This window comes from Cavia porcellus, unplaced genomic scaffold, assembly GCF_034190915.1.
Source record: "Cavia porcellus strain 051 isolate PalLab524CR breed Dunkin Hartley unplaced genomic scaffold, mCavPor4.1 scaffold_29, whole genome shotgun sequence".
In the NCBI taxonomy this organism is placed as follows: domain Eukaryota; kingdom Metazoa; phylum Chordata; class Mammalia; order Rodentia; family Caviidae; genus Cavia; species Cavia porcellus.
In genome coordinates, this window is record NW_026947512.1 from 10,182,107 (window position 1) to 10,748,284 (window position 566,178).

A 566,178-nucleotide genomic window follows, 5' to 3' on the forward strand; every position below is an offset into this window, starting at 1 on the left:
ACTAATGTAGTGGTGGGTGACCTAAAGGGAGGAAATGTGGGTATAGCACACACAAAGGAAGACTGCAGGAGGACCGGCTAGAAGACCGCAGCATACAAGCCAAGCAGAAAGGCCTCAGAAGAAACCAATCCGCCCACTCTTGGATCTCAGACTTCCAGCCTCTAGAACTGTGAGCAAAGGAGCTGCCGTGGTTTCAGCCAGCCAGCCTGTAGCCCTCGGAAACTAATGGAAGATTCGTATGTACTCGAGCCTGTGAATTTGGGAGATCTGAGGGACATCATGAAACTATCAATTACTGTTCTATTTGGGGCCCTTTCTCCTCCGGTTGTGATTTTCCTCCCTCCTGTCTCCCCCTATTTCCTTTTTCTCACTTCTGCCCTCCTTTTCATTATCAATGTTTCTACTTTTGGATGTGAGCATACATGTTCTGACTCAGAGATGCAGAGAACTGATTTATTCTTTATGAGTCAGAGTCAATAAAAAAAGAAGGGAAAGAAAAAAGAAAGAAAAGAAAGTTAAACTGAAAGCTATGTAAGTTTTTTTTTGACTGTTGCCATCAGCTGTGACAAGTTGAATGGAGTGAAACAAATGGGAAAATAAATATTAAGACTGGAGTAAGGGGAGCAATTTCTTAATGTCAGTAGGAAATTTTGCTCAAGGGGATCTTAAACCCATCAGATCCAACTTCCTTGCATCTGAATTGTTTAAAGGATTCTCATCGGATAGTTGACTGCACTTTCCTTTCTCTGGGTTAGAGGAAGGTTGTTTGGAGTTTGGAGGTGCCAAGCCAGGCCAGCCAATCACAGCAGGCCTTATATGCTATGCCACCCCATTTCCACTTTTTACTGACCCCCTCCTCCACTGCTGATGTGCTGGCTCACTAGGTCCTAAGAAGGTGCAAGATGGACTCTTTGGTTTGCTCTACCCAAGTCCTAGGGTTTCATTTTGCTGTTTATTTTCTACCAGGTAGGAGCAGGAAAAATAAGGTGGAGTTCAGTGGCACCCGAGGGCTTCTTCAGGTGACTCTGTTGGAGATCAGCCACACTACCTTGAGGACATCTGTCCTGGGTTGGTGGCTGAATCGGCACCATTTCCGAGCAGAGCAGCTGCAGAATGCTGGTTTGAAATTACATCTCACTTCTTTCAGGTTCTGCTCAGCATTGACCCATAGACTGCACCGTAGGAAAGACCGGTACTTTCTTCATTTCTAGGGATGCGTTATGCTCCCAGCCTGCTGCAAGTTTGTTTGTTTGTTTCTTAGCACTTAACGTCACCCGAAATTTTATGTGTGAGGGTTTTGGGATTATATTTCCCTCACCCTGGAAGGTAAGTTCGATGAGGGTAAGGTCTTTGTTTGATTTACTCCTGCATCCCTACCTGGATTTAAGCTTCTGTATTTGTTGTGTCCCTGCCTGGGATATAGTAATTCTAAATATTTCCTGAACAGAAGAGTGAGCTGACAAAACTGGGAAGCATATTCAGGTTTTTATGTTCAGCCAGTTTTACAGACAGGTAATCTAAACAGGTAGGAAAATCTGAAATACCTTCACCGCCCCATAGATTTGTTTACAAGCAAAATCAGGTTAACTTAACTATAATAATAATAGTAACATATAATTACTTGCCTGAAATATTCAAGGCATTTTTCTAGTGCATAATATTATTAATGCTATGCATCCCTACTTAACTGCAAGTTTATATCTCTTGATCTACCTCTCTCTATATCACATTTCCCCATCCCCAATCAATGTGCGTTCTCTGTATTTGAGGTTTAATTTAACTAATTTAGTTTAGATCCCACACATAAGGGGGGTCATGCAGTTTTTTTTTCTGTATTAGCTTATTTTGCTTCATGTGATGTCCTCTAGGTAATTCATGTTGCCTCAAAGGACAGCTTCTTCCTTCCTAAGACTGATTAATGCATGTGCATGTGGTTGTGTGAGTGTGTGTATCTCAGTTTCTTTATCTGCTTGTCTGCTACTGGATGCTGATTGTTCCATAGCCTAGCTATTGTAAATAAGCCTGCAATGAGCATGGGGCACAGATATTTTTGGGAGGTGCTGATTTCATTTCCTTTGGGTACATGCCCAGAATAGGGATTGCTGGGTCACATGGTGGTTCTATTTTAAATTTCTGTTGGAACTTTCATATTATTTTTCACAATGGTTGCACAATGGTTTCACAAGGGTTTCGATCAACAGCATACATGGGTTCCTTTTCCCCATGCCATCCCAATCCTTGTTATCTAGTCTTTTTGATGATAACCATTTTAAATTATGAGATGACATCTCATAATTTTGACTTGCATTTCCCTGATGATTAGTGATATTGAGAACCTTTTCATGTGCCCATTTGGTGTTTTTATGTCTTCTTTGGAGAAATACCTGTTTAGGTCCTTTGCTCATTTTTAATTTACCTAGTGCTAATGAGTTGTGTGAGTTCCTTTTATATTTTGGATATCAACTTATCTGATCTATGCCTCACAAATATTTTTCTTCCAGTCTTTTGTTGGCCTTTTCACTTCATTAACTTTTTCTTAACTGTGAAGAAGTTTTTTAGTTTGATAAGTTTCACAGGTTTTTTTCTTGTTTTTGTTACCTGTGGTTTTAGTGTCATATTGCAAAACAAAACAAAAAAATCTTCGACAAGGGCAAAATCAAGGAAATTTTTACTTACATTTTCTTTCAGAAGTTTTATGATTCAGGTTTTATGTTGAGATCTTTAATCCATTTGGGTTGATTTTTGTGTGTATTGTAAGACAAAGGTCCAGTTTCATTCTCTTACATGTGGACATCCAGTTTCTCCAATACCATATATTGAAGAGACTATCATTTCCTCATTTTGTCCTATTAGGGGTCCCTTGTTGAACATTAATTGGTAATAAATGGGCCTATTCCTAAGTCCTCTCTTATGTTCTTTTGGTCATGCCTCTGTTTTTATGAGAGTACCATATTGCCTGACTACTATAACTGTGTAATATAATTTGAAATTAGGTTTCTTGGGTCTTTTATTTTTCTTTCTCAAGACTGGGCTGCACTGGAATCTTTTATGGTTACATACAGATTTTAAGATTTTTTTTATTTCTGTGAAAAATGCCATTGGAATTTGATTGAAACTGTATTGGGGACACCATTCTGAGGAGTGTGGGTGCTTTAACATCAGTACTTTCAATCTATGGAGATAGTACTTTCCATTTATTGATTTCTTCTTCAATAGTTTGCATCAATGTTTTATAGTTGTTGTTGTTGTTTTTTTTTAACCAGGGCTTGAACTCATCATCTTGCACTTGCCAGGCAGGCACTGTGCCACTGAGCTATATCCACAGCCCACAGAGCAATATCCCCAGCCTTATGGTTTTAATAAATAGATGTCTCTTTGGCTAAATTTATTTGTAGGGTTTTTTATGCTATCATAAATAGACTTGTTTTCTGGATTTATTTTTTCAGATAATGTAACAAAGGGATTTTCATCTTATGGTAGTAGATCTATACCGTTTTACATTGGTGCATCTTAGTCTCAGTTACAGCTTATTTTCCTTCCAGAGAGAATTTATCAAACTGTAGGACTAAGGTTAGTTTCCACCTTCTGTCCCCAGGTCCCGTCAGTGCTCTTTACTCTTTGCTCTGCTCAGGCTTCAGCAGAAGGAGACGACACAGTGCTGTAACTCCTCCTCTGGCTCCAGTCCTTAGATGTCCTTAGGCTTAGAGATCTTGGGAACACTTCATTCTTTTCCTTATTTATCACAAATATTTTTTGAGCCTGAGTTCCAAATGCAACTACTTTGAAACTATTTCATTGTCTTTAAAATGCAGGAAACAACTATTACACAGTTTTAAGGATAAATGTACCATATAAGCTCTGGAAGAGCAAGATTTTAATGATTGCTATGTATTCAGAAACCCAATAGATTAAAGAGCATGAATGACAAACTTAGATGTATAGTGAAGTATAAATTCTAGGGGGTTCTGAAAAGTAAGTGGAAGTGGAATCCAAATAGGACAGCAGGAAATGTTCCCTTCCCTCATTTAGAGAATGAGTAGAAAAGACTACATGGAGATGGGTTCCGAGGCTAAGTTTGGAAGGATGATGGACCTCAGAAAGGCAGAAAAGAGAGACATTCCTGGGCATGGCACAGTGTGAGCACCATATGGCAACCAACAGTGAACTGGGGTAAAGTGAGGAGCATCTCTTAGCTGGGGCGGATTGATGCACTCTGAGAACAAGAAGACTTCATCAGCGAGCAGGAACAGTTTGGCAGCTGATTGTGGAAGACTCTCTCCATCAGGCTAAGAGTTTGGCTCTGAAGTGATTGGAACAGAGAGCCTTTAAAGTCTGAGGGTACAGGAGTGACACTGGAAGTGATCTTGAAGTATCCTGGCAAGGAGTTTAAGGTGCAACTGAAGGAGAAAGAGGTCAAGTTTTGGAGTCCCACTCGCTCATCTCAAAGTGAGGTGACAAGGCTTGGGTGGTCTCAGCTGATGGGGCTGGAATGAAAGGGCAGCGAGAGGAGATGGAACACAAAAAGGAATTGGAGAACCTAGCAACTAACTCATCCTGAGAGCCAGGAAAAGGCAGAAGGAATGAGAAAGACATAATATCAGAATGACTGAAGAATTCAAGTGTGAGCAGTGACATCAACAGAAGCAAGAACATTATTAGGTGGCTCTAATTTTGTGGGGTGGGAGCAAGTAGTAAAATCTCAAGCTTGGATTGTAAATTTCCATTTAATGTGGGAATCTCCAAACAGAAGGATCCCATAGGAGGTGGCGCTCCCATAGGAGGTCCCATAGGAGGAGGAGGTGAAATGCTTGGGAAAAAGAACAACTGAAAATAGCTGGACAGTGTTCACTGGGGGAAGACGACTTTCTAAATGTGGAAGTTTGAATGCCAACTGCCTCCTATACTCCGAAGAGAAAAGTTTAGCAATGACTTAGTACCCCAGGTCATAGGTAGTGCTCTTATAGATGAGGTGCAAAATGAAGTCCAGGCAAAACTCCACCCTCACCCAATCATGTAGGCTGATGTTCAAGAGCGTATGAAGGAATCCTATGAGCCTATGAAGGAAGGATTCAGTGAGAAAATCTGCACTTCTGGGTGATAATCAGGCTTCTACACCAAGGGATGTCTATAATACCCCTTTCTTTAAGTGATCTTGGGAATATGAACAGAAGCCTACAAACTTAACTCAAGGCAGGGGAAGAGGAAACAACAGAAACAAAGGGTTCTGAAAAACACAGGTGACCCCCACATTTTATTCCATCCCTCCCTCTATCATTCATAGTGAGCCACTGCTGTGAACCAAGAAGGGGCATCTACTCATCTACTCCTGGAGCAGGAAAATATGGACAGCACTGAGGGCTGAAGCCTGAGAAGTGCATGATGGGGAGAACGGAAGTATTCCAAAGGACCTGAGCAGAAAGCGTGAGCACAGGGCCCAGGGGCTTAGAGGAGAAGCCTGGCTGATACGGAGGCAGAGGGAGGGGGAGTTTCCCAAAGACTGGGGCTAAGCCCTGATGGTACAGGGAGGAGGCTCGGTGTGATATGAAAAAGCTTTTACATTGGCCTATGGGTGCGAATACAACCATCTAAAAACTCACATTTTGGGGAATGAGATACATTATCAATAACGTAAGAATTATTGTGTGGAAGTTAGTCTTAAAGAGAGTTAAAGCATTTCACTGAAAAGTGGCTAGTTTAATGATCATGTGTAGCTATGTCCTCGATAAGCAGAAAAAAAAATCAATGGGACAAAATGAACTATTTTCTACTCATTGATTTTGCTGCCCTGTGGAGCTGCAGTTACTCACTCAGTTACTTTTTACACTTCTGGGGCTCCTCACAGGGAGTTCTGTCAACACCAGGGACTAGGGCTGCTCCTTGGAGAAGGTTCCAGCTGGTCCCCAGGGGAGAGGAGTGCGCTGCCTCAGGCTGTCTGCATTTTGAGGCGAAGGAGGCATTCCCAGTGGAGCTGCTGTGTGTCTCCTGTCCCAGGCACTGGGTAGTCTTGGGTCACTACCGATCTCTCCTCCCTTCTTCCACTGGGTCCTCCCGAGTTACTAAGCAGTCCTTTCCTCTTTTGTGTGCTTATTCCCTGGTACGCAGCTCTCAGTGCTTATTCTAAATTTTTCTTTCATTTTAAGCTTCATGTCTGTCCTATTTTTGAGGTATTAGCCTCCTGTTTTCTTGAGCAAATCAAGATCTTATTCTCATCTTCTTTCCCTTTGTCTGCCTTCATTTATATACATTTCCTGTCCCATGTGTTAAGGGGCAAGGAAATTCCTATATGTTGATTGCAAAATGGCTTCAGGCTTCTTTCCTGTACGTGTGTAGCTTGCAATGCAACCATGTCTCCACCAATCAAGAGGTAGATTCTTCTCTACTCTACTGTCATTGTATCTGCAATGACCTGTGACTTTCTTAGACCAGGAAAAAGCGTCAGAAATGACGGAGTGTCAGTTCCAAACATAAGCCTCACTGTAGGCCACTGTAGGCCACTTTAGGCCGGGCAAGGCCCCAGCCAGCTCAACAGATGGCCATGGATGCATGAGCAAACGCTGCTTCACGCCTGGTCCAGGAAGCTGGACTGCTCAACCTAGGTGTAGACTCAGGGTAAAAATGAAGGGTAGTCCATTTTATTATTTTAAAAAGCAAAATGAAAAAAGGATAGAAATGATACAGAATTTTAAAAAGATTATAGGAAATTAACACTAGTTAATATATTGCATATTACTGCCAGGGATTTAACTCAGTGGCCCAAGCAACTGCCTGGCAAGCACAAGGTCATGAGTTTGATCCCTGGTGCCAAAACAAACAAACAATATGCAAATATGTATATATATATATAGCATATTATTATCTTAGAAATAGTTGTTTAGGCATGAAAAAAAATGATCAAACAACCAAACAATGGAAGCACAAACTGTTCTTTTGGATGAGCTAAGAGAGATTAGTAGTGTAGTTATATATCTTGTATGTATATATACATACATATACATTTGCATACCTATATGCATCTAATCTTTTCCCTTCTTCCTTCTCTCCTTTTTCCTTTCCCACTTGTTCTTTTCTTTTGAGCACTTTCTTTCCCTTTCACAATATCTATTGTACATTTTGGATCTTATTACTCTTTTGGTTTTTTTAAAACTAGGGAGACAATACAATATTTCCAAATGTGAGTTTGATTCATTTTACTGATGAACATGGTCTCAAATTGCCTCTATTTATCTATAAGAGCCTCAAGATTATCCTCTTTATAACTGAGGAAATTCCATTGTATAGAAATACCATATCTTTTTTGTTCATTTCACGGTTGATGAGCATTTGGGTTGTTTCCAAGATGTAGCTATTAGAAATTGTTCTGCTATAAACATGGGTGCACATATATCACTGTAGCATGATACTACAGAAGTGGAATAGCTGGACTGAATGGGACTCCCAGTCCTAGTTTAAAGTAGTTCATTTTGTTCAGTGGTAGTTCAATGGTTAATTTTATGAGTGAAATGGCTAGGCCATGATACCCAGGTATTTGGTCTGACTCATCTGGATATCGCCATGAAGGTGTTTTCAGATAAGATTAACTTTTAAATCAACAGTTCGAGTAAAGTGAATTGTCCTCCATAACGTGAGTGAACCTCCTCCAAACTGTTGAAGGCCTTAAGCAAAAGGCAGATCTCCCCTTGAGGAGGAAGGAATTTTTCCAGCAGACTGTCTTTGGACTCCACGCTAATAGCAGATATTCCTTGGGTCTCAGCCTCTAGGCCTTCCTTGCAGATTTTGGGTTTACCAGGCACCACAATTGCAGGAACTAATCCTTAAAATCTTTCCATCTTTTTCCGTTATTTCTCTTTATACACGTGTTCTCTTCTCTTGGCTTCTCTTGGCTTCTCTTCTCTTCCTCTCCTGCCCCAAAGATCCCAGACCAACACAGTAGTCTTTTATACCACTGAGTCATGGAGGTGATTTGTTAGGCAGCAATTGCTGACTGATAGACTCTGTTTCTTTCTGAGGCTCATCTGTCTCCTGCCACCTGATTTTTCATTTCTCCTTCTCTCTTCTCTTAAAAACTTTTCCCTCACTGGCTGTCTCCTTGGCACATGCCTTTATCACTTCAACATTGCTTAATTTGTCCTTTCCAGCAGTGAATTTGGTGAAGTGGTAGGGGTCTCTTCTATCAGGTTTTCACCCTGATCTCTAGCAGGTTGATTGTTCTGCCAATGATGTTTCTAAAAAAGGCTCCCTACGACCACTGATTCACCTTGTCACCTGAGTATCCTCCCAGGATAGGGGCTTGAAGGCATCTGTGACACTTACCTGGTCTCTGCTGCCCTATCCTGTCCTCTCTCTCTCTTTCCTCCCCAGTGACAGTGCACTTTTCTTTGATCTCTCTGTCCCTTTCACTTGCACAGCTGTGAGTGTCTTCAGTTTTTGTTGTATCTTCTTCTGGCGATGTAATTTACTTTAGGCAAATGACTCACAAACACAGCCTGAAGCTCTGGCCTGGAATTCTATCCTATAATTTTAATGGTCTAATTAAATGCATACTTGGCTGTCTGGTTGTCACCTCACACTCAGCACTTTGGATATGATCTTGTCTTCTTAAAAACTGCACCCACCTTCATTATTTCTACACTGTTACCTTCGTCTTCCCTGACAGCCAAGTCTGCTGTCTTTGATTTTCCTCCTCTCTTCGGCCCCATGGCTAAACCTTTATGGAGGAGTCTTGCATAGTTCTATTTTACCACCATCAGCACAGCCACTTCTCTTATTCAGATAGCTGTGATTTTTTTGTCTGAGGCCACAGAAACCCTTCAGCTCCACTGCCAACACCCAGTGTCTTCTCTTACCCCTCACTCTGACCTTTGTCCAGATGATTCAGGAACATCTCTGGACTTCCCACAGCTCCTGTTTTTCCTTCTCAACCTGATCTCCCAGGAGCTAAGCTTTGGGGTCCCTCTACTTAGCAGGTGCAAGAAGATGTAAGCTGATGTACCTCCTCTGTTATGCAGGTGGACCTGTCCTGAGGTTTCTTTCTTTTCAGTCTTTTCTAGAAGCCACACCCCATCGAAGCCCTGAGTAGTGATTTGTGATGTCAGATCCCTGCCCTTCCTGACAACCTTCTTTGATAATGAAGCTTCTGTCCCTGGGACCTCCATGTAGGCCCCTCTTTGTCCGCGTTCTTGCCATAATACTACACCTGGAAAATATTCTAGCCTTCAAGGACTAGATAGGGTTTTTTTTCTGGCTGTCACTGAATGTACTTTGGAATTGCAATGCCTACATCAGGATTTCTCTCCATTGCCAGGATATGTAAACTCCTTACCGTCTCAGCTCCACAGAATGAGCACATTTTATGGGTCATCACACTGTCCCATGGAATCAGCTGTCTCTCTTCTGTCCCATATTGACCCAGAGAGGAAACTCATCTATTTTCTTTGATGTGCAATCTTTGAGTGTAATGTTGACTGTGATGTTGATGTGGGGCAGGGATGTGAATTAGGTTATTTACACTGCATCAAACTCACAGCATCAAATTCAAAAGCAGATATCTCTGTTCTGGAAAACTTGCTGGCTGCATGCCCCTAAGGCTTTTTCAAAAACTTTTTCGTATTGCCCCTATCCTTGGCCCTCACTTCAGATGGACAGCTGGACCTTGACCTCTTCCTGCTGTTCGTACATAGCGAGACAGAAGCCCTTCCTGTGCCTTCTCTGCCACTCACTTCTGATCATTCCAGCTGAGCCACTGTGATGGTACTGAGAACCAAATGCGGCCTGGGTTCCCTGCTGCTGTCAATTCTGAAACCATTCTGAAAGTTCCAAACTTCCAGGGCCACCTGGGAAGGTGGCCTCCTGAGCCTGTTCCTGCTCCGGGACATGACACCTTCCTGGGGCCTGGATGCTCGAGGCACAGCTCACTACAAGCTGACAGCAGCTTGGCTTCTGCTCCTGGCACCTATATGCTCATGTTCTTTGGCGGTGGGCTCAGAGCATGACACTTCTGTGTCCAGGCAAGTGTTTACCCTCTAGGACTCTCTGTGGGTCCTAGAAGTCAGTGCACTTGCTTCTTTCAGATGTCTCTACAACAAAGGAATACATTTGTCTTAGATTGAAAATGGTTATTTGCTTGAGTAAGTTCATTTAAAAACTGAACATCATCCTTTTGAAGGCAAGCAGCCATTGAACCATTTGTAGAGGATTCAGTAAAGGTGGGCCAATGGGCTCTTGGAATTTTCCTTGGGTAAAGTGGCCCTAGAATCTTGGCCTTAAAATGACCACTTCTGGGCAGCTCAAACATGGAAAGCTGGTGGTGGTTTTGCAAAGTGGACAATAGTGGCCCATGGGTTATGAGTCTCACCTACAAGCTGCAGGCAGATTATGGCCTCTGCCCACACCTGGAGCCAGTGAGAGCCTCCTGGCTCCTCCTTCCTTGTCTTCAGCTTCCTGCATGCTGGTGCACACTTGAAACAGGCAAAGGCCATGTGCCAAGCCTCTCCACTGTGTCCTCTTGCTCTCTCACAGCAAGGGTGAACACTTCCTCCTCACAGTCACCAAGTGGGGTTCTGCATTTTGTGACTTGCTTTGTCATTTGGAGCCCTGGATTATTCTCATGGATTTAGAGCAGATCATCCCTAGAATGGGAATAAGGCACAGGTGGGGATTTATCCAACAAAATTCAGCACCAGCACCTGAGTGCACAAAGCTGACTAAGAAATAGCCCCACTCCCACAGAGCTCACAGGTGTTCCACACATAGAACATGGCAAGTGCTTGAATCAGAGTTTCTAGTCCAAATGCACAGAAGCAGTGAGCATTAGTTTAATTTTTAAGGCTGCAATGCATTTTGCAATGCATTTTGCAGTACTATCAGCAGAAATAGCATGCATAAGGTTATGGAAGCAGTAGCTTTGGATAAGAAATGGAGGAGAGGAGACTGGAAAAATGCCATGTAAAGGGCTTGGACTAGGTGGGCAAAGAGGACTGAATGATATAGGATGGAAAGGAACAAAGGCAAGTTTTATTTTAGAAGAAAAATTGAGAGAAAGGCATAGAGAATGGGCTGGTGGGGATGGAGTTAGACTGAGGTTAGAGACCAGGAGAGAGGCTGTTGCAACCACCTAGACAAGAGGTGGAAAGGGCCAGAAAGGCACAGGTAGGAAAGGAGTCCATGAAATCAAACCCACAGGGTTTGTTAGACCTTTTGGAAGGAGAGGGGGAAAGGGAGAAGGGGAGGGAGGAGAGAAAGAGACAGACAGGCAGAAAGAAATACAGACGGAAAAGAGGGAGGGAGAAAGAGGAGGCTTGGAGGATAGAATATGTGAAGGGTGAGGAGGGAGAACAATTTGGGGACATAGAAGGGGGTTCTATAGGGCTGGAGCACATTCTAGCAGGGGGATGAGACTGAACATGAGGCTGCAGGGAGAAATGGGGTGTTGCTCTTCAAGGGTTTCACATGATTTTGAAGAAGACTGACATTCATTCTGCAGGTTCCCAGGTGTTGACCTGGAATCTTAAGTTGAAGAGAAAATGTGAATGGCTTTGTGATATATCGCAAGGTCATGGGTGATGGTGGGCGAGTCTGCCCAGGAAGAGGTGTCATTTGGAGAGCAGGGTCAGAGTCTGAGTCTTGTGCAATCATCTCTTCTCAGTTGTAGCGAGAGAGAGAGAGAGAGAGAGAGAGAGAGAGAGAGAGAGAGATAACAAGAAAACTCTGTGGAAAGTCTAAAGTGGGTGGTTCTGCAAAGGAGGAGTAGGTAGCCAAGACACGACAAGTTGACAAGACCTGGAGCGTGGAAGGCTGTGAATGCGATGGGTGAACAGGAAGTGGGAGACAGGGCTAAGGCAAGGTTTATTACTTAGAATCTTGGTTTCTCTGTGAAAGAGGAGACATAAAACCTCGGAACAGCCATTTGAGTAGTTGCCTTGCCTAGGAGATGACAGGAAGAGCTAAATCATCATGGTGCCCTGTGGAGCCCTTGCTGGGCAGAACTGTGGCTTTTCTGTAGGGAATTTATGTGGTTCTCTATGGAGATCCCTCCTTACTCCAAAGATGAACACAGACCAATGTGCTGTGTTGACTTCTCATCCTGGGAAGATTTTGGAGACTAGGAAAGAAGGACAAATGGTGAAAAACAGTAGGTTCTCGCTTTCCTTAAACAGAGAAGTGACTGAGACATGGGGAAGACTTGGGGACCTTTGGAAGGGTAGAAGTCCTTCTCTCTAGGCCATTCCTACTGGGTGCTGTGTGCTCTGGCCTTGTTTGCCCTGCTGGCTTTGATCTGGTTGCCAGTTGGCTGGTGGGTCACTGCAGCTTCCCCGGCTTCACTGAGCAAGAGTCAATGATGTCACGACACTGTTTATTTTTAATGGCTCCTTACAATTCTGGTGCGGTCCCAGCCCTTACACAGCTATTTCAGCTGAGTGCTTCATCAGTAGGTCCAAGATGTGAGCTGAGGCCACAGGCAAAGGAGAAATCCTGCCTGCTGGCCTTTTACACGGGATGCAGTCTTCTCTGGGCCCTATGCCAGCTGCCCTGGTACCTCTCTCCTTTTAATTCAGTAGTGATTCAAAGTAGCAAATATTTACCAAGAACCCACTACATACAATGGGATGGTACTAAAAGTGTGTGCCCTTTTCTTTGTCTATCTTTTAAGAAATTAGGGCTAAAGCTGGAGCTGAAGGACAACTGTTAGAAACAGATACGGTCAGGGCCCAGGCTCCGTCTCTCAGATTGTCACAGATTGGAGTGCTCAAGAAGTGTGGTTTTATGGGTGCCTGAGCATGACTTCTAGCTGAAAAATGCGTACCTATGCACACACAACACACTCAACACATATTACCTACTTCTGACATCTCACCTAAAGTGAATATATATAACTAGAAGAAAATTCTAATCTCTCAATGAATGAGGGAGGGAGAAACCACTGGTATGATGCCAGACCGGTTCATCACATGAGGTTGTTTGTCACCTTGGAAAGCGGATGCCCTCGTCTTTGGAGCCGGAAGTATGAGGGCTCCTATCTCTCCTTTCCCGTTACCAGCTGTGGGACATGATAGAGTTACGTAGTCTTGCTGAGTTAATATTATGGGGTGATTATGTACTGCTATAAGATCTAATCTAAATCATTGCATTTGACCCCCACAATGGATCAGGTAAAAGTGAAGTCATCAGCTCCACAGACCCCTGCTGGGTGGTGACAAGGGTGAAAGGTGGTGTTGCCAAATGCTGGTCCGAAAACCCAGGATAAGCGCACACTGGGATGAGATGCAGAGCAGGTGAATGCTGATGGGGAACAGAGGCTGAGCTTCCAGGGAGGAGCTCCAGGATCTTGGAACTGGGGCAGGAGAAAGCAGGTGCCTAAAGGGCTGGCTGTGAGGTGGCGCTAGAGGAAATCTTGCCTATGACACATTTTACCCAGCTTTGCACCCCACAGGATGGTGCTCTGGTGTTGACAGGGACAAATCAGACATCAGCTTCCACATCTGCTTTCTCTCATCGGCACGGAGCAGTGGCTGAAAGCAGGGATTGTGAAACCAGACCACCTGAGTTTGTTTCCCAGTTCTCCCATTACTTCTTTGGATAAATTTGGGCAAATTTGTTACCCTCTGTGCCTCAGCTTACCCCTTGGTGAAATGAGAATAGTAATGTGAATGTGGTAATGTGTGGATGACATGAAATAGAGCATACAAAGCTTTTAGCTAAAAACAATACTCTTAATGAACCCTATATTTGTTAAAAAAAAAAAAAAAAAAAAAAAAAACAAGAAACCTAAACCCATGGGAGTCTGACACTGGTTCCACCTACGTGGTCACCCCGTTCCATTGTAGGCTCTGCATGAGATGTGCATTAATGCAAAAACACAAGGGCTTGCTTCAATAACTTGTTTTCTTGGGGCAGTTTATGAGCAGAAAACTATAAAAGAGAAACAGGAATGTCATTCAGTATGTAAGGCAGTTCCTCTCATGGCACATTCAAAGTTGTTCCAGCTCTTACAAGTCTATTCTTCTTTGTATTTTTCTGGGCCCACTTGCAATTACAAGTGAAGAAATCTCAGGATTAACCTCCAACCAGGATCATCTGACTGAAATCGTCTTTTTAAGGGGCTTCCTAAATGGAGATTTTCTTTTCCTACTGTCTTCTGTGAGTGCTGGCTTTTGTCAGCGGCTGCATAAAGACATTCATCCTGTCCTAAATCACCTTCGGGGAAGATCCTGCTTATACTTTCCCCAATTTCCTTCTTATTAGGACCACAGTTCAAGACCGTATTCCTGTGCATGAGCTCTGTTAAATTCTTTCTGGTGCATCTGGCTGCTTGTCTCATTTCTTCTTTTCCTGGGAATTAAAACACACACTGGGCAACCTTGGGAATCTGGCCATCTTGAATCTTGTCTCTCATTCCTCACCTCCCAGGGAGCTATTCTCTATCAGGTTCACCTCGCATTAATTAGTTCACTGAGCATTCATTGAGCACCTGTAACGTACTAAGTATTATGCCAAAAATGGTGTGCAGAGATGAATAAGATAGCTCTTATTCTCAATCTCATGGGGAGACAGATGAGGCAATACAACAGCCGCAGTCCTATGAGGGGAGACTCTGGGAAACTGGCGGGGGGGAGGGAGCAACTAAATTAGATAAAGGGTCTAAGAGAGGTTTCCTGCAAGAGCTGCTGGTGAGCTCAGTCTAAAGGATTAGCAGTGGTTTGATAGCTGAGGAAAGAAGCAGCTTCCGAAGTAACTGTAAATAGGAAATCTTAGAATCATGATCACGTAGCCTGAGAGAGAAGGCACAAGGCTGGAGAAATGGCCACAACTGCCTTTGTGGCCTGGAGTGTGCATATTTTTTGCTGAAGGTCTTGGATAGACATTAAATGGTTTTAAGCAGACATGAAAGTCCTCTAGCATTAATTGAGAGTTTAAAATATTACTGTAGCTCTCCAGGGTCTTAGTTTTGCTGACTCTTACCAGCTTCGTCCCCCTATAGGAAGACCCTGAGCCTCTCACACTAACAGGTCCTAATAGGTCATGGCAGCCCTACAGACAGACAGAACTGCATTGCACTTTGCAGTTACCACAGCCTCAGCCCCACTCTGGGTGCCTCAGTATACAATAAAAATAAGTCGACTGTCTGCTCTGGGATGCACACAGCATTTCGTCATCATCATCTTCCTTATCAAAGTCATCAAGAAGAACAGCGAGTGTTAATTGAGCACTAATATATGCTAGACCCCGTTCTGAGTGCTTTACATAATTCTCTCATTTAGTCTGCACCAAATCTCAGTAGGTAACCCCAACAGGTAAATAATAATAGATAATGATTGCTCTCAATTTCCAGTGAGGAAATATAAGAACACCTGCAGCTGCGTATACGGGATGGCATCCTCATCCATATAGATGGTCCGACACCTTTGTGCAGGCCCTGGTGTATAGCCATAGTTATTCCAAACAGCAATAGCATTTACATTCCAGTAATCATGACTTATAAAAGGCAGCAGAGAAGCCAAACTAAACAAAAGTAAAAAAAGAGGTATTTCACGTTCTTAAATTTATTTCTTAGTCACTAAAATAGAATCCACTGGAGAAGGAAACAATACCAACCATTACACTACTTATTGAGCCTGCTTTCCGCTGGGCATAGTGTGATGGTACCTGTGTGATTTTTAATGCTCATCATCACTTTGCATAGTCCAGTTTTGGGTAAAGATGGTAAAATACTGCAAGATTTAGGTGATAAAAGCAGCATTCCAACACTGCAATCTAAAAGATGCCAAATCCTTGGTGAGCATATGGTACATGCTTCTTGGGATCTACGTGGCGTGGGGCTGTGGGAAAGTGGGCAGATGCTGGTGGCAGCAGTGTTTTCACTAGCTTCATGGGCAGTAGCTTTCCCCTGTCCTTGACTATAGTGCACCCCTTCCAGTCACGCTCTGGAAGGCTCAGCCTTGGGGGACCCCTCATTTGTGTACCAACCAACTGGTCTTCAGTAGGAAGTGGGAATTTCTATCCCTGGGAAGCTTTACAGATGAGCAGAATAACATCTTGGCTCTGGGCCCTGTGGGGTGATATGTGACAAGACTACCACCTTACTATTGCCCCCTCTGTGATGGCTTGGTCTAGGGCAGGTTTTCCTTCCCTTCCTCTGCTGTGCATAGTCAGGCCCTTCTTTTCTTATCTCAGAAAATATTCTCATATTCTTCCCTGCTCCTCTCTCTTCCATCCCCCTCAGCACATTGGTAGGCACTATCACAATCATTAGCTTTTCATTGCTCATGGTAAGTGTGATTCTGCTGTTATTTATGGATGGGACACAGATAGTGACAGAGCTGCCATAGATGGTCACAGAGTTGACAGCTTTGACATAAGGAAGTTAAAAATCGGAAGTTAGAAGGAGCCAGAAAAAGGGAATTCTTACAGCTTCCACGTAGCCATATTTTTCTGGATGTTCTTCCTCCCTTTCTTGCTTTAGGAAAATTAACCCTCTGATCCCATCTGAGGATTTGTTGCATTTTCTTTAAGCTTTGCTCCTAGGAATGGAAACAAGCCCTTTCCCCTCTGTCTTAACTTGGATGCTGTAATCGGAAGGCACTGAATATTTTTAGTGGGCTTAGTCATGTTATTGTACTCTAGCTCAGCACCCATCCACTGGCTGAGATGTAAAATTAAAGTCTTATTGTAGTTCTGTGCCAACATTTTCCCAAATGCTATTCTCAGGGCCTGATGACACTGTGAATATTCCAACAATATTGCCAGGTGCTTCCATGTTCCAGGGCTCCATTTAAAAGGAGGACAGAGATTAAGAGAACTATACTGATCTCTCTTCATGAACCTTCAGACAAGCAGAGATATATATCATTCCCAGAAAACATGGCAGAGGCCTCTTGGAGCTATTTAATCAGATGGTCATGGGTAGGGTTGGGTTTTGAAGGGTGGCTGGGGACTCTGCATTTTTCACAGAAGCACAGGGTGATTTTTATGCTCATTGACATTTGAGAAGATCTGTTCAAATGGTTATGTAGGAATTGTCACTGCATCCTAAATATTTCTCATGTAAGAGTTACTTATATGTTCTTTGAGGTGATGACTGTTCGAACTTCCAAATAACCCTCAATTATAAAAATCATGCTGGTTATTGCTTCCTGCTTACTATATTTCTGGTGCTGGATAGCAAGCTTTGCTTTCCATCTTAGTTCTTGCTTTCAATGACTTCATGACATGCACATTTCTGTCTCAGTTTGCAGGTGGCAATGGGTGAGGTTAAGTGACTTGGTTCTATGTCCCTTCTGGAACTGTGACCAAGGCAAGTGTCTTGGGAGACTCCCTGGTCTCTGTGGCATAATCCGGGACAATCACCCATGCTTCTTTCCTCCCGTGACCCCCAGCTCCTGCCTGCTGGCCCTGTTTGCTATTTGTTGTCTTCTCTGCTTTGTTTGTGGTCCACCTCATAATTAAGCAATCAGCTTTTTCTCAGTGATTACTCACAATCTCATTGGGCAAAAGTCACTTGACTCTTGGCTCTCTGCCTTCTAGTCAGAATGTCACCCAACACGTGCTGATCACCAGTGCCCACCCACCACAAGCTTGGCATGATCCCTTCAGAGCTGGGCCAAGGAACATATCCTTAGTTGCAGCCACCTGCTTGGTCTGATCAGGGTCGCTGGCTTGCGCAGTTTGTACTGGTAGAATAAGCTAAGTAGATTTTTTCCAGGTCTGCCCCTGGACTGGGGGTGGAGGTAGCTGCACCGCGTCTGTACCCACTGGAAAAGCACATGTAACTGTCGCTTGGAACGGGGCCAGCACAAGAGGAGTCCTGCCAAGTAGACACTCACTGATGTGCCTTGCAGAACTTAGCCTGTTGCCTGAAACATTTCAAATGGGCCCGACAAAGCACTGGAAAATATGCAATGCTAAATGAGGGTGCGATGTCCCTGGGGAATCGACCTAATCAGAGCCAGTGATCCTTGATATTCGCATGGCCACGGAACAAATAACTTGCAAGCTCCCAACCTGAACTTCCTCAGGTGCTCACTAAACAAATGCAAGGTGAAGAAATGTGTGAGTGTGTGTGTGTGTGTGTGTGTGTGTGTGTGAACGGTTTTAGCGTTAAAAATTTTATGTTGCAAAAGCCAATCTTTCTTCTCAGTTCTGTCTCCATTGTTTGGTCTCTCTTTTCTCTTAGTTACCTCTACGTTTTTACCCTCCTCTTCAGCAATGCGGTCAGCTTTCATCTCCAAGTTGACTCTCCCTCCTCCCACTTTGTAATCATGTTCTGACAATCCTTCAAGCTTGGTGTGATCTGGGCAGGAACTCAATTTGACTTTATTGTCATTCACATGAGAGGATGCACTGTGATCAAAGAAAATGTGGCAACAACTGAGGTGTCTTAGGACTCAGTGCCTTATGATTCATGGCTTTCATAAGCTCCCTGAGGGCATAACTTATTTTTTGCTGTTTTTTAATATCTTCTTCCTCCCCTTCTCCTGTTACTGGCCTTTCATATATGCACATTTAATTGACAAAGGGATAGAGGAGACAGGAGTGAACTGGAGCTCAGGTTTCATGTTATTTGAAACCAAAAGTAATTATCTTTAAAAAGAGATGATCCAGTGCAGCCTCTGAGTAATTTACAAGGCCTTCTTAGACCCAAGACTTCAGGGCTGGTGAGTGAAGGCAGCCAGGGAACATGGTGCCTTCTCTGTCTATGGACTGCTCCTCTTTGAAGCTCACATGAACAAATCCTATTGCTTGGTGACACTTTCTGTGGGTCCTCAACTCTAGGAAGCATCTTTCCCACCTGCCAGTCTGATCTTATCCCTGATGCAGAGGGCCAGGAGAAAAACAAAGTAGGGAATGACAAGGTGAACAGTGCAGCAGTGGCATAGGTAAGAATGTCTTTTAGAAGAGAACATGGTATATGAGGCCAAGAAAAATGCCCAGAAATGTACCCATTCAATTAATGTTTATTGAATGTCTACTATTTGGCAATCATGGTAGTGGTACCAGGGACATAATTGTGGCAAAGACTTGGAGATGGGTTTGAAGAAGTCATCTTGTAGCTTAAGATGAACTGTTCAGTCTTCAGTGGGCACACATTGCCCATTGGGAATCTTGGCACAGTGTGGGTTCCGATTCAGTCAGTCTGGGTGGCTCTGGAGATTCTGAAGCTCCGGTAAGACCCTGGTGGTGCTAGTGCTGGTGTCCATGGACCATAAGCTCGATAATAAAAGTCCAAAGGAGAAGGTGAGTCATAAAGAGTTTGCAAAATCAGGAGGGAAAAGGCAAACCCAAATCAGAGTCTTCCAGAAAAACACTATGGAATAAAGGAAGGGTAGGCATCTGAAGAACCAAGGAAGTGTTAGGTGGAAGTAGAAAAGATACAGGTGGCTAAAGAAAAGAGAACAGAGAAAGAAATGATGGGTGGAGGACCAGACTAGAGGTAGAGTGTGTGAGCTTTGGAGATGAGAGCACAAGGCCTGAGGTGACTCTTGCTCTGGAAACAGATTTCTGTAGGACCCAGGCAAGCACCAATAAGGCCCTCATTAGATGGAATCACAGTAACTTGGAAGATAGCAATGTTAGACTCTATACTGGGGAGTTGAGCTACTGAATAATACCTAGATACTTAAGTACTAAGAGTAAGGAAGGGCCAGTACACATTAGTGAAAAGTATCTGTTGTAGAGAGAAATGATGTCTTTCAAAGGAAATCTTGCAAATCAAAGCAGGAGATGTAAGATGAGCTGGTTCTTAAAAGATCTCCTTATAATCCTGTGTTGTTTGTATTGTTTTGTTCTGATCTGCTTTGTTTTTCTTTATTATCTTTAAAATAAAAAAGATCTCCTTATATAGAGATGAAAATTTTATTGTCATCCTGGTCATATCCAGGAACTATGGAAAAGGACCTTTCAAGGTCACTAAGAGTATTGAAAACAAATTTATTCTTGATGCAACTGAATGACATTTAAAATCTCTTGTTAGTGATGTCTGAAGGAAGGAGGCTCTCCTGCATTTCACTCCCCTTGTTGCTATCTCTGGAAAGGCAGGTGGTTGAGCTGATGGCAGTTTCAGGGAGCGAGTGGACCTGAAATTGTTTTTGTAGGGCTCTTTCTTCTTCCTGCCTTGAAATTTGGGGCATGGCAGCCTATGACGATGGAGTAATATAATGTGAGGTGCTGAGCTGGAGTCTGATTATTGACTTTCCAAATAACTGGAAAAGTTTGTGCAACCAAAGAGGAGGTGAGTCCTTGGAGGTTCTGTCCCTGAAGTGGAGGAAGCATATTGTGGAGATGGGGAAGGAGAGACATCATCTGTTTATATCCACGCCAAACTGATCCTGTCTTCGTAGAACCCATCTAGGTGGTGTCTAACTTTAGAAAGTCTCTCTCCTAACTGCCAGTCTGATCTGTTCTTATCCCTGGTGTCTCACAGATGAGTTTCCTCTGGATCTTTTCATCTCGTCAGTATACCACACAGCAATGATTAGAAAGGGTATAGCAGACAGGAGTTTTCTGTTCAGGCAGTAAGACACACAGTGTCTTCTGTGGTTCCTGAAACAGATCTCACTATGAAGGAGAAAATGAACAGGGAAGCTCCTCTTCTTTTCCCAAAAGAACAGCAGAAATAATAGAGATTCAAAGAAGGGACTCCGCAGACACACAGGCCCACAGAGCACAAGGCATTGTGAAAGACCTTCGAGCTTAAGAGTCTTGAAAGCCAGGAGGGACTATTATGTCCTTGAGATGGTGGATTGAGATCTCACACAGGAACTACCTAGAATTTCTTCCTTCCTGCACATACTGGGCTTTTCCAATCTCTATCATTTGGGGATGGAAAGGGATCACCGCACTTGAAGAACTGAGAGAGTCCAGCTCCCCAGGTCAAAGACCACTCAACTGCCTTGGCCTCACAGTTGTGGGCATGCATTTCCATTAGGGCCTATCATAGTACAGTGTTTGGCCCTGGCACAGAACTGATGTGCTTTCTGCTTCAGTTTCTGAGCTGGAACCATGGTTCCCACTGGTGGTCTCTCTTGGTTCATGTGGAGTAGTCACCAAGGACAATCCTCTTTAGCTATAGCTATTGACTCTGATCTTTCTCTAAAGGGACCAGGTTAGCAATCAACAAGTTGGTGCAGGATTCCATATGCCAGGCCTGAGTTAGATACTGGTATACAGACAGGTACAGAGGATCATGAGACCTGATTTTCATGTGAACCCCTGAAGAAATATTTGGTCTACCTGAAAAGTTCAGAATCCTCTTAAGAGACAGAATGCGACCCATCAAAGATCATGAGCCTCACACAAGGGCAAGATGCTGTCAGCAGAGAAGTGTTTGAATTGGCATTGACTCTGACATGAAGGATGCACATTTCCTGGATGCTTCACTTGGATAAATCACTATTGGTTTGGGACTACCATGTCCCTTGGAATCTGAGTGAAGTCTTGTTGGATAATAATTGCACAGATTCTCAAAGTTCAAAGCCTTTCCCAGGATTTACACCAATCTCTGAAACAGCTGGTAGCTAAATGTGTAGCAAGATGAAGTTTATATTGTCTGGCTTTCTTTGTCTTTTTGATTGTAGCTTTCTGGAAAAATATCCCTTTCTCTTCTCCATGTTGACTTCAATGTGAAACTCAAATCTTTTTAGATCTCTCTCTCCCCCCACCTCAAATCACTCTTTTTTGTAAAATTTTATTTAAAGGAAAAAAAAAAACAGTATAAGGGTACAAGTAATACAGAACTTCAAAAAAAAAGTAAGAAATCACTAGTTAATAGATTACATATTGTCATCTTAGAAATAGTTGTTCAAGTTACAGGATTACAGCATACAAAGTGGACATTCAAACAGTGAGACTGCAAACAGTTGTGTTCAATGATCCAACAAAAACTTAGTAATATGTTCATCTATCTTACACACCTAAACACACTAGCAGTTGTATCCTTTAGAGCATTTTCTTTTCCTCTTCTCAGATCACTCTTAATAAGTATTGTGCTTTCAGCAGACTATGCTGTCATTTGGTGGGTTCTCTCTTTCACTCTCAGATTTACCCTTGTTTCCTCTCTGAGGGTTCCCTCCATTTTTCAGAGCATACTTCCCTTCCTTGGTGGCCTGATGCCCTTTGATTTCTAGGATGTGGTGAGGAAGGTTTGTCACAGACACTCCAAAGTACATGCTCACGGACTGCTGTCTTCAGAAGAGAAATTTAGCTACTAGTTGTCATGATAATATAAACTTCACTTTGCTGTCATATAATGGGCTGGGCTTTGGGACTCCCTCTCTTTTTACAAATAAAGAAACTGAAACTTAGACAGTAGTGAAGTAAAAGACTAATAGGCCATGCTCTGTATAGAAAGATCACAAGTTTGGGTGTGGGTAGACAGAATTAGTTTGAATTCCTGCTCTGCAGCTTGCTAGTTATACGACCTCAGGTAAATGACTTAATCTTTTGAACCTCAGTTTGATCCTGTGTAATTCTTACCTAACCATTAAGTGGGAAGAATAACTAAGACAATACTTTGGGAATGTCTAGCATGTGCCTGATGTGGGAAGGAGCTGGGTCCATGATGTATTGGAGCCAGGTGCTCAGGCTGGCAGGGTAACACTGTGTCTCCTCATAGCCTCATCACTGCTTCAGTCAACCATGGTTAATCAGGGAAGCAGAATTTGCTGGAGATATACTTTATGTAACTTATTTCAAGGAATTAGGTTGAAACCTATGAGGAGGGCCATCAGAAGGGGGAGGTTGAAACCCTCAGGTAAGTCTCCACCCTGCTCTTGAAATATCTCCTGACTGGCTAGGGCCCAACCAACGTATATATGATAATCTTTCTGAAAGTCAGCCCATTATGAACTTTCATCCAATCTGCAAGACACTTTCAAAGTGACACCTAGGCTGGTGTTGATTGAATAAATGAAATCTGTAGCCTGGCCCTGTTGATACATGAAACAGACCACCACATCCAATGGAGGATGAGCTCTGTACAGGCAGGGACCACACCCCATCACAGTGATGCTATCTCTGCACTCACAGTATCTTGTACCAAACCGGCACCAGGAAGTATAGTCATGATTGACTGAGTGAATACTTATTAGTGGAGCTCAGACTCTGGAGTCCCTAAAGGGTCCTTCTAATTAGGCTCAACTTTGGGGGCAATGGCAGGCACTGGAGGATCTTGAGCAGGGATGGAGTGGGAGTCATTGCTGCTCCCTGTTGAACTGGCACCAGCTGATGACTTCCATCTGAGATATGAGGAATGAAGTCTGATCCCCACACCACCGGGGGTGGATTGCTCTGTTTTGGAGACATTTCTTTTTGAGTTCTCTCTAAAGGGTAGAAGTACCCTGGGGAATGTGTTCCAGACAGGCTGCTAAATTTGATCCTTTGCCTTTTTACACAAGCAAAACCAAACCATGATATTTTACTTTTAATGTGTGCCCACACTCTTGAGGAAAGTGGGTCCCCACTGTGGCTGGGCCAGAAGAGACCCTGTGTAATGTGATCCTGGTGGCCTCCTCCCTTGTAGCTACTAGCCTGAAATGGTGGGCCATTCATACAGGGGGCAGATGGTGGGACAGAGCAGCATACGAATGTGCAGGCCCATATGCTGAGCAGAGCCAAAAGCAGGTGCTGAGCTAACTGTAGTCCCTGCCCTCAGGTCTTCTCTCCCAGTAAAATTAGCCATGGTACAATAGATACAGAACAAGGGCTTTCCACACCGTGATTGGAAAACAAAGAAAAAGAGATCTAATTTGTGGCTGTAAGAACGCATCCACCCACTGCCCTGTGCACATTCCCTGGCCTCAGAGCCACAGTAAAACTCTCTGGCCATGCTGGAGAGTCAGGACTACTACCTGAAGAACTAAGTCCTGTGTTCTTCCCATATCATTCAGTCTGAGCAGGCTCACCTGACCAAGGAGGTCACCAGTCATCAGGTCCAGGGGAAAAGAGTGATTATTACTGTGGATAAATTCATTGACATCTCTCTGCCTTCTAAAAGGTGAACCATCATGCACTCCCTTCTATCATAAGTTATCCTTTTTTATCTTGGGAACTTGCAGTCACATCATTATTATAATTCTGAATGAGATTTGAGGAGGATGTTCTCTGTTGCTCCTGGTAATATTTAAGGGTAGTTGAAGATTCCATGTTGAGTCTGAAGACCATAGAACGGAGCCTTTCCTATGCGCCAAACCCAGGTCCAAGGCACCTTGAAAAGGAAGAGAAAGGTCCATTCATCCTGATACCCTGGGCTCCCACAGTAGCATATGTTCAGATCTAATCACCACACATGCACTGTGACCTTCCCAGCCATGCCCTGTGTGTCAAAAGATGAGTTGATTGTGATTTGCATCCCTCAAAGACTGGTACTGAATTGGGGAGGCAGAAGTGGACTGTACTGACACTGGACTCACTATGGCAGGGATGCGCTGTCGAGTGGTGGAAACACCTGGGCTGAATCCTGAAGGATAAGCAAGAATTTCCAGGTGAAGAGGAGGATAAAATGAGGCAGAGAAGAGGACAGTGCAGGTCAGACTCGGCTTCACAGGACATCTCTGTCACTGATTGGATGGCTTAGGAGGCAGTTAGAGGCTAGCCCTGCTGTCTAGGGGGAAGATGATGTAGCCTTGACCTTGGGGAGAAGACAAATGTTAACAAAGTATTTCAGAGAAATCATCTGCCCTTGAAGATCTGGATACCATTTCCTTACACAATTTGAAATGGTGCACCTCACATCGTGAAGTTATTTCTCCCGTCTGACCTCAGTGCCCCTCATTGTAATGCAGACACCTTTTCTACAACAGACAATGCTTCTTGGCCTTGGGTGCTGCCTCTTCCTAGTCTGGGGGAAGTCTAGAGCTAAGACTGTCAGGTACAACCTCAGGAACCTTGGCTTAGGGCTTCCCCAGAGCCCCAAATTCTTTTCTTTGGCCTCTTGCCTCATGTTTGGCTTCCAGCTGAGGCCTTCGCTGTCTTTCATCTCCTATTTCAAGTCTCACACCATCTCCCCTGACCCCTTAGAGGCAAGAGGGACCTGTCAGATGATCAGCAGTATAAACTGGAGTGCAAAAGCCCCATTAGCTTGTGCTTGCTGAAGTCCACTTGCACGATGCAGGCTACACCCTTGTCCTTGGTGGGCATCAGGTGCTCATCCGTCAGTGGAGCTGATAATATTCTCACTGCAGGATTCATGTTGGATCTGAGGATAGGCCTGTGGAAGAGGCCCAGTCTCATGGCATAGAGTCCTGGGGCAACAGGAAGGACCTGACCGCTTTTAATCCCATCACCTGGAGACACCCTCCCTGACCCTCTCCTGCTTGAAAGCTCAGGAGCTGCAAGCAGGGAGGTTCAGACTTCCCTCTCAGGCTTCCCTCGTCTCCAGACAAAAGGAAGGACAAGCAATCTGTTTTGACTTCTCTGCTCCTTTCCAGCCCTGAGGATGAGATCACAGCATTCTCAGCTCCTGTTATCTCCATTTCTGGGCACCTGTCCTGTGCTGCCATAACAGGACACCTGACAGTGGATAATTTATACAGAACTGCAATTATTTCTTAAAGTTCTGGAGACTGGGAAGCTCGAGGTGGAGGGATCACACCCAGGAGGGCCTTCTTGCTATGTCATCCCATGGTAGAAGGCAAAAGGCTAAGAAACTGCGTGCACATGTGCAAGAGGCAAAGGACCAAATTCACCCTTTTATCCTGAGATAACTGATCAGCTCCTGTGATAATCATGCTCATCCACTCACCTAATCACCTCTGAAGGTGATTAATCACCTCTCAGCACTGCTGCTTTGGAGTTAAGTTTCTGACACATGAACTTTGGGGGTCACATGCAAATCATAGCAGAGCCTCCCTCTTCCTCAGAGGAATCAGAGGCTGCCCTTGGAAAATCTGCTCCGTGCTCCTGTTAATTGAAGCCCTGATCATCTTCCCTGGGAGGGGAACAATGGCACATTAGGTAAAGCTTTATAGAGGGAGCTGAGGTCTGGGTAGGCAGCCCCAAGGTTCTTACTGCAGTAAGAAAAGAAGGCTTTGGAGAGTCTCCTGAGAAACCTACAGCTCCTTTTAAATAGCAAGGGAGATGTTTTGACAGCGAGAATGCTTCTCTGATGTTAAGATCCCTTGGAGGATAGAGCCTCACTTTTATGGCACTCTGTGCCCTCTGTGGGCAGGACTGGCGACCTATTTGTGGGGAGCCTTGTAAGGGTCTTAAGGCCCAGATCTCCAGCTTCCTCTGCACACAGAGGTGAAGAAGGAGTAGTCTGAATAGGAACAAGGAGTTTTGAAGAAGCACCACTGATTTCAGTTTCTTACTTTATAAAGCAGTCACAAGAACGTAAGGTTTTTCATTGTGCTTTCACACACTCTAGGTCCCCAGGAGTCCCTTATTTTAAATGCAGGGAAACTGAGTCAGAAAATGGTAAATTCTGTGGAAATAGAGCAGGCATGGGGATCAGGCAACATTGGTTCCGGCTACTGGCATCGCTAAACTGCCGAGCCTCCTTATAAAATGAACAAGTTGGATGAGACTGTGGCTTTCCAGTGGAGATCCCTGGGACTCCCAGTGCCTCTGGGCTCCAGAGAAGATGGATCTAGAGCAAGGTGACCAGGGCATTAGGGTTTCTCCAGCTCCTTTCGTCAGAGCACTCTACTTTTACCTGCTGTACATTGAGACTCACCATGGAATTTCATTTGAAGGCAGGGTTTCTCTGCTCAAAAACTCTGGACTAAATAATCCCTAAGGTGGCCTTCACTTGAACCCTTGTGACTCTCTGAATCAGGTCTCCTCAGCCACAACTTGATGCCCTCTGTACCTTTTCTGAGACAGCTGCTGACCACATTACTCTAGGCTCTTCCTCCTGTGGGTGGGACATTCTCTTTCAGGCCAGTTGTCTCCCCTTGGTTCGAAGGCATGTCCCCAATGAAGATGGAGGATGGACTGGAATTTTTTTTTCATCATGGCATTTCCAACATCTACCTGTTGCAGTTAGAAGAAGGATGGGGTGGTTGTATGCCCAATGAAAGACTATGAGACTGAGAAGATACTGCTTCCAAAGTACTCAGTTGGTTTGAACGCTGCAGTCCAAGTCTCTGCAAAGGAGACAGCAGTGGAATAGTCCTTGGAGACAAAGGGGAGGAGAGGAAGATGGTATCTTTTGAGCTTCACTGTTAAGATCCAGCACTAAATTACTACTAGTCCCTGGGAGTGGGCAGGATGTCCTTTATGAGTTTTCTACTACTGAAGGAGATAGGAACCAGGAAGTTCAGTGGGTAGCTAAGATACAGGTTCAGTACATATTCACTGGGTTTGGAGCCTTGAAACTTTTTTCCTACTTGCTTCTCTTTCATTCAGTAGAAGACTTGTAATAAAGGGGTGATCTTCTGAATTTCTTCAGTCATTAGTGATAGCAGGTGGTGAGAGTGTTTTGTGATTTGCAAGGGATATCTCTTTACATCTAGCACAGCCGTTCTCAGACTTTCTTCCCACTACAAAGCCATGTGGTGTTATTTAAATGATGGAGGTGACCATATGGACCATGAAAAGAAAGGTCAGTGGAGTGGGTGTGGGAACAGAATGAAGACATCAGCCTGGGTTAGCAACTGACTCACTGAACCACGTAATCACAACCACACCATTGCCACCACCACTGTACAGTGGAAAGGATCTTCAGGTGCTCTGTGCTCATTTTCAAGTGCTCCTTTTGTGTTTTTGCTCAAGATTCAAAGTCCTGATAGAAAACATTTGGTCTCTCGATGTTCATTGTGACAAGTGGCCAACAAGAGGGAGAATAAAAACTTATTCTGTCAGATTTCCAAAAATTCACTGGGTATACTTATGTGACTTGGGACATGGAGCAGAAACTTCTGGCTAATTAACAAAGCTCCTTCCTTTTCCTGGATGTAGATCTGGATGGTGCTGTGGCAACAAGCCAAGCAGTGCCCCATAAGAGCTGGATGGTAAGGAAGGACCCTCCCCTAGGGTTTCAGAGGGAGGACAGTACTGCTGACACCTTGATTTTGGACTTCTAACCCCTGCAGATTTGAGACAAGTTTTTTTTTCTGTCATTTTAAATCCCCTGGTCTGTGGCACTGTGGAGCTCCCTTATAGAATGCAAAAGAAAGGTGTAGGAATGTTCCTTCTTCACCTAGTTGATGGAAGCAAATTACCCATTGAGCCTAATTTTTCATGGGGACCCTTTTGATAACCTCTCAGCCCCATGCTTCCTCGCTGTCATCAGGATTCTGCCTTTGGGCATGGCCCTCCTTACTTATTATTCTCTTGGTGACTCTTCCCCAAGGGACATGTCTTCCCCAAGATCTATCTGTTCCCAGGAGTCATCACTTGAAGCTTAATTTATTTGCTGTAGAGTACGCACTAGGGGACCCTTCACCAAGACAGCCATGGGACCCTGCTTCTTGAAAAGCAGATGATGGTGAGCATGTGCATCCCAAGTGTGTTACTTTTGGGACAACCCCATTGATGTCTGTACGGGACCACTTTATATTTTCAGTTTCTCAGAGGCCCCATGTTCACTCGGCTGATGGTCACATGCTCCTGACCTGGAATCCTGACTGCATTACTCAGGCAGTGATGCCCGTGAGCTCCTCCAGAGCCTCCTATCTCTTACTATGTGGTCTATTCCATAAACATGGAAACAGTGACAGATTTGCGATGCACACTCTCTGGAGATGATTCTTTAAAAGCTGCCATGGTTGGTACATATTCAGGTCACATATTTCTTCCAGTCTGCAAACATGAACCTAGCAGATGCCTCAGGTAGAGCACGACTGAGAAGTGAATGCTCTTATTATTGGACTTAGTGACTTGGGAATTCACAGAAATACATAGAATTTTTGTGTCATTTTCAAAAATCATGGTATCTATTTCCATCCCCTCCTCAGAGATGGTGCCACACTCATGTCACTGATGGCAGGGGACTCAGGCTCACAACATACCTGCCCTGAGGAAACTGCTCCTGCAGCAGGAATCCCCAAAGTGGTGGAGCAGAAAGGAAGTGGGCCATCCTGAGTTGGGCTGCTCACTGTTCCCACGCCAGTCTCGCAGCTCAGCCATTCAAATATCTCGTTTTCTCTCTTAGGCCTTTTTGCAAATCCTGCTTCTCTCTCTCTCTCTCTCTCTCTCTCTCTCTCTCTCTCTCTCTCTCTCTCTTCTCTCTCTCTCTCTCTCTCTCTCTCTCTCTCTCTCTCTCTCTCTCTCTTTCCTGTTGACTGGAGCATCTTTCCACCCTTGAGTTTTTTTCTCTCCACCGCCCACCTCTTTTCCTGTACTTACTATCCATTCCGTTGCTCCTGATACTAGATAACTTGGTGTTTGATTGCAGGGCATTAGATGGATTTAAAGATGCCAGTTTATTCTATTTTAGATTACAGACAAACCCCTTTTGAGTGTCTGTTGTTTAAAGTGCATGCTCCCATTTCCTGCTACTTCCTCGATGGTCCTCTAGGGGCGCTGGTGCACGACCTGCCCGCCTTCTTCTGGGACTCAGGACCATTATCTGCCTCACAGGAAGATTGGCTCCTATTGCCAGCTTTTAAAAGATGAATTTTCTTTCCCTTTGTAATTTAGCTTAAAATGAGCAATTCTGGGTCACCTAGGAAAATAACATAGAGTTTGTAAAACTTCCGGACTTTGGCTTGCTTCTTTTTGAAATGAAGGATACGTGTGTTTGCTTGTGTGGAAGGCAGTGAGGGGAGGGAAATCATGCCTGTATTTGATGACTTGAAAGAAGCAGTGACCTGTGGCCTGTGGCCAAGCAGTGACCATTCATCCATGGGACGAATGCCCTGAACGAAGGCCTTGCCACTGACTACAGCGTTGAGCTTTCTTTAAACCTTCTGCCTATCAGTCACCTCATCTCATCTCATCTCTGAAATGGGTATCTACCTTAAAAAGATTGTTACGAAGAAATGAATGTGAAGATATATTGTTGTATAGGAAATACAGCCCTGGAAAAGTGTGACCTTACTCTCCATAACTTGTTTGCTGTGTAAATATGGTCCATTATTTAATATTATATTGTTATCATTTATTATTTGTATTAAACTTGTGTTTTTAACCGCACTATTTATTGCCAATTATTTATATTTAAAGTCTACACAACCTCCCTGGGAAATGGGATTGAGAATTACTGTTCTTTGTCCTTTGCAAAGGTCCAGCAAGATATAAATGGGTTATGCAGTGCAAAGTGGTTCTCTGGACAAATGCAAGCTGGGTGTGTCCCTGGCAGCCTTACCCAGTCAGATAAATGAAGAGTGACGCTGGGTGCTGCTTTTTCCTGTCCTCAGTCCTTAGGTATCTACTAGTACTAGTAAACAGCTAGTAAATGACTGTGACTCCAGGATGAAGCTGGTTGGCACCATGAACAGATGCGCTGAAAGACAACACTGGCATTCCAAGGTTGGATTAGCGAGCTCAGTCATGAGCCAAGGACCCTGTCTGGGCAGATGATGGTGACTACCTATGTACAGTAATAGACAGATTACAGTAGCGTGTATGATACTCTTGGAAAGTGATACTATTGTTCAAAACATGGTGGCTTAAATACTTGATTGATGAGGGAGCAGGGATCGTTCAGTTTCCCTGAAAGACCCCTGTCCTGGAGGTGGACACGAGGTAGGTCTTGCTGCACCAGGATGGGTGGGTCGCTTCTCTTCTATGGACTGTGGTGGCCCCATTTGTCAGGTGGAGCACAGTGGATGGACAACTGTGTTCTGTGGCTCTCTCCAGCGCTGACAGTCTACAAGTTCATTATTTCCTTTCTTCTAGATACCTCTGGCGAGCAGCCCAGACTAAAAATGATCTCTGCAAAGAATCCCTTTACCTACTTTCTTACCGATGCTTTTCATTCATCTTTATTCTCCAGGACAGGATAAATGTATGCTCTTAGCTACTCAGAGAACGTGTCTCCTCAATTTTTTCTACTTAAGCATTTAAATAAATGAAATCTGGTATGTAAAGTGCTTATCACAATGCCTGGCTGATAATTTTTTATGTCTATATCCCCTAATATGTCTTCCTCTTTCTCTTCCAGGCTGAATGTCTGTGCCATTTAAAATTCTTTTTACTTTATAAAATCCAGAGACACTTGGTTTGTCCTTTATAAGAAACAGCTTTATTTTGCTTACCCCTAAGCAGTTGAATTCATCACAGTGAGGCCCCAGTCATTTCCAGGTGCCCAGCTCTGTATCGGATTCAAAAGAAGTCGAAACTCTCCTTTCAGAGTAGTGCCAACAAAGGCCCTCAGAGCAGGTCTTCTCTGGAGATCTGGCCCTGGATCAGTCCCACACAATGTGTGAAGTTGAAATGTTGATACACAAAGGGACAGTTTACCTAAGAGGGCAAGGAACTAAAACCCTACACCAAGTTGTTCAGGTGACACTTTCCAACAGCACTACTCCAAACTGGAAAATGCAACTCTTAAATCTGGGCTGCTTTCAAATTTGCAAAACAAAACAAAACAAAACAAAATTCTTTTTAAAAAGTGCTATAGATTCACACTTGTGTTAATGTTGAAGTATGTGAGACCTCTTCTCCCCAGATGTCTAGAGGCTGTAAACTCATTCCCTTTTTAAGGGGTGTGGAGACCACAGTAATGATTGCTGTCATTTTTTTCAGAAGAGGAAATTTGAATTCAACTGCTTATAGGTAGATGAGGAGGGGAAGGATGACGGGCCTTGGGGAGAGTGCTAAATCCCTGGCCAAGATTAGAACCTGTGCTCTGAGAGCTACCAACAACTCCCCGTCCCACAGAGTCTTTGTATTGTTTTAACTGGGCTTGCAAGTTTTTCCACTTGTTAACAGAATGACAGAAAAATGCCATGGTGAAACTAAGCCAGAGCTATCACTGTGACTGCTTGAAGAGGAAGGGATGGACACCCACTGGGGTCTCCTGACCTGGGCCTCATGATGGTGGCACTCCTACCTCCTCCCATCTGGAGAGAAGGAGATAAAAAGGGATGTTATGGGCAGGGCGATGTGGAACAAATAGCACTGAGAATAGCAGGTGAGAGTCACGTTTGTTAAGGAAAGATGGGGGTTAAAGCCAAAGGGAGAGCTGTAGAAATTAGAAGGGAGGAGAATAAGTCTTCACTAAACAGTGGCATATTAAGAAAAAAAGACAGAAAGAAATACAGGAAGTGCATATTAAAGGCTTATAGAAAAAGCCAAACGGGGCCACAGTGCCAGTGGGTATTAGTGTTGCATTTCTGAAAATTGGAAAATGTTCCTCTGGCCATTTTGGTGCTTCTGGCAAAATCTGTTCCATATTTGTGGCACTTGAGCTAAAATAATGGGCGACCCTGGCTTTAAAGGGTAATAACTTCTAACACGGATCCAGATTGCTGCTGCTAGCAGGAACTTGGTGGGACCGATGCCCTGTGGCTGAAGGATTAGCAGGGCTCCCAGTGTGCCAGCCTGGGGCAGGGAAGGAAGGGCGAGGGAGCCAGGAAGGTGGGAGATCCGAAAAAAAGGAGTCTGCGCAGTCTCTCCTTCCTTCATTCACTCACTCTACAAGGATTTAATGAGCCGTCCCTGGATGTCAATCACTGTCCAGGTGCCATCATTTTCCTTAATCTTCACAATCACCCCATGGTATATATATTTTTTTATTCTACAAAAGTAAAAACAGGAGCTCAGCTTACATTTCTTAAGGTAGGAAAGGGAAGGCTTAAATCCTGTTTATCCTGATTCAAAACCTTGCTACGTGCCATAAAACTTGCCCTGAGGCACTAACAGTGACTGGGAACTAATATATGGAAAGTGCTGGGTGGAGCCAGGCACTGTTCTAGGCTGCAGGGCATGGCTCAGGCAGGGGCTGCCCTCTGGGAGAATAAGTGCAATGGAGAATTGGACAACAAACACTCAGGAAGGTGAACTGAGCTGGGCATGGTGATGCACAACATCTGTAACACCAGCGCTCTGAGAGGCTGAGCTCAACTTGGGCAATTTGGCAATTTAGTGAGATTCTGTCTCAAACTAAAATTTAAAAAGCAGTGTGAGAGGGGCTGGAAAAGTAGCACCCATGGAGCACCGTGAACAGATGCCCCCCGGGACTGAGGGATATGGTAAAATATGAACTGAGAGGGGCCACTGGAAGGTGACAGTATCGATGGTCATTTCAGAGGAGGTGTCAGGAAAGATGGCTCTGAGGGGTCCAGCAGTGAGGGAGCACTACAGGCTGTGCAGGCAGGTGTTCAGATCAACAAGCCACTGTCGAGTTCCTACTGTATTTCAGGCACTGCTTTCAAAACTCTCACCCGTTGTCCCAATGGCCCATACGGCACCAGGAGACGAGTCACAACCTCATCCCTTTAAGGCACTGGTACATGGCGAGACAGACCACTAGGCAGAATTGTGTATCCGAGAAGTGGCCTTGTAGAAGTTTAAATCCACCTCTACAGTGCCCTGGTCTCATTCCTGCCTCCTTCAACACTGAAAATTTTTGCTTTTTTTTCTTTAGACAGAACCTGACAAGATCCCCAGAACCAAAGTTCTAGAGTCCTATTCATGTTAAGCCCAGCAAAAGGGCAGGGAAATGCTAAGTCCAGAAGAACATTTATCTGTAAAGTTTATTTATATATATATTCAGAAATATTTGTTGAATAGTAGTGAGCACGTTGAGCACCCGGTGACAGAGGTTCTAGAGATGTTCCAGAGGAACATTTTCCAATTTTCAGAAATGCAACACTAGTACCCACTGGCACTGTGGCCCCGTTTGGCTTTTTCTATAAGTCTTTAATATGCACTTCCTGTATTTCTTTCTGTCTTTTTTTCTTAATATACCACTGTCTAGTGAAGACTTATTCTCCTCCCTTCTAATTTCTACAGCTCTCCCTTTGGCTTTAACCCCCGTCTTTCCTTAACAATCGTGACCCTCACATGCCATTCTCAGTGCTATTTGTTCCACATCGCCCTGCCCATAACATCCCTTTTTATCTCCTTCTCTCCAGATGGGAGGAGGTAGGAGTGAATTAACCATGTACTACGGCAGCTGCCTTGGGAGGAAGAGACCGCTGCAATCTCAGTGTTACACCTGAGAAAATGGAAGGGCATCGTATCTTTACCAGACTCTCAGAGTACAGATGCCAGATCAAGAACTCACTAGGGTGGCCCAGCGAGGAAGCCGTGCCTTCCCATTATTCTCTCCCACCTGCAGTGCATCCGCGCTGAGAAATGACACATCAGTGTGACCTCTGCACGTGGGAGGACTCAGCTGCAGAGCTCAGTCCAAGGAGCAATGAAGGACACAGGGTCGTAGGACAATGACAGCAATCCAGAACAGACCATGGTCCTGTCCCCAGCATAGTCCATTTGTGCTGCTATAACAAAATATTTGAGAATGGATGGTTTATACAGTCATTACTATATATATAGCCATCTACTACATCACTTAGTAACATCCTAGCTGTTTGGTTTTTGTACGTACACTCTACAATGTTCACACAATGACGAAATTGTCTAACTTTGCATTTCGCAGGATGTCACCCTGTTGTGAAGTCATGCAAGATTGCAATAGAAATGAGTTTCTCATGGTGCGGGAGGCCTAGAAGTCCAAGGTCGAACTGCCACTGTTCAGTGTCTGATGAACCTGTCCTTGTCTCTCCTTTCAGAATGGTGCCACGTTGCTGTGTCCTTCTATGACAGAAGGAATTGAGAGGCAGAAGGGCCTCACCTAGTTCCTTCAAGCCTTGTTATAAGATCACTAATTTTATTCTTGAGGGTGAAGTCCTCATGGTCTTGTCACACCACAGAGCCCACCTTTTAGGACTTTTGCCTTGGAGATTAAGATTCAACGTGAATTTTGGAGGGAACTCAGATGGTCAAACTTTAGTGACTTTCGTGAGCTATGCAGGGTCAAGTGTCTCAGTCCAGGGGTGTCCCACAGGAGTGGGGACTGAGAGAGGAAGGTGGTGTGGGGCTCAAGGGAAAGACGCTGTGAGGAAGGTTTGACATTTCTAAAACAGCAAACACAAAAGTTGCACCCCTGACATGGGGCCTTTGTTTCTTTTTTTTTTTTTTTTTCTTTCTTTCTTTTTTAAAATCAGTACCAGGGATTGAACTCTCAACTGTGTGCTTGCAAGGCAGGCACTTATGCCGCTGAGCTAAATCTCCAGCCCCTGGGGCCTTTATTTCTTATTCAAAGACCATAGGTAATGAAAGCTAGGGCTCTAGGAACCAAATCAGAGTGAGAAGTTTATGAGGAAGGAAACCTGGCCCGGGGCATCCAGAGAGAGTAAAAATGGAGGGCAGGGTGGGCAGTGCAGAGCTGGTAGGTTGCGGGTACAGGAAAGGCACCTGCCCTAGGTTCTCTTGTTGTCCTTGTCTGTAACACAAGGGGAAAGAAGCCGGCTCCTTCCCATCTAAATCTTTGCTGCACTGAAGGGAGACATCTGCTTGGCTCTTGCTAATTTAGTGTGGGAAGCCTGGCTCACTCTCTGGATGTAGATAACGATTCCTGTCGGCTGGCAGGCAGGCTGGGGAGCCAGGGTCTCAGCTGCACCCCTCCTTGGCTAGCATTCCATCACCCAGTGGATGGCCTCCTCAGGCAGGCTGCAGCTGGATGAATCCTACACACAGAAGCTTGAGGCATACAGGGTGCCTGCCTCACAGTGAGATAGCTCAAACTTGCTCACATCGATTGAGGGCTGCAGCTTCCCAGAACAGGAAGACTGCTCTAAGTCTGAGCCAGCTGTGCCCAAACAGGAACCAAGGGAACTGAGAGGCTGGAGGTGTTGTTCCAGACTGAACACGCTGGGATTCTAGGGGTGGAGAAGGACAGGCTTGTCATGGATGAATGTGGTCCCTGGGGTTTACATCCTAGGGCAGGTGAGGAATTCACAAATGACAACAAAGCCCCCTTATACCAGTAGTCACTGGTCCTCTACATATAGCCTTTTTGTCTGGAAGCACAGGTAAGCACTGAACTCTCCTAACTAACACATACTCTGAGGCAGGTCCCACTCACTGCTTCCCTTGTTCTCCCATCTTCCAGATAGAAGTGGTGACAGTCACCTTATTATCCCACTCTCCAAGAGAAGGTGCTTGGGTCTCAGAACTCGTGCCTCAGCAGAATGACACGGAAGGGAAGGTTTATCTTTCTTCCTGTGTGCCCAATCCAGCCCCCTTTCCTGCATTTGATCTGATGTTCCAAGCAATAGCCAGTTGTCAGCTTCCCATTTCGGTATTCCTGATTCTGTATGAAGGCGTAAACCTAAGAGGGACTGGAATTTTCCATGAACCTTAGAAGATTCAAAAGTTAAGCTAGCTCTACAAAAACCCAGCCCGAATTAGCAAAAGTGAAAGAGCGTTTATTGGCCCACCTAACTGTGAATTCAGGGCTGGTTGACTCAAGGGCCTTAAACAATATTGTCTGGGGTTTTTTTGTCCTAGTATTTGGCTCTATTTTCTGCTGGGTATTGGCATCATTATTTGTAAACATAGATCAAATTTCTCTATAAAGTCAGGGAAAATGACTATGGTCAAGTTTAGGTATACAACTCCTAGTCGGCAACCCATTAAAAAGACTTCTTTACTCAATTTTTGAGGAAGATTCTGATGGGCTCTTCTTGGAATACATGCCAAGCTCCAAGCCCCTCATTATGTCTGTAGGAATGAGGAACTTCTAAGGCCAGACTTAGATCAAAGGCAGTGTCCGGGATGAAGGATGGGCAGATTTGATTCTAGAAAAACAAGAATGGAATGGGGAAGACATATTCAAGTAGCTCCAACAGTCTACCATGAAGGAATTTACTGTCTTGTGACACCAGAATAGAAGAGAGATTTGGGGCAGTGATCCCTTCCTACTGGTTCACTAACAGCAGGCAGATCCTGGCTTTTCAGCAAAGTTCCCACTTATAGGACTTGCTCTTCTTGTGTGTTCATTGTATACCTTGATGGTCTAGAGACTTGTTGGGGCCACTTTTACTCATCTATAAGATCAGTCATCCTGTCTCTGCAGTAGTAGCTGGCACACCTGACCTCTTCCCACACACCATTCCTATTGTGCAAAGAGGAGACCAAGTCATGCTGAGTCAGGCAGGGACAGAATCAAGTCTAGCCCTGGCTTTAAGGGGACAGGGGATTCTGTATCCATGTGAGAGTTAGCATTTCAGCTACATTATGCTCAGGGTCATCTTTAAGAAGCCCTCTCCTCCATCTCCCGGAAAATAAGTCCCAGATCCGGAAATAGTCCTTCCTAAGCACATTGCTTAGTCATTAGGACAATACAATTTCACATTATCTGAGCTGAAAGGAAATGGATGAGTCATTTACTCCAACCACCCAGCTAATGCTCCAATGTCTCTACGTTCTGACAAGTGGCTGTCCTTCCTGAGCTGGGCCATTAGACAGCTCTGACTATTGGCAATTTCTGCTCCTTGCTCTTCCCTTTCATCACAAGCCCTATGCGAAGGAATAGGGCAAAGGCTCCAATTTGAAAGGCCTAGGAGACCTCAGGGCAGCTTCTTCAGGATGGCCTGAATGTTTGGCACCCAAGTGTCTGCCAGGGAGATCTTGGGAAGGAATAAACTCCAAGTCTTTACAGAAGCTACCTCAGTGCAATATGCTAAGTGTTGTGGTATGGAAGTGAATCCAGGTTCTGTGGCAGAACCCTGGGACCCTACAGTCTTCTCCCTCCTCCCAGACAGGGCTAAAATGCTTCTTTGGTTTAGAAGTGTTGCTTATTTCCTTGTCACTGTAACAAACACCCTGACCTCCTAATTATAGGATGTCACTCCTGGGCCCTCTACCTGTAGAATATGGCAGCGAATGGCTTGTTGTAATTAGGTCTGTGTAATTAGGTGTGAAGGCAGGGTGGGAAGGTCATGACAAGACGTTTTTCCTGGTGTGGGTCATAGAGTCACTCTAAAACTGCATAAACTACCTAGCTACCTTATATTTGCTCTGGGGAAAAGATTTGGGATCAGAAAAACAAAGGAAAAAACTATTTGCAAAGTTCTGGAAGGGTGGATCCTAGGGCCTTTCAGAATGCTGGCCCTGATACTGGTATTTCCTTGGGAAATTATACCCTGGTGACCACACTGTGGCTCCTGATTCTCTGGAGATATCTGAGGGTCTGAGGAGATGCTCAGTTTGGCCTAGCTGCAAGAATGGATAGAAATATCAACTCAGAGGAGGATTCAGGAGCTGGAGAGCTCCAGGAAAAGCAAGTTCAGAGGCCAGGAAAACCAAGCTCCAGGAAAGCTGACTATCAGCCTCCAAATGGAAAATTGTGGTAGGTCATTGTCTGCTAAAAGAGTAGACCAGAAAACAAGGAGCCAATAGTTGACCTCAACCCAATACAGTATTATCTTTCATTAATATTTTTGAGTTATTGTTGAGTCAATCTATAAGTATTTTGTAGATAACTCTTGGGTATCAAGCACTTTCATCTCATGAACTAAAGAAACATAAAATTTGACCCATGCATTAAGAAAATAGAGCTGGAATTCTGTCCTTAATCTTCTTCACTTTCTCTCCTGCTACGGTTTTATCCATCGACCATCATATCCAAGAAAATGGGCTCTAGATTTATATCATAATCCCAAAGCTCAGTCTGAACTCCAAATTCATATTCCAACCACTGCATAGACATTTCCAGTACTATATATCTTTACATCTTGCCCCATTTTACATGTCCTGAAACACATTCATTCATCAATCTCACTTCTCCACTCTTCCAAAAACTATCTGTCTCTCAGTGTGTCATGCTTCTGCCTAAAATGATCCTCTTCTCTCCCTTTAATCAATGTCCCACCATTTGTTAACATGACTCAGCTCTCACGTTTTCTACACATAAAATGTCTGGGTGCAATGGAACGCTATTTATAATCCTACATTTTAAAGATTGAGCAAAGTGGCCAAATCCCCTGCAAAGGCCCCATCATCCTTCCGAAGCAGAAGAACCACTTCCTCCTCTCAACTTCCATAACACTTCACCTGAATATGCCCTTTCCACATTCTCTCTCCCTTTCAATGGCAAGTAGTCAGCAACTTCGTACTTCAAATATATTCCTACTCTCCAATACATTTGCTAACTTCACATCCAGCAAAAACAATTCTGTCATCCTGAATTTCCTCTTTTTTGAGCTAACTAGTGTCTGCCTGTGGCCTTCTCATCTCATGGTGATGGGGCACACATTCTGCTTCTCGTAGTTGCCACATCTTCACTTTGTCACCATGTGTGCTGTTGAAGCACTTTATTAAATAAATTGTGTGTGTATGTCTACGTGACAAAATACAGCATGATGTCTCAAAAGAGGGTGCTCCTAGAATCAAAGACATGTGCTTTGAATGATTGTGAGTTGGTGTTCTGACCTTAGTAGAACTGTGATCCTAATTAGGCCACTTAACCTCAGTTTCCCCATTTGTTTTTTACTTTTTAATTTTTATTTTAAAGAGATTAAGACAAAACAGGACATAACAAAACAGAGCAGAACTGAACAATAGAAACAACACAGAATTTCACTAGAAGACAACCCATAATTAACAGTAACTACCACAATGTCTCTTTCTTTGAAATAGTTGAGTATAACTTCATATACAATAGTATCAAACATAACAAAATAGTATTGAAACATTCAAGAGAATGAGTATTACAGGGAATTCAGAACCAAATAACAGAAAACAAATGATGGCTACTATATTATCTCATTTTCCATATAAAATTTGTTTATACTTTCACAGGTAATACAATTCAGTAAGATACAACATGATAGAGCCAATGGAAACAGAAGAGCAAGAGCATGGTAGGACTTCAGAGTAAGATGATATACCAGTACTGGCTATTATAATGACTTGTTTCCCTCAAATTAGCTGTTCATACCATCATAGTTAATAAAATCAAACAAACAAGGACAAACCCATTACAACTAACCAATGTGATTACTATAAGGTTTCAAAACAATGTAGTGAGGAATCATGATTACCATAAACTGTTATGTGCTCTTACTATTTCTTACACTAGGGAGACTATACGGTGTTTATACATGTGAGTTTGATTTATTTCGCTTATGAGTATGGTTTCAAGTTGCGCCCATTTATTAGTAAATATCTCAATGTGATCATTCTTTATAGCTGAGTAGTACTCCATTGTATAAAAATACCACAACTTTTTTATCCATTCCACAGTTGATGGACACTTACGTTGTTTCCACAGTTTCTCCATTTGTAAATAGGAGGGTAATTCTCACCTTGGAAGATTCAAACTGTGCTGTGTTTTAGTAAGCTTGCATGTACCATGTAATCAGCTTCAGGTCCCACCCTCGGCTTGCTGAGAAAACATGGCATTTTCAGGCATCAGCTTAGATGTTATTACTCCTTACAAGGTCCTCGGCTTTCAAGGAGTAGTGGTCTCTTCCACATGCTTACTTATGATGGTGCCTTTGCCCCTGTCTCAGCACTTACTTAGTCTCTGAACTAGAAAGATCTGTTTCTCTTGCTTTTTCTTTGCACACTGAGAAACTGGAAACTCTATGAAGACAGGAACCACAATCTGTTAACTAGTATATTCCATTTTTGATCTCCTCACTCACTTTTGACCCAAGGAAAGTGAAAAAAAAGTAAGCCACGTTAGGTAAGGAATTTACGATTCTGGGATTCTGAAGAAATGCCAATATCTCATGGAGTGCTTATTAGCTTGCATTGCAACAATTTAGTTCATCAAATCACTGGCTCCCTCCTAGCATGGCGCTAGGCACTGTGCGGCATCTGTTTTGATACAGAAATTATGTGATCTGTTTTCTGATCTGATGCTAAAGCCCAATGGTTTCCAATCTCATGAGATTTATGACTAGTTTTCTATATGTGAAGCTACACAAATCTCTAAGAAAATTAATTTTCCTAGGGGATTCTCATCAGCAATAGCAATCCCATAGTTTGTTTGGCACCCATAGTTGTAAATATCTTGTTTTAAAAACTCAGTGACATGTAAATTTATTATAACAACCTAGGCACTTTATCATAAATAGAAGCAATGATCACTATGGTGCTGTCCTCTATTTTAGATGTTGTCACTTCTGGAGTGACATTTATTGCACATGATGGTTTAGAAAGGAAGCTCTCAGGTCAGATGGCCCATGTCCCAACCCCACCCGTTATGCACTAACTGCGTGATGTTAAAGGAAGTTATTTCATTCTCTGTACCTCAATTTCCAAGTCTATAAAATGCAATCATATCATTCACATTATAGGATTATTGCATGGGTTAAATGACCCTACATGTAAATGCTTATAGAAGTACCAACAGCTGCTGTGAATACTCTATAAATTCTAACTATTATTATTTGCAAAAGACGAGTTAAACATAAGAAGAGTGTTTGGATAAGATTACCTTCAAATTTCCTGCCAAGCCTGAAGTTCTGGGTCTCTATATTATACCAATCGCTCAACATTCCTGTTCAGTAGGGAGGGGGCAGCATTATCCACATTTTACAAACAGTGAGCTTGAGCTGTAGAGAAGCAAAATGTCCAGTCAAGGAGTGGCAGTAGGGCTCAAGTTCGTAGAGCTCGATACAGCACTAGGACACCTTTAAGGGGGATGTGAAGTTGTGTGTGTAAAAGAGAGTTGCATATCCTTTGTGATCTTGGGAGCAGAGACCCCCTGAGGCCCCTTCTCTGCTGAGGCTCTCCATATGTCCAACAAGACCACTTCTATCTCCCTGGGATGTTCTCAGGTCATATCTTCCCAGGTAGTTCCCATGTTAGCTTTCATTAAAGCTAAATTATCGAGTTGGATAAAGTGCTAATTAGGTACTGTCCCCTTGGTCCTGGAATTCCCCCTGCCATCCCTGGGTGTGCTGGGTATGCACATTCCTCACGTAGCTGCAGACCCTGATACTTTGGACGATTCCTTCTACAGAGCCAGGACCTTAAATACTTGGCAACCTCACAACTGACCTTATTCCAAAACATTCTGCTCCCAAGTGCACTCCCCAGATCTCATTCTTCCCTTCACTTTTCTTGCTATTGTGGGCAAAGGAGCCTCAAAAACTCCTTACCTCTCCCTCTCTCTTACTACTAGGTTATCCAGAGGGAAGACTGTCCTCTTCAGAAACCGAGCTGTCTGGTTGCAGTCACTAAGCCTGTGGGTGCTGGGAGTGTTTCTATGCTGGAATCCAGACAGTTCAAGAGAACTGGAGATGCTTTTCTTTTCTGTCCACTAGGGGGATGCTTGTAAAGAGACGGAAAAAACAGGCTAAAAAAATATGCTGCTGAAATTTCAGCAAGAGAGGAAAAGAGAGAGCGCATGAGAGAGAGAGAGAGAGAGAGAGAGAGAGAGAGAGAGAGAGAGAGAGAGAGAGAGACGGCAAAGCAGCTCCAGACTTCCCATCTCGCTCACGTCAGAGGCAGGAACCAACTGTGTTAAAGCTGTTGGCTCAACACGCAGAGATAGGAGCAGACCCAGAGAGAGGGAGAGAGAGAGGAGGGGGGTCTTTCCTGACCCAAGGAATTGCCACTAGTGGAGTAAAGCCACCTGACTTTTTGATCTTATTTTGGTTGTCTCTTCTTTCTCCTTCCACTCGCAGCCCTGCTGTAGAGCCTCCTCTCAGAAAGGGAGGAAGGGAAAAAACGGAGACCGGTGGGCTCTTAGGTGAGAGCATCAGCTGGCTCCAGCCCTGAGAGACAAGAATTCTCTTCGCAAGAAGCTGCTCTCCCTCCTGGCTGCCACCCCCTGCCCTGGTAAGTCCAGAGCGCTCCACTCGTTCCCTTCCTTGCTAGCGTGTTTCAGCACCAGGGAGAGCGATGAGATGCATTTTGGTTCCTGTGTGTCTGTGTGTTCCGGCTAGGCTTTTGGCAATGAGGTTGTATCTCTCTCTGCTGCCGGGAGAGCTGGGTTCTGCGTAGGAAAAGAAAGGTGCAAAACTGTCTCCTAATTAAAGAGGGTTGTGGACCCTGGGCTTGCAATGCGTCTGAGTGTTTTTGAGTGTGTACTGTTGCATAAGACAGGTGAAGACTGAGCTCAATTGCTGGTGGTTACTCTGTGCCTCTGAGTGAGGTTGTTCTTTTTGTATGTAGATAAGGAGTGTTGGGAAATTAATCGTGCACCTTCTTTAACTCTTTCCCAACAAGCCCTCCATGGTGGGAATGCTTTGGAAAGGAAGCTTGGGGACTGGGAGTGAAGGTAGTGTTAAAAGTTACGCTCCTCCAAGGGAGCTTGTAAGAGGTGATTTTTTTAAATGTCAGTTTCTCCAGGATTCTCCGGGTTCTTGCTGTGGAGAGAGCCCAACCTGACCTTTTACTTTTTCCCCTGGTGTAAATTCATGCTAATGGGTGGGTGCAACAGGTTAGGCTCACACTGTGCAGGATCTCTCTGATTGCATGGTGGTGGGACAGTACCCATGTCTTGAGCCTTGCAGAGGTTGGCTACATTTGCAAGGAGACAGGAGGTGCCCTCTACTTTTCTCTCATCATTGGCTACTTGTGGTTGGAAAGAGGACAAAAGTCTGTTCTGCCCTATTTTCTGGGGCATTTGGCAATGAAAAACAGCTCAGAATAAAGGTGTGTCTCCATGTGTCTGGAGAAGCAGAAGTGAATTTAGTCTGGCCCCTGACTCAGGAAGATTACTCTGTGCTCCTCCAGCACTGAGAGGGCCCACAAACAGAAGCTCCACATTACTTCACGTCAGTGTTAATACTTTTTTGCACTGCTCTCTCTCCCTCCTGCCTCCTGGCCCTTTGAGTGCATTCAGTTGATTACCTGTATCTGCCTTACTTTTGCCTTGGAGCCACTACCTGCCTGCCACACCCACTTTGGTCCTGCCCAAACCTACTTATGTGGGGCAATTCAACAAGTGGTGTTGGGATTTTCTTCAAGTCATGTCAGCTAGTCTCCCAAGGGGAATTTTAAAGTGATGTGGCTTCTTGTAAAAATCAAGCCTTACATTTACTCTGTAAGGTTCTAGTAGCTTCATTTAAATATATTGAGGCAGGGGAGGTCTAAGAGGTGGGGGAGTTCACTCTTTCAGTCCTGATAAACTCCAAGTGTGATGGCTTTTTGTTCTGTTTTTAATTGAGTACCATGAGCATGCCCTTGAAGAAGAAGAAAATATTCTCTGACTCTGGTTGGGGATCCTCTTGAGTAAGAAACATAGTTCTGAATTAAGTGGTCTTTCTTTCTTTTTCTTTCTTTCTTTCTTTCTTTCTTTCTTTCTTTCTTTCTTTCTTTCTTTCTACTGTGCTTGCTACTGAATCCAGCAGCTTGAGTATCGCCTTAGAATGGCAGGTAGTAGAAAGTAGTGAGGCAAAGAGTCAGAAGTTGTAATGTGATAAGGGAAAAGATTGAAACAGACAAATGCAGATAACTAGAATCCAACTCTGACTCATTCATATTTCCAATTTCTAAATCCTTCTGTCCTTGAAATTCTTCTATTTGGAAAAGTGAGTGGATGGATTCCTGCATGACATGTCCCTGGCGTTTAAAAAAAAAATCATGCCATTGCAGTGGACCTGTTCAAAACCACCATTTATTACTGAAGTCACCATATTTAATAGTCATTATCTCATTAATGCCCCTAAATTCTCTCTCAAATAAGTGCCTGGTTTCATTATTGGGCCCATTTCTTAAAGTAGGAGACATAGATGTTTAAAGTATTAGGGCAGAGGGTAGCAAAAGCAGAAATAGAACTTCTGGTCTACTAATATCTCGTCACCTGCAAAAAGGATCATGTATGGAAGAACGGGAATGGATTGCCTCACAGAAGACAGATTTGCAACCAAAACCTTTTAGTAAGCTCCCTGTGGAGCAATGGCCTCCCCCTGGTGAAGAATGAGAATTAGTGCAAAGTCTCCAGATACTGCTGACCTTTATTTCTCAGCCAGGAGAATGGCTAGAAGCCAGGTGAAGAGCTTTGTGCTTACTGTGAAGGAGTCCTGGCCTGGCAGCAGCCAGGCTGAACCAGTGTAATACGCATGACTGCCGCACTCATCTAGCCCCAGAAATCCCAGCTGAAGGCACTCTTCTCAGCAACATTGCCATAGATAATCATTTATGGGTTCACGTATTGGATGACTGTTTCTCCGATGAGCCTTCTCTGAGACCACCTTCGGTGCTTCTCTGTGGCTCAGAATGTGGAGAGAAGGGCTAAAGAGCAGGAGAGGACAGGGTCCTACACCCAGAAGTGGGGAACTAGATACAAACTCACCCTGTGTACAGAAACCTCTTGCAATCCTAGACTTCCTATCTGCCAGAATTCTTGAGAGAAAGCCACTATATTCTCATATTAAGATCTACTTTACCAAGCAGAGGACACTCCGTTGGGCTGCCTCTGAGACCCTGAGAGACGAGAGCTGGTGAAGAAAGCAGCAAGGAGGGAGAAAGGCAGCATCCTGCTCCATTCTCCACGGTTGCAGGTCGCCATCTCTTATCTGGAAGATGGTAGACTTGCATATAAAATATAAATATTTAGATTACTAATTTTTTGCAGTTGTGTATACTCATTGGACTAATCTCCAAACAAGATATACAAAATTCCCTTATATTTCTTTCTGATCCAACTTTTCTCCCCCAACTACATTACTTTTTGATATCTACCACCATGGTGTATGTTACTGCATTGTGCAGTAGAAAGGTATAGCTGAATGCGTTACTGAAAGATGTGGATTCTAGAATTTTAAGAGAGCCTCTCAGAGTTCTGGGTGCATAGCAGAATGGGTGAGGAAGGGATGCTTTCTACATGCCAGTTGGAGGTAGTGGCATTAGAAAGCCAAGTGGTCATTTCCAACTATGGATATAGAAGCCAACAATCAAGCCCAGACAGGAATTGTAGAAGTCCCTGAGGCCGCTCTCTGTGAGCTGACCTGAGCTATTTGATGATATAGATCATAGTGATTAAGTTGAAATTTCTATTAAAAATGTGTAATTCTGTATTTAGGTGATGGATCATGAGTCATCCCATCTGGGCCCCAGAAAAGAGAGCTGAGGAAAGGACACCAATGTGAGCTTACTTGTTGGGAAAGAGAATGAGTTCTCTGTTTTAGCGCTTATGCTGTGACATTCAGCTCCATCCACAAAGGTCATGGCTGAGAGGGTGGTGTTCTTCCTTATTCAGGGGTGGCTATAGAACCAGAGGCTGCTAGCTGAGACTCATGGACCATCATAAGTCTGTCCAGGGATTCCTGCATTCAACTTGTTCCCATCTCTGGGCTCTCAGGTAGGGAGTGTTGTTTCCTATTTTGCCATTAAGAAGTAAAGGACTTATGAGAAGATTTCAATGACTCTGTTGAATATATAGATGTTTGTGAGTTGTACTTGTGTGCATAGAATCTGTACACACACACACACACACACACACACACACACACACAACTTATCCTGACATTTTGCCAGTCCAATTCTCTTCCTTCCATTCTATCTTTAATTTAAGGAGCTCTAGATAGAGATGAGGAATTCTGTGCACAGTCTGAGCATGGGATCCTCAATTAACTCAGCTGAAAAATAAGAGTTTCTGGCAGATTGGTCTTTAGTAAACTTCAAAATAGGGCCCAGTAAGTCATGGACCTGTTTGCATGCTTGATGAGTAGTCTTCTCCTCTTGCTCCTTCTACTCAGAGACTTTTACTATAACCTCTACTGCGTTTTCAGTGCTGAGCATCCAACCCAAGCAAGGTCTTGTGCATGCTAGACAAGTGCTTTACCACTGAGCTATGTCCTCAATCCATTAGGGCACTTGGTTTCAGGGCTTTGTCCTTTTCTGGGTTCATGCATGAGACAGCTCTTTTGTAGGAAGAATTTTTTTTTTTGTACCAGGGATCAAACTCATCACCTCGTGCTTGCCAGACTGGCACTTATGCCACTGAGCTAAATACCTGGCTCCTCTATGAAGGCTCTTGAATCATCTCTCCCACTTGGTAACCCAAAGTAGATTTTGGGTTGCTAAGCCATCAGGTCATGGAAAATTAGAAGACAGGCAAAGTGAGGGGAATGTGGTAGCTAAATAATTTAGCTAACGCTAAATAATGTCCACAAAACCAACTGCAGTAGATGACTTGGCAGAAGAGCAGAGATACCTTTGCCTCGTCTTGATTTCGAGCTACGTTAATTAAAGATGAGACTCCCTACCTAATTACAGTTTCATCTTCCTAAGAGCAAGTCCGGTGGGGAAGGAAAAATTGAAATAGAATTGTTTAAAAGTTATTTCTAACCACATATCAGACCCACTACATCTTTACTTTGGAACATGACTTTGGGCTAGAGCACTATTGGTGCATTTTTAACACAGTAAGTAATGAATGTGTCAATGGGCAATGGGAATTCAGCATCCCACTCTTTCTCTTCTTTTCACTCTATGTATCCTTTTGGTCATTGTAAAGTAGATAGTTTGGTAGCATTAAATACAGTCACAGTGGTGCAACTATCACCATCACCCATATTTGGAAATTTATCACTCCCCTTTCCTCTTTTCCTGAGCCCCTGGACAACACCATTTCACTTTATTTCTGTGAATTTGATGACCGTGTGTACCTTATACAAGTGGACTCCTCCAATATTTGTCCCTTTATGTGACTCATTTTACCTAGCATAGTGTCTTTGGGGCTCATCCATGTTGTTATGTGTGCCCACCTTTCTCCCCTTTCTATGGCTGAAAATAGTCCACTGTATGCCTGCACCACATCTGTTTATCCGTTCATCTGAGGATTCACACTGGGATTGCTTCCTCTTCCTGCCCTTTAATTTTGGCCTCTGCTTTAGTCTCCAACCCAAAAGGAAGGGAGACTTCCTGGCTGTGGCACAGACCTGAGCTAATATTTCCCCCTTTCGTACAAGGTCCAAGGAGGTGACTTCCTGCCACAGCTAATAAGTATTGAGTCAACAGTGTCTCCAAACTCAGGGCCCTCATTATAGATGTGTACAGGAGACACAGTTTAAGTGAAATTGAATCCCAAATTCTCCTCTTTCCCCCATCAGAGTCCCCTAGTCTTATCCAAAGAGGTGCCAGCAGAGTGGGAGAGGCCCAGCAGTCACCCTCCACAGGCCTGTGTCACAAGACAAGACTTGATGGGGAATCCTAAGGGACAAATGAGCTGACAGATTCAGTACAACTCACTGAAGGGTCTAACCCTGCTCTTCTAGGGACCCCTGTCCTTAGGGCAGTGCACTGCCGAACTCAACTGAACTTGGCCGCTTTAATAACTCCTTGTGCTCTGGCTACAGATGACTTGGTGCAAGGTTGTTATCGAGACCTAAGAGGAATCCACAGTTCTTTAATGAGGATGAGTCCCTGTCATACTGCACGGTACAGGGGAGAGAAAAGACAGGTCTGCAGCACTGATCCCACGAAGAATCCACCAGGATGGCAAATGTTACAACTGCTTAGCAACATCCCTGGGCTGGAATTTGGTCTTTGATCTTAGTCTGTCTAAAAATCCACATGCCTGCACCCTGACAGCTTGGGTTTTCCTGTTGCTTAATGACCATGCTAGCCAGCATTTCCTGAGGGAAGAGCAAGTACTTGGCACACAGAATGCCCTTAATAAATGTTCACTGCTATTACTCTTAATAAGCACTTTAAATACCTTGTGTCATTTATTGGCTCCACATTATGCACTATTATCCCCATTTTACAAACCAGGAGACTGAGACATCATGGTGCAGGATAACTTGCTCAACATTTTACAGCTGAGAAGGAGCAGAACAGTAGAACTGGGACTGAAACTCAGGTTAAACTCCAGTCTTAGCTGCTTATATTGCTTTCTTTTTTGTTTCTTTCTTTCTTTCTTTTTAAAGACAGAGTTTTGCTATGTAGTTTAAGCTGGCTTGAACTACATAATTTGAATTCACTATATAGTCCAGGCTGGCTTCAGATTCACAGAGATCCTCTTGTCTCAGCTTGCCCAGGGCTGAGATTACAGACAAGCTCCACCAACCCATGCTTGTGTTGTGGTTATGCTATGCTTATATTGTTTTTACCATTCGTTTAGCAATAAATGATGGTGCCCCTGTGATTCATCCTAAACATATTTAGAGGATTCTGCATTTTGCATTATTGCTCATCTTTATCTATGAAAACACTGTGATTCTCCATCTCGATTACCTCTTCAGTGAAGGCTGACAGAGCCCAGCACAGGACCTGGTAATAAGACAGGGACCAATGCAAACTTTCTGATCCGCTGTTGGCTCTTCTCAACTTAAGTACAAGGTTTGCACACTGTTTCCCTTTTCCAGTAATAATAATAGGGGTAATTAAGGAGTGCTTGCCGTGTACTCGACTCTAGATCAATCTCTGCTACTTAGTCTCACTGGGTTCTCCCAGTAATGGGCAAAAGAAGCTCTCGTAGTTCCGGAGGCTTCTTTGTGAGGGCCACTGTACTGGTGTGGTACACAGTTTCCTAATTTTGTCCCAGAACAAACCTGAAGGCACACCGACAAGGAAAAGCTTCAGACAAGTGAAAAAGCAAGACCCTGGTCATGCCAAACTGGCAGCAACACCCTCCCCCAAGAAGACCAGAGAAAGAGAATGCAGGGAGCCTGGGGAGGGGGGTTCGTTAGCTTCCGGGGCCACACAGAGAGAAGATGGTAGAGTCTGGGGCCTTTGCTGGTCTCTTGCTTGCGTCATAGTCACAACCTTTGCCACCCTTAGTGACACAGATCCCAAAGCAGAAAGGTAGCAAGAAGCAAGACCTGGGAGTGAAAATCAGGAATTCTAGCTTCAAAGTCCTCCTCTGCCAGGTACTGACTGTATGATCCTGGAGAATGACCTAACTTGGCTTAACCTGACATTTCTTGTCAAAAGCTCCATCCCCATGCCCTTCAAAGCCTGTGGAGAGCATCCTGTTATCTTTAAGGAGTTCTTGTGGGCACTAAGTGGGGCACAAGTACGAAGTGCCCAGGACAGTGCCTGGCTTAGAACATGTCCTCTGTGAACAACCGGGCCACTTGCTGTGTCATGAGGCCTGGGGAGTGGGTGCAGACTGTGACGCTTGGCATTTTAACAAGCTAACAATGATCTGGGCTAACCTGGATTTTATATTCTCCTCCAGTGCTAATGGGTTGGGCCGGCCCTTGTTTTACTTTGATTTTAGGAGCATGTGTTGGAATTTTTTTTTGTTTTTGGTCTACTCTTTTAGTACCAAGAGCCTTGCAGGTTGACATTTAAAAATATCTGAAAGATGCCTCTCCCCAATTAATTACCTAGAAATCGTACCCAGCTGAAACTAATCTGAGCCTGAAGGAGACAGTGGGTTTGAGCCCCATTGTGCACTCAGCCTCAGGCTGGGAGCCGTTGGGTTCTTTAATTCCTCCATTCCCCTCCCTCCAGGTTCTTCTGCCATTCCGAGTTTTATTTATGAAATGTCTCCCTTTCTTTTATAATTATGTTTCATAAGAAGAACATCTAAACAGCCACCTTCTGGCTGGGCTTGAGTAATTGTTTGAATTTTTTGACGGTGTGCAATTTCAAAGCCTTAAGTTTGTATAGATTACCTTGAATTTATCTCTGCAAGTACATTGAAAGAAAAGCTGCCTGCCTCGCACAGTAGAGCCTGTAGTTGCTGGCACCGGCGTTTGTGTGGATCCTCTGTTTATCTAAACAGATTTCTGTAAAACACATTCCTTAATAAGCCAGATTTTGCCAGCCCAGCCTGTTTAAGTGTCTTTTGATGTCCCTTGTGAGCTTGTCAATGCCAAGGTCAACAGCAGTGACCAGTTCAAGGGACAGGTGTGAGGAGGAAGTCAGCTGACAGCCCCGCACCCTGTCTACATCCTCCTGACAGCTGGCCAGCTGTGCACCAGTGGGGAGAGGGCACAGGCAGGCAAAGGAGAGGGCAGCAAGAAGGCCAGAGAGCCATGTCTGCTGGGTGCAGGAGGCCAGAGTGGCCATCTGGGCCGAGGCACGGGACCCTGAATAGCAGATGAGAGCCCTGCAAATGGCTGTGTTGGAAAGGGCAGAGGCCAGAGCCATCTGTAAAAGGTCTGTCTCCTCGCGGTGACTCGGGCTGTGCCATTGAGAGGCGGAACTTATAAATGCAGCCATAAAGCCTCTATTCAGGACCGTATATATTTATAGAGATATAAATGAAGTTTAATGCTGGTGAAACTCACTATAAAAGCCAAAGACTTCATCTGCGTCTCTACTTCAGGTGCAGATCTGCGCAGGGCTCCCTGCCTTTCTTGTGCACGCCGCATCCGTCGCTCAGCTGCTGTCACAGCCGCTGGTGGGTGGGAGAGGCAGAGGTCTCTCCACAGCTTCAAGTGAGGCGCTCAGCAAGGAAGCACTGCCTCATCTCCGAGGGCTGTTTAGAAGCAGCGAGGAAAAGGAGAAAAAGGCAAAAGCTCTGCCAAAATCAAGCTGCTTCAAACAGTCAGGAATCTGGCTTTAAATAAAACAATCTGAGGAAGGTTGGCTTTTCATCTGCCTCGGAAGCTGCCAGCTTCTGCTCCTCATCGTTCCAGATGGGAAACCTGCAGAGTCAGGCTCCGCAGCCCTGAGCCCCGCGCTTTCCTCGGGCCTCACCTCCCTTCTACCCACACTGGGCAGCGGGAGACACTGTGAAACTCTGCCCAGTTGGGTTTGAAGCCTGGCTCTGATGCCCACTGGCTGAGTGGCTCAGGGAAATCACTTGACTTCTCTATCGTTATCCTGGTACGTGAAATTTGTTAAATAGTTCTATCCTCTTGGAGTTGTTGTGCATTACAGCAGACACCATTTCTACATGAAGACTCATATCATCAGCACAAAGAGGGTCTTCAGTCCATAGAATTCTCCTGGGCAGAGGAAGTGCAACTTGAGGGTGGAGGTCAGGGCTCACATGCTCTTTGACATAAAAGGAATGATTGAAAAATACGTGTTTAAAAATGTAATACAGTAAAAGACACATTTCCACTGATTCGCCCCTCAAAATACTTCCTCTTGCTTTGAACACACTTATCCCATCATTCTGACGACCTTCTGAAGCAGTGCTGGAAGTCCTCTTTCATGTGTGTCTTTACTCAGAGTGATCAAAATAATACCGTGAGTGCTGCTGCCAAGTGCCACAGGCTTGTAAAAACGTTACAGTGGGTCCTTACCCACATTATTTACCAGATCTGACACTGTGGGGCTTCTGGCTCTTCCCCAAAGTCAAAATGATCATGAAAGGTAAATGTTTTGAACTGACTCCAGGCAGCCATGATAGTGCATCTAAAGATACTCGCAACAGAAAATTTCTAGAACTACTTCAGGAAGTGGCAAGGATGAGGGGATAAATGTGTTCAAAAGAGGGGGAAGTGTTTTGAAGAGGATTCATGGCAACATGCTTTTTACTGTGTTTTTAAAAAATTGAACACACATCTTGTTTTTCAATTGCACCTTTTATGTTCTCCTCCCAAGCCAAGGAGGCCCCACGAGACCTGAAGTTAGCTGCAGGAGCAGTGCATCCTAGAGACAGGCAACGGCTTGGGCACTACTGTCTTAGACTGTCGCCAGCTGTCCATGGTGCTGCCAAGCTTCTGGGCCAGTGTCCCTAGGGCAGCTGCTCCAGAGAAGTCTGGCTGACCCTGTAAGAGACCTTTTATCTCCGTGGAGTTGTCCTTAAAGGAGGGACCTCTCTATGTCCTTATACCTGGCTCCCTGGGAAGTAAGAGGCAGCCATGTGGGGTGTGAATTTCATCCTGGGTGGCTTCCATCCCAGGAGGGGCTTTGTAGGAGGAGAGGAAAAGGTGCTGTCAATTTGGATCCTGATAGGTCCTGAGCATGCAGTGTGTGTGGGGGTACTATCAATCAATCTTTTATTAAAAATGGTCTGAGGCACAGTGGTTGAGTTATTAAAATGCAAAGTAAAGATGTGCTGTACCCTCCCCACACCATTTTTCATTTGTATTTTATCAGCTTAATGTAGTGAGAATGAAAGGCTAGGCACTATCCTCAGGGCAGGAGGAGAAGGGAAGAAACCCTCCAAAGGACTCACGGTGGCTTTCATGGTAGCAGCTTCCAGCTGGGACCTCCTTGGTCCCTTAGCAGCACACTTATTTTTGGGCTGGAAGCCCAGGAGACAGTGAGCAGTGTGACCCCTACATGTGCACCCTTGAATTGCTTTATGATTTCAAGACAGAGTCCAGAGGCTTCTGGTAACCACATTTGGCAGAGAGGCCTTGGGAACCCACCCGATCATCCCTAACTCCATGACGTGGGAAAACCCAGGAAAGAGACCCAGCTCCTGCTCCTAGAGATATATTGTCCTTTTCTCTCTAACTTTTTAAAGTCAAATTTCACTGAAGGGATTATTTGCTGATGACAAAGCCTGCTAGAAAGGGGAAACAGCCTTTTTACTGCTGAAATTTAGCTTCTCAGCAATGGCCAGGCAGGATCTGGAGGAGTGGTTAATTTTCAGAGGTTTAGATTTCTTGGGTCCATAAATCACCAGATATACCCCCAAAAGCCCTATACTTCTGCTCAGTGGCATTGTGACTGCTAACACTTATGTGATAAAAGTGATTCTTACATGATGACCCAAGTCCTTCATGCTTAGAGGCAAATGGAATCTATGCAATCCATTTTTGAGCGAGATGCTATATTATCCCCATTTTACAGGTGGGAAAACTTGAGCACAGAGTTTGTAAGTTTTTATCCCAAGGCCCACAAGTGGCAAAGGCGGGATTTGAATGTTGGTGGTTTGCTTACTGACCATTGCTCAGAAATCTTCCAGGCTTTACCTTGACGGCAAGAAGTAGGGGTCTTCACAAGCTTGGTTTGAATTATAAAGGGTGGGATGAGAGTGGTCACTTCTCAGGGTTCATCCTGTCCCTCCTACTCCCCCTCCTTTAAGGAGTCATTTTGTTTGTTTCTTTTCTACAAAGCCTCATCTAACTCTTTCACAATGAGAGAAGAATCCAGACCCCAAGCAGGTGAGTTTTCTTAAATGCACTTTACTTTATCCAGCCTCACAAGGTGGTGTCAATTCTCATCTATCTCCAAATGCCTCGTTTACTCTGTGGCTTGTCCACTTTGGGGAGCATCTGGGCCACTGTTATAACTACCCACTCACTTAGGGCCCACCTCTTAACTCTGCCTTACCATCATGGAAAGTGCAATTCCTGTAATGAATTCTCAAGTGACCAGTCCAGCTGGGCAGGGTTTGGAACGCAGAGGCTGCAAAGCCTGATTTGTCCCTGTTGGGGCTTCTTTGCCAACTCAGAGGCCATTAGTTGAGCACTGGTGGCAGCCAGGGCCATCAGAAAGGTAAAGGAATGGCTGGAGGGCAGAGGTCCAATCCCTGACAGTCCAGGCACAGCCCTGTTCTGTATTGGTGACACAGGAAGCAGCAGAGTATTGGCCAGAGGTGGGTGGGCTGTTCAGTGCATGTGAGCCACCCGTGATGTGACAGATGCAGTGGCAACTGAGCCAAGGGGCAGCCTCCTCTAGGGTAGACACTGGAGGCATGGCAGGCTGCAGGACCCAGCATAGGTGTGGTGAGAGGCTAGTGTTTAGTTCTTGCTTTGGGTGCTGAGCAGAGACACGTTGGGAGAAGTGCATCACAGCTCTGGGTGAAGTGATTCAGGGTTAAGCATTCATCCCAGGCTTGGAACGGTTCGCCATATGCAGGAGGATGCAGAGAGAAGGAGGAGTCTGGAGTGAGCCTGGATCCTGGCTCTGCCTAGTTGTGCCACTTCAGTGAGGTCACTTAAACTCTCCAAGCCTTCTTGTCCCTGTCTCTAACATGGGTGTGATGATTCCTCTTAGAAACTCTGTGACAATTGAATAAGGCTGACATATATAGGCTCCTGGCACTTGAAGAGTATTCTGTAAATGTTGATTCCTTTTCTTTACTAGAATAAATAACTTTTATGTGCTTCTTATGTTTCATAGTCCTATTAAAATATCATATTACACTCACACAATCATTTATGAAGGTGAGCAAAGTGATTATTAATTACACCCATTTCACAGATGGCATAATTACTATACAGTTTCAGTGAGTTGTCCAGGATAGCAGACGTACCAAGTGACAGAATCAGGATTGCACCCCTCAGGACCTTGAACCTTTCAGTTTGGTCGTATGCAACTCCCCTTTACTGTGCTGGGATTGGATGGGCCATCAGAATCACAAGGTCCAAAAGACCAGATTCCCAGACCCCCCAGAGGACAGAATCAGCTCACATGTACCCTTGGCATCTCTGCAGTACTGGGCAGGGCCTGGACTGTTGCCGGGAGGCTTCCATACCAGGCCTTTCAATTTTTCTATGCGTACAGGTGCAGGGCAGCAGTTCCCAGTACATAGGTGCTGCATGCTGTGGAGGCCGAGTTCCCTTGTGCTGGATACCTCAGCTTTCTTGCTTCCCTTCTTCCCCAGACACCAGAGGAGCCCGAGTCACTCATCTTGGCCTCCACACGGGGACTTTATTCCCCTCACTTCACCACTGACCAGAGAACATGCAGTCAGAATCCAGCAGTGCAGGGCCTCCAGGGTTTCCCTCACAGAAAAGCCCACTTCAATAACCATATCTAAAGCAGATCTCCTAGTATGTTCCTACTTATTCTTACTTATCACATTTATCACCAGTCAACATGGCATGTATTTATTTGATTTCTTCCTTATTGTACGTTTCCTCTCAGTTGATTGTAAACTGTGAGAATAGGACTTTATCTGTCTTATCCACAGCTGCTTTTCGGGTGCAAAACACTGCCAGTGACCAGTGAAGCCTGGCTGAATGAATGAATGAACCATGGGTCTTCAGCTAGGATTCTGTGTTCCAACAAGTTGTTACTTTAGACTTGCTCTGAGTCCATCATTTTGTTAATGGCTGGATATGGAGATGAGTAGGATACAAATCCCTGTTTTTGAGGATCTCCTGGTCTGGTTGGGGCAGAGAGGAAGTCCCCAACATAGTAACTGCCTCCAAGCATGGAGGGCACACATCTGGGAACCAGCTGTGTGGGGGGTAGTGGGTTGGGAGGGAAGGATGGCTGATCCTGATGGGCATCCCACTAAGCTCCATGAAGGAGATGACATGTGGGCTGTGTGTTAACAATTCCCAGAGCTTTGTCAACCAAAGAGGAAAAGGGCATTCCGGGTGGCAGGAATGGCATGTGTAGAAGCTCAGAGCCATGGATGCAAGCATGTTGGAAGGAAACTGAACAGTGTGATGTGGTTGGAGCACAGGAACACTGGGACATGGAGCGGGTGAGGACGGTGGGAGAGAGGCTGAGGAAGGAGACTAGAACTTGGCCTTCTCTCCAAAGACCATGGGAGAATTACCAACTTCTTGGAGTACTTTAGGTGTGAATTCTTAAACTGCACTGTAGGATGTAAGCTTGTACCTTTTTTTTTAAACCAGAAAAAGGCACAGATGTACTGAATTTTATTTTTTATTGAGATACTCTTTTATATCGATGACATCGTTTACTACAATATCTTTAAGGTAGGTCTTGGGAGAGAAGAGGGGCCGCCTCCAGTTTGCTCATCTTTGGCAGGGTTGCTGGGAGATGCTCTTCTGTTTTAATTTTAACAACATGAGGCCAGTTCTCAGCCACCAGTGCTGGTTCCTCTAGTGGCTGCCATAAAAATGACGCCATTATGAATGGCACCAATCGAAATTAAAGGCAAGATTGTTCAGTAAGAAAGGGGTGGGGGAGAAGAACGACTACAAACACTGAATGCTTGCTCTGTTCCTTTAACTGTGACTTAAGAAAACTGTCCTTTCTGTTTATTCAACTCCTTCTCTTCTGGAAAGAGGATGTGGTTGGGAGGCTCCCACGGCAGTGACTCCACTCCGGGAAAATGCTGCTCTATTGATCTGTGTGTCAGCAATTTAAATGGGGGTATTTATACTGAGGCTGAGCACCTAATAAAAATTTAAATTATCATTTAAAAAAACGGAAAGGAGGAAAAAAACTCATCAAGGAACAACCTTCTCAGAAGAGTAAAAACCAACCACACACACACAATTCAAGGGCCTCAGGAATTGATCCAGAAGTTTAGGATTGTGAAGTCTGCCAAGATACACCGCGAGGGCTGTGTTTCTGCTTTTAATACTTTCCCCTCCAATCCAAACACCTCTCCCCAGGTTCTACTGCTCTGGCTTTAAACCCCGGCTTCATTACTTCTGAGCTGTGTGCTTCACATTTCTTTCTGCACCCTCCTCTTTCATTAACTGGAAGAAACAAGGGCATCTCAAATGATACCACTCACATACAGCTCTTGGACAGAGCTGGCACATAGCAGGTAATCAGCGTATGTTTCTTTCTGGCCCCTTTCTCCCTTTACAGGATCCCATATTCGGATTCTTTCTCCAAAGCCAAACCTCGTAGACCATTAAAATTTGATTGCAGCCTGTTGCTGTTTTACTTGAAAGGCTCCGAGCACTAAATCACACCTATGTATAAATGATTGATAAGGAATTAATAGGTGAGGTGGTAGCACTTATGGAAAGCAGAAAAAAAGAAATGAAGAAAGCTTTAATAGCAGAATGTTAGAAAGCAGGCCCAGGCCTCTGAGGGAATGTTTCGGACAGGAGTTCGGTAAAGTCCCTCAAATCATGCCCATTAGAAAATCAGATCGTGGGTTCTATGTAAGAAAGATACTTGCAAGGTCAGAGGAGCAGGGGTCAGGCACTTAAACTTTAATGGAAGCACCAGTGAACACACCTCTCCCATGTCAGTATCTTAGCTTTGTTGTGACACCAACTGTGTCTTCTCCGTAGGACTGCAACCCAGGTTCCTCCTCTGGCCACTTCTTTTATCCTCTGGCTCTGTGCAACCACATGTTTGTGGCCCCTGATCCTGCCTCATTCTAGCCATCGGTCACCTTGCCTCACTTTGCTAGACTTTGCTTCTCTCACCCACCACTTCCATCATTGCTTTACAAAAGCCTCTGGACTTCTTTTCCTGTGCTTACCTGGCAAAAGTCCTACCTGGTTAAAGCCAACTGCCTATGGATGCATATGTCTGAACAGCGATGTATTCTGCAGAAAACAGACAGTTGTGCTCACTGTTGTCACTTACAGAAATGGCCAGAACTCCAGAGTGAATACTAGAAACAGGCTGGCAATCCCACCATGCTTTTCCAGGAAGCTGTCTTGCCACTCCACAATGTCTTGCCTCCTTTTTGCAGGGAATGTGGCCCTCCATCTCTAATCCACTGTGGACGGTGAGCTCACCTTGCATTTTATAGACAGCCTGTCACTCTCTTTCTGCCCCCAGCCCCACACCTGTAACTGTCCCTGTGTTTATGTTCTTGGTCCTCCCACTCTATTCACTGCTCCAGGTATGCCACAGGTTGGGTCCTCACCACCTCATCTTTCCAAAGGACGTGGCTATTGCAATGCCCACCTTGCCTTTCTTGGGCTTTTCTCTCCATTTTCTATAAACATATAAATATTCTCTGAAATGCCCATCAAAAAGTGAAACCTTGTCTTGATTCTGTTCTCCACCCACTTTCCATATGACTGCTTAGCTTTCCTCTGCAGCAAAACATATCGAACTGTTTTTGTTCTTGATTCTTACTTCCTTTCTGTCTTTACATAATCAGGATCCATTTCCTTTCCTCCAAAGACTTTGCTCCTGTCAAGGTCCTCAGTGCTCTTTTTGCTGCATACCTCATGCTCATCTCTCTGTTTCTTTAAGCTTGACCTCATGGTATCATCAGGCAATGTTCCTTTCTATAAACCGCTGACTTTGTCTTGGTGACATGGATTTCTCAGGTGACCCTTCTGTTTCAAAGGCCGTGATTGTCTTCTCTTATGTCTTCACTCTCTAAAAATTAGAAACTCTTGAAATCAGTCATAAATCTCTTTCTCTTCCCTATTCTTGCTCTGACCTCAGGTGACTTCCTAGGACTGATACATCAGTGACTACCAATTCTATATTGTTAGTTCTAGCATCTTTCTGAACCTTAGCTGGGGGATTTAACAGTCTCCCTGGCATCTCTACTTTGATGGTTAATTAAACTCTTCAACTTAACATGCCCCAAAAGAACTCTTCTAGTCTTTTTCTTCTCAGTAAAAGCTACCACATTTTCCCAATCAAATCTGCTCTCTACTGTAACAGGGATGGGCCTAAAATAGAGGCAGCTCAGCACAAAGAAAATAGCACATTCACTAAGTTAAGAACTAATTCAAGCCGCATAACTAGCTCAGCTTAACAATGCAAAGGTAAGCACAAGAAAAAGGGTAAAAGTTAAAACAAGAGGGGAGATAGGGACCTTTCCTCTAGAAAGAAGGTATGCAAATTTAGATGATCCTTTCCTCTCTAACTTCCAGGCTGGACTTGGAAAAACACAGAAGTGCAAAGTAACCAGGTTCCATTCCTTTAAACTCAGCTTCCTTTAACTAGTTAATTAATATTGTTTGGGCCTTAAATCCACAAAACCATCTGTTTAAAACCAGTTCCCAAGTTCTGTTTATCAGTATTAAATCAAAATAAAGAAAGCACATCAGTAATTCCATTCTGGGATCCTCTCATGAGGGGATGGGCACCACCACAAGCTTTTCTGTTCTTATCATTTCTAATAAATATTTTCTTACCTTCCTCATTTTGTCTACAATTTTATTCTCCAACTCATAAAACAAAGAGTTTGGATTTGTACAAAATTAATTGTTTTGCTACTACCCTTAGTTCTCACTTGGGCAAATTGCAAAAGTTCCTAAATGTTGCCTCTGATTCTATTCTTCTCCTAAAGCCAATCTATAGCTAAAATTAAAGGATCTATTAAATATATAAAACAGATTGCACTGTATTGCTTCCTTGCTTATACATCACATTTACAATTATCCCGACCAATGAAATTCTACCCAATCCTATCTCTGCCTACCTCTTTGAGCCCATCTTATATCTTTCTGCCCATTCACTCTGTTCCATTTATATTGGTTTATGGGAGACACCAATCTCAAACACCTGAGGGCCATTGCAATATCTGTTTCTTAGAGTTAAGAGAAACTTTAGGAATCATTTAATTCAGCTCCTTCATCTTATAGACTGGGAGATGGATCCCAGCCTGGGGAAACATGGGCCCTACTCTTTCCACTAGAGTGTGTGGAGTTCCTACCTTCTGAATGGTCCATCAATGTCTCCTTTCATTAATTCCAGTGTCTTTTATCTTAGTAAAGATCTAGCTCTGCGGTTGGGTTAATTCTCTGTTATCATTTTAAGCAGGATCCACCTGATGGACTCTACACATTGTTGTAGAAATTGCAGTCTTTGTAAATTACTATGGAGAAATTTTATATTTTAACAAAGGTCACACAAATCCAAAGTTCCTGAGCAATGAACAACCCCCAAGAAGGAGAGCTATCATTTTTTTGTCCCTCTATGAACTGTTATGTAAACAGTAAGTTCAAACTTTCATGAGAATTCCCCTGTCATTGCTTAGCCGATCCCATAGCGAGCCTGGCAGCTGCGGTGGGGAGATCAAGAAGATCTTCATTGCCGTCTAGTGCTGATCTGTGGCCTCCTCATGCCTTTCCTTTCATGTCACTGTCACTCTTTATATGCCCCATTGGGTCTCATTCAGGCTGACTCCCCAGCCCTGCCCACTTTCACCTCTCTGTTGATTTGCCTATGATTACGGGTCATTCATGTATCAGAACATGTATCATGTTCAGTGAAGCCATTCACTGAACAACAGCTATTGCTTTGGAGGATTTTATATCATGCTCTCATATAAGTTATTTTACAAAGTAATAAGTTAAAAAAATACCTAGCTTTGTTATAATTTGTGATCACATTTTTTTTTCTACTTTTGAGTTTATATTTTATATTGTTGGCCTGGCTTGGGATTTTAAAATTCTAGATCTCAAATGCAGATCTTTCCATCTTTCCTAGGTACTTGCCACTTGCTATCAACAAAATGACTTTTGCTCAGTCATATTCTGCCTGTATATGTACTTTTCTGATCACAGACAATGAGGATAGTGTGTCTTTTCTTTGTGAAAATTCTACAAACTTCACTTTTTGACTCATATTTGACTACATATACTTTAGGAGATGGAGGAGCAATGTTTGAGTATAATTTGGTTCAGAACCACCAAGTGCAGATAATTTCTCAAAAAATATTTTTTTAACTTAAAAAGTATGAAACAATGACAACCTGGACTTAATATCTAAAATTTCCAACACTGATTTTAATATTCTATTTCCTGGCCTCCTCTAGGCCTATAGCATGGAATACCAAATGGACACCTAGATCTTGTAGAGATCAGTAGGCTGGTGTTGGTTTGGCCATTGATTCTCACCTGGGTAATACTGAGATGTTCTTGATGATTGGTGTTTAACACACAATGATACTAACAGCTTATATATATGGTTCTATCATGTTTGCTATCATTTAAAGAATCAATGTCTGCTTCATTTATTTGCCTATTCTAACAAAGAAATACTAGAATCTTCAGGTAGCTCCTACACTCTTGACTCTCTCGGTCCTCATTGCATTTTTTATGTATTCAGGTCCTCAGATGTTCTCTTATCAAGTCACTTCCATTTCCATGACACATTCTTGTAGAAACGAGGCACCCACGTCCAAGGAACTGTCTTAGGTTCTGAATTTCCTATAGCAAAAGGAATCTGAATTTGTGAAATATGCATTCTGAGCGGGACACCTAGCAAATCCATCACCACGCCCTGTTCACTTTACCTCCTTAGTGTCTCTTACATCTGTCCATTTTTATACATCTCTAACCTACTAGCACTTTATCTGATCCCTATCTTTATCCCTTACTACTAAAGCGAATCCCTTACTATCTTCCACACATTCTCTCTTGCTGTCACCACTCCTCCCTCTTCCTTCTTTTTCTCCTCATCCTTCTCTTTCCTCTTCCTCTTCTTGTTCACTGACTCTTTATTTTCTTTACAATGAACAGTTCCTGTGATCATTATCAATGAAGAAACAGATGTCACTGAGTTATCGTGGGCTGCGGTCACTGTGGATGTTGACAGATGATGTGTGTTGTGAAAAAATTGTGGTTTTGGTTATAGCCTGTGATATGATGTAGTCATATTTGTTGAGACCCCTGGTACTGCCACTTCAGATTTGCTGTTCAGCTGCTGTGGGTTTTGTGGTGGTGACTTTACTTCAGACTAAAGAATGGAAGCTATTCATGGTTTTGCAATGCATTGAAAGATTCAATGTGCGGCTGAGAGGCATGTGTCGGGTGCTTTACTTACAGGAACTGGGAAGTGAGGCATCAAGATGTCAGCACGTTCAGTGTCTAGTGAGGGCTGGCTTTCTGCTTCATAGACAATGTTGTCTCATTGTGTCTTCAGTGGTGGAAGGGGTCCTATTGTCTTCTAATTCATTCTTTACAATTTTGGCAGAGATTTCATCAATCAGCACATTTGATTTTATTGTTTTCCTGCTTAAAATCTTTAAGTACTTCCCATTGATCTTAAAACACAAATAAAATCCTCAAAGAGGCACAGTGTTACTTGCTCCTGTCTTTCTCTAGTTTCATTTTCCCGCATGCTCTGGGATCCAGACACACTGGGCTCCTTTAAGAATTCTGGAAGCCCCTCAAGGTCTGCTCCATTCTGTAATCATCCCTTTTTTCCTTTTCCCTCCTTCCATGCCCTCTCTTTATACCTTTCTCTCTCCGTCTCGGCAGACCTCTGGTACTTTAGAAGATGGGGTAGGATACTTGTGTATACTCATCTTGATCTGAAGATCTCAGCTCTGATCTCTCTTCCTCCAAAAAAGCTGTCCCTGTGTCTCTAGAACCGGGCAGGGTGACCCTGTGACATGTGACATGCATTCATAGAACCTTGTAAGTTGTTCTTAACTATTTGAAATTTTTAAATGTTAAGGATGAAACATACATAGAAGTGTACATAAGGCATAAACATCAAATTTAATCAATAATAATAAATCAAGTTCCCTGCAACCATTTACCAGGTGAAGCAAAACAAAACAAAACAAAACAAAAAAAAAGTAGGGTTCCAGAGATACTGCTATGTGTCTTCCCCTGACCACAAACTTATTCCTTCACCAGAGACACTGCTTTGCTGACTTCATGCTAGTGGTTTCTTTACTTTTGAGGACTAAAATCCACCAGTTTAGAAATATATACAGCTTATATATATAATAAAATTTTTAATCAAATTTGAGCAAAATGTTTAAATACTAAATTCCATATGCCTATCAGCTTCATATGCAAATTCATCACTTTAGAAATACATGTAGATAAGATTACTTAGTTACTGACTTATTTTCCAGTGCAGTCTAAGCTTTGGAAGAGCATGGATAGGGTCTCTTTGCCTCATGTTTGTATCCCCAAGGTTCTTCTCAGTCCCTGGCATGTGGTAAGTCTACGAAAAGTATTTAGCAACTCAGTGAATGGACTGACACCACAGTTATCTCTAGATAAAAACTGAGCTATTAGGGCAGAACATACAGGGGCCCTTTTCAGAAGGATGCAAATTGGAGGTTAGGAGAATCACTGAGGGTAAGGAACATGTTCAAAACCATCTATCATTTCCCTCTCAAAGACTTGAAATAAGAAAGGTGGTTGAGATAGGTATTTGGGAAATGGTTGTCTATCTATTTGCCCATCTATCTATTTATGTATCTAACTGCTCATTTATTTATCTCTCTGTTCAACCAACCATCTAATATTATACACATGTATAGTTACTAAAATATACTAGAGAAATAGAGCATCACAGAAGAATATGTGGAAAAAATGGTCAATCTCAGAAGCACTCATAAATCCTGGCCCTCATTCCTGACCTGCAGAAATAAACCCTGTCTCATCAGCGACTCTGATGAGAAGATGGTGAGAAGATAAGCCATGTTTCAGGAATTTGATTCATGAGAAAGGAAAAACCCATGGCAAGATCCTGGAAACACATAAATTACTTACAGTTCAAACCAAGGAAGGAGAAGGAGGAGGGAACAACCAGGGAAGAACCATCATGGAAATGAGATTCTCTAGGCTCAGGAAGTCCTAGAGAGAGATGAGGGATATAGGCTGAGCAGTCTCAGGAGAGGAGTAAGCTAGAGTAGCAGAGGCTGGGCAGCCAACCAGTCCTACGCAAGGGTCACGAGAACAACAGATGAGAGTGATGGTAGTTTTACAATCTAGACCTGGGTAAACTGAGGGCAAATCCCTACATCTGAAAACCATTATAGATGGAGTAGGAGTCCTCGAGCTAATGACCAAGTTTAAAAATAAATCCTGCTCATTGATATCCTGGAATTGTAAGAGAGGAAAAACACATTGGCTGGGAGGCAGCCTGGTAGATGGGGTGGATGCAGTTGAGAAGGGCTCGGAGAGAGGGAGATCTGGAGGGAGGGGGTGCGCCACCTGCTAGGAAGTATTGATCTATGCCCTGGTTGTGTTTGGGTGTATGAGGAGTAGAGAGAAGAAAAATGCTGTTTCTCAACATCAAAGAGAAGTGTGTAGCTTTGCTAAACTGCAAAGTGGCCCATTGTGGGTAAGATGCAGGGTGAAGGTGCAGCCAGACCTCAGGCACTGAGTACACAGGTCTGGAGCCTGAGGAACTCTAAGGAGCAGGAGTACAGCTAAGTAGCATCCCTGAGAGGCAGCTGGGAGCTGGCCAGGCAGAGAGAGCGTGGGTGAACCTGTCTGCTTTAAACTGGGAGCGGGCACAGCCAGTGTATATTTAGTTCTCCAGGAAAAGCCTAACAAATCAGTGTGCATCCAGGTATTTATTGAGCTTTTACTGTGCCGGGCTGGGTACACAGAGACAGGTTCGCTCCCAAACAGTTATAACTCAAGGAGATAGATAATAAATATGTAACAAGTTCACTCAGACTATTTTAAATACTAAAAAGTACTGTGGAAGCCATGAGTTAGGATACTAGGTCAGAGACTAAGGGGATACATGGGACACTTAGGTGGGGTTGCACTGTGGAAAATGGTCAGGAAGCATCTCCCAGAGGAGCGAGCCCTGAAACATGAACCAGTCTTCTGCATGAGGTGGGGAAAGTAAAGCAGATAATTTAGCATGTTCCAAGCAACAAAGGCAAATGCCCGAAGACAACCAGAAGACAACTTGAAATCCAGGCTCCTCCCATCACCAGGAATGGATTTCCTCAATCTGGAAGATGAGGAGTTTGGGCAAGATGATGAATTAATCCTGCTCAGGGTGGCTGCATAGAAAACGCAGGACTTGAGTGGATCTTAAAGAAAGCTCCTCAAGAGCTAGCGAGGCCCCTGGAACCAGTGCAGAAGTATGTGGAGCAGAAGTTTGTGGATATGAATCCTACCTGGTCAGAGCCCTACCCTTATGATTTTATTGGCACTTTGTTATTTCCATAAAGACCCTACTTCCAAGCAGTCACAATGTGGCTTAGATCTTTAACATGTGAACTTGAGGACCACATTCAGCCCATAGCATGGGTGAAGATGTGAGTGAGAAGGTGCCAGACAGTCTAAATCTCCCCCTTTGGCCAGGGAGCTCCTGGAAAGGCAGTAGGGGAGTCACCTATCTTGCCTGACTCTGATACTCCAGCGGTTGTCCTGGGAATGAAGAGACACAGACAAAAACATGCTTGGCCACAGTGGGGCCCCTTCAGGGCAAGTAGTAGCATCAGAGCTTTGTCTGAACACTGAGTTAAGAGTGGGGAGGGTTGGAGGCTAGGGATTTAGCTCAGCAGCATAAACACCTGCCTGGCAAGCACAAGGTTGCAAGTTGGATTCCTGGTCCATAAATAAATAAATAAATACAGTAAAATAAATTTAAAAAATAAGACCAAAGAGAGAGAGAGAGAGAGAGAGAGAAAGAGAGAGAGAGAGAAAGAGAGAGAGAGAGAGAGAGAGAGTTGAGAGGGTATTAAGAGAGTGGAAGGGAAGGGATGAGAGATAGGGAAATAAAGAAAAGCTCGACTTTTTTCAAAGGGCCTCTGTAGCCCTTGGTTCCCAGACACAGCCTTCCTGGTCAGGGATGCTAGGCTTGGCATCTTTGCAGTGAGCCTGTGGTCATTCCACTAGAACCACCAAGGGCCAGGCAAAAAAGGGACAAAAATTAATGGACATCTTTTCCTATGCTTACTTGCGACTGTACTGATGCCTTACATACAGCGACTTAGCAGACTTAGTACGCCCTCCTATTGGTTGCCTCAATGGGAAAATTAGGAGAGATGAAGGAGCCACCTACATTCTCTCAGTTGGTGTTAGCTGCTGTCAACCTCTGATGCAAACTTTGCAGTCAAGGCCCCAGACCATTATACCATGCTGCCACAAGGGAGTGGTCTCTGCTGTTACATGCATCTTCCTGAGGGAGGGGTTCTGAAGAGCTCTCTGCTAAGTGGCAGCTCAGGCCTCTGACATTAAGCTCTCCCTTCCCAGGAGATGCTCCTGTGTGCAGCCCATGTGGTGAGTCCAGCCCTGGCACAGTAGCCACATCATCTGAGGCTCAGGGCATTGGGCAGGTAGGCTGGCTTCTCCTCTGTTCCTCCTGTTGGGCTTTTCTTCACCCAGGCTTCTATAGTAGGAGCCTGAGGCCAGGAGGAAGTGAGAAAGAGAGACAGATCATAAAGAGAAATATGAGGGGGGAGAAGCTGGGAAATGAACCACAGAATGGCTCAATGGCAACTGATACAAAGTCCACTGCAGCTCCTGGGCCTGGTCATCTGCAGTGGACAGGCACAGGCCTGGAGAGGCAGGAGAAGCTGACATTCCTGCTAGCGCCACTCAGAGAAGCTGCAAGCCAGGACTGTCTTCCTGCCTAATCCCCTAAGATGGGGAGGGAAAAGGACACCACCAACTCCGTGTAGGCATGACCTCACCTTCTGAAGGAGCACTAGCCACTCCCATCTCTAGTTCTGCCTTGACCATGAATGGCCTTTGTACCCAAACTATGCAGCACCCTGAGCATGTTCCCAGGAAGCAGCCACAGGATACATCACTGCAGCCCTTCTGATGTTCATGATGTTCTGGGTTTTTCTCGTACTCAGTGTCCTAGAGTCTCAGCTCCTCCATTTACTTAGGACTTGAGAGCATTGGTAGACTCATCGTGGAGAGAATGAGTCTCTGTGACATTGTGGAGCTCAGCCTCTGACCTGCGCAGCCTCAGAGCTCTGCCGAGTGAAGGCTTCTGTGGCTCTGCTCCCACCTCTCATTGCTTACCTGGAACTTCGGCAGCTTCACTCCTCTGTCCAGGGCTGCAGTTCTTTTGCTTCTAAGGAGCCATAGAGATTCTCTGCCACCTGCTTCTTCCCTGGAGCTTTATTGGGGGGGGGGAGGGGGAGGGATGAACAGGATAATGTTTTCTAATTATTGTGTTCCTCAGCGTGCAAGCTCTGTGAGTCAGGATAAAGGGCTCCTAATCTGATTGATTTCAGGAATTATTCATCCAGAAATGTAAATGAACATTTAAATGAGAGCAAAGGTTGGTGAATGACAGCCAGTGCAGGTTGGAGAGGGATTGCATGAGGGAGGGCTGGGGAGCACTGGAGAGCTGCCTGGCACATTGCCTCTCTCCAAGGGATCTTTCTTCTCAGTTTAGAAATGGCAGCTGAAGCTAGGGTTGGTGTGCAAGCTCCAAAAGCCAGGAAAAAAGAGATACCAGAGGGCTCAGGTATGAATCCCTACGTTTTGGAGGCAGAAAGGACAAAGAGACCAAACAGACGCTCAAAAAGGATTCCTAAGTGGGGGAATTGTTCCATTTACATGAGCCAAGGCCAGTGTCAGTGGGGCAGGCAGGAGATGGGCAGCAGAATCATTTTTCATGGGCCAGCTGGCTGCAACTCGGACATTGATCAGCTGAGTCAATAGCTCCGTGCTCAGACACGAAGCCTGGCTGATGTGTGTGCAGGAAGTAGGGCAGTGGTGGCTCAGTTCTCCCTCACCAGAAATGCCGCCTGCTCAGGCTCTGGCAAAGTTGAGCTCATTTTGCTACCAACCTTGGCTTCCAGTAGCATGAAGGAGAAATGAATCCCCAACAGAAGCAGGTCACGAATTCACCCAGCACAAAGGAGTCCTTTATTTAGAGTTCTCTTGCAGATGAATTCTGACCTCCCTGGGAAAACAATTCTGTTTTAAGGGGACTTCTTTGATTGCATTTTGTGTGACTTCCTGGTGTCATCCATGGGACCAATTTAGCTTGAGTGGACCCCTACAAATGGCCTGAGACTCATCTTTTGTCCCAAGAGCTGAAGAGACAGCAATCAGGATAAACTCAGCTTTAGGGGTCTTGGAGCTTGAGCCCACGTCTAGGCTGATGGTCAGGCTTGATCCTGAAAGACGGAAGAGCAGCCAACCCCCAGACCAGCTCTCCTGCCCATGGGCAAAGCTGTGGAAGTGGAGAGAAAAGAGTAAAGACACCACGGAGAAAGTAGAACAAACAACACGTTAGCATGTGTGTGCCCCTCATGCCCTACATGACAAGACTTTCAGGAAGCCCTTCTGGCTAGCATAAATACTGACAGGCCATGGAATGAGAACAAAAACATTGTTCCTGCTTGCCCTTCCCTTTTTCCATTTTTGTGACACTGGGGACTGAATACAGGCCCTTCACACTAAGCTGTTGCCCTAGCCCTTTTCAGTCCTCCTTTGTTTAAAAACTTTTCAGACTGTATCTCTCTAAGTCACTAAATTTTCCAGCCTGGGATTTGAATTTGTGATCCCTTACCTTGAGTGCTGGGATTACAGGTGTACACCACTATGCTGAGCTGCTAGCATATATTTTCAAATAGTGCTTCTACTTGAATGTGAGGATTTTGCTAAATGCAGAGTCCAATTCAATACGTCCATGTCAGGCCTCGGGGTTTTTCACATCTGTTTTCTACTGGCTGCTAGAGCTGCATGACCTAGGACTCCGCTGTCAGTAGTAAGTTTTTAAGAGGTGATTGACTGAGTCAAGAGCTAAGGAGAGAGATGAGAAGTTGGCTGTGTGTTTATCCCTGGCCCCAAGCAGTCCTGTTCGGAGATCCCTTTAGGAAAAGGGACTGGGAAGGGAGTGGCTGTCAGGAGGCTGGGTGGGGGAGGGCTGCGCTCAGACTCCTTACCTCTTGCATTGCCTGTGCCTGCTGTCCCTGTTTATTGGCTTCTGAGGCTCCTGGCTCAGGCAGAGTAATTACAGTTGAGGCCCTGATGAATTGGGACCCAGTAATTAAAGCTCTATTGATTTTCTACTTAGGAGTTCCCTGTAGCTGGAAACTACAGGGGGAGGGGGAGAGAGAAACCATCTCAGGAAGGTATTTCCAAAGTGGGGGATGGTTCCTTATGCACTGGCCAGGTCTCCAGTTACAAAAGGAGGGGCCGTGTGTTGACCATTTATCACTGGACCATCTATCTAGAATTTAAAAAATTCATTGGCAGGTCAATACATTTCTGGGGCCCAGGGCCAGCAGGAAGGGGAGCAGGAAGCTGGTGTGCTATAAAGGGTTCATCCTCAGATCTCCAAACCCTGACTTTGTCTTGTTTGGCTGCTTCATTTGGCTGATTTTGCTTTTGTATTGAAACAATCACTTCATTTCTATCATCTGCCTTCATCAGGAACAATGAGCTTCCATCACTGAGAATTCAGCTTCTGAGGCCAGGCAGGCACCGGAAGGAGGAAAGCCAGGGCAGGGGGGAGGAGAGGAAGGGCGGAGAGCCAAGGAGGGACCTGGGAAGGGAGTGGGGCCCAGAGGGCAGCAGAGGTGAACTGGGAGAGTCTAAAGAGAGGCAGTCACCACACAGCACACCGTAAAGGAGGAGGTAGGGAGAGATGTGGAGAGAGGCAACAGAAGGGACAAAGAAAGAAGCAGGGCCCAGTGAGGGAGGGGGCGGTGACTGAAACAGGAAGGGGCCTCTTGGGGGGAAACACAGAGCACATTTAAGTCTTATTTAAAGATTGCTTAAGTTATTTTGGTGCATTTAACTCTTAATTCATCTTCTTTCACTGAGCTAATGTGAAGTGTGAAAGAAAAACTAATGAGAAGCGAGCCTAACTGGCAATTTTATTTTAGTCTGCTCCGGGAGCGTTCTCTTTCTTCCTTCATGCTGGGTCACTTGATGGAGACGATTCTTTTGTTTCTTATAGAAAGGGGCGCGCTTCTCCTAAGCCTTTCCCTCTGCCTGCTCCTTGCACTGCTGCAGCTGGTTTGGCTGCTTCATGGTGATGAAGTTAGGTTACAATCTGGGTTTTTGATAATGACTAAAGCCGGCCAAAGAGAGGCATTTTAGCATAATGCATGTTGAAACACAATTACCCATTATCCCAGTCAGGGCAGACAATGGGGTGAGGGGAGTAGCCGGTTTTGAAGAAGTAAGTGGGCTGTTACTTGTTATAAGTTGGAATAAAAAAGAACTAGAAGAAAAAAAAACTCCATGGAAATACTAAGTGGATTATTCAGCTTATTCAGGTTAATTGCACAATATGCTTGCACCTGAAAAAAAAATCTTCTGCAAAGATGCCCAATAAATGGCAAAAAAAGAGGGCTGGGGCTGAGAGTGTAGTTTATCGTGTTAAGTCAGCCGCTGTGCATAGATGGCTGGCATGCACACTGGAAGCCGAGGGCCTGCCCTCACAGAACTTAAAGCACCCCAGAGCTTCATCCTGATGGCAGATGATAGAAATGAAGTGATTGTTTCAATACAAAAGCAAAATCAGCCAAATGAAGCAGCCATGTTTGTCTGGTGGGAATCTCAGCGGCACCCGTGTGCAAAGGAAAACTCACCTCTCAAGCCTCACTGGAGGGAATTTCCCTGTTGATTACAATGTCTTGTGCAGCTTTGTCCCTTCCCGCTTCACTAAGAGACCTTGGGTGAAGAATGTAGGCTCATTGGAGACTCAGCTCCTGACCATTCTCCTGGCCCACTGCCTTTGTGAGTGTGACCACCCTCTGGCTCCTGGTCCCCCAACCAGAAACACATAGGCATCACGGGCTTTTCCCTTCTGCTCCCAATTCAGTGGGTCCCAAGAGCTGGCAGGCTTTTCAGTAACTCTTGGGCCCCGCTTCCCTTTGCTACATCAGCAACTGCAGCTGGATTTTATCCCGTATCATCCCTTGCTTGGATGCAGATTATTGCAATGGTTTCCTCACTGGCCTACTGCCATCCTGTTATAGCTGTGATGCTAGATTCAGGGCAATTTATCCAAAATAGGCATGTGATAGTGGATTCTTGATTTTTTTGATGACTCTTTATAGCCTGCAGGAGGAAGATTTTTCTAGCTTCATGAGCATGGATAAGGCCATCAAGTCCTCTAGACCTTAGGGTCTTCATCTGTAAAAGTGGGGATGATAAAGGTCGCTTGGTGGGGTTATTGTGAGAAGTAAATGAGGCATTGAGAGTGAATTAGCCCAGTGTGTTAGCGTACCGAAGCTATCAATATACATCACCTCCAGTTGATAGTGAGGATGGCAGGAAGGAACTGGCTTATTGCTGTTATTACAGAGGAAAGTCTTTATGCAACTTACCCTTCTGAAGGCCCTAAGCTTAGACCTTTCTCTTAAACTCTAGATTCATACACACTGCTGACCACAAAGCATTCTTACCTGCATTCTAATGGGCATCACGCATTGAATGAGTTCAAAGCTGAGGTCTATATTCTACCTCCCAAACACCCCCCACCTATGGTTTTTTAGCTCAATAAATAAAAGTTCTTTTTTGAGTGGAAGCTTCCACCAAAATCTTGGCTTCTCTTATTCTCTCGTGGGTTCCACATTTAATCTGTCTAGAAATTCTGTTTGCTTTATCTGCAAAATCTGTCCAGAATACAGCTTTGCATCCCTCTACAGCACCAGCCACTGTCCTGGCCCCACCATTTTCTCCTGCCTGAATCCCCACAGTGGCTTTTCTCCCCACCCTGACTCTTCCATAAAATATTCTCTCACAGAAGTCTGAGGGTCACTTTCACGGCAGAAGTGGAATCCCTCCTCTATGACACCCCTCCATGGTGCTTTGCTGGCAGTTCTCATAGGATTCCTCCCAGTATTGCTGCTCTCCCTTCCGGTCCCACCGTCTCCACCTCCACCCTGTCTGCTGTGGACACAGAGGCCACTGTCTTGCTCCTTGAACAGTCTCAGCTGGCTCCTGTCTAGGGTGTACATTCTGGCTGTTCATGGTGAACAGAACTTTCCCCAGGACCCCACTCAGCTCACTCCCTATCTCCTTCAATTCCTTGTGAAATTATGACTGTTTAGCACAGTAAATCCTCCCTTATCTGAGTTCACTGGCTACAATTTTACTTACTCATGGTCTACCACAGTCTAACTGTGAAATGGAACATGTCAATAATAAGCAATTCGTATGTTTTTAGCTGTATGCCATTCTGAGCAGTGTGATGAACTCATGCGTCACCCAGCCCATCCCCCCAGGATGTGAATTGTGACTCTGTCCAGTGTATACTGCGGCTACCTGTTCATCACTTTAGTAGCCCCCTCAGTTATCACATCAGCTGTCGTGGCATGGACATGGCAGTATTCATGTTCAAGAAACTTATTTTAGTTAAGGCCCCCAAATGTAGCAGTAGTGATGCTGGCAACTTTATTATAGTATATTATTTAAATTGTTCTATTTTATTATTTGTTATTGTTAATTTTCTATTGTGCCCCTAATTTATGAGTTAAACTTTATTATAGATATGAGTGTATAAGAAAAACATATTATATAGAGAGTTGGATCCTATTTGTGGTTTCAGGCACCCCTGGTTGTTTTGCAGGTTACTCCTCCAGGGGCAGTGGGTAAGGAGCCTTCCCTGGTGGTTTTATGTCAGATTGTAATCTCCCAACCCGCTCCCCCTCCTTATCTGGTTCTGTGTGTTTCACATGGCACCCAGCACCTGTATGCACACTATGTGAGTGGCTTATTATGTTTATTGCCTGTCTCTTTCCTTTACAGTATAAGTAACATGAGAGTATTGATTTTACCTGCTTTATTTAGTATTTTGTCTGGTGTCTAGAATGGTACCTAGAACAAGTAAACGCTTAGCAATCTTGTTAAATGAATTTCTTGCTATTTGCAACTCCTGCCAGCCTCGAGTCTATCCGAGGGAGCTCTCCTTTGTGTAAATTGGGTCAGCTCATTCAATGTCCTAGCTCTATGGGACCAGAAACTCCATTTCCCCTCCAGGGCTTGCTCAGTGTTCTAGACAAATATTTGTACACATGTTGCTGATTGATTATTTGTAAATAACTTGAATAATTAAGGATGTGAGTTGAATTTCATCAAGTTCTTCTGAGATGAGCGAAGGCTTCATTTGTCTGAAATGAGTGGTTGGCTGCTGAACTATTTCCCTCCTTTGGCCTGAAGTCTGTCTCCTCTATTATCTCCGTACCAACCTCATGGTTCATTTATCTATTGGCATCACTGCAACCAGTTTTGAAGACTGGGGGAAGCTAATGTCCAGGGGCAAAGATCCATCTCTTTGTACAGAGGCTCAGCACAGTCTTTTATTCTGTGCATGAAAAAGTCCTTTCCCCATTCATTCCCAGGAATAGTAAGTGGAGAACTGGAGGAAGAAAAGGTTAAATGTCTTACTCAAGGTCACAAATATGATCTTTGAGAAAGTGGAACAAATAGAGGGGAACAGCAACCATGACTATGTAACCTGAGGCCAGCTTGGCCCTCATTTCCTGGGTGAAGTGATTATGCTTTGCACACGTAACATGGGAGTGACACCGAAGATTTTGGAGCAGTAAACCAATATAACAAAAGTCAAGCACTAAGAAAATTAGTTTGATAATGTAGAGAAAGGTAAATGAATGTGAGAGAATAAGACCCAGGAGAGCAGACTGTTACAAACATCTTTAATAAATGGCCAGGGCCTAAATGATTTAGAGGAGAAAAGATTTATTTTGCCTTATAGTTTCAGGGGTTTCAGTCTGTGGTCAGCTGGCTCCATTCCTTTTAGGCCTGTGGCAAAGCAGAAACATCATGGAGAAAGGATATGGTGTGGTAAGGCTGATCACCTCACGGCAGCTAGGAACCATAGACTAAGGGAAAGACACAGAGCAGAAAGGGCCTGGGATCTGGTGTAACCCTTAGGGTCAGGCATCAGTGGTCCATTTCTTTCAATTTGCCCCCCTTTTGTCTCCACCTTCCAAAAATGCCATCAAATTACGATACCATCAATGAATGAATTTACTTGATATTAAAGCTCTCATGATCCAATAACCTCCTGGAAGTCTACCTCTGAACACATGAGACTTTTGGGGGACATTTGAGGTCAAAACAATAACATTCAAGTCCATAAATAACTACAGGACTGGATAATTAGTAGGACTCAAGGAGTTAAAGACTGAGACTTTATTTTTTCACATACTCTCCCACAGTGATCTCAATAATTTTCTTGGCTTAAGATACCATCCACAACTACCAAACTCCAGACTAGATGCTTCCCTGCTCTATAGATACTTCCTTGGCAGCTTTCCCAGGTGACCTCAAGGGACTTTATACTCAACATGCACAGCATAGAACCCACCATTAGTACCTCTTTCAGCCCACGCCACACCATGGTTCAGAAACAGTTTCTGTCCAGCCGTGGACATGGAAGTCATCCCACACTCCCTCCCATCTCCACTCACCAAGTCCTACCCATCCTGCATAGCGTATCCACAGCATGTGTCCAGTTCTTCTCTGTCCTTTGTCATTATTCAGGATCTGGCAGTCATTTTCTCCTGACTAAATTATTATAGTCACCTTCTATGTGGTCTTCTGGGGCCACTTTTGCCATCCTTCAATCCATTCACTATAATATTTATTTCATTTTAAAAAACATAACAGTAATCTTTGGGTAACATAAGCATGCAAACCGCACTGGTAAAGCTTGTCAATTGGCTTGGCTTGGGAGCTGCCTAGGGGATTAGGGAGGAACACTTCCGGATGTGTCTGGGTGGGTGGTGGAGGTCTCTATCCGGCCCGGGACCCTTTTCTCTCTGGCACTGTTTACCCGCTCTGCTCCAGGGCACTGTGGAATGAGCAACTTTGCTCCTCATGACCTTCTGCCTTGATTTTTCTGCTTTGCAAGTGGATGAACGAGGAATAAATCCTCAAAACTGTAAACCAAATAAACCATTTCCTACTTTAAATTGTGGATTTTGGTTTCTTTGGTGCCAACAACAGGAAAGCTGATTAATATACAAGCCTCATCATAATTTCTAACTGAAACACAAATAAACAAACAAGAAAAATCACAGTAGCTTCTCATTGTCCTTGGAATAATCAACACAAACATTGCTATGGCTTCCAAACCCTGCAATCTCAGCCCACATTTGCCTCATCCACACCCTGAATTAGTGTGAACTTCTCTGGCATTGGCATCACCTGATGCCCTTCTCTTTCTGGATGTGGAAATCATGTCTGAGCGGCAGGCAGAGTGCCTGGCACATAGGAGGTGCTAATGATGCTGTTGAATGAAGCAGTGGGGTGCTCAGTAGCATTAAAGGCTGCAAAGAGGCCCAGAAAAGCTGAACAGAAGCCACTGGAATTGGCAGCAGAAGGAAAAGCAAGTCTGTACAGCAATGCACAATGTCTAGGAGCAGAGTGAGATGTCACTGAGCAAGCAGTGTCTTAATTTCCTGGCATATTAAGGAATAAGGCTAACGAATGTGTCTACTTCAGTTGAAAATCCAAGCCTTCCAGTTTCAACACTGCTAGCAAAATGATTTTTTTCTACAACAAATGTGTTTATTTTCTTACCTGTAGAAATTGTACTAGATCAACAGCAACCTAATTACTTAATGATCGGGGGATTTTTCTGTAGCTTTAGGACCATTTGAACTTTGGTCCACTATGTTTGAAGCCAAGGTGGAGAATGTGCTCTAAACATCAAGATAGAATTTCATAGCATTATGGATTTCTCTGTCGGTGTGTGTGTGTGTGTGTGTATGTGTTTGAAGCAAGGGAGGAAGGTCTACTTTGGTTGTGCTTCAGAGGAACTATACAGCATGAGAAAAGTCTTTTCATTTTCTCCAAATAGCATCACACTTACCACACCAACGTCATGAAAATGTCACACGAGTTGCATGAGGTGGCACACTTGGAAGACTCCACAGCCCAGGACCTAAGGTGATAGATGCTTCCTTCCTATTACATGATTGAGCCCTAAAACATGTGCAAAGGCATAAAGTGATATAATAAACCCTTGCAATGTACTCAGTGAGATAACTTCCAGTTCCTTTCTGCTTTAAAAAAAAAACCCTAATGATTTGCATTTTAGTTAAAAAAATAACATAACAGTGACAAAAACCAGGTAATTAAAGGTTTTAATTAACCCAAACTTAGCTTTCCATGATCCATCTCCTCAGTGCTATCCAGGGATGCCTTGATATGCAGGAAGGGACAGATCTCAAAGGCATTTGATCACTGTCCTTCCTCTTAGAGCCTGGGAGGGCGCAGGGCAGGCTCCTCCAGGAGAGTTTGTCCCTGCATAGGAAGGAGGTAGCCCTGCCCAGGTCAAAGCATTTGTCACCTTGATTCTAGGGCAAAGCCCATGACTAAGGCTCAATGTCTCTGAGTCTCTGTAAGTGGAAAATAATCAGTTTCACTGTGCTAACACTCTCCCAGCCTCCTGCATGAAACAACATGGAAAATTCTACCTGTTTTTTTTTTTTTTTTAAAGGGAAAAACACACATGGGGCTCTGTGTACCTGTTCTTAGTCATTAAAAATGTGTTTCTGAAGTGCTAAATTTGTAGTTAATTGCACAGTTAATTCATTGTGTAGCACTATTTTTTTTTCTTTACAAAATACCAAACTGAAGCGAGCCCAGCCAATTACTTGAAGTCTCAGAGATATCACAAAAGGAATGACTTAATTTAGTAAATAATTTTAAATAATTATTTACTAAGAGAGTTTGCCATGTGCCTCAGGAGATTGCTTACTCTTGGCCTTGTAATAAACCTTCCATGTAATTCCTGATTAATTACCTGCACAGCAACATTTTATTTACTTTGAACAAATTAAGTTTTTAAAAAGAGGTGACGAAATACCCACGAGTGCACCACAGCACTTCTTGGCCTTTTGCAGGCCTGTGAAATGAAAGGTGGAGTGGTAGACTCCAATTCTGTTTGCCTCTAAGGCAAGTCACACAAACTAGCTTTAGGGCAGTCTGCATTTCAGTGTTTACAAATCGGAGGTTTTGTACCTTCTTGCACCATGGTCGAGCTCACCCACTGTGTGTGGTCTTGTTTGTGTCTTTCATGTGCTGCAAGGGGTCACGCATCCAGCAGGCATTAGAATAGGTACCAGGGAAGTGGAAATACATAGCAGAAGCAGTGGCAGCCTTTACAAAAATACTAACAGTGCTGGGATACAGAATAGGAATCAACACTGCATTCAGAGGATGATAATTGAAGTGTTTTGGAAATAGAAGAAAGATAGCAAAATGAGCCAATGATTCCAACTTGTTTGGAATTGCAACTGGGAATTTTTATAGTGTTCCTAAAGTACTCTAGAACACACATTTATTTTTGAAATCAGTGTAAATGAAGAGTGTTCTAAGAATTTTGTATAAACCAGAAATACCCAAAAGTGTCAGAATCATAGAGATCATTGCTCTATTTTTTTAGCACTTTTTTTTTTTTTTTAGCATTTTCAGGGTTCTTGAGGGGTCGTAAATAAGATTTATTGATGAACTTGCTAAGAAGTGGGTGGCACAGTGGAAGCCTTCAGGAGTGTAAGGACCACCACTTCCAGGAGACCTTGACCTTGTTCCACTTCTGCAGGGTGGAATACCTGCAAAGGGATCAGGTGCTTCTTGGCCACCATGTCTTCAAATTCATCTCTACTGAGCTTGGGGAAGCCCACTTCTTGAAGATGTGGATCTTCTGGTGATCAGGGAACTTGAGGTTGGCCCTGTGTAGGACCTCAATCACATGCTCTTTGCTCTGAAGCTTGGCATGAATGAATACGATGACCTATCCAATGTGATCACCCTCACATTGTGCTTGGGGGCTTCCCTAAGGGACCTCACATATGAGTCTGGAGCCTGGGTTGGGGACACAGGAGATCAGAAATATGAACATCTACAGGAAGGAGCATCTCCAAGGTCGCTTAGGGAAGCCCATACGTGTAACAGGCTGCGTACATCAGCAAGGAACTTGCTGTTCACAGCCCACTGTACACCGGGCACGTACCAGCAGACAAACTCAGTCGATTTAATTTACTGCAGGCATCTTCAGGCCTTGTATGATAGGCCAAACCAATGTGAACTTCTACACTCATGTTTGCTGCTGAACTGTGCAAAAAATGAAAAATGTCTTGCCCTCTGTGCTAGACAGCTTTCTAAAGCTAAGAAAGGTGCCATCTTTAATAGAAGTTCCATTTTATGGCTGTTTGCAGCTAAGTATCAATTTCCTTGGATTTATTTAGAGGGCTGTTTATGTCGATGAGGGATTAGAAGAGTCATTGAGAATGAGATTCCTACTTGAGGTAAGAACAAGTTTCTAATAGACATGTCCGGAAGTGGTTCCCTTGGAGATGGTGTATCTCTATCCTGCCTTGCTAGGCCAGCCATCCTCAGTTGCACAGATGCTAGGAAACACCTGAGCTAGGGAAGATGGTGGTGTGAGGTCAACAGGTGGGAGTGGCCAGAGACCTTGGTCCTTCCCACACACCTTTAAGATATTTTGCTGTCATCATGGCCTTCATTGCTGGACACTCTCAGGCCTGGTGCTATTCTCCCAGTTCAGGAAGGGGGACCAACTCTGCACCTGGCAACCCCAAGTCAAGACAGGGATTGACTAAGGCAATATCATCCTTTCAGTTGGACCCTACAGTTTATTAACAAAGCCTGAACTGTGTTAAGCCTTCTTTTGTGTCCACACCTGATGTATACTGTTTTGACATTTGTTACTGAATTTAAAGTTAGTCAAATCCTTGTAACTTATCTGACCTGTTATCAATATATATATATCTGATACATTCACCTTAATGAATGGAATTTTACAAAAATCAAAATTTTGTACTAACATTTTACTTTAATGGTTTCAAAATTATTTTATGGGCTTTGAGATGGGGCAGAGCAGGTAACTGTGATTGCTGATTCACCTAGGCAACAGACACCCCACCACAAGGTTCTGGAAGTAGGTCTTCTTCATTTTCACCCAGGTAAGGACTCGGCATTCAGAATTCTTGGGAAATATCTGAGATCTTTGTTCGGTACAAGCATAAGCTAAAAAAGCAGAGAAGACCGTAATGCATATCTAGTTCAACTTTTTATTATTAGATGAAGAAACCTAAGTTTATAAAAACAATAATCTAGGAGTAATATTTGCTACTTCCCCGACCATGTTTTTCCATTTATCCAGGAAATATTATTTTAAAAAGTCTTGCTGGAATAAAGACCAGTTACAGATATGGTATTTGGTATTAACACATTTTCATAGAGCATTTATCTAAGGAACAGTCTGCTTTAGCCAAATATACCAACACACACACACACACACACACACACACACACACACACACACACCCCATGCATGTGCACACACACCACTGGAGTAGCATCTATTTTTGTCTTATTCTGGATTGAATGGATCAACTGTTTTTTCTCCAAGGCCTCATTAGCTATACCCTTATCTTTCTAGAATTTAGATCAGTCTTCATTTCTTTTTTGTTCTGTAAGTTCTTTTTAAAATTAATTTAATGGTACACTTTAGATATACATAATGACAACATTTATCATAGGCAGTTTGTACCTATACATAAGTTGCTTGATTCTTCTTTTCTTCCCTTCCCCTCCCGTTAGCCTCTCTTCCTGCCTTACTTACAAAAGTTTTGTTTCTATTTTTTCCTTCTTCTTTTTTCCATTTCCCTCCTTCCCTTCCTTCCCCTCTCCCTCTTCCCTAGTTCCCTTCCCATTTGAAATTTTTCTTTCCTTTCCCCAATATCTATTATACATTTTCATCTTTTTTTACCCTTTCAGTTTCTCATGTCAAAGAAACCATGCAGTATTTGAACACGTGAACTGATTATGTCACTGAAGAATATGGTCTAAAGGTCCATCCATTTACTTAGAAATGTCTCAAGTTTATTCTTCTTGATAGCCAGTAGTACTACTACTACTAGTATAATATTACTAGCTAGTAATATTTGATTGTATATCTTTTTAAAAAGCCATATATTCTTTATCAGTTTATCAATTGATGGGCATTTGGGCTGCTGTTTCCAAGATTTAGCTACTAAAAACTGTGCTGCTATAAATATGGGTGTGCATATATTGCTGTGGTATGATGCTTTAATTCTTTGAAAAGACACCAAGAAAGGGAAATAGCTGGGTCAAATCGAAGCTCTGGTTTTAGTTGTTTGAAGACTCTCTACACAGATTTCCTCAGTAGGTCAATCTTCAATGTAGAAAATACTTTACATTCAATTTCACAAATTCTAGAAAGTAGTATAAACTCCAGATCAAAGTAGTTCACCCATTTTTCTTCCTTTTTAATGTTTGGTAAAAACAAGTCTAAAATTCAATTCAGGATACATTTTAAAATTTGTTCTGGAATTTGTAGTCCACAATAGCTGAGTGCAAGGCTTCCCCATATTCTCCCAAACCAGCATGCTCTTGTCCTGCTAGAATCTTTCTGTCTCCTGGGGCAGGGCTCAGCATCAGGCAGTGTCAGTGAATGGGTGGCAGGAACCATGAAACATGGAGTCTGTGACAGTGAAAGCTGCAATAGCTGTGGCCTTAGGATGAACCTACCATGTCTCAAGAATGAGCTCAGGGCAGAGAATCCACAGTGAGACCCTCCTCCCTCATCCCTGGTGGAGACACTACATTCTTGTTCCAGCCCCACCCAACTCTCCTGTTTACATTTTTGTCTCCACTTTAAGGAAATAAAACACCCAACCATTCCCTGCCACCTTCCCTTGCTTAGACACTGCACAGGAATCTAAAGGAAATTAACCCCCCCACACCAAATGAAGGGAGGCATTGATAAGCCTCCGTGGGTGTCTGTGAAGGCACACATCATCTAAATGACAGGTTTGCATGTAAACAGCTGCAACTCATGAAAATAGTTTTTAATCTACTTGAAAGGCATATTCTCAGAAGGAAATCCAGTTCCCACCAGGTGTGAGGATGCTGTCTGAAAGAGGAGCCTGCTACCATGAAAAGACAAGCCATTAAGAAATGCTGCCTTTTATAACCCCTTTCCTTTCCTACCCTGTCTCCCCACTTGTGAAGCTATCTCTACAGGGCTGTTGACTGTGGAAAGACAGACCCGGGAGCTGGGGGAGTAAGGTTGTGTCTCTCCTGGGATCAACACCACTTTCCATCAGTGGGCAGTGATGGGGTTTCCAGCCAATGTCTCTCTGATGTTGCCACCCATCTTGTTTTAAGACTGTGCTCTGGGTAGAAAGCCTCTCCACGCTCTCCTTTCCCAGCCTACTCTCTCTGTTCTCCAAGTCTTTCCACCCAAATCCTGTGCTTTTAAGAATTAGCTGGAATGTCACTGGTTTTGCCCTCTGTGGTACAGACTGCCCCCTTATTAGACTCTGTGATGAAATATAGAATAAAACATATGTTTTTAAATTAAAAGTTTTATTGTAGCAAAGCATACATAACCAAATCTACCAATCTGACCATTTTTTCGAAGTTTAACATAAACATACTAATAGGACATTCATAATGTTGCACAGCCATCATTGTTATGCATCTCTAGAAATATTTAATCATTTTAATGAAATTCTATGAATTAAATAATAATTTCCAACCTCCACTAGATTTTGATTATGCAAACAATAGAATACAATACAAAAATAGGTAATATAAGTACTGTAAAAACTCTATTTGACTACTGTACCCAATAGTAATACCTCCCTTAGAGTTAATATCCCTTAAACAAACCTAAAATTTATTCAGCCACATGCACATACACATGATTTAAATGATCAATATCAAAAAATCAGTGATGTATAGATATTGCTATTTTCACTAAGCCAAAAATCCTAGAGATCAGTCTATATCAATACAAGAAGTCTACTTTAATATTTTAAGAGTAATGTAGTAAGTATCCAAAGTTAGATTATAGATAGGCATTCCTCAACTGAGTAGTTTCCAGATTTTTTTATTGCAAATAACACTGCAATGAGAATGAAGCAAACATATACACTTCCAGAAGTACAATTCTCAGAAACAATTGTAAAGTCATATGATATGCACATGTTTATTTTTAGTAGAAAACACTAGATTACCTTTCAACTGGATTACTCTGACCATACTGACAGAAGAAGTATCTGCTTCAATATATTCCTCAACACTAGATTCCTCAACATAATAGCTGTGTTTATCAAGTGGGTCTTTTCTGCTGGGCACAGGTGTGAATGCCTTATGTATATAAAATCATTTAATGCTCATAAGAACTGGACAAGGTAGGTATTAATACTGTTATACCTTTTCAGGGACCTGTGAATTAAGAATGTTGTCCTGGGATATACATTGGCCAGAACTAGCCTTGAAATTGAGTTGATTTCATTTGTTTATTAGTTTTTATTATTAACATATTAATTGCATAAATTCATGAGAGTCACTATGATATTTCCATACATGCACTCGGCATGCATTGATCAAATCTGTCTGTCCTTCTTTCACCTGACTTCTACTCTCATACCCTTCCCAGTCTCTAGCAATCGTTCTTTTACTCTTAGGTTGATCTCTGTTTGTTTGTTTATTTGTTTGTCTTTCCATGTGTGGCATATTTTGCTTCCTATAATGTCCTCTGGTTTCACTGTTTTCCAATTGACTTTAGATCTCATGCCCTTACACACTATGCCATTTTTCTGGTGATTGTCCAGGTGGAGGATCAAACATGGTATTTTCTGTGTGCTTTAATTTGCATTTCCATGATAGAGGATGCTTCTTTCCTTATGTTTATATGTATTCTCTCACTCTCTCTGTCTCCTCTATCTCTCTCTCCCTGTCTGTCTCTCTCTCTCTCTTTGGTGAATTACTTCTTCACATCTTTCATTCATCTTTCTACTGGGTGGTTTACTGATTTGTAGTTCAAGACATGATTCCATTCTGACTTCTTAGGTAATGGATCATTGCTTATAAAGTGATACTTCGATTCCAGAACTTAATTCTTCCCATGGTTCTGATCACAGAATTCAGTCCATACGCTATGCTTGTGATTCGATTGCCGCCAATCATGGAAAGTTGAGTTCATAAACAGAGGTAATACTGTATCTTATATAAAACTACCAGCATAGCCAAGTATTAACTAAATCCAGACCCTACTCAAGCTAAAAAAAGTGCAGAATATATAAAATTTGAATACTTTTGTAGACATTCAAAAATTTTTCCTAAAACATAAACATCAATTCATTCATTCAGTAAATAATCTTTTAATTATTGACACATCTGAATTAAGCACTGGACAAGGTATAAGAAAAACTATTCAGGTTTGCAAAAAGCGCAAAAGAACATCACCGATTGTGGAAGGGTTAATGGAGATCTTACTCAAAACACAGTGCTATTAACCTTTACAGTAAATTAGTGTATAATAAACGCACCACTAATTGTTTTCAATTACTGTTTCCTCTACTGAAAATGCAGAGACTATCAATTAACCAACATAAGAATCTGCCAGTGTAAATATTTTTAAAGTTTATGCATTATTAGCTTTTCAGTGAAGAAAATACCCTCAGGGAATATTTTAGTCTTCTCTCACCTCTGTTTTTCTCCCACCCTTTTTCCTTCTTTATTTAAATTTTTTCTTGGAATGTCAAAATGTGGTGCTCGGTACAGAGCAGATGCTAAGAATTATGGATGGATATTTTGGAGTACTATATTTGAGCAAGAAACTGTTCTGTGGTACAAATGGAAAACTTTAGGAATAATTGTGCTTTTTACATGAAGACAGAGCCAAAGGGTTTTTATGTGTTTTGAGCACACTCTTATCTTGAGGAAGGAGGAATATTCCTCATTGATGTTTCTCCAGAGCCACTCTGAAATACAGAGCATTTAATGATTCTGGGTGATGCTCTATGTGTATTGACACGTGTACTTATAGCAAAACCCAGACCTTGTGGAACTGCAGTACTGTCACTGCCTTTCAGAGGGAAGTGGTTTCTTCTTGAAGCTCTTTCTGGTAATACAAAGAATGTACACACTGCTGCTGTACCTAGAAGTAGGATTGTCTGAGTGCATCTCTAACCTTTTGCTTCATTTCAACATGAGAAACCAGATACCGCCCCTTCCCATTCTTGTTCTCCTGGCCCTTATTTACCAAAAGGCTAAGTTCAGACTGCCTGGTTACTTGCTGAGGATTCTTTCTTCCTTCTCTCAGTCTGGAGTTGGGAGGTGCTTATGCATTCCAACATCAATGTTTCGATGCCTCTCTTTCTTTGGATTATAAAGAAAACTAGCTGGATGACAATCCAGGGGTGGCACGTCAGTCTAAGAATAACTCAGAACACAGTGCAGGTATCTTGGTGGTTGGGGTATGGATCAGGAGCCGTGTTTCTAATTTGCCTGTATTTTTTCCACACCACGCTTGGAAACGCCCCTGTGGGGTCCTGAGCATGTGAAAAATACAATAGCCACAAATTGTGCCTTGGAATCTTGGATCTCAAATCTATCTTCTTCTGCAAAAGCAAAACAAAAAGAAGTAACCACCTTCAAAGAAAACCCCAAACAATGGTAACTTAAATAGCCATCTATAGAAGACAAAAATAACTAAGGGAAATGATTGTTTAATGAGACTGTCAGTAAATAAAATTGATTTACCATCTATTGTGCCACAGAGAACTCTGCACACCACTATAAACTGACTACCACATATCTGCGTTCTGAAGCCTCAGATTTGCAGTTGGAAGGTATGACTGAGGTCCTCTGCATGGGTGCTTCATATATACATATATATCTTATTAAAGATCTTATTAAAATGAGATCTTATTAAAATGCAGATTGTGACTCACTATCTTGGAAAGACCCTAGTTCTTCATTTCTAACCAGTTCCCCCACACTCAGGACTCAGGTTGCTAAGGATCCACACTCTCACCATGGATAGGATTTCTTCTTCATCTGAAACATTGTTGATAAAGTTGAAGTAATATTGGATCTAATATCAAATATCTGGGCTCTAGTTCTGCTAATCACTAAGGAGTGACCTTAAGAAAGCCACCTGTGGAAGCCACTGTCTACTTCCTTATCCCAAATCTTTAATGTAGACCATACCAGACAGCTAGGGCTGGGAAACAGTGTTGTTGATTTAAGGGACTGTTGTTATTGGCCTGTTCTTTGGAAGGGAATTTTCTTTTTGTTTTGCTTTTGCAGAAGAAGATAGATTTGAGGTCCATGAATTATTCAAGGCCAGAGTGAGAGCAGTGGTGAGTCTGGCAAATGAATCTGTGAGATCCAATTTGATGGTGAAGAGAGGAGAGGGGAATGAATGGGGAGAAGTAGGTGCACAATGAAAGAATGCCATGCAGGGAAGGAAAGAGAAAAAGAATGAAAGAGAAATGTAAAGGCAGGAGGCAATATATTGTGTTAGTTGAGGAGGGGAATAACTAGAGCATGACCCGTGTTGGCAGCAGGCATAAAAAGGACAGGGATGACCTGAGAGGTAGTGCATGAATTACGTACCGTCAGGGAATGTGAAGTGAAAAGAATTGCAAAGGTGCATTTTGTTTGGATGGTGCAAACTGCCAGGGACTAAAAAAAGAGGTATTTATTTGGGTGGCAAGCCTAAGAAAGTAGATTGGGGAAGGAAGATGAAACCTTTCAGGTGAGATTTTGTGAAGGCTGATTTTTGGGCTGTCAATGAGTAGGAAATATGGAACCAAGATCCGGCAGGATGTGAAAAATGCCAAGCAGAAGAAAATAGCCCTTCAGTGAAGGCACAGAGCGTGGTGAAATCAGCAGAGGAGTGATCGATGGAATGCGAGGAGGCCCCTGATTCTACCTGTATGTGTGGAACACCTCGTCCTGCTTCTCTCTAAGCCTAGCTCTTGCAAGCCAACTGTGCATGGCCATTTTCACAGCAGGCAGCACACACACTATATCCTTCTCAGAGACACAAAATCTTCCTCAGAGATGAGCAGTGTGGAGAACGCCACTGTGTGCAAAAGAAACCAGGGCCTGTTCTTTGCCCCAAGCTTCTCTCAAGAAAGGCTCAGCATCTGGATCTCAGCAAAGGGGTAAGCAGTATAAGACAGTGAGTTTAAGAGTAGTTTTCTCACTCCTGAGCTTGGTCCTGCCACGGAAGTGGTGTGGTATATGTCAGAATATGTGTCACAAGACTGCAATTATGGGCAGTATAATAGACCAATGGTCCATACTAGACTCTGCAACTCACTGATGCATGAACTTGACCTCATGCTTCTCATGGGCTGCTTTCAGCCAAGACTAAGTGTGTCATGCAGGCTAAGGCAGCCTGTTCCTGGGATGGGATCTCCTCTGACAGATACCCTCAGATTGAGGACACCCCGCAGTCTTTTATAACCTTTGATCCTCCCTTAGACTGCATAGCTATCCAGGATACTGCCAAATGGTCTCTCTCTCCTTCTCCTGGGTCAGGCTTGATGGCGACCTGACAGTTGTCCCTAATTTTCCAAGCTCCATCCTTATTTCCTCCTACACTGTTGTTTTTCTTGAATAAAGTCTAATATGCTAAGTATCTTCTTTTCAGAGGACCCTGACTAGCACAAATAGGACCGAAAGAGGGAGGGTAGACAAGCTAGATTTGCATCAGTTATTAATAATAAATACCAGAAAGGGAGAGGATACTTGGAAACACATACAAGATACAGTAAAGGAGGTAAGCACTTGGAGAGGAGTCAGGGAAAATAATGGTAAGAATCCTCCATGTCCCTTAAACTTACTTAGTCCCTTAAACTCTGTACTATCAGTTTCCATACTCCATCCATAATCTCTATTTTAAGCTTCTGCCCACTGAACTCACCCTCTAGTGTCCCTACTTCAGTAATTTTCCCACCCTACCAACATGTACAATGTGCTGATATGACATATACTGACCCGCACCCTGTCTTGCTTTGCCTCCTTCCTTACCTTTTGTATTAGTCAGCTGCCTTGTGGTTGAGACAATATCTGACACCCACAGCTTAAAGGAAAAGAAGGTTAATTTGATCCACAAGTTCAGGGAAACCAGTTCATGGTTGGCTGATTCCAAGGCAGAAATGTCTTGGAAAAGTAGAACAACGCTGCTTAGTTCATGGCAGCAGAGATGAGTGAATGTGAATCATAATGGTACCCAAGACCATATCTACATGACCCACCTAGACACACCACAGAGCATGCTTCACAATCTGCCAAGCCTTTCTTAATCTAATGAAGTTGCCATAACAAGATTAGACATTGCTCATTAGACATTGCTTTTCATGGTAAATTCTCTGCATGGATTCATTTTCTCCTCTGCTCCTTGTCCTTCACTGAATTGGCTAGTAAGTCCCCAATTTGGTCAAATCCAACCTTCTATCCACTCCAACCCTGTGCAAATGCAACTTAAAATGGCTAGAGAGTAAACAAATAAACAATACCCCTGATTGTGACTTCAAATTCATGGTCATAAACATTAAGTTAGTCTACAAATTCTGGTGGACTATTGGGCTTCATTTTTCCAGTCCATTCACTCACCCGTTTCCTCCATGACTATTTCTCATCTTCTCTCTTCTCAAACTTCCCACTTCCCTCTCTACGTTTATCTGATGCTCCCCTTTTTGTCGTTTTCTCCTTCTTAACAATGGTGATTCCATTCTTCTCATCACTCAGACCAAAACTTTGGTCATCTTGGCCCCTTTTGTTCTCACATTCTATATCCAAGTCATTAGCAAACTCCCATGGTTCCACTTTCTGAATGGCTCCAACATCTAACACTCATCACATCCCTGTTCTTCACCAGCTTGTACATGGCTGAATGCCAAGCTATGAGCTGGCTTTCTTGCCTCTGAGTTTATCTCCAACCCTCAGTCCTTTCAGCAACCAAAGAGATCCGATCAGAGCTTGTCTACTCTGCTGACAAGCCTCCAATAATTTTCTAATTCACTTACCCTCATCTCATGCCCCGCAGGGGCAGCCTAATCTCTTTTGGCTGGCTTGATTGGCTCTCTTACCGTAGCCAGCAACCCATCATCCTTGATTATAGCATCTAGCACACTGGCCTCCTCAAGGTTTTTCAGACTCCTCAAGGACTTCAGTGTTTGCTGTCCTTCCCTCCATAGTATTGAGTTCTTCCCTTCCTCAGATTGTCTCTTCAGCACCCCTTTTCAATACGGTCACACTGACTCCCTGTATTGAAGGGCAAGAGCTTTCCCTACCCTAGTGCTCTCTATCCTCCATGTCCTGCTCAGTCTTCTCTCCGGATGTGCTTGCTTGTTCATCATCTGTCTTCTTAAACTAGAATGTAGTACCAGCAGGGCAGCTTCCCTACTTCACCCTTTCATCATGGTAAAAGACTTTTACCTTTCATGGTCATTTTGACTTTGGACAAGAGCCAGAAGTCCCAGGGTGCCAGATCCAGTGAATAAGGACACACTGTAATGTTTTTATTTGACAGAAATTGCTGTTAATGTTTTGAATCAATTCAGAAAATTGAGACATACACTCAATTTAGTTCCAGAATGCTTCAAAAAGTATAAAATGTGATGGGATAAGCATGTTTGAAGCAAGAGGGAGTATTCAGAGGAAGATTAAGGGCAATGTGTCTTTAATGTAATGAATTTTTTTCAAAATTTAAACATTCACCATACTGTTTGATCACACCTTGTAGCTGCCAAATTATGAATTGATGAGAGGTAAAGGAGGGAAGGGAGTTCCACAGATGGTGAAAATGAGGAGAGATTGGTTTAGACCACAAAAGAATATTCTCAGAGAGACTATTTGGGTAGAAAAGGCAAGAAACACTGGAAAAGAGAGTCTGAGACCTTATCATGGACAGGTAAGGCTGATCTCCAAATGAAAGTTCCTGGAAGGAACATAAAGGTCTTCCTCTAAGATTCCCTTCCCTGATTTGTGAAATCAACAAGGCGGTATCTACCTCCTGGGCACTGTGAGATGGACAGCAGGCATGAGGCCTGGGGTGTGGTGGGTTCTCACCTGGGCCTGAGTTAGGGTTATGAGGGGACTGACTCTTAGGTCGCCTCACTCAATGGAGTTTCAGGTCAATGAGCCACCATTTGCTCCTTGAAAAATTAATTAGCTTATGGAAATCATCTCAGTTGAGGGCAGAGTCTGTAGAGTGGAGACAGCTCTAAGATTTGAAGTCAGTTGAGGTAGAGAAGCTGTAGTAGGAGGGATGGGGCTGGTAAGCTGAGCAGCTGTCCACCTCGTCGGGGTTGGGTTGGGATTTTGCATCCTCTGTAGCCTGAGGAAGGAACAACTTTCCAGGGAAACAAGTGGTGATGTATTTCTGTATTCAGAGCACTGACACTGCTCCAGAAAGAAATGAGAAGAGATTATGCAGGAAGGGAATTGAGTCTGTCATGAGCTTCAAGAAAGAAAGGAAAAAAGATGTAGAAAGGAGCTGTTTGTTGCTCTTTGTTCAAGTTTTATCTCAGGAGTCTGTTTATAAAAATGTTCTCTCTTGCCCAGCCTCTTTCGCTCTAGCCTGGTGGCTCTCCCCACCCCTCCTCCCTATCTGGCACTTGTTTGAGTTAAAGCTCTTTCCTTGATTAAATAATGAACAAAAGCACTTACTGAGTCTGGCTTTCCTGGACCTAGGGAGAAATTACAGATATATGTACATACATATACATGCAAAACAGTTTGAGATAAAAGGGGCTCAAGATAAACAGGCTTCTCCTTATTTTTTCTTTCTTTAAAAGAAATGTCATTCATAACAACACTTGCAACACAAATTTAAAATAGGTAAGCGAGCCTAAATGCAGATAGTTTGGCTTAATAAAGCTCTTGTTTGATAGCTTTTATTTTTATTTAAAATTATATTTATTACTTGTATTTTTGTGGTCCTACAGATTGAACCCAAGGCCTTCCAAATATAACACAAGCGTTCTGCTACTGAGCTGCATCTCCAGCCCTTTTATTTTGAGTAAGGTTCTTATGAAATTGCCCAGGCTGGCCTCAAATTCTCAATCTTTACACTTCTCAGTCTCCCAAGTAGCTGAGGTAACAGGCAGAATATTTTGTTTTGAAAAATGGTTTGGGGTCTCCCTCACTAGGATTGCTAAATCAGGTAGATATTGAGCTATGCATGTTACTGTCTGTAGAAGAAAAGTAATCTGATTCATAACCAATATTTCTATTTGGCCTTCTTTCTCGAGGCTAATCAATTAAGGCAAACTATTTGCCACATGCCATCTGTATGGCTATGTCTCTCCAGGCTAGAAGAACTGGCTTGGCAGAGTCCTTTCCCCTTTTAATCAAGTCTCAGAGCTGCAAAGAGGAGTAATGGTAATCTCAGCCTCCCTGTCCATCAATCTGCAGGGTCCTTACCTTGTCATTCACTCCACATTTAGAAGAGAATCTTTCTTCTCCACTGATAGACAATGTCATGATGGGATTTTGAATGGAAATTTTGCAAAGATACTAAAAGAAGGCAAAATAATATTTTAATGCCATAAAATAAATGAGCAGATCACAAACAGATTTCTGAGGCTCATTCACTCATTGTAGCTGCATTTGCTTCAGGATGTTTTTAGGTTTGGAGAAGATCCTGAAACCAAGAGACGTAACAGAAGTACAGATGTGAAATATAAGACTTTTTCCTCTACTACAGTGGCCAATATTCATCTGCCCATCCAACAGTTATCAGTCGACTATATGGAAAAGTCACATATAGAGATAAACAAAACCAATATTACCTCTGGCTTCAAGGAGCTTGCAGGCTATGGGAGTGGTGAGCTAGACATCAGTGAACAAAAAATGAACTGAAGAAGGAGCTCTGAAAGGAAAGATCATGTAATAAGGAGATCATCTTATTACATTTGGCACCAGGAAAGAGTTCCCTGAGAAAATAATGCTGGAAATGTAATCAAGAGGATGAAGCGGCTCAAGTAAGAAAGAGTACAGTCTATCAAGAGGGGTTTGGGGGTTGGGAATATAGCTCAGGGGCATAAGCACCTGTCTGGCAAGCACAAGTCCTAAGTTTGATTCTCATTACAAAAAAAAAAGCAAGCAAGCAAGAAAAAGGGATTTGGAGACAATAGGAGAGAGAGACAGAGAGAAGACAGAAGCTTAGAAGAGCAGAATCAAGCTGTAGCGGTTGTATTAATGTACAGCAAATTTCCTCAGAACTTAGAAAATTAAAACAAAAAATTTTGATTGTCTCATAGTTTGCATGGCTCAGGAAGTGCAGAGCAGCTTAGCTGAACATTTCACACTCATGGTCCTTCTTAAATTGCATTTGAGAAATTAAAGTGCTGCAGTACCTGTTTGGTACTGTGGGATATGCTAACTCCCCTGGCAGTGGCTTGGGGCAGGAGGCTTGGGTCCTTGCCATGTGGATCTCATTGTGAAGCTTTTGGACAGTCTTTGTGATCTAATGGCTAGCTTTCCCCAGAGCACAAGCTTAAAGAGAGAAATAAGAAGTAAGCCATAATATGGCTTATGTCCTCATCTTGGATGTCATATACTATCACAGTGACTATGTTCTATTTATTGGAAGCAAACTACTAAGCATATCCTACACTCAAGTGATGAAAATTAGGCTCCATCTTTTGAATAGAAGAGTATCAGAGCAATCATGTTAGGACATTGGTCCTAACATGGACCTAAGTCTGCTGTAACAAAGCACTACAGACTTGATGTCTTCAACAATAGCAAGTGACTTGCTCACAGCTCTAGGAGGAAGAAGTCTGAGGTCCAAGTATCAGCAGGGCCGAGTTGTCAAGGCCACTCTACTTGGCTTGTAGATATTCTTCTTCTCCTGCACACTCACATCATCTTTCCTCTGCTGATCTGTCCTGGTCCTCTCTTCTAATAAGAACCAATTATTTAGGTTTGCACTGTCCTACTGATTTCCTCTTACCTTAATCAGCATTATAAAGACCTAGTCTCCAAATGCAGTGGCTTATTTGATAGTGAGGTGAGGGAAATAGGACTTTAACACAAGAATTTTGGGGCACACACTGAATTTCGAATGTAAGGACTTCGTATTTATCCTTAGAGCAGTGGGAAGCAATTACAGCAACTTGAGCCTTAGGGTGGCATTATTAGATTTGCATTTAGGGATCCAGTTATAGGAAGAGAGTATTAGGTTGACTTGAAATCCTTACAGTGCCTGGGTGAGAAGTCAGGGGTATTGGGATCAAGGTGCTGACACTAGAAACAAAGTGTAGTTGATGGATCCAAGACACATTTAGAATGCAAAACCACTGGGGCTTTGGATAGATTGCCTATGAGGAGCAGAAGCAAGGGAGAGTCAGTGATAATGCGTGGCTTCCTAGCCTCTTCTACACCTGGATGGTGGCCAAGCTATTTCTGAGGTAGAGTAAAAGAGTAAGTCCACTTCTAGAGGCAGTGATGAGAAGATTATGGACTTGTAGGGGTGTGCCATGTTGAGGGACCTCTAGTCAACCAAGTTGACTATCCCTTGAAATATTGCATAACACTTTATCCTGAGGGGGAAAGTCTGTGTTTCAGGTATAAGTCAGTGAGTCACTGTCATAGAGGTGCTGTCTGAAGAGAGGACCTGGGTGAGGTTGTGAGCAAAAAGAGAAAAGTACCTGGGGCTGAAACTCAAAGGACTCTGGTGCATACACACATTGACTTTGTAAGCTTCATTGGTCAATGTTTCATACACTGTATTTGAAAGTATTACTTAGCTAAATCTTCATAAAACTTGATATCATATATAGAAATAGAAGTTAAGGATGAGAAAATAGTCCACACATCCAGCAAAACAACTTGTGGATTGTATTGTACAAAAATGTTTGTATACATTTTCTCTAGTCTAGATGCATGGAAAGATGCTGATCTCTCCATTTCATATGTGTGTGTGTGTGTGTGTGTGTTGAAATGAGACAAAAATCAAGATACTCTCAGTCCTTCTGAATGGCACATGTTTAAGTGCTCACCTAGTGAGCACCATCTCATCTCATCTCTCTTTTGGGTCGGAGATGACCTAGGAAAGTGGGTATTTTGGTGATAGGCTAGAGATGGCCTCTGGAGATCTAAACGGAGGAAGGAAATCATAACACAAATGAGATTTCTCTTCTTCTGGCATTACTTGAAGTCTCCTTGGATACCCACATTTCCCACTTGTGACAATGAGAGTCTGTGGGAATAGGGCCCCAAGTCCTGCTAAACAGATAAAGAGGTCATCTCAGAGGAGGATTCCTGTTGGGGACAGAATGTGTTCCCAAACTAGAATGGCTAATTCAATGTCACACGTGGCTGATCACTTTCTTTGCACCCTGTACATGCACAGTACAGGTTATGAGGAAGGCAGTGACATGGAAGAGGGAGTTAATGGGATAAGGGAGGGCAGGGCAGGGTAGAGGTGCCTGATGGGGCAGTAGAGAGCAAGCTGAGATTGTGTGTGACAATGCTGTGCACGCTTTGGGGGAAGACAGCATCTTTTAAGGACATACTGCTCTTATTATTCTAACATCCTGCATACTTACACTATGTGTTTCTAGTTTCTGGTCCTCATTCTGAATTGTGAGCCTATGAAGGCACAGATCTGGCACAGATCTGCAACTACTTTGTTCAGTGGTGTATCGCAGGTATTGGGATTGGTGTCAGGACCTAGTGGACATTCAGTGAATATTTGTTGAATGAATAAATGAGTGAACATTCTTCATAATTCCGTGAAGCAGGATTGATGTGGGCCCCCCTGAAGGTGGTGATCCTGATGACTCTCCAGGGCTTCACCACACACAGAGCAATGCATGATAAAATCTCTCTTTCCCTTATTTGCCTTTATGAGTCCAGTGACATTGGGGGAAATGAGAAGGGTCTACCCTATGGGTTTATGAGATGCAATGCTCTTTATCCAGGTCTCCCAATAACCTTTTTAATGAAAACTTTCCCCTACTCTGCCCCTTACTGATGAACCCATTCCAAGCAGTATCTATTCTGGCCACCGCTTTGCTGCCCACACCTGCCTATCCCTGATATGCTTGACCCTTCTCACTGTGTCCACTCACCTGTGCCCTGGGAAAGGAGTCCTCTTGTTTACTGCAAAATTAAAGGCATTTTTCTTCAGGTGTACCAATTTCTGACCTTGAGCAGAAGGGAAGATTGCGGAAGGGAACTTAGAGCACTTTGGAATTGTAGTGACCATTTCTAGGGCAGGTTTCACGTGCAAATAAATTTAGTCCATTTCAGATGGATGGCGACAAGAGCCAGGTCACAGGATTCTGTATTGGGATCACTTCCAAGATAACTCCTGGTCCTGTGCTGGGGAGGACCAGTCAGGGCTGTGTCTAGCTGCAGAAGACCTCGTCCCATGCTCTATTGGGGACAGAGCCTGGCCTTTTGCAGACTTTGTTGTCCTGACCCAGACTTGTCTCTGGCACTCCTCACTGACCCCTGCTTCTGTAGGTCTCCGCCCCAGAGTTCTCTGACATCTAACAGCACTCTTCCCCTCTCCTAGTCCTGCCTTTATACCGAGGGACCCATTTTCCTACCTTCATTGCTACTTCACCTCTGCTAATAACACATTTGACTGAGAAATATGCCATGGGAAACCAACTACTTAACTAAAACCAAGTGCAAAATTGAACCTAATTAAGTATGAAAATTAATTATATCTGAAATAATTTCTGGGAGAATCATAGAAATAAGGTGGAAGGGAGACCCCTCAGTAGACTTGAGACTCAGATGAGATCTTGAGAAAGAACTTGGAATCATTTCAGGTAGCAAGATCCAGGCTGAATGTCATTCAATGGGTCTAGCAGCTTCGCAGAGAATGGGCCCTGAGAGAAAAGTTTTTGTTGGAGAAGAGAACAAAATAATAATAATAATAATAATAATAATAATAATAATAATAATAAATCTAATTACCCTCCACTGCAGCAGCCTGCTCATCTGTCAGCTAAGCCAACAAACTTCCCCTGAGCTGAGCATTGAAACCGACAAAGAGATTAATAATTGACTTCAAGGCTGAAAAGAACAAGACCCACAGGGAACTCAGTCAGTACCTGTTTGAGTTTCAGAAGCCAATTCGTGGGACATGGAAGAAATTGATCATTGCCTTTACCATGATCACAAGTCATAGAAAGACCACCTTGCTTTTAAGTAGCCTCTCTGCCTACATTGTCCCATCTGTAAAACTGGAGAGAATAATAATCTCTCCTTGGGCTCACTTTGGTAATAAGTCAAAAGGAATTCTTCAAACTGGGCCTGGCACATCACTATGGCACATCACTGGCACATCGCTTTCTTCCACTCCTCCTTTTTTTTTTTTTTTAAATCATCGTTGTTGTTATTATTATTGGGAAACCCTAAATCTCTTAGTTTCCTGGCAGCAGGTTCTCCATGGTTCCTCCCTACCACGGTGATTTCTGAATCTCAGCCTGCTCTATGGAGCTGTCCTCTCTCCTCCCCTGTATGTCACGGGGTGGGCAGGGTAGAACTGAACTCTTTTCTTTCCTGTAGGTGTACGTTCTTGATGATATCTAGCTCCTCCCCATTTCGATGCGTAATTAACTTCTAAACTCTTAAATATCACAAACACAACTCCCGACTCCCCCACTCCTATCCCCAACAGATTCATTACCCAACACTCCCCATTTTGACACGGCATGGTGATCCACCAAGCTGATCAGTTCCCAGGGGAACCTGGGGTACTCTCTGGGTTCTTTTCTCTCCCTTATATCTCACACCAAATCTGTCAGTCAGCCTGATTTATCCTCTTTCTTAAACATACCTGGACTCCTGCACACTTCTCTTCTTCCTTCTGTGACTCCTACATTAGCCACAATCACCAATGCTAGAGTCTCCGATTAATTCTGCAGGCTCGTTGGAGTGTTCCACTCTAATAGCTCTCCACACAAAGCCAAAGGGACCTACAACTAATTATACCAGATCAAGCCCAGTGACTTCTTATCACAATTAAAATTAAATCCTAATGTTTTCCCCTGGGTCACAAGCCGGGTGCACCCCGCCCCACCACCATCTCCCATCCTTTACCTTTTCAACTGCTGCACCAGCCATGCCAGGCCCTGTATTTCCACAAGCTTACCCAGCCACTCCTGCTCTGGGACCACAGGCTGTGCCTCCAAAGAGTCTGTGCATCATGCAGTATGAGTGTTAGCTCCTCCAGGGGTCTTCCCTGGTTGCCCCATCTAAAAGAAGCCAATCAGCCACTCACCTCTCATCATTCTATTTTAACCATCTGTGTTCCCTTTTTCCAAATAATAGTTTCTTGTTTATGTATTTTGCATTTGTCTGATAATGTCCAAATACTGCAAAATAGACTATGTCTATCTTAGTCACATTGATATGCTCAGAGCCCGTGATAGTACTTTGCACATGACCAATTATATGGATTAAGTTGTAAGGATCTCAGGCAATGTAATTGAGTAAAAGTATATAAAGTTTGGGTCCAGAACTAAGTTAAAACCCCTACTTATTACCATGCAACTTTATTATGCTGTCCATACCTTGGTTAGAGCTGTTTGATCTTGAATTTATTTATCAACCACTGTAAACCTTGATTTATTCACTTAAATAACACCACCACTTACCTTGCTGAATGTTGTGACAATTACATGAAATAATAGATGCATGGAAAATGCAATGCCTTGGCTGTTAGGGATCTCCAACAAGTGTTATTTATTTTTATTAACATCGAACCTCTGGATAGTAGTGGAAATCAAGGCCTCGAGGCATTGAAGAGAAAGAAGTAGGGAAAGAGAAGCTGACTGCCCCTGGAGTCAATAAAAGGAAAGTGAGAGGAAAAAACACAACCTGCAGCCCCCCCCCCCCGACCTCGCTGACCACTCTTTTATAATGCTGCTGTTGGCAGTACTCTTAAGACGTACATAAATATTGGTGCATTCTAATGGGCCTGGCATGGAGCCCTATAAAGGCAATGATAGACAAGGTTATTGACGTCTGTCTGTGGACCTCCAGGGGACCCAAGCCAGGGCTATAACAAGGATCCAAAAGTTGCATCAAGGCAATTGATTCTCTATCACCCCAGGAAGCCATGCGTTCAGGAGAGCTGGCAGCCCAGCCAGCCAGAGCGTGCACTAACGAAAGCATGCCAATGGCTCAGCTCCCAGCACCACTGCTCTCCCTGCAAACCTGCAGGCCACCAATCCAAGAAGTGTTTGACACCTTTTATTTTTAGCCAGGTAAACAATGGAAGAGAAACTAGGATAGACAAAGACATCTGATACTAGCTGGTGTCCCTGTGACATGTTTTAGCAAAAGAGGAGGTGATAGGGAGGCTGTAGGACACTGACTGGGGTCGCCCTCTGCAGCCAGGCTGTTGTAGAGCCTCGAGAAGAATACAGAGCTCCTGGAAGGATCCAGCTAAGAGTCCAGGCTCAGGCTTCTGGCCTTCTGTGGTTTTCAGATGCCCCATTGTGACACAAAGCCACAGGGACATTCAGAGCCCTGAGCCTGCAATGTGCCTAGACAGTTACATCTGTGTGTAGGCCATCTCCCCACTAGCCTGGGTGCCCCCCTAGTCCCCAACAAAGCCAGTGGTTTCATTTGATTCATTTACAGATGCGCATGGCCCAGCACAGTGCCAGTCACCCCACAATCTCTCCCTCTCTTGTTCTAAAAGGTGCAGTCTTGGCCTAGTGACACAAAAAAACCTTTCTGAGAGGAACAGAAAGGTGAGAACACTGCATAGGCACCTCAGAGAAAACAGGCCTGGGGGGTGAGGGAGAAGTTACTGATGTCATGTGACACTCAGCCAGTTCATGGATCCAGGCAGTTCTGAGGATCACTTGTGTCTGGAGAAGACAAGCTTCCCCCTTCTCCCCAGCTCACTCATTGGCAGTGCGATTTCCTCCCCTCTATCTGGCCCCACCTCTCATTTCACCCTGGGCTACTCAGTGAAGAAAACCAAAGAAAACATGAGGTTTGCACGTAGCAAAGGTATCTGAGATTTTCAGCAGACTATTCTTTTACTCATCTGTTCATTCATTTGATTCAGCTTTGCTCCAGGTACAGGGATTTCTTGGGGTTCCTTCTAGAAGGGGACAGTAATCCTTAGTGAGGTTATTCAGACAGCTCCCACTTCTCTTACTCCAGGCCACTTTCTAAGGTAGGGCTGGCTCTGAAGTGCCTGAGCTGCAGGTGGTTTTCTGCTACAATCCTCTCCCGGACAGAGCTCTTCCTTGAACCCAGCCTAGAATGCTCTGGAGCCTCAACATCCATCAGAGTTAAGGGCTAATTTGGATAAGGCATCGAGGTCTTCCTTATAGAAATATCAAAAGGTGCTCATAAGCAGTTGTTTTGTTCTCTGTGAGATGCCTGCTTTCTTATCTTGCTCATGGTGGAAGCTGGGGAGGAAAAGAGCTCCGCACTATGGCCCATCTAATTCAATTTATGACTTCTGTCACAGCAGCAATTAGCATGTATTGTTTACATTTCTTCTTAACACTTTCCCCAAATCCCTGAGTGTTCAAGGTGGTTGGTGTATTCATGCCTGGTTTCTTGGAAGATTTGCACATATTCTGGGGAAGGGGATATGGGTGTGTGTGTGGGTGCTGGCAATGGAAGATGGGGAGGGCCGAGCTGTCTTCAGCCCAAGCCATATGGGATGCATCTCACTTGAAACACAGGAGCCTGACAGGAGCATCTGTCTCCCATTGTCTGCGGTTTGTGTTTTCTTGGTGTGGGGCAGCAGGCCACTTGATCAAGATTCAGTACCACTTTGTCTTCTGGGAAGAAAAGAAGGAGCATAGGAGAGAAGATGACACATGGGGAGTCTTGGTGCATCGTGCCTCCTGTTCAGTTGGGGGTCAGTCATGGTTTGCCTATAGCTAGAAAAATACAGAGATGAGGAAGAAGTAAACTAGAAGTTGCTGAGAGAAGAGAACCTGAAAGACATGAAGGGAAGGGACGTGTTGTTTTATTTTTAATCCTATGCTCCTTCCATTATAGCGTGATTACTTTTTATGTGTCTGAAGAATTGAAAAGACCAATATAGATTAAGCTTTTAGAGCAATAAACATTTATAAGAAGACTGTAATGCAGGTGTAAAGGTGGGCAGCAGAGGTCAGAGTAGGCGGACGAGTCCTTGAAAGATGCTGAGGGTATGAATCAGGTTCTAAGACACATAAAAAATTTTTGAGAGAGAAACAAATCGAGAGATGATGCTTGCCAGAGAAAATGGCAATGCTTTTACCTCCTCTGGTAAGTGCTTAGGAGGAGGAGGAAGAGCTGGTGCTGGGGGAGAAAACAGACAGGGACCAGAGCAGGCAGAGCTGAGCCCAGGAAAACTCTCTGAACCTCAGAAGGCTTTAGCCCCTGCCATGCTGTCCTAAGAATGTCTGGGGTTGGTCACAGATGTAACCATGCGCCATCATTCCTCACTCTAGTCCTGGAAAAGAATCAAACATCCTTAGTGGTAGGTGAAAGAAGTGAGCTTTACAAACAAAGAATGCCAGAAACTGTGTTTGTATATGACCTTTAAATTAATGTGTGGTGTGCCTATTACTAATGTTTTCTATGACACTTCTTAATGACTGTGTTAGAGGTGTTGTTTGTCTCATATTTTAAATATTCCCAGATGTCCTTGAAAAGCAGGAGTAACAAGCAATATTTCATAAAAAAATTCCCCAAAGAATTCCATGAGTACTAGAACTTGTGTTTTTCTTTTTTATGAAAAAACCCTGTGTGTGTATGTGTGTGTGTGTGCATGTGTGTGTGCTTGCATGCATGTGTGTGTGCCTATGTGAGTGTACATGTGCAATCAATTCTGAGATTCGGTCTCACACCTAGTGGTAGCGGGTTTCATGGGAAAGAGCCCTTAGCACTAATAATCCTATCACCGGCCTGTGAGCTTCCTTTAAGGCCACTTCTCTCATTTCTTCAGGTCCAAATGAAATCTGAGAAATACAAGTGAACTACAGTGGCAAGGGCATTAAAGAAATAAGAAAGCTAACAGAAAAAAATGGGGTTTGTTGAAGTAAAAGACAATAAAAGATATACTCGTCACTTCCTGTGGAAGTAACTATGGAATTTTCAGATGCTTCAGAGATGACTAGCAGGCTGGGCTGATACAGGGAAGAGCTGATGCTTGGATGTACTTAATGTGAAGATGTCCTAGTCCCAAGACATGGACTTGTTCCCTTCCAAGCTCAGTCTTTGATTTTGTCCTTTTCATGCCCGAGGATATCCATTGGAAAGAATATTGGCCACAATACAAGGTCATGAACAGAATGAAATTTTTATTCCCAGCAGAGGTCAAGCCCATGACCTTAACCTTATTGCCACAGTCATATAGCCAGTAAGATTTAACTAGCCAGAGAGTGTAGGAAATTGGGCTTTAGAGTGGCATGTAGTCTGGTATTCAATAATCAATGTTTGAACACATAAATGAACTGTTCTTTGAACAAGCACCTTGTGGTAGATAAAAGTCAGGTGCCAGTTACAGGATTTGTGATTTATCATAAGAAGATGATCAGTGAGATTTCAGTGCCTTTTCTTGATGAACTCAGGAAAAGCAAGCTTAGAGTAAACTGAACATTGGTTCCTGAAGGATAGAAACAAAGGTAGGGGGAGAATTGCAGGCAAAATAGCTGTTGAGAAACATGAAAAATACTGGAGAGTTGAAGGAAAATAAAAATTCAGGTCTAACATAACTTAAAGGAGAAGAACTACTGTTCTTTGTAAAAAAAAAAAAAAGAAAGAAAAGAAAAGAAAAGAAAACAGGAAAGAAAAACAGTAAGGACAGATCTAATGTGTAAACTAACAAAGCCTTATACAATTGGAGATATCCCAAAGTGCAGAGAAATATGAATATGTGGTATCAAGCTGTGTTACGTAAATTAAAGGGCCTCCATGGCCAAAGTGGTTTGAGAAACACAAGGGTAACAGTGATAGACAGGATTGTTCCCCACAGAGCTCGGGACCTTTAATATGATCATGTTCACTGTCAGCCTCCATAAGGAAGACACAGTACTGTCATTTTCCAAACTGAGCTCACTATAGAACATTTGTTTCATGGAGTGTTTGACAAAGTAGATATTCAAAGAAGATACTTCAGGAATATTGAATATGTTTCATTATATTAGGGTTCTTTGTTTTGTGGCAGTGTGGTATGGCAGGGAAAGTGTTGAAAAGAATAGAAATTCTATGGTCCTCATCGATGCTGTGACTGGAGGAGGTATGTAACCTCTCTGGGCTTCACTTTCTACAAATGCCAAGTAAACTGGACTAGATGACATTGATGTCTTTTTATTTTCTCTTTTCTGCTTTCCTTCCTTCTTTCTTTTCTTTCTTCCTTCCTTTGTTTTTTGTAGTACTGTGCATTGAACCCAGGGCCTATACACAGAGCTACAATCTGTCTTAAAAAACTTTTTTTTTTTTTGGACACAGAGCCTCCCTAAATTTCTAAGTTGCCCAGGCTGGGCTCCAATCCATGATGTTCCTCCCTCAGCCTCCCAGAGTGCTGGGATTACAGGCATGTGCCATCATGCTTGGCTAGGCTTTATGCTTCTAATGGGCTCCCTCTGAACACCAGAACCATAAGTATATTATGGGATGAATATTTGAGACCCATTCATCATTTATTTGATTCTCTGTTCCCTTCACTGCTCCTCTGAAAGCAAGGTCTTTATCTATTTTGTGCACCACATAACTATAGCATCTAACACACGACTTGAGGCATAGCAGACACTCAAAACATTTCTTTGCATGAATGAATGAGTGACTTCATATTTGATAATCTCATGTCATCTGGGCTAAAAGGAAGATGCAATGCTGAAAGAGTGGACAGGCTGGAGGACAATCCCAGCCCAGAGGTGCCATCCATCATTCTTGGGACAGTGCAGGCCTGGCATTGGTATGCATGGGAACTCTGGCACTTCAGTCCCATTTAACCCAGAAGTAAACTCCAGAAAGAGTTCATAGCTCCCATCCTTGAGAGCTGGGTGGTTCCTTTCCCACTACAGAGAGGCCTGGCTCCTACCACAGGTTCCTATTGGCACAGAAACACTAAGCTCACAAATGCCTTCTCACAGGAGCAGGCTTCCTGACAGCCGAGCTCGCTGCTTCATTGTCAGCTGCTGCAAACTCAGTGGCTGGCAGTGAGAATCTATTTCTCCCACTAAATTAATCACTGTTGGAAGCTGATCTCCTGGGGTTTCCTCACACACCACACACACACACACACACACACACACACACACGCCCTCCCATACTTTCATGTGCTCGCCCCTCTTTTTTCTTCTGTCCGTTTACTGCTTGCTCCCTCCTCCTCTGCTATGGGTGTTTGGGCTGTGGTGAGAAACACACACACAGGTGCCAGCACAAAAACTGCACAGGTCTCTGTGTGATTGTCCAGTCTGCATTCGGGACAGAAGATGGGCCACAACTGCTGGCCTTGCTTTGGAGGGGGACAGATGAGAGGATGAAGCTGCTAAAAGATTCCACCTGCCAGAGAGAGAAAAAAGAGAAGTAGGAACAGCTGTCACAGGTCCCCAAATGGCTGTCTGAACAGTGGCAAGCCTGACCCCAAACCTGTCCACTTTTTCTGGCAACAGTAATCTATACCAGTCTGAATCTCACTACAGGGAAATGGTGGCCTCATTATTTTATGGGCTGTCTTTGCGGTTCTAGCCACACATGGAATAGTCCCTGCAGCAGTGAGACTTCACTCTTCAAACAACTTAGAGGGAAACAGTGTCACTCCAACAGCACAAACAATAGGTAGCCCCGCCCCACCAAGAAGTTAGCACCATCCCACAGGTAGGAGTCAGGATGGGAACAGCTTTCCGGCGCAATGAAATGTAAAGTAGAATCTGAAGTGAATGGAAAACTTTTTCCTTGAGCGAGGAGAATTGCAACATGGGAAGAGTGGTGTCTCTAGGGCCAACTGACTCAGCTCTCTGAGCCACGTCCTTGTCCAGGAAGTAAGAACTGGCATCCCTGCTCTGTAGGGTCCTTGAGAGGATTTAGGAGCTTATGGCTATAAGTACCTGCACCCTGGAGAGGTTTGCAGTGAGTGATAGCTGTGATTACAATATCCATAACCACAAATGAGCACTGGCAGTTGGTAATTAATGCATTTTAACTTTTTCAGCATGTTCTTGTTTGCTGCTCCAGGCCCATTTCTACTGCCAGGAGCCTGGTTTAATACATTATGGGGGTTTAAGACACCAAATACCTGCATTTTTCTCAGGGAAAATGTTGAGGTCTCCCCTGATTCATGAACCACCTCTAATACCAGAGTCCAAAATGCCGTTTGTAGAGCATCGCCCACTCCAAGCAGGGCACTGCTCTCAGTCTTGCTCTGTCCTGTGCATGAGCAGGGACCCTCTTCCATAGGCCCTCAGAGAGCAGGAGAGCCAGCCTCCAGGGTGTGTGTGGTGGGGGCATCCCTGCCACCGTCCTCCTTGTAGGCTGACACTGCTGCTCCTGCTTCCACCTTGTGGATTGATATCCGAGACTTTGCTCCAGAGACATTTCTGCATCTTGTTTTGGGGAGTGTCGTGTCTCCCACAAGTGTGCAGGTGGAAATCTTTGTCACAAAGCCAGGTGTGTAGGTGGGAACTCTTGTCACAAAGGAAGGCAATTGCAGAAGTCTTACAGAGGTTTAAGAAGAAAACGCTTCATCCCTGGAAGGTAAAACGGAAGTGCACAAGGCCCAGAGTTTCATCTTCCTTCCCCTCCTGGGCTTTATAAAAGGCGAGGGCAGTAGCTCCTTATGGGTGGAGCCTGACCCTCTTCTTCTGCAACCGTCCTTCCTGATGCTTGGGCTACAGGCCATGAAGCCAGTCTACCTTGGCTGGGCGCCTGCTCTGCAGTCTTGCTAGCATCACCAGCAAGTCGGCCTTATACTTGCTTCTCTGCTTCTCCAGAGTCCCTTCTGAGGATGACCTGCATCTTCTTTCTTTTCCTCTTCCTCGGCTCAGACTTCCTCAGCTTGCCTGCTGTCCTGATCTATTTTTGGGAGCTGATCTTTCCTCCTCGTCTCCACTGCTTCCAACCAAATCCTGTCTACTAAGACTGAGAAACTTGAAAATGAAAGATGGGCTCATTGGTGGCTTTTCCTTGTTCCTGGCCCATCCTTCCTGTTTCGTTGACCCCTTATATATCTACCATCCTATGTGCAATGCAGCCCTGAGTGTTGGTCTTCTATGTGTCAGGAACTGTTCTAGCTACTTCCATGATACCTATAACATTTTATTTAACTTTTGTGACAACCCTGGACTGAGCACTAATATAACCGCATTTTCACACAGAGAGAACTGAGGCTCAGCTTGTTCTCCTGATTTACCAGTGTCAGCCTCTTAGGAAGTGGTAGCACCAGGACTCACCTACACAGCCTTAGTCCAGGGTCCGTGCTTTTAAAATCACTCAAAGTGGTTTCTTTATGCTGGGGCAAATGCAACGCAGATGCACATTGGTGCTTACTACCCACGCTCAGACCAGCATTCTTGTAGGGTCCTTTTCCCTCAGTCTTCTGTGCAGACCCCTCCCCAGCATCCCTCCTCACATCTCTGTTCCCCCCCAGCGTGCTCTCAGACTCCTTGCAGCTGTCTCTGTACCTTTTGCCTTTGCACAGCCCTGAGGCTTCACTTCAAACTGTCCGCTGCTGAGTTTTTCTCCTAATTCCACCATCTCTCTCCTTCCCCTGGGCTTGTAGTTCACACTGTCATTCTGCCAGCATCTCTTCTCTATGTCTCTGTCAATATCTCTTTCTCACACTTCCCCTTTCCCATCCCAGCACCCTCCCACCCTCATCCTCCTCCATTATGCTTCTCTTTTGTTTCCCTCTCTTGTGCAGTTAGTGGCCCCATTTATTACATCAGGGCACAGCCGAGAGCATTGCTGTCTGTGTCCCTGCCTCCCTACTCAGGCCCCTCCATGTTCTCTGATACTCTCAGCTGCAGATGGGAACCATGTTCAATCCAAGCCCTGTTCATCCCCCAAAGAATAACAATGAACTCAGGAACCACAGAGGCACAAGAAAGAATATCTCTGTATTTCAAGAGACATCTTGATCTCTTGGGACAGAATGACTTCTCTTGGTTTATTTATAAAGCGGGGCTGGGGAGTGCCCTGCATACAGATGGATCAGCTGGCTGGGAGTGGGGTCAGCTGGTGCTTCTTGTCAAAGTCAAGGCCAACTGTGGTTACACAATCATGAACTGGCTCTTTCTTCTCTCAGTGCCCTCAGCAGACAGAAGCACGTGCTTGGAGGCTCTGTGAAGGAGTGGGTGACCAATAACCACACACGATATGGCACTGATCCGTGTGTCATCCAAACCCATGAGACATTAAAGCCAGATCAATGAGATGACTGGAGCTAGAGGCAGAAAAGGACCTTCCTTCTACCTCTGCAGGGTTCCTGCTCTTTCACACTGACTTCTGCTATGTGGCAGGATGGCAGAAAACCACGTTCTCTTAGTGCAGGCCCTCCTGGTCTGCCCTGTAGTAGCCTGGACTGGGGCTCATGCACACTCTCTTGCTTAAATCTGGCCCCTTCTGAGAACCTTGATTGCTCTAGCTCACTCCATACCTGCTTTCCTCATTACCCCTTCACGCAGCCCTTTGTCTTGGTCTAGATCTTGCTGGCATTGGTCTGTGGTGTCTTGGCTGGTGGGACAATATCTCATGGTAGAATGAATACACAGAGCTCTTTTTTTTTACCTCCCTAATTAATCTGTAGGCATCTTGAAGACACACATCAGGTCTTCTGTTAATGCTGTCTGTCTCCCTTCCCCAACATCTAGACTAGCATCAAGCACCCTGTACGTGTTCAGACCCTTGACAGCCTGCACCTGACTAGAAATCTTCAGTGTCTCAGCAGTACCTAAGCTGTCTGGCCAAGCAGACTTTCTTCAGCACAGGGAGGTTGTATACGATGTCTTAAAAAGCTTTTAACAAATGGAAAGCCCAGTGGTATGGAACTGTGTTTCTAGTCACTAGTCATAGAAAACAGCCAACTGAAAAGTGTTACAAAACCCTTCCTTATTTTATCCTGACTCCTAAAGTTGAACTTGATCACCAGCAAAGGATACAGAATTAACTAAAAACTTCTATTATCTTTAACTCTTTGGTAAGTCAGAAGTTGCTTGTTGGGAGCTGTTTCCCACTCAGAATGGTGTCCCGACAGGCATGGCTGCAGGAAACCAGGTGGAACTCCTTCCCTCCCTGGAAGCAGGGTGGAGCACACCCAGTCACCTTGACTGGCTGCAGTGATTCATCTACACTAGGATGGTGCAGATGGTCTTGCATGAATGATAGCTATCTCCTCATTTTTTCGCATTCCCCAAAATGTCAAGGCTATGCTCTCCCAAGGATTCTCTATCTAAATCCACTGTGGTCTCTCACTTGGTTTTCCTTTCTCTACCCAGCTCTTTGGTCTCAGCTCACTTGTGTTATTTATTTGGCAGTCAATGTCTCCTTTACCTTTGAACTGTGTCTTTGAGACCACCCATTGCTCAACTCCTTGCAAGCTAGCTCACTCCCAAGTACAATTCCCAGGATGGTCTTTGGGTCAAAAGAATGATGTAGGATGCGAGAAACAAAGAGGAGTCATGGTCAGAACAAGGAGAATGAGTAGCCCAACGCTGCTTTCTCAAAATGGACCTGACTTTGGGGATTGAAGGGCAGCAAGGAAGGCAATTGTGGCTGCAGATGGGCTAACCTCTGAGACATGGAGGGCCTGAGACACAGAGATGATTTTTAGATCTGGCCATGCCTAAGAATAACCTAGCGTATTTTTTAATGTAGATGTCCAGGCCCAATTCTTGAGACCTGAATTTGGTCGGTCCAGAGTGGGGCATGGGAAAGTATGTGCTTAATACATTCAATACCCTCTTCCTACTCATCAACCAGGCAGGTCTGTATCTGGGAAACACAAAATTATTAAGTCCAATCCAGCCTTCTCCCCCATGGGGGGCCCACACGCATTTCCACCTCCTTTATCCTTAGCATTGACCTCTCTAGGGTGACTGAGATAAGAAACAGGAAATTTTATATACTAAGTTGGGGTTGGAAATAATTGAAAGGATTGCTATGATATCTCCCAATCAGAGATGCCACAAGCTAACTCTTAAGTCTTCTAATTGATACCTATTAGGAATAGCTTTTCCTTTATGCTTTTGTAGAAAAGAATGAACGTTTGAAAGTGTCTAATGCATTTCTCCATGGGGAAGCATTCATTTCTGTTGGCACCTACTCCTCACCCTCTGGCTTCTCACTCTCTTTCTCTGTCATTCTTGATCTTCTTTCTTCCACACAATAAAAATACCTTTCATTTTGGTAGCTCTTTACAGTTTTCAAACCTCTTTTGTATGTGTTATTTCTTTCCAATGAGAATCCAGGGAGGTGTGCAGAGATTTATTCCCAGTTAATAAATGAAGTTCGCAGATGTTCAATGACTCAGCTAAGGTCACCTTACAAAGAAGTAGCAAACAAGGGTGGGCTTTGTTCTCCTAAGATAAGTCTTGCCCACCCTTCTGCTTTTCTGGGACCCTTGCCTCTTATCCTGTTTCTTCTTTGCCTGCTTCCTCTTTTCCTCCTGAGATCAGACTATCAGACACACAGTTGTGAGGATGTTTCTCAGCTGCAGGGAAAGGCCTGGGATGCTGTATGAAGGTGCCTCCACTCTGTGAGAGGAGGAAGAAGGTGCCCTGACACCTGGTCCCACTGTGAGCATCTGTTTCCCCTCTTGGAGCTGTTGCAAGAAAGGAAAAACAAAGTGACAGAGTGCCACTTGCCTTTCCCGACCAAGGCAAGAGGGACATTAGACACAAAAACAAAGGAGGCAAAGAGAGAAAGCTAAGGAAGGAGCGTGAAGCCCAAGGGGAGATGACACACAGGCTAGACATGCTCCTGGGATGCACTCTGGCCTCTGTGACCTGCTGTCCCCAACTTTGCATCTCACCACAAGTGCCCTCTGGCAACTAAGGACCTGCAGAATGCTTGGATCCCTGTGCATATTTTAATGCTCCAGTCTCCTCCAACAGAAGGTAGAGAAAGCAGAGAGCTGAGAATCTGTACTCCTGACCTAGCTTAGCTACTTTCTACCCTGGTGGCCTCTGGTACTACGGTCACTGACCCTCTGAACCTCCGTCTCCTCATCTGTAACAGGGGCAACATTGTGGGAAGGCTGACCCGGATAGACCTGTTTTCTTTGTAACTCTGCACCACTCATCTGCTGGTGCAGGAGAGCTCCAAGTTCTTTTCCACATCTGTACCCAACAATCCTATATGTATAAATGTGCTGGAGAGTGGAAAAGGCCCTTATAGATCTACAGGACACAGTTGTGTGTCCCTTAATGACTTTTCAGCTAACATCGGACCTCACTTACAACAATGGTCCTGTAAAATCATGTCTCCTCAGGATGCTATAGCCCTCTTAAATTGTGTAAGAACACTCTGTGATATTTGTGATGTCAAAATCACATAATGCTGCATTTCTCAGAGTATGTCCCCATGCTTAGGTAACATACAACTGTAATTATAAATTAGGTGGAGATAAGCAAAGAAGGGAGGTGAAATGGGCTCTTCTCCCTGCCTGGCTGCTTCTCCACCTTTTTAGGTTGTTACCTGTTGCAGGTGCTCCTCTGGCCTCTACAGGTATGATTCTCATCATGAGTTTCTTTTCAGTCTTACCAAGAAACCTGTCCTTTGTTTCTGTCCCAATAAGAGCTGCTTTCCCAGATGTTCCAACATCTGCCCATGGGACCAGGTCTGCATGGCCTCCCCCAGTCCCTTGCCAGTCCTGACACCACTTTCCAGGTTGGTTATGAAATGCCCAGGCCCTCTCTGATGCCCAGAGGTCCATGAGTGACCACGTTGAACCTGGATGTGACTCTTGCACTAAGAGTGAGCCATCTTACCCTCCAGGAGTTGATGTTCACAAGGCTCAACGTTCCCTCTCCAAAGACAAAGAAAACTCAATCCCGCCCACACACCACATGGGTTTGCTCTGGGGATTAATGCAGACAATTGGTGACTGAGGCCTGGTGAGTTATCAAATGTCTTGGAACTGCTAAATCACAGCTTTGTTGCCCTAATCTTATCACCTGCCATTACAGATCAGAATATGAAAGGTGACATTTGTAAAGCTCAGTGCAGTGCCTGTCACTGTGCTGCAGAAGAGACTCAAAATAGTTCTTCATCCCCACTAGTTACTATGGCATCTGCATCAGGAATTCAAATTCCCCCCATACCACCCTCTTGAAAGCCAGCCCTGACACTGAGCCCTTCCTTCCCCATCCTCCCACGACCACTGCGGTACAGACAGCATCCTGTATTTCTGGGCTGCCTTTCCTTGCTCCCAGACCCTACACCCCTCCTATGTGAAAGGCACTTATCAGAATTCTGTGGCTGGTCCATAACTGCTGCAGCCCCATCCCACTAGGAAAACAGGTGTTTAGACTCAGGAGAAGGGCAGTGGGATGTCCCAGATCCAGGAACAGCAAGGCAAAAACAAGGCTCTAGAGTAGACTGGAGGGGACTTGTGTGTGCACCGCATATTTGAGCAGGCTTTGTGCTCCCTCCATGGGTGTACATGGATATGTTTTGCCTGAGTCTCCATACCAATGAGTCACTCTGTGTGTATGTCCTCCATGCACGGAGCTTATGTTTGCTGTGTGCAACCACACAATGGTACCTGGACACTTGTAGTACAGCCTGCACTAGTGTGAGCATCTGTGCATTGCATGTTCACATGCTATGACTGCATGTAAGCCTGATTGTGTGGTTAAGAGGAGTTATGAACTTTGCATTTGTGTTCACACTGCAATCTGCCCTGATGGTGGGGGTCCACGAAGGACTATAGGGAACCCTTGCTCTAGGGTAGCAGTGCCAAGCTGTGCTACCCTCTGTGAGACAGGCTCAGTAACAAGCTTGTAACACTCAGCATTTATCTGCACAGCTTTAGATGATCCACAAAGCCCCTGTTCGCTCAGGCATCGCTAACAAGCCAGAGGCGACAAGCCCATGTGCACAATGGGACCAAGCAAGAAGCTAAGGAGAGAGGGCCTTGTCTGCTTGGCTGCTCTGCAACTCACTAACATTTTGCCTCCCACTTGCAAATTCAGTGCGATCTTTCTGCATTTTATATCTGCACTCCCTCCTTCCCAGACAAAAATAAGCTCCACAGTCATTTTGCAGCTCCAAACGTACCCATCTCCCCCAGTCCTGCTCCCCTTTCTCCTAGTCTCCCTTCTTTCTTTCCAAGCTCCCACTGCATTAGATTAGTCACATTCTTAATTAACTGTGCTGGTAAGAGCTCTATTAGGTATTAAATGTTTGTCACAAGCCAATTAAAAAATCCATCACAGCAGGACAGGTTTTCTGAGGCCCAGCAGATTGATGCTGGGGGCCCTGGTCCCCTTGTCTGCCAGGGGAATGGAAAGAGGAGCAAGAGCCAAGAGACAGGGGGAGCCAGGGGAGGGACACTCAGGGAGGCTTCCTGGCCTGCTGCTGGGTGGGACATTACCATCTGAGCATCTCTAATGCCTGGAGGAGTCAAACTACAGTAGGAGCCAAGCATCCTGATCGCCAGGACTGTCTCAGTTTAGTGAAGAGAGTAATATCCATCCTGCTCTACAGTGTCACAGCTTCCCTGAGGCCCATAGGGTCATGGGGGAGGGCTAAGTGGGCTGGGTGGAAAAGGAACAGATTGATAATTTAAGCCTGGTGGGAGGTCTGGAGGTCTTTTGGTTCCAGAATGAAATTTGATGGAGTTGGACTGTGGTTTCCAGGGCTCCAGGACCAGACCACAGCTTCCACTCAATACTTTTTCTTTCTTTCTTTCTTGTTTTTTTTTTTTTTTGTTTGTTTGTTTACAAAGGTAAGTGCAGGTTTATTGTTTGTTAAAAATGACAAAATAAAGATGATGACACAGAATTTTAAAACAAAATAACAGGACTTTAACATTGGTTAATACATTCACTCAGAATTGTCTTTCTGTTTTTTCTTAAGGGTTTGCTCAGGAGAAGAGATATCTCATGGTAAAAGGAACAGAAAATGCGCCCTCAACAGGCTTTCTTCCTAAGCTTCCTTGGCTCTTTTTCCTTTGCCCCTTTTCCCAGGTGGGATCTTCCCTTTGCAAGTCCACCCTGCCCAGTCTGGACACATGGAGGCCTTGTTTAGCAGCCACCTGGTCATAGACCCCAGTTCCCCGCCACACCATGTCTGTATCCCCTACTTGGTCTTTGCCAGCAAGATAGAGAACAGAGAAGAGGCAACTAGTATTATTACAGCAACCCACAATTCTGGCCCTGGGATGAGAGGGTGACTGAAAAGTTTGGGCATCAGTGCCAGGCAAATGTGTGATGACAATAAATGCCCTGGCACCTCCCAGGTTTGATTGTTCTGTGTGCTTTGCCACTTCAAGCCTATCCATGTGTTGAGTGACTAAATGAATAAATTCACATTAAGACTCCTTTTTTATTCTTCCAGGGCCTCAAATGTGTTTGCCCCTTTGCTTCCACAGAAACTAAACACCACTGTTTATCCAGTACCTGCACATTTGTCTGACTGCCTCTATGTTCTTTATCAGAGTCACCTTGACTGTTTTAGTTTATAAATCCCTGAAGGGCAAGACCCTTGTCTGTTTAATTGCCTCCCCACAAGGCGTGAACCCATGCTAATTTTCTGGGCAAAGGAATGTCCTTGATGCTGGTGCTTTATTGGTTCCTCTGCTCACTGACCATCCACTCAGGGCTGGCTCTAATGCGAGCAGCAGCCCATTTTTGAGAAGGCAGAAAAGAAACACTGCTTTCTGCCTTTCCTTTCAAGAGCTCACAATCAGGTTAAAGAGATAAAACATTCTGAGGAAATTTACATGGTAAAATCAAAGCAGATTTTAATTCAGGGCTCACAGGAAGGATGCAGGCAATTTTCCTTTAGGAACTCAGAGATAGGTAAGAGCCCTGTGGTGCCAGAGGATGCCTACAGCCGAGCCTGGATCTAGGATGAGGCCTCAAAGCTGTGCAGGGAGCAACATTTCCAGGCAGAGGGAAGAGCAGGAGACAGGCAGACCTGGAATCTGCTAAAGTAAGCATGTAGATTGAGCAAAAGAGTGACAATGGCAGCCTAGCAGGAAGCAGCCTTTCCGAGGACACTGCAGATTGAAAGGGAAATGTGAGTGCAAGCTGATGACAATGAGAAATCAGACCCGAGCTCTGTAGGAGGCACCTGCCTCCTTCATTCAACACACTTGCGTCTTGCTGGCAGCCCCAGGGCTGCTAGGCATGGCAGTGGTTTGGAAGTTTCTCCAAAGCTGACAAGAGGAGCTGTGAGTGTCCTCCAGCCTGCTCAGAAGCCCCCTCTGCGAATGCACAGATTTGGCCTGGACACAGCTGTCTTCACATGGAGTCGGGCATCGGGTGGGAGTGCTGACTGCCACTCTGGACATCAAATGCGGGAAGAGCAACACCTAGGGTTGTCTCGCTTTCTTCCTCATTGCATTAAGCAATGATGCTAATCATAAGGAAATGATTGGAGTCAGCACATCCCTTTTGCTACTTTCAGAAACAATCTCTGAGGTCCAGACTCACAGGGCAAAGACCTGACTATGAGAATCTCCTTCTTGTCCACATTGGCGACAAGGGTCTTGGGCGGTGTTGTAGTCAGGGGTTGTACACAGAGAACAATTCAGATCAGGACATGGAGTTTATAATATTTTTATAATGGTCACCACGAGTTAACAAAGAAAAATTCAGGAAATCTGTCCACAACACGAAAGACATAGATTATTTAGTCAAGGGCCTAAACCCCAAAGCAATGTCGTACATGAGTCCAGATAAAAATCTAGAGCTCAGGACAATGCCTCCTACAAGTCCAACTGGAGGTCCAGCGCCCACAGGAAGGACTCACGCCAGTCTCTTTTATGGATCCGTGCCGGGAAGACCCAAGGGTCAGTGGTGGAAGCCAGAAAGTCTATGCCAGTGGGGTGAAGGAGCTGTGCTAGTGGGATGAAGGTTGTATGCTGAAGTCGAGAAGTCACACTCACAACAAAGACCACAGCTGTCCTCACAACATGGAGACCCCGAGCTCCTCCGATGACAAGCACAGTTGGGTACGTTCCAGGAAGCAGCGTGACGAGTTCATCCTGGAGGCCAAGCAGCACATGTCTTCCCCTCTGGAGCCAGGAAGCAATGCTCGATATGAGGACCAAAGCTTCTCCAGGAGAACCAACAGCTCAGACAGCAATTGTAGGAGAACCCACAATGCCTCCTTAACGCCTCATCTCTCAACACCTCCTTTCTTCTCCACCTATTTATCTTGGCAACCTTCCTGAGGTGGAGCATCTTCTCTCAATGCATGCTGATGTAATCCAGCTGGCGTTAAGTTGACCACCAGTTCTCAAACCATAACAGGCAGGGAATATGAGCTTGCCGCCTTGGTGGGCAGGGCAGGGAGCAAACAGGGCAAGAGAAATATGTCTGCTTGGCACTGTGTGCAAAGACTTCACTTAGCCTTCATGTCTGCAAGAAGATTTTATTTTCTCCATTTTTCTCAAAAAGAGATGGAGATTGAGTGCTAAGTGACTTGTCCGAAGTCCTTCAGTCAGTGGAATGGAAATTTGGATCTACCTATCCATCTCTTTATTCAGATGTTTATTGGGGTCTGCTCTGAGCCAGCTGCTATGCCAATGCCAGATCCCATGTCCTTTGCTGGAAGATCAGTGTTCCCTGTCTCCCCTCCCCCAACAAGTACCTAAAGACACAAATCACACGGCTTCTTTGGATAAGTATAGTAAATAACCAGACCCAGATATCAGCTAGGACTGCCCACGTAATTCCTTTGCTGAGAGCACAAAATGGCCTTCATAGGACTGGAATCTAAAAATCGGCCTTGCCTCAAATTCCTGTAAGGTTGCTAGACTTACTGAATAAAAGTATGAGATACTTAGTTAATTAATTGACTAATTAATTTTTGATACCAGGGATCAAACACATGACCTCATGCTCGCCAGGCAAGCGCTTAGGCCACTAAGCTAAATCCCTGGCCTTACTCAGTTAATTTAAAACTGATAAATAATGAATACTTTTTTTTTTTTTTTAGAAAAAGTATATCCCATACAACATTTAGAATGTATTATGATGAAATTTTTACTTACTGTTCATGGGATTAAGAGTAGACCAAATGTCCTGTGTTTATTTGTCAACCTCATCCCCTTGCCACGGGTCACTGCCACAATGCTACATGGAGGAAGACGTCTCCATTCCCATTCAGAGACTCTGGTGAGGTGGTGTCTGTTCCAGGGATATGAAGTAGCTGTAGGAATCAGGTGGGAACCCCCCATCCAGTCTTCTTAGCATGCAGCTTTCCACAAATCTACGGTGCAGTAGAGGGCTCTGTCCTTGCTTCTTATGGCACCTGCAATATGGGAACCAAGGAAGAGCTCTGTGAGCACCTGCAGCTGCAGGGCCGCAGGGGTCTCAAGTCTCAGTGTGTCCAAGCTGTCCCCCAGCTTCCCCTGGTACTACACCTCTTGCCCTAAATGGGCTCACTCAAGCAAACCTGGGCTGTCCTCTCTTCTAGATTCTCCTACACTGGCACTCAGTACCCACACACTCCTTCTCCCCCTTTTGTGCTTCCCGGCTTGTCCCCCTCATCTCTGCATAGCCTGAGCACCAGCCATCACTCCTTTTAAAAATTATTTTAATATCTTTGAACCCATTCCTCTTCGAATCCAGCCCTCCTGGAACATTCTCGTGGGAATCATCTCAGAAAGTAAAGCTAATTCTGCACTTTCCCGTGCTCAGATGGTCACCTGCTTGCCATGGGTTTCAGAAATGCATGAAGATCTTAGCCCAGCATACAAGCCTCTGACTGCTTGTTCCCCATAAATCCCTCTGTCTAGCATCTGAAAGCACATGTGTTTCCCTGAACACATCACACTCTTTTCTAACTTTATTTACTCTTCAAAATTCAGTCCGATCATCCTCTCTCCCAAGAGGGCTCTTCTGGCTCCAAAGTTTCCTGGTTGTTCTGTGTGTTCCCAGCACCTTTGCGTGCTGACCTCAATCACAGCACTGCCACCTTGCTCTATATGGCCTTTTATTCTAGCTGCTCACTTCAAGGAGCTGGAGAAGTGAATGACTAAACAACGACAAGGTTGAAAGCTTATTTCCTTTTCATCTCTCTGAGATCATCAGTTGCCAACCAGATGTTAAAATGCTTCTTTCCTCTCTGGTGCTCAGAGACTAGCCACTTCCCCTTTCCAACTCCTTGCTGTAAGGGGCAGTCGTAGGAACCATTCTTTGGCTTTTCATATCAGGCTTCGCATCCTGGATCTGAGGTTTCTGACGGACTAGATGCTTGTGTTATCGAAATCCTCAAATGGGTTTTGACAGCTCTCAGGGGTTAATGAAGCAGGCAGCCTCTTGCCCCTGGAAACAGGAAATATTGCCATGGCAGAGGTAAGAGTGAATGAATGAATTTCATGACCTCAATCTGGTACCTTTGAGGACATTTTCCTGTGCTTCAAAAACTCAAGAGTGGCCTGGCACTGGGGGCCGACTGGAAGCAGGAGAGATGAGGGACTGGGAGAGAGCAGGCACTGCTCCCTGCAAGCTGTGTGACAAAACTCTCCAGGGCATGTCCTGCTCTGACATTTTCCTTCTGAAAAGGGCTGGAGTGAAATGCTCTGCTCCTGCGCTGCAGATGCTCAGAGGCCATAAAGGTGAGACAAAGGGGTGGTTCTTCTCTGAGAGCATAGAATGAATGAGTAGATTGCTGTTTTTTTTAAAGTAACAGTCCCTTCCTCCTCTCTTCTTGTCCTCTGTGACCACCAGCTCTAAGGTTCTGCATCCGGGATCCTAGAGGATTCCTCTCCACCCACAGAGGTTACACCCGCTAGAAACTGGCTCAGCTGGTGGCTTTTAACATTTACACTCATACAGGGACCTTTTCCAAACATTCACTTCAGGTTTGGACTGCACAAACCCGCCTGTGTAATTACACGTCCATAACTGGAGCGTGTGCAGTTTTACTAAAGAGCAGTTAACTCAAACAGCTAACCTAAGCCATGGTGCAGTGGCGTTCTGTGGAGGGGGAACAAAGCCACTCACAGTTGGGGCCACAGCTCAGCTTCCCTGCATCATGTGGCTCGTGGAGAGTCAGAGGAGACCCAGGAGCAGGATTAGATGAGCTTTGGGGTTTTCATTCATTGCCCTGTTCAGCCACTATGCTGAGCTCCAGGCCCTACACTCGGCCCTGGGCCTTCCCAGGGTCTGTGGTCTGCTCTCGACAGTAAGGGAGGAGGGAATCTAGCTAAAGCAGTAATTATCACAGTTGCTACATTTTATCTTTCAAGTGCTTTATTGTCATTATCTCTTCAGTACTCACAGCCTCAGCTGAGATAACTGACCATCATTTACTGCTGCTTGCCAGGAGACTATGGGGAAACTGAGGCAGAAGCAGATGCAGCAGGTTTGTGACTAAGGAGCAGAGCTATGGGTGCTGTTGGACAAGCTCTGGCATGGAGCTGTTTCCAGCCCCAGATCTCTTCCACCTCTAGGAGCCATCTCTAATGCAGAGACCTAATTCCTGGAACAGTGGCCTGCACCCCAGGGTGGCTGTATAGACTTCAAAGTTTGGAGTAAGCAGATCTGAGTTCAAACTTTGCCCCTGTCCCTTGCCACTCGCGGGAAGTCATGCAAATCACTTGCTTCTTTCAGTCCTGGTTGTTCACTTCAAAAGGGAGAAAATGCTGCTTTCTTGTAAAATCGTTGCAGTCATTAGAGTACGTGTAGTAGTAGCATGACACTGGTCACGGTGATTCTCCGTAAGTGGTGATTCTTATGCCTGTTACAGTGGCAGACACTGCCAAATCTTAACTCTTGAGATGCTGAGTAGCACCTGCCATGGCTGCCAGCTGCATTTGGTTCTCCCCTTTGCCCAGTCCTGGGCCATCAATGCACTCTAACTCCCCCAAGATGGAGTATCTCAGCACTCTTCTGGTGAGTCTCAGAACAGCCATGGTTAGGGAGCAGCATGCTCCTGCCTGTGCGGATGCCACACTTGGTGGCAGTGGAGGACTTAGCCATTGGCAGGAAGCAGCCCTGGGGACTTAACGGTGATGTGAGTCTTCTCACAGCAAGCAAATACACTGAAATTCACCTGGCCACTCAAGTAGAGGTCCACAGGGTATGGGGCACCCCTTTCTTTCCTACACGCCTCTTGTTCTGATTTCTCTTATTAAGATGATCAGTAATCTCACTCATAAAATATTTTTGGGTAGATGGTATACTAGAGGCACCCTAGTCCATATCTTTAGAAGGAAGGACCCTAAGTCTGCATTGATCTAAATGTTCTTATTGGTATAACAGGTGTAATAGGTAATATCTACCTCTCAGGATTGCATACAAGTTGAGTTCAGTCATGTACATAATATCCTTAAGGCAGGGCGAACCCTAGAAATTTATTATGTGATCCTTTAAAAATTTTTTATTGACTCACGATAAATTAGGAGGGTTTCCCACAGAGTCTGGTCACTTCCAAGAGAGTGGAATGATCTTTGTCACTAGTAGAGTTCTGGCACATAATCAGTAAGCAATAAACAGGAGCCAGGAAGGTCTGCGTCTTGGACTCTTGGAAGTAACAGAGGCATTCCTGTCCCAGGTCCAATGTAGTGAGGATAGTGATCATGGCAACACTTCCTGCTTATGGACTGACTTTCTCACTGGACTGTAAAATACTTAGGACAGGAAAAGTAATGATAGTTTTTTACCAGATTATCTCCAGCACCTGGAGATATAGGATTTTTTTAAAAATGTGAGTCATTTCCTTTTCACTAATAGAATAATTTCTCTTACTTTCCAGAAAAAAATAATGCTATGAGCTGACTCCAGAGCTCTGTGAATATTTTTATTCACCCTGTTGCAAAGAATGTCACTCCTTGTCCTCTACCAGCAGTCTCCTGATGGGTCTTCTGGGATATGAGCAGATAAGATTGAAATGTACTGGCTTCCTCTTCCTAACACTGTCCACCAGTCTCCTGCACGCAGGGAGTGCCATAGCAATCCTGAGGTCACCCAGTTTATACACAGGGAAATCAGCTCAAGGACAGCTTAAAGCTGGGCCATGAAATTACAACATTGGGACCTGAAGAACCTTTAGAAATCATTCCATACCTTAATTTTAAACAAAACCCCTGAAAAAATAGTACAAGTTTTCCCAGGGTTGAGGAGAGGGGAGAAAAATTGTACAACAGTGATTTCAAAGCATTATTCAGAATTGAGAAGACGGATTGGTTAATGTCAAGATCAAGAAATCAGCACCTCTTCTTGTGTGAATATTACTTGTGACATTCATTTGTATAGGTGGATAGGAAGTTATAGCGATCTTCTTCTAATGCTATCCTGTTTTTGATGACTGTGTATTTCTGGAAGCTTCATCTACCTTCGCTGGGCAGACACATTCAGGCATACTGTCTTTGGGCCATTCCTGGAAGTTTTCCCCTTCTGTTATTTTCTAGTCTTTAGTATTTCAGTGTAACATTTTTGGCAATCACACACTCCAACTTCTTCTGTCTTTGCTTTTTGGCAGTCTATACAATCACATTTACAAAGTTGTACTTTGAATATAATAAACAGAAGATGCAGGGAGATTATTCTAGCCTGAAACTTGGTTGACTGTTCACTTAACTGTTGACAATCTTCACATGTTTACTCATTAGAATAGATAGTACAAAGTACATGAGGAAAGTTCACGTAGCCTTAGGGGACCTTGGCAAATGTAAAAAACCGAATGCTTACAAGTGTTCTGGATGATTTAAGAAGTCCTGAATTCCCTGGTTTCATCAGAAAAACTTTCCACAAGGACAAGTTCCATTCAGATCACATACTTCTCTTTTCCTTATATCCCTGATTCAGAAAGCCTGAGAGTAGCCATCAGGCCACATCCTTCTGCTGCTCGGCCCTTCCTTCCTCTACTCGCAGACACTGACGCCCAGACACCTAATGCAGAGGGCCTCTCAGTCTCCTCCAGGGCACAGTGCCTCCTGCTTTCTGCCTCTTTCTGATGGGAATTAATTCCAGCTAGGGTAGATAACCAGGTCAGCCTCTCCCCCCAGGACATGTATGGCCAACTCACATAGAGAGGAAGGTTTCACAAAGGGCAATTTTCAGAGAGCAGGTGGCCATTCTATAACTATCTCCCACATCAGCCATGCCTCTTATGCCCTGCTTCTCTGCCTGTATCCCCTTCTCACTGTCCCCAAGGTACAGAATTTTGCTTGTGGTCAAGTGGGATGCGGTTAGTCAAGAGAAACAACTGAAGGAGTTAACTATTTATCAGATAGCTACTGAAATTTAAAAGTTCCCAGGTCACACAGTCAAACCTCTATCCTGATGCAGGAGTGATGATGATCATGTCTCTGCCCTCCCCCAGGGAGGTGCCCACTGCCTTTCCCCAAGGCCCATCCATGCACAGTCCTGAGTGTTCATGAGCTCCCCTTTGTTCAGAAAAGCTGTTTTATCTGCCTCTTCCTCTTCCTCCTAATCAGTTTTCTCTCTTGGATTCCATAGATCAGAAATTCTAGGGGCCGGGGATTTAGCTCAGCAGTGTGAGTGCCTGCTTGGCAAGTATAAGGTCAAGGGTTCAATCCCCACTACAAAAAAAAAAACCACCAAAAAAAGAAAGAAAGTAAAGAAATTTCAGAAATTCTTCTTTCACAACATCCCTTCAATTACTTAACAGGATGCCCGTGGACTCTGATTCTTCAGTTTCCTGGATTAAAAGTGTCTCAGTTCCCCAGCTAGGTGTCACTGTGCCCAGTCATCAGTCATCCTAGTTTTTCTCTTCTGAACACACTTTTTGTTTCTTCTGTCATTTTTAACACAAGAACTACCTCTAACACAGAGTTTTGAATAATGGGTGGAATAAATGTTTGCTTGGGTCTGAAAAATAGGTCACACATACGCTCTAGCTCCATTCTGTTAGACATTGTAGTGATAGAAAAAAGATACTAATCCCTGCTACATAGATTTTCATGAGATTTATAATCCATTTACCATATGCGACTGACCACCAGATGCTCACACCAAGCCAGACCCTGACCAGTTACAGGAGAAGCATTAGGCCCGTCTGTTCCCTACAGGAGCCCTCATTAAGAGACCAGACTTGTAAGGAATAGCAAGAGAAGGAGACAGGACTGTAAATTATCAAGAGCTGAGTCCTGAGAAGGGAATGCTAAATGTGATGTGAATTTGTACCCTATGCTTCGTTGGGAGAGCAAGGACTCACTAGAGCTGATGGGTGGTGGGTGGTTTACAAAATGAGGGCTGGAGGTCTTAGAGGAGATCATGCAGGAAGAGGGAAATTAGAAGAATCCTCTGGAAGATGGACAGAGCTCTGTGGTAAGCATAGATGTTACTGAATAGCATGTTATAACATTGTGATTGTTCCTGCCCACGTCTGGGCATCTGACAACTCTAAAATCTCAAGGGTTTGAGTCTGCCTCCTTCCACACTCTGTGCTTTCTGGTTCTAAGCCCTGTGCTCCAATCTTGGTTTCTTCTTCATAAAACATGGAGACAAACAAAGGCCAGGAAGCCTAGTTCACTTTTGGTGTTGGGTGGTGAGGGAAAGAAGTAACATCCCTCTGAAGGCCTGTCAGAGGGCAGCTTGGCCTGGTCTGATCTGTGAACAGTGAGTGCACTTCCTTCAAACCAGGAAATCTGCTTCCTCCTGTCAGTGAGACAGGGCTGGAGAATCAGAGCTTGGGAAGAGAAGGAGAAGATTGGGAAGCCAAGCTTGGATAGAAGAAAAGAAGAGGAGGGAGAAAGGATGAGTAGATTCATAAGAGGAGAAGAGAGTGAAAAATTCAGTCAGAGAGAATGTTCTTGTAGGGAGAGGGGAGGGAGGAGCGTGTGCATCATGAGAGCTGCCTTAATCTTTTTAATTTTTTTATTCATTGATCAGGGATTTGCAGCCAAATCCCTTGCAATAGGAGACATTTCTTTTCCGCCCACTGTGCTGTCACACAGGAAGGCCTCGCCCTGGGTAGAACGGGTGTGTAGTGGAAAATGAATGGATGAGAAGAAGTTCTAGAAATCTTCCACTCAGTTCAGCCTTTTTCAGTGTCCCTGGAACAAGGTCCCTGACTCTATTCTGATCTCATGTTTCATTCTCTGTCACACCGATATTAATTGGCCCAAAACTGACTCATCATTTCTCAGGACCCCAAGGGTCAGGAAATCAGACAGAGGCAGCAGATAGTGCATCCCTTCTTTCACAGCCCCCGGGAAGGATGGCTCCCCGGCAACAGCTCAGGGCCCCCCAGCCTCATTGCTGACTGGGCTCCTTGAAGTCCGCTTGAGAATAGGAGCTCAGTAGTAAAAATTGATGGTGAATATGCAACTGAAGATTGGAATAAAAATACTGTCTGGAGGCACAGCATCCAGGGACTCTGAGGATTATGAAAATGTCCACGCACAGCCTGAAAGGTGAAAGGATTTGACTGATCAGTGACATTAAAAAGATCTACAATTGCTGGTATAATTCTGTCTCTGCTGGTCTGGTGACCTTCCCACAGGGCCCAGGGTGACTGAGGTCCCTGGAGATTAGCCCCTGGAATTGTTCCCAGCTCCTGTGCTGCAGGGGCACTGCAGACATGCATTAAACAGCTCATGACAAATGGCAGAATTATTGATTTGTCTTCTGTGTTCCCGTTGCCTGGTTTTGCTTTTTACCCTAGTTGGTCAGGAAGGCTGATTCACATCTTATGCTGTCATTCATCAGAGCCTCTTCCTAGTTAGGTGCCTTTAGAATAACAAGTTGAAACTGAGTGAGAAGAGAGAGATGAAGCTGGTTCAGTCACTCAAGTTGTTAACATCAGGAGAATTTAGGTCTTTTGCACATACAGTGTCTGAATCAGAAGTCATCAGTTTTCTGGCATTCGTCTCAGATCTACCTCTGACATTTATATCCAGAAATAATTTGCCAAAAGAAAACTTAGAAACAGTGATGGAGGAAGAAAAAAGTTGCAAAAGAACTCCAAGTGTCTAGGTTTTTCTCCTTGCAACCCTAACACTGAACCCCTCTCCTGCTTCTGGGTACTATTGCCCAAGTAAGCCCCTGTTCAGTGCAGCAGTGTAGCTTGTGGAGCTGTGGTCTGTGAGTGACATCAGGTCTTTATGATAAAAGGAACCCCATCCCTCGAGGAGAACTAGTGGGTCCACAGACATCAGCTCCTTTAGCCCTCAGAATGACTGCTGTGGACATGCAGGACAGGGACTATTTCCCACTTGATGGATGGGGAGATGGAGAAAGCAATCCTGATTTCTGGTAAGGTCTTGGGTTGCTGAGGGCTTGCCATAAACATTCTTAACTGGCCTTTCTGTTTTCCTGTAAAAGGCTCATTGGGAGGGTGAGTAAAGAAGTGTGTGGGAACTCAGCATGTGTAAGCAGGAGTGAGGTGTTCCCTGTAGGCCAGCACATCTGGCTGTCTTCTCCCATCATTGCTGCCACTCAGGCTCTCTGGGACAGTTCGCTCCTGGCTGATATACTCATCCTCAGCAGATGGCCTGGATTGGGAGTCTGTTCTAGTGGGTTTCTGACCCACTCTTCCTGCACCAGCCTCCAGGTTCTTTTTTAAAAAATTTTACTTAAAGAAAGACTAAACAAAACAGGAAATAGGTAGAAATAATACATACGTTCAGAGAAAAAAATAAACAGTAAGAAGTCACTAGTTGATGTTTACATATTATCGATTTACAAATAGTTGTTCAAGGTACAAGAATGGAACTTGTAAAGTGGGAATTCAAACAGTGAGACTGCAAACAGTTTTGTTAAACTGTCCAACAAAAACTTAGTAACATGGTTGTCAATCCTATACACTTAAACATACATGCAGTTATCCATATCTTCATTTATGTTTAGATTAAACTAACTAAAGCAGGTTAAAATCATTCTGAACAAAGAATAATAGTATTGCTGGATTTCACATCATGACACCCCGTGATCAGCACTGGGTACTGTAGTGTCTTTTTTTTTTTTAAATTTAATTTAAAGAAAGACTAAACAAAACAGAAAATGGATAGAACTAATACATTATTTCAAAGAAAAAAAATAAACAGTAAGAAATCACTAGTTGATGATTACAGACTGTTTTCTTACAAATAGTTATTCAAGATACTAAAGTGGGGATATATAGTGGGGATTCAAACAGTGGGACTGCAACCAGTTCTGTTCAACTATCCAACAAAAACTTAGAAGTATGGTTATCAATCTTATACACTTAAACATACATGCAGTTATCCATATCTTCAATTAGGTTGAGATTGAACAAACCCAAGCAGGCTAACATTACTCTGAACAAAGAATAATACTATTGTTGGGTTTCACCTTATGACACTCCAGGAGCAGCCCTGGGTATTTTAGTGTCTCTTTTTCTTCAAAGTTATCTGTTCATTTCATCATGTGTCATAAGGTCAGTTCTCATAAACTGTTTATAGATTCTAAACATTCATGAGTCTTAACATGTGTTTCTATCTTTTCTATATTAGAGGGAGAAACAAAACAAAGCAAGGCAAAACAAAACATATTCCTATAAACACATGAAATGAAATAAACATATAAGACATTGTACAAAGAGTTCTACCATGATTCCTGTGTTGTCTCTTGTTATCTCCAATAGAATTGTCTATATTATCAGACATAGTATAATTGAATATATCAGTACATAATAGTATTAATAAAAACACAACTTTGTATATAGTATAGAACTTCAAAAACTGCAGTTATCAAACCAGAATGTGTATCGTAGAGTCTTGTCATCTTCAGTGTAGTTGCCTATACTCTCAGACTTGATACTATCAATCATATCAGTTTTGAATAAAATCTTATCTGCCTCATTTCTGTTATGCTCTTTTTTTGCCGTCAGTTGACTGCTTATCTTCTTCATTTTGATTTCTACTCCATTCATTGAGGCCTCTGCCATTGTTCCTGGAATCCTGGTACTTTTCTCTCTCTCTAGAATGCCCTGGAGTATTATCTGTGGATTTGGATTGGTGGTTGCGAATTTCCCAAGTTCCTCTTTGTTTTGGAAGCATCTTGATTCTCCATTAATTTATAGAGACAGTTTATCAAGGTATATCAATCTGAGATGGAAGTTATTTTCTTTCAGGGCTTGGAATATTTCTCTTCAGGCTCCTCTTGATTTGATGGTTTGTGTTGAGAAGTCTGCCGTTATTCTGATGGGCCTTCCTCTATAGGTGATCTGTTTCTTGTCTCTAACAGCTTTTAATATTCTGTTCTTATATTGAATTTCTGGGATCTTGATTATAATAATTAAGATTTGCCTGGGTGTAGCTCTGTTTTGGTTGTAGGTGGCTGGAGTTCTGTATGCCTCATATATCAGAATATCATTTCCTTTTCCTATGTTTGGGAAGTTTTCCTTAATTATTTCTGTGAATAACCTTTGTAGTTCCTTTATTTGTACCCCAGATTCTTCATTCACATTCATTATTCTCAAGTTATAGATCCTTTTGTCATCTTCTAGCCTTTGTATTGTTACTGCTTATTTCCTTGTTATTTTTAAAAAGTTTTCCCTTTCATACTCCCACATTGCAAAATTGTCCTCCACTTTGGATAATCTATCCTTAGTTTTTTTCAAGCTGACCTGCCATCTTTCTATAGAGTTTTTAATTTCCTGGTGATCTCTTTGAATCTGCTTCATGTATTCTATATTTTTTTATATCCTTCATCAAATGGTTCTCTCCTTTGTTTGAGTTCCTCCCTTCTTCCGTCTGTGTCTGCTTGAGGGGTGCTTAGTATCTCTTTTATTAATCTTCTAATATCTTGCTTTATTTGGCTAACTACTTCACTTTTGAACTCGTCTATGAGGTCCCAAATATATCTATGTCCAGTGGCGCTGTGTCTGATATTGCATGTTTGCTGTTCTCATTCTCCTTTGTATTTACCTGTCCTGGGTCAGTGTTCTCAGGGTTTGGACCTGGGGACTTTTTGTTGTTGCTTCCTCTTCCCATCACTTTTGCTTCTTCCAGGAGGCCCCAGTTTCTTTCTTTGTTGGTTACAATTCTTCTGAAGCGATGACCCTTCCCACTGCCATGTGCTAGTGAGCATATAGGACAGGGACAGTGTATGCTGGCCCCTCCCCTCCGGATCAGTCAAGCAATAGCCTGCACTGAATTACTTTGCACCGCCTCCCCTCCAGGTGGTGGCTGGAGTATGGCGGCAGCGGCAGCAGTGGTGGACTTTGCACCGCCTCCCTCTGGATCTGCTGTGGTGGCAGTGGGGGCAGGGGCAGCCAGTGGGCACTGAGCCTCTGGTGGCCCCACAGCGACAGGTCTTGCTGGCTGCCCAGAGGCACCAGAGGTGGCAGCTGCAGCATGGTGGCATGGGAATCAGTGAAGCTGCTGTGGCCTGCACTGTCAGTCAAACTTCTGAGGCTTCACTGGGTTAGTGTGGTTAGTGTGTGCCAACGCTGTAGGGACTTGATTTTGGATAACCTATTGGGTCTCAGCCAGGTCACGTGACCCAGGCCTAGCTCACTCCACCAATTCCATTCAGGAAAGAAATAACTGACTGAAGTCACTGCTGCCCTTTTTACTTACCAGTCCTGCTCGGCCCCAGAATGTCATCCATTGGAGGCCCCCCCCACAGTATTTATGGAATGGCTCCAATCCTGTCACTCACCGCAGGTCGATGTAGGCATCCTGCCAATTCAGCTCTCCTTTTGGCTCGCCAACCCCCGAACTCAATGTTGAAGCAGCGGGACCTCAGAATGGCTTGGCAAGTTGGGGTGGGACCTCAGATGGTCAGCAAGTCGCCCACTTAATTTCTTCTTGGGATGAGAGAATTCATCTTCCTCTGTTTGGGGCTCCCCACTCTGTATTATGTTGAATTCTAAGTTGACTATCTCAGGGAGCCTCTGTAGCCAGTTGTTATCTATCTGCCATCTTTGCTCCTCCCTGACGGCATCAGCCCCCAGCCTCTTGTGAAGCCATGATTCCTTTGCCAGCTTGGCTTACCCAATAAGGACAGGGACCTCTGAATCTAATCAGCAAGGGGGAAATCTGATTGCTTGGGTCTTGTGGCAGTGTTGGCATCTTTGGAAGTGGAAAGAGGTTGCAGGTGGGTAGAGTCAGAGGTGCTTCTGCCTCCACTGCTGGACTTTGCCACCTTCTTCTAGTTTAGCTCTCTCCATAGTACCTGGAACTTCCAAGCTCAGCATCTGTGGCTAGTTGGTGCTTTTGGTTTGTTGGCTTTCTTCCTTCTCCTCCTTTACTCTGATTGTTTCCTAAAATGGACTCCAGGGATTGGCAAAAGTGTGAGAGAAATTCTATCTTCTAGTATTGATTTTGGAGAGAAGAGAATTCCGTCTGTGAACCTCTGCTTTCAAGGAATCAATGGAAATGTGTTTATCATAAAGTCTATCTGATCCACTCACAGTTGATTGGAAGAGGAGAAGATAGGTAGAGGTGTTGCCCCATCTGGACAGTGGCACTGAACAAGTCCTACCACTGAACTGTTACTGGGAATATTGTGTCTGCTTGACAGATGGGCTCCACAAAACTGCCTCCCACCCCATCTGCATGAATGTCCTGCTCCTGGCTGGACCTTTGCAGCCCATGACTCAGCATGGACAGAAATTAGCTTTTACTTTGCACTCACTCCAAGGTGCTCTGGCTTCCAGGCATTGCTCTTAGAACCCGTGGACCGAGACACTCACTGCAAAGTGCTCGCTTCCCAAGAGTTGAAGCCCCTTTCAATTCTTTGGGATGACATGTGGAGCAAATAGACTCTGGCAACCTGCTTCCCTGCCATCTGCCATCTGCCTCAGTTCTCTTCTCTGTCAAGGTCAGAGGGAGAAGGATCCCCTTCCTGCACTGCCCTTGTTTTGCACCAAGAATAACTGAGTACCTGGCCTGGTGGGGCAGGTCAGGCTGAGTCCCACCCACCTGAGGAGCTGCTGACTGACAATTTAGGGGGCAAGAGTGCAGCAGGCATCACTTCACCAGGGACTCAGTGACAGTGAGAACCCTGGACCCTTGTCACCTGGCACAGTTCCATGGGGCCTGGGTGGCACTCTATAGTACTGCTGGGATCTCTAGAGAGGCAGTGTTCTATATGGCTGCTGCTTTTCTCCTCCCTCTATCAACCTGAACCCTTAGGGAGGATCCAGCACATCCATCTGGTAAAGCATGCCCCAGCCCTCTGCTTCTGAGAACCATCCTCCCCTATGAGGCAGCTCTTCCCCTTTCTCTTCCCCATTCCATCTCTCCATTGGTGTCCTACCCTCATATCCTGTACCTTTCTTTTTCTGATCTCTTTTTGAAATGCCCTATCTCACTCTCACTTTCAGTATGCCTAGTCACCTATAATAAACACACAGCAAGCACCACCACAACCTACAAACTCATAATCATGGGCATGCGCAGTCACATTCACATCCTTTCACACAGCCACATGTGAGCACCACATACACCACTTTAACCACACACACACACACACACACACACACACACACACAGCTGCATCCAGCCTTGCTCAGAAAATGCCCTGCACCCAGTAGTGCTCATCTCCTTACCTCTGCCAGCTTCCAGCATCAGGCTGACATGACTGACAGTTCTGCTCTGATAGCTATCACACTATGGGGACCAGTCACATCTTCTCCAGTGACACTCCTACCCCAGGCTGGGCTAATTGGGACAGGAGAGTGTGGGCAGTAGAGTGTGTCAGAGTCAGTGCTAAGCTTGTTCAGGTGCGGGTCTGAGCTGAGCACCACCATGCAGCAGGCTGACTTCAGGTCAAAACACTCACCAGGGGCTTTACTGTGCTGGCTGACTTAATGGATCCAGGAGATTTGCACTAAGGGGTCACTGGTTCCAACCCAGCTCCAGTCAGCAAGAACTAAAAAATATTTTTGTCTGGCAGCCTATGGCTGCCTTTCGTCAGCCAGGAGGGATTCTACCCAGCCACCTCACGGGTGAGGTCATCACAAGGTGTTGTAGTCAGAGGTTGTGAGGAGAACAGTTAGAATCAAGACATAGAATTTATAATACTATTTATAATGGTCACCCAGAGTTTAAAGTGCAGGGAATCTGTCTACAACACTAAAGACAGAATGTTCAGCCAAAGGCCTGAATCCCACAGCAATGTCTTGCATGAGTCCAGATGAAGATCTAGAGCTTGTGACAATGCCTCCCACAAATCCAACTGGAGGGCTAGAGCCCACAAGAAGGACTCACACCAATCTCTTTTATCTGCACTGGGAAGGTTCAAAGGTCAGTGGGAGCTAGGAAGTCTATGCCAGTGGGGTGAAGGAGCTGTGCTGGTAGGTTCAATGTTCTACCCTAGAGCTGAGAAGTCACGCTCAAAACAAAGACCAGGGATGCCCTGAAAAGAACCACAGCCATCTTCAGTGACACAGGGGCCCGAGCTCCTCTGATGATAAGAACAGTGGAGTACATGCCAGAAAGCCAGCATGATGAGTTTGTCCTAGAGATTAAAGGACGCATGACTTCTCCTCCAGAACCAGGAAGCAATGCTCAATCTAAGGATCAGAGCTCCCACAAAGTGAACCACAGCCACTCTCACCAACAAGGTCCTGGGCTCCTTTGATGAAAACAGTTGAACTCACACTGGGGAAGCTAGTCGTGGTGAGCTCCTCCAGGAGAACCAATGGATCAAAGAGTAACACGTAGGAGAACCCACAATGCCTCACTCATCTTCTCCACTGCTCTATGTTGGCAACTTTCCTTCGGTGGAACATCTATGCTCAGCACCATGCTGATTTAGTCCAGCCGGTGGTAAGTTGACCAATAGTTTTTAATCCGTAATATGAGGTCTCTGTGGCATATCAGGGTGAGTAGAGAGCTCAGAGAGCTGGTGGATGCCTGCAGAAAATTAGAAAAAGGTGGGAATGCCCGACATATCTTTTTCTCCCTCTCTCCCCATGAAATGACAGACTTTTGAAAGTTTGGACTGATTGGCATGTGCTTGGTGATTTAGCATGACTCTGTCCTTTCCTAGGGGTTGCGCCCTCATGCAAAGACAGGGCACAAGGCCTTTTGAACAGAGCCCTATCTGGATTCCAGAATAGTTAACTCCTGGAGCCTCAACCTGTGGGCAGAACAACTCACATAACCATGCAAGGTGCCCCGAACAGGCATTTCCATACCAACTCCACACCTGGACCATCCAAGCCAGCCTCCTTGAGTCTTCTCATTATCCTTTTAGTGACAGTTCAAAATTGAGGGTGACAAACTTTCTAAATCCCTCTTCCTTTTTCTTTACAAGCCAGTGCATTGGCCTGTACTCAGGAAGGACAGAGCAACTCACTTAGAAAAGGTCAGGACTGTCTTTGTGCTAATGGTGATGGGAAAGGCAGCAATAATAACAACGATTATAAAAGTTAAATTGCAAGTAGTTCTACACAATTTTCCAAGTGTCATCGTAAGTCCTGTCCCATCAGCCTTGAGAAGGACCATGACCTTGAAGAGTCCTTCAGCACACAACAGCATCTTGTTTCAAGGGGAACCTGGTGTGGTAGCAAGGGAATGGGGCAAGGAATTAGATAGATGAATCTGAATACCATCTCTGGACAATCATGACCTGAGCCAGCTTGTAGACTCTCAAGGCCTTGGTTTATTTGCAAATGAGGATAATGCTGACTCTTTCATTGCAAAACGTTAGTAAAAAACAAACAAACAAACAAGGCATGGAGCCCAAATAAGTGATTAACTTCACAAAAGAAGCAGAAATATAATGGAGAGGTGTTAGGAAAAAAGAGAATTCTGCTTCTGATGTATTTCATGGAGTATTTGTGAGGTACATTTTGCCCATCATGTTCTGTACAGTGCCTGGGCTGGAACAAATGGCAAGCCACCTACAGTGCTTGGAGGTGACAAAATTCCAATGCACCATAAACCTAAATCAGTCATTTGCATCAGAACAGCAGCAGGAGAACAAAAGAAAAAAAGCACACCCACTTGGTGTGAGAAGGAAAACTTAGTTGGAGATGGTGGAAGAAATTCATTGAGAGAAATTTTAACAATGTTTGACAGATGTTGTGGGAAGAAGGAAGTAGCATCACAAGATGGAAAGATTTAGACCAAGTCTCTCAGCATGAAGCAATTAATAATCCATCTTCTCTGGACCTTGGGTAGAGATCACGTATTGTGGTCCTTCTTGCAGTGAGCCAGAAATTGTGTGTTTCTGGGAGGTCAATGGATACAGTGTGGGAGAGCAGTGTCACCTCTCAGGGTGGACTGAAGGGCAACCTGTGTCCTACACAGAAGCCACAGAATCCTCATTTCTCCAAGGTAAAGCAGGGCTTGTTTATTTCCGCATTCACATATGTCCTTTGTATCGACAGCGAAACTACTTTCCAAACACCTATGACTTTCAGCAACTAAAATCGCTATCTTTGAAGAGACCTGTTCAAAAACACTTTTTACATGGACACACCAGGGTGTCTCAGGGCCATAAAAGGAAGTATACAAGAAAACTTCGAGTGAATTCACAGAAATACTCCCAAACAGCAAAGGAACAACAACAACAAAATATTCACCTGCGCTGGAGCATCATGCCAGTGTGCCTGAAGAACACACTCAGATCCCAGGGGGCGGGAATGAGTCAACTGCTTAGGTAACAATCCAGTAGCAAGAAAAATCTCTGAGAAGAAACAGTCTCAGGACTGAGAATGTTAGTCATTTCATTATGAATTATGCTTAAATTTATACAAACACAAAACTATGTACATAATTCTAGTGCTTGGATAGCTTACATAGTTATAAATGAATTTAGACATTAAATCAAAACTTTTTTAAATGTACATTCCAATCAATTTAATGTGGTATGCTGTTATTTTTCTCAGAGTAAAGTCTATGCTTACAACATGAGTGACAAGCCTGACTATGGGATGATACCATGCCAATTCTTCTGACTTTGAGATGCCTGTATGTTATATAGTAATTTAATGTTTTTAACACTTGTCATTTTTTTCCCCTGTAAATTCAAGATACAGAGTGTGAATTAATTACACTCCTTAAATCATGGCAGAGTCCTGATTTGCCAGTTACGAAGCTAGTTGGGAGACTGCTGTCTCATGTTATTTCATTTTATTTTTCTCCTTTCTTCCCCTTTGTCTTCCCTGTGCCTTCCATCCCCATAAATTCCTGTTTGAATGTGTATCCTTGATATTTGCTTTTTCATTTTGTTTTACAAGATTGTGGTTTGCTTTTAATTGATGCAAATGAAATTGGGAAATGTACTCCATGCTGTTTCTCACAGTAATCACCAACTACCTTGTTTTGAAGAACTATGCATGTTGCTGAGTGATTTTTTTCTAAGTATTGCTTCTAACTGCATGCAGTGTCACCCTATGAATAGATACATGCTAACCCTCTAGCTTCCTAGGGATGGACAACTACATTGTCTGCAGTTCCCAGCCATCACACATAAAATTGTGGCAAATATTCTCATGGACTCGCCTGGAAGCATCTCTAGGGTGTCCCTAGGGTGTCTCTAGAGTATCTCCAGGAATGGCCTGGGGTGTGCAATACGTGCACCTAGACAACTCCAGTGCAATTGCTCTCCAGAGTCGCTGTGCCTACTTAGACCCTCAGCACAGTGCATTAGGTTTGTGGTCCTCTCCCTTCCTGCCAAACCCTATGAACTCTCACTTAAAAATGCTTACCAGCTTGCTAGCTGTGAAGCATGGCATCAGTGTTTTAATTGGCTTTTTTTTTCAAATCGATAAGTGAGATTGACCACATCTCTGTATACTTGTTATCAGTTTGCTTTTTGCTGCTGTGAATTCTCTATGTGTAGCTTTTGCCTGCCATCTTATTAGACTTCCTTTCTGTTCATTAGCAGAATTTCTCATACATTTCTCATACACACACTGAAAATTTTTTTAGCCATGTTTGGGGCCCATATTATAACTGCCTATGAGATGGTCACTAGTGAAAAGGAAATTTTAATTTTTATGTAGCAAAATCTATTAATTTTCCATCATGTTCTTTGTTCCTTTTGTCTTATTTAAAAGTATTCTCATAACTCAAAGAGTCAAATATATTTGCATATATAAACATATCATATGCATAAACATATGTTAGCTTAAAGATATGAGACTTGCTCTAGGCTTTTATGAGGTTAGGAAAGTCCTTAGTTTTTTTTTTTTTGAAAGCTATTTTAATATCATAAGTAGATTTATGCTTCATCAAATACTTTCTCTGAATATATTAAAATATTAGGAAATTATCCTTTTATCCATGACTATAGTGATTTAGAACAGATTTCTCATGTTAAAATACCATTTCTTCCTGGGATAACTCTTTCTTGATTGTAATCTTCAACTGTTTCACTTCACTGTTGTATTCTGTTAATTAATATTTTTTTCTAGTTTTATTGTTTCTATGTGGATAAAATGTAGTGAACCCTGATTTTTGTCTCTGCTCTGCCCTTATCTAGTTCTGGGCTCACAATATTAGCTACATGAAATGAATTGAGCATCGTTTTTTTCTCTTATTTTCTTGAACAATTTATATAATATAGGGATTGTCTATTGCTTAAATATTTACTTTGTAACTTTGCAAGTGATCAGATGTAGTATTCATCAGAAGTCCCTCAATTAACTTTATAATATCTGTTATAATATTATTAAATACACACACACACACATACACCCCATTTTACCTAGGTTTTTTTCCCCCAATTTTATTGACATTTTCATGATTTTCTTAGTTTATTTAAAGGAAGTCTTTGTCATGCTTGAATTTTACCTCTTAGAGCAAACAACCTCTGTTTCCTCTCTGGGTGTGACTTCCCCATCTACCACCAATCCCTTCTTTTGCTGCAGGGCGACCCTCCCCTTCCAAGAAGGTCTGAGCTTTTTGACTGGGTGAAGCTCTTTTCATGCCCTATCTTGGTCCTAAGAGTGTAGTCCTTGCTTTTTGGCTGTGGTCCTGGAAGAGGAGCTGGTAATCAGATGGGAGGGGCGGGCTCTTCTGTGGAGACCCCGGCTGGTTTCTCATTAGCATATGTCTTTTTTTTTTTTTTTTTTTGTCTTTTTCCTTTTTATCAGTACCGGGGATCGAACTCATGATTGCCTGCTTGCAAGGCAGGCACTTATGCTGCTGTGCTAAATCCCCAGCCCCTCATTAGCATATGTCTTAAGCCAACCTTTTGTTGCCTAGTAAATGAGCAGGTGGCCAACTTTGTAATTCAAATTAGCTATTATTAACTGCTTTTTAAAAGATGGAAATCAAAATGAAAGCCCTCCAGTTTCAAAACGCCTAAGGGTTCTCTTGATCCCTAGTTTGAAAAGCTCTCCATGATTTCATGTTTTGCTTCATTTGTTTTTAATATTGACCCTGTGTCATTTTAATACACATTAGCATGGAAATGTCACAAGTTTTTAGTCTAAGTAGCAAGCATTCTCCAGGAAGAGGAAGCAGCACAAGTAGAGACTGGGGTAGTGAAGTGCAGGGGTTAATGTGAAGACAGCAGATAGAGTAGCTTCTAGATATGTGTGGTGCAGTAGACTGAAAGCCTGGAAGGACAATGTAGGGATGGAGAGAGCACCGTGGAGACAGAGAGGGCTTGAGGGCTGCCAGAAACAGGCAGGGTAGCAAGAGGCAGAGTCAGGAGTGTATTAGAGGGAGGAACTGTGGGCTGGGCCACAGAGCACTCACACCCAGGCTTTAGGATCATTCTTGTATCAATCTTATTCTCCAGACAGAGGTCCATGTCTAGATCTATGGCTGCATCAGGAAATAAGAAAGGTTCATAGTACCATGGTGGGGGAATGGACCTTGTATGAACTGGACTATGGCAGCATAATTTTCAATAACCCAAAGTCAGTACTGAATACTGAAAAGGAAACAGCAGAATGGTGTGACTGCAGTGGCAGCAGATAGGGCATGATAGAAATTACTCTGAGGAGGGGACTATCAGTGCCTGAGGCTTGAAGGTAGATGAAGCTTGGGAAAGAGCCTTGATGGCAGAAGGAGCCACAAATAGAGGCTGTAGGATAAACGGTTAAGACATGTGCTAAAGAAAATGGGAGTGATGGGAGGTGGAGGAGGGGCAGGGGCACCAATCATGGAGAGCCTCAGATGGGCTGTGAGAGGGCTTCAAGCAGGAGGCGTGCAGCCTAACTGCACTTTGCAATCTCTCTGAGAGGGTTCAAGGTCATGGCAGGGGGAGGACAGGAAGCTGAGTTCTGGTCTAGATGTTGCTGAGGTGATGTAGGCATGAGAAGTTGGATGTTGCAGTGGAGTGAGGGGAAGATGGGGTGGTGTGCTAGAGGACAGCTTTGAATAGAAGAAATTAAAGATAACTCCTGAATATTAGAATGAGCAATGGGCAGATGGCAATACATTTACTGAGATAAGAAAAGCAGGGATGGGGCTGGGGATTTAGCTCAGCGGCATAAGCGCCTGCCTTGGAAGCAGGCAGTCGTGAGTTTGATCCCTGGTACTGATAAAAAGGAAAAAGACAAAAAAAAAAAAAAAAAAAAAAAAAAAAGCAGGGATGAGAAGGAAAAAGATGGAACCAAAGCTTTTGTAAATAAGAGGGGAAGAAGGGCTGAAGGGCTGAAGGGAGGGGAGGGGAATAGGAAAAAAAGAATCAAATAATATACATGTACAATTCCCTATGATGAATTTGATTGTTATGTATACCTAAAATGTGCCAATAAATATAATTAATTAGAAGAAGAAGAAGAAGAAGAAGAAGAAGAAGAAGAAGAAGAAGAAAGAAAGAAAGAAAGGAGAAGAAGAACAAGAAGAACAAGAAGAAGAACAAGAACAAGAAGAGGAAGAAGAGGAAGAGGAGGAGGAGAAGCAAGGCTCGAAGAGACCAGGGATACGGTGGGCATAAGAGCTTAGCTTGCGGGGCAGAAAAAAAGATGAATTGAAAGAGGAAGAAGAATTTTTATTTTACTACTAAAGAAGACTGCATTTATTGTCACAGAAGGACAAAAAGCCACTCAATAGGGAAGGTAGGCAAGAGTGAGAGAGGGCAGCTGATGTAGGACAGGAAAGTAGGCTGGATGTCAGAAGGAGTGAGATGTTGGGGCGGGAGACAGCACACTCCCCTCCCAGAGACAGAGAAAGAAGTGGACAGCGTGTGGAATGGTGCACACTAAAAGTGGCCTATCTCAGTCTCCCACCCAGGAAGCCATGGCATTTGCTGCCATTTGGTAGAGGACTGATGGAATGGTGTGGGGGCCCAGGAACTCCTTTAAAATGTTTTATACCTGGTAACTTGAGGCTATTCCCATAAGTAACCTACATTCTGCCTAGCTAGCATCACATAGTTCCTTCCCATTCCAGCAAAGCAGCTCATTTTTTAAAAAGTAGAGTCCTATTTCCATTAAACATTTATTGAATGCTTACTGTAGGTGAAAAAACCTTGCAGGTTTGAGGGTATAAACATAGCTGAGGCATTGTTCTTTGTCTCAAGGAACTCACAATCTAGTTAGGGATGGTGACAGCCAAGCCTGAGCTATAAAGTCAGGCAGAATAAAATAAGTGTTAGGAAGGAATTACCAGCAACAGCTAGCAGCAAGCAGATGAAATAAAACATAATTCTGTTGGGTGGAGGGGGCAGTGGATCAGCTTTGTGGAGAGGAGCTTTTGCAGCGGGGGCTGGAATTTTGCTCTCAGGTGAAGTGGGCAGGTAAAGTGGGGGAGTCCAGCAAAAACTACGGCCCTGTGCAACTAAGGCAGTGGGTCTTGGGGCGGGGGCGTCTCCAGAGAGCTGAGCAGAAAGAAGTGAGAAGCCAGGGCTTTGCCTTAGAATAGAAACCAAAGCATAGGAGCCAAGGGGCACCTTCCCTTGGGGGCTGCTTCTGGTTTCTTATTCTTGTCCCATGCTCCTGCAGCCATGCAGTTCCCAGGTAAGGAAGCTGCTGAGAACACTTGCGCCTTGAAGGACTGAGGTCTTCCTGGAATGTGAGCTTTGCAAAGCGCGGTGTGGGCCCGGTTAAACTCTTTCCATTATAGTTACCATCATAATCGGCATTTCGCACACTGCCTGTTATCTCCTTCTGGTATTTAGCAGCTTGGAAATGTTCTGCCTGTGATTTCTTCATCTAGGCAGAACTGTTCCCTCCAGCTTTCCCTCCTCCCTTTACTTTGCTCTTTCTCCTAAATAAGAGCCTGAGACCACAAGCTCTATTTTTTTAAGCATAAAATAGTGATAAACATACTTTCAAAACCTATAACAAAGAAAGACTTTATACGGTGGAAAGAAACACTCTTAAGTAGTAAATGAAATCCTGCTTTCTTAAATTTTAAATCTGTCCTTCCCTCAAGAAAATACACTCCAGCAATTTTTTGTGTGTGCATGGTGAACAATTCAACTCATTCATAGTGGGAAAGGGCTTTACAGAAAACACAATGCTCCCTCTTTTGCATATGCCAAACATTTTCACTCGGGGCGAAATCAGTTGTTCTTTTGAACAAATTGATTTTTCTGGAGGATGCTGTAAAATATTATTGCAGGCGAAGCCAGCCTGGGGCAGAATCATGTGAACTGTGTGGTGCTTGTCTTCAGTGCTCTCCTGATTCCTCTTTCCTGTTCAGGGCTGGCCTCTGCTGGCGCCTATCCCATTCTGCCTGAGGTCAGTCACACAGAACTCTGCGAGCCTGGGGAGGTGCCACCAACTCCTGGCTTAGCCATGAGCCAGATGTGTGACCTTGAGCAAGGTCCCTTCTCCTCTCTGGGGTAGAAAATGAGGGTTTTCTGATCAAGTGTCTGCAGAATGAGGCGGGTTGCATAAATGGATGAAACAGGGCTGGCAGTGGTGAGCACTAGGCCGGAACTAGAAACCCTGCCGTTACTAAGGGGCAGAGGTTACTCTGCTTCAGCTGATTGTTTTCAGAAGGTAGTGCAAGTCCAGTGTTGCTAAAACTTGTGGGTTTTTAAAAAAGAGATCTGAAATGATGAATTTTATGTGAAAATTCAAACTTTAAAATCCTCAGGACAAACATATCAGCAGACCTAAACTGGCCTGGTAGTAGCTGGCTTGTGATCTCTGGACCAGATGATGTCTATGACCCTATTGGTTCTGGGAGTAGAGTAGTCAGCAGAAGATTAAGGCCCTACTTTCTCTCTTTGGAGTATTTTGACAGCAACCTCTTAAAGATAGGAAGTCCAAAAAGTGAGTAGTGATGAACTGGTAGGTTTACAACAGGCCATTGAGAAAGCAAGAACTGTCCTAAGCTCTGCCCTGTTTTCCCACCAGATGCTGCCATGTTGGCAGCTTGGTTCTCTGCCCATATATCAGGTCAAGATTTCTGTTGTTTTGCTTCTAATGAACAGTGACCCAGTCAGGGTAGTGGAATCCAGATTAAAATTGGCCATACATCCTATATAACATTTTAACAAAATAACCACCTAAATCAGATAGGAGAAGCTATAGTGGACATGGGGTAGAAAGTTGTAGAGATCTCAGTTTTGAGAAAATAGGGAATGATGGGAAACATTTGATCATGTAATGATATACAACTAGGGTCATTTTATCTTCCTGCCCCCAACACATTTTTATAGGTTTGATTTTGAATGACCTCCAAACACCACTGTGTTAAAAAGCTCAGTTCCCAGGGTGAGGCCATTGGGAGATGGGAAATGGACCTTATGGGAGGTTCCCAGGTTGTTAGGGTGTGCCCTGAAGGGTCGTTTTGGGATCTTGACCCCTTCCTGTTTGTTTTTCCTGACTATGAGTGGAGAAGTTTTGGCCCAAAGTTTTCATTATAATGTGCAGGCATTAAGCAACAGGACCATTTACCATGGGCTGCAAACTCCAGAGCTGTGAACCAACATAAAACTTTTCTCTTTACACATTAACAATCTCTGTATTTTTTACTGATGGGGAGTTGACAAACACACACATACACCCTTTAGTAATGTACACCAAAACTCACCTTGCCTTGGTAACTGGGCATTAGGAAAAATACCTTTTGTTTCCATTTAAATATTTTCTTACAGTTATTAAGGCAAAAATATTTTCAGGTTTTTACTTTCTATAACTAAATACTGGCTTCTCCCTTTCTACTGGGCTGATACCTAACACACATGACTCCTCCCTGCACCTTCTCATATTTGCCAATATTCAGCACTAAAGCAAATGCCTTTTAGTTCCAGGCAAAAGCTTAGATGAAATAACTGATAAATGTTAAGTTCGATCAAAATATGTGTCACTTGTTGATTGCTTAATGTTTATTAAATTTTCTTCTTGACTCTTGTTGTATCTTCATGAAACTATATCCTTGCACCACATTGACTTCATTTCTCACAGAAATGTCTTTATTTAGGCATGTTGGTTATCGTGCCCATGACTTTTATGGAGGTGATTTTAAGAACCAGCCAAATGAAGAACATTTCCACATTTTCTGTAGAAAGTGTTGTGGAAGATATTATCCATTATGTTGTTCAGTGTCCCTGAGAGTGATCTATATTATAAATCCATCTTAGAATTTAATATCCAGGAAATTTTCGTTTCTCTTGGCAAAATGGAATGTTTCCTATTACATGATCATGAAGATTCTAGGCCTCAGAATTTTCCATTTTCTGTTTCTTTTTGATTGCTGGGACACTTACAGCCTGGTTTCATGCTGGTGACATAATCTATATACTCATAAATTTGGAGTATACTTGTTTTTCTTCTTCATTTTCTTGGTCTTGACCTGCTGTTTTATTTTAATTGTTTTGTATGCATGTGTTTTATGTTTGGCAAAATAGTTCTTGAAGTGACAGCATACAAATTATATATATGAATGTTTAAAATGGCATTTTATTGTCATCAAGTTACTTTAGTTGTATGTCTTTAATTTTGTCATCTATAATTGTAATTTCTTTCAGGAAAATCTTTCCATTGTACTTAACACAGAGTTTTATACCCAGTTACCACTCAATAAATACCTGCTGATTTGTTCACCTGACTATTAACTAATGGCTCATTCCCAAGATACTGAGAGAAGGAAAAAGTTTAAATCACATAAGAAATAAAATTTCTCTTGTAAATATGAAGTGAAAGCAAGGATGATTCTCACATGCTCTTTTCCTATATTCTGTAACTGAAGGGGGCATTTGACACAAAAAGTAGAAATGTAACCTACTCAGTGAACGCTTAGATTCCAGTACAGACTCCCAAAGTGAAATTGCACTTCAAGGCCATAGAATGGACAGTACTTGTTTTAAGATGCACTAAGTACTATATTTACTATGTGCTTGGGAAAGATAGAGGGGTAAGTAATTGTTGAGTTTTGGAGAGAGGGACTGTTTACACAGAAAAGAAGACAGATCTTAGAGCCATGACTCCATAAGTGGCCCCAGGACAGTATCACTAGAATCCCTTCTCCATTGAAATTGTCCAGCTTTGTGCAACTGGGTAAGGGGTAGTGATGATGAAGAACATCTTTCGTGGTCTGATTGCTAAGTCCAGCACACCGTGTGCTCTCACAGCTATCATCTGGCCAGTGAGTTCAAATGCGGGTCCCTCTAGAGTTAGAGAGATGTGTACTTGGTTGCAGCTGTGAACTGTGATGGGGTAGCACTGCCTAGATCTGCAATAAACTGAGGCCAGCTACCTCAGAGCTCACCAGTGTGCACAGCCAAGGGAGAAAAACATGCTGTTAGAAAACGTGTCTGCTGATGTGTATTTAACTCAACTATTTACTGACCCTTTGCAGTAACATGAATATTTAATATCTAACATACCTACTAATTTATGGTAATAATGTCTTATAGTACATCCACTAATAACACACTAAGGCAATATATACAGATGTATTTTGACTGTTTTAGTAATAGTACACTCTGAGAAATAGCAAATCATGGTCACAATTTATTTTGAAGGGTGTTCAGTAATTTAGCATGCATCTGTAAAATGTTCCTTAATCCTGATCTGTGTGCATAATTATATTTTAATTTGCACATGATTGCCAACTTTCATATCACTTAAACAATCAGGATGCATCCAATGAGTGGCTGTTGTCTTGTAACATTTTGTTTTCTCCCTTGGAACTATTGGAAAGAGCCCATCACAGCCCACAACCATCTGCAATATTGCATGTGGATTGCTGAATATTGAATAGATATTATGAGTATTGAATTTGGCATCACTTCTATGGTCATATTTCTATGTATTTTTGTTGCCTACTAGAAAAAAATTAAAAGAAGGAGAGAAATGAATAAAAAGTTCTCTGGGCTTTGCAGAATGGCCTTTGAATTTTTTTGATCCCTCTCCTATCATTATTTTCTTGTTTCTCTTCCAATAATGGTAATAGTAGTAGTAGTAGTAATAATAGTAATAATAAACAATAGTATCTTGCCTTTGCATACTATACATTCTTAAAAAGTGTTGCTCAATAAAGAGCCATATTTAGTCCTCATGCTAACTCTGTGAAGCAGATGGGCAACCTTGTGAGATATGCTTGCATATTGGAGAAGATAGAGGTACGGAGAACTGGTAATTCATGGAAAAAGGAATCACTGTTATTCAGGAAGAAGAAACCAAAAGTCTCTGATTCTCACTTTGAAATACTTCCGATTCAATAGTGTTACCTTCTAACTAGAGACTGTTGGAGTAGGAGAGAAGTTCTTATTGCAACATGGGGGAGCAGAGAGCCTATGTCCAGATATCAGAGTGATGATAGATCTTAGAATGAGGGGCTAACATTTATTTGAAAGGAGGTCTATTTTCATGTGAAGGCCATAGATATACACCTCCTTCTTCTTCCCAGTCCCCTGGTGCATTATCACCTATTAGAAGTTCAAGAAACACCGGGAACCAGTGGAAGCCATTTAGGGCCCAAGAAGAGAAACAAGAAACAATCCACCCTTCCTGTGAACCAGTGAAGCCATGTGGGCCTGGGAGGAAACTAAGAAACCAGTTCACCCTTCCTATGAGCCAGATGGTATGTGGGCTGGCAGACAAGAAACACTTCCCCCACCTCCCAGCCCTACCACTCAGTAAGCAGTCAGCTGATTAGACGGAACACAAGCTGAGTTTTAGCAACTGGGGTACAAAAACAACTTAATTCTTGTATGTTCTATTGATTTTGCAGGCCTAAAGCTGGTAGTCTGAGCATCTATGTAGAGAATGACAATACGTAATATAGCAACTATAGGAAATTTCCTTCTGTCTTGTTTTTGAAATCCAATATTGGTCTCATTGTTTTGTTTTGTTGTTTTATTGTTTTGTTTTATTCAATATTCTGTTTTGTTTGATTTTATCTGTCTGATGGTATGCGCAGCAATTTTGAAGGTAACAAGAGGTGTTATGGTAACCGTTGTTGATTTCCCATTGTCCTGTTTTGAAGTCCTGTATGACTTTCAGTGTTTTGTTTTGGTTGGATTTATTCTGTTTGGTTTTATTTTCTTTAAAATAAAATTGTTTAAAAAACTTTAAAAAAGATATTCAAGAAACATCTTAGACTCTTTTCCCTCACCTTTCATCTGGAATTCGAAAGTTCTGTTCATGTCTCTTCCAGGATTCTCAAAACCATCTCTGACCCTGATTTTCTATCATCATTGTACCATCTCAGGCTCTCTCTTCTTACTGACCATTACAACATCCTAGCAAGTTTCAAGCTTTCAATCTCACCACTTCTTCCTAGCTTCCAAACTTAACCCTCCTTTCCAGCATTGCAAGAGTAACTTAGAGGTAAACATGATCATACCATTCCCTCACCTAAACCACTTCATTGATTCTTCATTGCTTATAAGAGTTCACACTCCTTGTATGAAAGTGGTACAGCCTTGGGCTGTCCCTCCAGATGACTTGTTCCTGCTCCCTGCCTCTAACCTTGTTTCAGTAATATACTACACTGCTCCTAGTCTCATGATTTCTTATCTTCATATATGTGTTCTCTAGGTTTGCAACACTAATTGTTCTTACCATAAACATATATACAGGTGTATGTGTGTGTAAGCAATGAACCTTTATAGATTTGAAGGCAAGGAGGTAGTGTAGGTGTTCTTTGGGTTTAGTTCATGGTCTCTCCTCTGGGTCCCCTTGGGCTAAGTTAAAGGCATCTTATTTTCATCACAGAGTATCCTTATGTGTCGACATAGTCCTGCGTTGGGATTGTTTTGTTGCCAGTCTCCTCTGATTATGTAGCTACTTGATACACAGGGATGGGGTCTATTACTCTCTACATATTAGCTTAATGGTGCTTAACATATATTAGGTTCTCAATTAATGTCTCTTGAACTGAAGTGAATTGAGCATGAAAATTCCATTTTCTTCCTGAAGTGATAGACTCCAGCACCTTGGATAGTTCATTTCTTTACTCTGCTTGGTGAGGTTTTTCTAGTCAAAAACTGAGGAGCACATCTTCCATCTTGGTTTAATACAAAGGATTCTCAGCACAATCCTAAAGCCTAGAGCAAACCATTTGTAACCTGACTTCATGAATAAAAGGCCACATTAGTGAAAAGTGGCTTTTTATTTCACTGCCAGTCTTCTTGGGAAAGGTTTTTTTTTTTTTTTAAGTCCTAGCTTGAAAGACGAAAATATATAGGGCGATCACTGCACAGCTGAGCAACCTCCTCCTTCTACTCATGGAGTAAAGCTCCTTACCAGCTCTGACATTTTACCCTATTTTTCCATCCCCACGGTGAATGACAGAAATTGCTATTGATTATGTTGAGCCTTACACTACAGTTACCTCCCCCAAAGAACTCTGATGAGAAATTATTTGGTGTTCTCATCTGAATACTTCTCCTGGACAACGTATTTGTTTTCATCTTATGGATGTTGCAAGTTGCAAAACTTATATTCATTTTCTCTGTCTCTTGGTCTGCCTGTCTGTCCATCTTTCTCATCGGTGTTAGGAAGATTAAAATTGAACTTGTAGCTGGCCACTTGCTACTCTGTAAGACCTTAAAGCATGAACTTGTGTATTAACCTCAATTCCAGAAACACCTTTCCTCTTACTTTATTTTCATTAGACCAGTTTTCTCCTATTTCAAGACTTTTATTTTGCTCTGTAGTGTATCACCTCACCCATTTTTTTAAGTCCTTTTTTAAAATCAGGGTAAAATATTAATACATAAATCTATGCCACAGAAATTCAACTGAGAGCATATACAAGTTAGAAAATAGTATGATATAGGAGTTCAACATCAAACACTTTTTCCAACTCTACCTGGGCCAGCAATGAACTCTCACAGATTCCATGGGAATGGGATAACTCTTCCATTCAGAAAATGTTAATTAGCTTGACTTTTATTTCTGGTACTTTGTGATTATTTTACCCCTTGTCATACACCATCAATTGTAACATACTGTTAAGAGGGTGAGATGAGTGGAGTCCTGAGATTTACAGGATACCTGAGAGCTTTAACTTCCACAGACAAGAACATGCTTTATGAAGTCAGAGATCCCAGGGCCACTCAAAGAGGAGGGCAGAAGCCTGAACACAAATCCTTCCACATAGTGAAGAGCCACTAAATATGGGCCCTTAATAAAATTTTTTGAAGGAAGCAGAGAAAAGCAAGCTTCTAGAATTAGAGCTCTTGATTAAATGGGTAGACAGGCTTTCCATCAAAATCTGCCAAGAATCTCTGGCTAGTGTTGTTCTGGAGTTAATGGTGCCAGCACCTGACTTAACAATCAGGTCCACTAAATTCTTTCTCCCAGGCAGATATCCAGATACTTGAGGGTCTCACTGTTGTTAAATTTCACAGCAAATATGCCAGAAGAGGACGCGCACCTTTGCCTGGTGTCCATAGGCCATGTATAAGAAAGGCACGAAGGAAATTTGCAGACTGGGAAACATGGATTCCATGTCCAAGTCTTTACTGATTTTAAGCTGAATTAAGGCATAAAGGATAAAATTGTCAGGGTCTTTAAAGAAAATTATCTCTGGAATTGCCTACTTACCCATATCATCTTTCAAACATGTAAGAAGCTTTATTTAACTGATTTTACTCTTTCTGTTAGCAAATATTAACTATGTATGCTGCCTAGTAGGCACTGTTGTAGCCATAGGGGACATAGCATGAAAATGAACTGGAAAAACATGTGTGCTCACTGAGCTACATTCTTGTCTGTTTCTGTGGAGAGAAACATGTAAGGTACGGGAAATGGGGAATTGGTTTAAATGGTAACGAGGACTGTTGTAGAAAGCATTTGAACAGAAGTGAAAAAGAGAACTATGTGAATGTCTTGAAGAAGTGGTGGTGTGGAATGTGCCAGAAATCGCAGGCAAGGCTGGAATGTCAGCTGGGACAAGATCATGAATGGTCCAATAGGTCAGCACTCTATCCTTGTCTTTGGCTTGGTGTGAGCTTAAAAAATACCAGTGGAGGAGTGGCATGGGCTGACCTAGAATTTAGATGAATCACTCTGGCTGCTGAGTAAAGAACAGACTATACACTGTTGTCTGAGTAAGGCACTGGTGGTGACAGGGACACCAGAGAGCTGGCAGTAGCTTGAATGACGAATGTGCAGTAGACGTGGAGGAAGAGATATATTCCCCATGTATTCTGAAGACAGCATTGGTAGCATTTGTTACCTGATTAGATGTGAATATTAGGAAAAAGAAGTCATGAATGATTCTAAGATTTTTTTATCTGAGTATTATGAAGAGAATATTTCATTAAAATGCTATTCTCATAGGAATTAATAAGAGTTTAAGAACAAAATAAGACAACTTTTCTTGATGCTATTTCTGACACTTCTGTTTGGAAAAAATATTCTAGATTCAAACAATTAGGGATGGGTTACTTAAATTATGCTACAGAGAATAATTCAGCTCTGTGGATGGATGATTTCCTGGAATCTGAACTTGGAGACTAGGTGTTTCTTATGGTTGAGGTAGGATCCTGCTAAAATGAAGAAGATGACTACTGACGTTTTAATACCAGCTAGAAGTTTTGCTATCTTAATCTTTCCTTCACCTAGAATTCTGTCTTATAGGTCCTTATGACCTGCAGCTCTCTCGGTTCAGTGCAGTATTTCCCTCTTTGCTAGTCCTGGTGCATAGGTTTAGAGCAGCATTTTGGTGAATACTTTTTTGAGGCGGTGGCCTGGGCCAGGTACTCAAGAGCCCATTGGGTCAAAGTGGGCTTTGGGGTCCTAATACAAGAGTAAGAAAGACACACACACACAGAAAGAGAGAGAGAAAGAGACAGAGACAGAGACAGAGGCAGAGACAAAGAGAACAGGGGAGAATATGAGGGGAGGGGGAAAAGAGAGAGAGAGAAAGTTTGACTCTTGACTCTTCCACGAGGAAGGCGGAGGCTGGACATGTTCTGTACGGAGGAGGGAGACCTTGGACCCTGCCCAAGAGTTCCGCAATTGTTTTGTTTTGATTTTTTTTTTTTTTTGTGGTACTGAGGATACATAAGCACTCTGTCACTGAGTCATATTCAGTATCCTTATTATTTTTATTTTTTATTTTGAGACATGTTCTCTTTAAGCTGCTAAGGCTGACCTTAAACTTGTAATCTTCTTGCCTCAGCCTCCCAAATAGCTAGGATTATAGACATGTGCCACCATGCCTGACTCTGATTATTGTTAATCATTGAGAAAACTTTTAAAATTTGTTCTCTTGATAGATTGAGCAAGAGCAGATTTGTGACATATCTTTCCCAACAGAATTCTGCATAAAAGGAAGTTTTGTTCTAGCTGTTTCTGCCTCCACCTGAACAGAGCTCAACATCGGAGCCTTAGAGACATTTCCAGGACTGTCCTCCCCATTTACAGGAGCCTGACTCTCAGGGACCCGAGTGTACAAGTTATGTCTCAGCAGAGAGAAGCAATTAGGTGCTAGCGTGCAGCCAGACAAGTAATGGAGAAACATGGAAAGCACATGATGCCCGTCTCAAGTTCACTAGACTTGGGGGTGGAGAAAAGGAGTTTGTCCTCTCCAGGTATTGGTGTTCATTGTCCTCTCACTGTATTCAGCATCCCCATCTCTGCAGACCAACATCAATGATGGTAACATATGTACAGGTAAGAAGCCTGACCAAAGAGATCTAATCCAAATTCACATCTGACACAAGCTTTAGACAATGAGAAAGAGTCTGGGTGACATTAGATTTGATGTTTCCTTCTTAATGGAAGATTTCTTATAGCCACAGAGGTTTCTCCAACACTTAATTATTCAAACACTGATTAGATGACACCTAGTTTATTTTGGTCCCTATAGATGAGCCTATCAGAAAAATATAAATGCATGATCTCTCACTCTTTGTCTCCCAGGCACAGTCAATCAGGCTGAGGATTGCCCAGGACTTTTATTTTCTTCTTCTGCTGCTCTCTGTCTTGTAATGATTTTATACATAGATCTTCTCTGACTCCCTGATAGGGTAAATATGAGTAGAAATAAGAGGTATAGCTCAATGCAGTTTGCATATTTGTGAGTTAGGACATAAGACTAGGTATGGGAGAAACCAGTGCTTTAAAAATGATATTGAATTCTCTTTAAGTTTTAATTACCCATGTTATCTCCACTTTCATTATTATAGATCCCTGAATGTTGGCGGTAATGGCTACACAGTTGATAACAGCACCATGTAATAACAATATCTGCTCTATAATCATATTCCAGCCTGCTATTTATCAAGGACCATTAGAACTCAGGATGCTAGAGAGCAACAAAAATAAGCAAATGACAATCTCAGAGCGTTGTCTTGAATTCCTAACCATCTTTCATTATCTCTTGTTTTCTTAAATAGCAGATCCATATGGACCAAGTCTATTCTTCCTTGCAAATTTTCAGAATCAAATCAAATACATGATGGAACTGCATCATCACACTCTATTCATTATGGGTTTAAATCGAGTTGGTTGTAAATCACACCCAGTGTGGAGTGGTGGAACTAGCAGAAGGAACTCGGTGTTAGGCAGTCTGAAGTTTTGTCTCTGTTTGTTTTTTTAAAACTTCAGCCTGAGGTAAAGACATGGCATCGGACCTGCAACCAAGCAAGTGGTATTTGTTGGTTATGAGATTCAGCGCTCTGAAAGGCCACTTCAACCAAAGAGGCACGCAGCAGGATTCAAAGGGCAGGGAGCCAGGCTTCTGCAAGAATTCTGCCCAGAGGTGTTTTGGCAATCAAGCAAATATTGTCATTATTTGGGGATCCTGTCTATAGGTGACTTATACGTGCTTCCAAAATGAGGTTCATTCGGGGTAACTACTTAGTCATAGAGGAAGAAGAAAAAGTAAGGAAATCAGGCATTCCCCAAAGAGTCAAAGGGGCAGTTGAGGGATTTGAGTCCTGGGAAAAGGGATGGACTCAGGAGTTAGTGGGTGGTCTTACATGACTATATGTGCACACAGAACACATGTGTACTTAAAACACAGTAAGACATAGGCAAGTGTTTACTATTGTTTTTATCATCACTATTATTTTCCTATGACTACCCCAGTAATGCTACATCCTGCTTGTGGCAGCAGAGGACATAGTGGTTAATTCTAGACATTTATATCTCAGTTCTGCATTTTATATCCCTATTGTTGCAGGTGAGGCCTTTTAGAAAGTATTTTTCATATCTCTGGATCAATGGGGAATTAATGTGAGAATTAGCATAAGGATGATCTGTCAGATAAAGGGAACAGTAGGTCCAGCTCAGGGACCTAAATAGAGAGGAAATGAAGGGTGGGACTGGCACCCACTGAATGGCTTGAGAGTGGCCTAAATCAGTGAATCTGGGACTATAACATGTAATAAATTGCTCTTAAAATAGAGCATACATAATTTCTGAATGGAGATACATAAATTCTCTTGGATTGGAATTGATGTTTTGTGAATCTAAAATAAACATCCAGGAATCCAAATATAGATAATTCTAGCTCTCTTCTCAGTAATCTGTGGACTTCTATGGATGGCAGTGGCCTGAAATGAATCCAATCTTCTCCTGATTGAGGGTCTCTGCAGCTGGTCTCTGCAGAACACATCATCACACAGGGGCATGTACACCGGCTTGATTGCTGAGGACTCCTTTAGTCAATCTGGTTCTTACAGAGTTAACTCGGTCTGAAACATATATTTCCAATTCAGTCTGTGTTGGTGTCACTGGATTTTGGGGAGTTTTTATTAAAAAATACTAAATTGGTACAATATAAGAGAATCACCTCCTTGCCACTCCATATCTCCTGCCAAATACTTGATAAAATGTGTTCTACAAATGTAGATATGGCATCATGATAAGAAAACTCACTGTTGCTGAATATTATAATTATCTGACTGATGTTGCAGGCAAATGTTAAATAAAACCAGGACAAATCCTTACTGAAAAGTTTCCAAACTCCCAGAGATTATATATAACCTTGGGGGAAGGCAAAAATTAGAGACCCTTCAATTTTCCTCTATGTTGGTGATTATATTCAAGGTGAAATTTCATGGACTACTCCAGCTGAGCTGCTTTCAGATACATATAGGTCTAAGGAAGACCTTGCCAAGTCAGGGCTGGTCCTTGAGGCCAATCCAAGTATGTTGGATCAGTTTTTTGTAGGATACCCAATATGTCCTGTGATGCCGTGGGCATATAAATGGAGAAGATTCCTTTTTTTTCTGGGATCCATCTAACTAATTGTCTAAGGAACCAGAGCCTCTAATGCCCACAGTCAGCCTCACGAATCCCTACAAAAAGCAGAGGAGAGACTGGGTAGCAAACAGTGGCAATCGCCAATGATGCGGAGCCATGATAATCTCTTTTAAAGTTCTATATGTTTCTTTTGTGGGGGGACTGATAATAAGTAGCACAAGATAAATAATACTTGCTCAAAAAGCAGTAGTTTATCATAAAAAGGACATTAATTGGGGATAGAATGTAGGGACTGACCCCTGGTGCTGCAGGAATAGGAAATCCCCTTTCATTTCTGTACCTTATTTTTTGCACCCTAACTTAGGGTGGTGGCACTGGGGATGACAAGGTTACATTGTTAGGACCCTTCCAATTCTAATATTTCAACCCTGTGTGTCCTGTTGTGTGCCCTCTTCTGCTAAGTCCCAAACAACACTTACATTTTCATTTCCATTGGCTTGCATTTCCTCTGATACGTTTCATTTTTCTCACATACTCAGATTACTAAGATAAACCACTTACCTGAGACAGTCAGACAATCATTTAGCCAAGAAACAAAACATGAAAGAAGATGAAAGCCCATCAGTAGAACAGATGGCTTCGCACACAAGGCAGAGAGACCCAGGGGTGAGGCAGAGGGCAGGCTGATGAGGAACCAGGATAAGAGATGTTGTGTGGCTGGCCGGATGGAGTGGAGGGCAAGAGACAGAGCTGGTGACAGAGGAATGAGTGTCTCATCAGCATCAGCATCAGCATCAGTATCCTCTTAGGGACAGAGACAATCTTTCACAAGACCTGCAACACAGGTACATATTGCTCTGCCCCCAGCCACCTGATAGAAAACAGCAAGTAGTGTTCAAAATCAAAGCAGAGAGTTGGCAATCACAAGGTATACCAGGGACCCTTCACTAAGCCATACGTTAGTCACTTTTGAATAGTGACCTCAGGGCATTGGCATTATTGTTATTGTAGTTGTCATTGTAACCCAGCTCTATGAATGTGATAAAGTCAGGGTAGTTCACTCAGTCAGATAATGCCAGTGCTAGGCTGAACTTGGGCTTAATCTGACTTCTGAGTGCATATTTCCTGTTCTGTAGCCAGAGTCATTTCTGGTTGATGAAAGATTAGTCCAGGTGCAAGTCCCCAGTGCCTTCTCTTCTCTTGCCCCTCCCCTCATTCTGAGACAAAGGTTAGAGGAGAAAGCATTGCTTTTCTCTTTGTGTCTCCCACCCACATCTGGTTTTCTAAGAACTCCATTTATAATATGGAAGGTATTCAGAGGCCATCCATCCATTTCCCTAATTTTTATGGCATTTGTGATTAAATCAACTCAGAGGCTGAGAGAAGTTTGGTAATTAAATAATTTAGGTAACAGAATATTTAATTAATTGTAATTACATATGCCATCTTGAAAATCATTTCTACATTAATTTTAGTAAAAGCTTCATTGTACAAAATGTGTTTTTTTCCTTTGCCATTAAAACCCTTCTTTCCTCCTCTTCCTTCTTCTCTCTTTTCCTTTCATTCCTCTTCCCTTTGAATCTTCCTCCCTTCTTCCTTGTATTTGGAAGCCCAGATTGGCACAGTGTGCCAGCCTGCCTTAGTTCTGTGTGCTGGAGGCAGTGGAAACAGGAGAACATAAGAGGGTCTTAGCTTGCAAAGGTGATGTGGTCCAACTGAAGAGAAGATCCATAAACACATTAAAATGGGTCCTGCCAAGAGTCCCACAGATGGTAATTATAGGTGCAGCAGACTGAGGAGGTTGGATGTGGCTTTGAACCAGGCCTGGAGATGAGTGTAGCACTTGTATTGATAAAGAGAGGTAGGAGTAAGTTTCTAAGAAGGGCAGATTTTGATGTGCAAGAGATGATTTGTGTTTCTTTTCTCTCTATCCTCTTCTTCATTGATTAATTCATTCATTTATTTAATAAGAAAAAGATCTTTAGATGCTGAAAATTGAACCCATTTCCTGATGCATGCTACTGCTGAGCTGTATCCCTTCAACAAAGATTTTTTGAGCACTTTTTGATGCCAGACATGATCACTAAACTGTCTATTCTGGACCCAAGGAAACAACTTGCATCTGAAAGTGGAGAAAAAAATACAGACCTGTGCCTTGATTTCCAGTTTCAGTCAGGCCCAGCTACTATGATGGCAAGCTGAGTACGCCCACTTCCAGCTGTGATGGCTCTAGTCTAGTCCTCAGTTGACCAAGGTAGGACCTAGCCTTGAAGAATAGAGCTTACATCATTCCTGTGTGGGAACAAAAGAGGTATGATGAGTCTCATACCTCTCAGCTGATATGCGACTCATGGCAAAACTGGACTTGGGGTCTGCTCTGTGGATCTATTTTCTGGCTCCCTATCATTTTTACCATCTTATATCTACCATCAGAAGTAGTTCTAATTTTTCTTTAAAGGAAGACCTGAATAGTGGCCATTCATTTGTATTTATTTTATTAATATGTCAAATAGCCTCTGTGGGAGTAATAAATGGATATAGGACATTAATTGCAACACCATAATAGTCAAATGGAATTTATCAGACACACAAATTAGAGCTTAGGATAAGTGGACTTTTACAACTCAAGAAAATATAGTGTGTGTCTAACTCAGCGTGGAGGGTTGAACCAAGTCTTGAGATAAGTCAGAAATTATTGTAAAGTAGAGGAGAAATTATTGTAAAACATTGCTATTGTTCTAATAGCAGTGATGTCTTGTGTAATAGCCAGGAGAACTGTGTTGGAGAATGATATGAATTTCTTCCTCCAAAGGGCAATATATGGCCAAAAGTCACACCAAAGACTATTCTCTCTTTTTAGGGACAGGGCCATCCTAACCTTATACAAAAAGGCCCTGAATATAGTCCCCACTTAGCATTAGAAGGTTGTGATGAATACTTCATGCGCTGACTTTGAATTCTAGCTCTGGCATGTGCCATTGTCTTGGAGAGTTCACAAATTTCTCACTTCATTTTTGTCACAGGTAAAGTAGGTGTGATAAGATCTCACAAGACCATTCTTGGGACTAAATGAGATAAGGTATCTAGTTCTAAATAGGCATTTAATAAAGGCTAACATCAACATTACTTTTTTTCAATGCTGAAACTTTTTGAAAACTATTAGATAGTTGACCAACATACAGAATTACCAAGTCTGTGCAACATTTTTAGACCTCAGTTTTGTTGTTTAACCTTATCTAACAATCTGGATAAGTGAAATAAGATAAGCTTGTGGTAAAATAAGAAACAAGGAATAAGACTGTGCTGGAGCAGGGGTAACCTCAACCATCATGTGGCGAGGTGTGGCCTTCTTCAACACACCAGCACTCCATGCAACAGCAAACTGGGCAGCCCTGGGAGTGAGAGAAGCCAGCTCTGCTCATGCCATCCGCAGTTACCAGATTTTCTAAACATTTGTGCCAAATCTGCTTTTATTTGTGAAGTTTCTCCCAAGTGAAGCAGCCCTGTTGAGAATGAAGCTGCAGAGTATGCTCATGAAACAGGGTGCTCTACCCAAAACTGGGTGTGCTGCCCTTGGAGGTCCTGGCTGAGATCCTCCACCCAGCTGAGACACATACATTCATGGACTGTCCTTTGAGGGGCTTTAGTGTATTGACTGCAGCCTACCCCTGCCTCCTCTAACACAGATCATGTTAATAAGAGGTCACACACTGATATTAGGCTATGAGATATACATGATTCCAGCTTTTTCTCAATGGACTTAAGATTGTTAAATTTCATTTAAAACAAAAAGTAAAATGTGCTTTTTATAACATGGAAAAGAGCATAGAGACATAAATAAAGAGCTAATATCCCACTGATTCCTCTAATTCTACTCATGCGAGAAAACAGTGTTTGTAGATTGGTATGTGCACCTTTTTCTGGCTCTGTGTTCACACATGTACCACACTCACAAACACACTGCTCATGCACTCACACAACTTATTATTTGTTTGGTTTAGCAAGTGGAATTATTCACCATGTGTTACCCTGCCATTTGTCCACAATCTGACCAATCTATAGGTGTAACTAATTTTAAAATAACTACCTAACTTTCCATTGTATTGGTGTATCAAAATATAGTTACCCATTCACTGAATGGATAAGAATCCACGTTGTTTCTAGTTTTTCACGCTTAACAAAAGATGTTAAAAAAATCTACTTATATATATATTCTCTATATAAGTAAGTGTGTAAAGATTTATATGCACAGGTATACATGTCTATAATAAACTCTTACAATAAGAGTTTTTAGATCAGCTGTGTGAATTTTTAGTTTCAGTAGAGCATCCTAGATCATAGTTCACAAAAACTGCACCATAATATTGGAAAATATCTTTCTAGTCCTAGAGAGAAGTAGTCTTTTAAATTTTTGTGTACTGGGTCGGCAGAAATTCATTAACTTAATCTCCTTGCCCTTGCTCAGTCTCTCCAGCATAGCCAGGTGAGAACTGTCTGGTGCCAGTGGACCTCACTGGAGGCAGACCCATGCTGACCCTCCTGTTTGGGGAGAGTTCAGCTGGTTTGCCACAAGCTGCTGAGTTTACCTTGTTTTGCAACAGAGCTGAGTTCTCAGGTAGTTTCAGGAGCACAAATAAATTTAGTGTGAAATAGCTCTGACAGCATAAAAGGTTGTGTTTTATTCATTAAAAGAAGGCCTGACAGTGAAGCTAAGTGCGTGGTAGGAAAGAGTCCCCTGAACACCTGAGGAGGCTGAAACCCTCCTAATCTGTCAAATCCTCCTAATTTGTAAGAGATGAAAGAGAAAGAGAAGAGAAAATAAGAGCGAGGTCTCGCTTTGAATCCTTTCAGGTTGCTGTAGGACTACAGGGCAAAGTATATTTGGTGCCTCACCCCATGTCTGCTCCGTGATGACTACTTAATAAACTCTCATTGCTGCTGTTATTATCAAATGACAAACAGCAAAATCATTTTCAACCCATCAAATGCTACTTATACATACTTCCTTGGTAAATTACAATTTCAAGGACATTTCCATTCAGAGGCTTTATTAATCTGTAGTAGGGATAAGACCACATCTCTCTTTTCTGCAGATCCAAAGAAAAGCTTTCTAGATCTTTTTTCTTCTGAGTGGGAACTTCCTACTCTTTAGATCTGTCCTTGGACTCCACGACTTCAAAGCAACCTGTTCCCCCCATACCTTCTACCATGGAGTCCCTAGAGTCTTGCATTGAAAAGTCTTGTTCCTTGACTTGGGCAGGCGTAGCAAGGACTCCTTCAAGCCTTGGGGATCTCTGTGTGCCCTCAGGCACAAGGAGTCACACCAGAAAAGGAGTCTGAGGTTCAGCCTAAGAGCTGATAATTTACTTATATGATAAGGAGCCATTCCCCAGCCATTGCTGCTTTTTATTTTCTATAGGTATTATGTACAGTTTCCCCTCACTTACCTACTAATGGTTGATCTTTTTGACTCATTCTTTAAAGATCACTGAAGAATAAAAGCGAACTCCAAGGACCTCACACCTATTTTTTCATAATCAGTAGGTTCTTTCCACTAGCGTTATTTCTCATCTGTAAAATCCTTGGCGTCGTAATCATAGCTTTGGTGCTCCCCCCGCCCCAGTACCAGGGGTTAAATCCAGGGTCTTTACACTGAGTTATGTCTCCAATAATTTTTTAATTTTAATTTCGAGATAGAGTCTTACTAAGTTACTAAATGCATGGGCTGGGCTCAAACCTGCAATCTTTCTGCCTCAGTTTCCTGCCAGCGGGCTAAGACCTCCTGCAGCTCAACTTTAGCCTTTTCACTTAATTTTTTTTGTACCAGGGATCGAACTCACAACCTTGTGCTTGCCAGGCAGGCACTTGTGCTGCTGAGCTAAATCCTCAGCCCTCTGACTTTGGTTTCTCAGTACCAACTCTGAGGTCAACAGGCAGCCAATCTTCTGCCCTTGCAGACCCTCAACTCAATATCTCTGATACCCAGTGCCAAGTCCAAGTCTGGGTGCTACAGAGGAGTAGATAAGGCCAGTGCCATCTGTCTGATACCCTCCCTTGTCTGCGGTGACACGTATTGCATTGGCTATTCACAACCTCTCAGTCTCAGCAGTCTCTCCCCTCCCCCACCATTTCTGCTTTTCTTGTGATTATGAATGACTTGTCAGGAGTCACTTAAAGCAAACCATCACAGCCTCACATTCTAGCCTGCTCTGGGAGGCTGACTTGAGGGCTATGAAGCTGCTATAATTTCTAGTGATTAGAAAATTTTAACACCATCGCATTTCCCTCAGGATTCCACAGTAGAAACATCCCTACGTAGAGCTGTGAGACATTTGCAGTCTTTTGGTCATGCTAACCACATGTTGAAGCAAAGGGATGACAAGATCAGTTGTTGGAGATGGAGAGGAGACAACCATCTCCTCCATCCTGAGGCCCTGCATGTGGCAGAGAGCCGGGGCTGGCTGTGCCTGCCATGGCAGAGCTCATGGGTGCTATCAAAAATCCAATCTGATCCACTCCAACTGGGCTATTACACTCTGGGCCTGATAAGATCAGACTCTCAGAGCACAGGGTAAAATTAAATTTGAGAGAAAATGAGATTTCTTTTGTTTTGTACCAAGTCCTATAGATAAGTGTGCATCACAACTTGACCTTCATGGTCAGGGGGAGCCCCTTTGCAGGCCCAGAGAGATTGGCTGGACTAATTAAATGAATTGGTGGTTCCTCTGCTTTCCTGCTTGGCACTGCTATCGGGTTCCTCCTTCTGTCCCCCTCCAGGCTGGCACCAGGCAAATTGAAAAGTTCTATAGAGAAGATTGCTCCCAGCACCCCTGTTTCCTCTTCCTGTGAGCTCCTCTTCCCTTGTCCATCACTGTGCTTCATCTGTGAAGTGGAAGATGCCTGCTCCAAATCTCACGTCAATGGGTTTCTCTAGTTCCCAACAAGAGCCAATGTATTCAATAAGCTCATCTGAGCTAAGAATGTGAACAGTGATGTAAAAACTCTCTCTACCTCTTTCCCATACATCCTTACAAGTGGCTTTCAAAAAGAAAGGAATATCTGGTGCAGATTTAAGAAATCCTTGAGGAAACTTGCCCCAAGTCACAGGACTTGGGGCTGCTCCCCTGGGAGGAAAGAGGAGCCCTGGATACATGTTTCTGTTGCTGACTTCCAGTAACATTTCTCACTGTGGTCTGCAGACAAACTGCATCACAATTTCCTGGGATGCTGGTTAAGTGTTTATTTTAGTTCATTGCACAGAATTACTAGTTCAGAATCTCTGTTGTACTTTCCAAAGAAATAGGATTTTCACCTGCCTTTCACATGACCCTGAGGCACAAAATGAGGGCCATTGGCTATAGATTGGCTATTGATGGGGAGGAATTTGTGCCAGTGGCTCTGAGTCTCTCCCGCTATCAATATGGCTGATGGATGATTTCTGGGGGAGCAGAGCACATTGGTTCCTCTGGCCTTTGTAGACCTAGTACTGTGCCCAGAGGCTGCTACAGTAAGGGCTAAGGCTATGCAGGAATTTGCAGCTTCTTCTCAGTCTATCTTCTTATGTTCCCTTCCACAGTTGAGTCTTTCCAAAGAATATGATTAGATACATAAAAATGTTAAAGGGAGACTCAGGTTACTTTAAACATAGAATTGACCTTACTCATTAGAGCAGGGGAGACAAAGATGATCAATAGTGATCATTACAATCACTACTTGTTGAAAGCCTATGAATTCTAGGCCAGATTCATATTATTCAGGCATAATATCATTTACTCTTCATGTTTTTTTACAGATAAGAAAATAATTCTTCAAAATCAAGGACCTTATAACTGATTTAATAGTAGATTCTGAACCCTATCTGAATCTAGAAGTGCCTTTTCAGGTAGATGCAAATTTGTAGAGCTATAGCAAAGTCCTGTCCATCATTCTGACTTTCACATTGACTCTATGATGTAGACAGAGAAAATTTTATAAATGAGACAGCTGAGGATTAAAGGAATAAATTATTCCACGCTACTCACTAACAACAACACAATTGAGATTTGAGCTCAATAGATTTGTTCTCAATCTGAAGCTCTTTCTTTTATGATACTCTGTCCTCCGCCATGTTCATCTCAAGTGATACCCAAGAGGCACGATACTACTTTAGATCAACAAGCATGTGACTTTTTGAGGGGCTTCTGTAGCAAATCATAGCATATATTGTGACTTAAAACAACATACTTTTAGTATCTCACAATTCTGGAGGTCAGAATGCAAAACCAAAGTGTTAGCAGGACCTAAGTTTCCTCTGAGGGCTGAGTGATAATCTTTCCTCTCTCTTCCATGTGGCTTCCTGTCGCTCCATGTCCTCCCTGGCTGCTGGCAACACAACTGCAATCTCTATCTCTATCTTTATATGGCCACTTTCTTTCTATGATTTCTCCTTTTCTTCTTTTTGATACTGGGGGTTGAAATTGTGGCCTTTTCACTGAACTAAATCATCAGTCCTTTTTAATCTTTAATTTTGGAACAGAGTTTTACTAAGTCACTCAGGAGCACCACCCAAGGTTGGCACCAGCCAAGGTTGAACTTGTGATCTTCTTGCTTCAGCCTACTACAATGCTCTTATCACTCGCTATTGGATTTAGGGGTCACATGAAGAATTTAATCTCAAGATCCTTAATTACATCTTCAAAAATCCTTTTCTAAATAATGTCACATTCACGTGTTTCAGGGGTTAGGACATGGGCAGGTGTCTTTTGGAACTCCCCCCACCCCAGCCCACCCCTATTCAGTTTACTCTAGAATGTTACCAGTGTTTTCAGATAGAAATATCCCAGGATTTACAAATATACTAAGCTCATTAGAAATCACATGCTGAGTTTAGCTCTATAGCACAGTGCTAGTGCACCTACCTAGCATGCATAATGCTCTGAGTTTAATCTCTACCATGTGAAAGAAAACAAAAGCAAGCAAATAAAGGAAAGTGATGAAAGAAAGCATATATAATTCATTTACATTTATTTCACTATTGCTTTCTTCCCAAACCCTGAGGTTTGCCCTGGAAAAAAGTTGTTAATGAGGATGAGGGACAGGTAGGGCCAGGATTCTTTTAGAGCAGAAAGTCTCAGCTTAGGTTTATGGCTCTGAAAGGTGAGCACTCCACTTATATGATAGAGGAGGGCAGCTTAGCATGGGAGGAAGAGTAGATAGCAGAGAAGGAGCTGGAAGGAGTTGTGATAGATTTGGGTGGCTTTTGCACAATCCTAGTTATTGAAGCCTACCTGTGGGTTTGGGAATGGTCTCATTTCACCACACCCTGCAGAGAGATGTACCTAGGTAAGCATGGGGGTAGACCAGAAGCCTCAAAAACCCTTGCTGATCACCAAGCCAGGCTCCCGGCAGTGAGGGGGGCAGTCTTAGCAACTTGTGTTCTGGTACTGCCTTTCCAATTGATTTCTACAGCATCTACTCGTGGGATGAGGGAAAGGCTGGAAGTCATAGGGAGCCCTCTAATAGTGGCAGAAATATCCCTAGAGGAGAACAGTGTGTGATTTCCAGGGGAGACTCTGCTCTGGGTCTCCCCTCTTCCACAGCAACTGCTAAGTATGTGGGCCTAGCTGAGCCAGCCAGGCTCTGGGGCCTCTGGGAAATCTGCTACACTGGTTTCCACAAGGACTAGGAGCAACCATAGGCCAAGAAAACCTTCATCCCAGATGCTCCTGTCAGAGGCAGTGCTGGGGAGCATTGCCCACCTCCATTCTGCTCTGCCCCTTTACCAGTATTTAAACCTTCCTCTGGTGGAGCTGATCCCCCAGTTCTGATACACAGTAGCTCCTGCAGCTATGATGTTTTCTTTGATGCTTAGGGCAGTTTTACAGACTGAACGGGCAGAAAAAAATCACCCAATTGATTTTCACAGTTGTGGATTATTTGAAAATAAACAACAACAACAAAGCATCCAAAAGGACTATCAGAGCTGGCTTGGGAATCATGGATGCAAAGTTCATGGCTACTGGGGCCTCTTGGAGGTAAATGGAGAACTTTCCCCCCAAAGTTCTTATGCTGCAGATCAGTACATTTGGTCAAGCTTAAGATTTGATTCCAATAATGCCACAGAGCCTGTGCTCATCTAACCACTCCCAAGACATCTGGGGCCAATGGGACACCTAGAGGTGGGAGGTGCTTGGTTGAAGACTAGTCTTCCTCAGGAAGGAAAGGAAGAATTGGGAACCATTTTGTAGAACACAGCTGTCTTGGGAACTCTGCTTTCTTTATATCATAATTTTCTCTATCTGACTCTTGGTGGCACCTCATCTCCTATTCTGGGAGCCTTTTCATTCTCTATAACAGAGTTCTATTGACTGACAGTTCTGGAGACTGGAAGTCCAAATTAAATTGTTTTGGGCCACGTTCCCTCTAAAACCCAAAGAAGAATCTCTCCTCACCTCTTCTGTAGTTTGCAGGAAATCCTCAACATGACCAGGTTGAAGCTGTAATCTCTTTCAACTTCAGTCCTGGGCTCTGTCTTATATGGCAGTTTCTCCTTGTGTATCCCTGTCTCTTTTCCTCTTCTTATAATGATACCAGTCATATTGAGTCCACTGTACTTCTCATCTTAAGTAATTGTATCTGCAAAGACCCTGTTCTAAAATAAGGTCACATCATGAGGCTCCAAGAAGAACATGAATTGTGGGTGATGCACTAGACACTCTCATCCATTTTCAGGGAAGGATATAATCATATTCTCCCTACACTGTGGATGACTGGTAAGTCTGGGTAGATTTCTAGATACATTAAGAGGTACTAACAGGTAAACTGGAGAGAGGAATGGCAGCTGGTAGAAGGGCAGGCCATATGTAAATGAATCCCTGAAAGCAGAATTTCATGCAGTAGGGAGTCATGAGAACTAGATTATTAATCTCAGAATAGCTCCTGCCTTCACATAACATTTTGTATAGATGTACATAAAATATCAGAGCATGCTTGAAAAGGAGTCATAAAAACAGGGTAGTACAGAGAAAAAAAGGTCCTTGACTTGTGTCAAGAGACTGAGGCCTAGGCCTCAGATGTGTCTTTAAACAGTGCAGGCCCTGGAACCCTTCAATGAGGTTCCTTGGGCTTCTTTGTGGTATGAGAGGACCCAACTGAAAGACCCCAAGTGAATTTTTCCACTAACATTTTTATATAAATATGGATCAATTAGACCATTATCCCCAGATCACTTTAATTACCCTCTGCCATTTCTTCCCACTGGTAAGAGAATAATCTCCTGCCCCCCACCAAAGTGGGGTACCCACAGCAAAAGGGCTGACTTGCAGCATTGGGAACATTCAGGATGCTACATTTTGGCTCAGAAAGTCTTTCTTGAAAGTTTTATTCTTTCATCCAGAGACGACTAAGTTCCTCTGTGCCTACAAAGAGTCCTGAATTGGGCAGCTAAGGTGCTTGCCATTTCAGTTTATACTCTTCCAGATACATCTACTACATAATCAGGAAAAAGAACAGTAGTTTGGAGGATGAATGATATACAGGATGAGATCCACTGTTATGAGTTCAATTCCATCCTCTTACAAAGCCGTTTTATGAGTTGAATTCTATTCTCCCATAAGACTATTTATGAGGTAAATTCTATCCTGTTACAAAGTTATGTTGAAGTCCTAAACCTAGCACTCAGGTGTCATGCTGTTTTACAGTGGGTCCTTTATCCAGCATAATTGGGGTCATTATAATACACCCATGTGAAGAGAGAGCTACATAGATAGCACCATGTAAAAATGACAGCAGAGACTGTAGCTATGTATTTGTTAAACCAAGCAACACCAAGGAGTGCCTGGGAACCACTAGAAACTAGAAAGAGGAAAGGTAAGACTGCCTTACAGGTCTCAGAGGAAGTATTGATTGTTGACATCTTAACTTTCTACTTCTGACCTCCAGTACTCAGACAATACATTTCTGTTGCTTTAAGTAACCGTAGGGCACTATTGTGTATTTGAGGCAGTCTAATTTCCCAGAGAAGGAGATGCCAATCTGGGGCTCAAGGACAAGTAGGGTTTGACAGGGGAAAGGGTATGTGATTTGGCTTTCAATCACTATGTCATTGTAACAAAGAGCTGAGGAGATTACCTTCTAAAGAGGAAAGTTTTATTCTGGCTCACATTTTGGTGGTTTCAGTCCATAATCAGTTGGTGCAGTTGCTTTGTGCCTGTGGTAAGACAACAGATAGTTACAAGCTCCTGGCGGAGCAAAGCTGCTCACCTCGTGACTGGGAAGTGAGAAAAGGAGAGGAAGGGGAAGGGGCCAGGGTCCACAGTCCCTTTCTAGAGCACATCCCTCATGACCAGAAGACTTCCCACTGGGCTCTACCTCTTAGTGAGATTCTACCACCTGCCATAGTGCCACGTAGGGAATAAGACTTAAATACAAGAGTTTTGGGGTGACATGTAAGATCCAAACTATAGAAAGGGAATATGAATAGAATGTGAAAACACATGTGGAATTTGGCATAGAGGATGTCGGAAGAAGAACTGGCATATCTAAGGGCCTGGGGAAGAAAACCTGGTTTAATGAGGATCACTGTTGGTGTGCCATAGTGCCTGATGGAGAAGGAAAAGTAGTACATTTAGGGTGGTACCCAGGGGCCAGATCACCTATGCCTTTTAGGGGCTTTTCCTAAACATGAATGAGAGCTAGGAGTGCCACGCAACTCAGCTCTCTCAAGCCCTGCAAACACCAACTTCACTGCTACCGAAGGACATCGTGGGACATTTAATGAGGAAATGAGGACAAGCAGGGCTTTGCTTCCTATAGTACTTGTTCCTGAATGAGACTGCAAGACTCATTTATTTCCCAAATATTTATGTAATGTTCAAAGTTCTACTCTGGGTATGTAAGACACGGAAATGTATCACATTGCTTAACATTTACTCAACACACATTGCGTACAAAGCACTATGCTTACTGCTTTATGTGGATTTTCTCACTTGATACTTGTACCGTATTCACAGAGTGCATACGTTATTATCCCTACCGCACAGAGAAGGAATCCATTCCTGAAGAGGCTAAATAACTTTCTCCACATGTTACGGCCAGGAAGTTGTGTAGATGAGACTTGAATAAAGGTAGTCCAGGATCGTGCTCCTAACTCTTGTAAAATACAAATCTTTGCATCCAAGGTACTTATAGTTTAGTAGGAAAGTCATCACAACAATAACTCAAAGTGGGCTCAGTATAGAGGACTTCTAAGTGCTTAGAGCAGGAAGAAGAGGAGAGGGACATGTAGTACAGTACAAAGAGAATGAACAGAAACATTTAAGATAAAAAGGGTGAATCAGAGCTCAATATGGAAGCTTGGAGTGCTAACAATATTGACAAGAGCTCACCAAGCAGATGCTTATATACCAAAATCTCTGTCAATACTTTATACAAGACACTGTGCAGTAGGCACTGGTATTAATTCACTTACGAGGTTAGAAAGTCAAAGATGGAGAAAAGCCGAGTGCAACTTAGACAAATACATTTGGAAGTGAAGGCAATAGCTAGAGGAAGAGAGTACTTTTACAGAAAGCACTTCGGGGCTGAGTCTGGGAGGCGTGAGCAGCTGGGTTGTTGGGAGTCCCCAGATTCGCGCAAGGATGTGAGAAAGGTCAGATGGCTTTAGATCATGACAACTAGGGAACTCAAGCAAAAGGTTTGGGCTTGGTCATTAGCAGTAAGGACACGTTAGATTTTAAGCAGAAAGATGGATCATGCAACAGGACTCAGGTCAGAATAAGAACAGATGTAAGGAAAGGAAAGAGGGGCCTGGTACCACACACTATTGTCATCAGTAGCTCAGCAGTCCCCGGCGGTCCCCACCATGTGTCACGGTAGAGGGATAAGCTGTTAAGAAGCCTCAGCACTCCTGCGTTTGACAGTCAAGGACAATGGCAATGAAACATGAACCAAGGCAAGAGCAAAGGCAAGGGGAGAGGGCAGGCATGGTAATATTTCACGCCTAGGACTGACTAGACCTAACAGTTGAGATTTTCTGAGCTGGAGATTTAGCTTAGCAGCCATTTGTGCCTGCCTAGCAAGTGCGAGGTCATGAGTTCGATCTCCACCAAAACAAACAAAAATAAACAAACAAAAACAATTGAGTTGTTCACACTGCTCTGAACAGTTAGGAAATACAAGTTGCCTGTGGATTAAGGGCCAGCCCACATGGGAGGCAAGCACTGTATAAGGGTAAAAATACCAACTTAATGTTTAAATCAAGTTAGAGCTTAGAAGTCTTTTTTTCTCCCTTTTCCCTCCCTCCCTCCATTTCTTCCTTTGTTCTTTCCTTTTTTCTCTCTCCCTCTACAAGCCAGAGGAGGGGTGCCTTTGCTGTGATTTCAGCAGCCCTGAATACCAGGGGAAAGTCTTGTGCACAGTGACAGGGAGACTGAGCCTCAGGAGATTGCCTCTGGTCCTCAGCCCTGGTCTCCCTGGTCCTACAGAGCTAGCTCCTTCCACTACCTGTCTGCCTCTCCCCCCCCCCCCACCCTCTCCAGCCTTTGTGCTGTGTCTTCCTCTTAGGAGTTTGGCTGGAAGCCTGGCTGTGGGGAGGAGGGAAGAAAGGCTCAGGAACTCAGACTAGTGTCTTTGGCTCATCTTTGGTTACTCTGATGAAAGGCAGCTAGGGGGAAGGGTTGAGATTATGGAAATTGGGTATTTTACCAGCCTGGGTATTATGTATTTTCCATGCACTTCACCTGGCTTTTGTGCTTCAAGGCCCAGTGTATACCCAAGAGAGGCTCTGTAACTGTGGGTCTGGTGATAAAGCCGAGAGCAATCGTCCTGCCTGGAAGTACACACTCATTGCTCTGAGCTCCCTAAGCTCTTGCTCTTTGTCTATATTACTTCTCCCTCTTATACAAACCAGGGCAGAAAAGATCCATGCTAGAATTCCCCTCTTAACCCCTGAAGTCATTTCTTGGATTTTCCTGTCCCCACAGCCAAATGCAGAGTTATTAGCATGGATGATTCTGCGTATGTGAAATGACCCATTATTGCAACAATTACATATCACTTTACCTTGAATTTAATTCTCTCTTTCCACTTGATTGATGAGGTGAGTTTTATTATTCCCATTTCACAGATGGGTAAGTTTCAGTAGGGTGATCTACACAAGATCTGAGCTTCTTAGGATAAAAATGAGTTCGAGTGAATATTTCTTATTCTGAAACCATTGTTGTTCCCATTCCATGACACTTCTCTGTTTGCACTGTTTTATTGGTGATTTGCTTTATTTACCATGGGTTTTCTCCAGAGAAATGACAGAGAAATGTGTTTGATTATTCCCAATTCCCTGAGAATAATGATCTGAATACTCCTCCCAACTCAATTCTGACTTGTTGGTTTTGAGACATAAACATCATAACATCTCTGGGGCTCTATGTCCTCCTGTATAACATGGTGAATTTGGATTGAATAACTTTCCAAGACTCAGGTTCTAAATTCCATGCTTGTACAGCTACCATTGTTTCTTTTCTCTTTTCTGGCCCAAAGCTAGCTGTAGGGAATACTTGCTTTTTCTCCCCATCAGACCAGTGTGTGAGAGACTGATGAATCAGTTATTTTTGTTCTACCCAGTACATCAGGTGACTTTTCTAGTTTTCTTAAACAGAAATGGTCCTGCAGTGAAATGACTCCACACTGTACCTGTTCCTCAAGCCAAAGTCCTGGGCAGCCATTCCAAGGTTAGGATCCTACATGATGTTTTTGTGTGTGTGTGTGTGTTGCAAGCTGGTAAAAGGCTCTTATAAATACTAGATGCTCCCTTTGATCCTCGGGATAACAACAGGTGATGCTCTCAGGCTCCTGGCTGTGTCTGTCTTCCATTAGGAGATGACCAATGAGGGAAGCAGGGGAATAAAGAGGGAAAAGAAGAAGGGACCTCAGTCACTAATAGAGACCTCTCAATACCCTGGGCAGCAAAATCTCTTCCCACGGTGGCCACTTGCTCTCTAGTTGCAGCAGTTGCCCTGCCAGTCCATAACCCAGCTGGACAATGTGGCCAGGGAAGCCCAGCTGTGCTCTAATGAACAGCCAGATGGAATCAAATAGGCAGGTTGGGTTAGTGACAAACCGAGTCTTCAGCTATCTGACATGAATCATAACCTGTGTGTCAGACACTCTGGAGCAGACGCCAAAGGCAGGATTTGATCAATGGCATTGTCCAAAGGACAGCTTCACGTAGTCCTTGCACCTAGGCCACCCCTCCTCCATGACTGTGTTGCAAAAGGGGACGAGCAACGTTTAAGTTGCTTCACGGAGTATGAAGCTGGTGTAGTCTGATCAATCAAGCTGAAGCTCCACTTTCTGTGCTCAGTGATGGCTCTCTGGGTTTGTAGTTACCCTGAACAGGGCATACACCCCACAAACACACTCCTGGGGCTGGGAAGGTGTTGACCAGCGGGGTGAACAGAAGAGAACAAATAGTTGCTGCTTAGTCATTTGGGATAGAACCTCCCATGTGAAACAGAGCTGTGGTTTAATGACATGGAACAAAAGCAGCTAAGCAGCTGCCAATATGCATCCAGTGGAGGCCAGAATTGTGATAAAAACAAGAGAGGGAGGAGGAAAGTGGCAAGACCAGCCTGGCTGATTTGTAGTGTCAGCATTGATACGGCATTTATATTTGTGGATTCTCTGAAGAGGAGGTGCGCTCTAATGATATCAGTTTAAATCTCGAGGCCAGAGATATAATCACATGCCATTATTCCTTAATTACATGGTAACTACCATGCCATTACTTCCTAACTCTAGTCTAATTGCAACTCACTTCTGATTAGCGGGCAATAAACATTCGCAAACAGGGTCCAGGGTCCGAGATCTATTTCCATAACATTTATTCATCGTAAGTCAAGGAATGCAAACATACAAATTGGGAGACTGCAGGGAGTCTGCCCCAATAATTATTATTGAGAACATTTGTTAAGTTTGAATGTCTCTTCAGATTAAATAACCAAAGTTATTTTAGGGAAAATATAGATTCATCTACTTAAGCATAATGCAGAATGTCAGTGTTTGGAGTCTGGAGTCTTGAATTCACATTCTCCTGTTTTATTTACTGGCTGTGTGATCTTAGCACTAAACCTTTCTGAGTATCTGCTTCCTAATCTAAAATTGGAACAATAATAAAAACTACTTTGTAAAACTATGCATTAAAAAGATCATTTTGTGAAAAAGGTCTGTGCAATTGAAAGAGAATGTTGCGTAGTTATCACTAATATTCCCAGGGTGAAGGATGTCCTTTGATAGTGACAGAATGTGAAACAGTTATCTGAATGCCTTAAGCTAGTACTTCTTAGACCTCAGCATGCATACAGATGGAAATTTAGGTTGTGGGCAGCAGATGTGGGATGGGGCTTGGATTCTGTACTTCTAACAATGTCCTAGGTCATGTCGATGCTGCTGTTCCACAGACCACAGCACGAGTGGAAGGCTGTAGGTCATCTTCACCTAAGAAGCCAGCTGTAGAACGTAACAGGACAGGAGGCTAGGTGGGTAGGACAATTTTGTGACCATGTGATCATTGTGCTCTACATCCTTCTTTAGTTTCTATTGTTTTCTCCTCCTGTGCAGATGGCAGCGACTAACTTGGAAGTGTAGTTGGGAAGACCAGCACCAGGTGGCTGAGGTCAAGTCCTAATCTTCAGGGCCCAACACTAACAGGATAACTCTCCATGGGAAAAGGGAATAGGATGATGCTGAGGAAAAGATGTTTTTTTCAGGCGATCATTAAATATGTCCCATATCCAAGAACTGGTGAATGCGATGGCATGGTGGTCTTGGGCAGGGGCTGCAGACAGGCTGTGCCTTCACAATCTGCAGGATGTCTGAACCATAGGAGAGGCTCAGCTACTGTCTGTCAGAAGAAGAAAAGAGAAAAGCATGGATGGAAGGAAAGGAGGGGAGACAGAAGAGATGAGTTTGGCTTTGGAAGGCAATGCTTCTTTCACACATTTGTTAATGGCTGGCGCTGAAAAAACTCCAGAATGATAGACGTGATGGGTAAAGCCGGGTAGCATCCTCACTGTGCTTTTTCAGACTTTCACTTCATAGTCTAAAGCATGGAGCCTCAGTGGAGCCTGCAGTCACACAGGCAGGGGAAAACTAGTCCCAGTTTCCCCACTTCTCGAGCCTGCCTTCATGCCTGAGCTCCTCATACCAGACAACAAAAGCAACTTGCTCCTGCAGCATCCTTCAAGGTCAAGCTCCCGCCCAAGATGAGGGGCCACTGCTAGAACCTAGCAGGGGCTACCAGTGTGTACGCCTCTCCTTGATTCCTTCAGCTCTAAATTCCACGAGATCATGAAAGAGAATGAGAAATCATTCTCTTTGATTTCCAAGAGAAGCAATTTTTGTTTCTTTTTCTCCATCTGACAACAGAGAGAAAGTTACACCAGAACTCCAGGCCCTCAAAGTTCTGATCCAGAGAGGAGCCTCTTTCACATGCTGGAAGCCCCAGCACAGCTGGCGTTACTTGCCAGGATCCAAGTAGGGTGGGTGCCTGAACAGGCCAAGGAATAGTGTCACTTTGCCAAGGTAGCATGTGATATATCCTAAGAGGCACAGTGCACCCTGGGTAATCCAGACTTGCCAAGGCAGCTGGGAACCTCACAGGCAGAGCCAGGCATGGACAGGGCATCCTTTGTTAGCAACCACCAGGGTATGATCAGGGTGAAGGACAAAATAACCTTTGCATTAATGTGTTTGCATCCCTAAGAGAACAGTATTGAACAGAACATTTGGAATCCTAACATGCCTTTCAGGATGGCATGGGGAGAAGTTATTGACCTGGAAGCCCATGGTACAACTCTGGCTGGCTCTTTGTCCTATAAAGGAAGAGCAGATCCTATCCGCTTACCATTCTTCAAGCCATTTTTTAAAATTACCTTAATCCAAGACCTATAATACATATCTTAGGTGAACAAATTAAATATAGTACAGTATTGCTTTTGCAACTCCCAGCATTGAGAAAGGAATGTCATTAAATATCCTTTTAGCATAGACTTCAGTGTGATTTCCAACCACCACATAGAGTAAAATCTAAATATACACTAGCATGAAATATTTTAGAAGCCTAATTGAAGGGTGCATGCTATGTTCATGATATAGATAGTAACTAGAGGTGTTTAAGCCTCTGGCTGTTTCTTTCCTCTAGTTTGCACAACTAAATGTGCCATTATTGGGGAGGCCATGCCACCTGCATGCTTCTATCTATATACTAGCTCCTGTGTATACCAGAGGTCCCTAAAGTCCAGAGAGCTCAGGAGATGATCACACTGACTTGGTGACTGGGCCGTCCTGGGCTTATTTTTGGTATTTTTTTCTTTTGTCAGGGAGCAAACCCAGAATCATGCATGCACTAACACACACTCTGTCACGGAACTTCTTCCCCAGCTCTGTTCTGTGCTCAGAGTTCACACATACAGGTTTCTCCCATGAGAAGATCCAGGCCTGTGTGACCTTGGAATTTACTGGGAGCCTCAGTGAAGGGCTTGGACCCCCCAACTTCCCAAGTATCATAGGGAATAAAGTCATAAGAAGGTGTTTCTTGCCATCTAAGAGGAGAGGTGGTAAGATTTTGAAAAGACCTGCTAGGAAAAGAAGGGAGAAAACCTCTGTGTCTTGACCCGTGGTTCGGAGCTCGCCCATGGTCCTTACTACATTAATAGTTCACCTTCGTGCCTCCCTGAACTCCCCTCTCCCTCCCAAATGTGGGCATCCCTTTCTCTGCTCCACATTGCTCTCTTCCTACCACATTCTGATTCAACACCAGGATTTTGATGAGTAAACTCAGTTCTTTAATGAAACAAATTACAAAATGAACACAAAAGCAAAGTGTCATACCTGAGGCCTTTTGAGGGTCTGCTACATGAATCATTCCCAATAACAACAGTAGTGCAAGGTAAATACTTTTGCTCCAGTTTATAGGTAATGGCACTTAGGCTTGATACGTTGCCTGAGATCACATAACTAATAAATTGCAGGGCCAGGACTTGACTGGGTACAGGTTCTCCAAAGTATATGCCTTGGCAAAATGCTACAAAATGTCTCTGAGGAGGTCATGGGTATTTGAATTGTGACAGCCCTTGAGCAGAGACAACATCGCGTCCATCTCTACGGGAGGTAGTAAGTCATGATTTGATATACACTGAATATACTGATTGTGACCCAGACTCCTCTGCCCTGCCAAGAAGGGAGGGCAGGAGTGTGAGAGGGTAAGAGAACACTGGCCTGGCTTGAAGTCCCAGAGGGCAGCGGAAGGCCATCTCATCAGGAGGTGATTGATCTAAACCCTCACAGTGACAATGCCACAAGGGACCTATAGATCCAGAGCACAGAGGAGCAGTCAGCTACAGAGGACAGGATCTGATGGTGGCATAGGATGATGACAGCATGAAGGGGCCAGGTTCAGAGGGTTGGGACACAAGCACTCCAGTGAGGTTGTGTCAGAGAAATATGTACACTGACTTGTAGCATTTGCCAGTATCTTTGGTGTACATGCTCTCACCATGGCCGATTTCAAGCTACTAAGGTGATGTTAACTCACTTATAATACAGTATTCTCCCCAATTTGACAATCCCCTTTTTACTTGTAGAATTAGGAAAGTACTGGCAAGGACTGGAACTCTGGCCAGCAAAACAGCACCTGGCTACTGGGACTCACAGGTCTGATGGGGATGCAAGAAGTTAGGTGGACTGTGGCCTCACCCTGGAGCTCTGTTCTACAAAGTTGTCTCATGCTTAAATGATATCCAGAGGGGACACGGCAAAGTCCCTCCTGGCCACCACTCACTAGCTTTCAACTTTCATCAGCATACAAATCTGGGTGTCTGTACTAAATTTATTTGCAGAGTACTTATTAATCCTTCCAGTCACCAAGTACTTTTAAAAATTTCAAAGCTCCAGGGACTGTGTTGGAACCATGGCTCCCCTTTCTCGACTGTAAATCTTAAAAGAAGGCATTGCCACAATGCTGCCACCGCACAAGGCCAGTAATGATTGTACAGTTGTTGATAAAATGACTGGAATCAAACTTGTTAATGGAAACAAAATTTTAAGGAGTTAAAACACATCTTTAGAGAACTCACGAGAGTTTTTTATTTCCACACTGTACCATTCTTCATTCTCTAGTCTTTTTCTCATCACATAAGTGGTTTGGAAGCTTAAAGACATCACAGAAAGACTAAGAGTACATTCATCAAGGTTAGGAGGTCTTTATTTCATTTTTAAAACTGCTGTTATTTTATATGTTTAAAAATGTGGGTTTTTTTTTTCTTCTCTAATTGAAAACAAAAATCTATTAGCCACAGCTGTGAAGTTTTCCGGGTGTTCTGGGCATGGAAACCCAGTGCTTTACTGCCTGTGGGCACAGTCTGAATGACAGAACAGGAGACTGACCCATTGATGGTGCCTGTTTCTGCTGGACATTTCCAAAACAGAAGGCCATTGCCCGAAACCTGAATGTCCCCTGAAATTCAGAGAAGCTCCTATACAATTCAGGGGACTATAAAATAAGAGTCAAATCTCTATAAAACCACAGAGGCCATTCAAAGGCTGACAGCCATCTTTATAGGAATATCTTTTAGCCCAAGACAGTGTACAAAACATCAAGGGGTGGGCTGGGGCCCAAAGGCAGGGCCTTCTGCATGACACCTGTAAAGCCAGAGGTTCCCTGGGATGGTGAAAGGGAAAGGTGGATGGTGAGGGAATCCAGGCTGGTGCTCTCCCCAGAAAACCCACCTGTGATCTGCTTCTCCAAAATCAAGATTGGGTTTGTCAAATACCTTCCTAGGAAAACTCCTAAGTGAGTGCCTAGAAGATTAAGATCCATATTATCCAATCTGTGACCTCTAAGGAAGAGCTCATCTTAAAGAGCCCTGAGGGAGGTTGAGCGTTTGATATAAAACATGACACATTTTCAATCGTTACCTGTCTGTTCTTTGTTCCCCCCTCCCCTACGGATTTAAATTCAATCTACAGCACTTTATTTTTCCTTCATGGCTTGATTACAGGATTAATCACGTTGTACTGTGTTACTTTATATGTCCGTCTCTCCTGCACTCTGGGAGCTGCTCAGTGACTATGCAGTGGGTTTCCTGTGTCCAGAATAAACCACACCACAAGACAGTGTTCTGTGCATCACTGTTTTGTTAATCAACCAACTAACTTCTTAATGGGTCAGAATGAGGAGGAAGGAAGAGAAGGAATCAAAAAAGAGCAGGCATGAAGGAAATGGAGATCAGGGTGGATTCTCATACATGTAAGAAATGGCTGTGTGGACAGCATTCCTTACTCACATGACAAAATGAGGAGCAATCCTAGAGAGCCACGGGGTTGGGGGATCAAAGGCTTGACTGCTTTCTTCTCAAATAAAATAAAAGGTCAAGCTAGTCTGCAATTTTTTAAGTTTAACAAAGGCTTATCAGTGAAGAAGTAAGCAAAGGGGAAGGAAGGGGTTTTCACAGTAACATGCAGGGGTGACCATTAACGGAGTTGGACAAGAGCATCCAACAGGCCAGTTTCTGGACCAGCAGAGAGCACCGAGCTGGCTGAGTAATCAAGGTAGGCATCATTTCCCACACAAAGGGGACTATGGAAACCCAAGCACAGAGGCTGGCATCAGGCAGGGAGTTGCTCCCAAAACTTGCCTGTCTCCCTCCTCTTTCGTTCTGCAGTACTTACAAGTTGCAGGGGCAACATCTCCTCCAGTGGTCTCAGAGAAGATGGAGGGGTGATCTCTGAAGTATGTCAAATAAAAAGGACAGACCAGACTGAGTAAGGACCAGACTTCATTAGGAGGGGTTATTGCAAGGATTGAAAGAGGCCACTACAATAAATAGAATGCGAGGTCACTGTGAGATCCGTGCGCACCTCAAGGTTAGACAGAAAGGGATTTTCTTTATAGGGAGGGAGAAGTGAGGCCAGATGGAACTGGTGCTGAGAGGTGAGGTGATAGTCATCGGTGATGTGATGGGACCCTGGAGGGCAGAACGTGGACTCTGAGGCCAGATCACTCTTAGGAGGAGCTGTTAAAGGGAAGTTTAGGTGAACCAAGGCTTAGGTGCCTGGTGGAAGAGATGGTTGACCCAAGTTTGTTCATAAGCACTTTGCTCCAGTGGCTTCATGAGGAGGAGTTCTTCAGTCCCTGAAGAGACCTTGACTGGGAATTTTGAGGGGTTTCCTGACTTTTCCCAGGTAAACAAGGGGAATATCTGTGAGTCCTATCAAGGTCAATGAGGAACAGCGCTCTGTGCAGTTAGTCATTTCCCAGAAGAGAAATGGTTGGGTATTTCTTAACCTAGTTGCTTTCCAGAGTCTCAGCCTTCAGGTAATGTTTAGCATTGCCAGGTGTGTGAGAAGCTCTTCTTATATTTATCCATTTATTCCAGACAGCCTCCAGACACCAGGAAAAGTTTGTTCTGAGATATGTTTTTTATGAGATAGTTGGTTATACTATTTGTCTGGAATCAAGCTTCTCCTTATATTTGGAATTGTTTGGGTCTCTAACTTCAGCTTTATCTTTTTTCTTCAGATGTATTTAGTCAGGTGTTATATATGTTTCCAAATTTCAACAGATATATAATACTAGTAATTCATTCCTATTAGCAAGACTTTCTGTCATGTGTAACAATGCATCAAGCTCTCTCAGTTGAGTGGGGTTTTGTGTTTTTGTTTTTGTTTGTTTTTTTTTTTTTTTTTTGGGTCATTTTCCTTTTTATTGGTACCAGGGATCAAACTCACGACTGCCTGCTTGCAAGGCAGGCACTTATGCCGCTAAGCTAAATCCCCAGCCCTGAGTGGGTTTTTTTTAATAAGATCATTTAAATTCCTTTTTCTTTATCTATGTTCCTATCAAAGCAACCTTCTGATTATGACTTGGTTTCCCATGTAGTTTGACTGTACAGGGAGAATGCACTAATCAGGAAGCTTTTTGTGGGCTGGCAGTACAACAGTTCTTATTTCATCTTAGTCGTTTGGTCATTTGGACATCTACCTCTGTCTCACACACAGCTCAGTTAACCAACTCAGTCTCCAGGGCCTCTGTCACTTGGCCAATGACAGAAGCTTGTCTCTAGCTCTGCAAAGGCCAAGTCCAGTAAGACAGGGATTTCTGCAACACACTCCCTGAAAATGGTACCATTAATGAAACCATTACTATAGCCAGCTGCCATTTTACAAAACCCTCAAGTCTCTTCCACAAACATGTGTCAAGAATGTGTAACCGCCAAATCATTTTGGCCTCAGCAGGCACCGGAAATGAGAAGAAGACAAACCGCACTCCTGACATTTGTTTTTTCCTTCTTTTTATTGGTCCATGCTGTTTATCCTCAGTCCTCACACCCATTGTCTTACACTCCTGGCAAGGATTCTAATGTGCTTTAAGTGTGTACACATTCTTACAAAGTATGCTACTGATTTGTGTTTTATATTTATGTAAGTCACGGGTTCCAGTTACTCCTTTCGCTCCCTCGCCCCGTATTTGGCAGCTCCATCCGTGTTATGATATGCACATTCCTTTCCCTGCTGCAAAGTGCTGTGTGTGCCATGGACAGTTTGTCCATTCCCAAAGGACAGACATAGAGAACCACACCACATTTCCCAGAAAACAGCAGCCCCTCATGTGCCTTGTAAGAGCTGTAAGAGTGTTTCCTGGGCTGTCTGCCCAGGAGCAGCACTGCCCCCTTCCAGGCTGTGCCCACCTAAGTTGGCCGAGGACAGCTGAACTCTTCTCTTTAGTGCTACTCTCAACTACACTCCCCTGCAGTGAAGGCTGAAGGGTCCCACAGCCAACAACTCTGCCACCTCAGGGCCTCATCCAGTTTGCTAATTGTCAGCCCCCGCCCACACACACAGGTTAAAATTTTGATATCTTATTGCTTTATTTTGCACATTTTTGGTTACTGAAATAGTTTGAACAACACAACTGTTCTTATAAAGCTTTGGGGTTGAAACTTCTCTTTCTTTCTTATTTTTAGACTTTGCCTATTTTTTCTATAAAGTTTGAAACTTTTTTGTTGCTTATTTGCAGAATTACAAGGTGTTATACATTCTATGTATGATAACCTTATCAGTAACTAGTTTTTCCCCCAGATATAATGTCGGTATCCACACTGACCATAAATCTTTAATTTTCAATTAATCAAATTTTGGCTTGTTGCCTTATGCTTTATGCTTTTGACTTCTGTTTTAAAAAGTCCTCCCTATGCCAATGGCAAAGAGTTATTCTATTATATTTTCTTTTAATAATCTTCTACCAAGCATTGCACTTTCTTCTTTAATCTGTACATAAGCCTGTCTTTGCCAGCAATGTTCCTTTAAAGGAATGTAGTTATGGTTTTATCCGGAAAGGTGCCCTCAGCAAATGTAGAAGCCAGATAAGTATATGAAATCTGCTGGTTTTCTCCACACCATCTTCTAAGCAATCTGTCCTTCCCTCATGGATTTGAACTGCCACCTTTATCATATATTAAATTTCCAGAGTAATGTGCATTACTAGAAAGTTTACTGATTAGATTCACTTATTTGTTAGAGTGTAATAAACTTCAGAAGATTTCTTGAAAATTGGAATAATAAATCCTCTAAAACCCAAGTTGAGCTGAAATGTGGGAAATCCAGTATTCCCAGGGTTGACTGAAATGTAGGAAAAACTTGTGCAGGTACCAAAGCTCTCTGGTTCTTCATAGTAAGGCATAGTCGCTTCAGGACAAGAGCCTCTTTTGTCCTTTCTCTGGTCATAAAAGTGACCAAGCTTAGTAGCAATCCGTTTATCAGTTAAACAGCTGCACTGTGATTAAAACTTTCATGATTTCGTGGAATATATTCCCTTATTAACTGTAGGAAAACTTCCTGAAGAAGCTTGTAGCACCTCAGTTTTACAGACAAGGGAGATGAGATGAAAAGAGATTAAATAAACATATCAATCAGCCTGCCCAGCAGATAAGGCACGGAGCTGGGTTTGAGTCTACACATGCTTAACTCCATCACCAATGACCCTTCTCTCTATTACATGCTCTTCACATTATTTTATTCTTTCTGACATAGTATTTACTGAATTCTGACTACTGCAAGACACCATACTTGGTACAGAAATGACTTTTCAGGTGAGGGCCCATCTTTGAGGAGCATCTACTCTTGGCTGTATGATAAGATGTATCACAAACAAGTACAACATATTGTAGGAAAGAAGAGCTCCATTGGGGGGATAACAGTGTTCTGAAGTTGCCCAGGATTGGGGAAAATGTTTTCAGTCTTTATCTCCTCCCCAGAGATACCCATCTCATTAGTCTTCCATGTTTATAATCACAAGAAGTTTGATGTTGACTGTAGGGTTGCATAAATGCTTAGTAAGATTGACACCAGAGACTTTTGGACTTCAAGTAATTAAAGGAGACAGCTTCCATCTGGCACATGGTATCTTTCACATGTGACCTGCTTTCAAGTTGGCATCTGCCCTGTAATCTCAAGACCACTCAGTCTCACCAACTCTCCACCAATGGCTAAGGAAACATACAGGCCAGAAGCTCATCAATTGCGGAAATACAGAAAGGAAAACACAGGAAGAAAAGGACTGGGCGAATATGTGCCAGAACAAATTGTACTACCACTTCCTATTTGAAAGGTTTTCCAGAGGCCAGGTGTCTCCCCAAAAAGGATAATGATCAAAGTGGCTCAGGAGAATCTGATCAGGGAGGGAGAAACAGAATAGAGATGGGAAAGAAGCCAAAGGGTGACATGCCAGAAAAAGTCTTGCTCTCAGCCTAATCTGTCAGAGAGCATCTTAGTTACAGTAGTTCAGGGCCTTGGTTTAGGCCAGGATGATCATGGGCTTAGGCCAGAGGGAGACAGGGCGGCGAAGGTCACACAGAGAAGGGAAGAGGACACAGAGAAGTCAGAGTTCACAGGCTGGGGAGGGCAGGGTCTTGAAAGAGGAGCTGCAGAGCTGCAGTGGCTGGATCTGCTCCACATCACCATCTAGCTCAGGAATCCTGCTGGGCTGGCGCTACTCCGAGGCATCTCCTCCCCATTGCACAGATGAGAAAGCAGAAGCACAGAGAGGTTAAAATATTTACCTAATTATTTACCTAATTACCTAAAATTATTTTAAGGTCATGTAAACTAATTCATGACACAGAGTATCAAGCTTCTAAATTTAGGTCAAGACCTCATATAGTTCCTTCTTACCACCTCATATCTGAGATAACAGTGGCTCTCAGGGCTCATAGGACCCTGCTCAGCACAGGAGAGCCTATGTTACCTTTTTTTTTTTTTTTTTTTTTTTGGTACTGGGATCGAACCCATGATGTTGCACTTGCCAGGCAGCTCTAATATCACTGAGCTAAATCCCCAGCCCTTCTTACATTTTGCATACATCACTCTCTATCCTGAGTCTGGCTTCTTGGAGGTTCAGCATCCTTCTGTGCAGGTATAGCCAGCCCACCAAGCCCCGTGCAGCCACAGACACGCTTCTTCCCTTGACAGAGGGCCCGTAGTCATCCAGAAGACTGATCTGGGCAGTTAAGGAAACCTTGGCGCCTGAAGAAGGCACTCAGAAGATGACAGGTCTGAATAGTCTGACAAATTTTTATTGCCCCCAAATTTCCAGTCCTGTAAGTCATGAAATAAATCTCAGCCCACATCAAATAAATGATTGTCTGTTTAAGAACGAAAGAGTGGATAAAGCAAAGAGCACACAGTTTGCCTCAGCTTCTTCTCTTGGCAGCAGGATTTTTTGATCTAGAGCTTTGCCTGGCCTTTCCCAATGCTAAATCTCTCCTGCTAACTCCTCTGATAGATGATCAGGTCAAACAGCAAAGAGTCGGCAAGGGTTAAGCTTGCTCTGGAGAGATTGCAAGGATGCCCAGGCAGGGAAGAAAGGAAGTCTGAAGGATGAGAAAGCTGTCATTGTTGCTGGTTTTGCAGGTGAGGTGGCCAGCAATTCCTTAGAGCAGCAAAGATTTATCAGCCAAAGCGGTAGGAAATCAACTGGCCCCATAATCTTAAAAGGAAAGGAAGGAGAAAAAAAATGCAAGAGACTAAGGGGACAGCGAACAACATTTTAGGACTGAAACAGAGGTCCCCTCTGATCCCTCATGGTTCAGCCTGTGCTTTCTTCATCCTTGACTGTAACAGCCTGAATTGTAATTGTCAATTTGCTTATCTGCTTCCCTGGCTACAATGCCAAGTCCGTGAGAATAAAGGCCCTGTCTTTTTCATTTGTGCTTGATGTACGCCAGGCCTAGTACAATGTGCACTACGTAGTATACGCTTGTTACATGCTTGTTGAGGGTGAGGTGAAGGCATGAATGAACTGGCAGTTTTAAAGTGCCAATATTGACCCAGGCACGGTGCTAGACACTTGACCTCCTTGAGTCATACAATCTCTCGACATAAGATAGATACATCATAGCCATTTTGTGGATAAGAAAATTGAAATTTAGAAAGGTCAAATAACTTTCCTGAGGCCAGACAGTAAATAAATGAAGAACCAGGATTTACACCAAGGTCTATCTGACTCCAAAGTCTATGGATTTTATGGGATCGATTATTTAATTGTAGATAATTCTTTACGCTAGGAGGTCTGGCTGCCCGAGGCGCAGACACATTCCCATTTTCCTTGTGCTGCCTACCATTTTGTCACCCCACCCTTAGCCCACCTTTCCTCCCTCGAGACCCTGGAGAAAGAAGAAAAGGAAATGCAGCCCAATCCATTAATTATACCCTGTCAGATGCTTCTCCCAGGGTGTTCTATTTGTGTATGCTTTCTCCTCCCCTCTAGGATGTCAACTCCTTGGGGGTACAAGCCACATTTTGTGCTTCTCTGGCCACTCCTCCCCCAGGAAGTTGTAGGTATGTTTCGGGTCACAGGCACTCATGAATCCCTGGCTTGTCGCTGCAGCAAAGGTGACAGAATGAGGGCGCCGGGGACCTAGGGGCTATGGCCCGTAAATAGGGGATGCGCAGGAGCTGCCTTTGAAAGCCCTACCAGTAACAGATTTAATCCATCAATGATACACAAAGCAGCCTGGTTCTGGAAGGACAAATGGAGTTTCACCAAAGGGAGAGGAGGGCATGAATGTAGGTTCTGGAAAAACTGGAGCACAGTGGAGTCAGCCTGTCTGTCTCTAATTCCCTTTCCTTCTCTGGGCAGCCAGATAGCATCAGCTAGGAAGTGGTTTTTGCTTCACTACTGCCCAGCTTTACCACGATGACCTTGGGCAACCTTCCCCCAGCTTGAGTCTTCTCAACTACAAAAGGAAGCTTGAAGCAAAACTCACTTCTCCAGCCCAGAGATCCTGGGAGCCTCCTGCCTTTCCAGACCTTTAATGTAACTGTTGCTTCTTAGGGCTGGTCAATAGCTAGGAAAGGAGGGAGTTACTGTGAGAGTCAAGAAGTGCTGAATGGAGCTGGTCATAGGACCACCCCTGGACGGTGGCCTGTGAGGAGCCTTCCATCTCGGCTGGGCTGAAGGGATGGATTAAGAAGCTGGTTAGAGGGGGAGCCCACCTCGGGCCGTCTCTTCCTCTAGGTGCTGCTTGGCGAGGTTATTAGGAGAAGGCAAAGCAGAACAGTTGCCACTGTCCTTGTCTCCCCACCTTTAGCCCTCTCTGGTCGGGCTTCTTCCTCACGAAAGACAAGGTCGATTAGGGTCTGATGCATCAAGCATGGGTTCACCTCTCCCGAAACTGCACAGCAAGGGTTAACAGCTTTTGAATCTATTCATTTGGAATAAAATAATGAAAACAAGAGAACACCCCTCCCACCCCACCCCCACCATGCTGCTGGAGCTGGGAGCCCTGAAGGGAGCTTGCCACCCAGCCGCATGGGCAGGGATAGACTTCAGTATGAAAGCTCAGGACTCAGGGAACAACTGGAAACCAGGAAGGTCTCCCCACCTTCAAGACCTCCAGAAGGGGTGAAGAGGTGCTGGATTGGCAAGAAGACTCCCCGTAACTCACAACTTGCAGAAGCCCAGGGTGATCCTCACAGATTGCTAAGCCAGCACCCCCGCGTTAAACCCTGAGATGGGGCAGTGAACAATGGCTATTGCTTAGCTATTAGAATCACACATCAGATCTTGTGACTTCAGTCTGAATGCATTGGGCTTTATTTTTAGTATTCTGTGCAAGGCTAACACTCCTTGCCCCTGCTGGTGTCCATTTAATTATTGCTACAGTGACTGATGAGAAGGAGGAGATATTAGCAGCCCCCTCCCAACTGGAAAAAAATCCTTTGTTAATGACTCAGGCCACCTTTTCAAGTTTTTACACATTCATGCTGACCCCTTCCTATTTCCCTTGAGAGCCAAGTGACTGGGCTTGAAGCAAACTCATTTTATTGATTTCTTAGGTTGGATAACCTGACACCTAACACCAATGCAGGAGCCCAGTTATCTCAATGCTTTATGTATGGGAAGCAGGAAAGAGTAGAAAAAAGGTTCCTGTAGCTGGAGCAAGAAGATTTATACTTCAGCGCCAGGTCCACAGCACATAGCTGGTGGATCACAGGTAAATCACTTTTGTTACCTCCTGCACTAAAATAGACAAAAATACACGTTTACTGACACTGACTTCTATTTCTGGGTTATTTCTTATCCCCTCAGAACGAGTGGACATCATTTTCACCATAATTTATTTCATATTTATGCATTTCTTTATTCTGCCCTTTAAGTAATATTTGAGGAAAGTTACAGAAGAAAAAGAAAAGGGTTGAATAAAAATATATGGCAGGAAGAATTAGTGTCTTACAATATGCACCACAAGATTTTTTTTCTGGGTGTAGGAAACTGGCTCTTTGTGGATTTTGGAGCTTTCTAGCAGCCAAATGAAGTCATGTAACCTGAAAGGAGCAAATATTCAAATTATTCTAGAGCTAAAAACTGAGCAGTTTCTCCTGTATCTGAGATGTGACAGATTTCACTCCTGCTAGTCTAATTGAGGGACATCAGGACACATAGGAGCTAACATCCTCAGCAACTTTGCAGACTGAGATGCCAGGGACTTCTCAAGGTTGTTCCTCATATTGTTCCTGAAAGCAGGGGGACCTAGTGTCAGCAGAGAATTCATAAAAGATTCCCTGCAGATTGGAGATCGAAACGATGTGTGGGCCGTGGGTGTGCATCTCTGTGTTAGGTCTGACCTGGTGGTAAACTTGATGATGATTTAGGCCACTTGGTCTCATGTGTCAACTTGAACCTGTAACAAAGTCTCACCTGGGAACTTATTAAAAATGCAAAACTCTGAGGTCCAGCCAGGCCTCCTGGGTCAGAAACTCTGGAGGAGGAGCCAGAATCCTATGTTTTAACAAGACCACGGACAGAGAGGAATGAGGAGACTGAATGTTCTTCTGACAATTACTGGAACACTGTTTCTTGCCTCTGAGCATTTAATTAGAGTGAGACAGCAGGTAGTTTGAGGATATATTCTCTTGGCAAAGCCTGGAAAGTAAACACTTATCTTATTAATTTAAAGTAGACTCATAAACTTTGCAAACTCACTCAGAGGAAAGTCTGGTGCACACTTTCCTTCTGCTGCATGCTAAGTCACCGCAGAGGGTCGGTCCTCTGATCTCTCTGCTCTGTAGAGAGGGTCCAGGGAAACCAGCAGCAGGGTATTTCTCTGTGATGTGCACATTTCTTCAGTTTCTTTTAAACTGTCCATGTGTGTTTTGCATGTATATGCATTCTTTCCTCCTGCAGTCCTTCCAGCTCCAAGATTCTATGATTATTCCATTAGATAGGAAGAGAATAAAAAAGATCCCTGAAGCTGAAAGGGACTGTAGAAATAATGGATTACAACTTTCTCATTTTACAGACCATAAGCGAGTCAAAAGCAGGAACAATTTCCCTCTGTGTATCTCTTAGGTCAGTGCCTGGCACATAAACAGATGCTCAGTGACTTTTATTTGGCCGCATGTGGTGTTTCATGATTCTCACATACCTTATAGCATCATATCCCCACAAATATCCTGTAAATATTCTTATCCACATTTTCAGAACAAGAAACTCAAGCCTGTACCATTGGATATTTACCAATGTTATGCAGCTTTTAGTATCACAAATCCAGAACTAGAACCCAAGACTTTTAACTTTGGTTTGTTTATCTTTTTCTTCTGCCATGGAGCCAAAAGCCACAAGTGCCACATATTGAAACCTTCAGAGATACATAAATATAACAATCAGAATGACTAACTTCTGCGTAAACAGTGGCCATGGCCAAGTAGGGTCATCATGGATACAAAGGCAAAGACCTCAGCTCTCTCTGTCTGGAGGTGTCCTCCATACAGAGCTGTCCCCCAGGGTAAGGCCTGGCCATCTCACATCGTACTCCCTGCAGAGCAAATGCAGGATACAGGGACTTTAGCCAGCTTCCTCTGACAAATATAACTGACTACTAGATTATCAAAATAGCTGAACACAAACTGAAGATAAAGCATCAAGGCATTTGTGCATCTCCCGGTTTCTGCATTTGTACACATATTTCTACATACATAATATGGGTAAATGTGTAGAAACATATGTCATTTTTATTATGAGCAAACTAATTTATCTCTGCAGCAAAATTAATCTAAACAAATGCTGCATAACGTAAAAAAATGAAGACAACAAATTGCCAGACTGAGAAAAGGAGAGAAATTGTCTCACTCAAAACCACAAACACAAACTCAAGCTTCTTTTGTTGCATATGTTTTTAATCCAAGACCTGGTTCTGAGGGAAATATCTTGATTGTTTTTTCTTTATTGTGTTGTTCACTAAAGTTAAAAGTTGCTGAGAGTTTTTAGGATGGATAGATGAAAATTAAAAGGTCTTTCTTCCCTCCCTTCCTTCCTTCTTTCCTTCCTTCCTTCCTTCCTTCCTTCCTTCCTTCCTTCCTTCTTCTTTCCTTCCTTCCTTCCTGCAGGCCACTTTTAACCCCATGCCAGGGAGCATGGCTTAGACAGTATATTTATTTATTCTACTGTACTCACCTGTGGGACACAATCAGTTTACCTGTATGTGGCCGCCCTGTCTTCCCATTCAGACTCTGTGCATATTGCAGCTGTGGGGCCATTTGATTCAGTACACTCAGTATGGAGCACCATAGCTCACAAAAGGCATAAAAAAAAGCCTTGCTTTCCACTAGTATGTCAAAGCAGATACTGGCAGTCAGGGTTGGGTACTAGACTACCTGCAGAGCCGTTCCCCAAATGGCAGTGAAGAATCACTCCTTCCGGCCCTTTTACTTTATCACACCTCACTAGTCAAGTCCAGACTGATAATAATGATGCTACTAGTAATAATTAACATATATGCAATGCTTTAACTCTTGGCAGGCATTATGTTAACTACCACATACTCCCATATCACCTCTCTTAGGTAGTGATCATTATCCTTATTGTGCAGATATGGAACTTCTCAAAAACACAGAAGGGCTAAGTAACCTGCTCAAGGTCATGCTAATAAGTGGAAAAACTGAGATTCCAACCCCCAGAGTCCAGTTTTGGAGTGTGTGAGAACTAGCTACTCTAACCTGTGTAACAAGCTGGCAGCATAGAGACTGCCAGGGTAGGTAGGTAGGTAAAGAGAGCCTTGTGGAAGGGAATTTTAGTTCTTCATCTTGCTCCTCCTTCCTGGAAAAGAACCAGCAGTCAGCCTCTCCAGACTAGGAGGTTGCCTGCTGCCTGAGCTGCAGCCTGTCTTGCTGTGAGTCTGCATCTCCTGTGTTATTTCTCTGGGCAGTGCGCTTTATGGGTTCAAGCAGGACAGAAAGCAGTTCGAAGAACAGCATGGAGTGGCAGGGAACCCGCTGACCAGGACTTTCAGGAAGCCTGGGCTGCCTGCAGATCTTCACTGCTCTAGTGTTCGCCTGCCTGCTCAGGCCACCAGATGAGCCACCAGATTCCCAACTTGTACTGCAATTTAGCATGTGCTTGCTGCTGTGTCACTGCTCCTGCCTACACCCAGGTGGCCCAGTTGCATGACCGCTAATGCGAGATCCTGGCACAGCCAGCCATGCTGACTGAGACCTCATTAATCTAGGAGCCCAGGCTGCTTGGTGGCACTTGGCTGCAATCCTCAAAACCCCAAATTTTCCTGTTTCCCAGTAAGACTCTAACAGCCTGCTGCCATCACCATGGCAACACAAGAAGTTCCAAAGAACCCACTAAATACCTCAGGTGAAAGCCAGAGGGACATGGGCCACTGTGCAAACAGGACACTCTAGGCTGCTGTCCTTGGTGTTAGGAAGACCTGGGAGCAACCAAAAGGAGGAGAAGTTTCCTGGTGGGACTCGAGGTGGCCAAGCTGATACAGACTCTTCTGAGCATTCTTTCCCTGGGGCTCCCGTTCCTGCTTTCTCCTTCAGCTTTATAAGCTAGAAACCTTCACTTCCACTCTGATTAGCATCCCCCATCCCTCTCTGTTGTAGCAAGCCAACCCTATAAGAGACAGTAATGGAGGTTGGGGTCAGGAACCACTATTCCATTGCGCCTCTCCATGACTGAGCATGGGACTCCTATGGCTCCTCCAGGGCTAAGAGTACCTTAAATTTAAGGGCACATCTCCTCTGAGCCCAACCACAAAGTCCCAGTGCATGACTCCTACTGCATGTCTGCCTTCACGGTGCTTACAGTACATTCGGGCATTGCAGAAGGTATGCGGACATGAGGATGTTGAGATTTGTCAGACTGTCAGAGTTACACATAAGCCACTGAGCAGCTGGACTCCAAAATTAGTGGAGACTTACCCAGACCTGGGTTTTTGAGTGTCTTCTTTAGGATAAAAGACACGCATGCATGTACACACACACACACACACACACACACACACACACTACTAAAATCTCTGGACCAATGTCTCTTGGGACTCATATCCTGTCCTTCTGGAAACTAATTACAGAGTCTACCCTTATCCAAATATGTATCTGCATTCATTTGGGGGCATAGTCTTAAATTCTCATAGTCTTTGTGAATTTGGATTGTAATTGTCATCATACTTAGTTTCATCAATGTCTCCTACTTATAGAGTATCTGCATATTCCATAAACATATGCTCTGTGCTCGTTTCCAAGGCCTTAAAAAGAAAACATGCCTGCTAAAACCATAACTGTATTGGACAAGCATAAGCTCATACAATTCTTAAAATGTACTTTATTTATGTATCATGGAAAGTGGTACCTTGAATTTTGGTGAGATTTTTTTTTTTTTTTGAAGTAACTAACACTGTGACCTTGATGAAGTCATTTAACCTGACTGGACTTTTGTTTTGATGGATGCTTTATAAATAATAAACTGAATTGAAAGAAGGAATTGTACAAGATGAGGCCTACATTTAAATCTCCTAAAAGAAAACATTTTGTGTTTGCAGGGAGATTTTTTTGTCTTTGAGAGCTGTCATACATTTGCTTTCTGCAAGTAAGTTTGCTCTTAAGTGTGTCTTCTATTCATCTAAGGCAAGGAAGGTGTCCTATGTGGCTTTACAATGTTTGTGGCATCTTCAGAACTTGACATTATGTCCCACATGTAGTAACCTGTAAGAATTTTTTGCTGATGGTAAGGATGACCAAAGATTATCTGGCTGTTGAGAATGCCTTGAGGAGCTGGATTTAAAGGCACTAACTAGCCAAAAGATTTGCTCAATTTTATTATCCCTTTTCTGTCCTATAGTAAGGACACACACGATGGAAAGGAATCCAAAGGAGTAATTGTTCCAGAAGACTGAGGAGTTCCCATTTATATTAAAATTTATTCTTTCACTAATGTCCTCTGCTTTCCTTTGTGGCCCAGCTCATCTCACTGTTCCGAAGGTCAGTGTGTCAATGCTAAACTATGTAACCGATCCAGCTAAGTACTCTGCCCTGGCTCTGTACACACATTCCTAATAGATGCCTCAACAAGTCCTGCCTTAGTATCCCAAACAGATGGGGTTCTTTCCCCATCCAAAGTCACTGTCAGGTACAGGCATTTGAGAATGGGCCCCAGTGTCTTAAAAATAAAGAGAAAACTCTGAGAAAATTCAACACCACTGGGTACAACTAGAACTTTTAGTACCACCAAGTGCAGCTGGACATCTTGAGACTAAAGTAGCATTCATGAATTTAACAGTGGTCCCTCAATGCCCCTTCTGTCCACAGTAGTGAAGAATACTCTCCAGATGGGAGGCCTGGGCATGATGTCCCATTGCACAGCCCCCTGGAAGCAATGGAAGAACACGTGGGAAACAAAGTCACTTCTAACTTCCCCACAAAACACTGCTCCTCACACAAGCCTCCAACCAACATTTTACAGACCGGAGCTCTGTTTCCAGCCCTGTGGGACATGGACTGGGATTATGGGCAGCTCATCCTACCCCAGCCCTGCCTGAGGGAGCTTTGTACCTCAGGGATAATCTCTCTTGTGGTTACTTGTCTCACAGGGATGTTTGAGAGGATTTAATGAGATAATGTTTGTAAATCGTTTTGAGCTCCTCAGAAGAATGAATGGTGCTATATAAATGCAAAACATCATTATTATAGTGCTCACAGGAGCATTCACTCTAGTTAAAGGCAAGAGGGGAGGAACCTTGATTCCATTATAATCTCCTATTTATGAGAGCTGATAACGCTCTGAAATATGTGCCCCTTTTCCAAATGAAATTCTCCACATTTATAATCAGCTCAGAGGTGAAATGTTTTGGAAAATTTTTAGAAATCTCTCTTTAGTTTCTTTTGAGAAGGAAGAATGTAAAGTAAGCATACTTTGGCTGCTTACAAAAAAGCTGTTTTGACCAAAATCATTCAAAAAGCCTGAGCTTTATGACTTCAGATTTAGCTGGTCTTTAGTCCCCACTGAGATAAATGGAGCAGTGTTGAATTTGAAAGGGGAAAATTGGTTTGGCAAGGGTCTAATGTTTGAAGGCACTATTCGACAGTTGCAGAACAGAGGCTGATTTTTCCATATCACGAAAGTGGTTCTAGAGAAATATTCAATGATTATTCCCACACTGGAAAATAAGGTTTGTTATTTTGACAATAATGCACCCTTCTAATTTAGAAAGATCATTGATTTTCAGAAGATTATATATATATATATATATATATATATATATTCAGTCCAGTTTCCAAGACATAGAAGAAACTTTAATAAGCAGGTGTCAAAAATAGAAGATTCTGGGGACCAAGCTGTCAGCCAGACATCACGGCAGCTGAGTGTGGCTTCCATTTTGGTAAGTGGGACTGCTACAGGTTTCTGGGGCCTGAGGTCTCCTTCTAGAAGTATTTTCTAGGTTCTTTCTGTTCTGAACAAAGAATTGATCAAGACAAACTCAAAAAGCAGTAAAGTTTTATATTTATCAAAAACAGTAAAAGTAACACACTCTACAGATTGAGTACAGGGCAATTAAAAGTAGGAAAAAATATACTTTGCAGGGTAAGAATAGACCACTGTCAAAGAGAAAACATTGTTTTGTTTTGTTTATCTCCTACTCCTCAGTCTGATGTCAAATCTAAACATATTAACCAAAAATCTTACTTGCATCCTCATGAGAAGATTGAAGGTAGCACTTTCTGATTGGTCCCAGGTCCAGAGTTTGGGCACGTGCCTCCTGGATCTCCAGACTGACATCACATCCACTTGCCCAGCCAGTTAGCCATGCCTCATATCTCAAGAGAGTCATTGGGGGACTGGAGAATCTGCTGGAAGGTCCCACCACCTCTTAGCTCCTCCTGGCTCTTGCTATTTGGAAACAGGCCCAGGGTCCTTCCAGTTTTCCAAAGGAAGCCCCAAATCAGTAATTCCATATACCCACTTCCCAATTATAGACATTATTAAAACATTTTTTGATACATTGGGTAGCCATGCCAAATATCTGATTCACAGAATAGTTTTCAGCCTTGGTTTTAAACTCATATGAATTTTCCAGTGAAACAAAAGTGGAGGTGAAAATGTTTTTATAAGACCTATAGAGTTCTAGAATAACAGAAAAATCACAGAATTCTGACAGCTCCTCCTCTATTAATTGCATTCTTCTCCCTCCACCAGAGTTGCTTAATCTCTCGTGCCTCAGCCTCCTCATTTATAAAATTAGGATAATAGAACACCCACTTCATAAGGGTGTTGTGAGTAATAAATGAGAGAATATATATGGAATGGTACAATTCTGGCACCAGATGAATTCTCAGTAAACTCTATCCATCATTGTTGTTGGTTCTCATTGTTTAACTAGCCAGATCATGCATGGTCTGGGAATCCAGCCCACTGCCCTTTCTCTTTTATACATCATCTTCATTGGTTAATTCACTTCAGTCATTCTACCTAATAAGTTTGTGGGCCCACTAGACCCTAGGCCCCCTTGTCAACTAAAAGTATCTTCCAAGATCCTCAGTGGGTGTCTGAGATATTGGCAATACTGAACTCTGTACACATTATGTTTTATGCCTACCATCAAGTTTAGCAGAACAGGCGTGCAAGTTTTTCTTTCCTTACTGAGTGGAGAACTTTAATCTTTTCATTTCAAAGAAGCACTTCATAACTTCCCTTTGGCTTTCCAAATTCCTACTTTCATTTCTCATGTGTTGGGGTTGTTATTTAGTGAGAGGAGTGGTGCTTGAACATAAGCACTGTGATACCATGACCATAATCTAATAACTGATCACTAAGAAACCATTGAAGGGCAACATACAATGTGGATACACTGGATGAAGAGACAGTCCGTGGCCCACAAAGAACAGATTGGGAGGGTTCAGGATTTCATCATGCTACTCAGAATAGCATGAAATTGAAAACATCTGCTTATTTTGGAGTTTTTTTCATTTAATATTTTTGGACTCAGGTTGACTTCATATAACTGAAACTGTGGGAAGTGAAAACTGTGGATGAGAGAGGACTCAAAGCAAAGAGAAATGGGGCTGATCATTGAAAATCACCACTTCTGAGGGTTGGGGGATGGGGATGATTGCAAAGACAACTGAATCAACACAAAGTTGCTCTGACTTTATTTTCATAATGTGTAAAAGGAACCTGAGAAGTTCATGTCCTGTTTCTAGAAGGAAATATTTGATGGGGGTGGAAGGGTAACGTGGGACGTGGAAGGCTCCAACCCAGGGCTTATACTGTGTCGGTTTAGACATATGCTCTGGAATATCAAAGACTCCTTTTGTATTTTGTTTTGCATATCATTTATAAAATGAATGACTTGGCCCGGACAACCTCTAAGTTCCTTCCAACTCTAATTTTTTTATGAGTCTGTACTTTGTATGCTCTCCCAATGACACATTCCCTACCAATATTAGGCAATCCCAAAAATCTATTGTCAATGATTCCTAACTTAAAATAGTTTTTAATCTCACTTGGAAAACCAATATTATAAATGTGAAACAGACAACAATACAAAATAACATATGATTAAATACAAAAATAAGAGATGCCAAAAATGCTTTAGAATAAAAAAAAAAAGGATCAAAAAAAAATAGACCCATGGTGATAAGGGAAAAATTGAATAACAGATGATGCGTAGAAAAAGAAATGGAAAGAAAAAGCATTCTGGAGGAAAGATAAGGCAAGATCTAAGCAGTAGGTAGTATTTAATACTTCAAAGGAAGCCCTTTGCTTTACCCTATACTGATAACATAAATTTAAAGCAGTAAAAATAAAGGTGGTCAAAGAGGCAGAATTTCTACAGGTCCCAGGATAACATTCACACCAGCAACATTCCAGAAAATTACATTCCCTAACTGGTACTCTCAACTTTTCTCTGTTTTTATAGAATGCATGCTCTGGGGCTTGAGAAACTTTGACAAGGAAACAAAATTCACACCAGGAAACTAGAATCTCCTGAGATGCTTAGGTAGCCGGGCTGGGTAGGGTGTGAACAGAGAGAGGCCTCTTTCACGGTAGCCCTCCTAAGATATGCCATGTGGTTTTCTGGATGAGTAATCACTACAGAAACAAAGTCTGATATAAGAAATTCAGCACTGCTGCCAGCCTGAGTTCTGGAGTCATCAATGTGAAATATTCTGCCTAAGACTCATCTGTTTGGGAGGATAGTTGGCACTGAGGAAGGGAACTCAGGAATGTTTCTCTATCTTAGAGAAAACAAATGATCCTGGGCCTCACTTGTCAGATGGAAGACACCCACATCCACCTTCTCTGCACAGACAAGAACACAGGACAGAAGCAATGAAGATGCTGCACTGGCATGCACAGGATCTTTGAGGGGCGGGCTGTTTTGAAATGTCATTTTATTGATTTCAGTTGAAGCAGTAAAGGAAGCTCATAGTGATGAGGGAATTCAGAATCTATCGATCACACAAGTTCCTGAAACTTGTGACTTCTACAATGGTCAGAGGTGCTGAGTTTCTTCATTGTTAGGTTATTTTTGCAGAAATTATTTTTCCAATTATTTTACCTGGTCGCTCTCAAGAGGACTCCCTTACAAAAGGGGTCTCAATTTTCTCAGTGCTTGTAGACATGCAAACTGTCACTCTGGATTGGCTTCCATGGTCTACATTCTCTCTGAATTTTCTACGTGATTACAGCACAACTTGGAGACTAAGTCGGAAGGTTCAGGACTGGTTTTAGCTGTCCCATAACCTCTCACTACTCTCCACCCAACCATCACAAGTAAACATGCTAAAGAAAGTAGCACACTTTCTCTGCAAGGACAGCTCCAAGGTGTGTCCCTAGACTTTATCCTTTCATCCAGATTATGATCCTTAATCTATTCTCATACAGAAATTTTGCCACTATTGATTCACCTAAAAGCATCTCAACAGGTAGCGTGAAAGAAGAGCCCCCAATCAGAAAGTACAATGAACACATTGCCCCTGTAGCTACAGCTAACATGAATGTTTCTCCCAGCACTGTAACTAGATACTCGCTAAAAAGCAGCTCTGCACTGCAATCAGAAGCCCTGAAAAAAAAAAAAAAAAGAAACTTTGATTTTTCTGTTAATGAGGAGCAGGCTGGGGGAAAGGAAAGATAGAACTTTATGAATCACTACTCAGTTCAGAACTTGAAGAAAATAATTTCTAATGTACGAAACCAAATATTGAAAGAGACAGAGACAGAGGGACTGAGCCTTTCTCAGGCTCAAGCCTTGAGCTGTGACTTTGGGGAGATCGCTTGATCTCATGAACGACAGTTGTCTCATCTATAAGTCTCATGTTGCTCTTAGCTAGATGATGATTAATAACAGTGAAATCGTGGTGTAAAGGGTCTAAATGACTCACTCTCAGGAAAGTGCTCCTAGACACATGATGGTGAGATGAGATAAGAGCAAAGACCACTTCATTCAGCTTCAGCAGAAAAAATGAGAAAGCCATGGGGTTCCCTAGCCAGGCTTCATCATAGGCTGGGCTTATTAACATGGAACACCTTCCAGAGGGGTCCATTAATGGTGCACAACTTGAAATGTATAAGTTCCTCAATCATCCATCACTGCACACTGGTAGGGAAACACTGGCTGCCTCTAGGAAAAAAAAATGGGTTGGGCTCTGTAGGGAAATCCCACTGGCTTGGCATCTGGGACAGAGGTGGCCATGGGCATCTCTGCAGGGTGGTATAGAACAATGCCTTGCTAAAGCCCAGCAGAAGGTCAGGCCAGGGTCAGCTTTAGTCTTGTTTTCTAGCTCATGGGACCAAAAGATGCCAGTAAAGAACCCAAGCTAACAGAATTCACTCTCACGGTTTGGGTCATTTTCTCCTTGAAGAAAATCCAAGAGACAAGGCCTCATGCTTCTGGATTTTCTTTCTCAACCAAATCTTGGGCCTTCTGAAGGACACTGCACTGTCCTAGGCCCCACGAGGAAGCATGTAAGTAAAGCATCAAGTTGCAAATGACTTTGGGAATGGGGCCTGGATTTGGGGAGACTCGGGGACATGACAGACTAGAGAATTTGAAGTCGCTTTGTGTGTATGAGGTCACTACGTGACATGGTATAGGCTTATGCTTCTAGGCTGTCATAAGACATCCATGAGATTGCCCTCCATGAGGGCCCTGGAAGAGAGACTTCCACAAACCTGGGTGTGAGAGTACCTGAAGAGGTGGAGCAGGATGGAGGGAGCCCTTGGCCACACACACAGAGTGAGACAGGACGCTGCCCCTGTTGTGGGAGGAAAAGATGATCAGGATGTATTTGCAGTATCTGCCTTGCTTATCCAAATGCATACTCCCCTTTCCATACTCAAATGGGCTGACAAAAAGAATAAACAAAGAAAGTTATTTCCTTTATGTGCTACTGTCTCATTTTCTATTTCTTTCTGCTTTAAAAGGGAAGCAGGCAGGAGGGCTCTTTGTAGAGTCTTCTCTCTGTAGATTACATTTACTCCTGGCCTTGACAAGCTTTAAGACATTTTTCAACATCATGGCATCCAGGAATCTGAGACACAGAGGTTTTGCTTTCTTTTTTTGTTTGTCTGTTTGCTTTGGACTCGGCAGGGTTGACTAGACTGGGCAGGGTTGAAAGGGCAGGGGCCAGCACCCTGGTCAGTACCACTAGTTTATCTATGAGGTTTGTACCTCTGAACTTCAATTTTTTTCAATATAAAGAAGAAGGGTTTTGCACGTATAACTTTGATATCAGTCCTGGCACTGGGGTTCAATGATTCCATGATACCATTTACTCATTCACCATTTAACAAATGTCTTCTGAGCACCTACTGCATAGCAAACTTTGGAACTACAAGTACAAACAAGTTTACAGCTCTTCCATGTGCCCCAGAAAAGATGGCAGGTAAAAGAGCCAGCAGCAGCTACTGAGAGGAAAGTTGTCAGAGAACAGCAAGCAAGGGAACAGCAGCCACAGGGTGCCCAGAGATTGAGGGAGGTGGGGGGGGGGGGGAAGAGCACACCTCGAGAACACAGTAGTAAGGATTCCAGCAGACTGTCTCTAACAGGGGTATCCGCCAGAGGGTAGCAGGACTCCAGAAGGATTCAGGGTCAGGCTTTAAGCCCTAGACATGGGACAGCTACATGTGAAAGTTGTTAGTGAACACATTGGAAATAATATGAGAACCCACTTACCATTCCTGAGATGTAGCATGGGGGAAGGGCAGGGCTCCAGATAGGTAGCAGAAGCCCAGGAGCTAGTTCTAAAGCTCAGAGTAGGCCAGCTTTGTGGGAAGGCACAACTGGTACCACAGTTCTGACCGCTGGATTAGAGTGCCTCCACACACTCCTTCCTCAGCTGGACTTGGTCTCAGAGCCTGAGAGTAGGGTCAGTCTGCACAGAGAGGACAATACCTCCAGCTGGGATGAAGGAGAGCTTCAGCAGTAGGAGGCAGAGAGAATCCAAGAAAATAGGTTATAGTATTATGATAATAATACTAACCATGCAAATTTACAATTATTGAGCACTTATTATGGACTGAGTATTGCAAATGATTTCATATGAATTATCTCTTGTTAAGTATGTTCTATCTCTGTAAGATGATATTATCCTCATTTTATAAGAAAACTAGTCTTCTGGAAAACATAACTTGTCCTGAATCAGTTAGGATCACGTAGGTTAGGCTGCAGTAACAAATAACCTCAAGTCTCAGTAGTTTAAAGCACAGAAGTTCATTTTTCATCCTGTGGAAAGCAGGCCACCAGGGGTTTTTGCTTATGCTAGCCACTTAGATCCCCAAGATAAATCAAAATTGACTTGTATTTTCTCAGTTGCAACAGTAAGTGAAAAAGAACATTTTGATTTTTGTGCTAGATTTTAAAGCTTCAGCTTCCACTTCTCTTTCCCTCACATTTCTTGGCCAAATCAAGTCACATGGCCACACCAACCCCAGAATCCAGTAAGAGCAAGGCTACCATGTACCCAGATGAAAAATGGGAATATTTGTCAACAGACCTTTCATGGGCCATCCGGATTCACAGAACTATCAGGCAGAGAATCCAAGTCCACTTCTACCTTGGTTATCTCCCAATCTGTGCTCTATCTTCACGTTATCCTGAGGGTCAGTCAGCAGACAGCCCATCTAGCCAGACTGTCCAGATAGCTTCTTCCCTCCCTTCCCAGCCTATGAGTTAGGAGACAGGAACTGGGTGATTGATGGTTTCTGGCAATAGATGGGGAGAGATTAGCTAACAGCGTGTGCTGAAGGAGCCGTGGCTGGGAGCTTGCTCATAATAACAATTGAAGTGCTAGTTTCTGCAGGGTTTGGAATGCCTGAGTCTCAAGGGCTTATTAATCCCACAGCGGTCCTGGGAGGGGTTTGTTGCTGCTGTTATTTATATCTTTTTCTGTGCTTATCCAGCAAGGAGAGTCAGCTGGGATTATGTACCAGGGACACAGAGCCCTGGCTGCCATCCAAGCTGGGGCTACAGAGGACGCTTCCTCCTCAGGTACTCCTGGGCTGCATTCACGAAGAGGAGTGAATGGAAACTGTTGAGTCATGGAGCTGCCAGCAAGACACACACATCAGAGAGGAGGTGGCCGGGAGAATATCAAACCCTGGGGCTTTGCTAACTTCTGCAGTGCCATCCTTGCAGGCCACCTTTTCTCTGACCTCCTCTGCCCCACCCAGAATGACTGCCTACACCTTCCTTGGAATGCTGTTCTCTTGCAGTCTGTTTCTAAGCTTCTTGTCAGTTACCTGGTTCTACTGTCTTTTCCGTGTGACATGCCCAGTGTCTTGCAACTGAAATGAGGTTCTTGGAGCATAGATTTTGACTAAAGCTTTATCCCATCAGTGTTAGCAGTCCCAGACTCCCACCTGCTTCTCAAGAACTCACCCGCTGCCTAGACCTCCTGGGCTTTCATTTTGCACACTGGTCAGCGAGACTGCATGGCTCATCGTGCACTGAATTTCTCTGCAACTTACTCTGAGCTTTTTTCTTGTGGAAATGCACTTTCCTTCTTCTTTGCAGCAAGGCCTCCCAACAGAATGGACTCCTCCCTCCTTTGGACCACTGTCCCTTGCATGGAGTTCTGTTATGAAATAATTACATTTCAATTAGTTGTTAACTGTCTATTTTTCTCACTAGATCAAGAACTCCGTAAAAAAAGGGACATATCTTATTTATTTTTTGTGCCCTCTTATTAACATCTGAGCATGTCCAGAACTAGGGTTAAGTGAATGAGGAACTTACTGGACATAGAAAAGATAAAGAGGCACCAAAAGGACCCTGTAGTTGAAATAAATAACATTTAATGTAATTTTTCCACTCTTTCTTCTTTTTATTACTATTTGAGTTTATTAGTACATGTGCATAGTACATAATGATTACATTTCTTGTGGAAAGTTGGTACATTTTTAAAAATCAAAATTAGTACAATATCTGTTTTGAACGAAATATCAAATTTTAGTTTAATTTAAGGTACACAACCTGATGTTTCGATATTCACATATTAAATATCTACTATGGACAAGTAAATGAACATACATATCATCACCCCTAGCTGCGGCTTCTGTGTGTATGTATGTGTGTGTGGTAAGAGCACCTAAAATCTACCCACTTAGCAAACTGCAATATTACGAACTTAGCAAGCTGCAATATTATCAGCTTAGCAAACTACAATATTATCAACCCACTTAGCAAACTGCAATATTATAAACTCCAGACTCCAAAATTTTAGATAAAAATATGATAAATAACATTCCATGGTGAGTCCTACTAGAGCCTGAGGCAAATGAATAAAATCAGAACTACAGATTCTGTCTTTTTTCAAAATTTTGAAATTTGGTTTGTCTTGAATTTTTTACAATAATTCTATGCTTTCTTTTTGCATTGCTTTTTTGTAAAAGCGTTGCCTAGAATGTAGCAAGAGCTGTATAAATGTGTGCTGAACTGAGTCAGGGCTGGAGTGAGAGGCAGAGAGAGTGCCTGAGTGAGTGAAGGAGTGAGTCCACTCTCTCCCATCACACAAGATTTACTCTCTAAATTACTCACAAGTCCTTACCAACTCCTTGTTCATTCTATTACCTGCCTTGTGGTGAAAGTTCTCTAAACTCTTACTCCTGTTCAGCAGACAAGAAGAAAAGCAAACCAGTGCCCCCAAACTGTGTCAGTTGTTTGGTTTGGATGCAATTGCTGACCTTGCCTTCTCAAATCCTAGCTGGTCAGCTTACTAAGAGAGAGTCTTGGTCACTGAGGACACTGAATAAGAAACTAGCTATTGAGAACATCCATCTCCACCAGCAGAAATACAGAAGGGGCTGGGCATCCCCCAGCAGGAGGCTGTCAGTTTTGGTTGAAATGAGTTCTTGGGCTTTTTATGCATCATTATTGCCATGGATGAATTCACAGGAAGTGGGAGGACAACCATGTCTGAAATTATTCTTGTCCTGCATTAGACCTTTCATGTGGGCTAGAGGGAAAGGCATACAGTCCAAAAGAGAAGAGCTTGAGTCTGGGCTTTTCTCTGCTCTCATGAGCTGTATGACTCTGACTGAGTTACTTAGCAATTCTGAGCTCCATTTTATTCATGTGTAAAAAGAAAGAATTTTCTGCAAGTTATAGTTTGTGAAACCTGCATTACGGGACTCTAGTGTTCTGAGCAAGGGCCCCAGGGGCCACTGCTGGACTCACAAGAGAGACAGAGAATGCCTCTCTCAGCCATTCAGAGCAGCTTCCCTTTGATCAGAAGTTAGATTTCTAAGTTGAATTTGTTTGTATAAACAACAACAAAAAAGGGAAGACTCTATTGCTTTAAAAAGAAAACAAAGCAGGAAGCACTAGTCTAGATTTTCCAACATTTCACCAGCCAATGGGTCTCTGGCTTCTTGTCATAGCTGTCAGGAGTCTCAGTAGCTTCACCTGTCTATGGGGCGTGCTCACTCACATCCACGTGCTAGGAGGGACCAAGTTGCTGAGACACATAGGGAGTGATGGGTTGGGATTTTTCATCCTGTCACTTTGTCTGCCATCTTTGTCCCAACTAATGATGGAAAATGAATTACCCTGTTATCGCCTCAAAGTATTGAGAGGATCCATAAAAAATGAGTCTAAATGCTTAGTGCTTAAATACCTCTTAAATACCTGTTTTCACTAGGTTGTTATACAGTGTCATCTTGCATTCCTCTAGTGAGTATGAACTCACTAAGGCTAAAGATATCTCATTCGACCTTTGGTCATATCTGATTTGAACTCCTAATTTATAGAGTTTGATCCCTTCAGACCGTGTACGACAAGCCCAATTGCTCTTCACATAGTAACTCTTCAAATAATTGGAGTGATCATCCACTCTCAGCTGTCTTCAATCAGAGAAAGCAATCACCTCTCATTCTTAAAATCTTCTCTTTATGACATATATATAATTCACTCCACTGTGCGAGTGGCCCGCACTGCTGGGTTTTTCTCTCTTAATGGTTACACAGAGGGCATACAGCATTATGCACAGGCTGCTCAGAGCACAAGAGAACAGGTCCGGTGTTTTTCAGCCCTTCTCACTAAAATCACGAATCACCTGGGAATCTTTGGAAAAGATTCTGCTTTCCAGGCTCAAACCATGAAACCTTCATTAGAAATTCTGGAGGTGGGGGTGGGTCTGATGTTTTTGTTTTGTTTTATTTTGTCAAAAAATGTCTAAGTACTTCTAGAGACTCCTTTGACACTAGGTGTTTGATTCTTACTTTGATTGATTGATGATTTATTGGAACATGCTATACATCTTGGTTAGTGGGCTAATTTGAAGAAAGGAGAGAATGATTGATTCTGAGTATGTGCCATAACCAATTTTGAGCTAGACATTAAGAACACTATTTCACTTAATCCTTGCCTGTGACTCAGGCATTTTTACCTTAGTTTTAAAAAGGAGAAAACTGAAGCTTAAAATTATCAAACAATTCACTGCAAGTCACTGAGCAGGCAAGTGAACAGGTACAGATTGAAACCCACAGCTATCTGAATCCAAAGCCCACTTTCCTCTCATGCCACCGTGCTTTCCTTAATTCAATTAATTTCACAATAATGTATTGAGAATCAGGAGTTACCATATGTTAGATGTTCTGGGCCAGCAACTGTTATAAGCTGAAGGTTTTGTGGTAATTTACCAAGCTGTGCTAGGACACGGAGCATTTTCTTTTTTCATTCAGTGATTTGTTTATGGGTACATTTTCTCGAAGGAAAAATCATGTCGATGTAATGCAGGCTTTGTAGAGAAATAAGTCTTTGGTATTTGGTTGTAAAATAAATGTCAGAATAAAATGTTTGAGAAAATAAAGCTGTATATGAAATCACTTCCCACTGAGCTGTAGAATACTGATGGACTATTGTTGTTGGTGTTTTATTATTTAAAGCAAATTTGGTACATAAGGAAGAAGCTGCCATGTTAGGCATACCCAATTGATGTCCAGAAGTATGGTTTTTGCCAGAGATGACTCCAGATTAACTTAATATTATTTCAGGCCAAAGATTATTTCAGACCATGCCAGTTGGGTGAGTCTCAGCACCTCAGTAGCACCCAGCAGCCAATGGCCCTGTGACTCTTTCATCAAAGTGAATGTACTTAGGAAATTTGGCTACTTTTCTCACCTTAGATTGGCTAAGAAAGGCCACTTGAGGGGTCTACCTATATGCTGATGGTACCACCCCAGGAAGGAAAGCCTAGTGCAGTGGTCCAAACACAAAAAAAAGATAGAAGGAAGAAGAGTGAAATAGAGACAGAAAATCAAGACAGCTGAAAATGGTGTAATGAAATACCCAACACATGTAAACAGGATTTCCCTGGACATAAATGTCTTCCAACCAGCACCCAACTGTCTCCAGGTTGAAATCAGATACTACTGTAGAAAGTTTTTCTTCCTTGGTGACTTCTCTGGTCACTTCAGATTTCCCTCCTATATTCTTCTAGTTCTGTCTATCTCACTTTAGGACAAGCAGTGTTGAATTAACATTATCTTATTACTTATTGATCACTTCTTTCAGACAAAAGCTAACTATGCCTTCAGGTGAGTTACGAGTGTGCCCAAGCTTCTGTACAGCTGGGCACATAGGGCATCCAGTGGCTGTGCTATCTAAACACATCCTGTGCTATCTAAACCTGTTTATTCCACACCACGGCAAAGTTTCTCTTTATATATGCATAGAATAGCTGAGAAAACTCTGTCTAGACTCTTCCTTAATCAATGACAAGAAGGAAAGAAAATAAGGAGATGAAGGAAGGAAAGAAGGAAGGAAGGAACAGTGTGCCCATGTAGGAATAAGTTTTCCACAACTGGAGATACTTAGGAATCACAATTTATAAGATTGTTCTGCAAGCAGCACCTGTCTAGATGGGATGTGACCAGATATTTAAGGTTCCCCTATCTTCTGATCCAGAACAACATGGTGGAAAAAGCATAAATTTTGGAGTCAAAAAGATGTAAGTTTGAATCACAACTGTAAGACTTATGATCTGAGAGATCTTGCTCCAGTTATTTAACCTCTTCCTGCTTCAACTTTCTCATGACAATATTTTTGCTTTTGGGATGCTACCAATCTTAAGAAGATGATGTTTTCACCATACTCTTGGCACACAGTAAACACTCAGTATTTTCCCTACCCTTTCATGAGTTTCTTCAAACCACTTCAAGAACCACTTTGCCTTGAATGACAGTTACTATAGCTTAGTGCTTAAGTTTGGGCAGTTGAGTTCAAAGTCTGGTTCCACAATGGTTAGTTATATGACCTTATGCAAATTATTTAACCCTCTCTCAGTTCCTGTGCCTCCATTTCTTGTGTTGCTTTGATTTTTGTCTTGTTACATGTAGATAAATGCATCCATTGTATCAGTTTTCATTAAAGGGTTTAAAACTGTTAACGTGGATAAAGTCTCAAAACATGCTAGCACATATAAACGCCCGAGTTTCCTATCACCAATATTACCTGTTAGGAGGCAGAACAGGTGATCAGTAAACAGTCACATGTTTAGATACACCTTAGCCCAGGCTGATTCTGTGCTACTGTGGCAGAAATCACCATGAATTGTGACGGAGCTGTATGGTGACAGTTGGGCCGGAGATATAGGAAAGTTCATTTGCAGTTAATATATATTCAGCTGTGCTAATTAAAACAAGCCCCTGAGCCTAAAAATAAATTAAGCCAGTCTTTTTAAAAAATGAGGCTGCAGGCTAATAAAAATGTTGAGTACTTCTTTTTATTATTATTGGTCTATTTATTATAAGAATGAAAATGATGCAAATCAAGTTCTCGCCGAACCAGAAGATCCTAGGACACTGTGTCCAGTGTCATAAAGGGTTTTGTGCATAAAATAGTAAGTGTTTTAATATAATTTTGAATTTTTTAGAGTTTACTAATATGACCCTTTTCATATTATCATAAACTCAGACTTTGAAAGACTTACATTGGTTCTCTAAGGTTGCCATAGCAATGTGCCAAACACTGAATGGCTTAAAACAATAGGAATTTATTATCACAGTATTTTAGAAGCCAGAAGTCCAAAATCAGGGAATTATTAAGCCCACCCCCTTGCTGAGTACTTAGTGGACAATCTTTCCTTGCCTCTTTTAGCTTCTGGTGTTGGACTGAAAATCTTAGCATCCTACGGCTTGTAAATCTATCATTTCATCACATAACTATTTCTTCTTGTCTTCTGACCATCTTCCCTCTACGTGCACCTGTCTCTCTGTCCAAATGTCCCTTTCTTATAAGGACACAGTCACATTGGACTAGGACACAAGCTAATTACTTCATTTTAATTTGCCTCTGTAAAGATTCTATTCCAAACAAGGTCCTATTCTGTGTTACTGGGGTTTAAGACCAATATATCTATTTCAAGAGATGTAATTGAACCAATAAGGCCTCAAATAGCACCACTCTTCAAGGTTTGCATTATCATCCTGTTTGTATCTGAGCTTCAAGAGGTCAAGAAATGTGTCCAGGTCACAAAGCTGGCATTTGGAGACACCGCATGTCTTCTGGACCCAGATTATACCCCCATACTTTTTGGCTTCTGAGTGCCAATTCTGTGTTTCGTGGTGTTTCAAGTTGAGCAGACATTTATTGTCAGCCGACCTTTGTTACAGTCCAATTTTTCTGTGTTTGATCAATCAGTTCTGTGGTCTTTGTTTGTATTGTGTTGTCTACAGATGTCCTTCTTAAGCAGTGGATGACTTTCACCATGCCAGTCCAGGGATGGTCACAGCACACCTTAAAATGCTGCAGGCATGGGGAGGTACAGAAGAGGAGCCCTGAGGGTCTCTGAGCAATCTCTGGCTTTGCTTTATCCCCACTGAGGTTTGCCAATTTCTTCTGATCACTGGCATCATCTACCATCTTGGCTGTGCTTTCTTTGTTAAGCATCATCCCACTCTGGGTTCCACTGACCCAAACCATGGAATCTCCTTGTGTCTTCTTCTCCTGTTCCTGGAAATCCCTGAGATACGCTGACCACTATAAGTCATCTTTTAGTGCTCGCTGGGGTGCCCTGGGTTTCGGGATGTAGGTAGGAATAGGAATTCTGCACAGTCTTAGCATCATGAGAGAAGCTTCTGGTACAGGGTCTCTTCTCTGCTGAAGCTTGTTGCTAGTGTCATGTGATTTTGGGGGTATGTTTGTCATATTTTCTGTGTCTGTTTAACAGGTTCCCCAGTCAGCTAGGTTCCCACCTCAGCATTCATAGGCACTGTGTGTTTCTAGGGCTTCAATACCAATTCAGCCCCTATTTGGGCTTTCTTGCTCCTGGCTGCTATGGAAGACCTCCTGGACATCAGAATGTAGGCACCTTCTGTGTTCTGATGAGGCTGTAGAATCTCTTCCATGTCTTTTAGGAACCAGTCCAGCTTTAGCAGGGTCATTTTATTTGCCCACACCTGTCCCATTGTTTAGTCTGTTTTGCGCTACTGTAACAGGATACATGAAGCCAGATAAATTTACAACTGACCAAAATTTACTTTTCACAGTTCTGGAAGCTGGAAAACCCAGTATCAGGGTGTGAACATCTGGAAAGGGTTTCCTTGCTGCATTGTAACGTGGCTGAAAGCCTTGTGGCCAAGGACAAAGAGGATGAGAGATGAAAAGGGGCTATATTTCCCCTTTTATAGCAAACAAACTCTTATTCCAAGGAATTCACAATGATAACATTAATCTATTCTTAAGAACAGAGCCTTCTGGGCTGGGGATTTAGCTCAGTGGCATAAGCACCTGCCTTGCAAGCAGGCGGTCATGAGTTTGGTCCCCGGTACCGATAAAAAAGAAAAAGACAAAAAAAAATGATAAAAAAGAACAGAGCCTTTATAGCCTAAATCTCAACATGAATTTTGGAGGCAACAACATTCAAGCTATAGAACCTGCCATCTCGTCTATGTGCACAACTCACTGCTATAATGGTATGGGCACTAGGTCCAGTGGTTCCAGAAAGAAGCATGATAAAGGCCTCTCTATCTACTTTATGGCATCCTCCACCACCCTTCCCAGAGATTCACCCTCAAGGTAGCAAGAAGAGTGTGGTTCACTCTCATACTGAAACATGTACTCCTCTTCCCATTTCAAGTTCCCTTGAGGTAGAGAATTTAGCTGGCTGATAATTCCCTTCAATGAGTATTAGACTCTGGTCTGGGGAGTTGTTTACTTTTGCTGTAACCTGGGATCTCAAATAGTAACCTTAATTCTGGGTGCCCACATTCCACATATGTGCTTTTATACCCCAGGTAGAGACATGGATGCAATAGCACAAGCCTGCCATGGCTAGAACCCAATGGCAAAAGCCCTTATTCCCTCTCCATATGATAGGGAAACTGTCATTATAATCACAGGTATCTGCCTCTTCTCTGGTTTGTGATGTGAACTTTATACTCGAGTTCTCCAAGCTTTGTTTCTGACAGTCAAATATATATTTTGATATTAAAACAACACAGCCATAACTGGATGAGTCTTTTCTCTTGCAATTCCAAGATTTGAGTTTAGAGAACTCAATATCTAGGATCTGAGTTTTGTTTCTCCAATGGTTCTTTTATGTTCTGGTCCAACTTCAAAGGTGAATGAGTTGCAAGGTAAAAAGGAATTACCTATAAAAGAAAATTCATGAAAGAACATTCCAGAATATTACTCTACTCTTATTTCAGACTCTGTATCCTGGTATCGCTCAGAATTTGTGAGTTTAGTTGGTTGATGAATTCTTTTAATGAGTCCTACATTCAGGCCTGTGGGAAATCATTGGTTTTGTTCTAGCCTAGAACTTAAGATAATAACTCTAATTCTGGGTTTCTGCATACCAAAAATGTACTATTAGTTCCCAAATGTAGACAGGGATGGATTAGCACAAGCCTGCCCATGATTAGAGCATGGCAGTGAAGTGCGACTTCTTCCTGAGCTGCCAGCCTCATTTCCCTCTATCAGCAGAGTCAACACGATCAATCTCATCCTCTTGTCCAATCTTTGTCATTTTAAAAATGTTGACATGGGACCTAAGAAAACTAAGAAAGACTGCCCCCAAAGCTCCCAAACTTTCGCTATAAGGAAACCAGTGCAAAGAACCTTGGGCACAGAGGAGCTCAGTGGAAATCTGAACTCCCACTCCGTTTTCCCTCCCTATCCCTCTGCCAAGAGGATTCCTTATACTTCCCAACAGACAGATTGTTTTTCAACTATAAATATCCAGTTTGGAGGAGGAGCTGGACAAGTGCTAATGCTTGACCCCAAGAAACCCCAATCCATCTGCTCATGGCTGCCCAAGATAGACTTTCTGATGAGCTGGGACCTGTTTCTTTGCCAAGAGACTTAAGCTGCATGCCAAGGAAAGCTCAGTTCTTTGCTTGGCTAAGCCCCATGTGAAGGCGCAGGGATTACAGTGGAGGCTGCTCTCCATGCACCCACGGCACGGCATCCAGCAGCCTGTTCTCTGGAGAAGGAGATACTGAGCGACAGGGACAGATGGTAGATGGCAGGAATGATGGGTCACCATCTTCAGGTTCAGCCAACAGCACTGCTGCAGTACCAACCTCTGCAAAGCCTGCTTGTCCTCAACCTCGCACAGGAGTTTCTGTGGATTTTAAAAGGCAGCTGTCACCTCCCACTTGCTCTTGTGAGCTTGCTGTCCTGATGGCTGAGCTGGCAGGGTTCCCATTTAGAAACCTGGAAGGACTTACTATCAATCATAACTGAGCACCTTTCTGCTCTGTTTTTATGTTCAAAGCAGAGACTTCCTGAGGATTTGAAATGCTTTGTTGTTTTTTTATATTCTTAGAATATACAAGCTCTTCCCAGTCTCATACTGGAAAAACAACAGTGAGAATTTAAATAGTTCCATTTGCCATGGAAAGGTGGGGGTCCAGGATAATGCAAGCTTTCCTTATTTTGACCCCCGAGACTCTAAGCACACCAAGACACCCTTTTCCCTGCCCTTTCTCTCTCCCCCTAAGTAAATAAGATTAGGGAAAAATATTATGGACTGTGTTGCAGGTAAAAAACTAAAAGTTTCAAAAGGGCTCCTTTGAAAGTGGGTAGAGACAGTCTTGCAAGCTTTCCTGAGCTGAATTCTGCAGTATGAGGGAGGAAATCATTCCATGTACTTAGAGTGATTATAATGTAGTAAGATTGTTATTCTTGTGTGGCTCATTAACTAGCCTACAGATAATTCTAAGAGAAGTTCAAAGGATATTTTGAGCAGTGGAAGAATCAGCAAAGGCATTACTCTGAATGACAGCCTTCCCTTGGATTTCTGTAAAAAGTTAATCACATTTCATATGCAAATAGATACCCCCCAGGTATAGTATCTGGCTTCATTCATTTATTCAAATGGTATTTCTGAGCTCTTACCCAATGTGCAGCATGGTGCCAGGTGCTGTGGGGCACAAAATAAAGGAAGGACTCATTCTCCTGCCCTTGCTCTCTTTGGGCAGAGGTTGGGTTGCTATGGCAGAAAACATTTAACCAATATGGCAAGACAAAATTGTCAAAATAATTGGCCACACCCCAATTAAGTGTGTCAAGCTGTCCTGAGTCAGCTGGCAGAGCCACCTCCCCGCTTTCTCTCCCTCCAGCAACTGCCTGCCTGAATTAATGTCTGGATGTCAAGTGGAAGAGTTCTTGGGGTCCACTCTGCAGGTGAATGCTTGATGGTAGAGTCCTCACTATGGCTTTGCTTTCCTTCTCTTATTTGTTTTGCACGTCAGCATCTTTTAAGGGTTGTCTGATGTGTCTGAGTTGGCATGGGGATCAGTAGCATCCCTAAAAACTGAAGCTGTCCCTTGGAAAGGGGAATGGAAGGGAGTGGAAAAAGAATGGAGGATAAAAGAACCTGCCCAGGAGAAAAATGAAAGTGGGATTTTACAAAGAGAAAGGAGCACAGGAAAGGAGAGGCCCAGGGGTGCTATTGGATCTCCCTTCTCAAGTTCCCTGGACCTGGACCCCTGCCCTGACCTCTGTGCCTCCTGCTTTGTGTCCACTTTGCCATTTTAACTCATCACCACCTAAAGTTGTAGTTTCTCAGTGGATTATCACCAGTGCTGGATAAAGTCCAAACTTCTAACCTTAACATCTCATTAACCCAAAATATCTTTTCTTGTTTTTCACATTACTGCTCTTCTGGAACTCTTTGCTTCTACTTCCTGTAGAAGTCACTGTAGAAGTCTACAGTGACGGCCCCCAAACACCCTGCATTTTCTTCCACTACATGTCGCACCCCTCCCTCTCTGTCCTGGCTCCCAGTGCCACCCTGGCTTCTCTTCCTTACTGAGCTGCCCATCTCCACACTCCCTGCCAAGCTCACCAGCCAGCTGTTATGTGATGAGGGCTACCTTTTTTAATAACTCTGAGATGCAGGGGAAAAAAAAGAGGGAGAAGGGCAGGAAGAGCGGTAAGGAGAGAGGGAAGGAGAGAGGAAAGAAGGCAAAGGGACAGGAAGACAGGGAGGCCGCAGTGGGAGTGGCCCCCACACTCCACCAACATGGAGTCTGTACACATCCTCCTTCCTCTTAACCCAGCCAGGGAATCACACACTCTGCCAGGGTAGCTCTCCTTAAATTTCTCTCCATAGCAGGTGGGGGACAGTGACAAAATCCCTGCAGGATTTCCATTTGTTTTCATTCTAGCTCAGCTCTAGGGATCTCCTCATTAATCCACGTTGTCAAGTTCTTTAGGAGCCAAAGCCAGAGGCAGCAAAGCAGAGAGGAGACAGACTGAGACTGCCAAATCCCCCATCACCCTCACTGCCATGCATTCATCTCTTCTCCTTCTGTTCCTGGGCATCTATCTAGGTAGACTTGTCTTTGGTGACTATGTCATTTTTATATTCTGTCCATTAGGTTCTGGCACTGTTTTGCCGTCTGCTTTGTTATATGGCTCCTCTCCCTCCACAGAATCTATCCCATTGGTACTGTGGCCTATTTATATTCCCAGCAGTGCTTATCCTCCCTTTCCTTTTTAATCTCTTTTATCAATCTTGTTTACTTTCTCTATCAGCCCCTTCATTTGGCTCGTATCTTGTTATCCACGTAGTTAAATTCCCGCCCCCCGTCCCTGTCCTCAGCTCCCTTTGGATGCACTCCCGGCTCCCCTAGCTGCTCCTCTTCACCCCGCTTTCTGCATTGACTAATGACCCCTATTAACCTCCTTTGAGGGCAAGACTTGCTCAGCCAGTCACCCACTACTTTAAATGGGAGGTCTCACCTGTCTGTCCACCACTAATAGCAAAAGCTAACATGGAATTAGCATCCACATGTGTCAGGCACTAAGCTCTGTCTGCACTTCCTGCTTACTGTAACTTTTCAAGGCAATTCACTCTTATGCTGCAGAGAAGACACAAGGGTTCAGGGAGATGAAGTAAACTGCTCAAGGTCACACAGCTAATATGGGCAATATTGACAGCAACTCATAGCTGTCTGTATGAGCTATGGAATGGATAAGCTTCCTCTGCAGAAAAATTCACTTCTCATAGGCTCTGAAATTATGTACTTGGGTCAGTAGATTTCCCCCCTGGTGTTGCTTGGCTATGGCTGATGGTCAAAAACAGGGCAACAAAGGCCCTATTACTGGATGGTTTATTCCAGAGATTCTGAAAATGCCCATGTCTTCACTCAGCCCTCCACAGAAGTGATCATGTACACAGCATCATTCTCTGCCAAGGGGATAGTCCAGGGTTTGGCTGCCAGCCTCCCTCCAAGCCCCTCATTGCCAGTCCATGTTGCCCAGCTCTAAAAGCAGACTCTGCTCCCTGAGGACCCACACTGCCTAAGGTTGATGATGTGAGGCCGGACACCAAGAGAAGATCAAAGGGAAAGCAGGGAAAGCACCCCAGGATTCCAGTGTGGTTGACAATAAATCCCAGAGAGACTAGTGAGTGTCCTGTGTGTGCTGGGCAACAGAGAGAACCCCCCCAAATGGAACTATCATAGGATAAGATATAAGTAAGTGAATCAAAAAATTTCAAATAAAAGGACATCTGTTTTATATCTGGCAAGCTTGGGAATCAAGAATCCCAAGGACTGAAGAGAGCAAAAATGAAACAACCTGGCAAACTATAGGGAAAGTTACTGAGTTCTTTGAAGGCAGCTGCCCCAAATACATCCCTGGGTTCTTCTCAGCTCTAGAGTTGGACCTGAACTCCCTTGCCTGGTATGCTAAGCCTCTACAGATGTTTAACCCTCTGCCTGAACTCCCTTCCCCTGCCAGATTAGAGTAATACACAGCGTCTAAGTGTGCCCCATATGGTGTGGAGGAATGAACTGAGACCCTTCGGGGACATGTTTAAGAAAGAATGGATGGCCTTTCTTTCCTAATTACTAGAGTTTTTAGACTGAACCTTAAGGATTTTGCAGAATGCAGTGGTAGAAAAATACCTCACATCCTTGTAGAGAGGTGAGTACTAAGATTACAAGTGTCATCAGAGTGAACAGGAGCAGAGCACACGAGCTCTGTCCTGAAGAAGGCTACTTGGACGCAATGGTATGTGTGCTGGGTTTTGAAAAATAAGTAGAATTTATGCAGAAATTCTAAGAACCAGGGGGAATATCAAGAAAGGACAGGGAATTTCACTAAATATCAGCTTGGGGTGATGTGGCAGGGATAGTGATAGGGGTGGAGAAAAATGTTTTCTGTGAGAATCTGACCTCATTAACTATAAATTCTTTTGGAACAGTGACTGTGTCTTTGTAGCCACTGTGCTTAGCACCATCGTGGTTGCTCCTCAGGGAATGTGTGTAGTCATAGGTGACACAGTGATAATGGCAGTGGCTGTGTAAAGAGGGTGCTGCTGCTGCTTGCTGGGATTTGAGTCACATCACAGTGAGGCTGAGGATCAAGGATCAGGGCTGAGAAACCTGTGCGAACTTCTAATTGCACTGCCTCCTTCCTTCTCCTCCTCCCGCTCTTCAAACAGGTAGGGCATTGCCAGGCCACCTGAGACTCCCTGCCCAGAGCCGTAGACCTCGTCACAGAAAAGTAATTTCTTGTTAAACTTCTACCCAGTGAAATACGGCTGCTGCACACAGCAGACCTGCGCATGTAGGCGCTGCAGCTCTGCCACCGCAGTTCTGGGGAATAGAGGAAAATGCTGAGCATTAAATTTCATGTAAATCAGACTTTATTTGCTCTAGTGACAGGTTATTACCTTCTGCAGGGAGTGTGGGGGGGAATGGCTGCTGGTTGGAGACACAGCTCCCCAAATGAGGCCGTATCTAATAGCAGCCTTTGGCAGGCCCAGGTCACCTGCTTTGCTCCACCTTTTCCTTTCCTCCACCAGCACCTGCAGCTCCAAATTGTCTTGACTTCACAGCATTCTAAGCCTTCTCACTGCTGTGTGGGAATTTTCAATGGCTGCTCTCTAAGTGTGTCCTCCTGGTCCCCCGCACATTGTGGCTCAATCTCTCTCCCACCCAGAATATCCTGTGCATCTCTGTCCACCCCTTTAAACTTAACACCCAGCTCAAGTCCAACACCTCTGGGAAGTCTCCCTTACCATGCCTGTGGCACCTTGCCCTCTAATCTCGACTCTTCTTTAATGTCTGTTCCATAATCCAATCTGTCCCAACAACAACTTGCTATCAGCAACCACATTTATTGAGAATCAGTGTTTAAAATGATGGTTGGCAGTACAAGTGCCTGCCTGGCAAGCACAAGATCATGAGTTCGATCCTCAGTACCAAAACATAGAACAGAACAGAATAGAATAGAATAGATTGGCTTCTTCTGAATGTGCATAACTTTGCTGCTATGCCAGGTTGTGACTGGCTAATACAGAGATGATACCCATGTATGTTTCTATCCATATATAATGCCTCACTCAGGGCCTTGTGCAGAAGAGATTCTAAGGAAGTGGGTTGGTGCCACTGAGGAGTGTATCATCCATAACTGACTAGGGTATGGCTAGTAACAAATACCTCCAAGTTCTCAAAAGTTAAAACAATAAATATTATTCTTTCATTCATGCTATGTGCTCATTGCAAGTCAGGTGAACACTACTTATTTTAGTTACCCATAGACCCAGGCTAATATAACAACTGAGAAAACAGAATTACTTAAAAGGCTCTCAATTTGGCAATGAACTATAACTGTTTCCTGCAAGTGACACAGATCACTACTACTCACATGCCACATGGCTCCATCAAACATAAGGGGTCAAAAAGTAACATCATGCCATGCTTCCAGAAGGCAGGAAGCAAGGAGTGGTCAGTGTTATAAATAGCTTCTCTACAGTGCTGACTAAATTCTGTGCGGAGTGTTTTGAGTTGAGTTCCTGATGGAACATAATAGGTACACAAAATTTCTGAGTCCAACCTTGTCCTGAGCTTTGTCTCAATGCTGAGCTGAGCTCTTGTGCTTTTCTGGCCTTTGATCTGCCTTTTGTGCCTTTGTAGGCAATCATCCTAGAAGGAAGCAGGCTTCCTTCACTGCTGCGCGGTCCTTGAGCACAGGGTTGGGGCTGCTCAGGCAGGTAATCGTCTGCACTACGGGAGAAGCAGAAAGAAGTGCCTCTCTCTGTTGAGACTATTACTTGGTAAATAGACACTTTTTGAAAGCATATGCACAAGAAAAATGTGGGTGTATGTCAGTGTGTGCACTCTGAAAAGAGTGGAAGAGAAGACAGAAGGCAGTGTGACATTTCATTGAGACACAGCTCCCGTTAGCAGTTACTCGGTGTCATGTTCAATGCAATATCTGGGAGGGGAATTAAGAGAAAAGGCCTTGGGAAATGTTGGTACAATTCTCGCAGCTTTGACTTCTTTCCTGTGATCCATTCCTGCTGTCATCTTTTTCTCCATTTGATCCTCTTTTCTCCTTCTTTCTTTATTTTGATCATTTTACCTCATTATCACAAACCATGAGAGCAAACAGGGCATGAGAAAGAGAGGTTATGGCTGGGGAAGATTTGGGGAATGTAAAAACAGGACCAGGCTCTGGCTGGGGATTGGACAGAATATACAGCCAAGGTCATGGTTTGAGTATCCTTGTCTTGGTCACATTTGGGTAAGATATAGTTGATCAGGTATAGAATCCTTGGTAGAGGAAGTTGGAAGCAGAAATCATACCAGATGCTTTTTGCACCTCTCCCCTACCACCTCCCATCTTTCTCTTTAAGACTTGAGAGGTAAACAACTGGGATCTGATCCTATGACTCACATCTAAGAAAACTTCCCTGGCCATCCATCCCATAGTGAGGTGAAGAAGGCTGATGGCTCTACCAGCATGTCCAAGGCTTAGTTTGGGATTTTCTAAAAGCATCTCTAATCAAGGACTGCAGTCTGGGGAAGGCAAATGCAGTCCAGCAACATTGCTGCTTCCACAGTCTCTAACGCTGGATATCTGCCAAGCTCGCCATCTGTACCCTCTGGCCAACGATGTGCTTTGCCAGCTCCTGCCTCAACCCCCACCCTCACTCCTCCCCCCCAAGCCTGTGCTGGGAATGTGCTAGCGCCCCAGACTGCATCATACAATCGGATAAGCTTTGCCAGGTTTATGGCTGGTAATTTATGGCGTTTTTTAACAACATCTATCATGCTGTACAGTCATTAATTCCCGAGTCTTTGCCCACTTTGCAGAAAATAGTTTTCAATTCCTTACAATGTAGCATTTGCTAACTCACCTGTCGGCTGTCAGGCTGGGTGGGTGTGACAAACCACTCTCTAGTTACTTCCTTCCATCTTACTTTCCTGAGGTGAATCAGGCCTTCTCCCTCCAGAAAATAGCAGCAAAGGTCTTTATTAACCAGCCACCATTCTGCCTCCCCTGCAGTAGCAGCTCCATGCCTAACCTCTAGACTACCTGGAAAGGCAGGTGGTCAGAGCACTAAAGGGAGGGTGGCTCATGACCTCAACAAAGGCACAAAAGAAAAGCTAGGTCCTAGAGGACACAAACTTTTTCCCCCTATTCAGAGTCAGAGTGGAGTATAGCACATGTACACATTTATATGCCATTGAAGGAAATATGAAATACCTCTGTAGTCATCCCCTGTTTAGGAACACTAGTTAAATTCTCAATCTGGACCACGGAAAACTGCCAACAAGTGGAACCAAATGATACACAAATGCATTTGACTTCAGGATAAGTCAAGTTTTATACAATCAACCTCTTGATGTAAGGTATTAAAGTTAAACCTTTTCATCTTAAGGCATGTGTCCAACAGAATACCTGGGAAATTCTAAATCATGCTGAGGAAGGTCAAGTGAAGTAAAAGGATTTGGACTGCAATCATATGAACATAGGTTATATATGGGTATATTTTTTCTTGTTTAATTCAAGAGAAAGAAGTAACACAAATACACTGGAAAGAATACAGCAAAATAGAACATAATAGAATAGAATAGAATGCTTAAATTCAGATATTCAGCTAGATAGGTAGACATAACTATTGCTATAGATATACATCACCAATGTATTATATACAATACTTATAGGTATATATTATGTGGTGTATGTATCTTCTAATTTATTAATTTTTATGCTTTGTGAATTTCTTATAATAAGCATGCATTTTTGCACTTGAATAAAGAACAGGAACTGTTGATGGATGATGTTGATCAACTAAAGTGACCTCCTATCAAGAGCAGTCACCTCTCTCCTGTCCACTTGCAAAACGTATAAAGAGAATATCAAGAGATACTTTCCCGGGCATTTCTTTTCTTTAGGCCCATTCTATCTAAAGTACCTAACTTCTTCTGTTTGCAGTACAATTTTGCTTTTCTTGAGTCTCTTCCTGATCCCCATGGTGGAGTCTGGCTCACAGGAAGGCTTGCTTCATCTTCTTGCTGAGTCTCTTCACAATCCCCATGGCGGAGCCTCAAAATGGCAGGATTTTAGCACAAGGGTTAATAGCAAGCTCTGAGGGCAGCTACCAGCTTTTAACATGTCTGGTAAGTGTGTGGAAAGTTGAGGACATTGCTGAAATTCCCTAGGCTATAGTGTCATCTGTATAATGAAGACAGCAATAACACCAACAACTATAGAGTTCCTGTGAGGGCGAGTGAGATAGCATGCATAGGGCTTGGCACATAAGCATCCAGTACACATCAGCTACCACATCACACTTTCATCCGGACTGAAAAGGAGACAGGGTGCAAGGAAGATACTAAAATAACAGGATGGAGAAGAGAGGGCGGTCAGAGACTGAAAGGCCAAGCAAATGTTCTAAAAGGTGAAACAATCCTATGTGATGAGACCTCTTGATCTCGATGGCGCCGAGATCAAAGGCTCCAGAATGGGTTTTAAATGAGGGATTTTATGTGGGAAGGTAAAGAATCTTTGAGGTTAAAGTGTTAGGTGGGTTATTCCCGTGGTCATTACAGTCACCCATGATGATAACAAAATCCAAGGAAAGTGATGTGCCGATTCCAAGCAGGAGTGAATCTGAGAGCAATAAATGATAGTAGTGCACATAGACCATCCACCTGGGCTTCCAGGATTGTCAATCTCTGGGTCCCCTGGACAAGTGAAGTAGAAGAAGGAGTCTCTACTGGGAAAATCTCAAGGGTTCTGATATTGTGGAAGGAAAGTGATATTTAGGTTTTGGAAAAGGGTCGGAGAAAAACATTGAAGAATTGAAAGGAGCAGGTTTTGTTGTTTATAAAAGAGTCTAGAATGTGATTGATTCTAATACTTTTACTTATATAGATTTATGAAAAGGGGAAAATTAGAGCCTAGGAAGAAAAGGAGAGAGGGAGACTGGGACAAAAGACAAAGGGGAAAATTAAAGAAAGAAAGGGAACAGATAAAGAAGAGAGAAAGAAGAAGAAAGAAAGGAGACATTCTACTTCGGTACTAGGAAAGGTATCCACGATGAGATTTGTAGTGAGTATCAGTCCTAGTGCTCTAGACCTTTGTTATATAGCTAGAAATGACATAGAATAAAGTAACAAAATCCATTTACACCACTATGTCCACCTTACACATGAATACACCCAAGTCACATTGAAAGTCCAGTTCTCTGCCTCCTTCTCTTTCCCACCCCAGCTGCCCTCGATCATCATTTTAATCAGTATTGGAGGAGCCAGGAGGTTGGGAAAGTTGCACAAATGACCCTGCCCCCTCAGTCTGAGATTGAGGTGAGTTTGTAAAGTTTCTTCTGGGACTCTGGAGACATTCACAAAGCCCACAAATCAGCAGCTTGGTCTTCATCTCACAAAAGGGTCAAAGATGAAAGCAGCAGAGTTTAAGGGCCAGGAGAGTGTGTGTGTGAAGATCTATATGAAAGTGACAAGGGGCATTCCTGTGATTTTTTATTTTTAGACGACTTTAAAAAATCTATAACTGTATGTGAGGCCTGGATGCATAAGGTTAGGATTGGGACCATGCAATGGCTGATCTTGTGACTCAAACTGGTAGCCACCGTATCTGGTTAAGTGTAAAGGGTATTTTGGCAGATAGTGCATGAATGACTATCCAAAGCCACAGACCTGGATCCCAAGCTGAATAACTTGGTACCTGGACAATTCTTAATCTTTCTGAGTTTCTTGTTCATCCTCTATAGACCTGCTTGCTTGCCTTATAAGAATCAAGTCAGCCAGTGTTTATCAAAGTGTTTCGCAAACTGTATAAAGTTCTGTACAAGTGCAAAATATCATTAGAGTAAGTGCTTAATAAGTACTTGTTGAACAAGTGAATACAGTTCTGTCATGATGTGCTATTAATTTTGATGACATATCGATATCATCAGCAAGCATTTTATCAGTTGCTGACAATTCTATGAGCACCCGTCAAAACAAAACTGCAAAAACCACAAATTTCATCACTGAGTGATATATGGTTTTGTACTAGTTTTCTATATTACATTTATCTTTGTCTTGTCTCCACAATTATACTGTTGGCTGCTGGAAAGCAGAGATCTGGTCATGTATAGTATGCCCAGCGTTAGCTAATCACAACACTTAACGAGATCTTCCATGACCAGAGCTTGGGGGCTGTGGGCACACACATGCCTGAAACAGTCATCCATGGGGTCAGCTGGAAGGGTGGGGAAGCGGGGGAACCAGTTTGAGGGATCTCTTCCCAATATGTTTACGGATGCCTTCATTTCTCACGAACAACATACTTTTCCTCTAATTATATGAGAGGAAAATGGGATCTCCACAGCTGGTGACATTGAGCCGCAAATTTCTTTCGAGGCTTTTGGGTGACATTCTGCCATCTCTTGACAGGGGTAACTAGTTTCTTAGCAGTGTCTTCTCTCATCCATCCCTTCTCCACCTTTACTACTGTGTTTCCATTCCTTCTCAGCCAGAAGGGCATTTCCTTGGTAGTTTCTGGCTAAGTAGTAGAAGAAAAATGTGCAGACTGGAAATAAAAGCCTCTTGCTGAACAGAAAGGAAGTAAGTTACAGTACACAGAGAAAAAGAGAGAGCCCTTATGGAAACTTTTACTTAATCTCTGCACAAAAATGAAGGCGAGCTCTTTCTGCACAGGGGAAGGCGAAATTGCTTTCCCTCCATTAAATCTAGGGGAAGCTTTTGTGGCTTCCTTCAAGAGTCTCTAGTCCCAACATGAGTGCTCCTGTGAACTCCAGCCCCTGAGCACCGCTCTTGTCTGCACTGTGCCTCACAGTGGAAACCAAACGAGAATGAAGTAATTTATCAGGGCTCCCGGAATTGATCCAGGATAGGATGGGAGGGGAGGAACTCTATACAATGATAATAGGCCCAGATACCCAGATGGTGAAGCTGGAGGGCCTGGAGGACGATGGGAAGGGAGAGCACAACCGGTGCACTCATAGGCGGAGACACAGACCCCAGTGAGCAGGACAGGGAAGTGGGGGATGCACAGGAGCCTCTCGATGGGTAGGGATGAAGCTATTAAGAGGAGGTATTGATTGCTGACTAATGCCCACCAAGCTTGTTTCATGGACCCAAAGCTCTTTAAACAATTACATGAAACAGGTAAGAACTAGCTATTAACAAGGAAAAGAAAACCCAGAGGTCAGGCTTCTTTGTTTAAAGAGAGCACAGCAGTGATTCACCATCATACTTCACACAGCTAAATAAATATTTGCTAAATGAGGACGATAGCACATGAAAAGGAGCTTGCCAGGCAGTCCCAACAATGGCACCCATCCGCAGCCTCACTGGGGTAGGACTTTGCTCTGGGACCCTAGCACTGCGGCATTGGGCATCATCTGAGGTAGACATGTCACCTTTGACTAGATCACACAAGAAATTCAAGGATTTTTTTGGTCAACTTTGTGGCATTGTAAGTATATTTGCTAGCCTGTAATCATCCCTTGTCTAGGACATATGGACAACAGGAAAATCGAAATATACTGCATTGTAATTATTTTTTTCTACAGTCACTATTTTTCCTCGACTAATTTTTGTTGTTAAACCATAGGATATAGGAGAGTGGGAGAAATCTAATAAAAATATCTATCCCACTTGATTCACAAACAGTCCAAGAATGACTCACTTGAAAGTCCCCACCCAGTTCCATTGTCGTCCTCACCTCCCATCCTGCGCTGCCTTCACTGGACCACACTTCCCGCCCTTGGCTCAATAGCGCTCCCCGCTCTACAAGAATCACGAGATGATTTTCATGAGCCTTTTTTGGACCCCTGGATGTTTGAATCATGTGGCTCGCTTGCTGTGGCTGAGACCTTTTCTAAATAGCTGTGTGACTGCTCAGATAAACAAGATTCCACTCTAAGTAAATTATAGGAAGAGCTTCTAGATGAGTCTAAAATTGTAGCTCAGTGTGAGAAGAGTTCTCCAGGCTGTTTTGGTCTAGGTTGAAACTTCATTGTACACCTCCTAGTGTACCAGCCTGCAATGCTGTCACCTTTTAGTCACTCACTGATGGCTTAGCCAGTAAAAGGTTTAAACCTAATATTCTTTCCTTTTCGAATCAGAATTTGTATTTAAATAGTGTTAAAACATAATTAAACATCATTACACACATAGATGACTTTTGGAAGAGCTGAGGTTGTAAATTTCTCATTCTATTGCTTGATCAGGAAGAGTAATAAGAGGCTAATGAAAATAAGCATCTTAAAGATCTTGAGAAATCATAAAAACAAAGCAAGTTTAGCTGAGGGGAACAGGACAGAAAATAAAACCTTAGCAATGGTTTTGTGGAAATGAATATGAGATCATCAAGGCTGAGGCAGACAGATGCACCATATTTTAAGAGGGCAGTGGCTGTAAACATGATTTGATACATTCTATTTCTATTCCTATTCCCTGAGGAAGGCTGAAGGACTAAAGTTATCAGAGTTGTTTTCTTGGTGTGAACAGAAACAGAATGAAGATATATGATATTCAACTGAGTAGGGAATAGGGACATGAAGCTGCCTAATTCAACTGCTATCTGGTCTCCTCAGGCCATTTGTGTGGCCTTCGTGTTCCTCACAGGGACAGTAGGGCTCCTGTTTTCTTTTTATTAAAGAGAATTTGGAAAGAGGTAGATTCCTGTATGAGTCTGTTTTCTGTTGTTTTAACAAAATATTCAAAGCAGGGTATTTTGTAAGGAAAAAAGCCCATGGTTTTAGAGACTCAGGTTCCAAGACCTGGGTGCCTGATCTGTTTGACCTCTGATGAGGACACACCTGACTATGTTACCACATGGCAGAGAAAGGGAAAGAAAACCCACCGCGTACAGAGGGAATCACACAGTGAGACAGAAAGTGGAGAGTCAGGGACCAGTCTTGTTCTTTTTATACCAATCCATTCCTTAGATCAGCATTAATCTCTTCTGAGGGCCATGACTCCAGTAACCTAATTACCCTTCACTGGGCCCTAGTACCGAAATATTCTACCACCTCTCAGCCCTGTGAAATTGGGGCCAAGCCCAGAAATCTTTGGGAAACACATTCAGATCATGTTCAAATCACAGCAATCCCTTTCTGGCTGAATTTTCTTTGTTGCAGGAAATCTGAGGAACAAAGGGTAGGGTTTGGGAGTCTGTGGCTTTAAGAGTAGATTGCTTCACTCAGTATCTGTGCAATGCCTGGGACTGAGGGCTGCCTCTGTGTTGTGCAACTGCCTGAGCCTGGGCCTCTTAGAGAATTTGCACAAACCCTATGTTGTTAGCGCTCCTTCCTTCCTGTCTTTAACACCACCTTAGTCCATCGTTGTTAGCAAAATTCATTCATTTGGATTTTATCTTCTTTTTATTATTCCTACTCGCTGCCCCCTCCTTTATTTGTTCCTTTGAGGTAGGGTCTTACTATGTAGCACAGGCTGGTCTTGAACTCTCTTATGTTCAGGCTGGCTGCAAACTCACAGTGACCCTCTTACCTCGGCCTCCCAAGTGCTGGGATTACAGACATGCACTACCATGCTCAGCCACTACCCCATTTTAAGGTTGCTAATAAATCACATCATAGGGCAAAAGGCTGGCAGCTGGGGGGAGAATGAAAATATAAACAGAGAGCTAATGAATTAATTGGATTTTGGTGTACTAAAGAGGCTGTAATGAACTCTTGATTATTCAGGAATATGTTCCTAACCTAATATAGTCTTCTTTATTTTCTTCCTGCTCTGCTTGAGGCTGAGTAATTTGGAACTTGTATAAAACAACAACGATTTCTGTGGAAACAAAACAAAATAATCATCCATGATTTAATTGTCTTTTTTTCCTTTTAAAAAAAAGTCTTTCCAAGATTCCACTGTTGTCCACCTGTTATGAAAGTGGAAGCTCTTGAGGGCCAAGTGTAGGGCTAAATTACATTCGCATCCTTCTTGTCTCCCAGTTCATTCAATAACATTTTATGAGATCAACAACACAGTTCATAGTTTCCCAATGCATGAGACAGCTAGCTAGACTCTTATTATTAGATTCTTGGATAATTTTTTATTTTTCGGTGTCTCCAATAGTACTTCGATGGGTACCCTGAAACCCTATGCACAAACTTAACTGCTTTTTTGAAGAAAAAGTCAGAGGGAAATGCTAAGTCAAAGTGCGTGCATGTTTATAAGGGTTTTAATATGTATTATCAAATCATAATCCAGAAGTGGTGTCCCAACAGCGTGTAACAGTTCTTATTCCCAAGCACCCTGACTGGGTGGATCCTGGGAGGACATTTCCCAGGTTCAGTCATCACTGAGAATGAACCTGCTCAGGTCGTGGAGCTGCTTCCACTGGGAGTATTATTACTCAGTGCCTTTAACCTGAACTACTGGTTTTCAAGCTCCAGTCCTTTCAAATCCAATACTGAATATTTATAAAGGTCGGTCCATTGTTTTCATCCTCCTCTGGTTTGCCTGACCTCATTTGTAGACTTGCCATTTCCCCTCAGCAGTGTCACCCCCATTAAGGCTGTGGTGGCGGAGCTGGGAAGGTGAGACTAAAAAGCAAGAGTTTCAGAAACAGCCAGCACTTTCTTGCTTTTTCTGAAATATTTGCACTCTCAGGAACAAAATGGGCAGCGTGACAGCACCATCTCTGCTTCCTCTCATTTGTAAAAAAGAAAAGATAAAAAAATCCACAAAAATTTCTACGATTCTCTTCAGTTCAAGAATTGGGCAAAACCATCTAAAACATTTTCTTTCAAACCAGGAAAGTGATCTCAGTTTTTTAGCCCTGGGTGTTACATCGTAATTCTGGTCTTGGGGTCCGTAGGCATTCTGGCCTTCTAGTCAGTCTTTACTACATACATTGAGATCAAGAGAAGACATATTTAGAAACACAGTTGATGATGAAGAGATGCATAAGGATACAGATGGAAAACCAAAGGGAGAAAGCTAGATATGAGGGAAGGCAAAAAAAGTTAGGGAAGAACAAGATGTGGACAACAGGAGAGAAACTTAGAGATGAGCCTTACTGACAACTTCTGGTTTTTCAGGGTCTGATTCAAAATGACAAAATGCAAGCAGACTCAGAAATCACTATCTAAGAATGCTCATGATGGCCAAATGTCCATCCAAACTCCTCTTCCAAAATCCACTTCAAATAAACATTTAATGTAGGTATGTTCCCTAAGTCCCTCTTTCAAACTACATCCTTAAATCTTTCTTATATAGACATTCTAAAGCTGTCATCTGGACTATCTAAAGCCAGCATCAGATATGCAGCCAATACAAAATTCTTTTTAAATATTCTAGATCTCTAGGTACCATTTGATATATTAATTATGTAATTTACTGATTAAGTGGATTAATAAAGAGCCACTACTCATGAGATTTTCTAAAGCTCTTGATGAGAGGGTTTGCTCCCATCCTGTGAACCACAGCAAGTCCCTGATAGCCTCTTAGCTGAATGCTAGGGAGGGGAAGACTCTAGTCCCTGGATCTGAACCCAGATGCCCTCTGCCTAGCTGCCCACCGGGCTGCAGCAGTGAGGAGCTGTGAACAGGAAGTCAGGGCAGGTGGCAGGGAAGAGGACAAGTGCCTCTGCAGGGATGTTTCACTTTTCCTAGGCTGCTTGGTGCTCTGAACAAGCCGGGGCATGGACAGTGGAGCTAGAGTTGTGCTGTTTGGCATCTTGGTGTTTATAGGTCTCCCTGAGGACAACTTTAGTGGTCACCATTGAGATTTTGCTAGTCTGGTGCTCCAGTTAGGTGCACTGTGATTCTGTCTGAAGAAAGAGGATTCACTGCACACTGCTCTGTGACGACAGCAGGAAGCAAACCAGCTCCATCCTTTCAGAGGACTTCGTGAACTTTGCAGAAGGGTGACACATGCCTTAGAGAAAGCACATTTTTTTTTTTTGGTCACAAGAGAATGCCTTTATCACCGAGTCAAAGTGTCAAAACGGGGCCCCTTGTTCATAGTTGATAGAAAATAACAGGCAATAGAGAGTTCCCGTGGACAATCCCAGGGCTAATGGCCTTTCTTTCTCCTGCATTCAAATAGCAGAGTGTTTTCCTACTAGAAACCTCCATGTTGCTCCCTGCCAAAACCCAGCAATGAATTTAGAACCTGGGGGAAAAAAACAATAGTATATTGTCAACACTGTATAGTTCTTTATAAAACTGCCCTCTTTTAAGTGAGGGATGCTCTTCATTAGGGACTAGGGGCTCACAGAGTAAGCTGTGGAGGGGTCTAGCTAAGGGATAAGTTGCGTTTGTCACTTATTTTGTCCTCAGGACTAATAACTGGTGTTTTTAAGTACCTTTTTAGAGATTTACAAGAAGAATGAAACAGACAACCATTAGGCAAGAGCCAGAGTTCAGGTTTCCATGGGAAACTGCTAGTTTGCCACTTGTAGAAGAATTTTATCCAAAAATAAGACTGGGGGACTCCAGAGGGGTTCAGGGAGAAACACAGCAGTGGACCAATCAAATAAGTACTGTGAACTGAAAAAGCTGGTAATTGACCCCAGCCCGAGAACCCTCCATACCCTCTAGGGACAATGCTTGGTTGGATATTATTCCAGGGAGGGGTTGTTTGAACCTAGGACTCAGAGCAGTCAGAGGATGGTTTCAATTCAGGTTTCCCAGAGTTATGTTTCCACAGTGACTGGATGAGGGACAGCCATGGGAGGCAGGTGTGGTCACAGAGCTGTGGTCAGGATGGTGGGCAAGAGACTAAGGCCAGGCTCAACCTGAATTGCTCAGGATTTGAAAGTCACAGAATCTACACCCTAGCACTAATCCTACTGCCTGCTGGTGTCTGCATCTAGCACAGATCCAGGGTCTGACTGCCTTCTTTATGTACCAGTGTGAGCACAGGCATGTCTTAACTTGGACACAGCTTCAAAGTTGTAGCTTCTGGAAGAAAATCACACATTTGAAATCCCAGAGAATGGGATCACCCCAAATTAAAAAGCTTCTTCACAGCAAAGGAAACCACCAACAGGGTGAAGAGAATGGAAAAACAAATTTCCAGCTATTCTTCAGACAAAAGACTAATATCTAGACTATTTAAAGAACTCAGTAAAATTAGACACCCCAAATTTAAAGACCCAATCAAAAGGCGGGCGTCTGAAATGAATAGACATTTCTCAGATAATGATGCACAAACTGCCAGTAAATACATGAAAAAATGTTCAACATTGCTGGTCAGTCTAAAAATGCAAATTACAACAACACTGAAATTTCATCTCCTTTCAGAAATAATGGCTATATTCAAGAAACAATAGGATATACTGGTGAGGCTGGGGGTGGAGGGGAGGAACTCTTTTTCATTGTTGATAGTGGAATACACTAATACAATCTCTATGGAAAAGAGTATACAGCTTCCTCAAAAAAAAAAAAAAAAGACCTAGAAAATAGAAATTCCATTTGACCCAGCTATTTCACTCCTAGGTGTCTTTCTAAAGGAGTTAAAGACATCATACCACAGTGGGATAAGCATATTCATATTTCTAGCAGCACAATTTATGATACTAAATCTTGGAATTTATTAACAGGTGAATGTGTAAAGAAATGTAGTATTTATACACAATCGAGTACTACTTCTCCATAAAGAAGGATAAACTTGAATCACTTGTGGCAAAATGGATGCACTTTAACACCATAATGCTAAGTGAAGTCAATCAAACACACAAGCTTGAATACTGTATGATTTTTCTTATATAAGATATTCTCAGATAGATAGATTAGACAGATAGATTGATAGAACAAAATAAAACACAGTCAATAGGTAAAAAAGAAAGAGAAAAAAGTTGTTGTAATCCAAAATCATTAATATACTTCAATTTAAAACAATTGTCTTGTGTGTTTTATGATTTTTGGTCTATTTGGCTGTTATTCTATGCATGATAATTAAATTTTAGAACATAAAGTAAACAAATGAATCTGATACTGGCAAAAATGAAGGGGAGAGAGAAGGGGAAAATGAAGTGTGTTATGTACATCTAGGAATTCCTCACAATGAATGTAATCATTGCATACTGAAGACACGTATTAATAAAACATTTTTTAAAAGGATCTGGTCCAGAAAACAGTGCAAGTGTTTACTGTGTTCCAGTAAAAATTTTGGACCACTTGAAAATTTTGTTTAATCACAGCCTGTATTTATGTAATTGCCTTTTTGCTGCTTTTGCAAGGGGTGTGTGTGTGTGTGTGTGTGTGTGTGTGTCTGTGTGTGTACCATGGTCTTCTTTCCTGGTGTGATTAAAAAGAAGACAAGTCTCTTTCCTTTGGTAAAGTCCATAACATTATACTTTGAAGAAAGGGAAAGGAGAGCTGTGTGGGACATGCTGTAGGTTCATGCCTGTGTGCTGGGCCCTCCCCAGGGCAGGTGTGCAGACTCCTCAGTCTTCGCTGTTCTGTACGCTGTCTCATTTGGCTGCCTCTGTGAAGTGATACGATTGATCCTGTTTGCTATTTGGCCTGTCCGTATGGTCAGACAACTGATTTGATTGATCGCCTCATGGCTAGTCATTTGATTGAATTAACCAACCTGAGTGGCTGTTATTTTTTGGTTTTGCTTTTATTTCTTTCCATGTAGGTATAGCAGTTCCTCAGGTTATCATTACATGTTTTACTTCTGGTGTTTAGGGCCTGGCAGAGAAAAAACAAAACTGACTCCTCATGCAAGAGTTAAAAGCTGGTAGCTCCACACAGCCAGCCAAGTCCCTCTGTCCCTTGTGTGTATCAGGAGAGACACTTCCCAGCAGCAACCTCTCCCGAGCCCGAGCAGCTGTTCTTTGGCTGGGCCGTTCTGCAGCATCCGATCTCTCCTCCTCTGCAGGTCCACCTGGGATTTCTATTTTTGCAATAAGTCCTTGTGTGTGTTGGGTGTTCTTCTGGCTTAGTCATTCAGCTATAACCTTTCCATTTAGAATCCTGCCCTGCTGATGGTTCAGCTCCCTAGTTCAATATTTTACATTTATCTCTATTGAATTCCAGTTGCCTTCTGTTACAAGAACACTTAAGTTATCTGAGCCTTGCTCCACAGGCTCAGGCCTCAAGTCCAGGACAAATCTGCTTAGCACTCAGGGATCATCGGCATATGAGGAGTTAGGGAGTATAGACGTGTTTCAATCAGGTGTTTCTTAATGATGGTGATGGTAATAGACTTGGATAGAGAACGTGAAGGTTACTGAATATATAAAAATCTCAGTCAGGTTCCCTCAGTACTGGAGAAAAATGGACGAGGAAAATTACTTAAAGTGAGAAAATAAATATAACCATCTACCCAGTAGGAAAGGCATTGACAGCATATTGTGAGTGAGTGCTTACTAAATATAAGCACCATTAGATACATCAAAAAATAGTCTTTTTTATCTTTTGTCAAGAAGAGTTATAGTATATTATGTCATTGAGTTTCTTATTGCCCCTTCACTGATGATGCTAGGAAGTCATGATTTTCCTAATATTTCCCATCTGAAGTGTGACTCAGGAGTGGGAGTGAGCTAGTGATATTCTGGGAGTGGTCCCCAGCCTAGTCCTGTACTCTCATATGCTTGCCAATGGGCCATGACCACTGAACAGCAAAGAGAAAAGGTCATGGTCTCAGGTGTCTCCAAATAAGAGCCTCCAGATGGCAGCATTATGCATACCAAGCCATTAGTTTTAAAAGTCCCAGTTCTAACATGGGAAGTAATAAATAAAATAGTTCCTAACTAGCTTCTTTTCCAAACTACACTCCTAATATTTTTCAGCCCAGATTTTATCTGGCCTTTGATGTCTGAATCTTCTTATTTGCTGGCTTCTCTGTCTTTTTCCTCTGAAAAAATCAGGTACAGATTCAGACTTGAGCTGACGACTATGAAATCCAGTGAGGTGATGACTATGAAATCTAGTACTAGAAAGCTCTACCAATCATGGGGCCCAAAAGCTCAAGGAGGGTGAAAATCCATCCATCAGCACAGCTTTTCTTCTGATTCTGAAAAAAGCATTGAGCACGCTGATTCCTAGCTGTCTATCTCTTGTGTTTCTTCCAACCCCTTTAGAAATAGACAAGAAGCTTCCTTGTTACTAAGAAGAGATGGAAAAAGGAGATGGTATCCTGTAATCATATTAAGTCCACCTGGAAAAATGCTTTGATTAACTTGTATCTATAAAAAAATGGAAGAAGTACATAACCAAGGACAAATACAAAGAAATATCATTAGCCTGTAAGAAAAGTGCCAGGAAAGCTAAAGCTCATAATGAGCAGAGACTTCTGAAACTTGCCAGGGACAACAAAAAGCTTTTAGTAGCTATGCTGAGAATTGAAAGAACAAGGGAAGGATAGCTCACTGCTTGGGGAGACTGACAGAAGGCTAAAGATGAGATGGGAAAGGAGAACCACTCAGACAGTTTGGTTTTAACCAACAGGCAAGATCTTTTAAGAGAATGGAATAGATATTGTCAAAAAATTTTTAAACTCAAGCTATATAAACAAAATATAATGGTCCCTTAGAGGCTTAAAAGTTTCCAAACCTGAAAAATTTTATACAAAGATGTTTGTAAAAACTTATAAATGTTCATAAAACCACAATTTAGAAATGATTAAGGGAAAGAGACCAAAAAGTCAAACATGAGAGAAACCTGAATTTTCATAGAAAGAAGGTGGAATTTAGATTGTACAACCTCGTAGATTTGACTGATCATGTAGAAATTCTAGAATTAATTACTATTTCAATGGACCATGAGATCTTGGAAAGGAAACAGTAGGATCGCATGAGTTTAATAAGAACAAGGCATAAAGTGGAATTCTATGTCTACTTGACCAAAGTGCCAGATATGTAAATCGATCAAGTACTGTAGGCATGGCAAGACCCTTAACAAAGTTTGTCTGGATATCCTTATGTATTAGATAGAAAGTTGAAGGCTGCTTTAGATTTTTAGTTAACATTATGATTAGTTGAATGGAAATGATTAAGCAATGGATTTCATCAGTATTGTGAGGACATTTTGTAGTGTATTGAAGAGTTTCATCTTTGGCTCTATACTGTTTACTGTATCATGGATTTAGAAGAAGGTGAAGGAAGTGTGCTTATCACATTTATACATGAATTAGCAGAGCCAGGACTCAAAATATTCTTATAGTTTATAGGAATGACTGAAACTAACAAGGTTACATTCCATATGGATAGAATTAAGGTCCTGCACTTAGACTTATAAAAGAATTAGCCGTGCAGATACAGATTGGGGCATCTAGGTTAAGAATAATTCACATGAAAAATACTTAGTGATTACTGTTTGACTAAAATACCAATAGCCACTACAGTGTATATGGCTAATAAGACTTTTCCTCCAATCTTGGACCACAGGTATTGGTATTCTGTCCATGGAAAACAGAGCAGCCTGCCATTTTGCTGGAGAAACGTCCCTGACAAGCCTGATTTTCTCCAAGGAATTCAAACAATGATAAGCTATCCAAAAACTTTATAATGAGAGTGACTGGGCAATAGTTAGTGGAGTAAAGATACTCCTAGATATATCATTCTGAATAGTTCTCGCACCTGTGTGCAGAAGAACCAGGATTCAACGAATGTTCCTCACAGTGTTCATTATAATAGTCATGAACAGAAATATCCTGAATGTCCATCAATAGGAGAATGAATCAAGAAACGTGTGTATTCACGAGTCTAACACACATAATTTTAATGGACAAATAAAATTGAATATCTATGGTATAAAAGAATTTATTTACATCTAAACCCATGCACACTAATGCTGTTTATTATTTAATGTAACATGATGAAATAATTAAAATTAATTCAAAGGAATTAAAAGCTACCCAATCCAGAGTAGTGGTTACTTCTCAGTGGAAAGTAAGGCAAGGTTATATGCAAAAAAAAACAAGGCTTTTACTGCCATTTGTTCCTAATGTTTCAGTTTCAATTGGTGTACCATTTCCTATGTTTAAAAATTTTCAGAGTACATCAGAGGGATTAAATGTGTTGATATGATGTTCATATAGCATAACATTTTAAAGTGAAAAATTCACTGACAGTGTGTTTACAATTCTGCAGAGTCATATTTTTACTTAATTTCAAAACATTTTTATTGCCCCAAATAAAATGACATAGACTTCAATAGTCTTTCCCCATGCTCTAAAGAAGAGTTTTTGTTTGTTAGTATAACGAGAGATTCACAGGGGAAAAAATGAGTGGAAAGAGCGAAACTTTCCTATTTATCCCCGTCCTCACTTGTACATAACCTCCTCTGTTACCAGTGTTCACCATGAGAGCAGTGCCTTGTTGCAACTGGTGAACCCACACTGACACCTCTTTATCATCCACAGTCCACAGTTCACATTTGGGATTTATCCCCATGTTGTTCATTTTACAGGCTTGAGCAAATGTATACTAGCGTGTGTCCACCATGAGAGTATCACATGGAGTAGTTTCAGTGTCTTAAAAGGCCTCTGGGATCTGCCTGTGCATCCTTCTCCATAAGGGATTTCTAAACAATATACTTAAAAAAATTCATAAGAAGAAAAGAAGATTCATGATAACTATCTTTAAACATTTCAAAATCTTTCCTGTGGAAGGAAAATTCAATTTTTATCTTGTAAAACTCCTTAGGGAACAATGAGTTGATATTAGAAGTAGAAACAGTTTGATTTGATGTAAGAAAGGATTTGTTAACAAGATTAGAGCAGCACATCCTAGTTTAGAATATGACTTTTAAGTTAAATGGAGTTGGCTAAAGTCTATCTGCTATACACTTTTTCTTGGAGGTTTGCTTGAATTCACTGAACTTGAGTTTCTTCTTATTTATAAAGTAGATTATTAAATATAACCTAATTGACTTATTATGAGAATACTTTCAATGAAATATGTTAGGTCATAAGGTAGTGAATTAAGAACTACATAGATATAAAATACTGTAAGTATAGAATGTGAATGGAGAAGGCGTATAGGTATGGAGTTTCTCTTTTTTCTTTTTTCATTTTTGTTTTGATTGATACATGTTTGTAGTACATAGTGATTCATTAGAGAGTTGGAACATACACATAACATTTTAATTCTTTTTTAACCCCTTTCCCTTTCCTTTCTCTCCCCTCCCTCCACTTCTTGGTCCCCTTTTGCAAACATTTATTTCCTAGTACCTATTTTCTATTTTCTTTTTATTTACAGCTTATATTTCTCATATAAAAGCAACTAGATGATATTTAAACCTGCGTGTCTGATTTGTTTCACTTAATTTGTGGTCTCCAAGTGCATCCATTCTCACAAATGATTCAAATATGGAGTTTCTTAGTACTATCAGAGTTTAATTCAAGGCTGGGAGGTGAGCTGTCCAAAGTACTGAAGTTGGGGCCTTCACAGCAAAGAAAATTAGGGTTCATGCTCGCTAATGTTCTCACACATTGTTGAAACTAAAAATCTTTGTTGAAAATACTGAAGAGTCCCAGTGTCGGGTAATTCTAACTTTGAAGCCCATTCGTTTCTATTTCTTATGGTTTTGATCTAAAGTGGTCCCTGAAGTCTCACATGGTTGACATTGGATTGGATTATGAGGATGCTAAGTTGGGTCTGGTAGATGAAGTGGATCACTGGGGGACTGACCTGAAGCACAGTATCTCCCTTTACTCTCTGCTGCATGGCCACTGTGTAGTGTTTCCTCCATGGTGCTCCTCAGCCAACCCATCCTGCCTTGGAGCCAGCCCACAAAGAGCTGTAATCATGGGCCAAAAGAAACCTTTCCTCTTTTAAATTGTGGGTAGCAAGTATTTTTTTTCTCAGTGATGAGAAGATGACTAAGACACTATTGCTATGAGTAACATTACCACAAATTTAGTGGCTTAAAACCACATGTACTTATTGTCTCCATTTCCTTGGGTCCAGAGTCCAGGCATGCTTAGTTGGGTCCTCTTTTCTCAGGGTCTTATTTGAAATTGCAGTCCTTGTGGAGGATAGAGTTGAAATCTCTTCAAAAGGACCAAGTTGGGAAATATCTGCTTTAAACTTCAAGTGACTGTTATCAGGATTCCTTTTTTCTAGCCTCCTGTACTAAGTGGCTTCGTTTCTTACTAAATGTCTATGGGAAGCTGCCCTCAATTCATGGAGATTGTTGGGTGGTTGTCCCCAGTCATTTGTCATACAAGCTTTCCCAATATGGCTTCATCAGAACCAGCAAGGTAAGAAGTCTAATGATGAGAAGATGTCACCGTTTTGTGTAAGGATCCTGGAAGAGACATATCTGGAGTGTGTTCAGCTTGGAGCTGGATATTGCTGGCTCTTTCCCAGAGAGGAGAAAAAGAACCAAAGGCAGGAAGTGAAGCTGTAGATACAGGATGGCACAGCAAACAGGAAGCCTGGTGTCAGAAAGGTCCAGTGCTCTATCATATTTCCAGCAAGGGTGCTAGTCTTCTTACTTGGCAATATACCTGCAATATATCCTTACTTTTGCTATATGTTTTTAGTTAAAAGCAAGTCACATATCTTGCCTATACTCCAGGTAAGGAGACTAACACGTACATGACTACCAAGAATCAAGCATCATTGGAGGCCATTTCTGAGCCTACAGACGGGGGACAATGCTAAGGAGAGTGGCTGTCCCCTGGCATACTGTAAGAAGAGCCATGGAGGAGTTGGGTACATTTGGAGGAACAAGAGAAAAGCACAACTGAGGCAGGAGGAACAAGAGGAGAAGAGTTAGGGTGACTGATGGACTAAATAATCAGACAGGGAAGGTGAGGAACACTCACACTGACCGAGCAGCCCTCAGTCCTGTCTGGGCAACCCAGGGTCCTGCGTGGTGCGAGGACAGGCTGTGCTTAGAAGTCTGGCCAGAAAACACTTTGTTTTCACAGAGTTTATAGAGTTTTTTCCCCAAAATGTGTTTAGGGACAAGGTTTATTTAAAAAGGAGAAAAGATGTATGCCAAGATTAAGCTTTATTCTGCACTAGGTAGTAAACTACTATCTGCTCGAGGTTGCTCCATAATAATGAATCTTTTCCTGTTGTATGTGTCGAAGGGTGCCTGTTCACTAAGCTGGATGTGCTCAGCTTGGAGCTGGACATTGCTGGCTCTCTCCCAAGGAGGAGAAAAAGAAACAAAGGCAGGGAAGTAAAGCTGCAGATGCAGGATGGCACAGCAACCAGGAAGCCTGCTGTCAGAATGGTCTGGTGCTATATCATGTTGCCAGCAAGGTTGCTGGTCTTCTTACTTGACAATATACCTGGAAAAGTCCCTGGAAACATAACCATAGCCCCAGATAACCTGCAGTTAGATACACATATTTTCAAACCTTTCTATGCCATTATACTGTTTTAAGTGTCGTTGGCTGTGACAAGGTCTCTGAGCCTATTTGCCTTTATTTGAAAATGGTCCAAGAAATGTCAAATATATTCTTAAAAGATTGATTTAAAGCTGGAGGTATGATGTTTGTGATGGTCTGAGGGTCACACAGACATGGACTAGAAGGGATGTTCCAGTTGAATGCAAGACTAAAATCAGAGATGAAATGGGTCAGCTACTTTAGCTTCTTCACTTCTTGGTCCCCTTTTAGTGTTTTAGTGACGATTAAAGGAAAAGAGAGTTTTAAATCACTGGATGATGAAGGTCCTGAGTTGTAAGTTCAGAAAATGAATACAGTGGCTTGAATTTAAGACCAAATAGCCTTGGCAATATTTCTCCCAGATGATCGCTCAGAGTGTATTTCAATGATCCTTCACTTGAAGAGCTAATTTTTGCATTCTAGCAAATGTGTCCATCTCCAGCCCTAACCTGAGGAGATGGCTTTTTCTGCTCTTTGGCTGTGGGTGAGTCAGCACTAGTGTTCTCATGAATCACTCAGTGTAGGTGGGCGGGCCATGGGTTCATCCATCTGGCACAGAGGGACAGTGCTTCAGGATCTGATGCCTTCTGAGAATCCAAGGGAGATCTTACAGTGGTGGACCTGGTCTGGGAAGTTTTGTCACAGAATTATAAAATGTGCTTTTAAAGGAGTATGCCCCTCCCGACAGCTGAAAACAATTGATTAATTCAAATACTGAAGATTTTCCCCTTCTGTGAATATCCTTAGGAAAATAGTGGGCAAAGAGAAAGTGTGCCTGTGGAAATACCACTTTGGAGACAGGCACTGCGCCTCTCTGCATGTTGTCTCCTTTGACATTTACTGTTCCCTCTCCTTTGTGTCTGCCCTGAGTTTGCAGCACCTGGCATTATGCTTCATCCATACTAGGTGTTCAATAACAACTTGCTTAACTAAAAAAAATTAAATCAATATGTACAGGATGAAGGGACACTGGATTGTGGAGCAGGTTTCCTCAGCTGCTAGATGATTTTGACATAATCAGCCACTCTGAGCCTTATACTGGATTCTTCATCTATAAACTGGGAGAGGTGAAGGAGGTGATCTCTAAGGTTCAACTAACTCTTTTAGTGGTTTTATGATTAAACAAGCATGGGAATGGGGAGATGTTAGATTTCACAGTAAAAGAAATAACTGTTATAAACACAAAAATTCTCAACATCTCAGCTCCCACCCCTGCCAAATGTTACATATTCAAGACAGGGTCAGCAGAACACTGAAGCCAGAGTCTTGCCCTTAACAGGGTCAGCAGTCTGCTGGCCATGCTCATAGCCTTAACCACGAAATAATGCAAGCTCTTGGCAAGCACAGTTCTGCTTAAGGAGCCACAAAATAACAAGCTAAGGAGAAATTATTACCAAATTGCCTGAAATAATTACAATTTCTAACAATTAAGACTCTAGGCTGTCAGTTCCATGAAAAATACACATACACATAAAATTATCAGCAAGAACTATTTCCCTGAGCTCTAATGAGCACCAGCCTCAAAGGCTTGGTTTTAAAAAATCATAAATGCAGAGAGGATACCTTTTTTTTGTTATATAGAAATCCTTTTTGTTAATCCCTTCAGGTCCACATGAGCAAATATTTGTGGGCGTGCATACATCCAGAGTTTAGAAATTGGAGAATCATCTCTAGAATGGGATCTATAGTGCCACTGACTTTCGGCTCAGCCTCTAGCACTGAATTTTGTCCAGCAATGCAGTCCTCTGCCTCTTCTCCCCACTAAGGAAGAGCAAAATATAATGCCAAGTGAACATAGGCAGCAGGCCTTTGAAGGGTCTTGAAAATGCCAAGTCCCTGGGTATTTCAGCATAAATGAAACATGCCCAATTACAGCCATCCTTTGAGAGAAGGGAGGTGGCCTCTCTCTGCCCATTTTCATTACCAGTCATCTCACTGGGATTGTCCATTTTGGGGATGTGCACAGTTTCAGATTATGCATTTGTTCTGCCTGCAAAATGATAGTATTTTCGTTAGTCCATTTTGAATTTTGCTGTTCTCAGAAATGGATAGATATTTTTTGTGTGTGCATATGAGCATGTATTTGTGTGTTATGTTTGTGTGTAATAGTGCATGAGCAGGTACAGAAGCATGTAGGCAGCCATGTGTACATAAGTATGGATGTGTGTATCTAAGTGTGGTTGTGTGTGATAAAGTGCCCTGATATTACTTAAAATATAGTCAAGTCAGCCATCAGAGTCATTCTTAGACCAATTTCATGTTATTGTTGTATTTTTCTTTTTCTTCAAATTAAAAATGCCACAGAATGAAGACACTTTCTAGTCTTAATTACCAGAGAAATATTGCTAATTAGAAACAAGGGAAGAAGTGTTAGGGATTTGCCTCAGAATCAAAGACAGCATTATTTTCCAATGGATATTAAAAGACTTGCAAAAGAGGCTAAGATGATGTATCAGATAGAGTTGTGAAGTGTGTTTAGGGTCCCAGTGGTAAAACGGCTGGAAGGGAAAATTAAATATCTGGGAGGAAACACTTTTCAGATGTTGGAATTATGCCTGTGGCCATAACACTGGATGCTGTGATCCCATCTCCCTCAAACAAGAGCAGGATCAAGAGACCTCCAAGGAATTGGAGGGTGGAAAAGGGTCAGTGGCTCAAACCCAGATCCCCTAATCACCTTGTCTCTTAGCAGGCACTGACCACGGGCACTACCCAAACGTTTTGAGGGTAGGTTCTTCTGTCTGTCTCTGTTGCTTTTCCCAGCTTGTGGTTTTATCATTTCTCAAACCAAGTGTGCTTGAAGAATAAATCAAAAAGTTAAAAGACCATGAGAAGCCCACCGAGGCAAGGCTCTCTATGGCAACTTGGAGGTGAGCTGAGAGCAGAGCAGGTGATGTGATAGTCTGAGTTTCAGGTTCAAGAGGTGAGACCTCACGTCCAATTCAAATTCCAAAACTGTTCAAATTCAAAACAATTCAAATTGCAGCCACAGGGGGAGCATCATGAGCAGGATTCATTGGGACGATTTCAGTGTTTCAAATGCTTCTATTCTGAGGCTGAGTATTAACATCCTGGGAACATCAGAATGAGATCCCCAAAAGCCAGGGATGAATCTTCAAACCCAAACAGTGAGAGTAAGAACCATTCAGGAAACGACAGGAAATAACGTGGTGAAAGACATGGAAGACCAAGAATGGAATGACTCAATACCTAAGCCAGGAGTCCTAAATCCATGGTGCACCACAGTGAAATAAGTGACTCATTCCGAAAGTGTGCCCTGTTGCCCCTTCCTTTTTAGATGGCTTCAGTTTGTCCATAAACGAGCGTGTGGTTGGGAGTGCATAAAGAAGTCACCAATCTCTTTGAATTCCAGTTTCCTGTGCACACTATTTCCTATCCTGACCTCTTTACATAGTTGCAATGACTATCAAACAAGGACTTTGTAAAAAAATTACAGTGCTATGTAATAGAAGACATGATTTTAGCTGTGCCTCAGTGCCCCATAGATGACAATGTCCCTCAAAACATTCAGGGTGAGTAGAAAGAACCAGAAAAACATGCTCACCTACAAGGGCTTGGCTCTCAAACCAGTTTAGATTGGCAGAAACAATGCTGCTCACCACCCCACCCCCAAGCTTAGGACAGAAAGGAAGCATCCTTATTGGCAAGGTGTTGGGTACATTAGATAGTTTTCTATGGTTTCCTAATTGCTGATACAGAATTAGTCTCAGCATGAAAGAAACAATTTTTGCTTTATCCTTCTCTGGGTCTGAGAAATGTTTCTCACAGGCAGCTACTTGTAGTCATTTACTTTAGTGTTTGTCTAAATAAATTTAGATAATATATTGACATCACTGTTTGCTCAGTGCAGTTCTGCATTTCAAATTTAGCAATCATATGATTTATATCTGCGGAAGATAAAAGTTTAGCTTTGTTACAACCACAACTTCCTCCTACCATATATACTCACCCATACACATACATTTCCCTTCCCCAATGCTTCAATGTAGTTTACCACGATTGTTCTTGAATTAATACTTAGTATTTATCTTATTTTGCCTTTAAATTATTCACAAAATGATGTAGGGTACAATTGTCATATTTCTTCTTTGGTATAACTTCTTGATTGTCCCTAGGGTTCATTTTTTCACTGGTTTATTTTCTTTGTGCCTAATTACAATATATCAAACTCCTTGACAGAGCTGCAAAACGTAAAAACAAGCACCTCAAGCAATGTATCGCTTCTGGGTTTTCATGATATTCTTTCCAGAACCTAAGTTTTCCTGCCATGTAACCTTGTTGACTGATATGTACAGTACTGATGTATCAGTACTGTAGACATATGTCAGTCTTTCTGGAAATTCCTTCACCACTCTCCTAGGAATTTCTTTGTAAGATATTACATTTTCCATCTTTCTGGATCATCCTCTTGTGGCATACATTCTTCAGTAGCTTCCTGGGAAATAGTGCATCAGAATTAAATTGTCTGGAGGCTGACCTTGGATGTCTGAAGATGTGATGATCCCACATAGTGCACTGGTAGTATGACTTACCTAGGAAATTATTTTCACTCAGATTTGAAAGGATTTGCTTCATTGACCTTTAAAATCCAATATTATCTAGGAAGGCTGATACCATTTTGATTTCCAATATTTTAGTGTCATCTATTTCCCTCCCCCACCAGAAGCTTCTAAAGATATCTCCAGATCACTTTAACTCTGGTCTTTTGAAATTCCATGATATCATGTCTTGATACAGTGCTTACCTTTATTTACTGTGGCTGGCTCTCAGTGAGCCTTTTCAATCGTGTTGCTATAGAAGAGAATGTTCTTGTATATTTCTTTAATAATGTTCATAACTCTATTTTCCTTCTATTCTCTTTTCTAGACTCCTATTATTTGCAAGTTGGACTTACAGATCCAACTAAGCTCCTTCCTTTCTTTCTTATTTTCTATCTTTGTGTACTACTTACTGGGAGATTGCTTCACTTTTATCTTGTACACATTCTGTTGATCTTTAATTTTTTCTGTTCCTTAACCTTTAATATCCAAGAGTTTTGCTACTTGTTTTCTGAATGTCCTTTTGTAAATAAGACTCATTTTTGTTGTTTTTCACATGAAATACTATTTTCACTTACATTTTTTCTGTTCCATGCATTTTCTGTTTTATTTGAGACTCACTCCCTTTGTTTTAATGTTTTCTATACTACAGACCTCAAATGTCTGCTAATTCTTTTCTGCTAAAACCTTAAATGTGAATGGGACACACACACACAAATCTGACTAGGTGGCGAATGTATATCTATTTGTGTACAGTGGCAGTGGGATGGAAAAGAGATATTGTCAGCCTTGTTTATCCAGAGAAATTTTCTCCATTTCCTTTATAAGGGGAATCATTTGGGATGGAGAAAGAGTCTTATTGTACAACACCAAAATTCACTCAATTCTCCTATTTTTAGTGTTTATCTTCATGTCTGCTGTCAGCATGACAGGTGTCCTAAAGTCCAGATTCTATCCGATTCAGTGTCTCCAGAGAGGAAACCCCTGACCTCCAGGTAGGGGAGGGTAAGAAGATTGTCTGGCTGACAAGGAGAGGAGAGGGACTCCAGGGCATCTAGCAGTCCTTGCACTGATTTGGGGTTGGTCTTCCTGTTTGCAGTGCCATCTGCTCCCTATTCTTCAAAGACACCTGTGTCTCATTCCTGAATCTTCCTCAGCTCCCCAGTCAGATTGCTGCTTTGGCTTCCCTCCTGCAGGTGGTCTCTCTGTTCTTCTAAATTGGTAATCCATGTCACCTGCTCCGTACCTTGCAAAATTTTGTCACCATGTCTCCTTTGCTGCAGTCACTCCCGTGCGTTTAAATCCTTGTTCCTTGCAGAGATTGTTACATAACAACTCACTGCAAACTTTCCAGCCACAACAGCACAACTTTATTTTAGCTGTGTGTTTAGCTTAGGATCCCATTAGGATGAAACTGAGCTATTGATCAGCCATATGCTCATCTGGAAGGCTTCATTAGGGGAAAAAAACCCACTAGCAGTAGGGAAAGAGCTACTTCAGATGGTTGGCAGCATACTTTTTTTTGGCAGTTGTAGCACTGACGGTCCCATTCTCTTTCTGATTGTTGTTTCAGATACTTGCTATGTGGGCATCTCCACTCAGCAAAAGCACCACTCTTGCATGAAATCCCTCTCCTGTCTCACATCTCTCTGACCTCCCTCTCTGCCACCAGCCAAAGAGAACTCTGCTTTAAAGGGCTCATGTGATTAGGCCAGGTCACTCAGTTAATCTCTCTGTCTTAATGTCAGCTGTGGCACATAGCACCACCTTTACATAGGAATAGAGTCTGAAGTTCACCATCTCAGGGATTTCACAAAGTATACCTAGATGGAAGAGGAAATCTACAGAGACAACTTAGAATTTTGCCTACCATAATGGTGAGATCCTTACAAAGGAGCAGAAATAGCTGTCAGTATGTCACCCACCATGTTTAGTCAGAAGGCTCTCAGACCCTAGCTAATGCAGTTATTTTTATTGTATTTAAATTGTTAATATCAATGTTCTGGAAATTACAACAAACTAGCTTTTCAATGAGCATGGTCTTTTTTTTTTTTTGGTTGTTGCTCAGAAAGAATGAGACTCTCTCCTCTCTCTCACCCAAATGAATGAGCTTTCTGTGCCTAAGAGCCCAGTGCAGAACCTGGGTGTGTCCACGGGTGTCTTTCTAAAGCCCAGGAACTGATGACTCAGTTCTGTTCTTAGTGGACTCAGTGCATTCAGTCAGGTCAGTTCGCTGCTCCTGGCACATACACAGGTGTCATGTGCTAGCACTGGCCAGCTGCATAAAGATATTATTGATGAAAGACAGCACCTTGACACAGGGACATGGTAATTTTTCTTGATGTGGCAGATCCCAAAGGTAGTTGTTATTTTCGGTGATGAATCACTAATTTCTAGAAACCTTGACTGGAACCTGAAGGCAGGAGATAAATGTCAGTAGGGGTGTTGCTCTAAGTGTTCCGGCAGATAAATGGCCAGTCATGACTAAAAGATGGTTTTACATTTTCTGAGTGTAATCAAGTGAGATGTAACCAATATTTTGTAGTTCATTAGCCACATGTCTCCTAACCTTCACTGTCGAGTGCTTCCTTGGAGAGTGGCTCCAGTGTAGCCTCCCTTTTTTTATTTTTAATTTTAGCTTACAACAAAACTGGTAGGAGAGCCACCCGCAGCTAACCAGCAACAGGAGGAAAAGTTCCACATAATTTGGTCTTAAAATGGAGAGAAGAAAGGAAAAGTTGAGGCAGGAACAGGAAGAAGGTTGGCATGGAGTAATAACCTGATTTCAGTGTCTTCGTCATGCTGGTGTATTTCTCATTACAGTCAACCAGGCTTTCATAAACCAATAATGTGTGCACTCTCTGGAAAGAATTCAGAGAAGCATATCTTCTTGCTGCTTCTAGATAGCATGGCAGCACGATATATTTTACTCCTTCCTTCCCATTGGCCACCATTCCTAGCAAGAATCTCTGGGCATCTCTTCAGAAGATATATTTGATCGATTCTCCTGTGAAAAGGAGATGTAGTGAAGCAAGCTTCTGAAATCCCAACCCCTGGAGGATGTGAGATTCCTTACAACACAAGTGCTTAGGACGCCTGGGTGAGAGCTACTTCCAGGATGCCTGTCATGTGATTTTTATGAATATCAGTGAGGGTCTGTGATCTCGCTTGGATGGAATTGCAGTAGCTTCTCACGAGGTTTCGCAGCTTCAGGTCTTTACCCACTCTAATCTATCTGTCAGGCAGCTGCCATTAACTTTCCAAATCCCAAATCCAATGCTTTCAGATCCCTAATTAAAAATTCGTGGTTGATCTCAATCATTTACAGACCCAAGACGTCACACCAAATTTCTAAGCATAATATTCAATCCCATCTATAAAGTGACTTCAATAGTGTTATTTCCAGCTTCTGAGCTCTAGAAACCTAAGCTTTACCCACACCATCCTCTACCTCTCACTGGATTTATTCTGTCCCCCCAATTTTGTGCTTTTGCATGTGCTGCTCCTTCTGCCCAGAAAACTCTTCTTTTCTTTGTGTAAATATCACAAAGTGTGCTACTTGTCCCTGGTGCCAGTCCCAGTCTCAGTTTCTTGAGAGATCTTTCCTTCTCATGGATTCTGACTTGGTATTTTCCTCCTCAAGGAATTTGCAGAGTGAGCCAGAAAGTTATTAAGGGGAGGTTAAAGATCACATGGGCTTAAGCTTGTGAGTTAAGGGTCTACAGACTTGAAGACTCTCCAGAGAGGGTGGCTCCACCACATGTGACTTGAATGACACTCAGGTGGGCAGTGTTGGTCCAGTCTACAGGGCAGGAGATGTTAGTGTTGGAAATGCCTGAGTGAGTTATGGCTGATGCTTCTTCTGGTCCAGCCTCCACTGAGCAGTTTGGAAGGGCAAGGGGTAGGGCAGCCTGCTGGGGAGACAGAGGACTCTGCCATAACAAAAGAGCTAATGCTTGTGGGGTGTCTGCTTAGACACTGATAGGTCCTAACTTGAGGGTCTGCATGAGCTAGGGATTCAAAGTGAGAAGTACAAAGGAAGGCTGAGGTCAAGTGGCAGGCTCTTTGCAGAGCATGCCAACAGTTTATTCCAGCAATAGGCTTATCTGAAAACAAAATAGACTCTTGATTTGAAATGAGCCTCTGCCCAATTGTTCATGTCTGTGACTGACCTCTACTTCACTTGTTGCCCTCACCGGAAATTCATTAGCTTCTCTGTGCTTATATTCTTCTCTGTACTTACAATGAGGTGGGGAGGTGGTCTTCAGTCCTCTGAAGAGGCCAGAGGAATCTACTCCAGTTCAGAGCATCCTGTGCGAGCTAAGGTGACATGTGGTGACCTGACAACTCAAAACATGTCCCGCAGACTCAATAGAGATGAAAGGCACTCTCACTTTGAAATACTTTCTCAAAGGCATGCCAGGCTTGGGTACTTGGCCGTGTGGGATCATTTTAGATTTTTCCAACTTTGAATTCTAAAAAGCAGTTTGGCCTCTCTGCCTTTAGTCCAAGTCACAACGACGTTCTATCCCACTAGCAATGCCCTGATCCTTGCAAGAGGGGGAAAGAGAGGAAATCTTTCAGAAAAGAGACTGCCAGGATTCTGCCTCTGTATACAATCTATGCCAGCAGATTCTGTCATTCAATGCCCTGATTTTCCTCAGTCCTTCACACACACCACACTTACTCTCACCTTAGTGTCAAAGTGGCCTTTTTTGTCTCTACCTTGCCTGGTACCTAAGAAGATTTGTTGGGGAAGGGCCAAGTCTTCCCCTCTGATTCCTTCACGCAGGTACATTCTGAGTCATAACTACTTAGCAAAAGGAAGTGAGGCTTCTTCTCTTTGCCTGTCCTTTGATTCTTCTGACTTCTTTTTAATCTAGTTTTCCCTTCTCCTCCTCCTTTTCATCTTATCTCATATCCTAATTCCAGTTGGGCGGATATAAATTCTATGGAACACGGTTAACAAACAAACCTGTTACACCAATGCAAGGCTCTGGGCCCCAACTTTCCCATTCCACTCCCCAGCAACCCAGAACTTTCTCCTCGTTCCATATTTTCTGTGTCATTTCCTGTTGCATCTCTTATTCCTGATGCATACGACCTATTTCCTGCATGTCACCTTCCCAGACAGTGTTTAGGCTATTTCTGTACCATGAAGGGCTGCATGGCACATTAATTAAGAATTTGCTCTCTGAAACTGATGGCCTCTATTCAAATCATGAATCTGTCACTGTGTGAACTTGAGTGAGTTAATAAGCTCTTTGTGTCAATATATCCATCTATGTAATGGGAATGACAATAACAATACTTCACAGAGTTGCCTTGAAGATTAAGTAAATTAATGATACAAGTAAATTAATGATCAGAGCAGTGTTGGGCACTTAACCAATACGTAACTTGGCTATTGTGTTTAACATTATGACAGTATCACACATATAAACATTTTCAGGCAAATGAACTCAATACTTACAGCTTCAATATTGCCATTTTCATAAAATTTTTCTTCTCAGACTATAGCTTTATCGTGTCTCCTGACCTGAATAAACCTTTACTCTACTCTAACTGCACCTTAAGCAGTTTTTCCCCTCTGTCTTATTTCCTTCTTCCCACAGTCCACTTCTTTAAATGAATAATCTATACTTACAATCTCCACCTCCTCACCTGCCATTCATGCCTCAATCCACAGCAATCTGGTTATTTCATCTATTACATCACTAAAACTGCTCTCTGTAAGATCACCAGTAACCTCCTGTTGCTACATCTAATTGCTTCTCTGTCACTTTTGACCTTACTAACCATTCATTTTTCTTGGAAATGTTCCCTCCATTTCTGAGACACTGTTCTTTTCTGGTTGTAACAATCAGCTCTTTGTGTTGTGTGTAATAACACAGTCATAGGTAATAATCCTCAAACCTCTGTTATTTACAAGACAGGTTTTCTTTTATGTGAAGAGTCCATATCAGCCGAGGAATGGATATAAATCTGCTGCATACATCTTCTTCATTTGGGAAGTCAGGATGAAGAAACAGAAGGCTTTATGGCAGAGGGAAGGTGCAAATACAGAACCATACTGTGACCCCTAAAACTTCTGTTTGATAGAATGAACACAATTTTTGCTCATATCCCATCAGTCAAAATAAATCACAGAACCCAAGCCTGACACTAAGCTATCAAAGAAATATATTCAGCTTGTGATGAGAAAGGACAAACAGTGATTTTCCAAGAAAGAACAAGTGTTACGGAAAAATAATAGCACACTGGTTTTTCTTCTACTTTTCCAGTAGTTCATTCTTAGCTCCTCTCATTGGGTCTTCCTGTTCCACTAGTTTCTTGAACTGCCCAGAGTTTCCTGCTTGCATTATGCTCTGTGGGAAATCCTATCCATGCCCTTACTTTAAATGAAAATCTATATTCTTATGACTCCCAACTGTCTACCACAGGCCACAACTGAATGTATTGGTCAGGTCTTTTGAACTTAATATGTCCTAACTTCAACTCATTTTCTTACCTTATTCCCTTATACTTTTTCATGATTAATGACAAGGCTGTTAACCCAAGTGTCTAAATTAGACACTATAAGGCTTAATTAACTATAAGGCTATATCAACCTATAAGGCTTAATTAACCTTTTCCCTTTATTCCTGTCCAATAAGTCAACTACAGTTTGTTCTACCTCTGATATAAACCTCTGGTCTCTTCTCCAGTTTCTATTCACTCTGCTCTGACCTGGTTTTTAAACTCTTGCTATCTATCGGTGTTAGTCAGCTTTCCATCACTATAAAATACCTGACATAATCAATTTATTAAAAAGGGGCAATTTTGGCTCTGAGTTTTGGAAATTCCAGTCCATGGTGAGTTGGCCCCATTGCTTTGGTGAGGCAATACATCATGATAGGTGTATACAGAGAGGAAACAACATATCTCATAGGCATGAAGCAAAAAAAAAAAAAAAAAAAAAAAAAAAAAAAGGCAAGAAATGAACCATGTCCCATAATCCCTTTGGAAACTACACCTCCCAGTGATCTGAAGACTGTTCACTAGGCCCTGCCTCCCAAACTCTCCAGCCTCTAACACATGACTCTGGGTAAACATTCCAGATCTATATTATCACAGTCTCCCTTGCTTGAATTTTAGTGGTCAGTTATTCTCTCCACCTGTTTTTCATTTGTTTGTTTGGTTTTGAGTACCAAGAATCAAACTCTGGACCTCATGCTTGCTAGGCAAGTAGAGTGCCACCGAGCTATATCCCTGGATCAGTAGTCAGTTATTCGCAAACTGGCCTACATGCTTCAGTTAATCTTCACTCGCATCTATGTCTGTAGCAAAAGATATCTCTTCCGATTCCTCAAAACCTAATCTTACCTCTTCTCTGATTAAGAAAGAATCACTCTCCCATTTACCTGTCAAAAATTCCAGGCTCCGTATTGCTCAAGGACTCAAGGTTCTCTGTAACCAAGGTCTTGCTTGTCTTCATATCACCTTCTTCTGATGGTCACCTGTACTGAATCTCTCATTAGCACCCAATGCTGATGATGTTTCTCATCCTCATGTACTTATTATTCCCTCTCCTCTGATTCTCTTTCAATTTTGGTTTCTTAGTGAACTCACTGATTCTTCAAAGTTTAATGTTGCCCTTTCCTCTAAAACCTTTCCCAATGCTGCCTGTTTTTCTTGCCTCTATTCCATAACGCTTAACATCAACTCATGACATAACACAAATCAGTCACCTGCCTGTCTCTCTCATATATATTATGAGTTCCCCAGAGCAGACTCATCAGTCTTTTCGAAATTGCTCAATACCTAACATAACAGGTATATATTGGATACTGAAGGTTTGCTGAGGGAAGGAATAAGCACATAATGACATAATTCAGCTTGTGTCACATTAAGACTATGGTCAGATATTATTAGCTACCGTTTTAGTCCCAGGCCACTTGCTGATAACTAACTTTCTCTGCAACCACATCAACCGGAATCTGACTGTTTTAACTGTACAGAATTCCTTAGCAAACTTCTCTTATAAGGCCTGCCTTTCCAACCTAAAAGCCTCCTCTGCAGCTACATTTTCTGTTTTCCAGCTTTCTTAAATGATTCCCCCGCCCCCCACGCACACACACTAGCTGATTCAGACACTTCTTTAGGCTCTCCCCTAGAGTTTTCACATTCTTCTTGTCTCCACTGTTGTTTTTCTTGTGACTTCTTTTTCTCTCCACGTCTTCCAGAACTAGCTATGAACTTTGCAGGGCTCAGTGCAAAATGAAAATGTGGAGACCCTCATTTAAATGTTATCAGGAATTTCAATGGCACTAGCAAAACAATAACCTAAGAACAGGATCCTTTTGCGCCTAGGGCCAGGTTGACCTCACAGTCCTTATGCCTCGGAAGCTGACCCTAAGTACTGCTTAGCAGTTCCAGGCAACAGCTACATGCAGAGGGTCAAACTGGGAAAACTTCAAGAAAATGAGGAAGAGAAGTACATTTTTGCCTACATGAAGGCAAAATCATTGGAAAGAATTTGGCAAAATAAGTTAATTCTGAATAAGCTATTTAATCAATGTAGTTGGAAAGAAAGTTTAAAAATTATATGCATGTGTAAGATTAATGTATAAGATTATTTGATAAGTAAAGGCTTTGGATCAATGCCATATGGAAGCTGTTTTAATAAAAATAAGCTGTCTCATCAGAACCATTTTGTAATTATGAGGAAATTGCTTGTCAGTGTTTGCGTCTAATTAGGAGCCATAGAACGGTTGTGTTAATTCCATGGTTTGGCATTATGGAAACAGAATGCTTTGTCTTCTGGGAGGGTTCTGTCAGGACACCAAAGGGTCACTAATAAGACAGGTGGAAATGGGGAGCTCTTTCATTTGTTCATCCATTTATTCAATTACACATTGGTTGAGGACATAGTTCATGCCAGTTACTCAGATTATAAGGTTTATTCACAAGTGGGTTGGCCCAGGAACCACAGGTGGGTACAGTGTATCGAAACATACAGCATCCCTTTCTAAACCCTTTACAAGTTTACAGTAAAAGATAGATTAGCCTTTGTGAAAATTAGCAGAGGTGGATCAATGACCTTGTGGAGAGATGTGACTGAGACAGAGGGCCTAGTTCAGGGTTGGAGAAATTCTCTTATTTATTTTTTTCACCTTCCTTCATCCTGACGATTAATGGAGCAGGTACTTAGTTCCTGGGTTTATCCCAAATGTGGTGGCATGCAAAGCTGAATATCACACTACCTTTAGTTGTTTTAGTTTTGCTCGACTGCTGAGAGGTGTTTTTACTGTCCCTTGAGTTTGTAGAGCATCTGTTTGCAATGGCCCTGTTTGCTATATTTAAGTTTGAATGCTATGAACTTGCCATTTATATTAGTACATTGGTGGTCAAATGTCAAAAATTTCATGTGGTTCAATCTACTACTGTACTAGCATGATCTCCATTTTTTCCATGACAGATAACAGAAGTTTAGAAAGACTTTATCAGTCCTGAAGAACCAGGAGTGAGTTTTGAGCCCCAAATAGAACTTGAACCCAATTGAATTCAAGGTTTTTCCCCTCTTTGACATCATCTTGGTGTAAACATATATTGACAGCATGCAGCAAGACACATACAGGTTGGGAGGCTCAGGCTAATATACTATGTCTTTTGTTTTTCCAGCCCCAGATTCAGTAATGGTTCTCTGTACAAACTCATTCATTTTTAATCAGTTGACTGTAATGATTTGTTACAAATGATCTTTAATTCTCAGCTGTGGTTAATCAGTACTGAAAGGTACTTTTGCTGTTATTTTATTTGGATAGGATTCTTAGTGAAATACTTGCCTGCCATTACTTAATCACTTATTTGTTTTCCCTCTGCACACAATTTCTAGCAACACCGCAGTGTTTAATGTAATATTTTCGCTTTACTGAGTGAATTGAGTTCTCCCAGATGAAGGACAGGAGAGCTCTAGAGTTTCATGCTTTGCTTGGATGCTTATTGACCCTTTTTGTAGGCCAAATGCAAAGCCAAGGGCTCAGGATATGCTCCTTTTGGGGCATTGCAACACAACTTGGAAAAGGTGTCTATGTGTCTTAGTCACTTTTCTATTGCTAGGACCAAATACCCAACATGCGCAATTTTTAAAATGAGAGGCTTATTTTGGCTTCTAGTTTAGAGGGTTCCGTATGTAGTTCCTTGTTCCAAAGGAACAAGCATGGTAAAAGCATGAAACAGCATGGTAAAAGGATGTGACAGAGGGAAACTTAAATCTATGCCAGCCAGGAAGCAGAGAGAGAAGGAGGAACCCAGGAACAAGAATACACCCTTTGGCATCCTTCTAGTGATCACCTCTTCCAACCAGGCCCTACCTCTGGACAGCACATGAACTCCTAAGTGAATTAGTCCTTACCTCTGACCATATTAGATTTAGGGGGACACATAATTTTGTCCCAAGTCCCCCAATATCCTCGTGTCCATTTCATTATGCAAAATGTATCTGCTCCAACTCTCAGTGTCACTAAAAGTCTTAACAATTCCAGCACTGCTGAAGAGTCGAATTCCAAAGACTCCTTGAGACTCAGAGTACACTTGTAGCTTCCCTATAAAAATTAAAAAGGAAAGTTAAAGGCTTCCAACACATAATGCACAGCTTAAACATTCCCATCCCAAAAAGAAGAAATAGAGGGATAGAAAGAAATTAGATCAAAATAAGTTTGAAAACCAGAAGGGCAAACATTGAACCTTATGGCTCTATGTCTGACACCTGGGCAGGTTGGTAGCTGTTAGCTTCAGAGACCTTGGGAAGCCCCATGTCTATCACCTTATCCCAGTTACAACGTGTAACATCTCTCACTTGGGCTGGCTCTGCTGATAGCCTGCAGCTTTCCTTAATAGATATTCCATGTTCCTGGCATCTCCCACTTCCTGGGATCTCCACTGAATCTTTGATTTCACTCTTATAGCTTTATTTATTGCCCCTGAGAGGGCCTGGTCTGGCTTCCCAGGCCTTCCTATGAAATGAGAGCCTCTATGACCCCACAACTCTTGCATTCTGCATGCTTGAGAAACCAGCACCATGTGAATAACAACAAGGTCTTCTACCAGCTTGAGCAGTAACCAGGACCCCATGGACCATGGCTGCAACAGCCTCTGAGTGCCTGAATGACTGAACTCAGAGATTTACTTGTAGGCAGCACTGAATTATCAAGACACCCTGGGACTTTCTTCTCAAAGAAAACTCTTTCAATGGAGTTTACCATTTTATAAATTTGGAACTATGATGTATGGGGTTTATTTAATTCCTGAGATGCCCTCAAACCACTTCCCTATTGTCCCAAGACAAAATTCTTGGCTTCTTTTCAGTGATATTGATCTTTTCATCAACTGTATTCTCATGGACACAGATACTTCCTTTCTGGTCGCAAATATGCAGTATTTTTCAAAGCATTCAACTCTAAAAATAGCCAGTCATACCCATCCCAATGCCTGAATGTTGAGATGCCTTGAATTTTCAATGCTGAATTAGTCAATGATCTTTAATTTCAATCACATAAAAATCTTAGGACATGAGCCAAATGAAGACAAATTATTTTCCAATCATGGCTTCTAGTTCAATTCCTAGTACAGTCTTAATTTAATTCTAAAAGTTGGCCTTTACCATCTGCATTCCTTTAAACATTCTGATTTTTGGATCTCTGACTAGACTCACCCATTTGCTAAAGTCCTAACAGTTTCAGCACTGCTGAAAAGTCCGTCAACAGTCTCCTTTGAGATTTAGGGCAAACTCTTAGCCATGAGATCCTATACAATTGAAAAGAAAGTTCACCACTCCCACCATTCAATGGCACCTGCCTTGAAATTTCTTCACAATCAGTGCACCATATTTAATCTTAGTCTCAAGCAAAGTCTCTGAACATGAGCAAAATGCACACAAACTTTTTGCCAAGTCATAACACATATCTTCTGGAGTCCAATAGCCAATTCAGTCCTTCTTACCAACAGAAACTTCTGGAGCATGGTCTTTACTCACAGGATATCTATCAGCCTCTTGTTATTCTGAGTTCTGACCAGACTCTCCCATACAATACAGCCTAAGGTGTTCCACCTCTACTTTTTCAGCTGTCATCTTGGAACATTTCCAGACTCTTCCAGTAAGCCATTCCCAAAGATTCCTAAACCACATGGTCAAGTATAGTCAATAACTCCACTCCTGTGGTACTGGATTCTTTCTTAGTTAATTTCCTCATTGCTGAGACAAAAATACTTGATATCCAAAGTTAAAGGGGGAAAGATTTACTTAGCTCACAGTTTGTATACATAATTGGCTGGCTCCAGGCAGGGTAGCACATCAGAGAAGCAACAGTCCATGGCAGAAGACAACAAATGCAACAAAAGAAAATAAGACCAGACTTTTTCTGTCCCTTCTATTTTATCCAGTCTACCAGGATTAGGGCAGTGCCAATCCAGTCAGTGGACTGATCCAGCAATTACCCACCTTGATCCCAGCACCTTAATTCCAGCATTTCACTATGCACCAATCATGCACTCTAGAATCAGCCACTTCTGAAAAAAAAAAAAAAAAAAACACTTATGATCCCATGAGGCTTTGGGGGGGGTGCATGTAGACATAAACCATAATATCCATCAATCTCTTTACAGCATTCTAAGGCTTCTCTAGCTTGACTCTCCAGACCTTTCCAAAGTGCTTTCACAATTCAGTTCCAAAGGATTCTGACCCATGTGAGGTATAATCATAACAACAACTAATTTTCTGTATTTGTTGCTTTCTCATCACTGGTACAAAATACTAATAACTATAATTTAAACTATAAGAGATTTATTTTGGCTGTTGGTTTTAGGGGATTACATCCATAATTGGCTGCCTCCAAGGAATAAAATGCATGGAAGAAGGATATTGTGGTAGAAAACTGCTCACATCATAATAACCAGAAAAGAGAGAGAGAGAGAGAGAGAGAGAGAGAGAGAGAGAGAGAGAGAGAGACAGACAGACTAGGGACAAGAATGAATTCTTCCAAGCCATGCCTCCAGTGACCTACCTACCACCAGGAGGGGAGGCCCCACCACCTAAAAGCATATTCAGGTATAAATCCCTCAATAAATCAATCCATGGATAAGTAGAGTACTCTCATTGTCCAATCATTTTCCAAAATCCCCAACTATAACATATGGGACATTAGGGAGATGTTTTAGGTGTAAGTAATAACAAGAGAGTTCCTGGCATAGCCAGGAGATACAGAGGGAATAGCATGTCAGAGAGTCTTTCTGGAGGAAGTGAATCATACAGCATAAGCATTAAACAAGGCAGATACTTGCTTAAAACAGCCAATGCAAAATCCAGGGAAACAATGTGGAGTAGAAATCTGCAGTGACCACATTTAATATACAGAGAGGAGGCAAGGGAAGGTGAATATTGATAAGAAGCATGGAGCAGTAAGTGAGACCCAATTGTAACAGGCCTTGGGCACCTTTATACCTTGAGAGGTTTAAGAAGGGAAATGAGCTGAGCAGATTTGTTTGTGATAAATCCCTCTGGGAGCAGCATGGAGCATGAATTGGAAGTGGGCTGAGACTGAAAGCAGAAATCCAGGTAAGGAGGAAGAGGAAGTAGAAGTGATGAACATCTGGAGATGACAGGACCCAGGATGGGTGGGGTTCCAGGAAGGGAAAGTAGGTAGGTGTGATGAAAATGATGGTGAGCAGGGTTAAGACACAACTGTGCCACAAACATGTATCTGGTTGTCCTCCATGGGGCTGGTGGGGCATTTTCTTGTTTTCAAAGAACTGGAAAAATATAACCCCAGAACAAGGTGACTCACGGGTAGGACAGGAATGCTGCGGCCAGTGGTGCTGACCTTGATGCCTTTCTTTAGCTGTTAACTCTCTTGCACCAACTTGGATCTGCTTTGTGTGATTGTTGGAGTGATTCTGGCCCAGCAAAGGAAACTGAAGAGCTTTCCTCCCCCATCACAGCTCCTAGGTTCTGATAATCTGAACCCCACTCCCAGGAGTTCAGCACCAGCACCTCCATTTAGAGAGGTGGCTCTCACTGGATGATACTTCAAGGTGACTTCCACATTCATTTTTGTCTGAGAATATGCTCATCAAGCTCTGCCTGTGCTGGCAGAAGGAAAGAGAAGTCTGCCTAAGTCTTCTCCCACAACCCACCTCAAAAGGCTCTGAGTGTGGTGGTTGCGTGGAGTCTCCACTATCATGGTGGCACTTGTCAGGGTGCTCAGAAGGACTGAATGATAAAAGAATTGCCACAGAAATAATGTGGTCTGACTACAAAAGTGAAAAACAAAACCCAAGCACAATGCCAGCTCTCTCCCCACTTTACACCCAAGACTGACTTGCCAGCTGGCAACTCTTTTGTTATATTTTCTTGCAGTGTAAAGAAACTGAGAAGGAGATTTCATTTGTCCTCTTTTTTTGTTAGACTTATGAAACTTCCTCTGTCTTTTTGTTCTCCATATCAGACCTTAGTTCCTTCTCTCTCTTGATGTCCAGACCAATAGCTGATCTGAGTAGCTTATGTTATGCTACAAAGTGACATGATTTTGTTTAAAATGAAAATATCTCTGGGAAGGGCAAATAGCAACATGAAGATTCCTATTGGTACAAATGTGAGCTTCAGAAACAGAAACTTGGAGGCATCCGTAAAGACCCTCAATGATGCTGCAGAAGCAGCTAACTGACATGAAGATATCTCTCACTGGTTCTGGCTCATTCTTAGAAGGAATGGTGTGTTTTATTTACAATTCAGTGGTGCACATTCATAGTGCTTGTGTTTTCTTCAATCTCACTCTGTGGGTTCTCTGTTTGAGTTGGTCCTTCCCATTTCTGAGCCCTGGCACTTCTTTTATGTGATTTCTTTCCCCAGCGGCCTTTGAATCCCCAAAACTCTGCTTTGCTTGTGCCTCCATTAAACCCTGGGACAGAAGCCAGGTGAGAATCTCTTTACATACAGTACTGTATCTTCTCAAGGACAGGAACCTTTGTTATTCATCTCTTTATCTTCCAGAGAACTTTAATTATCATGGAGAGTAAGTGGCCAGTACATCAATAGCTTTTTGTATTTTTGTTTTTCTTCTCTTCTCCTGAGCAGAGAGGCAAACAGAGGTTATTATGAAAAAGCTGAGTGGATCTAGATTTGGTTTTGGAGCATGGCTCTGATTTTTTCTCAAGGCCTACTACTAAATGCATCAGACCCTCACTGACCAAAGACACTAAAATAAATATTACTATCTCTGTCTACAAGGATATCATATGTCAGTTCAAAATGTTAAAACAAAATGTTAAGTCTACTTAATGGACTTGCCTGGTCTAATTAGGTAGAAATTATAGGGTTGTGGAGACTCCTAAGCACCTGCCTCAGGTCCTTCAGCATAAACTCAGTATCTAGGAGATCAGTTACTTTCTTCTAGGCTAAGAGAAATGTGGTAACCAGAGGTGGTCCTACCTTCCACTCTTCATACATTTGGAAATTTGCGTAGGAATAATTCTGATTGTCAAATCCTTGGCAGAAAATTACTGAATTTTGGGGTTCTGGAGTCTTTTCCAGAGTCTTTTCTTTCTGTCTCTACCAAAGAACTGGTCGAGAAAAATGTCAAAACAGACAGGTTTTACATTTATTAAAGATATGACAAAAAAAGAAACATGCTCTGCCGATTGAATTTGGGTCAGCTGGAAGCAGGAAAAGAACACTCTGCAGGGTGAGAGTTGATAAAAGAGACAGCACAGCGGCCAAGAGCTTCATGGCAGCCATCTTTCATAGCTCACACTCTTCAGGCTAACATCGAGTTCAAGTCATCCTGTCAAAAACCAGCTTGGGTTTTTCAGGAGGAATTGAAGATAGCACTCTCTGATTGGTTCTGTGCACAGGACTTTGGGAACTGTTCTGTGCATGTGTTCTGGAACTTTGTAGTTGACTGGCTATGATTACTTCTCCAGCTTGTTTGCTACATCCTAATCTGCCTAATCTGCCAATCTAGGGTGGATGGTAGCCAAGAATGCAGGTCCACACACAATGTCCAGACAGTCTCTACCAGGGAAAAACCAATGAATTCTGAATAGTGCATTCTATAAAATGGCTAGAGGACACTATTGGGTCACAGCAGAATCCAAGAATTCAAGATTCTACATAAAATATTAATTTTTACAGGCCACGAGGATGATGAAAGAAAACAAGATTTCATTTTCTAGGGCCATTTCATGCTAAACACAACCAGCTGCGCCCCATCCCTACCCTGTGTTGGACTAAATTCCTCTATCTTCATATTGGAAAAAAGATTATTGGGTTGATACCTTCACGATTTTTTTTCCAGGAGACTTTCTCACCTAAACACAAGTCCTGCTAAGACTGAGATTCTGCTCAAACTATTTTAGCTCAATTTACTATCTCTGTCTACACCTTATTAGTCACACCACAGGTGGCCACTTTCTGTGCTCCAATCCTGTACCTCTCCTTCTTTTTACCCATAAGGCTAGTATCTGAGCATAACAACTTGAGTACCTGAGATCTGTTGTGGCCTATTGGAGCTCTTTTATATTGTTATGCCTTGTACCCAATTTTGAGGACTGGTCCTGCGTGTATCAAATTATTGACCTCTGACTTTTTTTCCTATATTTTCCTCTGGCTCAGATTCCCCAGAATTTAGCTTTGGAGAATTTGGCACACACAAAAAGAATTATCCCATTCAAAATGGTAATTGTATCTCCAATAGATTTGCATTTGACTCTTGATAAAATCTGTTTCCTGTTTGATTGGGTTACTCCCCACCTATACATTTTCAGCTCACAAGCTCCAGAAGTAGCCCCTTGATCCAGTGCCTGACTAGAACCCCCACAAGGAAGAGAGGTTGAGTGCTACCCATGCCCTCTGCTAGGAGTCTTGTGTTATCCTATGATGGGAAAGCAGCAGGGACTTGGCTCATAGACCAACCAAATTCCACATAGAGTTCCTCAAATGCATGAGAAGTTTAACCTTTATCACTCTAACAATTGATCCCACCTTAATCTCAGATCCAAGGGACATGATGATATCAAGCAAATTAAAATTGAACTTTTTCCAAGAAGAGAGTGACACCTCGGCCAGTCATCAAGTAGGAGCCTCAGGTCAGGTCCTTTGAAAAGAAATTGGCTATCTTAGAGGGAGTCTTGATAACTATATCAGAAAATATACTTCATATACATTCTTGAAGATCACACCTTTGCCAACCAAGGACTGTCCCCAAAATTACCTGTTCCCAAGGGAAAGAGGAGATAATGTCCCTATGTGTATACTTGGACAAGAAAGGGCTTTATATCAGAGGAGAAGACCTAGCCTGATCTGAAGTTCTCTCTTTCTTTTTCTGACTTCATTTTTTGTTTCTTTCACTAAGAAATGAGTGTACAGGGGCTCAGACAGGAAATTGCCCTGGTGATTGATGGCTAGAAAATGTAATTAGGCCTAAGTTAAGTGCTCTCCAAGGGGTGTCTTTCCAGGGTGGTGTTCCAGGTTTGGTGATCACTTAACGACCATGCACATAGGCCTCCTGGTTATGAAGCATTTGTCTTTGTCAGACTTTAGTCCCCAGAACTTTCTGCTGCTTTTAGATTACAGAAAGGCTCTGGGAAAAGGGTTGAGAATGGAAGGTGGAATAGTGAAGAAGCAGAGGGTCCTGAGAAGCATCCCCAGAACGAAAGGGAGACACTGTATAAATATAGCCTTGTTAGCCAAGAGTACACAATGACTTTTGAGTCCTAGAGGTACTCAGCAACAAAAATTCTATGATATTTGCTGGTCATCTTAGTGCTCAGAGCATAATTAATTCCTTTATGAGAAGAGCTTTGGAGAGATACACAATAGTCCAAATCTTGCACTTGAAGTATTTGCACTCTAGCTGTACAGTCAAACATACCACATGACACTTGCAGTCAGACAACAGTGGATGGCTTGGCCACACATAAATATATGAAGTAGGACATTAAATATTGACTCATCTGTGGAGGCAAAGGAAGAACAAAACAGGCCATCTAGATCTAGTCTTTCCTGAGCTCTCATCTAACTTTGCCACTTAGAAGTTGAATTACCTTGAAAAATTAGTCAGTTTCCTGACTGCAAAATGAGGATGTCTTGCATAATTTTACATTACTATAACAAAATACTTGAGACCACGTAATTTATAAAGATTAGAAGTTTATTTGACTTATGGCTCTGGTTTAAGAGTAGGGTGCTTGTATCTGATCAGCACGGGGCGAGGGCCTTCTTTCTGCATCATAAAATGGTAGAGGGTGTCATGGTGAGAAAGAGCAAACAATGCCAACTTGGGTCTCTCTTCCTCTTCTTATGAAGTCACTAATGCCATCATTGAGAGCCCACTCTCATGATCTCCTCTAGTCCTAATTACCTCCCAAAGGCCCCAGCTCAAAGAGCATTAATGTGAGTTTAAGCATTAGATTTCCAACTGATGTACCCTTAGGGAACACACTCAGTCCATAGCAATGAACAGTACTGGTGCCTTCCTTACAGGCTTTCAGTGCACAGAAAGCTCAGGGTCTTGACCATGGTAGTGTCAACAAATGCCAGCTCCCTATCTTCTCTCCTAATCCAAGGGCTCTTGGACTTTTCTACATCATGAATTCTCTTGGAAGTCTTGTGAATCTATGAGTCCCTTTCCAGGATGGTAGTATAAATGTATAAAAATAAAATATATAGGATTGCAGAGGAAATGGCACCTTTATTGAAATACGGTTATCAAAATACTAAAAAACCAGATTTGTGGTATACTAATATATGTGCTTCTTTATTAACACAGTAAATAACAAGATCTGCTAGAAGGCCTAATAACCACTGTAATTTTGAAGTAGTAATAAGCTTAAATATATTTCAACATATCTGCAACAACTATGAGATATAAAAAAGCTGTGATTTCTATTTGTGACAAAATTATAGCTACTGCTAATACTAGTGTGGTTTGTTTTCTACATTCAAAATCCAGAGAAATTTCTAAACTTTTGTGAAAGGTTGATGAAAACAAAGGTGCAATTTTTTATCCAGCTAAGTTTGTGGGCCCTCTGTGGACCTCAGGATAAAAATTATGGTTGTAAGTCTTGATAAAAATGTGAAATATGATAAAAAGTATGATTTTCAGTTTTTTAAAGAATATTTATTTTGTCAGTACTAAAGCAAAATATAAACATTATAGAAAACTCAAGAAAAGTAGACTAAGAGGAAGAAGACAAAAGAAATTTTAAAAACTTCAGCCATTGAGCCACTGCTATCACTAGTCTAGTTAAGATGTGGGGCTCATTATTAATTCATTTTTCATACATTGAATCTGCTCCATTTAGGATTATTGAATTAGAGTTTCACTCAAAGAGATGTTGAGGCTCAGGAAAGAACCAATCCTAAGCATCATGATTATACATCAGAAATGACAGGAAACCCATTTAGAAAGGGGCTGCTTCTTGTGCAAAAAAATGGGCAGGACAAGCAGTTTGTGCCTTCCCAGGCCAGAGGACACACCAGCGTCTTCTAGCCCTGCTCCTGCCAGCTGCCCCATTGATTTCAAGTCTCTTGTTAGACCTGATGAATTATCTCCAGTCTGAACTGTGAATTATGAAAAATGGAAATCATCCACTTGATGAGGGAAACCAACTGACTCCACTCATAACCTGCCAAATATTCAGATCAGGACTCTGTCTCATGAAGCGGAGCATGAGGACTCATCCAAATAATCCACTTAGAATAACGGTAACAAGGTAGTACTGAATCTAGGGAGTTCATACGGTTTATAAAACACATACCCATGTGTGGGTACAGAGAGTCCCTTATTCTGCCCATAATGATTCTGTGCCAACCACAGCTCTCCCTGGGGTAGTAAGATAGCTTGGCACATGATCACCTGTCCCAGATTAATTCTAAAAAATGGGAGGCTTAAACTGGCATATCTCATTGCTGACAAACAACTGTGAAGAACCTACTACGTGTATTCATAACAGGAAAAATGCCAGGCCCAGCGTGTCTTCCCCACCATCCCCTGTGATCCTGTGAGCCATAGCCAGTCCCTGGTCCCTGATGTGTCATCTGATTGTGACAGCACGAAAGTGTTGAGCTACCATCCTCAATGATGATTGCCTCCACTTCCGGCTTGGAACCTCCAGGAGACCCAGCCAACATCACTATAGCAATGTTCTAAAGCATCTCCCTCCTCTTCCCTAGTTCAGACCTTAAAGTAATGATCTCCAAACCAAAACCTTCCCTGGAGGAGAGACAGGGGTGTTAATGAAATGCTGCTGGTAGTCATCAAGATGTGACTTCATGCTCTCTGGAGGGACACAGCAACCTAAAGGTGGCACACCCCTCTTTCTCTAAGCCTAGGTAAAGATCACAGCCAAAGATAATAGGTCGGCAAAGCTCCTGAGCCCAAGGCACCATCACATTTCAAAACATTTTTAATAAAACAGTGTGGAAAGGGCAGTCTGTTCATTTTGATTCTCTACTGGGCCATTCAATTAAATGTGAGATTCTGGGAAAACTTGAACCTCCTGACCATATTTTCCATTAGTATTAGTAATAAAAGATAATTATTGAGCCTGTCTGTCAGATTTTCCAGACAACAGTGCCTCTACTAAATTAAGTGCTAATTAAGATATGAAAGAACTGCAGTGGCTCTTACCCATCCAAGACTTTATTAAGCCTCAGAAAATCTTCTGTGGGGAGATATAAACCTAAATTGTCAAGAATGAGCCTTTCCTTGGGTCAGCAAAGCAGGTTGGAGGGGTGTTTGGGGGAGGAAGCCCACTGTGAGAGGGGGTCATTTGACTACATCATCCAGTTGTTTTTGGACAACCCTGAGGGGAAAGGATGAGGGGAAGAGAAGTTCCTACTTTCTGCTCCATGCTGACCTAAGCCTTTTATGTATAGTAAATAATAAGTCTGCACCATTTCCCCATTTTACAGACTAGAAAAATGAGTGTTTAGTGAGATTGAGTATCTTTTCCAAGAATGTGGTTGGTAAGAGAAAGATTTGAACCAAATCCCATGCTTAGGAGAAATAAGCTTAAAAGTCTTTTCCCATTTTTTACCATTATCAACAAAGCAAACAAAGCATTTGTGGTAGCTAGCCTTCAACATGACCCCCAGTTGATCCTTGCTTTCTAGTATCTATACCTTGTGCAGGCTTCCCCCAAATGAAATGCACCTAACCTGTATAACCAACAGAATATTGCAGAGATGACAGTATGCTTAGCCCTAAAAGACATTATGGCTTACACTTTGCAACCTTGTGGATTCCTCACTCTTGGAGAATCTAGCACCATGATGTGAACACTCAAGCAACTCTGAAAATCCATGTGGGGAGCAGCTGAGACCCACTGTAGTGACCAGTGTTACACAAGAGAGCCTTTGGGGACATAGATCCTCTCTGCGCGTTGCAGGTCTTCAGGTGACTGCAATCTTACTCAGCATCTTCCCTGAAACCTTCTAAGGCACCAGAACCACCCAGATTTCAGGCTAATTTGTTACACATCTGTAGACAACAAATTGAGAATTCATGAACTTTTACACCCTGCTGAACTGCAAAGTGTTGTCAATACCAGTGGGTCAGAGAAATCCTTCTAACATTCACATTTGTATGCCTTAAAGCAGAAACAGGAAATAATAGTCATTCAAGATCCCTATTGGTGGAGACCTTGTGAGTTTAAGAGAAAATATGGGTTGTACCATCAATAGTTGCCTGAGGTTCTAATTTTCTCATTAAGGTGACTAAGTACAATGTATTGATCATGCACAATCTGGTCCATTGTTCAGCTACCAACTGCTGTGAAAATTGAGGGAAAAAAGAATAAATCATATTTTTGGGTGTTGAGTTATTTTGTTTAGGGCTAGTCAGCATCCTTGGAATCAAATGACTAATACTGGAACGTCTCCAGCTCTTCACAGTACAGAAAGCACACCATCCAAGCACCACAGTTTACACTGAATATCAAAATGAACCACAGCTATGAAGTTTGCATCCTTGGCAGTGTTTGATTGCTGTGTCTCTCTTAACCTGACAGGGGCCTTTCTTCTGCCCATAATTCACCTAAGTCAAAAAAGCACAAGATTTTGTAGAAAATCTTGTCATCGAACTCAACAGTGCCTTTTGGACTGTGCTCTCTGAACTATGCAGATTCTCGTATCCTGCCTGGGCATTCAGGGGCTGGGAGCCCAGGCTACAAAGTCTAAGCCAAGCCCCTCATGTGGCTGAACTCATCTCCACTACAAGAAGGTCAGCATTTGATGGGAAGGAATAGATATTGTGTGTTTTCTGGACATGTTTCAGATAAAAACTTTTTTCTCAAAGATGAGCTATTATAACTTGACACTAGAAAATGCTGAGCAAAAGGCACACTGCTCCACTGTTGGTGGCAGTGTAGACTGGTGCAGCCAGTATGGAAATCACTATGGAGACTTCTCAGAAGACTAGGATTGGAAGTTCCATTCAATCCAGCTATTCCCCTCCTGGGTATTTCCCAGAAAAACTGAAAAGGTCATGTCACAGTGATATATGTGCACCCATGTTCATAGCAGCACAATTTGTAATAGGTAAATCTTGGAAACACCAAGATGCCCATCCACTGCAGAGTGGATGAAAAAGATGTGATACAATAGAATATTACTCAGCTTTAAAAAAAGGATGATTTTGAGGTCTTCCTAGGTAAATGGAGGCAACTTGAGACTATCTTCATAAGTGAAATAAATAAGAATATATTTATAAATATCACATTGTGTCTCTAGTGTAAAAAGTAATGAGAACTGTAGGAGTAATAAAACCCAAAATGTGTAATTGCTATTGTAAAAAAGAGAGGAAAAGAGAGTGCTCTAGAAGATATAACTGCATGTATCTTTAAGTGTATTAGATAGATAACCATATTACTAAGTTTTTGTTGGATCATTGAGCAGAACTGTTTGCAGTCTCACTGTCTGAATGTCCACTTTGTATGCTTTAATTTTGTAACGTGAAGAACTATTTCTAAGATGACAGTATGTAATTTATCAACTAGTGATTTCTTAGTGGTTTTTAAAAATTCTGTATTATTTCGACCATTTTTTGTTTTGCTTTTTTCTCTTTAAATAACATTTTTTAAAAAAGAAAAGAAAATGCTGAGCATGGAAGAGAGCAAACATGAGTCAGTGAGGGGGTTGGAGGATGCACAGGAGATGTCTGTTTGCCAGAGCTGCTGGACAGTCAGATACGCATGCTCTCGTGTGTCCCTCACGATGCCAGTGCCCTCTCCCTCAAATCCCGCTGGCCGTGTGCAGACTGAATGCATTTGGCAGCATCAGCCCTGTACCTGCTATTTATCTGAGCCAGGGCTTCGTTTCTGGAACTTGCTATTGCAGGAATACATGCCTGTGTTGTGACATTCCAGCTTCAACTTCTGTCATAATAATCCTTCTCCTGGCCCACAGTTCTATGAAAATCAGCCCTAAGATAAGACTGTTGTGATATTTTAACTTGCTAATCAAATTAAGTGGATCTTCTACTGAGATAATACGTGTTCTATCACAAAGGCCAGGGTATTGGGTTCATGATAAGCTTCATTCTAACAGAGACTTCAGGAAAATCAGCACACAGGTGCTCAAATTCAATTCGGCCACCTCTCAGCCCAGTTTGAGACCTAGTTTTTAAAAAGTAGTTTAAAGGCAAAGACTGCAAGACTGGAATGCAGAGGTCGGTGTTCTGGTTCTAATCCTCTGAATAATTCTGCCTCCTCCATGCCTGAGTCCAGATGAGACCTCCCCTCCTGCGTTTCACTTGCCATTTCTATGAACAGGAACTCTCTGAGGGCTGAGGCTGTGTGCTCTTCTTCACAGCCTACTGCTTGGTGTGGGCACTGCCACTGACCAAAGAAGTAAATAAGCTCATGTGCGCACATTCACACTTGTCTGCATGTGGGTGGGGAAGTGTGAAAGGGAGCATAGAAGGGCCTGTTCCACGCTGTCAGTGTGAGGGTTGAGGATAATGTAGACGGTACAGAGAAGGACCGGAGGTGGGGAAAGCCAGGCAACAGGAAAAAGATGTTTTGAAAAGGCCTAGCTGCGTGATATGATCTTCTAATAGAAGTATGTGTGTGCACGTACAGATAAATTAGGGAGAAATGGCGATGTGTGTACATAAAGGCAAAGCAAGTTACAGACTATTTCAGTTAAGAGCTACAAACAAAACATCCCGTATATCTTTTATATTGCATAATTAGGTTTAAATGGGCAAAAGGGAGGGTGTGTGTTGTGGGATTGTTGGTTGCTGATGACTCACAGTTGAGCTCCTCTGCAGCTATTGCCCTCAGATAAAAGGAGCTTTTTTACCCAAAATTGTGCCCACCTCCTTCTTATGGGCAGCTGACATGAAAAGAATGGCCTATATAAGGTCCAAAGACTGTACCCTTTCTCAGGGTACAGCTCAGGTCAGCTCAATGTACCTCCTAGTTGGTTTTTCTTCCTGCAGTCCCACAGATGTGATAACACAAGCACAAGCCCAAGGAAACTTCTAGATGCATATCCAGTCTCCATCTGTTTTTTGAGACACTGTGATTGGGTAAGGGATATATACCAATCTATTAAAATGTTACCTAAGGGACAAAGAGGGGGAGAAGTGATTAGCTTTTTCTGCAGGCATCTTCATATTGATTCTCTTATTACTGTATCACCTTTCCAATGTTAAGAACATTAAATGAAAACATTTTAAACCATAATAAACATATATTAGTTGAATGAGTTGATAAATGAATGTGTCTATGCCTTGTTGGAGAAATTGATAAATGCTATGTTGGAAGGTATTCAGTGTTTAATGGACTCAACTGTAGGATATTTTGCCAACACTTTTCATAAGTTTTAACTTAGTTGATTCAAAAGAGATTGGACCAGCTTTCTAAGGATCAAAGTCACCTTCACAGATAGGATGAGAAAAAGGGAAATAGGAGGAAGACAAAATGAGGGGGAAGGAGAAATTGTCTAATGTCAGAGCTCTGTCTTCAAAATAAGCTGAAAAGTTTGTGCAATTGCTACCCAAATTACAGTGCCCAAAGAACTTATGCTTATTTTCATTCAGCAAACAGACTAGAATTGGAAGAGGAAGGTGCTAGGTATCTTTGTGTTCTCCAATACCTCTCTATCTCAGGCACCAGCAAAGCATTGGACCATTCTTTCTTTAGTGACACAGCCTCAGAGTCCTTGACGACCCCACTCTGCAGGAAGCCTGTTGACATACTGGAGGATCCACCAGACACAGAGTCTATGTGTCCTTCCAGAACTGAATGACCTTTACCCTTCCTCCAATTCTGAAGTCCCATGAGCTCCTCCATTCATTCCAGAAAACTTAAATAAATGATCAATTCCATACTTAAGCTAAATGCTTTCTACTTTCTCTCTGAGACTCTAATCAAGTTTTGCAAACGCATCTTCTCTAGATGCTTTTAAGTGAGATCCTTGAGGCTTAGCAAAGTTCGTGAGAAGGAAGCCCTTGACAGCATAATTATAAAACTACCAACTATGTTGACAGGTATTAGCAATCAGGGAAAGGCTTGGTCTGAGTTCTGCATAGGACCCCTGATTAAAAAGACTGATGGGTAAGCTTGTTCAGAAGCTTCCCACTTGTAATTCATAGATACTCTCCTGCTTCTTGCAGTGATTCTAACCTGAGAGAATTGTTTTTCTTGTTTACTTGCTTGTTTTCTTTTTCTTTCTTTCTTTCTTTCTTTCTTTCTTTCTTTCTTTCTTCCTTCCTTCCTTCCTTCCTTCCTTTCTTCCTTTCTTCTTTCTTTCTTTTTCTTTCCCTTCCTTCCTTCCCTTCTTTCTTCTTCCTTCCATTCTGTCTCTGTTTCTGTCTCTGACTGTCTCTCTCTGTGTCTCTGTCTCTGTCTCTCTCTGTTTCTCTCTCTCTCTGTCTCTGTCTATCTCTGTCTCTGTCTCTCTCTCTCTCTCTCTCTCTCTCTCTCTCTCTCTCTCTCTCTCTCTCTCTCTCTGTCCTGTGCTGTCATTGTGCTTTGGACAAGAATAGAAACAGAGAATGGGGCAAAGATTCTGACTGCAAGGAGAGTCCAGAGAGTCCTTGAAAGTCAGGACTGAAAGAAACATACTTAAAAAGGCTTATGATTAATGGGTGACTTTTGTGACATAAGACTAATCAACATGCTGAGGATATTAAGGAGATAAAAAGGGGATCTGGTTTGGGGAGAAAGGTATTGGCTGGGAAGAAGCTTCCTGGAGAAATGCAAAACATTTGTCATAATCAGATCATCTAAGTATGCACTACAGTCATTTTCAAAAAGCCTCAATTTGTTGAATAAAACACATTCTTGGATTTATAATCATTCTAAAGAATTTCTACCTTAAATACTTACCATGTTATTGAAAAACTATGAAAATTAGTTTTTAAAATTAGTGAAACAAATTAAACTCTAAAGTGAAAAAGTAACTTAAAAAGCACCAGTTGTCTTTGTTTTAGGAATCTTAGATGATACAACCCCAACTTGATTTAAAGAAAAATGAAGTGTTTAGAATAGAAACAGACACTGAAGTTCCTTATTTTGAAACCATAACCATATTTCTACCCGACTTCTTTCTGTTTCAGGAATTTATATCGTCCTTACGGTACAGAGAACAGATATCTTTTGGAGTTAGGCTTAAAGAAAGCGTGGTCAAGAGAATACATCAGAAACACCATCACAAAAGGTACTGTTTGCTGCGAACCTTTTATGATTTACCATACCAAAGTCCAGCTTCAGTCTCTCACTAGTAACTGTATTTCCCAGGGCTCTGATCCTTTGTCTCTGAAACAACTGCCTGGAAGGAATAGTCTCACCTAAAATGAGGTGGCCAATCGCATCTGTTCTTCTGGGCTCTATTTGGTCTATGAAAACAATGGAGAAATAGAATTCTAATGTTTTTGATGTCTCATAAACTATTTCTCAAATGCATTTCATGAGACAGTTGGTAATAAACGTGTGTTACTGTGCTCTGTTTCCCCAAGAGTCTAGACTTGCTTCCCAGCCCACCCGTGCTTGCACTGAGCCTGCTTGAATCAGTGCTAAATTATTCACCACCCTGACTCTAAAATTTCTAGACTTCCAAAACCCCTAATAAAGTATTATGAAAAAATATCCATCTCTTTATCTCTATCCATAACTATTTATATGGCTGGAGGAAAAACCTGTCGTTTTATTTCTTTTAATTTAAAAGCTTTCCTAATTCCTTTTTCCTGCCACATATATATGTCTAAAGAATTTTCAGGCTGAAATAATAACCTCTAAAAAATGGTCCACAAGAGAAGACTCTGAGGATTCACAGAGTTGACAGGCACAATGAATATTTTGCCGCCTTAATAACTTTCATGGCCCTCAAACCTGCTTCACTGGAGTAGGAACTTTTCAAACAGGCATGGCCCTTTTGTATTGTACAAAACAATGATAATGTACTCAGCAGCCTTCTCTCTCTATTTGTTTATACAGCTGTTAAAATTTGTTTGGGAAAAACTCATTTCTTCCTGAGATTTATCATGTACTCAGTACTCATCGTGGTATTCTAGAGACATAAGACGAGTATTTTCTGAAGCTTGTGTGTAAATCAGCCCATAATATCCTCAGCAACATCTTACCTCACTTGGAGACACTTGACATTTGAAACATTTCAATATTCAAAATTGCAAGAGACATGATCACATGAAGCTGGCTGTCAGCCACCCGTATGAGAGGGTAAATTGATTAATTTGATGCTTCTAGGCCACCAGCTTGTTGAGATCAAGTTCTTTACAACCAAATAGAACTGGAGCAGGCAGCCCAGCAATTTGAGGGACCTGTCAGAAAAAGCATCCCCGGAGATGTATCAGTATGGAGATATTTTCATATTTGACAAACTATTTGCAATGGAGTATTAAACTCTTCACCCAATGAAATTTCTCCAATAAAACTCTTGATAATATACTGCCTTCTTAGGAAAGTTTCAATGTAAATAGGTGATTTAGGGTGCTGTCACTCTTTTCTGGTAATATGTTAAAGAAATAGTTAAAGAATATTGTTGCTGTGGTTACTTTTCCTTCATTGCTGGGACAAAATACCCAACACCCAAAACAAAGGAAGAAAAGGTTTATTTAGCTCACTGTTTGTGGAGGTTTCAGTCCACAATCAGCTGGCTCCAAGGCAGGATGACATAGTACTGGGACACACTTCAAGACAGCAGCCAGCAAAAGCAGCCAGAGCAGAAGGGAAGATGTAGCACTCACAAAATTTCTGTGCCCTCCTTTTGCACAGGATAAGGATATTTACAAAGCAAGGATCCTGACTTCCTGCTGAGACTCTGTTAAACTTCTCAAGTTGACACAATGTATCAACCATAACAATTGGTTAAATGTAGGATGAGTAATTAATGTGACAGGATATCTATGTATTTTCATCCACTTCTGCTATCTGAGGCCTTTGGTGGAGGGCTTGGAAACATGAAAGAGGGGGCCAAGGTGTTTGATTGAGACCCTGTGTGGGGAGGGGCTGCTGAGAAATGATGTGTGGCAGCAGGGAAGGGAAGGACAACTGAGGACAAGTCTAACCATTACATCTGGAGATGGATTCACTCCAGGAAACAGCACTTTGCTCTTGGTTTTGCCTTTGGAAATCAGCTCACAAGCTAAGGCAAGAATGCTCGGGAACAAGATGAGCTTGCCATTAAAAGGATGGTCAGGATTGGGGTGGGGAAGGATTATGACCCAAGACCTCACCAGTGTGTGCACACTAGGGTCACAGTCCATGATAGTATAAAGCTGACAGAAGTCCCTGAGCCCAGGGAAAGGCAAACAAAGGTAAATGGAAAGGACTGACCTTAGGTAGCTAACAGCTGCCACGGGGCCCAGGCAGGTCGGGGCTGAGGGGTCCAGCTGGCTCCTCAGCTTGACACGCAGTGCTCAGAGATAGTCTTTGGAAGCACCAGCTGTTCTGCCTATTAAGTTTGGAAGCCACCCGCTGGCACAGAGGCCATCTACCTTTCCCTGCTGGGCCTTGTTCCACATGTGATCATCTTCATAGGCGATTACTACCTGTCCAGATTGATGTTCTGGGTCGTGCTCGCACTTACAAACTACTTCTCACTAACATGGCCTGGTGTCGTAATTGCAGAAGCTATCAGTCAGGAAGGCAGGAAGGTGTCTCACAGCTCTACGGCAATTCAAACCAAGGTGCTTTATCAGGCGAGTCTGAACTACCTGGTTCAGCTTGCTTCTTCTATCTTACCTTCAATCCCCATGCATTTGCAAGCAGCTTACTTTAAGAGCTGATTAGATGAACCTTAATAACATTAGAACTTAAATGGTCCCAGATAGGCTTTCAGCTTCTTGCCAAATTGAGATAAATGTGATATTTGGGGAACTGAGCTCCCAGCTTTGTGGCTGCTCTGGTCTGTGCATGGCTCTGCAGCACTCCATTTTCTCCTGTAGCTTTTTTGCAACATAAAATTGGGTTTGTGTGCATCTTTCAGGTCTTTTTCATGTCTCAGAATCTATGATTGCATGTGTAAATGAATCTCTATGATCATGCGTTTTCAAAGAAAGTTAATCTGGGGACAAAAGGCACCAGACAGAATTCTTTTTCAATTATGATAAAACTCTTTTTGCCTCCACACCTTCTGGGAACTTTCCTTCAGGCTAGGCAACAACTTTCACTGGGAAACTATTATTTGGTTATTTAATTCAATGTTAATTTTGTTAATACCACACTTTGACCAAGAATCATACAAACTAGTCAGAAATGTGGTTGTCTTATTGCACAAAGATGTTCAGCACCTTCTGTAACTTCTGTGAGTGGATTCATGTTCCAGAGGAGCAAACTCATCCATCAAGAAAATAGGTATAGCCTTCTGGTTTAATACCTGTCTGTGAAGTTTAGAAAAAGGTAAAAACAGAACAAGAAAAATAAAACCAACAGTAAATATAAAAAATTGTTCCATGTTGGTATAAAAGTATTCTCATAAACAAACAAAAAGGAATTTTTTTCTCTTACTGTCTTGCCTCTTCTAAACCAGATGCCTAGGTATACCCAGAATCTCTGGAAACTCTTGAAAATAAGGTTTGCTTTTCTGATTGTGGGTGGTCATTCAAGAAGTGTCGTTGAACCTAAGTTTTTGAAAGCCTTTCCAAAGCTCAACAAATGTAGCCACTCTTTCAGCTTTTCAGAAGTTAAACCTTAAGCTTAACCCTTGCGTTTGGGTTTGCATTTGGGTGGGAAAATACCACCTGCTCAGTTTTCCTGACTGGCCGCTAAGAGCCCGGGGGTGCCACCTAGGAGATGAGAAAGCTGGAGTGTGGGTAAGGCTAGGGGAAAACTCCTCTTGCTCTGACCCAGGGAATCCAGAGCTCATGGCAGCCTCTGGGGACCACTGAGGGATTTTGAAAGATTTTAAACTGTGGCTGGAAACAGAAACCACAATCGAATGTGTGCAGCTTTTTGGGCTGCCTGATAAAACTGAGACTGTGGAAGCTCAACAAAATATAGCTATAGAATCGCAGTGTATAACTATCCAAAGCTCCCATCGGTCAGGGCTCATATGACTATTCCATATGGAAGGGAAAAAAGAACATCAGAGATATTGGCAGAGCCTTCAGGCTTAGCCCTGCACTCTAAGGAAAGTAAGCATTCCATCCTGCTATGACAGGCTTTCATAATGAGCGTGTCATCTAAGAGGTCATTGCTCATGATGGTATGTTTTAAATACTGTACTTGTGTTTTCTTTCAGTATCTTGTGATTTACGTGTAAAAAAGAAATTAAAGGTGCTGAGTGTCTCAGCTAGAACTTTCCTGCAATATTTTCTCTTCTTTCTAAGCTTGGGGACATATAGAAAGAGCCTTTCTACCCTGCATAATGGTACATGCCTGCAATCCCAGCACACTGAGAGGATGAGATAGAAGGATCACAAGTTAAGAGTACAGCCCGGGCAATCTTAGCACTTAGACCCTATCTCAAAGTTTAAAAACAAAATTGTGATCAGAGCACAAGCCCTGCATTCAATTGCTTGGAAGACACATACAGACACGCATAACTCCCCACCCCACACTCACAACACACACACACACACACACACACACACACACACACACACACACACACATTCACACACACACACACAAAGCCTTAGTAATTTCGCCCTGCTCTCCTCTGAATGCTTCTACACCTTAACTTGCTTTCATCTTGCCTTGTTACAGGGAAAGCATGCCCCCTGTTTGCCAAAGGCTACCTTTGCTGACCTCTCTGTGCCTGCCTTATCCATCCCTTTCTAGAGCTTGATCCATTTATTGGTCCTTTCCACTGATTCTTTCTTCATTTGTGTTTTCTCTCAGTTTCTTCTGCTTGTAGATGAGTCCTATAACCATTAAAACAAACCAACAGGCAAACAACTAAGGCTTGATTTCCTCTCTATCACCTCCTCTTCTTCTGAATTATGTGGAAAATATTCTATTTCACTTCTCATAGTAATTTACCTTTTAATCCTATGGAAAATAGAATGGTTTTCCCACCTATGTGACGAGTTCAATACAATTTAGGAAACATGCTTTGAACACATGCTATGTGCCAAGTCTAGTCTGGATCCTGACCATAAGCAGAATACACTCTTACAAGGAAAGCAGGCATGCCCAGCCCCTGCTCCAAATGACAAAGCAGGGCAGTGTATGGAGAGACGGAATGAAGTTCTATGAAGAGGCAGGATGTGGACTGTCAGCTCTGCTCTGAAAGAAGATTGCAGCGGGCAAGTTTTATAAGAGTTTGCAAATGAGGACTCCAAGAAAGGGAAAAGAAGAGGAGAGAAGAGGAGTCAGTCTGGGTATTAAGGAAGAACATGGGCAAAGTCACTGAGGTCACGGGCCCAGGCAACATGGTAGCATGTGAGTAGTGGGGAGAGAGGCAGGTTGAGACCAGAGACTGGCTCAGACAGTATATATGAGACCTTGAGAAACATTAAGTCCTTCTTGCAGACTAGGGGAACACAGTGGGTCAGCGCCTCAGAGCTGGGGAGTGTCACACTGAGAAGGTGATGTAGGAGATGTAGGACAAGCAGCAGTGACAGAGGGGATTAGGGAAGAAGCTGCTCCGAGTCCAGAGTAGAGGTGAAGTGTTCCTGAACCAAACAGCAGCACTGGGGATGGAGAAAAGGGGCTCCTGCCCTGACCCCCTCCATCCTCCAGGACTCCACTCAAATACCTGCTCTCTCTTTTGTGCTCCAAACCCTCAGAACGCTTAATATGCTTTTCTTACTGTGCTTATTCAACTTGCATTACAGTCATTTGCATACTTCTTTAATGTTCCCTATCACATTGTATCTTTGTTTCCCCTTTCTCAAATCACAATACCTGGCTCATCATAGCAGCTGAAGAAAAGGTGATTTAGTTGAATTGAATTTTCAAGAGCTCTAAACCATGAATAATTGAGGAATCAGCCATGTATAAGTATTCATCATTTACATAATTGTGTAAACAAGCTGATAAAAAATTTTTATTTTTCCCCATTATTTTTATGATCCCAGAATGCCCTGCTATCTTCACAATTCTCAGGGTATCAGGGAAATAGTAAATAAGTATTTTCTAATAGGCACAAGTGCTTAGTTCTCACCTCCCCAGGCAAGAGAAGCAGTGAAAGGGAGTGAACAGATGATTGCATTGATTGAACATGAAAGCCATGTACAAATATTAAAAAATATGCTGTCTGAAGAGATGGAGAATTGCAGTGTACACTTGATGGGACCAGGAACAGAGCCTCAAAGGTCAGTGCACAGATACAAATTGATTAAGCTAAGTACTTACTGAAATTGCTTCCCAACATACAGATGAGAATTGATCATAAGGAGAACCTGTATTTGTTGTAGAAAAAAACTCATGTAAAATTACCCTTGAGTATGTCATCAAAGCAAATTTAAATTGTCCAGATTTTTCTCTAAATGGAAATATCTACAATGTAGTTAGCAAATATGTTGTAAAGAGTTAACCAGCTCTTACAGTTGGGTGATTGAGTTTCTTTATGTGAAGGTTATTGTCCCCAAATAGCTTCTCTATTGTGGCATCCTTTTGTAGCACTGAAGTTAATCTCTCTCTGTCTGTCTCTCTCTCTCCCTGAACCAATGACTCTGAGTGACTGCGAGTCAGCTCTGTCTAGCGTGGCACCCCCACTGTCACTCAAACACAATCCCTAGCTTGGAGTGATCTGGAGCCAGAAATCCCCTAAGCCCTGACTGTGTCTAGCATGCTTAAGCAACAGCTGTGAGCACCACTGGCCTGTGGCATTTTAGGCTGCGGAGGAGAACAGAGGAAGTAGAGTGAGGAGGATAAAAGGAAAAGCAAGACTGATAAGAGGGAAAAGAAAGGAAGGGTAGGAGGTACAGTTATCAAATCTTTATGGGGAAATTTTTACGCGAAAGGTAAAGATTTGTACCTCAGGCCACATGAAAGAGCTACATATCCTGCCTCCCGCTTTCAAGGAGCTTAAGATTTAGTCAAGAAGGCAGTTGCCTTACTCCAGAAAACAAACAAAACAGCAGTGCATGACAGTATGACCAACTACTTTGTCCCTGACTGTATTAGTGCACCGAAAACCAAATAGGGCCAGAGTCACAAAGTCAGAGAACAGGACTGAAGGGAACTTCATGGGAGAGATCACGGCAGAGAGTTGGGCCTGGAAAGCAGAGGTGATGTGTACCAGGAAGGCCCAGTGCACAAGGCACGTGAACTATGAAACAAAGGAAGATCAAAAGGAGGAGAAGATAAAAAAGAACTCAGAAAAGGGGAAAGGTGGCCATGAAAGTGATGGAGGGCAGCTACCGCAGCTGCCTCTCATCTCCCTGGACACCTGTGCCACCCCAGGGCTTCCCTGGCCACAGTGCAACACTTTGGAGGCAGGAAATATGTATGAGGTCCCCATTTTTGCAGTTGGACTCAGGCCATTTGTTTCTGTTGTCTCTATAGTGAAACAGGGAAGCATTCTTCCCCATGTTTGAGAGGAATTCAGTTTACATTGAAAAACCTGCACCTTTCAGGTTGCTCTCCTTTTAGATAAGCTTTTATTTCTAATTGACATGTAGCAAATGCATGCATTTATAGATGTGGAGTGACATTTCAATGCATGCATAGTGTACAATGATCAGAAGAAGGTAATTGGCATATCTATCATCTCCTACATTTATCATTTCATTGTTGGGAGCATTCAAAATCCTCTCCATTGTCTATTTTGAAATACTTAATTAATCATTTTCAACCATCATTACCCTACTGTGCTACAGACCATTTGAAGTCATTTCTCCCTTCTAACTGTATTCTTGTACCCATTTGCGTCCCTCTCTCCATCTCTCCTTCCCCCACACTTTTCCCAGGCTCTAGTACCCACTCTTCTGCTCTCTACTTCCATGAGATCAATCCTTTTAGCTTCTCTACAGAAGACAGAACATGTGCTCTTTGAATTTCTATGCCTCACTTATTTTACTTAAGGTAATCAGGTTGATTTTTGACAACTAAGATTTGCACTGAAAAGTTGCAGACGTTCCGAAACCAATGAAATGGCTTCATTAGCTGAAGGTTCCAGGACCCTCTGAAGGAGACAGAGACGGACAAACCAAGAAAGCTATACAAAGGCTTTTTAAGGATGCTCTATACAAAGCAAAATACTACTAACAAAATGTATCTTGATTGGCACAGTGAAATCTCTCTACTCTAAAAATTCCTATCCTCATCCCAATTGCACCCCAATCTAAATTTTAAGGGAAACAAACAAATAAATGCAATGGTTCTGCCAAGTTGTCTGAAATTCTAGTGCTTGAGATACATTCTTGTCAAAGTGTTGTTTCTACCAGAATTCTACATGACAGGTGTCTCCTCAACCACCTGCTTATCCACACTAGAATGCTAAGTATTACAGTGAGTTTTTTTTTTTTCCAAATTCCACTGGAGAAAGAAAGTCCAGAGGAAAGGCAGAGAAATAATGATAGGAAGAGAAGGAATAATAATTTTAGAATAGAGCACTCTTCCTGGAAATTGCATTGTGAGTAATTAGCATAAGCGGTGAGTGGTTAGGTGAAGTAGTAGAAGGAGAGACAGAAAGTAATTTGAAAGAGAGAAAGAGAGACAAGCAGAAAGTCACTGAGGAGTAAAGCTACAATATAACGTTGCCTCCTGTATAGCATGGCTGGGAACAGCCCTATCTCATTTCATGGCTCTGACTTTCGCGTCAAACACATTCAAGGGTCACCTGAGAAAGCCTCAGCACTATTTGAAAGAACAAAACAGAAAGAAGATTGGAGAAAGGTGAGGTTGTTTGTAAGGCTTCACCAGGTTGAATACATGTGTATGTAGGAAGGTCAAGTTCAGTCTTGGCAAAAACCTCAGAAAGTTTTCATTAGGTGCAGGGAAGAAAACGCCTAGAGATCACGCCCACTGTAGGACAGCTGTGGCTCTGGGCCAGGAGAGCGCTGCACTTCCCTGCCGAGTCTGCAGAGAACAATAAAGCCAGGAAATGATTTAAGATTGTAATGATGAGAACTCTGCAAGAACCTGATAGTCTGACACTGGAATCACAGACTGATCAAGAGTTCGATCTAGGACTTTAGAGATCATTTTGGTCCAGAGCAAAATATGCCCCAAGAAGTTAGGATTCACGGGGTGTTCTCTATATGCTAAATATTGTTTCTATTACTTTACATGCGTTGACTCCATACTCTTCTAAAGCACTCGTAATAGGAGGAACTGTTATTATCACCACTTTGCAGGAAAGAAAATTAATGTACAAGAAAGCTAAATAATTTGTTTGAGGTCCAACAAATTAGAACATGGCAGTGCTTGAATTCGAACCCAGGTTTTGAGTTCAGAGCTCTCTCATCTGAGCAATGGCTTGAATGATTTGTGCAAGATCACATAGCCAGAATGCAATGAGGAAACAAAGTGGTCTTTTGTCATTTGAATTTCATCTCACACAGGCTACAGTAAGAATACCACTTGTGCAATGATGAATACTTGCTAGGAAAGAGAGGCTGCAGATCTGGTGGCAAAGATGCCCTGAATCCTTGGAGCTGGGGGCTGCTCTGGGTGGGGCCAAAGGTGCTGTGGTAGAGAAGCCTAACTCTTAATCAAGGAGCAGTAATGAAATTTAATGGAGTCACTACAACTAAAACATGACAATTATTGAGACAATGATTCTGGCATGGAAGAATAGCTGTGTCTCCCCTGGAAGAAGAGGAGGAGCTACCTAATAAAATGATAAAGAGTACATTGATGATATTTTGATAGCATTCAATGCAAAAGCAATAGACTGTGAGTGTAAAGATAAAGGAAGGGTAGTGATGCGTCCAGCCTTTCAATCAACCACATTGTCTGAATGCTAACTTCGTCCAAATGCTAAATGCTCATGGAAAAAAATGAGATCTAGTCCACCATGAGTTTGACATTTAATGGCTGAAACAAGGCAATCCTAAGCAACTTCCTCTCCCCTAAAAGCCACACTGGAATATCAGATATGCCAGTGTGGATAGCCAGGTATTGAACTGCTTTGAAAAAGACACTGGTACTTAGAATTCTTGGACTTAGGCAACTGTTAACAGAGGATTTGGTGTATGGGGGGTGTTTAAGGTGAGGATTATTACTGTCTGGCTGTTACAGAAAAAGAAATGAGGATAGGATGCAGGGGTAGGTTGTAAATAAGGCTAACAATGGCAATACTGAAATTTCTGTGGAAAGTGGAAGAACTTTTGTAGTTAACGTGATCACAGGTGATTTGATGAAGGGAGAGAAGGGACTTCTAACATTAAAGGAAATGTTGCAGTACATGGCTAGTGTATAATGGGGATGCCTGTAGCTTTGTATAAGGTGGCCAGGGTCCTGCATTGTAGAGAGGTGGATAAAGACATCAAAATTGTTATGGGAGCAATTATGATTGTAACTGAGGTGATAATAAAGCTAATGTACCTGTAATTGAAAAGCCGGTGGCTGTAAAGGAGAAGGTGAGGGCCACTGAAATGAAGAGGGGGTGATATGGGAGGTAATGGCATCCATGTGAGAGGTAATGGAGTTATAATGTAGATGATACTAAAGGTAATGGAGTTATAACAAGATGATGGCCGCAGAGTGTGTGGGGGGCATGGGGATGCTCATTTTAATGGAAGCGAGAGAGGCTACATGACACAGGTAAGAATGGTATGCAGAGCGTTCATCATCACAACAACTGGAGTTGTGGGTAACCAAGAAAATAGTGAACAGCTACACCCAAAGTTCATTACCGCAGAAGTTCTAATGGACCCCAGAATAAGATAATGATGTTAATGGAAAAGCTGATGATTGCCATGAAAATCAAAAGCAGTACGATGGTATTTAAAATTCCAGTGGGAAAAACCAGGAGAGGAATGGAGATTGAGAGTAGACCCATAAGGACACGTTCGTAAATCTTGTGGCTCAGGAAGCTGAGAAATGTTCTCTATGCAGCATGTAGAATTTTGGCTTTATGCAGCTGCTCTTGCTTGTACAAGACATTCATGGTGCATGAAGCTAGGCCAGGATAAACAGACCTAACTGGAGCAAAAGTCTGCGCTTACAATGTAAATCTTATCCTTAAATTAGCTGCAAAAACACACTAACTCATTTATGGTACTTCTGTGAGAAGATGCACAAGTGGAACATGCGTGGAAAATTTGTGAGTTTCCATAGAAAAATAAGTGAGTAAAGGGGATATCCATCTGTCTACCTATCCATCTATCTATCTATCTATCTATCTATCTATCTATCCTCTATCTATCCACGCACTTACATACAATTGATGTGCCTTCTGTGCAAGAAAGCTGATTCTTCAGGGCTTACTGCTTCGCTCTTGAGTCCTTTGGTGGGGAAGAGTATCTTTTACTGATCTGTAGTGTTGGTATTTTAGAAGGATCCCAGGGAACGGGCATGCACAAGAGGCCCCATATTATTGGTGTTCCACACTGAGCAGCCTGCGAATATGAACAGAGATAGACCATCTACAAACAGAGAGAAGAATCCTGGAAATGTAGTTAGGGCAGAGTTTATAGTGGATCAGAGACAGTCAAACAAGATTTATCATCTGTACAAGGAAGTATAAGGAGACACAGATGTTCTGCATCTTTGGAACCTAAATGTTAACTCTCAAACCAATTGTATCAAAACCACTGGGGAAGACTTACAAAAACTTGGATTCATAAGTCACATCTCATGAAGAATGTGATTTCATTGATTAAAAGGAGAACCTGTGTATCTTTATTTTTAAAAGTATATGTATTTTTTAAAGTTTTCATGGAAATTTTCCATTAAATGTCAATCTACAGTGATACCTCAGTTGTTAAATGGCTCCAAACTCACACTTTCCACTCCTGGAACAGCAAAATTATGCAAAGTTTTCTTGGTGTTCATAAATAGGCTTGATAATCAAACTGAAAGTCTGATTTGAAAATACCTGTGAGTCGTGTGCCACAACTCTCTGGGAACACCAAGGTGATACTTCAATCTAAGCACCACTCTCGCCCAGACAACACATGTGACTATGTTCAAATATTCATCACTGTGCTTTTTTTTAGACTTTATTTCCATAAAATATTGTAGCCATGGCTCCAAAGAAAGTTAATGGTACCATCAGTAAAGCTAAGGGGAAAACTGAGACCCACAATAGAGTTAAAGAAAGAAATCATCGCAAATTTTGTTAAAATCCTGGAAAAATAAACTTGTAAGTGCAGTTTTCAGGGCTTAGAACCTATTATTTGGGTTTCCATTATTTCTTATGGGAAAAATATGGTTGGTTCTCAGACTTTTTGGTGTTCAAACACAAATTTGAGAAAAATTGAGTTCAACAACGGCAGTATCACTATATATCCCTTATATAGAGAAGATTAGGAAAGAAAGGTAAGAAAAGCATATTCTGTAGAAAGAGGCCAAATCAAATTTTGGAGTAATCTGTCCTAACAGTTGGATTCAATTATCCTGTACTTGCCTACCACTACACTTGCACATGGGGTGTTCTACCTCTAGTGAAGTCAGACAAAAGATTTAGGCTGTCTTCCAGAAAGAGACTCCAGAATTCCAAGTGGCAAATGTCAGCACTGCTTTTTCTAAAATAGAAGGATGAAAGAGTATAGAAACTGAAATATACGTAGGGAGAGTAGAGGAGGGCATGGTAGGAAGGAGAAGAAAGGAAAATGCCAAGAAATAGACACTAAGTAATTCTAGTTATGGGAATGGAGGTGAAGGGCTGGCATCCCCCATTCTGTATTTTCGAGTGTCTCCCTCCCAGTCTTTATATGTATGTTTTTCAGGGCTCTTCAGGACTCAGAAGTTTCAAAATCATGGAAATATTCAATTTGTGTTTTGGGAAGTACAAATTTATGATACATCAATTGTGTATATCTTAACAAAATTAGAAAATGTATATAATTGCTAAACCATGCATTATAAATAAGATGTATTATTTTCAACTGCTAAATGAAATGATCAAATAGTAGCCCATGCCCTTATCTTTCTTTTTTCTCCAGCATCAACCCTTAAAGAGATCATTGACTCTTAAAGAGATCAGAAAAGTTCTAGTGTCATGTCATCACAGTCATGTCAAAAGAAAAGCTGAGGTCTTGATGGCACTTAGTTTGCCTAGATCTCCCTCAGGGAGATGAAAACCCAAAAATTGATCCCGAGTGTCCAGAGGAAGCAGTGAAGTTCAAGTTCTACTTTATCCACTCATGACTAAAATAAGCGATCATAGCCAGGGTGTTTTCAGGGATTTCATGAACATGGTCACTTTGCCTCTCTCCTTGGTTACCACTCTCCTGAGCTATGCTGTCATCTGTTAGCTGCTAATCATCCATTAACCTTCTGGGTACCCTATGGAAGCCAGGACCTCACCTTCGTCTGTGAGGGTGGTTCACTGGGTCTCCCTTTAATAAAATTACAACTTCAGGAAACAAACCATTTATATCAAATACAACCCCATGGCTTCCTCTTATGTTAATCATTTCAGGCAGGTGTTATTAGGTAATTCAATCACTGGGCTACAGAAAGCTGCCACTGAATTAATGAGGAATGAACTCGAATTCTGAATAAGAGATTTTCTGAATAAATGGTTCTGAATAAAAACACAGGAGCCAAGCCTGTAATCACAACAGATGTCAATAATATGAAATTGCACATTAAATGCAGTCCTAGAGTCCTTCTATTCTCAGCCCACAAACTCTTGGATCCAGAAGAAGATGTTGCAACCACCACCAGTGGGAGTCTACATTCACCTCTTTTCTATTATTTTCTAATGTATTTGTCAGTTAAGCCTAATCAATTTTGGAGTCCTTATTCCAGTTTAGAATGCATTTTAATTTATCCCTAAATGGAATTTTTCCTTACAAAAGTCCCTATGTCTGTAGCCCTGTAATGCTGAAATTATTTTAGGTTTACTGTTTGCATCTTCGCCCCACCATGAAGCTTTCCTCATAGCCAACAGGGCAATCATTCCAAAACTCAGATGTGACCACACAACATCCCCGCAGAAAACTCTCTGGCCATCTTCACTGTCCTTGCTATCTTAGCAAGTCATACACGGCAATTTGGGACCATGTTTCTGCTGGCTTTTCTGACCTCTTATTAGTCCTTTGTAGAAACTCACCCTGTATTCAGCCACACTCAATCTGAATATTCTGTGCTCTTTCATAGCACCTTGCTCTTCCTCCTACTACAATGCCCATTCCAACAGCTAATTCCCATCTGTGAAGTTCATCACACACATTGTGGCCTGCTTTGATCTTCTCTGACGCCTGTTACTAAGCATTGTTTCTCTATGTTTCCTTTGGGCTTGAGAGCAGAGGCCAGTTATTGAACAAAGCATGCAATACTGTAACACCTGAAGCAAGTCTTTCTCCAGCCAGACTGACGTCTCCTTGAGAGTAGGACTACACAGCATTTAACCATGTATTTTCAATGCTGAGCATATGGTAGATGCCTAATACATATTTGATGAATGAATGAGCCAATGATGGAATAAATGAAATCATGCCTGAATAAATGAGTGAACCCAATGGCATGAGTTATGCTAATTCAGGCAGCCACATTTCCATTATCCAACTCTGGGCAGAAACAACTGGAGCTTCTTTTCATAATCTGAAATTCAATCAGTGAAGATTTGGCCAGAATGAGTGGGTTTCCCAACAGCTAGTAATCCACCATCACTTCATTCTCCCACTCTTTAGTGAGTATATATTAAACTAACAGGATGGGTAGGATGTTTTTTGTGGTAAGAAAACACTACTAGCACAAAAGATTTGGTGACCCAAGCCTCCTACCTTGGGTCTGAGCTGCCAGTTCCAGATGAAGGCTCCCCACTCAGTACACTACATTTGGTTTCACAGACTGTGGTCGGTTGGCATTTGTCATGCTGTGCTTCATCAGAGATTTAATCAGGTTTGAGTTTTTAACAATGTGCTCGTCATACTCACTTAACTTAAAATCAAGCCTGTTCAGGCGTTAGTTAGTCCTATTCACTCAGTTTGGTAGTTTGGCATTTAAAACTTTAGAATTTGTCGTCAGGAAATCCTGTATATCTTTACTAACCATCCTATTATTCCTAACCCTTTTGAGCTGGTCCCTTAGTTGAAATATTCCAGATACAAAGATTATAAATGCTTTCAAGGAAGTCTCTGTGTATTATTTTCCTATTGATACCATAACAATTGACTACATTATTGGTGGATGAAAAGAATACAAATTTATTTTCTTAAATCTCTGTATGTGGCAAGGTGGGCATGGATCTAAATGAAGGTGTCTGCAAGGCTGCATTCTGGAGATTTTAGAAGACTGTTTCCTGTGTTTGTCAGCATCTGCAGCTTCCCCCATTGCTTGGTTCACAACCCCTTGCTCCAAGTTCAAAGTCAACAGTGATTGATGGGGCCTTTCTCACATGGCATCATTCTGACCTTCTCTTCTCCTCCTTCTACATGGAAATCCTTATGTGACTACACCAGGATTACCTTGGTAATCAAGGATAATCCCCCTATTGTAAAAGAAGACAATTAGCAACCTTAATTACCCCTTGGCACATAAGGTAGTATACTTGCAGATTCAAGGCATTAAGGCCTGAATGTCTTTGGATGGCCATAATTTTGTAGAGCCCTTTTACATAGTTCTAGTGGGTCTAGAGTGGACCTTCCACTAGTAGTATCAGAATCAACTGGAAGATCTTTTTTAAAAATGCAGACCCTCAAGCTTCATGCTAGACCTTCAGATTCAGAATCTGCATATTTACAGATTCCCATGGGATTAATAATATGCCCAGCAAGTTAGATTAGATCTGCTCCAGAGGGTCTCTGAAGGGACTGAGGAAAGACTTTAGATTCTGGGGCTGAACAAAGGTCTTATCTGGAAATGAGCCATAATGGAATGATCACGGAAGAGCTTAATATACAGCACCCTTCCTTGCTGTCTGGTTTCAGAACTAATGGCAGTGTAAGACAAAGAAGTGGTCCAGATGGGGACCAAGATTCCAACTTGGTAGACTATTTAACAAGGTGACCTTTACCCGCAACTCTAACATTGAAGCTCCTGGTGAGGAGGGCTTCTTCCCTCCAGGCAAGGCTGCTCTCCGCTGGGGAGCATCTTCCCACCACAGCCCCCTGCAGGAAGGGCAGAGCCTGAATGGAAGATTCTCTAGCATTGAGAGTGCCTGTGCTTCACAAGCCCGAATAGGTGACTAAATCCAATGGCTTTATCCTCTCTGACTTCGGGGCTGAGGTCCCAAAAAGAAGGAAGAGAAGACATCCAGGGTACACATGCTTGTTTTAGCCTTCCAAACTCTGCGGCCAGACAGGTCACCAATAACTAAGGGGATAGATGGGAGACAGGAGAGTCACAGCCTTCGGAGCTCCCTCCACATGGAAGAAAGCATCAACAGGGGGAATAAGCAACACTTCTATCACAGAGAAATGGTGAGGAAAGTGGTGCAGTGCATGTGGTAGCAGTTGGTAAGAGTGCACGAACAAGGATTATTATTGTGTGCCCCCACAGGTCTAAAATATGACCCATTAGAATCTCTTAATATTTGTGACACAATATGGTTTCCTTGATTCCACTCTCAGGGATTCAGATTCAGTTGGTATAAGATATGTCCTATTATTTTAGAAGACAGAAGATGTAGGGACGTGTATTTCTAAAATAAAACATTTTCATGATAAATATGACATTCTGCAGCATCCAAGTGAGTAAAAGGCTAATTTCTTGGCCCCTCTGGTCAGTTAGCAGGCTTTACTAAATGAGAAACAGTGGATATTAGCCAAGACTATTGCAATGCAAGTAACAGAAACTAGCTTGCCTAAAAGAGGGGATGTGTTGCAGGACCTGTGGGTTTCTTATACAGTAAAGGGCAAATGCATCCATAGGGAAGACATTGGGGGCTGGAATACTTCTTATAACCTACTCTCTCCCCTTTCCTAGTCCTACTTCTTTCAATGGCCAAGCTGTCTTCTGTGTTGTCATGTGTGTGGGAGACAGAAGGTGGAATCTGCATAACTGCTAAAAGTGACATGTCCATAGACACTGCAGACAAATTAACAGCACTCTTATAATCTCCTTTCTAAATCCCTAGGACAGAGAATCTGATTGGCCAAGTCACATCAGCTCTCCCCACCAAGTTTAGAAGCTCTATGCCTATGCACTAACCATCCCTATACCATCCCTCCATATTTGTTTTAATATGCAATAATTATAAGTATTTATGGAGTCCATTGTCATAATTCTGTGCACATATACAACAGCAATGATCAAATCAAAGTAATTAACATATCCTTCCCCCTAAACATTTATTTTCTTTGTGTTGGGGGCCTTCAAACTCCTCTATTCCACCTCTTTGTAAACTACACACTGAATTATTATAAACTAGTCACCTTACTGTGCTGTGGAACACTAGACCTAATTCTTTCCATCTCTGTTTTGGCATCTGTTATCCATCCTCCTTCCTCCTAACCTCTGCTGACCTCCAGTCGACTTCCTTCTTCTAAGAGGTCAACATTGGTTGCTTGCGTGCTCATCCTGTAGTTGTAGCACCTGCTCGGTGCACAGGTGTGGCTACCCCTGTGTGTTTGTTTACTCAGGAATGAATGAACCACATCAGTTCCTCATGTTTAATGAGCAGTCAACACATAACAGGAGACAAGGCCAAGAAAGAATCCCACAATTTACAGTTGCCATGCCTTTCTGAGAGGAGAGTCCCTGGCCACCTCACTAGAGATAATGGGAAGGAAAGGAGAACTCCCAGAGATGTAGCTGTGCGAGATCAGGCCCGGGAGGTAGGTCATGTGTGACCTTACAGCTCACAAATTAAGTTGTCCTTCAGGCTTCCTTCTGTCCCTTATCTCAGTCTCCTCAGTCTCCTTGCCTCTCACTATGAGTCGTGCTTAAGGCACTGGAGCCAGGAGTGTTACTGCTCAGAGGCGCCAACTGGCAACCATCCCAAGTCATCCCAGGGAAAGGGGTACACAGATCTTTTATGAATGTTTATTATAACTGCAGTAAAATGTAACATTGGACTTCACAACCTATCATTCTAGTGTAAAATCAATACCACAGGGCTCAAATATCTTTATCATGACAATGTTTTATTCTAAAGATGTATTTTCTTACATTTCTAAATTCTAAAATAATAAAAATTAAATATCTTTGGCATGACAGTTGCCTGACACAAATGAAAACACAATTTAATGAAATGGTGTATTCTGAATTTAAACTGAAGCAAATATTTGACATGCTTTATTTAAATTAATTTGCTGTGCATGCTCTGCTGTTTTGATAGCAGGCAAGCTTTGTTTTATTATTTGTTTATAGCACTAGGCTCTGCGACTTGCTGGTAAGAAACAGAATGAGAGGGATGCAGGGAGACCAGATTCCGAGGGTCCCACAGGCCTGCACACTGGTTACACTGGCAGCAAAAATTGGCAGCCTTTGGGCAGGAAGTTGTTTAACAAAATTCCTAAGACAAATTTTGCAGGCAAGAGTGGGATATTCACCTCCACACTGGTAGCCTTTTCTGCAATGTAAAATCTAGTTTATCTGAAAACAGTCTCAATGTCCATTATTTATAAATTCTCAACTGAACAATTTTTTATGTGTTGTAAAAAAAGTCTTCCTAAACCTTCTAGAAAAAGAAAATGATCTGCCAATCCTGAGATGCTATTAGAGACCTCCGTATTTACCCTTGGGGGAAATATTCCAAGACCCTCGGTGGTTGCTGAAATCACAGATGGTAGTAAACCCAACGTATATACTGCATTATGATTTCTCCTATATATCTTCAGAATTTCACATATTACAGATATAGCCTGTCCTTCCATGTTGTAGGCTCCTGTACCTCCTTTATAGCGGTCACTTTCAGGCCATTGGTAAGCAAATAAGGGTTACTTGAACACAGACAGATATTACAGTTGAACTGATAACCAAGATGGTAAATAAGTGACTAACGGGTGGGTAACATATGCAGCATGGATACTCTGAACTCACGTTCTGGACTTGTTAGAGCTGGACAGATATTCTCACAGTACTCAAAATGGTACATGATAAGAGTTAAATTATTTATTTCTGAAATTTTCCACTTAATATTTTTTAGATCTAAATTGACCATGGGCAGCTGAGATAAAAACCAAAGCCCTAGATAAGAGGTGACTACTATCACTTCAGAGAAAAACTGAAACACAGATGTTAATTTACTATCCAGCTTTTAAAGGAAAAGTGTGCCAACCTCTGGATTTGTACAACCAATTTGACATGAAATAAGCCAGATTTTTTTTATTTGAAATTTCTGAATTTCATGGTTTGGATTTGGAGTGTTCCATAATGGCACATATGTTAAAGGCTTGGTCTGAAGACTGTGATACTATTCAGGGGAGGTAGGCCATTGATAGGAAGTATTCCATCATTGAAAGTACACCCTCCAAGGGGACTGTGGAACTGACCACTTCGTTTATCCCTCTTTTCCTACCCAGTTATAAGAGGATCAGTTTCTATACCACATGCCCCTACTGTGATGTGCTGTCTTGACTCTGGCTCAAAAACAATGAAACCAGTCATGGGCTGGAACCTCCCAAAACTGAGACAAAATACATTTATTTTCTTTATAAATTGATTATCTCAGATATTTCTCATAGTGACAGCAAGCTAACAAACAGATAATCCAATGTCTTCCTTTTACAGCTTCCTAAATCAGTAATTTATTTATCTAAGAGCTTTCCAACAGCTCATAGTTAGAGGTAATGTGTGTGATTACAGTTATTGCTTGTTTTATGCCACCACTAACCAAGAACAATGACATCTCTTCTGGAATAGGGCCTGAAACAGCAATGAGGGTTCTTGTGATTGCTGTGACAAGGACATGACCACCACAGGGTAGAGGTTGAGCTGGTTAAGGCCATGATGAAAAATAATATGTCACTTTCACACATGGATGGTAACTTTTTGTGTCTTGTTATTTTTTTAATTTATTTTTTTGCTGTTGGGCATAGGCAAGTCTTCACAACTAAGATTAGGAACATTTAAAAGATGTACTTTATAGACAAAGAATTTTAACTTAGGAGAGGAAAAGCTAAATACATCGTTAAAAGGAATTTCACACTATAATGCTAATATTAACCATTTAGAACATTTTAGTTTCATGCACAGAGTGGGGAAGGAATTTAGAAAGCCAGGCTTGATGGGTCTTGGACTAGAGCACTATGTATTTACTGATGTATCTGTTCCTCACTGGTCAGCAAAGTTGAGATGTAGCCCTTTCCAACTAATATCAGAGGGTGTGAATTGCTATTTTCTTAGGTTTTCTGTGTAGCCAAGCCAGGGAGCTAACTGGAAAAGATCCCTTTTAAAAACCCATCTTCAGTGCTGGTATTTTCACAACACTGGGGTTAATTATCAGAGGGGAGGCATTTTGGAAGTGACATAAAACACACACACACACACACACACACACACACACACACACACACACCTCTTGAAAATAAGAGGAGCTGAGGAGAGAAGTCCTTCAGATGCCCAAGCAACTGTAAAATAACCCAAAGAGATAAGACCCAACAAAATCAGGAAGCACGAGGGAAAAAACTAGAAGCAGAAGCATACAGTGGATTACATTTTTCTCAAAGATAACCTGGGAACAAGCTTTATCATCCAAAGACCATTTTCTCTCCCATCTTTTTTTTTTCCTCTCCAAAAAGAGAGCGAGAGAGAGAGAGAGAGAGAGAGAGAGAGAGAGAGAGAACGAGAGAGAGAGAACGAGAGAGAGAGAGAGAGAACGAGAGAGAGAGAGAGAAAAGGATCAGCTTTACAGCAAAGTTCAGCTTAAATAACCTTGTCAGGTAATTGAAAAAAGCTTTCAAGTTTTTGGTTAAACACAGGTTTTTGGTGTTTTTTTCCTGTTATCAAATAAAAAACACCACCTGTGAAAGGAGGAACTCAGTACTTCCTGAGAAGTTTCTGAGAAAAGCTAGCATTGGGAGAAAAGGAAGAATTGCAAAGTAATGGCTCTTGGTTTTCCAACAGAAAATTTTTCAAAAGTCTGCTTGAGTTAATTTAATAAATTCTATAGAATTATTTATCTTACTTTTAAGATACAGTGCCTGCCTTCAAAGAATCAGTAATCTACCTCTGGGGGTAGGACTAGCTCATACCACTAGAAAAGAGTGTCTGTTTGGTTTCTGTTCACATGCTCACTCATGTGGTGCTAGAGGACTTAAAGGGAGAGATACCAGGTAGTTTGGAGTACATACCTGTGTTAGCTATTGATTGCTGAGTAACATACTGGCCTGAAAGGATAATGATCTATTACCTCACAATTTCTTAGGGCCAAGAATATGGAAGCATCTTAGTTTGTTGGCTCAGTGTCCCTCACGAAGTTGCAATCAAGCTGTTATTTGGGGCTGTATGCTTCTCACAGTCCAACTGGAAGAGGACTCAGTTCCATACTCACTCATGCAGCTGATAGAAAGCCTCAGCTCCTTACTACATGAGCTTTTCCACAGGGTCATTTTGTGGTGTGGTTGGCTGGCTTCTTCTAGGGCTAGCAGAGAGAGAGAGAGCAAGAGAGAGAGAGAGAGAGAGAGAGAGAGAGAGAGAGAGAGAGAGAGAGAGAGAGAAGCAGAGACAGGCAGAGACAGACAGAGATCAAAAGTCACAGTCATAACTTGGTCTTGCAAGTGACACCTTATCACTTCTGTCATCTTCTCTGTGTTAGAGCTGAGTCAGTCACTTCAGCCCACACTCCAGGGGATGAAATTATACAATGATGTGCAGGGAATGAGATCATGGGACTCCCCTGAGGTCTATCTACCAATGTAGCCAAAGGTATTGACCTGGGCCGGGGTTAGCAAGGTACAGCTGAGCGTCTGCTCCAGGAGTCTGCCACCTGATTTTGTAAATCAAGTTGTATTGTACCACAGCCACATCATTTGGGTATCTGCTCTTTATGGCTGTGTTTGTGCTATAGCATTGGAGTTGAGTAGTTGGGGCAGAGATCAGTTGATTCACAAGCTGAATGTATTTCTTCTGTGAACATTTACAGGAAAGGTTTTGCTGAGTTCTGCTCTAGGGTAGTGCTTTTCAGAATTTATGTGCATAAGATCACCTGCTCAAATGTGGATTCCGATGCACTAGGTCTGAGTAGGTGCCTGAATTTCTGCATTTATATTAATTTTCTGGTGATACCGATGCTGTTGGCCTGAGGACCATACTGTGAGTAACAAGGCTGTAGTGAACCAAGACTGTAGTGAAGCAAAAAAAAAAAGAAGAAGCCTTGGGTAAAAAGCCTTAGGTAGATATGAAAGGCCTTAAAAGCAGGCTAAGGGATGAGGAATCGCAACAGAAAAACTGAGAAAGGAAAAGGCATGGCTTCAGGAGTGAAAATAGAAACATCATGCTGTCTGGAGTAGAGCAGAATATATGGCCCTATTCTCCCCTATTCTCCCCAAAAAGAGTGATTGTGGAGAGCGACTCTTAGTCTTTCAGCAATGGAGAAACCAACGGAAGAAACAATACTGTTTGCATTCTTATTTCTTTTTTTTTTTTTTTTATTTAAGAGGAAAAAGAGAAAAACACAAAACAAACCAAAGCGGCGTAAGGGTACACGCAATACAGAACTACAAAACAAAACAAAACAAAACAAAACAAAAAACCATAACAGTAAGAAATTACCTGCTAGTAGATTACACACTATTTTCTTGAAAATAGTTCCTCAAATCACAGTATCAAAGAACACAAGGTGGACATTCAAACAGGGAGACTGCAAACAGCTGTGTTCAATGTTCCAAAAACATTGATAAAGTCAGCTATTTAACACCCCCAAACACACTTGCTGTTATATCCGTTAGAGCTCCTTTTCTTTTTTTTTTTTTTCCCTCTCTTTTTTACAACAAAATTTACACATCTTGGATTTTATTACTCCTTAGTGCTTATTACTTTCTTTGGGGGGGGGGGAAGAATACAGTCAAATATGGCAAAACAAAGCTGTCAGTCAATACCAAGGATAGACGTAGCACATGATGTAGAACAGAGTACAAGTTTATCAACAATGGTTATCAACGTTGTCCCTTGTTTCCTTAAAAAGAATTGTCTATCTTATTAGATATTATAAAGTTGGACAAAACAGGGACTTCCGGGAGAACATGGCGGACAGATAACAGCAACTACCGGAGGCTCTCTGAAAAACTAGGCTCAGAAGCCAGGTATGGTGCGGACTAAAGAGACATAAGCAGGTGCAGTTATGCTCTGCTGACTCAGGAACGAACTCGGCTTAGAGAAACCAACTTGGAATGCAGTCCTGGTGCTAAAACAGGAACAGAAAAGTCTCGCTGCTGAGGCTGGACCCCGCGCCATTGGAAGCCGGGATTTGGGTTTCCCGCCGCACGGCGGCTGGCTGCCTCTACATCAGCTCGGCAAGGAGAGAGACGCGCGGAAACTCTGAGAACGGGAGTCTGCGAACGGAGTCGAAAACAGGACGGGCAGGGAGGCATGTTCTGACTTGTGGCGAGGTGAGTGAGAGAAACTGACACTCCACCACAGTTTGACTCCAGCGGACTTTCTGGGCCCGAGCAGTCCTGCGGGAGCAGGGCTTGGTGGCGACTCCAGTCACACATTCCCCTCTCGGGCGGGATTGGTGAAAAGTGCCTGGCCTGCGTGACGCTGCCGGCGGACCCCGTAGGCTGGCCCAACCCAGATCCCAGAGCCTGACGGAGGCCTGGAGGGGCGGGCCCCGCCTGGTGCGCAGCGGTGAGTGGGAACACCTAACCAGCGCAATTCGATCAGGCTGTGGCTGACAGGGAGAGAAGCTGGGCCTCTCATATAAGCTTGCATATATAAGGAACAGAGAATATGGGAAGAGGCAGCAACAAGAAAGGCTCCTCGGCCCCCAATTCTGAGAAACAGGCAATAGCGGACACCACACCAATACACATAAAGCACCATATAGAGAGCCTCATAGACCAATTCAGGAATGAAGTTATCAACGACCTGAAGCTGGAAGTATGCAAAATAGTTAGAGAAATGCTAAGCCCCACCCAAGAAAAAACAGATGGTGGAATGGAAGAACAGAAAAAGAGGGGAGAATTGTTTGATGGAGAAAACAGGGAAAGCATAGAATATGTGAAGCAGGTTCAAAGCGACTATCAAGAAATTAAGAAGTCTATCCAAGACTGGAATAACAGCTTGAAAGAAACTAAGGACAGACTATCTGAACTGGAGGGCAGAATTGTAATATGGGAGAATGAAATGAAAAACTTCTTAAAAATAACAAAGAAACAAACAGCAATAATGCAAAGACAAGAAGATGATAAGAGGATCCATAACTTAAGGATTAAGAACATAAAAGAAGAAGTAGGGACACAAACAAATGAACTACAAAAGCTACTCACAGAAATAATCCAGGAGAATTTTCCTAATTTAGCAAAAGGTAACGATACTCAGATGTATGAGGCATACAGGACCCCAGCTACCTACAACCCTAACAGAGAAACACCCAGGCATATAATAATAAAAATTCCAGAAATTCAATACAAGAACAGAATATTAAAAGCTGTCAGAGACAAGAAACAGACCACTTACAAGGGAGCACCCATCAGAATTACAGCAGATTTCTCTGCACAAACCATCAAATCACGAAGAGCGTGGGGGGAAATAATTCAAGCTTTGAAAGATAATAATCTCCAGCCAAGATTGAGATATCCTGCACAACTGTCCCTGGAAATTGATGGAAAAACAAGGTGCTTCCAGGATAAAGAGGAACTGGGGGAATTTGCAACCACCAATTCAACTCTACAGAGAGTATTGCAGGATATTCTAAAAAAAGAAAAATACAAAGAATCCAGAAATAGTGGAGGCCACAACTAATGGAGCAGAGAACAAAGTGAAGAAGACAAACGGACAGCTACTGACAGAATAAGAGCTCAACGGAAATGAGGCAGAGAAGATTGGATGATAGGAACAGCTATTTTGGAGAAAATGACATCTTTATAGGTAATACTGATTTAGTATCATCTTGTTTTGAAGTCTCATCTAGCTTTTGTCCTTCTGTCTCCAATGGTCTAAATAGGTTGTATCTTACTGGATTTTATTATGTACGATAGTATAAGCAAAAACCTTTTAAAGACAAGAAGATTATACAGAAACCATTATTCATTTTCTGTTAGTCGATTCTAAATACTCTGTAATGCTGTCATTCTCTTAAATGGTTTTACATTGTTTTGATATACTTAATGCTACAGTATACGAAGTTGTACTCAAGGATTTCAAGGAAAGAGACAATACGGTAACTACTTTTAGGTCAGGATTATCTGGTGGTGAAACACTATTCTGCTTAAATGGTTATGTTTTGATCTGTGCTGTTTCGTTGTTATGCCCTCTTTTATCTCAATCTCCACTCCATTATTTACTTTTTTAATACTTTTTTAAAATTTTTATCCTTTTAATTAAAGGAAAAAAATAGCAGGATATATTATAGTAACCCACTTTGACTTTCCATTACCTCGATTTAAAGCCCTGTATTACTCTCACCATCTGGTTTTTAACTGATGTTCCCCTATTCTGTTTTGCTGGATAGTATCAGGTTCGAAAATTTAGGCATCAGCTGTGAAGATAATGAGATTCATTATAACGCCCATTCTCGTTGACTTTTATCTACTTTTGAAGACCTACAATGTCTCCAATGGTTTGGTTTTGTCGGTTTTGTTCTTTACTGTTTTGTTCAATTGTATTATAACTAATGGTATAGGCAATTCTATTAGAGATAGCGGGAGGCATTATGGTAACCACTGTTGATCACCTTGTATTATGTTTTCACATTATCTATTATGTCCACCCTTTTGACTTAACCGATTCTGTTCTGTTATGTCACATTTGGTTTTACTCTCTTCCAAAAAAGTAATAAGAACCGTGGGAGCAATGAAACCCAAAATGTGTAATAGTCATTGTACAAAAGAGAGGAAAAGAAAGTGCTCTAAACTATATAACTGCATGTATATTTAAGTGTATAAGATAGAATATGATATCACAGAGTTTTATTGGATCATTGAACAGAACTGTTTGCAGTATCATTGATGGAATGTCCACTTTACAAGCTTTAATTTTGTGACTTGAACAATTATTTCTAAGATGACAATATGTAATCCATTAACTAGTGATTTCCTACTGTTCATTTTTTTCTGCAAATCTGTATAACCTGTACCCTTTCTCTGCTTTTTTTTTCTTTTCTCCTTAAATAAAAAAAAAAAAATAAAGTTGGACAAAACAGTAGAGAACAAGACCAATAAAACTTAGGCGTTGTAAACATTACAGGACTTCCAAAGAAGACAATAGTCAAACCAGAATGGGTATCTTAGTGAATCTTATTGTCTTCAAAGTAGTTGCCTATGTCTTCAAACTTGATACTATCATATAGAATGGAACAGAGTCTAATCAGTCAAAACAAGATCATGGGAGTACTACAGGACTTCAAAACAAGTTAATAGGAAATCGAAAAGAGTTACTATTTATATATCCTAATTTTTTTTGAATTTTTTCTTTAATTAAGACAAACATAAGAAATGACTAAATAATTTTTTTTTGAAACAATAAGGGGGAGATTGAGATAAAACAGGACATAACAATATAACAATAGAGGTCACAGCATGACTGTTTCAATAACCTAGTACTTCACCACCTTATAACCTGACGTAATAGTAGTTACCATAGTGTCTTTTTCCTTGAAATATTTGGGTAAAACTTCATATACTCTAGCTTCAAATATTTTCATATCAAGAAGCCCAGAATAAAGCCTTTCTAATTAATGAGTGAAAACTTTATAAGGCTTCAAGGCCACCTAATGGGGAATCATGATTACCACATATTTTTATATATTTGAATCATTACTTACATTAGGGAAACTATTCGGTATTCACACATGCGAGATTGATTTATTTCACTTATGAGTATGGTCTCAAGCTGTGCCCATTTATTGATAAATATCTCAATGTGATCCTTCTTTATAGCTGAATAATACTCCATTGTATAGAAATACCACAACTTTTTTATCCATTCCTCAGTTGATGGGCACTTGGGTTGTTTCCAAGATCTGGCGATTACAAATTGTGCTGCTATAAACATAGGTGCACATATATCACTGTGGTATGATGCTTTCAGTTCTTCTGGGAATATGCCTAGAAGTGGAATAGCTGGAATAAATGGGATTTCCAGTCCCAACTTTTTGAGAAATCTCCAGACAGATCTCCACAAAGGCTGTACCAGTCTACACTCCCACCAGCAGTGCAGGAGAGTTCCTTTTTCCCCACAGCCTCTCCAGCATTTGTTGTCGGTTTTCTTGATCCTGGCCATTCTTTCAGGAGTGAGATGGTATCTCAGTGTGGTTTTAATTTGCATTTCTCTAATGACCAATGATGATGAGCATTTTTTCATGTATTTATTTGCCATTTGCATTTCTTCATCTGAGAATTGCATATTCATCTCAGATGCCCATTTTTGGATTGGATCTTTGAATTTCGGAGGTCTGAGTTTCTTTAATTCTTTATATGTTTTAGACAAGAGGCCCTTGTCTGAGAGAGAGTTCACTAAAATCTTTTCCCAGTTTGTGGGTTTTCTTTTCACTATGCTGGAGATTTCTTTTGACATGCAGAAACTTTTTAATAAGAAGTGGTCCCAGTTATTGATTCTGGGAAGTATTTCCCGTGCGGTTTGAGTCCTGTTCATGAATTCTTTACCTACTCCTATGTCTCCAAGGTTTCTACCTATTTTGTCTTCCAATAGATTTAGTGTTTCTGTTTTAATATTCAGATCTTTGACCCATTTAGATTTTAATTTAGTACATGGTGATAGACATGGGTCTAGCTTTAGTTTTCGGCAAATGGAGAGCCAGTTTTTCCAGCACCATTTATTAAAGAGACTGTCGTTCTTCCAGTGAACCTGCTTGGCTCCTTTATCAAAAATAAGGTGGTTGAGTGTGTTCGTAGTTGTGGTTGTATCTTCTAATCTATTCCACTGATCTTCAGCTCTGTTTTGATTCCAATACCATGTTGATTTTACTACTGTTGCTTTGTAGTATAACTTCAAGTCAGGGATTGTGATGCCTCCTGCTTTGTCTTTGCTGCTTAGAATTGCCTTTGCGATTCTAGGTCTCTTCTGGTTCCAGATGAAATTTAGGAGTGATTTCTCTAGATCTATAAGGTATGTTGATGGTATTTCTATTGGGATTGCATTGAATCTGTATAACAGTTTTGGGATAATGGCCATTTTCACAATGTTTGTTCTTCCTATCCATGAGCAAGGGATGTCTTTCCATTTTCTGAGATCATCTTCAATTTCCTTTTTCAGTGTATTATAATTTTCACTGTATAAGTCTTTCACTTCTTTCGTAAGAGTAATTCCTAAATATTTCATTTTTTTGCTTGCTAATGTGAATAGTCCAGTTTCTCTTATTTCCCTCTCTGTAATTTTGTTGTTCGTGTATAGGAATGCTATTGATTTCTGAGTATTGATTTTGTATCCAGCCACATTACTGAATTTATTTATTGTATCTAAGAGTATTTCAATGGAGTTTAGGGGGTCTTCTATGTAGAGTATCATGTCATCTGCAAACAATGATAATTTAACTTCTTCTTTTCCTATCTTTACCCCTTTTATTTCTCTTTCTTGCCTAATTGCTCTGGCTAGTACTTCCAGTACTATATTAAATAGGAGTGGTGATAAAGGACATCCTTGTCTTGTACCCACTTTTAAAGTAAAGGCTTTCAATTTTTGGCCATTTAGTATGATGCTGGCTGTTGGTTTGTCATAAATGGCCTTTATTATATTGAGGTAAAGACCATTTATTCCAATTTTCTGTAAAGTTCTTATCATGAATAAGTGTTGGACCTTATCGAAGGCTTTTTCTGCATCTATAGAGATGATCATGTGATTCTTATTTTTGGCTTTATTGATATGGTGGATTACATTTATTGATTTGCGTATGTTGAACCATCCTTGCATTCCTGGGATGAATCCCACCTGGTCATGGTGTATAATCTTCTTGATGATTTGCTGGATCCTATTTGCCAATATTTTATTGAGGATTTTTGCATCTGTGTTCATTAGGGAGATCGGTCTATAGTTCTCTTTTATAGTTGGGTCTTTCTCAGGTTTTGGTACTAGAGTAATATTTGCTTCCAGGAATGACTTAGGAAGGATTGCTTCCCTTTCAATTTCATTGAATAGTTTGAGGAGTGTCGGCATTAGGTCTTCTTTATATTTCTTGTAGAATTCTGCAGTGAATCCATCTGGGCCTGGGCTCTTCTTGGTGGGCAAGGACCCAATTACATTCTCAATTTCATTAGCAGAGATTGGGTTATTCAACAGTTTTATATCCTCTTGATCTAGCTTTGGTACTTCATATGCTTCTAAGAATCTGTCTATTTCTTCTGTGTTATCAAACTTTTGAGAGTAGAGGTTTTCGAAATAGGTGTTGATGATCCTCTGTATTTCTATTGGGTCTGTAGTGATTTCTCCTTTTTCATTTCTTATTGCATGAATTTGAGCTTTTTCTTTCCTTTTTTTAATAAGGTTGGCTAGGGGCTTATCGATTTTATTTATTCTTTCAAAGAACCAACTCTTTGATTCGTTGATTCTTTGGATTGTTTTCTTAGTCTCTATTGCATTGATTTCTGCTCTGATTCTTATAATTTCCTCTCTTCTTTTGGCTTTGGGCTTGACTTGCTCTTCTTTTTCTAGCTGTTTGAGGTGTAGCATCAAGTTATTTATTTGTATTCGTTCTGTTTTCCTGATGTGGGAACTCAGTGCAATAAATTTTCCTCTCAGAACGGCTTTCATTGCATCCCACAGATTCCAGTAAGTTGTATCTGCATTTTCATTTTCTTTTAGGTATTGTTTAATTTCTTCTTTAATTTCTTCTGTGACCCACTGATTACTCAAGAATGTGTTATTTAGTTTCCATGTGTTTGCGGAATTTTTGCAGTATCCTTTGTCATTAATTTCTAATTTCAGAGCGCTATGATCCGATAATATGCAAGGGATGATTTCAACTCTTTTGCATTTGCTTAAATATGTTCTGTGAGCTAATATATGGTCTATTTTAGAAAATGATCCATGTACTGCTGAGAAGAATGTGTATTCTGATGTTGTTGGGTGGAACATTCTGTATATGTCTATCAAACCCATTTGTTCACAGGTGTGATTCAGTTCTGTTATTTCTTTGCTCATTTTCTGTCTGGTTGATCTGTCCCTTGGTGTCAGTGGTGTATTAAGGTCTCCTGTTACAATTGTGTTACTGATAATTTGAGTTTTCATTTCTGTTAATAATTGTTTTATATAACTGGGTGCTCTGGAGTTTGGTGCGTATATATTTAAGATAGTTATCTCTTCCTCTTGGAGTTTTCCCCTTACGAGTATGTAGTGACCTTCTTTGTCCTTTATGGTCATTGTTGGTTTAAAGTTCACGTTGTCTGCAAACAGAATGGCTACTCCTGCCTTTTTTTGGATTCCTGCTGCATGAAGAATTGTTTTCCATCCTTTGACTTTCAGTCTGTGAGTATCTTTCTGGGTTAGATGGGTTTCCTGTAAACAGCATATGGTTGGATTTTGTTTCTTGATCCATTCTGCTAGTCTGTTTCTTTTGATTGGTGCATTGAGACCATTTACATTAATGGTTATTACTGTTAAATGCTGGTTAATTGTAGGAATGTTATCTCTCTGCTGTTGCATCTTTATCTTTCGGTTCTGTTTAATTATTTGCTTTGCTTAGTGGTTTTTTCCTTTGTGTATCTAAACTGTCTTTCAATATTTTTTGCAGGGTTGGTTTGGTGTTCATGAAGTTCTTCAGCTGTTCTTTGTCATGGAAGTATCGTATTGCACCATCAATTTTGAATGATAGTTTTGCAGGATATATCAGTCTTGGTTGGAAATCATTTTGCTTTAGGATCTGGAATACTTCACTCCATGCTCTTCTTGACTTTATCGTTTGTGCTGAGAAGTCTGCTGTGATTCTGATAGGTTTTCCTTTATAAGTGATTTGTCTTTTCTCTCTGACAGCTTTTAATAATCTATTCTTGTGTTGGATTTCTGGGATGGTGACTATTATATGTCTGGGTGTAGTTTTATTTTGGTTATGACTGTTTGGAGTTCTATATGCTTCACTGATCCTGATGTCAGTTTCTGATCTCATGCTTGGGAAATTTTCAGCTATTACTTCTCTAAATATCCTCCTGACATCCTTCATGTTGTCTCCCTCTCTTTCATTAATCCCTATCATTCTTATGTTATTCTTCTTTGCATCGTCTTGCAGTTGTTGAATTGTTGTTTCCTGGTTCCTTGTTATTTTCAAAAGATCTTTCCTTTCCTGTTCACTAGCTGCAATCCTGTCTTCAAGGTCTGAAATTCTATCTTCACTTTCATTAAGGCGGTTTTTACAACTTTCAGTGGAGTTTTTTATTTCCTGTATATCTCTGTGCATCTGCATTATGTATTCTGTTTGTTTCTTATATTGCTCGTCTAGGGATTCTATCTTTTTGTTTAGTTCCTCCAATTTTTTATCTGTGTTTTCTTTAGATATATTTAGAATCTCTTTCATTTCTTTTATCATTTCTTCTTTTATCTGGGAGATTATTTCGAGTTTGAATTTCTTTAAAGCTTCCTGGAGTTGCTTGTCAATTTCAGTGGCTATTGTGTCCGATATATGAGGTGGATGGGATATATTTTCTTCTATATACATCGCTCCTAGGGTTTCTTGAGATGGGCTGGAGGTTTGAGGTTGTAATTTGGTCTTTCGTTTTGTCATTTTCCTATATTTCTGTGTTTCAAGTGTTACTTGAAAGCTTCCTCAGGATCTGTTGAAAATCCCCTTCTATGTTTGGAGCTACTGGTACTCTGGTGCCGCGCTACTCCAAGCCATTAGGCCTACAGAACCAGTGGCCCTCCTCTGCCTGCTCAGAACTCCGCAGTTCCAGACAAGCAGGGCCTCAGGGACACTGTGCGCCCACCTGCCCCTTGGAAGCTCCACAGTTCTTCAATCGCAGCCGGGTTAGGGTACTCACCACAGGCCGCAGTGCTTCAGGAACCTGTGGACCCTCCCTGGTTGCAGAGATATCCACAGTCCTCCAGACACGCAGAGAGGCCAGTGAGGGCACCCCAGATCTGCCCAGCTCCTCCTCTGCAGACCTGTGGCCAGGCGCGGCAGCTAAACAGGCTGGGCTAGGCTGGTAGTGTGGGCCAGCCCACCTATTGGGAGCTCAGCAGGTCTCCAAATGAAGCCTGGAATGGGGAGGCTGATGTGGAAGCCTTAAACCCACCTCTCTCCTTCACTGCACCTGGAAGCCTGAGGGAACTCCAGCAGTCTGGGCGCAGAAATCCAGAGTCCTCCAGACACTCAGAGAGGCCAGTGAGGGCACCCCAGATCTGTCCAGCTCCTCCTCTGCAGACCTGTGGCCAGGCGCGGCAGCTAAACAGGCTGGGCTAGGCTGGTAGTGTGGGCCAGCCCACCTATCGGGAGCTCAGCGGGTCTCCAAATGAAGCCGGGAATGGGGAGGCTGATGTGGAAGCCTTAAAACCACCTCTCTCCTTCACTGCACCTGGAAGCCTGAGGGAACTCCAGCAGTCTGGGCGCAGAAATCCAGAGTCCTCCAGACACGCAGAGAGGCCAGTGAGGGCACCCCAGATCTGCCCAGCTCCTCCTCTGCAGACCTGTGGCCAGGCGCGGCAGCTAAACAGGCTGGGCTAGGCTGGTAGTGTGGGCCAGCCCACCTATTGGGAGCTCAGCAGGTCTCCAAATGAAGCCGGGAATGGGGAGGCTGATGTGGAAGCCTTAAACCCACCTCTCTCCTTCACTGCACCTGGAAGCCTGAGGGAACTCCAGCAGTCTGGGCGCAGAAATCCAGAGTCCTCCAGACACGCAGAGAGGCCAGTGAGGGCACCCCAGATCTGCCCAGCTCCTCCTCTGCAGACCTGTGGCCAGGCCTGCATTCTTATTTCCAGAAACAGTATTTAAAAAAAAAAAAAAAGAGTGGGTAGGATTAGAATCAATTGTTCATTCAACTAAAATATCAGAATTGAAAACAAAAAAGAGAAATAAATAAATAAATTTATCTCACTGATATTTAGAAGCCACTGTGCATCACTGATGTAGTGGGTGCTGAGGGTGCAGAATCGATCAGCTGGGTGAAGGAGAGAAACATAGGAGGACACTGGAGGTGGTGTTAGGATGAGTATTTGCCAATAGAGTCAGGAGAGACCAACAAGGAGTAGCAGTTGCATAAGGCTGAAGCATGGACCGTGTGTACGTTAGAGGGATGGGGAAGGGAAGAAAGGCCAGATATAGCCGTTAGACAGAAAGGGAAAGGCTGTCCGTGGCCTCAGAGACCATAGGTGACTTGGACTCTATCAAGTAATGATAGATAATCATTGTAACAATTCTGGCACATATATATGTTCAGTTATCATTAGATGGAGTTGTTCTGTAGAGTAGAGGATTCCACACCTGGGGGAGCTAGAAGACAAAGGCCCCTCATTCATTTGGTCTGCAAGTGAAGTCATTCTTGGAATCACGGAAATCAGAATTCTAAGACAACCACTCACGATGGCTCGTGTGACAAGAGATTACATCATAGCACTTTTGTCTTGCTCAGTTGGTGTCCCCAGATGTTGGCACTGCCCATCTCCAGCGGGGCACATCTGCCACTGCTAAGGAGACAGCTGCTTGACTCTTGTGGCTGTCTTTATCCACTGAGCATGGGACAGTGAAACTGAAAGGAGACTTACACCGATCCCTTCAAACTTGGCTTCACTAATCCCGGCACCACAGGACCCCGTGGACTGCACGTTCTCTATGATGGGATGGCTCTCTCTGTACTGCTGTACCCTATTTACTTGTCTTTCTCCACTTCTGTTAAATACACCTACCTTTAAGCCCTTTGGGGGCAGACTATAACATGTTCCTTCTTGGCCTAGCGTGAATCTCTAAAATATATGAATCAAGTAAGTATGAATGACAACAAGGTTAATGCTATACCCACCTCATTGTTCATTAAAAGGATTATATTAGTTAGTTCAAGATTCCACCTCAAATTACCACATAGTGGTGACTGAAAAGAGAGTAAATTATTTTCTCATAGTTCTGGAGGCTAGAAGCCCATGATTGAGTTGCTGGCAGGATTGGCTTCCACTAAGGTCTTTCTCTTTGGTTTGCAAACAGCTGCCTTCTTCCCTGGTCTTTTTCCGTGCCTGTGTCTCACCTCCCCACATGTCTAGATCATTTCTTCTCTAAAGGATGCCACTTGGGTAAGAGCCCCTCTAATTAATGAACTCATTTAACTTAATTGTTTCTTTAATTCTTATCTCCAAAAACAGTCACATTCTCAGATACCAGGGTTTAGGATTCAGTATACAATTTTGGAGGGAAACAACTCATTCACAACAAGGATAAGATGAGCTAAAGTGCTAGGGATTTTGGCCAGAATATAGTGTCATGAAGGTATTGACAATGATCATGAACAGCTTGGAAAGAGAGAGAGAGAGAGAGAGAGAGAGAGAGAGAGAGAGAGAGAGAGAGAGAGAGAGAGAGAGAACCCTGTTACTTTCGGAATAATCACAGAAGGGTACTGGACTTGGCACTTTTTAGAAGGTACTTTGTGGCTTATTTAAAAATTCAGGAAGAAAGTCCTAACTCAGTGCTCTTGCATGAGATGCCTCTTCTGGGGTAGCATAGCAATGGAAAGGATGGCTCCTCCATCCCTATTGCCATCCTGTCTTACTTGGGAGACATTTTGTCCGTAATTGGCGGAACACATTTTATGTATTGTTTTGAGTATGTTCTTACCAAAAATGCTGTTTGGCAGAAAGTGTAGTTTTTACAGATTAAGAAATGTGGCCCAGAAGAGTGGAGTGACTTGCCTAAACTCACAGCCAATTAGTGACAGCCACGATTCCAACCCAGCAGTCTCCCCATAGCACACTGCCCTCTGATGAGCTTCGGGTTCTAGTGTATGCATTGTCTTCATGGAAGAGAAGCTCCTGCTTTAGCCAGGGGCCTGCTGACACCTCTGGCCTCACACACTGACAAAATAGAGCAGAGCTCCTAACTGGGCTAGCCAAGCTGGAAATCCCTCCCACCCCCAGTAGAAGAGAGAAGGGAAGAACATCACACTCTGTGGGCGGGTTCCCCACCTGCTCTGACAGCTGCTGTCTTGGGCATCACCCAGCCTCCTCTCAGGCAATCAGTTCTTCCGTTAGTCCCTTTCTCCCCTTGCCTGGGGTAGCCAGAGGTAACTCAGGGGGAGGGACTTCTACCGAGGAGGAGGCTCCCTGCCACCTGTCAGCAGGGAGTCTCCAGGAATACCAAGCCTCAGCACAGTGGCAGCCAGAAGTGGAAGGAGAGGAGCAGGGACACAGAGTGTAGGAAGAGATGGTAGGTGACACTTGTGTGAGTTTCCTAGGACTTCTCTGACCAAGGACCACAGGCTAGGGGGGTTAAACAATGGAAATGTCTGCTTCCTGGCCTTGGACATTAAAGGTCAGCAGGATTTGTAGCTCAGAGGGTCTGTCTCCTTGGCTTGCACATGCCATTCCATCTCTGTGTCTCTTGCATGTCTTCCCTCTCTATGTGTCTCTGTCCAAACTTCCTCTTTGATTCAGGCTTCCTCTTCAGGTAGGACTAGGGCTCATCCCCGTGACCTCATTGCAATTGAACAATACCCGCCTCATCCAAAGGCCTCATCGCCAAAGGCACTATCTTCAACTTCTAGGGTTAAAGCTTCAACACTGAACTCCTGAAGAGGCAGGATTCAGCTCCAAACAAGGTTGACCTTGCATTTCTAACTAAGCCTTTCCTCAGGGAGGCCTGAGCCCCATTCTGGGAGTAAGAAGCCAGCACAACTGTCTGGTCTTGGGGCGGAGGACTGGCTGGCAGAGCAGAAGTGTCACCTGACAGGGCTGGAAATGCACTCCACAGTGAAGGGAGGTGGAGGCTGAGTCTTGGCCAGACCAGGGATAGGAGTGAGTATGACAGTGAAAGCATCAGGGGCTGGAACAAAAGACCAAGTAGAGAAGCCTCTGCGAGACAAGAGATAGTGTCAGTGGCACAAAGGTGACACCAAGGAGCTGTTCCCACTGCGGAGCTGTACTGTTGCTAGGGGTGAGGAGAGGAGCCCTCCATTCTCCTGTAACCTAGGTGTCTCTGGCTATACAGCAGGTGCAATGGCACCTTCCTTTGTCATGTGGAGAGGAACAAAGAGATAATGTACACAAAATGCCCAGTGCAGGGCCTGAAAAGACAGCCACTTTGAGGACACTGGTTAATGAAAAGTGACAGCTAGAGTCACAATAACGTGAAATATTAAAGACACCACTTGAACCATTCAACCCCAAAGAGATTTTTTCTAGAAAATGCAACTCCTTTTCAAAGACTACTCCTTAGGACAAGCTTCATCATGGGCAAACTACAGGTGTTTAAAGACTGTCAGGGCATCTATCCACTTCATATGCCTCACCACCTAACCCATCACAGTGCTCATATAAAGGCTGCACTGTGGGTAAGGCCTTTGGAGACCAGCTGGCATCCCACTCAGAGGGCATTCATCCCATCGGGGCACAGTTCAGTCTGGATCTGACTCGCTGGAGGCTTTACATCATGCAACAAATTGTTGCAAAATTCAGGCATTGCTGAAAAAATTTCTGCTTGTCTCCTCCTTTTTGTTTCCTCCCTCCTCCTGGGGGCTGTTATAGGAGCTTTTTTCCCCTTAATTTACTCTCTGCAAATTGCTCAGCTTGAATACTGTTATTCCCCAGCTCTGTGAATGGAGCGTGTTGAGATGTCAGCCCACTTGCACTGCATGCAGTGCTTCTTCTGCTGGGAGAGAGCTGCCCTTGCAGAATGGAAGCCAAGACCTTCCTGCCCCAGGCCCAAGGCATCTTGTGAGATACCTAATCTTGCAACTTCCCATTTACACAGGGATTTACAGTTGCCAGAGCATAGTCATCCCTATTGGCTCATCTACATAAATACCATGGTATCTTTCATCTGTACAGCTATTTTTCCGTTTACTAACTGTGTGTGTATACCCTAATTTGTAGATAACATATGATAGTGTAATATTGTAAAACTATATTGATTTCTTCCATATGAACAGTGCTACTGCAAGCCATTACTGAAAAAGAGCATGGGTTTGTAGGTTCCTTATACTCTAAGAGCCAAGGCATAAGTCCTGTTCTTGTTGGGGTCCATCCTTTGTGCTGATTGCAGTTGGAATGCAGCCTTTCAGAAGTCCCTTCAGCTGGGTCTTCTCCTTTAGATAACCTCTCCTTCTGACAGCTGTGGGCCAAAAGCTCTGCCCTGTCCACTGAGACTGTTCACGAGGACCTGTGTCCACTCATGCACAGGGGCAGCAGGACATGTGGCTTTTTCCAACTTCACAGGTGGCAGCTGGCAAGCTGGGACGGGATGAGCATATGCTGCTACATGTCAAGACTTAGTTCCTGGCACTCAGGCCCTGCTCTAATATTTAAAGAATGGTTGTAGAACTCCTTGAAAAAATTTTAAAGGATCCCCCTTGTTCATCCAATAGTCTTAATATGCTCTGTCGCAGGAAGATGTGATCAGGTTCCCCATACTTTTGCTCTTCTCCATCCTCTAACTATATGCCTCGACTAAGGCACCTACCCTTCCCGGTAGCCTTCTCATCTGTGCTTCCCTGCCTGCTCTTCTCTCTGACCACAGCCCTCTTACTTCATCTGGTTATCCTAACTCTTCTCATTCAACGCTTTAGAGCGACTTTCTTGGAAACAGATTCTGGCCCAGGGAGATGTATGCAAAAGGTGTTGGGGGAAAATTCTTGGAAGATTGATTTGGATAGAAGTTAGGAAGACAAAACTGAATGATGGGAGGAGCTGGCCCTTAATATGGTTCTAATTGAGGCCTCAATTGATCCTACTGGGAACTTTGATCCTACTGGGAACTTTGGGTCAACAGTGAGGGTCAGAAAACAGAAGCCAGGGCTTTTTGTCCCTGTGAAGATGGGGGAAGATGGCCTTGTCAGGGAGGGTTCCTGTGAACCAGAGCAATTCTCAGGGAGGGACAAAACCATATGCCTTTGGCAGCCAACATTCCCGTGTAAAGTTCAATATGTCCACCCCAAAGATAGGGTCTGAACAGAGCACCCAGGCAGCCACTATACGAGCCATTTCCAAACTTTGCTGCATATTTGGATCAACTAATGAGTTTTATGAGATGTTAATGTTTACACCATACCCATACGATTCAAATTAGATTCTAATGCTGGATATTCTGATTGAATTAATTTGAGGGATAACTGGGATACTGGAAATTTGTTTCAAATTTCCCCAGGGAATTATAATGCGCTACAAAGTTTGAGACCCATTGCTCTGTATTTCCACTGAGAAACTCTGTGTTATCATACAAAACTGTTGTGCAGCCCTCAGCACTGCCCTATCTAACTGCTTGTCATAGCACCTGACTTACCAAAGTGTAATTGTTAATTGTCATCACCAGGATGACATCCCTGAAAATAGCCTGTGCTCTGGCCACCACTGTGGCCCACACCTGAGCACAGTGCCTCACAGTGTTGGGTGTATGATTGAAAATAAACAGCATGTGTGGATGCACCAGAACACCAATGAGGGAATAAATTCAGGCATGAATGTGTGGCAAAAAGAGAGAAAGAAGGTAGCCAAAAATGAAAGAAGATAAGAAGAAGAAAATCAAGAGGCCAGGGGTATCTACCAACTTTGAATCCTTATTTTTGTTTTGCTTTTACTGCTGTATAAAAGCTTTTACAAATTAGTGGCTCAGACAACAAGCTTTTGTGATCTCATTGTTTCTGTAAGTAGAAGTTTGGGTATGGCATAGCTGCCCCTGTGCTCAGGATCTCACAGGAACATAATCCATGTTTCTCCATGATCAAGCTCTCTTCTAACTAGAGTTTAGGATCCTTTTCAAAGCTCATTCAGGTTGTTGGTAGAATTTAACTCCTTGTGGCTAAGGATTGGGTTTCCACACTCCTGGTGGCTATTAGTCAGGGGCCAAATTCAGCTCCTGAAGACCACTTTTAAGTCCTCATTACATGGGCACATCCATTTGCATTCACATCATAATTGTTTCCTTCCTTTTTAGCTAGTAGTTCACATATCTGTGTTATTTATTTTCTTCTAAGCCAGTAGGGGAGTGTGTCCAATTCTGTCCTTATTTAAAGCCTCACCTGATTGGGGTCTTTATTTAACTCAAAGTGAACGGATTAGGGACCTTAAGTACATCCATAAAATGCCTTGTGCCATATCAGGGCAACATGATCTTGGGTGTGATGCGCTAGCATATTCAGAGTTTCCTCACTATCCTCCAGGAGAAGGGATTATACAGGATGTGCATATCACAGGGTAGAAACACTGGAACTACACTGAAATCTGCCAAACACACTAAAGCATAACCCACTGCCATCTGGCCTGACCCTTTTTTACCCATTAGGTCTAGAAAATTACATCTTTGCCAAGATCTACATTTAGCTAGCAGCACAACTGCTAAAGGGGAAAGCCAAGCAAAGGGTTAGACATGTTTTTGCTCCATGCTCCTTCTGCCCAGTCCCTTTGAGCAGGGAGTCTTCCCTTCTGTGACCTGATCTTAATCAGATTTTTCTAGGGCATGGTACATTCCTTGCCCCGCTGCCTCCCTGCATGCCTCTTCTTTTCCCTAATTTATTATCAGCCCTTAAGCTCATCTCAGAGGTAGCATCTGGCTCTGCTTTTAAAACAAAGCTGTGGCTGAGTTGGGGAGAGAAGCACGGAAGTCAAATACACACTTGTCCCCACAGTCAATCAGCAGCATCCCAGCTCTGGTTTTTCCTTGCCCACACTGTCTCCTCCCAGAATCCTATGTTGTCAACACACAGCTTCTGTTCACCTGGGCCTATTACAGGGTCCTAGGGCTCCCAGGTCTGCAGCTAGGTCAGAGCCTCTGGGCTTTGGAGGCACTCAGATTCCCAAATCCACTTGCAAATTCACATCCACATACAGAAAATAGAAACCAAGAAGAAATGTGCCTTGTAAGGCCTGAGCTCCACTTTTTATTTTCTCTGCTGGCAGGTGAACAACTTACCTACATCTCCCTGAGCTCAATTTTCAATATCTGAAAATTCAGGTGATTGTTATTACCACAGTAGCTAAAACATCCTAAAAATTCTGAACAGAAGGACTGACTCATTCCTGATCCCAGGTGATGAGAAGGTAGTCTTTTAGTTCCACCAGGTTTAAAGCCAGTTCTGGGTTGGCTATATTCTCATTTTTGCTGACATCTTAGGAAGACTGATGCATTCATGGAACAATAATCATGGATGAGTTGAGGGGAAGCCGGCAAGAGATGTGGCATGTCATATGCAAACTCAAAACTCTTCTGATGTGGTGGGAGAGACTATAGGTACATGGATGACGGTCATGGTCATAGGTGTTGTATTTTCTGGGACAATTTTCACTTTCAAATTTCCATTTTGTTGTACCATTATTTGTGCTCATCAAGCCAACTTTATCAAGACCTTATAAGATAGTCCCCATTAGTAGTAGATTGATTGGGAGTAAAAGCAACGAAGATGGAAGAGGAGAAAAGTGTCCTTCTTCTAAGAGAAATCCTAAGAAAATGTTGGTTTGTTATTCATCCTGAACCTACAGCTATACTCCCCCAGTCCAAAGTACTTAGAGGGCACAGAACACTGAAGCAATTCTATGGAGGGAAAAGGCAAAACTTTGCCCAATCAATTACAAGGAACAATTTGAATGGTTAGCCACATCTTCCATGAAAACCCAGTTTAGAAGAAGACTCTCAGATGAGATGAGGCAAGACCTGCCTGCTAAAACAGGGGCACATGGATCTGAGGGTCTCTAGAAGGCAAGGGGTGAAGGAAAGTGAACAAAGGCAGCAAACACTAAACATACTAAGGCCTTAAGTTCAGCTGGCAGAGTAAAAGAAACAAAGGCAACAGGTCAAGGAACAGGGAAAAAAAATACATGAAACCCTACCACCTCTGCATAGGGAGCCCAGCTTTCGCTGCAACATTTGACAAGGGTAGCCCTTAGACTTATGCTCAGCCCATATTAAACACTCAAACTGTCAATTCTTGTTATTATAATTATTATTGTCACACATGAGACATGCTTTCCTCTGTTCTTTTTAATTGAAGAGAAGGATAATGTTGCTTCCTATTTTTACTCCAAAGAAATATTTGTCTACCTCATTTTTATGTACTTAGAAAGTAGAAGAGCAGTAACAAATGCAAAACATGTAGCTCAGTGGTAAAGCACTTGCCTAGCAGGCACCAGGACCTGGGGTGGGAGACCAGGGCCTTTCAAAATTTAGTTAGAAGCCAGCAACTAAACTTGTGATTGGAGATCATTGCAGAGCTCCCACAAAACATCAACCTTGAAGGAGCCAAAGCCCGAGGCATGTGCCTTGTGGAACTGCAGCGTTCATAGGTTTTGTTTCTCGTTAATGTTCCCTCTGTTGTTGTTTTTCTTTGTAATTATGATCAAATGACCTTGTTACATAAAGTGTGGTTCCTTGAATAGGAGCAACAGAAGGCTGAGCAAACAGAGTTTAATGCTGTCATCAAATGAAACCTACAACCACATTAATATGGCACATATTATTGATAGATGATGATACCAGTGGTTCTGTGCACTGCATAGTAATTGGGCATACCAAATAAGCAGTTCTCATAAGCTGCTCAAGTTACTCCTCAGAGTATGATGTTGATAGAGACAGGTTCGAGTCCCCTCCTCTTGCACACTCCACTAGTTTTCCAGCATTTCCTCCACCATGGGATGTTTTGGCATAACATTCCTTCATTGATTAGCTTCAAACTGAGGCATGTAGCTTCCCTGCCTGTACTAGGAAGGAAGAACATACCTTTGGAAGTAGGATTGTAAAGGATACATAGAAAGAGCTATGGAACAAGTAGTACCCTATGATAGAAGCTTCTTTTGGACTCTCATGCTATCCTAACGTGGGAGATCCTCATTAACAGATAGTTTTTCCTCCTTGTGATGGTCAAAAATCTAAGGTTCCTTCCTCCATCTTTAACTCCACTATTCTATGATTCTTAGGCGGAGAGAGGAGGAAGAAAGATACCCCTGTGAACCTTCCTTAGCCTGGCAATAACACACATCACTCATGCTCATACCCCTCCAATGACAACTTGCCTTGAATGCTAGAGGCTTGGAAAATGTAGCCCATGGTGAAGCCACTGCTTTTAGCAACGAAGTTATGCTATGTAAATGTTGCATGAGTTATTAGTGGATGGTTGGTCATTTGTGTTACAGGATATTTTATAAGACCAAAGCAGGGCATGTTTGGTGCAAATACTTGTTATTATCTAGTAGAATACTGAACATCCATGGAACTACTAGTGATACTGACAAGGTCTAAGGTACAGAACATATCTGAGTCTCAGAGAGTCCCAGAAACCTATGTCTTACACAAAACAGAAACCTATTTCTTTCTCCAAAACACAATAGCACATCAACAGATGCCCCAGGCTTCAGGATACAAGCGCCAAACCTCCCTGAAACACAAATTCCTACTTGATCACCCTTTACAGTAAAACCTTGTTACACAGATATTGGTTTTCCAGAAGGATGCATGATTGGAAGCAATTGTTGTTCCCCCGCTAACTGATAACTCGTCACGCTCCAGTAAGAATATCAGATTATCTGAACTAGTTAATTCAAAATCCATTCTTTCTGGTCCCTTGCCTTTCAAATTACTGACATTTTCTGTAATTGATGGTGAAAGAGAGAGAGGGAAACAGGGCATGTAGAGGAGCAGATGAGCCCCGGATTCTTCTGCACATGAAAACTAAGAAGAGAAGAAAGAGCAGAGAAGGGCTGGCTATAAAGTAGGTATTCTGAACAATTAAATTTTAAGATTTTTTTTCCCTCCGAAGGGCTCTTAAAAGGAGCCAAGAAGAATAAGAAGATACCTAAACAGCTGCGCAATTAGTACTGAAACTCAGAGAAAGTTGAGCTTTGTCACTTCTTGGTAAGATGTGCTGAGTTGGAGTCTCCCTTGCAAAACTCTTGGCTTAAGGAAGCATGACCTCAGATCCAGGAACCATGCAAGGCAGCAGAGTGGTTTGGCTCCATCATTTACCAGGTAATAAATGTAGCCAAGTTATTTCATCGCTCTGTTCCTCAGTTTCCTTATCTGTTGATGCCAGATAGTACCTATCTCACAGGGATATTGTAAACATGGTGTGTTAGCATTTACAAAATGTGTAGAGTGGTACCTAGAACACAGTAAGCCCTGTACAGATATCTGTATATTTTCTAAAACTTTTGATGTAAAACTCCTCTGTTAATAGGTAGGAGATACTGAGCTACTTCATTCTAACTCTTGGCCTCAGTCTCTTAGTAGTAAAATGAGGGTTATTTTATGGCATCCCTGAGTTCTCACCAGTGGGGAATACCTTGAGACTGAGACTGTGGATGTACCTTGTCACTGTCTGGCACAGGATCAACCATTAATAAATGCTAAATGCTACCTTCAGCTAAATGCTTTCAGTAATCCAAGATCCCAGCAAGACAGAAAATGAGAGGCTTCTGCAAAACAGTGCCAGGGACACTCCTGTGTATGGCAGCCACAAGTCACCAAGAAGAGCACATGCCAACCAGCACTTTAATTTTTTTGTTTTTCACAGAATAAGGAGCCATGTGTGTGCTAAGTGCCCACCCAGGCTATTAGAGAGACATATGTAGCGCATCAACAGAGATTGGCAAGATGGGAAAATGAGGAGGAGCTGGGGAATACCTGGTGAAAGGTATTCAAATAAGTTAGATGAATTCAGCTCCCGCAGCCCCCACTAGCACAAACACTAGAGAGTTAAAATAGTACTGAGATTCAGCCACTGTTTTTGAGACTGCAAATCAGGCACTCAAAAAATAATAATGATGAGCCTTTCTATTTTAATAACAGGCAAACACACAAGAACATGAACTTCTGTATATAGAAAAACAATACATACTTTCTAACATCAATTCCAAAATGCCTTCAAGAGAGTGGAATGTTAACATCAGCCAGCAGGATGTTTAAAGACTCTCCCTCAAAGTATAATCTGGGGTTTTCCTGTGACACAGTGACAGGAAGTGGGAAGAGACACAATATGATATTCAGAGACATTCGCAAGATTCTGAATATGCTCTTCTTCCTGAGTGAAAGCAAGAAAGATACAGTCTGAGAGTGTAGGATTGATGTGACTGTCTGTGCAAAAGGCTCCATGCAGGTCTCGTTCATCATAAATGGTATAAATGGTCATAAATGGTATGCATGATTCCATGACAATCATGATACCTTGACTAACACAACTAGCTAGAGTATAATGGATCTGGAATCCTTTGTAAGGAGGTAGCTGCTGGGTGAACAGTTCTTGAGCCTGTATTGTTCAGTTACAGAGGCACACAATGAGCAATTAGAAATGTTTCTTGAGTGCTTAGGCACCCCTACATAGGGTACAGTGGAAGTATTATAGAAGGGAAATTCAGAAAATCTCAGTGAGGAGGTAATCTTGGGGGAACATGCTCATTCCTCCCCTAAATAATATTTTGTTTCCCCAGTAATTCTCAGCTCCTGCAGGGCTCATCGGTACATCTTTGTGTCCTCAAAGCACCTTCATTCATTCATTTATTCATTTTGTTCCTTCTTCAATAAACATTAATGGACCCTTGCCATGAGTCAGGTACTGTGCATATTCTAACTAGAGTTAGAATGTGACTAAAGAGAATCGTTGCCTGTGGGGAGCTTAGAAGTGTCTTCAAATATCATCTGTTCTGTGAGGTGCTGTCACTCCTCCTCTGGGTGCCCAGAGCTCTCTGCACTGACTAATTAGCAATGTACCTGATGTTTCTTTCTCTCTCTCCTGCAACAGACTGTGAGCTCCCCACAGCAAGCAGGGAGAACAACTCGTCTCTTCATCCCTGCCTGACATGGGATAAGTGAATGGGAGAGTGCCAGGGTGAGAATGTATGAGTGAAGGGATGCAGTCACCTCACACACAGGCCAGTCCGCTGACAGTGGTGTCACTGCATGAAGACATCTCACCCAGATCCCCACATCAAGCCTGTTTTTGACTCCCCTGGACTGCGATATGAGGAATTTAAATTCACCACAGGGAAAAGCCTTCTGACACCAAAATATTTTAGACACTGAGAACAGTGTGCTCCAGCAATCTGTACTTTAGAAAGAGTCTAGATTTTTCTGTTATCTGATCTCATTGAGGCATTATTGAAACTCTGTAAGGAGGCCTGAGTTTTAATGGCTCAGACAGAACAGATACATAGAATGTCACCTTTAACAACAGAAAGCAAACAGATCACAAGCAAGTGTTTAAGACCCAAGAAATGCTTTAGCATTCAGTACATAGTGAGACACACAAATACAGAAGTGATAAACAGGGAGCCAGGAGCCAATTGTCAGGTAGCTGCTTGTCGTACAGGCCTGCTCGGGCCACCAGCCAGTCAGCACCTGGTGTGGTGACCACCCCATAAGAACACATCTTCCCCAGGCAGACAGGCGATTTCTTTTGCAAGAAAGCTCCACCATGTGTCACCTCCAAAGCAAATGCAAAATCAGTGTTTTCTTCTCACCGACCTTTCCTGACTACCCAGCTGCCGCTTAGGTACATCGTCCCTGTCGGACTCTGCCCAGGAGCAGGGCCTGAGACTATGAATCAGCTCCTGCCTCCGATTGATTAGCATTCAGACAGAGGCCTCGGTGGTGAATATTTTAATATAGTGTTGACTGTTTACCCACATGAATGGAAAGAACTTGCATCTGCCAGGGCCACCTGTGCCCATAGAACAGCAGCCCAAACAGCCGTGTCCCCAGAGAGCCCAGCTGTGCACAGGAAGGAGGGGGCAGGCTGGAGTGTAAGAGAGGAAGAGAGGAGACAGGCACGGGGATAGTGGCCAGCAGGAGGCATCAGAGACACAAGCAGAGATATAAGAAGGGGACACAAGATGGAATCAAAAGAGAGGAGAATGAGACCGGGAGGTGAGGTGACACCAAAGCGCACCGGGTTGGGAGGGAGGGTGAGCATCCCAGAAAAGAGGCTGAGAGGGTCCCTTGCTAAGAGTGGATCTCAGTGCCTGCCTTGGGATGAAGGGAGAGAACAGTGTGTCTGCTCACGCACACAGTGTTTCGAGCAGTGGGCGTCTTGCTCAAGTTGGTGCAGTTATTTGTGGCCACGCAGCCATGTGGCAGCTCTGGAAGACAGCAAATACTCTCACCTCGTTGCCCAAACACTGACTCTACCCGGAGCCACAGCACCTGCTACAGGAAAGAGAGAAGCGGACCTGCCACTCCTGGAACCATTCACAAGTCCACAGTTGGCTGTGGAAGGCTCCAGAAGGGACTGTCCTAGCTGGAAAGGAAGCCATTGCTTCTTCCAGTAAGGTTGCTAAAAGGCCTGTGGGTGTCTTCCTGGCTGTGGAGCAGAGCCACTGCTCTGCCAGACAGGAAGCCAGGTCTCCTGCTGGCCTGAGGCCCAGCCCTCACCTCTTCTGAGCACCTGCCAGGCTGTTAGCAGGTAGAGAGCCAGGAACATGTCTCCCATGGAGATGAGCCCTTCATCTTATCTACCTCTGTGTTTTGGTCTATGCTGTCACCCTTTCTGTGCCTTTCCATCCTTTTTCCTTTCTTGGGTTACACCTTAGGTTAGGTTTGGACCTCTGATTCAGTGTGATTTTTGTATGCATTTGATTTCCATCAGCCCATTTCTCTGGTCATATTTCTAAGTTCCATGAAACATCGAGCTCATTGGAGGAGATCACTGAGTGTTTGAGAAGGAGCAAGGGGAGTAGGTGACATTTGCATTCTAATAGGAGGCAATCGTGTATGTGTGTGTGTGTGTGTGTGTGTGTGTGTGTGTGTGTGTGTGTAACAGGAGAGAATAGTGCATAACTGGGAGAAATTTCCCAAGTCCTCTCCTCATTCTGCTCTGTGATGGACTATCCACCTACTTCTTGCTCCTACGATAGCTTGCTACTCATTAAAAAAAGGCCTAATAATATTAATTATACTTCTGGTGGCCCATATGTAGGCACAGATTTTGTTTTTAAAGTTTTATTATGTAAAGTTTCAAACTATTTAAAAATAGAGAGTTGTCAATGAACCCAGTATACAAATCACTCAGCCATGACAGTCCACAACTCCCACTCCCACCCACCTATACTCACCCATATAGGACTTTTTTGAAGTAATTCTAAGTCATCATGCTATTCCATTCATAATTACTCATAGGTGCACTTGTGGTTACATCATTAACCATCGCAATTTTCTCAGGCCACCAAGCCAACTCATACCTTGATGAGCACTTGTCTCTAAGGATGGGAACTCTGTGACCCCTCAATTTTTAGGCACGTGTATCACACTGAACTTCTCAGAAAACCACTGTTAGAAGTAAATCAAGGTCCAGCTTGTGGACAGCCTTGCCTCAGGCTTTAGACAATTTCTTATCTTTATTCCCCAGAAGAAATTATTTTGTTAGTATGTCAGCTGAGAGGGAAACACACCTGCATGCCAGATGTGCACAGCTGTATGTGAGCAACTGCTGATCCATCTGCAGAACTACTTAAACAAGGAGTCATGCAATCTGATTGTCAAATGACTCCTGTAAATGATAGCAGCACATGCGCTATTCAAAAGCAGCAGGCAAGACCAATTGGGGCTTTCTCCAGGAGAAAAACCTGAAAATTAGTTGCCCTTTTTGAACCTCCAAAAATTTAATGAAATCTGTTTGTTCACTGAACAGGAAAACAAAATTAGTTATGGACATAGTTACTAGGAAGCCTGAATTTGGGCCCCTCATCTGACTGCCACTAATGGCCCTTAGTCCAAATGAGTGGCCTTTCTTTATGAAACTTTTAAATAATTCATGTGACCTGCCATTGAGAAGTTTATAGCTTAAAAACCTGGATCTGGAAATTTGGACATGATTACATAGATGACTGTGCTGTGACACAATGTTCATTATTTAAACTCAGCTCTTCCACAACTTGTGTGATCCTGAGACAATTACTGCTCTGAGGTTCTGTTTTCTCATCTGTGAAAATGAGCAAATCATCATAGTTCACTCTTCCTCACTGATAACTAGGTAATGAAGTCAGGAGGTGAAATGCTAGAAGGATACTGTGAAAGGAAGAGGAAACAAATTAATATTTGAATTCATTAGCATACAAGAAACTTTTGTGTCATACATTAAAAATATAATCTTTTGAAGCTGGAAAGAAAAAATATATATATATATATAACTTTTTGAAAAACACAAAGGTACCAGACTCTGAACAGTGTTATTAAAAGCTAAACATATTCCAACATGAAGGGCATTTAATCCACCATCGCCATCTCCTCATCAATGTTCTTAACATCAAGTAACTACCAAGCAGGGCTGCGCTTCTGTGTAGTCTGGCTTCTCAGAGCAATGAGACCACAGAGAAGAAACAGAGTGACCTGGTCTCTCAGGAAGTTCCCATCTCCACTCTCATCTCAGCCTCTTACAAGCAACACCTACCAGAGGTCAGTGTAGACCAGCAGCTTTGATTTACACAGAATTTGAGGTCACCATAGTCTTCCCACTCTGAAAGTGACCATACGACTTCCACATTTTTCTCCTACCAGGATGGATTCTAGTTACAGCTCCATCTAAATCTCCATCTGTGGGGTGGAATAGTCATCCTTCGCAGGAAATTTGGACAGCAAACAGTAAAATACCTGGGGACCACAAGAATTACTCACTGAGAGGTGGACCTACACCATGCAAGGGGTAAGACCCTGAACTGAACTTCAAATCGCTCTGGGTCTGGTTCCTGCCTTGTCCTGGGTGGCGTTAGACTGTTACATTTTGGAGGGTGATTCAGTGCACCCAAATGGTCAGTGGAGATAATCATGTCACTTTCCTCCACCCTCAGAGTGTTGATGGGCCACCCACATTATTGTGAAGTTGCCAACAAATAAATTAGTAAGGTCTTCTATAAATTGAAGCTCTAGGACTGAGATATATTCATCACTACTTAGCTCCAAGGGTAGACTTTAAATTCACTTGAAGATTCAAATTCCATGAATTTGAGCATCTATTTATCCCCAGGATTCCTATTATTTTTCTAAACCCTTTGTCTTGTGAGATCTATTCTCAAAGTGTGTGCACTCTTCCTTACCACCAGTCAGCTTTCCATTATTGTTAAAAAATAGCTATGATTGATTTATGATGACAAGAAAGGTTATCTGGGTTTATAGTTTCAGAAATTTCAGTCCTTGGTCACTTGGCCCCATCGTCTTGGATCTGTAGTAAAGTAGAACATTGTGGTATGGAGCACGTGATGTAGGCTGCTCATGTTCTGGGGGCTGGGAAGCAAAGAGAGAGGAGGGGGCTCAGGGTTCAATATCTCTTCGAGGGCGACCTCCATGACCTAACTTCTCTCAACTAGTCCTGACCTCTTTAAACTTCCACCACTTCCCAACAGGGTCAATCTAGAGACCAAGCATTTTACACATAGGCCTTTGGAAAACATTTCAGATTCAATCTGTAGCATTCACCTACCCCATAACGTTCCCCATCCAGCCTTCTGGGGGCCTGCAAACACGCTTCCTTCTCATTTGTTGTCCCTGCCTGGACAATCCAGCTTTTCACTATGACAAGGGGACTCTGGGAATTTTATCTTCTTTCTTTTCTTTGAGTGACATGTTTACTGGCCCATGTTAGAGCTATAGGAGCAGCGAGGGATCCCTAATCAGTGCTTTATCAAGTGACTTTCTTGGAGAGAAATGTCTAGGAAAAATTTGAGCAGGAGATAGCATGGATGGTAAGTCTGCCCAACTTACCACTAAAAACTCACAGATCCTCTGAGTATCCTCTGCACAGCTCTCTGTAAATCAATTTCCCAGCCCAGCAGAGAAACTGGGTAGGGTTGTATTGAATCTATTCCCCTCCACTGCCCCTCGCTGCACTCCCAAATCACATCTGGCCTCTAGCTTCTTTTCCAGCTGGTATTTAATCCTTGGTGGTGATTCCTTTAAGAAATTTAATTTCATCCTGCACTCCTTCCTCCTCATCTAACTCTGCCCATAAAAAAAAAAAAAAAAACAGTCCTGGGAATTTCTAGATTCTGACATCATATAAAAACTTCTCTGTTCTGCAAAGTACTTCTTCTCAATGCCTAATTCATCTCCCAGCATCATTCCCAGTGATACACTGCATGTTCTCAGGGTTTATAGATCTCTTATTTGATGGCTGTTTCTTACAACAGCCTGGAAGTTCAGCCTTTTAAAAATCAATCTGCCTTTCTGCTTTCTTGCACCTCACCTGACAGTTTGCAAAGAATGTCAGGCTGTGAACTGAAGTCTCTGAAAGATATTATTAGCTCTTATTTTTGGAATCACCCCTAAGCCTGCCAGGAAACAGCTCAGTGCTCTACCCAAAACACACATGGACATGTTCAAAACCATCCATGCAATCTCCTGCTCAAGCTTTTAGCCCTTTCCAGGAGAAACATTTCCAGAAACATGACCAGTAAACTTAAATTCCCGGTACCACCAGAGAGTCAGAAGTAGAATCTTATGATTCTATAAGCATAGGGGAAATAATAATAGTAATCAAGGTAACAATTCAAATATAGTATTAAAATATGCACAAGATAGCTAAAATAATACTACTAATTCTATTAGTTCATGGAAAAGAATAGTTAGTGCTCATATTGTTTGATCAATTTTGTATGCCTCTATCTAGTAATCTGATCATCTCTTTTGAAAACAATTATATGCACTATAACAATATGCAATATAATGTCAAATTCCCATCATTCTGCTACGAAATTGCGTATTGTTTTGGGTTGTTGTTGTTTCTTTCTTTCTTTCTTTTGCTTTTTACTTTTTTCTGTGCTTTTTTCTTTCTTAAAATATAAAAAAGGTCTTTTAAAAAGGGAGCATTTTTCTAAATTGGAAATTCAGCATATACTATGCACAGGACTAAATGCTTTAGTTGAACAATAATCCTTCGAAATCTTTGCCAGGAGGTCTGACTATTGTCCTCATTTTTCAGATGAAGTTGAGGCATAAGGGAGGGAGCAGCTTGCTTGAACTCACATAGCAGGAATTAACGGAGTTTGGATTTCACTTAGGATATCTGACTGTGAAGCTCATGGACCTACCCACCACACTGCACTCCCTTCCTACAATCCCAGTTTGAAGTAGCCGAGGCAGAGGGGGATAGACATTTAATAGAAGTATCCCGGGACCCCAATGGAACCTTGGCCTCTGCAGCAACTGAACTCAAGGACATGAAGGCTGACAGTGTGGTCTGGCATGTGATTCATTTTCAGCCCTGCTCTGGAAGAGCAGAATTTCACTCCTCCAGGTCACGTGATGGCATGGCAGCCATCAGGCCCACGTATTCCACGTTAGAAGTTCAGCCTGGGAAGGGGCTGGTTGGTCAGGAGGAAGGGTCACCAAAAACATAGTACTCATACAGGTAAGAGCTGGAGAGAAAGAAAGAAGACAGTGACCCAAAGAAAGGGGTGCTAATAAGAGGACCAAACAGGTATGCCTTAGAGTGACCTTGAATGAGCTAAATCTCATTGCTCAACTTGTTCCCCATCAGAAGGATGGTGACAATAACATATTCCTCCTAGAACTGTTGCAAGGGCAGAATACAAAATTATGTGCAAAATGTTTGGCATCGTGCCAGACACATGGTAAACACCCAATAAACGTTGGCTATTACTATTATTAAGTCTGAGCCATTGCAAGCTCACAATGCCTGACTCAATTTTATTCCTTATAAATAAACCTTATTATACTAAATCCCAAGGCACACAAGATTCTTATAGCTTTTTACCTTGGAAAAATGGAGAGAAAGAGTTTTGTTGTCTCCAGAAGAATCTGCTCTGGGTTTGTCATGGGTATAGCAGGATTGTTGGAATGAGCTGGCAGTGAGTGTCACTAGATTTGTCTTTTCTGCATCCACACCGCCTATGGTCTAAGGGCAGAGATTTGAAGGCCCTGAGGTCAGATGTGACTGGCCCATCTCTGACCATGCTGTGCAATACAAAGCCGGGAGGATCTTGGAGCCCAGGGATACAAGGAAATAAAATGGATCCTTTTCTACTTACACCTTCATCCTTAAGCCATTAATGGGTAGGAAATTTTCTAATGCTGTCATGACCTCACCTGCCTGCTCCTGCCTTTCTCCGGCTCAGCGAGCCCACCATTAGAGAATGCTTTTGGTTGGTAGGTTGAGGATGACAGAGGGAATCAGACTCTCAGAGCCTTAAATGCCAAATGCACCCGTCTAATTTATTCAGACAAGTTTTCATCTGGGTATTTTCTGTACTATCAAACTCGGTATCCTTCAGTGAAGACATTCGTCTTAGCTGAATAAAATCTCTTAATGGTTTAATAAAAAGCACTTAACTCAGTTTTCCTAGTTTTATGAGTGCCTTGAGGTACTTTAGGAGAGCAAACATCTTTTCTGGGATCATTGAGGGAAACATAATTATTTTTCTGCCTTCTGATATATTATTTTCTGGAAGGAACATTTCCAGATGTTCATCATATGCTCACAAACTCTCTGAAGCTCCATCAAAGGATAGAGAATTCTCAGTGATGAACTAAGTGGTGTTCCTCCTTCCTTCTACAACTGACCTGTAGTCCTCTCAAAGACATCCTCTACATCTTTATTCCTTACTTTGCTGAAATAGCATCAGTACCATTATCATCGCCAATTTGTTCCTTTTCAGTACAAATGGAGAAAAGTCTGGAGGTCAGTTAGAACCAAATGCCAGGAGCAAGAAGCCAAGCAGGAAATTAGGTTAGCAGAAATTTCATAAGGACAAAAACAATTGAGGAAGGGAAGGAAGGGTAAGTGGAAAGAAATGGGAGCTGGGGGTGGGGGAGACACCAAGACAGGCAAAAACTAAGATACAGGCAAGGGGAGAGCATGATGCAGAAGGAGAGAATTATTAGCCAAGGGAAGGAGAGTCATTAAATAGAGAAACCAAGGTAAAGGGCAGAGCTCAAACCCAACATGTGTGCAAGAGATGTGAGAATCACAGAGAGGGGAAGAGCCAAGAACAAGAGATGGGGGGCGGATTAGAGGAAATGTGACATACAGTTAGATATTATAGATCTTTGCAATAGAGAGTTTCCTGATTAGAAGGGAGCATTGAGATAATTTTCATTTTATCAATAAACAACAAAGACTCAAAGAGGGTAAGTAACTGCCATTCACTTATTTAATTGAACAAATATTTGTTGAACATCTGCATGTACTGCATGTACAAGACAACCCCTCCCCGCAAAAAAAGAAATTCAAGGGTGAGGGAAAGGGTAGGACAAGGGCTAGAATTGTGCTAGGGCCTTGGGCAGCTGTGGAGCAGGAGGACCCTGGCAGCCAGGTGTGTGCATCCCGAGTAGTGGTGCTGGCAGTGGGAGTAGAGTAGGCAGCCCAAAGGGAGCCCCTAAGAGCCCACCGCTTCAGGGAAGTTCTACAACAGAGCCCAGTTTGTAAGCCCAATCTCCTAGTTCCCAGCCCCATACAGCTGGCTGTGGGCTGTGTGATTCCATCTTCCAAACTCCAACATCCTGACCTCTCTAGCTGGTGTAGAGGATCAAATCCAGTAGCAGCCTACTTTCCCAACTGTCGTGGAATCCCTCAGTGGCTCACTGTTCCTTCAGGATGAAATTCAAAGTCTAACACCCAGGCGTTTCTCCATCTGGCCTGTGTTACCCATCCCCCACACTTCCCACTGTGTTCTAGCCATCATGAAGTGCTCTCAGGTCCATGAATGAGCCTCTACCAGTAAGCTTCTCTTTGTGAAGTGTGGTCCTTGTTCCTGCCTCACTCACCTTACACTACCCTTAAAATGTACTTTGAACTCACGGTACCATCAGCCCAAGCTCCACATCCACCCTTTTCCTCCTACAAAGCTCTCTCTTACCAGTCTTCTGCTACATGGCTCAGGAGTCCCTGTCCCTGGGCTCTACAGTGTATCTATCATAGCAGTCACCATGTCTGATTTTTCTAGCATCTCTTTACTTGTCTGCCTTTGCTGTAGACTACAAAGGCATTGAGGGTAGGGCCTGCAGCCTTTCCATTCATCTCCTAACCACCAGCACTGGGCACAGTGCCTGTTTTACACAATTTAATGAATGTTTGGGGAGCTGACTTGAAATGAGTCCCTAGTGAGTTGAGTTGCAAGCGATCTTTAATTCAGCTCAGAGGAACTGGCCAGCAATGCTTCTCTCTTCAGACAAGATGAATTTTGATCTGCAAAATAGAATGGTAGTCTTCCCAGGAATATCTATCAGATGAGGTCTTTACATCGGAGGACTTGGTTCCCCTCTGGCTGTCTTAGCAGGTAGACACACAGCCCAGGGAGGGTGGCAGGCTTGGTACCCTCGCTTCTAGCCCTGCTATGTCTAGAATCTTAGAGAAGTTTTGGGGAATTTGGTTCCTACCATCAGTCACAAAAGCACAGGGATCTTAATTCCTTTGTTTATTGCATGTTCCCAGCTGGTTAATTTATTCATACCCTCCACCAGCAACTGTTCACTTTCTTGCTGTATCTTCTCAGCATGCATTTATTTTCATACACTGGAGGTGCAGAGTATTACTGTTCTTTGCTGAGTAAACTTTAATCAGCATTTTCCTCATTAGTTTATGGTAGCATATAAGCTTATGGTCCATGCAATTCATTTTATCCTTTTAAATTTAATAAGACACAAGTTGGGTGGTCATTAAGGGTCTCCTGTTGTGCGTGCAAAAGCCGAAAACAAACACGGATAAAATTAACTTTGGTTCATTATGTTCAGCAAGAAAAGTTCCATCACTTCGAGTCATCACAGCAATAGCCACAAAGGCGAAGTCTGCAGAGACCCCTTTTCACTTTCTCTTCTTTTCTATCAGCATAAATCATGTGACAGTTAAATAATAGGTCTGGTTAATTTGATCACCTTAGCAGCTGATTTAGATCACTGCAGTGCAGCCTGGTGGACATCACTCAAACTTTCCATTGTTAAACAAATACACTGATGCACCCATGCCTGTTCCTGTGCCCAGTCCCAGCTCCCAGAGATGAAATGAAAGAATACTGTCTACGCCCCTGAAGAACTCACAGGTTGTGCGCCCAGACATAGTGATAAAAGGGCCCCTTGGTGCTTGTGTAATGTGACTGCATCTGCAGTGGGGTGCGCTTGGAGATCAGGCTGTATCAGGAGCCTTCTCAGAGGAGGTTACCCCCTCCCTACTCTTTAGCCAACTGGCTCTGGTACAGAGGAGTGGAAACCAGAAAATATGGTTCCCATTCCCCATGGGAGGCACTGGGGCAGTACTTTGGGGACAGAAGAGTGTGTGTGTTCCCAGGAAAAGTTCTGGATGAGTCTGGATTCTGAGTTCCCAGAGCAAAGGTTTGAACTGGGAGATTTTATTAGAATACTGTCCTCCAGCAGCACAGCAATCAGCAAGATCCCCTCAAGAGAAAATAGTGAGTTCCCAGTAGTCACCTCTCCATAAACCAACAAACAATTGTCATCTCCTCCTGAGAGCCACCCACAAGAATAGGCTCTGCCCAGCCCTCTGCCTGAGTTTTCTGATGGACTTGTACCTCAGTGTACTGTGTGTAGTCCCCCAATAGCAGTGGTCACCCACAGCTCTCTGACTCTCTCTGAGCCACATAGACAGCATTTCCTTTGCTGTCTCTGAAAACTCTCACTATGGGCGAGGAGGAGGCAGAGAACACACTAAAATCCACCTCAGAGTCCCTGCCATACCATCAGCCTCCAGGATAACAGAATTTTCTATTCCCCAAACTGGCACAGGCATCGGAAAAGTGTGAACAGTGGCCTCTACCGTCGAGACGTGGTATTACCACATTCGTAAACTAAGTTACATGTTCGTTTGTTCAGTAAGTAATTTTCAACAGATATTTATTTATCGCTTACTATATACAGGGCGAATGAAACACGCAAAAGGTACAAGGAGGAATGTCCTACTTTCTTTTTCGTGACACCACATTTTTCACTAGTCCATACCCAAGGGCTGAAGTTTGCTTGTGTCTCTGTCCATGGTGCTAAGGCATATACTTCACTGTGACAATGCAGAGGGTTTTCCATTTCAATTTAAGATAACAGATAACTCCTCTGTAGTCAGTCGCACGTTGACAGAAATTAAATTATTCTATCATAAATCAGCATCCACAGGGCAAATAAATACAGAACCTCCTAAATTTGGATTAATAAAAGAATAAAAATGTTCTAGGATATGTCTCTAGTGTGAAATAGTGCAATGAAACTCAAAGAACTAGCAAAAAAGAGCTTAGGACATTAGGCATCTGAAGGAAAGAGAAATGTCAGAGAAAAGGCAATGGAATAGTGGCCTTGGAGAATATGTTCTGAGTTCAGATTCAGTTTCTGCCACTTCCTAAATCTTAGGTAAGCTTTTTATTTTTTTTTCTCTTTAGTTATGCACACTTGTGGGGTAAAATGTGATATTTCAATACAGATATATAATATGTACTAACCAAATCAGAGTAATTAGAATTTCTGTCCTATTATTTCTAAATGCTTAGGATTTCTGAGCTCTTCTCTAATTTTTCAAAAAGCATAGTAGATTATTATGAACTATTCAGATGAGTTTCTTAATGCCTCTAAACTTCTCCCTAAAATCCTCACTAGGGCTATGGGAATCACTAGGCATAATGGGAGCATCCATATACATGGGTTGTTGAGATTGGAGGGAGGAATACCTTTCCAGGAGGCTTTAAGAGACCAAATCCACCTCTCACATTTGTGACTAAAGTTACCCTTGTAACCTTGTAAATTCATCACAATCCCTGGCCAGTTGCTGGTCTGATTTCCCTGTTGTGCAGATCTCCTTGAAAGACACAGCCTCCAGGGCAAGTCCATGATTTGACCATGTAGTGGAGGAAGACTTGAGGGCCAGCACAGAGAACCATCAGCTTCCTGTGATTGTGGCTAGCTCTGGGGCTGCTAGGCAGAGACAGAGGGAAGGCTTCATGGAAACTCTGCCAGAGCTTGGTGAACATGACAGACAGGCTCCTGTGGCCAAGCCTGCTGTCCTGCTTCTGCACCTTCTCCTAGGTGGCTGGTGTCACCCCACATTTTGTTTCTTCTGAAGGCACAAAGACAGAGCTACTTAGTATTTATCTAAGAATTTGAGTAAAGTCCTAATCCCAGAGGTTTAATATCTATTTGTCAATGAATATACATCTTCTAAAAGTAGTGTGTTTCTAGCTTGGCTCAGAAATGAATAGCAAATGCAACTATCTATCCACAGTAGCTAAAAGGGTTTTCTTTTTTTTTTTTTTTTAATTTTATTTAAGGAGAAAAGAAAAAAAAAGCAGAGAAAGGGTACAAGTTATACAGATTTGCAGAAAAAAAATGAACAGTAGGAAATTACTAGTTAATGGATTACATATTGTCATCTTAGAAATAATTGTTCAAGTCACAAAATTAAAGCTTGTAAAGTGGACATTCCATCAATGATACTGCAAACAGTTCTGCTCAATGATCCAATATAACTCTGTGATATCATATTCTATCTTTTACACTTAAACATACATGCAGTTATATAGTTTAGAGCACTTTCTTTTCCTCTCTTTTGTACAATGACTATTACACATTTTGGGTTTCATTGCTCTCACGGTTCTTATTACTTTTTTGGAAGAGAGTAAAACCAAATGTGACAGAACAGAATTGGTCAAGTCAAAAGGGTGGACATAATAGATAATGTGAAAACATAATACAAGGTGATCAACAATGGTTACCATAATGCCTCCCGCTATCTCTAATAGAATTGCCTATACCATTAGTTATAATACAATTGAACAAAACAGTAAAGAACAAAACCGACAAAACCAAACCATTGGAGACATTGTAGGTCTTCAAAAGTAGATAAAAGTCAACGAGAATGGGCGTTATAATGAATCTCATTATCTTCACAGCTGATGCCTAAATTTTCGAACCTGATACTATCCAGCAAAACAGAATAGGGGAACATCAGTTAAAAACCAGATGGTGAGAGTAATACAGGGCTTTGAATCGAGGTAATGGAAAGTCAAAGTGGGTTACTATAATATATCCTGTTATTTTTTTCCTTTAATTAAAAGGATAAAAATTTTAAAAAAGTATTAAAAAAGTAAATAATGGAGTGGAGATTGAGATAAAAGAGGGCATAACAACGAAACAGCACAGATCAAAACATAACCATTTAAGCAGAACAGTGTTTCACCACCAGATAATCCTGACCTAAAAGTAGTTACCATATTGTCTCTTTCCTTGAAATCCTTGAGTACAACTTCGTATACTGTAGCATTAAGTATATCAAAACAATGTAAAACCATTTAAGAGAATGACAGCATTACAGAATATTTAGAATCGACTAACAGAAAATGAATAATGGTTTCTGTATAATCTCCTTGTCTTTAAAAGGTTTTTGCTTATACTATCATACATAATAAAATCCAGTAAGATACAACCTATTTAGACCATTGGAGACAGAAGGACAAAAGCTAGATGAGACTTCAAAACAAGATGATACTAAATCAGTATTACCTATTAAGATGTCATTTTCTCCAAAATAGCTGTTCCTATCATCCAATCTTCTCTGCCTCATTTCTGTTGAGCTCTTTTTCTGTCAGTAGCTGTCAGTTTGTCTTCTTCACTTTGTTCTCTGCTCCATTAGTTGTGGCCTCCACTATTTCTGGATTCTTTGTATTTTTCTTTTTTTAGAATATCCTGCAATACTCTCTGTAGAGTTGAATTGGTGGTGGCAAATTCCCCCAGTTCCTCTTTATCCTGGAAGCACATTGTTTTTCCATCAATTTCCAGGGACAGTTGTGCAGGATATCTCAATCTTGGCTGGAGATTATTATCTTTCAAAGCTTGAATTATTTCCCCCCACGCTCTTCGTGATTTGATGGTTTGTGCAGAGAAATCTGCTGTAATTCTGATGGGTGCTCCCTTGTAAGTGGTCTGTTTCTTGTCTCTGACAGCTTTTAATATTCTGTTCTTGTATTGAATTTCTGGAATTTTTATTATTATATGCCTGGGTGTTGCTCTGTTTGGGTTGTAGGTAGCTGGGGTCCTGTATGCCTCATACATCTGAGTATCTTTACCTTTTGCTAAATTAGGAAAATTCTCCTGGATTATTTCTGTGAGTAGCTTTTGTAGTTCATTTGTTTGTGTCCCTACTTCTTCTTTTATGTTCTTAATCCTTAAGTTATGGATCCTCTTATCATCTTCTTGTCTTTGTATTATTGCTGTTTGTTTCTTTGTTATTTTTAAGAAGTTTTTCATTTCATTCTCCCATATTACAATTCTGCCCTCCAGTTCAGATAGTCTGTACTTAGTTTCTTTCAAGCTGTTATGCCAGTCTTCGATAGACTTCTTAGTTTCTTGGTAGTCCCTTTGAACCTGCTTCACGTATTCTATGCTTTCCCTGTTTTCTCCATCAAACAATTCTCCCCTCTTTTTCTGTTCTTCCATTCCACCATCTGTTTTTTCTTGGGTGGGGCTTAGCATTTCTCTAACTATTTTGCATACTTCTAGCTTCAGGTCGTTGATAACTTCATTCCTGAATTGGTCTATGAGGCTCTCTATATGGTGCTTTATGTGTATTGGTGCGGTGTCCGCTATTGCCTGTTTCTCAGAATTGGGGGCCGAGGAGCCTTTCTTGTTGCTGCCTCTTCCCATATTCTCTGTTCCTTATATATGCAAGCTTATATGAGAGGCCCAGCTTCTCTCCCTGTCAGCCACAGCCTGATCGAATTGCGCCAGTTAGGTGTTCCCACTCACCGCTGCGCACCAGGCAGCCTACGCGGGGGCCCGCCCCTCCCGGCCTCCGTCAGGCTCTGGGATCTGGTTTGGGCCAGCCTACGGGGTCCGCCGGCAGCGTCACGCAGGCCAGGCACTTTTCACCAATCCCGCCCGAGAGGGGAATGTGTGGCTGGAGTCGCCACCACGCCCTGCTCCCGCAGGACTGCTCGGGCCCAGAAAGTCCACTGGAGTCAAACTGTGGTGGAGTGTCAGTTTCTCTCACTCACCTCGCCACAAGTCAGAACATGCCTCCCTGCCCGTCCTGTTTTCGACTCCGTTCGCAGACTCCCGTTCTCAGAGTTTCCGCGCGTCTCTCTCCTTGCCGAGCGGATGTAGAGGCAGCCAGCCACTGCGCGGCGGGAAACCCAAATCGCGGCTTCCAATGGCGCAGGGTCCAGCCTCAGCAGGGAGACTTTTCTGTTCCTGTTTTAGCACCAGGACTGCATTCCAAGTTGGTTTCTCTCAGCCGAGTTCGTTCCTGAGTCAGCAGAGCATAACTCCACCTGCTTATGTCTCTTTAGTCCGCACCATACCTGGCTTCTGAGCCTAGTTTTTCAGAGAGCCTCCGGTAGTTGCTGTTATCTGTCCGCCATGTTCTCCCGGAAGTCGCTAAAAGGGTTTTCAAAGGGAGCTCATAGCCACAAAGCAGATCAGGTCAGGAGATCCATTAGTTCATCTTGTGTTGCTATACCAAAACTTCCAAGGCTGCATATTTTATAAAGCAAAGAAATTCATATGGCTCATGATTCTGAAGGCTTTAAAATCCAAATGGCAAGCCACCAACGTATGTCCAGGCCCCTTGAACATGTCACAGCATGGTGGAAAAATAGAAAGGGAAATGAGTGTCTGCAGAGGGGTCAGGCATGTGGGCTGGCCTCAGTTTATAATTAACCTGGTCCTGTTAGAAGCACATTAAACCCTTCTGAGGTTGATGGCTCCTCACAACCTTTCTACCCCCCCCATAGGCTCCACCTCTTAGACACCCACCACTCCGCACCATCACACTGGGGACCAAGCTTCCCACACATGAAATATCACAGGACATGCTCCAATCACATCCACATCATAACAAGAGGCCCTCACAAGATCCATAGAAACTCACATCTCAGATTCTGCTTCTGAGTTTCAAGGCACCAAGTAGTGGCATTATTTATCTTGGCCTCAGGATGACTTGGGAACTAATGTGGATTCCAGTTTCAGGAACCTTGGCTGCCAAGTCCAGTGGGGAGACCCATGTACAATAGGAGCCAATGAGCTCATGGTGATCTTAGAGTGCTTAGAGAACTGAGTTTCAAGTACTAAGTCAAGTCTCTAGGAAGGAGAAGATGAGGAATTCTACTCACATAGAGCTTCCAAGTGGGCAGCCTAAGCATCTTATGATTAGGGACTGAAGTAAGTCAGGTGCCACCTAGGGACCCTCCTTGTTGGTGGGAAGAACTTCTTCAAAAGGTGTCCTGCAAGGGACTTACCCCATCTTTTGAGCCACAATCTAAAACCAATTGAAAGTTCAAGTGCATAATGAAGAGGAGAAACTGAAGCACAAAGATAGTAAGTGATTTCCCCGGGACAAGCCACAAATTACTGTTTGGATGGAATCTTATTTCTTCTGCTGCTGGACCCCTCTTTCTTTTCAAATTCATCCATCTGAGTCCTGTTCTGCTCCATTCCCCCCACCCCCTGTAACTCTTTTCCTCTTCCTCTCGCACCGATGCTGCTCCATGTGGACAATACATGTACCCATACTGGAAGGTGGTGCAAGTTTTCTGACACCAAAAGTGTAAGAATGTTATATAAGTTAAATCAGGAGTTTTCTATTAGCCACTTTAAAGAGAAATGCCAATGAAGTATAAACTCTAAGGGAGCAATTGCATATAAACTCAAATGGTTTCGTTTTGGTTTGAGAATAAAATATGTGCTCCTATGTGTATAGCACATTTAATTTCTCTACTTTGCTTTGCCATCACTAATACTAAAGTGAATTCACATTCCTTCAGCACCCACCAAGTGATAGCATAGGCAGTTAGCCGCCCAGAAGTGTGCTGGGTGGCAGAGGAAACCAGCTGGAGGTTAAACACTTGCTCTGCAAAAATCTGCACTTGCATGTCCTCTCCCACTACTGGGGGTCATCAATCAAGAGCCTAAAGGACAGTTTTTAGGGAAGAGTCACACATTTGGGGAAGTGGAAAGAGTGGGAAATTTGGTAGTGGTTCCTTCCAACCCTGCACTTATCTAAGAACTGAGTAAGTATGTGTCGTATGTGGTACTTTAGTCAGAACTTCGTTTTGCCTAATTTTCTGCCCAATACTGCCCGCTCCATCTTCAGAGTCTCTGTATAAGCCCTGATTCTCAAACTAACACCATTTGTCTGGATCTTATACTTGTATAATTTCCCATGTTCGGGGCTTGTCCATTATCATTAAATGTAAGCCCCACAGGGGCAGAGAGCTGGGTCCCCTTGCATTGGCAAAGCACTCTCATAAACAATGCAAACACACAAAAGCTGGAGATAAGCAGTTCAAAAAAACCCCCACATGTCACTGGCATCATAATGAGAGGTAAAAGCACAACTCTTCACATAGGGTTATAGAAAGCAAGCACTTCAAAAAGATAAATGCTACAACCTAGAAAATTTCATCAGCAGAAATATTCTGAGCAGGTTCTTCCAAATATGTGTGGAACATACGAAAATGGCATATCTTGTCTTATGCAGAGCTAGAAAAGAAAATGTTATTAGTGGGGATGACATATGTGAGCTTCACTGTGAATAAATACACAGTGTCTCTATATATATAATATGCATAATAATAACACCTCAAATCTATATGGTGCTTTTCTTCCTAGGAACTAAAATTGATCTGTGGTTATTATTATCCCATTTATACTTTCAGATTTGTTTCACTTATATTTTTTGAGTATATTACCAAAATATAGAAATGTTTAAAAGCCATTCTTTTAGTTCTTCTTTCCCATGTAACTCTACCTTTCCGTTATACTCTCCTTAAAATATAGTTAGAGAAAGAAACTGTAATTCTATTACAGGATCCTGCAATTTATTCATAGGCCTAGATAGCAGATGTCTCCACGGTGCTGTTATGGGTCTCTAAAGACTAATAATTATGAGTTTGCTGCTCCCTCCCTCATTCTAAGATTTCGGAGTACAAATTCCCCGATGGGTCACCATTTAGGGTTTGTGTAATAAGTCAGGCAATATGTTTTTATTACCTTGCAGAGGGCAGGTTGCACATCAGGCTGTTATATCTGCTAATCATTTCTGAAAAAAATCAGTTAACACATAAATTAATCTACTTTCCAATGAGGCCAGAAGGGGCTACTGTTGAGTAGAGATGAATGAATTTTTGTTTTGTGAGTTTTGTTCTGTTTATGGAATGGGAGGTGGGGCTTTGGGGGAATGCAGAATGGGAACCTTTTCAGAAGGCTCTGAAGAATTAAGACCCAGAGGGCACCACCCTGAGGTTGTTTTGGGAGGTTACTCAGCAGCAAGAGGGTACTGGGAACTGTTGATCCAGTGCTCAGAGGAGTTAGATGTCAAGAGAGAGAAGGCATGGAATAAAGAACCAAAACCATCTACAGATTATTAGTTCTTCCCAAACACAAAATGGAAATCTGGACAGTGTTTGGAGTTGGGAAAGTACTTAGTCCTCTGGGCAGTCCTGCAAGCCAGACTTCAGAAAGCCTATTACAAGCCCACAAAACCAGATAGACTGTGGTTTGTCATCAAGGACTCTCAGCATTTGTCCAAAGATGAACTCAGAATTAAAACAGCAGATAACCAAGAATAAGTGTGTTGATGAATTTATGGCTGTTGGGCTGGCAACTAGGGTGACCTTCGCTGGCTTCTCCTGTTTGGCCTTCTCTCTTTCACTGCCACAGACATTCTTACATCTTTGACTTTAATTCTCCCCTTTTACTGCAGAGATGGTTTGCTCCTTAAAACACCATTTTATTAAAGATTCTTTGAAGTTTGGAGGGGCAGCCAAATGGCCTGGAAGAATTGCCAGTTTTAGTCTTTAGATGATTTTAAATTCCTCTTTATGTCTTGTACTCTCCTTATTATATTTACCAATTGATAATAAATTAGATAGGAACACTTTTGGGGTTGTTTTTCTTCCTGATCCTAGAGGGTAACAAAAGTATTTGAGGACTCTAAATTCTATCTTAAGAGTCATTAGGGAGCCTTTCCTGAAGCAAACAATCTGGATTTTGAAAGATGAGCACTCATGATCAAGGCACAAAAAAGACAGTGTTCCGGGGCAGAGCATGTGTAAAATGTAACACCAAGGTCCTGCAGCAGCAGCCCAGGGCTGCATTTCCTGAAAACCCTAAATGCTCGCATTTGTGTAGCAAAAATGTCACATAAGATGAAACAAAGCCAGAGAAGTATATGGATGGTCAGATTGTGAAGGATTCTTTTGTACCAAATATCTTCATTTTAAGATGGGCATGATGTTACACGCCAGCAATTTCAAGTACTAAGGGAGGCTGAAACTAATAGGATTGCAAGTTCAGGTCCACCTGAGCATTTAATGAGATCTTTTCTCAAAATAAAATATAAAATTGTGCTGGTGATGTAGCTCAGTGAGAAGGCCCTGGGGTCAATCCCCAGGACTGCAAAATTGTTGTCATCTTTGGTAGAAGTGGCAAGGATCAATCAAAGGAGGTGATGCTGGGACCCAGGTAAAGCAGAAGGAAGATGCTGGGGAGCCCTCTAGGGAACAGAGGGGAAGGAGGGAGGGGACACTGAGTCACTAGCCAGGGCCTGGTGTCCTGGATGTTAAGAGTAAGCCTTAGGCGTGTCCTGGCCCACTGGTGTGTGATCTGAAGTCACAGTGGACTTCCTCACCTAAAACCTAAGGCACTCTCACTCAGACAGCACAATCCACACCTGCCAGGCGCTGTCTGAGCCATGGTGGTAAACCTATGGCATTCACATTATTATGTTTTTCTTTTAAGACAAAAAATATTAATGTAGAGTTGTTTTTTTCTAAACTAAAAATCTCAGTACTCAGGTTTAATTGAAGTATTGGTGCTTGGTGATAAGTAAGTGGGTTCTGGGTTGCAATTTGGCCGTTGGTCTCTAAAAGGTTTGCCATCATTGTTCTAAGTGCTTAGAAAGCATTAACTAAGTTAGTCTTAACCATGGTTCTCAAGGTAGTACCTCTACCCCTGCTTCATGGATGAAAAGACTAAAGCCCAGAGAAGCCATATAGCTGTAATGTGGTAGCGTCTGTGCTACTAACAGTGGTACGAGGCTGATTCCCAGTTCCTCCAGCAACATCCATCAGATATTACTTAAGCGATTCTCTACTATTTCAACTCCTGACCTTTGCTCATAAGTACAATCCCCTCACACCACTGTTTCGAGGGTTATTCCTTCTTACCAATGGCAGCGTTTTCGGAACTGAAAGACAGTGTTCATCACACAACTACAGCCCTCATCCTCCAACTTTCAGAGGTTTCAAATACCCTCAGTGATCCCGCCTACGGCACACTTGTCTATAGGCTGCCCTCTCATGTGCTTGAATCAGTTTCATCTCCCAAAGAATGAACTCAGAGCACCCTGTTCCAACCTCACGCTTTGTGTCTTGCATGGATTTACTAGGGCAGCCATAACAAATTACCGCACCAGGTGACTTGAACAACAGAAATTCATTTTTCTCACATTTCTGGGGGCTGAAAGCCCAAAGTCAGGGTGCTCACAGAGGCCTCTGCGGGTTAGTTTCCTCAGAGGCCTCTCTGTTTGGCTTGCAGATGGCTGCCTTCTTGCTCCCTCTTCACAGAGACATCTCACTGTGCACACATATACCTGGTCCCCTCCTCTTACAAGGACATATCAGAGTGTACCACGGCCCACACCAGCGGTCTCACTTTAACTTATTAGCCTCTTTCTGGACCTCATCCTCAATTATGATTACCTCCTGCAGTTCTAGGGTTAGGATTTCCACATACAAATCAGAGGGAAGACACAATTCAGTCTACAACAGGGCTCTTCTCCCCGTCATCTCCACTTGTCTAACTCATAGTGTAAATTTCTCCTAAAGGCACATCTCTAGAAAGACCCCATGTAGGGGATACACAGTGAATGAAACTTAAATGCTCACTACTAACATGGATCTTTCCAAGAGGGGAGAATTTTCATATGTGTGGCTCCCAAAGCGATATTCCTCTGCTCGCTTCCACAGAATGATTTGCACTCTGACAGCTCGAGGGGAGGCCATGGTGATAAAAACATGCAGGCCAGCCATGAATCTCCTCATTTGAATGCACGTCATTAAAACTAGCATTTTTGTTGCAAAAACCTGCCAAAATGAATATTAGACAGAAATGTGTGTTAAGCTGTCATTGATCTCTCTGGGTAGATTGTACATTAAAGGGTGTACTTTTTCACTCTGTTAGCTGCTCACACATAATAGGGATGCAAAAATCAAAAGCAAAGTGCTTCAGCCTTATCCTTCAAGCGTCACTGTGGCTACCCAGTAGGGCTGAGTGGCAGAATGAGGCAAGGGGTAGAAGCCAACTAAGTCTCCTTTTCAAGGCTTTCTAGGCCTTTGGGCCTTGGCCACCTTCCCTGCCCACTCCACGCGCCTTCCTCTATGACCAGGATGTCACAGTCAATCTCCAACCTGGAGCTTCTGGTTCAGCATAAAGCACATCCTAAATAATGCTTCTCCCATCTAGCAGGTGGTGTTGGTTTGCAGTAAGGGCTGGGAAAGTCTTGGAGGAATCTGCTTAGCGTGGTGTATACATGCATGTTTGCATTACCACATGGACAAGAATGGAAACCAGAAGATTAATGGAAACAAGAGAAAAATGCATTTAGCAGCTAGGGAAAGAAACTGTATGAAGAAATTGTGTGTCTGGAATTTTCTACAGCTTAAGATGGAGTCCTAGGTTGTCTTCAAACAGTCAACAGTGCTCATGAGAATTCCTATCTTCTGAAATACAATTCAAGAGGAACCTGTGGGGTCTAAGGGTTAAGAGCTAAACCTGTCCAAGCAATTTCTTCCAGAACCAGTGTTTATTATAAAATAATCACCTTCACATCTCTAATGTATTCTCTACCTCTACTACAAGTTTTTTTTATCCTTAAAGTCCATTTTAACTTCTGCCTTTATGTAGCCTTTCAAAGTTATGTGTCCTACCCCCTCTGGTACAGAGATAGGCTATGAGACAGACCGCAGCAGGGGCCACTGGTGCTGGTTTAGAAGGGCAGATGAGATGCTTGAGTCATCATCAGCTAAGCCAGTGGTGGTAAATATTAGAAATCAGAGAACCAAGCACTCAACCAGAATTCAGATTACTGAATATCCCTGCCTCCAAGATATCAGCCCTCCTGACTTAATAGCTCCTTTGATCCTTACAAATCAAGACACAGAACAAATTGTTAATATAACAACAAGTGAAGATTGGCATGACCACTGTATCTGTCCAAGACTGCAAATAGAGATTTTTTTTTTACAAGCTGCAATGCAACAAATACAGAGATAAGCACGGAAGGACATAAATGAGTTCATTATTCAGACCGAAATACTAACCACAGTGTGTGGTGACTCATAAGACAGCTTTTCTGTTGTAATAATTGGAATATATTTACTGCCCTTTTCTCTTTGCTGTCAAATTTGGATACGATAAACAAGAGCACTGCTGTTGACAGTGCAGCCTGATCTTCCCTCCTCACCCCTGCAATCCTACCATTCCACCACCACCACAGACCCTGCACCGACGCCTAGTGTGTGTGTTCACCTCTGTCTTCAGTTTACCTGACTCCTGGCAACATGTGGTTGTCCTAACTCCTATTCTATTACTGGCGCTCCTCATTGAGTTCCCACCTTGTTCCAAGTCCTGTGATGAGCTTTTGGTCAATAAAATACAGACATACGCAGTGACTGTCAGGATCCAGACACTAAAACAGAAACAAACATATAAATAACCACAATGCACTGAGTCTTCCCTCGGAGGGAGACCAGAAACACCAAGGCAGTCCACTGAATGTGCATTTCTTCTCATGACTTTTGTGATATTCTTTTGGGCTGGTTGATAATTTTTTTAACTCCTCTATCACTCCTACTGTGCTCTGTCTACAGGTCAATTTCTTCTGTTGACCATTTCTGTGTTGATGAGTTTTCCCCTTCTTTTCTTTTTATTCTATACATTTTCTTCAAATGACTGAAACCACTCTCTAAAATTCAAATATCACATTTATACTGTGATTTTTAAGTCTGAGCCAGTTCCTCATTAGATTTTGCCCACAAACTCCTCAAATACAACATAGCCAACACGGGACTCATTCTCTATACCTCTACCTCTTCACGATTTACTCTCACCCATAATTCTTTCCATGGTGACCTTGCCATCATCCTGATTAGAAAATGCCATCCTGCCTCTTCTGTGCCACTCTATTTAGTGGTCACCACTGCACATTTCCCTCTGAACAGCCTCTGCATTCACTCTTTGCATTTTCCTTACTTTCAGTGTCTGATGCCCCCCCACACACACACACCAGCTTTTGCGGGGACCACTGCAGTAGTCTCCCAGCTGGTCTTTGTGCTTTTGGTTTCAGTATCTCTTTACTCTAGTCCATACACTGTACTGATACCAAAGAATTCTGTCTCACTAGCTCTCCTGCTTTTAAAAGCATCTGTAGGTTCCATTTCCTCTAGAATCATGACTGAGTCCCTCGCTTGCCTTTATAAGTTGCCTTTCAGTTTGATTCTGGATACCTTTACTTTGTCCTATCCTCCCTCCTAGTTACCAAGTAGTTTTCAATTTAGCACAAGAGGCCACACAACTTGCCCTATACCCAACAATAAGGCTCCTCCACATCTCTGTGTGTCTTTTCCCACCAATTAGAAAGCTCTAACTGTATGTCCACTCAGACCCCTGCTTGATGAGATTTTACTTGTGTGTGGGGGGGGGTGGGGGGAACCTCTAGTCCAACACTTTTCTGTTCTCTGAAACTTTTCTGACTCAATTGGACATCATTAATTGCCCTTTGAAGTTGTGATCATAAGGCACCTACTAAAAATTTCCATTTGGTCACCACCCTCTTGGTAATACAGTATATTTATCACTTTCCCATCACTGGAACAAAGTATCTGACATAGACAATGTAAAGAGGAGATGTTTAGTTTGGCTCATACTTTCAGAGAGTTCATTCCATAGTTGTTGGCTCCAAGATAGAAAGGGCATGATGGAAGGACCTGGTAAAGAAAAAGTGATCATTCTATGTCATCTAAAAGAGGAAGAAAAGCAAAAAGAGAGGAGGAAGGCAGGGACAGAACATGCCTCTCAGATCATTCCCTTGGCGACACTCTTCTTCTGCTCAACCACTGTCTCCTACCAGCACATTCTGCTATGAACCCACTGATGAGTACAGCACCCATGATCCAGTCACATTCTGAGAGCCCCACCTCTGAACTCATGAGACTTGGGGGAGATATTTTCACCTAAACCATAACAGACAGTGAAATCTCCAAAGGCAGAGACTGGCATGTGTGTCATTAGAGCTCTGAGAACATCTAACACCAAGTTCTTCACCAGTCCAGTTCCCTATCACCCACACTCTGTGGTCATCTCCAACAGCTGCTGCACAGGTCTAGCGACTTAACCAAGCTCAGCACTTCCCTCACAAAATGAGCCTGAATTCCGTATCTCAGGTGCTGGAAGTCCCCAAGCTGAAGGTCATTTTGACTCTATTTTCCATCCAAATTTCTCCCCAAGTGTCTTTCAAGTCTCTGTCCCCTCTTTGTCCCATTGCCAGTGCCTTAGTTCTGATTTCACTGATTGCTCGTGTCTATTCCAGTAGTCTCCCAACCAATCACACTACTCTGCTCTCTACTAGTTCAGCTTCCCATACTGTCAGCTTCATGGCATTTTGGTAGATAAGAACCTTGTCCCTTTTACTTCTCAAAAAATATTCACTGTCCTTACAGTGAGCTTCTGTGATCACTGTTGACTACCAGTGTAGCCTCATCTCCTCCTGCTCATACTCCAACCACACAAGCATCTCCAGGTCCCTCCAGACACCATGCGGAGTCTCACCACAGTGCCTTTGCTTATGCGAATTCTTTCATTGAATGCCTCTCCTTTGGGTACCCTTGCTCACACTTGAGACTAAACGTGTCTCCTCCTGTTAATAACTTTCTTGGATTGCTCCCGATATCTTCATATTGAATTAATTCTATCTCCATGTTTTCTTCATGTTGTTGCACTTACCACAATATACTCCTTGGAGTCAGGTGTCATGTTATACATAATGGGTACTCAGTGCATGTTGACTAAATAGATTTGTTTAGGAAGAATCTAAAGCTAAAGAGATGAATAAATGCAGTCGTATAACAGATGCTCAGTTTAATCTCACAGGAATCCCATGGAGCATGTATAATTGTCCCCATCCATATACAACTGAAAGAATTACATCTGGTAGAGGGTAAGTGGCCTAAAGATGGAATAGAGATTTAGGCTCACATCTGCACCTTCGCTCCATGTCCGTCCCCCAAATCATGTCACTTTCTTCTGTATGAGAGCAACAGCAGCAAGCTCTTAAATCCACAGAAGATCCCAGACAGGGAGGTGCCCCAGCTGCCCCCAGAGCAAGACACCCCGTGACCCTCCAGGAATTCTTGCCCTCCGTAATCTTGCTCCTTCTCTCTTCCGGTCTGCAGGTATGGAGCCGAGCACAAGCACTCATGCTGCCCTGTCACACTGCAGACTTCTTTCCAGCTTGCCCTTCCCTACTCCCTAAGGACACACTCACTTTGTACTTTTAAGGCAAAGTTCTCTCTGTGAGGCAGGCATGAATCCATTTTTCACTAGCATTCACATTATAGGAAATGCAGTGCTGTATGTATTAATGAGTAATTTTCTTTGCCCAATACAGCTCAGAATTCAATAAATGCTGTTTAAGCCTAATTCTTCCAGTTTGAGGTCAAAGAGCAGGATTGTGGTGGTGGGAGAAAGTTCCTACATATTTCCTTTCCTTTTCCCTGGCTTACCATCACCATCTTCAGTGTCAGTGTACCCTGCATGATTCTCACTATTAGCCAGCCGGTGTGCCAGCTATACTTTCCAGCCTTGTGGGTCAAAGTGGGCTCATCTGACATCTCTACAAACTCATGGTTATTTCTCTTGTGGCTCTTTAGACACAAACCCACTGAACATCTCCCCACTACTGGGCTGAAAATCCCTCTGTTAGAGAGTCCTGCATGTGAGTTAAATATCGTTCCATTTTCTGTCCTCTTTTAGAATGGAAAATCTCCAAAAGGAGACTTGGTTATACTTTGACTTCATAGACTACTCTTTGTGTTGTTTGGTAAACCAAGTCAACAACTTGGCATTTTTAAACTTGTGTTTGAAGGGTTAAGGAAAATGAAGAGGCAGAAGAGAAGCTTTTCAGTCTTTGTCACCCTCCCAAAGGTTGATCCCAGTAGCTGGAGTTGCAAAGGGAAACAACATAAGCTGACTAAGAGGCTGCTTGTGGTCTCACACTGCAAGGGAGTGGGCAGCATCCTTGGGCAGACTATATTTGCCCAGCCCTGCTTGCAGGATTTCTAAGGCATTTAGGAATATGAGTCTAGGTCGGCTCTCTGCAAGGAATAATAATTTAGTAAAATCTCAATTAAAATCAACTCATAAATTACATTTAATGTTGCCCTGATGGGTCAAATCTAATATGCCAGACCTATTAATCATTTACCAGATCCCTGAATCCCAGCCTCCCTCTTCTGAGGTTTCAGGTGTTAAGGCCTAATTTCTCCCTCCCTGGTACAATTTAATTAGACCCCAGAGAGCAGAGGGCAGGAAGGTTTGAGAATGTGTCATGTCTCAGATGTAGCACTTGGCAGCTTGGGTAGTACTGGGAGCCCGAGAGGAGAGAGGGGCCCAGATTCCTAGAGAGGCTGGGTGGCTGCTGAGGCGGGGCATACCCGAGGGGGTGACCTGCAGAGGTGGGAAATAGCAGTGCAGTCTGGCGGTTTAAACAAGTTCTCCACAGGATCATACATGGTAAGTGGCCCCTCCCATGAGCGGGAGACCTAAGGGAAGAAGCAAGATTAATGGACAAAAATCAGCACAGCGGAGTCCCCTCTTAGAGTGAGGTGAGCATTTGGCCACTCCAGGAAAATTAGGCTGTGGGCATCAGGGTCTTATAACAGCAGAGATTTAGGTCCAGACTTCAGTCTCTGAGAAGAGCACTAAGTCCAAGCCCAGGAAATGTGTGGCACAGCAGAAAGGTCAACTGTGGGAAGAAAGACTGCAGGTTTGTCTAAAAACAGCAAACAAGTGGCCAAATGGTGAAAATGAGTTCTGCAGATGAGGAATCGTCAGAAGAGCTGAGGCTAAAGAGTGACAAGAACACAAGGCCTGAAGGTACACACTGACATTTGAATCCTCTCTCTATGGCATTGAGCCAGATACATCACCTCTCTGACTGTCAATTTCCCTACCTATAAAATGGGTTCATGATATTTCATTCACAAAATTGTTTTGAATATTAAAAAGAGACACATATACAGTGCCTGGTGTCGTGTCTACATGTACTAAGTTGGGGGGACATTAACTGATAAAAGTTCTAGTGCACACTGAAAAGTCCACTTCTACAAAGCCACTTCAAGCAGACAGAGGCAAACTGAGGTTGAAGTTGTAGAGGCAGGATCCAAGTTGGTAAAAACAGGGTAGGGGTATAAAACCGTGAGGACCACGTATGTGCTGGTTGTCTCAATCTACCTTGCACCACTGTGGGGACCCCCAGTGGTTATAACACCAAGCAAGTACTGATAAGGGGATGGGGTGGGTTAGGGGACCAGAGGTAGAATGAATACGGGCAGATGGGCACCCTGGCATGAGGTCAGGGTGGGAGGCAGAGCTGGCTGCAGAGTTTAGCTAGGGGCTTTGGGCCGGGTTTCTCCAAGATGAGGGTGAGGTAGGCTTCTACATACTCCTTCACTCCATCCTTCTCTGAGTCTTCTTTCCCTCCTAATTCCTTTCTACATATATTTCTGCATGTCTTACTCTATAGCAGGCACGAAGGTCCTGATGCCAGGAACTTGGGTGGAGCCAAAGCTGCAGGACCAGAGCCTGGGAAGCAGGGCTCCCAACGCCGAGGAAAAGCAAGCACCCTCTTCCTTTTGCAAAACCTCATTTTGAAAAATCCCATAAGGACACTTAGATGCCTTATGCTTAACAGACATTAAAAGCTGCTTAAGCATTTGTCATCAGGTCTAGTTTTGTGCCCCAGATTGGCACAACATAATACCAAGTGTGATCAAAACTATGGTAAAAGTTCAAAATTTTTAAAGATTATTACTGTAAAAAAAAAAAAAAACATTGCCATTAATCCCTCTCATACACACCTATCATACCATGTCGTCACTTTCTGTAGTTCTCAAAGTCCTCACTCGTGACTTAGCTGCTGTATTGCAGTTGCTTCAATGTCTTGAAACAATTCAAAACATTTACCTGCCATGGTCATTTTGACTTTGGGGAAGAGCCAGAAATTATAAGATGCTTTGGTGAATAAAGTAGCTGAGGACGCACAAACTCCCCCCCCCATCCTGCCTGTCGGTGATGGCGCTGTGTTGCAGTGGCCATGTTTGTTATCATATCTCCAAAAGTCACTCATGAAAGAGGACTTCCGGAACAACTAACTGCAGAAAGTGGCAAGAACAATGGGATAAATGTGTTCAAAATAAAGGAAAAGTTTTTGGGGGGATTGATGGCACTGTGTCTTTTATGGTAGTACTTTTTTTTTTGTACAAGGGGTCAAACTCATGACCTCATGCTTGCCAAGCAGGTGCTTATGCCGCTGAGCTATATACCTGCCTGTAATACATCTTTTTTTAAAAACTTGAACATTAACTATGCATTGTGCTCACACCTTATAGCTAGCACTTATGGAACATTTATAATGTGCCAAGCACAGAGCAAACATTTGCAAGTGTTGTGTATTTTAACCCTCTTGACCTAGAAGCTCCAGTGTCTTCATCGCCCCCGATTTATAAAATAGGAAATGAGCCTGTAAGAAGCAAAAGATGTTTGCCAGAATCTTACAGTAGGAAGATCAAGGCCAGCTGATTTTCAGTGTCTGTGTGTCATCAGCCCTCCTTCCAGTGCCGGTGGGAATCCCACTTGTTCCTCCAGGATGCAGGGCTGCCACCTAGCCCCTGCCTCGGAGAATGTCGCTGTTTCTCCTACTAGTCTACGCAAGGACTGAAACACATAGCAGAGTGTGGATGGTGGCTTCTCAGGGTGGCCCAGACTCGGCGCCCGCTTAGGGACCTGCAGGGCAGGACCAGGCTTGTCCATGCTGGGAGCTCTCACCCCTTTTCTTTCTAAGATATTCAAAACCCACACTCCAGGAGCAGACTGTAGTTAGTTAGAGTTCTGAAGCTATTCATTTGAATAATTGTCCTCATTTGCAGTGCCCTTTCCATGCTACCAGAATAGGAAAAAAATCAAATGAAGTCAACTGTAGGGTGGAAGAAAATGAAAAACTAATGTTTTCTATTATATAGAGCATCTTCTAGCTGTTAATGCAGTGTGACAGAGGAAGGTCCTGAAAGGGCTACTTCTCTGCTCTAGAAAATGACATGTACTCTGCTTCATACACACCCTTTCTCTTCACAACATTTGCAGCCTTTGACTAAGGAAAGATTCGCTATTGCCTAGGTACTAGATTGTGTTCTAGGTGTCAGAGCCTGTGTTAGCAACTCTTGCCCTTATTCATTGCTCATCTCTGCTTCTTTTAGTCTTTTGGTCAATTTCTCTTCCCTGGAATTGGCAGCCTTCTAGCTTTGTACAAGCTACAGTCTCTATTAATGGATTCCTTGTTCTTATTCAAGATTGTTTCCATTTTACTCAATAGTTCAATTCTGGGTATTGGATTTCTGAAGGCCTTTGGCTCCCAGAACAAAGGTTAATCCAAGTCTATTTAACCTGGTAGACAAAATGGATTTGCTCCTTATTCAGAGTGCTGAGTTCAATGCAGTTGGGATTTGTGCTATTATCAAATAATTCTTTTCCTTGATTATTCCCCTTTGAGTCCAAGGCTTTCTATTAAGTGTTAGGTGGAAGAGATTTGTGGTTTAGATTTTGCAAGGGAAACAATTAGTGATGTGAGAATCCAAGAGCCAATTACCCGGAATTAACAAGCTTTCTATGATGACTACATGTTCTTTTCAATAGCATATCAGTGGTTCAGATTCAGAAACCCTGACACAGGTCAGACTAGAGAAGAAAAGAGCATTACTTTCTCTCCTTTGATATACGTGGATTTGTTACCAACTCTACTGGAAAATATATGCTTTGTGATTGTCTATCTGGCAATCTTCTCTCATTTTGTCTTTGCAACAGAACCCCAACTTGGTTCAACAGTGTAATGCCAGTTTAGGAGTAGGCTGAGCCTTACTCTTCCTCCTGGTTGAGAAGGAGAAACCTTAATTAATCTAAACCAATGATGACATTTCTGTTCTCTCTTGCAAGTATATGTCACAGAAATGGGCACACAGCACATTTCTGACCAACGAGCTAAGAAGCAACTTCAGGGAACATCCTCACTTTTCAAAGGGGATGAAAAGAAGGGAAAGTCTCTCTACTCCATTTATCATCTTTGATGTTACTAAATGAGGAGGCGATAACTGGAGCTATGACAACTTTTAGGGAGTCAGGAGGAGTCTAGCTTGAGAACAAAAACCAACATGATGAGAACCTCATTCCTTGATGAGGTCTGGAATCGTTAAATAAGCTGACCATGCTTTGGCTTTGGACAGATCCACATATTGAAAGAAGGGTAAAAGGAAGGCTGAAGTGCTATTAAGAGCACACTTAGTAAAGTTTATGAATTAAAACAAGCAAAGGGCTGACATTTCCGGAAAACAGGCTCTTGTTGGAAACATCCACATAGGAAAAGCTAAAGGGCCCTGTAAGGTCATCCACTGTCTCCAGCCTTTGGACGCTGGTCTCTGTGTGTGAGACCAGGTACAGAAGCTCTTAGGCAGAGCTTCACCAGTGTGACTCAGAGAAAACTGCCCTTCTGCTCTCGTTCCTGACTTCTAGAAAGTTTCTGTTGGCCTGTTTCCTTCTCTAGTAAAAGTACAACACAATTCTGCAGAAGCAATCTCTAAAACGGGGTCCATCCCTGCGTTAGAGGATAAAAATTATCTTGTTAGCAAAGCAAATGATTAACCAAAAACTTCCTGGCACAGAAGAATGCAACCGTTTTTACTCTTCTCCCATGGCCTTTCAACCACAGCTCATGGTCTCTGTCTCACTATCCTTGTCTTCTTGCCCTTGGTATTTGAGGAGGGGGTGCTTATCATCGGCAGTGATAGAATAATTATCAAATTGTCAAATTCACCCTGTTTCTATGAACTAAGTAAGTTTGAAGACAAAGGGGACATCCCCACATTTAATCATCATTATGATTCTGGAAGTGGTGTCCCAGTGAACCCAAATATTGAAGCTGCTTGTTTTACTACAGAATCCAAATATACATAATTAGCAAGATCAGCTCCCAGTGTCGGCTGCTGCCAAAAAAGAGCTGGGTAAAGTCCTGTGTATATTATTAAGTTGTGCATAATGATGGTGTGTGTCTAGAAACCAGCTTTCACAGACGAGTACAGCTTTATCTCACAGCTCTGACAACTTGTTTGAATCAAGGAGCACATGTTGATTTTTCTCCTTTCCTGTTGTACTGTTGTCAGGATCCACACAGAGTGTGAGGAGCCTGACCCTCAGGCACATCATAGTCTCATCATCCCCTTCATTGTTTAAGTTGCTTCTGTGTTTTCATTAGGGTTAGCATCAAACCAAGCCTACTTAGGAGCAGGTCCTCAGAGAAAGCCGTGAGGACAGCTAGATACTCTGTCACTACCTACCATGTCACAGGTCCCAGGACAAGTGCTTTCAAACAGGATCCCATCTAGCTCTCACAACACATCTGAATGGTAGGTGTATTAGCTCCATCCTTTAACAGGGCCTGCTGCCACACACTTGCAATCCTAGCACTCTGGGAGGTTGATGCAGGAAGATTGCAGTTTGAACCCAGCCTGGAAGGTTAGCAACTTAGTTAGCTGTCTCAAAAAAATATTTTTAAAGAGACTGGGATGCAAGCCAAATGTGAAGGCCCTGGGTTTAATTCCTAGTACCACAAAAATAATTAAATTAAATTGTAAAAATAAAATAAAAATTTCAATCTTTCTAATCTAGAAACTAAGGCTCCTGAGCAGTGAAAGTAGCTTGCCAAGCTCATCGTGCTATTAAAGCAGCGATAGTCTAGGATCAAACTTACCTTCACCAAGTTCTGACACTGCCTGGACCCCTCCCTGCAGAGGATAGGGGAGAAAAGAACAAAAGCCAGGATAAAGAAAAGACTCGGGATACAAGGCAAGAAAAGGAACATTGCTGAAATAAGAAGTAAGAGCTGACTAGGAGACTGTTGAAATGCATAGGGATAGAGAGGAATAAGTCTCATTGTGAAGAAAACGAAAAATTGACAAAAAAGAAAATTATGAGCTGAAGTAGTAAAGACCCCAAAATATGAAACCGTAAGATTTCCCAGGAGATACCAAAGAAGAAAATCAAAGTAACGAAGAGAATACAGAGCATGAAAGGCGGAAGGAAAAGTCTAGATGTGGAAAATTCATTTTCTGTTGTTTTATGGAAAGTTCCTTGTAGAGTATTCAAGTGGAGAATCAAAAAGAGAACCTCTGATAAAGCCACAATTCAGCTCTGACATTAATGTTATCTAATCTTTGGGGAAGCGAATCTAATATTTAAAATTTTAGACAGCCTCTCGTCTCAGCATGATTCTTTAAGTCTAAAGGTGATCCAGAGGAGGTAAAACATTTTCTTGGGAGCAAAAACTGTCCCTCCTGTGAGGTAAATTACATCTTCCTTGACACTGAGTGCTATAAATCTTAGTCCAGGCAAATTGTAACCATTGACTGCTCTGAACCCAACTAGAGGTCAGCAGCTAAAAGAGGCCTTGGATCATGATTCTCCAAAATTGCAGACCCCTGCAGTGCGGAAATCATTTTGGGGGCTTCTGGGTTTCTCTTCCCATCCATTTGGGATTGAGGGGAAACTGATTCTGGAGGCATTCAGTGATTTTTCACAGAAGCAAATGAAAGCAAGCTGAACAGCAGAAACTGTCTCTGCTGGGAGTACCCCGTTGGCTTCAACCAGGGAGTACTCATCCATGTGTGTGCTCGTGCATTGCGCCTTGTGTGTGCACGTGTAGGGTGAGTGTGTATACACAATGTGCACAGATGTGCATGAGCGTAGGTGCATGTGTGCCTACCACGTGTGCATGTGTATTGGTGTGTGTATGCCATGTATGTGCACATGCATGTGTGCAGGTGTGTTTACCAGGTTTGCATAGAAATGTGTGAGTGTGTTATTCATATGCATCTGTATGAGTACCTGTGTGTACACACCCATGTGAGTGGGTGCATGTGTGCACATTCATGTGAATGTGTGTATTTTCACACGTGAATGCACTGCCCCCTCCCTGACTCCTTGAACACAACAATAAGATCTCCATAGAAATGTCTCTAAAAAGGCAGCCTAGAGTAGCCAAAGCACTGAACTCAGAGTTAGAAAACCCAACTGGTGCATATTTTGAGTAAATTGTCTGCTTACCTTCTTTGACAGAAAAGATAAGCTCCTTAGCCTTTCTGAACCTTAGTTTCCATATCTGTCAAATGGGATAACAATTCCTGTCTCATTATTGCGATGATCAATGAGGTCATATGTGACCCAGCTGAGATCTTATTCTTTTAGAGGCAAAATGGAAAGTGAGCGAGGAAGGCCAATTCCTAATAATCCGTCTCCATGAGCCCAATATTTGTCTCCTTTAAATGCAAGTGCTGGCTGGAGGGAGGATGGTTACAGACTCTGGAAAAATGGCACAGGTATCCGGTGCCTCTTTCCCGCAGACAGAAGTGATGGACCTCACAGGCCTTGGAGGAAGACCCCAGGGTGCACACTTACACTCTTTCCAAAGGCTGTTGGGTATCCTAGACTCGCGCTGATGCTAAGGGAAAAAGAGTTAGCAGGAGGTAGGCAAGAGCGACACCTTCATAACGCATCTTCCCTGCCTGGGTTCTGCTCCCCGCCTTGAGCATGTGTGGCCTCGCTGCCTCTCCTGGCGCCAGGCAAGTCCCCCATCCACCTCTGTCACCCCTCCTCTCCTCTGAAAGGCAAAAGCACCCTGCCTGCCTCCAGCCCAGGGGAAAAGCCAGATTAACCTTTCTGACACTACAGCAAATGTTAACAGTCTGCCTTGCCTTTCATAATGCCAATCCAGGCACTAGTCAGTCACCATCTGTTAGAAATACAGAGAATATATGTCAAAACTCACCCGCACATGCTGAACCGGAAAAGAGCAGTTATTACTGAAAACTCTATATACATTATTTATCAAATGAACTCTTGGCAGTAGGAATACAATTCATACCTTTCTCTCTCTCTCTCTCTCTCTCTCTCTCTCTCTCTCTCTCTCTCTCTCTCCCCCTTCCTTCCCTCCTCCTTCTTTCCCTCCCTCTCTTTCTCCTCTCTCTCTCTTTCATTCTTTCATTTTAAGAAGAGATGAAAGAAACCATTTACGGCATCTTTCAAGGCATAACTCATGCAGCAGTATCTCTGGCTAGGGTTTAAAGTCAACATTGTCTATTGCCTGAAAGGAGTGGGCTGCTTGGAGTGGGCATAAACACTTACCAGGCATTCACAGACTCCCCTCTCCAAGGCCACTGCCACCACTATGTCCCCAACCTTCTAGGAGTGTGAACAAGTGGATTTCCCTTCAGCTCTGCAGACACCTGTAGGGAGGTGGAAACCTTGGCTCAGAGTAAGGTAGATAACTTTAAAACACACTTTCTTTGTGAGATCAGCTTTAACAAATGATCACAAGGTGGGGAAGTTGCTCCCTATGGGACCTGTTTGGGGTCAAGTTTGGCTTCCACTTCACACTAAAGAACAGAAGAAATTAATATCTTACTCACTTTGGACTGATACAAAACATTACAGTGAAGGCCATTCATTGTCCTAATCTTGTTGCCCAGAGTTAGGAGTTTTGCCTGTGGAGGTTCTGGAGAAGAGGGTGCAGGAGTGGAGGTGTTTTTAGTGACAGTACAGGGGATAGTGACGAGGTCATGGCAGAGGGGATAGCATGGCAGAAGTGGTGACAGTGGTGTTGACTGTGATGATGGGGAGGAGTTTGGTGTGCTGCTAGTGTGGTGGTGGTGCTGGTGCTGGTGACAGCCATGGTCTGTGTGTTATGGTACAGTATAATAATACAACCCCATATTCATAAGAATTTTTGTTAAGAACGAGCATGATTCTTTCAAAAGGAGCATTTTGCCCCTGTGTCAAATCAGATTTCCACAAAATCCTTGTCTGAGTTTCTTTCCGTCTGTGTATCTCAGAGTAGAGGGTACAAAATGAAATTCTATATTTGAGGGGCTGACTGCCTGTTGGTGCCCACAATGCTTCTTAATTTATAAACTAGGTATCTCAACCATCTTGTCTAAAAGCCAAGTCCTGCTTGCTGTTCATCCCGCCTCCTGCTGCACCCACACCTCTGCCCCATGGGGAGTCCCTCTTCCAGGGCTACTCTTTGGGCTTAACTTGTCTAGTGCCTTCGTTATTATTTATCCAGTTTGTATATGCTGGTGACCCCCAGCAGATTATAAGGTCCTTGAAAGCATGGAAATCTTGTCCTTCTTAGATCCCATATGCTTCAAGTAAATAGATGCCACAGATGCATGCATGGATAGATGGATCAATGGATGGATCTATTGTGCTATATTCTCTTAAAAAATACATGGCATAATAATGCCTGTAATAGATGAGAAATTAGATTGAGCATACAGATCTTCTCTTATCTTGCATAAAAGATGGAATACAATTACTGCTGCTGCTGCTGCTGCTGCTGCTGCTACTACTGTCAGAATTTATCAAGCTCAGCACTAGGCTCTGTGCTAAGTATTTCACTTGCATATCTTCTTTAATCTTCACAATGAGCATATGAAGTGGTTGCTAGTTCTCCACTTAACACATGGAAAACTTAGCAGCAGAGATTTTGAATAATCTGCATTATAGTCTCATGGTCAAAAGTACCAGCTTTGGATTCAGAGATGTGTTCAAATAAGAAGGATCATTTTTCAGTTGCCTGATGTCATGGTTTATGTCTGTGGCTCCCAGGCCTCATGAGTTTGCATTGTGCATTTGTGATGGTTCATTGTCTAGTGCTTGGATTGATGGTGTCAGTGTTCCACCCACATAGGGGTGGAGCCAGGATGTGATGTAATGGCAGGAAGAAGGTGTGTCTTGCTCTTTGCTGGTTCGAGCTTGCTGTTTGCAGCCACTATGAACTGCAGTCCAGCTATGCCCACCTGCCTTGGAGCTAACTAAGTGTGGACTGAAACCTTCAAAAACTGTAAGAAATAAACCTTTCCTTTCCCAACTTGGGCTTCAGGTATTTTGTCTCAGCGACAAGTATAAAGTAACTAAGACACCTGATCTCAGTTCCTTCATCAGGAAAGTGGAAAAATATCACTTAGTTGTACAAAGGAGGGTAAAGTGAGGAAAAGCTTTCTTTCTTAATTATAAATAATAATATAATATTATCATGCATTTTGCATACATATCTTTGCTCCTTGCCCAGGACCCCCCCCCAAAAATGTACAATAAATAGCAGTTCTTTTTTTTTCCTCTGTGTTTCTGCTGAAGGGCTTCTCACTTTTAAGTAATGGGAAAAAGTTCAATTACAGATCAGACTGTCTACTCAGCCTCAGAAATGAGTTATCTCCTTGTGCATAGAGCTGGGTCACAGAAGTGATCGTGCCACATGATGACATCAGTGATGAACCAAGAACCCTGGCAAGTCAGCACACCCAATAGGCCATGCCTCAATGCTCAGCCATCCACCTGCACGTATTGGGGTTGAACCTTGGGGGCAATGAGGCCCTGTAATCATAGCAGAAGAGCTGCAATCTTAAGGCTGGTCTCAGCCATCTAGGCACTAACTCTCTCCTACTGCCTATGAGAATGGAGTCCTCCAGCTCATCCACATGGTGTGAGCAGGTCCACAGGAGTTAGCAGCCCGGGCCTTCTCAGCACCCAGAAGCCAAGGGCAGCAGCTCTGGGGCTACATTTCTCTTCTGGTGCTCTACCCAAGTGTTAAAAATTAATTTAACTCAGGGGCTGGGGATTTAGCTCAGCGGCATAAGCGCCTGCCTTGCAAGCAGGCAGTCGCGAGTTCGATCCCTGGTACCGATAAAAAAAGAAAAAGACAAAAAAAAAAAAATTTAAAAAAAAAATTAATTTAACTCTGATCGTACTGACAGGGGAAAAGTTAATAGAAGTTTTATTTTTAATATATGAGAAACTTTAACAGGATTTAAGCTTAATGCCTCAGAAATGGGAAGGGCTGCTGACAATTTATCTATTAGAATCTACAGACTTCAGTGGGCAACTAAAGAAATGGAAGAAGCATTATTCCAGCAGCTAGAAGCAGGATTGAAATGCCCCCTGCTGCACTTGGGAGAAATCCCAATAATCTGCCAACCCAAGAAATTGACTCATAAATTTCCCAATCCTCAGTTTCCCCCTATTACCTTGACCTCCAGTTTCCTTTTCGATCCAGAAAATATATCATTTCAATTTTTTAAGATATAATAGAGCTTGTCACTTAGAATCATAGAATTTTAAAGCTGATTTGTTCCAGCTATAATAATTTATGATACTAAGAGATGTGGAGGGAAAAGTTTGTAACAGAAAATTGTACTGAATTCAAGCCATACATTTTGTTTTAGACATAGATCTTGGCTGTTTTCAAAAGCTCCCAGGCAAAATATTCTTCTGTACTCTTAAACTTCCATGCTCAACTGGTTTGATGTTAGAGTTCCTGTATTTCATTAAGAAAGCCATCAACCACTTTCACTTAGAAATTCTTTCACCATATATTTATTAAGCACATTGAGCAAGAAAATATGTGATCAAATGTACCGCTGACCTTTGAGCTGGTAGGATGACCACATATCCTCAGTGCCCAGGATTAACCCAGTTAGGCCTGCTGTCTTCAAAGATTATTAACAGTTCTATGTTCACTCTCAAAGTGCCCTTGTTTAGGTGATAAATCATACAATCACTGTACTCAGGGGTCATCTTTAGGGCTTTGGCTTTTACTATGAACATATATATAGGAAACCAAGGGAATCAGAATAGAGAAATAGAACCGGACTTCTAACCTCAGACGCTCACTCGGGCTGCTCTTTGGAAGAGGCTGAGAAAGAGCTACAGTTAGGTGGGAGTAGGGAAGCAACCTCAGAGAGCTTTGCAGAGCTCCAGCTGAAGCATCTGCCTCTATAACCTCTCTCTTTCATTGGGGCTGGCTGCTGATGGCCCATCAACCCTGCTAGTACTTCAGAGTCTAATTTAAACATTTCCTTCTGAAGATTTCCTGAACTCAGGTTCTTAGCCCAAATCCTCTCAAAATGAAAGAGCTTCTTGATTGATGCTTCTGGCATTTTGTTTTCAAACCTATTATGATGTTTACACTCTGTATTTAGATATTAGTCTGTGTGCCAACTTCTGCTAGACAGTAAAGATCTTTCTTTTGAATGAGGAAGTGCCTTTTTATTGCAGCCCTAAAATAGGGTAGATGCTAATAATATTCTGTGCTTTCTGTATAAAAATGTGCATCAATGCTAAGGAATATAATATTGATCCCATCCTGGCCATCAATGCAGCAAACCTCCCCTAATGTTAGGATGCATACAGTCGGTTATTCCATTTCGTGGGTCAGGAAATCAAACAAAGGCTAGCAGGATGGCAGCCTCTGGCTTGCAGAATGGTTGGAAGCTGCCACATCCAAGGCCCAAAGACCTGACACCTGGACTGGCCTCACGGGGAATGTCAGAATGTTGGCGTGAGTCCCTACTCATGACCTCCAGTGTGGCAGCTTCTGTGCTGGCTCAGTATTCCAGAGAATGAGGAAAATTCTCTGTGGCCTTCATGAATGAGCCTCAGAAGTCACATAGCATCATCCCAACAAACTCTGTTTATTGATGCATGAAAACCCTTTTCAGATTAAGAGGAAGGGTCATTGTCTCCATTCCTTAGAGGGAGGCTGTAAAGAATTTGCAACCATACTGTAAAGATTCCACAGTGTCCACTGAGCCAATGTGGAAATCAAAGTCCGAGAATACAAATGACTTGTCCAAAATCACATACCAAAGTATGTTGGAAACATTTCTCACAATGCTCTGCTTTGTAGTGAAGTCCAGGTTCTTTCCAACTTGTCCAAGTGCCTGGTGTGGGGAACAGAGGATGTCTGAGTTCCATGCCCTGTGCTGAGCAGAGTCCAACACACTGTAAAGGAATAACAGATCAATGAACACAGCCTGAGCAGCAGTCCTGAGTGATTTGTTTGTTTGTTGTTGTTTTACTTCTTGTAAACTAAATGAACTGTAATGAAGGGAATTTCACACAGTGGCAAGAGACATAGAACCCGTTCAGGGATGTGGGGATACATCTTGGGTAAGACTCTGTCTGCTTAAACCCTTTTAACTTAAAAACATGTTCTTATTCCCATTACTGGCCCCAGCAGGAAGATAATCAGAGTCATTTAGAAGATGGAGACACAGCAGCCAGCAGGTGGCTTTAGTAGTAATTGGCTAATGCACATCTTTCTTCCCCCACAGGGGTAATAAGAAGCCTGACTACAGGGAGACAGCACCTGTCTTTGAGAGGTTGACCTTGCCCACCCACCCCTCAACACTGGCATAACTTTTTTTTTTATAAAGGTGAGGTGTGGCTAAAATAAAAGCATTTTAACCCTTGATCAAAAATTGCAAATTAGAGACCCATGCCTAAGGAATGTGATATCGACCTTATTCTGGTCATCAATGCAACAAACCTCCCTAATGAAGTAGGAAAGAGGAGCCTCAGGACCCAAAGAGCTGACAGGAGAGAGGCACAAATGGTGTGATGTTAGTTCCTATCCCATTTTTGCCTCAGTTGAAGCTCCTGCTCTTCTTCCCTTGGCCAATGCTGTAGCTGCCCAGGGAACCTGGGACAGATCAACATATGCATTGCCAGTATATGCTTGACACATTGATATACAGCTATGTCCTCTCCCCACTGTGGCAGGCTGTGTTCTCAAGGAGCTTGGAGGTGACAGCTGAGACCTGGATGGGTGCACCCAGAGCAATTCTTTACAGAAGTTTACCTCAGTCACCATGCTACATAATATACAAAAAGAGAGGGTCCATTAGTCTGTGTCTCTCCAGTGTTCAAAATACTAAGTCATTTTTCAGGTTTGGCTCAATTTCTCCTCCATCAGTAAGAGCTATGGTCCTGCCAAATTAGAAACAGATAGCTATACCTGCTGCTGAGATAGGTGAACTTCATAAAAGGCTAGGGAGATGCCCAATGCTGTACAATATGCCACTGGTTCCACATCACTGCCCTCCAGGCTGGGATGACCTCTATCCCACTGCCATAATGACAAAATCCCCCACTGGAGTGACATAACATGTGGTCCCACTTTTAGAAGCAGCATGGCATGGTAGAAAGAGGACCGATCTGGAGGCCTGATGGTCTGGCTTTTAGATCATCCCTTCTACTAAGTGGCCTTGAAAAGTCTTTAAACACCTCTTTGGGCCTCAGTTTCTCCAAATGCAAAAGCAAGCAATTGGAACAGATGATCTGTATGACCTTTTCTGGCTTAGTGATTCTTAGCATTTAAGCTCTTTAATAAAATGTAGCAAATGGAAACAAAGAGAGATGGGGAGCAGGGCAAGAACAGCTTTCCTCCTTTCACCATTCTGCCTGAGGCCACCTTTTAGTAAGAATATACTTCAGGACTTGAAGAGTGAATTCGTCTTCGTGGAAAAGAACAAGAGAGAAAATTATTTCTCTTCTCTCTGGAATGAGCAGCTAAAACTGTGTAGGTGACCATGGCTTTCTCCTGGCTGTAAGGACACACCTGAGCTGGCCATGGCAACAGGCCACTCTTAGGCAGCAGGTGGCTTCTCAGGACTCCCTGGATCTTCATGGTTCTCTTCAGGAATAGCCCCTGCTCCTGATGGCTCTGTTCCACGCAACTCATTGAGTTGGATCCATGTTGGATGAAAAATGGACTTCATTCATCAAATAAAACATCCAGAGCACTTAATTTTTGCTGGACATCATAGCTACAGAGATATGAAGTAGAGTCCATGCTCTCTAGGAGCTCAGTGTTCAGAAAGACAAGTAAACAGAATGAAAGGCCAATTGTATGGGACCCTTGCTGGAAAGTAGAAGCTCGCTGGAAGCCCAGAAAACCAGAGTTGGAAGGCCTCTCCTGCTATCAGAGAGGTCCTTCTGGAGGAAGTAACATCTCAGCTACGTCTTGGGGAAGTCTAAACATTTTGTCATGGCGAAAGGTTAAGGTTGGTTCACAGTTAGGAGTAACCCAAGGGCTTGAGAAGAGGAGGGAGTTTCTGATGAAAGAGGAACAGAGAGAGGGAATGGGAAGCCCAACCATGTACTCAGCTGAAGCTGGCAGCCACAATCCTCCACAGCACCAGATGACGAGGTTAGAAGCTTGTTTTCTTCCCACTGCACCACAGAAGGTAGAGCTCATGGATGGAGTGTTGAGATTTATCCAGAAGATGCACCGAGAGAACAGCCATTCATGTCACAGGCCCATGTCACAGGGAAGGAAAGCAGGAGGAAAAAGGCCTCCTGGGACAAGGAGTCACCGTTGCTGGACATGCAGATTGTAAGGATGTAGATGAAGCTGATTTGTCAGGCAGAAAATCCGAGGCTTCCCCAGTTACAAAGGAGGAGCAGGGCTGTGTCTCACAAATCTCCAAACAGTGGCGGAATCGTCCTGTTCCTTGAATGTGGAGGCCTCGCCTCTCTCCTATGTGAGCAAGTGAGAAGGGATCTCTTCAGCCGTTCACCCCACTTCATTTGGGACCCAGTGTGCCAACTACCAGTTGGGAGCCCTGACTTCCTCTGACAGGGTAACAAAATCTAAGCATTGCCTTATTTCTCTTTGGTTTTTATTCCCACCATTCAGCTTAATCTTCACAGATGCCTTTTCAGAGATGAGTAACAGCCATGAATATCTCATCTTGAGATTATCCTTTAAGCAGCTGACCTAGCACTAAATGTTACTTTGTCCTAACTGGTCTGGAGAATCATCCAGGATATTCAAGAATCTAGCATTTGCAGAGGAGAAAGGAAAAAATGGAAAGGGAAAGAGTGATGATCATAAGACATCCTGCAAAACTAGCCCACTGCTAAAGTCATCAGGGTTTGTAGGTCCTCAGGCATTGCTGTGAGCATAACTGTGTTCATATGCATGTGCATGGATACATGCTTGTGCATATTAGTACACTTGTGTGTCTCTGTGCACATGCATGGGCATGTGTGTGTGTGCGCCTGTGTGTGAGCAAAGGAGTTAAGAGAAGTAGAGGTCTGCATGGTTCAGGGTGCACGGACACATAGCAGTTTCCATGGTGTTTCCTACAACTCCAGCTGGTCCTGACTGCCGCACATAACAGACAGCCCATGGTCTCTGCAGAACGTGCCCCACCCACTGGAAAAATAATCCTCTAAGGCTGAAGCTGGGTCTTTCCTGATTGAGGAAAGATTAAAAGCATGTCAGGGAGGCCTCAGCATTTTGAGGACTGCCCCTGTGTGTTGGTGCAGTGACAAAGCAGGCTGCCCTTGGCACAAAAATAAGCAAGACAATGTGGATCTGACCCCATTTGCTTTCCATGTGTCCTGTCTGCCTTAGAGTAGAAACAGCTCCAGGCCCATCCTAGACCACAGCTTCCCTGCGGGACTTCCAGGACTCACCAAAGTGATCAGGATCCTTGAACCTAGAAGCAGCTGCCTCCTGCCTAGAAGGATGTGTGATTGGTCCACTTTCTCTCGTGGCTGCTGATGGCCTCTGCTGCTCCAAAGCAGAACCAGCACTCCTAGATCTCCATGTGTCCCATATGACATTCCACTGTGGCCCAGTCAAGGCTGGGCAGGGGGCACAGTGGGTCACAGACCAGACAAGGAAGACAGAAAAACCACTGTATACTCTTGAGAGCAGCAGGGAAGGGAAGGCCACCTGCCAGGGCTGAGGATAGCGCAGCACATGTGGTCACTGCAGCACTGCTGAGGCTTCTAAGCCACCTCTGTCCACTGGCTCAGAAAGGAGAACCACGGCGGCTGCTTTCTTTCCCATGTGGGGAGCACTGAGCAGCATGATAATGACAGCAGTAATAACTGTAATAGGTAGCATTTACTGAGCGCTTCCTTCACACCAGGCAGTGTGTTAAAGGTTTCTTGTGGATTATCTCATTAAATCCTCATAACAATCTTAAGTGATAGGTTTTCCTATCACACATAATTGGCTCCATATTACATATGTTGGGGTGAAATTTAGTGATATTAACTGAGGAATTCTCCCTTGAGCTCCACACAGTTCTTTTGACCACACGGAGCCAATTCCTTCCTAGCCTCAAAAAGCCACACAGGAAGGATACAAAATTAAGAATAAATAACCAACAACAACAACAAAAACCACCAGACATCACCGACACTGTGTCTCCAAATAAGCACTGTAAAATGTCTCAGAAGGGAAAAGAGGCTTAAGTCTCATGTTTTTGATTCTCAAAAGAACTGAGACTTTTAAATGTAAAGAAAATGTTATCCACATTTCAAAATTTGGTGATTAAGAGTTAACAGTGGAAGGAACTGAAAGTTTCAGCCATGAACGTGGGCTGGAGGAAGGCAGAATGCGGAATGGTGTAAGAGCCATACCCTTTCCACTTCCCTCCCACTGGGAGCGGAGTTAAATAAGAGGGGACAAGGAGCAGGGAATGGAGTCTGCAGAGAGGCAGGGCAGACGACGGGGAGGAGGGAACCGACTTCACTTCCCCGCAGGCCTCAGAAGGAACCGTGGTGTGCCTTTCTTACCCTTTCAGCTGCCTGCCCCCGTGCTGTTCCAACCACCACCACTTTCAGAAGGTAGCAACTTCAGTTAAGTTTCGGGAAATCCTGATGAGGGGTCCTAGTTCTGTGATACAAGGAGCAGCATGGGAAGGTTTTGTATCTCTGAAACATGGATCCTCACATCAGCACACGAACAGGAACACACGCCACAGTGAACATCAGAGCATCCGTATCCCGAGTACCAAGGGGCCAGCAGGTCTTGCAGGCTATCCTACCACCCAGTCTTCCTTCCACTCCCCAGTTCACTGTGGCTGCCAGTTCCTTGCTCTGAGGACCAAAACGCAGTGTCGGTGTGCCTGTGTGTGTGCGTGTGTGTGCGTGTGTGTGTGCTTGTGTGCGTGTATGATACTGTACCAGGTGTTGAGCCCAGGAACTCTATCTCTTCTGAGTCCTAGTTATTTGCTGATTCATTCATTTTTAAAAATTTGAGTCAGGGTCTTTCTGAGCTCCTCAGCCTGGCTGGAATTTGTGATCCTTCTGTCTCTGCCTGTCAAGTAGCTGGGCTTACAGGTAAGTGCCACCACACCCCACTGAGAAATTTATTTTTTGTTTTGTTTTTCATTATTATACAAATAACTCACAATCGTTGTAAAAATGTTAGAAAATATGGATAAGTAAAAAGAATAGTAAAATCTTACCATCCAGAGATAGCCACTATTAACAATTTATGGGTATGTACATATCTATCTGTAGATCTATACGTGTGATTTATATCTTTATAGCAATATTGTTTGCAATGGGGTTTAAAATGAGACAGACAGAGATGAGAGCTGTAAATTAGACTGTGCCACCAACAACTGTAAGGCAGTCTTTATTTCTGGAATGTCTATATAGTCCCAGAAAGCTAAAATAAAGGGAAAAAATAGTCGTTTTGTGAACAGAAATGTATGCCTCAGGGGAAAAGGTGACCAAGCCCGTTTATAACCCAAAGATTTGGTGCAGAGTCAGCCCAGATCCCACAGGTGCTCCTGATACTGCAACTTCCGGAGTGCCAGTGTCAGGCCAGGCCAAGTGGCTGAGATGTCACATTTTCCCTAGAGCCATAGACTAAAGACTTTGTCCATACCCAAGTACTTGCAATACCTTTTTGAAAAATACTCTGATTTAGAAATGCTCCTCTCAGGATCTGAAAGACTTGTGCTGTGAGGCTGGAGGGGCAGATTGATTTCATAGAAAAGAGACAGTCACTCTTTAGACCTAGAATATTTGGGATCAATATCCAAACTGCAGTCTTAGATATTGCCATGAAACGATTTAGAAAGCTAGACACACAGGAACTGTGTGTTCCCCATAATAGTGCAAATGAAATTATATAGCCCAGAACATTTTGAAAGCAAAAGTTTATTTCAAACAGGGGCACATCGAGGCTACTGATGCACACTATTGAAAACTCAATAAAAGAGAACATCTAATGAAAACAGATATAACATCCAACTGCAATCACAGGTCACGCATGAATTATTAACCTCAGGGAGTTTTCTATCAGTTCTGAGAACTATGGATTCATCTCTGGTATACAATTTGGAAGATATTGGTTCTCCATTTCATAAGAGAGGGCTTGAAGCAGGAAATGCAGTTACTTCTTCTTTAAATATACATTGTAATTACCAGTCGGCAAAATGACCAAATGTTATCATCCATCTGTTGACCATTCAGGGACCTGTAATGAGTGAACTTTAGCAAGGTCATAACGTTTTCTGTAACATAGGTGGCTGCAGGACAAACACACCCATAAAATGTTGAACGGTTTTACAGAGAGGCTGGAAATGAAAAAGTCATTGAACAGATTTGAAACTTCTGCTCAAATCTTCTAATAAATTTGTGTGATACTCAGAATACAATCTAATGGAATCTTTTGTTTGGTCTCTAAGGCCTTAAAGAATCCAGTTTGACTTTTCCCAGCTCAGCCTTGTGCTTGCTGCCATAATAACTGCTTCTGGCATTCTGTTCTTCAAGATGCTTCAAATTTGTCACCTTCTTTTCCAACTCAGGGCCTTTTCACATGCTTTCTCCTCTCCTTTCTTTCTTCTCTGCATGACTTTCTCATTCTTTGGTCTTAAACCTCACCTCCTCGGTGAGGCCTTCCCTGGGTGTTTTTTCTTAAGTAGCATTTGCCTACTCTACAGTGTTAATTTCCTCCAGTACACTGATTATCATTTAGAATTGTCTGGCTGTCAGTTTATATGCTAAACTGCTCTTCCCTCTGTGGGGCAAGATAGCAAAGATTGTATTATTTCCCACTGTAATTCTAGAAATAAGAATGCTATCTTCCATTTGCTTATCATAAAAATTGAACATATTTTTGTTCTTGTTATTATTTCTTGGATGCAGTTTGTGAATGACAGTTTGAGTGAGGACGTATGACACAATCATAGGGACCAGGGACCAGGAAGTTCTGCACAGACCCAGGAGTAAGGCATCCAGTAGTGGCCCCCAGCATACCCATTCATGCCTGCTTCTCTCCTAGCCCACACCCAGGTTCTCCTTGGCTGACCCAAATCCTCAGCTCTTCTCTGGCTCCCAATAACTTTTCCTTTTTTCTTACCAAGGTCTTTGGCTGCTTGATCAGAAAATCAGAAGCTTGTTCAGACTCTTCTGTCTGACTAGCCACAGAACTAACTCTCATCTTACTATTTAATTATATTCTGTCTCTATTGGACACTGCAGCTTTGCAAGCCAGTTTTGATTTCCCTATCAGGTTGTTTTGACGGGAGGCTCTGAATAACCCAGAGGTTGACCAGAACCTCCCTGTTCTGAGAGGTATAGATTAATGTAAACAGATGCCCAAGTCCATAACAAGTGAAGCTTAAGTTCCCCCATGGCCTTATGGTCTCCTGAATACCGCTGTCTCAGTCCATGTCAGCTGGAAGTTCAGTCCTCTATCACTTTCTCTGCAGGTGCCCTCTGCCAAAAAGATCAACCTCTGGACAGATCATTTGTGATGCAGGGACAGTAAAATTTCCTGAAGGTCTTGGTACTGGCAAAGAAGAAAATCATACCTCAAATCAAAGTGCAACCAATTGCAGAACTACATTTCTTTCTTCTTGAGTTGTTCCCATGACTTTATCATTGTCCTTTTCCATAGGTGCTCCTGTATTTTTGCCCCTGTGTCTCCCTTCTTCCCTATTTCGTGTGCTGATCACATTTGGGAGCTGAAAGACAAGCTTACTCTCTACCCAGGACTCTTAGCAAAGCTTTTTAAAACTTCTTCTACCAGACTATAATATCGCTTCAGTAGCTCTCACAATTCCTTTCATAGAGCCCAGTACAAAATATGTCATCAGTAAATACCTGATCTGCAATTCTCAGGGCACAGGTTAAATGTCATGAGTACTTGGTAGAGACAAAAAGCCCTAGGCCAGCATTCATGTCAGCAGCCTTCTCCAAAATGCTAAGGGTGGTGCCATCTAGAGACAGAAAATTCCTAGTTCAAATTAAAATAAGATGGCAATAAAGAGACACACAAATATCTAGTTGTAAATGCAAAAGGGACTCAACTTAATCAAGCAAAAGGACATAGTTTTTCTATTGCAGCATAATGTAAAGGCATTTTATTACTCTGGTAATTGGTTAAAAAAAGTCAAATGACTTTATGGGGGCTTTTCCTAAATTATCTTTATTAATTCATGCAATATTACTGAAAAATATATTGTGGAGTAAATGTCTCATTGAGCTACAAGTTGCCTGCAGGAATGTGTTGTAAAAATACATGGGTGAATATGTTTCTATCTCTACCACTCATTTTGCACTTAAAAACCAAACTAGCAATGAATACTTAGAAAGGGGAGGGGGTTTTATAGCAAATATACAGCATAGGTAGATTTGCAGAGTCTGGAAATAACATCAATTGTCTGCAAGCGTGTTAACCTGTGTTGGAGTTGTTTCAGGACTACATTTTCTCCTATCTTTGACAGGACTTCTCACATCTATTATATTTAGTGTTTGGAAACAGAAGAGCTAATGGCTGAGGCATGCCAGGGGAGATGTGGGGAAAGCTTTTCTCCTCTTCCCTTCTGATTGCTATGTGCAACTATCTCAGTAGACAAATGCATGTAGTCATGGTTCAAGGATTCCCAGTCCGATCTCTCCTGACCTTTCCAGTCAGTTCTGAGGCCATGCTCCCACTCTAAACATTCTGGTAGCCCAGTCGATACTATTGCAGAGCTCTGGGATTCCACCTCAGTGTTTCAATCTATCTCTCTCCTAGTCCACGGCCTCTTTTTAGGCTTGACCTTAGGGCTACTCTGCTGTTATTCACTTTCATCTTGGTGCTGCTAAAGCCCCCAACTACTTTTGGGGCTCTAAGTCAGACTGATGGGTGTCGTCTTGTTCTAATTTATGAAACTGCTTTACATGTCCTGCTGGCTGCTTTTCACAGTGAATTCTACAAATTTCTTGAAGACAGAGATCGGGGAGGGGGAGAGAAGCCAAGGGGAAAATCAGTTGTTTTTTAAAAAAAAAAGGAGGTCAATGAACCAAACCCTAATTGACTGCATTGCTTACTGTCTCTCCCCAGAGCTCCCAATTGGGAGAAGATAAACAGGCAGCCCCTCTGCAGAGGGAGGCTGCAGCATTCCAGAGAATCCGCCATCCTCGACAGATGCCAGCTTTGCCCCCTCTGTTCCCACTGCAGCTAGATCCGGACTGGGAAGGCTTCCAAAAGCAGAATATGCCATGCTTCTACATAATGTTTTAATTCTCTGTTTAGTAATTCACGCTCTTCTTGCTTGCTTATCCACTGCCTGAGTTTTTAGGCTTTTTTCAAACCTTTCCTCGTGTTCTTCTCTAAGTGTTATAATATAACATTAAGAGGGTATGAGCAATTGAGGAAATACTGGTAAGAAATCATCTGCTGGGAAGGGAGAGCAGGGTACAGTCCTCCCAGGACAGTTTTAGGACTAGGTAGATGGGTATAGTCATTTCTTTAACAGAACTAGAGGGCTGGCCTAAGGCCCCCACCTCCTCATCTCCTCCACTGGTCCTCCAAAGACCTGATTTCTCTTAATCTTTAATTTGGCTTGATTTTTAAAGTATGTCTAGGTGTCTAGGTAACAGACACACAAATACACACATATGTGCTTGTAATGTGAATATTCATCTATCATATGTATTTAAATAAAACCTCATTCTTTTCTACCATAGTATCATCTCTTCTCTTCTTGCACAATTGGAGCAAGTGTTCTGAACACATAAAGAGCTCAAAACTCAAGAGAATTATATTTTCTGAAAACCAGAAGGGAGAAAAACAACCTAATGTCAAGCCATTTCAGAGAGCTTCAGTTCACTCACTTCCCAGCCTCTGTTAACGCCAGCCACATGCCAGGTAGCATGTTAATTGCTGGGGACACAGATGGATATAAGCTATGTGCTCACCTTTAGTCTCAGCTGATGAAATGACTTCTTACTTCTTTGAGAAATAGAAGCAGCCAGAAAAATAGCCACGTCCACTCCTCCTTTGCCATCTACCAACTAGTTTGCTTTTACAGCCATATACGCTCTGCCTGCCCTCCAGTAACTATGCTCTTACCTATTTGAATTTTGGATCCCATTCTCTTTCACCTGTTCAAGAACTTCAGTCCCCTCAAATATCCTCTCTACTCTGCACCATCTATTTTGCTCTGCTCTGAAATCACTTATGACTTTGGCATTGCCAAGCCCAGTAGTCAGTTTTCAGTCCTCATCTTCTAAGGTGTAGCTGAAGCTCTCACCACAGATGAATCCTCCCCCTCCTGGAAACATCATCATTTACCATCAAAAACCCATTGTCAGTTCTACTTCTACTCAGCAGGCGCTGTTATGCATTCTTTGGTGGCTTCTCCTCATCAATTGAACCTCTAAGCCTAGGTGAGCCAAGAGATCAGTGATTGAAATTCTTGTCTCCTCCTGTATCCACCCTACTCACTTCCATGAATATTCACCAGTGACTTCCAAATTCATGTCTCGAACCCAAGTTCTCCCTTAAATTCCAGATTCATGTATCTCACATTCTTCTCGGCTGGTCTCCTGACAGTTATCTCTTAATTCCCTCTGTCCCCAGGTGAGCCTTTACTCCCCCTTCTAAACTTGATCTTCTTCCATCTTGCCCACCTTAGTTAATGCAAGGCCAATCTTTCCTTTTCCCAGGCCAAACATTTTGGTACCGTGCTTAAACTCCATTTTTTACCTCCTATATTTAATCCATCAAAAAGTCTCAGTTCTTCTCTCAAAATGTACCCAGAATATGGCCACAACATACCTGCTCTTCCACTCCCCCACCCTGCATCCCAGTTTAAGACACCATCAGTCCTTACCTATTCCATTCAACAACCTCCTAACCAATCTTCCTACTGCAGACTCTCTCTCGTGCACACACACTCCTGAGACCATTTTCCATCAGTAACCAGACTGAACACTCCAAACACAAGTCAAATCATTTCCTCCTCTGATCCAATAGGTTTCTGTTCTACTCTGAGAAAAATTCAAGTTTTCATTATGACTTCCAAAGTCCCATGGAGCAATCACTGCTCTCAGATAACTGTCTGACCTTAGTTTGTGTTGATTTCCCTCTAACTTGCCTGCTTCCTGATTATCTGGGACTATCCCAAATATCATTCTCTGTCAGGGGTTTAATACTCGATGCTTTTTGTCTGGAAGTTTTCTCCTCCGGACTTTCTGGTTTATTCTCTAACTTCAAGTCTCTGCTTAAATATTTTCTCATCAGAAGTGCCCTCATATCACCTAGCACTGCTTTACTATCCATATTTACTCTATTTTAATTTCCTTTATCCTGCTTACCATTATTTAATATGTGTCTCTCTTTTTCCATTAAAATGTAAGCTCTTGGAGAGTTACTTTATTCATTGAAGTATCCACAAGGCTTAAAACACACTCAATAATATGTGTTGAGTAAATGAAATTAAAAGCTCCGTGCTTGCCTTTAACAAGCTCAACTTCTAGCAGAGAACACAGAAATATAAAAATATTTTCGCAAAGCAATGTAGAAAAAACAATGACAGCGAGCCGGCTGCGAATAAAAAGGGGACACAATTACTGCAGCTTGGGAAGCATCCCCAAAAGCTTTCTGGAAGAGACGGTATGAGTCTTAAAATTGAGAAGAGGTTAGTTAGGTACAGTAAGAGCAGTAGGGAAGTAAGGGAGAAGGCAGAACTGTCAAGGGCATTTTTGAGAAAAGAGAAACAAAAGCAGAGAATTCAGAAAATCCACAGTGCAACCAAAGCTCAGAACCAGAACCAATAGGACCATGCACCCATGTCCTGAAGCATGAATCAAGAAGCCAGGAACGTAAGGGATGAGGTTCAAAATTCAATAGAGTCATCTCACAGACCATCTTCATTGTGGAGTTAACAAGCTTGGGATAGAGGTGGGAGGGAGACATTTCATGATTGTAAGATGGTGGTATTTGCTCAGGAACTCAATAAATTCCTTGAATTAATACGAGCAGCACGCTCACTGCGGGCCAAATGGTAGGAAGGTCACAGTGTCACCTTTCAGCAGGGATTCTGGGAGCAGCCACAGAGCTGTCAGGCAGGGATGGAGTGCTGTGCTACCAGATTACTCCCTGGCAGCATGGAGCGTGGTTGGGAAGGAGACACTGGAGTAGTGTAAGACCCACTGGAGGAGTCACATCTAATCTAGGCAAGAGACCATCAGTCACCAAGCCCAGGGAAAGAACATTGTTCCCAGGGAGAGCTGACAGCCCATATGCTGTCATGATAAAAGGTGGAGCTTATCTGGAGTCCTCACTGCTTCCGTGTTCTGCCTCACACCTGCTGTCTGGAAATGGATGAGCGTTGCCTTGCAGGCTGCCAGGACCTTCCTGGGAAACCAGCGTGTGGATGAAATTTGAAAATATGATCTGGCTGCATCCTGAGAGCTTCACATGCTGGTTCCCTGGGACCACACACTGAGACACTTTGCAAGAAAATTTAACAGAAGACAGATGGCAAGTGTCGTGGGGCCTCACGCAACTGAAAAGACAAAGGAGTAAACCAGAAAGCTGAGGCATTGAGGCCTAGAGCTCCCGGAACATAAAGAGAAGTGGCCACCTCCCTTCTGCTTCTTTCCAGACCTCCTGCTGGAGCAACAATCGTCTCCGTGACCCAATAGATGAGCTTCATGTTTATAGATTTATGGGTGAACTGTCCCACATTTCTTCATTCTGAATCTGCTTTGAGCTTATTACACTGGCTCAGAATGAGCACTCTAAATTTAGACCCACACTCTTTCATGTTTCCAAGGGAACTGTAAATTACTTTGTGAATGTACACACAACAGAGTGAGCAAAATCAGTTTGATGAAGCCCCCCTTACACTCAAAGTCAAAGGCATCCCATAAATTGCTGCCTTGTCCAGGCTCCTGGACAGTAGCCGACAGCCTTAGACAGATGGCCCTTGCCTCCCCCTATACCACTGTACAGAAGACTGCTGTGAAGGCTAGAGACTCAGACCCTCTGCTGCTGCGGCTCCGAACTCCTCACAGTCCCACACAAGGCCCATGATGGGTTTGTTGGCTAAAAGCAGCATCAGGGATGCTACGCCACTTGTGATGTGCCATCTGACATGACAGTGCTCGAGCTGCCCTCAAATCTCATCTTCCTGATAGAGAAGATGGAAGAGTAAATGATCTAGGAATAGTGGAGCATGTGAAATATATGCAGACGTGGTTGGTGGGCCATTTAGAGCTGAGTTCTTCTATGGTAATGAAACTAGATATAGCAATGGCCTCACGACATAGGCATTTATTCCTTTTTCATTTGTAAGAAGCCCATGCAATCCCAGGTCAGAGCTGATACTGTGAACAGAGTGTTATGGTCTGAGCACCTACTGTCTTCTCTCTCATCTTAGTATTAGGTAGTTTTCATCCTTGGGCTTACTGTATGTTCCAAGCTGGTTTCTACAGCTCTAGACATCACTCCCATGCTCAGTCAGCAGGAAGGAGGAAAGTGGAAGGACAAAAAGAATGCAATTCTAGCTGGTAGGCTTCCTACATGCAAATTTCCCGGAGTCTCACATAAGACCCTACACATAACATATTTCACTGGCCCTACCTTGATTGATCAGTTGGCCATTCATAATAAGAAAGACTGAGACAAACAATCTCTTTCTTCAGATTTTATTGCCACATGTTTGCAGTACACAATGATTACATTCCTTGCGGGGAGGTGGTACATGTACATAACACATCTCTATTCCTTTTTCATCCCCTCCTCCTCCCACTTTCTCCTTCATCTCTTGTTCCCCTTCCTCTTTGGGCAGAAAAAAAATCTATCTTCTGATCTTCTATTGTTTATCTTTTGTTTTGTTCATTATGTACATTTTGGGTTTCTTATATAAAAGAAACCGTGCAATATTTAAGCTTTTGTCCCTGATTTATTTCACTTAACATTATGGTCTCAAGACACATTTCTTTTTCCTATAAATGACTTAAGCTTATCTTTCTTTATAGTACAACAGTACTGCATTGTGTATAAATACAATATTTTCTTTATCCACTCGTCTGTTGGTGAACATATAGGCTGCTTTCAAGATTTAGCTACTATGAATTGCGTGTGTCACCATAATAGGACATCTTAACTCTTCTGGGAAGATACCTAGATGGGAAATAGCTAAGTTCAATGTAATTCCTTATTTTAGCTCTCTGAGCCATCTCCATATTTATTTCTATAGTGGTTGTAATAGATCATCTTCCCACCAACAATGTAGAAAGATTCTTTTTCCCCACAGCTTCACCAGCATTTGTTGATATTTGATTTTTTGATTACATCTACTTTCAGGAGTTAAATGTAAACTCCGTGGTGTTTTAATTTGCGTTTTTATAATGACCAGGTCAAACATTTTTTTCATGTATTTATTGGCCATTTGTACTTCTTCCGGGAAGTATCTATGTATTTCACTTGCCAATTTTTTATTGGATTTTTAAATTTGGGGAGGATGTCTAACATTGTTTCTTTTTTTATGTATTCTAAGTATTAGTCCTGTGACTGAGGAATAGCTGGCAAAAAATGTTTTCCCATTCTATAGGTTGTCTCACCCTGTTGGTGGTTTCCTTTGCTGTGCCAAAAGTTTTTCATTTAATATGATCCCATTTCTGTTTGGTACTATTTCTTGTGCCACTGAGGTTCTGTTCAGAAACTCCTTGCCTAAAACTATAATTGCAAGAGTTTTATGTATTTTATCTTCTAGCAGATTAAAGTTCTGTTTTCGTGTGTAAATATTTCATTCATTTTGTTTTAGTTTAGTATATGGTGATAAATACAGATCCAGAACCAATCTTCTGTGTATGGTAATCAATTTTCCCTCTACCATTTATTGCTTCCTACATTCTGTTTCACGGATCCACATGTCTGCTTCTGTGCCAGTACTGTGCTGTTTTTATCACTATTACTTTGTAATATAACTTCAAATTTAAGATTTTAATACCTTCTGCTTTGCTTTTGTTACCCAAGATTGTTTTTGCTGTTCCAGTTCTCTTATGGTTCCAAATGAATTTTAGGATTTCTTTCGCTAGTTGTGTGAGGAAATCTATCAGTATTTTGATTGCGATTGCATGAAATCACTATATCAGTTTTGTAAGTATGGTCATTTTGTGGTTCTGAGAAAGGTAGTCTTTTAATTTGAAATAATAATAATAATACATGTCTACCACCAAGAGAAAAGAGGAGAATGCATATTGGCATGTCATGGCTAACAGTCATAGCTACTGTTAGGCTATAATCATATGAAGTGTAGGGGTCCCTCAATCCCTGATCTGATAACATAGAATCTAAATAATAGCACAGACCTAGGAAGATGTATAAGTTCTGGTGAATGGAAGTTTTGGGAGAAAGAAGCAGAGAAAGACTGAAGAAGAAAGAAGGGAAGGAAGAGAAAATAGGGAAAGAAGAAAGAAGGGGAATAAGAAGTAGAAAATAAAGAAAAGTACAGAGAAAGTGAAAGGAAAATGTAATTCAGGTATTTCAAGGCACTTGCATTTTCCATCTTTAGGAGTGACTTGTGTTACCCTAGCAAGTTTTTGGCTTTCTGTTTCTGAAGCTGAAGGTTTTCTTCTGTGCCTTCCTGGGTAGGGGGATGCCTGCGCCTATGAGTAACCACAGGTGTTTCAGCTTATTTCCTTCAATGCCTAGAAAGGAGGACCAGCCAGCTCTCTCTGTCTTTGAGCTATCTCTGACCATCTGATTTCACTAGACTGATGCTTTTCACCATTGGGCCGAGTGCATCACAAGTGTTGATGGTGCTGCCAGCTTAATGGTCTCTATCAGACCAGCCTCAGTACCAATGTTCTTTTTGAATGATTACTCTACTTGCAAACTGTGGCCCTTGCTTTAAACCTTTTGAGCACCAATCTCATCCACTCTCCATCACGCTCCATCAGAGGAAGTCACGCATGATTCTTTTTTGGATCTTGCCAGTTAGGGCAAACATACCTTAAACCTTGACAGAAGACACATGAGTCATCACCTCCATCTGCTGGCTGCAGAGAGAGTGACAAAGTATGGTCTACCAGCATAAGGAATGTGAGTCACCTGATGAGAGCTGAGAACTGGCTGATCCCCTCACTAGGTACCTTACAAAGTAATCACTTCTCACCAAGGCAAGTATTTGTTTTCATCAGCATTTTTCCCAGCTTTAGAAAATAAAAGATAATCACCATAGCTATTACTCCACTCCTGATTATACCGAGGGTCTTAGATCTTCCTCAGGTAAAGCACCTGAGGCCTGGTGCCATTATAAGAGAAGCTTCATCACTAAAGGAAGATTTCCCAGCCACAGGGGAGGAAAGGTACCCACATCGATGAGAGTCTCTTTATTCTGGACCACTGAGTAGACCACTGAGTAGAGAGTAGTTCAACACTTCCATGGAAGGAAGAGAAGAGGAAAAGGGAGAATGTCACCCATGGTCTCACCTTAGAATGTCAGCTTGTGTAGATCAGAGATTCTGCTCTTACATACATTTTTCCATTTATATTGACACCAGATACATTGTACTCTGCACATGGTAGGCACTCAATAATTCTTGGTAGATAAATATAAGAAAAGTCTGTTTGTCTGCATCAAATAGTTGAGATACAAATCTGTAACAAATTCATAAGAAAACTTACAAGGTAAATTTCAGGTATGGATGTTTCTCCCAATTGATTTATTTCCACCTAACGGTCCATTTGACAGAGTCCCCAAGTGAGAAGGCAGTTTTGAGAATTTCTGACACTAATATCGAGGAGATGATCTTGAAAGATGAAGGCTGCTCCCTGGCCCTGTAGGGAGTTGTGAACACCTGCATTCTGGAACAGGTACTCTGACAAAAATGCAGATGATGAGGTCAAGATGCCTCCCCAGACTGGAGATTTACACACACAAAAAGAGGATGCTCAAATTGGACCTGGAGAGACTTCAAAATACTTGGGATAAAATTAAGACCAAATTTTCCTTCCTTACAATATAACTTTTATTTTACTATAAAGTATGAAAGAAACCATTATTGCAGTAATAATTGTTCTCAAAGTACTGATATTTCATTGTGTCCACTTATCTATATAATAGGTACAAACAAATTTTATCTAAACACAGTAAAAAGGGAAATTTAAAAAATTGAAAGATTCCAATGAAAAATATGGTATTATTCAGATGGCAAGAAAAAGCAGCCAGCATCAAAGGAGGAAGTTTACCCAGCAGAAAGAGCATGAAACCAGAAATCAAGAAGGTTTGCATTCTGATCTCAGCTGTACCATTAAGAGTCAGGATCACTGTCTCACCTGTCAAATAGTTTCACCTCTCAAATCAGTCAAATAACTCCCTACATGCTGCCTTCTTATGCCATAACTTGGGGTCTGTACCCACTGAAATTGTAACTCAACTATTGTATTCATTTCACAGATGAAGAAACTGAAGCAAGATAGGTCACCAAATCAGCAAGTGTTGGGGCCAGGTTCACTCTGCAGTTCAAATCTAGAATCCATGTACTTAACCACTCCATAATGCTGCCTTCCTTCTCTCCACATATTTATAATCTGCATCTTCCTCTATATGTCTATCCTAAATCTATATTTATATCCACATCTATATCTGTCTTGATGATTCACAAGTCACATTTGCATGTTAAGGGCTCTGGGGATTTCATCTATTAAAAAATCTACTAAACTTTGTTGAAATCTAAGATTCTTAAATTTATTTGACACAAGGAGCTCCTTCAGACACTTTTCTCTCCTTACTTAGCTTCTGTTAGCAACCCACATTGTAGAATATTCTAGAATACCATGAAAATATGCTCACTGGGACTCAGCTATAAAAACTGAAAGATGAGGATTTCCGAAAGATGAGGGTCTTGAATCCTAGGTTCAGCTTTCTGCTTTAGTTAGTTCAATATAAATGTAACTAGCTTACTCAATAGCACAAGGAAAGTTGTTCAATTTTTCTGGTATTAAGTGAGTTTACAGGGGATTGGTAAATGTAGAAAACAGAGCAGATTCGTGTTTCCCATTACTGGCAACAAAATATCTACTACCCACAACTTAAAGAAGTTTACTTAGCTCACAGTCTTCAGGAGGTTCAGTCTAAAGTTTGGCTTTGGCTGACCAAAGGCAAAAGGGGGATGATAGAAGGACATGGTGGGTGACCGTTGCTCATCCCATGGCAGTCAGGAAGCAGAGAGGAAAAAGAGGAGCTAATAAACAAGAATAGATCTATTCAGCCATGCAGCAGTTCCCACTTCCTCACAACACATCTGTCCAATCCACTGAAGAGTCTTGTGCCCCCATGATCCAATCATCTGTCAAACACATGAGTCTTGTAGGGCATGTTCTAGGTCTAACTCATAACAACTCTACTCCCAAATACCCAGTTATTTGTTCAAATGATTGAAAAGAGATTATAGACAGAAGAATCAAGTAAAGCCATGAACAAACTAAGTGTAGATGGTGAACATTTCCACTCACATGACATAAGAATATTGTGACATCAAAGAAAATATTTGAAATCTGAAAAAAGAGATTTGCATTTAAGTGCAAATTTCAACCAATAGCTAGAACTTTATTTCTTGTTATATTATATAACATGTAGTATTGTCCTTGGTAGGTTCTCAGAAAATATATGTTGATTTGAACAAATACATGATCTTGAACAATTTACTTAACCTTCCTGAGCCTTAGTTTCCTTATATATAAAATGAAGAGGATAGCAATTCCAGCTTGCAGTGTTGCTCAGAAAGTTAAATCTGGTGATGTTATAAGCAAGGTTTATTTCTAAAGCCTTGATGTAAATGTCAGCTCGCAAGTTCTGTCATCACGAACAATAACAAAGTTAGCAGGTTTGGAAGCACAATATGATCTTACTTCAATTCTTTCAGTTTTCTCTCTGAGACTTATAAAACAAATAGGAGACTGTCATAGTGGTAAGTCCTGAGGGACTGACAATTCCCCTAGTGCAGAAAGAGTTAAGTAAGGTCACAAAGACAAAAGGACAATCCCTCAAACTAGCACAGAAGGAAGTGTCCCTTAAAAAACACTTAGACGCCAACTCCTAATTTTACTACCAAGCACAGGCCCAGGGTTTACTAAACAAGAAAATGCCCTTTGCCGTAACCTTCCCCTTGACATACCTCAAAGCTGCAAGAAAAGATAAGATTTTATGCATAAATCCAGACCACAATCCAAAGTTCATTCTGCTGTAATGAATTTCTTGGTGCTGATGAAGAGGTGCCTGAGAAATGCAGCTTGGAGAGAGAGAGAGAGAGAGAGAGAGAGAGAGAGAGAGAGAGAGAGACAGAGAGAGACAGAGACAGAGACAGAGACAGAGACAGAGACAGAGACAGAAAGACTATGTTTCTATACTTCCTCCAACTGTGCACACCATGAAAAAATTTGATTGCTCTTCCCAGATGCCTCTCTGGCTACCCTGTTCCATACTATAGCCGCCAAACCCATGGGGACTGCTGAGCACTTGAGATGTATCTAGTCTTGTGCTCTGAGTGTAACATATGCACCAGATTCCAGAGATCTGTGTGGAAACTCTTATATGGGTCACATGTAAAAAAATTATATAAAATATTTTATGAATATAAAATATAGTATCAAAATTCATTCTGCTGCTTTTCTGTTCCCTGCTTAGTGTGGCTACTAGAAAATTTAAAATTATGTATGTGGCTCACATCCAGTGACTTGCATTCTATTTTTATTAGATAGTACTGTTCCAAAGCAATGATCTTCAAGTTGTGGTTTGTGATGTCTTCATGAATCATAAAACCAATTTAGTTTAGACCTATATTTGTTTTGAAGGCAGGTAAAATAAATAGACTGAATTACAATGCATGGCATTTAGCAAATGTAAGTACTGTTTTATGAAATGTATGTATAAGCTTCAATCACACATTTACATTATTTATATATCAGATAATTATATATAGTATTAAATAATACATTACAAAGAGAAGTGTAGTTTTACAGTTGATAAGATGAAAGTGTTTGAATGCCCCTTTGCAAAGTTATCCATGATAAGATAGTACTTTCTCAAGTCAGAATATCCCAGCATAAACTGTAGAGGCCACAGTTTGTATGTATGGAGATTCAGAGATGAGCTAGGCAAGCTCGCCCATGGAAATTTGCAGTGTCTCCTGATGCTATGCTAAAGTAGGAGAGAAGGCAACTGCACTGCCTATTAATCCATCTATGAGCCACAGAAGAACAGAGGCTGGCAGCTAAAGCAGCTGCAACATGGACATAGATTTCACAAAGCAGCTACCGGGGGCCTGGTAGGTGAAGACAGAGGTGCAAACACAGCATCAAGTCACCCAGGAAGCCAGGGCAACACAAGTGCCTCTCAAAGGCAAATTAGACCTGGAGTTACTAATTTTATCCATAGAGATAGGCTCCTGCCTCCAACACATCCCAGCATGGCAGGAAATTTTCCTCTCCAGACTATTCAGGGAATCCACAACTCCACTTTGTCCCTCGAGGTAATTAAATTAGAAAAATACAGTGCTGCACATTCCTAGAGGCTGAGTTTCACTGATCTCAGCAGACTCCTGAGGCAGCTTCCTGCCTAGGGTCAAAGGCCCAGATCCAGGTTAATTTAGGGCCCAAATACAGCACTGCAATAAGCCATAGTTAAGTAACCCTCGCTTTACAGGGGGCAGGACTGAAGGCCACCGAAACCTTACCCTGGTGATGCAAGAACTGTGGTTCCTGTGCTGTCACAGCAACTTATCCCCTCCCCATGCTGCCCTGAAACTGTTGACGTGGTTCTTACCAAATTTGTCACTTAGAGAGGACCAAAGGGCTCTTAGTCCTCAGAGGGCCAGGTCTATGGAGATGCTGGAAAAATGCTACTCTGTAAATTCAAGCACAGGGCAATGGATAGAGAGAATGGACTAATTACATCTCACTGCTCCTAGCTGCCATCATTGTCGCTGAAGGCCATTTTCAGAGTTTCTGAGGATACTGCTTCAGGAACTGATAGCAGAGGTCTTGATAAAATCCCAACTGTACTCCATGATCATGAATATCCAAGTTTACTCATAGCAAATGCTCCTGAGAATAAGACCTCAGACAGTGTAGGTCACTCAGAGCATGTCAGAAGACACTATTTTGGGGGGCATTTCTTTTGTGCCAAGCCCTGCATTAAACACTTAATACCTATCATATATTAGATGCCTAAAACATGTTTCACTCAGTGCTATTATGACTTCCACATTACAGTCAAAGGAACTGAGGCTCAGAAAATACACCAGATGCACAGAATTGCAATATCTAGCACAATAGGATTAGGCGCTAGGCACATATGACTCCCAAGCAATGGCACCATCTCATCTCCCGCTTCAAGTACTCTTGAAAGAAGACTTAGAAAAAGTTTGATAGGCTCAAAATAACATCCACGAATCAGAGCCCTGAGATCTATTGGTAGCATTCAGGATGAGAATTGCTCTCAGAGTGACTGTAGAGGGTGAGAGCCCATCCTTCCCTGGACACAAGAAGGCTGATGGGTGCAAATCCTAAAAGCCTTCTGGTCTGAGTCACCCTCCAAGAGCCCTTGAACCAATGTTTTTGGCTTGCTGAGGACACTGTCCATCCTGGCCAGCAGTTTCTATTTCTATCACACTTGCCCACTCTCCCTAACTCCCTTTGGAACCTCGGTTGTCCTATTGGGAACCAATGATACAGGGTAGAGAATGGAGCCCAGGAGCTCACCATCCCCCACTGTCCTGTCCACTCAGTCACTCCATTTCTGCTGAAATGTCTCTTCTGCAGAGCCTCAGGTCCACCTGCCTGACGGCCAGGCTGATTGGGCAGAAATGACAGATTCGGGGAGGCGGGGCAGAGAATACACTCTTTTCTCCTGTAGGGCTTTCTCTAGCAGATTTATTATTCTGATGAGAACCAAAACAAAAATGTCCCTTGCCATGGCTGTAGATTCAGACACAGCTCCACACACATATTAACGAGGAGAACTATGGAGAAGCTTGTCACCCTGTCAACACTTGCTGAAGCTCAACTGACAGAGACTTGCTTGCTGCAAGGCAGAGGGAAAAATGCAGACACTGTTCTCTTATTGGGTTTGCTCAGCTTCCCACTCCTGTCTGGCCAGCTCTGACCTGTTCACCCTGCAGCCTGGCTCCACATGTGAGACCAGGGAGGTCAGGGACCCGCTCTCCAGACCCGCCATGTCCAAGCAGAATAGTCAAGTGCCACCACCCAGAAGATTAATGCCCTGAGGTACTTGCTTGTTTATAGGAGCAAATAGGAGTTTATAGGAGCAAATAGTTTATAGGAGTAAACAGGAGACCATCTTAATTTGAAAAATAAACCCAATAAAAAATTGGAAAAAAATACACCAAAATCAATGACTTCCACTGGGTCAGGATATTAAAAATATCACCTTTCTGTATGCTATGGTTATTCCATAATTAATATGTACCATTTTTCTAATCAGAAAAAAAGTTCTTTAAAAATATAGACTTAATGAATTCAGCTTAAAGACACTGGCGAGAAGACCCTAACTCCCGAGGCCCACGCTGTTTGGCTGACACACGCATACCCAGACACCTAGCACATGTAGGGTCGCCCTCCTCGTTGCTGACCTGCCTCCTCTCTTGTTGGTTCTAATTCTTACCGGCTCTAACCTAGCTCTGTGGAAATCAACTGATCTTGACTACAACCCACATGTGCCACATTATTGTTTGAGGCCATTTTCTGTTGCTGTAAGAAAATACCCAAGACTGAATAATTTACAAAAAATGACAGTTTGTTTGGCTCACAGTTCTACAGGGTAGGAAGTCCAAGAGCATGAAGTGGGCATCTGCTGGACATCTGATGTGGACCTCCTTGCTTTATCATGACATGGCAGGTAGAGCCATCGGGCAAGACAGACCAAGTGAGTCAGCTCAGGTCTCTGCTCCTCTTCTTGCAGAGCTGCTCAAGCCATCATGGAAGCCCTGCCTCTGGCATCTCACCTAAGCCTAATTACCTCCCAAAGTCTCCACCTCCATATGAATGTGGGGTTATGTTTCTAACACATGAATTCTTGGGAGAAAATATTCAAACCATAACATTAAACCCTAGCATCAGCCTTTCCTGGGATCATGCTCAAATCCAGTTTGAGACAACTCTGTCTTCTGAGGCCTTGGACCCTCGTGCTCCCCTCTAAGGCCTCCTACTCAGCTGCTACAGCTGAATGAGCAACTTCTATCCTTGGCACCTTCCTGGTTTCTGAGAGTCCAGTTTCAGGGATCCTACAGCCCAGGAATGACCAAGAAATAATTTAGACATCCTCATGATTCCCAGGGGACTAAGGTCTCTGGTTATATTCTCATCAGCTCCACCATGGAAAGTAGAGTTCACTACTGAGGGCTGCTGATCATCTACATGGCACTTTGTGCTTTCGGTCAAGAAGCACTGCCACTATTGCCACCAAGTGATTTATCACCCTAAGTTACCCCAGTATCCTCAGTTCTGCTCAGTTCAACAGTTAAATCAGCATCCAGTTGATTCACCTTCCACTGTGAGCTGCTCTTAGGGAGGAAAGATGATCCCACAGCTGGATGTCCCACAACAACCCCTGACTGTAGAAAAACAGAGAACACACTTTCCTTAGTTTTCACCTGCAACACCTCTGACACTTTCCCATCAATTGTGTGCTACTTCATAATTTACCAAATACATTCACATGTACTTGATTCTCATTATAAATAATTTCCCTTCACTGACAAGGAAACTGAGATTCAGGGTAGTCACATGACTACTCAGGCTCATGAAGCCAGTGATGAAAGTGGCAGGAGACATAGACAGACACTGTGTCTCCAAGGCAGGATCTCCTGCCCCGCAGGCAATGACCCTTCTTGAAAATCTTCCGGAAGTGATCTCCCTGGAGGGAACCGTCGACAACTGCCTTTATAATCCACAACTCCCATCAAGTCCAGGGGACAAAGAAGACCACAGATCGCTTCTTCATTTCTTGGAAGAAGCAAGTAAATCTACAGGAGACTGACAGAGCTTGAGCAGTTAGAGCTGCTGGCTTTTCAGCAAGGATGGAATGTGGAAGATAAAAACAATTAAGGGGTATGGACTTGATGAGTGCCAAGGTCCATAGCATGAATGATGTGTGAGCCAGCAACAATCAAACAAAAAGGGGGTGGGGAGCTGTCGGTGAGAGGCTGAAACAGGGGTAGGCAGAACATTCATTACTCTCACAATAAGCACTGATGATGGCTGACAGCACAGTGTGTCCTGATCCTCTCTGTCACCTGCATACTCCAGAGGAAGTTCTCCCAGAAACATGGCAGAAAGGAACATTTCAGCAACTTTGGTAGGAGAAAAGACTAATCCATGGAATATCAGGACACCTGATGGCAAAGTTGGTTGCACTCATACCCCCTGTACTACATATGAATATGTATTAGAGGTGGTGCTTATTATGTTTGGGGCTCTGTGTCAAACACTGGGATACTAGTTTACAGACCCCGCCCTCCAGGACTCTTCCCTTTAGGGGATAAAACAAACAACTCTGCCAACAACTACTGTGCCATGTATAGTAGCAAATTCTTTAGAGGTTCAGAAAAACTTTCCCAATCCCAGAATTCCTTGAAACTGAAAGACAACTTTGGAGCAAAGCATTAGAACCTGGCACCCTCACCTAAAAGCTCAGTGAATATTAGACACATCACTTAGCCATTCTGTGCCTCAGTTTCTTCATCTGCAAAATGGGGATGATATCAATGGTTTTTCTGGGCTAGAGTTGTCACTTCAGTGGTAGCAAGCACAAGCCCTGGGTTCAACTACTAGCACCTCAAAATAATAATAGTGATAGTCTTGATTACTGTGAGAATTAGAGTTAACATATGAAGTCCTTAGACTACCTGGCATGTGGCTAGACTCCTATATTTGTCAAAGAAAGACCTTCCATCCTTCATAGAGCAATCTTGAGTGTGTATTTTAAGGAGGCAGGATGCACAATTAAATCATACCTTTCTATTTGACAGGCTTAGCCCAAAGGTGGTGGGGATTTCCCCTTCCTAATCAAATGCAGCCAGTTTAGGCAAACCAAGCCATCAGATCTATGTCTTCAGTCTTCTACAAAAGCCCATGTTGTCATCTTGGAGAAAAGCAATAAATATTCATTGTTGACTTAATACTGTGGACTCATCTTGCAGATCAAATGCTGAGATCCTTCTGCACACATTTGTGGGTCTAGATGAATGAAGGCATAATAGTGCAGAACAGGTAAAGGATGTATCACTGCATACCTCAAAATTATCTTCAAATCTACCAACTGATAAATAAGGCATGAAAAATTATCAGGGCCATTTTGCGAACTCACCTGATGCTTTGAGCTTCACATTTAGTGAATCAAACTAGTGTCTTGCTCCACAGGGGCAACGCTGTTATTATAATGCTTTTCCCAGCAGAAATCCTTGAAAATGCAAACTAGGATCAGAGGAATAGGCTTTCCCATTATAGATGCCAGGAAAGGATCATATTTTGAGTTGTTGCTAGGGAATATGAGGGGCATAGTCCTCCAACCCTGGAGCAGGAAAGTCATTTTGCATAAAGTCATGGAGACAAATAGAACCAGAGATGGATTCCCTTCGTGCTGACAGGGGCTGGTATCTCCTCTTTCCTCCTCTCACTCTGGGTGGTCAGACCCCACCACACCACCATCTCTGCAGCCAGAGTCTGTGCTGTTTAGTTCAGCCAGCCCTAATCCAGCCAGATGTTCATTCAACCACTTAAAAAAAAGTAGAAAGGAAAGACTTTCTTTTAGTTTAGAGAATTCGATCTCCACACCTTGAAATTTTTTTTTCTTATACCAGGGGTCGAACTTGTGACCTTACACTTGTCAGGCAGGCGCTTATGCCACTAAGCTAAATCCCTGGTAACACACCTTGGATTTTTGAGACAAGGTCTCTCTGTGTAGTTAGATGGTTCTTGAATTCATAGTTTTCCTTCCTGCCTCAGCTTACAGAATTCTGAGATCACAGACATGTGCCACCACACCTGGATCAGAGAATACATTTTTGAAAAGAAATAAAAATAGATCAATAAACCTGGGCCTTTCTGATTAATTTGTTTCATGTCACTGTATTTTTCTGTTATTTCTACAAGGAAAGCACACTGAAGAGTATATAGACTACATGCATTTTTAAATCCCAGATTTCTCAGAAGTAGTAGAGATAACTCTCAGGAAACACCAGACTTAAGGGCTTGTTTTTCAGAAGAATGAGCCTTCATTTATTCATCTGTAAATTGGAGCAATATAATCAGTACACTTACCTATCCCACAGAATTGATAGAAGCAACAGCCTAAGTTTCCTAAGCCTAGGAAAACATCTTGAAAACTTTAATGAGCTCTCCAAATGCCAGGTGTTCTACAACACTGACTCATTTTAATGCTTTTCAAAAGGGGAAAGGTAGAAAGATCATCTTGGGAGAAACTGTTGGAACCTTTCACAGGCCATGAATCTTATTCTGTACCACAGCATGAAGCTACACTGAACCATGTCCACTGTTAGGTTAGTTGAAGGCTGTTGTTAAAATGAAAATGTCATGGTTATTTATGGTTTAAGGCTTACCTGTTTCCAAACAGGCTTTCAGAAAGCACTAATTTATTGCCAATACTGTGTCTTGTACTACCTTGGCATTTGAGAGAATGAGGAAGCATGGGGAAAGTGAGTTTTAAACAGAGTTGGGAATAGGAGGAAACATTTGGAGTAAATGCTGTTCCCAGGAAAAATAGATCCCTGTAGGAAACTTTAGGGACAAACCCAGGGTGGCCACAGCTGTTCAGCAAGGGTTCCCTGGATCCAAGTGGTCTGGGGCTAAGCTGAGTCTCAAAACAGTCAAGGAGGTTGGACAAGAAGTTACCTAGAAAGAGAATCAGTACAGCGGAGTCAAAGAGTAGTGACTTTGAACTGAAGGGTGCAGCCAGCCCCAAGGTACTCAGAGAGGGAGCAGGGACCTCTCTGTCCTCCATGCTGTGCTCTGGCCGGGCTCCCCTTTGGGGAGGGCAAAGCTCCAGGGAAAGAGTTCAGGAGGGAGGAGGAATGTGGAGAGGACTGAGAGAGCTCTAAGACTGCGCAGAGAAGGCCCAGGTGCAGGAGGCACCGGGAACACTGGGAACAGCTGTAAAGGAGAACTGGACTCCACGTTATCCCAAGTAAAAATCCCAGTGAGCTTGAAGCATTCTGCATCTTTTTCATGGGCAGCTTTGCCACCCCATATGGATCACACGTGAACTTAGGAATCCTCAGAATGTGTTCCGCTCACCAAGGCCTCAGTAACCCAGCTACACTCTGAACACATTAGGCATCATCTGTATTCCGAATTCATCAGAAAGGCAGATGCACACAGCTAAATGGTCAATTTTTGTCTTTGTTCCGACTGGAGACAGTTTAAATTCCAATATTTTACAATACATACACATCCTGAATTTAGCAGTTAGTAAAACATTTGAATTCCATTGGCGCCCCCGTTTAACAGTAATGAACAAAGATGACGCAGTATAACTTAATGGAAAGCAAAATGCATTTTATCAAGAAAGAGAGTGAGAGAAAAGAAATTTAAGAAATTATGTACCCTGAAAAACCACTTTCTAACGTAATGAAGAAGGCTAATCTGGGCCTTGCCAACTAAATAACTGCAAAATAAGATAAATGACAAGCAAAACAACGTTCTTGCTTCAAGTTGAAATTCATCTTTGAGTCTGAAGGGCTTCTTAATCATGTCAGGCCCTGGTTTCACACCCCTGACAGCTCACCGGGCCGGGCCCATCAGCACAGAGAAATTTTCTTAAAATGCCAACTCAGGATCTCTGACATCTGCATCCTTCACCCCTGGAGGGAAGCACTCCTACATTATCCCACCCCAGGAACCGTGCCCCTCCTTGTGCATGCGCCTCCTCATTTTCCAACCCCTCCCCCCACGTATCTACCTTTCCATTGCCTTCTTTCAAGTTCTGCCTTATCTCCAAGACTCAGCTGAAGGCCACCTTTTTTACTGACCTGTCTCTAGAGTATTCCAGTGCAAATACTTTCTTCTGCCTGGCTCCAGACAAAGTTCCCATACCTCTGATACGGTATTCACCAGGGTCTGCTATTTCTTCTTGCTGTGCGAATGTCATTCTCCCAGGTACATGGGGCACTGCCTGAGACTTCTCTAGCCTTCCCTGATCATTTCACATGGAACCTAACCATTTCCTGGCAGCATATAATTGAATTTAATTAAAACAAGTTTTGTTCCATAGACCACCACTCTCAGAGCTTCTTCAAATTTCGGATAGAAAATAATTATGTTATTTCATGCACTAGGATATATAATTCACCTTCTTGTAGTCCCTAGGACAGGGTGATGCTATTTCTTGACTGAAAAATGTAACTTACACAATGAAGTAAATAACTCCTTTAGACCACTAGAGCTGAACTTTAATGAGTTGCCACCTCCAACATATAAGGCATTGAGGAAATTAATGCATATAGAACATGAAAGCCACTAATTGAGTCCTGCTAGAAGGATCAAGTCCAATGTAGCTATGTAATATATTTGGAAACAGCATGGATTTGATATTTGAGTCTGTCACTAGGTATTTTTATAGCAGAAAATTTATCAGATAGTCTGGATGTGGGTAAATAATTCTTAAGGGTGACTATTCCTGAGATTTCCTATTTCAAGGTCCTAAAAAAAATCAGGCAGTTCCTGTGCTCACACTTCTTATTATTAGCCACCTTATACCCATGCTTATGCATTGGCCTGGCCATGAAATGGTCCTACTGGTCAATGAACAAGAAGCGATAGGAGCCTTGCTGATGTGTGGACAAGCCCTTCTCTAACAGACTGCACTAGTGTATGGTTTATTTTCCTAATCTAGTTGAAAGAGAATTTAAGTCTTCATGAGGACTGAAGCTCTGAAGGACAGATTGCCCTGCGTTTGGCCTTGAGACCCCAGTAAACTCTGCCTGCACTGTACCTTTTGCCCCTTTTACCTACCACCCCCTAAAATTCTTATCCACCCTCCAACATCACATTTCCATCCAAACTTGAACAGCACATTTTTAGGAAGTTTATTGGGTCATTTCTCCCGCAGTAGTCTCCATTCACACATATAAGATGCCTGAAAATGAGTGGTCTTTTTTAACACATAAAGCTAGGCAGTCTTGTCTTGTTCTTCACTTTCGTATGTATTAGTCTAGTCATCTCAACTAGATTATGAGGTCCAAGAGGTCAGAGACTTCTTCTTATATTCTGAATCAATTTCTCAAAGTGTTTTAGGGCTACCTTGGGTGGGAAATAGAAACCATCATTTTGGTCTGCAGGCTGGCTGGCAATCTTCTTGCAAAAGAACTTTCTTTGTGGTTTATTAAATGTAAAGAGAAAGATGAAAGGTAAAATGACTCTTCAAGGAGAATAATTGAACAGCAAATGGTGACATGCTGTTCTCCAAGCTCAAGAAACACAGATGAGAAATAGACATTAATGATAGCAAAAGGTCAGGCTCTTGGAAGAATTTTTGACCAAAAGGGTGGAGATTAATTAAGAATCCATTATTTATAACCTAACTACTTGCCAAAAGATAGAAGCAGCTGATAGGGGGAAGCTATGGCATCTACTCCAGAATTAACAGTCTGGAAATATGATTCAGCACTTAGCTTGGATATATACTTACTGTGTAATTGGGGGATAAATCTCTATATTTTAAGCCTCAAGCACAAAATAAGAATAATCCCATCAACTGTTGTGAACCTTAAATGAGATAGATAGATAGATAGATAATGACTTCAATGTATATATTTATAACATCTTGCAGCTAAAGTTACAAGATGACTTTCTATCACCCATAGCTACTCAAAAGGAACTAGGTGTCCCCAGCAGTAAAATCTCCCCAGGCACAAGGCAAAGTGGGAATTCCAACCTGGATGACCTCATATTTGCTTTCCAACTGTGAGACTTTTATTGCTCCCTGTATCATTTCCTTGATTTACATTCAAGGCTCCATTTTTCAGATGAAGAAGGAGCTGATCGGAAAGGTCTGGTCAATTAGAGTTCGCCCAGATAGTACAAGACAGAGCCAGAAGACAAGACTGGCAGCCAGATTCCATATCTTAGCCACTGTGGTTTCTCTAATTCACACTGACATGAAGCTACAGACGTGCTGGGCTCCACATGTGTGCCAAAAGATGTATGTGGAGTCATCAGGTCCCGAGCCAACAACCTTTCCTACAAATTCCCACGCAGGCTGCCTCAGCGCCTGCGCCTCAGGGCTCCCGGCACTAAGGGAGGCCTGGTGCAAGGTGACAGCCCAGTGTGGCCCAGTGCATCACCCCACAGCTCCTTGCATACTAGCTGTCAGCTGCAACCAGCCACGGAGTCCTGCCTGCTGGGAGTTTTCTGCCCTCGGGTTCTTTTCAGAAATCTGACAGGCCCAATAAAGGCCCAGTGCTGATGGAGCTGGGCCGGCTCTGCTTCCCTCACAGCCCAGCGCTGCCTCCTCAGCTGACACAATGGGGCCGGCTGTAATCACATTACACCCTCGTCTTTCATAATTCCCCTCTTTCTCCAAGTGACAGAGCATCCCGGCAGCAGAGAAGGAACTATTTTTAAACTAATTTCAGCTTTAAAAAAAAAGTACAAAGGAGAGTGTCATTTTCCACAGATATGGTTCTAGTTTATAAACCCCCCACCCTGAGACTAAAGTTGGCAGAAACTAGAAAATCCAAACAGAACACTGGCCAACCCCCACTAGGGATCACCTCTGCTACCTGCCTGATGATTCACATACTCATCTCTCCCATTTTTCTTTTCCTGGGGTCCCTCTGCTCCATGGATGTCTTTTCCATCCCCTTTCTGGATTGAAAGGAAGGAAGGAAGAGAGAGAGAGAGACGAGAGAGAGACAGAGATATTCCAAGAAAGTACCAGAGGCTGTTGCCACTATACACCTTCTAGATTCTTCTCTTCCTTCCCCCCTCCCCTCCTCCATCTCCACGCCCTGGACTCCTGAGGTCTCTTCTTCCCCCATCCTGTGCATCTGGGAGAGGTGATAGCTCACAGCATGTTTTCTGTACCCCTCCCAAAGCTCTTCATTGTGAGGAAATAAAGCCAGAAGAGGGTTTGAGGGAAGGGAAGAAAAAGATAAACCATCTAAAAAGGACTTTAGGTAAAGGCATCTGGCTTCAGCCAAGCTGGATCACCCCAGCTTCTCCCTCCGGGCTTCCTGAGGAACGTTTTCAAAACGGTGCCCACAAGCATCCCCTAAAAGTGTGAGGGACTGACCTCCTGCAGAGCAAAACGACATGCTGTGAAACAGAGGAACAAGAATGGAGGTGGAGAGGAAGCCAGGGAAGGAAGCTTTCAGAGACACAAAAAGAAAAGCCACTTCAAAATAATTATTAAGTGTTATGAGCTTAGCCAAACTAAAACTACAGCATTTGTTACTCAGGTATTTAATAAACCTGAGTTTCCTTCCTGTCCCCTTCAGCAGGCGTCAGCTGGAGCACCTCACGTCATTCTGTCCACCTGCTTTTATTTTCCTCTAGAAAAGCAGTGGAAGAGAAAAGCAGAGTGGTCAGTGATAAAGTGAATAATAGCGTGTGGTGGGCGCCCAGCAGAGAGAGCTCAGAGAAGTGAGAGAAGCCAAAGGGAGCCCATGCTAGGCCCTGGTTTTCTAACTGTTAGCTCAATAGAGAACTATCCCAGGAAAGGGTAACTTTAAAAAATGTCTCGCAGCTCCTGTAGGACCACGGTTTACTGGTGTAGAATTACTCCTGCTTCTTGGGGCCTAGTGGAAGCCAGCTTCTTATAAATGAAAAGTCATCAAACTAGCCTTCTCTCAAGGGGAAGAGACTGAAGCAGATCTAGGGAAATTGCCTGGATTCGTGGAGAAAACATTAAACTAAAAGTCATGGCTGTCAGGAAGCCTTAAATCTGAACCCAAGAGAGGAGAATTTTGATATGTAAGAGTTCTATGTAGCCACTAATTAAAGCTGGCTGAAAAACAGCAGAAAAAACACAGACTCAGGTCAACCAGGTCTGGGTTCAGTTCTGGCTTTTCTGCTCATTAACTGCACAGTGTTGGTCAAGTTTCTTGGCCTAGCTTATTTTCTTGTCTTAAATAATAGAAATGAAAAAAAGACCTATCACCGGAGCGAAACCACCATTAGGCTGTCCTCAGCAAGTCTGATTGATTGATGTCCTCCTTTGGTGGATTGATGCCCCATTCTGATTGGTTGTTGGTCAAGCCACACCAGTACCATAAATATCCTGATCCTAAATATCACTCCTGCCTAGTTTATAGCACTGCTGTGAGAAATGAGCAAAGCAATATAAAGAAAGTGCTTAGCTTGGACCAGTTTCTATTGGTATTTTTAATGAAATAACTTGTGTTCCCTAGTTGTTATGGATTGAAGCCCTAACCCTCAGTACCTAAGACTGTAGTGTCATCTGGAAATAGGCTCATTACAGATGTGGTTTGTTATGTTTGGGTGAGGAGGGAATGTACTGAGTAGGCAAGGCTTCTAATCCAGTACACCTGGTGTGCCTGTAAGAAGGTCATATGAAGGCTCGGGGAGGAGGGCACGTATTGTAATAAAGGCAAAGATTCCAGTGGGACATCTGCAAGGTACAGGAAGCCAAGGGTCACCAGCCATCTCCAGAAACCAGGAGAAAACAATGGAATAGATTCTCCATGATAGCCTTCACAAAAAGCCAACCTGGCCAGCATCTTGTTTTGGGTTTTTTACTATCCAGAGTTATAAAACAATATTGCTGTGTTTAAAGCTACCTATTTGTAGTTGTTGTAGAAGCCCTAGGAAACAAATGTAGTGTTATACTGGGTATGTTCCTGAAAGCCACTAAGACCATGAATTCATAAAGTACAAGGGAAGAGGAGACCTTAGCTTCATTTTGGTCCTATGTAGTCACCTTTGATGCTTGAAACCCCCTTTTCAGCATTCTCACTAAATTGTGTTTTGACTTGCACCAGAATATCTCCAGATCAGGAACTCACTACCCAGGACAACAGCCAGTATCTCTCCCTACTAGAAAAAATATTCTTTATATTGGGCCAAAATCTCTTTTCCTTGCAGATCCTCCCATTTTGGTGGGAACTTCCTGGAACTTTTTACCATATAAAACCCTCTCCCTCAGCATTCACCAGCCATTCCAATTCACAATCATTGAACAAACCATGTTCTCGCATCTATCAGAGTCTTAGCAAATACAGTTTCTTTTTCGTATAATGAAATTTTCCTTTCTCAATCTTAGGAGTCATCTATTAAGATCCATTTCGGTTCTGTCTCCCGATAGTATAGGTTATTCTGTGCGAAAAAGCAATCTCAGAGTCTGTTCTTCAAAAACCAAAGGATTGTCTCACACACTGCACAACCACCATGACTCAGCTGGGGAGCTCTGTTCATCATAGTCTCTCAGCGACTCAGGCCAGCAAGGCAGCCACCATCTTGAATATACCTTCCTGGTCACCATGGGAAGGAGAAAGCTCTGGAAAATGTCAAGTGTGCCAGCCCACAAGTGATAAGCACCATTTCCTCCCACACAGTTCATTAACCAAAACTAGTGACAAGGTCCCACCTAAACAAAAGGGAGCTGGAAAATGTGGTCCTACTGTGCGCTTGGAAAGTCAGATTAGAAATACCTGGCAAAGGCACTGCGGGTTGCTCCATCCTCTCTGTCTGTCTGTCTGTCTGTCTGTCTGTCTCTCTCTGCCAGCTGGGCAGCACCAGCACTTCATGTGTCTGTTATTCCTGGTCATAATCTCGCTGCACTGCCATTCTATTTGCTTGCATTTTTGTCTCCTCCTTGAGATTCAGAGTTTCTCAAGGACTGAAGCAGATCACACTAAACGTTTGATGGAATCATGCATTTAAGAACAGTAACATAATCCACAAGAAAAGCTACATTCCTTACATGGTTGGCAGGGCCTTACATGACCTGGACCCTGCCACTTCTCTGTGGCTTATCCTAGCCCCAGCTGTGCTGTCACTGGGACTCAGCTGGTCCACCCTGCTGCCTCGGCCCTCACACTTGCTGTCCAGGGCTGAGCAGCACAGCCTCTGCCAGTTGCCGGGCTCAGTACCCCACTTCCCTCATCCTATCAGAGAAGCCTTTCCAGAACTTGTTCTATTCAATCACCACACCCCCCCACACACACCCAGGTACCTCTTTGGATTCCTGTCTTATATTTTTCTCCTTAGAACTTACTACTTACTGAGGCAAACATCCACAAATGTATATTACATTATTACATATTAAATATCATGTACTATACATTACATATGTATTTCTGATGTCTGTTTCTTTATTGTCTGTTCCTCAGTCTGGCATCCACATCCTTGTGAATGTAACTTCAGTGAGCAAAAGGCTGAGGTGCAACAGGTACAATATATATCTGCCAGATGAATAAGTGACAGAGGAACAAATCTATGTCTCATGTCTCTGGATCAAAATACTAAATTCCTCCCTCTCAAATGACTAGATTTTAAACCCTTTCAATCTACATGCCACCCATAAGTGATCGATGATAGTACAGAGCAGAATAACCCTTATTTGTCTTTTGTTTTGTATTTTAATTAATAAAGTTCAAGTTTAAATAATAATTTGTGAGTTACAAATTTACTTATTGACTAAAACTTTTGTGTTTTTCATATATAAAACTGTAACTTTTCCTCTGTCTAGAATCTTGTTGTTATTTTGGACCCCATTTACCCCATCCTATCAGAAAAGCCTTTCCAGAGCCTGCTCTATCTGATATCACCACGCCCCCTCCACACACACCACAGTACCTCTTCAGATTCCTGTCTTCTTTTTCTCCTGACATACTTGTCACTTGTCTTTGTTTTCATTTTTAACATCATTTATTTACTTATCCTGATTTATTGAGTGTATATTATGTGCAAAATCTACAGTTAAGTGCCAATGAGTATTATGTGACAATCTTATAATTCCCATAAGAAAAAGGTGGGTCAGAGAGATGGATTTTAGTTCAGCAGGAGAGATAGAAAGGCCCCTTCTCTGAGTAAAATGGCTGATGGCAGAGCCCTCAACAATAGATCACAGTGTACAACAGAGTAGCGACATTACAGAAATGCCATGCCTGGAGCCCCGAAGATGAAAAGGCAAGTGGATCCCCAGAGGAGAAGGGTTTAGAAAGATCTCACAGTTGTAAGGTCAGTTTGGCTTAGACACATCACTCCACGTATCTTCAAAGTAGATCTGCCTTCTCTGAACGTGCCAATGGATCACTATCTTCCACAGCACTGAGGACCTCACCCATCTCTGTTCAAGGGTATGCTGAGGGTTAGGCTGACTTGGTGTACACTGATAAAGAAGACATGGCATATATTCCAGCAATTTCAGGGTGGTCCTTGAATAGAAGAGCCTGAATAATTATTCTACATGGTTGCTAACCATATTTATTTTCTTTAGTTAATGTCAGTTACTGGATAAATATTGTACATAGTAACTTACTTGTCACTCCAGCCCTATAAGGTGGGTACTGTCACTACCTCCTCTTTACATGTAGGGGAATTAAGAGACAGGGAGATTAAGCAATCTTCCCACCTCTGGACAGTGAAGAGGCTGGGGTGCGAGCCTGAGCATCTGACTCAGGAGTCCATGGTCCCAACTCTAGTCTGTTTTGCTTCCTCTTAATTGAAAATAAGGACAGACTATTGTCCAGGCCATCACATAAGGGCTGAGTAAGAAACATCTTTTTATGCCAGTCACTAAGCCAGGCTACTCCTGATTGAATCAGCCCTCAGACATCGCCCCCAGCTGAAACTGAAAAGAACAGTGAATAACTGGAGTTAATGGCGAGGGATTAAATGAATTGGAAGATGATTCAACCTTTTACTCACTTACTCATCCATTCATCTGTTTATACATCCTTTTACACCTCTTACTCAAAATCTATGTACTGAGCACCGTCACTGTCCTGCACACACAGCCACATGCTACCGATGAGACCCTGTCTGACCTAAATGGATGCAGAAGTTCAGGAGGGGAAACAGACAAAGGAAACCAGGGGTGTAGCATGGTAAGACGGTCAAGAAGGGCTCACACAGGAGTTTAGGGGGTTAATTCTCCCTGCATTTGGGACAGTGCACAAGGGGCCAGGAGGGAAAAGATGAGAGAAGAATGTTTCATGGGGGAAAGTAATATTAACTCAACCCCAAACAAAATTTTCTAATCTTAGTATTTCTGGGAAGAGTCTAAAATGTATGCAATTTCCGCTAGTGATAAGAAAGAAAATTGAACACCTTCTTCAAGAAAGGCACTGGCAATAGTCATTGGAACACAGGTGTCAGGCCTGCATTCAAATCCTCCCCTCTCTAGACAGAAAGTGTGCACTGACAGATGAGTAAGTGTGTGTGTGTGGTTTTTTTCTCTTTCCCATGGGGAATAAAAAGGGAGTCTGATTTTTGTTAAACCTCTTTTTATTACTGTGGATTTATTGTGTTCTGTGGTTCTTGGTGACTAACCAACAGACGAGTTAATTTATTATTTTAGTAGTTTAAACAAGAGCTGGGAAGAAAGGCACCCTGTGATCACAGCGCACTGGAACTGTACTAATGAGAAGATTAAAAGAAAGTTCAGCTCACAGAGACCAAGATAATCACAAATGTTCCTGCGGATAATTGACAGTCACAATTATCTGGAACTACACTATGTGCCTGTTTGGTTGTTCTTAAGTCAGCCTATATTAATTAGATAAGTAGCAAATAAGTTATTTGGAAGTGGCTGGTGGGGCTCCTCCATAACAAATATCTGGTGACATATGAGAGGACTCCTAAGGTTCCACAGTGCCTTCATCCTCAGTTGTCATCTAGGAACTATCTGCCTCCCTCCTCATGTTCTTATCCTTTATGAAGAAGCATCATCCATTGCCGGGTCCTCCAGGGAACCAAGTCCTGAGCCTTATGACTCTGGCAGTTACACTCCCTTCCCTGTACCACCCACTCAGTAGGAAGGTGGAGAGCCATGGTGCCAATGCGCAGGGCTCAAGGTTTGTCTGGTCCCTTTGTTTCTTTTCAGGCTCCTTCCACTCCATGCTGCGCACTGCAGGCTGCTCCTGAACTGAGCCCAAGCAGACAGGAGACGATGGGCACAGACGGGGACACAGTGGTCCTGAAGAACATGCTCCTTGGTGTCAATTTGATCCTGCTGGGCTCCATGCTCAAGCCCTCAGAGTGCCAGCTGGAGGTGACCACAGAAAGGGTCCAGAGACAGGCAGTAGAGGAGGAAGGAGGCGTTGGCAACTACAGCACATCCAGTAAAGAGCAACCCATGGTCTTCAACCACGTGTACAACATTAATGTGCCCCTGGACAGCCTCTGCTCCTCAGGGCTGGAGGCTTCGGCTGAGCAGGAGGTGAGTGCGGAAGACGAGGCTGTAGCAGAGTACACAGGCCAGACCTCAGACCACGAGAGCCAGGTCACCTTCACCCACAAGATCAACCTCCCCAAAAAGGCCTGCCCATGTGCCAGCTCAGGCCACGTGCTACGCGAGCTACTGAGCCGGATCGAGATGCTGGAGAGGGAGGTGTCAGTGCTGCGGGACCAGTGCACCAGCAACTGCTGCCAGGAAAGCGCCGCCACAGGTAGAGTCTGAAGGGCTGGCAGTGGGGTCCCAGGCGGGGAAGGAGAGGGCAGGGCGGGCAGAGATGGGATGAATGAGTGAGCAGGGGCAATACCCAGCATCTCTTTCCACGGCCCAAGGAAGAAAGTATCCCCACTCGTAGCTCTCAGTTAATGTGTCCGTAAGATCTAAATGCAATCTTTCCTTGGGGATTCAGTTCAGGGATCCTCCACACTGCTTAGCCAGTTTGAAATACATTAACCTGATTTTGGGGGGATGAGTCAGGTAATGGTACATCGGTTCAGCACAGCGGCTTGGCTGGCAAGCAGGGAATTCGATGTCTGTCTTCATTCATCTTTGGCTTTCACGGGCTGTTGGATTGGTATCTATTCTTGTTAACCTGAGGGACTAGGGAATGCAGGTGTCTGCTCATTCAGCCGAAGCCTTCTCCCATCTGAGTAAATGATAGTCATCAAAGTCTCAGAGGATCTGTTCTCCTCTTCCCAGCAAGATGGGAGTTTTTATGTCCTGCCCAGTCCATAAGCACACACACACACATGTGCAATATGTACATGCTACATACAGCACATATATGCTTGCACACACTTATAGAGCTAATCTAAAAAGGCTGAAAGAGGATTTACTTCTAGCCCTGCCCACACCCTAACTAGTAAAACTCATGAGTTCTTATCTGTACATCTTTATCAGACACAATCAAGTCTCCAGAGTTAGACTCCCTGAGTTCAAATCTTCCCTTAATACATCCATGCTTGTGACCAAAGAAAGCTGCATAGCTTTTTCTTTCTCTACAAGGAGTGACAGACTAGAACAACAGGGTCCTGATAAATTTAAAGCAGCAAGTCACATGACAGCCTGATTTCTCTGTGTATGATAAAAACAATAGCTGTTATCAGCAGAGACCCAGTCACCCTCCCACCAGCTTTTCTTCTGTCTTTGATGGGAAGGGGCATTAGCTGTATTTTCTTGCATGCAAGTGTTCACGCCTGTAGGATTCAGTACCTCAGGGCTTCCCCAGGGTAAAGGCAAGATGAAGTTTTAACAGCCTTCATGGCCCACAGCTCCCAAGGAGAGCAGACAGGCTTTCCTGAGTCACAGCAAGAGGAAGATTAGTCTTTGAGCAAAAAAGTGTTTCCCTGATTTTTCTCACGACTTCTCCTCCTGATGACCAGCACAGTCTAAGACGAGAAGAGGAAGTGCAGTTGGTCAGTCTCCTGTTCATTAGTGAAGACAGACAGGTTCAGTCCACTGAAAAAGGGGAGCTGGAGAATGAGGGGAAGTCATAGCTTTCCACGGACACTGCTGCTCAAGAGGTCAGGGTGGCTTTTTGTTATTGTTATTGTTATTGTCGTTGTTGTTGTTGTTAATTGAGACAGTCTTCCTAAATTTTTAACCAAGTTGCCAACACTGGCCTTGAACTTGTGACCTTCTTGCCTTGGGCTTCCAGAGTGCTGAGATTAGAGGCATGTGCCACCATGCCTAGCTCCAGAGTGACTTCTGTAAAAGGTCTTTTGACCAACATCCCACCAGGACGCTGGTCATTGGAAAAACTCCAGAAGGAAGAGATATGTTAAGCCACAGCAGTGAAGTATATTTTTAGGCCACTAGCGCTGCGTGAAGTAGCAAGATGGACTAACTAGATCTCACATCCTCAGAGCAAAGGGCAGAGAAGGATGGCAAGTAGGTATTCAATTTAAATTTTAAATAATTTTATTTAGGCAGATAAATTAACTGCTGTTGCTATACCATGATAAGGACTTGGACAGAAATATACACAGACTCTGGAAGGGATCCCAGCAAACAGTAACTAATGGAACCCAAGGTTTCAGGAAGCTTGTGGAGTAACTCCGGCACTGATGAAGGAGGAAGGACGGGCTTGTAACCCAGGCAGCCTTCCTCTGCATGGTGGACCCAGGGCTCACTCCAACCCCTCCTGTCACCTTCAGTCCCCAGAGCTGGCATCTTGGTCAGAGTCCTCTCCTCAGTCTGTAGGAACCCCATGGCCTGCCCAAGTCAAGAATGGGAGGCTTAGGATTGACACACCCCAGAAACAGCTCTCGCCTATAACGACGTGTGACCTGCACAATACCCAGGGGACCCGCAGGACTGAGCCCGAGGTCCTCTCCCTGGGATTTCATTCCGCAATGCAGCCTGACCTGGGTGCCTTCCCATCTCCATCTTCCCTTCTTCCCTACCAACTTTTCCTGCAAACATTTTCCAGTAAGTTCCCTTTGCATGAATCTTCATCTGAGGTTGACTTATAAGAAATCCAGCCTAAGACACCCTGAGGGTGATTCCCTGGACACCAGGGACCAGCTCGTTTTCATCTTTGCCCTGAGCACTGTACTAAGCACAGACAACCACATTAAGTGAAATTATTTGCTAGCTTGTACATACCACACTATGTTGAGTGTCATGCTCAGCTACTCAAATCTGATGAGAGAATGAGTAGAATTCCCTGTCCTTGCCTCCTCAGCAACTTTTATAGGAGAAGCCACTGCTGTCCCCTGACCTTGCCCCTTGACCATTCCAGGACAACTGGACTATATCCCTCACTGCAGTGGCCATGGCAACTTCAGCCTCGAATCCTGTGGCTGCATCTGCAACGAAGGCTGGTTTGGCAAGAACTGCTCGGAACCCTACTGCCCAATGGGCTGCTCCAGCAGGGGGGTGTGTGTGGATGGTCAGTGCATCTGTGACAGCGAATACAGCGGGGACGACTGCTCTGAGCTCCGGTGCCCGACAGACTGCAGCTCCCGGGGGCTCTGCGTGGACGGAGAGTGTGTCTGTGAAGAGCCCTACATGGGCGTGGACTGTGGGGAGCTGAGGTGCCCCGGGGACTGCTCGGGGAAGGGGAGATGTATCAATGGCACCTGTTTATGCCAGGAAGGCTACGTTGGTGAGGACTGCGGACAGCAGTGGTGCCTGAATGCGTGCAGTGGGCGAGGACCATGCCAGGAGGGGCTCTGTGTCTGTGAAGAAGGCTTCCAGGGCCCGGACTGCTCAGCAGGTAGGAAGGGGAACACTGTGGGTGCTGGTAATAATGAAGACAACGAGCCACTGTCCTTGAGGGGTGAAGATGGTTGTTATCCATTATTTCTTTTGCCAAAGTACAAAGCCACACACTGGGTAATTTATAAAGAAAAGATATTTATCTTGGCTCCCAGTTCTAGAAGTCCAAGATTTAGGGCTATATCTCGTGGTGGCTTTCTGGTGGCAGAGTATCAAGATAGTGCAGGGTACCACGTGGCAAAAAACCACATAAAGCCATATAAAGCCACCAGAATTCAATCATTGGGACTCTATTCTGATAACCTTATCTAATCGTAATTACTTCCTAAAGATGCCCATCTTTAAACACCATAGGGAGATTTAATTTCCACTCTTAATTATTCATAATGAGAATTAAATTTCACCTCTGAAGCCACGAGGGACACCCTGAATCCCATTCAAGCCATAGCAGCCAGAGGTGGTCATGGGACCACTTTAGAGAGGCTGTTCTCAAGTTTGCAGGGATTCCAAAGAGTTGCACCTGCACATAACATCTTCCTCACCTGTCTCTATAATCCAGGGACATCTTCTTTACAGTGTCACTCAAGGGATGATGGTGAGGCTCCCTGAATATCTTACAATTTACAGATTTCCAGATCTTATTAATTTATAAAATGATCTGGTATCCACATGGAAACAAGTGTGTGTAGGCAAGAAATTAAATATAAACAGGAACCAAATACTAAAAGCAATAATTAACATTCTAACTAGCAGAGAATATTAAAAGGGTATGACTCATTTTGTTCCAGATGACTGCGGCACAAACAGGAACCAACCCCATATGTAGTCCAGCTGTGGAAACTGATAGGCAGGGGGTGTCTAAAGTAGAGGTCTAACCAGCTGTGGGAAGGATACTAATATCACAATAGGAGCAATGTTTTTGCATTCAGATCAGGCTATTTTCATAACTTCACTGTTTTTTTTAATTGTCTCTGAGTGAATCAGTGACTTTTGCTGCTAAGGTTGTGCTTTCAACAGTACAGATTTACTTATTGATCTTCCTGTGTAAAACCCAGAACATGCACTTGGAAATTCTAAAATAAGAAACAACAACAAACAAACATTTTAAAACCTTCTAACTGAGCAATTCTAGGAGTTCTCTAAGGGACAAATCCTGGGAAACCAGTGTCACCTGCCTACTGTCCTTCAGTGTCATCAATCATTTCCCACCAAATGGCGATACATGATTTCTACTTATATTCCTTAAAGATAAGTCACAGTGATGAAATGGAAACAAAACTATAATCCATTCCTTAAGAAATTTTGTTTTCATTTTTCCTGTACTGTATTTCCTATATTCAGATATTCTCTATAACCTCTCAGTTTTGTTCCCTAAACAGGAATATCTTTCTAAAAATGCTGTCATTATAGCAATTGTTCCAAAAGCAAAGTTCAAGCAGGAGTTAAGCCTCATTGTTTCTGAAATCAAAGTCACCAGGCAGTTACTGAATGCAGAGACATAAGCTAGTTGTCACATAGTGGATGAGACCCCACGAGGCCCATACGGAGAATGCTAAGGGTCCGTGTGGGCCATCATCGTGCTAGCACTATGTTGTAGATGCTTGTTTCCTCATAGATTCAGCATTTGTGAACCTGCACATATCTGTCGTGTACTTGGCCCACTTTTCTCCAGGGATGGGTCCTTTTGCAAACAGAATCTTGATCTAAGCTAGAGCCCAACCTGAGCTAGAGACAAACCCTGATTCCATCAGGAAGGACTGAGTAGCTGTTAGAGTAGCTACAACTGGGTGGAGCCCAAACTGTGAGCACATGTTACCTCCACCACATTACCTCTGCTGCTTGAGGAAGATTTTTGTAGGCCCTGATAAATAACTTGATAGGTTCCCAGGGCATGTGAAAAAGGACAGTTGCATAATCTCTACCTGTTCCTATAGCAACCCTGGAGCCACCTCTCATTGCAGGAAGAACTGCTCTTAACGTCTGTTTTTAAAACCAAATGCCACAGGTCTCTTCCTGAGAGGTATCTAGGTCATTAGCTAAAGTGCTTCTTCGCCTGCTCTTTGTGAAAAGGCTGTAGGAGAGGGGCTGACTTACCCACTGTTTGACATTTCTGGCCAGGTGCACACATGACATCACTGCTGCTCCCATTGCTCGCAGAAGGGCAGAGTGGGAGAAGGGTCAGGAAGGAGAAAACACGGAGAGCACAGAGTAGACTTCCTCCTAGGTCATAGGTGAGGACACGGAAAATAGCTGCCCACTGTGTAGGTCCCCAGGACTTGAATGCAACACAAGAGTGACAGCAAGGCCACTACATTTGACTTCCAGCCTTGATCTTTGTTCACTGTATGCCATGGGACAAGATCTCAAATTTCCTACCTCCATCTGCTTTTCATGTAAAGATAATAGAATGAAAAAAATCATGAATATGAGCACTTAAAACAGCCCCTAGAAAGCTTCTCATTTTACAGATTTAAAAAGCAGCAATCTAGAGAGACAGAAAAATTTTCTCTGAGCCAGAAAGCTCACTAATGGCAGAGTAAGAATGAGAACCTGGTCTCTTACCAACTCCTTGCTGGTTTTAATCCTCTCTTAGATGCTAAGTAAAACAGAATTGGGGAATAAAAATGTTAAAGCCACATAGACAAAGAAGTAACCTTCTGATATGAAAGCTGAGCCCTATCAAATGGTAAAAAAATGAGGTGTTAGAGATGAGTGCAGAAGCATGCACAACCATTTTTCTGCATCTGCTCCCAGTGGTGTAGGCGAGGGCACAGGTGGCCAACGAGCTGACCGCAACTCCCTGTAAGTAAAAAGAATGAAGGAACCACCAGGCCAGGGGCTTGAAATGACCCAGAAAATTCTTCCCTTGACTCACATAAGACCTGCAGAGATCCAGCATGATAATCTCTGCCTCCGTCAAGACGGCAGCCAGTCCAAGCTTTGGCACCTGAAGCCACATGCTCTTTGGAGCAACGCAGGCCATGTAACTAATTCCAACAGCTCTCACTCCATAAGTGCAAAAGTGACACAAAATCTAAGAAGTAAATCAGGCAACCCTGATTCTTCAAGTCACAAGTTCTTCTTTTTTAGCAGTCAAAGTTGGAACTCTAAAGAAAGCAAGACTAAATGCTTTGTACCACCATAGACAACCATGAAAGTATAAGTCTCTCTTGTAGTTTGCTTTATAGTTAAATACTATTTTGTTTGATTGGGGCTACTAGAGCCCAACGGGCAAGTGATGGTCTCCTCCATCAAGCCATCCCTCCCAAGAGTGTTCCCGCCATCAGTGACACCATGTGTTTCTTTCTGGCTCAGGCATTAAGGAGTGTTCACCATCAAAATCAGGTCTTCATGAAGTTGACAACATATTAACTTGTTCCGCACTTCGTTTTGCTTTAAAATTCTAAAGTGTTCTGCTTGATTTATCCTCTGCAACCATTATTAACTTAATTTTCTTGGAGAAAAAAACAAAAAGTGATACACTGACTTGTCCCACATGCCCTAAGAGTTGGTTGATATTGATGACTTAAAATGGCCATTTCTGTCACTAAGACAGGAGCAATCCTGCAAAAGATACTCAGAATCAATGTTTTCAGTCACAAGAAGCAGTTACTAGAAAAAAAGGTTTTAAAGAGTTTCTCATCTCTAATCTGAGCACCAGGCTGGAGATCACATCTTATAATATCAACTGAATGATTTCTAATGTGTATATGTGGAGGGAGTATATAGAGAGATAAAGGAAGCCATCAGGTGCAATATATAACCTACTCTATAAATTGCAGGAGAAAGAATTCAAAACACAGAACATCTGGGTTTGAGAATCAGCTCTGCCACAACCCAGCTCCCTGACTTTTCATCCATCCTCAACTGAGCTTTAGTTTTTCCTTTTGTGAAGTTGACATGATCAATTACATCTACCCAATTCATCTCATAGGACTGCTATCAGACTTTTAAAAATTACAATCTGGCATATAGGTCTGTCTGGCAAACTGTAGTTAGATGATATAGACTAAAACATTATATACATCTAAATCAGAATTTTATATTGATTAAGAGATTTTAGAGTCATTTTGCCTGGGTTCAAACCCCAGTTTTTCTATTTACCATGTGACCCACTTTCCTCAGTGATAAAATATTAGTGATTATGATTATTATCCCATTATGTTGGTAAGCTGAAATGAGATGATCCTTGTCAAAGTAACTAGCATTGTACATGGTACATTATAAACACTCAATATAATCATGCCAAATACTGTTAAATACTATGTACCAGGGCTGGGGATTTAGTTCAGTGGTGTAAGCACCTGCCTGGCAAGTGCAAGGTCATGAGTTCGATCCCTGGTACCACAAAAAGAAAAAAAAAGCAGATGTTCATATTAGCTGGAGACTTAGCTCAGTGGCATAAGCACCTGCCTGGCAAGTGTGAGGTCGTGTGTTCAATTCCCAGTACCGCAAAAAAAAAAAAAAAAAAATACTAGATACCAATTCTTCCCTGGATCCAGGAGTCACTCCATACATATTACACAGGCAGACCTAAAGGCCTTAGAGCAATTCATAGCTTTCATAGTATCAGAATTATAAATGATCAAAGCTTATAATATATCACTTGAGGGCTTAATTATTTAAATTTTATTTATACTTCTTTACTTTCATAATTTTTTAAAGATTTTTTAAAATTTTTGTCTCTGTTCATATTTGCCATCTTGAGTCAGAATACGTTCTGCTTTCTACCATTGTTTATACAGTGAATAATTGTGAGCAAAAGCAATAAGAGGAAATACCCAGCATTACATTCTGTTCATTTCTCTCCCTCAATTCTAGGAACAGGCAAAGGGCTTCTCATTTCTGCCTTGGCCGAGGATTTGTGGTTCCACTGGGAGCATGTGGAGCCAGGTGCCCCCAGTCCCATGGGCTTTTGGACAGCAGCTGGCCTGGGCCTACTCACTTGGACAAGTAAAGGGATTAGATTACCCAGAGGAGAAATTCTAAACCAACAGTAATGCTTATGCCAACCAAATCCTCTACCACTCATACATATAAATGTATAAATTAATTATAACCATTTAAATATTGCCTTGATCTTTCATTTAATCTATGAGTAGGTCCAATTACAGACACACTGCAGTTAGCCCACTAATTAGTCTTAAAGGATCAATTATTTGATGCCCACACTACAAGGAAGGCTCACTTCCCAAGGGAATCATACATGAAAGGCTGTTTCAATGTGTTTTAACCTGTGGTAACTTCATGTAGCATTTGAGAAGCCAGACAAGAATGAAAAGCAAAACTCTCAGGAATGTTTCTTGGTCATCATCTCCAAAATCAAGTCTAATGAAAATCAGTCTAATACAAGTTACATTTGTTTCAAACTTTAAACAGTCTTTTTTTTTAAAAAAGTGAAAACACTAAGTGCCTTTTCAGACCATAATATGTAGGACTTACAGTTTCAGCTCTTTATAGTTTGCAAGATAACTAGGAATGAGTATTTCTACTTGTCAAATCAGACTGACTCTCTAGGAAACCTGATAACAGTACCATATTAAACCACCAAAACTTTTGACCTATAGTGTCTTGGAGAATATCTATAACTGGCTCCCTGAGAGAAAAAAATTAAAGCCTCAATTTGAAACATTGTTAGTTTCCATGGTGTAAATAATTTCTCTGTGACCAAGTTCAAACTGTCAAATGACATCATCAAATACGGAGATACTAAGAGATCCAGCACATAAAAATTATTTTCAGAGTAGAGACAATGGTAAAATGTATTTAAATGACTTTAAAATGTTGTATTTCAGTACTTAGCACCTTTGTACATTTGGAGCTTCTTTGTTTTGTTTTGTTTGTTTGTTTTGGCACCAGGATTGAACTCATGTTCCTTGCCAAGCAGGTGCTTGAACCTCTGAGCTAAATCTCAGCCCTGTATCTTTGTTTTTAATACAGTTTACTTCACTGTAAGTTTTAGATATCATGGCTAGATCTAACAAATCTTGCAGAATTCCTGAAAATGTGACAGTCAGTTTTTACAAGCCAGTAGCAGCACAGCACTAATGTGTGGCCCATGAAATTAGGGTACAAGGACAGAAAATACTAAAGTCTATTACAAATCACGCCAGCCATTGAGCCCCGTAGGACATGTAGATGTGGCATGGGGGGAGAGACATCCAGGGTGGAAGGCAATCCTCTGAGCTCATGCTGTCTGTGTATTGCCTCCCGGTAGTTGCCCCTCCAGAGGACTTGCGAGTGGCTGGTATCAGCGACAGGTCCATTGAGCTGGAATGGGACGGGCCGATGGCAGTGACGGAATATGTGATCTCTCACCAGCCGACGGCCCTGGGGGGCCTCCAGCTCCAGCAGCGGGTGCCTGGAGATTGGAGTGGTGTCACCATCACGGAGCTGGAGCCAGGTCTCACCTACAACATCAGCGTCTACGCTGTCATTAGCAACATCCTCAGCCTTCCCATCTCTGCCAAGGTGGCCACCCGTACGTACCATTCTCCCGTCCACTTCATTTTTCTTTTCTCCTACATGAGACCATGGGCATTCATGAGAGTAGTGTCTTTTCTCAGTTCTTTGGAGATGCCTACAATGGTTTGATCTTAAGGGAACAGGCTTCAAACAGGACTCAGTTAGGGAAGGGTATATCATTAAAAAGGTACTTCTGATTTAGAGTTTCTAAATACAGACAGCTTTCATAAATCATAGAAACAAAAAGCAAAAAGTACTTTAATGGTTGGATACTGCCTTGATACAAATGAGACTCTTATTTGCAGTCAAGAAAAGTGTGAGATTTATAGAGACTTTGAATCCAGTTAGGAATTCAAAAGCAGGAAATATAAAATAGGATGTACAATAAGCAAGTGTGAAATGGTATTTTACAGATGGTAAGTGTATGGCAGAGCGAGAAAAAAAATCTTTAAAACTACAGCTGATAACATCTACTTCCCCTAGAGAGGTGGTGTAATTTCTTTAGTCTTTTGTCTAGGAAAATATCTTGATGATCCATTTAAAATACAGAAGCCAAGGTTCTAGAACAAAATTGGAAAGAGTCCATAAAAGGGAGGAGAGAGAGAGAGAGGAGAGAGAGAGAGAGAGAGAGAGAGAGAGAGAGAGAGAGAGAGAGAGAGAGAGAAAACAGGACCAGCACATAAGAATACAAGAAATGAGCAGTTTTCATTTATACCAGAGAATGCTCCTGTAGGTGCATCGATGCCTATATATTTTAAATATGTTTAATATAAGCTTAGAAAAGTAGAAAAGATGATTTACTAGTTATTAACATTTAATAGAAGAAGACGAGAAACAGGACGGTGGAGTTTTTTTTATAAAGCTCTGAATTCTTAAATTGTTACTGTAAGCCTGTATTACTTTGAAATTTCAAAAAGCAAGCTAAAGAATTTAGGAGAGAGAAATTTCTAGTACTTTGGGTACCATGCTGTACCTTGTTGCCCCAAATCTACTGAAAAATCTGAATGCTCCCAAATGCCTGTGTGCTGAATATGAGATGTCTTAGGGGGACACTAAGGAAAAGGGGCTCTGTCTGATTAAATTCTGGAATGAGAGCATCCAAAGGCAGTGAGGCTTAAATGATAAAGAGATTTTAGCAGTACCAAGAAACTGGAACAAGAAGTATGACCATGAAAACATCAACCCTTACAATGAAATTCAGAACGGCCCTGGGTACATAAATCACCGGGGAAGGGATAAAAGATTTGAGCTCATTTTGTGTAGGTCTCAAATGACAAGGTGGTATTTGGGTAACAAATGCCCGAAGTCCAGGAAAGGAAAAGGTCAAGGCACAAAGAACCAGCTGTGAAAGTTTCATGGAGGCGCAAGGACACTTGAGCTGAGCTTCGAAGAAGGCAAGGACAGAGTCCAACAGACGACTAGAACTAAGGAGTCATTTTGTCTCTTTGATTTTCCGGGAGACAAAAGCCTGTTATAACATTAAGCTCCCCCTCTGAATACCGTCTCTATTAAAATGCCTGTAATTATCTCTGTTTATATTTGACTCTTAAAAATAATTCCTCTGGTACCTGAGAACTAGTTCTAAATATCTGCGGTGGCTGTGGGGAGGCAGGTCACCATCTGCTGCTTTTCCCACCTTGCTCAGGGATGAGTCACCACCCTCAGTGTCTGGCCCCACTCCCAAGTGTCACCTCTCTGATCCACGTGCGCACACAGTGATGCATTTTTCAATCTCAGTGGTGTTCATTATGCCAACTCAGGGCATCCCCACTGGCAAGCTCCCAGGGAACAAGGACAAAATCATGTAAACTCACCTGCCAGGCCTTCGAGTGGGTTCACAGTCAGCCCTGCCATCACCAAAGAGCGTGAAGCAGCTTCCAAACAGCAAAGATGAGAATCTGTCAGGTTTCCAATGGCAAAGCCAAAATGGGAGCAGGCTCCCTGGAGAGCTGAGAAAAGTCACGCTATCACATTTCAGGGCTGGTAATTGAACTCCATTAGGACAAGCATCCTTCCACCTCACTAAATCTGTGTGTGTGTGTGTGTGTGTGTGTATGTGTGTGTGTGTGTGTGTGTGTGTGTGTGCGTGCACACGCATGCATGTGTGTTGGGGGAAAGGGCTGGAAAGAGGAAGATTAAGACAAGAAAAAATAACAGGCAAATGTGATGAGGAAGAGAAGGGAAAATAATGAAGTAAAAACTAGAAGAAATCTGGAGAAAGTAAAATGGATACAAAATTCCCAGTACCTCATATCTGCTATTGTCCTTTAAGTACACCTTTATTTTGCTTGCATAGTGAAATGGAAAATTCAGATCATCCTAGATTTAGTACTGTGAGGTTAGCAAAACACTTTCAGTGCACATCAGATGATCAAAAGAAGCGTTTCTGCCTTTGTTCTGCGGTTGGCCTCTCTGTAGTCAGCCTTCCCTGTGCCTCCTCCTTCCCGCACGTGAAATGCAAAGACTGCTATTAGCCACATTTTGCCTCCGAAGACTCCCATATAACTTCCAAAGATAGTGTTTGAGTTTTCTGATAAAAAGACTTTGCATTCAATGCCATTTTTACCACATTAGTGAGGAAAGGAAGCCATGGCTCTTATATTTTAACATCAACATTTTGTTATGTAATAAAAAGCAGAAAAAAGTGACTGTGTACAGAGTTTGCTCACGTATCACACCAATGCTGAGCCCCAGTGCCACAGCGCAATGGCCCAGTCCTGTGCCTGAGACTCGTTGTGATTGTAGTAGGGTTGAGACTGTCCACTACATGCCACCCACACCCACGGCATGGGGGGAGATCACAGGACAAAACACCAAGTTGTGCTCCCTGTCCCTGTGAGGAGCCGTAACACTGTCACCTACATTGCTGTGTTCCAGATCTCTCTACTCCTCAAGGGCTTCAATTCAAGACCATCACAGAAACCACCGTGGAGGTGCAGTGGGAGCCCTTCTCCTTTTCCTTTGATGGTTGGGAGATCAGCTTCATTCCAAAGGTAACAGCTGCCAGGCCCTCGAAAACCTTCCTTGGAGACCCTCAACTTGGAATGAGGGCCGCCAGGAAGGTCCTATCCAGTATATCTGTCTCTGTCTCTGTCTCTGTCTCTGTCTCTCTCTCTCTCTCTCTCTCCGTCTCTCTCTCTCCGTCTCTCTCTCTCTTTCCCCTTCCCCTCTTTCTGAGCCATTAATGACAAGAGGCATTTCCTGAGGGTTTGAGCTTAGAATCTTCTTTCACAGAGACCTGAGGACTGATTGACAAGAGTGGTCCCAATCACAGCACCTTGGTCTTAGATAAGCAGAGCTATGGGAAACAGCTACCAGCTCTAGCTCTCTGAGGAGGTAGCCCCAGGATCTGGAGAGCCATGCTTTCTGTAAGAGGGAAAATGAGATGCTCAAAAAATTAGGACTTTTCTTTCAAACATAAAGAAGCCAGGCATGGTGGTACATGCCTATAACTGCATCAGTCTATAGTCTGAGACAAAATGATTACAGGTTCAAGCCTAGCTTGAGCAACAGCCACTTAGCAACACCTTTTCTCAAAACAAAACAATTTTTAAAGGGCTGAGATCCCAAGTTCAATCTCCAACAATAAAGTGGGGGTGATGAACAGTCTCCTGGTCAGCTCACAGCTTCAGTCTGCAGACACAGGAAGTGTGAGTGTGCAGGGCTCCTGCTGCTGAAGGTTACACAAATAACACAAACACTCTGGTTTTCCTGATTATTCAAGTGAATCTGTAACCCATTAATTAAACAACAGTTTCTTCAAATAAATTTATACTACCTAGTCTATAAATTTAAAAGTATCCTAAGATTTCTCCCTAGCCTTTAAAGTGGTATCTTATTTTACTAATCCTAAAACTGCTTCTAAGTTGCCAAGTGGTACCTTCCCCATTCTAGTGTGTTGGCCCTATGATATTCTCTTGGATTATCAGGTCCCCTCCTTTCCTGTCTTCAAGTTGCCACATTAGGCAACATTTTTTCAGTCATTCATCAAGTTGATGATAAATGCCACATTTTGGCTAACTAAACTGATTTTGCCAATTCTATTTCAAAGTTCTTGGAGACATAGACTTTTGGAGCTACAAAAAACTTTTAATTTTATATCTATTTTACAGAGACCAAGACTCAAAGAATTTAAATGATTTGATATACCTAGTTGCTACTGGGCTTAAGACAAAATCCTGTCTCAGCTTCCTCTTCTAGAGCTCTGTCTACTACACCAAGATGCCTTATTCTCTTCCATGGATACAGAAATATTATAGCAAGTCAACTGTACCTAAACAGGTGCTTTATACCTGTTAGCTATTGCATGTCAAATCTGGATTAGAGTGACCAAAAAGATTAGCAAGCAATTGGATTTATAGAGAGGCTGAGTGAATCACATCACTCTGCTACTAAGGCAGAAAGACCAAACTCTCTTGTTTTACATGCAGTATGTAAAACTCTAAATAAGAAAGGTGCTGGCCAAGGTGTGCTAAGATCAAATATATGGCCACATGGAATAACTACTGTGAACTGTAGGTTGAAGTCACTGGGATACATTTATCATACTGATTAGTAGAGTATAGCTATAAATTCTATACAGGGCATTCTTTGGAGATAGATCAGAGAATAGGGACGATAGTGTCACAGAAAGGATTGTCTCCTCTCTTTCCAAGAACACATATAAAAATGTATGATTAAAATATAGATGATAGATATAAGATGGCTAGATGATAGATGATTGATAGATATAGATAGATGATAGCTGATAGATAAATAGAAGATAGATAGATAGATAGATAGATAGATAATACACCCTGGACCCACCATCATCAAGCTGCTATTTCTCATTACTTCCTCTACCAGTCTGTCTCTTTCCTCTCTCCTTTGTAGCATTCTTTGCTCTCTGCTTCCTTTTTCCTTTCTTTGTACCTCATGATTGTGTCACTGAATCTTAATTCATCTGGGCAAAGGAGAAACTAGATAATGACACATTCACACCTAGTATAACACCTTGAGAAACTCCAGGTATAGCAAAGTAAAAGCTCCAGCTCATTAAAAAAAACTCTGAAAATGTCTTAGCTTGAAATATGTAATGTGTACGTATAAAGACGTTTACACGCATAAACACACAATTATACTCTTCCAAATAGCCAAGGGCATACTCATCACAATAAGTGCCAAAAAAAAATGATGGATACTAACTGTAACCATCAAACATTTAGTCTTTGGCAAGAGCTAATCTGTATCTCCTCATGATTAATTTTTATTGGCAAACTCAGAAAACTCAAGAGAAGCCAACGAAATGTTCCTGAAAATTAGCTCTTATTGAGCTGCATGGAGTCGTTCGTGCCCCAGACACTCAGCTGATAGCATGGAGAGGGAGCAGACACAGCCCTCACTCTTACTTCCTGTTCACAGTCAGTGCTGTACGCATTTATCTTTCTCCCACACGAGTTCTCTCTTGATGACTTTGCTCTTGTTCTCTGCTTCTCCCTGTTCTCCAGAACAATGAAGGAGGAGTGATTGCCCAGCTCCCCAGCGATGTTACCTCCTTTAACCAGACAGGACTGAAGCCCGGGGAGGAGTACATTGTCAACGTGGTAGCCCTGAAGGAGCAGGCACGGAGCCCGCCCACCTCGGCCAGCGTGTCCACAGGTGAGTGCCTCTAGCCTCTCTTCTAAGGCTGCTCAGTGCAGAATTACCCAGGGAGTAGAGAAACAAAAGAGGTGCAAGAGTTCCTCCTCAAGCTGAGGCCATGTGGGGACCTGGAGAAGGAGCCCCTCCACCACATGCTTAGCTGTTCATACTCCTCATCGCTTGGCCTGGCAAGCATAGAAACCCAGGAGAGTGTTCCATGGTTAAGAATTTTCTCTCAGTGTTCTCAAGAGGCTTCTTTCATCAACCCTCTAGTGTCAACAGCTTTGGAACCAACAAAAGTGGACTCACTCTTACATAGTATGAGATTTGGTAAAAGTCAGCTGAACCTTCCCAAACCTCAATCCATTTTGTGTAACACCTCCTCCATTGGAATGAAATGAAGATTAAATTAGACCAAGTTCACAAAGTGATTAGGACTGTGCTGATAAGAGCAAGTACTTAACACTTAGTATACACAAATCTCTCCAGAACACATGCTTAGAAGTGAAAGCAGTAGGAGATAAAACATCTAAAACTGGTGTACAGGAGGAACGCTGTTCAAAGTGACAGCTTAAGCTGATAATTCTTTCATTCCCACAGTTCATTTCATTCAAGATTACTGTATTTGTAGGCTTGATTCATTAGCTGTGCCATATTTGGTCTTACTATTTCCTTAACAAGAGATGTTCAACTTCCATGTTTTAAATTAGCCATATATATGTGCTTTCACCAAGAATTTCTCAAAAGTTAAAAATAGCATATGGTATTAATTTTTATTTTGCAACTTATTGATAAGACAGCTGAGTAAGAGTTTTCTTTTCTAAGCAACTTTTCTTGTCAGTAACAAAAACTGAAACTGCAGAACATTGGTACAGTTTTACTTTTCATAAATAGAAATTGATACCCTTAAATCCAGGACAGAACTGGAGAGATGATAGACAGACAGAGATACACAGAGACAGAGACAAAAACAGAGAGAGAGGAAGAACAAAGACTATGTCACATATTTGTGGATAGGGATTCAGACTTCGCTGTTTGCATCCAAACCACGTAACGTGCTGAGCTCATGCTCATCCCAGGAAACCCTGGTTAAAGCCTTTATGGCACCAGCGTCTGTTGAGTCCTGCACTGCGGTTCCATGCCTTGCCCAGGGGCCAGGATCTGGTGGACATTCACTCCTCTCATTATTCGTTCTTCCATGTGTCAACACGGGCAACTCTACTCCCAAACATTTTATATTTTGTCCAGTTGTTTAAGATTATATTCTTGAAACAAATTTTTTCACTCAAAAAGAAAAGGCTTTATAAAGCATTTTTCTGGGATCGTGGATATAGCTCAGCACACAGCTCCTGCCTGGCAAGCGTAAGGTCCTGAGTTTGATCCCCAGTATTGAAGAAAGAGCACTGTTGTAATCCAAATATGCTTTAGAAAAAGCCCCATGAACTTGAACTGAGATGCTCTGCAGGAATCTCCAGAAGGGCAAGCATATAACTCATCCCAAAGGCTATGCTGGAGCCTGAGGAATTGGCATTTGGATACAAGCATAGATTTTCCACTTTGGTTATACACTGGTTCATGATCCCCAAGCCATTTTTGTGATTTGATATTGAGAAATCATTAGTAGAGAAAAAATACTGGAAGGGGAGATGGTTCACAAGGAAGAAAGAACATGACTGTTGAATATTTTTCTTCCTAAGAATTGAAAGTACTTAGAGAAAAGAGTCTAACCAGTCTTAATCTTACATTCAAACTACAATTTCATAAATTTGCCATATTGGCAGTGGTAGGGGGGACCCTGAGATTAAAAGTAAAAGTTTCAGGTGCCATGATAAAACTAGGCAGAGTCTTTTCAATTAATGTCAATTGATTTTCAATCCAAAAAATGTCCTATTGACATTGTGTACAGTGTCATGAAAAAAATGGAAAGAGAAATACATAAATTCCAAGTTACTCTGTGAGTAGGATTTATGTTTGTTTGGAAATTAGGGCCCAAATGGAAAAGAAGCCAGTACTTTCTTGATTGGAACAGTAGATTACTGCCAAGTGACCAACCGGAGGGCAGAATCAAGGGCTAGTGACAGACAAGATGGCTGGCTCCCAACCCTGTCTGCTGTTTTTAGGGAACGAGTATTTAATTATTTCCTTCTGCTAAGGTCTGACCTACACCAACCCCCTCCTGTGAAGCGCTGAGTCCTCGTAGCCTTCAGACTGGCTTTTTCCAGACAGGCCATTTTGTGAATGCAAATACAAGACCTCCCACAGCTAGAGCCCTCTGTGCTACATAATCACATTCTAATATGGTCAATCCATTACAATCAGGGGCTTGGGGGTCTAAAGATTGAAGGACAAAAGCTTTATGTGGTCATTGGAGTTTTTCCTGATGACTTTTATATTTGTTTGTTTGTTTGTTCCAAAAGTTCCAGTTCACTGAATTTCTGCCCCTTTTCCTTGTGGAGGAAAAAGTTCATCGAGTTATTTCTACTATACCACACTCACTAGCCATCTGCTTCATCTCACACATCAAGCTTATACCACAACTAGGAAGCTATTTCCCATCTCATAATTCAATCATTCAATTAAAGCATTAAAGGTCCTGGTTATCTAAAGCCACCAAGTGCAGCATGCTGAACAGAAGTTGTCTGAATGTGTCGTTATATCACATGACTACCTCAAATATGAAAACCAGGACTTGTTTCAACACCAAACCAGACATTTCCAAAACAATCTGGTGATTTTCATTTGGGCTGGTGCTAGACCAAAAATCTGAAGTTGCTTAATAGAAATCAGGAAAGGGTTAGTTCAAGGAGGAGGTTGAGGTCCCCAGGACAGTACTGACCTGTGAAAAGTCGAGGGACTCCAGGATGGCCCAGGACAGTAGAGACAAAGTAGAAGGTGGTCTGGGAAGTGCTGGTTAAAAACAAGTCTTACTCGAGGCTCTACAGTATTAAGGAAGGGAAATGTACTTTACCTAGATGAAGCAAAAGAGAATTTACTAGAAGGAAATAGAGCATCTCACAGAAACCTGGAGCCAGAAATTTATGTGGGCCTCATAAAAGACTTGCATCACAAAATGGAATATTAGGAATTAAGTTACTCTTTATATCTTTCTAGAAGGTCCGCGTGGTCATTCATTTCTGCTTCTGTCTACATCTGCTCTCTCCTCCTGTCTCTTCTCCCCTTTTCATTTTTCTCTCCCCTATCCTCTCCTCCCTCTCCTTCTCCTCTCCTCTCCTTATCTCCCATCAGATGCTTCCAATTTCTATGAACATGGTAGAGAATGACCTCCGCAGGCCTAGCTCTACATGGCCCACCACAGGCTACTTAGAGGACCAGAGTCACTGGTACCAAATCCCAATCTTTAAAGAATATTAATAGTATGCAGCTCCAGCAGTCACAAACCAAATGCAAACATAGAAGCCAGGCCTACTCTTTTATCAAATAATGAGCAATTCTTAAAGAAAGGCGTATTAGCTCTGCAGATCTCCCCTGAGAAGTTTGGAATACAGTTTTCTGTTCCCACTGAGCCCTTTCTTTTTCTATCCCCCCTCTACATTCTCTCACTTCCCCTACTAAGTATAATACGAAAGGACTCCAAGTGGCAGCTGGAGCCATGAATGGTGGCCCTGAAGGAGACCAGCCAGCTTTTCCAGGCATCCTGTCTGGTCCCATAAGAGACATGTTCTGGAGAATCTGAGGGCCTGTGAGTGCCTGCTGTGCCCCGCTGGTTTAGAAATTTGCAACCACCAGGAGAAGAAATGACCCACAGTGGCCACTCCCAAGCCAAGGTCCTTTTTAATCAGAGTGGCACATTTCCTCAGAAGGCATGTCTCAGGTCCACAGATACCAGTGTCTGTTGGGTTTAAGTACAGTCAGCAGCTGGCTGGCTGCACTGTGAGTATGGCTGAACAGGAACAACTTTGAAATACTCCTTTTGTCAACCACATCAAAACCTCAGAAGTTCAGAGAGAGTGATCATTTCCTTGGGGCTCAAAGAAGGGCAGAGCTGGGCTCCAGGCATACTCTAAAACTCTGTCCTCAGGGATCTGTCCCATCATACCCAGAAAGAGAGGCCAGTAAGTATCCTTCCCCTGCCTAGGCAGAAAGTGTCAGCACCTGAAAGCTGTAGCCTGATATAAGGAGACTTAGGCCAAGTATCAGGGGAACTAAGCTCTAGTATCATTTTATTGTGCCTCACTTTCTGCATCTGTAAAATGGGATGATGGTATTTATCCCCTCTTTGACCAAACTAGAGGCAGAAGGAGACAGCTGATGTGATGGCTTATTTCTCAATCAAATTCTCCTTCTCTCTGATCCCTCTCATCTAGTCATTGATGGGCCTACACAGATCCTGGTGCGAGATGTCTCTGACACAGTGGCCTTTGTGGAGTGGACCCCTCCTCGTGCCAAAGTTGATTTCATTCTCCTGAAATATGGCCTTGTGGGTGGGGAAGGTGGGAAAACCACCTTTCGGCTGCAGCCCCCCCTAAGCCAATACTCAGTGCAAGCCCTGCGGCCTGGCTCCCACTATGAGGTGTCCATCAGTGCAGTCCGAGGGACCAATGAGAGCAAGTCTACAACCACCCAGTTCACCACAGGTAAGTCTGGGCCAGGCCAAAGGGGCATAAATAAGTGATTGAGTGTACTTGGTATCCACATCCCTACAGTGCTACAAGATGAGTGTGAGATTTTGGGGGGCCTCCTGTGGTTGTCAGCACCACTAGGTAATGTAGAACAGTGACAACTAACCTCTGCTGGCCACATGTTCACCTCCCTGTAAGTTGCTTCTTTCTGTGGCTCTCAGATTTCTCCTCCACAAAATGACAGGCTTGCCTTGAGGACTTTCAAGCTTCCTATTGCTAGCCCGAATGGCAATTTTGTGAGTGTTCAGGAAGGGTACCTCTTCCTCTAGATGCTTCATACCATTTCTTGGAAATTGTTGTAATAATGCTCTAAACCGCTTATGACTGCATAGCCACAATGGTGCACCTTACCGCTGCACGAAGCCAACCTCTACAAACATGTAGACCTTCCCCTGAGATCCATGACTCACCTACCATTTGTGCGCTCTAGTGTAAGGGGAACAGGAGACCAGGTTGCCACACACAGGAAGCTGAATCAAGCACATATGAATACCTCCCACCTTGCTGTGATGATCACTGCCGCCTCTTCTCAAGGCTGTTGGGACTCAAAAAGTATCCAACAGTCAGGAAAGTCCAGAACTCAGAGTGATTCATCTCAGCGCCCATTGGGCTGGCCAACTAGTGGGTAAGCTGGACCGACAACATGGAGCTTCCTGACAAACTCAACAAGTGTGATCGGATTAGTGACTGAGTCTCTAATCCAGTTTGTTGGTCTTGGCCTCTCACCTTTGGGGAGGTCGCAGGTCAAAGAATATCTGTGCCAACTTCAGGAATCAAAGGAAACCAGGAATCAAAGGAAACCATTTATCCCAGGAATCAAAGAAAACCAATCATATCTGTGAGATCCAAGAACCACCACCTCCCAACACAATAGAAGAATCAATAATTCAACTGTCCTATACTACCCACAGGTTGTGTCCTAAGAGCTTGTCATAGAATGGAATCCAGGGGCCTCCAGGAGCCTCAGTAACTAGCACTTCCTGCTCCATTTGGGCTTTCAATCATGATAAATAAGCCAAAGACTAAGACAAATGAACACCAACCTAACTCCTAGACTGGAGCGGATAGCTTAGAGATGCTATCCCTAAGCAAGTCAGATGGACTTGCACATGAACAGCCACTGTGGATTTGAGCTGGTGTCTATATAACAGAAGTAAGAGACTGCTCAGATTAGACACCTGATCCCTGAGAGCAGGCCATCCTGGGAGACAGGCACCAAGAGGCTGTGCCCAGACCTTGCAACAAAACTTGGCATTAGTTAAGTCCATTTCCCCAAAAAAAAGAGAGACCAGGAGTGCCCTGATGGAGTGCCCGCCACACAGAAATCTCTCCCTTAAAAAAGGGAACAAACATAGCAAACTGCAGAAGGCAGGGTTTGATTTACCAAGAGACCCTGTAATGCTCTCCCTGCAGCGCTTGTAGCAGATTCCACTCCCTCCTCCAGGTGTGGCCAGTGGTATTTTTCACTAAGTACACCTTAGTATCGCCATAGACTGAGTGTGTTTTTGGAAACATTGGAACCAAGTTCTGCCCATTTCTCTTCCCTTCTTTTCCTTCACTTAGCCGGAAATGATCCTGGACTGCGTGAAGCGGGAACCCCTTCAAGGTCAGCCCCCACCACCACCACACACACAGAGCACCCCTTGCTCAGGTTACCGGTATCTGCTCTGGACCATGAGTCCTGCAGTCTTTCCTTCATTTCCAGATAGACTGGGTTTGAAAAGTGGTTTCTTTGTGCTCTGCTCTGATAAGGAGTTTGAAGAAGCAAAAGGGGAGAAGGGGCCTCTCAAACAGCGGGATGAAAAGCAAATTCTTGATGTTCAGGTCTACAAGACAGAAGCAGGATTGGCTGGTGGCCCAGGAAAATTCCAATCAAGACAATTACATTCTGCCTCCTCTGAGCTCCCCCCGGAGCTTCAGTTTGCTGCTGCTTCATGACTCTCCCTTTCTGGTTGCCTGGCGGATCGGCAGTAGTTAGGAGGCTGCCTTCTCTAAGCAGACTCAGGCTGCACCTTGGATCTACTCACCTCTGTTGGGGTGGGAATACACAAACAGTTTTACAGCCAGACACTCAAAGTCCAGGGTTAGCAGGTGCCAGTTAAATGATGAAAGGGTACCTAGACTCTCACGGTAGGGCCCTCAGTCATTGCAAAACTCAGCTTAAATTCAAATTAACCAAAGTGCTTTTCCAGGTGATGGCTTCGACACTAGGAGTGCACTAATTGCATAGGCAATTAAAACAGAGATTTGCTTCCTGCATGGTGCCTGGGTCTTACAGTGATTCTAAGAAAGAAACAACCCTGATGGAAGTGCAGCAAAGACAGTGGCGAGAGAGAAACCAGCTAGGAAGAAAGGAAGCCACCTTCAAACTTTCCCCCCTCAGCAGCCTTGCTCTCAGCTGCCCTCCTGGAGGACTCTTGGGACTGTCCTATCCCATGGCACCCTTTCCTTGGAGCATAACCCTCAGTCTTGAAATTTAGTCACCACCACATCCGACCTAAATGCTCCAGACCTCACTTTAATGTTATGGGCTAAATCTTTTACTCTAAAAAAGGTATTAAACCACTAATTTTCAGATTATAGGAATGTGGTCTTATTTGGAGACAGGGTCGTTGCAGTTGGGAAAATTAAGTCATGATCCCTAGACTGAGCCCTAATCCAATCTAACTTTGTCCTTATCAAAAGGGGAAATTGGGATAAAGAAATCATCATGTGAAGGTGAAGGCAGAGATACAAAAAGAAATGCCAAAAGTGGCTATCAAATCATTGGAAGCCAAGACAGAAATATGCTATGGCCTCTCAGCCCTTAGACACCAGGATCTTAGACCTGCAGACGATAACTTCCTGTGAAGACATCCAGTTTGGAGTGCCTCATGTGTCAGCCCTTAGAAATTAATATGACACCCAGGCCACAGGAATTCAAATTCCACCTGATTGGCCGTAGTGTCCCGCTGGGGTTCTCCAAGAAGTTCTTCCATAAGTTCAGTCTGGATGGCACTTGTCCGCTCAGCCAATGGCCTGGCTGAGACAGCAAGAGGGGGCTTTCTCCCCTTGCAAGACCAGCTGCCCTAGCACAGCTGCCCTTTATCCTGCACTGCTCACCCGAAGCATCCTCAAAACCCCACAGCTAAAATAGGTAACAAGACCTTTCTAGAGACTTTGTGGTAGTACCCAAAACAAAAGAGATAATGTTCCTCTGGTCATTCGTGTGGATTTTTAAACTTCTACTGGGGTCTAAGCACTGTTCTAGACACTGAATCTATAGAATAACCGAGATAAACAAAATCCCAGTGTACATTGGGCAATGAAAAAAAATACATTTCAGTCATTAGTGCTATCATGAGAAGAGAAATGGATGAGACAGAGGAAGGCTCCATTGACTTTAGGAATTTGGAAAGATCTAGGAAATTACATTTTAGCTAAAACCTATGCGACCTAAGTCATCGAAGGATCTAGAGAACAACATTTTAGAAAAATAGAGTGTAGTGCAAAAAGTCCTGAGGTAGGCATTAGCTTCATGTGTTTCAAGAGTAAGAAAAAGACAGTCCAGCTGGACCATGATGAATAAGGGTAGAAATATTAGGAGGTGATGTCTGAGAAACAGACTGAACCAACTCATTCGGAGCTCTGTAGGCTGTGATGAGGAGTGTATAATCAGGGAACAAAAAACTTGTAAGTAGGAGAATTTTGTGATCTAACCCGTGTTTTAGAGAGTAGTTATGGTTATTACCAGGGCTCACAAACCCAGGGAGCTCTGTCTCATCTCAGCCTACTGGCATTTTACAGAGACCATGAGGTTCCAGCCCAACCGGTGTCCCCCAAATGCCCTTCTGAGACATCAGGTTTCTAGACTCAGAAAGCTAATCATTTCACCTCTCCCAGTTCTGAGACTCACCTTTCCAATCCTACACTCTGGGAATGACCTCTTAGGATTATTGGCATTGAAAGTGTCCAGTCCTTTTCAGAGCAAACACTAGCTTCACCCACAGGGTACAAGCCTTGTGACCAAAAATCCCAAAACCATTGGCAGTGATTCTACTCGTGTCCTCATACAAAAAAGAAATTTCAAAGCTATTGGGTTTTAATTGTGAAGAGGTCTCAACTTTAACTCTAACCTTAACTTTAATGGCTTTTGCTCTGGCTCAGCTTTGACCCTATACCCCAAGCCCAGCCAGGCACTTTGTCCAGCCTCTTCTCCTGTCTGAGATTCAGAGCTATGATTAAGTCCCTCCATCTGTCTCTCCATCCAATTGCTAGAGAAATTACATATAGAACATGCCAAGAATATACAGCATCCAGCATGCTACAGTACATGGAATAAAGAAACACTTTTCAGAAAAATAAGCTGCAGAGACATAAATCTGCTAAAAGATTCACCCAGTTTACATCACTAAACAGAATATGTCTCACACACGGAAACCTCTATTTTCAGATTGATTCACAGCATTCTCCTCTTCGCTGGAACAACTGATGGATAGTCACCTTGCTTTTGCAAATTACAACAATATACTCAAAGTTTTTTCAGAAAAAAATGGCCATTCCACTCCAAATTAAATGCATGTTTGAAAGACAAGTGTTTGGAATTTTTTAAGTGACAAATTTTCAGGGCAGCACCTTATTGCACAAGTTGTTTCTGTCATTCTTCCCCAAATGAGCCTAAGGAGATGGCTCGTCTTACGGGAAAGAAGCAGCTCCCCTTCGGTGGTGGGAGAGAATCCAATGCTGACATTCCCTTCGTTGCTCTGGAATCCTGAGAACCCCAAGAGCAGCTTTGGGGACCATAGTGTTGAAACTTACGAAGAGCTTAAGAGGCCACAAGAAGCCAGCCCAGAACATGGACGTCTACTTTTGTACCAGGCAACAGGACACACATTGTGTAAGCTCTCCAACAATATCAGTATTATTTGCCCCTGTCATGCAGGTTCCCATAAAGTCCTCATGACGGTGAAAAACATGTCCATGCTCTGGTTACTGCAGGGCTGAGAGCTGAGGATCAAACTCGGACCTGACTGCAAAGCCCATGTTCTTCCCACTCTACCTTATGTTCTATTTATAGCTTAATTTTCCAGCCTGATAATCTTGCAGCTGTGTCTATAAGGGTAAATCCAGGAGAAGACATCAGAAAATCAAACATTTCCTTTTTGCTTCATGGTCAAATTTGATATTGCACTACTCTATTGAAATCACTTGGGTGTTATCCTTGATTTTCTCCTCCTGAGGTTTTCTTTGCTTTGTTTTTAAGTTTATAATATTATCTTGTTCTTTTTCAAGTTTCTAGCACACCACTGAAACTCTTAAAGGGTCATGGCAGAAACATAAAGTGTATTGATGTCTAATTCCCATGTGAAATCCTCTGCTGTGTCCAAGGAGTTTGTAATGGCAGACTAAAAGCTAGGGGCAAGCACCGGGTTCCTGAAACCTGAAGCAGGGTCAGAAGGTGTGGACTCTCACTCCCAGACCTTTAAAATTCAAGATGCACCTCAGATGCACATTACTGTGTACAGTGTTGGTGATGTCTGTCTATTTTTAGAGATTGATGCTCCCAAGAATTTGCGAGTTGGTTCCCGCACAGCAACCAGCCTTGACCTTGAGTGGGATAACAGTGAGGCAGAAATTCGGGAGTACAAGGTTGTGTACAGCACGCTGGCAGGGGAGCAATACCATGAGATGCTGGTCCCCAAGGGCATTGGTCCCACCACCAGAGCCACCCTCACAGGTGAGTAAGACCCATCTCTTAGGGATAAGATGATTGTTGAATCTATACTCTCACAGCTGTTTCTCAGTTTATCTATCTCATGTCTGACCTATCAGCAAATATACTTTTCAAAGTACATATCTGATTATATCATCACAGTATGCATGTATTTCAGGAATTCTCATTGCTCTTAGGATAAAATTCAAACCCTTACTGCGGCCCCCAGGCACTACCCGGTTCCCCCGCCTTCTCCAGCCCTGCTTTTCCCCACCTGCTGGTGCTCTCAGTGCTCTGGCCCAAAGGCCTGCTTCCTTAATTCCTGCCACAAGGCTTTGCTCTTTGCTTGGTTCACTCTGGTGTCTCTTTCAGTTCCTTGTTTTCAAGGAGCCTGTGTGATTCCCTAATAAGGTTAGAACATCTTATCTTACGGCCTCATTCTATAAGTTAGTGAGTTCTCAGCACTGCTCAAATTATCCTCTGAGCTGCACAGAGGCGATCATTTGATTATTGACCTTCACCTTAGACCTAAAGTTTCATGGAAGTTTATCTATCATTGAATCCCCAGAACTCAGCAGTGTCTAGTATGTACTAGATCCTAAATCAGTAGCTTTTGAATGAATGAACGCATGAATTAATGAATTAAACTGAAAAAGTTTGTTATGGTGGCAGCATAGACTACAAGAGGTCTCTGTCAAGATGGGAGCCTGGCCACATCTTATATAGCCTATTAAAGTTTTGGATTTTTTCTAGAGGACAAGGTGGGAAATATGGAGAAATTTTAAATAAGGTAATGGAATAAACAGCTGTACATAGGAAGGTGATGGCCATGACCAAGAGACTGATCAGAAGGCTGTTGCTGGTGTCAAAGAGAGGATGGTGACATAGACAAAAGCAGTATCCTAGGTCACCACTATGCCTGTTCCCTTGAAGAATGGAACTCAATCATGGTTCCTTTAGGGACCCCCACTGAAGATAATCTGCCCACTTTGTCACCCCTGGGGTGACTTGCTGCTAATGCGGAGTATAGTTTTCATATGAAGGAGGTGCTGTGTACAGCAGTGTGAGCCAGGGCTTTCCACATGCTCCCTGAATTCATGTCTTGGCTTCCGAAAGAAGCATTTGCCATCTCACTAGACAAGGGATGCACCACCAAGTGCATACAGTAAACAAGGGCAGTATAATCAAAGCTGTTTTTCCTCCAGAGCTGAAACCCCAGAGCTCCTTGCCAAATGAAACCCGTTAAAGTAAATACAAAAAAATGCCTTTCCCAGACAGGCACACTCCTGAAACACAGCAAGGATATGGGAAGTTATGCTGACCAAGCAGGTTAAGAGGAGTGAATTAGACACAGAAAAGACAGACCAGCTGTTGTAAGGGCTTGCAGAAAGCTAGAAGTATTCACAAAAATTAAGCCAAATGAAAATCCTGAATGATATAAGAAGGAGCATGGCCCAGCTCTGCCTATAGCCGCAGGCTGATTTGGCAATTAGCAGTTTTGCAAAAATGACAGCCCATTGTTTGAGGGAGACTATGCAATAATATCATGAGAGCCACAGAGAACCAAGCCATATCTAGTTATTATTTCCCCCTACTGGGGGGTGGGGGATGAGATTCTACATTTACTAGTCATCTATCTTATTCCAGGCACTTTCACACAGTTAAAATTAATCTTCACAAAACCCCTGGAGATAAGTGTTAGCATTCCCATTTTATAGATGAGAAAAGTGAGGTTCAGAGAATCTAAAAACATGTATCCAGATTCGCAAAACTAGCAAAGGGCACAGTCATGACTCAGTGCCCTTAGAAATTCTGATGAGTTCCAGTCCAGTGGATCCCTTCCATGGCTGATTTTACCAAACATATAAAATGTAGTTATTTTTTCTCATTGCCTAGACAAAATACCCAGCACCCGAAGTGAAAGGAGGAAAGGTTTGTAGAGGTTTCGGTTCATATTTGACTAACCCTGAGGCAGAGCATCCTGGCAGAGGAGGAACAGGTCATGGCGGGCAGAAGGCAGCAAGAAAGGGACAAGCAAAGGCCCTCTTTGTGTCCTTTGTATTCCCTCCAGGTACCCACCCTTAGGGCAGGCAGCCCTCACCCTCAGGGTGGGCATCCTTAAACCTACCCAGGACTGTGCCAAACCAATCAGGGGACTAATTTCATAATCACACACCCTTTATCTCAGGGTCACACACTCTAGAGCCAGCCCTCCTGAAAAATCATGTGAGCCATAACAGTAAGGAACAGCCCTAATGTAAATGCAACAGACCTAGACAAAATCAGAGAATGTTTTCTGGGTAATGAGCTTAGATAGGTTAATATTTTGTGTTAGAGTCACGCTTATAAAAAATGTATATGTGTATGTGTACATATCACAAATACATACACATACATACATGTGTACATATACCTCACATAATTGTCCCAGAGATCTCACTGCTAGGATGATTCACAGAGGATTTATAAGTGCATAGGCAGTCAAGTCCAGCACATGTGCCTGTGGAAACACTAGTTATACAAGCATTGTTCACTTCCGGCTGCAGTGTCTGGGCGGAGGGGAAGAGGGCCATGAAGGAGAGAGGGAGAAAGGGACAAGTTCAACTCCAGCTCGAAACAACTATGCTTTATCCCTCCCTTTCCACTTGGACCCTTAAGAAGAAAGGCTTTCATCCTCCAAGACCGTGAAAGACCCATGTCTGTTTTGAAGACTGGGCTCCGTGTGACATATCCAGGGCCCAGGCCTTGGTCTTTCTATGCAAGACACCACTTCCTTTATGACTTGGGGAAACTGACCAGCCTTCCAAGCCTTTGCTTCTTTCCTGGGCGGGGTTCAGGGGGTGGATAATGCCATCATCATGAGGATTTAATGAGGGGACCCGTTTAAGTGCGTTCGAGGTAGTGCTGCTGATAGAGCAAGCTGCTCAGGAACTGAGCCGAGATGGTGAAGAAAGAAGAGGAGCTGAGCCCTGTAAGCGAAATCGTGGGTCACAAGGACCTCCTCCGAGCAGCGTGGTGCCACATTGCACTGCAGAGACCTGAGGTGTGTGGGCACCAGGAGAGCAGCTACCGCTTCCCCAGTCCTGAGGAGCCACAGCTTGCAGGTCAGGGCCCTGGGGAATTCATAGGCAAGAAGCACTCATTCAGAGCCCAGGTGTGGCCTCACCCACTCAGGGCTCAGGCACACAGCTTCACAGATGTGCATCTTGGGGTGACTTCCTTAAATTCCTGTGCTTCGGTTTCCTGCCCTGCAGGACCTCCTGTCTACTCACGGGGTTGTCCAGGAGATGAAATGAAAGCCTGTTCGCCTCACGGTGTGAGCACTGAGCATGGGTCTGGCACACAGGGAGGCCTCAATATCCACCGTGTCTTTTAATGTAACTCACATCCACAATGCTCAGACGTGGGTGTACAGCGGCCTAATCTTACCCTGGCCCGCATTCAGGGCCCCTTGATTTCCACAGTCGACCTCAATCCTTAAAGATGGGTGGCACCCCTGTCTCTATTCCTTGCAGATGCCCTTGTGTCCAGATTACCACTGATGCTTTTGTTGAGGAAACCAGGCCCTTCCTGACTGTGGGGGATCCTGGGTCATTCAAAAGATTCACATCAGTGCAACCCTCTGACTCCCTCTCACAAACCGCACTCTTTGCAACACAGAGCCAAAGCTAGGCTCTCAAATACCAGACATTTCCCCCGTTATTCTCTGCAGGCAATGGCCGGAGAATTCCCTCTGGAGTATGAATTTATTTCTGAAAAACGGACTGTTTGGGTAATGACTTTTCCCCTGCTCTGGTGGCTTTTGTGTCCTTAATGATAAGTCCTTTTCATACGCAGTCTCTTAGCTCAGTTAAAGTCTGCTAGGCCTGTATACCACATATGGAGCCTCACAAGGGTCCCCAAGTCTACATACCTTACAGGCTCATCAGCTACCTCAGGGTTAGAAAGTGGCGTCATGTGACCAGACTGGAAACACCACTCACCAGGTAGCAAGAAAAAGCAATGAGCCATGTGGGAAACTCCTAGCAGAGAGAGGGAAAGGAGGGAAGAAGGGACGGAGACAGCGAAGGAAACAGGAAGGGAAAGAAGGAGCTTCTAGGTTCCCAACTGGAATCCGATCAAAAACAGCCTCCCACCAGTTGCGGGGACACAGACCTGCAATCTCAGGAAGCTAAAGCAGGAAGATCACAGGTTTGAGCCCAGCCCAGGAAGCTCAGTGAGTCTCTGTTTAAAATAAAAAGGGATATGATGTAGCTCATTGGTAGAGTACCCCTGGCTTTGATTCCCTAGTACCTTAAAAAAAAATAGCCTCCTTGCCTACAGTTAATGTGAATACAAACATCACTGTGGCCAGCTTCTGAGGGGAGCCCTGTGCCCTGCATCAGAAAGGAGTATGTGGCCACAGTGTTGTACTCAGAGGAAAGAAAGCTACATCCTCTGCTCTCTCCCCAGCCTCTTCCTTAGCCAGGCCACATGTGAAAATCCCTGTAGCCATGAAGCATGGTAGAAGTAGCCAGCCCATGTGGCTCCTCGAGGCACTTCCCAGCCAATGCCTCCTGGTGCTGTGACTGCCTCTATTCAACATTCAGCAAGCTATTAATCAGAAAAGCCAGCAACCAACAGAAGAAGGGGGAGGGTTGGTGTCAATGAACATGGCTCAGTTATCTGGTTAACTGTCTTCTAGGTCTCTGGTTGCTGGGAGATACAAGAGAAGGCCTCCAACCAAACCCCACATGTTCTCCTCAGGCACGTATGAGGTCATCTCAGGTGATCTCCTCAAGGGGAGTAGGTAGGAGGCTTGTTCACAAAAGGATTTTCCATGAAGAAATCCAAGATTCCAGAAGGAGTCAAGCTGGCTAATCCGCACTAACCGAGACACTTGGTGCCCACTCTGTTGGTCTGCACTCTCCCCACAGGCCAGTGCCCAAACCCAAACAGTGCAGGCAGGCCCTCAAGGCCCTTCTGACAAGAGGATCAAGCACTGGCCTGGGGGCTAGGACCAAGCTACACTCAGCCTCCTTTGAGCAAAGTCACAGTGACCCCAAGTGGTCACTTTGGTAAGGCACCCTCTAAACACCATGTGACTTGTCATGGGGGTAGGAAGGCGGGCATAAGAGGCCGGAGGTGTCCACATACCAGCTTACAGAGTCAGGACATAAGTGCTTCTGTCCCTTATTTGGTTAAAAGACTGGGCAGATAGGAGCCTGGAGATAAGCCAGGGGGAATGTTTCAGCTTCTTCAGCAGAGAGCACTTGATTCCAGGAAAGGCCCCAAAAGAGCACTTCATTCCAGTAAAGGCCCTGAAGGACAAAGGGTCATGAGCCATGTTCCTCATTAATTTCACTGGCAACAAGAAAATCACACCTAAGAACACTTCTTAAAGTTGTATTAGTTTTCTTTTTAAATACGACTTTTAAATCAGGGTAGAGTGGACTGCTTTTCTTGCTAGTTGAACATCATCCACACTCCAAAAAGCACTCAAATTCCCGACTCGTTCAGAGAACCCCAAGAAGAGGTGGGTGTGGAATCTGTGAACTTAGCTGGTCATTAAACTAGCAAGTACACGGCTGATGTGATTTGAGGGGCTCTCAGAAGAGACTGTCACCCAATATCTCTCCACCATTGAAATCTCTGGTCTCCAAACTCTACCGCTGGGAAATTTCCTCTGGTGTGGCCTTACATTAGGTCTTGATTAACATAAATAATTTTTCTCAGATCTGCCTTGGCCTATGCTGTTCACTCTGCCTGGGATGTCCTTCCTTCACCCAAATGTCCACGGAGCCTTCCAAACCAATCTCAGACATCATTTTTGTGGAAGTCTTCCATCAGTCTCTATCACCACTATTGTTGCACGCTGCTTCTATGCCTCAGACACTAGAACAAATTAGATCCTCGGGCCCAAGATCTAGGAGTCTATTGAAGAGACTGACATGAAAAGTATAGTAACCATATAAAGCACTGCTGCCATTAAAACTAAAAGATTGATTAAACTCCTTGGGAACAGGGTCCTCAGTTTGTCCCTTTTTTATGAAAGCAGGAGGCCAAGATACTAGGGTCAACAAAATCCCTCTCCCTATTTAGGCAAACTTGAGCTTCACAGATGAGCTCGGGGATTTAGGATGGGAAGGGTCCATTCTTCTGCATGTCCATTTGAATCCAGCCAAGCCTGCAGCCCCCAAGTGCCTTATTCATGTTTTTGCTGGCAAGGGAGAGCAAAGGGTCTTTTTTTCCACCACCACCAGTAAGCATTAGGAATAGATTTCCTAAGTCCTGGAGATGTGAGGATTCTGTTCTTGCAGGACAGGTGAGAGTTGTCTCACCTCAATCACTCTGTAACGCTAACTCCCTGCTGTCTACATGCCCTACTCTGACCCCCAGAGGATTCCATATTTCCTTCCTTGCACCCTTCCTGGTATTAGCCAGCTTTCAAAGTCCACCTGAAGTCCCTTCTCTGACTACTCCAGCCTGTACTGGTCTCATCTGCCTCTGGAGCAGCTCGTATTAACACCCCTCAGAGTTGTATGAAGTCACTCAGATTGCAGTTCACTTACTGCGGTCCCCACTGCCAACTCTTAGGGACAGAAGCTAGAGAGAACAGGGGGATCTAAGCTTAACTTTTATTTGCATTAGGTTTGTGACCTTGTCCAAGGCGTCATATGCAATATCTACCCAGCAAAGCTAAAGGGAATTAAATGAAGTAACATATGAATCTCTGAGAATATACAGTTGTAGACGTACTCTTTATCATCAGACATTAGAAAATTCTCCTTGGTTCCCCGCTTCTTTCTTCCTGCTATTTTTTCTTCATTGTTCTCCTCTATTATGTATTGCATGCAGCTTAACATAATATGGGTACCTATTAAACAATTAATTGCTTTTCAGTACCATTTTCTTTTGATCCCCAAAAGAGCAAGGGTGATGTGTGCTCAGCTCAGCTGGTATCCCCTGCACCCAGCCTCTGGCCTGACACAAAGGAAGCCCTCAATAAAATTTGTGGAATGGATGAAATGTGTGCTTTGGGTGTTCAGAGAAGAATGGAGGTGCTGTGAGAGTTGAAAAGTGTCAACCTCTAACCTAACAAAGGAAGCGCTTTGAGGGATGGAGGATGGTGGTTTCATCTGGGACAGATTCTCTGAGCCTTTGCTGAGAAAGAGAACAAAGCCATTTGTAGTGTACCACTTGCAGGAGTTGGACGGAAAGGTAAAGGGAGCACTGAGAGAGAGCAATGGGTCCTTTAAAAGCAAGGATTCCCTGGGAGCTCACAGAGCGCTGATAGACAAGTACCGAGTATGTCTTGGATGCACATTTTCCTTTCCAGCAGAACTGCATTTTACCTGCTGGCAAAGAGTCACAATTCACTTGTACCACAGGAAGAAAGCTGCTGAAAATCAAAGAAAGCAGCAGGCAAAAGCCCGCGAGCGAGTCCCACTTCCCCATCCCCTAGACAGAAAACCTGCGAAGAAAGTACTTTAAATTCAGCTCTGCCATTTTCTGGGAGAAGATGATTCTGTTGTAAATTATTGAGCATTTCATTTAAGCTTCATAAATAAGAAACTCAGATGAAAACGTTAACATGTTAGATCCGTTTGGCAACATATAATTTCTGTCTTACTCCCTCGATCTGTCACCCTTTATCTATGGTGGAGAATTTCTGCTTCATTATAGGCAATTGAAGGTCTCAATCAGCTGCCTGAGAAAAGGAGTTTATGTCCCAAAAGTAATCTAATTTCTCCTACTGAGGATGTACCTGGGATTTACCACAGGTCTTGTCAGAGATAAATATGTGTTTGGAACGGGTCTGGGAGCACTGTAATCAGCCATTCAAACTAGAGGCAGGCACCCTCCCCGACTCACGGAGGCCTGGACATGCTGGTTCTCATCAGGCTAAGAGTGGACAGGCTAAGCCTCAGCAAACCAACAACTACATGAGTGCTTAGGACCAACCTGTGCATGTCTGGGAGTCTGGGACCCTTTCTACAGCTGATGAGACCAATTATAAAAAAGAACTCAAAATCCTAGACTAGTGTTCAGTGCAGGGTAATAATAATCCTGAGTACCATCACTATGGGTCAGGAGCTATCCTTTAAACACATAGATGCTTTTAATCCTCACAATGACCTTTGGGGATAGAAACAATTATTATTCCCATAACATCTGTGAGGCCCAAAAATGTTAAGTCAATCAAAGTCACTCATGTGGAAGGTGGCAGACCTGAATAAAGAAGGTAGTATGTCAGACTTCAAAGTTGGTCAGAATTCACACTTTACTTCCACTCATATTAACATTTTAGGCAAAGAAAGAAGTGAGGGTTAGGAAAGAGAGAAACTGGATTGGGAAGGAAAAGAGAAAGCTAACCCTAATGCCTGCCCAGACAGGGCTCAGGACTGCGTTCCCTCAAGAAAGCCCAGCCATTAGAATATGGTAGTCCCAGCTTTGCTCACATATGAGATCTTACATAGGCTGCACTAAAGTGGGGGGTCTTCTAGCTACTCCAGGCAGCAACTGCTCCCTGCCTAAACGAAGCCATAAGCTATTTGTTAAGGGAAGGCTTCTCTAAACAGGTCCTATCAAGATATTTTCTATTACCTCAGGAGTCTTAGGGAAGTCAGAGCTGCCTTAGGGACCAGGGGAATCAAAGGGATGCACAAGGCCTTGTCAGTCCTTCTAAAAACCCTGAACACTGAGGCCAGAAGTTTGAGAATCTTCTCTAATGGTGTCTTGCTTTTCTCTTTAGAAAAAGATGGTGCAGTGAGTTGAACAAAATTCATGTCCAACTGAAATCTGCAGATATGACCTTATTTGGAAAAAGGGTCTTTGGAGACATAATGAATTTAAGATTAGGTCTTATTGGATTACAGTGGCCCCTAACTCCAATATGACTGGTGTCCTTGTAAGATGAGAGGACACAGACACAAAAAGGTAGATGTCACAGTGATGTGGCAATAAGTCACACCCAAGCATTGCTGGCAACCACTAGAATCCAGGAAGAGGCAAGGAAGGATTCTCCCCTGAACCTTCAGAGGAACATGATCCTGCTGACACTCGGAGTTTAAAACTTTAGACTCCAGAACTCTGAGAGAATGCCCTTTCTTTGTAAGCCACCAGTTTGCAGTAACTTATAACAGTAGCCTCAGAAAACAATACAGATGAAAAAAAGACTTTCCAATCCCACCTTCCTCCCAAGGACTGATGAGTCTCCAGGACACATTCAATTTCAAAGAGCACATAAATGCAGAACAACGTTATAATAACCCATGGTTCTGGGGTACCCATACATGATCCCAAAGAAAACAGGAGTTGTCTGACTGACAAATGGATGCTCCTAAAAATGACCATTTGATTTTTGTTGAATTTTTCTACAACCCCAGGCTTAAAACAAAAAAACACTGGTGCCAACGGTGGCAGATGGAATAATAATCCCCCAAAATGCCCACATTCTAATTCTTAGCACTTGTGTCACTTTGCATGCCAAGAAGACTTTGCAAACGTGATGAAATTAAAGATCTTGAGATGAGAAAAATCATCCTATACTATCCAGATGATCCCAAAGTAATCCCAAAGGTCCTTAGAAGATTGATTCAAGGAAGTCAGAGTAGATGTGACAGTTAAAGTCACAATCAGAGAGAGAAACAGATGAGATTATATTAAGATGCTGGCTTTGAAGATAGATTAAGCAACCATCATAGAAGATGTGCATGCAGCCTCTAGAAACTAAAAAAGGTGAAAAAATGGATTCTCCTCAAGGCCCCCAAAGGGAATGCAGCCCTGCTGAACCACTTTAGATTTCAAATTTCTGGATTATAAGATCATAAAGTGTCATGGCTGTAAGCCACTAAATTGTGGTGATTTTTCATAGCAGCAATAGGAAACTAATACACAGATCAAAACAATTGATCTGAAAAGAAATATGGAAGAGGCCAGGGAGAGACCCCAGGGAATTCCAGACACTCTGGGAGCCTGTCAGTGATTCTTTGTAATGAACCCCTAAGGGATTTCCTCAGAGGCGTGTGCCCTTTAGTTGGACAGTTTTTCTATTTCTTCCACCTTCCTGGAGTTTGCCAGAAGTCATCCTAACATGGGAGCCATAGCGCTAGGCTTAAACTGCTGAGCTTAGAGGGCTCCCTTTGCCATTACAGAAAGGCAGGACAGTTCTGTGTACAGAGAGAAAACCCATCCACATTGCTCTTTGGAAGAAATATCAGAGTCTAGATATGGCCTCAGTTCCTGTCTATAAAGCTGAGGCTCTTCATTACAACATTTGAGGAATGCCTTAAGGACATACACCAACAGTGTAGCTCTGAATTACATGTTCCCCCAATTTGAAAGTTCAGTAAGGAACTTCTCTACCAGGTCTAGCCATCCTAAGACTCTACACGGATGTCCAGACTTCTGAAGCTCACTGACAAAGGCAGCCTCGCTGCCTTTCTAAGCCTCTTTCTAAGACCTGCAGCAAAAATGAAGCTGGAAAGGACATCTTATTGGCTTGGTATAGATTTCCTAAGTAGGAAAATGGGACTCTCTAATAGATGAAATTAGAAGAGGACTCAGGGAAAACTAAACTTAACGCCTGAACAGAAGTCTAAGATTATTTTCTTCCCTTTCAGCCTGCCCCACCCCCGAAACACACAGAGAATAATGTTTGTTTCTGCATCTACTGATAGATCTGGTACCTGGCACTGAGTATGGAGTTGGAATATCTGCCGTCATGAACTCACAGCAAAGCGTGCCAGCCACCATGAATGCCAGGACTGGTGAGTAGAAAGATGGAGAGAAACAGTGAGTTATCCTGAAAGCTGAGGAGCGATATGGACCTGTTCTGCCAGGACCTCTCTGAAGTCTATGTCCCCCAGTGAACAGGGCCCTAGTGACAACCAACAGACTAGTGACAACATTCACCTATAAATAACTAACTTCTGGTATCAGACAGGGAAGGTGGAATCCCATCATCTTTCCCATAGGTCATAGCCTATTAAATCCAAGAGTAGTTAAAAAAAAAGAAAGAAAGTCCACTTGAGACCTTGCTGCTCTGGAGCCAATAGTTTTGTTTCTAGACCCTAGGTAAATTTCAAAGTAATTCCAGTAGCCCCTCTATAAGCAGTCTGAACTGAGTTGAGCTGGGGACTTTGAACCAATCCCTATCCCCAAGATTCAATCTAGCACAGACAATCTTACTAGAAAATGGACAAGAGTCTCCAGGAGTCCTCAGATAAAGTCATCTGTACATCCATGGTTAGGCCAGGTCAAAATGACCTCATGGTCAGAAACAGAAGGAAAACTTCTTTTGCCAGAAATGTCACATTCTTAATTGATGGTGGCTCCAGTTTTGTTCTGGTTGACTTACTGAGAAAGGCTGGATGAAAACTAATATGGAGAGTTTGAAAACCTGTGGCCAGCTTTGTCCCAGAGCTGGATGTATTCCAGTGATGTCAGGCCTAATAAGAATGTTTGCTGAACCATTGGCCATCTTTCAAAAGGAAACTGCTTGACAAAATGTGACATGAGTGTCAGCAATGACAAGCTAGAACTCATGGTCAGCAGGCTTGCTGGTATCTTGGAAATGCATAGGATAATCCAATAAATATTGGTCATTCTGAGAAACCTGTGTAAAATAAGCCACTTATGTTGACCCACAGAACTTGACAGTCCCCGAGACCTCATGGTGACGGCCTCCTCAGAGACCTCCATCTCCCTCATCTGGACCAAGGCCAGTGGCCCCATTGACCACTACCGGATTACCTTTACACCATCCTCTGGAATTGCGTCAGAAGTCACTGTGCCCAAGGACAGGACTTCCTATACACTGACAGACCTGGAGCCTGGGGCAGAGTACATTATTTCTGTTACCGCTGAGAGGGGTCGGCAGCAGAGCTTGGAATCCACTGTGGATGCCTTCACAGGTACTAGGTGGAAATCTTAGCCTGGTCCAAGAATCAGTGGATCTTCATATGAGAAGATCATCCAGAGAATTCTTCCAAAGTCTCATTTCCTTTTGAGAAAGAAGAAAAATATGGGTAGAAAAAGAAGAGATAGAAGGAAAACTAATACATGCATCAAGTGGGAATGATTGGTAGTGAAGGGGAGAGGTAAGCAAGGATGCTATATGCCTGAAAATGTATGTCTGGCATCCTAAAGCCTGGACACAATAGCTGGTTCTGTCCATCTTTCTCTTTCTGCACTAACTCAGTGGGCAATATAAGCATCCATGGAATCATGTTAAATTCCTTCCAGAATGGAGACTTTTAAACCTGAATCTGTATAATAAATAACTCACAGAGGTATTTCTGGCTTATCAGAATTGATTTTTTTTTTAGTACATGGCTTGGGAAAGGTGGAATAGACAGGACTGGAGTGTAGGGAGATGGAACCTCTGGACACTGAGTGAAGATGTAACTCTTATTAGCAAGGAGAGCAAATCCATTCACTCAAATGGTTCTTCTAGCTCAATGGCTGCCGTGTCACTTGTGTTTCAGAACCATCTACCTTCTGTATTTTTCAGGCTTCCGTCCCATCTCCCATTTGCACTTTTCTCATGTGACGTCCTCTAGTGTCAACATTACCTGGAGTGACCCATCTCCCCCAGCAGACAGACTCATTCTAAACTACAGTCCCCAGGATGAAGAGGAAGAAATGATGGAGGTCTCCTTGGATGCCACCAAGAGGCATTTTGTCCTGATGGGTTTACAGCCAGCCACTGAGTATATTGTCAACCTGGTGGCTGTCCATGGCACAGTGACTTCTGAGCCCATCATAGGCTCCATCACCACAGGTAAGACTGTCAGAGTTGGTAGCAGTTGATGAAAGTGGTTCTCACAGTATTTGCCTTTGACAAATCAATGAAATGTAGAAAGAAAACTATTCAATTTGCAGAGAACTTCCTCTTTGGCTAGAGAGGACCTCTGAGCTGCTCTCAAACAGCTACTTCTTTCAGGGATGCATAAGATATATAAGATGGGAAACTCCAATTTGGAAGGTAGGACAGATCCAATGTCTTGAGGTTAAGGCTTAAATGCATTGATTCAGAGATCTATCAGCCTAAAAGAAACGCTTGAAGAAAGCCAGTCTCCCAGAGGAACCCCTCTACAGTGAAGAGCCATCTGTTCCCACTCTGGAGAGATATCTTGTGACTGCCCAATAAGGTCACTAATGCAAATTATGCTTCCTCAAAAAAAAAAAAAACACAGAACTAGCAAGCAACTATATAGTGACTTTGCTCTCAAAAAATTGGGATTGATTTATACATTATTTGGAAAACACAATGTACAAATCTTAGTGAAAACTCTTGCAATGAATTAGATTATTTTTATCTCACTATTTCCAAATGCAATCCCAAACACGAAGCTTACATGGCTAAGAACATACATGTTTGGGTACTGACAAGAACTCATGAACTAGACTAGTGGACTAAACACTCATATGATTCAACCCTGAAATTCCGTAGCAGTCAGTGAAAGAAAAAAGTATACAGTCTAAATGAAATGCAATTTAGGAAAGTGGATTTGTTCTGGACTTGTGCTCTGAAATCCCACTACAGTCAATAGGCGATTTTTCCAAATTGAACTCAAATGGCTGCTAAAAAATAAAGAGATAGCAGCAGAGTTGGGTTTTCCAAAAGAAGTTTTCCCCAGAGATAACTATGTTATTCCCAATTCAAAACAAATCATGGCACTTACAACAAAGTTCCTAGTCGGCCTTCAGATAGGTAATATTTGCTGCATGGACACAGTCCTTGCCATCTTAGCTTTCTATCGCTAAAATGTTCTCCATAAATATCGCTTTGGCCATATCCACAAATTTCAGAAGACTGAACATGGTTTTAAGGATGATTCATTACTTAGTAGCATCTTAGCCTCTGGGATACCACTGACTCTTGCTCAACATAGAAATAAGGTAAAAATTCCTTTTTCACACTGTTCTTTCTCTCTTTTCTCACAACCACTTGGATCTTTGTAGGAATCGATCCCCCCAAAGACATCACAATCAGCAATGTGACCAAGGACTCAGTGATGGTCTCCTGGAGTCCTCCTGTTGCACCTTTTGACTATTACCGAGTATCGTATCGACCCACCCAAGGTAATAAAATGAGTTGAGTTCTCAGAGGTAAATGGGACTCAAAGCTCATTCAGATTGTTATGGGAAAATTATTGTAGCTCACAGGCCATCAGCCTCTGCCTGCATTTTTCCTCCTATCTGTGGCATGATCCCTCAAAGTGAGAGCATGTCAGTGAAGATGGACTTATCAAAATCTCTCAAAATAGACTGAACTGCATTCACACAGATAACAGACTCTTCACTAGCAAAGGTAGCAGTTGCCATTATCTAGGTCATGCAGTAAAAACAAAGAGCCCTAATATGAATTTGCAAAGAACCAGACCATTTCTCTGAGAAAGTCTAAGACTCAAACTCAACAGAAATAAAGACCCAGTAGAGCCAGATGGAGTCTTGGGGAGGACCACAGTGACATGGTCCCATTTCTGCCATCCCTGAAAGTTATGAGTCAGAGAAAATTGGCACAGAACTTGCCTGAATCCTGCCAGTTCTTGCTGGCACATGTGACATTGCTAAGAAAGTAGAGGCAGGCTTAATTCCAGTAAGGGAGAACAGCTTTACAGAGTGTCCTGTCTCGGCTGCTTACATGCCCTCTTTGCAGATGTGTACTTTATACTGCAAGGACAGAACTGCCTCAGAGACCAACTTTTTCATTATTTCATTTCTCTCTGCTCCAAAAGCTCATAAAATGAAGGGTGGGACCAACTTGCAAGGTCTCTTCAAACCCCAATATTCCCAATCTGTGAAAACAATTATCCCTTCTTGCTGAGTTTTGAAACTCCCACCCATCTGTGCTTCAGGACGGAATGTCCCCATGTAGACTGTGCCATGGACCACATGGATGAGAAAGCTAGAAACACTAACCATGAATTCTGCTTTTCCTTAGTGGGAAGGCTGGACAGCTCAGTGGTGCCCAACACTGTGACAGAATTCACCATCACCAGGCTGTACCCAGCAACTGAATATGAAATCAGTCTCAACAGCGTGCGGGGCAGGGAGGAGAGTGAGCGTATCTGTACCCTCGTGCACACAGGTAGGCACATCTCCCCCTTGTGTGTCAAATCAGGATGCCAGCTGAGGACCTACCACAAACAGAAGAGGCAAGGAGTAAAGTTGTTCCTGCTCACACAGAGGACACTGGATCCAGGATCAGGGTCCGTGGGTCTTTCCCAGGGCTCCTCCAACTCACTTTTGCAAATTTTTTCTCTACTAATAGTCCTGTCTAATAAAAGGAGCTCGGTGAGTCATCCACTAGAGGAGTCTTTCTGGTTTATGTTAGGAATTTACGTGGAACTTCCAACATTAACCATGCCCTTCCAAAGACACGTGGTAGAATTGAATTCCAACAAATGAGAACATCTTGTCTTGTGTTTAAAAATACTCAGAGAAGAAAAGTTCACCTCAGAGAAACAGAGTTGTTATTTGAGTAACATGAAAATTGGGGTCACCAGCCTGCTCATTGTATATGGTCAGAACCCACCAAATAGATCCATTTGTTCTTGTTTTATGCTCCAGAAAGGAAGATGGTATCAAAGGCTGTAACTGTAACTCTCTCACCTGTGATAAAAGTAGTGGTGATGTGCTCCTCCATACAGCATCTTCAGCCATGTGCAGGGCCAGGGTGTAGTCCATGCTCTCCCAGGCCTGTGATCAGAGCCAAGTATTCTCTGCATTCTCAGGGCAAAGGGAGGTAAAAGGGGGTGACCATCTTGTAATATGGCAATACGGGGAAGAAGTCCCACTCACAAGTGTTCCTCTGGAAACTGTGGTCAGGTCTCGCTTAATAGTTCCCCTACGTCTTGTCTGGCCCCTCTGTCACTGTACTGTGCAGAATTAGCAAAGATTTGCCACTGAAGTCACTAGAAGGCACAGCCAAAATTTTCTTTCCTCAACTGCCAGACCAAACCTCCTAGTTAAGCCATCATTCCCGCAGTAGATAGTAAACATCCAGCTGCTTCATTAAGGGACACCTGGATTTCCTGAAGCTGCTTATTTCCCTGGAGAGTAGTTTCTCTCAAATGGGGGAAATGTGCCTTGGAATCCCCATTACTTTTATATGTTCTCACGAGCTTAAAATCAGAACCTCTCTCTTTTTTAAAAAAGAATGGCCAAAAACTCTTTCTGAAACATAAAATTTCTCTTTCTAGAGACCACACAGAATATCCTAATCTTTCCTAGTTTCCTTCCATGTGTATAAATACAAATAACCCATCCATGTTTTTAATTCAACCTTACCCTAACCCCCAAATTACCTATGATCATTAATGTGTCTGGTCAATAACATAGGCCAGGAAAAATATCCAATGAGCCAGAAAAAGTCTCCTTCCCACCTTCCTGAAAATCCTAGAAAATTATGTTAAAGAAACTGGATTTTTTTTTCTCACTGAATACAACAAAATAGATTTCAAAAGCCTCCTACTCCCAAGATGAAAAAGAGCAACAACTTCAGTCAACAGCTTGCTCCTCGGGTTCTTGGCCTGAAGCAGCAATTATTTCTAAGGCAGATGCTCTGTGGTGTGCCAACCCAAACTGCCCTCCTTCAACTTCAAGTAGAGCCATTTTGACAACTAGGTTATCCTCAGAAGTATCTCTGTTTGTTTGTTGCTATTTTAATGCAAAGTCTCTAGTCTCACAACTTTTAGAAATGAGAGTTCCTTCAGGACATCAAGCTTGTCTCCGAGAAATCAAGCCGACTGTAATTTAATAAGGGTTTCATTTGAAGAACACTGAAAGCACAGATTATGGATAAAATTCAAATTTTAAAATTCTAAAAAATATTTTCTAGTTTTCACTTTGTGGTGAGGAACATAGGCAATTATAAACAACCACAAGCCCTTTCATTAGAGAACAGGGCAGATCGACAGCAGATCTTGGTTCCCAGAATAAACTGTGTAAGCCTTAAATACCTAAACTACTGTAATACCTGTACTATGGTAACCTGAGCTACTGTAACCCCAACTTTGTGGGATGGAAGAGAAGCACAGTAACAAAGCAAAGGCTTATAGCATGGGCAAATAAAAATAGGGAGATGGTCCCGTGACAAGCAAATTCTGTTCCCCCAACAGACATTGTTGTCCTTCCTAAGCCTGTAAGAAGCCCCTTGACTCTCAGTGCAACAAAAAGAATACCAGAGAGAGCTTTGTGAGTAGTGAAGCAAGAATTCAATAATTGCATATGACTTAGTGGCAACCTGAATTCCATACAGCCATTCTATAAGTCCTCACTGAGTACTTTCTGAGTTCTCAGCACTGGGGAAACCACTGCACTTCCTGAAATTCATCAATGGAGATCTTTCCACAAGGCACATCTTACATTTATGAAAGTGCAAATGAACCTGGAAGCATAGTTATTTCATTCAGCAAAGAGTTCAAATAATTTCAATACGTTCTTAGGTTCTCTATCCATAATAAACTGTCTAAAACACAAAGTTACCTGAAATCCCCCATAGCACATCCTACAGTATTCTGCAGGTAAGCAACTGATGAAAGAAGATCTGGTGGCTATTGAGGGAGAACTGGATACTTGAGAAGAAGGAGGAGAGGCAGATGAAGAGGCTGATGGAGCCAGAGGGGAGAAAGAGAAGAAGTCTCTACCCACTGTGCCCTACTCTCCCAGGATAGTAGTAGATACTCATCATGAGTGAAATTTCTGATAGTTTACTGCACTTCCACCCAGCAGCTCCTCTCACCCTTACCGATGCTCTCCCATCCTCTTTCAGCCATGGATAACCCTGTGGATCTGATTGCTACCAACATCACCCCAACAGAAGCCCTGCTGCAGTGGAGGGCACCTGCAGGGGAAGTGGAGAACTATGTCATTGTGCTCACACATTTCACAGGTGAGCATCTCAAGCCTGTGCACCAGGTGGGTGGGGATAACAGGGACCAGGCTGAACAAATTAATAAAACAACAGAAGTAGAAGCAGAGACTGACCATTTGTTTGATTGGCCAGTGCATCTGGTATGGTGGAGCACACCTGTAATCCTAGCACTCTGGAAGGCTAAAGCAGAAGGATCCTGAGTTCAAGCCCCACTTTGGGAACTTAGCAAAATCCTGTTTCAAATTTAAACATTTAAGAAAGATCTGGGAGTGTAGCTCAGTGTGGAGATCTTAGGTTCAATCTCCAGTGCTGTCCCCCAAAAAAGGCATTTTCTCAACCTGAGGGACAAATAGGAAACTCTCCTGCTTTCCTTCTTCAGTTATATATAAGGCCATCAAGTTATCCTCAAAGTCTGCAAACTATCAACTACAGGACTTTCAAAAGTTATAACGGAAAAATGTGAGACAGGAAGGTAACCAAAGAAAAATTTAAAAAGAGAAATAACACTAGAACTCATAATTGAGCAAAAACTTTCCCTAAAGAACTTCAGACAACAAAGCAGAATTTTGGATGCATACAGAGGGGAAAAAAACAGGGAAGTTATAAGACCAAGCTTGTGGCAGATAACAAATGATAAGAGGTGACAAAGGATTGGGAGCTGCTAAACTTTTCTGTAGCTTTGGTCTGCTCTACGCATTCCAATCCAAAAGGCTGAATGAACATGAAATCTTGAATTTCAATGTTATCTACATCGGGCTTGTTCACCTTGCATTATTTGAAGTTGAATAAGGAAGCTTAAAGCAAAATAGGGCTGCATACTGCTAGTCTCCAGGCTTAGAAAAATTATTCCCTTTCCTAAATTAAACATGTGATCACAGAATTGTTACAGGTTATATTCAGAAATCTAGAGAACAAAGATACCAGAAAACAGAAGGCAGGCAGATGTCTTGACTTTTCAAAAAGTGGCAGAAAAAGTCAATTTCTGTAAGTTGCAATGAACTAAAATTACTGTGAAAGCATGGGAAAGTAAAAACTAAAAGAGACTATTAAAACTGAAAATGTAAAAGTAGTTAGTGATTGCTACATATCAACTCAAGTTCTCTAAAAGTAAGTTCCATAAAAAGTGCTTTATGTCCTTGTTTTTCACTGGCAAATCTGCTAGCATACTTGTGTTTCACCACGGCATTAGAAAACTGCGTGTCATTTAATCCTTAAAGATAGACTATAGTTGGTGGCCCACATTTGGACTTAGCAGGAACTGTAGGTGACTGCATGGCTCTCATCAAAGAATGAGTACCACTATGTGGATATATCACTATGTAAATACATCTGAACTTCTTTGGATTCATGCACAGCTTGTCTCAACTCCCTCCATTCTTCTGTGCATGCCACAATCTGGCATATTTCACTCTCACCACGCTTTCTCAGACATTTGCACATGTTGTTTCCTCCACCAAGAAACTATCCCCTGCAGGTCTACCTAGAAAGCCCACCCTTCAAACCTTGCCTTCACCAGTCTCTTCTTTGCCAAAGCTTTTTGGTTCCCCTAAGGCAGTAAGACACAGGTACAAAACACAGTGCCATCGTAGAAATTCACTTCTATTCATTCAACAAATACTTTTGATTCCCTCCATGGGAAACATACTTAACAAGATGATATCAATTCTTGAGGTCTTATCTTCATTAAACCTATGTGACGATGCAGAGAAGTAAGTAGTTCCAACAATGCATAGTGTCGTGATGTAGGAAGTGTGGAACATGGGCAACTATAACTGTGGGCCATTATAATTTGAGACAGAGGAAAGAGGAAGAAAATAAAGTCAAAGAAAGTGAAAAGGAGGTAAAATATATTTCTAAGGAAAAGATCAGCATTTTCAGGGGTACGAGAGGGCAGGAGGAGTTTAAGAAACTGCCATTGTTTGATGTGGCTGAAGCAGTGACTGATGGCAGGACACAGCAAAGGAGGTATTAAAGAGGTAGTCATCACATGTCATCACGTGTGTTCCTCCAAAGAGTTAGTTTGTACTTTAACTTGTTTGCATGCTTTTCTATATGTTGGGACCACAGTTAAGTTGAAACTTCAGGCCCTACCTAGTTTGAAGACATTCTTAATAAACTTGGTTAAATGCTGAATAATATTGAAATATTCTAATTGCCCAATAGAGGGTTTGGCCCTGATATAAAGAACAGTTTTATTAACAGCTTGAGTGAATTCAGAGAAGACAAGCTTACTAAATTTGTAGGTAAAACAAAACCGGGCTTAATATAATCCAAATTCCAAAATACTTCAATAAAATAGAACAGTGATCCAACTCAATCAACAAGGCAAAAAAGCAATAGATATAAATGCAAATCTCTGCCCATGGGTGTAAAATGCAACTATAAAAGATTGGATGGGGTAGCAATAAATAAGTTCTTTCTTTGATTAATACTTATCTCTGAATATGAAAATAATAGCAAATGGTTGCCCTAAAGCTTAACAAATTAATAAAACAACAGAAGCAGAAGCGGAGACTGACCATTTGTTTGATTGGCCATTGCATCCCAAATATTATTATTCTCAATTCTCCAAGCTTTGCATTTTAGCAGAGATACTTACCAGTGTCCTGACTACTTGTTCAAAGAAAAGCAGCAAGGATTGTGACAATTTTAGAGCTGTCACAAAAATGTAATGAGAAGCGAGGGATGAATATTCTTAGTATGAAGAAAACAGCACTTAATTGGGAAGAGCTATAGGAAGGAAAAGCTCATAGAGACCAAATATTTGGCTTATTCTTTGTAACTCTAGAGACCTGAGTAGTAGGGAGGAAATTTGGCCTCCCCATAATGAGGATGTAATAGGTGGGTGGGGGGTGTTAGATACAACATGATAAGCTCCATAATCTATAAAAGTCATTCATTCCTAAGTTCTCCAGCATCCAACGTTTGTGAGATCCCTTTAGATTTGATCACATAGCCTTATTCAATCCTTATCCATATACATTTGACTTCAGTTGCTGGAGAAACCATCTTGGTTGATGGACTCAGCGAGGAATTCCAGCTTGTGGACCTGCTTCCGAGTACCCACTATACTGTCACCATGTATGCCGCCAGTGGACCTCTGACCAGTGGCACCATCAGCACCAACTTCTCTACCCGTGAGTGCGTGGTCTTCTGCAGGTCTGATATGCCTTGAGGATTTTGTGAATCATAAAAATAACCAGTGTTCGTGTAGTAACTGAACCATAGTTTCTGGGCTTTGGACGGTGTAGCTTTAAACGCTTATTTTGCCCAGTGGGGCCCAAGTCCAGTGACAGAGAGCTGCAGCTCTTGGCCAGCAGAACAGGTCCCGTTCCCATTCTCTCTGGGACCCCTGTGTGATAGGTAGAACAAAGAGAGCACAATACTAAAAATGCATCTGGCCCAGAAAAGTCTGAAGGACAATAAAGGCGAGATGTCGGGAAAAGAGATGCTGAGTGGGATCATGAACAGGAATGTAATAGACAAAGATAAAATGCAGAATGTTTTAAGTTCAAGTAGGAACTCCCAGACATTGTGGCTGAACAGCGTCAGGGTCCCAGGCGGAGAAGCCTGGATTGGAAGACATCATTCCCAGGCCCCGAGGCATAAGTCAGGGAAGTGGGAAAGTAGCTGAACCAATGGTCACAACTCTGAATGATCATCTTCTGACTCAGGAACTCCTTTTTGTCTCTTTCTAAGTTAGAATTGGGGTCATTATGTGATGAGTAACCCAGTGACCACAAAGGTGGGCAAGGAGACCACTGTGTCTGACAGCAAACAGGGAAGCACTGGAGAGACACGTTCACCCTGGCATTTTCTCTCCTTTGCAGTCCTGGACCCTCCAGCAAACTTGACTGCCAGTGAAGTCACCAGACAGAGTGCACTGATCTCTTGGCAGCCTCCCAGGGCAGACATTGAGAATTACATTCTGACCTACAAATCTACCGATGGAAGCCGAAAAGTAAGAATGTGCTGGAAAGGGGCATGCCCATGTCTCCCTTGCAAGGGTATGTGGAAACTGACGGAGGAGTGACCTGTGGAAAGGAGGGTGGGGGAAGGAAGCAATTCACAGGAAATCAACTGGGCTTCCCAACATGGGTACGCAGCCTACTGTTGAGGAGAGAACCCTAGTCTGCAAGCCCCATGCTCGAGGTCCCACATCCCCAAGCTCTGCAAGAGCTGAGGCACAGCACTGGCCTTCTCCAGGCCTTGACACCTTCTCCAGGTTTGAGTCTACTGTTGCAGCTTCACAAAGTGTGATGGTGCTTCCCAATATTATAAAACCCCCAAAACCTCCACTACATGGTACAGAATGAACTTTCTAACAGCCCAAGCAAGTGCAAGCTGGGTACCAAATTCAACTGCATTTTGTGCCTCAACAAGCAACTACACAGGCAACATCTATATAAGCTACAGTAAAGAACGAAAAAATTTATGTTATCAGTCAACACAACCCACTAGAACACTGGAGTTCAAGTTTTTTGTTTGCAGTGGGATCCTTTTTAAGAAATTATGTGCAAAATCCAAATATACAGAAAAGATTAAAGCAGAGCTAGTCTTTTTGATGGGAGTAGAAAGACCCAGGATCCAACTTCCTTGGCTTCTTCCTATACTGTCAAGCAAACCCAGTGCACTCTGAAAACCACTGAGTTCAGTGATCCAGCTGCATAAATCTCAGTGCACATTTTTGAGCTAGCAGGTGGCCCAGATGTCACATGAAAACCATCCTTTCTGCTGATTGGCAGTTTTTTCCGTACTGTGGGATGACAAGAAAAACATTGAGCTAACTGGCCATAGAATTTGAGCTTCCCTTCGCTACTTCCCGTATCACAAGCAGGTTGCTCCCACCTCCCTCCCTCCCTTGGCTCTCTGTAGGAGCTGATTGTGGATGCAGAGGACACCTGGATCCGATTGGAAGGCCTGTTGGAAAACACGGATTACACAGTGCTCCTGCAGGCGGCTCAGGATGCCCTGCGGAGCAGCCTCACCTCCACGGCTTTCACCACAGGTGAGGCAGTTATGGCCCTTTGATGCTTCTTCCCTGCATGACCTCTGGCTCCTGAGCAGCCTTTACTGAGCTTGGGCTGGCAGGAACCTATCAATGACACTCCCTTTGAGAACCTGCACACACCACCAAGTTAATGACAGGAGCCAGGGATCCAAATCCCTGATCCTCCTGGATCAAAAGCAACAAGTAAAGACTGTGAGTTCCTTCTTGTTCTGTTTTCCTGCCCATTGTACCTGAAAAGTTTTTCCTTCTCTTCTTCCTCTGCAGCTCATATTCAGAGACTCATAGCAATAGTAAGCTCTCAGTCTTAAATGGCATCCCTTTACCATACACAAAGCATTTCACACCCCTGTGATCTCTAGTCAGTCCTTAACACAACTGGTAAGGCAGGCCTTTGTCTTTCATTTTGCACCTAATGAAACCCAAGTGCTTAGAAGTCAAAGACTTGCAGAACTGGGTCAGAATTTGAACAAATGCTTTTTACTTTTGCATTTAACTGTCCCTCCAGGCTTACTCCTTTAAGTCAGCAGAAGACTTTCTAAAGATACTCTTAAGGGATCAAAGAGTTGTATCCAGAACAGCAAATAACTTTATATTTACCCTGTGGCACCATGTGTCAGGCATTGTCCTAACTGCATTATATCTATTATGTAATTTAATCTTCATCATAAGCTATGTGGAGTGGGCTACTATCTATATGTTTTAACCGATGAAAGAATTAGGTCACAGACACATGAAACAGCTCACCCAGTATCCTGTAGCTCTTGGGTGGCAGAACTGGAATTTGACTCAGAATGTCCCAGCTCTGGGATGTACGTTGTTCATATTCCTCCCGGCCACCTTCCCTGGTACCTTTCTACAGTTTGTATTGTGGGACTTCCAGCCCAGCTGAATTGTCCCCTGTCTCATACTCTGTGGTATGCGTGTGTTTCTCTGTGGGGCAAATGTGAGCCCATCCGTGCTCTTAGGTGCATGTCTGCGTGCTTTCTAGAAGTGCTGGGATGATTAGATTCCTAGCCATTCCCCTGAGCTCCTCTCTCCATACCCAGAGGGTGACAGGAAGTCTCCCAGCTCCACTCAGATGCCTTTCTTTCAATACACTGGTTCCAACTACCCAGTGAAGACACGCAAATCAAATGCTCCACATCAAGCCCAGGGGTTCCATAGGTAGTGAGTTTATGCCTAATCTCTCTTTTCCTCTTTATACCTTTCCATACTTCACAAAGCTCCTCGTTTGCATGCACTAATCAGGAAAACAAACATTTTATTTAATTAAAAGAATGAAAATAAGCTGTGAATGCACAACCAAGACATAAAACCAAGATGCATTTTTACCAAGTGAAAATTAGAGGACACTTGATCTCTTTTCTGGGGCTGAAGTCAATTGCACTCACCTCTGTGCTGTATCAAAGGTACCTTATCTAAGAATTAAGGTGTTGTCCTCCTTGTTTAAATCCTTCCCTGCACATCTGCAGGTTAATTAAAGGGTCTTCTGTGGTCCCCTTTCTCAAACTATCACTTAAAGACCTATGAGTTGGAGTTTTCCACTGAATTAAGAATTTCTTACCCATTAAAAGAACACAGATAGCAGATACTTAAACAGAACTCCCACTTTTCATATTTATTAGATTAAACTAATAATTTTACCCCACACACACACAGTGTATGGGTTTCAGCGCTTGCTCAGGGTAGTATCAACTTTTCATTCCCATCCTGGTGATGCCACAGCTAGGCGTAATGAGCAAAAAGACAACCTGAGCAAAGTCTCTGTGGTCTCTGCAGCAGTGCCTCACCCCACCACGTCTGGATAGGTGCACCAAGGGAGATTCAATAGTTTGGATGTGAGGTTACAGATCCAGTGGATCCAGACCCAGTAGGATCAAATAAACCAAGGGATAACAGCTCACATGGAAATCTGAAGAGAAGGCCAGGATAGTGGTTTTGTTTGATGCACAGTGTAAGGGACTCTCACGACATATTTATGTTGTTAGTTTGTTGTAAGACTCTAGTTGTCCCTGGACTCCTGGGGCATCACCTCAATAAGGAGAAAACTGAAAATCTAAATTCCCTATGCAGTAAATATAGTTACTAAGTGAGCTGTTTGCTCCATGTAGAGTTTAAGGGATCAGAGAGACTCACCACGACTACCTGGTACATTACAAGGGTTGCTCATGTGTGGAACTTTTCAAATAGTGTTATTAGAAAGTGAAAATTAAAATGTAAGTCATGGATACACAAAAATCTTCCTGGCCTCCTGGCCTTATCTTGGAGATTCAGTAGAACTCACCAAAACAACTGGTTGTAGAATAAAAAATTCTTGAGCAGAAAAGTGTGTGTAAAAGTCTTTTGCACAAAGCCTGATATATAACAGACATAATAAATGTTGGTTGAACTGAAGAGCTGCAAAGGGCAGAAGAGAAAGTCTCCAGTGAAGCAAAACTGAAGCAGAGGGGAAATTTCTTAATACTTCTTAAAGGGACAGCACAGGCAAGGAAGTACAGCCTGAGAGTATGATGCCAAAGTCCTAATTTCAGGCGCTGTCTGCTACCCTGATGCAAATTTGCCTGAATAAATTACACGAGGCTACATAGCTATCTGCATGTTAATATTAATGAGTGTTCATTGCCAGTAGCCAGTCCCTTCCCCCTACCTTTTCCACTTCTTCCAAGAGCAAATTTTATTAAGGAGGTAAAGAATACAAGGGTGTCAGTTTCCTAAAGCTGGGGGTGAGGATGTTACCAAAGGATAAGAAGCAGAAATGAAGAGCAGAATGTTTTCACTTACACGCAGATTTGGATGCTAACAGTCTTCACCCCATCCATCCCCAAGGCACGAATTACTCCTGCTGTGTCAGGGAACACCAAAAGCCTTGTGGTGGCAAAACAGAGAGGATGCCTTTAGAGGCTTATTTCCTTTTAGCAGCTAACATCCTTTCTGTCTTCACGGTCAGTACCTGAGTTTTCCACTGAGCAGCATCCTGTTCTTAGGATGTGTTGCTCCCAGCTGATCCTTCTGAGTGTTTTCTGTGCTTTCAGTGATGGAACAACAAAGCTTCAAGTTTGGCCCCAAACTGGCCTGCATCCACTGATAACCCCTGACATGCCTACCTAGTGGTCTGGAACAGAGCTGCAATGTCAAAAAAAATTAATACTAAATTTTTTTAAAAAGGAGAAAAGAAAAATCTGGCTTCAGAAAACCTTCCTTTGATCAAGATGTCTTCCCTTGCTGTGTTCCTGCCACATAACATCAGTCCATTTCATTCTTTCCATCATGTTAATAGCTTCCTGTCCTCTTGTCTCTGGTGTTTGCATAAGACTCTGGGGGGAATTAAATACAAGTAGTATGGAAGAGAAAAAAATGGATACATTATTTATAATTTACTGTCGCCTGAAATTTCATCCAAGGTCTACTTGTCTTTTAGAGACATGAATATAAATGAGGAAACAAATATTCCCTGCAGAGCAACAGAGACTTGGTGAAATGATCTTCTGAGAGGCAATTTTCATTGTCTCTTTTAGTACTATAAAAAGCAAACAAGTCTCTCGCTAGAGCTCATCCTCAGAGACAGCGAGCGCTATAAAATAGGTTGTCGTGACCTTGAGGTTAAGCGATGACTATCATTTGCAGAGGTACCCAGAGATGGGTAATGGGAAGTTTTCTTTGCTACAGTCCCTGCTACTGCACATCCCGGCTGAGCTGCTCTGTGGGCTTTTCAGGCTAACTCTGGAGTCTCCTCTAAGACAGGCGTCAGTTTCTGAGGTGTGGAAAATCAGTGAAGGTTGACAAAGTCTAGATCTAGAACAGTAGATGGTGGATCATGAAAATCAGTTATCAGATGCTTAGATTGGAAAGGAAATCCTGGTGATCACAACTCATTTCTGAAAACTCATACGTGTACCACATGCTCCCCACTACCACCACCAAAGGGGGAGCTCAGAGGGCTTCTCTTTGCTCAATCGCTTAGAAGCAGCTTGAGTTCTTGTTCCACAGAGGCAAGTGAACAAGGGAGACAGAAGGACACTCCCATGCATGTCCAAAAGGAATAGAGGGGTGGCTGTCAGACCAGAGCTTTGAATTAACCGTGCTGCCCAGTTTATCACATCTTGTGGATTATCAGTCTCTGAACTACTTACTTCTTATGCTTCATCTCTTCTTCCACCCTCCCTATGCACCATTCTAGTGTGTTAAATGGGTAGACTTTATATGTTTTGGAAAACTCTGTTCTTGTAAAATCATTCTGAATATAATTTAAATGTATGACAATGGAATGGGGTTACCTTATTCACTATTCTCATAGATTTTACTCAGTATCATTTTCTAGATCCACCTGTGTTGTTTTGCACATTTGCAGTCTTTGGCTTCCAGCTGTTGCAAACACTATACTATGTGTACTGATTACATCTTAGCTTTCCATTCTCCTAAAGATGGGCACTAGGAGAATGTCCAACAGTCCATTCACTCCAAAGGGCACTGCAATAAATATGGATCATTACCACACCTCTGAGTTATATGCCCAGAGGAGGAACTGCTGGTCATAGGATACGTGTTTATATAATTTAACTAAGTGCCACTCTCTACCTGTACACTCTTTGTAACAGTGTATTTCCTAATGGCACATGTCATTTTTAATGACTTAACATGGCCCAAAACTGTCATTTATGACAGTTTCATGGAAATAATTGCTATTTCACTGTTCTAGTTGAATTCCTTTAAATGAATATATGAGTTTGTTTATCAGCTTTTTGAGTTTCCTTTATCTGCAAATGATCTGTTCATTGTTTGTCTGTTCTTTTTTTATCTTTCTCTTTTTTTCTTCCTCTCTCTCTCTCTCTCTCTCTCTCTCTCTCTCTCTCTCTGTCTCTCTGTCTCTGTCTCTCTCTCTTTAGGCAGGGTCTCACTATGTAATTTGTGCTGGCCTTAAACTCACTCTGTAGTCTAGGCTGGCCTCAAACTTGTAGTGATCCTTCTGCCTCAAACTCCCAAGTGCTAGAATTACAGGTTTGTGCCACCATGCCCAGGTTTACCATTTTTATTTTTTACTTTTGTTTTTGTTTTTGAGGAAGAGTCTCATTATGTATTTCAAGCTGGCATTTTGCCCATTTGTCTATCAGAGCTCAGGTATTATTGTTTGAGCTTTAGAATACTTTCTTAAATAGTCTTCCCTGCCATCAGACAGTGATATTGTTCAATATGTTAAATTTTACTTGTTTCTAGATTTTTTATATTTAGTCTATATTATATTTGTCAATAAATAGTGAAATAATTTCATTTTTCTTTCTATAGTAAACCACTTTTACTAGCATCATGTACTAAATAATCCATCTGTTCTCCATTGATTTCTGGTGCTTTGTTATACTGTATGTGAAATTCCCATATGCACATGACTGTCTCCAAACTCTGAATTCCATATTTTATTCCTTGCTCTATTGATCTGTGTTTTGCAAACACTACATTGTGTTTTTACATTGTAGCTTATTATTAAAATATTAATAGCTTATTATTAAAATATTAATATCCTAATATAGTGTAGAACAAGTTTCCTCAGATGTTTTCAAGTCTTTTCAAGTTTGTCTCAGCTAGTTGATATTTATTTTTCCATATACATCACCATAGTTTATCACATTTGATTTATGATGTTCTACAAAAGAAATTTCAACTTGAGTTTAAATTAGAATTGCAATGAATTTACAAATCAATTTGGAGAGAACTGACATGTTTATAATATTAAATGCATGTGTGAGCAGTGTTTCATTTATTTAAATCATCTCTGTGTTTTCAGAGTATAGATTTTTTCCTTATAGCAATCTTTATATTCATGGCTAACCTATGAACATTTTATAACTTCTTATTGCTTTGTGATTTTTATCTTATTTTTAAAAATATTCTTTAATTAGTTATTGCTGCAATAAAAATATTGATTTTTATATATTGATCTTGTATCTAGCAATCCTGCCTAAGTCTCTTATTAATTTTAATTATCTACTGTTTTTGTTAATTTTTTAGGTAAATATTGTAAGTAATCTATGGATAATGACAGTTTTATTTTTTATTATTATAATCTTATACCTCTTAATTATTCTTCTATCTTTTATTACATTTTGTAGGACTTGCAGAGCTATGTTAAATAATGACAGCATTAGTTAACCTTGACTTGCTCTCATTCTTAAAGAAAATGCAATTAAAGTTTTATCCTGCATAATTTTTGCTAAACCTGTGTTTTTCAATGTTTTTAGCTGAAAACAGCTTGTACTTTGCTAACTTTAAATAACAGCATCGTCTCCTTGGATTTCAGGTTTAAAAATTTTTTATTCCAAGTGAAGAGTTTTGAATTAAACTTTAGGTAAAGTTTAGTTAATTACATGATTTTTATTCTTTTTTCATTTTTTTATTTTTTTAATTTTATTTAAAAGGAAAAAGAGAAAAAAAAAAAAAAACCAAAGCAGTGTAAGGGTACAAGTAATACAGAACTACAAAAAAAAAAAATAGTAAGAAATCACCAGTTAATAGATTACACATTATCATCTTAGAGATAGTTGCTCAAGTCACAGTATCAAAGCATACAAAGTGGGCATTCAAACAGTGAGACTGCAAACAGTTGTGTTCAATGATCCAACCAAAAACATTAATATGGTCAGCTATTTAACACCCCTAAACACACTTGCAGTTGTATCCTTTAGAGCACTTTTTTTCCCTCTCTTTTTTATAACAAAATTTACACATTTTGGGTTTTATTACTCCTTAGTTTTTATTACTTTTTTTGGAAGAGAATAAAGTCAAATATGGCAAAACAAAGCTGTCAGTCAAAACCAAGGATAGACATAGCACATGATATAAAAACAGAGTACAAGGTTATCAACAATGGTTACCATAATGCCTCTTGCTTCCTTAAAAAGAATTGTCTATCTCATTAGGTATTATAAAGTTGAACAAAACAGTAGAGAACAAGACCAATAAAACCTAAGCATTGTAAACATTACAGGATTTCCAAAGGAGATAATAGTCAAACCAGAATGGGCATCTTAGTGAATCTTATTGCCTTCAAAGTAGTTGCCTATACCCTCAAACTTGATACTATCATACAGATACTATCATACACAACAGAGTCTAATCAGTCAAAACAAAATAATGGGAATATTACAGGACTTCAAATCAAGTTAATAGGAAATCAAAAAAGTTACTATAATATATCCTGCTAATTTTTTAAAATTTTTCCCCTTAATTAAAAAAATCATAAAAATAACTAAATAATTTTTTTAATGAGTAAGGGAGAGATTGACATAAAAGAGGACATAACAACATAACAATAGAGGTCAAAGCATGACTGTTTCAGCAACATAGTGCTTCACCACCAAATAACCCGACTTAATAGTAGTTACCATAGTGTCTGTCTTTTTCCTTGAAATATTTGAATATAACTTCATATACTATAGCTTCAAATATTTCCATATCAAGCAGCCCAAAATAAAGCCATTCCAATTAATAAGTGAAAACTTTATAAGGCTTCAAGGCCACATAATGGGGAATCATGATTACCACATACTTTTATATATTTGAATCATTACTTACATTAGGGAAACTATTCGGTATTCACACATGCGAGATTGATTTATTTCACTTATGAGTATGGTCTCAAGCTGTGCCCATTTATTGATAAATATCTCAATGTGATCCTTCTTTATAGCTGAGTAATACTCCATTGTATAGAAATACCACAACTTTTTTATCCATTCCTCAGTTGATGGACACTTGGGTTGTTTCCAAGATCTGGCGATTACAAATTGTGCTGCTATAAATATAGGTGCACATATATCACTGTGGTATGATGCTTTCCGTTCTTCTGGGAATATGCCTAGAAGTGGAATAGCTGGAATAAATGGGACTTCCAATCCCAGCTTTTTGAGAAATCTCCAGACTGACCTCCACAAAAGTTGTACCAGTCTACACTCCCACCAACAATATAGGAGAGTTCCTTTTTCCCCACAGCCTCTCCAGCATTTGTTGTTGTTGGTTTTCTTGATCCTGGCCATTCTTTCGGGAGTGAGATGGAATCTCAGGGTCATTTTAATTTGCATTTCTCTAATGACCAATGATGATGAACATTTTTTCATGTATTTCTTTGCCATTTGTATTTCTTCATCTGAGAAGTGCGTATTCATCTCAGATGCCCATTTTTGGAGTGGATCTTTGAATTTTGGGGGTCTGAGTTTTTTTAATTCTTTATATGTTTTAGACAAAAGTCACTTGTCTGAGGGGGAGTTCACTAAGATCTTTTCCCAGTTTGTGGGTTTTCTTTTCACTATGCTGGAGATTTCTTTTGACATGCAGAAACTTTTTAATAAGAAGTGGTCCCAGTTATTGATTCTGGGAAGTATTTCCCGTGCGGTTTGAGTCCTGTTCATGAATTCTCTACCTTCCCCTATGTCTTCAAGGTTTCTACCCAATTTGTCTTCCAATAGATTTAGTGTTTCTGTTTTAATATTCAGATCTTTGACCCATTTAGATTTTAATTTAGTACATAGTGATAGGCATGGGTCTAGCTTTCGTTTTCGGCAAATGGAGAGCCAGTTTTTCCAGCACCATTTATTAAAGAGACTATCGTTCTTCCAGTGAACCTGCTTGGCTCCTTTATCAAAGACAAGGTGGTTGAGTGTGTTTGTAGTTGTGGTTGTATCTTCTAATCTATTCCATTGATCTTCATCTCTGTTTTGATTCCAGTACCATGTTGATTTTACTACTGTTGCTTTGTAGTATAACTTCAAGTCAGGGATTGTGATGCCTCCTGCCTTGCCTTTGCTGCTTAGAATTGCCTTTGCTATTCTAGGTCTCTTCTGGTTCCAGATGAATTTTAGGAGTGATTTCTCTAGATCTATGAGGTATGTTGATGGTATTTTGATTGGAATTGCATTGAATCTGTATAAGAGTTTTGGGAGAATGGCCATTTTTACCATGTTCATTCTTCCTATCCATGAGCAAGGGATGTCTTTCCATTTTCTGAGATCATCTTCAATTTCTTTTTTTAGTGAATTATAATTTTCCCTGTATAGGTCTTTCACTTCTTTCATAAGAGTAATTCCTAAATATTTCATTTTTTTGCTTGCTAGTGTGAAGAGTGTGGTTTCTCTTGTTTCCCTCTCTGTGATTTTGTTGTTAGTGTATAGGAATGCTATTGATTTCTGAGTATTGATTTTGTATCCAGCTACATTACTGAATTTATTTATTATATCTAAGAGCCTTTCAGTGGAGTTTAGGGGGTCTTCTATGTAGAGTATCATGTCATCTGCAAACAATGATAATTTAACTTCTTCTTTTCCTATCTTTATCCCTTTTATTTCTCTCTCTTGTCTAATTGCTCTGGCTAGTACTTCTAGTACTATATTAAATAGGAGTGGTGATAAAGGACATCCTTGTCTTGTGCCTGATTTTAAGGTAAAGGCTTTCAATTTTTGACCATTTAGTATGATGCTGGCTGTTGGTTTGTCATAAATGGCCTTTATTATATTGAGGTAAAGACCATCTATTCCAATTTTCTGTAAAGTTCTTATCACGAATGAAAGTTGGACCTTATTGAAGGCTTTTTCTGCATCTATAGAAATGATCATGTGATTCTTACTTTTGGCTTCATTGCTATGGTGGGTTACATTTATTGATTTATGTATGTTGAACCATCCCTGCATTCCTGGGATGAATCCCCCTTCATCATGGTGTATAATCTTCTTGATGATTTGCTGCATCCTATTTGCCAATATTTTATTGAGGATTTTTGCATCTGTGTTCATTAGGGAGATCGGTCTACAGTTCTCTTTTTTAGTTAGGTCTTTCTCAGGTTTTGGTACTAGAGTAATATTTGCTTCCAGGAATGACTTAGGAAGGATTGCTTCCCTTTCAATTTCATTGAATAGTTTGAGGAGTGTCAGCATTAGGTCTTCTTTGTATTTCTTGTAGAATTCTGCAATGAATCCGTCTGGGCCTGGGCTCTTCTTTGTAGGTAAGGACTTAATTACATTTTCAACTTCATTAACAGAGATTGGATTGTTCAGCAGTTTTACATACTCTTGATCTAGCTTTGGTACTTCATATGTCTCTAAGAATCTGTCTATTTCTTCTGTGCTATCAATCCTTTGAGAGTAGAGGTTTTCGATATAGGTGTTGATGATCTTCTGTATTTCTGTAGAGCCTGTAGTGATTTCACCTTTTTCATTTCTTATTGCATGAATTTGAGCTTCTTCTTCCCTTTTTTAAATAAGGTTGGCTAGGGGCTTGTCGATTTTATTTATTCTTTCAAAGAACCAACTCTTTGATTTGTTGATTCTTTGGATTGTTTTCTTAGTCTCTATTGCATTGATTTCTGCTCTGATTTTTATAATTTCCTCTCTTCTTTTGGCTTTGGGCTTGATTTGCTCTTCTTTTTCTAACTGTTTGAGGTGTAGCATCAGGTTATTTATTTGTATTCGTTCTGTTTTCCTGATGTGGGAACTCAGTGCAATAAATTTTCCTCTCAGGATGGCTTTCACTGCATCCCCCAGATTCCAGTAAGTTGTATCTGCATTTTCATTTTCTTGTAGGTATTGTTTAATTTCTTCTTTAATTTCTTCTGTGACCCACTGATTACTCAAGAGTGTGTTATTCAGTTTCCATGTGTTTGTGGGATTTTTGCAGTATCTTTTATCATTAATTTCTAATTTCAGAGCAATATGATCCAATAACATGCAAGGGATGATTTCAACTCTTTTGCATTTGTTTAAATATGTTCTGTGAGCTAATATATGGTCTATTTTAGAGAATGACCCATGTACTGCTGAGAAGAATGTGTATTCTGATGTTGTTGGGTGGAACATTCTGTATATTTCTATCAATCCATTTGTTTGCAAGTGTGATTCAGTTCTATTATTTCTTTGCTCATTTTCTGTCTGGTTGATCTGTCCCTTGGTGTCAATGGCGTATTAAGGTCTTCTGTTACAATTGTGTTACTGATAATTTGAGTTTTCATTTCTGTTAGTAGTTCATATAACTGGGTGCTCTGGAGTTTGGTGCATGTATATTTAAGATAGTTATCTCTTCCTCTTGGAGTTTTCCCCTAATGAGTATGTAGTGACCTTCTTTGTCCTTTATGGTCATTGTTGCTTTAAAGTTCACGTTGTCTGCAAACAGAATGGCTACTCCTGCTTTTTTTTTTTTTTTTCTTTTGGATTCCTGCTGCATGAAGTATTGTTTTCCATCCTTTGACTTTCAGTCTGTGAGTATCCTTCTGGGTTAGATGGGTTTCCCGTTAACAGTATATGGTTGGATTTTGTTTCTTGATCCATTCTGCTAGTCTGTTTCTTTTGATTGGTGCATTGAGACCATTTACATTAATGGTTATAACTGTTATATGCTGGTTTATTGTTGACATGTTATCTCTCTGCTGTTGCATCTTTATCTTTCTGTTCTGTTTAATTATCTGCTTTGCTTAGTGGTTTTTTCCTTTGTGTATCTAAACCATCTCTCAATATTTTTTGCAGGGTTGGGTTGGTGTTCATGAAGTTCTTCAGCTGTTCTTTGTCATGGAAGTATTGTATTTCACCATCAATTTTGAATGATAGTTTTTCAGGGTACATCAGTCTAGGTTGGAAATCATTTTGCTTTAGGATCTGGAACACTTCACTCCATGCTCTTCTTGACTTTATTGTTTGTGCTGAGAAGTCTGCTGTCATTCTGATAGGTTTTCCTTTATAAGTGACCTGTCTTTTTTCTCTGACAGCTTTTAATAATCTATTCTTGTGTTGGATTTCTGGGATGGTGATTATTATATGTCTGGGTGTAGTTTTATTTTGGTTATGACTATTTGGAGTTCTATAGGCTTCACTGATCCTGATGTCGGTTTTTGATCTCATGCTTGGGAATTTTTCAGCTATTACTTCTCTAAATATCCTCTTGACAACCTTTATGTTGTCCTCTTCTTTTTCATTAATCCCTATCAATCTTATGTTATTTTTCTTTGCATCATCTTGCAGTTGTTGAATTGTTATTTCCTGATTCCTTGTTATTTTTAAAAGATCTTTCCTTTCCTGTTCACTAGCTGCAATCCTATCTTCAAGGTCTGAAATTCTATCTTCACTTTCATTGAGGTGGTTTTTACAGCTTTCAGTGGAATTTTTTATTTCCTGTATATCTCTGTGCATCTGCATTATGTATTCTGTTTCTTATATTGCTCATCTAGAGATTCTATCTTTTTGTTTAGTTCCTCCAATTTTTTGACTGTGTTTTCTTTAGATATATTCAGAATCTCTTTCATTCCTTTTATCATTTCTTCTTTTACCTGGGAGATTATTTCAAGTTTGAATTCCTTTAAAGCTTCCTGGAGTTACTTGTTAATTTCAGTAGCTATTATGTCCGATATTTGAGGTGAATGGCATATATTTTCTTCTATATACATCACTCCCAGGGTTTCTTGAGATGGGCTGGAGGTTTGAGGTTGTAATTTGGTCTTTCGTTTTGTCATTTTCCTATATTTCTGTGTTTCAAGTGTTATTTGAAAGCTTCCTCAGGGTCTGTTGGAAATCTACTTCTATGTTCGCAGCTCCTGGGACTCTGGCACCCAGTTCCCCCAAGCCACTGGGCCTCTAGAACCAGTGGCCCTTTTCTGCCTGTTTAGAACTCCATAGTTCCTGATAAGCTGGGCTTCAGGGACACTGTGCACCCACCTGCTTGTTGGAAGCTCCTCAGTTCTCCAAGCGCAGCCGGAATGGGGAGGCGGATGTAGATGCCTCAGACCCACTTATCCACTTAACTGCACCCAGAAGCCTAGAGGGTGCCGAACAGTCTGGGCTTGGGGCAGAATGCACTGGGCACTTAGCGCAGGCTGCGGGGTCTCTGGAACTGGTGATGCTCGCCTGCTTGCTGAGATATCCACAGTCCTCCAGACACACAGGGAGGCGGATGCAGGCACCCCAGATCTGCCCAGCCCTTCCTCTGCACCCAGACAGTGCAGGAGTCCCAAATAGGTTGGGTTCCAGGGATAGTGTGCACCCGCCTGCTTGCTGGAAACTCCACAGTTCTCCGAGCACAGCCGGAATGGGGAGCTGATTTTTATTCTTTAGCTTACTAATGAGGTAAACTACTTTGATGGGTTTTTTTTTACATTTATTTACTAACCTTGAAAAACTTCAGCTGAATATAAGTCTTTAATGCATTCTTAATTTGGTTAGCTACTATCTGCTTAGATTTTTTTAGATCTACAATCATAAAATGGACTTAGACATTTTTTCTTAAATATACTTCCTTAAGGGCTTTGAAATCCATATGCAAACCGTATGTGCAGCTTCGCAGAAAAAAAACCTAGCCTGCTTTCCTATTTGCTTGCTTTTCTCCTCCCTCTCCTCCTTCTCCTTTTCTTTCTCTTTTTCCTGCTTCTCTTTTTCCTCTTCCTTCTCCTCTCTCTGGTTTTTAAAATAAGATGCTTAAGACAGAATATTTGACTACCACTTTCCACTTATATATATTTAAAATTAAACACATATGAGATGTGATCAAAAACTATATTGAATGTTTAATTTTTACAAAATGTATTACAATAAAAGATGCATTACCATGAATTCCCCTAAAATGCTCCCCTCACTTTGAACAGACATCCTGTCATTCTCGCCGCTCTTTAGAGCAGTTCTTGGAGTCCTCTTTTGTGAGTGTCTTTAGTTTCACTGTTGCGGCTGCCTTTGTGTCCTGAATTGATCAAAATATTTACCTTTTGCAGTCATTTTGATATTTGGAAAGAGCCAGAAGTTGCACAGTGTCAAATGTGGTGAATAAGCTGGCTGAGAACACCCCATGACGTTTTTATTTGACAGAGACTGCCAGAAGCCTTTGATCAATAAAGCAGTGTTCAAGAATACTGTGTTTAGGTGAAGAATTTTTTGCAGTAAAAGGTACATTGCCATTAATTCCCTCAAAATATTGCCCTGGCTTTAAATTTATATCATAGTTAGTGAACTCTTTTACTGTAGTGTTGTTTGTTTGTTTTGTTTTGTTTTGTTTCAATATTCAACTTGTTTTTCCATCACCTCGTCTTGTTGAATTCTTGATTTCTTGAGCCAGTTTTGACACTTCACAATTTCATAGGAATTTATTTATTTCTTCTGAGTCTTTAGTAGCATGAAATCACTCTAAAGATGTTTTCCTTTTGTTTTATACTTTTACCTTTGTTATTCCAAAATCAGTTCACCCATGACCTGTTTCTCGTCTGAATGTTTTCATAGACTCAGCTATTAAGATCTAAGACCCATGTTCATGTTTTCTAGCCTTATTTATTTCTTAGGCAAATCATCAGTGTCTTTTTTATAAAAATCTAAGTACCTGAACACACTTGTGAACCCCTTTGGACTCCTCCCTGCCCACCTCCTCCATAGGATGACTAGATTCTGTCTCTCAGTTTCTAGATGAGCTTTCCTTTTTCCTATTCTCTGATTACAGCCTTTTACTGAGATTTCTTTAAAAGACATTTTCCCCAAGTGATTAATCATCTACTTTTCATGGCTCCAGAATTTGTCACTCTGCTTACTTGTGTGTTTATTCTAACTTTTCAGTATGAGATTTTATTTTCTATGGCAAATCTGAAATCTCATACTCCTGGGGAATTACTTTTTATTATACCTTCACATTTGAATTACAAGTGGATCAAACATAAAATATTATATAGAAATGTTTGCTTGAATCATATTTACAATATTACTGTGCTTATAAGCAGTGTTGCTATTGGGAATCCTAGTGTCAATCAGATTCTTTTGTGGATGACTTGTTCTTTCCTTATATAAATGTTTAAAATGTTTTTCTTTCTTTTTTGACAATCTTACACTTCATTCCATGTCTTACAGTTCATTTGTCTTTTTATCTTCAATTTGGCACTCAATGAGCCCTTTAATTCTATGATGCTTCATCTTTAGTGCTAACATAATTTACCTTGATTGCTTATTTAAGAATTTCCTCTTATTTTTCTTTTCTTTTTGTTTTAGGACTTTTATTAGCTAGATTTTAGAATGTGAGTGCTATGTTCCAAATTTCTTAGCTTTTTAAAAAAAGTTTCTTCTCTCAACCTTGTCCTTTATCCTCTCAAAGAGCTCCTCAGTCATACCCATTCATTTTCTATTTTAGCTATATTTGAATACCATATTAATCTTTTCTACTATATCATATTGTTCATACTAAACATTTCTATTTTATTTCCTGTTCTTCACTGTGTAGTTAATATCTTCCCTTACTTCCTTAAATAAAGTTGTCCTGCTTACTCATAATTCCGTTCTCCTATCTGTGCATCAGATCATCGATGCCTGATACTGCCTGGAATCTTACCTTCACAGGACCCCTTACTCTTCAGTGAATGCACCTTCTGTCTGACAAGCCTGTGCTCCTTTAGAGTTATCAGCTCCTCTCCCTGGTAATGTATATAGCTGATCAGAACCAAATACAAGTGAATAGGTAGATGACAATTTTCCTATGGCAATATAGAAGAGAAACAAGAGTAGGACTTCAAACCTTTTGATCTATCCTCTCTTTTCAGTACTGTTTGTTTTTGGTTTGTTTGTTTGCTTGCTTGAATTAGAGTAATTATGACCTCACTGAAGGAACTTGTATATTTTCCTTTCTTTTCTATTTCCTCGAATATATGATATCAGATTGGCAACATTTATCTTTTAAATTCTCAGTAGAATTCACCAGTTTATCCACCTGAGACTGGAGATTCTTTCTATAGAGGTTTTATTTACAAGTACAATTTTTAAAAATACTTATCATGCCAGGTTATCCCATCTCATCTTAGATGATCTTTGGAAGATGGTTATTTTCAAGAAATCGGTCATTAAGTTTTAATTTATTTACACAGTAATTTATACTATACCATAGAACAAGAATATATGATTCTCTCTTTAGGAAAATGGTAAATTTTACCAAACAGTAGTACAAGTAAGATGATGTTGCACGTGTTATAGAAGGATAGGGGTTAGGGATTTGGTTCAGTGGCATAAGCACCTACCTTGCAAGCGTACAGTCATGAGTTCAATCCCCATACCAGGAAAAAAAAAAAAAAAGAATTTCCTAGAAGGACCTCACATATCACTATATAGCAGGATTTGATCTGGCTTACTATAAATTACATTGTCTCAATTATTTTAAGAAAACCTAATTTTACCTTCACCTTCATAATCATAGGAGAAACAGAGTGTTCACATGGCTGGCGTCATACGTTTAACAAATATTTACTGGGCACTTACTTTGGATCAGATACTGTTCCACATGCTGAGGACAGAGTAAAGAAGGAGCTCATCAGATGACTATGCTCATGAAACTTGCATTCAGAGGGACAAGAAAATGGATGAGGACAGCTCCCACAGTAGGAACTCTTACACTGGTATCAATTTCCACTTCCTCTCCCAATCCTAGTCCTTGGTGTTAGCCAGGGTGGTCAGTAAAGGCTGTATCTGAGCTGAGACTTGCAAGCCAGCACTTGAGTGATGAGAGTGAATCACACACAGAAGAGCAATCTGTGCCTGAGACTGCACCCCAAGGAAGGAATGTTTGGCATGTTCAATCCATTAAAAGAAAAAACAATGAGGCTGGAGAGTAGTGAGAGAGCAGGAGGAATAAAAGACAGAGCTAAAGCGGACTTTAAAGATTTTCTATTTTATTCTGATTACAATGAAGAAGCCACTAGGGGGGTTTTGGCAAGTGAGAGCTAAGATGAGATGAGATCACATTTGCGTTATAAAAAGACCGCTCTGGTAAAATGAGGACTTCTGTGGACCCAAAAGAGCAGTGGAGAGGCCAGGTTGGAGGCATTCCTATGCCCCACCCTCCTTGCCATGTTGAATGAATAGTTAGAGAAGGGCCATGTTGGCAATGCCAGCCTGTGATGAACCTTATCTGTTGTGAAATTGGGCCTTCTGATCTAAGTCTAAAGAAGACGACAAATTATGTCAGAAATTTCTCCTACTATTAGTCGCCTTTAACTGATCTTGGAATGGATATTTAGACACTAACTGCATTTGCCCTTGGGCAGAAGCCAGGTGATTTGCAGAGCTCCAGGACCATCCTCAATAGCTCAGCACAGGTTGAACACAGCCAAGCTTTCTATTGCTCAGGAGATTTCCCAATGGCATTGCCTCCTTGAAGGCTGCCGATTCCTCTCTCCCTGGATTCCTATGACTACCTCCTGAATGGGGTCCTACATCCAGTCTCACCTACATATCGTTCATTCTCCATGCTGCAGGGAGGAAGGTTTTTCTAAAGAATTGAGACTGATGTCCATCGCTGGACTCTTCATTCAATAGACCCTCAGCAGAAGAGCAAACCTTGTACAAGGCCAGACAGTGCCTGCCTTCTCAGCCACATCTCCAGCCCCCTTGCATCCAACCAGCCCAATTCTTGCTTTGTTCTTCTGCTAAATCCTCAGTTTTCCAAATAAGCTGTTCTTTTACACAGATCTGGAGCCTCCTTCACCAATGCATGGCCAACCGTCAGTTCCTATAATAAGCGCCCTTTCAGGTTAGCACTTGGCAAGCCCCGCTCCATCCCAGCCCCTCACTTCTCACGCTGTCAACCAGCTCCTGCACCCACACTGATGTTTTGCTACACTCCTGTGTCCCGCTCATCCCAGAGCACTTAAAACTCACCAGAGTGTGAGTAGCCTGAAAGTTGGGACTGTCTGTTTTCTTTATATTTACAGCTCTTAGTCTAGTATTTAGAGCCCAGGAGATACTTCCCGTATGTTTGTTGAGTGAACACATAAGAAAATAAACAGGTCAATGATTGGAAGCTGCTGTGAAAGGCTAAGATGGGTTTAAATGGGCTGAACTAGTAACGTGTCCCTGTCATGGCCACAGACTGCCCCCAACAGTCCAGCCAGCTACTGGGGGGTGGGGATCAAAGCACAGTTAGGCAGCGGAGGTCACCTAACTTCTGTGAAGTGCTGCCCTTTGTCCACGCTTATGGAGAAGCCTGCTGGGGCTGTGCTCAGAGAGAAGCGCTGATGTCACAGCTTCAGCCCTGGGGCTGGGGCCTTTGAAGTGGGCAGTGGGCAGATACTCTCCAGACCTTTTAAACCTGACCCTTTAAAGTCTGCACCCAGCACACAACACAGCTCAGGGCAGGGCAAGGACAGAGGAAGTTGCTTGCTTCCTGCACTGCCAGCCAGGGGAGCCATCCGAGGGCACTGTGTGCCTCAGAGAGCTGCGCTCCACTCAGCATTCAGCCGCTGATGCTCAACACAAACCAGTTTCTGAGCAGTTCTCCCGGTGAGTGCCCTGGTCCTGTGGATCTCACAGTTACATCTAGAAACACTTAACCATGAGACATTTCAATGTACCGATCACTGACACTGCTTCCCGGAGTTTGCTTAATCACCACAGTCTGGGGAGGGCAGAAAGGAAAAAAAAAAGCTCTTTGCCAGGTCAGACTCAATTTATCGTACCAGAGGGAAGAAAAAGCTTCCAAGTTTGCCTTGGAACTGAAATTTCTGCCTTTGATAACGTTAGTGGGGTGATCTGTGTGAGGGTTAAAAATGAATTTCTGGTATAGTAAGTGAGGTGGCATCCAGATAGTAAATGTTGGGATGCCCATTCTGCAAGTGAGTCTAGCAATCTCCCAATGTGTATGAAGTCCAGTACATGCACACTGAGCCAGCAGAATAAGAATTGGTGTGCTCTTAATTACTAGCTAACCCAAAGTCTAAGAGCAAAGAATTAAATGGTAAGAACTGAAACACAAAGCTTAAATAAAAAGTCTTATTCTCTCTCCACTCCCCACCCAATTGAAGCCAGAAAGAAACACTTGAAACATACCTACCTGGAAAGAGAAAGAGAAAGACAGTGAGAGAGAATAAAAGGGAGAAAGGGAAGGGGAAGGAGAGATGGGAGGAAGAGAGAGAGAGAACTATTCAGTCAATTAAGCACCTAAACATAGGGATATAGGCAGATGAAGTAGACCACAAGCCACAGGACCTTTGGAATATTGTCTAGTTTATCCCTTCTACTTTTGGGGCTCTCTGAGGAGAAGAGGAAAATGTACAATACAAATAGAGGAATTTAAATCCCACTGGTCTTCAGAGCCACTGGAGGTGTTATAATAAGTCTTGGGCCTATCCCTTAACATTCTGATTTAATAGATCTGCAGTATAACACAGAAATCTGAATTTTAAGGAAGCCCTTATTTGAGAACTATTATAGGTCTCTGCTTTCTCCTGTCTGATGGAAAGGAGCAATAATTTGATCCAGGACTGGTGAGTAAACAGCAAAACTTTGGCTGTGTTGAAAGCTAGGACAGGTTGGAGAGAAGTGTTTTCGTGGTAAGCATTGTATCTTCTCCAAGATTCCAGGATGGGCAAATCCCAGGCTTCTGCTTCTTACCATCTATAAAATCAAAATACTTCTTGATTGTCTTTCTGCTAATGCCACAGATTCAATTGCAATAAATCAAATCTATAAATGAACAGATGGCCTTGCAATTTATCAAGAGTACAACAAGCATACCCGGCCACCATGCACCAGCCTCAAGCACATTTGGCGATCACCTCCTACAGCCAGCTCAGCACAGGGCCCAAGATGAGGAAAGCATAGTCCTTCCTCTCCTGGACACCACTGGTGACCCTTATCCTAGCCAGTGTTGATGCCCCTTAGATGACACTCTTTTTCCAAATTGATTTTATTCCTACTTTCTGACTTTAACAAATAAATAAATAAATAAACTCATATATAAGACAGTTACACATGTATTTTAAATTTCCCTTCTCCAGTTCAAGTCATCTCAGTTTGTTTTTTGTATTAAGTCTAGCTTTAAAACAGTTTCTCTGAGCCTTTCAAAAATATCTGTAACATATTAATCAACATTATCCACATGAAGAAGCTTATACTATGTTTTTTCCTGTTCTGAAGGTTGGTTTGGTTTTATTGTTGTATTTGAATGAGGTTGTTGTTTGAAGTTTGAGGGGAAATGTTTTGTTGAGAACATACTGGATATTGGTGAGAATTTAAATTCCTTTAAGAAGCTAACATGGGATTGAATTAAACGTTCTTTCATGAGAAAAAACTATTGTGCTGATCTAAAATGAGAAGCTCAGGCAGTTAGAGAAGAGTGGGGAGAGATGACAGATGTGCTCTTTGCTCCAGATACCAGATCAAGAATGGCCTGGAAGCCAGATTAGGTAGTGCACGCCTATAATCCTAACACTCAGGAGGCTGAGGCAGGAGGAGGCCATGAGCTCAAGATCAAATTGGGCTACATATGAGCCAGCTTGAATTTGTCTCACAAGGAAAAAAGGGGTACCCTGGAAATAGAACTCATGATCCCAAAGCAACAGGGAGCTGGGTCACAGGCCACTGGCACCTGTCACCTGAAATGCAATTGTAACCTCTAAGAATAAGTGGAATCAAGAATTTTAAAGAGTTCCAGGACATGCTGGAGATGAACGCTAACAGCTTTTCTGCAACTGTTGTATGGGGGAAGTCAATTTTAAAAGAGAAAGATTTAGCTTGAACATAGAACCTTTTGAAGCAACTTTTGGAGTTTTATATACACACATCAGTTCATTCTTTGCCACACGGGTAAATGTAGGTTTCCAGGAACCAGAGTGTAAGTCACATTTCCTGCTTTAGCTGAGTACACAGCATGTGACCAGGGTCTTGCAAACTCGAGGATGAGTGAGCTGAGTAAGTCCTGTGATTGTTCTGAGCCATTTCCTTCTCAAGTCTCTCATTATACCAATCTGCCTTCAAGTTTCTCATAAGTATTAAGTAGAAATAAAAATGCACTTTGTAAAGGACAAGTATTGCAGAAACATATTGTTACTCTCTGAAGTGGGCAGGACCTTTGTTCCAAACCCCTGAATTGGGCACTCCCCTTAACCCTGTTGGAGCTGTAAGCCAGGAACAGTTCACAGTGTCCCCTGCAGAGAGGTTTGCCTGAAGTCTATCAAACACCCATGACCTCTTCCTAACACAGGAAGGATGCTTTACTGACCACTTTGGACCTGGGTTTAGATGACCAGGTCTTTCAGTGAGGTAACTATGTCCCCTTTCTTGGGAAACGTGCCATGACACTCTGACCCACCACCTAGCTTCCCAGTGGCCCTAGACCACACCTGTAGTGCACCTGTTCTGCCACTAGGGGGCATGGTAAGTGCCTGTCATGTGAGACCCTTTACTGCCTGTCTTCAAAGCTGTTGAAGGTTCAAGGACACAGACTTTTAACAGGAGTGCCGCTCTCTTCACTCGACCAGCGGACCATTGTATTTGCTGAGCACTTGACCCCCCATTCCTCACACATCAAGCTCTTCCCTTCGACTGGCTCCATCCACCCCTGCTGTCCAGAAAAGTTCTGATTGGCTCTCTACTTCTTGGCCTGCCTGCTAAGCACTAAAATGTGTCTCAAAGCTCAGCTCCTCAAGATGCATGATTTAAGCTTCTCTTTCAGCTAATTAGATATTGTTCTGCAAATTGGGCTGTTCTCTCTGAAAGACGAGCTGCAATTTACTTCCCCTGTCCTCTCCTTAAACTTAAGCCGAACTGTAAAACATGGCCATTCGATCATTTAGTACAATCAGGAGATTGTTTTGCTCAAGGAATGGATATCTATCTTCTCACTAACACTGAGGGGGTTCAGCCACGCCTTAATGCCTGCTATGAGGATGATGGAAAGCTTCACTTAGATGCCTTTCGCTGTTTTGGAAGGTAGACTCCACACTGATTTGTCAGCCCATGCATCCATCACCATCTCCTAAGTATCCATCTAGTTGCTGGCTATATTGACACATCTGCACCTACAAGGGGGAGATCTTTGTTATCCCCATTTTAGTGTGAGAAAGCTGATGCTCAGGGAAGTTGGGTTATTTGCCTAAAATCAAGGAAATAGGCAGAGAAGCCAAATCATAAACTCTGCTCTTTGATCTCCATATCTCATTGTCCAGTAAAATACAACATCAGTTGAAGAGAGGGATACAGAATCTTCACACCCATGCACTGTTTGCATCCGTTGAGCATTTCTTATAGTTCTTGCTGAAGTAACAGCTATGAGGCCCTTTAAAGCCTTCTCTGCTCCAAGCAGCTTTTTGCACAGTAGGGGGAAGGACATTGTCTAGAAATTGCCTCTTTTCTTATGCAGAGGGCCGAGTGTTTGCTCATCCTCAAGACTGCGCCCAGCATTTGATGAATGGAGACACTTTGAGCGGAGTTTACACCATCTTTTTCAATGGAGAGCTCAGCCAGAAGTTGCAAGTATACTGTGACATGACTACGGATGGGGGCGGCTGGATTGTAAGTACACGCAGCTGCTCTCCGCACATGCAAACATCCTAGGGCTCTGGTCTGACAGCTTAGCACCTGTCCTTCAAACTCCACCCTCCTTCTGGCCACCCTTTCATCCACCCATCTATGTCCAATGTGGAATTCCTCATTGCCTCAAAGGCTGGAGACGGTACCCCAATCACAAATAGGGTGAAGCAAAGACAGGAAATAGCATAGGAAGGCTGAGGTGGCATAGATCAAAGTCAGATGTCCCTCCTGTTTCTTTTTCAAAGAGGGTGCTGGAGAAAAGCAGTAGTGACTCATGGAAGTCACTCTGATCTTGCCTGCTGATGGCAGCAGCTATAATAAAGTGGTGGAGAAGGAGGCCCTTGACACAAGAGGGGCTGCCCTGTAGCGAGGTAATGGCTCCTTCTCTTGGAGGGTGGCATGGAGGGGAACAGCTGAGGAGCAGAACTTGAATAGCCACCTCTAGTTTCAAGAGCTGTCCCTTTCCTCTTCCTTTCCCCAGGCCCCTCCTTAAGGGCTGCCCAGCACCTGATTTCAGGAAAAGCAAGATACCACTTGCTGTCGCTGACTTCCTCCCATGCCTGCCAAAAGCAGCCTCACAGGCACTCTTTCACTGCAAGGGAGCCTCACAGTGCAGCCTGGCCCCCAAACGTGATTTGTGGGGATGCAATCCCAGCACCCCGAGTCTCCTGCACATCTTCCTCCAGCACTGCTAAAATGCACAGTGCTGGATTTTCCATATTATGAAATGGGAAGTTTTTGAATAGAGTTAAATGGTAGCTGTGCTCATAACAGCCACTCTGGGGAGGCATTTTCTTTTATGTTTCTGACATATTTGTGCCTCCTTCTTAAAGCATAAGTGGAAATTCAAACCGCAGCTGATGTATTGGAGGTTAAATGAAATTAGCACTTAAACAGCTCAGAATGTGAATGATGTGCAGCTGCTTTGTGTACAATAAGAGAATGACAGTGACTAGATGATTTGAAGTTAGTCCTGTTCTTTTGGTGAGAAATGGTTAGGGTTAGGGTTAGAGAATCAAACTTATTTCCCCTCTATGTAATCTTAATCCTTTCTACATTGCAAAGGTACAAGCTGGCATCAACATCACACTCCAGCCTGTTTACCCGGGACTTCTGCTCTTCCACACAGGGGCTCTGAACACCCTTCCACATGCTGCTGTGTGAATACCAAGCCCTGGTCCTTATCTGCAAACCTTTGCCATTGCCTATACGGAACCTGATCGTATCGGTTCTATTCACTGCAGTCTGTCTTCTCATTCTCCCCTCCTCCTTTTCACAGGTATTCCAGAGACGTCAGAATGGCCAAACTGATTTCTTTCGGAAATGGGCTGATTACCGCGCTGGCTTTGGGAACCTGGAGGATGAGTTTTGGTTAGGTAATGCCTCCTTTCTGCTTTCCTTTGGTGTGCTGAACTGGCTTCTTGTCCATCTCTTTCCTTTCTGTGTTGTCTGGGATTATCAGAAACCTCCCATCCATTGAGAAGTTGACAGCTTGTGAATTGCTTTCAGAGCCTCTTGCTCTGTTTGGCTCCACTATTGATCTGTTTTTATCTCATGGTTGTGTTTTCCTCTTTGCTCTGTCTCTTCCCATCCTCATTAATAGTCTCTTATGCTGATGGGTCTTGACATGAAGCAGGTCCAAAGGCAGTGAGCTGCCGGGCAGGAGAAGGTGATGAGGAGGCTGGCCTCCTCTCCAGAGCCAGGAATCAGCCAGCATGTAGGTCAGGATAAAAAGGGACCAGGACCTCTGCTTGGGTTCTTAGAAAGTGTTATTACCTGGTATGAGAAGGAAAGGGGAAAAGAAAAATTCCTTTAGAAGTGATTAGCTATTCCTAGAGGTTTCAGTGGAGAAGTGAACTGGAATGGGATGGTTAACACACATCCAAGTCAGCCAGGTGGCAGTGGCACCCATCCAGAAAGCAGTCCATATATGATTATCTAGCTTTCCTGCTTGGTTAGAGTTTCATAACAGTTGATGAAGGGAGGCAGAGGAAAAAGCAAAAAATCATGTTCTGTGTTGTGGTCTCCCTTCCACCTCTTCTGCCATCGTCTGGTCTAAGCCTCAGCATCTTCACCTGGATGCCCAGCTAACAAGTCCTTTACTGGCCTTCAGCCTCTCAGGCCAGATCATGGTCCACACAGCTGCTACAATGATCTTCCTCCCACCCCAGATATAAGCAAGGGTGAATCATCTCTGCAAAGCCTTTCAATAACTCCTCCTTGCCACCATGAACGCTAAACACCTTGGCCAACATACAAGGCCTTTCTCCTCTTCCTGTAGAGCCTCTGCACATCACCTGCCCCTCCTCTTATCTTCCCCATCACCAAGTTCCAAAGCCACAGAACCACTGAGGTTCCTGTAAGGAATGCTTTCTCAACCAGCCCCTGCCCCTGTCCACCATGGCATCCATCTGCACATACCCAAAGGCTAAGCTAAACTCTTCCACTGTCAGAGAATCTGTCCTAACCATTTCTCTCACCTGATGCCCGGGGGAGGATTTCTCCATTCTCTTTTGTAGCCCAAATCATAATGCCCATGTTACTTCCTGTCTCTCTTGATGATGTAAAATTCTTTCAGGACCACATCATATTTCTCTTTTAGCATCATTGCCTGTTACAGTGCTGGGAGGCATTTAAAGTATAGTTGGTACTTAAAGAGTAGACATCAATCAAGCAATTATAAGAATTTATTGAGTACCTGTTGTAAACTAAATCTGTGTTTGCCAGTGTAGGCAATAAAAGGTATAAGCCATATAAACACATTGAGAGAGAAGACAAACAAATAAGATAATATATTTACCTTTGAAGCATTTGCAAACAGTGTGGAAGGCAAGGAAAATGCACACAAATCAGTGTATCCAAAGCAGATGGGAACTTCTGTCCTAAACCTAAGCCATGTGTACCAGTTTCATAGTTTGTGTCATATTTGTGAAATATATACACTATCAAGCATTCAGATTTTCTATATATCATTTTTTAAATCTAATATCTAAATTAAATCATTTTAAGGAAATTTAATTTTTTATTTTAAAAACAAAAAGAAGTCAGAAAAGAAAAACAAAAGCAAAAGAGACAAACATTAACAACCAATCCAAAACAATAGCAATATAGGCTTTCAAAACAGAATGAAAGAAATTTAACAATGGTTGTTATACTGCATATTGTTATCTTTTTTCAAAGAAAGAAAGAAAAGAAAATTTTAAAAAATAAAATAGAAAAAAGGTAGAATAATACACAATTCAAAAAAATTAACATCATAAAATCGCTATTTGATACATTACACATTGTCATCTTAAAAATAGTTGCCAAAGTCACAAAATCAAAACATAAAAAGTGGCTAGACACTCAAACATTGACAGTGCAAGCCATTCTGTTCAATGATGCAACAGAAATTCAGTAATATCGTCATGTATCTTACACACTATTACCGTTACATCCTTTAGAGCACTTTCCTTCTGTCACTTTTACAATATCTGTTATATTGTTTGGATCCTATTACTCTGTCAGTTTTTATTATTTTTTATACTAAAGAGACAATGTGATATTTACTAATGTGAGTCATGTTTATTTCACTTATGAGGATATTCTCAAGTTGCCTCCATTTACCTATAAATATAACATCACCAAAAATGCTAGTTATCACAGGCCGTAAAAAAGAAGCCTCAAAAATAAATACAATAAAAATGAAATAATATTAATGCTATTAAATGACATTTAAATACAGCCTATTGTTGTTGCTGCCAATGGTGGTATTTACAATGCAGATTAGACAGTCCTGTGTGTTAAACAAACCACAAATGCTTAAACTGAACTGAGCTGAGGGTAGAGTGGGAAGGGGCCGTTCTCCATCTACTGAGAAAGACTGAGATAAAATTTGGAAACATCCTTCTTCTTAGGTGTTTAAGGTCATTTAGTGCCTTATTCCTGCACATTTCCCTTATTATTGGAAGCTCCCTCCTACACTAATCTGTGAGCTACCATTAAAAAAAATAGTCCACAGAGATTCAGAGGAAAAACAGCAAATTCCTGATAAAGGCATTGAGCAGTGAGTCAGAAGAATGGAGAAGGGAAGGCAGGAATCCCTGACACATGCAAACCGGGGTGCAGGCAGGAAGCCCGTCCAGCCACGGGGCAAGTGCAAATCAGGAGAAAAATGAGACCAGGTGTATTGAAGGAAAGCACCTACAGCTCTCAAAAATCAGAAAGAGAGGTCTTGAGGGTGTAATAAGGAGCCAGTGAGGGCTCTTTGAAGCCCAGTGATGTGTAGTCTGGCAGCAGCACTCAGGTTAGAGGTAACACTGTCACCCTAAGTTGAGCTCTTTAGAAACAGATCTTGAGACAGGGATTCTTGTTCAGTTATTTAATGGGGAGAGTTCTCATTCAAATGAGTTACTAAAGGGTTAGGGGTTTCTATAAGAAGAAGCAGGAAGAGCCAGAAAAACTACTAAAAATGAGCCTCAGATGGAAACTCACTTCACCCTCATCTCAAGGGAAGCTCTGGAGCTTAAACTGCTCCTGAAAGTCCCAGTCCCCAAGGCCTAAGAAGCCCAGACCTTTGAACCCCCACAGCAGTCACTGGCCAAGGTCAAACGCAAGACATGGAGGAAGGAAAGGATTAAGTGAGGCTCATTTCCCCTCCTGCCATGTGAGTCTCTGATTCTAAATCCTGACACACTAGAATTGCTATCAGATGTCACAGCAAAGCAAGAGGATCCCACTGCACCAGGCAGATAGAATCAGGAAGGTTTGGAAATCACTGTGGAATGGTTCAAAGTTTGGACAAATAGGTCAAAATTTAGAGATTCTCAGAGGAAGGGGGCAAACTCCAAACTGGCAAGGGTTTGTCCCTTAAAACAACCAGTTAGCCCAAAGCCTGGAGTGGCCAGAGAAACCAAAGAGAGGGCATGTGAGTCCAGGATCACGGGCTAGAAGACAGTGAAGAGGCAGCAGTGTAAGACGTGGCAGGCAGATTAGATCAAAGACAACTGGATCGGGAGGTGGAGAAGAACACAGATGTCCCTCAACTTATGATAGAGGTTACAACCTGATAAACCCATCCTGAGTTGAAAATCTTTTGAAGCTGAAAATGTACTTAACACACCTACCCTACCAAGCCTCTGACTCAGCAGCATACTTGGAGACATTGTACTGTAGGGATTGTTTACCCAAGTGATCACACTCTGGCTGGTAGCTGTGCTCACTCCACTGCTCAGCATCAGGAGAGAGCAAGTCATACCTGGGGGAAGATTAAAATTCAAAGCTCCAAGTGCCATTTCCACTAAATGTGAATGGTTTTCACACCATTGTGTAGTCAGAAAATCATCAGCTGAGGCACCATCAGCCCAGGACTATCCATATTCTCTGACCTGGTTCTGGGAGGCCTACGAGGCCTGGAGGCAGACGGGAGGGGCAGTGTAATGAAAGACACAGAATCCTCCTCCAAATGCTAGGAAATGCTAAGTCCAAATATCGGGTGCTCTGAACTTCTCCAGGGTTTCTGTCTTGCTTTCTCCTGCTGACACCAAAGACTCACACTCACAATGCCACTTGTTGATTTCTGTCCAACCCATAATTTGGCATAGAAGGGAACAAGGATCAGGGTCTGGGAACCTCAGACTCAGGGCTTAACAATTACTAGATCAACATGAGATATGAGGATCCAAGCTGTCTGAGGATGCAGTCATCAGTGGACCTGGAAGCCTCTTTACTCCAGAAAGTGCAGAGCCTGTCAGAGGCTGTTTGAAAAATAACCTGAGACAGGGTATGGGCAAAAGCAATCCTCTTTCCCTCAGCATCTGTCTGGAGGATGTAGCCAATCTTCCCTCCCACCTCTCAAGCTGCTGGGGCAGGCTCAGCCCAGCCTCTGCTCTTCCCCGCAGGGCTGGACAACATCCACAGAATCACAGCCCAGGGCCGCTATGAGCTGCGCGTGGATATGCGGGATGGGCAGGAGGCCGCCTTCGCCCACTACGACAAGTTCTCTGTGGAAGACAGCAGAAGCCTGTACAAACTCCGCCTAGGAAGCTACAACGGCACTGCAGGTACCTGGGCCCTGAGTGCACCCCAAGGCCGGTGGCATGCAGCAGACTGGCCGTGGGTGTCAGGCGCTGCTGCCATGGGGAGCAGCAGTGTTCACAGCTCAGCTAGCTGCTGAGTTCACCCGAAGTCACTTTCCTGGAACTTAGTTTCCTCATCTGGAAAACTCTAATAATGTCTGACTTACTCCATAGAATAGTAAGAAAAAGTCCAGTAAATGCAATGCAAGAGTCTTTAAAGTTTTTAAAAAAAAAAGTGTCATGAAGGAAAACAAAGAATTGTTTTTCTTATCTAGATGAATCAATATGTTCTCTCAGAGGAATCAGAACCATCTCTACCTGGGGAAAAACTTCCCTGCAGTAGCATCTGGGAAACCATCTTTGAATTGATGAAAACAATACAGATCCCCGTTCTCTGGGATGCTCTCTCCTTACCCCTCACCATCAGCAGTCGTGATGGCTGCATCTAGGAGCAAAGACACCACTTCAATTCCCCTCACTAGGCCTCTCAAGCCTCCCAGAGAATCATGTGTATGATCAGTTTTTCTTTACAGTGTCTCTGTGAGCAGAGCACCCATCTCTGTGAGCCCTGGCGTTTCCTTCTATTGACACATAACATCCAGTTTGTTTGCTAGCCTGTTTCGTGTGTTCTACTGTAACACTTTTCATAAAGTTATATTGCCAAATATCTTACTGTTTGATACATGGAGTTACTAGCCTAAATTTTTCACTCCCCAGGATTAGAACTGTGCCTATGGAAAATCCATTCTTATTTCTCCTATAGGAAAGAAAGCAGGCCCTCCTGCTTCCCTGCATTTTTCCTCTTCCTTACACCCCTAGCCTATGTTTTATCTGACTGCAGGGTGGCCCCTGCTACCTCTGTCCTAGCCCTGCCTCCCTGCAAGTCCCCACAGAGGGCAGAACTGTTGGGCTGAAGTTGACTCGTATATGTCAGAGGCAAATTCTCGTAAGACCATGGCTGGTCATTGAAAGTTAATTATGATTTTTCTTCATCTTGAATATTCAGCTCATCCACAGGAGATGAAAAACTCAGCCTATTTAGGCCACGTGCTCTCTGAGCAACTCCATACAATGGTGGTTCTTTCTAGACCCACAGATTTCCAGGGAGGAACGGGCCCTCCCTTCTGTCTGGCATTTTTTAATATTACCCAATTCCCTGACCCTCAACTTTCCTTCTTGCTCAATTTACTGGCCCCACCCTCAGAACTCTCTCCAGGCCCTCTCATCCAAGTTCAGCTCCTTCTGCTCCCCTTTCTCCAGGCCAGTCTCTAAGTAGGACTGTGCTTGGGTTAGAACTGAACATTCCAGGTTATCAATAGGAGACTTGCGAGCAAGTCTAAGGCCTACTGTGCAAGTTGTGCGGACTCGAAAGAAATATAAAACATGGCCTTTTAAGAACTAAACAAGTATTAAAAAAACAATTAGGAAGTCACTACACAATAAATGCCATGCACTTTCTGTTTAAGGGGTGCTTGGAAAGGGGGTCTGGCAGTGAGGAAGGCTCCATCACAGCAGTTGCATCTAACAAACCTAAATGGAGAGGGCATGAGAAGCTGCAGAAAGATTAGCTCCTCTGGGGGGAGAAAGCTGAGAAAGTCACAGCTGTCCCAGGCAGAGCAGAAGCTCAGAAGGAATGAAAGAAACTGGTGAAGGAGAAGGAGCCGGATCCTGACCAGCAGTCAGCCTGAGCAGTCAGCAGGAAATGTTAGCCTTAGTGTGGTGGGCAAGGGGTGCCTTTGTAAGTCCCGCAGGCCACAGGGAAGGTGGCTTGAGGAAGGTCAGAGGAGCAGTCCTAAACAAGGTGAAGTAAAGCTCAGAGAACAGAAAGGATAGCTCTCGGCTGCTACACTGATCCTGATAGAGAAGAATAGCAGCCTTGACTCATGTTGGGGTAACGAGAAAGAGGTAAATCCGAGCGTGGTTCAACAGGAAGAAGCAAGGACTTGGTTAACATGATGAGCAGGTGAGGCAGCCATGGGCAAAGGGCCAGGCTTAGGAGGACGTGAAGATGGTGGCAGGTTTGATATCTAAGCGGACGCTGGAGAGACTCATTCCAGGGCAAATTCCAGATCACAGAGGGATAAACAGGGATGAGAAGATGTGGATGTGGAGTACAGGCAACACAATCCAGGAATTGGTGGTTAAAGAAAGGATTGCTGAAGAGCAGAATTAACCCAAGAGTCTTTAAGATAAAAGATATAAGCATGACTTACAGTAACAGATAAAAATGGTTTTTTTCTTTTTAATAGGGAAGGGGAAGAAATCTTTTCTGTCTTTTCCAGGATGGAAATTAGATCTGGAATGGTGGGATTAGCTCTAGAGGACACAAAGTCTGAATCCTTGGGGACTGGAAGGAAAAGATGAAGAGACCAGAATACTCACACAATTATGTGTTAGTTTAGGGACCAGGCAGAGGGTCAGGCTGAGCAGCCCACAGTTGAGCTGTGATCCATCCACTGTAGGAACTGAGTGACCACTGTGATCAGAACTCCAAAACCAGCTAGCCAGAACTAAGTCTCTACTAGCATCAAATAGCCTCAGACACATCTAAAGTCACTTTAATAAATAAGAAATCATTATGAATCTATACAAGAACCCTACCACAATTTTCATTGCTCCTCATAGAGGATTAAGAACCCAACCCTGCATCTTAAACACTCTATACAAGCGTCCCGTGCAGCACCCCCAGCAGACAGTGCCCAGCCTGTTTGCCTCTGAGAATAGAAATCTCACCATAGTTCTCAGCAATCTGTACCACTTGAGAGCAACTGTAATATTTAGGTGATTTTTTACCCTCACATTAAGCCTAAATATTTCTTACTAGTCTCTACACACTAACCCTCTCACTTCTCCAGAGTTTATTAATGCTTTCTTAATAGTCCCTCTGATATCTGAGGATAGTATCCATGGACCTCTGCCCAGGATAAGCCCATTTCCAACCCAATTCTCCTCTAATACAGCTATGATTTTTTTCTGTATCCCTTTTCCCACAGAATGGAACTGTGATTTAATAATGTCCCTCTTCACAGGCAGCCTCCAGTGCTGAATGGGGGTTTTCGGGTACAGTCTGATCAGGACTAAAATGAAAGCCAGGCTGAATCTGAGTGGTCCCAGCCAACTTGGCTCAGCACTGAGGCAGCTGGAACCATGGGTGTTCTGTGTCCCTGTCCAGGCCTGGAGGAAAAAAGACAGGGTGTTGACATGGGACTGTGTGGGCAAAATTCTCAGCGAAAGGTCATGGGATGAGGATGTGGCTGGAGAAAGCAGCCTGAGATAATAACACCAGGGATAAAGTAGAGACAGAGCCAGCCGAGAGGTTGCGTGGGGACAGGAGAGTAGGTGAAGGTTCCACATGTGGAGTGCAGGTTTCCTGGCAATAGGTCAAACGTCCAAAAATCCTGGAGAAAGGAACAAATAGCACAGTCTCACATGTGTTCTTTTTGCAGGAGACTCCCTTAGCTATCACCAGGGACGCCCTTTCTCCACACAGGACAGAGACAATGACGTTGCTGTTACCAACTGTGCCATGTCTTACAAGGGCGCCTGGTGGTACAAGAACTGCCACCGGACCAATCTCAATGGGAAGTACGCGGAGTCCAGGCACAGCCAGGTGGGTGGCAGCCTGCTGCACCGGGAGTGGCTCGGAGCTCGGTGCCCAGGGCCCAGCTTTATTTTAATGCACGTGCAAGTCCTACATTTCTCTTTTAAAAGAAATATGCAGAGGCTTGGAAAAGATCATTGTTATAAATAAAAAAGTGTAAAGATGCAGGCATAGGGACAGCATCGAGCAGAAGCCATCGGGAGGTCCGGGTGCTCCTTTCCTTCCTCTGGGAAGCATCAGGCCCTAGCACTCATTCAGACTGGCCCTTGGTGACCAGACAGCTTCCCTTCCGTTTCCTCACAGGAGGAATTTATCAATTTGAGAAATAACTTCAAAGGCTGCACTTCATTTTAGGGCCCCAGGCAGGGGGAGATCAGAAATGCCCATGAGCTGGACTGTCTTTCCCCAGACTGCAAGTCCAGGGAGGCAGCTGGATCAAGTGGAACTTACCCGGTTTTGGCATCGAAAGGCCTTAGCGAAAGTCCTAGGCTCTGGACAAACCCAGCTGCTCGGTCACCCCACACAGAGTCTGCCTGAGTCTCCTATGAGGAATGGGCAAATGGATCTCTTCAAATCGCTGCCACACCCCTGGGGTTCTGAAATCCACCACTATTTACAAGTGCATGCACAACTCCTGAAAGCCAAAACCATAAAACTGGCGATTAAGAGTGACCTGCAGTTCAGACCCAGGCCACAGAATGCATAAGGGGAAAACCGGGCCGCAGATGCTGCTCCTTACTCTACAGTGGGAGCCTAGCCGGGAAGCTACTTTCTCACTAAAACAGCCAGACCCACATTTGCTTGCCGATTCCCATCATTTCCCTTCTTTTCCAGTAGGGCATCCCAAGGAGAGGGAAGACTGAGTTGATATGTTTATCTGTCTCATGCCCAGGGGATCAACTGGTACCACTGGAAAGGCCATGAGTTCTCCATACCCTTCGTGGAAATGAAGATGCGCCCCTACAACCACCGTCTCTCATCGGGAAGGAAACGGCGGGCCTTACAGTTCTGAGCAGTGCACAGTCACAAGCCAAATGAGTTTTTCTGTCATTTGTTTGTATTTTATAATATGATACAAGGGGGGAGGGTGATAGCAACGTGATTTGCAGTGTATTAAGGGTCTCTGAAGGAAGCGGGGCTGTGGCAGGGGCCAGCTAATTACTGTCTGCTGTATTCTGCTGCTCAGAGCCTGGCCCCAGGCTGCACCCTCCCTCCTAACCCATCATCCCTAACATTCCCCTCCTTTCCCACCAAGGAGGAAAAGTGGGACATTCGCTTCAATGACCAGTTCAAAGACAAGTCACGGAATACAACTGTTAGGGTGATAGTGCGCACCTTCTTTTTCTACTCTCTCATGATGCCTCCACCTACCAGGTATTGCTGATCTGGTCAGTGCCCTTGATGATCAGGTAGTCACACCAGCTCAGAGAAGAAGTCTTAGCAAAAGAGTCCGGCCAACAAAGCCCCTAAGAGGGAAACAATCAACCACACCCTTACCCAACAGCCCATGTTCTTTGGAAGGGACCAAAGTTCTCATTTCTGAGGCTCTTACCTTTCCAGAGTGTGGGGGCCTTTTTCTAGCCATGCTCAATCTTTTGCCTAATTTCTTTCTACATTCAGGCCTACAGTCTCATCTGGTTCCCAGGATGTTGCCTGCCACTGGCCCTGGGTTATGCAGCAGCTGCATCCTTGTGGGTCTCAAGCCACATCCCCTCCCTCAGGGCAGCCAGCCAGTGACTTTCTTCAGGGGTGGGCTGGGAAGATGGCTTTTGTCTGTAGCACTTTGGGTCAAGCTCTGAGGAAAAGACAGAAGAAGCAGAAATAAGGGCATCGGCCACAGAGATAAGTCCCATGGAAAACAGAGATCTTACCCGTTTCCATTTTTGTTCTGCTTTGTCACGGATTATTTTGCAGAATTTGCAAACTAATGGCCTTGTTTCTGTCATCAGCCAGGTTCTCCTTGGTGTAGGCGATTTAATAAGTCAGAAGAAGTAGTTCTATGACCAGTGAGCCATTTTCTTATTAACAGTCCTGGGAGGAGATGGAATATTTGCTTTGAGGGCTTTTTTTTTTTTTTAAATTTGGTCCTGTGGAAAACAGAAATGACCCCTTAATGAGGTGAGATCATGAGACGCCTTTCTCCATCTTCTTTTATTATCCTGCTTTTGAAAGGAAAAATGAAAAGTGCTGGAGGAAATTACATCCAGAACCCAAAGGTGAAAAGGGAGGACTGTGGGCCTGTCCCCAAAGTTATGAGATGTGCTGTCCCTGCCAGCGTGATTGGATTTTTAAGCCCAGGGTTCTCAAAAGTTCTGACCTTTCAACTTCTCCTTCAAACCAAATGTCAGCTGCAACCCTCCTGCAGGAACCATCCAGATTCATGCCCACAGCTGCCCTCTCCCTTTCTTCTCCAATTGCCCAGGACTCCTATTCTGTTTCCTGTAGGGACCATGTGTGCCAAACTGGGGCTTCTGTGCCTTTGCCAACCAGTAACTAGACGAGCCTGAGATGGGTGATTTTCTAATGGAAACGCCCACCCTCTGAACAAAGTTTAACAAGCAGGAAGGGACAGTCCCTAGGCCTGACAACTGCACTTCTGGAGTGTGAGGATACAGTCAGTCTGCCGTTTTCTGTAGATACTGTCTTCTAGTAGTGTCCAGTGAGACCTCATCTACCACGTGCCTGGATCAAAAGAGGGAGCTGGTACTTTTATTTTTCAGTTCATAGTATGCTTCAAAAAACTAGAAGAAAGAGGAAGAAAGAGAAGCCTGTGTATTAAAAAGATTTAGCTAGAGCCTGGGACAAGTTTGAAGGAAGGAAGTGTACGGAATGAGGAACTCTGCATTATGCTACCGTGTGGCTCTGGGTAGGTTGTTTTACCTCTCTTGGCTGCAGTATCCTTTCCTATTGGATGAGACATTAGACTAGAATAATTTCTAATTTCTCTTTCAGTTCTAGCATCAGTAATGATTGTCTATGGTGTGAAAATCAGTGGAAATGTGCGTCCATGAGAGGACTCAATTAGGTCATGTGTGGAAAGAACAGAAGGAAAGGAGAAGGGAGGGAAAGAGAAACTGATTCAAAAGTCTGAAGAGAGAGAGAGAGAGAGAGAGAGAGAGAGAGAGAGAGAGAGAGAAGATAATGCCAAGGAAGAGGTTGAAGCATATATACCTACAGAAGCAATTCCAGGGACCTGGGTGTGCCAGGACTGCCCACCTCAGCCATGGAGCTGAAATGGAACTTGATTGTATGTCATCAGTTTAAGAGAAAGTCAACAAACATCAGTGTAAACCAAAGTCTGCCTTTCATAGGAACTGGGTTACCCTATGGAGAATTTTCATAAATAGACTCAGCAGCATTCCCTCATTCATTTTAGAGAATTTTGTTGAGTAGATTCTTTTTGTTGAGTGAAGTACCTTTCTCCTGAGGTGAGTTTTTTAGTTTTTGTTGCTATTAGTGTTCTTGTTGGTTTTCTGTTTTGTTTTGTTTTAGTCATTTTTGGAGGACTGTTCTATGTCTTCCCAAGGCCCAGGGTCAATTGACTCATTTAACTTCTGTCCTGAGCCTCCCAGATGATGCTTGCTTGTTCTCTCCCTCAAGTACCTGTCCTTTTCCCGGGAAAGATATCAGAGAGAGGCAAGGATACCAAAGGGTCCCTTGAGGGACTTGGGAGGAAAAGCAATGGACCCTGCCATAAAGGCAGTCTAATGAAATCAGAATATATACTTATACCAAAAAAAAAAAAAAAAAAAAAAAAAGGTACCAAAAAATCAAAACCAACTACCAGTGACTACAGTAGACTCACTGCCAGACTCAGGCAGTTTCTCCTTTTTGCGCTTCGTATCATATAAGTATTGTTTCCAATATATTAAATTCATATTCTCCAGGGTTACTTCTGGAAGGAAAAGAGTCAGATATAAAAATGACAATAAATGGTGGCCATTAGAACAGATTTAACAGATGGAGAGGGAACCTACTAAAAGTGACCACAAGGTGGCGCGCACAACACCTCCAGAGACGCAGGGAAACACTGCAATAACCCCTGGGCCCTACAGTTTTCTGGGAGACCTAGTTGCAAACCACAAATGAAGACTGATCTGTGTGAGGGATAAATCTGTAAGAGGACAGTAACAAAATGGCGGCAAAGAGATGAAGAGTAAACTTCCATGAACATTTAAACCAACTCTTTCCCTCACCCACCCTATTCCACCATTCATAAGGTAATGGCCATCAGACACCTTTTTCCTTCTCCAGGAGAACCATCCAGCTCCATGTGAAACTGCTGTTTGAAAGTCAAAGGCCCAAGGTTTCCAATGGGTCCCATGCCAAACCAAACGATCCTATACATTTTTACTTTTAATATTTACTTCAAGAGCAACGTTATAAATTAAGGAACCAGAGGTCATTGCAGAGTCTTGTCAAAGACCTCTTTATAAAGCACCCATTGAGAAAGGGTATATGAGCTCCTCTCTGTCCCTTTCTCTGGAGAAACAGAAATGGAACCTGTGAGAACAGTGCATACGTCAAGCTCAAGGGTTTGAAAAGAGACCAGCCAGTGACCCGGATTTGCAAATGCATGGGCATGGGTCTCTCTCTCTCTCTCTCTCTCTCTCTCTCTCTCTCTCTCTCTCTCCTCTCTCTCTCTCTCTCTCTCTCTCTCTCTCTCTCTCTCTCTCCCCCATTTCCTCCTTCCCTTCCCCTCTCCTTTCCTCTCTCCTTTCCTCTCTCCACCCAGAATTTCAGGAAATGTGAGCCACTTACCCAGGCTGTGTTATTTTCTGTACTTTGCTTTCTTATCACCGAACTCCTATTCGGTCTAATTCCCTAATTCCATTTCTTTCCTTCCAAAACAGAGGAAAATGGGGGTGAGGAGGTAGAGGGAGAAAAGATCACTTTCTAGCTCTATTTGCATCTCACTGTCTGCTCTTAAAATATTGATAAGGGAACTTGAAAAGATTGAAGCCCAGTTCAGTTTCAAAAATCCCGCAAGAGGATTGTTTTCACTTGTTTTCACACCTGCCTCAAATTTGCCATGGCCACAAGAAGGGTCTTGGTGACCTCTGTGAGTTTGGTTGCTCCACTTCTCATCCAGATCCAGCAGGGCTACATCTCAACCCTGCCTAATCTTCCTAGGTGGTCCTTTTTTTCCTCTTACTAAGTTTATTGGCAAAATTTAGAGGTGTACATTGGTCACATTCATCATAGGGAATCTGTACCTATGCATGATAGATCTGGACACCCACTTTTTTCCCATTCACATCCTCTATAATGCAGGTGATGATGACAGAGAGGTTCAGTCCTCTGGGGCAGCATGAGTCACAGGTCTGGCTTCTGGGTGATGGTTATGGTCTCTCTCTAGCTGTATTCTCCAGGGTCCTCTGATCACATTCCTGTAGATCTCTGGTTAACTGCTTCCCCAAACCTTAACCCCATCTCTCCTCTGTCAAAGTTCTCCTCAATAACTCTGGAGCATTTTATACCACCAGCCAAGTGAGAGCTCACAGATGAAATGAAAACTTCCAAAAGCAAGTAGGGAAAACAACTCTAGTACTGATTCTAATTTGTTGCTGTGGATTGAGGTCCCACTGGGAACCATGACTCTAGATCATGCTGACTGTATCCACACTGGATTCACTTAAGCTAGTTCTGTATCCTTCAGCTTTGTCTAACAGCTAGAAAGAGGAACAAAATTAAAAATTAAACAAAAGAAGAAGCTGATGGATCATCACAGATTAAAAAAGGAAGCCTTGTACAGACATTCCCCCAGTAAGAAATCAGGGACCAGGTGTGAGTGGCTGGAACAAAGGTACCAGGTATGTTTCTTGAGTGCTGCCCTCCTGCTTCAACCAGAGCTACAAATCGTTTTGCTCATTTCGCCAAGGAAAAGTAAAGGCACCAGAGAGGCCCTACCCCAAACAAGAAGCAGAGGGACTTCATGTTTTCAACCCATCCTGCCTGGTCACTTTTTTTCATTGCCAGCAGTCACAGCCTGATTTGTCATCTCTAGCATTTCTGATTTATTTTTCAAGGTCACCCCCAGCCTGAAACATGACTTCATTGCACCTGCAGCACTTCATTGTCCAAATGTCCTTGGCAAACCTCGAGATCTTTGGACAGAGTTGCATTTTCTCCAAACAGGAAATCCTCTTTCCTTCCCCAAGCTTAATAAGGCTATTGCGGAGCACCCGAATAACACAGCCCTTGTTCCTTAGACAAACTTGGCTCCCTCTATTAATAAAACAGCCCCTAGGGCCTGGGCTGGGAGCCGAGCTAGTGCTAAATTCCCAGTTCAGAAACAGCCCTTCAGCCTGGGTTAGATTTCTCGGGCATGGCAGCATGGGCACGGGTGAGAAGTGCAAGTATCTTTCTCCAAAAAGTAGCCATGCACCCAGGAGGCCTGGGACGCCTGAGTTATGGGCCAGGTGCAAGGCTGGCAGGTAAATGAATGCTCGGATGAGAACTGTGCTCTTCCTCCAGCTGCTTTAGCAGCCCCTAGGGAAACCCTGTGATGCTTTTTAACATCTGTCACTGAACACTAATGTGTTCCTGCCCCTGAGGCAGATGTCGGGGACTTACCTTCAAGCCAGAAGGAATTCCCTGACTTCATACGCGAGTAAACTGAGGCCAAGATAGGATAGGCAGCTTGCGCAAGTTCACACAGTCAATTAGCAATGGGCTAAGGTTAGATCTGATGTGAGTTTTTAAATTTGTTTTTCTTCAAGAAACCAATTGAGAAAAATAGTGAAATAGAATATCTACCATTTGCCAGATACTGTGCTAAGGGCTTAACATATTTTGTTAAATCTTTACCATAGATTTCACAATTTTACAGAAAAGAGAATGCAGGTACAGAAATTTTTAGTAACAACCCCAAAGTCACACAGCTACTATAGAAAGCCACCAAATCTCTTCAGTTAATTCAAAATTGCTTGATTTTTCTACTCATGAAGCTGCCTCCATTCATGTTTATGAAGCCATGTGAATGCATCTTGGATTTTATTAATATTCTCACAAAGGGGTCACTGAGGCCACTCTCTCTTTTCTGTCTTTTAATTAAGAAAGGGGAATTCTTGCATTGTTTTGATTACCTACACTGGAATTCTCAACCTCGTCACTGGGCAGAGTAAGGAACATCCAGGTAGCTCTTTCTTTTTCTTTCCTTCAATTTGGGAGGTAAAAGAGAGGGTCCTCCACAAGCTTGGAGGAGGAGATAAAGAGCAGAACGAAAACACAATTTTTCCCACTCCATCCTTTGGGGACCATAGGAACCTCTTTCTTTTCCAATGGAGGAAGAGTAGGATTTTCCAGAGTCGTGCTACTCCAGCTGAAGTTTTAGCAGAGGCGAGAAGAGGTGGCATAAGAGAGACTAGGAGGGAGAAACCCCAGAATAAACGTGGCACAAGCACCCAGAACACTGATATATTCTAGAATTTGGGAAGACAGTTTTATATTATGAACATATTGAAACCAGTACGCATGGTTGGCAAATGCAGAAATCTCATGAATTTTTAGGCAAAAATCAGCAGGCTGCAGACAGATCTGGACCAGCCCCTCCCAGACTCCCAGAGAGACAAACACCTTCAGGGTGCCCTGCACAGGCATATCTGTGAAATTTTTTGAGAAATGAAGCTAGAAGAAGACAGGAAAGAAATTAGTTTTATTTATCGTCTGGTTTCTTTGCCTGCTTTCCATCCCCAGTGGATGCAGTGAGGGGGTGGGGTCTCAAAGAACAACTGGGCACAATCTCAGGTCTTTTAGCTACTTTGGGGGATTTAGAAAGAAATCCTTACTTAGTGACTTGGTGGTTTTAGTGCCAGGCCAAAATTTCAGAAATGATCCTCTTTTTCATTGTTGTTAAACAATGCTTACATAAAGAAGAATGAATCTTTCCATGAAAAACTCTGCCTTTTGCGGTCCCTTTCCAGGGCAGGGGTTGCTTGGACAGTAGTGACAACCATATGTGAGAGGCAGTGAACACCAGGATCCTGCAGAAATGTCAGTCAACTAAACACGCCTGTACCAGCTCCTTCCCACCTGTCCCCTCTGAGGCCTCGCCTTACAGCAGGGTCTCACCAACCTCTAAGGGTCAGACTCTATCTGAGTCTGTTCTTAACCTGTCAGCTCCTCCTGTCACTTACACACTTCAGCTACTCCAAACTCCATTCCCTCCAGGCCCACAGGAATTCCCAGGTACCCTACACAAGCCATGTGACTCTAAGAGAGGTCAGTACCTGGAGCTCTAGGCAGCTGAAACTCACCCTGGTGGAATCTAGATTGCTGTTCTGAGAATTCATAAACACCAAATCCTCCAATCTCTCTAAATTTGAGTTTGTCGTTTTAACCTTTAACAGCCTTTTCAGGTAAAAACATAATAATAATAATAATAATAACAATAATAATAACAAAGACTGACTTTGTAGCTACAACGTACTTGAAAAAGCACTTACTTTAAACGGAGTCTGAAAGGAAAAAAAAACAAGAGTACAGACTCCTCAGGTTATGCTCACTTTAATGACCTAAAAGAAAACCACACAGAGCAAGAGAGGGAAAATCAACCTGCCCCACCCTTTCATGGCACTGTAGCTCGAAGACTGGAATCTCTGCTTGTTAACCATTGTTAACTAGTATTTTTAGTCCTGGTTGCTTTTAGCCTCTGTATAGTTCCTTTTTTAAACACATTTTCTATACGTTAATAAAAGATCCTGAAGGAAAGGTGTGTGTGTCTCTGAGTCCTGCAGGGGAGTGTGGAGGGGAGGCCTTCTCCACTGGCCTGCCTGGGTCAGGAGGCCCGTCCTCTGTACTTACAGCCGCCTTCTGCCCAGACGGCCCTTTTCCGCAACACCCTCCCGGGTAAGCTTTCTCCTTGTCACCCTTCTGTCCCCTCATCATAGCCCTGAGTCTGACCCTCTTCGTGCTCTTCCCTGCTTCTCCTTTTACTGTCCCCTCGCTCGTCTCTGCCTGCCACCAGCTATGCATGTGCTCTTACCACCGGGGAAGGTGGCTGACAGGTGGTCGCCTCTCCTGTCTAGAGCCACCCACATGGTTTCATCTCTGCTTCTGAGACTTTAATCATTCATAAAAGACAGTGACTGGCCTCTCCCTCCGGCCGTCTCCCCCTGGCTCTCTCAGCCCTGGAAGAATGCCCCCTGTGGCAGCCAAATCTCCAAATCTCTAGTGCCATCTATGGGTCCTGGCTGAGAATACTCAACAGCCCAGCTTGCTGAGCCTCCCTTTGGAGCCCTGCCTGCGCTGAGCTGGTCCTCCTAATTCACCATCAGCCTCTCTGACGCTGGCTTTCGTGACCACCTCCTCTCAGACTTGGTCACCCGAGAAATGTTTTCATCTTCTCCTTTCCAGTGCACGGTGTAAGATGAACTCTGACCCCTAAGTTATGTTAGGTAAGACTTCAACGAAGGAACAGTTGCAAGATGAGGGCGACCAGGGAAGCTTGCATCCAGTTCAGCTGCACAGCTGAGTCCAGAAGGACCAAGGTGAATGAATGGACAACGGTGGTAAACTCAGACAACCTACTTCCCTGTTGGAGTGGAGAGGGGCTTTTAGGAACTTACCTGGAGGAGGTTGATTTGGCCAAGACCTGTGACAATGGAAATGAACAATGGAAATTGTCACAGGTGGAGAGAGAACAGTACAAACAGGAGTTAAAGAGCGGGAAGTGGTGTCCCTGGCAGGATCAGGGCCAGGAGTGGTTTAGCTCTTGTGGTTTCCCAGGCCCTTGGGTCGTATAAGAGACTGTGACAGACAACACAGCTCCCCTTGGTCCACTGGGCACAGAACAAGATTTGTGAATTCCAAGGCCAAGAAAAAGAGCCTTTCTTCATTTTCGTTGTTATAACGGAACAATAATGAATACTTGAAAAGAGTTATAGAATCTCAACCCTGGAAATAAAAACTATAACCAAAACTTCCTTCCTCCTAATTTGGGGGAACACTGTCAGGCTTCTTCACACCCCTAGGGCCATGTAAGAAGCAGAAAATCCCCTCTCCAGGCTTGTGAACTTCTACTGCTGAAGGAGTCCTACAAGAATGAAATGAGAGACAATTTCTTAGCCTTGTCCCTGTGTTTCATTTCTTCTTTCTTTTCTCATTTCCTAAAAAAAACAGGTCCCTGGAGTCCCAGACCAGCAAAGTTCTGTCAAAACAGCCACCACCCCTGAATGTGTTTTAAATAAGCCATCCTGGACACCTATACCTTTGGATAACAATACCAGACGAATGATATTACAGGACTGGGAAGAAAGTCTGCCACCTGAATCTCATCTTGCATGTTATCTGGAAAATGCAAGTGGAAGCTAAAGGGATCTAGGGGAACTGGAAGGAAGTTCAGTAATTAGTATTTTTTCTGAGATAGCTGAATGCTAACATTACACTCTAACTTAAAGGAGTATAATTCACCCATTGCTTAAGACCTCTGGGTGCATTTATAACCATCTGAACACAGATTTAATTATTGCTGTGTTGTGGGAACTAAGAACTGCCATGGGTAAAATTAAAAGTGGATTATTAGGCCAGAAAAATGTTAGCAGCATTAGTAATCAGTGCAATTATCCAGTGGTGTGCGCCCTCCCATAATCACCCCGTGGCCCTGAGGACCTGTGCCTCAATAGTGGCCACTTTGCTAGTCAGCAATAAAACATCACCGCAAATCAGGACCCTCTTGGCCTGCATCTTTCCTTTCATGTGATGCATACAATATACCCCCATTGCCCAGGTTCTCAGGGACTTATAGCAAGGGTGTGCTCTGGACACGTATCCTCACACTCCAATGTGCCCCCACATTCTACCGTGGTCCTCTCCATTCACCTAACTGTCCACACTCAGTGAGTGCCCATGGTGGACCAGAAACACAGTGCTGGCCTGGTTAAAGGATAAAAGGACATCCCAACGGGATGAAGGGATTTCCTCTTTCTCTCTCTCTCTCTTTCTCTCTCTCTCTCTCTCTCCCCCCCCTTTCCCAGTGAAAACATATTCTTTCATTCTCTCACTTATTTCTTCACCATACAATTATTAAATCTATATTCTGCACCAGGACTTTTGCTTGGTAGTTTTTATATAGTTTGCATTATAGTTTTCCAGAGAAACAGAACCAACAGGGGATAGATAGATAGATAGATTATAGACAGACAAATAGATGATAGACAGATAGAGACAGACAGTGAGGAAGTGGTTTGCATAGTTATGAAAGCTGAGAAATCCCAAAATCTGCCACCTGCAAACCAGAGGCCCAAGAAAGTGATACAATTCTGGCCAAATCCAAAGGCATGAGAATTATGGGAGCTGATGCTGTGAATCCAAGTCCAAACACAGAAGGAAAATGTCTCAGCTCAATAGTAGCAGAAAAAATAAGTGGCAGATTCCACTGTCCTCAACTCTTTTGTCCTATTCACGTATTCGGCAGAGTCAGTGCAATCTCCTTTCTTCAGTCCGGCAGGTCCAGCCCTGGTCTTGCCAGTGTCACCCTGACAGACATGCACAGAGCGATGGTGCTTCATCTGGACACGAAATGGGGGAGGCAGGTTGACACATAAAATCAACCATCACACTGGCACAGGGCTGTAAACCAAGCAGAAATGGCTCCTTTCCTGTAGACCCTCCTACTGATGGGGACTTCACTCTCTAGGACCAAGATTTAGCATTTATTCTCTCTTTGCCTCATCCCTTGACCACCCATTTTCACCACGCTCCCTACATTCCAATCCAGATAATCTACATGCACAGTGTATGTGAGGAAGGCCCTTCACTTCAAAGGCTTTCAAAATAGAATAGAGAAAAATGTCAGACTTATGTTTATGTGTACATAAGGAACTGGAAATAGATGTACAGGGAAAGACATCAGTTAGTTAGGATGAGGGCTGTCATTTCAATTTTGAGATTTCTTCTTTAAACTCAGGCACATTCCACTAAGAAAAGTGGCAATTAAGGAGTTTCTGGAATCCAAACGCTAACAGAACTTTCTCAAAGAACAGATTCCATGGAATCCTCCAGGGGTGGTGCTGTCCCGAAAGGTGGCAGCACTTTTTGATAATAATGCTTTTTAGTGCTTTAGGTAAACATTATTATCATCAGAGTTTGCTACTAAACATTCGTTCATGGTGTGTGTGTGTGTGTGTGTGAGAGAGAGAGAGAGAGACAGACAGACAGACAGAGACAGAGACAGGGAGAGAGAGAGAGAGAGAGAGAGAGACAGAGAGAAAGAGAGAGAGAGAGAGAGAGAGATTTGGGTCTGCCCTTCTTGACAACAGTAAGCTCTTATAGATGTTTCTCAGAAACAATCAAGAAATGCAGTAGCAATTGTGAAAATTCAATATGCTAGCTGTACAGGAAATTTAAAGATCCAAGAAAAACAGCGAGAACTAGGAAGCGATGTATATATTATGTCAGCATGCAGGCAATGCCAGGCTTGATTTGTGATCCATGTGCTCATATTTTATGACTTTTTCGCCTGTAAATAAAACTCACAGAAAAATAATCAAAACTCATATTTGTAGGCATAGCCACACTGAAACAATTGGCAGCAATGACAACCTAGGTTGCTCTTAAGGGCAACTCAGTAGAACTGTTGGCAAAGAAAAACAAGGCTCATTCAAGAAGTCAGTGTGAAACTAACCACTCTCCAACCCCACCCCAAATTTTCATCACACACTATTTAAAGACTTGCAGAAATAATCGTTCAAATTTAGTTTGCAACCCTCCCCATCAACCCCTTCACACACAGACACCATCCCTGTTTTTCCCAAAAATGACCTGAATTTTAACTCAGTTTAAAATGTCCACACTTACCTTGGAGCAAGTTTTCAATACAGCACATTACTGACATTTTTGTCAGATATTCTTGTTGTGGGAAACCATCTTGCACACTGCAGAACATTTAACAGTATCTCTAGCTTCAATCTGCTGAACTGCAGTAAGACTTCACCACCCTCAACAAGTTATAACAATCAAAAATGTTACTCCCAAATATCCTGGATGGAGAGCAAAATTGCCCTGAGTCAAGAGTCACTTTTATAGAGATTTGACACTGAAGATACCTTTATTCTAAGCTTCATAAAAGCCACATTTTATGAAATTTCAGCCAGTCTATTTTAGTTCCAAACACAAGGAATTCCCCCAGTGTAACATTGTTTTTCTATTACATTTCATTCTATACATGTTTGGAAAAATATATATCTGCCTTTTTTTTTTGTTTTTTTCTTTTTTGGGGGTTATTATTCTGGATATTTCTACAGTATGAGATTAGATTCCAAGACAAGGAATAGAATCTACAAGATAGTGCTTGCAGAAAATGAGAGTTTGACTTACAATGTTTGTTTTGGATCTCCAGGAAGCAATTAGGTTTTAGATCAAGAGCCACTTGCAATTAGACCTCTGGCTTTGTTGCTTTACCTGCTGGACAATAATAAGTAATATTGATTGTAAGATCCTCAAATTCCTCACAATTTCCTGCATCTTACAGGTTTCTTAAGAAGAAAGAAATCAAGGGTAAATTTTGCACTAATAATAGGAAGAAGGAAAGTTTTTTTGTTCAAAATTTTGCTTAAGTATGAAGCCCAAGTGCAGGATTCTGGTCATTTGAGTAAGGAACACCGGTGTCATCTGCCTATGTTCCCAGAAAAAGGTGCATCTCAAAGTCGCCTGTCTAGAGAAAGTTCCCTGATAGGGAAAGCAAAGGATTAACCAGATCTCCAACCTCCAGTCTAGAAACACTGTCCCTTGTGTCACAAAACAGAAATAGAAGAAAAGGGGAAAACAGATGGTCGACCATGAAAGAAACCCACAGCAGCGTAAGCACAGGCTGGGACCTGTGCCCACTTCTCATGCCACTGACTCCCCCAAATACACAGTGAAGCACGCAGGCAAGGAGGTACAGAGGGGCATTTTTACTTCCAGCTCTTTCAGAAATTTGAAATATTGCTTTCCTTTCCTGATGACCCAGTCACAACCTTCTGGACTATTTGGTTCAGTTTTGTGTTGGAGAAAATGTAGCCACCGTAGTGCTGAAGTCCATCCCCTAATCAGGAGCAGTCAGTGGGCGAGGGCAGTTGGTATCCCTGGACTTTTGCTGCTCTTGGCCCGATGGACATGTGTGCTTCAGTCTCTCAGGAGTCTGCTGAGGTCCCTTGCTGCAAAGTGTGCACAGCACAGAGCTCAGAGCAATGGAGAAAACCAGGGCTTCATATCTTGTGCTAGAAAAGACATGCTGTTCTTCATCATGATCTTTTCCACCATGGGATCTTCTTCCTGACCAAGAGCTGCGGAAGCCGCTCACTCCTTCTAGGGTCCAGCTCCCCTGCGTTATGAGGTTTTTGGTTTTTTTTTCTTTGTCTTTTTCGTTTTTATCGGTACCAGGGATCAAACTCACGACTGCCTGTTTGCAAGGCAGGCGCTTATGCCGCGGAGCTAAATCCCCAGCCCCGCGTTATGAGATTTTTAAACCTTTCATTTTTCTTCCAAAACTAAGCCACTCTGCAGAGGCAGGGGTCTTCAGATTGGCAGAGCAAAAGGCTTCTTTCTTTCCAAAAGGCCAGAGGGATTGGGAATAGATTGGAAAGGGATCACTGAGGAAAGAAATTCCCTCAAGCCCGAGTTCTTTGGGGGCAGATTCTGGGTCATCCATATCTATCCCCAGTACCAGGCCCCAAACACTGCATGGACCCAGTAAAGAATTTATATAATCTGAATTGAATCCATAACTTATCCTTGTGAAAGAGACTCAAGCAACAGCTCATTATGCTAAATTTAGGATAGTCCCTAAAATATTCAAGAAAAGTATACCTTGAAACTCTCCAAAAAGCAGAGATAAGAACACTAGACTTGAGGTCAAAAGGCCTCTGTGATCAAACCACTTCTGCTGCTAACTGGTGGCATGCTACAGGCTATGTCTTTTGGCTCCCTGGAGTTTCCTGTCCTTATCTGCAAATTGGGGACAAGAATAACCACCCCCTGTACTTACAGATTATGGGGGTAGTGGAGGTGGTGGCTCATTACCACTGGAAATGTGATGATATTGTAAAAGTTCACAAGTTTTGAAAACCAGCTCAAATTTCAAATACCTTCACAATAGAGTAATGGCTGAAATTTCAGGAACCTGCCTGCCAAAAGCAACCTACTGCTTCAAGAAAATGTCCAAGGTAAAGTCAAGAGCACACACTTGCTTTCAGGAGTTAACTCTCAGCTCTAAAGGCACAGAAAGCGGAAAGGGCTGGGGAAGGGGCACAGACGAGAAGGGAGCCAAGCAGATATGCACACTCCGCAGTTACAAACAAGAAGGGCTGGGGGGTTCCAACGTTGCCTGCTTCTAAAGTGTGGCTGGAAGCTTTTAAGGAGTGGGCATCTGGCTGCCTCCCGAGGAGCTGTGGATCTTTGCTGTGTTCCTTGGGGTGTCTGGAGTCAGAGCTGAAATGCTTTTGAGTCAGGAGAGGCTGAGCACTGACATCAGTGCCATCCTCCTCAACCCCCTGTGTGGAATTAGAGTCTTAGCCCCTCTTCTACACAAACGTGAAGCAGGTGTTTAAATACTCGTCTGCAATGACAGCTACTCTAAATGCCCATGTGACTCCACTCAGCCTCACCCTCAAACTGTACACAGAAGCCCCATATAGGAAAGCATCTGTGTTTCTTCTCAGAATGGGCCCAAAGCTCCCCACTAAGAGAGGCCCCTGCCCTGCCCCCATCCCCATCCCAGACCTGGTCATTCATTCCTCCTACCCCCAGTCAGAAATCAGGGGGCTGCGATCAGGAGAACAGCTTGGCATACCCATCCCTAAGCCTTCACTCTGCCTGGTACCATAAGGGGGCACAGGGCTCATAGCTATCTTTAGTGACACTCACCTTACTTAAGTATCAACTTAAAAAGAAAAGGAACAGAAACTGTCACAGTCACACCCACTGCTCCTCACACCCAGAGGTAGAGACCAATTTGTGATTCACCGAGTCTGCTTTCACCCTGGTGTCACAAGGACAGTGACAGGTGTGTGGGGACACTGGAGCCTCTCTGCTGCAGTTCTCCCCATCAGGCAAGACATTTACATATTCAAACAATAGAGAGAGAGAGCATCCTCATGCAAAGGATGTGCCTAAGAGCCCTTCCACAGCAGGAAGGGAGACCATGCCCTGGAACACAGCTTTGATGCTGAGCTCCTAAGCACCCTGACCCTGAGCATCCATTCCCTCCCTCATTCTCTTGTCCATGCAGTCATCATTGCAGGGATGCAATGGACCCTTCCTGTGGACCAGCATTGTGTGGAGAACTGGAGGGAAATCAGCATAGCTAGAAGATTGATGGGTGGAAATGGGGACATGTATGCAACTAAGAAGGACAGGACCTACAGGTCACATGTCAGTTTTGATACTATATCTTTTAGGGTTTTGGAAAGTCACACAAGGATCCTAAGCAGGAGAATGGTGTGATCATAATTTATACATCATAGTGTTGGCTCCTGTGGTTGTGTAAATTGTGAGAGGATCACTTTTGTCAATCTTTACTTTCAGTGTATTTCTGTCTGTGAATCTAAAATGTATGTCTACAGCATAGTTGTGTAATTATTTCATCTCTTCCATCAATCCTTGCCTTTTGATTAGTGTTTTAATCTCTTTACATTTAATGTAATTGCCAATAAGGTAGTTTTTACCTAAACTGTTTAGTCCTTTTCTATGTGCCTTATATCTTTTTTGTTCCCCTTTTACTCCTTTTATGACTAAATTCTTTGGTGTTAGACAGATATTTCCTAGCAAGCCATCTAAATTAACTTTCTTTTTTTTTTTACTATATTTTAAAACTATTTTCTTCATGGTAGCCTTGTGGATTCTAATTAAGAACTGGAAAAAGACTGAAGAAAAAAAGGGTCTGAAACGGAAATGGTACTAAAGAAACAGGAAAACCTAGGAGATTGTGATGCATTGCAAATCAAGAAAGATCAAAAGTAGAGGGAGGGTCCTACTTTACTGAATGCTGCTAGTAGGAAAGCTGAATTCATCAATAACCTTGACAAGGGCAGCTTGGAGAGATGGTAGTAGTAGTGTGGGAACCTGAAAAGAATAAGAGAGAAGAATATGGGGGATCCATGTTCAGGGGGAACTGAAAAGAAGTCAGATTGCAAAAGGAAAAGTAACTTCACATTCCCTACTTCTTTTTCTCTTAGAAGCTAAATAAAAATGGCAAAAAGAACACCTATGTCTAGCTGATGGGATGGATCCAAAGGATGTATCCAACACTGATTTCTCTAACAGTCCTTGTCACGTGGACCTCTGAAGATCTTTTAGGCATTTCATTTCACAAATCTGAAAGCAGTTTGAGAAAACTCTTTGGCAGAACTCATAAGTACACAGTTGGCTACAGATCCAGCTAGGAATCTGGAAGCCAGGAAATCACAGAGTACCTACTAATTCAGGAAAATCATGATATAGTGATGTCTACCTAAGAAATATTTTTTCACTTTCTCTTTACATACTATCACACTTACTCATTTTTTAATGTAAAGGGGAAGAGATTTATTCCCAATTTCCTGAGTGGAAATTGAGAGCAAAATGAAATATATTTAGTTTTCCAAAGGAAAAGAATTCCGAAGAACCAGAAGTGGGAAAGTGTGTGTAAAAGGCGTAATTCTTGCCTCGTTTACACCATTCTCTTTCTCTTGCCACATTCCCCGATTCCATTCTGATACCCACAGCTTCCAGGGGCACTGTTTCTGGCACCACTGACATTGGTAGCCAGATCCTTCTTTGGTGAGAGCTTGGGGTGAGGGGTGGGCTTCCTGTGCACTGCAGCCATCCCTGACCTCTACTGGATGCCTGTAGCACACCTCCCTTCCCAGCAGTTGTTACAGACAAAAGCCTCAAGCAGGAAAAACTCTACCTCCCCGAAAAGTGCTCTTCCAGGACCAGACACATTTCCTAGGTCTAAGCCAATCCACACAGTCCCACTGTGGCCCACGGTTATCGGTTCAGCAGTGAACACACGTCCCAGTTCATTCCAGGAATCTTACAGCACATGTTTTTTGTTGGCTTCAAGGAACAAAACTTTAATTCCCTCTTGATTTTTGTAGTGTGTGGATAAAACCCTTAGAATCACCACATCTGTTTTCCCTTCATGAAAAAACAAAACAAAACATAGCCAGGCTCAGAGCCAGGCTGACACCACAAAGCTAAAGAGAGAGGCAGAAAAAAATGGGGTTCTGATTACATCGCTAAAGTGCTGAATCAAATCTGACCCGGATTTATGAATAGATCTTCTTTTTGGTTTAAGCCAGTTTCAGCTAAATGTTCTGCTGTTTGATACTGTTAAAATTTTTAGTCTAATTAAACAGGTTAAACAAAAAACAGTTCACAAATCCTGTGTCTCAGAACCAGCAGAGATTCAGAGAACTTTGCTTCCAGGGAGGACAGCTGCATGTACAGAGGAAAACCACAAGTGAGTTTCAGACAGTTTGGTTACAGCTCAGCCTGTGCCATATCTGAACATGGTCTGATCCCTCGGTCACCTGTGATAGATGCCTAACTACGTGATTGGCTGACAGTAGGTTACTTGTTACACAAATATATGCCTAAATTATGCATTCAGTTATCTTAGTACTCTTGTAGTTTGTTAAGTAAGGACTCCATACTAAGCCAGCCTCAGGCCAAGTTTAATTTAACAACAGTGAAGGAATCTCAACATAAAAAATGCCATAAATTCATGACAGTTAGTCCAGGAAAATTGTGATCCTGTCCAAAAGAAGTAAGAAGAAGAAAAGTTGAACATCAGCCTCTTTCAAGACATTGTCAAGTTACGTCAGCTGTGCATTCAATAGGTTACATTAAAAAACACTGCAGCTTAACAGACAACGTAAAAATGCCCTGACTACATCAACTGGGATTGTTTTGAAAGTCTTTGTGATGGGAAAAAAAATAGCTAATGAACACCTGGATTTCAGATGTTTTCACTATTAGCTTGTCCACACTGGGGAAATCACCCCTCAAAGAGCAGCAATCAGTGAGACGCAGCAACAAACCCACAAATCCAAACTGTTTTTGTGACAGTGTTAAGCTATGAATGCATTTCATTTATATATTTATGGTAGACAAAACAACAGGGGCCTTAGAACAAATGAATACAATTGCCAAAAACTATCCTCATCATAATCATATATTTTACTCAGGATAAAGATTCACTTAAGAATGTCCTTGACAACAAATAGAAACTATTAACTTTATGACATATTTACCACGAATGGATCATTTAACTCTGTGGGACTAAACAAAGGATGCCGGAAGCACTGCTGCAGTGTTCCCAAGCGCAGGGCTTGCTCAAGGAAAAGAACTTGTGCTATTGTTCCTGTGGCCAGCTATACTTTTTTTTTTTTTTTCATGAAACATCATTTTTACCTGAAAGAACACTGACACTATTGGTTGTTTTTAGATTGGGTATTTGGCGATATTTCCTCAAAAGTAAGCCAGGTGAGCTGTCACTTCACGGAAAACAATCAACCGTATTTGTAGCCAGTGATAAGATTTAGGCTCTCAAGAGAAAATTAGAACATCGAGAAACATCTGCTACGGTGAGCCTGATGACAGCTTCTAAATACGTAAGAACTTTTTGAGATCAGTGAGGATGTTCAAAAATGTGACTTTTGGGGCTGGGGATTTAGCTCAGCAGCATAAGCGCCTGCCTTGCAAGCAGGCAGTCGTGAGTTCGATCCCTGGTACCGATAAAAAGGAAAAAGACCAAAAAATGTGACTTTTTTTGTATTTGTATAATAAAATATGTCAAATTTGGAAGATCTGCATTACTCATTAACCCCATTTTCCTGCTAGATTGCCTGTCACCTTCTTGATGATTTTGAGTTTTTTTATATACCCTACATAGGATACATTTGCCAGTTATGTGCATTTCAGAAATCATATTGGACTTTTCGTTTGCCTTTCCACCTTGTGTAGGATGTCTTTAATAAAATCTATCATTTTGCCCCTGATGTTAGCTGTTTGTTGCTCTTGTTTTTTTTTTATCCTGAGACATGAATTTATTCACCATCTTCAGAAACATCTTAGCTTTCCCTTTTTACATTCAGGTTTTTAATCTACCTGGAATTTTTTAGTAGGTAGAATTACATGAAATTACCATTTTTGACTGTTTTTTACCTACAAAATGGCAATTCTCCGCACTATAACAAAATAAATGGTAGGTTTCTTTCTACATGAATAGCACATTGTCCCCTACAATTGATTTTAAAGTCTGCTTTTGCCCACTCACGTGCAGTGTCACTGCTCTGATGTAGGCAGGTCTTTTTGCCAACCCTAGTCCCAATGTCATACCACCTCAGTTATACGGCTTTCAAGTAATTCTTTTTTTTTTTTTTCTTTTTTCTTTTTTGTCTTTTTCGTTTTTATCGGTACCAGGGATCGAACTCACGACTGCCTGCTTGCAAGGCAGGTGCTTATACCGCTGAGCTATATCCCCAGCCCCTCAAGTAATTCTTGATATTTATATGGCAAGACTTTCCATTTCACTCAAGAGACTTTGTTTTTGACTTTGCACTTCCCAATTAATGTTCTAATCAGATTTTTAAGTTTTACCAAAAAAAAAACCAAACAGGAAACTGTCAGAAGGTTTACTTGATCAGCATTAAATTCATACATCCATTTGAAAGAATAGGTGCCTACAATATTGGGTCTTCCCATCAATGAACTCAGAATTTCTCTCTCAGCTTCCTATGGCTTCCCATCTCTCTCTCAGCTAAGGATTGTATCTCCTTCTACCTCACACACCTTTTCTTATGTTGACTGCCAGACACTTTTGGTTCTGAGCTTTGATTTTACGCAACTTACAAGTTAATAGAGCTAATAAGCTCACTAATTTTTGCGTCATGGATGCAAGCAGAAGACAGGAGACTCCTGCAGAGATAGAAATCCTGACTCATGGCACAGCAAGCAGCAGGGGCGGTTGTTTCCACAAATGCTGCGGGGGGTTGTGATGGATATGACAAACGGAATATTTGCTTTGTGGCTGAGGAACCCAAATCTTAGAAATTCATTTTTCTGTTGCAAGCAATGAACACACTGGACCTTATTCCATAGGGAGGCATTATCTCATCCTTCAAGAAATTTTGCTACATAGCAACCTTAAGTTGTAACCCCATGCAGAGAATTGTGAAAGCCTTGCATTCATGGAACATCAGCCAAGAAACACGAAAGATCCATGGGCAATATCATCCAACAGTGCTCCCCAATTATTGTCTTTGTAAGTATCTTTTTTCAAAATTGTTATTGTTTCGATGCAGCATCTCATTATATAGTTGAGGTTGGCCTAGTACTCACTATGTAGCCCAGCAGGTCTTGAAATCCCTGCAATCTTCCTGCCTCAGCCTCTCAAGTGCTGGGATTATAGGTGTGTACAACCATATCTGGCTGTAAATATTTTCTTTTCTGTCTGTCACTCAAATATAGCAATATAATTGAACGTTGTAACATCTAACAATGTTACTAAAACCTATTAATTCTAATCATAGCATTCTCCACATTTAAAAAAAACCTTATTTTGAACAATAAAATATTGTTTCTTTTGTTCTAAACCTGGTATCTTTTTCTTCTTCTTTTTTCCTGTTTTATTTCATTGGCTTAAATCTCTGAAGCAATGTGCCAAGAGAAGCACTTTTTTTTTTTTACCATTATATATGATGTTTTCTGTACCCCTCTTTTTTAAATATTCCTTACAGCACTAAATAATTATTTTCTACAACTAGATAGCTAAAAATTTATGTGAATAATATTCTTATAAAAATGTATAAGTAAATAATATTCTGTGCCTTTTGAGATTTTACATGATTTCTCTCCATTATTTAGCAATACTGAAATAAATTTTCTGTATTAAATCTTGTATTCTAGGGCTGGGAATGTTAGCTCACTGGCAGAACTCTTGCCTGGGATATTGAAGGTCTAAATTCCATCCTCTGTACAGTGAAAACAAGCAGCAACAAATGACAAAAACTTTTATTCTTAAGCCAAAATCAACTTCATCATGATATACTATCATTTTTATGCTGCTAAATTTCATTAACCTTTCTTTTTACTTCTGTTGACATTTTAGCCATTAAATTCTCCAAGTTCTCCTTTACCCTCATCCCACACATTCTGATTTATAGCAGTATCATTCAGTTAAAAATATTTTCTAAGTTCATAAGCATTTCTTCTTTGAACCAAGGATAATTTGGAAGTGTTTTTAAGTTTGATCTTTTAGCTATTTTTTTGTTTTCTTTTTTTTTTTTTTTTCATTTTTGAGAGTTTTTTTTGGTGCATGTGTTTTTGTTTTGTTTTTGCTTTTTTGTTGTTGTTGTTGTTTAGTGTAATTGAATTTACTGAGAAGTCTCCATTTGCATTTTTCAGACTTTTAAATATTATCTAAGTTTGCTTTATGGCTTAAAATATAATCAGTTTTGGTAAATATTCTCTGTAGTTTTAAAAAACTGTCCATATTACACTTAAGACAATGAGATGTGTCCACTAAGTCTACTGTTTCCATCATGTTGTTTAAATAGTCTATATTTTGGTTTGATTGTTTTAATCTGCTCTTTCAAACAATTACTGAGAGATATTAAAATGATCCACTATGGTCACTGATACATCTAATTTTCCTTAAAGTTCTACTTGAATATTCCAAAATCCTATTGTAAAAATACACATAATTTTTTTTTGTACTCATGACCTTGCACTTGCCAGGCAGTCGCTTATGCCACTGAGCTAAATCCTCAGCCCTACATAACTTTAAATTATTTCATGTAACTGTGAGCTGAACATTTTATTTTTATGAAATGAACCTCTTTATTCTCAGTCAGAATTTTGGTCTTTCTGATCATGAAACAACCTTGCCAGCTTTCTTCAAATTATGTTTTTCCTGGTATATCTTTTTTTCATTCTTTTTTCCTTTATACTTTTTATATTATTATACTTAAAATGTTTCTTCTATACATAGTGTATAGATATTGTATTATACTCAAACAGATCATCTTTTTTTCTCTTCTTTATTACAAGACTTTATTTTTTAGAATAGTTTTAGAATCATAAAATAAGTTCCAAAAATAACACAGAGTTTTCTCATATATCTCATACCCAGTTACCTGCTCTATTAACATCTTACAGATATATGTGACCTTTGTGGTAATTAATGAATAAACATGGATGTATTATTATTAGTCTGATTTTCTTAGGGCTTGTGTGCTTTTGTTATGGCACTGGGGATTGAATCCAGGGAGCACCAAGCTATATTCCTAGCCATTTGTTTATTTACTCATTCATTCATTCATTTAGAGACACTGGCTTTGAATTTCTGATCCTCCTGCCTCATTTCCCCCTCTTGTGATTATAGGTGTGTCCTGCCATACTTGGTTCCTGTATTTCCTTAGATCCTATCTAATATCCTTTTTTTGTAACTAGATTCCATTCCGGAATATCATACAGCGGTATTAGTCATAGGGTCTCCTTGGGATTTCGTGGGTAAGGTAGTTTCTCAGATTTTTCCTTATTTTTGATGACCTTGACAGTTTTGAGAATGACTGGTCATGTATTTTACAGAATCTCTCAACTAGGATATGTCTAGCTATGATTAGACTGATGTAGCTTGTTTTGAGACAGAACATCACAGAGGTAAAGTGCAATTTTCACACCATTTCAAGAGTACGTGGTGTCAACACAACTTCTTATAATGTTGACCTTAGTGAGTTGGCTAAGATAACCTTTACCAGGTTTTTACATGATTAAATTTTTCTTTTGTGCCCTCGCTCATAGTGTATTTTTTGGGGAAAAAATCCCATTTTAAGCAGTGGAGAACTATGTGTCACCTCCTTGTGGATAAAGAGTCTCATAAATTATTTATAATTTCTGCATTTAAAAAACCACCTCATTTACTTATTCAATAGTTTATTTTTATGTTTCCAGTTTTATGGATATTTGTTTTATACTTTGGGTTATAAACCAATTCCACTATTTTACTCTGTTGCCCAAATTGCCCCAGCATTGGGAGCTCTTTCAGCTGGCTCCCTGTACCTATTTGATCTACTTGCATCATCGTGAAGCTTTATTTGTTTGTATTTGGTTTCAAATACTTGCTCTTTTGTTTTGTACACTTTGAACACTTTCTGACACTATGAGATATTCCAGGCTCAACATATATAACTCATGCCCCTGTCTTAGAATTAGCCAGGGGCCAGGATTTAACTCAGCAACATAAGTGCCTGCCTTACAAGTGCGTGGTCATGAGTTCAATCCCCAGTACCAAAAAAAAAAAAAAATAGAATTATCCATTCCTTCAGAGATCCTGGCTTCTGTTATTGCATGGTATTACATACTGTATTAGCTGATCAATTGTGTCAATTTGAGAAGTTAGAAACTTAACTAAGTTGGCTGGGCAATTCTACACCCTAGGATATAGAGGACCCACCCTAGGGCAGTTCATCATCTGGATGATATAGAATGGAAATGAGGAAGGATGGGCTGGCTTTTGTTCTTTGGAGGAGTTCCAGTCTTCACCTTCAGCTTGGATGTCATTTCCTGGCTTCTAGCACAGACTCTTCAGCTTCTGCTTTGGGTCCTTCAGCCTTCTGGCATAGACTCTTCAGTCTTCAGTCACAGATGCATCAGCTTCCTGATGTGGACTTGCATGGGAACCTGCAGTGAGTTCCAGATCTTGGACTAAACCCTTCAGCCTCCAGTGTGCAGACGTTCTCTGCACTCTTCCTCATCCAATCTTGTCATTTCTTATACATTTCTTCCTCATTAACCAATCTTGTCATTTCTTATACATTTGTATGTATTGTACTGTATCTATTTCTCTAATAAACTCTGACTGATTCTCATACCAAGATCCAGATATTAAGTGTGCTCAGTGTTACTGGAGTATCATTGCTTTTAGGCTTTTTCAGATGACAGGACAAAAAAATATGTGTGAGTTCTGTAATTCGTGTGTAACTGTTTTTACCTATAACAGACTAAACCTGAGTTTCTCTTAATATCTCTGACTGTAACTATTACCATATGGATCTTTCATGCCAGCATCCTCTCCATGCTCATATGTAAATTTCAACTCCAACAGTGAAAAACCGGGCTGCTAACATCTGCCATCCATTTACTCAATTACTCAATTCCAGTAAACATGCATATTCATATCAGAATTATTAGCATATTCCTCCATAGCAGGCAATTTTATCAAGTAGAGCACAGTGCTTTGTTCAGTTATTTTTCTCTTTAATCTTATAGACATCATTCATCTCCAAAGCTACAAAGGCATGCTCCTTTTCTTCTATCTCCTTCAGTGAGGTCTTCTAAAATGCATTTGTGATGTAGTGAAAATAAATTCTAGCTTCTATTTTCACTGTCTGGGATCCCCAGACTCCTGAGCAGTTTTTTTTATTCTTAATTTGCACATATTGAGATTTGCTTTGTTCTAAAGTTCTATACGTTTTGGCTAAAGCATAAAGTTAGATAACCACCATCAAAGTACCATACAGAATAGTTTCACTGCCCTAAAATAATCATTTATGCTTCATTATTCACTCCTTATTCTCTCCTTCCAATTCTCTTGCGGTCATTGATCTTTTTTACCGTCACTATAGTTTTGCCCTTTCCAGAATTTCGTATAATTGTAATGAAGCAGTGTGTTTGCTTTTAAGACCAGTTTCTTAAGTTTAGGAATCTGCATATAAGGTGTCTCCATGTCTTATGATGGCGGGCAGCTCATTGCTTTTTGTCATTGATAAATACTCACTTGCACAGATACACCAATTTGCTTACCCATTCATCTGTCAAAGGCAATCTTCGTTGTTTCTAATGTGGAGAGATTATGAATAACACAGTAACAAACATTTGTGTGAAGACTTTTTGTGTGGCTATGTTTTCAGATTAAGTGACTGTGGAATGATAGGGGAAGAAGCTCAGCTTTGTAAGAAACTGCCAACCCCTTTACATTTTGTATTCCCACCAGGAATAGAGTTTTTGTTCCTCTCTCTCTCAGCCAGTGTTCTTTTTTAGTTTTGGACATTCTAGTAGGAGCAATGGCATCTGATTATTGTTTTAATTCCTTAATGGCAGATGATACTGAGCATCCTTTCATGTGCTTTTTTTGTCACCTATTTTCTTGGGTGAGCTTTCTGTTCCAATCTTTTGCTTTTTTAATGGTTTGATTGCTTTCTTATTGTTTAATTATATGTGTCCTTTGTGTAGTTTCACTTATTCTTTTTACATTTAATGCAATTGCAGTACATGCATTTCACATTTTTCCCTCTGGGTTTTTTGTTTTGTTTTGTTTTGTTTTAATGTTCTACTTGTTCTGTTTCTTTTTCTCTCATTTTGCCTTTTTTCTCTTTTTTTTTTCTTTCTTTCTTGCTTTTTTTTTTTTTTTTTTTTTTTTTTTTAGGTATTATTGAATGATTTTTTTTATCCTCTGATTTTTCTCTCCTACCAGTTTGGAAAAGAACTAGTGGAAGAGAAATATACACTATTGCCCATAATTTCAGTAGCTACCATAGAAATTATAACATGTATATTAACTTACCTGCAGAAATTTAAAGAATGTTTCACTCTTGGTCTGAATAGTAGACTGACTTCATACACTTTAATACATTTATCCTCCTCCAGACTTACATGCTATTTAAATTAAAGTAGTTCACTTTATTCTTACTTTTAAGAAATGTGTCAGTTACCCTTCCATTGCTAGCACAAAATGCTTGACATACATAACTTAAAGGAGACTTCATTTCTTGGTACCAATTTTCTATATTGGTCATGCATTAGTCACCTCTCCATTGCTGGAGCAAAATACTGATATACACAAGTTAAAGGAGAAAAGTGTTATTTTTGTCTCAAGGTTTCAGTCCATGGTTGGTTGACTTCAAGATAGAAACATCCTGGCAGAAAGATTTGACAGAAGAAAGCTCCCTACTTCGTGGCAGCAAGGAAGTAGAGGGCAGGGGAAAAGCCAGAGAGGAAGGGGCCAGGGCCAGATTCAGCCCCAGGGCCCTGCCCATGATCCCCCCCACACATACCCAAGAAGTGTGTTTTACTAATCTCTTAGGCATCTCTTAAGCCAATCTAGTTGATAGTGACAATCATCACAAGGAAAAAAAATTACAAAATACTATTTTTAGAATTTTGTGTAGTCAGTATTTAGTTTTAGCCACTTTAATTTTCACCAATTTTCTCTTTAGCATTCCTCTGTAATCATAACCCTTCCAAATGGTTGCATCCCTTCTCTCAAAAACCATCCCTTAGAATTTCTTTTACAGGGATCTTCTGCCAGTAAATTCTTTTGGTATTTCATTTCCTGAAAATGTTTTTATTTTATTCTTATTTAGGAAATAGACTTGGCCTGGCTGTACAATTCTAGGTTAGTAGTGTTTTGTTTTATTTTGTTTTCCTCAGAATATTAAGCTTTGATTTTAGGATTCTATTATTTATTTTGAAAAAAAAAGAAAGAGATAGTAAGAGAGTGAGAGAGGGAGAAGAAAGGGAGGAGGAAGGGAAGGAAGAAAGGAAAGAGACTATGAACCATTTTCTGTCTAAATGTTATTTTTTCAAAGATAATTTGTCTTTTTCCCTTTTCATTGTTTTTAAGTTTTTTCTTTGTTGATGGTGTTCCTTATCATAAAGTACCTGGATGTACATGCATTTTTCTTGAAATTTATAGTGATTTTTGAGTGTACATTTTAGACTTTAACAAGTTATTAAAAAATCTCAACTATTGGCTCTTGAAACACTTTCCCTGTTGTATTTCCATCTCATTCAAACTCTGTCTGATGAGATGTTGCTTAGATCCTCCCATTCTAGTCTCCTTATCTGTAGGTATCTCTGACTTATTTTCTCTTGCTTTGTATTGCTAGCTTGCTTTCTGCATAACTTATTTGATCTATCTTCTAGTTCATTCATTCACTTTTCATTTGTATTAATTTTATGTTAAACTTATCCACTGAGTTTTTTAATTTTGTTATTATAATTTTCATTCCTAGAAATTATACTTGGTTCTTCAAATCTGCTAGATTATTATAAGTGTATGTTCCCTATTGATAGTTTAAGCTTGTCTTTTATTTCTTCAAATATGGTAATTATATTTGTTTTGGATTACATACCTGATAATTACAATATTTAAAGTCTGTGCAGATCTATTTCTTCTGTCTAAGGTCTAGTTACTTTTAAACGTTAGCTGTTCTTTTTCTTTTCATGGTAAGAATTAGAGGGCTTCAGTGAAAAAGGATTTCTTCAGAGAGGATTGAGCTTATTTTCACCGGTACTTGGTGCATTGTCATTGTGGGAATACTTCATGTCTGACTCTAAATATTTCGGACCACCCAGGTCACAGGAATTTGATAATATGTCTGCGTGAAGATCCAATTAAGATTTCAATTATTGAAAGAGTTCTCCTATTTTATCTTTTTTAAACCTCTGTTTGTCTTCTGCTTCAGCCTCATGCTTTCCTCTGAAATTTCCTGGGTAGGGAGAGGGAAACGTGCCGTATAGTTCTGGGTCACATTCATACTTAATACATGATTCCCTGAGATTCTAGAAATTGGGAATAGGCATTGAATTTGGCTGTGGGTACATGTGGGTTTCTCTCTCACACAATCAGAAGTACTTATTTTATCTTAAATATGAAAATCAAAGGTCAAGGTCAGCAGTTTCAACAATAGTTCTCAGCGTCGAAACAGTCTCAGAACTTTTTCTTTTCCAGGCTCTTAATTTCCCTGACATGTTGGACTGATAAATCCCTGCTGCTATATTTCACCTGTTCTGCAATTTTTTAAAGACTTTTTAAAAATACTCATTAACTATCTTTGTTTCATTGTTACTGACAGGAAGATTATTTCAGTGTCCTAAGGACACAGCCATTATATTAACAGAAACAGAGCTATGCATTTTTGGAATGTGTAGGTTTGCAAAAAAAGAGAGTATTCATAGTGAATATTTACCAAACAGCACAAAGCATAGATTTTTGGCTTGATTTTTCAAAAGAAATGTAAATAAATATTATGGTAATCACCTTCAAACATATGTATACCAAAGTAGAAATTTCAGGTTGGTGGAGATTAGAGGTAAACTAGTTCTTCTCTAAGGAGAAAGATTTCATTAATTCAGCAAATATTTATAATGCAAGTATTCTACTGTTGAGGATACAGCAGGGGGAAAAACCAACAAGTCCCTGTCTTTGTTGAATATGAGCATAATAAGTGTATCATATAATTATAAATACTTCATGGAAATTCATATCTATGTCTTTCTCGGTACCATGTTCTAACCATCAGAGGCACCTAACCCAGTTGGGATACAGTTATCGGTGAATGGCGTATTTCCTGGGGCCAACTCAGCAAGTGAAAAAAAGCAATAGAGTGGTAAGGTCTTATCTTTCCTTTAATCACCAATGCTCCACAGATCATCCATTAGTTTTTGCTCCTCTGAATTAAGTCTCTTTTAAATCTCTGCTAGTTCCACCTTGGACATAATTGGGAACAACAAGGCTACTTTGTGTCCATTTGCATAGCAAATTCTGCTGTTGTGGTTGTATTTGAGCTTCTTCTTGTGAAGAAAATCAGGTTAGGACTCTGGAGAACATGGCGGACAGACAACAGCAACTTCTGAACGCTCTCTAAAGGCTCGGCTCAGAGGCCAGGAATGATGCGGACTAAGGAGATACGAACCAGTAGAGATATGCTCTGCTGACTCAGGAACAAACTGGGCTGAGAGAATCCAACTTGGAATACAGTCCTGGCGCTAAAATAGGAACAGAAAAATCTCGGTGTGGAGGCTCGACTCCGCGCCATTGGAAACCGCGGTTTGGATTTCCCGCCGCGCAGCGGCCGGCTACCTCCACAGCGGCTCAGCAAGGAGAGACGCGACCGCCGAGCTCGGGAACGGAGTCGGAAACGCGACGGACAGGAAGGAAGGCTGACTGGAGGCGAGGTGAGCGAGGAACTGACTCCCTACCGCAGTCTGACTCCAGCGGAGGATTTTCTGGGCGCAGGCAGTCCTGTAAGAGCAGGGCGCGGCAGCAACTGCAGCCGCAAGGTTCCCTCTCGGACGGGATTGGTGAAAGGTGCCTGGCCGGAGGGACGCTGCTCGCGGACCCCCTAGGCTGGCCTAGCCCAGATCCCAGAGCCTGACGGTGGCCCGGAGGAGCGACCGACTTCCGCGTAGGCTGCCTCCTCCGCAACTCCCTGGGGCGCAGCAGTGAGCTGGAACAACTAGCCAGCGCAATTCGATCAAGCTGTAGCTGACAGGCAGGGAAGCCGGGCCTCCTGTGTAAGATTACATTTCATAAGGAACAGAAAATATGGGGAAGGGAAGCAACAAAAAAGGCTCCTCGACCCCCAATCCTGAGAATCAGGCAATAGTGGACACTGTACCAATATACATTAAGCGCCATTTAGAGAGCCTCATAGACCAATTCAGGAATGAAGTTATCAATGACCTGAAGCTAGAAGTATGCAGAATAGTTAGAGAAATGCCAAGCACCACCCAGGAAAAAGCAGATGGTGGAGTGGAAGAACAGAAAAAGAGGGGAGAATTGCTTGATGGAGAAAACAGAGAAAGCATGGAGTATGTGAAGCAGGTGCAAAGGGACTATCAAGAAATCAAGAAGTCTACCCAAGACTGGCATAACAGCTTGAAAGAAACTAAGGACAGACTATCTGAATTGGAGGGCAGACTTGAAACATGGGAGAATGAAATGAAAAACTTCTTAAAAATAACAAAGAAACACACAGCAATAATACAAAGACAAGAAGATGATAAGAGGAGCCATAACTTAAGGATTAAGAACATAAAAGAAGAAGTAGGGACACAAACAAGTGAACTACAAAAGCTACTCACAGAAATAATCCAGGAGAATTTTCCTAATTTAGCAAAAGGTAAAGATACTCAAATGTATGAGGCATACAGGACCCCAGCTACCTACAACCCTAACAGAGAAACACCCAGACATATAATAATAAAAATTCCAGAAATTCAATACAAGAACAGAATATTAAAAGCTGTAAGAGACAAGAAACAGATCACTTACAAGGGAAGACCCATCAAAATTACAGCAGATTTCTCTTCACAAACCATCAAATCACGAAGAGCATGGGGAGAAATAATTCAAGCTTTGAAAGATAATAATCTACAGCCAAGATTGAGATATCCTGCACAACTGTCCCTGGAAATTGATGGAAAAACGAGGTGCTTCCAAGATAAAGAGGAACTGGGGGAATTTGCAACCACCAATTCAACCCTACAGAAAGTATTGCAGGATATTCTAAAAAAAGAAAAATACAAAGAACCCAGAAATAGGGGCGGGGAGGCCACAACGAATAGAGCAGAGAACAAAACGAAGAAGACAAACTGACAGCTACTGACAGAAAAAGAGCTCAACAGAAATGAGACAGAGAAGATTGGATGATAGGAACAGCTTTTTTTGGAGAAAATGACATCTTAATAGGTAATGCTGATTTAGTACCATCTTGTTTTGAAGTCTCATCTAGCTTTTGTTCTTCTGTCTCCAATGGTCTAAACAGGTTGTAGCTTATTGGATTTTGTTATGTACGATAGTATAAGAAAAAAACCTTTTAAAGACAAGGAGATTATACAGAGACCATTGTTCATTTTCTGTTAGTCGATTCTAAATACTCTATAATGCTGTCATTCTCTTAAATGGATTTACATTGTTTTGATATACTTAATGCTACAGTATATGAAGTTGTACTCAAGGACTTCACGGAGGGAGTCAATATGGTAACCATTTTTGGGTCAGGATTATCTGGTGGTGAAACACTATTCTGCTTAAATGGTTATGTTTTGATCTGCCCTGTTTCGCTGTTATGCCCTCTTTTTTTTTTTTTCTCAATCTCCACTCCATTATTTACTTTTTTATTTTTATCCATTTAATTACAGGGAAAAATATAGCAGGATATAATATAGTAACCCACTTTGACTTTCTATTATCTCGATTTGAAGCCCTGTATTACTCTCACCATCTTGTTTTTGACTGAGGTTCCTATATTCTGTTTTGCTGGATAGTATCAGGTTCGAAAGTTTAGGCATCAGCTGAGAAGATAATGAGATTCATTATAACGCCCATTCTCGTTGACTTTTATCTACTTTTGAAGACCTACAATATCTCCAATGTTTTGGTTTTGTCGGTTTTATTCTTTACGGTTTTGTTCAATTGTATTACAACTAATGATATAGGCAATTCTATTAGAAATAGCGGGAGGCATTATGGTAACCATTGTTGATCACCTTGTATTATGTTTTTTATATTATCTATTATGTCCACCCTTTTGACTTGACCGATTCTGTTCTGTTATGTCACATTTGGTTTTACTCTCTTCCAAAAAAGCAACAAGAACTGTGGGAGCAATGAAACCCAAAATGTGTAATAGTCACTGTACAAAAGAGAGGAAAAGAAAGTGCTCTAAACTATATAACTGCATGTATATTTAAAAGTATAAGATAGAAAATGATATCACAGAGTTTTATTGGATCATTGAACAGAACTGTTTGCAGTATCATTGTTGGAATGTCCACTCTACAAGCTTTAATTTTGTGACTTGAACAATTATTTCTAAGATGGCAATATGTAATCCATTAACTAGTGATTTCCTACTGCGCATTTTTTTATTCTGTAAACCTGTATAACTTGTACCCCTTCACTGTTTTTTTTTTCTTTCTTTTCTCTTCTCCTTAAATAAAAATTAAAAAAAAAAAAAAAAAAAAAGAAAATCAGGTTCTATTTCCCAAGCTACACCCTTAAGCTTGGGGAGTAGATGGAAAGTTACATATGCTTTTTGGTGAGTTTGAAATGTCCACAGAAATTTCTTTTAGGATTAGGAATCTTGGCCCTAATTTCAAATCCTGACAATCTGCCCTGATCACAATATACAGATGTAGAGACTGAGCACCAAGATGTAGTCCACGAGCTCTGGGAAGTTGTTTCTACCTTCTCACTAGGCAGATTATCTCAGGCTAACACTTAGAGACCCCAGAGACAAAAGAAGAGAAGTTTGTTCCAGGCAAAGTCTTATCCTCAAAGTCTTTATGATGCAACATTTGAAGAAGAGAACAGGGCACAAGATTGCACATGTCCTGTGACTAACATTAAGGAGATGACTTGGATATGTGAGCATATGGCAGAATTTCACAGCATGTGCTCCTCAGTATTCCTTGAAATGTTCCTGGGGCAAGGGGTGTAGTTGTTTATCCATTTCTTAAACCTTCTTAAGTACCTTAACATAATACCTTGGCTACTTTTCTCATTGATGAGACAAAATACCAGATACCCAAAGTTGAAGGAGGGAAGGTTTATCTGACCCACAGTTTATAAAAGTTTCAGTTCATTGTAGGCTGGCTCTAAGGCCGGATGGTATGGCAGAGGGGCATTTCAGAGTTCATGGCAGGTAGAAGACAGCAAGCAACAAGCAATAATCAGTGACCCTCCTTCTGTTCCCTATATCTTATCCAGACTACCCATTCTTAGTGCGGGTAGCACTCACACCCAGGGAGAGGCAGCCTTAATCCTAGCATTGCACCATAAATCAATCCCAGCATCACATCCTTGATCTCATTGTCATACACCCTATATCCAGTCACTTCAGAAAAGCCTTACCTATAATCACATGAAGTTTTGAGGGGACATCTAGATAACAAGCCACAACACATATTAGACTTTGAGATGTTTTGTAATAATGAAAGTGTTTTTTAATTAGACATTTTCAAAGGTTCCAAAATCATTTGAGCTTTTATTCTGCCCACATGAACACCTTGTGTTCTATGGAAACATTTTTGAAAAGTGCCCTGGGAGAAGCATAGAATCACTTTTTGCATTGAAGAGGTGTGATTATGCATGACCTCCCTTGCCTTTTCCAAGGATGATGCAATCTAAATTCCTTTGATGGTTTTGCTTGCTTGTTTATTTGTTTTGGTGTCAGAGTTTTTAGCTGCAAGTTGAATGATTCATGCAGGCAAGAATTATCAAAGAATATTGTATTATTTATTTCTAGATGCTCCAGGCAGTTCAGAATCAAGCTTCAATTGATCTAGCTATCACTGATATCTTTAACCTATGGAAAATATTTCACTATACCCTAGGTTTTTTGGATTCCCATTTTCCAAACAAAAACCCACCTTGAATGGCCCTGCTTCATGAATCATTAGTCATATGCCCACGGCCTAGATGTGAGGAAGGCCAGAATGGTGAGTATCCAGCCTCCACAGAGAGAAGATGACTCTGCCTGGTGCCACAACAGAGACTGTCTCAAAAACAAACTGCAGAAGGAGTTAAATATACAACAAAAGTAATTCCACATGCCCACTTCTGTTAAATGTTGTTCATCTTCCAATCTCTTACTTCATGTTACTCCTTACTTCCCCAGTCCCCCACAAAACAAGCCTTCTATTGCTTCTGTCTAGTTGACATTTTGCAGGAACACAAAATGTTTCAGAAATAAATCTACAAAAAAAAAAAAAAATCCACAAATAGCCAAGACTCTCCAGCAAGGTATATGACAAAGTTATTTAATAAGCCAAACTTACTCAAGCCTATGGAACCACCACTGCTGGTTACAGCTCGGGCTTAAAAATTCTAACACAAGCCTCCTGTGTTTATTCTGGATATTTACTTCACCACCCTCTGCAACAATGAGTCCTTATGTACATCGCTATACCACTACCTTTTAAAAGGAAATTCTATTCATTTTCACATAAAAATAAATAACATACCCTCCATCCTAACTTCCAGTTAAATGCCCCACAGAAATGAATGGCTGAGTTGCTGTTGTATGAAGTTAAGCAACATTTTCCTTAAAAATTCCTGAGATTATCCAGGCATGTTCAAGGAACTTCTCTAATGCCAGGCAGTATTAAAGGGTTAGTGGACATTCTTCTTGTGGAGGAATCCACAGTCAGCCATACATGGAGGTACTAAAGTGAGGTCGGGTCTCTCCAAAAGTGCTAAAATTGCTGCCTAGGAACAGCCATGGTACATCCAGAACGTAAACATGACAGTGACTTGTGTTAGAATGAGCCGCCTGGGACTCAGAAGAGGAGAAAAGGTTCAAAAGGGGTATGATGGGTAGCCTGACATCACCCACCAAACCCGGCCTTGAGAAGCTGTCCACACCGAAAGATGCGGTCTTTAGGGCAAAGGAGAGGCTGTGGCACTGTGGCACTGAGGTCCAGAATCACTTCTGTGCAAATCCCTCCTGACAGAGCTGATCATATGAGAAAGGCATTTCCCAGCTGCCTCAGAAGGAGAAGCCTGCCAGAGGCCAAGAGGTCAGCTAAAGAAATACACAGCATTTCTGGTTGGCTGACCTCTCTTGCCTCTGTGGTTGTTAGAGCTGCTAGGAGAAGCCCTGATTACAACTGTGAGAAATGACTGCCCCCCTTGGCTGGCCCCAGGAGACTACAGAAACATTTGAGATGCACAAACAAATTCTACAAGAGAGGGCATAGAAATACTCAAGGGGAGAAACTCCTGGAAGCAGAATTTCTTCCCATCAAGGATGGATGGGTTCTGTTTGTGGGTTAGATCTTGAATGTTCCCCAAAAGTCTCATGTGTCCAGAGGTGCTGCTTTAGGAGAGTGATTGGATCATAGGGGTGCTATACTCATTCTTGATTAACCCAGGGATGTGTTCAGAGCTGAAAGCACTGTTAGGAAATAGGGCCTTGTCAAAAGAGGTGGGTCACTGGGAGTTGTGACCTGGAAGGGTTGATTTTCTTTCAAATTCTCTCTTTCTTCCCTCTCTGCCTCCTGGTTGCCATGCTTGAGCACCTTTTCTTCCACCATGCCCCTCTGCCATCCTTGGAATCAGCTGACCATTGACTGAAATCATGAGCCAAAATAAGCCTCTCTTCCCTTAGGCATTGGGTATTTTGTCCCTGTGATGAGAGTGACTAAGACAGGCTCTACGCATTGATGTTAGGGTATTACTGTAAACTTGACTCACTTGCATGCTACATATGGGGAAGACATGACCATTTTGGCTACAAGGATTGAAGTTCCTTTTTAAAGTTTTAATGCACTTTGAGCACTCAGTAAGTCAGAAGCACCTCAATTCTGATTTTCTTTTGAGGGAATAAAACACTATAAAATATGTATCTGGTCTTTTGAGCCTGTGTCCTGTCATATACTTTCTAAGACTCTTAGACTCTCCAAAGTAGTAAAAGTTTTTGTATGCTAATGAGATAACTGGTGTATGGGAGCCCTTAGTAGCTTCACTTTCCAAACTGGTAATTGGAAAGACCAAGACAGGATTAGAGGGTGAAGGCTTTCAGCTGCCCCTAACTCTGGAGTACAGCAAAGGACTGAAGGTGAGTTATCACCTGTGATGTCATCAGCCATGCCTGCAGAAGGAAACATCTATAAAACCCCATAAGGACAGGGTTCCGAGAACTTCCAGAGAGCTGAGCTCATGGAGGGTCCTGGAGACTGCTGTGCCTGGAGAGAGTGTAGAAAGTCACACATCTTCCCTCACGCCTTGCCCTACCCATCAGCTGCTCCTCTGTATCTCTTGCAACATTCATTGTAATAAATGAATATATGTAAATAAAGTGTTTCCCTGTAATCTGTGAGCTGATCTAGTAAGTTAATTAAACCCAACATGGAAATCATGGAAACTCTATGTTGGCTAGTACCTGGAGCTATGTTTGGCATCTGAAGTGAGGAGCAGTGTTGTGGGATTAAGCCCTCAACCTGGACCGTCTGATATCTTTATGCAGACAGTTTCAGAATTGAATTGGATTATAGGACACACTACTAGTGTCCACTGGGCAATCCATTGTCAAAATGCTTGGTTGTATGGGAGACATGTTTTTGACCAAAGTTGTTGGGCTCTATGGAGTATGAAAGTAAAGAGGAGGAAAAAAATGGGTTTGTTGTTTGTGTTTGTTTTTTCTATTCTTTAGGGAGTAAGTACTGTCACAAGCACCAACCACAGCCACAAACAGATCTTCCCTCTGTACTCTCTTTGCACATTAGTATCACTACTCTAGCTGAAAGCGGCCCTGTACGTTGAGAGCTCACTACTCACACATCTCTAGAAAGACTGACAGCACATTTAGGTCAGATAAGAGGCATAACAATTGACACACTTCCTAATAAACTCTGTCCCATTTAGTTTCCCAAGGATGGCTGATTTGGATAGAAGGCTCTCCACAAGAGAAATTTTCCCTGGCCTTTTATACCCTGCACAAGTGCCATTTAAGCACATAGAGCACCCCTTTGCCGTCAGCTTCTTGAAAGTACAATACATATGGTTCCATCTATCTCTGTAACTCTTAGGATACTGGTAAATATTCAAATGAAATATATCTCATTAGCAACAACACAGTACTGCCAGAGGTTCCAGTGACAGATCAGTACTACCACTTACAGTACAAGGAAACTCTTACTTTTCCAGATGAAGAGTTCTTGTTTCATGCTGAGTAATTACTTGAAGGGTAAAGTAACTCAACACATTCTTCCCCTGGTTAGTTTCAGTTCTTTTAACCATTTAAGGTTTCACATTTTAAAAATAATACAAATGACTAATCTAAAGAATGCAATAATAAGATTGGTCAAGGCTCATGAATCCCTAAAAATGTTCTCACAAAATCGATGTAGAAACCCAATGTTGTGTGTCTAAGTGGCTCCTGGGTGAAAACACAATTCCCTCCAAGATGTGACTTGAAGCAGGAATGGAGTTATAGCATGGAATTAAAAGAGATAGGCATCAAGAAATAACTAGTTTCAGCTAACTGATTCTTGGGTTCCAAGTGTACGACAAGCAGAGGATAGTAACACAGGCCTATAATCACAGCTACACAGGAGATGGAGGCAGGACAACTGTCAGTTCCAGGTCAGCCTGGGCAATATAATGGGACCTTGTCTCAAAATAAAATTCTTCTAGGCACACTGCAATCTAGTTTCTAAATACCATCCACTCCAACAAAACTGCTTCAACAAAGGTCACTAGCAACTTCCTCACAGGTACAAATAATGTGCTCCAAATAGTTCTTATTTCACGTAACTTCTCTGCATGTTTTGCTCTTCCCATTCACCTTGATATTTCTATATTTAGGCCATTTTTCCAAAATCTGTCCCATTTCCAAAGAAGGCACTTTCAGTTTCCTTCCTGGGGAGAAAGCTAGGGTTGTCAAAATTCGGAGAGGCTGGTAGCAGATAAAGAAGGGGGAGATGTCTCTTGATCATGACATGTAAACTTTCAGCGACATCATATTTTCAACACGATAGTCCCATATTCAATTTTACTTGATATCTAATTTACCCTTTTAAGAATACACACCTCTAATCTTCTGTCAGAGTGAAAGAAGGAAGTTTTTTTGCACCAATGAGAAAATTTTTTGGAAGTCCGTTTTTTAAGACTTTGGGCTAATTCTCCTGGTTTTATATCTTCCTTTACCCCTAGTGACAAAGTGTTCATTACTTCTGATTCCTTACATTTTGTGAGGACAATCTCTGGTCCAAATCAGCTTCCTAGTTAGTTTTTTCCACTGTTTAAAATTAGAATTATCTTTTCTCCAGTCTGCTAAATCAAGTTGCACTCTTCCATCTACTACCTAGCTAGCTTCTAAAAGATTTTACCATTGTTATTTTCTCCTGTTGTTTATTCTTATAGTTCATATACTTATAAAATCAAATTATCATCCTTTTGATAATTTGAAAGGGAGGAGATATAATGCATCTGTTTAATTTTTCTTTTTTAACTAATAGCCCCTGGCCTTTTAATTACATCTCGTGTTATCTTTTCTTGTTAACACTGTTTGCAACTTATACTTCCAAAATGTTTTAGATTCTCTTCCTCCATTTCTCCCTCTCCTACCTTCTCACTCTCCTGCCCTCCTTTGTCTTTGTCTTTGTCTATCTCTCGGTCTCTGTCTCTTTCTTTCTCTCCCTTTCCCCCATGTCAACTTGATTCATTTGTTGATTGGCTTGGAAGCTCCCCAGGGGATTGATGGGGTACATTTCTAGGTGCATCTCTGTAGGTTATGGAGATGCAACCTTGAGTACTATATCTGGCCCTTTGCTTTGTCCTCTCTGGTGCTCTACCCCTCCTCAGTTTTCCAGTCATAGGAACTAAACAGCTTTATTCTGTCACACATTTCTGCCATGATTCCCCCCTCCCCAACCAACCAATCATGGAATGAATCCCCAGAAACTTTGAGCCAATTAAATCTCTCTTCTTTCACTCTTTAAATTGTGAGTGTCAAGTATTGTGTCACAGCCACAAGAAAGGTGACTCATTCTCATTCTCTCTGCCTCTCTCTCTTTCTCTCTTCCTCTCTCTTTCAATTTTTATATGCTACTCTATCTGTCCAGATTGTCCTTCTTATCCCCCCCCTCCCCATTTCCAACTGAGGAACTCTTGCTTATCTTCCAGCTGGAGCGCTCATCTTCACCGGACCCTTAGTCCTGCTCCCTCAATCCCTTCCAACCACAGCATATGTCTTCCTGGACAATAAGTGCTTATTTATTTTTTAGTCTCAACTGCTGGACTATAAAGACATTTACAAATCTCTCACAAAGTCTCTTTCCTCCAGGGATGCCTCTGGCAAAAAGAGAGTTTTTCACTAAGTGGGAAACTAGAGACTGTATGAGATGCTCCCCTAAGGCAATGTTCCAGACCAAGAGGAGACTTCAGTCCAAGTCTTAATAAAGTATTATTATTATTATTATTATTATTATTATTATAAAATTTGTTCCCAGATTAGTCTTTAAAAGTTAGAGCACACATTAACTGCCCCAGAAATTATGTATACTATTTTCTATAGTCAAAACACGTTAACATTTATCAATTAATTTTGATAACTTACCATCATTAGTCAGCTAATTAAATTTGAAACTGAGCCTCCAGAGGAAAAAGACCAATTTGGAAAGATCACTTCAGGCAGATGTCTATGGGCTCAGCTCCTCTTTTCTTGACCCTGCTAAAAAAAAGTAATAATAATAACAGGCTCTGGGATGGAACTGGGCCAAGCAAGGATCCCACGGGCACCTCCTCCTCATTAGGCAGTCCAAGCACCACACTGATTTTACTCAGCACTTCCACAACAAACAGCCTTGAGAGAGACCTCCAAGATGTCATATTCATCAGAATCACAGCATTCCTATTTTCAGTCAGAAAAAAGAGGTTGTTCCTACTGAAAACACATATAAAATGTAGCACTCCTCTGGTCTTTAATCTTGCAACAAAAAAAGAAAAAAAAAAGGCTATACCTGTAAAGCTTCTCAAGCTCTGCAGTGTTGAGGGGATACTTTAGAAATCCTAGGTGGGACCTCTGGGAGGGAGGTAGTTGGAACCCTCACAAATGCAACAGATGCATTTATTTAGAGAACCTCGGAGGATGGTCTCACTCTCTACCCTGTAAAGTTACAAGAAGACAGTAGTTTATAACCCGGAAGAGAGCCTTCACCAGAAATCAACTCTGAAAGAGCCTTGGTCTTAGGTTTCCCAGCCTCCAGAACTGTGAGGAATAAATTGCTGATGTTTCTATCTAGCACACTTGGAGGAGTTACTGTCTGCTGCTAAGTGCTGCTCTACTGCAGAGACATGAAATAAAGGTGTTTACACTTTTTCTATTTGTCTGACTATGGCAGCCAAAATTGAATGGAAGCACACAGGGGGAAACACGGAGAGAGAATTTTGCAGCTTGGGAATGACCTTGCAAACAGCAAAGAACCTGGGTTATTTAAAGAATTATCTAGTATTTGAGCTTGCGTGAGAAGTGTTGGAAATTTTTCCCAACCACCTGGTTGGTTACATCTTTAAAAGATTAAAGCTAAAAGCAAACAAGCAAACCAGTGAAGTGTGCATAAATCTCTGTTGTTTACTAAATCCCAGTCAGTCAGGATCCTGACTAAGACAGTGGCCCCTGCAGAGGAGTGGGAGGCTGAAAACCATCAGTTGGAAGAGGCCCTTTATAAAGCCCTACTTGGTGAACCAGTACTCTCCAGTACTATACAACTGGGAACTTAAACGTATTTTTCTTCCATAAATCAGAGACACATTTGGCCTGAAATTTGTGGAACCACACATTTCCCAGTGGAAAAAAAAGCAAAGAGCACTAAAATGCTGGGAATACCCCCAAGAATGGTTAGCCCCACAAGCAGTCTACTGAGCCCCCATTAGCTTTTATCATATGCCACTGAGAAGCAATGTCACCAAACTGTAACCAACTCAGCTTTTTCACATATGACTTTAGGAAAATAAGCAAGGTACAAATGTGCCCGGATGAGTAATTTTCCTGGAAGCAGGTCGACTTTGAAGCAGTCTCACTGCAGATCACTCATGATAGAAGTTTACTATGGCATTGTTATCACTGTATGTCACCTAATATTAATAAGCAGTATAGTAATAATAAAAATTTTCATGTATTTTTATATTTTGTGTTTGACTTCAACTTTGTGAAATAGGTATTTTAGTCTCCATTATTTTAAGGAATTAGGCTAATAGAGAGAAAATAACTTTTCCAAGGTTATGAAGCTAGCTGGTGATTTAGTTGAGATTCTAAACCTTATTGTTTGATGCCAGTTAGAACAAATCCCAGCCATTCTATATTTACTGAGATGCTTCTGGCAAAAACAAAAAAACCCTAGCTAAAGGTCCAAAGGAAGAGCGTTGTTGATTCAGTGCCTTGATGGCATCATTAAGGATTGAGACTGTTTGATCTGCTTTTCTGCTACCCACACTGTGACCAACATCTCACTGTATCAAGATGTTAGCACAGTTCTGGGCCTTACCTCACCTGTAGTAGGCAAAAGTGGCAGAAAGGGGATAATTTCTGCAATGTGTCCTTTTTTAAAAGCAGAGACAACTTCCCTTTATGTTCCATCAGTCACAGTTTCATCACATGCACTCACCTCCACAATCACTTGACAGGCCTTGAGTAGCTTAATCCAATCAAGATTCAGTACGCCTAGGGCTGTCAAATGGCCCAGGCCCTGCCGAAGAATATCGACTTTCAGAAGATGATAAACAAAATCCATCTACAGAGAAAAAATGATAAATACTGTCATCACCCAAAAAATGAATCTCACTACCAGCAATATGTCAGATGATTTATTTTCTAAAACATTTGGCTATCAAATAATGGAACAAAGAATTCAATAATTATATAATCATAATGGATTCAAAAGCTTAGTGAAATATGAAAGCAAAATCAAAACTCAGTGTGCTAAGAACATACAGCTATAGGGGCAATTCCACTGACCAAAGTTGAAGAGAACTGAATTTTTAATTGGCCTCTGACACCAAACAACTGTGTTATTTCAACCTGCCAAACCTTGATTTCTTCTCTTTTTTTTACATTGAATAACAGTAGTTGTCTCACAAAATTTTAAAAATATTAAATGACTTACTAAATAATTATTTCCACGAAATTGAAGTTATTGTCCATTAAGTGAGCTGGGAGATTTGGGGTTCTGAAGGCAATCTGAGTGATCCTCTTACTGGGTGTTGCCTCCCACCAACCCTCCTCAGTTTACAGATTGACCTGGGGCCGATATTATGTTTCCATTCCTCTAGGTTCCTGGTCCTAGACCAGAACTAGGACTAGGACTACAGGTTGACTATTGTCAGTCAACGTCTCAGAGGTTCTTAGAATATGCTAAAAGGAGCACAAGTGAACTCATAGTCTGCCTTTGCATTTAAAAGAAGCTAAATGAAAAAGATGGTATCAGGAGCATCAGGGATATCAGGGTCAGAACGACAATGTGTCCTCCAAATGAAGCCAAGAAGGCTCACAAGGAACTCAAAGAAGGCTAAGAATGGGCCTCTTTTGTCCCTCTGCACCATAAGGGCTGCTTCTTTAATCTTCACTGTATGGGTACCTGATTATCTCTCTTCATTATCTCTGCCTCTGATCACACCCTTTAGACTGAGATTCACTCCCTGGCTTTGCTCTGGTTCTGCTTCCCTCACTCACAGAGTCACAGAAGTCAGACACATCTCTTGGCTTTCTTCTTATTTACTACAATAGTTGTTGTGATTGCTTCACCTGCATTCCTGTAACACGGGAAGCATTGGCTACTTGCCTGTGAAACAGCATGTCATAAACCACATGAACCTGAACTGGAAAAGACATAAAGATCACCTAACTAGGCACATGCATGTAATCTCAACACTCAGGAGGCTGAGGCAGGAGGATCACTGCAAGTTGGAGGCCAGCCTGGGATACAAAGTGAGTTCAAGGACAACTGAGCTCTATAGTGAAATCCTGTCTCAGAAGGACAAAGGAGAAAGAAAGAAAGAAAGGAAGGAAGGAAGGAAGGAAGAAAGTAAAAAACCACCTGGATTCTTCTTATTCAAAGTGTGGTTACATAGACCATTAGCACCAGTATCCCCTAGAAGCTTATTAGAAATGCCAAATCTCATGCCGGCCCAGTACCCACTGAATGCCAATCCAATAAAATCCTCAGAGGACTCATATGCATGTTAAAGTTTGAGCAGCTTATCTAGCCTTACCACTGTCTTTCACAGAGAAGTTAAGTGACTTCTCAATAGTCCCACAGAAAATGAGTGGTTACACTGGACTGGGTCTCAGGCCTCTTGATTACTAAAGCTGTATAATATTATCTCTTAGATACCATTTTTCATTTTTCCACTTACATCGTTTACCCACCTTTTACTTCCACATAAGGTGGCAGATAATGTCACAAAAGAATGCCAGTATTTGGCTTTCAAATTCACTTATCTCATTCGTACCTATTATCATAATAGCATAGCTTCACCTTTTTCTGTAGCCTTCTTCTTTTCCATTTCTTGATTTATAATTATCTTACAATTCTCTTATAATTATCCAAGTAAAGAATCAAGTACATCGTGTCTTCAATGTCTTTCTACTCATCTTTTCCTTCCACATCTTCCTTTCAAGACTCCCTCGGCTGATAATCAACTAGTTCCATTGTCTGCTAACATATTATTTAGAATCCCTGTGCCTGTATCTATAAATGAGCACAGCCTTAAGCTTTACCTCAGATCCTGACTATAATCTTGAAATTAAAATTATGGTTGCTTCATAAAGTGAGTTGGGAAGTTTGAGAACTGATTTCAGAACCTGCGAACTTCTGAAGTGAGGGAGACAGTGGGTTATAATCTGTCTATATTTTGAAAGCATTTTATTATTCGATCTGTGGAATCATAACATCCAAAAACCAAAAGCAGATAATGTTTCCTTAGACAAAATACACCACCAGGTTTGCATCTTTGAAATTGCTACCCCTTGAGCAGGTCAGGGGAAAGGAGGAGGAAGGTTGAGAAGACACAATGCAATCCTGAGACCCACTCCACACCCACTACCCCACCCTGAAGCATGCAGTCCTTTCTGTGTGTAAAGCTGAGCATTTACAGACTGCCTCCATCCCTGAGGCCTCCATTAGCCCTTCTCTGATTCTTTATTGTTTACCAAATTGCTAAGGAAACCTCATCTGAGAGCCATAGAATACACTGAAGTATATTCTTGGGATTTTCCATTTCGGCTTCCTAAAAGTAAGGAGCGGGGACATGGACAGCTCACAGTCACGCTCAGGTCATCTGACAAGGCATTCTTGGGAGCGTCTGGGAGTCACTCCGCACCCTCCATGGTCTGGAAAGAGGTGGTCATGATTCGTGTTTCTGCAGCATATGGCACTGCTGTGCTTGTCCGCACACACTGTTTTTTCCATTTTAAAATTGTTCCTTAACCTCAGGAACAACCTATATTTGAAAGTTCTTGGGAAAATAATAATAATAATAATAACTTTATCACTACCACTCTGACCCCTTATTTTGCTTTGTGAGCTCTTTGTGATTGGAAGCAGCTAATAAATATACAGGAAGTCTGAAGAATCTTAAAAAATTATTCCTCAAAAATAAATGTTTCTTATCCTGATTAATAGGTCAAGTAGATAATTGCCTCTAATGTAGTTTGAAGATTTTTTTTTTTTAATGTCTGCCTAACTCATGCTTTTCTCTCTCCCTGATGTGAAATCCTGCTGGTCCACTTAAAGGTTTCTCCTTTTCTTACTCTATTTCAGGAAAAGAACAAACATGAAACAATGCATGTGAATCCATATTCCATATTTGCCCAGGACTAACCTTGCTATGAATTCTTCACAGATGTTTAGGAGAGTAGAAGGAGTTCTGGGTGGGGACTGGAGGTTTGGAATGTGGACAACAAAAGGAAAATAGAGGGGAACATCTCCTGCAGAGAGGAGACTCTCCAAACTGGAAATGGCTCCCATCCCAGTGCAGTGCTCTACAAAGTCAAGGAAGATGCAAAATTTGCAGTGACCACTATTTTGTTTCTTAGTCTCCTCCAAGATATTCTTTCCTTTGATGAGGGATCTGTTCTTATCCAGCATCTGTAAGGCAATGAAAATGGAAAGCATAGAGATCAAAAGAAAATCAGAAAGTAACATCCACCACTACAGTCTAAAAATAAACATAACAATTTATTTATGCACATTTTAGTTTTATACAAATTACTCCAGAATCATAAACAGCATATACTATTTCCTACATGAGAATCCTTAGAGAAATCTTCGTATGTGCCAACCCCAGAACAATAACAAAACAAGTTGAAAATTACAATAGGACAGGAAATACAGGAATAGCAATGCAATGATCTCAGAGCACAATTCTTAATTCACACTTCACACCCTGAGAAGCCCAATCCACAGACAAATCTGGGAGAATGAACTCCCTAGAGAATTTGTTTATTCATCTATTCATTCATTCAACAAATACTAAGATGTCCCTACTATGGGTAAATAACTACCACCCAGACATTATTAGAGTCCTGGGATAAAAATAAGAGATGGTATCCAACTTTGAAATTTGGTAGGAAAAGCAGCACATGTGTCTCTGTGTGTTTCTGTATTGAGAAATAATATGGTATTCATAGAAAGAAAAAGTAAAAAAGAAATTCCCTGATGTGGAAGAACAGTGATACAGAATCCAGGAGACAAACTTAAGAGAATCAAGCAGTGTCTTAGTCCACTGTATTTGGCAGTGTTGAACATCACTGGGCAGTTTATAAAGAAAAGTGGGTTAGTTAGCTCATGATTCTGAAAGCTAGGAAGTCCAAGAGCATGGTTCTGCTTAGCATCTGCTTAGCATCCAGTGAGGGCTTTTTTGCTACATGACAGAGACCTTTACACTGTGAGACAGAGACCAAATAAACCAAAGATGGCATGTTCTTATAGCAAAGCCACTCCCATGATAACACATTAATCAGTGAATGGATTAATAATTCATAAAGACAGAGCCCTTAAGATCCAACCACCTCCCAAAGGTCTCATCTGCAAACACCATTAACATATGAATCAGGGGATTATGTTTCCAATACATTAATTCCAAGGGACAAGCATTCAAACCAGAGGACAGGGGTTGCTCATGAAAAGACCTAATGCTGTATTAATGTATTAATGTGCATGCACTTCACCCTGTAAATAAAAATGGGAAGCCACGGGAAAATGCAAACACAAGCATGACATGGTCAGACCTGATTATAAAGATGCAAACTTCTGCTGGCTATGTACAGGATGAGCTGGAGCAGGTCAAGAATGGAGACAGAGAAAGTAGTTAGAAGGCCACTGTTCTTAGGAGAGAGGCAGTGGGGACCAAAGCTCAAGGTGTCTGTGGGGATTAAGACAAGACAACCAAGGTGGGACAGTGCTGGGACAGAAGGCTGGAGGGACAGAACAAACTCTAGGACACAGTAAAATATTACCCTTTGTAACAAGCATGCTTCAACAGATCCATCATTAGACCATGGTAAAAACCACAAATGCAGGATATTAGCATGAAATGAGAAACTGCTACTAAGAAAAAAAAACCCTAATATCCCTCTACATTCACTTGTTCTATGTTAACCTTAAATCACTAGTTTTGGAGGTCACATAGCGTCTAGAACCAGTTGATCACAGCCACCCATAGGTCTGAATCCTTCACAAGAGAAACATATTTTGGAATCACTGGAATCATTGGTCAATGTAAACGATTGGAATTAGCCTTTCCAAAAAGTCATTAAAATGTGCTGCTCTCCTCATTCTGGGAGCAACAGTTTCATCACTGTTTGTCTCTCAGCAAGCTGTTAGCTCCCTTTACCTGAAGTTCTGATTGGACCACAGCCCCCTATAAAGAATAAAGCTTTCCCTATGCAAGGGGGTGAGTGCTTGCAATAGTTGGCCCAGTCTTTTTTTATACCATCTCTGGGTCAAAAGATTCTGTTGTCAGGCACCAGGAATGGAAAGGCAGAAGTAGTATTGAGAGGTACATAGGTGGCAAAGCCAATCTATGTTTTATAATAGCCTAAATGAGGCGGGAAGAAAAGGAAACGTTCAGGCCTTCAAGAACATTATGGAAGTGACTAGTGGGTGATGAGACTGTAAACTTAGCTGAAAGGAAGAAGTTCAGGGACCCTGATGAGTTCAGCTGAGCCACACAGACGTAAGGGGGACTGAACGGCATCTTGGTGCACATTTTTAGCAAACCATTCAACAGAAGATCTAGAAATCAGGCAAAATGTCTGACATTTGGAAGTCAAAAACAACAAGGTGGGAACAATGTCAATCATAAAAGTGAGTGCACCACTTCAGGGATGATATGCAGGATGAAAATAGAGCCATGTGTGTGGTATAAAAATACTAACACATACGAAAGGAGAGAGAGGATATCCATTCACAAGGAAGCTAAAGAAGTTATAAACATGAGGGCAATAAAGAAAGCGTGCTGCTGCATGGATGCTTAGATACTACAGATATTCAGTAAATATCAATAAATACGCAATCTTAAGCAGCAGAGGTGCAATAAAACATGAACTCTCACCCATTCCGTTGGATGTGGTGGTTAAGAAATCACTGGTAACTTTAGCTGGTAACTTTATGGAATGGAAAAGCCAGAGCCAAATCAAGGTACCTGAAAAGAAAAGGGGAACTGAAGAAATAGAGCTAAAAAGTAAATTCACTCTGAAAAGTTTGCATGAGAAGGAGAGATGAGAGGTTTGTTGAGAACTAGAAGACATGGATTCAAGGGAAGCTTTTTTTGTGTGTACTGGGAACTGAACCTAAGATTTTCACACTGAGCTATAGCCCCAGCTCCTTTTCTATTTTGAGACAGCGTCTTGGCTCAAACTTGTAATCCTCCTGTCTCAGCCTCCCAGAATGCTGAAATTCGGGTGTGCCCCACCGTGTCCAACTCAAGGGAGGCTTTTCATATTGGAGGCAATTTGAATAAGTTGATATATACAAAGAAGGAAACACACAAATTGGGATGAATGATGTAATAACGTTCCAGAGACCACAGAAAACAAGAGGATGCAGACCACAGGCTTTATTGAACTTAAAAAGTAGAGATACCTCAGAGTATAAAAGAAAAGGCTGGTATATTTAGAATGTCTTTGCTGGCTAGCAACATAAAATCCAACCAAAAGAAATTTAAACAGTAAGAAAATTTTACTGTTTCACAAATCAAAAAGTCAAACAATAGGATGGTAATAAATAGGAGCTGGCTAATTCAGTGGTTTAGCAGTGTCATTAGTGATTCAGGTTCTTTCCATATCTCTGTAATGGCACCCTCAACACTCCAGCTACTCCCATCCCAGCCAAAGGCACACAGTAGCTCCAGTCTACACACTGAACAACATCCAAAGACCAGAGATAGAAGAGATGGACACCAGGGATGAAGACGGTGGTCTCTATTTTTCAGGGAGAGAATCATTCCTAGAATTTCCCAATTCAATTCAATAGTCAGAATGTTGTCACATGCCTAAGCCACATACTGACAAGGAATAGCTAGGCTAGACTAATTACGACACAACCAGTAGGGCAGGGAAAAGCCGTCTTCCTGAAAGATGTGACCACCAGTTACCTAAATTACAGTTCTGTTAACAAGAAGGAATGCATGTGTGTGGCTATTTAGTAAGCAAGCAAATACGACTACCACATTGGGGATACATGTGGGAAAATTTACCATCGGGGGCAGAAACTGCGGTTAATATTTTTGATTGTCTGTTGAGTCTGTTGATAGTAAAGAAATAAGAGCCAGGTATGAAGTTTGAAGGAACAGATAAGATTTGAAAATCATTGAAAGAAATGAAGAAAAGAGTTGACTAAAGACAGAGTGGAGATGCGTGCTCTTACCCAAGCTGAGGTAGAAGACTATAAGCTTCTCCACATGCTAACCCGTAGTATTATATAATTCTTCTTCCAGTATATTCTCCTTCTCAGACGCGGGAACAAAGGATATAGGGAGCAATAGTACCATTGATTCTAGGTTGGGATTTACCATGTAAAGGAGACAAAGATTTTTCTAAAAGATTTCTGTAGAACTTATAGATTATACAGAGGAAGAGAGGAGTCTGTTGATTAAATTAGAGAAAATAGAGCAATAAAGGGTCAGGGGGATGCACATGAAAATGAAGTGTCATGACAGAGACAAGTGAAGCCAGGACATTGTGCTCAGGGCATAGGACACTCGTGCCTGACCCCAGGCAGGGGCTGGTTGAAGAGGAACTAAATGAAGGACATTGGAGTCCATGATGTCCAAGGAGTTTGCACACCAAGAAATAAACCAAGGTCCTGACTGATGCTGCAGACTCGAAAATCACCAGTGAAGGAAGAGAACTAACAAAGCAACAAGCAGATACTGGGCGTCACAAGGGGAAAACACATAAGTGAGAAGTATGACTTGGAAGGAAGAAGATATTCTAACTGCAGGTGACGAATGCTGGCCCTGAGGTAGAGTTGGAGTCAGGCCAGCAGCAACCTTTCCCCTGGGCAGGAGCAGCGGGGTGCTGAAGGATGGTTGGTGGGGATTGCAGAGGAAGTTAAGTCTTTCAGCAGATCTGGCTCTCACTTTTAAATGGGGAGGGGGCAGGGGTACAAGGTTGTCCAAAACCTTTTGGGGGACGTAGAAGAGTGTGTTTTATCAATGAAAGGAAGATCGTAGGGGCTGGGGATTTAGCTCAGCGGCATAAGTGTCTGCCTTGCAAGCAGGCAGTCATGAGTTCGACCCCTGGTACCCATAAAAAGGAAAAAGACAAAAAAAAAAAAAACAGAAAGAAAGAAAGGAAGGAAGGAAGACCATAGATCACAAAAGAATCCTCAGGTGTGATGATTGTTTCAGTAAGTGGTCAGAGTCCTCTGTCTACCGAGGGAAGATTTGAATGTGACCGTGACATCTATACCTTATAAAACATTAACAATATAATTACTAATTCAAAGAAAGCTTCTTATGCTCAAGTAAATAAAAAAATAAAAGGTGTGAGTTTAGGTCTGAGACAAGGGAGCTCTGAGTAGGAATTTGCGCTTCCGCTTAGCTAGCTCCTGTTCACTCACCCCTTTGTCTTCTCTCATTTGCAATTCTTGTTTCTTCCCTCATTATAGTCACTATTTCCCTGAGAGATAATATAACCCTATCTGAGGGTGAAGCACAATTACCATATAAACAAGATTTTAAAAGAGCCAGAACAGGGAAGAACTTTACAGCCAACTAATCTCTGGAGACTTGACCCCAAGATAATCAAGAGTGAGGAGACTTGGGTAAACCCCAGTCAGGCCTAAAAATACCTCTGCCTTGCCTTGAGTGGCCTAAAGTGTGGCACCATTTAAGTTAGCTGCTGGCCACCACCAGTTTCTTTATTTCACTTTAATACTGTAAATAAAGCCTTAGTAGCAAGAACGAATACTTAAAGAAAATGTGGGAGCGTGGAAAAGTAAAGACCTTTAGACTAGACATACTGGAGTCTGGATACTTCATTTCCCTGGAAAGTTGCTTTCACTTTGAGTAATAATAGCAAAAGTCATCACTAAAGGTAAGTCAGCAATGGGTGAACTTCTTTATGTGCATTTTGCCAGCCTCCAGAGTCAGCTGCTTCCACTAAAATAGCCAGGGACCGTACTTAACATACTAAATTGGAGGTGTTTTCCTAGTATTTCTAAATGAAATGGGCTCACATGTTCTTCAATTCCAGCTGAGAGTTCCTTTCATACCTCCTGTCTTCATCTTCCTCCTAAGATACCCTCTCTCCTCTTCCAGTGAAAGTTATATATGGCACCTTCTCGTTAGGCCTGCACATAGCACCAATCAAAATTTTTCCTGAAGACTTGGTAACAATGAAGAGAGTTACAGAAAAGAAAACAGACTGAAGTTTAATATCAGACACACGGCCAAACACAACACAATCCTCCTCTTCTGGAGCTTAGCTAGTGGGGGCCATTTCCCTGGGATCTTAACCTCTCACTGTGAGCTTTCCTCTGAGTTTCAGGGCTAGAAAACAGATATTTTCTGTAGCCTCATTATGCAGGACACTTTTATATCCTTTTGTCTTACATTGTCCACTGGGCTTTACCTTCAACAACCATAAAAGGCCCTTTAATGTGAATTTCTATTCTGGGCTCTAACCCAAACAACATAAAGAATAATATGAAGCTACGAAATAACAATTTTTCTTGCATATCCCTCAGATCACACTTCAGCTCAAATATATCTCTCCTATCAATAGCTCAGATGAGTTAAAGAAAAGGAATAAAACAGTTGTCCTCCTCTATACCCAGCAAACTCTCAGGGCATAAGTTCCAAGATTTTATTCTCCTCTTAGATTTTGCTTTTAAACCCTCACAAAAAAAAAAAAAAAAAAAAAAAAAAAAAAAAAAAAAAAAAAAAAACACAGAACTAATTGGTCAAACTCTATCCAAATCCAAATTATTTATTTGCAAGCCCAGAAGGTGAGAGGCCTTCCAGGATCTCCTTGAAGGATGATAAACAATTAAGACTGCTACATTACAGACACATCACTCCAGAAGAACCTGCTGAGCAGTGGCAATAAGTGATATAGCCCTTGTAGGGCCAGAAGGACCCCCCAAGAGCAGAGAACATTCTGGAGAGGAACTGGTCCAAACCTTAGTTTTGAATAGCAAGAAAAAAATCTAATTGTATTTCTGTTTACCCATGTCAGTGTGTGTGTGTGTGTGTGTGTGTGTGTGTGCACATGTGTATGCAAGCTTGTGCCTGTGTTTGGTGTCTATGCAGACACTGCTAGAAACTTCAGACAGTAGCCAAGAAATTCCTAGTGATAAGGAGATTACTGACTCCACAGCAAAGGACACTGTTTTATTTCTTATGTTTCATCTCCATAAATTTGAGAAACAGCCTCATACATGCATTCAGATAGGTAAAATGCATTCATAAGCATCTACCACGTGTCAGGCACTGTTCTAGGCCCAGTGGATTCCATCACAGAAAGGGAAGACGTGGCCCTGCTCATGTGGAGCTTCACCAGGACTCTAGGGAGAGAGACCATACTTAAAGAAACAATTCAATGAAGTATAATATTTGAGAAGTAATGGAAGGAATTCTAAAGTAGCGAGACACAGGAATAGAGGATAGAGCAGGGTGGGAGTGAGGAGGGCAGAGAGCATTGGCTCTGGCTGCTGTGTGAAGAGCAGACTCCAGAGGGAAGGAGCAGCAGCAAAGAAGCTGGCAGGGAGGTTACTGTAAGTGCCCAGATGAGCAATGATCCTAGCCTGGCCAGCAGCAGGGAGTGCTCAGATGCAGGGAGTATTTAAAGGTGGAATACCTCAGTTGTGTACACATAATCATTATTCAAATTGAGTCTGCAGCTCTCAGCATTGGAAGAAAAATTTCCACCTTTTTAAACCTGTGGTTGATATAGCAGGGCTGAGCACATCAGCACAGACCTGGGGAGAGTCTAAAATCATCCCTAGCAGTGGTTAAGTGACCACCAAGCTTCTAGCCACACTCGACTAGGTTCAGCAGGTTTTGAGGGCCTAACTGGGCCATGCCCACCAACCTTAGTTCAATCAGGAGCTGGGGGCACACGAGGTGAGTTCCAGCATGTCAGCGCTAGCCCAGGGAGACATTTGGACCATCACTCACAGTGGTTAGGAGCCCGCTCAGGTTCCTGGAACACCGGAGGAGGCACAGGAGGTCCTGGGCCTGACTGCACCATGCTCAGCAACCTCCAGTCAGCCCCAGGAGCTGAGGGAATAGGAGGCGATTTCCAACATGCCCAGGGGAAGCTTTGGAACATCACTTAAAACATGGAAATATAGGAAAGTGACAAGACGAAAGACCAAAACACAATCTGAAACCTCCAGCCCATCCCAAAAAAGCTTAGGAGCCATGTACATAGAAGAAAATATAAGCCATACAACTAAAATGCCTGAAATAGTAGCAAGTGAAATAAAGAAGTAACTCTGGGAAGTTATAAAGGAATTCAAATTAGAAATAGTTTCCCAGGTAAAAGAAGAAATGATAAAGGTAATGAAAGAAATTCTGAACACATCTAAAGAAGATACAGTTAAAAAATTAGAGGAACAATGAAAAAAGATAGAATTCCTGGATGAACAATATAAGAAACAAACAGAATACATCAAGCAGATTCAAAGAGATATTCAGGAAATCAAAAATTCCATTGAAAGTGTCAAAACTGCCTCAAAGAAAGTGAAAATGAAATTTCACACTTCGAAGACAAGATTGTAGCTAGTGAACAGGAAAGGAAAGATCTTTTAAAAATAACAAGGAATCAGGAAATAACAATTCAACAACTGCAAGATGATGCAAAGAAAAACAACATAATATTGATAGGAATAAGTGAAAAAGAAGGGACAACACAAATGATATCAAGAGGCCATTTACAGAAGTAATAGGTAAAGATTGCCCAAACATGAGAATGGAAACTGACATACGGATTAGTGAAGCATACAGAACTCCAAATAGCCATCGACAAAATAAAGCTACACCCAGACATATAACAATCACCATCCCAGAAACCCAACATAAGAATAGAATATTAAAAGCTGTTAGACAAAAAAGACAGATCACCTATAAAGGTAAATCTATCAGAATCACAGCAGACTTCTCATCACAAACAACGCAGTCAAGAAGAGCATGGAGCAAAATATTTCAGATCCCAAAGAAAAACGACTTCCAACCCAGACTGATGTACCCTGAAATATTGTCCTTCAAAATAGATGGAGAAATAATGCTTCCATGACAAAGAACAGCTGAATAACTTCATTATCACCAAACCAACCCTGCAAAGAATATTGAAAGACATTCTAGATATACATAGGAAAAAACTGCAAGCAAGGCAGACAATTAAAGAAAATGGAAAGGTAAAATATAACAGCAGAAAGATAATATGCCAATAATAAACCAATATATAATAGTTATAACCATTAATGTAAGTGGTCTCAACTCACCAATTAAAAGAAACAGACTGGCAGAATGGATCAAGAAACAACATCCAACCATATGCTGTCTGCAAGAAACCCATCTAACCCAAAAGGAAACTCATAGACTGAAAGTCAAAGGATAGAAAATAATACCTCATGCAACAGGAACTGAAAAAAAAAAAAAAGCAGGGATAGCTATTCTGTTTGCAGACAATGTAAAGTTCAAACCAAGAATGATCCAAAGAGATAAAGAAGGCCACTGCATACTAGTCAGAGGAAAACTTCAAGAAGAAGAGATAACAATCTTAAATATAAATGCACCAAACTCCAGAGCACCCAGCTATACAAAGCAAGTATTAGCAGAAATGAAAAATCAAATAAGAAATAACACAATTATAACAGGAGACCTTAACACACTAATGACACAAAGGGACAACCAGACAAAAATCAGCAAAGAAATAACAGAACTGAATCATATCTGTGAACAAACGGACTTGATAGACATATACAGAGTGTTCCATCTAACAACATCATAATATACATTCTTCTCAGCAGTACACAGGACATTCTCTAAAATAGACTATATACTAGCCCACAGAACACATTTAAGTAAATGCAAAAGAATTGAAATTATCCCACACATGTTACTAGATCATAGTGCCATGAAACTAGAAATTAATGATAAAAGAAGCTGCAAAAATCCCACAAACACATGGAAATTGAATAATACACTCTTGAGCAATCAGTGGATCACAGAGGAAATTAAAGAAGAAATTAAACAACACTTATAAGCAAATAAAAATACAAACACAACTTACCAGAATCTGTGGGATGCAATGAAAGCGGTCCTCAGAGGAAAACTTATTGCACTGAGTTCCCACATCAGGAAAACAGAATGAACACAAACAACCTGATGCTATATCTCAAACATCTAGAAAAAGAAGAGCAAGTCAAGCCCAAAGCCAAAAGAAGGGAGGAAATTATAATAATCAGAGCAGAAATTAATGCAGTAGAAAACAATCCAAAGAATCAATGAATTAAAGAGTTGGTTCTTTGAAAGAATAAATAAAATTGTTAAGCTCCTAGCCAACCTTATTTTTAAAAAGGAAAGAAAAAGCTCAAATTCATGCAATAAGGAATGAAAAAGGCAAAATCACTACAGACTCTGTGCAAATACAAAAGATCATCAATACCTATTTCAAAAACCTCTACATCATACATGCGATAGCACAGAAGAAATAGACAGATTCCTAGAAATATATGAACTATCAAAGCTGGGTTAAGAAAATTTAAAACTGCTGAATAACCCAATTTCTATTAATGAAATTGAAAATGTAATTAAGTGCTTACTTACAAAGAAGAGCCCAGGCCCAGACAGATTCACTGTGGAATTCTACAAGAAATACAAAGAAGACTTACTGCCTATGCTCCTCAAACTCTTCAATGAATCGAAAGGGAAGCAATCCTTCCTAAGTCATTCCTGGAAGCAAATATTATTCTAATACCAATACCTGACAAAGACTCAACTGAAAAAGAGAATTACAGGCCAATCTCCCTAATGAACACAGATGCAAAATTCTCAATAAAATATTGGCAAACAGGATGCAGCAAATCATCAAAAGATTTATATACCACAACCAAGTGGGATTCATCCCAGGAATGCAGGGATGGTTCAACATATGTAAGTCAATAAATGTAACCCACCATATCAATAGAACCAAAAGTAAGAATCGCATGATCATTTCTATAGATGCAGAAAAAGCTTTTGATAAAGTCCAACACTCATTCATGATAAGAACCCTACAGAAAATTGGGATATATGATCTTTACCTCAATAAGATAAAGGTCATCTATGACAAACCAACAGCCAGCTTCATATTAAATAGCCAAAAACTGGAAGCCTTTACCTTAAAATCAGGCACAAGACAAGGATGTCCCTTATCACTGCTCCTACTCAACATAGTACTGGAATTATTAGCCAGACAAATTAGACAAGAGGGAGAAATAAAAGGAGTAAAGATAGGAAAAGAGGAAGTTGAATTCTCATTATTTGCAGATGACATGATACTCTACATAGAAGACCTTTAAACTCCATTGAAAGACTCCTAGATATAATAAATAAATTCAGCAATGTAGCTGGGTACAAAGTCAATATCAAAAATCAATAGCATTCCTATACACTAACAATAAAATCACTGAGAGAGAAATAAGAGAAGTCACACCATTCACACTAGCACCCCCAAAAATGAAATACTTAGGAATTAATCTCATGAAAGAAGTAAAAGATCTATACAGGGAAAATTATAATTCCCTGGGAAAGAAATTGAAGAGGATCTCAGAAAATGGAAAGACATCCCTTGTTCATCGATACAAGGAATAAATATTGTGAAAATGGCCATTTCCCTAAAAACTGTTATATAGATTCAATGCAATCCCAATCAAAATACCACTAACATAGATCTATGAGGTATACTCCTAAAATTCATCTGGAACCAGAAGAGACCTAGAATAGCAAAGACAACTCTAAGCAGTAAAGGCAAGGCAGGAGGCATCACAATCCCTGAAATGAAGTGATACTACAAAGCTACTATAGTAAAATCATCATGGTACTGGAATAAAAACAGATCTGACGATCAATGGAATAGATTAGAGGATACAATCACAACTGCAAACACAACTCAACCACCTTAGCTTTGATAAAGGTGCTAAACATGTTCACTGGAAAAACAACAGTTTCTTTAATAAAATGATGCTGGAAAAACTGGTTCTCCACATGCTAAAAACTAAAACTAGACCCATGCCTATCACCATGTACTAAACTAAAATCTAAATGGATCAAAGATCTGAATATTAAAACAGAAACACTAAATCTTTGGAAGACAAATTAGGTAAAAATCTTAAAGACGTAGGGGTAGGTAGAGAATTCATGAACAGGAATCAAACTGCACGGGAACTACTTCCAAAAATCAGTAACTGTGATCACATCTTTTTAAAAAGTTTCTGCATGTCAAAAGAAATCTCCAGCATAGTGAAAAAAAAACCCACAAACTGGGGAAAAATCTTAGTGAACTGTCCCTCAGACAAAGGACTTCTGTTTAAAATATATAAAGAATTAAAAAAAATCAGACCCCTGAAATTCAAAGACCCAATCCAAAAATAGGCATCTGAGATGAATACACAGTTCTTAGATGAAGAAATACAAATGGCAAATAAATACATGAAAAAAATGTTCATCATCATTACTCATTAGAGAAATGCAAGTTAAAACTACACTGAGACAGCATCTCACTCCTGAAAGAATGGCCAGGATCAAGAAAACGACCAACAACAAATGCTGGAGAGGCTGTGGGGGAAAAGAAACTCTCCTGCACTGTTGGTGGGAGTGCAAGACCAGTGCAATCACTGTGGAGGTCAATCTGGAGAATCCTTAAAAAGCTAGGATTGGAAGTCCCATTTGACCCAGCTATTTTCCTTCTAGGCATATTCCCAGAAGAACTCTAAACATCATACCATAGTGATATATGTGCACCCATGTTTATAGCAGCACAATTTGTAATAGCCAGATCTTGGAAACCACCTAAGTGTGCATCAACTGAGGAATGGATAAAAAAGCTGTGTATTTTTATACAATGGAGTACTACTCAGATATAAAGAATAATCACATTGAGATATTTATAAATAAATGGATGCAACTTGAGATCATACTCATAAGCAAAATAAATCAAACTCACCTGTAGAAATACTGTATAGTCTCCATAGTGTAAGAGTTCATAAAATTTGGTAGCCATCATTCCCCATTATGTTGCTTTGAAGCCTTATAATGTTTTCATTCATTAGTTGGAATGCTTTTATTCTATTTTGCTTGATTTTATTATGTGTGATGGCATGAACAGCTATTTTGAAGAAAACAAGACATTATGGCAGCCATTGCTGACTTAATATCATCTTGCTTTGTAGTCCTACCATGGTTTTGTTTTTCTGCTTCCATTAGTTCTATCATTATTTGCAGATGACATGATACTCTACATAGAAGAGTGTGTCTTTTGGATTTTTAATATGTGTGATAGTATAAACAAATTTTTTATGGACAATGAGATAATATAGTAGCCATTGTTCGTTTTCTGTTTTTGATTCTGAATGCCCTGTAATACTTTCATTCTCTTGAATGGTTTTATACTATTTTGTTATGTTTGATACTATTGTACGTGAAGGTATGCTCAACCATTTCAAAGAAAGAGATATTATGGTAATTGTTGTTAATATCTGGTTGCCTTGTTGGAAGTGCTATGTTGCTTATATTGTTCTGTTCTAATCTGCTTTGTTCTGTCCTCTTTTGTCTTAATTTATTTAAAAATTTAAAAAAAATTTAAAAGATTCACTGAAAACTGCTATTAAGGTTATGGTCATCTCTAGGTTCTATGGTCATCTCTGTGTTCATGGCTGAAGAAACAGACACAGGGAGAATTGTCTTTCATTGTATAAAAACATTTGTATCTTTAAAAAGGTGTGTTCTGTGAGGCTATCATATATTAAAAATTATGTTTTTAAAAAGAAGAAAGAAATAGCTGAGCTGCATACCCCATCAATGCCCTGGGAAGTGATGTTTGGAATCTAAGCCACTCCACTGAGTGTAGAGACCCCAAATCACCAGGAGAGCATGAGGGTGAGGAGATGAGTGGGTTTTGTTTGGTCCAGAAAAGAATCTTCATGTAATAATGCACCAGAGCTGCCTCTTGTTTCGCTGCTTAGGTGAACGGGTCAGGGACTTCTCAGTCAGTCATGCAGCTCTCTGTTGAGTTTGCCTTCTTGGCCTTGTTTAAGGAGATCTCATTTCTCTGACTTGTTCCTTGAAGAGTAATAGAATTAAGCTTTTTATAGCCTGACGCATATTCTCTGATATGCAGAGATGGTTTCTAAACAAAGAGAAAAATGACTCATGGGCACAAGAATCCCAGGGTCTTCTGGGAAGGAAAAAAAATCTCAACTACTACACAATTTCTTTTAAGATTTAAGGCATGTCTCCCGAGAGGGTAAAGAAAGAGGATCACAAGTTCGAGCCTAGCCAGGGCAACTCAGTGACTTAATAGAACCTTGCCCCAAAAATAAAAAATGAAAAAGAGGACTGGGGACTGCAGCTCAGCACAAAGGTCCCCTAGATTCAATTCCCAGTACTACAAAGAAAAAAAAAGTTAAAATTAGGTAAGCAGGAGGAACTCTGACCATATATTGCTGTTAGAAATAGATTGAAAGGGCTCAAAGAAAAAAAATGGGCTGAAGGACACCATGCTGGGGTCCCAGGGTCTTCACTGGAGCCTGAGGTTGGCAGGGCTGGGACAGAAAGTAGCAGAGGCAGCCAAAGCCTCGGAGTGTAGCCGCCAGGATTCATGGAGGTGCTTTGGGAACCGGGCTCCAGAGTGAGAGGGTGGACAGGAAAGCCGTAACCTTGGAGCTGAGCCTGGACTTCTCAAGAGTAGTGAGGATGCCGTAGACCTGAGAACACATCGTGGAGCTGATAAGGAGTTTTCAACAGTGACACCACATGGCAGTCAAAAAAGAACCAAGCAGCATTACACAGATCAGCCCCTGGTATTCAACTACAAGTCAGATGCAGGACAGGCTGCCTTTGGACCTAGCAACCCCCTGTTCGTCACAAACAGTGGAGGAGAGAAAAGCTGCAAGTGAACCCCCAGACTTCCTGCAGGCAAAACCAGATAAGGACCCTAGCGATTCATGGATGAAACCAAAGCACTATGGGTAGTCACTAATGACCGCATTTACGGTGCACCATGTAAATGCTGAGTGATATAGCAAGGTACCTCCTTACGTATACCTTATTCCCTTGCACTCATGAAAATTAGATACTGGTGGTTTTCACTGGTGGGACAATAGTTTTTTATTTTTTTCAATTGTATGGATGTCCAAATAGTCTACAAAGTGTTTACACACATTACATCTTCAAAAAGAAATAAAAGAAACCAAATATAAAAGAATAGTTTAGCCCACAGCCTCCACAAGTGGCTCAGTGGGTGCCTCAGTGGGTGACGAACACCACAGATTTATAATTAATGATGAGTTCCTTTGTGTGCTTTGGTGGCATCTGTGGTGGCTGTAAGCGGTGAGGGCCATGCTAGCAGTCAGCACCTGAGCTCCCCTCAGCCAGAGTCCTGGACCGCCTGTCCTCTCAGTTTCCCCAATGCGGCAAAGATCGAGAGCCAAGGCCTTCCCCTGTGACTGACCAGGGCTCCCTTTCCAATTCAGAGAGAGGTGACACTGGTGGTACTGTGAGGTGACCCTCCATGCTCTCAGGCAGGAATTTCCCACACAGGTGCTAGGGCCACCTGTGTGCCCTCTAGAGTTTCACTTCAGGCACATGTCACACCCATACCGCAACAAATACACCCTGGCTCCTGGGATTTGCATGCCACTACCTTCCTCTGGGACCTCACTGTCACAAACATTTCACATGACTGCTTAAACTGAAAGCTGCAGGCCACCCAACGGTGACAGCTGATACTCTGCCTTCCTCAAGCCTCTAATCCAGAGGGGACTTGGGAGACAGATGAGTCTGACACAAGAGAAAAGCTACCAAATGTTAGAGCAGGGATGAGTGGGCAAACTCAGGACTCCTCCGCCCCTGCCAGAAGTCCTTCTGCCAGGTCTCAAGTGAGTCCCTCCCGTCCATTCCCTTCCTCCTTTGCAGCAGTTCAGTCCTCACCCATTTCTTACCCAAAATTTTGCACCAGCCTCGGGCTGGCTTTCATTCCATCCTTTGTTCACTGACAGAAGGGTTTTTTTTTTCAAAAATCTGTGTTTTTCTCTTTCCTTCTTTTAAAAGAGCCACCACTTCCATTACCTTCTGTGGAAAGCGTTAGCTTTTTGGTAAGGGATTCCATGCATTTCCCAAGGTAAATATAAGGTGTCTAATTGAGATCTTCCCATAGATTTTTTTCTTTATTCCCTCCAGGCCCCAGAAAGCCCTTAATGACCATCCTCTACTCCCTACCACGCAACACACACAACACACACACACACACACACACACACACACACACACACACTGCATTCTAACAAAGCTAGCGTAACAACAATCCTCAAGGACATCTAGCCTGCAATATTGCTCTTTTGGCATAGGCCTTTATCTTCTTGATCTCTGCTTGTTAAACTCTATTCACTGTTCAAGATACCATTTTACTGAGCCTCAAGAGTGACGAGAATAGAGCCTTTTTCAGACACTGCATTAGCAGTACGTCCCTTCCACCTTCCTGAGTGTACTCTTACATTATGTTTTGACATCGTCAACTTAAAATTTGAACTCCTGGAAACAAAGACATCTTTCCCCTGCATATCCCCGTAGCATGGGACACTGCACACAACAGACACTTGTTACTCATCAAATCAAGAAGCAAGTCACCCTTACCTTGTTTTCTATGCAAAATAAAAGGTGAAGAATCACCAAGGCTTAGAGAATAGTTCCAGCTTCCAGATGACTGTGAACTATTAACTCACCTGAGGGTTGATATCCTAATATGAATCTTTATAAACTAAGTTTGTTCAGTGAACTTATTTACACCTCTATCTATCTATGTATGTATTTTGCTCTTGATTTGGTACTGATTGCCCCTCATCTGGACCACGGAGGCCTCTGGCACCTTAACCTCATCCCTGATGCTGTGTGTGGCAAATGCTGTGACTCCTTCCACAGAAAGAGGGTTAGGCGAGCAAGGCCTTGTTCCACCATGTTCAGGATCACACCTGGAGCCACATCTGGAAGGATATTGTCTCGGGGACCTGGAAGGTGCCCAAGAGAGTCGAGGGGGCCCTAGCACCAGGACGCTGCATTCATGTGAGGTTTGGTGCTACCTTTCTTCCACACTCTTGTCAGCTGTCTTACCTACTTTGACAAAAACAAAATGCTAAGTAAGAGGAGTAACAGGAATGACTATTAGCCCACAGGCTCGGTGGCACATTAAAAGCATTATAGCGTCATGCTCTTTCACTGTACTCTAACAATGAGTCCACTACCCTCAGTCTTGAGGAACATCCAGTCCACAAGACTCCCTCAGGGCTGTACTCCTTGGGGCTAAGCAAAGGGCCCTGGGGATGCTGACCCTATACAAATCATTTGGCGAGGCCCCTGCAGCCTTGTAACTGGTTACTGCATGGTACCCTTCACATGATCCCTTCGATTCTAACCTTTCTGAGTCTTTTGACCTTAGAGAGGACTGGTAGTCTCAGCCCCCTATAGCCACAGTATCTATCTCCCCAGGTGTCCGATACCCTCCCAAAGTCTCTGCAGCTCCCCAGAGCTGCTGTTAGGGAGGAGGGCAGGGGCTCCTACATTTTGGGAGACATTTAGACCCCTGAGAGAAGGGTTTTCCTCCCCTCTCCTCTCTTATCACATTCTCCTCACCAGTCTTAGCCCCTCTTTCTCTGACCTTCAAGATACTGTGAACAGTATTTGCAATGAGTCTAGGGCACTGCCCCCAAGCTAGAAGCTGGCAGGACAAAGAATCTGGCAGATACCATTTATTTGACCTTATCAATATTTTGAATTTTTAAAATAAGGTGCCATATTATACTTAAAATATGACTTTTTTACTTTCCTCTAAAACTCAGAAAATAAGTTGATAAAATCTGAGCTGTCCTTTCAGTCAGCAAATATTTTTTGAGCAGTGTTATGTGTCAGATGAGAATCTTGCAGGCCCTGGAGCTATAATGGTCAACAAGGTAGATAAGGTTCTTGTTTTCCTGGAGTTTACCTTCCATTTTATATTGAAGGCATAGAAGCAGGCATTTTAGGAGGATGCTGAGAGATGCAGCACCACATGGAAACCAGTAATAAGCAAAGTGCAAACAAGGTCTTTTCAAAGGGTGGTGAGGAAAGGGAAAGAGATAGAGCGGATGAGGGAGAGGAGGGAAAGAATGAGAGAGTACCGTTTAGACAGACTGCTTAGACGCTTCTCTATGGAGCTGGCATTTGAATTGAGGTCTGAGTGACAGAATCAAGCCTGGAACATGAGGATGTGTGAGGAGGGCTGGCCAGGCAGGGGGATCACCAGTGTCAGACACCACAGCACGGATGCAAGCTTGACTCCTGGGAGCAATGGACAAGAGGCCAGTGGGGGCATTTAACTAACTTCAGAGTTGGGTTTGGGACTTGGATTCAAGGTATAAAAGAGAACTCACAGGAAAATATTACTGCAGAGATGAGCAAGGCCCAGATCAATGCAGCAGGCTGGGGATTAAGGAGAGAGATGACCAGTCAGGGACATTAAGCACCCAACCCCAGCATGGCCAAGGGAGTCCAAGCACTGGTGACTGGTCTGTAGTACTACGCTGGCCTTTTCTGGCTTATGAATCTCTCATGGTTGCATCAGGACCTTGATAAAATGTGTGAGGTAAGTCAGAGTTAGTGTGAAGGCCCAGGTCTTGTCTGCCTAAAAGGTAAAAACACTGTAAAGTTAGTCATACAGTGTGGAGAAGATGACGAATGCTTTGGAAAGAAAATTTAGGGCAAGATAAGAGCAAAGGCAGCTCTAGAGAAGTGGTTAGCACGGCCTGAACTGGCTGACATTGCCGTGTGAGTCAGTCCAAACTGAAGAAAACCAAAGGGGCACGTGGAACAGGTGGGCACTCCTTGGGGACTTTCTCAAAAACTCAGGAGGGGGCAGGGTTTCTGAGCCTTTTAGCGGGCACCTCAGACCCCAACTCTAGATAGTAAGTGTGAGGACTGCCGGTGTCTGCAGAGTCTCTGAAAGAAGTGGAGCCAAAGGAACAGGTGGCATTGAAGTCCTATCTGAAAGATTCCAGCTGGATCTCTAAACAAAAGACAAAGGCTTCTTTCAAGAACTTCCTCTGCTAAGTTATTTCACAGGTTCCTGGAAACTCTGACCAGCCTGATCACGTGTCCCCTCTCTGACTAAGCAGCATCGGTCTTCTGGAGTTTTCAGGAAGGAAGATTCTCCACGTCCAAGCTTGCTTAGAGCACTGGACACAACTTCCCTGACTCATGGCCAAGGGTGACACTCAAGGGAGGGACACGAAAGCTTGCTCAAGCAGATTCCAGTCACAGAAACGGGGAGGGGCAGAATGGCTTCCCAGTCCACCCAGCATCATCTAGTCATTGATCTCACAGGCACTGTACTGATAAAATTGATTCCTGCCCTCAGGGAGCTTTCATTCTGATAGTCAATGACAGCTAATAAAAGGTCAAATGCAGGAAAGTTAATCATGCAGTATGGTAGAAGGTGACGAATGCTTTAGAAAGAGAATGTTGGACAAGGAAAGGAAGATTAAGGATTTGGAAGAAGGCCCACGGCACTTTTAATAGCAGGTCAGAATAAGGCAACATTTGCTTATCATTTTGATAGAGGAAACAGTCAAAGCAAAAGCCCTGAGATGAAAATATGCCTGGTGTGTTTCAAAAACAGTGAAGAGAACCCAGGGATGGTAATGTATGTCTATAATCCCAGTACTTGGAAGGCTGAAGCAAGGCGATCTCTGTGAGTCTGAGGCCAACCTGAACTGCTTAAGGAATTCAAGGCCAGCCTGAACAACATAGCAAGCCCTGTCTCAAAAAAAAATTTTTTTTTAAATCACAAAACAAAAGAACTGCAAAGAGGCCAGTGTGGGGGAAACTGTCAGAGGGAGCACAGGATAAAGTAGGAGATGAAGTGCAGAAGAAACAGGGACCGCTCACACAGAGCCTCGAGAACCACTGCCAGAACTTGTGATCTACCAGCTGGAACAGAAGTTGCCGTGAGCTCACAGGGCCTGCCCACTTTCATCTCTGAGCTCCAGCACCTGGCACATTATCTGCACCTAATAAATGCCTGTTGCATGAATCACTGCAAGTGAAGTACACTCATTATGATGCCTCAGCACACACGCCAGGGCTGAGTTATTACCACGGGACCCTATTCCCCACCCCACGTCACCTCCCACCAACACCACCCTGCAAACATCTCTGATGCAGTGAAAGATTGATGCTGACACCTCTCAAAGGTGGCTCCCTCGCCCCCTTGCAGGTCGACTCCACAAGTCTCCAGAGACCGTTTTATAACTTGTCCTTGGAGAAAGGGGCTGGGGATGCAGGTCAGTGAAACCACGTTCAATAAATCACCAGTCACTTGGTCTTCAGGACTCACAGTCCGACCCTACTTTCATGGCTTAGCATCAGCTCCCCCTTCTCTCCCCACAGCATCCATTCACAGAGCATGCAGATTTCCTCCAGAAGAATTCCTGCACAGGGCTGCAGCACGCATATGACATACTAACAAGCAAAGGAGACGAATACACGGATTCTGTTTTCTTTGTTGTGATGCTGGTTTGTTTTATATCTTTGGTTTTTGAGAAAGTCTTCACTATATAGCCCAGATTGTCTCCAACTTGCAATTCTCTTTTCTCAGCCTCTAGAGCACTGGGATTACAGGCAGGCACTGTCATACCCATCTGCATTCTATTCTCAACTGAAACAGTAGAAGTCAGCATATTAAATTTGTCCTAGGGCCTTTTCCTGAAAGGAATTGGTAGGGTCCCATTCCCCTGACCTTTCCCCACTGCCACTCACCTGACAGAGCTCAAACTCCTGTGAAAGACCAGGACTCAGCCTAGGACAGGATATTCTTTCTTCCAAAGATTATTAAAATTAGGTTTATTTTTAATGGATACATAAATGTCTACATATGAACAGGGTACCAAGTGATGTTTGAATACATGTATATATTGTATAATGCTCCAGACAGATTAAACATATCTTTTCCTTAAACATGCATTACCTCCCCGTGGCAAAAACATTCAAAATCCACTCTTCTAGCTTTGAAAGTGCACAGTATGTTTCTGCTATCTATAGTCAACCTACAGTGCAATAGCACACCAGAGCTCCTTAATCCCACCCAACTGTGGCTTAATACCCTTTGATCAACACCCTTATCCTGCGCTCCCCTGCTCTATTCTCCCCAGACTCTGGTAATAAAACGTCTGCCAGCAAAAAATCAGAGTGACCTGTCTGAGCGCCAGGGCTGTCATACCCGGGGACTAGCTAGGATTAAACTGGGAATCTGGTAATGAAACTTTGCAAATGCTTTTCAAATTACCAATCTCCACCAAAATTTATATTTGAATCTCAAGTACATTTGCCTCTTCCCTCCTCACATTTACTAACAGTGCCTCTGCATGCTCCCCAGGGACCCCATCCTGGGTAGCTGCCATCTCACAAGACTGAGAAAAGGCCAGCAGCTGCAGGCCTGCCAGGTCATAGTGCCTGTGAGTCCGGTCACAGGAGGACAAATGGAAAGGAAAAGAAAAATGCTCAGAAAAGTAAACACTTCGTGGCAGACATTACTCATGGGTCAAGAAGGGTCATTATGCTCCTTAAAATATACATCTATTTGGCTCAAATTCCCATTGTACATCCTAGGAAAAAAAAATCCAAATGCCTGCCTTGAGGTTTCTGCAAATTGCAAGAGAGCCTATATATATATATATATTTTTTTTTTTTTTTTGGCACCTCTGGCTCCAATTTCCTGCCCTCGATGAATTCTTATTCTCTGCTCTCCATAATTCTGCACCTTCTTCACCCAGCCTTATCCTTTTGCCTAAAAGCAATCATTTCTATAAGCGTTGCACGTTAGCAGAATTTTTATTGATGGTTTATAGGTCATGAGGGCCGGACTACATTTTCTCACCACAGGGCAAACAACCTAATATCTGATACTAGCTGTCCCACTTCTTGAACATTCTCTAGGATTCCTCACTGGCCGTGTCTTGCTGTGGAACAAGCTGGCTCCTCTCTCCCTCTCTCCCTCAGGAATTCTCCCACTTCTCTCTCACAGCAGGATATCTCTCTCCCCTGCTCTGCATATCTGAGCTCTACCGAGGTATGCTGTGGAAGTAGAACCCTCTGGGTCCTTGGGAAGCACCAGCTTTCAAAGACACTCCTATAAACTACGGCCCTTTTCCTTTATTTCACCAACATTATTACAACTTTAATTCATTCCAGAGCAGGTTCATTTCACTTTACAAGCTCACTCCCTGACGTGTAGCATCCTCTGCTCTGTGTCCTCTGGGCTGCAAGCTTCTGAATGCATTCATGTTTAATACAATGGATACCCTTACCACACATACCTGCCCTCCAAAACAGCAGCACACCTGCATCTTACAAAGTCACGCCAAGACTGCAAATGCTCCTGCCACCAAGTGATCTAAGCCATGGAGGCTTAACCTGGGTTCATGGAAGCCCTAAGAAAGTGATCTAAGCCGTGGAGGTTTAAGCTGGGTCCATGGAAGCCCTAAGAAAGTTAGTATGACTGCAACATATCTGTGAATCTCATAAAACTGCATTTATCAAAGTGCCTTTTTCTGAGAAGGTATATAACTCGAATACAATATTAACAGGCATCTCCAACCCTGTCCCCAACCCAGAGAGGTTGTAACCACTATCTGGTAGCCATGAACAGGACCACTCTGAGCTCTGCAGGAACATCACAGCACAGGATGACAGGTAGGCTTAAACCAGGTCATTGTTTAATTGGTAATTTGGGAAATAGGAGAAAGGATTATGAAAAGATTTATATATTAAAAAATACCTGCTATAGGAGTTGAGAAAATCAACAGGGGTTAAGACCAAGGAAAATAAAGACACAAAATCTTCTTTTTTAAGAGAGTGCTTCTAAAAATGTGATTCAATAAGCTAATGCCTACAAGCTAATATATTTCCCCAGGCATCAAAAAAGTAATTCAGAAACAGAGATTTTTTTCTCCTATATTTCACATTCAGAAGAGTCTGGCTTTATAATTTTAAAATATTAACCATAAAAACAAAGATGAATCAGATAAATAGATTTATTGTGTGCACTGGAGAAGGACTTAGCTCATATAAAACAATTGCAACAAATGAACCCAAAGTTAAGGATGGATGGAAGCCCAGAGCCAATTAAAACTAAATGGCAAAGAGATTTAAGTCTGAAAATTGAAGATAAGGGTTGGCAATTATCCTGTCATCTATCCAAACACACAACAGCTACTGCTCTGGATAACTTGATGTATTTTTAATTATCATATCAAACATTTGACTTTAGTTAGAAAAATGAAATAGACCATTAAAAAATTCAGCACTTTCTCCAATAATTCAGAAAGAGAAATATCCCTCCCTGCTCACAGAGTCTCTACCCAAAAACACAGTGGTGCATCGCCATTAAAACTGTATCATAAATTATAAAGAAAGAACTCTATCTCCTGATTTGTGTTTATCTCATATTAATTCTCAATTGAATGTGGAAATGTTTAGTTTTGCTTCATTTACATTGTTAATGGTTTTACACTAGATTACAAGAAAACAGATGAGAGAGAAAGCCCTTAAAATATGGCAAGTAACTTGCCCAATGGAAGGCAATGCTACCTGCAGGTTTCCAGGCAAGATGGTCCCTGCCCAGGACCCGTATGCTAACAAGTGTCCCATTTCACACACAGACACACAAGCACAATTGTAGAAGCTCCTGTGAACAGCTCTGTCACTTGGGGTCTCTGCTCAGTGCTAACAATTTCCAGCCACTTCTGTTTCTAAACCAGGCCATGGGGAATCATTCCTCATGTCCTTGAAACAGACAGCAGTGCCATCTGCATGCCAGGAAGGTTTGTTTGTGGGTTTTGTCCTACGGACACTGAGCCATTGGGAGAGGTTGAGTAACAGAAGCACTTAGGTACAAGAGAAAAGACAAATTAACTTGTCAAATCCTTCCTTTCGGCATAATGTGATACTTCTTGCATGCTAAATGATTGTCTCCTAAAAAAGGCTAGATGTCTCCTTGTACTCTAATTTCAGGCCCCAGTAATATTCACAAATTATCGTAGTATTTATAAGAGATACAAGTAGCAACTGAGGAACGTTTCACAATATTAAACAAATCCTGTTACCCTTAAATTTGTACAATGAGTGAGGCATGGTACCAATATTTCTATTGGTAACTAGAATAGCATTGAATATTAAAACTATAAAAATTTATTTTTATAAAAGCACTTAAAATGTGTGATTAAATTTTAAAATAAATTAAAAATCAGGTATGTACAAAACTTACATTCAAAATATTTGCATTAAAGCATCAGTTTAAGGAAGATGGAGTTGATGTACTTAGACATGTCTATTCTTCTCACTAAGTACAGCAAAAAGTCCTGAGAATTATACATAAAATAAAGACAAGAGGACACTGGAAGGCAGAGTTGTGAGAGGACTCAAAACCCAACAAATGACAAGGTGGTGGGTTCCCTGAGTTTTTTTTTAATGCCTAATGTACCCAGGCTTGGTGCTGAACAAGCCAGTGATCCAGAAACAACAACAAGCATAGACCAAAAGCCAAACAAGCCAAACTAAACAACCACGCTCCTCCTTCTAGCCAAAGACCGGGCAAGAACATCTTAGCAAGACAGGAAACTTTTCATACAGAAATCACTCTACTCCTGACAAACACCACAAAACAAAACAGGAATCCCACTCCTACCCACAGCAGAAAAGGCCAAGTGCGACCCCGGCCGTCACCCTTGAGGGACTGTGGTGAGGTCCCCAGCACACCTACTGCAGTGGCATCAGACAAGATCAAGTAGGAAGTCTGGACTTTCAGCCCAGCTGGCCAACAGTAAGCCTCCCACACCGTGGTCTGCACAGAGACCACACTGCAAGCCAAGACTCCTACCTCCATCCAGCAGTAACAAGGAGCCTCTTTTCCTCTGCTCTGGAGTAGCTAGAGTGGAGGCCTAGTGCAAGGTCTGGACTGTCACATCCGTCAGCAATAACAAGGCCATCTTTGCTCCAAATCAGTGAAGACCAGTACAAAGCCGAGTCCCACTTCCACTGCCAGCTATTAGGAGCAGCCCACTCAGGGTCAGCTGTCAACATGCTGACAAGTGAGAGACCTGGACTTCTACCTTCACCGTGTGTGTTGAAGTATTGCCCCCTCACTCTACCACCATGGTACCAAAAAAGCACACAAGAATAGAACACTCAAATAAAATACTGAGTCTCTGATGAAATATGAAAATGTTCAGGTTTCAACTGAAGATCACTTATTGTATCAACAACCAGGAGGACCTCAAACTGAAGGAAAGCAATTAACAGATGCCCAGAGGGAGATGAAGGAGGTGTGAGAATGGCCTGAAAAGATTTTGAAGCAGCCACAATACAAGTCATTCAAACGGGAATTATGAGCACACCTGAAACAAATAAATACATAGAAAGTCTCAGTAAAGAAAGAAAGGAGATTTTAAAAAAAGAGTCAAATTGAAATTATATAATTCAAAGGCACAATAATGAGAATAAAAATTTCAGTAAATGGATGTTGTAGTCAGGGTTTGCAACAGAATAGAGTTAATACAGGATATACAATTCATAAGTCTTTTATATTCCCCAAAAATCAAATACGGAAGAGCATGGGAGATTTTTCCACACACTAAAGATTCAAAGAATCCAGATAAGGTCCTAGATCCCACGGCAATGTCCTGCATGAGTCCAGGTGGGGGCCTAGGGTCCAGGACAATGCCTCATGCAAGTCTGTATCAAGGATCTGCACCCAAAGGCCGGTGGTGGAAACTAGAAAGTCTGTGCCAGCGGGATGAAGGATTTGTGCTAGCAGGCTGAGGGATCTGCCCTGGACCCAGGAAGTGATGCTGAGGGTAAGGACCAGAGCTCCCCCAAAGAGAACCGCAGCCACCTTCAGTGACAGCAAGAACCCAAGCTCCTCCAATAATGAGAACAGGTGAGTTCATATCAGGAAAATCAGCATGACAAGTTTCTCCAGGGCAATCAACAGCACACCCTCTTCCTCTCTGGTTCTCCTTTTAGCTGTTGGCAACAATTCTCAGGTGGGCCTTCCACACCCAGCACCATGCTGATTCAGGTCAGCTGGGTGTTACAAGTTGACCATTGGTTAACCCACCACAATAGGCTAAACTGAAACACAAATATAGAATAAGAATAAATGTCTAATAAAATAGAATAAAATGTCTAATATTCTTATCAAGGGGGTTGGAGTGAAAGAAAAGAGTAGAGCTTAGAAAGTACTCCAAAAATAATGACTGACATTTTCCTAAATTTGGCAAAAGACATAACCCTACAGATTAAAGGAGCTGAGTAATCCCCCAAACAGGACATAGCCAAAGGAATCTATTTTAAGTCACATAATCATTAAGCTTTTAAAAACTAAAAACAAACACAATGTCTTGAAAGAAACCAGAAAAAAATGGTACATAAAATAGAACAGATTTATCTTTTGTTGATTTTATAAATTATACTTGATGGATTAAAGCAAAATTTGGAACACCCTCTGATGATTACTCTAAATGTAAGTAGGGGAAATAGTTAAGTAATTGTATTCTAAATAGAGGACCGGTAAAAGGATATAAAAGAAGTGAGATATCTATATTTCACTTCAACTTTACAACACCAGTAATTTATAAGTTAGGAAGCCAGTGGTTCCACTTTATGTGCAGGGTACTTAGTACATTCCTAACTGCAAATAGTAGAGAATCCTATTTATATGTATCGTGTTTTCCCTATATGCATATCATGGTTTTGATATATATGTCCTCCAAACTCATTCAGTTGAAAGGTTTGGTTGCTGATAGGCTTTTAAGAAATGATTTTATCATGAGGGTTCCTGATCAATGGAGTAAAACCCACTGATAACTCGATGACTTTCTTTGGGGTGTGATGGAGACAGAAAGTAGGACTTAGTTGAAGACTAAGGACTTAGTGTGGGTCATGGCAGTTTGACCTTGGGGGATACATCTGCTCCTTGCTTGCTTTCTCTCAGGTTCTCTCATTCTGTTTCCTGTGTCACACCCTTTTACTACATTCCTGCCTCACCACAGGCCTAAAAGAAATCTAGCAGACTGACCATAAATAGAAATCTCTATAACTCTGAGAAAGAAATAAACCTTTCTTCCTTATAAATTGATATTCTTACATATTTTATCACAGTGACAGACAACTGTGCATGCCTATGATGCATGTACATGCCTATGATAAAATTCAATTTACAATTAGGTACAGTAAATGATTAACAATAGCAATAATAAAATAGAACAATCATAAAAACATATTCTTAAAAACATAACATAAATGTGCTCTTTCTCAAAAATATCATCTGGTCCTGTACTCAGCCTTTCTCCTGTGACTATGAAATGACGCCATGACAGTGTGATGAGAAGTGAGGTGAAAGGCATAGGCATCATGATACAGTGACAGGAAACTAATGACTTTCTGATTATACATGAGAAGAGGATCATCTGCTTCAAATGATGAGTTACAAGGATGTCAAAGGTTTGTATGTCAAAAAGAGACCATGTCAACAGTTGGAGACGCTTGGTGGTTGAAAAGCCTTTGCTGACTCCTCTTGGAAGAGTATGGTAATGGGACATTGTGTCTTTGAATCCATCAAAGTGTTGCCACAGGGGTTGTAACACTTCGGTGATCATGTGGGTGGCTTTCATGCTACATCCCCTCCAAGAACAATCTATCATTTTGTCCTTTCATATCTATGCAATTCAAAACTCTTCAGCAGATCTCATCCATATCCACATTGCTGCTTCTGTTTTTGGTTTCTTCTTCCTCTTCCTTTGTAGATAGCTCAGTCAAGTTCTTGAATGCTTGTTTGTTTTTTAAAGCACTTTTTGATGGCCTTGAATGTATTCTTCCACTTCATCAAGCATGCTGGTGAGTGTTTCTCTACTAACTTGTCTAGCTGCATGCATGACTTTCCTCACTTCATCAACCCCTAGGAAGCCTTTAAAATCACTCATGACTTTACTTCATAAATTCTCCCAGCAGGCATTTACAGATCCTGGTTTTAATTCACCTACTGGAGCCTTGATAAATGTTATTGTGTCAGCAATAGTGAATGATTTCTAGAACTGCATTATGTTCAGATTAGGGACTGTATCAAATATGATAAAAATACCAGGCAGGTAGATGTAGCCTTGACAAACCTAATCATTCCCTGTGCAAGAGACTGAAGTAATGAGGTTGTATTCAGATGTAAAAATACAACCTTGTCATTTTCATTTTCCTAGGAAACATATTGAGGATGGCCATGTACAATGTCTACTGTTAGCAGAATTTAAATTCCAACCCTTCCTCTCTCGAGCATTTTTTTTACTTCTGAAATGAAGCACTTACAGAATCTTTCTATAAGCAAGATGTGTCAACCACAATCTTTTATTATTTTGCCAGAACATGAACAGATAAATCTGGTTTGGAAAATGTGTAGGCTCTATGCTTTGTATATTGTGCCTGGTTTTATCATGACCTGCAGCACTGCCACATAGTGTCAGAGTTAATCTGTCCTGCCACAATTTATGACCTAAGGCCTCCTTTGTACTTTTAAGAATATAGAATCTATGGAGTGTTTTCTTCTGGTGGAGCCCAGTTTCCTTGCAATTGGAGACTGGCATTGGACTTCTCCTTAATCAATTTCACTTCTGCCAGAAATTCAGTAGCAACTTCCTTCATTGGCAAAAGCAACTTTTCCAATATGTTTAAAATTTTTTAGTCCAACCTATTTCTAAGTCTGTGAAAACATCTTTAACTTGCACTAAATGAGTTAGTATCATTCACTTCAAGAGATTCCTTGCTGAAGTCTTTAAAAAGATCCCATGCCTTCTGAAACCAGATGTTGCCATTAATTAGAACATGTTTTACGGTCACAACTCCCACCCACAAATTTAGTGCATTTTCTACCTTAACTACACACTTATTGTGCACTGTGGCCATTGCTTTTGTAGATATGACAGATATGACAGAACAAACAGCAGAAATTTACTTATTTATTTTTCCCATATATAGTCATGATTACCTGGAATTCTTCTATGGAGATGACAATCTTCCCAGAAGGAGAAGGGAGAGAGTCTTGGTGTCCTTCAGTCTTGCTGTACCAGCCGGTAAAATGGGTATGACCTCTGGGACCTCAATCTCAGGAGACAGTCTGACTTCCAGTGGTCATCTTTGCAACCAGGGCATAGCTCAGGGGCCCTCATATCATGATAGTTCTTATCACAGTCTCTCTTAAGGTGACCAGGCTTTTGCGGTCCTAGAAGATGAGTTTAGTCATCAAACTCTTCTTGTAGCCTCAAGAATCAGACTTATAGTTAATTTCTTTTAAGACCACACTAAGATAGCCACTTTCTCTTGAACTCTGTGTTTTTCCCTGTTGGTCTCTTTCTTGTCTCAATTATAAAATACTGAGGAGCCAATTCTCAGTAAAGTATCAAGTGAAGTATCTGGAGCAAAAGCCATCTTTTGTAGCTTTTTTTAATATCTGAGACTGACTGAGTGATAAACTTGTTTTTAAGAATAATCTGTCCTTCTACTGAATCAGGAGCCAAGCATGTATGTTTCATCAATGCCTCTTATAAATTATCTAAGAAGACAGAGGGGTTCTCATCTTTTCCTGATGAATAGCTGACAATTCAAAATAATTAAAGGGCTTAGTTCTTGTCCTTTTTAGACCTTTAAGAATATTTGTCTGAAGATGTTTCCTATTTTAGTCTCCCGTCTAGTTGATAGGCCAGGAGGGATCTTGTGTTGGGCCTGCTTGGGCTACAGTAAAAACTCTGGTTGCCAGTTTTCTGATCTTTTAAAATTAAATATGACAGACATATCCAAATGTAATACCAGTTTGCAATGTTGCTTGCTTCTCATTAGAAGTCAATGTTTGATTTAAGAGTAACATCTCCTAGCTCATAGGTCTGACTGCCCTAAAGACTTCATTGTAATTATCAAAGTTATCCAGATCTTTTTGATCTGATTGAAGTCACCAAGAAGAAAGAACACATGGGAATGGGTAGGGCCAAATTCTCTACCCAACTCCTGTAAGGGATACTGAGCTTGTGCTTGAACAAAATCAGAAAGGGATTGATACAGCCCAGTAGAGGCTTGAATTCCAAAGCACAAGCTACAGTTGATCCCAGCTATAACAGTCATATTTAAAGAAGGAAACACTGCTAGCAAAATTAAACCAATAACCAGAAACTTGGACAATTGCTTTCTAATTCTTTGAAAGAGAGTGAGGGGAAAAAAATATCAAAGGGCAAACTGGAAGTCGTTGGAGTATTTCCTAGTCTGCAAAAAAGGATCACCTTAAGAGATACATAGATAGAGGCAAAGAATGGCTCAAAAAAAAAAATCTGTCTTGGGCCCTAAGGAAAAGAAGTCCCCAAAACACTTGTGCTGTCTATCTAATCACCTAAGCAGCAAAACAAGGCTAAGTTTTACTCAAAATCTACTCTAAAATTTCTATGTCTCTATTTCTGTATCACATTTATGAAACTCACAGGTTGAAACCTGTACCCATTGTCCAGCAACTACAGCTTACACATTAGTGAAAGTACTTCCCTCCCCTTCACACCAAAATGATGAGAACCAGGCCTAGGAGGGGAGAGAGACAGCTAGGAAGTTGGAGATTCTCTCAAACTGAATGTGTTTGGTCTCTTAAATATTGTGCTTTTAAACTGAATGTGTTTGGTCTCTTAAATAATATAGGAAATAGTTCCTTCTGGTCTTAGCCAGAAGTCAGTTCTTTCTAAGGGCCTCAGGTTCAATTTCCTGTACCCAGGAGATGTTACCCAGAATGTTAAGTGGAGACATTGCTTTTATGTATGTTCTTCTAGATGGAAAAAAATTCTGATGTCTCACCTGACCCAGATATGAGGTATGTGTTCCTCATTTAACATAACTTCTCTGTCTTTGGCATTTCCAAATGCTCATTTTCTATGAGTTCAATTAAAAAGTTCTTATATGTTGAATAGAAGGGAAAGGTTGAGACAGTTCAGGGTTACTTCCTGTCTAATCTTTCACAGAAACAGCCTCCAAAAATGGAAAGTACGAAGTGACAGGAAAAGGTCAGAAATGAGATCAAAAAAAGGAAGTCTTTTCTTCTCACCTTCATGGTGAGTTATTGAGAAAAATCTGTCCATGTGTTATCACCCTCGACCTGAAGAAGTAAGAGTGGGGAATCTCAAGAGCTAAGATTGGCTCTTCACCAGTGGAAAATCAGACCTGAAATGAGACTGAGAAACAACAGGCTTGACATTTCCCTCAAGTGTAGAGGCATGATCAGGTCAGACTGTTCCAGTGAAAACTGTCCTCTAACACTTAAGAACAGTTACTGATCTGTTGCCTTTTAACTGGCAGTTGAAATCATATGATTATTAATCAGCAACATATTTCCTAAACATAAGGTAGATTTCATAAAAAGACCTATTGGATAGCATTTCATAAATTCACATTTTGGTTAATGTCAAAGTCCACCAGGGGATGCTCTAACATTACTTTCCTCTAGTGCTACTATGTAAAATAAGATGAGAAAACATGACAGTCAAAACAAGTCAAACAGGTCAAGTAAGGTGCATCAATAATTCAGGAACTAGTAAGTCCAAATGTAGCATATGCAAAAACTGGAATATAAAATCTTGCCTATAAAAGTAAACAACAGTCTTCCCATGTTCTCAATTTAAAATTATCATCATTTTAACAAAAAAATGTATAAAAGAGACAAAGCATAAAAATTTAAGGCATAAGCAATTGACAGACAAGGTTGACAATTTCTATTTACCTAAAGAAGTGACAATCCAGAATCCATGAAACAAAAGCAAATTCTTACCCTCTCCAATTATCTCAGTGGGACCTCCAAATAATATAGGGGAAATAATGTAACTCCCAACTTGTTATATGTCAGATATGCTGAGTTCATGTGCACCAAAATTGAAGAATGAATTCTAAGGAACAGTGGAGGTTAACAGTAGGAAAAATTGATTGAGACAGCTCCTGAGAGACAGGAGGGTACCCAAAAGTGGAGTCAAAGGAGCTTTATAGAACAAAATCACAAGGTAGGTACAAAATCACTAGATGGGTCAAGAACTATGAAGCAGGTGTAATGTGGGTCAAAACTATGATCAACCAATAATATTACAAATATAGCTGCTTAGGTAATATTGATCCAATGGGGAAGCAGGTCACATAGCAATTGTACATGGAAAAACAAGACCTTTTCAGGAAAGAATGGATCAGGAGGTCCTGATCATCCACCTGAGTGACTGATGACTACCTACATTTTATTGGACCAAGTGATACAAGTTATAGTATAATCTTCAATTTATTGTTTGTCCCTTAGGGAGGGATTTGATAGATGTGCCCCCGGCCACAGTTGTAATGTGTTCTCATTTTCCACACTGACTCCCTCTAGGGCCTTGTCCTATCTGAATGCCTATAATACTTGAGTCTAACTTAGCTGTCTATAATACTGATACCAAAACCAAATAAAGGCAATACAAAAAGAATATAAGAGGAGTCCTGCACACCATCCCAAGCCCCGGGAGACTTTAAGATCATTGCTCCCAGTGGCCAAAGACCTGCCCAGCTCCCATCCACACTAGCTGGGCTCTACAGGTTTCAGGCCTGCCTGGGACATGCCCAGTGACTTTCTTTCAATCTGGGAATCTCAGCTGCCACTGGGGTGAGTCGGGTGCACCATCCTGAGCCCTGGGGGAGTTTAAGATTATTGCTTCCAGTGTCAAGGACCCAGCCAGCAACCAGACACACTAGACTAGCCTTGGAAGGTTTTGTGGCCCAACTGGATTACGCCCAGCGACCTTCTTCAATCAGGGAAGTTGAGAGTATGTGAAGTGAGTTCCAGGGCATTGGTCCCTGCCTGGGGAGAGCTTTAGACCATCATCCACAGTGGTTAGGTGCCCGCCCAGCTTCCTGGAACACTGGAGTTGGCACAGGAGGAAGGCCTGACAGCCTGACTAGATCACTCTCAGCAACCTCCATTCAGTCCCAGAAGCCCAGGGAATAGGAGACAATTTCGAACACACCCAGGGGAAGCCTTGGAACAACACTTGAAACATGGAAATATAGGAAAATGACAAAAGGAAACACCAAAATGCCATCTCAAATCTCCAGCCCATCCCAAGAAAGCCTAGGAGCCATGTACATAGAAGAAAACATATGCCACACACCTGAAATGCCTGAAATAATAGCAACTGAAATAAAGAAGCAACTCTGGGAAGTTTTAGAGGAATTTGAATTAGAAATAATCTCCCAGATAAAAAAAGAAATGATAAAAATAATGAAAGAGATGCTAAACACATCTAAAGAAGACACAGTTTAAAAAGTAGAGTAATAAAACAAAAAGATAGAATCCCTCAACCAACAATATAAGAAACAAACAGAATACATCAAGCAGATTCAAAGAGATATTCAGGAAATCAAAAATTCCATTGAAAATTGTCAAAACCAGCTCAATGAAAGTTAAGAAAGAATTTCAGACCTCGAAGACAAGATTGCAGCTAGTGAACAGGAAAGGAAAGATCTTTTAAAAATAACAAGGAATCAGGAAATAACAATTCAACAGCTGCAAGATTATTCAAAGAAAAACAAGATAAGATTGATGGGATAAATGAAAAAGAAGGGGACAACACAAATGATATTAAGAGCCTATTTACAGAAGTAATAGCTGAAGACTTCCCAAACATGAGAATGGAAACTGACATATGGATTAGTGAAGCATATAGAATCCAAATAGCCATCAACAAAATAAAACTACACCCAGACATATAATAATCACCATCCCAAAACTTCAACATAAGAACAGAATATTAAAAGCTGTTACAGGAAAAAGACAGATCATCTATAAAGGAAATCCTATCAGAATCACAGAAGACTGCTCAACACAAACAATTAAGTCAAGAAGAGCATAGAGTGAAGTATTTCAGATCCTAAAGGAAAATGATTTTCAACCTAGAATGATGTACCTTGAAAAACTGTCCTTCAAAACTGATGAAGAAATAAGATACGTCCATGACAAAGAACAGCTGAATAACTTCACCAAGCCAACCCTAAAAGAATACTGAAAGACATTCTAGATACACATAGGAAAACACCACTAAGCAAAGTAGACAATTAAACAGAATGGAAAAATAAAGATGCAACAGCAGAAAGATAACATGTCAACAATAAAACAATATATAACAGTTATAACCATTAATGTAAATGGTCTCAATTCACCAATTAAATGAAACAGACTGGCAGAATGGATCAAGAAACAACATCCAACCATATGCTGTCTGCAAGAAACCCATCTAACCCAAAAGGAAACTCATAGACTGACAGTCAAAGGATGGAAAATAATACTTCATGCAACAGGAACCAAAAAAAAAAAAAAAAAAAAGCATGGGTCGCTATTCTATTTGCAGACAATATGAACTTCTAATCAAGATTGATCCAAAGTGATAAAGAAGGTCACTACATACTGGTTAGGAGAAAACTTTAAAAGGAAAAGATAACTATCTTAATATATATGCACCAAATTCCAGAGGACCCAGTTATACAAAGCAAGTATTAATAGAAAGGAAAAATCAAATTAGAAATAACACAATTATAACAGGAGACCTTAACACACCATTGACAGCAAAGGACAGATCAACCAGACAGAAAATCTGCAAAGAAGTAACAGAACTGAATCACACTTGTGAACAAACAGACTTGACAGACATATACAGAGTGTTCTATCCAACAATATCAGAATATACATTCTTCTCAGCAGCACATGGGACATTCTCTAAAATAGAGAATATACTATCTCATATACTAGCTCACTGAGCATATTTAAATAAATGCAAAAGAATTGAAATTATCCCACACATTGGAATAGATTGCTCTTTACCTCAATATGATAAAATCCATCTATCAGATCATAGTGCCATGAAACTAGACACACTCTTGAGCATTCGATGGGTCACAGGGGAAATTAAAGAAGAAATTAAACAATACCTACAATAAAAAAATACAAATACAACTTATCAGAATCTGTGGGATGCAATGAAAGCGATCCTCAGAGGAAAATTTATTGCACTGAGTTCCTACATCAGGAAAACAAAACAAACAGAAATAAACAACCTGATACTACACCTCAAACATCTAGAAAAAAAAGAGCAAGTCAAGCTCAAAGACAAAAGAAGGGAGGAAACTATAAAAATCAGAGCAGAAATTAATGCAATAGAGACTAAGAAAACAATCCAAAGAATCAATGAATTAAAGAGTTGGTTCTTTGAAAGAATAAATAAAATTGATTAGGGTCCTAGCCAACCTTATTTAAAAAAAGGAAAGAAAAAGCTCAAATTCATGCAATAAGGAATGAAAAAGGCAAAACCACTACAGATTCTCTGCAAATACAGAAGGTCATCAACACCTATATCGAAAACCTCTATTTTCATAGGTTTAATAACACGGAAGAAATGGACAGATTCCTAGAAACATATGAAGTACCAAAGCTAGATCAAGAGGATGTAAAACTGCTGAATAACCCAATTTCTATTAATGAAATTGAAAATGTAATTAAGTCCTTACCTACAAAGAAGAGTGCAGGCCCAGATGGATTCACTGTGGAATTCTACAAGAAATACAAAGAAGACTTAATACCAACAGTCCTCAAACTCTTCAATTAAATTGAAAGGGAACCAATTCTTCCTAAGTCATCTCTGGAAGCAAATATTATTCTAGTACCAAAACCTGAGAAAGACCCAACTAAAAAAGAGAATTACAGGCCAATCTCACTAATGAACACAGATGCAAAAATCCTCAATAAAATATTGGCAAATAGGATGCAGCAAATCATCAAGAAGATTATACACCATGACCAAGTGGGATTCATCCCAGGCATGTAGGGATGGTTCAACATACGTAAATCAATAAATGTAATCCACCATATCAATAGAGCCAAAAGTAAGAATCACATGATCATTTCTACAGATGCAGAAAAAGATTTTGCTAAGGTCCAACACTCATTCATGATAAGAACCTTACAGAAAATTGGAATAGATGGTCTTTACCTCAATATGATAAAATCCATCTATGACAAACCAACAGCCAGCATCATATTAAATAGCCAAAAACTAAAGGCCTTTACCTTAAAATCAGGCACAAAACAGGGATGTCCCTTATCACCACTCCCACTCAACATAGTACTGGAAATACTAGCCAGAGCAATTAGACAAGAGAGAGAAATAAAAGGGGTAAAGATAGGAAAAGAGGAAATTAAATTATCGTTATTTGCAGACGACATGATACTCTACATAGAAGACACCCAAAACTCCATTGAAAGACTCCTAGATATAATAAATAAATTCAGCAATGTAGCTGGATACAAAATCAATACTCAAAAATCAATAGTATTTCTATACACTAACAACAGAATCACTGAGAGAAAAATAAGAGAAGCCCCACCCTTCATACTATCATCCAAAAACATGAAATACTTAAGAATTAACTTCACAAAAGAAGTAAAAGATCTATACAGGAAAAATTATAATATCCTGAAAAAAAGAAATTGAAGAGGATCCTAGAAAATGGATAGGATAGGAAGAATGAACATTGTTCACGGATAGGAAGAATGAACATGGTAAAAATGGCCATTCTCCCAAAACTCTTATACAGACTCAATGCAATTCCAATCAAAATACCATCAACATACCTCTTAGATCTAGAGAAATCAATCCTAAAATTCATCTGGAACCAGAAGAGACCTAGAATAGCAAAGGCAATTCTAAGCAGCAAAGGCAAGGCAGGAGGCATCACAATCCCTGACTTGAAGTTATACTACAATGCTACTGTAATAAAATCAACATTATACTGGAATAAACACAGATCTGAAGATCAATGGAATAGGTTAGAAGATACAACCACAACTACCAACACACTCAACCACCTTATCTTTGATAAAGGGGCCAAACATGTTCACTGGAAGAACAATAGTTTAATAAATGGTGCTGGAAAAACTGCCTCTCCACATGCTGAAAACTAAAAGTAGACCTATGCCTATCACCATGTACTGAACTAAAATCTAAATGGATCAAGCATCTGTATATTATGTACTAAAATTAAATCAAAATAGATTAAACATATAAATGTTAAAATGTAATCTACTAGAAGACAAAATACATAAAACTCTTAAAGACATAGAAGTAGGCCAGGACTTTCTGAATAGAATATAATGTACAAGAAATAGTACCAAGAATCAACAAAGGGAATCATATCAAATTTAAAAACTTCTGCACGGCAATGAAAACCAGTAATAACAGTGGAGATACAACCTAAACAATGGGAAAAAAAACTTTTTAACCAGCTACACCCCTGATGGAGGACTAACATAGGGAATGTATGAAGAATGCAAAAAGTAGATACCTCAAAATAAAAGCACCAATCAAAAATTGGGCAACTAAAATGAATAAAAATTTCTTAGAATAAAAGTACAAATGGCCAATATATACAGGAAAAATGTTCAACATCATTGGCCATTAGATAAATGCAAATTAAAAGAATGAGAAAGTTTTATTTTACTCAAGAAAGAATGGCTATCATGGGAAAATCAAGTAACAACACATGCTGTTAAAGCTGCAGGGAAAGAAACTCTCCTACATTGGTGGGAATCTAAATTAGTGCAACCATTATGGAAATCAGTATGGAGAGTCATCAGAACACTAAAACTAGAAACTCCATCAACCCAGCTATTGTCTTTCTGGGAATCTTCCCAAAAGATTTATAGATATTATATTATACAGATACAAGCATTTCCATATTTATAGTAGTACAATTCACCATAGTTAAATTATGGAAGCATCCTATGTGTCTGTCAGTTAGTTTTTTTCATTGCTTATACAAAATACCTGATACCCAAATCTAAGGAAGGAAAGGTTTATTGTACCTCAGAGTTTATAGAGGTTTCAGTCCGTAGTTGGATGGCTCCAAGGCAGGGTGGGATGGCAGAGGGACATTACAGAGGAGAAACAGTTCATGACAGACAGAAGGCTGCAAAGCAATGAAGTAGAAAAGAACAAGCAGCAAGTGACAAGGAGCAAACCACAGCAGCCCTCTTTCTGTCCTTTATTGTCTATCTAGACCACCAGGGCGGGGCACCCTTAATCCTAGCATCACACCATTAATCAATCTCAGCATCACATCCTTAATCCCAGCATCAACCCTAGATCTAGCCACCTCTAAAATCCCCATCTATGACCACATAAGGCTTTGGGGGAACATCTAGTTGTGGACCATAACAATGTCCATCAGTATGAAAGGATTAAGAAAATGTAGTTATCTATACAATATAATGCTACCCTGCTATAAAAAGTGAATCAGGGGGCTGGGGATTTAGCTCAGCGGCATAAGCGCCTGCCTTGCAAGCAGGCAGTCGTGAGTTCAATCCCCGGTACTGATAAAAAGGAAAAAGACAAAAAAAAAAAAAAAAAAAAAAAAAAAGTGAATCATTTGTAGAAAAATGGATGCACTTTGAGACAATAATGTTAAGTGAAATAAATCAGATGCACAACCTTAATTATAGCATGGTTTCTTTTATATAAGAAACCCACAATATAAATAAAGAACAAAGTAAAAGACAGATGATATACCCGGGGATTTAGCTCAGTGTCATAAGCACCTGCTTGGCAAGCCCTGGATTGTGAGTTTGATCCCGGTACAGAAAAAAGACAGATGATAGGAAATAGAGAAACAGATCTTTTTCAAATGGGAAAGGATTAAAAGATTGAGGGAGAGGAGGACAGGGGAGGAAAATGAGATTTAAAAAAAGAATTAAGATGTGTTATGTACCTGAGCCAGCTCCTCATGAGGAATGTAATCATTATGTGCTATAATCATGTACTAATAAATTCTCAGAAAAATAAAAAGTATTTTAAAAAACCACAGCAAGCATTATACTTAGTGGTAGACTAGATAACTTCTCCTCTAAGATCTAAAACAAGGCAAGGATGTCTGCCCCCACCACTCTTTCTCAACATAGTGCTAGAAGTACTCACCATTACAATACTGCAAAGAAAATAAGAGGCTGACAGAGTAGAAAATGATAAAATATGTAATAAAAGAGTTCCTGTTTGCAATGACATAACTGTCCCAGGAAATCTATAAAAATAAGCTAAACCAAAAACAAAACTTCCAAGAACTAGCAAGTTTAGAAAAGTCACAGGACTTAAGATAAACATATGAAGTGTCTCGTATTTATTATAAATAAACATTTGGGCACCTTAAAAACAAATCACTATAACTGCACACAAAAAGCAGATACTTAGGTGTAAATCTAACAGATCACATGTAGAGTTGTGTGCTATTATACAAAGATCTAAGTAGATGGATATATCATGTTCATGGTTTAGAAAACTCAAAATAATAAAGTATCAATTTTCCCAAATATAGATTTGACACAATTCCTGTCAAAACTCTAGAGCCTTTTTTTTTTTTTTTTAATTTAAGAGGAAAAAGAGAAAAACACAAAACAAACCAAAGTGGTGTAAGGGTACACATAATACAGAACTACAAAAACAAAACAAAACAAAACAAAAAAAAACATTTTAAAAATATAGTCAAAATAGGGGGTTGGGGGTTTAGCTCAGCGGCATAAGCGCCTGCCTTGAAAGCAGGCAGTCATGAGTTCGATCCCCGGTACCGATGAAAAAGACAAAAAAAAAAAAAAAAAAAAATATATATATATATATATATATATATAGAGAGAGAGAGAGAGAGAGAGAGTCAAAATAGTCAAAAGTCCAAAGGTCCTAAACTTTATATGGAAAGGCAAAGGAAATTTGAATACCTAAAACTTTTGAAACAAAAGGATCAGTCTAGATGATTCTAATACTGTGTAGCTACAGTTACCAAATCCATGTGAATTAGTGGAGACAGATACATAGACCAGTGGAACAGAACAGGGAGTTCAGATATGGCCACACACTGTTATACCCAGCTGATCTTTGACAAAGGCACAATAGCAGCTCAATAAAAGAAACACACACACCCACACACACAAGTTCCCCCTAAATCGCATACCTTATACAGAAATTAACCTCAAAATGGATCACAGAGTTAAATGTAAAATAGAACTGCAACCTTAGGAAAAAATGGAAGAAAAATCTCTGTGACTTAGAATTAGACAAAGAGTTAAAGCCCCACACCAAACAAAAAAACATGAGAAATTTTCAAAGATTAAGAAATGAGTTGGAGGAAGTGTGTGATTATGTCTATGTTTGTAAAACATAAAAACTTATAAAAGGGCAACATAAGGAATCCTACAGTGAGGGAAATTCTTTGTCTTGACTCTATTAGTGTCAATAACCTGACTGTGAAATTGTACTGTAGTTATAAGAAATTACCAATGGAAGAAACCAGGTAAAGGATACATAGGACCTCCCTATATTATTCTTCAGAATTGTGCAATTTTCTCAAAATTCAATTTAAAATTGTATTTACAATTTATCACTGGTATTTCTTTACTAACTTTAATGTAATTGTGAATACTTTTGAAAAATTAACATACATAAAAATAATGTTAATTTTTCACTTTGTACCTTTACTTCCATTTACATATCTTTGATGCAAGTATGCTTATGTCATTCTGATGACACCATTAGATTGTTTAAAAAGTCTTCCCAGAGCTCTCCAGGAACTTTGAGATCAAACTTGGTAGTTAGGCAAACAAGGTCATTCTTGTTCCATGTCCTCACCCATCAGCCCAGATCACTGTTCACCCTGCCCACCTTCACACACTTCTCTCTGACTCTTGACAACTTGAAGCTCCTTAGTGTGCTTTGCTGTTTTGTGTTTCTCTCCAGCTCACCCCAAAAGCATCTTTATATAACTCAGAATTCAGCTAAACTAATGTTCTTTAGGAATCTTGCTCGCTCCTCTCCAAAGGTCCAGCTCAAAGAGAATTCATCTTCTTTCTGAAGCTGCTTGGTCATTAAATAGATCTTTGTACCCACCACTCATTTGATTATGTGTCTTTAGCCTTTTCTAATCTATAAGCACCTTGTGACTGTGTATTACCAATCTTTGTGTATATCCAGGGCTTCAAATGGTGAATGACACATTTGAGATGCTCAATACCATAAATGTTTTGCGGAATGACTAAATATTCAGCAAGTGAATTCTTAGTCTGTGGATTTCACTGTTCTTTGCCTTTTCATACTTCGTCCTATATAGTTAGTTTCTTACTCTTCTCAGACTTTGTTCATAGGACCAAAATAGAATAAATTTACCATCTTGCACTCTGCTTTCTGCATACTTGCTTAAGAGTTCTTCAAAGGTGGACAGTGTGTACTTTTTAGACACTCGATGGACACATGTAAGGATGCAGGGATGATTGCTGAATGGATGAACAAATCAGTGAATGACTGTGTTATAGTGTACACATCTTTTTTACTTTCTTCCCTGATCTGAGAGAAATACAGATAAAGATGGGCACACACACACACACACACACACACACACACACACACACACACTATAACTCAAAAGGAAGAGCTCTATATAGCAGGAAGACAAGCAAAAATGAATATGTGGTTAGAATCATGAACATTGCTGTACAGCTTTTAAGTCTGGGGTTAGATCCTACAAATTGTTCTTTGTGACTGATGGAAGGAGAGAGAGTGTGAAATCTACACATCATTTCTAGCTGCCTACAGAGGAATCCCAGTGTGAGTTCTATTTTTTCACATATAAAGGAAAATCAAAAAAGGAAGACATGTCAAAATCATTCAGTGGCACATTTCAGCTTAATGCATAGCTCCAGCCTAGAGGAATTTACAATCCACTTTCAATTGTAATCTTCCCAAATGTTTGCCTTTGGATAAAATTTAGGTGACTTAATGTAGTAAGAAAGATAATACACAGTAAAGAATGTGAGCTTGTGATTATAGGATCCTGCCAACTCTGAATCTAATTCCTTAGCTGTAAAATATGGTATAAGACCATCCACCTATGGTACGGGGCTGAGAATTAAATAATATAATGTATGTCAATTATAAAGCATAATGTCTGGCACATAGGAGGTCAATGAATTATAATTTTCCCTTTCCTCACTGACAGCTCCAATCTCTAGGTTATGAACTTCAAGACAGTTTTATGTGAATTATTTTCCTCATTGAAACTGTACTTGAAGCCAAAGTTATATCACCAGGAGAGTACTTAAGAAAAAGATGATCCGCAACAAAAAAGTTATGTTAGGCACCCCCGCTGAGCTTTTGATTAATACTTGTGACTGACAAATATGTTGTCAGGATATAATATCAAATAGGTGGAAAGAGCTAGCAACATAAAAAAGAAATTTGGAATCTACACAGGATAATGATCATACTTCAATAAATATTTTATTCTTTTTAAAAGCAATAGTAAAAGAAACTAGAAGTCATTTGAAAAAAATCAAGTTTTTTTTTCAACAAGCCAGTTTATATGAACATAAAGAGCAGGCTGGAACTCTTTCTAGAACACTATTATCCTTAAGACAGAGTTCTCATAAATATCTGTTCAGCTTCTAGGTACCATGGTAGGCTCTGGAACACCTATGAATGGAGCATGATTCTGGTCCTCATGTAGAAAGATAAATATGTAAACAAGTAATCACAAGTAGAGTCGCTGGCTATAATCAAGTGTCTACAAGATCATACGGTGGCACAAAGGAAACAGCAATCAGTTACACCTAAAAGACTAAGGAACAGTTTCTCAGAAGTGCTAACAGTTGAGCTGACCCTGAAAGATAAGAAGCTCACCACACTAACAGTAGGTGAACCCAGTCCATGCATGAGTACACTTTGAACAAGTGCTCAGATACTAGAATGAAATCCAGGAACTGTGAATAACTTCAGAAGAACTGAAACATTTGCAGGTCACATACACTACATATGTATGTGTGTATCTGTTTATACATACAGTATTTTAAATGGATAATATGAATCTATCTCAATACTTTTGTGCAACTAACAGCAGATGATTATTCTCATTTGGCTGATGCATGCACGATAAATTTTCACTCCCTATTCTGTGAACTCATCAGTTTCACCTAATATTTCTAAGTCAAATACCTCAAGTTGTGATTGGTTATAGGTCATTCATTAATGGTCTTCCTTTATGGATGCCTTGCTCCTCACAGGTCCTTATCCCTGGGGTGGGATGTTAGGGAAGAGGGACATAACTCTCCAATGTGAGGATCATAGTGGCCCAGCAAAATAACTCAATTTCCTGGAAGAATAAATATTTTGGAATTGTCACAAAATAGCAGATCTGCTAGTATTGCATGAATCAGCTATGCACACTGTAAAATCTAAAACATAGCCTCAGCCTCCTTTTGAAACATAAAAATGGAATTCTTTCCAGCAAGATAAAAAATGAAAACAGAGACAATATGTGCCAATCTGTAGAAAAATCTACAGCACTCTAGGAATTTGTGTCACTGGAGATTATCTTACTTATACTACAGAAATAGCCAATATATTGCATATGAGCCTCCACTGCAGGCATCACTTACATGATCTCAGGATATTTTCCCACTAAACCCGAGAGAAGTAATAGAACAAAAGTATGCAATACTCTTAAAAATAATGTATTTTACACACCACTGAAATGGCCTTCTGGTTGAGTTAAAATTAGCACTTCCCAATACCATTTTCTCAGTTTCACATCCAATACCTGCCACAAAGTGGTTATGTCACCTTTCCCTGGGTCATGCAATTTCTGTGAGTTTCTAATTCCTCATTGTAGAACAAAGACATGAACAGATAACTCCCAAAGCTGGTTTCTTTTCCCACAGTTCATAATTCTGGGTTTCCTCTTTACATCAAGTTATCACTCTCTATCTACAATAAGGACAACTTGTCTTGGGCTATAGAAATGTAACTTCTCCTTGAAGGTGCATGAGCTGGTTCTTGGTCCAAACAACATGTTTTAGTTGAGGTGTCCAAAGGACTCGGCTGGTCAGCATCTTTGCCCCTGATCTTTGGCAAATGTTTGCTACATCCACAGCTGCCATGACAAAGACAGCTGCCCCAGAGTGTTAACTTGAAAATCAAGATCTTTTTTGTTCTCTGTGGTTTCACTTCCTGCCCGGAAACAGAGCTAAGGGGTACAGAAGAGGCCTAAAATGGCAAACAGTTTTAAAGTAAGTTTTGAATTCATTATGGTTTCATTTTTTGAGAGACACTGGTAAACACGAGTAGCCTCTTCTTTCTTTGTATCAAGCAGAAAGCCATTGCAATGGATGCCATTCAGGAAGCCCTAATTCTGGATGAAAGCAGTGTGAAGTATATCCTAGAACTTGTGAAAAGCATCCTGGAATTGTGGTGTTGGGTGGGGCACTCAGGAGTGATTTCGGCCTCCATGGAACCAAGGGATGAGAAGAGAAAAGGCCCTCTAGGGTTCCAGCAGGAGGTGCCAGGAGCACAGATGCACATCCTCCTCCAGGAGGAACGCAGGGGTTTGCTGGCCAGGACCCACCTGCAGTTTAGCAGTGGTGAGTGCACAACCTTGTCTTGGAGCAGTGGACTCTGTGTGCATATTTATACATAGGACGGTATTCAAAAGCATGAATTGTAAAGCCAGAGTTTTGACATGAGTTGTCCAAACCTCCTCTTTCTCACCCATAAAATCACATGAATGCAATCTAATCATAAAGATGGTTAAACGAGACAATGTAAAGCAAGAAGGGATAGTACCCAGCACACAGATGGAGTCTGAGATGGAAAAATCTGTAATAATATTCAATATTATATTCAGTATTATATTGATTTTGATTTCTTAAAATATTGCATTCGGGAGGTAACAGTAATAAAGCATTTGTTACCATGCATGAGGCCTTGAGTTCAATTCCCAACACTGAAAAGAAGTTATACTAAAATGATACTTATCTTGATGCCTGGGAGAGTTTTTTCACACTCTGTAAGTTTTGCACCCTTGCCTAAGAACTAGTGTTTTTATTTTTTTTAACCATCAGCATACAATGACTGCATAGTACAATTTAGCACTTAATTATCTAGTATCTTGTATTAGTTACTACCATAGCTCCTATGTCCTGTTTTCCCAACTAATTTGCATATTTTTAAGGACAAGATTATGACATGTGTCTCTTACCGCTAAAACTGCTGAATGCATAAGAGGCTCAAGTGATTATTTGTCCATTGATTCCATATAGCTCATGAAATACTCACCACTCTGCTGTTCTGTAATTGCTTCATGTATTTGAATGTTTTGTTTCATGATTCTTCAGGGCATGAATGACATCTGGCATTTACCCTGTGCCATATCTGACACAAAGCTTGGGGGCACAGAACTGAAGCCCTGGCAGGAGCCTTTGAGTTCATCTAATCCCATCTGCTCACTTTACAAATAAATCATTTGATACCCCAAGAGGTTGCATAATGTAGCCAATCCAATCAGACATCAAAGTAGGATGAGATTTCAGTCTCTTGGGCTCTTCCCACTCCAGTACTTTGTTGATTTTTTTTATTGCTCTCTCCTTTTCAGTGTCAAGCCTGTAGGAAAAATTCAATAAGTGGTATAGATCATTGACTTCTGGAATTTGAGTAATCTTTGTTTAAAAGAGCATGGAGAGTCATTCCCTGAAACACTGCATGTATGTTTTAGATACATATTTACCAACTGTGCATACATTCTAGTTTAGTGTGGCCCTGAGTTCAGGTTCTGACTTAACTATTTTCTAGCTATGTGACCTTGAATGAATTCAATTTTTAACTTAATTTGCCTCATTGAAATCACGATACTTACTACAAAGAATTATGAGAAATTGCATAAAACAAACATGCGAAGATGATGGCGGACTATTGATCACATAATAAACTTGCAAAATTTTTTAGTAATTGTTACTGTTCTAAAAGTAAGCCCTAATTTTCCAGTAGACCCCAATGCTGGATAGAAGAGTTATGCATATAATTTTGTAACATAGCCATATTTTTGTATTGTCATAAACAAAGATTGAGAATGAAGAACTAAGTTTTTCATTAAGCATGTATAACTAGGCTATATCTTTTTCATGAACTCCCATAAACGGTTTTTATTAGAATCATTCTGTGAGATCTCAGTTCTACCTAACTATGACAGAGAGCCTCAGCATCCTAGCTCCTGAAATTTTACAGATTCCTCAAAGCTCTAGGAGTCCAGGTCAGTAGGATATGAAAAGAGACCTGGTATAGACTCAAAAACACCTAACCATAATTCCATTATTTGGTTCCATTAAAAAAGAAAACAAATTATATTAGCAAGGATGCCTAATCAATAAGCAGAAACTCAGACAAATATAATACAACACTGCATGGTTCAGAACGCTGCCAGCAGAACCTGGTGCTGTGCACAATGGATTGAAGCTCAGAGAAACCAACCACACAAGTGACTTCACAACAACTCACTTTTTATTCCCTTTTGCTCTCACCACAAAACAGATCTCTGAGCCAAACTTACATCACTCTACAGGAAGATTTGAGGTGGGAGGTAAAAAGTGATGTTTTTATAGGATTTAGAACTAGGAGTGGGGGAACATATCTGAATATCTCAAAATTCTAATTGAAGATCACACTGTTCTGCATTTTTGCGTATCTTTACTCCAAAATACTAAAACCACTTTGCATTAACATTCTAGTGAAGCAGTCAAGAGCTCGATGGAGCAACAAAAACTAAAGAGCACTTAATTTTCAAAGTATTGTGGTAAGAAAAATAGTAGGAAATTACAAATAAAAAGTTTTTTTAATTCTGAGTCAAACTCTCCACTGGCAATTGGAAATTTCTCTTAAGAGTCAAGACTTCTCAAAAGCAATGTGATATCTGAAATTGGACCATAAGACAAAGAAAGGGCATTTAATATAAACTGACGAAATTTGAAGAGCCTGTAGTGTAGTTAATATTTATATACCAACACTAATTTTTTAGTTTTGACAAATGTGTCACTTTCAACATTAGGAGAAGCTAAATAAAGATCAGGAATGCTCTTTACTTTTCAGCTTTTCTAAAAATTTAGTTATTCTGCATTTATTTTTAAAATAGCCCCAAAAACCACATTAAGGTTTTTGTGGAGGTTTGCTATTTGTTTGCTTGTCTGTCTGTTTTCATTTTTCCAAACAACTTTTATTTGGTGCACAGCAAGGGTGTTGATAAGTATTTTCTCTTCTTGATAAAAAGAATACTAAAAGGAAAAATATCTCCTGTCTTTTCCCAGAAGCAAAAGGTGGTAGATAACTACTCTTCTCCTCAAGGTAATGTATTGGGAAGGTAAAGAGGGTTGGGAATTGGATTCTGCGGTGTGTAAAGTGTGAATAATGATACCTTTCTCAGAGTTACTATGGGAAAATAACTGGATGTTGTGAAACATACCTGTAATCCCAGCACTTCGGAGGCTGAAGCAGGAGAATTGTTTGCAAATTCAATATCAGCCTGGGCTGCAAAGTGAAACCCTGTCTCAAAAAGACAAAAAATTAAAAAAGAGTTACTATGAGGAGAAAAGGAGATAAAGCTGAGCACACTCATGCGCCTTCTCAGGACAGCCTCACAGGCAACTCCATCAGCCCCATCATAAAACTCTCCAAGGGAGCCTTGCTCGGTGGTAGCTGCTGCTCCTCTGTCTTGTCAAGCAGAGTTTCTGTGCTCCTGACCCAGCGGAGGTGCTGGATAGTTTGACCCTTGGACAACCGGAAGTGTTCTTTCCACAATTCCAGAAGGCAGTTTGCACTCTGCTGGACTCCTGCCAAACCTCTCATTAGCAGCTCTGTCTTTGCATCACTTTAAAAAAAAATTACTCATCACTCTGTTGGGAAAGAGAAACAGAAAAACCTACTGGTTTACTTCTCAGTTGGAAGCAAGAGGGGAACCTGGAACACAGGTCAGGATTAGGAGCCACAGAGTGGTACTTGGTGCTTGTTTCTAGAGAAACCCTTGCTCCCCTTGACTTTAATCAACTTCAGGTACATCAACACTGACTCAACAGTCTTTGCTCCAAGGAAATTCTTGCATTAATTAGACTTTGTTGTTTTATGACACTGTAGAGCCCAACTTTTCTTCCTGGCTTTGTCTGGTCTTGTGGATAGAATTTGTTTGGCAAAATGGCCAAGTTTCTTGTCCTCCTTTTATTGGTTGTAAATTTTCTTGAATAATCTCCATCCCAAATATTCTTCCTCATTGTTCTTTGAAATCATCCAAACATCCCAGAAATTAAAAATATTTCATCACATGTGTATTCTCTCCCACACAGGCTTTTCTACCTAAAGGGTGTCACACAGTGTGAGCTAGCCCATAGGTTTTCTGCAGAAGTGATCAGGTATGGCTTCTTCCAAGAACATTTGTCATGCTTTTTGGCCACTTAGCATCTCAACCCCTTGCTTCGTTTGGGGGTTCCCCTTACTGTGAGGCAGAGCAGCTTTCTCTCTGTGGAGGCTAGCAGTGACAGATTGGTTTCACCATACTCCCTTCCAACTGAAGGGCCCACCATGAACTAGGCTCCACCAACCAAATGCAGTAAGCTGTAAAGTGTGATATAAAAAGCAGAATCCATTCTGACAACAGAGACAGCTCCATCCAGCACCAGTGGCAATAGAAGCAAGGGTAATTTTCAGCATTTATTGTCAGGGTGGCATGGGAACAAGCTGCAGTATCTATGCCCAGCAGAGGTAGCTTGTACTTCCACCAGACCAGTGCTCAGGCACCATTTGGAAATTGTTTCTGGCTACCTAGCTACTGAGCCTGGCCATTTGAACTTTCTGGAAATTCTGTGAGCCAGGACACCTTCACAGGCATGTATTCTGTATAGTTAGTCACACAGGGTTTCACACTAAGCAGCCCCTTATGTTTATGCAACAGTGTACTCTTGCAGCCTTGCAATTCTTAAGAATTTTTTTAAACAAGAGACCCCACACTTTCCTTTCTCTTGGCCTCTAAAGGTTTTATAGCCAATTCATTGAGACCTAGCTAATATGCTTTATGTCAAAGAGTTCTTAACCTCTTATGTGCATGAGCCCTTTGCTGGTCTGGTGCAGCCTATGAAGCCTGGGAAAATATTTTTAATGTACAAATCAAAATATGTGAAAACCAATTGTATTGAAATACAGTTTTAATTTTTTAAAAAATGAATATATGATAGCATCATATGTGTGTATTTTTATATTTGCAATTTAAGTAAACCTAGTGACAGAACAAATACTTTCTGTTAATCAGAAGTAGAAATGCACATAAACAATATTTGGAATGTCTACAACAATTGAAATTGACTTGAAAATATGATTCCCAAAGATGATAAAGTTGCATAGATTCAAGACCTAAGAAAACACTAAATTCAGTGTAAGTCTATTGAGGAAACAAGTCAGCCAATCATATTATAGAGCCCCCAAATTTTAAACAAGAAAAGCAGGAGCCCCAGTTTAAATAAATTACTTTCTACTTATATCAGTCAGCACGATAACTTTGTGATTCACAGTCAAGAAACCTGTTCAATAGATACCCAATATGATCCAGGTGCCAGGACAGCCCTGGGATACCACAGTACCTCCAGAGAAAATGAACAAGCCCAATAATCATAACGGTTCTAGGCAAGTCAGAGATGTATCCAGCAAGGCTTGTCTTCAGCCATTTGGATCTCAGAGTGAAAGTATCACTGATGTCACTCCAGGTGCTCTCTGAAAGCAAGTGACAAGCACCATGGGTGTGGAATGAGCCCAGTGATCTAGATGGCTGCCCAAGTGGAGATCTCTTCCTCTTGGCGCAATCAGCTGTGAGTAATGGTTTTCAATACAAGGGAGGAGATAAGAAGCAGTAATACAACCCTTGCTCCAAGTCCCACAACAAACTAACAGAATGATAAATATTTCTCTTCCTGTATTTATCAAATCCTAATCCATGATCCTTTTTTTAAACCTAACCTTTCTCAGGTATTTCAATGTGAGTTTTTTGGGTTTTGCATACTATGAAGGAAATACGATGAGAACGTGAGAAGGAGAGTCAAGAGTCCTTTGGTCAAAGGAGCATCTGTATCTTTTGGGCACACTTGAAAAGCCTGGCTTTAACAAAAGTAGAAAGCAATCCATTTACAGATAAACTCCTCAAAACTGTTTCATTCTCATTTACTTCACTTGAGTTTTAGGCTTGTACTGTTCTATCTAAGGCATAGATGAGGATATTGTAGTTCAGAGAAGTTGTAGTTTACCCAGTGTCACAAAGCAACTCAGCAGAACTGGAAGAGGAGCCCAGATTCCTTGCCTCTTGGCCCAATGTCCTTAACTACTGCCACGCTGCTGCTATGAGCAAATCATAACAAAAGGGAAGGTTGTTCTGAAGGAGAAATACATGCAAGCAGATCATCTAAAAACCAAGAAACACACACGCTAAATCCTAGAGAGCAGGTGCCTGCTAAGAAAGGAGAAGCTGACAAAGGAAGACAAATAGCTCAGCCCTCTAGCTCCTCCTGGACTCAATTTGAGCCTTCACATAGCTAGAAGTCACTTGGCTGGTGACCAGTGCAGCCCATCCCCTTCCTGCCTGGGAGTTCTACTCATAACAACAGCAGCAGCAGGAAAAGAGTTTCATGAACATAAAAATAAACAAACTTTCTATTTTTAGCAGGGCTGCAACTGTGAGAGCTTCATTCTTTGCTTTTAGCTGCAGCATTCTGAGAGAGCAGAGGCAGGGGTGGCGGGACCAGGACCAGGAAAGTAGGGGCAGTCCTACTGGGAGGCAACTTTTCCTTTACTGAACTTAATTACATGCAGGCCACAGATACCAATGTCAGCCTGGAAGTCTCTGGAGTCTGCAGGTCTGGAAAAACTGGAGCGTGTCCACCAGGAAGCCAGCCACATGATTGGGCTATTTTCTGGCCATATATAGGAATAAATAATCTTTTGCCCACATGATTTGTACAGCCACTGAAAACTCGGTTAGTGACTCTATCAGAGGAGAGGAAGATAAGTGGGTTGATTCTGCCCCCCTTCTCCCGTCTTCACTTAGATGGTTCTTGTTGGAACTTGTGTGAATCTCCCAGGAACACAGATCCAGCATCTATCAGGCTGAACATTGTGTGTACAGAATTCTTGATGAACCTGCAGTACTGTTTCCTAACCAGCTCTCACTGACAGCTGGCAACATCAGGAACCTGAGAAAGGACAATGTAATGCTGAAGGCAGGGAGTGATCACAGCTGGCATTCTTTTCTGTTTGCCTGGAACAGGATTGGATATAGAGAGAAGGGGGTTCCAAGGTCCCTACCAGAGAAGGACACCGTGAGTGTCACGGTGGCCTTAGGGAAAGTGCACACCTGACCTGGTTTCAGAAGTGTCTCTTTAGTCTGTTTCCGGCCATATCCTCACTCCCAGCCACTTTTTAGTATTTTCCTTTCACCATTTATGTCTTTCTCATGCACAGACCCAACTATACTTCCAGCCCTTCGTAAGGGGGACCAGATTGCAGCACCAAACAAGAACTGAGACAAGAAAGAACTTCATGCTCTCGGTGCATCCAAGGAGCCAGGCATATGAGGAAAGATGTCATGCACATTTCTGCTCAGCAAAAGTTTCTAACAATCCCCATACCTGGCCTTGTGGTTGAAGGTCATCATTCAATGACAAATGTTTGTGAAGCCACTTAAAGTCTGCGAGAAATCATCCCTGCACACGAGAGCTCACAGTGCAGTGTGGGGAATAAGCAGGCAATTTTATTACTGTGAGATGGCTCTGCAATGAACAAGCCCAGAGTCCTGTGGGAATACAAAAAACTGGCTGCTGCCTGACTTGGGAGCCTAGTAGACTATCAGAGGAGACAATGGCTAAGCTGGGAGCAGAGACTGGGTAGGGACAGCTGTCAAATATTAACAGCTAAAATATATAAGAATTTTGCTCAGGTATTTCAAAGTTAGCTGATTTTTGTCACCTAATAAAATTTACTGTGAGAGTTAACTGTGGTGTCGGCTTGAATAAGAAATGCCTAGCCAATTGGTTTAGCATAGTTCTGTATGTGTCTGGATGATGGACTTACCCAACAGGGAAGACCCACCCTGGGTGTGGCACCAACCAATAGGCTTTTAGCCTGGATAGAATGAAAAGGGAAAGAAGGAAATCTCACTTCTGCTTCTTTGAAGGAGTTCCAGCCTTTACCATTGCCTTTGGACATCTGTCTCCAGGCTTCCAGGGTGAACTCTTCAGTCTTCCAGCTCAGACTCTACAGCCTTCCAACAGAGACCTTTCAGCTTCCTGATACAGACTCACAAGGGACTTTACAATGAGCTCAAGGTCTTCCACCTTTGATTGCACCATCCAGCTTTCCAACATGCAGCAGCCCTTTTGCATTCTTCCACATCTGGCTCTTCAGGTACATATTGTAAGCCACCTTGTAAATCATATATATATATATATATATATGTAATCTCTTGCTCTAGTGAACCCTAACTGATACAATTTACCATGTTACTCAGTAACATGTACTAAGCAAAACAACTGGTTGTTGAATTATAATAATGAGAAAAGAATATTATAATTTATTTAAATATGGATTTCCACAGCTAACAATGTGATACCTAGAATCTTGGAGTTGAAAGAGATGACTCTTTCCACAGAGTCATCCAGCCTATGTGGATCACTTCTGTGATGGGGAACTCACTACTGACTAAGGTAGTATGTCAGTTAGTGCTCATTACTCAGGTGACTTTAAAGGTAGGAGCTAGAATATAGGAACATTTTACCTGGAATTTCTCACTCCAGCCTCCTGGTCTTTCCACACTCTAACAACTGTTACAAAAAGTCACTAAATTTACTTTCTTTTAGATGATTCCCAAATCTTCACTACAAATTCTACCACCTCAGTACAAATTCTAATCTCTTAAAAGAGTAGTGTGGCCCTAAAGCAAGTGTCATACCAATTATCTTTGGTTACCAGGATTATAAATAATATTTTCTTTTTCTCCTTCATGGTTTGAGTTTTTTAGTCTTTCCCTACTTTTCTGCAAGACAGAGAAATTAATATTACTTACCAAAATTGTCCTATCATTTTTTGTTCCTCTTTCACAACTTTGTAGATGCTATGCCCAGCTAGACACTGTTCATTCTCTTTCCTTGTATTTAAATTCCTCTATACTTCCTGGAGTCTTGTCAATCCAGCTTTATCAGGAAGATTTCTATCAGCCTGCCAGCCCTTACTGCCTCTGAATTCAAATTACAAAAGTTAGCATCTCATTATAAGCAGTTTTCTGCTACCTGCTAATCATTTCAAGGGTCAGTGCCACATTAGACTATAAATTTCTTAAGGGCAATATCATATTATATCATGGTACTAGCACACTCCAGAGGTTACTGTGGGATCTTTATAAATATTTGCTACTGGGTGAATGAATGGATGGATGGATGGATGGATGGATGGATGGATGATGGATGAAATTCCATGGGTTGCATTTATTACCATGGTGGTTAGAGCATGGTTCTAATGCAGTTTCAAGAAGTCATCTTACTCTATGCCTTTCTAACCATCATGCAGACATCTCCTGAGGTATATGGAAAAGTGTGCATGAAACCACAAGTTGCTAATTAATGTTTTTCTAAAACAATTTTTTTACGCTTTAGGAATAGATCAGTGGGAATTTTTGAGATCCACTCTTGTATCCCATGCTTTCCCAAGAGTAAAAATTTCCTCTGAGCCTGAAACCCATATTCTGCTTGAGTTTGTCAACCTCAGTTCTGCTTCTAGATATTTTCAGATGACCCTTTCAGTATCCACCAAGAAATGTTCCTGGAATGCAACACTCACCCTACATACTGCAAATACGGAACACTGGTCTAGGAGCCAGAACACTTGGATCTAGAATCACGTTACACAACTCCAGCCTCTACAAGGCCCATTACTCATTTTCTCTGTCCACCTACCAAAGACTGGGTCGAAATTAAGCAAATTAAGAAATATCCTTGTAAATAAAATTTACAAAGCCATAGGCAGTATTATTGTTGATGGTATCATCCCAGAATCAGTTCATTGGATTCTGTCCCACGGATACTCTAAACCTGTACAAATGATTGAGGTGGAGAGCACTGGAGTTCTGAATTCAGAAAACCTGGGGTCGAAACCTGACTCACTAAGATCCACCAGACTCAAGTCTCATTTGTTTCTATATATTTAGTGCTTTGTATGATCCTGGGAATACATGTGCATGGAATAAGTGTTTCTATTTATTGAATTTTCTGTCTGCCACTCACATGAACTTAGATAAATTTTAAAATTTTCCAGATCTCAGTTTCCACATCTATTAGATGTCTAAGACAGCAGGACCTCGTGGTGTTGTTAGGAATTTAAAGGAAAAGCACAAAAGTTTCTTGGCCCAGTGTCTGGCATATAGAAAGCAACAAGCAAATACCAGTTAAAACAGAGAGACTGAGTGTATTCTACAAGTTAGTAAATGAAGACTATTCCCCCGATCTCGTCTGATCTCGGAAGCTAAGCAGGGTCGGGCCTGGTTAGTACTTGGATGGGAGACCGCCTGGGAATACCGGGTGCTGTAGGCTTTAAAAAAAAAAAAAAAAAAGACTATTCCATTGTTTTAAGACGGTTTTTTTTTCAGCCCTTCCTTTCACCTGTTATGAAAGAGCCAGCTTAGAGACAGGAAGTTGGTTTGTTGCAACATTGATATTGTGAGTCACTGAAGTAGTTAAGGAAGCAAATTTCAAAGCCACAGTTACCTTGTCAGCCCTTGAGGCAAAAAGAATGTACAAGTTTTGAATTCACAAGAACTTCTGCAGGAATGAATGTACTGGGCAGGGTGAGCTGGGCCTACCAGGAATCACTCTGTCAGACGGACTGTTACCTGTGAATGCTATAGGAAACTCCCAATGAGCTCACTCAATAAATCGATAAGTAAACCCTCCTCCAAGAGAAGCACAGGCAACAAGGTAAACAACAAAGAAAGGAGAAATGAGAAATCTTTAAGGCTCTGCTCCCACACTGAGACCACTGCCACAAAAATGGAATCCAGAGGCCTACTGTTTACATTTGAACAAAGCGAGCTCAATACTATTGCCAGCTAGTTTACAATTATCAGCCCTGAACAGTATTACCGGTCAGGTCATAATTATCAGAGATATATTGTAAAAATAGCTTTGAAGATACAATGAGGGGTGGGGAGGAGCGAACAGAAACAGAAAATGAAAACTGAGCCCCTTAGGGTCCCAGAGGCATAAACAAAGAGTCTCCCAAACCACCACGGCACACACTCAAAATGTGAAGTCAATAACGCAGCTCAAATGGGTTGGGTAAAAAGAACAGGGTTTTGCTTCCTTCAGAAGGCAAACGCCACAGAGACTGTATAAACAGGGAGATGGTGTTGGCACCGCCCTTCAGCTGGAATCCAAGCTCTATGTGAGACAGTTAGGAAGAACCATGGTGGACTGAACTGAAGGCCAGGATACAAAATAAACTCCTAGGCACAATAAATTATTACCCTTTGTAGCATGGCATGTTTCGACAGATCCATCTTAAGATCTTGATTAAGCCACAAAAGCAGGATGTTTGCATGGAATAAGAAATGGTTTCTAAGAAAAGATCTTAAGCGTTCTTCACTTATCCTAAGTCAATTTAAAGTCACTAATTTTGAAGGTCACATGACTAAAGTAATACTTTATTAGTTTCCCAGTAGCTTTGCTGTAGATAACAGCTCTGAGTGTGAGCTGTGTTAACAGTTGGCTGGGTTATGTCCCAGAGACCTAAAGCCCACTTTTTCTGAGAACACTGACTCTTTGTATGGGCTAACAGATGTCAGGTGGGAGACTAAACTGGGAAGAAAGACCTGGCCTCTCTTTCTCCATATTGCCTATCCCCTTTGCTAATTAACACTTGAGTCAGAAAGGCTTTATTCTGGGCTTCTTGATATGAAAATATTTGAAGCTAGAGTATATGAAGTTTTACCCAAATATTTCAAGGAAAAAGACACTATGGTAACTACTATTAAGTCAGGTTATAAGGTGGTGAAGTACTAGGTTATTGAAACAGTCATGCTGTGACCTCTATTGTTATATTGTTATGTCCTGTTTCATCTCAATCTCCCCCTTATTGTTTCAAAAAAAAAATTATTTAGTCATTTCTTATGTTTGTCTTAATTAAAGAAAAAATTCAAAAAAATTAGGATATATAAATAGTAACTCTTTTCGATTTCCTATTAACTTGTTTTGAAGTCCTGTAGTACTCCCACGATCTTGTTTTGACTGATTAGACTCTGTTCCATTCTATATGATAGTATCAAGTTTGAAGACATAGGCAACTACTTTGAAGACAATAAGATTCACTAAGATACCCATTCTGGTTTGACTATTGTCTTCTTTGGAAGTCCTGTAATGTTTACAATGCCTAAGTTTTATTGGTCTTGTTCTCTACTGTTTTGTCCAACTTTATAATATCTAATAAGATAGACAATTCTTTTTAAGGAAACAAGGGACAACGTTGATAACCATTGTTGATAAACTTGTACTCTGTTCTACACCATGTGCTACGTCTATCCTTGGTATTGACTGACAGCTTTGTTTTGCCATATTTGACTGTATTCTTCCCCCCCCCCCAAAGAAAGTAATAAGCACTAAGGAGTAATAAAATCCAAGATGTGTAAATTTTGTTGTAAAAAAGAGAGGGAAAAAAAAAAAAAAGAAAAGGAGCTCTAACGGATATAACAGCAAGTGTGTTTGGGGGTGTTAAATAGCTGACTTTATCAATGTTTTTGGAACATTGAACACAGCTGTTTGCAGTCTCCCTGTTTGAATGTCCACCTTGTGTTCTTTGATACTGTGATTTGAGGAACTATTTTCAAGAAAATAGTGTGTAATCTACTAGCAGGTAATTTCTTACTGTTATGGTTTTTTGTTTTGTTTTGTTTTGTTTTGTTTTGTTTTGTTTTGTTTTGTAGTTCTGTATTGCGTGTACCCTTACGCCGCTTTGGTTTGTTTTGTGTTTTTCTCTTTTTCCTCTTAAATTAAAAAAAAAAAAAAAAAACACTTGAGTCAGAGTCTACTCAGCTCTGCACAGAGACATGATCAATTAAAAAGGTTTAGTCCAAGACTGAGGGTTAACTTGGCCTATTGCCCATTGGACCTACGGCTTCTTCTACTCGATCCCTGTGCTTTTTTAGCAATTCAAGCATAGAAAATCCTTCAGCCCTGTCATAAAACCAAGACATTTATGCAGAATCACGCTGCCACTTGTAAGAGTAACTCAGCAGTTCCTGAGCGAAATTAACAACCTGTTAGCCCACCAAGCACGGGCTGATGGTGCCACACCATCATGGAAATTTCAGTTGCCCATGACTGCCAGGTGGCTCAAGTCTGTCACCAAAAGAAGTATCTTTTGAAACCAAGTCCCTGGCTAATGAAAATGGTTAGACTTTAGCTCGACTTCAAGAAATCAACAAAAACCTGCTGCTCTAGCCTGAGAGCAGCAATTTGATCATTCTGTAGAACACTTGCTGCTTCCCTCCGGCTGAAACCCCTATTTCGTTGAAGCTCCTTCACCCTCATAAAACTTTGCCAGGCGGGTTTCATTTCTATCATTTCATGGTCAAAAGATCTTTCCTGGTCAGGAAGACCAAGATTCTGTCATCCACGCAAACCTTAAGATACATACTGTGTAAGGATCCTTTGGGTCACCTGGACATCTAACCATGTGGAATATTCCTCGCCTCCTGCAGCTCTCCGTTATAGTCTTCCCATTTACATGTTCATCTAAACCCTCTGCAATCCATTTGCACTGCCAGTTGTGCCACTTCTGGGAGATAATCCATTCCATCAATTCATTACCTGCTGCATGAAATGGTATTTCCACTGACTTGTCCTGAACTTGTCTCCCTGTTCTCAGACTGCTATATTTCAGGATCTCATGAACAAGTCTCTGCGTATCTTATCCACACCATTTATAGTCTCATCATCTCCTGCTAACAGCCTTTGCCTTGCCAGCAGCCTTCTGATTTCTCATCATTCTGGTAGTTCTTCAGGGACTCTCTCTATCTCTGCTTTAGCCCTTACTCCATGCTGCAGGCAAGAATATTTCACAGTTTTAGATGACAGTAAGACTATATCCTCAGTGGAACATTTCCCACACCTGACAAAGGTGCATTGCTGTCCTGGACACAGCCCCTCGTATTAAACTCAGACTTTGTAAACTGATGGAAACTGTCTCCCACCAGTGGGTGTGGATAAGCGGATCCATGCTGGTCAAAGCCATCATCCACCTATCTAAAAAGCCCAGCATCACTAGAAAAGCAAAGCAAGCAGAGTGAGTGCATCTTACCTTTCAAAGCAGCTCAAGTTCAGCGCCTAACACCCCACTGATTTTCACATCTGAAAGGGTGGCAACACCATTTGGGCAAAATGTATTGATGTGAAACCAGAGGTCATCAACTGTTCAAATGGGGGAGGGGGGGCTCACCCAAAAAATGAGCTTCAATTTCCAGTCTCAGCTCATGAATCTGCTACTTTGGAATTTTCTTTTCTTAATTAGTTGCTAATGCTCTGTTTCACTCCATTTAGAGCCCACTAACCTCTTGATCATCTTTGAATATCCTTACTAAAACCAAGAAAAATAATGAGCATTAAGCACGATGTAACAGCACTGTGGTTGCCTAGGGCCATACGTGAGTTCATAGGAGTTGGGATTTCACTGCCAGCTAAATAAAAAAATAGGTGGGTGCTTGAACCTGCTTTTTCATAAAGGATGCATCATCCATCCAGAATGAGAACCTTCTGGCCAGATGCCCACTCCTTTTCTTCTACCATAAGTGCATCTCGCTGGTAATGTAACTGTCTCAAAATATTTTGCAGCCTTGGAGATCCAATGCTACAAATGGGTGATCTGGCCCATCTGTGCGTGCCTGATTTGTCTGCCACAGATGCTACTGGCTTTTGCACTAAACTTTTTTCCTCATGAATTGAGATAGCGCAGAGGTTCCACCTTATGGGTAGACCTTTGGTTTTTCTTCTGACAGCCACATCTATAAAGCTGTAAGCTCAAGTTAATTGCCTCAGTTTCTCCTTGTTTTCTCTTAAAAAGAAAGCTGTAATATTGCCCAGCAAAGTGTTTTCAATAGCCTTCACTCAGTAAACATCATCTCGGGCCTGCACATCACCCTGTTCTGGTGTGAAATTCCCCTCATATGCTATCTTCTCCTCTTGTAGATGATACAGTGGTTAAAGGATAGATTGGGAGGCTGGAAACACAGAATTCAAATCTGGGCTCCACCATTTCATAGCTGTGACCTTGAGGAGGCTACTTGCCTCTGTACCTTAGGAAAAGGAGAAAAATACTATAGCTCATAAATGTGTAAGACTAAATGCTATATTGCATGTAAAGCTCTAAAAAGAAGCAGATTCCTTAATCTTCAGGTCAGCATTTAAACCCTCTGGTCATCCCCACCTCACCCCCACCTCCAGACCTGTCTCCCTTAATGTTCCAGTAGACCCTAAACTCTGGATTCAGGCTGCTGGCGTTCTAGAGGAATCAACTCTATATAGACAGATGATTGTAGATCAAGGTGTCATTGCAGATGGAGCTTTACCTACCCGGTCACATATCTACTGAGGAAACCTCCTCAGTCTGGCACTCCCAAACCGCTGTTTCAACACACATCCAGGCTCCGAGACCTACCTGATTACTTGCTACCCCACCTATTTCTGGGCTCCCTTCCGCTTTCTTCAAATTCAAATCTGGATTGAGTTATTTCAGCCTAGATTTCTGGAAACATTTTATCTAACCTCTCTTTGAAAGAATACTAGTCTGGGGTTTGCTTTGGTTTGGTTTGGTTATTTGTTTTTCTCTTTCCCTAAATATTCTTGGCATTTCTGGTTAGAGTGCTGAGTTTTCTCTTTAGCCTTTCATCTCGGAACCATTTGGCTTTTCCTGCATAAACAAAAGGGTTCTCTTGTTGCTAGTTTGTGAAAGGTGGTTGCACTAGTTATTTAATGACCACACGCAGGGGCCAACAGACATCACCGCCCAGGCAGTGAGGAGAGACTGAATCCCACTCCGCACCTGGCGTTTGTTCACCTGGTACCTGAGCACCTGCCAACTGCAGTCAAAGAGAGCAGACTCTCATATTCATGTCATGGAAAGACACCCCTCCTCCAGGACTCTGGAAAGACCCCAGGTGCCCCACAGCCAGGTCCTGGCATCACCACCTTCCCAACCCACAGGAAGCTTGGAGACCCTACCCTGGACCATCCAGCAGTGGCACAGGCCTTTCCATTCTGGGAA

General features: G+C 42.1%; 1 protein-coding gene and 1 non-coding gene across 4 annotated transcripts; one reads left to right on the forward strand and one right to left on the reverse strand.

Moving 5' to 3' along the window:
• Positions 1–42,263: 42,263 nt before the first annotated feature.
• Positions 42,264–469,647, forward strand: Tnr (tenascin R). Of its 3 annotated transcripts, none has more exons than XM_003474657.5 (23): positions 42,264–42,681; positions 258,830–258,930; positions 380,133–380,697; positions 383,227–383,703; positions 389,923–390,186; positions 393,048–393,163; positions 395,657–395,807; positions 400,115–400,384; positions 405,960–406,145; positions 416,783–416,872; positions 417,755–418,018; positions 418,618–418,887; positions 420,072–420,191; positions 421,054–421,200; positions 423,886–424,005; positions 426,981–427,124; positions 427,818–427,948; positions 428,863–428,995; positions 451,109–451,260; positions 452,558–452,654; positions 457,158–457,319; positions 460,781–460,944; positions 461,828–469,647. In XM_003474657.5, exons 3-23 carry the CDS (start codon positions 380,199–380,201, stop codon positions 461,945–461,947), a joined length of 4,077 nt encoding a protein of 1,358 aa, XP_003474705.1. In that variant the 5' UTR covers positions 42,264–42,681; positions 258,830–258,930; positions 380,133–380,198; the 3' UTR covers positions 461,948–469,647. The 3 variants fall into 3 exon arrangements, with proteins under 3 accessions (XP_003474705.1, XP_063096287.1, XP_023422874.1); XM_063240217.1 differs by lacking the exon at positions 42,264–42,681 and adding an exon at positions 178,808–178,828; XM_023567106.2 differs by lacking the exons at positions 42,264–42,681; positions 258,830–258,930; positions 380,133–380,697 and having other exon boundaries at positions 383,623–383,703; positions 390,027–390,186.
• Positions 77,825–77,960, reverse strand: LOC111758359 (small nucleolar RNA SNORA70). Its single transcript, XR_002792545.1, has one exon. It is a non-coding gene; the product is annotated as a small nucleolar RNA SNORA70 (small nucleolar RNA).
• Positions 469,648–566,178: the final 96,531 nt, after the last annotated feature.

Coding starts and splice junctions, on each gene's coding strand:
- Tnr (XM_003474657.5), top strand. CDS start 380,199: ATGGGCACAGACGGGGACACAGTGGTCCTGAAGAACATGCTCCTTGGT. Junction 421,201..423,885: donor CTGTACCCTCGTGCACACAG/GTAGGCACATCT, acceptor ATCCTCTTTCAG/CCATGGATAACCCTGTGGAT. Junction 452,655..457,157: donor GGAGGATGAGTTTTGGTTAG/GTAATGCCTCCT, acceptor TCTTCCCCGCAG/GGCTGGACAACATCCACAGA.